General features: G+C 44.9%; 2 protein-coding genes across 15 annotated transcripts in view; one reads left to right on the forward strand and one right to left on the reverse strand.

Moving 5' to 3' along the window:
* Positions 1-161,618, reverse strand: part of LOC140471264 (zinc finger protein GLI1-like) — a 255,655-nt gene extending 94,037 nt beyond the window's left edge. For 3 of the 5 annotated variants that reach the window (XM_072567229.1, XM_072567226.1, XM_072567225.1), the window contains exons 1-2: positions 161,043-161,618; positions 96,269-96,398 (exon numbers count right to left, since the gene is read on the reverse strand). In XM_072567229.1, the coding sequence (XP_072423330.1) occupies positions 96,269-96,380 (112 nt within the window). In that variant the 5' untranslated portion in view covers positions 96,381-96,398; positions 161,043-161,618. Of the gene's footprint in view, positions 1-96,268; positions 96,399-161,042 lie in introns of those variants that run through there. The other 2 variants (XM_072567227.1, XM_072567228.1) reach the window with 2 other exon arrangements.
* Positions 161,619-212,895: 51,277 nt separating this feature from the next.
* On the forward strand, positions 212,896-485,600 carry r3hdm2 (R3H domain containing 2). Of its 10 annotated transcripts, none has more exons than XM_072567272.1 (27): positions 212,896-213,174; positions 321,226-321,436; positions 323,171-323,309; positions 335,453-335,662; positions 337,684-337,725; positions 348,428-348,517; positions 351,052-351,184; positions 357,724-357,802; positions 385,683-385,742; positions 389,131-389,271; positions 393,857-393,965; positions 395,473-395,568; positions 396,558-396,589; positions 396,696-396,749; positions 400,218-400,444; positions 402,062-402,216; positions 430,041-430,142; positions 445,719-445,949; positions 453,814-453,937; positions 456,745-456,902; positions 464,058-464,209; positions 468,166-468,266; positions 471,347-471,516; positions 476,075-476,219; positions 476,590-476,690; positions 478,912-478,996; positions 484,906-485,600. In XM_072567272.1, exons 4-27 carry the CDS (start codon positions 335,498-335,500, stop codon positions 485,244-485,246), a joined length of 3,093 nt encoding a protein of 1,030 aa, XP_072423373.1. In that variant the 5' UTR covers positions 212,896-213,174; positions 321,226-321,436; positions 323,171-323,309; positions 335,453-335,497; the 3' UTR covers positions 485,247-485,600. The 10 variants fall into 10 exon arrangements, with proteins under 10 accessions (XP_072423373.1, XP_072423376.1, XP_072423374.1 ...); XM_072567275.1 differs by having other exon boundaries at positions 478,912-478,987; XM_072567273.1 differs by having other exon boundaries at positions 323,171-323,266.
* Positions 485,601-503,843: the final 18,243 nt, after the last annotated feature.

The raw sequence follows: 503,843 nt of genomic DNA on the forward strand, positions 1-503,843 counted from the left end.
CAGTGTGATAAATGGACAGTAACTGTAGGGGTCAGTGTGATAAAGGGACAGTAACTGTAGGGATCAGTGTGTTAAAGGGACAGTAACTGTAGGGATCAGTGTGATAATGGGACAGTAACTATAGTTTTAAGTGTGATAAATGGACAGTAACTGTAGGGGTCAGTGTGATAAAGGGACAGTATCTGTAGGGGTCAGTGTGATAAAGGGACAGTAACTGTAGGGGTCCGTGTGATAAAGGGACAGTAACTGTAGGGGTCAGTGTGATAAAGGGACAGTAACTGTAGGGATCAGTGTGTTAAAGGGACAGTAACTGTAGGGGTCAGTGTGATAAAGGGACAGTAACTGTAGGGATCAGTGTGTTAAAGGGACAGTAACTGGAGGGATCAGTGTGTTAAAGGGACAGTAACTGTAGGGGTCAGTGTGATAAAGGGACAGTAACTGTAGGGGTCAGGGTGTTAAGGGGACAGTAACTGTAGGGATCAGTGTGATAAAGGGACAGTAACTGTAGGGATCAGTGTGTTAAAGGGACAGTAACTGTAGGGGTCAGTGTGATAAAGGGACAGTAACTGTAGGGGTCCGTGTGATAAAGGGACAGTAACTGTAGGGGTCAGTGTGTTAAAGGGACAGTAACTGTAGGGATCAGTGTGTTAAAGGGACAGTAACTGGAGGGGTCAGTGTGATAAAGGGACAGTAACTGTAGGGATCAGTGTGATAAAGGGACAGTAACTGTAGGGATCAGTGTGTTAAAGGGACAGTAATTGTTAGGGTCAGTGTGATAAAGGGACATTAACTGTAGGGATCAGTGTGATAAAGGGACAGTAACTGTCGGGATCAGTGTGTTAAAGGGACAGTAACTGTAGGGGTCAGTGTGATAAAGGGACAGTAACTGTAGGGATCAGTGTGATAAATGGAGAGTAACTTTTGGGATCAGTGTGATAAATGGAGAGTAACTGCAGGGATCAGTGTGTTAAAGGGACAGTAACTGTAGGGATCAGTGTGTTAAAGGGACAGTAACCCTTGGGGTCAGTGTGATAAAGAGACAGTAACTGTAGTGGTCCATGTGAGAAAGGGACAGGAACTGTAGGGGTCAGTGTGTTCAATGGACTGTAACTGTTGGGGTCAGGGTGATAAAGGGACAGTAACTGTAGGGATCAGTGTGATAAAGACACTGTAACTGTAGGGATCAGCGTGATAAAGGGACAGTAACTGTAGGGGTCAGTGTGATAAAGGGACAGTACCTGTAGGGATCAGTGTGATAAAGGGACAGTAACTGTAGGGATCAGTGTGTTAAAGGGACAGTAACTGTAGGGGTCAGTGTGTTAAAGGGACAGGAACTGTCGGGATCAGTGTGATAAAGGGACAGTAACTGTAGGGGCCAGTGTCTTAAAGGGATAATAACTGTAGAGGGCAGTGTGTTAAAGGGACAGTAATTGTAGGGGTCAGTGTGATAAAGGGACAGGAACTGTAGGGAACAGTGTTAAAGGGACAGTAACTGTTGGGGTCAGTGTAATAAAGGGACATTAACTGTAGGGGTCAGTGTGTGAACGGGACAGTAACTGTAGGGATCAGTGTGTTAAAGGGACAGTAACTGTAGGGGTCAGTGTGTTAAAGGGACAGTAACTGTAGGGGACAGTGTGATAAAGGGACAGTAACTATAGGGGTCAATGTGATAAAGGGACACTAACTGTTGGGGTCAGTGTGATACAGGGACAGGAACTGTCGGGGTCCGTGTGATAAAGGGACAGAAACTGTCGGGATCAGTGTGATAAATGGAGAGTAACTTTAGGGATCAGTGTGTTAAAGGGACAGTAACTGTAGGGATCAGTGTGTTAAAGGGACAGTAACTATAGGGGTCAGTGTGATAAAGGGACAGTAACTGTAGGGGTCAGGGTGTTAAAGGAACAGTAACTGTAGGGGTCAGTGTGATAAAGGGACAGTAACTCTTGGGGTCAGTGTGATAAAGAGACAGTAACTGTCGTGGTCCATGTGAGAAAGGGAGAGGAACTGTAGGGGTCAGGGTGATAAAGGGACAGTAACTGTAGGGATCAGTGTGATAAAGGGACAGTAAATGTAGGGGTCAGTGTGATAAAGACACTGTAACTGTAGGGATCAGCGTGATAAAGGCACAGTAACTGTAGGGATCAGTGTGTCAAAGGGACTGTAACTGTAGGGGTCAGTGTGAAAAAGGGACAGTAACTGTAGGGAACAGAGGGTTAAAGGGAGAGTAACTGTTGGGGTCAGTGTGTTAATGGGACAGAAACTGTCAGGGCCAGTGTGTTAAAGGGACAGTAACTGTCGGGATCAGTGTGATAAAGGGACAGTAACTAAAGGTATCAGTGTGATAAAGGGACAGGAACTGTAGGGATCAGTGTGATAAAGGGACAGGAACTGTAGGGATCAGTGTGATAAAGGGACAGTAACTATAGGGGTCAGTGTGTTAAAGGGATAGGAACTGTAGGGATCAGTGTGATAAAGGGACAGTAACTGTAGGGGTCAGTGTGTTAAAGGGATAGGAACTGTAGTGATCAGTGTGATAATGGGACAGTAACTGTAGGGGTCAGTGTGTTAAAGGGATAGGAACTGTAGGGATCAGTGTGATAAAGGGACAGTAACTAAAGGTATCAGTGTGATAAAGGGACAGGAACTGTAGGGATCAGTGTGTTAAAGGGATAGGAACTGTAGGGATCAGTGTGATAAAGGGACAGTAACTGTAGGGGTCAGTGCGTTAAAGGGACAGTAACTGTAGGGGTCAGTGTGCTAAAGGGACAGTAACTGTAGGGATCAGTGTGTTAAAGGGACAGTAACTGGAGGGGTCAGTGTGTTAAAGGGACAGTAACTGTCGGGATCAGTGTGTTAAAGGGACAGTAACTATAGGTATCAGTGTGATAAAGGGACAGTAACTGTAGGGATCAGTGTGATAAAGGGACAGTAACTATAGGTATCAGTGTGATAAATGGACAGTAACTGTAGGGGTCAGTGTGATAAAGGGACAGTAACTGTAGGGATCAGTGTGTTAAAGGGACAGTAACTGTAGGGATCAGTGTGATAAAGGGACAGTAACTATAGGTATCAGTGTGATAAATGGACAGTAACTGTAGGGGTCAGTGTGATAAAGGGACAGTATCTGTAGGGGTCAGTGTGGTAAAGGGACAGTAACTGTAGGGGTCCGTGTGATAAAGGGACAGTAACTGTAGGGGTCAGTGTGATAAAGGGACAGTAACTGTAGGGATCAGTGTGTTAAAGGGACAGTAACTGTAGGGGTCAGTGTGATAAAGGGACAGTAACTGTAGGGATCAGTGTGTTAAAGGGACAGTAACTGGAGGGATCAGTGTGTTAAAGGGACAGTAACTGTAGGGGTCAGTGTGATAAAGGGACAGTAACTGTAGGGGTCAGGGTGTTAAGGGGACAGTAACTGTAGGGATCAGTGTGATAAAGGGACAGTAACTGTAGGGATCAGTGTGTTAAAGGGACAGTAACTGTAGGGGTCAGTGTGATAAAGGGACAGTAACTGTAGGGGTCCGTGTGATAAAGGGACAGTAACTGTAGGGGTCAGTGTGTTAAAGGGACAGTAACTGTAGGGATCAGTGTGATAAAGGGACAGTAACTGTAGGGATCAGTGTGTTAAAGGGACAGTAACTGGAGGGGTCAGTGTGATAAAGGGACAGTAACTGTAGGGATCAGTGTGATAAAGGGACAGTAACTGTAGGGATCAGTGTGTTAAAGGGACAGTAATTGTTAGGGTCAGTGTGATAAAGGGACATTAACTGTAGGGATCAGTGTGATAAAGGGACAGTAACTGTCGGGATCAGTGTGTTAAAGGGACAGTAACTGTAGGGGTCAGTGTGATAAAGGGACAGTAACTGTAGGGATCAGTGTGATAAATGGAGAGTAACTTTAGGGATCAGTGTGATAAATGGAGAGTAACTGCAGGGATCAGTGTGTTAAAGGGACAGTAACTGTAGGGATCAGTGTGTTAAAGGGACAGTAACCCTTGGGGTCAGTGTGATAAAGAGACAGTAACTGTAGTGGTCCATGTGAGAAAGGGACAGGAACTGTAGGGGTCAGTGTGTTCAATGGACTGTAACTGTTGGGGTCAGGGTGATAAAGGGACAGTAACTGTAGGGATCAGCGTGATAAAGGGACAGTAACTGTAGGGGTCAGTGTGATAAAGGGACAGTAACTGTAGGGGTCCGTGTGATAAAGGGACAGTAACTGTAGGGGTCAGTGTGATAAAGGGACAGTAACTGTAGGGATCAGTGTGTTAAAGGGACAGTAACTGTAGGGGTCAGTGTGATAAAGGGACAGTAACTGTAGTGATCAGTGTGTTAAAGGGACAGTAACTGGAGGGATCAGTGTGTTAAAGGGACAGTAACTGTAGGGGTCAGTGTGATAAACGGACAGTAACTGTAGGGGTCAGGGTGTTAAGGGGACAGTAACTGTAGAGATCAGTGTGATAAAGGGACAGTAACTGTAGGGATCAGTGTGTTAAAGGGACAGTAACTGTAGGGGTCAGTGTGATAAAGGGACAGTAACTGTAGGGGTCCGTGTGATAAAGGGACAGTAACTGTAGGGGTCAGTCTGTTAAAGGGACAGTAACTGTAGGGGTCAGTGTGTTAAAGGGACAGTAACTGTAGGGATCAGTGTGATAAAGGGACAGTAACTGTAGGGATCAGTGTGATAAAGGGACAGTAACTGTAGGGATCAGTGTGTTAAAGGGACAGTAACTGGAGGGGTCAGTGTGATAAAGGGACAGTAACTGTAGGGATCAGTGTGATAAAGGGACAGTAACTGTAGGGATCAGTGTGTTAAAGGGACAGTAATTGTTAGGGTCAGTGTGATAAAGGGACATTAACTGTAGGGGTCAGTGTGATAAAGGGACAGTAACTGTCGGGATCAGTGTGTTAAAGGGACAGTAACTGTAGGGGTCAGTGTGATCAAGGGACAGTAACTGTAGGGGTCAGTGTGATAAAGGGACAGTAACTGTAGGGATCAGTGTGATAAAGGGACAGTAACTATAGGGGTCAGTGTGTTAAAGGGACAGTAACTATAGGGATCAGTGTGATAAAGGGACAGTAACTGTAGGGGTCAGTGTGTTCAAGGGACAGTAACTGTAGGGATCAGTGTGTTAAAGGGACAGGAACAGGAGGGATCAGTGTGTTAAAGGGACAGTAACTGTAGGGGTCAGTGTGTTAAAGGGATAGTAACAGCAGGAATCAATGTGTTTCAGGAACAGGAACTGTCGGGATCAGTGTGTTAAAGGGACAGCAACTGTAGGGGTCAGTGTGTTGAACGGACAGTATCTGTAGGGGTCCGTGTGATAAAGGGACTCTAACTGTAGGGGTCAGTGTGTTAAAGGGACAGTCACTGTCGGGGTCAGTGTGTTCAAGGGACAGGAACTATAGGGGTCAGTGTGTTAAAGGGACAGTAACTGTTAGGGTCATTGTGATAAAGGGACATTAACTGTAGGGATCAGTGTGATAAAGGGACAGTAACTGTAGAGGTCAGTGTGTTAAAGGGAAATTAACTGTAGGGGTCAGTGTGATAAAGGGACAGTAACTGTAGGGATCAGTGTGTTAAAGGGACAGTAACTGTAGGGGTCAGTGTGATAAAGGGACAGTAACTGTAGGGATCAGTGTGTTAAAGGGACAGTAACTGTAGGAATCAGTGGGTTAAAGGGACAGTAACTGTAGGGATCAGTGTGATAAAGGGACAGTAACTGTAGGGATCAGTGTGATAATGGGACAGTAACTGTAGGGGCCAGTGTGATAAAGGGACAGTAATTTTAGGGGTCAGTGTGATAAACGGACAGGAACTGTAGGGAACAGTGTTAAAGGGACAGTAACTGTTGGGGTCAGTGAGTGAACGGGACAGTAACTGTAGGGGACAGTGTGATAAAGGGACAGTAACTATAGGGGTCAATGTGATAAAGGGACAGTAACTGTAGGGATCAGTGTGTTAAAGGGACAGTAACTATAGGGGTCAGTGTGATAAAGGGACAGTAACTGTAGGGGTCAGGGTGTTAAAGGAACAGTAACTGTAGTGGTCCATGTGAGAAAGGGACAGGAACTGTAGGGGTCAGTGTGTTCAATGGACTGTAACTGTTGGGGTCAGGGTGATAAAGGGACAGTAACTGTAGGGATCAGTGTGATACAGGGTCAGTAACTGTAGGGATCAGTGTGATAAAGGCACAGTAACTGTCGGGAACAGAGGGTTAAAGGGAGAGTCACTGTTGGGGTCAGGGTGTTAATGGGACAGTAACTGTCGGGGCCAGTGTGTTAAAGGGATAGTAACTGTCAGGATCAGTGGGTGAAAGGGACAGTAACTGTTGGGGTCAGTGTGTTAAAGGGACAGTACCTGTAGGGATCAGTGTGATAAAGGGACAGTAACTATAGGTATCAGTGTGATAAAGGGACAGGAACTGTAGGGATCAGTGTGATAAAGGGACAGTAACTGTAGAGGTCAGTGTGTTAAAGGGAAATTAACTGTAGGGGTCAGTGTGATAAAGGGACAGTAACTGTTAGGGTCAGTGTGATAAAGGGACATTAACTGTAGGGATCAGTGTGATAAAGGGACAGTAACTTTAGGGATTAGTGTGTTAAAGGGACAGTAACTGTAGGGATCAGTGTGATAAAGGGACAGTAACTGTAGGGGTCAGTGTGATAAAGGGACATTAACTGTAGGGATCAGTGTGTTAAAGGGACAGTAACTGTAGGGGTCAGTGTGATAAAGGGACATTAACTGTAGGGATCAGTGTGTTAAAGGGACAGTAACTGTAGGGGTCAGTGTGATAAAGGGACAGTAACTGTAGGGGTCAGTGTGATAAAGGGACAGTAACTGTCGCGATCAGTGTGTTAAAGGGACAGTAACTGTAGGGGTCAGTGTGATAAAGGGACAGTAACTGTAGAGATCAGTGTGATAAAGGGACAGTAACTGTAGGGATCAGTGTGATACAGGGACATTAACTGTAGGGATCAGTGTGATAAAGGGACAGTAACTGTAAGTATCAGTGTGATAAAGGGACAGTAACTGTAGGGGTCAGTGTGTTAAAGGGACAGTAACTGTCGGGATCAGTGTGATAAAGGGACAGTAACTGTAGGGGCCAGTGTCTTAAAGGGATAATAACTGTAGAGGGCAGTGTGTTAAAGGGACAGTAATTGTAGGGGTCAGTGTGATAAAGGGACAGGAACTGTAGGGAACAGTGTTAAAGGGACAGTAACTGTTGGGGTCAGTGTGATAAAGGGACATTAACTGTAGGGGTCAGTGTGTGAACGGGACAGTAACTGTAGGGATCAGTGTGTTAAAGGGACAGTAACTGTAGGGGTCAGTGTGTTAAAGGGACAGTAACTGTAGGGGACAGTGTGATAAAGGGACAGTAACTATAGGGGTCAATGTGATAAAGGGACACTAACTGTTGGGGTCAGTGTGATACAGGGACAGGAACTGTCGGGGTCCGTGTGATAAAGGGACAGAAACTGTCGGGATCAGTGTGATAAATGGAGAGTAACTTTAGGGATCAGTGTGTTAAAGGGACAGTAACTGTAGGGATCAGTGTGTTAAAGGGACAGTAACTATAGGGGTCAGTGTGATAAAGGGACAGTAACTGTAGGGGTCAGGGTGTTAAAGGAACAGTAACTGTAGGGGTCAGTGTGATAAAGGGACAGTAACTCTTGGGGTCAGTGTGATAAAGAGACAGTAACTGTCGTGGTCCATGTGAGAAAGGGAGAGGAACTGTAGGGGTCAGGGTGATAAAGGGACAGTAACTGTAGGGATCAGTGTGATAAAGGGACAGTAAATGTAGGGGTCAGTGTGATAAAGACACTGTAACTGTAGGGATCAGCGTGATAAAGGCACAGTAACTGTAGGGATCAGTGTGTCAAAGGGACTGTAACTGTAGGGGTCAGTGTGAAAAAGGGACAGTAACTGTAGGGAACAGAGGGTTAAAGGGAGAGTAACTGTTGGGGTCAGTGTGTTAATGGGACAGAAACTGTCAGGGCCAGTGTGTTAAAGGGACAGTAACTGTCGGGATCAGTGTGATAAAGGGACAGTAACTAAAGGTATCAGTGTGATAAAGGGACAGGAACTGTAGGGATCAGTGTGATAAAGGGACAGGAACTGTAGGGATCAGTGTGATAAAGGGACAGTAACTATAGGGGTCAGTGTGTTAAAGGGATAGGAACTGTAGGGATCAGTGTGATAAAGGGACAGTAACTATAGGGGTCAGTGTGTTAAAGGGATAGGAACTGTAGGGATCAGTGTGATAATGGGACAGTAACTGTAGGGGTCAGTGTGTTAAAGGGATAGGAACTGTAGGGATCAGTGTGATAAAGGGACAGTAATTAAAGGTATCAGTGTGATAAAGGGACAGGAACTGTAGGGATCAGTGTGTTAAAGGGATAGGAACTGTAGGGATCAGTGTGATAAAGGGACAGTAACTGTAGGGGTCAGTGCGTTAAAGGGACAGTAACTGTAGGGGTCAGTGTGCTAAAGGGACAGTAACTGTAGGGATCAGTGTGTTAAAGGGACAGTAACTGGAGGGGTCAGTGTGTTAAAGGGACAGTAACTGTCGGGATCAGTGTGTTAAAGGGACAGTAACTATAGGTATCAGTGTGATAAAGGGACAGTAACTGTAGGGATCAGTGTGTTAAAGGGACAGTAACTGTAGGGATCAGTGTGTTAAAGGGACAGTAACTGTAGGGATCAGTGTGATAAAGGGACAGTAACTATAGGTATCAGTGTGATAAATGGACAGTAACTGTAGGGGTCAGTGTGATAAAGGGACAGTAACTGTAGGGGTCAGTGTGATAAAGGGACAGTAACTGTAGGGATCAGTGTGTTAAAGGGACAGTAACTGTAGGGGTCAGTGTGATAAAGGGACAGTACCTGTAGGGATCAGTGTGATAAAGGGACAGTAACTATAGGTATCAGTGTGATAAATGGACAGTAACTGTAGGGGTCAGTGTGATAAAGGGACAGTATCTGTAGGGGTCAGTGTGATAAAGGGACAGTAACTGTAGGGGTCCGTGTGATAAAGGGACAGTAACTGTAGGGGTCAGTGTGATAAAGGGACAGTAACTGTAGGGATCAGTGTGTTAAAGGGACAGTAACTGGAGGGATCAGTGTGTTAAAGGGACAGTAACTGTAGGGGTCAGTGTGATAAAGGGACAGTAACTGTAGGGGTCAGGGTGTTAAGGGGACAGTAACTGTAGGGATCAGTGTGATAAAGGGACAGTAACTGTAGGGATCAGTGTGTTAAAGGGACAGTAACTGTAGGGGTCAGTGTGATAAAGGGACAGTAACTGTAGGGGTCAGTGTGATAAAGGGACAGTAACTGTAGGGGTCAGTGTGTTAAAGGGACAGTAACTGTAGGGATCAGTGTGATAAAGGGACAGTAACTGTAGGGATCAGTGTGTTAAAGGGACAGTAACTGGAGGGGTCAGTGTGATAAAGGGACAGTAACTGTAGGGATCAGTGTGATAAAGGGACAGTAACTGTAGGGATCAGTGTGTTAAAGGGACAGTAATTGTTAGGGTCAGTGTGATAAAGGGACATTAACTGTAGGGATCAGTGTGATAAAGGGACAGTAACTGTCGGGATCAGTGTGTTAAAGGGACAGTAACTGTAGGGGTCAGTGTGATAAAGGGACAGTAACTGTAGGGATCAGTGTGATAAATGGAGAGTAACTTTAGGGATCAGTGTGATAAATGGAGAGTAACTGCAGGGATCAGTGTGTTAAAGGGACAGTAACTGTAGGGATCAGTGTGTTAAAGGGACAGTAACCCTTGGGGTCAGTGTGATGAAGAGACAGTAACTGTAGTGGTCCATGTGAGAAAGGGACAGGAACTGTAGGGGTCAGTGTGTTCAATGGACTGTAACTGTTGGGGTCAGGGTGATAAAGGGACAGTAACTGTAGGGATCAGTGTGATAAAGGGACAGTAACTGTAGGGGTCAGTGTGATAAAGGGACAGTACCTGTAGGGATCAGTGTGATAAAGGGACAGTAACTGTAGGGATCAGTGTGTTAAAGGGACAGTAACTGTAGGGATCAGTGTGATAAAGGGACAGTAACTATAGGTATCAGTGTGATAAATGGACAGTAACTGTAGGGGTCAGTGTGATAAAGGGACAGTAACTGTAGGGATCAGTGTGTTAAAGGGACAGTAACTGTAGGGATCAGTGTGATAAAGGGACAGTAACTATAGGTATCAGTGTGATAAATGGACAGTAACTGTAGGGGTCAGTGTGATAAAGGGACAGTATCTGTAGGGGTCAGTGTGATAAAGGGACAGTAACTGTAGGGGTCAGTGTGATAAAGGGACAGTAACTGTAGGGGTCAGTGTGATAAAGGGACAGTAACTGTAGGGATCAGTGTGTTAAAGGGACAGTAACTGTAGGGGTCAGTGTGATAAAGGGACAGTAACTGTAGGGATCAGTGTGTTAAAGGGACAGTAACTGGAGGGATCAGTGTGTTAAAGGGACAGTAACTGTAGGGGTCAGTGTGATAAAGGGACAGTAACTGTAGGGGTCAGGGTGTTAAGGGGACAGTAACTGTAGGGATCAGTGTGATAAAGGGACAGTAACTGTAGGGATCAGTGTGTTAAAGGGACAGTAACTGTAGGGGTCAGTCTGTTAAAGGGACAGTAACTGTAGGGATCAGTGTGATAAAGGGACAGTAACTGTAGGGATCAGTGTGTTAAAGGGACAGTAACTGGAGGGGTCAGTGTGATAAAGGGACAGTAACTGTAGGGATCAGTGTGATAAAGGGACAGTAACTGTAGGGATCAGTGTGTTAAAGGGACAGTAATTGTTAGGGTCAGTGTGATAAAGGGACATTAACTGTAGGGATCAGTGTGATAAAGGGACAGTAACTGTCGGGATCAGTGTGTTAAAGGGACAGTAACTGTAGGGGTCAGTGTGATAAAGGGACAGTAACTGTAGGGATCAGTGTGATAAATGGAGAGTAACTTTAGGGATCAGTGTGATAAATGGAGAGTAACTGCAGGGATCAGTGTGTTAAAGGGACAGTAACTGTAGGGATCAGTGTGTTAAAGGGACAGTAACTCTTGGGGTCAGTGTGATAAAGAGACAGTAACTGTAGTGGTCCATGTGAGAAAGGGACAGGAACTGTAGGGGTCAGTGTGTTCAATGGACTGTAACTGTTGGGGTCAGGGTGATAAAGGGACAGTAACTGTAGGGATCAGTGTGATAAAGTCACTGTAACTGTAGGGATCAGCGTGATAAAGGCACAGTAACTGTTGGGGTCAGTGTGAGAAAGGGACAGTAACTGTAGGGATCAGTGTGTCAAAGGGACTGTAACTGTAGGGGTCAGTGTGATAAAGGGACAGTAACTGCAGGGGTCAGTGCGTTAAAGGGACAGTAACTGTTGGGGTCAGTGTGATAAAGGCACATTAACTGTAGGGGTCAGTGTGATAAAGGGACAGTAACTGTAGGGGTCAGTGCGTTAAAGGGACAGTAACTGTTGGGGTCAGTGTGATAAAGGGACGTTAACTGTAGGGATCAGTGTGTCAAAGGGGCAGAATCTGTCGGGGTCAGTGTGATAAAGGGACAGTAACTGTAGGGATCAGTGTGTTAAAGGGACAGTAACTGTCGGGGTCAGTGTGATAAAGGGACAGTAACTGTCGGGATCAGTGTGTCAAAGGGGCAGAAACTGTAGGTATCAGTGTGATAAAGGGACATTAACTGTTGGGGCCAGTGTGATAAAGGGACAGTAATTATCGGGGTCAATGTGATAAAGGGACACTAACTGTAGGGGTCAGTGTGTTAAAGGGACAGTAACTGTTGGGGCCAGTGTGATAAAGGGACAGTAATTATAGGGGTCAATGTGATAAAGGGACACTAACTGTAGGGGTCAGTGTGTTAAAGGGACAGTAACTGTAGGGATCAGTGTGATAAAGGGACATTAACTGTAGGGGCCAGTGTCTTAAAGGGATAGTAACTGTAGGGATCAGTGTGATAAAGGGACAGTAACTGTAGGGGTCAGTGTGATAAAGGGACAGTAACTGTAGGGGTCAGTGTGTTAAAGGGACAGTAACTGTCGGGATCAGTGTGATAAAGGGACAGTAACTGTTCGGGTCAGTGTGTTAAAGGGACAGCAACTGTAGGGGTCCGTGTGATAAAGGGATAGTAACTGTAGGGGTCAGTGTGATAAAGGGACAGTAACTGTAGGGATCAGTGTGATAAAGGGACAGTAACTGTTGGGGTCAGTGTGATAAATGGAGAGTAACTGTAGGGATCTGTGTGTTAAAAGGACTGTAAATGTAGGGGTCAGTGTGTTAAAGGGACAGTAACTGTAGGTGTCAGTGTGATAAAGGAACAGTAACTGTCGGGATCAGTGTGTTAAAGGGACAGTAACTGTACGGATCAGTGTGATAAAGGGACAGTAACTGTAGGGGTCAGTGTGTTGAACGGACAGTATCTGTAGGGGTCCATGTGATAAAGGGACAGTAACTGTAGGGGTCAGTGTGTTAAAGGGATAGTAACTGTAGGGGTTAGTGGGTTAAAGGGACAGTAACTGTAGGGATCAGTGTGTTAAAGGAACAGGAACTGCAGGGATCAGTGTGTTAAAGGGACAGTAACTGCAGGGGTCAGTGCGATAAAGGGACAGTAACTGTAGGGGTCAGTGCGATAAAGGGACAGTAACTATAGGGGTCAGTGTGTTAAAGGGACAGTAACTGTAGGGGTCAGTGTTATAAAGGGTCAGAAACTGTATGGGGTCAGTGTGATAAAGGGACAGTAACTGTAGAGTTCAGTGTATTGAAGGGACAGTAACTGTCGGGGCCAGTGTGATAAAGGGACAGTAACTGTAGGGGTCAGTGTGTTAAAGGGACAGCAACTGTAGGGATCAGTGCGATAAAGGGACAGTAACTATAGGGGTCAGTGTGTTAAAGGGACAGGAACTGTAGGGGTCAGTGTTATAAAGGGACAGAAACTGTATGGGGTCAGTGTGATAAAGGGACAGTAACTGTAGAGTTCAGTGTGTTGAAGGGACAGTTACTGTAGGGGTCCGTGTGATAAAGGGACAGTAACTGTAGGGTTCAGTGTGTTGAAGGGACAGCAACTGTCGGGGCCAGTGTGATAAAGGGACAGTAACTATCGGGGTCCGTGTGATAAAGGGACAGTAACTGTAGGGATCAGTGTGATAAAGGGACAGTAAGTGTAGGGATCAGTGTGATAAAGGGACAGTAACTATAGGGATCAGTGTGTTAAAGGGACTGTAACTGTCGGGGTCCGTGTGATAAAGGGACAGTAACTGTAGGGATCAGTGTGATAAAGGGACAGTAACTGTCGGGGCCAGTGTGTTAAAGGGACAGTAACTGTAGGGGTCAGTGCGTCAAAGGGACAGTAACTGTAGGGATCAGTGTGTTAAAGGGACAGTAACTATGGGGATCAGTGTGATAAAGGGACAGGAATTGTTGGGGTCAGTGTGTTCAATGGACTGTAACTGTTGGGGTCAGGGTGATAAAGGGACAGTAACTGAAGGGATCAGTGTGATAAAGGGACTGTAACTGTAGGGGTCAGTGTGTTAAAGGGACAGTAACTGTGGGGAACAGAGTGTCAAAGGGACAGTAACTGTCGGGATCAGTGTGATAAAGGGACAGTAACTGTAGGGGTCAGTGTGTTAAAGGGACTGTAACTGTCGGGGTCCGTGTGATAAAGGGACAGTAACTGTAGGGGTCAGTGTGATAAAGGGACAGTAACTGTCGGGGCCAGTGTGTTAAAGGGACAGTAACTGTAGGGGTCAGTGCGTCAAAGGGACAGTAACTGTAGGGATCAGTGTGTTAAAGGGACAGTAACTATGGGGATCAGTGTGATAAAGGGACAGGAATTGTTGGGGTCAGTGTGTTCAATGGACTGTAACTGGTGGGGTCAGGGTGATAAAGGGACAGTAACTGAAGGGATAAGTGTGTTAAAGAGACAGTAACTGTTGGGGTCAGTGTGATAAAAGGACATTAACTGTAGGGATCAGTGTGTCAAAGGGACAGTAACTGTCGGGATCAGTGTGATAAAGGGACAGTAACTGTAGGGGTCAGTGTGTTAAAGGGACTGTAACTGTCGGGGCCAGTGTGATAAAGGGACAGTAACTGTAGGGGTCAGTGTGTTAAAGTGACAGTAACTATAGGGATCAGTGCGAAAAAGGGACAGTAACTGTAGGGGTCAGTGCGATAAAGGGACAGTAACTGTAGGGGTCAGTGTGATAAAGGGACAGTAACTGTCGGGATTAGTGTGATAAAGGGAAAGTAACTGTAGGGGTCAGTGTGTCAAAGGCACTGTAACTGTCGGGGCCAGTGTGATAAAGGGACAGTAACTGTAGGGGTCAGTGTGTTAAAGTGACAGTAACTATAGGGATCAGTGCGATAAAGGGACAGTAACTGTAGGGGTCAGTGCGATAAAGGGACAGTAACTGTAGGGGTCAGTGTGATAAAGGGACAGTAACTGTAGGGGTCAGTGTCATAAAGGGATAGTAACTGTAGGGGTCAGTGTGATAAAGGAACAGGAACTATAGGGAACAGTGTATTAAAGGGACAGTAAGTGCAGGGGTCAGTGTGTTAATGGGACAATAACTATTGGGATCAGTGTGATAAAGTGACAATAACTAAAGGTATCGGTGTGATAAAGGGACAGTAACTGTAGGGATCAGTGTTTTAAAGGGACAGTAACTGTTGGGGTCAGTGTGATAAAGGGACAGTCACTGGAGGGATCAGTGTGTTAAGGGGACAGTAACTATTGGAATCAGTGTGATAAAGGGATTGTAACTGTTGGGATCAGTGTGTTAAAGGGACAGTAACTGTTGGGGTCAGTGTGATAAAGGGACATTAACTGTAGGGTTCATTGTGTTAAAGGCACAGTAACTGTAGGGGTTAGTGCGATAAAGGGACAGTAACGATAGGGTTCAGTGTGTTGAAGGGACAGTAACTGTCGGGGCCAGTGTGATAAAGGGACAGTAAGTATCGGGGTCCGTGTGATAAAGGGACAGTAACTGTAGGGATCAGTGTGATAAAGGGACAGTAACTGTAGGGATCAGTGTGATAAAGGGACAGTAAGTGTCGGGATCAGTGTGATAATGGGACAGTAACTGTAGGGATCAGTGTGATAAAGGGACAGTAACTGTAGGGATCAGTGTGTTAAAGGGACTGTAACTGTCGGGGTCCGTGTGATAAAGGGACAGTAACTGTAGGGATCAGTGTGATAAAGGGACAGTAACTGTCGGGGCCAGTGTGTTAAAGGGACAGTAACTGTAGGGGTCAGTGCATCAAAGGGACAGTAACTGTAGGGATCAGTGTGTTAAAGGGACAGTAACTATAGGGATCAGTGTGATAAAGGGACAGTAACTATGGGGATCAGTGTGATAAAGGGACAGGAATTGTTGGGGTCAGTGTGTTCAATGGACTGTAACTGTTGGGGTCAGTGTGTTCAATGGACTGTAACTGTTGGGGTCAGGGTGATAAAGGGACAGTAACTGAAGGGATCAGTGTGATAAAGGGACTGTAACTGTAGGGGTCAGTGTGTTAAAGGGATAGTAACTGCAGGGATCAATGTGTTAAAGGAACAGGAACTGGAGGGATCAGTGTGTTAAAGGGACAGTAACTGTAGGGGTCAGTGTGTTAAAGGGAGAGTAACTGTCGGGATCAGTGTGTTAAAGGGACAGTAACTATCGGGGTCAGTGTGTTGAAGGGATAGTAACTGAAGGGGTTAGTGGGTTAAAGGGACAGTAACTGTAGGGATTAGTGTGATAAAGGGACAATAACTTTCGGTATTGGTGTGATAAAGGGACAGTAACTGTAGGGGTCAGTGTGATAAAGGGACAGTAACTGTAGGGATCAGTGTGATAAAGGGACAGTAACGGTAGGGATCAGTGTGATAAAGGGACAGTAACTATCGGGGTCAGTGTGTTGAAGGGATAGTAACTGAAGGGGTTAGTGGGTTAAAGGGACAGTAACTGTAGGGATTAGTGTGATAAAGGGACAATAACTTTCGGTATTGGTGTGATAAAGGGACAGTAACTGTAGGGGTCAGTGTGATAAAGGGACAGTAACTGAAGGGATCAGTGTGATAAAGGGACTGTAACTGTAGGGGTCAGTGTGTTAAAGGGATAGTAACTGCAGGGATCAATGTGTTAAAGGAACAGGAACTGGAGGGATCAGTGTGTTAAAGGGACAGTAACTGTAGGGGTCAGTGTGATAAAGGGACAGTAACTATCGGGGTCCGTGTGATAAAGGGACAGTAACTGTAGGGATCAGTGTGATAAAGGGACAGTAAGTGTAGGGATCAGTGTGATAAAGGGACAGTAACTATAGGGATCAGTGTGTTAAAGGGACTGTAACTGTCGGGGTCCGTGTGATAAAGGGACAGTAACTGTAGGGATCAGTGTGATAAAGGGACAGTAACTGTCGGGGCCAGTGTGTTAAAGGGACAGTAACTGTAGGGGTCAGTGCGTCAAAGGGACAGTAACTGTAGGGATCAGTGTGTTAAAGGGACAGTAACTATGGGGATCAGTGTGATAAAGGGACAGGAATTGTTGGGGTCAGTGTGTTCAATGGACTGTAACTGTTGGGGTCAGGGTGATAAAGGGACAGTAACTGAAGGGATCAGTGTGATAAAGGGACTGTAACTGTAGGGGTCAGTGTGTTAAAGGGACAGTAACTGTGGGGAACAGAGTGTCAAAGGGACAGTAACTGTCGGGATCAGTGTGATAAAGGGACAGTAACTGTAGGGGTCAGTGTGTTAAAGGGACTGTAACTGTCGGGGTCCGTGTGATAAAGGGACAGTAACTGTAGGGGTCAGTGTGATAAAGGGACAGTAACTGTCGGGGCCAGTGTGTTAAAGGGACAGTAACTGTAGGGGTCAGTGCGTCAAAGGGACAGTAACTGTAGGGATCAGTGTGTTAAAGGGACAGTAACTATGGGGATCAGTGTGATAAAGGGACAGGAATTGTTGGGGTCAGTGTGTTCAATGGACTGTAACTGGTGGGGTCAGGGTGATAAAGGGACAGTAACTGAAGGGATAAGTGTGTTAAAGAGACAGTAACTGTTGGGGTCAGTGTGATAAAAGGACATTAACTGTAGGGATCAGTGTGTCAAAGGGACAGTAACTGTCGGGATCAGTGTGATAAAGGGACAGTAACTGTAGGGGTCAGTGTGTTAAAGGGACTGTAACTGTCGGGGCCAGTGTGATAAAGGGACAGTAACTGTAGGGGTCAGTGTGTTAAAGTGACAGTAACTATAGGGATCAGTGCGAAAAAGGGACAGTAACTGTAGGGGTCAGTGCGATAAAGGGACAGTAACTGTAGGGGTCAGTGTGATAAAGGGACAGTAACTGTCGGGATTAGTGTGATAAAGGGAAAGTAACTGTAGGGGTCAGTGTGTCAAAGGCACTGTAACTGTCGGGGCCAGTGTGATAAAGGGACAGTAACTGTAGGGGTCAGTGTGTTAAAGTGACAGTAACTATAGGGATCAGTGCGATAAAGGGACAGTAACTGTAGGGGTCAGTGCGATAAAGGGACAGTAACTGTAGGGGTCAGTGTGATAAAGGGACAGTAACTGTAGGGGTCAGTGTCATAAAGGGATAGTAACTGTAGGGGTCAGTGTGATAAAGGAACAGGAACTATAGGGAACAGTGTATTAAAGGGACAGTAAGTGCAGGGGTCAGTGTGTTAATGGGACAATAACTATTGGGATCAGTGTGATAAAGTGACAATAACTAAAGGTATCGGTGTGATAAAGGGACAGTAACTGTAGGGATCAGTGTTTTAAAGGGACAGTAACTGTTGGGGTCAGTGTGATAAAGGGACAGTCACTGGAGGGATCAGTGTGTTAAGGGGACAGTAACTATTGGAATCAGTGTGATAAAGGGATTGTAACTGTTGGGATCAGTGTGTTAAAGGGACAGTAACTGTTGGGGTCAGTGTGATAAAGGGACATTAACTGTAGGGTTCATTGTGTTAAAGGCACAGTAACTGTAGGGGTTAGTGCGATAAAGGGACAGTAACGATAGGGTTCAGTGTGTTGAAGGGACAGTAACTGTCGGGGCCAGTGTGATAAAGGGACAGTAAGTATCGGGGTCCGTGTGATAAAGGGACAGTAACTGTAGGGATCAGTGTGATAAAGGGACAGTAACTGTAGGGATCAGTGTGATAAAGGGACAGTAAGTGTCGGGATCAGTGTGATAATGGGACAGTAACTGTAGGGATCAGTGTGATAAAGGGACAGTAACTGTAGGGGTCAGTGTGTTAAAGGGACTGTAACTGTCGGGGTCCGTGTGATAAAGGGACAGTAACTGTAGGGATCAGTGTGATAAAGGGACAGTAACTGTCGGGGCCAGTGTGTTAAAGGGACAGTAACTGTAGGGGTCAGTGCATCAAAGGGACAGTAACTGTAGGGATCAGTGTGTTAAAGGGACAGTAACTATAGGGATCAGTGTGATAAAGGGACAGTAACTATGGGGATCAGTGTGATAAAGGGACAGGAATTGTTGGGGTCAGTGTGTTCAATGGACTGTAACTGTTGGGGTCAGTGTGTTCAATGGACTGTAACTGTTGGGGTCAGGGTGATAAAGGGACAGTAACTGAAGGGATCAGTGTGATAAAGGGACTGTAACTGTAGGGGTCAGTGTGTTAAAGGGATAGTAACTGCAGGGATCAATGTGTTAAAGGAACAGGAACTGGAGGGATCAGTGTGTTAAAGGGACAGTAACTGTAGGGGTCAGTGTGTTAAAGGGAGAGTAACTGTCGGGATCAGTGTGTTAAAGGGACAGTAACTATCGGGGTCAGTGTGTTGAAGGGATAGTAACTGAAGGGGTTAGTGGGTTAAAGGGACAGTAACTGTAGGGATTAGTGTGATAAAGGGACAATAACTTTCGGTATTGGTGTGATAAAGGGACAGTAACTGTAGGGGTCAGTGTGATAAAGGGACAGTAACTGTAGGGATCAGTGTGATAAAGGGACAGTAACGGTAGGGATCAGTGTGATAAAGGGACAGTAACTGTAGGGATCAGTGTGATAAAGGGACAGTAACTGTAGGGGTCAGTGTGATAAAGGGACAGTAACTGTAGGGATCAGTGTGATAAAGGGACAGTAACTGTAGGGGTCAGTGTGTTAAAGGGACAGTAACTGTAGGGGTCAGTGTGATAAAGGGACAGTAACTGTAGGGATCAGTGTGATAAAGGGACAGTAACTGTAGGGGTCAGTGTGTGAACGGGACAGTAACTGTAGGGGTCAGTGTGATAAATGGACAGTAACTGTCGGGATCAGTGTGATAAAGGGACCGTAACTGTAGGGATCAGTGTGATAAAGGGACAGTAACTGTAGGGCTCAGTGTGATAAAGGGACAGTAACTGTAGGGATCAGTGTGTTAAAGGGACAGTAACTGTAGGGATCAGTGTGATAAAGGGACAGTAACTCTAGGGAACAGTGTGATAAAGGGACAGTAACTGTAGGGGTCAGTGTGTTAAAGGGACAGTAACTGTAGGGGTCAGTGTGTTAAAGGGACAGTAACTGTAGGGATCAGTGTGATAAAGGGACAGTAACTGTAGGGGTCAGTGTGATAAAGGGACAGTAACTGTAGGGATCAGTGTGATAAAGGGACAGTAACTATAGGGGTCAGTGTGTTAAAGGGACAGTAACTATAGGGATCAGTGTGATAAAGGGACAGTAACTGTAGGGGTCAGTGTGTTCAAGGGACAGTAACTGTCGGGATCAGTGTGTTAAAGGGACATGAACAGGAGGGATCAGTGTGTTAAAGGACAGTAACTGTAGGGGTCAGTGTCTTAAAGGGATAGTAACAGCAGGAATCAATGTGTTTCAGGAACAGGAACTGTCGGGATCAGTGTGTTAAAGGGACAGCAACTGTAGGGGTCAGTGTGTTGAACGGACAGTATCTGTAGGGGTCCGTGTGATAAAGGGACTCTAACTGTAGGGGTCAGTGTGTTAAAGGGACAGTCACTGTCGGGGTCAGTGTGTTCAAGGGACAGGAACTATAGGGGTCAGTGTGTTAAAGGGACAGTAACTGTTAGGGTCAGTGTGATAAAGGGACATTAACTGTAGGGATCAGTGTGATAAAGGGACAGTAACTGTCGAGGTCAGTGTGTTAAAGGGAAATTAACTGTAGGGGTCAGTGTGATAAAGGGACAGTAACTGTAGGGATCAGTGTGTTAAAGGGACAGTAACTGTAGGGGTCAGTGTGATAAAGGGACAGTAACTGTAGGGATCAGTGTGTTAAAGGGACAGTAACTGTAGGGATCAGTGGGTTAAAGGGACAGTAACTGGAGGGATCAGTGTGATAAAGGGACAGTAACTGTAGGGATCAGTCTGATAATGGGACAGTAACTGTAGGGGCCAGTGTGATAAAGGGTTAGTAATTTTAGGGGTCAGTGTGATAAAGGGACAGGAACTGTAGGGAACAGTGTTAAAGGGACAGTAACTGTTGGGGTCAGTGAGTGAACGGGACAGTAACTTTAGGGGACAGTGTGATAAAGGGACAGTAACTATAGGGGTCAATGTGATAAAGGGACAGTAACTGTAGGGATCAGTGTGTTAAAGGGACAGTAACTATAGGGGTCAGTGTGATAAAGGGACAGTAACTGTAGGGGTCTGGGTGTTAAAGGAACAGTAACTGTCGGGGTCAGTGTGATGAAGGGACAGTAACTCTTGGGGTCAGTGTGATAAAGAGACAGTAACTGTAGTGGTCCATGTGAGAAAGGGACAGGAACTGTAGGGGTCAGTGTGTTCAATGGACTGTAACTGTTGGGGTCACGGTGATAAAGGGACAGTAACTGTAGGGATCAGTGTGATACAGGGTCAGTAACTGTAGGGATCAGTGTGATAAAGGCACAGTAACTGTAGGGAACAGAGGGTTAAAGGGAGAGTCACTGTTGGGGTCAGTGTGTTAATGGGACAGTAACTGTCGGGGCCAGTATGTTAAAGGGATAGTAACTGTCAGGATCAGTGGGTGAAAGGGACAGTAACTGTAGGGGTCAGTGTGTTAAAGGGACAGTACCTGTAGGGATCAGTGTGATAAAGGGACAGTAACTATAGGTATCAGTGTGATAAAGGGACAGTAACTGTAGGGATCAGTGTGTTAAAGGGACAGTAACTGTAGGGATCAGTGTGATAAAGGGACAGTAACTGTAGAGGTCAGTGTGTTAAAGGGAAATTAACTGTAGGGGTCAGTGTGATAAAGGGACAGTAACTGTTAGGGTCAGTGTGATAAAGGGACATTAACTGTAGGGATCAGTGTGATAATGGGACAGTAACTTTAGGGATCAGTGTGTTAAAGGGACAGGAACTGTAGGGATCAGTGTGATAAAGGGACAGGAACTGTAGGGGTCAGTGTGATAAAGGGACAGTAACTGTAGGGGTCAGTGTGATAAAGGGACAGTAACTGTAGGGGTCAGTGTGTTAAAGGGATAGGAACTGTAGGGATCAGTGTGATAAAGGGACAGTAACTGTAGGGGTCAGTGCGTTAAAGGGACAGTAACTGTAGGGGTCAGTGTGCTAAAGGGACAGTAACTGTAGGGATCAGTGTGTTAAAGGGACAGTAACTGTAGGGGTCAGTGTGTTAAAGGGACAGTAACTGTCGGGTTCAGTGTGATAAAGGGACAGTAACTATAGGTATCAGTGTGATAAAGGGACAGTAACTGTAGGGATCAGTGTGTTAAAGGGACAGTAACTGTAGGGATCAGTGTGTTAAAGGGACAGTAACTGTAGGGATCAGTGTGATAAAGGGACAGTAACTATAGGTATCAGTGTGATAAATGGACAGTAACTGTAGGGGTCAGTGTGATAAAGGGACAGGAACTATAGGGGTCAGTGTGATAAAGGGACAGTAACTGTAGGGATCAGTGTGTTAAAGGGACAGTAACTGTAGGGATCAGTGTGACAAAGGGACAGTAAATATAGGTATCAGTGTGATAAATGGACAGTAACTGTAGGGGTCAGTGTGATAAAGGGACAGTATCTGTAGGGGTCAGTGTGAAAAAGGGACAGTAACTGTAGGGATCAGTGTGAAAAAGGGACAGTAACTGTAGGGGTCAGTGTGATAAATGGAGAGTAACTGTAGGGATCAGTTTGTTAAAGGGACAGTAACTATAGTGGTCAGTGTGTTGAAGGGATAGTAACTGAAGGGGTCAGTGTGTTAAAGGGATAGTAACTGCAGAGATCAATGTGTTAAAGGGACAGTAACTATAGGTGTCAGTGTGATAAAGGGACAGTAACTGTGGGGGTCCGTGTGAAAAAGGGACAGTAAGGGTAGGGATCAGTGTGTTAAAGGGACAGTAACTGTAGGGGTCAGTGTGATAAATGGAGAGTAACTGTAGGGATCAGTTTGTTAAAGGGACAGTAACTGTAGGGGTCAGTGTGATAAAGGGACAGTAACTGTAGGGGTCAGTGTGTAAAAGGGACAGTAACTGTTGGGGTCAGTGTGATAAAGGGACAGTAACTGTAGGGGTCAGTGTGTTAAAGTGACAGTAACTGTCGGGATCAGTGTGTTAAAGGGACAGTAACTGTAGGGATCAGTGTGTTAAAGGGACAGTAACTGTAGGGATCAGTTTGATAACGGGACAGTAACTGTAGGGGTCAGTGTGATAAAGGAACAGTAACTGTAGGGGTCAGTGTGTCAAATGGACAGTAACTGTAGGGATCAGTTTGATAAAGGGACAGTAACTGTAGGGATCAGTTTGATAAAGGGACAGTAACTGCAGGGGTCAGTGTGATAACGGGACAGTAACTGTAGGGATCAGTTTGATAAAGGGACAGTAACTGTCGGGGTCAGTGTGATAAAGGAACAGTAACTGTAGGGGTCAGTGTGATAAAGGGACAGTAACTGTAGGGGTCAGTGTGATAAAGGGACAGTAACTGTAGGGGTCAGTGTGTTAAAGGGACAGTAACTGTAGGGGCCAGTGTGTTAAAGGGACAGTAACTGTAGGGATTAGTGTGATAAAGGGACAATAACTTTCGGTATTGGTGTGATAAAGGGACAGTAACTGTAGGGGTCAGTGTGATAAAGGGACAGTAACTGTAGGGATCAGTGTGATAAAGGGACAGTAACGGTAGGGATCAGTGTGATAAAGGGACAGTAACTGTAGGGGTCAGCGTGATAAAGGGACAGTAACTGTAGGGATCAGTGTGATAAAGGGACAGTAACTGTAGGGGTCAGTGTGATAAAGGGACAGTAACTGTAGGGGTCAGTGTGATAAAGGGACAGTAACTGTAGGGATCAGTGTGATAAAGGGACAGTAACTGTAGGGGTCAGTGTGTTAAAGGGACAGTAACTGTAGGGATCAGTGTGATAAAGGGACAGTAACTCTAGGGAACAGTGTGATAAAGGGACAGTAACTGTAGGGGTCAGTGTGATAAAGGGACAGTAACTGTAGGGGTCAGTGTGTTAAAGGGACAGTAACTGTAGGGATCAGTGTGATAAAGGGACAGTAACTGTAGGGGTCAGTGTGATAAAGGGACAGTAACTGTAGGGGTCAGTGTGATAAAGGGACAGTAACTGTAGGGATCAGTGTGATAAAGGGACAGTAACTATAGGGGTCAGTGTGTTAAAGGGACAGTAACTATAGGGATCAGTGTGATAAAGGGACAGTAACTGTAGGGGTCAGTGTGTTCAAGGGACAGTAACTGTAGGGATCAGTGTGTTAAAGGGACATGAACAGGAGGGATCAGTGTGTTAAAGGACAGTAACTGCAGGGGTCAGTGTCTTAAAGGGATAGTAACAGCAGGAATCAATGTGTTTCAGGAACAGGAACTGTCGGGATCAGTGTGTTAAAGGGACAGCAACTGTAGGGGTCAGTGTGTTGAACGGACAGTATCTGTAGGGGTCCGTGTGATAAAGGGACTCTAACTGTAGGGGTCAGTGTGTTAAAGGGACAGTCACTGTCGGGGTCAGTGTGTTCAAGGGACAGGAACTATAGGGGTCAGTGTGTTAAAGGGACAGTAACTGTTAGGGTCAGTGTGATAAAGGGACATTAACTGTAGGGATCAGTGTGATAAAGGGACAGTAACTGTAGAGGTCAGTGTGTTAAAGGGAAATTAACTGCAGGGGTCAGTGTGATAAAGGGACAGTAACTGTAGGGATCAGTGTGTTAAAGGGACAGTAACTGTAGGGGTCAGTGTGATAAAGGGACAGTAACTGTAGGGATCAGTGTGTTAAAGGGACAGTAACTGTAGGGATCAGTGGGTTAAAGGGACAGTAACTGTAGGGATCAGTGTGATAAAGGGACAGTAACTGTAGGGATCAGTGTGATAATGGAACAGTAACTGTAGGGGCCAGTGTGATAAAGGGTTAGTAATTTTAGGGGTCAGTGTGATAAAGGGACAGGAACTGTAGGGAACAGTGTTAAAGGGACAGTAACTGTTGGGGTCAGTGAGTGAACGGGACAGTAACTGTAGGGGACAGTGTGATAAAGGGACAGTAACTATAGGGGTCAATGTGATAAAGGGACAGTAACTGTAGGGATCAGTGTGTTAAAGGGACAGTAACTATAGGGGTCAGTGTGATAAAGGGACAGTAACTGTAGGGGTCTGGGTGTTAAAGGAACAGTAACTGTCGGGGTCAGTGTGATAAAGGGACAGTAACTCTTGGGGTCAGTGTGATAAAGAGACAGTAACTCTAGTGGTCCATGTGAGAAAGGGACAGGAACTGTAGGGGTCAGTGTGTTCAATGGACTGTAACTGTTGGGGTCAGGGTGATAAAGGGACAGTAACTGTAGGGATCAGTGTGATACAGGGTCAGTAACTGTAGGGATCAGTGTGATAAAGGCACAGTAACTGTAGGGAACAGAGGGTTAAAGGGAGAGTCACTGTTGGGGTCAGTGTGTTAATGGGACAGTAACTGTCGGGGCCAATGTGTTAAAGGGATAGTAACTGTCAGGATCAGTGGGTGAAAGGGACAGTAACTGTAGGGGTCAGTGTGTTAAAGGGACAGTACCTGTAGGGATCAGTGTGATAAAGGGACAGTAACTATAGGTATCAGTGTGATAAAGGGACAGTAACTGTAGGGATCAGTGTGTTAAAGGGACAGTAACTGTAGGGATCAGTGTGATAAAGGGACAGTAACTGTAGAGGTCAGTGTGTTAAAGGGAAATTAACTGTAGGGGTCAGTGTGATAAAGGGACAGTAACTGTTAGGGTCAGTGTGATAAAGGGACATTAACTGTAGGGATCAGTGTGATAATGGGACAGTAACTTTAGGGATCAGTGTGTTAAAGGGACAGTAACTGTAGGGATCAGTGTGATAAAGGGACAGTAACTGTAGGGGTCAGTGTGATAAAGGGACATTAACTGTAGGGATCAGTGTGTTAAAGGGACAGTAACTGTAGGGGTCAGTGTGATAAAGGGACATTAACTGTAGGGATCAGCGTGTTAAAGGGACAGTAACTGTAGGGGTCAGTGTGATAAAGGGACAGTAACTGTAGGGGTCAGTGTGATAAAGGGACAGTAAATGTCGGGATCAGTGTGTTAAAGGGACAGTAACTGTAGGGGTCAGTGTGATAAAGGGACAGTAACTGTAGAGATCAGTGTGATAAAGGGACAGTAACTGTAGGGATCAGTGTGATACAGGGACATTAACTGTAGGGATCAGTGTGATAAAGGGACAGTAACTGTAAGTATCAGTGTGATAAAGGGACAGGAACTGGAGGGGTCAGTGTGATAATGGGACAGTAACTGTAGGGGTCAGTGTGATAAAGGGACAGTAACTGTAGGGGTCAGTGTGATAAAGGGACAGTAACTGTAGGGATCAGTGTGATAAAGGGACAGTAACTGTAGGGGTCAGTGTGATAAAGGGACAGTAACTGTAGGGATCAGTGTGATAAAGGGACAGTAACTGTAGGGGTCAGTGTGATAAAGGGACAGTAACTGTAGGGATCAGTGTGATAAAGGGACAGTAACTGTAGGGGTCAGTGTGATAAAGGGACAGTAACTGTAGGGATCAGTGTGATAAAGGGACAGTAACTGTAGGGGCCAGTGTGTTCAAGGGACAGTAACTGTCGGGATCAGTGTGATAAAGGGACAGTAACTGTAGGGGCCAGTGTCTTAAAGGGATAATAACTGTTGGGGGCAGTGTGTTAAAGGGACAGTAATTGTAGGGGTCAGTGTGATAAAGGGACAGGAACTGTCGGGAACAGTGTTAAAGGGACAGTAACTGTTGGGGTCAGTGTGATAAAGGGACATTAACTGTAGGGGTCAGTGTGTGAACGGGACAGTAACTGTAGGGGTCAGTGTGTTAAAGGGACAGTAACTGTAGGGATCAGTGTGTTAAAGGGACAGTAACTATAGGGGTCAGTGTGATAAAGGGACAGTAACTATAGGGGTCAATGTGATAAAGGGACACTAACTGTTGGGTTCAGTGTGATACAGGGACAGTAACTGTCGGGGTCCGTGTGATAAAGGGACAGTAACTGTAGGGATCAGTGTGTTAAAGGGACAGTAACTGTAGGGGTCAGTGTGTTAAAGGGACAGTAACTGTAGGGATCAGTGTGTTAAAGGGACAGTAACTATAGGGGTCAGTGTGATAAAGGGACAGTAACTGTAGGGGTCAGGGTGTTAAAGGAACAGTAACTGTAGGGGTCAGTGTGATAAAGGGATAGTAACTGTAGGGGTCAGTGTGTTAAAGGGACAGTAACTGTAGGGGTCAGTGTGATAAAGGGACAGTAACTCTTGGGGTCAGTGTGATAAAGAGACAGTAACTGTCGTGGTCCATGTGAGAAAGGGACAGGAACTGTAGGGGTCAGGGTGATAAAGGGACAGTAACTGTAGGGATCAGTGTGATAAAGGGACAGTAACTGTAGGGGTCAGTGTGATAAAGACACTGTAACTGTAGGGATCAGCGTGATAAAGGCACAGTAACTGTAGGGATCAGTGTGTCAAAGGGACTGTAACTGTAGGGGTCAGTGTGAAAAAGGGACAGTAACTGTAGGGAACAGAGGGTTAAAGGGAGAGTAACTGTTGGGGTCAGTGTGTTAATGGGACAGAAACTGTCAGGGCCAGTGTGTTAAAGGGACAGTAACTGTAGGGATCAGTGTGATAAAGGGACAGTAACTATAGGTATCAGTGTGATAAAGGGACAGGAACTGTAGGGATCAGTGTGATAAAGGGACAGGAACTGTAGGGATCAGTGTGATAATGGGACAGTAACTGTAGGGGTCAGTGTGATAAAGGGACAGTAACTGTAGGGGTCAGTGTGTTAAAGGGATAGGAACTGTAGGGATCAGTGTGATAAAGGGACAGTAACTGTAGGGGTCAGTGCGTTAAAGGGACAGTAACTGTAGGGGTCAGTGTGCTAAAGGGACAGTAACTGTAGGGATCAGTGTGTTAAAGGGACAGTAACTGTAGGGGTCAGTGTGTTAAAGGGACAGTAACTGTCGGGTTCAGTGTGATAAAGGGACAGTAACTATAGGTATCAGTGTGATAAAGGGACAGTAACTGTAGGGATCACTGTGTTAAAGGGACAGTAACTGTAGGGATCAGTGTGTTAAAGGGACAGTAACTGTAGGGATCAGTGTGATAAAGGGACAGTAACTATAGGTATCAGTGTGATAAATGGACAGTAACTGTAGGGGTCAGTGTGATAAAGGGACAGGAACTATAGGGGTCAGTGTGATAAAGGGACAGTAACTGTAGGGATCAGTGTGTTAAAGGGACAGTAACTGTAGGGATCAGTGTGATAAAGGGACAGTAAATATAGGTATCAGTGTGATAAATGGACAGTAACTGTAGGGGTCAGTGTGATAAAGGGACAGTATCTGTAGGGGTCAGTGTGAAAAAGGGACAGTAACTGTAGGGATCAGTGTGAAAAAGGGACAGTAACTGTAGGGGTTAGTCTGATAAATGGAGAGTAACTGTAGGGATCAGTTTGTTAAAGGGACAGTAACTATAGTGGTCAGTGTGTTGAAGGGATAGTAACTGAAGGGGTCAGTGTGTTAAAGGGATAGTAACTGCAGAGATCAATGTGTTAAAGGGACAGTAACTATAGGTGTCAGTGTGATAAAGGGACAGTAACTGTGGGGGTCCGTGTGAAAAAGGGACAGTAAGGGTAGGGATCAGTGTGTTAAAGGGACAGTAACTGTAGGGGTCAGTGTGATACATGGAGAGTAACTGTAGGGATCAGTTTGTTAAAGGGACAGTAACTGTAGGGGTCAGTGTGATAAAGGGACAGGAACTGTAGGGGTCAGTGTGTAAAAGGGACAGTAACTGTTGGGGTCAGTGTGATAAAGGGACAGTAACTGTAGGGGTCAGTGTGTTAAAGTGACAGTAACTGTCGGGATCAGTGTGTTAAAGGGACAGTAACTGTAGGGATCAGTGTGTTAAAGGGACAGTAACTGTAGGGATCAGTTTGATAACGGGACAGTAACTGTAGGGGTCAGTGTGATAAAGGAACAGTAACTGTAGGGGTCAGTGTGTCAAATGGACAGTAACTGTAGGGATCAGTTTGATAAAGGGACAGTAACTGTAGGGATCAGTTTGATAAAGGGACAGTAACTGCAGGGGTCAGTGTGATAACGGGACAGTAACTGTAGGGATCAGTTTGATAAAGGGACAGTAAGTGTAGGGGTCAGTGTGATAAAGGAACAGTAACTGTAGGGGTCAGTGTGATAAAGGGACAGTAACTGTAGGGGTCAGTGTGTTAAAGGGACAGTAACTGTAGGGGCCAGTGTGTTAAAGGGACAGTAACTGTAGGGGTCAGTGTGATAAAGGGACAGTAACTGTAGGGGTCAGTGTGTTAAAGGGACAGTAACTGTAGGGGTCAGTGTGATAAAGGGACTGTAAGTGTAGGGTTCAGTGTGATAAAGGGACAGTAACTGTAGGGGTCAGTGTGTTAAAGGGACAGTAACTGCAGGGATCAGTGTGATAAAGGGACAGTAACTGTAGGGGTCAGTGTGATAAAGGGACTGTAAGTGTAGGGTTCAGTGTGTTAAAGGGACAGTAACTGTAGGGGTCAGTGTGTTAAAGGGACAGTAACTGCAGGGATCAGTGTGATAAAGGGACAGTAACTGTAGGGGTCAGTGTGATAAAGGGATATTAACTGTAGGGGTCAGTGTGATAAAGGGACAGTAACTGTAGGGGTCAGTGTGATAAAGGGACAGTAACTGTAGGGATCAGTGTGATAAAGGGACAGTAACTGTCGGGATCAGTGTGTTAAAGGGACAGTAACTGTAGGGATCAGTGTGATAAAGGGACAGTAACTGTCGGGATCAGTGTGACAAAGGGACAGTAACTGTTGGGGTCAGTGTGTAAAAGGGACAGCAACTGTTGGGATCAGTGTGTTAAAGGGACAGTTACTGTAGGGATCAGTGTGATAAAGGGACAGTAACTGTAGGGATCAGTGTGATAAAGGGACAGTAACTGTAGGGGTCAGTGTGTTAAAGGGACAGTAACTGTAGGGGTCAGTGTGATAAAGGGACATTAACTGTAGGGGTCAGTGTGATAAAGGGACAGTAACTGCAGGGATCAGTGTGTTAAAGGGACAGTAACTGTTGGGGTCAGTGTGATAAAGGGACATTAACTGTAGGGATCAGTGTGTTAAAGGGACAGTAACTGTTGGGGTCAGTGTGATAAAGGGATATTAACTGTAGGGGTCAGTGTGTTAAAGGGACAGTAACTGTCGAGGTCACTGTGTTAAAGGGACAGTAACTGTAGGGATCAGTGTGATAAAGGGACAGTAACTGTAGGGATCAGTGTGTTAAAGGGACAGTAACTGTAGGGATCAGTGTGATAAAGGGACAGTAACTGTAGGGATCAGTGTGTTAAAGGGACAGTAACTGTAGGGGTCAGTGTGTTGAAGGGATAGTAACTGCAGGGATCAATGTGTTAAAGGAACAGGAAATTTCGGGATCAGTGTGTTAACGGGATAGTAACTGTAGGGATCAGTGTGATAAAGGGACAGTAACTGTAGGGATCAGTGTGTTAAAGGGACAGTAACTGTAGGGGTCAGTGCGATAAAGGGACAGTAACTGTAGGGGTCAGTGTGATAAAGGGACAGTAACTGTAGGGATCAGTGTGATAACTGGACAGTAACTATAGGGGTCAGTGTGATAAAGGGACAGTAACTGTAGGGATCAGTGTGTTAAAGGGACAGTAACTGTAGGGATCAGTGTGATAAAGGGACAGTAACTGTAGGGGTCAGTGTGATAAAGGGACTGTAACTGTAGGGATCAGTTTGTTAAAGGGACAGTAACTATAGTGGTCAGTGTGTTGAAGGGATAGTAACTGAAGGGGCCAGTGTGTTAAAGGGATAGTAACTGCAGAGATCAATGTGTTAAAGGGACAGTAACTATAGGTGTCAGTGTGATAAAGGGACAGTAACTGTAGGGGTCCGTGTGAAAAAGGGACAGTAAGGGTAGGGATCAGTGTGTTAAAGGGACAGTAACTGTAGGGGTCAGTGTGATAAATGGAGAGTAACTGTAGGGATCAGTTTGTTAAAGGGACAGTAACTGTAGGGGTCAGTGTGATAAAGGGACAGTAACTGTAGGGGTCAGTGTGTAAAAGGGACAGTAACTGTTGGGGTCAGTGTAATAAAGGGACAGTAACTGTAGGGGTCAGTGTGTTAAAGTGACAGTAACTGTCGGGATCAGTGTGTTAAAGGGACAGTAACTGTAGGGATCAGTGTGTTAAAGGGACAGTAACTGTAGGGATCAGTTTGATAAAGGGACAGTAACTGTAGGGGTCAGTGTGATAAAGGAACAGTAACTGTAGGGGTCAGTGTGTCAAATGGACAGTAACTGTAGGGATCAGTTTGATAAAGGGACAGTAACTGCAGGGGTCAGTGTGATAAAGGGACAGTAAATGTAGGGATCAGTGTGATAAAGGGACAGTAACTGTAGGGGTCAGTGTGATAAAGGGACAGTAAGTGTAGGGTTCAGTGTGATAAAGGGACAGTAACTGTCGGGATCAGTGTGTTAAAGGGACAGTAACTGCAGGGATCAGTGTGATAAAGGGACAGTAACTGTATGGGTCAGTGTGATAAAGGGATATTAACTGTAGGGGTCAGTGTGATAAAGGGACAGTAACTGTAGGGATCAGTGTGATAAAGGGACAGTAACCGTCGGGATCAGTGTGTTAAAGGGACAGTAACTGTAGGGATCAGTGTGATAAAGGGACAGTAAGTGTAGGGATCAGTGTGACAAAGGGACAGTAACTGTTGGGGTCAGTGTGTAAAAGGGACAGCAACTGTTGGGATCAGTGTGTTAAAGGGACAGTAACTGTAGGGATCAGTGTGATAAAGGGACAGTAACTGAAGGGGTCAGTGTGTTAAAGGGACAGTAACTGTAGGGGTCAGTGTGATAAAGGGACATTAACTGTAGGGGTCAGTGTGATAAAGGGACAGTAACTGCAGGGATCAGTGTGTTAAAGGGACAGTAACTGTTGGGGTCAGTGTGATAAAGGGACATTAACTGCAGGGATCAGTGTGTTAAAGGGACAGTAACTGTTGGGGTCAGTGTGATAAAGGGACAGTAACTGTCGGGGTCAGTGTGTTAACGGGACAGTAACTGTAGGGGTCAGTGTGATAAAGGGACAGTAACTGTAGGGATCAGTGTGATAAAGGAACAGTAACTGTAGGGGTCAGTGTGTCAAATGGACAGTAACTGTAGGGATCAGTGTGTTAAAGGGACAGTAACTGTAGGGATCAGTGTGTTAAAGGGACAGTAACTGTAGGGGTCAGTGTGTTAAAGGGACAGTAACTGTTGGGGTCAGTGTGATAAAGGGACAGCAACTGTAGGGATCAGTGTGTTAAAGGGACAGTAACTGTTGGGATCAGTGTGATAAAGGGACAGTAACTGTCGGGTTCAGTGTGATAAAGGGACAGTAACTGAAGGGGTCAGTGTGTTAAAGGGACAGTAACTGTTGGGGTAAGTGTGATAAAGGGACATTAACTGAAGGGATCAGTGTGTTAAAGGGACAGTAACTGTTGGGGTCAGTGTGATAAAGGGATATTAACTGTCGGGGTCAGTGTGTTAAAGGGACAGTAACTGTCGAGGTCACTGTGTTAAAGGGACAGTAACTGTCGGGGTCCGTGTGATAAAGGGACAGTAACTGTAGGGATCAGTGTGATAAAGGGACAGTAACTGTCGGGATCAGTGTGTTAAAGGGACAGTAACTGTAGGGATCAGTGTGTTAAAGGGACAGTAACTGTAGGGATCAGTGAGTTAAAGGGACAGTAACTGTAGGGATCAGTGTGTTAAGGGGACAGGAACTGTAGGGATCAGTGTGATAAAGGGACAGTAACTGTAGGGGTCAGTGTGATAAAGGGGCAGTAACTGTAGGGATCAGTGTGATAAAGGGACAGTAACTGTAGGGATCAGTGTGTTAAAGGGACAGTAACTGTAGGGGTCAGTGTGATAAAGGGACAGTAACTGTAGGGATCAGTGTGTTAAAGGGACAGTAACTATAGTGGTCAGTGTGTTGAAGGGATAGTAACTGAAGGGGTCAGTCTGTTAAAGGGATAGTAACTGCAGGGATCAATGTGTTAAAGGAACAGGAACTGTCGGGATCAGTGTGTTAACGGGACAGTAACTGTAGGGATCAGTGTGATAAAGGGACAGTAACTGTACGGATCAGTGTGTTAATGGGACAGTAACTGTAGGGGTCAGTGTGTTAAAGGGACAGTAACTGTAGGGATCAATGTGTTAAAGGGACAGTAACTGTAGGGATCAGTGTGTTAAAGGGACAGTAACTGTAGGGATCAGTGTGTTAAAGGGACAGTAACTGTAGGGGTCAGTGCGATAAAGGGACAGTAACTGTAGGGATCAATGTGTGAAAGGGACAGTCACTGTAGGGATCAATGTGTTAAAGGGACAGTAACTATAGGTATCAGTGTGATAAAGGGACAGTAATTGTAGGGGTCCGTGTGAAAAAGGGACAGTAACTGTAGGGGTCAGTGTGATAAAAGGACAGTAACTGCAGGGGTCAGTGTGATAAAGGAACAGTAACTGTAGGTATCAGTGTGATAAAGGGACAGTAATTGTAGGGGTCCATGTGAAAAAGGGACAGTAACTGTAGGGGTCAGTGTGATAAAGGGACAGTAACTGTAGGGGTCAGTGTGATAAAGGGACAGTAACTGTTGGGGTCCGTGTGAAAAAGGGACAGTAAGGGTAGGGATCAGTGTGTTAAAGGGACAGTAACTGTAGGGGTCAGTGTGATAAAGGGACAGTAACTATAGGTATCAGTGTGATAAAGGGACAGTAATTGTAGGGGTCCGTGTGATAAAGGGACAGTAACTGTAGGGGTCAGTGTGATAAAGGGACAGTAACTGTAGGGGTCAGTGTGATAAAGGGACAGTAACTGTAGGGATCAGTGTGATAAAGGGACAGTAACTGTAGGGGTCAGTGTGATAAAGGGACAGTAACTGTTGGGGTCCGTGTGAAAAAGGGACAGTAAGGGTAGGGATCAGTGTGTTAAAGGGACAGTAACTGTAGGGGTCAGTGTGATAAAGGGACAGTAACTATAGGGATCAGTGCGTTAAAGGGACAGTAACTGTAGGGGTCAGTGTGATAAAGGGACAGTAACTGTAGGGGTCAGTGTGTTAAAGGGACAGTAACTGTAGGGATCAGTGCGTTAAAGGGACAGTAACTGTTGGGATCAGTGTGATAAAGGGACAGTAACTGTAGGGATCAATGTGTTAAAGGGACAGTAACTATAGGTGTCAGTGTGATAAAGGGACAGTAACTGTAGGGGTCCGTGTGAAAAAGGGACAGTAACTGTAGGGATCAGTGTGAAAAAGGGACAGTAACTGTAGGGGTCAGTGTGATAAATGGAGAGTAACTGTAGGGATCAGTTTGTTACAGGGACAGTAACTATAGTGGTCAGTGTGTTGAAGGGATAGTAACTGAAGGGGTCAGTGTGTTAAAGGGATAGTAACTGCAGAGATCAATGTGTTAAAGGGACAGTAACTATAGGTGTCAGTGTGATAAAGGGACAGTAACTGTAGGGGTCCGTGTGAAAAAGGGACAGTAAGGGTAGGGATCAGTGTGTTAAAGGGACAGTAACTGTAGGGGTCAGTGTGATAAATGGAGAGTAACTGTAGGGATCAGTTTGTTAAAGGGACAGTAACTGTAGGGGTCAGTGTGATAAAGGGACAGTAACTGTAGGGGTCAGTGTGTAAAAGGGACAGTAACTGTTGGGGTCAGTGTGATAAAGGGACAGTAACTGTAGGGGTCAGTGTGTTAAAGTGACAGTAACTGTCGGGATCAGTGTGTTAAAGGGACAGTAACTGTAGGGATCAGTGTGTTAAAGGGACAGTAACTGTAGGGATCAGTTTGATAAAGGGACAGTAACTGTAGGGGTCAGTGTGATAAAGGAACAGTAACTGTAGGGGTCAGTGTGTCAAATGGACAGTAACTGTAGGGATCAGTTTGATAAAGGGACAGTAACTGTAGGGGTCAGTGTGATAAAGGAACAGTAACTGTAGGGGTCAGTGTGATAAAGGGACAGTAACTGTAGGGGTCAGTGTGATAAAGGGACAGTAACTGTAGGGGCCAGTGTGTTAAAGGGACAGTAACTGTAGGGGTCAGTGTGATAAAGGGACAGTAACTGTAGGGGTCAGTGTGTTAAAGGGACAGTAACTGTAGGGGTCAGTGTGATAAAGGGACAGTAAGTGTAGGGTTCAGTGTGATAAAGGGACAGTAACTGTCGGGATCAGTGTGTTAAAGGGACAGTAACTGCAGGGATCAGTGTGATAAAGGGACAGTAACTGTAGGGGTCAGTGTGATAAAGGGATATTAACTGTAGGGGTCAGTGTGATAAAGGGACAGTAACTGTAGGGGTCAGTGTGATAAAGGGACAGTAACTGTAGGGATCAGTGTGATAAAGGGACAGTAACCGTCGGGATCAGTGTGTTAAAGGGACAGTAACTGTAGGGATCAGTGTGATAAAGGGACAGTAACTGTAGGGATCAGTGTGACAAAGGGACAGTAACTGTTGGGGTCAGTGTGTAAAAGGTACAGCAACTGTTGGGATCAGTGTGTTAAAGGGACAGTAACTGTAGGGATCAGTGTGATAAAGGGACAGTAACTGTAGGGGTCAGTGTGATAAAGGGACAGTAACTGTAGGGGTCAGTGTGATAAAGGGACAGTAACTGTAGGGATCAGTGTGATAAAGGGACAGTAACTGTAGGGGTCAGTGTGTTAAAGGGACAGTAACTGTAGGGATCAGTGTGATAAAGGGACAGTAACTGTAGGGGTCAGTGTGATAAAGGGACAGTAACTGTAGGGGTCAGTGTGATAAAGGGACAGTAACTGGAGGGATCAGTGTGATAAAGGGACAGTAACTGTAGGGGTCAGTGTGATAAAGGGACAGTAACTGTTGGGGTCCGTGTGAAAAAGGGACAGTAAGGGTAGGGATCAGTGTGTTAAAGGGACAGTAACTGTAGGGGTTAGTGTGATAAAGGGACAGTAACTATAGGGATCAGTGCGTTAAAGGGACAGTAACTGTAGGGGTCAGTGTGATAAAGGGACAGTAACTGTAGGGGTCAGTGTGATAAAGGGACAGTAACTGTAGGGGTCAGTGTGTTAAAGGGACAGTAACTGTAGGGATCAGTGCGTTAAAGGGACAGTAACTGTAGGGATCAGTGTGATAAAGGGACAGTAACTGTCGGGATCAATGTGTTAAAGGGACAGTAACTATAGGTGTCAGTGTGATAAAGGGACAGTAACTGTAGGGGTCCGTGTGAAAAAGGGACAGTAACTGTAGGGATCAGTGTGAAAAAGGGACAGTAACTGTAGGGGTCAGTGTGATAAATGGAGAGTAACTGTAGGGATCAGTTTGTTACAGGGACAGTGACTATAGTGGTCAGTGTGTTGAAGGGATAGTAACTGAAGGGGTCAGTGTGTTAAAGGGATAGTAACTGCAGAGATCAATGTGTTAAAGGGACAGTAACTATAGGTGTCAGTGTGATAAAGGGACAGTAACTGTAGGGGTCCGTGTGAAAAAGGGACAGTAAGGGTAGGGATCAGTGTGTTAAAGGGACAGTAACTGTAGGGGTCAGTGTGATAAATGGAGAGTAACTGTAGGGATCAGTTTGTTAAAGGGACAGTAACTGTAGGGGTCAGTGTGATAAAGGGACAGTAACTGTAGGGGTCAGTGTGCAAAAGGGACAGTAACTGTTGGGGTCAGTGTGATAAAGGGACAGTAACTGTAGGGGTCAGTGTGTTAAAGTGACTGTAACTGTCGGGATCAGTGTGTTAAAGGGACAGTAACTGTAGGGATCAGTGTGTTAAAGGGACAGTAACTGTAGGGATCAGTGTGTTAAAGGGACAGAAACTGTAGGGATCAGTTTGATAAAGGGACAGTAACTGTAGGGGTCAGTGTGATAAAGGAACAGTAACTGTAGGGGTCAGTGTGTCAAATGGACAGTAACTGTAGGGATCAGTGTGATAAAGGGACAGTAACTGTAGGGGTCAGTGTGTTAAAGGGACAGTAACTGTAGGGGCCAGTGTGTTAAAGGGACAGTAACTGTAGGGGTCAGTGTGTTAAAGGGACAGTAACTGTAGGGGTCAGTGTGATAAAGGGACAGTAAGTGTAGGGTTCAGTGTGATAAAGGGACAGTAACTGTCGGGATCAGTGTGTTAAAGGGACAGTAACTGCAGGGATCAGTGTGATAAAGGGACAGTAACTGAAGGGGTCAGTGTGATAAAGGGATATTAACTGTAGGGGTCAGTGTGATAAAGGGACAGTAACGGTAGGGGTCAGTGTGATAAAGGGACAGTAACTGTAGGGGTCAGTGTGATAAAGGGACAGTAACTGTAGGGATCAGTGTGATAAAGGGACAGTAACTGTCGGGATCAGTTTGTTAAAGGGACAGTAACCGTAGGGATCAGTGTGATAAAGGGACAGTAACTGTAGGGATCAGTGTGACAAAGGGACAGTAACTGTTGGAGTCAGTGTGTAAAAGGTACAGCAACTGTTGGGATCAGTGTGTTAAAGGGACAGTAACTGTAGGGATCAGTGTGATAAAGGGACAGTAACTGTAGGGATCAGTGTGATAAAGGGACAGTAACTGTAGGGGTCAGTGTGTTTCAGGGACAGTAACTGTAGGGGTCAGTGTGATAAAGGGACATTAACTGTAGGGGTCAGTGTGATAAAGGGACAGTAACTGCAGGGATCAGTGTGTTAAAGAGACAGTAGCTGTTGGGGTCAGTGTGATAAAGGGACATTAACTGTAGGGATCAGTGTGTTAAAGGGACAGTAACTGTTGGGGTCAGTGTGATAAAGGGATATTAACTGTAGGGGTCAGTGTGTTAAAGGGACAGTAACTGTCGAGGTCACTGTGTTAAAGGGACAGTAACTGTAGGGATCAGTGTGATAAAGGGACAGTAACTGTAGGGATCAGTGTGTTAAAGGGACAGTAACTGTAGGGATCAGTGTGATAAAGGGACAGTAACTGTAGGGATCAGTGTGTTAAAGGGACAGTAACTGTAGGGGTCAGTGTGTTGAAGGGATAGTAACTGCAGGGATCAATGTGTTAAAGGAACAGGAACTGTCGGGATCAGTGTGTTAACGGGATAGTAACTGTCGGGATTAGTGTGATAAAGGGACAGTAACTGTAGGGATCAGTGTGTTAAAGGGACAGTAACTGTAGGGGTCAGTGTGATAAAGGGACAGTAACTGTAGGGATCAGTGTGATAACTGGACAGTAACTATAGGGGTCAGTGTGATAAAGGGACAGTAACTGTAGGGATCAGTGTGTTAAAGGGACAGTAACTGTAGGGATCAGTGTGATAAAGGGACAGTAACTGGAGGGGTCAGTGTGATAAAGGGACTGTAACTGTAGGGATCAGTTTGTTAAAGGGACAGTAACTATAGTGGTCAGTGTGTTGAAGGGATAGTAACTGAAGGGGTCAGTGTGTTAAAGGGATAGTAACTGCAGAGATCAATGTGTTAAAGGGACAGTAACTATAGGTGTCAGTGTGATAAAGGGACAGTAACTGTAGGGGTCCGTGTGAAAAAGGGACAGTAAGGGTAGGGATCAGTGTGTTAAAGGGACAGTAACTGTAGGGGTCAGTGTGATAAATGGAGAGTAACTGTAGGGATCAGTTTGTTAAAGGGACAGTAACTGTAGGGGTCAGTGTGATAAAGGGACAGTAACTGTAGGGGTCAGTGTGTAAAAGGGACAGTAACTGTTGGGGTCAGTGTGATAAAGGGACAGTAACTGTAGGGGTCAGTGTGTTAAAGTGACAGTAACTGTCGGGATCAGTGTGTTAAAGGGACAGTAACTGTAGGGATCAGTGTGTTAAAGGGACAGTAACTGTAGGGATCAGTTTGATAAAGGGACAGTAACTGTAGGGGACAGTGTGATAAAGGAACAGTAACTGTAGGGGTCAGTGTGTCAAATGGACAGTAACTGTAGGGATCAGTTTGATAAAGGGACAGTAACTGCAGGGGTCAGTGTGATAAAGGGACAGTAACTGTAGGGATCAGTTTGATAAAGGGACAGTAACTGTAGGGGTCAGTGTGATAAAGGAACAGTAACTGTAGGGGTCAGTGTGATAAAGGGACAGTAACTGTAGGGGTCAGTGTGATAAAGGGACAGTAACTGTCGGGGTCAGTGTGTTAAAGGGACAGTAACTGTAGAGGCCAGTGTGTTAAAGGGACAGTAACTGTAGGGGTCAGTGTGATAAAGGGACAGTAACTGTAGGGGTCAGTGTGTAAAAGGGACAGTAACTGTAGGGGTCAGTGTGATAAAGGGACAGTAAGTGTAGGGTTCAGTGTGATAAAGGGACAGTAACTGTCGGGATCAGTGTGTTAAAGGGACAGTAACTGCAGGGATCAGTGTGATAAAGGGACAGTAACTGTAGGGGTCAGTGTGATAAAGGGATATTAACTGTAGGGGTCAGTGTGATAAAGGAACAGTAACTGTAGGGGTCAGTGTGATAAAGGGACAGTAACTGTAGGGATCAGTGTGATAAAGGGACAGTAACTGTAGGGATCAGTGTGACAAAGGGACAGTAACTGTTGGGGTCAGTGTGTAAAAGGGAAAGCAACTGTTGGGATCAGTGTGTTAAAGGGACAGTAACTGTAGGGATCAGTGTGATAAAGGGACAGTAACTATAGGGATCAGTGTGATAAAGGGACAGTAACTGTAGGGGTCAGTGTGTTAAAGGGACAGTAACTGTAGGGGTCAGTGTGATAAAGGGACATTAACTGTAGGGGTCAGTGTGATAAAGGGACAGTAACTGCAGGGATCAGTGTGTTAAAGGGACAGTAACTGTTGGGGTCAGTGTGATAAAGGGACATTAACTGTAGGGATCAGTGTGTTAAAGGGACAGTAACTGTTGGGGTCAGTGTGATAAAGGGATATTAACTGTAGGGGTGAGTGTGTTAAAGGGACAGTAACTGTCGAGGTCACTGTGTTAAAGGGACAGTAACTGTAGGGTTCAGTGTGATAAAGGGACAGTAACTGTAGGGATCAGAGTGTTAAAGGGACAGTAACTGTAGGGATCAGTGTGATAAAGGGACAGTAACTGTAGGGATCAGTGTGTTAAAGGGAAAGTAACTGTAGGGGTCAGTGTGTTAAAGGGATAGTAACTGCAGGGATCAATGTGTTAAAGGAACAGGAACTGTCGGGATCAGTGTGTTAACGGGATAGTAACTGTAGGGATCAGTGTGATAAAGGGACAGTAACTGTATGGATCAGTGTGTTAAAGGGACAGTAACTGTAGGGGTCAGTGCGATAAAGGGACAGTAACTGTAGGGGTCAGTGTGATAAAGGGACAGTAACTGTAGGGATCAGTGTGATAACTGGACAGTAACTATAGGGGTCAGTGTGATAAAGGGACAGTAACTGTAGGGATCAGTGTGTTAAAGGGACAGTAACTGTAGGGATCAGTGTGATAAAGGGACAGTAACTGGAGGGGTCAGTGTGATAAAGGGACTGTAACTGTAGGGATCAGTGTGTTAAAGGGACAGTAACTGTAAGGATCAGTGTGATAAAGGGACAGTAACTGTAGGGATCAGTGTGATAAAGGGACAGTAACTGTAGGGATCAGTGTGTGAAAGGGACAGTAACTGTAGGGGTCAGTGTGATAAAGGGACAGTAACTGTAGGGATCAGTGTGATAAAGGGACTGTAACTGTAGGGATCAGTGTGATAAAGGGACAGTAACTGTAGGGGTCATTGTGTTAAAGGGACAGTAACTGTAGGGATCAGTGTGATAAAGGGACAGTAACTGTAGGGGTCAGTGTGATAAAGGGACAGTCACTGCAGGGATCAGTGTGATAAAGGGACAGTAACTGTCGGGGTCAGTGTGTTAAACGGACAGTAACTGTTGGGGTCAGTGTGATAAAGGGACAGTAACTGTAGGGATCAGTGTGTTAAAGGGACAGTAACTGTCGGGATCAGTGTGTTAAAGGGACAGTAACTGTAGGGATCAGTGTGATAAAGGGACAGTAACTGTAGGGGTCAGTGTGATAAAGGGACAGTAACTGTAGGGGTCAGTGTGATAAAGGGACAGTAACTGTCGGGATCAGTGTGATAAAGGGACAGTAACTGTAGGGGTCAGTGTGATAAAGGGACAGTAACTGTAGGGGTCAGTGTGATAAAGGGACAGTAACTGTAGGGATCAGTGTGTTAAAGGGACAGTAACTATAGGGATCAGTGTGATAAAGGGACAGTAACTGTAGGGGTCAGTGTGTTCAAGGGACAGTAACTGTAGGGATCAGTGTGTTAAAGGGTCAGTAACTGCAGGGGTCAGTGTGATAAAGGGACAGTAACTGTAGGGGTCAGTGTGATAAAGGGACAGTAACTGTCGGGATCAGTGTGTTAAAGGGACAGTAACTGTAGGGGTCAATGTGTTCAAGGGACAGTAACTGTAGGGATCAGTGTGTTAAAGGGACAGTAACTGTAGGGGTCAGTGTGATAAAGGGACAGTAACTGTCGGGATCAGTGTGTTAAAGGGACAGTAACTGTAGGGGTCAGTGTGATAAAGGGACAGTAACTGGAGGGATCAGTGTGTTAAAGGGACAGTAACTGTAGGGGTCAGCGTGATAAAGGGACAGTAACTGTCGGGATCAGTGTGATAAAGGGACAGTAACTGTAGGGGTTAGTGTGTTAAACGGACAGTAACTGTTGGGGTCAGTGTGATCAAGGGACAGTAACTGTAGGGATCAGTGTGTTAAAGGGACAGTAACTGTCGGGATCAGTGTGTTAAAGGGACAGTAACTGTAGGGATCAGTGTGATAAAGGGACAGTAACTGTAGGGGTCAGTGTGATAAAGGGACTGTAACTGTAGGGATCAGTGTGATAAAGGGACAGTAACTGTAGGGGTCAGTGTGATAAAGGGACAGTAACTGTAGGGGTCAGTGTGATCAAGGGACAGTAACTGTCGGGATCAGTGTGATAAAGGGACAGTAACTGTAGGGGTCAGTGTGATAAAGGGACAGTAACTGTAGGGATCAGTGTGTTAAAGGGACAGTAAATATAGGGATCAGTGTGATAAAGGGACAGTAACTGTAGGGGTCAGTGTGTTCAAGGGACAGTAACTGTAGGGATCAGTGTGTTAAAGGGACAGTAACTGCAGGGGTCAGTGTGATAAAGGGACAGTAACCGTCGGGATCAGTGTGATAAAGGGACAGGAACTGTAGTGGTCAGTGTGTTAAAGGGACAGTAACTGTAGGGATCAGTGTGTCAAAGGGACAGTAACTGCAGGGGTCAGTGTGATAATGGGACAGTAACTGCAGGGATCAGTGTATTAAGGGGATAGCAACTGTACGGATCAATGTGTTAAAGGGACAGTAACTGTAGGAGTCAGTGTGTTGAAGGGATATTAACTGTCGGGATCAGTGTGATCAAGGGACAGGAACTGTAGGGGACAGTGTGAGAAAGGGAGAATAACTGTAGGGGTCTGTGTGTAAAAGGGATAGGAACTGTAGGGATCAGTGTGATAAAGGGACACGAACTGTCGGGGTCAGTGTGACAAAGGGACAGTAACTGTATGGGTCAGTGTGATAAAGGGACACTAACTGTAGAGGTCAGTGTCTTAAAGGGACAGTAACTGTAGGGGTCAGTGTGAGAAAGGGAAAGGAACTGTAGGGATCAGTGTCGGAAAGGGAGAGTAACTGTAGGGGTCAGTGTGTTAAAGGGACAGTAACTGTAGGGGTCAGTGTGTTAAAGGGACAGTAACTGTCGGGGTCAGTGTGTTAAAGGGACAGTAACTGTAGGGATCAGTGTGATACAGGGTCAGTAACTGTAGGTATCAGTGTGATAAAGGGACAGTAACTGTAGGGGCCAGTGTGATAAAGGGACAGTAACTGTAGGGGTCAGTGTGTTAAAGGGACAGTAACGGGAGGGATAAGTTTGATAAAGGGACAGTAACGGTAGGGATCAGTGTGTTAAAGGGACAGTAACTGTAGGGGTCAGTGTGATAAAGGGACAGTAACTGTCGGGGTCAGTGTGATAATGGGACAGTAACTGTAGGGATCAGTGTGATAAAGGGACAGTAACTGTAGGGATCAGTGTGTTAAAGGGACAGTAACTGTAGGGGTCAGTGTGATAAAGGGACAGTAACTGTAGGGGTCAGTGTGATAATGGGACAGTAACTGTAGGGATCAGTGTGATAAAGGAACAGTAACTGTAGGGATCAGTGTGATAAAGGGACAGTAACTGTAGGGGTCAGTGTGATAAAGGGACAGTAACTGTAGGGATCAGTGTGATAAAGGGACAGTAACTGTAGGGGTCAGTGTGATAAAGGGACAGTAACTGTAGGGATCAATGTGTTAATGGGACAGTAACTGTAGGGGTCCGTGTGAAAAAGGGACAATAACTGTAGGGGTCAGTGTGATAAAGGGACAGTAACTGTAGGGATCAGTGTGATAAAGCGACAGTAACTGTCGAGGTCAGTGTGTTAAAGGGACAGTAACTGTAGGGGTCAGTGTGAAAAAGGGACAGTAACTGTAGGGGTCAGTGTGATAAAAGGACAGTAACTGTAGGGATCAGTGTGATAAAGGGACAGTAACTGTAGGGATCAGTGCGTTAAAGGGACAGTAACTGTAGGGGTCAGTGTGAAAAAGGGACAGTAACTGTAGGGATCAGTGTGATAAAGGGACAGTAACTGTACGGGTCAGTGTGTTAAAGGGACAGTAACTGTAGGGATCAGTGCGTTAAAGGGACAGTAACTGTAGGGGTCAGTGTGATAAAGGGACAGTAACTGTAGGGATCAGTGTGATAAAGGGACAGTAACTGTAGGGATCAGTGCGTTAAAGGGACAGTAACTGTAGGGATCAGTGTGATAAAGGGACAGTAACTGTAGGGGTCATTGTGATAAAGGGACAGTAACTGTAGGGGTCAGTGTGTTCAAGGGACAGTAACTGTAGGGATCAGTGTGATAAAGGGACAGTAACTGTAGGGGTCCGTGTGATAAAGGGACAGTAACTGGAGGGGTCAGTGTGATAAAGGGACAGTAACTGTAGGGATCAGTGTGTTAAAGGGACAGTAACTGTAGGGGTCAGTGTGATAAAGGGACAGTATCTGTAGGGGTCAGTGTGATAAAGGGATAGTAACTCTAGAGGTCAGTGTGATAAAGGGACAGTAACTGTCGGGGTCAGTGTGTTAAAGGGACAGTAACTGTAGGGGTCAGTGTGATAAAGGGACAGTAACTGTAGGGATCAGTGTGATAAAGGGACAGTTACTGTAGGGGTCAGAGTGTTAAAGGGACAGTAACTGTAGGGATCAGTGTGATAAAGGGACAGTAACTGTAGGGATCAGTGTGATAAAGGGACAGTAACTGTAGGGGTCAGTGTGTTAAAGGGACAGTAACTGTAGGGATCAGTGTGATAAAGGGACAGTAACTGTAGGGGTCAGTGTGATAAAGGGATAGTAACTGCAGGGATCAGTGTGATAAAGGGACAGTAACTGTAGGGGTCAGTGTGTTAAACGGACAGTAACTGTTGGGGTCAGTGTGATAAAGGGACAGTAACTGTAGGGATCAGTGTGTTAAAGGGACAGTAACTGTCGGGATCAGTGTGTTAAAGGGACAGTAACTGTAGGGATCAGTGTGATAAAGGGACAGTAACTGTAGGGGTCAGTGTGATAAAGGGACTGTAACTGTAGGGATCAGTGTGATAAAGGGACAGTAACTGTAGGGGTCAGTGTGATAAAGGGACAGTAACTGTCGGGATCAGTGTGATAAAGGGACAGTAACTGTAGGGGTCAGTGTGTTAAAGGGACAGTAACTGTAGGGATCAGTGTGTTAAAGGGACAGTAACTGTAGGGGTCAGTGTGTTCAAGGGACAGTAACTGTAGGGATCAGTGTGTTAAAGGGACAGTAACTGTAGGGATCAGTGTGTTAAAGGGACAGTAACTGTAGGGGTCCGTGTGAAAAAGGGACAGTAACTGTAGGGGTCAGTGTGATAAAAGGACAGTAACTGTAGGGATCAGTGTGATAAAGGGACAGTAACTGTAGGGATCAGTGCGTTAAAGGGACAGTAACTGTAGGGATCAGTGTGATAAAGGGACAGTAACTGTCGGGGGCGGTGAGAAAAAGGGACAGTAACTGTAGGGATCAGTGCGTTAAAGGGACAGTAACTGTAGCGATCAGTGTGATAAAGGGACAGTAACTGTAGGGGTCAGTGTGAAAAAGGGACAGTAACTGTAGGGATCAGTGTGATAAAGGGACAGTAACTGTACGGGTCAGTGTGTTAAAGGGACAGTAACTGTAGGGATCAGTGCGTTAAAGGGACAGTAACTGTAGGGGTCAGTGTGATAAAGGGACAGTAACTGTAGGGATCAGTGTGATAAAGGGACAGTAACTGTAGGGATCAGTGCGTTAAAGGGACAGTAACTGTAGGGATCAGTGTGATAAAGGGACAGTAACTGTAGGGGTCATTGTGATAAAGGGACAGTAACTGTAGGGGTCAGTGTGTTAAAGGGACAGTAACTGTAGGGATCAGTGTGATAAAGGGACAGTAACTGTAGGGGTCAGTGTGATAAAGGGACAGTAACTGTAGGGATCAGTGTGATAAAGGGACAGTAACTGTAGGGGTCATTGTGATAAAGGGACAGTAACTGTAGGGGTCAGTGTGTTCAAGGGACAGTAACTGTAGGGATCAGTGTGATAAAGGGACAGTAACTGTAGGGGTCAGTGTGATAAAGGGACAGTAACTGTAGGGGTCAGTGTGTAAAACGGACAGTAACTGTTGGGGTCAGTTTGATAAAGGGACAGTAACTGTAGGGATCAGTGTGTTAAAGGGACAGTAACTGTCGGGATCAGTGTGTTAAAGGGACAGTAACTGTAGAGATCAGTGTGATAAAGGGACAGTAACTGTAGGGGTCAGTGTGATAAAGGGACAGTAACTGTAGGGGTCAGTGTGATAAAGGGACTGTAACTGTAGGGATCAGTGTCATAAAGGGACAGTAACTGTAGGGGTCAGTGTGATAAAGGGACAGTAACTGTCGGGATCAGTGTGATAAAGGGACAGTAACTGTAGGGGTCAGTGTGATAAAGGGACAGTAACTGTAGGGGTCAGTGTGATAAAGGGACAGTAACTGTAGGGATCAGTGTGTTAAAGGGACAGTAACTATAGGGATCAGTGTGATAAAGGGACAGTAACTGTAGGGGTCAGTGTGTTCAAGGGACAGTAACTGTAGGGATAAGTGTGTTAAAGGGACAGTAACTGCAGGGGTCAGTGTGATGAAGGGATAGTAACTGTAGGGGTCTGTGTGATAAAGGGACAGTAACTGTCGGGATCAGTGTGTTAAAGGGACAGTAACTGTAGGGGTCAGTGTGTTCAAGGGACAGTAACTGTAGGGATCAGTGTGTTAAAGGGACAGTAACTGTAGGGGTCAGTGTGATAAAGGGACAGTAACTGTCGGGATCAGTGTGTTAAAGGGACAATAACTGTAGGGGTCAGTGTGATAAAGGGACAGTAACTGTAGGGATCAGTGTGTTAAAGGGACAGTAACTGTAGGGGTCAGTGTGATAAAGGGACAGTAACTGTCGGGATCAGTGTGATAAAGGGACAGTAACTGTAGGGGTCAGTGTGTTAAACGGACAGTAACTGTTGGGGTCAGTGTGATAAAGGGACAGTAACTGTAGGGATCAGTGTGTTAAAGGGACAGTAACTGTCGGGATCAGTGTGTTAAAGGGACAGTAACTGTAGGGATCAGTGTGATAAAGGGACAGTAACTGTAGGGGTCAGTGTGATAAAGGGACTGTAACTGTAGGGATCAGTGTGATAAAGGGACAGTAACTGTAGGGGTCAGTGTGATAAAGGGACAGTAACTGTAGGGGTCAGTGTGATAAAGGGACAGTAACTGTCGGGATCAGTGTGATAAAGGGACAGTAACTGTAGGGGTCAGTGTGATAAAGGGACAGTAACTGTACGGGTCAGTGTGATAAAGGGACAGTAACTGTAGGGATCAGTGTGTTAAAGGGACAGTAACTATAGGGATCAGTGTGATAAAGGGACAGTAACTGTAGGGGTCAGTGTGTTCAAGGGACAGTAACTGTAGGGATCAGTGTGTTAAAGGGACAGTAACTGTAGCGTTCAGTGTGATAAAGGGACAGGAACTGTAGGGGTTAGTGTGTTAAAGGGACAGTAACTGTAGGGATCAGTGTGTTAAAGGGACAGTAACTGCAGGCGTCAGTGTGATAAAGGGACAGTAACTGCAGGGATCAGTGTATTAAGGGGATAGCAACTGTACGGATCAATGTGTTAAAGGGACAGTAACTGTAGGAGAGAGTGTGTTGAAGGGATATGAACTGTCGGGATCAGTGTGATCAAGGGACAGGAACTGTAGGGGACAGTGTGAGAAAGGGAGAATAACTGTAGGGTTCTGTGTGTAAAAGGGATAGGAACTGTAGGGATCAGTGTGATAAAGGGACACTAACTGTCGGGGTCAATGTGACAAAGGGACAGTAACTGTATGGGTCAGTGTGATAAAGGGACACTAACTGTAGAGGTCAGTGTCTTAAAGGGACAGTAACTGTAGGGGTCAGTGTGAGAAAGGGAAAGGAACTGTAGGGATCAGTGTGGGAAAGGGAGAGTAACTGTAGGGGTCAGTGTGTTAAAGGGACAGTAACTGAAGGGGTCAGTGTGTTAAAGGGACAGTAACTGTCGGGGTCAGTGTGTTAAAGGGACAGTAACTGTAGGGATCAGTGTGATAAAGGGACAGTAACTGTAGGGGCCAGTGTGATAAAGGGACAGTAACTGTAGGGGTCAGTGTGTTAAAGGGACAGTAACGGTAGGGATCAGTGTGATAAAGGGACAGGAACGGTAGGGATCAGTGTGTTAAAGGGACAGTAACTGTAGGGGTCAGTGTGATAAAGGGACAGTAACTGTAGGGGTCAGTGTGATAATGGGACAGTAACTGTAGGGATCAGTGTGATAAAGGGACAGTAACTGTAGGGATCAGTGTGTTAAAGGGACAGTAACTGTAGGGGTCAGTGTGATAAAGGGACAGTAACTGTAGGGGTCAGTGTGATAATGGGACAGTAACTGTAGGGATCAGTGTGATAAAGGAACAGTAACTGTAGGGATCAGTGTGATAAAGGGACAGTAACTGTAGGGGTCAGTGTGTTAAAGGGACAGTAACTGTAGGGATCAGTGTGATAAAGGGACAGTAACTGTAGGGGTCAGTGTGATAAAGGGACAGTAACTGTAGGGATCAGTGTGATAAAGGGACAGTAACTGTAGGGGTCAGTGTGATAAAGGGACAGTAACTGTAGGGATCAATGTGTTAATGGGACAGTAACTGTCGGGGTCAGTGTGATAAAGGGACAGTAACTGTAGGGGTCAGTGTGATAAAGGGACAGTAACTGTAGGGGTCAGTGTGATAAAGGGACAGTAACTATAGGTATCAGTGTGAGAAAGGGACAGTAGTTGTAGGGATCAGTGTGTTAAAGGGACAGGAACTGTAGGGGTCCGTGTGAAAAAGGGACAGTAACTGTAGGGGTCAGTGTGTTAAAGGGACAGTAACTGTAGGGATCAGTGTGTTAAAGGGACAGTAACTGTAGGGGTCCGTGTGAAAAAGGGACAGTAACTGTAGGGGTCAGTGTGATAAAAGGACAGTAACTGTAGGGATCAGTGTGATAAAGGGACAGTAACTGTAGGGGTCAGTGTGATAAAGGGACAGTAATTGTAGGGGTCAGTGTGATAAAGGGACAGTAACTGTAGGGGTCAGTGTGTTAAAGGGACAGTAACTGTAGTGATCAGTGTGATAAAGGGACAGTAACTGTAGGGGTCAGTGTGAAAAAGGGACAGTAACTGTAGGGATCAGTGTGATAAAGGGACAGTAACTGTACGGGTCAGTGTGTTAAAGGGACAGTAACTGTAGGGATCAGTGCGTTAAAGGGACAGTAACTGTAGGGATCAGTGTGATAAAGGGACAGTAACTGTAGGGATCAGTGCGTTAAAGGGACAGTAACTGTAGGGATCAGTGTGATAAAGGGACAGTAACTGTAGGGGTCATTGTGATAAAGGGACAGTAACTGTAGGGGTCAGTGTGTTCAAGGGACAGTAACTGTAGGGGTCAGTGTGATAAAGGGACAGTAACTGTAGGGGTCAGTGTGATAAAGGGACAGTAACTGCAGGGATCAGTGTGATAAAGGGACAGTAACTGTAGGGGTCAATGTGTTAAACGGACAGTAACTGTTGGGGTCAGTGTGATAAAGGGACAGTAACTGTAGGGATCAGTGTGTTAAAGGGACAGTAACTGTCGGGATCAGTGTGTTAAAGGGACAGTAACTGTAGGGGTCAGTGTGATAAAGGGACAGTAACTGTAGGGGTCAGTGTGATAAAGGGACTGTAACTGTAGGGATCAGTGTGATAAAGGGACAGTAACTGTAGGGATCAGTGTGATAACGGGACAGTAACTGTAGGGGTCAGTGTGATAAAGGGAGAGTAACTGTCGGGATCTTTGTGATAAAGGGACAGTAACTGTAGGGGTCAGTGTGATAAAGGGACAGTAACTGTAGGGATCAGTGTGTTAAAGGGACAGTAACTATAGGGATCAGTGTGATAAAGGGACAGTAACTGTAGGGGTCAGTGTGTTCAAGGGACAGTAACTGTAGGGATCAGTGTGTTAAAGGGACAGTAACTGCAGGGGTCAGTGTGATAAAGGGACAGTAACTGTAGGGGTCAGTGTGATAAAGGGACAGTAACTGTCGGGATCAGTGTGTTAAAGGGACAGTAACTGTAGGGGTCAGTGTGTTCAAGGGACAGTAACTGTATGGATCAGTGTGTTAAAGGGACAGTAACTGTAGGGGTCAGTGTGATAAAGGGACAGTAACTGTCGGGTTCAGTGTGTTAAAGGGACAGTAACTGTAGGGGTCAGTGTGATAAAGGGACAGTAACTGTAGGGATCAGTGTGTTAAAGGGACAGTAACAGTAGGGGTCAGTGTGTTCAAGGGACAGTAACTGTCGGGATCAGTGTGATAAAGGGACAGTAACTGTAGGGGTCAGTGTGTTAAACGGACAGTAACTGTTGGGGTCAGTGTGACAAAGGGACAGTAACTGTAGGGATCAGTGTGTTAAAGGGACAGTAACTGTAGGGATCAGTGTGTTAAAGGGACAGTAACTGCAGGGGTCAGTGTGATAAAGGGACAGTAACTGCAGGGATCAGTGTATTAAGGGGATAGCAACTGTACGGATCAATGTGTTAAAGGGACAGTAACTGTAGGGGTCAGTGTGTTAAAGGGACAGTAACTGTAGGGGTCAGTGTGATAAAGGGACAGTAACTGTAGGGGTCAGTGTGATAAAGGGACAGTAACTGTCGGGATCAGTGTGATAAAGGGACAGTAACTGCAGGGGTCAGTGTGATAAAGGGACAGTAACTGTAGGGGTCAGTGTGATAAAGGGACAGTAACTGTAGGGGTCAGTGTGATAAAGGGACAGTAACTGTCGGAATCAGTGTGATAAAGGGACAGTAACTGTAGGGATCAGTGTGATAAAGGGACAGTAACTGCAGGGGTCAGTGTGATAAAGGGACAGTAACTGTAGGGGTCAGTGTGATAAAAGGGCAGTAACTGTAGGGATCAGTGTGATAAAGGGACAGTAACTGTAGGGGTCAGTGTGTTGAAGGGACAGTAACTGTAGGGGTCAGTGTGTTAAAGGGACAGTAACTGCAGGGATCAATGTGTGAAAGGGACAGTAACTGAAGGGGTCAGTGTGTTCAAGGGATAGTAACTGTAGGGGTCAGTGTGTTGAAGGGACAGTAACTGTAGGGGTCAGTGTGTTAAAGGGACAGTAACTGCAGGGATCAATGTGTGAAAGGGACAGTAACTGTAGGGGTCAGTGTGATAAAGGGACAGTAACTGTAGGGATCAGTGTGATAAAGGGACAGTAACTGTAGGGGTCAGTGTGTTAAAGGGACAGTAACTGTAGGGGTCAGTGTGTTGAAGGGACAGTAACTGTAGGGGTCAGTGTGTTAAAGGGACAGTAACTGCAGGGATCAATGTGTGAAAGGGACAGTAACTGAAGGGGTCAGTGTGTTAAAGGGATAGTAACTGTAGGGGTCAGTGTGTTGAAGGGACAGTAACTGTAGGGGTCAGTGTGTTAAAGGGACAGTAACTGCAGGGATCAATGTGTGAAAGGGACAGGAACTGTAGGGGTCAGTGTGATAAAGGGACAGCAACTGTAGGGATCATTGTGATAAAGGGACAGTAACTGTAGGGGTCAGTGTGTTAAAGGGACAGTAACTGTAGGGATCAGTGTGATAAAGGGACAGGAACTGTAGGGATCAGTGTGATAAAGGGACAGTAACTGTAGGGGTCAGTGTGATAAAGGGACAGTAACTATAGGGGTCAGTGTGTTAAAGGGACAGTAACTGTAGGGATCAGTGTGTTAAAGGGACAGTAACTGTAGGGGTCAGTGTGATAAAGGGACAGTAACTGTAGGGGTCAGTGTGTTAAAGGGACAGTAACTGTAGGGGTCAGTGTGATAAAGGGACAGTAACTGTAGGGGTCAGTGTGATAAATGGACAGTAACTATAGGGATCAGTGTGTTAAAGGGACAGTAACTGTAGGGGTCAGTGTGATAAAGGGACAGTAACTGTAGGGGTCAGTGTGTTAAAGGGACAGTAACTGTAGGGGTCAGTGTGATAAAGGGACAGTAACTGTAGGGGTCACTGTGTTAAAGGGACAGTAACTGTAGGGGTCAGTGTGTTAAAGGGCCAGTAACTGTAGGGGTCAGTGTGATAAAGGGACAGTAACTGTAGGGATCAGTGTGATAAAGGGACAGTAACTGTAGGGGTCAGTGTGTTAAAGGGACAATAACTGTAGGGGTCAGTGTGATAAAGGGACAGTAACTGTAGGGGTCAGTGTGATAAAGGGACAGTAACTGTAGGGATCAGTGTGTTAAAGGGACAGTAACTGTAGGGGTCAGTGTGATAAAGGGACAGTAACTGTAGGGGCCAGTGTGATAATGGGACAGTAACTGTAGGGAACAGAGTGTTAAGGGGACAGTAACTGTAGGGGTCAGTGTGATAAAGGGACAGTAACTGTAGGGGTCAGTGTGTTAAAGGGACAGTAACTGTAGGGGTCAGTGTGATAAACGGAGAGTAACTGTAGGGATCAGTGTGTTAAAGGGATAGTAACTGTAGGGATCAGTGTGTTAAAGGGACAGTAACTGTAGGGATCAGTGTGATTAAGGGACAGTAACTTTAGGGGTCAGTGTGATAAAGGGACAGTAACTGTAGGGGTCCGTGTGATAAAGGGACAGTAACTGTAGGGGTCAGTGTGATAAAGGGTCAGTAACTGTAGGGATCAGTGTGATAAAGGGACAGTAACTGTAGGGGTCAGTGTGATAAAGGGACAGTAACTGTAGGGATCAGTGTGATAAAGGGACAGTAACTGTAGGGGTCAGTGTGTTAAAGGGACAGTAACTGTAGGGGTCAGTGTGATAAAGGGACAGTAACTGTAGGGGTCAGTGTGATAAATGGACAGTAACTATAGGGATCAGTGTGTTAAAGGGACAGTAACTGCAGGGGTCAGTGTGATAAAGGGACAGTAACTGTAGGGGTCACTGTGTTAAAGGGACAGTAACTGTAGGGGTCAGTGTGATAAAGGGACAGTAACTGTAGGGATCAATGTGATAAAACGACAGTAACTGTAGGGATCAGTGTGTTAAAGGGACAGTAACTGTAGGGGTCAGTGTGATAAAGGGACAGTAACTGTAGGGATCAGTGTGTTAAAGGGACAGTAACTGTAGGGGTCAGTGTGATAAAGGGACAGTAACTGTAGGGATCAGTGTGAAAAAGGGACAGTAACTGTAGGGGTCAGTGTGATAAAGGGACAGTAACTGTAGGGATCAGTGTGATAAAGGGACAGTAACTGTAGGGGTCAGTGTGTTAAAGGGACAGGAACTGTAGGGATCAGTGTGTTAAAGGGACACTAACTGTAGGGATCAGTGTGTTAAAGGGATAGTAACTGTAGGGGTCAGTGTGATAAAGGGACAGTAACTGTAGGGGTCAGTGTGATAAAGGGACAGTAACTGTAGGGGTCAGTGTGATAAATGGACAGTAACTATAGGGATCAGTGTGTTAAAGGGACAGTAACTGTAGGGGTCAGTGTGATAAAGGGACAGTAACTGTAGGGGTCAGTGTGATCAAGGGACAGTAACTGTGGGGGTCAGTGTGTTAAAGGGACAGTAACTGTAGGGGTCAGTGTGTTAAAGGGACAGTAACTGTATGGGTCAGTGTGATAAAGGGACAGTAACTGTAGGGGTCAGTGTGTTAAAGGGACATTAACTGTAGGGGTCAGTGTGATAAAGGGACAGTAACTGTAGGGGTCAGTGTGTTAAAGGGACAGTAAATGTAGGGATCAGTGTGTTAAAGGGACAGTAACTGTAGGGGTCAGTGTGATAAAGGGACAGTAACTGTAGGGGTCAGTGTGATAAATGGACAGTAACTCTCGGGATCAGTGTGTTAAAGGGACAGTAACTGTCGGGGTCAGTGTGATAAAGGGACAGTAACTGTAGGGGTCACTGTGTTAAAGGGACAGTAACTGTAGGGGTCAGTGTGTTTAAGGGACAGTAACTGTAGGGATCAGTGTGTTAAAGGGACGTTAACTGTAGGGGTCAGTGTGTTAAAGGGACAGTAACTGTAGGGATCAGTGTGTTAAAGGGACAGTAACTGTAAGGATCAGTGTGATAAAGGGACAGTAACTGTAGGGGTCAGTGTGATGAAGGGACAGTAACTGTAGGGGTCAGTGTGATAAAGGGACAGTAACTGTAGGGGTCAGTGTGTTAAAGGGACAGTAACTGTAGGGATCAGTGTGATAAATGGACAGTAACTGTAGGGGTCAGTGTGATAAAGGGACAGTAACTGTAGGGGTCAGTGTGATAAAGGGACAGTAACTGTAGGGGTCAGTGTGTTAAAGGAACAGTAACTGTAGGGGTCAGTGTGATAAAGGGATAGTAACTGTAGGGGTCAGTGTGAGAAAGGGAGAGTAACTGTAGGGGTCAGTGTGTTCAAGGGACAGGAACTGTAGGGGTCAGTGTGATAAAGGGAGAGTAACTGTAGGGATCAGTGTGTTAAAGGGACAGTAACTGTAGGGATCAGTGTGATAAAGGGACAGTAACTGGAGGTGTCAGTGTGTTAAAGGGACAATACCTGTAGGGATCAGTGTGATAAAGGGACAGTAACTGTTGGGGTCAGTGTGTTAAAGGGACAGTAACTGTAGGGGTCAGTGTGAGAAAGGGAGAGTAACTGTAGGCGTCAGTGTGTTAAAGGGACAGGAACTGTAGGGGTCAGTGTGATAAAGGGAGAGTAACTGTAGGGATCAGTGTGTTAAAGGGACAGTAACTGTAGGGATCAGTGTGTTAAAGGGACAGTAACTGTAGGGATCAGTGTGATTAAGGGACAGTAACTGTAGGGGTCAGTGTGATAAAGGGACAGTAACTGTAGGGGTCCGTGTGATAAAGGGACAGTAACTGTAGGGGTCAGTGTGTTAAAGGGACAGTAACTGTCGGGATCAGTGTGATAAAGGGACAGTAACTGTAGGGGTCAGTGTGTTAAAGGGACAGTAACTGTAGGGGTCAGTGTGTTAAAGGGACAATAACTGTAGGGGCCAGTGTGATAAAGGAACAGTAACTGTAGGGGTCAGTGTGATAAAGGGCTAGTAACTGTAGGGAACAGAGTGTTAAGGGGACAGTAACTGTAGGGATCAGTGTGATAAAGGGACAGTAACTGTAGGGGTCAGTGTGTTAAAGGGACAATAACTGTAGGGATCAGTGTGATAAAGGGACAGTAACTGTAGGGGTCAGTGTGATAAAGGGACAGTAACTGTAGGGATCAGTGTGATAAAGGGACAGTAACTGTAGGGGTCAGTGTGATAAAGGGACAGTAACTGTAGGGGTCAGTGTGATAAAGGGACAGTAACTGTAGGGATCAGTGTGATAAAGGGACAGTAACTGTAGGGGTCAGTGTGTTAAAGGGACAGGAACTGTAGGGATCAGTGTGTTAAAGGGACACTAACTGTAGGGATCAGTGTGTTAAAGGGATAGTAACTGTAGGGGTCAGTGTGATAAAGGGACAGTAACTGTAGGGGTCAGTGTGATAAAGGGACAGTAACTGTAGGGGTCAGTGTGATAAATGGACAGTAACTATAGGGATCAGTGTGTTAAAGGGACAGTAACTGTAGGGGTCAGTGTGATAAAGGGACAGTAACTGTAGGGGTCAGTGTGATAAAGGGACAGTAACTGTGGGGGTCAGTGTGTTAAAGGGACAGTAACTGTAGGGGTCAGTGTGTTAAAGGGACAGTAACTGTATGGGTCAGTGTGATAAAGGGACAGTAACTGTAGGGGTCAGTGTGTTAAAGGGACATTAACTGTAGGGGTCAGTGTGATAAAGGGACAGTAACTGTCGGGGTCAGTGTGATAAAGGGACAGTAACTGTAGGGATCAGTGTGTTAAAGGGACAGTAAATGTAGGGGTCAGTGTGTTAAAGGGACAGTAACTGTAGGGGTCAGTGTGATAAAGGGACAGTAACTGTAGGGGTCAGTGTGATAAATGGACAGTAACTATAGGGATCAGTGTGTTAAAGGGACAGTAACTGTAGGGGTCAGTGTGATAAAGGGACAGTAACTGTAGGGGTCACTGTGTTAAAGGGACAGTAACTGTAGGGGTCAGTGATTTTAAGGGACAGTAACTGTAGGGATCAGTGTGTTAAAGGGACGTTAACTGTAGGGGTCAGTGTGTTAAAGGGACAGTAACTGTAGGGATCAGTGTGTTAAAGGGACAGTAACTGTAAGGATCAGTGTGATAAAGGGACAGTAACTGTAGGGGTCAGTGTGATAAAGGGACAGTAACTGTAGGGGTCAGTGTGTTAAAGGGACAGTAACTGTAGGGATCAGTGTGTTAAAGTGACAGTAACTGTAGGGATCAGTGTGATAAATGGACAGTAACTGTCGGGGTCAGTGTGATAAAGGGACAGTAACTGTAGGGGTCAGTGTGATAAAGGGACAGTAACTGTAGGGGTCAGTGTGTTAAAGGAACAGTAACTGTAGGGGTCAGTGTGATAAAGGGATAGTAACTGTCGGGAACAGAGTGTTAAGGGGACAGTAACTGTAGGGATCAGTGTGATAAAGGGACAGTAACTGTAGGGGTCAGTGTGTTAAAGGGACAATAACTGTAGGGATCAGTGTGATAAAGGGACAGTAACTGTAGGGGTCAGTGTGTTAAAGGGACAGTAACTGTAGGGGTCAGTGTGAGAAAGAGAGAGTAACTGTAGGGGTCAGTGTGTTAAAGGGACAGGAACTGTAGGGGTCAGTGTGATAAAGGGAGAGTAACTGTAGGGATCAGTGTGTTAAAGGGACAGTAACTGTAGGGATCAGTGTGTTAAAGGGACAGTAACTGTAGGGATCAGTGTGATTAAGGGACAGTAACTGTAGGGGTCAGTGTGATAAAGGGACAGTAACTGTAGGGGTCCGTGTGATAAAGGGACAGTAACTGTAGGGGTCAGTGTGTTAAAGGGACAGTAACTGTCGGGATCAGTGTGATAAAGGGACAGTAACTGTAGGGGTCAGTGTGTTAAAGGGACAGTAACTGTAGGGGTCAGTGTGTTAAAGGGACAATAACTGTAGGGGCCAGTGTGATAAAGGAACAGTAACTGTAGGGGTCAGTGTGATAAAGGGCTAGTAACTGTAGGGAACAGAGTGTTAAGGGGACAGTAACTGTAGGGATCAGTGTGATAAAGGGACAGTAACTGTAGGGGTCAGTGTGTTAAAGGGACAATAACTGTAGGGATCAGTGTGATAAAGGGACAGTAACTGTAGGGGTCAGTGTGATAAAGGGACAGTAACTGTAGGGATCAGTGTGATAAAGGGACAGTAACTGTAGGGGGCAGTGTGATAAAGGGACAGTAACTGTAGGGGTCAGTGTGTTAAAGGGACAGTAACTGTAGGGGTCAGTGTGATAAACGGACAGTAACTGTAGGGATCAGTGTGATAAACGGACAGTAACTGTAGGGATCTGTGTGACAAAGGGACAGTAACTGTAGGGATCAGTGTGATAAAGGGACAGTAACTGTAGGGGTCAGTGTGATAAAGGGACAGTAACTGTAGGGGTCAGTGTGATAAATGGACAGTAACTATAGGGATCAGTGTGTTAAAGGGACAGTAACTGTAGGGGTCAGTGTGATAAAGGGACAGTAACTGTAGGCGTCACTGTGTTAAAGGGACAGTAACTGTAGGGGTCACTGTGTTAAAGGGACAGTAACTGTAGGGGTCCGTGTGATAAAGGGACAGTAACTGTAGGGATCAGTGTGATAAAGGGACAGTAACTGTAGGGATCAGTGTGTTAAAGGGACAGTAACTGTAGGGGTCAGTGTGTTAAAGGGACAATAACTGTAGGGGCCAGTGTGATAAAGGAACAGTAACTGTAGGGGTCAGTGTGATAAAGGGAAAGTAACTGTAGGGAACAGAGTGTTAAGGGGACAGTAACTGTAGGGATCAATGTGATAAAGGGACAGTAACTGTAGGGGTCAGTGTGTTAAAGGGACAATAACTGTAGGGATCAGTGTGATAAAGGGACAGTAACTGTAGGGGTCAGTGTGATAAAGGGACAGTAACTGTAGGGATCAGTGTGATAAAGGGACAGTAACTGTAGGGATCAGTGTGTGAAAGGGACAGTAACTGTAGGGATCAGTGTGATAAAGGAACAGTAACTGTAGGGATCAGTGTGATAAACGGACAGTAACTGTAGGGATCAGTGTGATAAAGGGACAGTAACTGTAGGAATCAGTCTGATAAAGGAACAGTAACTGTAGGGGTCAGTGTGATAAAGGAATAGTAACTGTAGGGGTCAGTGTGATAAAGGGACAGTAACTGTAGGGATCAGTGTGATAAACGGACAGTAACTGTAGGGGTCAGTGTGATAAAGGAACAGTAACTGTAGGGGTCAGTGTGATAAAGGAACAGTAACTGTAGGGATCAGTGTGATAAACGGACAGTAACTGTTGGGATCAGTGTGATAAAGGGACAGTAACTGTAGGGATCAGTGTGATAAAGGGACAGTAACTGTAGGAATCAGTGTGATAAAGGAACAGTAACTGTAGGGGTCAGTGTGATAAAGGGACAGTAACTGTAGGGGTCAGTGTGTTAAAGGGACAGTAACTGTAGGGGTCAGTGTGATAAAGGGACAGTAACTGTAGGGGTCAGGGTGATAAATGGACAGTAACTATAGGGATCAGTGTGTTAAAGGGACAGTAACTGTAGGGGTCAGTGTGATAAAGGGACAGTAACTGTAGGGGTCACTGTGTTAAAGGGACAGTAACTGTAGGGGTCCGTGTGATAAAGGGACAGTAACTGTAGGGGTCAGTGTGTTAAAGGGACAGTAACTGTAGGGATCAGTGTGATAAAGGGACAGTAACTGTAGGGGTCAGTGTGTTAAAGGGACAGGAACTGTAGGGATCAGTGTGATAAAGGGACAGTAACTGTAGGGGTCAGTGTGATAAAGGGACAGTAACTGTAGGGATCAGTGTGTTAAAGGGACAGTAACTGTAGGGATCAGTGTGTTAAAGGGACAGTAACTGTCGGGGTCAGTGTGATAAAGGGACAGTAACTGTAGGGATCAGTGTGTTAAAGGGACAGTAACTGTAGGGGTCAGTGTGATAAAGGGACAGTAACTGTAGGGGTCAGTGTGTTAAAGGGACAGTAACTGTATGGATCAGTGTGTTAAAGGGACAGTAACTGTAGGGGTCAGTGTGTTAAAGGGACAGTAACTGTAGGGGTCAGTGTGAGAAAGGGACAGTAACTGTAGGGATCACTGTGATAAAGGGACAGTAACTGTAGGGGTCAGTGTGATAAAGGGACAGTAACTGTAGGGGTCAGTGTGATAAATGGACAGTAACTATAGGGATCAGTGTGTTAAAGTGACAGTAACTGTAGGGGTCAGTGTGATAAAGGGACAGTAACTGTAGGGGTCAGTGTGTTAAAGGGACAGTAACTGTAGGGGTCAGTGTGATAAAGGGACAGTAACTGTAGGGGTCAGTGTGTTAAAGGGACATTAACTGTAGGGGTCAGTGTGATAAAGGGACAGTAACTGTAGGGGTCAGTGTGATAAAGGGACAGTAACTGTAGGGATCAGTGTGATAAGGGGACAGTAACTGTAGGGGTCAGTGTGATAAAGGGACAGTAACTGTCGGGATCAGTGTGATAAAGGGACAGTAACTGTAGGGGTCAGTGTGTTAAAGGGACAGTAACTGTAGGGGTCAGTGTGATAAAGGGACAGTAACTGTAGGGGTCAGTGTGATAAATGGACAGTAACTATAGGGATCAGTGTGTTAAAGGGACAGTAACTGTAAGGATCAGTGTGATAAAGGGACTGTAACTGTAGGGGTCAGTGTGATAAAGGGACAGTAACTGTAGGGGTCAGTGTGTTAAAGGGACAGTAACTGTAGGGATCAGTGTGTTAAAGGGACAGTAACTGTAGGGATCAGTGTGATAAAGGGACAGTAACTGTAGGGGTCAGTGTGATAAAGGGACAGTAACTGTAGGGATCAGTGTGATAAAGGGACAGTAACTGTAGGGGTCAGTGTGATAAAGGGACAGTAACTGTAGGGGTCAGTGTGTTAAAGGAACAGTAACTGTAGGGGTCAGTGTGATAAAGGGATACTAACTGTAGGGAACAGAGTGTTAAGGGGACAGTAACTGTAGGGATCAGTGTGATAAAGGGACAGTAACTGTAGGGGTCGGTGTGTTAAAGGGACAATAACTGTAGGGATCAGTGTGATAAAGGGACAGTAACTGTAGGGATCAGTGTGATAAAGGGACAGTAACTGTAGGGGTCGGTGTGTTAAAGGGACAATAACTGTATGGATCAGTGTGTTAAAGGGACAGTAACTGTAGGGGTCAGTGTGTTAAAGGGACAGTAACTGTAGGGGTCAGTGTGAGAAAGGGACAGTAACTGTAGGGATCAGTGTGATAAAGGGACAGTAACTGTAGGGGTCAGTGTGATAAAGGGACAGTAACTGTAGGGGTCAGTGTGATAAATGGACAGTAACTATAGGGATCAGTGTGTTAAAGTGACAGTAACTGTAGGGGTCAGTGTGATAAAGGGACAGTAACTGTAGGGGTCAGTGTGTTAAAGGGACAGTAACTGTAGGGGTCAGTGTGATAAAGGGACAGTAACTGTAGGGGTCAGTGTGTTAAAGGGACATTAACTGTAGGGGTCAGTGTGATAAAGGGACAGTAACTGTAGGGGTCAGTGTGATAAAGGGACAGTAACTGTAGGGATCAGTGTGATAAGGGGACAGTAACTGTAGGGGTCAGTGTGATAAAGGGACAGTAACTGTCGGGATCAGTGTGATAAAGGGACAGTAACTGTAGGGGTCAGTGTGTTAAAGGGACAGTAACTGTAGGAGTCAGTGTGATAAAGGGACAGTAACTGTAGGGGTCAGTGTGATAAATGGACAGTAACTATAGGGATCAGTGTGTTAAAGGGACAGTAACTGTAAGGATCAGTGTGATAAAGGGACAGTAACTGTAGGGGTCAGTGTGATAAAGGGACAGTAACTGTAGGGGTCAGTGTGTTAAAGGGACAGTAACTGTAGGGGTCAGTGTGATAAAGGGACAGTAACTGTAGGGATCAGTGTGATAAAGGGACAGTAACTGTAGGGGTCAGTGTGATAAAGGGACAGTAACTGTAGGGATCAGTGTGATAAAGGGACAGTAACTGTAGGGGTCAGTGTGTTAAAGGGACAGTAACTGTAGGGATCAGTGTGTTAAAGGGACAGTAACTGTAGGGGTCAGTGTGATAAAGGGACAGTAACTGTAGGGATCAGTGTGTTAAAGGGACAGTAACTGTAGGGATCAGTGTGTTAAAGGGACAGTAACTGTAGGGGTCAGTGTGATAAAGGGACAGTAACTGTAGGGGTCAGTGTGATAAAGGGACAGTAACTGTAGGGGTCAGTGTGTTAAAGGGACAGTAACTGTATGGATCAGTGTGTTAAAGGGACAGTAACTGTAGGGGTCAGTGTGTTAAAGGGACAGTAACTGTAGGGGTCAGTGTGATAAAGGGACAGTAACTGTAGGGGTCAGTGTGATAAAGGGACAGTAACTGTAGGGGTCAGTGTGATAAAGGGACCGTAACTGTAGGGGTCAGTGTGATAAATGGACAGTAACTATCGGGATCAGTGTGTTAAAGGGACAGTAACTGTAGGGGTCAGTGTGATAAAGGGACAGTAACTGTAGGGGTCAGTGTGTTAAAGGGACAGTAACTGTAGGGGTCAGTGTGATAAAGGGACAGTAACTGTAGGGATCAGTGTGATAAAGGGACAGTAACTGTAGGGGTCAGTGTGTTAAAGGGACAGTAACTGTAGGGATCAGTGTGATAAAGGGACAGTAACTGTAGGGGTCAGTGTGATAAATGGACAGTAACTATAGGGATCAGTGTGTTAAAGGGACAGTAACTGTAGGGGTCAGTGTGATAAAGGGACAGTAACTGTAGGGATCAGTGTGTTAAAGGGACAGTAACTGTAGGGATCAGTGTGTTAAAGGGACAGTAACTGTAGGGTTCAGTGTGTTAAAGGGAAAGTAACTGTAGGGATCAGTGTGATAAAGGGACAGTAACTGTAGGGATCAGTGTGTTAAAGGGACAGTAACTGTAGGGGTCAGTGTGTTAAATGGACAGTAACTGTAGGGGTCAGTGTGTTAAAGGGACAGTAACTGTAGGGATCAGTGTGTTAAAGGGACAGTAACTGTAGGGGTCAGTGCGATAAAGGGACAGTAACTGTAGGGATCAGTGTGTTAAAGGGACAGTAACTGTAGGGGTCAGGGTGATAAAGGGACAGTAACTGTAGGGATCAGTGTGTTAAAGGGACAGTAACTGTAGGGTTCAGTGCGATAAAGGGACAGTAACTGTAGGGGTCAGTGTGATAAAGGGACAGTAACTGTAGGGGTCAGTGTGATAAAGGGACAGTAACTGTAGGGGTCAGTGTGTTAAAGTGACAGTATCTCTCGGGTATACTGTCCTGAAGGGATAGGATGTTAAACTGGTTATTGATCAGGTTCTGTGTATTTTTCAATCGGGTACAGTGATCAGAGTTATGCCTGATGAAAGCCCATCACCAAAGGTCTCTTCGCTCATACCACGAGGAGATGTCAGGGTAGCCACATGTCTGGTTAAGAATGGGAATCATTCAAAAGCAGCATTGGCATGTCTTTCTGTTTAACTGAAGCTCACCAAACCGATCCGAAGTAAGATAGCACACACAGGTCACACTGCAGCTGAAACTGAAGAAGTTCCCCAGTGCTGTTCCAATTGACCAATGCGGTTTGGATGAGGGAACAGTGTACAGAGTGACATTCAGACCCACTGCTGCACTCCAGTACAGTGGGACTTTTGAAACCCTGATTTTATGTATTCTTCAAAACATGTCTGCAGTTTGGAGCAGAATCCACAGAAGGTGGTTTGCTCTTGAGCAGGGCTTTGTCAGTATCGTTTTAACTGGCTCAAAGGTAGAAGACAGAGGGTGGTGGTGGAGGGTTGTTTTTCCAGACTGGAGGCCTGTGACCAGTGCAGTGCCACAAGGTTCGGTGCTGGGCCCTCTACTGTTTGTCATTTATATAAATGATTTGGATGCGAGCTTAAGAGGTACAGTTAGTAAGTTTGCAGATGACACCAAAATTGGAGGTGTAGTGGACAGTGAAGAGGGTTACCTCAGATTACAACAGGATCTGGGTCAGATGGCCAATGGGCTGAGAAGTGGCAGATGGAGTTTAATTCAGATAAATGTGAGGTGCTGCATTTTGGGAAAGCAAACCTTAGCAGGACTTATACACTTTATGGTAAGGTCCTAGGGGGTGTTGCTGAACAAAGAGACCTTGGAATGCAGGTTCATAGCTCCTTGAAAGTGGAGTTGCAGGTCGATAAGATAGTGAAGAAGGTGTTTGGTATGCTTTCCTTTATTGGTCAGAGTATTGAGTACAGGAGTTGGGAGGTCATGTTGCGGCTGTACAGGATATTGATTAGGCCACTGTTGGAATGTTGTGTTCAATTCTGGTCTCCTTCCTATTGGAAAGATGTTGTGAAACTTGAAAGGGTTCAGAAAAGATTTACAAGAATGTTGCCAGGGTTGGAGGGTTTGACCTATAGGGAGAGGCTGAACAGGCTGGGGCTGTTTTCCCTGGAGCGTCGGAGGCTGAGGGGTGACCTTATAGAGGTTTATAAAATCATGAGGAGCGTGGATAGGATATTTTTCCCAGGGTCGGGGAGTCCAGAACTAGTGGGCACAGGTTTCAGGAGAGAGAGGAAAGATTTAAAATGGACCAGAGGGTCAACGTTTTCACACAGAGGGTGGTACGTGTATGGAATGAGCTGTCAGAGGAAGTGGTGGAGGCTGGTACAATTACAACATTTAAGAGGCACTTGGATGGGTATATGAATAGAAAGGGGTTTGGAGGGATATGGGCTGGGTGCTGGCGGGTGGGACTCGATTCATTTAGGATATCTGGTGGGCATGGTCGAGTTGGACCGAAGGGTCTGTTTCCATGCTGTACATCTCTATGACTGTAAGGGAATATGTTGAAATTTAACAAGAACTTTTATTGGTTGAACGATGTATCAAGAGACTGGTAGCTTTCAGTTAGGTGTGCCATGTTAAAAAATGGACTGGGTTCAGTTAAAGGTAGATCGAGCGAGATGTTCCACTGGTGTCACAGAGAGAAACTGGCAGGCATCTTTATGATGCAAGTCAGTGAATTTCTGTGGAAAGGTTCTGCAGAATTCCAGTGATGTCTGATCAATAAAATAAAAATGGAGTTATAGGATTAGCTGTCACGCAGAGCAAGTCAGGAGAGACTCTATCAATATCTTACTTTGAACAGGTGAACTGCATCCCAATAAACAGAGCCATCGCGTCATAGAATCATACAGCACGGAAATCGACCTTTCGGCCCAACCAGTCCGTGCCGACCATAATCCCAAACTAAACTAAACCTTTCCACACTTGGCCCATATCCCTCCAAACATTTCCTCTTCATGTACTTATCCAAATGACTTTGAAATGTACCCACATCCACCACTTCCTAAGGAAGTTCATTCCACACATGAGCCACTCGTGCGCAATGAAGGCAAGTGTGCTCAACCCCTTCTTCACCCCCCACCCCGTCCACATGTGAGGTGAACTTCAAAGAATGATGTACCTGAACCCCTCAGTTTCTCTGTTCTACAACACTACCTCGGGCCCTATTTTTAATTGTATAGGTCCTGCTCTTGTAGTTTCGTAAAACAAACAATACCTGAGATAGGTCCTTACAGAAAAATCCAATTTTTAAAATCATAGAACCCCTACAGTGTAGATGCAGGCCAATCAGCCCATCGAGTCCACACCGATTCCTTAAAGAGTATCAGTGTATACCTGTAACCCCACATTTCCCATGGCCAATCCACCCAAACCTGCACATCCCTGGACACTATGGGACAATTTCCCATGGCCAATCCACCCTAACCTGCACATCCCTGGGCGCTATGGGACAATTTAGCATGGCCAATCCACCCTAACCTGCACATCCCTGGGCGCTATGGGACAATTTAGCATGGCCAATCCACCCTAACCTGCACATCCCTGGGCGCTATGGGACAATTTAGCATGGCCAATCCACCCTAACCTGCACATCCCTGGACACTATGGGACAATTTAGCACGGCCAATCCACCCTAACCTGCACATCCCTGGGCACTATGGGTAATTTAGCACAGCCAATCCACCCTAACCTGCACATCCCTGGACACTATGGGACAATTTAGTATGGCCAATCCATCCTAACCTGCACATCCCTGGGCACTATGGGACAATTTAGTATGGCCAATCCACCCTAACCTGCACATTCCTGGACACTATGGGTAATTTAGCATGGCCAATCCACCCTAACCTGCACATCCCTGGACACTATGGGACAATTTCCCATGGCTAATCCACCCTAACCTGCACACCCCTGGGCACTATGGGACAATTTTGCCTAGGGATGTGCAGGGTAGGGTGGATTGGGCCGAACGGCCTGCTTCCACTCTGTGAGGGTTCTGTGACGCATTAAACATGGCAAAGTTTGACAAAAGATAAACGGAAGGCAACCTGAAAAGTAAAAAAAAGCAATGGGAATGTGGTGAACCAAAAGATTCAAACCCCTTGGCTTTGTCTTCCAGGCGCTGGACTGACTGGAAAACCGCCCATTTCAACCGGCTAAAACATCATTTGTGCTGTGGTGTGTGCAGTCAGTGCACAAAAGTTAAAAAGATTGTCATGTTCTTCTGATTGACAAAATAAAGGTTTTGAAAAGATCCTGTGAAGGGAAACAAAGAGGCTGCTGTGTGCCCGCCTTCCTCGGAGTGGCTGAAAGCGGGGACACCTCTCAGAGGCTTGGTCAATAGCTCATTGTCCTATTCCCCACCTCCCCCCAAGCCTTCACCCCCACCTCCCCCCTCTGCTCACATGTGGCTGCACTCGGAACAAAACCTCGGTTTCTTTTTTTTAAATCCCCAGCAACTGATATTGGGTGGTCTTCATTAAAACACATTGACGGAGAATGAGTTTGCCGGTGGTTTGTCGGCACTTTGTGCCTGAGTGAATTTGCACTGAGACTGAAAGGCAGCAGGAAGTCCCCGACCTGATCAGAGTGAAGATGTGCTGGACCAACCCCAGCCAGAGTCTCAGGCAGATCCGGCCCCGCACTGGCAGCTTTCACTTGCACTATGTGTCATAATTTACCTCAAATAAGGCTGACCCCTCAATTAACCTGGTAAACAAACAAATCGGAGGTCAACAGCGAGGAGCTGATCAGAGGGCTCCCCAAGGTCAAGTTCCCTGCTTGTCTCCAGGTCTCCTTCCCCCACCCCGGACCCGCCCAGAGATTTCGGCATCTCACCCATGTGACCACTGTTCATGAACAATCTGTCAGAGTCAAAACTAATCCTTCCTCACCTAAAGACCACACACATTCACACACATTCATACACACAGACACACATTCACACACAGACACATACACACAACATTCACACACACAGACATACACACACACACAGACACACATTCACACACAGACACACACACAGACACACACACATCCCATCCCACTCTCAAACACACAACTTTCACACACACCGACACAACATTCACACTCAAACACACAGCATTCATTCACACACACACACATGCACACTCACGTGCACTCACATTCACACAGTTTCACACCCATTTGTACACACACATTCACATGCACACACTCACACATGCTGTCATGTTCTCACACACAGACACACATTCATACACTCTCACACACATTCATGTACAAACACATTCACATACACAATTTCTCACACATGCATACTTAATTACATTCACACCGACATATTCATACATGCAACACAAAACATGCATTTGCACATCGAGCATTCGCACATGCACACCTCTCTGTACCGAGGGAGTGCCGCACTGTCGGAGGGTCAGTACTGAGGGAGGGCCGGATTTTTGGAGGGTCAGTACTGACGGAGTTCCGCAGTGTTGGAGGGTCAGTGCTGACGAACTGCCGCACGATCGGAGGGTCAGTACTGATGGGAATGCCGCACTGTCGGAGGGTCAGTGCTGAGGGAGTGCCACACTGTCGGAGGGTCAGTGCTGAGGGAGTGCCGCACTGTCAGAGGGTCAGTGCTGAGGGAGTGCCGCACTGTCAGAGGGTCAGTGCTGAGGGAGTGCCGCACTGTCAGAGGGTCAGTACTGAGAGAGTGCCGCACTGTCAGAGGGTCAGTTCTGAGGAAGGTCCGGACTGTTGGAGGGTCAGTATTGAAGGAGTGCCGCACTGTCGGAGGGTCAGTGCTGAGGGGGTGCCACACTGTCAGAGGGTCAGTACTGAGGGAGTGCCGCACTGTCGGAGGGTCAGTGCTGAGGGAGTGCCGCACTGTCAGAGGGTCAGTGCTGAGGGAGTGCCGCACTGTCGGAAGGTCAGTACTGAGGGAGTGCCGCACTGTCGGAGGGTCAGTGCTGAGGGAGTGCCACACTGTCGGACGGTCAGTACTGAGGGAGTGCCGCACTGTCAGAGGGTCAGTGCTGAGGGAGTGCCGCACTGTCGGAGGGTCAGTACTGAGGGAGTGCCGCACTGTCAGAGGGTCAGTGCTTAGGGAGTGCCGCACTGTCGGAGGGTCAGTACTGAGGGAGTGCCGCACTGTCGGAGGGTCAGTACTGAGGGAGTGCCGCACTGTCGGAGGGTCAGCACTGAGGGAGTGCCGCACTGCCAGAGGGTCAATGCTGAGGGAGTGCCGCACTGTCGGAGGGTCAGTACTGACGGAGTGCCGCACTGTCGGAGGGTCAGTACTGAGGGAGTGCCGCACTGTCGGAGGGTCAGTACTGAGGGAGTGCCGCACTGTCGGAGGGTCAGTACTGAGGGAGTGCCGCACTGTCGGAGGGTCAGCACTGAGGGAGTGCCGCACTGTCGGAGGGTCAGCACTGAGGGAGTGCCGCACTGCCAGAGGGTCAATGCTGAGGGAGTGCCGCACTGTCGGAGGGTCAGTACTGACGGGGTGCCGCACTGTCGGAGGGTCAGTACTGAGGGAGTGCCGCACTGTCGGAGGGTCAGTACTGAGGGAGTGCCGCACTGTCGGAGGGTCAGTACTGAGGGAGTGCCGCACTGTTGGAGGGTCCATACTGAGGGAGTGCTGCACTGTTGGAGGGTCAGTACTGAGGGAGTTCCGCACTGTCGGAGGGTCCATCCTGAGGGAGTGCTGCACTGTCGGAGGGTCAGTACTGACGGAGTGCCGCACTGTCGGAGGGTCAGTACTGAGGGAGTGCTGCACTGTCGGAGGGTCAGTACTGAGGGAGTTCCGCACTGTCGGAGGGTCAGTACTGAGGGAGTGCCGCACTGTCGGAGGGTCAGTACTGAGGGAGTGCCGCACTGTCGGAGGGTCAGTACTGAGGGAGTTCCGCACTGTCGGAGAGTCAGTACTGAGGGAGTGGGCACTGTCGGAGGGTCAGTACTGAGGGAGTGCCGCACTGTCGGAGGGTCAGTACTGAGGGAGTGCCGCACTGTCGGAGGGTCAGTACTGAGGGAGTGCCGCACTGTCGGAGGGTCCATACTGAGGGAGTGCTGCACTGTTGGAGGGTCAGTGCTGAGGGAGTGCCGCACTGTCGGAGGTGACATCTTTCAGATGCCATGGTATCTGAGGAGCCGTGTATCATCTCGGCTAGATGTTTATGATCCTGAACCACTACTGGAAGGTGAACAGGGACATTCTGTAATGTTGTGGCTTATATAAATCCCCCACCTGACATTTTTAAAAGCCAGCTGATCACTGAGCCTTCGACAGTGCAGCACTCCCTCAGTACTGACCCTCCGACAGTGCGACACTCCCTCAATGCTGCTTGTGGAAGCCTGTGGTGCTCAAATTGATTGCTTTTCCTGAATCACAACATATCATGGTGTGTAAAGCATCTTGAAATGTCTGAATTAGTGAAAAGTGCTATGTAATTTCAAGTATTTCTTTCTGTACAATTTCATATCAAAGAATATTTCGCACTGTGAGTATTTTTTAAAAATATATCAAAAAACCCCCTCAGGCACATTTGGAAATGGCTGTCAAACCGTTCTATTCATTCAGGTGTACAGCACAGGTGCAAATAAACACATGACCTTTGAACTGGAATAGACTCAGCGATAATAAGCAGCTAGTTCTTCTTCCCCAACTCTCCTCCATCAACATATCGACAAAAATGTCCCTTTCTAAACAAGTACAGAAGTTAAAGGGTTAACGTGGGCTCCGTTCTCTCAAAAAACATACGTCTGAAGAAAATATATAAGTTTGCCTCGAATGTTTTTATATGTGTACTGACAAGGAATTTTGGACACCATTTCAGGAATTGTTATGCTGTTTTTATGTTATCTCCTCTTTGGCCGGGCTCCATTTCCATGGAAAGTTCCAGATGGTTGGATCGTACTGACCGCTTGTAGCAATGTTTCTGCACAAAAACCCCTTTGACCACAAGTCCATCAGGCAGTGGTCAGCACGTAGCGTACTTGAGGCCCTGTGGGGAAAGGAGTCATTCCATCCTTTCAGATGGTTCCCTTGGCAGATTGTCAACTTCCCAATCAGCACCGAGCCATTGCTTGGCTGGTGGCGAGAATGATCCTTCCTTCACACTGGGAATCTTCCCCCTGCACACTGCTCTAGAGGTAGCCAAGAAAGTCTGGACTGAGAGGCAGTACAACTGGCCAAAGTTCATCTCGAGCAGCTCTGTGACACAGGGCTCTGTCCTCGACAGGCTGTTCCCCACGACGCACACCGAGACAAACATCGATTGCTGCTGATGGACCATCAACCCAGTGGTTGTTCAGCCAGAAAGGTGCTGGTGTTCCAGTGGTAAGAACTGTCTATAACTGCCTGTTACACACTGGCACACTCCAGTGCCCTGGGCTCTCTCAATGATGACCTTGTGCCACACTGACCTTCCGGGTCTTGACTCTATTCTGAGGCATGCACTAAAGCGTGGGACTGAAGAGACAGCAGAGGAGCAATGGGGCAAGTCTATGAAGGTCCTCACACCATCTACAGGGAGCGACAGGAAACTGGTCAAACTCCATGTTTAACATGGACTCAACCCTGGAAATGCAGCTCATTCTGCTATACTGCGTGTTTCCACAATGCGAATTTGCTGCAACGCGATTGGTGAATTGGGGACACTGTTTCCAAAGCGCAAACGTTTAAAACGTGTGTTGGCTGTAATGCGATCACATCACCAACACTTTAAACACTGTTTCTAAAGTGTGATTTTTCTGTCATGTGGGTTTGCACAAGAACGCAACCATTGTGATGTAGAAGAACCGACTGTATTAACTTGGATCTTGGTGTCCATGTACACAGATCTCTGAAAGTTGCCACCCAGGTAAATAGTGCGGTGAAGAAGGCATATGGCGTACTGGGCTTTATTGGTAGAGGAATTGAGTTCCGGAGTCCTGAGGTCATGTTGCAGTTGTATAAGACTCTGGTGCGGCCGCATCTGGAGTATTGTGTGCAGTTTTGGTCGCCATACTATAGGAAGGATGTGGAGGCACTGGAACGGGTGCAGAGGAGGTTTACCAGGATGTTGCCTGGCATGGTAGGAAGATCCTATGAGGAAAGGCTGAGGCACTTGGGGCTGTTTTCATTGGAGAAAAGAAGGTTTAGGGGTGACTTGATAGAGGTGTACAAGATGATTAGGGGTTTAGATAGGGTTGACCATGAGAGCCTTTCTCCACGTATGGAGTCAGCTATTACGAGGGGGCATAGCTTTAAATTAAGGGGTGGTAGATATAGGACAGATGTTAGGGGTAGATTCTTTACTCAGCGAGTCGTGAGTTCATGGAATGCCCTGCCAGTAGCAGTGGTGGCCTCTCCCTCTTTATGGGCATTTAAACGGGCATTGGATAGGCATATGGAGGATAGTGGGCTAGTGTAGGTTAGGTGGGCTTGGATCGGCGCAACATCGAGGGCCAAAGGGCCTGTACTGCGCTGTATTTTTCTATGTTCTATGTTCTAACTGTCATTGTAAGTGCAGTGGTCCACCTCCAATGTACCATATCAAATACACACTGCATGGAAACTGCTCAGTTTTGCATTTTACATAGAGTCAGACAGCACGGAAACAGACCCTTCGGTCCAACCAGTCCATGCCAACCACAATCTCAAACTAAACTCTTCCCACCTGCCTGCTCCTGGCCCATATCCCTCCAAACCTTTCCTGTTCATGTATCTATCCAACTGTACCCACATCCACCACTTCCACAGGAAGTTCATTCCACACACGAACCACTCTCTATGTAAACAGCGCCAGAGACCCGGGTTCAATTCCCGACTCAGGTGACTGACTGTGTGGAGTTTGCACATTCTCCCCGTGTCTGCGTGGGTTTCCTCCGGGTGCTCCGGTTCCCTCCCACAGTCCAAAGATGTGCAGGTCAGGTGAATTGGCCATGCTAAATTGCCCGTAGTGTTAGGTAAAGGGTACATGTAGGGGTATGGGTGGGTTGCGCTTCGGCGGGTCGGTGTGGACTTGTTGGGCCGAAGGGCCTGTTTCCACACTGTAAGTAATCTAATCTAATCTAAACGTTTTACCTCTCATGTCTGTTTTACATCTCTCTCCTCTCACCTTAAATATACCCCCTAGTCTTGAAATTCCCCAGTGGAGGGAAAAGACAACGACCCATGACTTCTGTCCATGCCCCTCATGATTTTATAAACCTCTGTCGGGTCACTTCTAAACCTCCCATCCTCCAGTGAAAGAAGTCACCGCCTCTCCAGCCTCTCTGTCGAACTCAAACCCTCCATACCCACAACATCTCTTCTGAATCTCTTCTGAACCCTCTCCAGCTTAGTAATGCCCTTCCTATAACAGGGGGACCAGAACTGGACACAGTATTCCAGAAGAGGTCTCACCAATATCCTGTCGCCTACTCCTCAAAGGTCTGAGTGATGAAGGCATGTGTGCCAAACACCTTTTTAATCACCCTGTCTAGATGTGAGGCAAATTTAAAAGAATTATGTATCTGCACCCCTCTGTTCTATAACACTAACCAGGACGCATAATGTTAAATGTGAACTATTATGCAATGTACACTTTTCATGATGCAATGTTCAATGTTTTTGTTGCCAGACATGTTTGCTCAGTCAACTGGCTACACAGTAATAATTGGTTATTTACACCGACCTGGTCTTTGTACCCACACTCTGGGTAATCACACTCAATCCCTCTGTAAACATTTAGCCTGAGACACTCTCACTTAACAGAGAGAGGCGAACTTTGTGAACTGACCTAAGCTCCAGGCCTCTCTCTAGTGCCCTTAACGCAGTTAGACAGATTGCCCATTGTCACGCAGGAGAAGGCAACTCAAGTACCTCAGTCTGCTTCAGAATAAAGAGCCTTTCACAGGGAGCTTATTAACTTGGAGAGACGGATTGGAATAATAGCGGAAGGTTCTGTCGCAGTTACAGGAGAAACAGCCCAGCCCTGGAATATAGTTCGACAACAGTCACATCCAATTCAGGGGCTCCACCTGCTTTCCTGGTGTCTCCCTGAAGGTGAACCTGCACCGAGCTACAGTTCCTCAGATACTTTGGCCTCTCGCTTCATGTCTTCATCTCAATCTCGGAGTCACTTCACTGACCTGATCAGAGACACAGGGAACTGCTTCAATACTTTCAGGGACTCCCTTTGTTACATTCCTACAGGGAAGCTGATTCATACCATCAGGATAGTGCTTGAACAGCCAATTGAAATGTTTCTGGTTTTGCAGGTCTTCTGAAATGCTTTTGTTCTGGTACTGTTCGGTCATGGCTAGTTGGCAGTGCTCAGAGGGACAGAATGGCTTCATCTTCCTTTACCTGCAGTGTAGGGGTGTTTAGATGACTGTTCTCAAAGTTACGTTCACAGTCCACTGGCCCACACACTAGGGCATCAGGCCACTGACCCACATTGACCTCACTTTTAACCCCTGACTGAGTGTATTCTTGAAAGGGGCAAATACACCTCTTGCCAAGACTGCTGTCTGTTTTAACCATCAGGTTCACAGTCTGAGGTGCACCCAGGAAGTTAGAGTTCAGTACCTCACCTCAGTTGCTAATGTTAATCTTGGAGTCACTTGCCTGCCCTGATCAGAGGCAGTTTCTCCCTTTAAAGCTTCTTTGATATCAGCAAGTGTGACTTCCCAGTCTCACTTTCTCTCCACATCAACCCTGGATTTACATCCACACTCAGCTTGGCTGTATCAGCCATAGAGTCACAGAGACGTAAAGCACGGAAACAGACCCTTCAGTCCAACCCGTCCATGCCAACCAGACATCCCAACCCAATTTAGTCCCACCTGCCAGCACTCAGCCCAAACCCTTCCTATTCATAAACCCATCCAGATGCCATTTAAATGTTGCAGTTGTACCAGCCTCCACAACATCCTCTGGCAGCTCATTCCATACACGTACCACCCTCTGTGTGAAAACGTTGCCTCTTAGGTCTCTTTTATATCTTTCCCCTCTCACCCTAAACCTATGCCCTCTAGTTCTGGACTCCCCCACCCCAAGGAAAAGAATTTGTCTATTTATCCTATCCATGTCTCTCATGATTTTATAAACCTCTATAAGGTCACCCCTCAGCCTCCAATGCTCCAAGGAAAACAGCCCCAGCCTGTTCAGCCTCTCCCTATAGCTCCAACCCTGGCAACATCCTTGTAAATCTTTTCTGAACCCTTTCAAGTTTCACAACATCTCTCCGATAGGAAGGAGACCAGAATTGCACGCAGTATTCCAACAGTGGCCTAACCAATATCCTGTACAGCCGCAACATGACCTCCCAACTCCTGTACTCAATACTCTGACCGATAAAGGAAAGCATACCAAACACCTTCTTCACTATCCTATCTACCTGCAACTCCACTTTCAAGGAGCTATGAACCTGCACTCCAAGGTCTCTTTGTTCAGCAACACTCCCGAGGACCTTACCATTAAGTGTATAAGTCCTGCTCAGATCTGGTTTCCCAAAATGCAGCACCTCACATTTGTCTAAATTAAGTTCCATCTGCCACTTCTCAGCCCATTGGCCCATCTGGTCCAGATCCTGTTGTAATCTGAGGTAACGTTCTTCGCTGTCCACTACACCTCCAATTATGGTCTCATCTGCAAACTTATTAACTACACCTCTTATGCTCGCATCCAAATCATTTATGTAAATGACAAAAAGTAGAGGGCCTAGCACCGATCCTTGTGGCACTCCACTGGTCACAGGGCTCCAGTCTGAAAAACAACCCTCCACCACCATTCTCTGTCTTCTACCTTTGAGCCAGTTCTGGATCCAAATGGCTCATTCTCCCTGTATTCCATGAGATCTAACCTTGCTCACCAGTCCTCCATAGGGAACCTTGTCGAACATCTCACTGAAGCCCAGATAGATCATGTCTATGCTCTGCCGTAATCAATCCTAGCCTTTTGTTTCAAAATGGAGCAAATTAAGAAAAAAATGTAATTGTAAAGTCTATCAGTCTATTACACCATGTTTATCATTACAAATGGGAATACAATAATTTTTTTTAAAAATCAGGAATTAAAGGAAGCTATTTGGCTGCTCCTACAACTATAATCACCTCACATTTAATAGATGCAATGGTTTTCCTTTCGTCTAACTCTACTAAGTATGACCTCTTGTAGCTGTAAAACACAATGCATTGATAGTTCCACAGGGTTCAGAAAAGATTTACAAGGATGTTGCCAGGATTGGAGCTAAAGGGAGAGGCTGAACAGGCTGGGACTGTTTTCCGTGGAGCATCGGAGGCTGAGGGGTGACCTTATAGAGGTTTACAAAATTATGAGGGGCATGGATAGGATAAACAAACAAAGTCTTTTCCCTGGGGTCGGGGAGTCCAGAACTAGAGGGCATAGGTTGAGGGTGAGAGGGGAAAGACATAAAAGAGACCAAAGGGGCACCTTTTTCACACAAGAGGGTGGTGCATGTGTGGAATGAGCTGCCAGAGGAAATGGTGCATTTTGGGAAGAGATGCATTTCTTTGGTGGGAGAAAGTGAGGACTGCAGATGCCGGAGACCAGAGTCAAAGAGCGTGGCGCTGGAAAAGCACAGTCTGATTTCCTGATGAAGGGCCCACGCCCAAAACGTCGCCCACCCCCCCACCTCCCGGACGCTGCCCGACCCACCACGCCCCTCCAGCCCCACACCCTCCAACATTTCTCTGGTGCCACAAATACGTTTGGGTGGGTTAGAAGGCTGAGTGATGTTGGGTTGAATTTGATGTCAGCAATAATTCTTCTATTTTGCAACTTAAACTCATTGGGCCCGGGTTTGCTGCATTAGGATATCCCAGCACACCTGAACGCAAAGTGTTGTCACTACAACAGCACTTAGAGTCATAGGGCTGTACAGCATGGAGACAAAAACAAGGGTTGGAATCTAAAAGCTCCTTCAGTGATTCAGGCCTGTGGTCTGTCACCATGGCGACTGCAAACTGCCAGCTGGCCTAGTCACTAGGCCATGCGCCTGAGAAGGCCAATGAGGAAGAAACAGGAGTCACCACCACGTGCAAAATCCCACGATCATGCCCGATCCTTCAGGTCCCTCCGCCTGGACCTTATCCAACAGCAAGTGGCCACTGGACGTCTGACTCAACTTTCCCAATGATAGCAACTGGGACCCTCCCTGAGACGGGGTCTTTTGATTTTTAAGGGGAACATTCCCAATGAAAAGGCATTCCAGAGAGAACGGTAGAGGGTGACATCGAGTTGAGCAGGAAACAGCAGTCGAGAGATGAAAAGGAAGCTGAGCACCCACGGTTGAACAGAGAGACATTTGGAGAATTTCCCTCACTCACGCGATTCTGTCCATTCTCCACATTCTTATTCAATGTGGTTTGGTGGCTTTTCAGCAGCACCTGCTTTCTGTGTCCTTTTTATTTGTGCCCCGTGCAGGAAACGGCTGCTAACTTTCGCAGCTGAGTTGCTTACCCTCCCCAGGTTGCCTTGGAGACATCCACAATTTCCAGGGTGTTGCTGCCAACGAGCCACAGAAAGGTCCCTCCGGTCATTTCAAAACTGAAAAACTGCCGTTTTCTTTTGAAAGACTTTTGTTGAGAAGTGTTCGTGTGGGGCAGGGCTGTGAGAGGCAGTAATGTGGTACAGTGCATCGCAATCACATGTCACTTGGGAAACAGAATTGTAACGGCCCTGTTTGAACATGAATTGTTCACTTCTTGAGTGTTTATGATCAGACAAGCAATTTCAATCTGCCAGTGTGACTCCCATAGAGTCAGAGAGATGTACAGCACAGAAACAGACCCTTCGGTCCAACCCGTCCATGCCGACCAGATATCTCAACCCAATCTAGTCCCACCTGCCAGCACCCAGCCCATATCCCTCCAAACCCCTTCCTATTCATATACCCATCCAAATGCCTCTTAAATGTTGTAATTGTACCAGCCTCCACCACATCCTCTGGCAGCTCATTCCACACACGTACCACCCTCTGTGTGAAAAAGTTGCCCCTTAGGTCTCTTTTATATCTTTCCCCTCTCACCCTAAACCTATGCCCTCTAGTTCTGGACTCCCCAGCCCCAGGGAAAAGACTTTGCCTATTTATCCTATCCATGTCCCTCATAATTTTGTAAACCTCTATAAGGTCACCCCTCAGCCTCCGACACTCCAGGGAAAACAGCTCCAGCCTGTTCAGCCTCTCCCTATAGCTCAAATCCTCCAACCCTGGCAACATCCTTGTAGATCTTTTCTGAACCCTTTCAAGTTTCACAACATCTTTCCGACAGGAAGGAGACCAGAATTGCACGCAATATTCCAACAGTGGCCTAACCAATGTCCTGTACTCAATACTCTGACCAATAAAGGAAAGCATACCAAACGCCTTCTTCACTATCCTATCTACCTGCGACTCCACTTTCAAGGAGCTATGAACCTGCACTCCAAGGTCTCTTTGTTCAGCAACACTCCCTAGGACCTTACCATAAAGTGCATAAGTCCTGCTAAGTTTTGCTTTTCCAAAATGCAGCACCTCGCATTTATCTGAATTAATACTCTTTGACTCAGCTTTTAGTTACACCCACCCGCCCAACCCCGCCAAACTCTTTTATGGCTCAGTGCCTTAATTGTTTGTCAACGCCCCTGTGAAGCACTTATGTTAAAGGCGCTATGCAAATGCAAGATTGTCCAACTCACTCAAGTAAACAACGGACGCTGTGTGTTGGACATCTTCCTGGAGGTGACATCACATGACATCTTGTGAAAAACGCACGAGGTCTACTATTTTTATTCTGAAAATTAATCTTCAAAAGATGTTGACAGAGTTGGGGGGGTTGCTGAGCTTGGGGATCATCCGCTCCCATCAGCTTTCTTTCTCTTTTATATCTTCTTTCTACTTTTGCTCGTTTTCTTTCTTCTTTTAAGCCGGGAGAGTGGCGGGTGAAGGAGGAGGTCTGTGGCAGCAACAAGAGGATGAGCCGGACACGGTTCCACCCCATCGAGTGAGGCGTAGGTTCCAGGCTGACTCCCTCAGGCCCAGACCCGCAGATTAGGCTGAGGCTCCAGGTGTGCAGTCAGGCCCAGGCGCCTGAAGGAGGAGAAAGGCGGTCTCAGCCTGGCACGACGCTCTTGCCCCATGTGGACACCTCTTTGCCTTTGGCATCCAGGCATTCCAACAGCCTGGCATAAGTGGTGGTCTTGGCAGGCATGGCAGTCTTCTTCAGCAGAGGCTTCCGGCCTAGTCAATAGCAGCGTGGCATAGTGGTTCCCATCCCAGCTGCGTCTTCAGAAAGTTCCACCCTTCCTTAATCAGCTTTCCCCGAGCCCAGGAGCCGTTAGCCAAACTGTGATGAACTTTGTCTTCCTTTTACTTTTTTTTATTATTACCTATAACTTCTGCCATCGTGGTGGGGCGACTTGACAAAACCTTCCACTGTACTTTTCATGTAAAAGTACACGTGACAGTAAATTTATATTCTAATCTAATCACAGTGTGGAAACAGGCCCTTCGGCCCAACAGGTTCACACCAAACCCCTCTGAAGATTAACCCAACCAGATCCATTCCCCTACATATACTGTATTTACTTTGGACTAATGCACCTAACCTACACATCCCTGGACACTATGGGGTAGTTTAGCATGGCCAATCCACCCTAACCTGCACATCCCTGAGCACTATGGGACAATTTAGCATGGCCAATCCACCCTAACCTGCACATCCCTGAGCACTATGGGTAATTTAGCATGCCAATCCACCCTAACCTGCACATCCCTGGCACTATGGGATAATTTAGCATGGCCAATCCACCCTACACATCTTTGGACTGTGGGAGGAAACCCACGCAGACACGGGGAGAATGTGCAAACCCCATACAGACAGTCGCCCGAGGCTGGAATCGAACCTGGGTCCCTGACGTTGTGAGGCAGCAGTACTAACCACTGAGCCACTGTGCTGCCCCCTAGAGACTCCAGGACATTGGTTGGCAACATGATGTGATTAACCACGTTGTTGGGAATGTCCAGCTCATATTTCATATGCTGTATGCTATAACTTTGAGATTTAGGAATTCAAGTTTTAATTGTCGAAACTGGGGGGAATCTGACTGACCACCTCATGAAAAAGCTTGGAGGAAACGCAATTGAAAGAAGCTTGGCATGGTGTTAACTACACTGCAAAAGTAGCCTGTGCTGCAAGGTAAGAATTGATAGGGAAAGAAAGCTTGAACAGGAATGATCCATCTCTGCTTGAGACAGAGCCAGCACATCCGGAGAAAGGGTCATAAAACTTCATGAGCAACGTAAGTTACTAAAATGGGTCACCGAATCAAAGAGCTGTGTGGAAGGTTAAAAGAAAATTAGTTTGCATTTGTGTTCAAACCATCCCAAAGCATTCCACATTGTCATTGAGATGATAATTCAGGGTGCAATCTGGACTTCAGGGCTCTCTTGTTTCATTTATCAGCATGAGGTTGCTGACAAAAGCAAATTGTTGGGTTTACATCTCGTGAGGGAAAGGCAGCTGGAAGATACGCTCTCGCTTGTAGCTCATGCTACAGTGGCAGAGAATGGCAGTGTAAGTAGGTAGCTTGGAAAGCGCTGTCCATATGCAACGCAAGCAGATTAGGCCAACACAGCTTACATGTGACCAAGGAGCTGAACACTGGACAATCGTGAGGTCTGCAAACCAAAAACTGGGAGGGGGGGGTCGTTTAGCCAAAAGTGAATGGAAGGATCCACTGAAAATTCTACTCTGGGAATAGCTGGAATCCTGTGGAAAATTAAAGTAAATTCCAGAGGACTGTAACATATGATTAAGGCAGTGCCGGGAAAAGTGAATGAACTTTCAAGATTTTAAAAGATATCAGAACTGTTGGCTGGAAATGGAAAATAGAATCGAGCTTCTCGCGTAAATCTTTATAAATGATCATGTTAAGTTAATCATGCTTATTATGCTTAATTCGTTTTGATATACAATGAAGTTAACATTTGTTTAAAAATGTCAAATCTTGCGGCATAGTTCTATCAGTAAATCACTGGATTTTTCCATCTCTATGAGCATTGGAATAGTGTGAACACATCCATCCATGAACTGAAAACAACTGATGGAACACCCTTATTGGGGACATTGTGCCTTTCTTTCTAGTGGTCATTCAGCCTTTCAGATCCTCACCTGACCTGTTCTCCACCATATCGTCATCATCTGTCCCAAGGGATTTCCCTGCATCCACTTGTATTAGTCTGGACTTGTGTGACACTATTTGACTCAGAAGTACATACAAATGTGAATGTGGCTGGGAGCTCCATGGTCCTGTGTACAATGGATACTGCTCTATTTCGCTGAGGTTAAGACAGAATGGGGCACAATGATTTAACCCCAGATACCTGGGATCCTCAATGACACAGACTGACATTTAACAGTGTTACCATCAATGAACACCCCACTATCAACTCCCTGGGGGTTACTGTCAAGCAGAAACGGAAGGGGCTAGTTATATAAATACTGTTTACAAGAGCAGGTCAGAGGCTGGGAATCCTTCAGCGAGTAACTCCCCTCCTAACTCCCCAAACCCTGTCCCACCATCTCCAAGGCACAAGTCAGGAGGGTGATGGAATACTCCCCACTTGCCCCTGGATGGGGCCAGCTCCAACAACACTCAAGAAGCTCAACACCATCCAGGACAAAGCAGCCGCTTGATTGGCCCCACATCCACAAACATCCACTCCCTCCCCCCACCGATGCTCAGTAACAGCAGTGTGTCCCATCTACAAGATGTGCTGCAGAAACTCACCAAAGATCCTCAGACAGCACCTTCTAAACCCACGAACATTTCCATCTAGAAGGACAAGGGCAGCAGATACATGGGCACACCACTACCCAGAAGTTCCCCTCCGAGCCCCTCACCATCCTGACTTGGAAATATATCACCGTTCCTTCAGTGTCACTGGGTCAAAATCCTGGAATTCCCTCCCTCAGGGCATTGTGGGTCAACCCACAGCACATGGACTGCAGCGGTTCAAGATGGCAGCTCACCCCCACCTTCTCAAGGGGGGGCAACTAGGGACGGGGCAATCAATGCTGGGTCCAGGCAGCGACACCCACATCCCATAACTAAAAACAAAGGTGAAAATCTAGAATTAGCAGTCGTCAATGGAGACAAGGGGATCCATGGACACAGATCATTAAAATATCACCAACAGGTTCAAAACGAATCCAACAGGCTAATGGAATCCTATCCTTGATGTCTAGAGGACAGGAATACAAGGAGCTAGAAGTTACACTTCAGCTGCACAAAACCCTCCTTGGGACATAGCAGAGAAAAGTGAGTGGTTCTGGGCACCGCTCTTTAGAAAGGGTTATCTTGGCTTTGAGGGAAGAGTTTACCAGAATGATATCTGGATTTCATTGGTTAAATTAAGAGGACAGATTACATCAATTGTCAGTTACATTCCTTGGATCTTAGAAGATTAAGGGTTGATTTCATAGAATCCCTCCAGTGTGGAAGCAGGCCATTCACAGAACATAGAACATCGAACATGACAGCGCAGTACAGGCCCTTTGGCCCTTGATGTTGTGCTGACCTGTGGAACCAATCTGAAGCCCACCTATCCGACACTATTCCATTCTCATCCATATGCCTATCCAGTGACCATTTAAATACCCTTAAAGTTGGCGGGTCTCCTACTGTTATAGGCAGGGCATTCCACGTCCCTACTACTCTGAGTAAAGAACCTACCTCTGACGTCTGTCCTATATCTATCGCCCCTCAATTTAAAGCTATGCCCCCTTGTGCTAGCCATCACCATCCGAGGAAAAAAGGCTCTCACTGTCCATCCTATCAAACCCTCTGATTATCTTATATGTCTCAATTAAGTCACCTCTCAACCTTCTCTCTAATGCACACAGTCTCAGGTCCCTCAGCCTTTCCCTCCATACCCGGCACCATTTATGGGCGGCACGGTGGCACCGTGGTTAGAACTACTGCCTTACAGTGCCAGGGACCCGGGTTCAATTCCTGCTTCAGGCTTCTGTCTGTGTGGAGTTTGCACGTTCTTCCTGTGTCTGCGTGGGTTTCCTCCGGGTGCTCCGGTTTACTCCCACAGTCCAAAAATGTGCAAGTTAGGTGAATTGGCCATGCTAAATTGCCTGTAGTGTTAGGTGCAGGGTAAATGTAGGGGAATGGGTCTGGGTGGGTGTGCTTTGGCGGGTCGGTGTGGACTTGTTGGGCCAAAGGGCCTGTTTCCACACTGTAAGTAATCTAATCTAATCACCATCCAAGTAAATCTCCTCTAAGTTCAGGTCATCAAGTCCACACCAGTCCTCCAAAGAGCATCCCACCCCCCTCCTGTCCCTGTAAACCCACCTTCCCCATGCTTAATCCACCTAATCTACACATCACTGGACAACTATGGACGATTTCCCATGGCCAATCCACCCTAACCTAGGCATCTTTGGATTGTGGGAGGAAACTGGAGCACACCCACACAGACATGGGGAGAATGTGTAAACTCCACCCAGACAGTCACCTGAGGGTGGAATCGAACCTGTGTCCCTGATGCTGTGAGGCAGCAGTGCTAACCACTGAGCCACCGTGCCACCCTGAAATCAGCTTGAAGTTTTCAGATGTTAAGGGCAGCAGAGGGATAGGGATAGACAGAGAGAAACTATTTCCACTGGTTAGGGAGTCAAGGATGAGGGGGCTCACTTTAGAGATTAAAGCCAGACCTCTCAGGACTGGAATTAGGTCACACTTTTACACACAAAGCGTTCGGTAAAGTTTATTTTTGTTTAATATTATTCATTCACGGGATGTGGGCATTGCTGGCTGGGCCAGCATTTTCTTGCTTGTCCCTTGAACTGAGTGACTTCTTCGGTCTGTTTCTTTTGTGATTCCTTGTGGAATGCTCTCTCACAAACAACAGCTGATGCTGGAGTGATTGCTCCTTTTGAAAACGTGAATGATACATTTTTGTCCTCCAGGTTGAGAGATACGGGGTAAAGATAAGGTATGCAGCTTACAGACTGAGGTCACAGGTCCATCACAGTCTCAGGTAATGACAGTACAAACAGGATCATGGAGGGAAATGGCCAATCCTTTGTTCCTTGCAGATGGAAGATCGAGGTAGACCAGAGAGGGGAAAGGTCTTTGAATGACATCACTGGACTAGGGGTCAGCAGAGCTCAGTGAGCACAGGAAGTGATAGGCAAACGGGACTTGGTGCAGCTTACATTGTGGGCAGCAGAGTTTTAGATGACCTTGTGTTTACAGACAGTAGAACATGGAATTTCTTTCCACTAAAAGCTTCCCTGTAGGAATGTAACAAAGGGAGTCCCTGAAAGTATTGAAGCAGTTCCCTGTGTCTCTGATCAGGTCAGTGAAGTGACTCCGAGATTGAGATGAAGACATGAAGTGAGAGGCCAAAGTATCTGAGGAACTAGCTCGGTGCAGGTTCACCTTCAGGGAGACACCAGGAAAGCAGGTGGAGCCCCTGAATTGGATGTGACTGTTGTCGAACCATATTCCAGGGCTGGGCTGTTTCTCCTGTAACTGCGACAGAACCTTCCGCTATTATTCCAATCCGTCTCTCCAAGTTAATAAGCTCCCTGTGAGCAGGCCTCTTCACCAAACTGCCATGACTCCCAGGCGACAGCCCAGCTCTCCAGTGAAAGGCTCTTTATTCTGAAGCAGACTGAGGTACTTGAGTTGCCTTCTCCTGCGTGACAATGGGCAATCTGTCTAACTGCGTTAAGGGCACTAGAGAGAGGCCTGGAGCTTAGGTCAGTTCACAAAGTTCGCCTCTCTCTGTTAAGTGAGAGTGTCTCAGGCTAAATGTTTACAGAGGGATTGAGTGTGATTACCCAGAGTGTGGGTACAAAGACCAGGTCGGTGTAAATAACCAATTATTACTGTGTAGCCAGTTGACTGAGCAAACATGTCTGGCAAAGAGGAGATAAAGTACACATCGGGCCACAGTCCAGCTTGAAGGTGAAAACACAGGCTCAGACAAAACAAGGGTTCGAATCTCAGCTAGACGAACCCTGAAGGGGCTGAAGTGTCATCTTAGAGTAACTGAATTATTACATCTGAAGATCAAGAGTGGAATCAAATGAAGACATTGACTCATGGATCGAAAACCCTTCTCAGTTCAAATGTAATCTATAAGATGCTTATTGGGCCTGTTGTAAACAAAACAAGGAACAGAATTAGACAGGAACGTGGAGCCACGGAAGGATGCAGCCCAGATTCCTTGGGGATGAGGGGGAACCAGCTATATATCCAGATGCATTTATTTAGCTCCTTTCTGACATGGACTGTGAGAAACATCAGGTTTTGTTTCAAGGTTACAATAATGTCCTGACCGGGTAAACTGTGGATTCAATGACTTCCCAAAAATAATTGCTTTAACATGCTTTATCTTAAGTTTAATTTGTGCCGTTTCTTGGAACTTTACTGTTGGTATCGCACTCGAGATTGCCAGCAGTTCTCATAACATGGTTTACTCCGAGTATTTGATTGGTTGTTTTCCTTCAGCTCCCTTTGGAGAGATCAAAGCGCTGTTGCCGCTGAACTTGCAGCAAGTCACACCTTCACCTTATGGCGATCTTCAGCTCTTTGTGAATCTCGGGATCGTGAAGGAGCAAACACTATCCAGCAATTCACAGTCGAAAGAGCCTGCCAGGAAAATCTTCATCACTGGGTTCCTTGTGAGTGACATTCACTTGCTCAGATTCACTAGTGACCCTTCTGCTCTTCCTCAGGATTGATGACCATCTGTGTCATCATGTGGACCCTGCCTCTTCACTTTGGGAAGTTCATCCCATGATGCTTTTTTAAGCCAGGGCATAACTGAAGCGCCTATTTTGAGAGCATTCCCAGGGGTCTTTCGCTTGCTATTCCCATTCCAATTAGTCCTCTTCAGTAATAGCCCGATCTGCTGAAGGTGTGAACATTCTCATTGTCTGTAACCCCTTTCATTGCGTCGATGCTTGTGTCCAGTATTCGGACTCTTTTCAAGATCTGGTCACCCTCGGTGCCTCAAATTCTGTATCACCGTGGACCATCCCATTTGCCTGACTGAACCTAAAGGAAGTAGCCATTTCCCCAGGAATGATCCAACAGAGCCAGGTTCGAACCTGGAGCATGTCCGAGTGAGTCATCAACACAATGCAGCAATTTGAACAAGAGATTCAGGGATCGTCATTCCGAGTATAGACACTCCTTTAAAACAATCTGGTAAGATTCATGATGTATTCCTTGGCACTCCCTCAGGATCAAATTTGACTTTTTTTTAGATTAGATTACTTACAGTGTGGAAACAGGCCCTTCGGCCCAACAAGTCCACACCGCCCCGCCGAAGCGCAACCCACCCACACCCCTACATCTGCCCCTTACCTAACACTACGGACAATTTAGCATGGCCAATTCACCTGCCCTGCACATCTTTGTGACTGTGGGAGGAAACCGGAGCACCCGGAGGAAACCCACGCAGACACGGGGAGAATGTGCAAACTCCACACAGTCAGTCGCCTGAGGCGGGAATTGAACCCGGGTCTCTGGCGCTGCGGGTCTCTGGCGGGTCTGCTAACCACTGCGCCACCGTGCCCACTTGTTTCCATTTGGTCTCAATGGGTTCCAAGGTGCCTGAGAAATCGGTGGCTTCCACCATATTTGGAGCAGGTGCTCCTTGAAGGGTTGGATGGATGGAATGCTTGGAGCTTTCTGCACTGCACATACTCGATGAAGTCTTTTGACATGTTCACGACCCTGCAGAAATGAGCCCTCTCTATTTTGGTGAATCGCAGGTCAGGGTTTCTCACCAATCAATGGAGATGCTTGGCCTCTTCAGGAATAATTTGAGGAGATCCGTGAAGCGCTTCCACCCTCCTCCCAGGAGCCTTCTGTCATGACCGATTGGAGCTTCGGGGGTCTGGAAACAGTTGCACAAATGATGCTCCCCATGGTTTTGGAACTGGTGTTGTGTCTCAATGAGCAACTCAACGCTCTGAAGGATCAGGCAATCTGTACAGTGTAGGTGCAGGCTATTAGGCCCATCGAGACCACATTGACCCTCCAAACAGCATCCTATCCAGACCAACCCCCAATCCCTGTAGCCCTGCATTCCCCATGGCCAATCCACACTCACCTGCATATCCCTGGACACTATGGGTAATTTAGCATGGCTAATCCACCCTAACCTGCACATCCTAGGCACTATTGGACAATTTAGCATGGCCAATCCACCCTAATCTACACATCCCTGGGCACTATGGGACAATTTAGCATGGCCAATCCACTCTAACCTGCACATCCCTGGCCACTATGGGACAATTTAGCATGGCCAATCCATCCTAACCTGCACATCCCTGGGCACTTTGGGTAATTTAGCATGGCCAATCCACCCTAACCTGCATATCCCTGGGCACTATGGGACAATTTAGCATGGCCAATCCACCCTAACCTGCACATCCCTGGGCACTATGGGTAATTTAGTACGGCCAATCCCACCCTAACCTGCACATCCCTGGGCACTATGGGGCAATTTAGCATTGCCAATCCACCCTAACCTGCACATCCCTGGACACTATGGGACAATGTAGCATGGCCAATCCACCCTACCCTGCACATCCCTGGACACTATGGGTAATTTAGCATGGCCAATCCACCCTAACCTGCACATCCCTTGACACTATGGGCAATTTTGCATGGCCAATTCAATCTAACCTACACATCCCTGGACACTATGGAACAATTTCCCATGGCCAATCCCCCCTACCCACACATCTTAGGATTTGATTTGATTCAATTTCCTGTTGTCATGTGTACCTGAGTGCAGTGAAAAGTTTTGTTTTTTTTGAGCAGTACAGGCAGATCATAACAAACAAGGACCTACAGATCATCGGGTGTTTAAAAGAAAAGGTGTACAAGGTTACGGCTGCACAGGAGGTGTGCAAAACCAAGGTCAACATTAGATTTGAAGTGAGAGAGGCCCATTCAGCAATCTAGTAACAGCAGTGAAGAAGCTGTTCCTCAACCTGTTGGGGTGGGTGTTCAAGCTTCTCTATCTCCTGCCTGATGGTAGAGAGCATTACCGGGGTGGGAGGGGGCTTTGGTGATCTTGGCGGCCATTCCGTGGCAACGAGGAATGTAAATGGAGTCTATGGATGTGGACTGTGGGAGGAAACCGGAACACCCAGAGGAAACCCACACAGACACAGGGAGAATGTGCAAACTCCACACAGTCAGTCGGCGAGGCTAGAATCGAACTGGGGTCCCTGGTGCTGTGAGGCAGCAGGGCTAACCACTGAGCCACCTTCCATGGCCTGGGAGAGGATGGAAGTCCACAGAAATGTCTCCATAGAATAACCCATCTGTTTCCTGAAATTGATCAAAATCTGGCTATGTCTCACAGCAATTGAACACTTTGGCTTTCTCGTGAACTTTATCCAAGAACTCCAAGCAAACAACCACACCTTCATCGCTAGCCAAGTGACCTCGGTCTGGCGCAGCAAATACTGCACTTGTGTTCGGAAGTGACAAAGCCTAAGCCACACCTTATCATCTTTTCAGGAGCAGCACAACCCGTCTGCAGAGATCCACTTCATGTGCCCATTCGCTCGATGATCCAGACTCAGTGAATTACCAAGGGAGTCACTGGTTTCGGCTGTTTCTCACAAATAGCTACTAAGATTGTATCCTTCTGAGCAAATCTTATTTTCTTCATGTTCAACTTTCATGTTTAGGCAAACATTGTTTCTGCGGCACAATGGAACACAGAGCAGAAGATTGAGGATCAGGAATAAGCCAATCAGCATCTGAGGGTTACTCCGCAATTTAATCAAGATCCTGACTGATCTGATTGTATCTTCCTAAATCCACATTCCTACCTCCCTTTGCTAAACTTTCACCTCCTTGCTTAACAACAATTTGCCCAGCTCTGCTTTCAACATATTCACCACCCTGTTTCCACCAACCAAATTTGGGGTGAGTGGAGGAGTGAAGAGGGTGTTTCGTCTTGTGGGGGAAAATTTGATGGCCCAGTGGTATTATCGCTAGACTATTAATCCAGACTCCCAGGTAATGTTCTGGGGACCCAGGCTCAAATTCTGTCACAGCAGATGGTGGAATTTGAGTTGAATAAAACAAAACTGGAATTCAGAGTCTAATGATGACCGTGAATCCACCACCGATTGTTATAAGAACCCATCTAGGTCACTAATGCCCTTTAAGGAAGGAAACCACTGTCCTCACCTGGTCTGGCCTATACGTGACTCCAGACCCAATGTGGTTGACTCTTAACTGCCCTCTGGGCAATTAGGAATGGGCAATAAATGCTGGGCCTAGCCAGCAACATCCTCATCCCATGAATGAATAATGAAGAAAGAATTTTTAAACAGAAGGCTCATTTCAGGAAGGTACCGAACACAAGAAGAGAATTTCAAGGCCTCTCAGTCGTCTGGGAGAACAAATGTTGCCTCATCACTGCTTCAAATAAGCAACCGCTGATTTTTAAACAGTGACCTCCAGCTTTCAATTCCCCCACAAGATGAAACATCCTCTCCACCTCCTCCACCAACCCCATTGAATTAAACTCTATCTGCCACTCCTCAGCCCACTGGCCCATCTGATCAAGGTCACATTGTACTCTGAGGTAACCTTCATCGCTGTCCACTACACCTCCATATGTAGCTCAAAAAAATTAATATCAAATTAACAAACAGAAGGCACAGAGAGTGAGATTGTCAGACAAAGAGAAGGAGAGAGACAGAGAAAGAGACAGACAGAGAGAGACACACCAAGAGACAGCGAGACAGAGTGAGACAGAGAGAGAGACAAACACAGGAGAGAGACAAAGTGAGAGTCAGAGAGACAGAGATGGGGGGGAGAGAGAGAGATGGGGGGGAGAGAGAGATGGGGGAGACAGAGAGAGATGGGGAAGAGAGAGAGAAATGGGGGAGAGAGAGAGATGGGAGAGATGGGAGAGGGAGAGAGAGAGCTGGGAGACTGAGAGAGATGGGGAAGAGAGAGAGATGGGGGAGAGAGAGAGTCAGAGAGAGAGACATGGAGAAAAAGAGGCAGAAACAAAGTGAGTAAGAGGAGTGAGACAGAGAAACAGAGAGGGAGACAGAACAGTGAGACTGCGAGACAGGGACAGAGAGAGAAAGACAGAGAAAGTTGCCGGACGGGGGCGGGGGGGGTGGGGTGGGATGTGGAGACAGGGACAGGAACCACTCCCCAATGGTGGTCTGTATCTTCAGGACAGATTGATGATAACGTGAGCTCATTGGGTGTGAATGTTATTCACAGAGAATTGTATAATGGACAATCTGCCCATTTTTATCTGGAGAGTCAGGAGGGGAGTTACTCGCTGCTCTTGCTTCCTCTGAACAGCTCTTGTTTCCACTGTGTTTATGTGGTGAGTCCAGTTGAGTTTCTAGTCAACCGTAACCCCCAGGATATTGATAGTGGGGGATTCAGTGACAGTAACACCACTGCATGTCAAGGGGCAGTGTTAGAATGTCTCTGATTGGAAATGGTCAGTGCCTGGCATGTGTGTGGCGTTATGCTTCACTGGGGCAGCAAGCCCCCAGAGTCATCACAGAAGTTAATAGATTTTGATTGAACAAAGTGGTTGTCCATTTGAGCTATTTTTAAAAGAAAGTACACATTCTTAATGGTCATCATTAAGATGCCTTCAGTAGACCTACATGGGCACACGGTGGCTCAGTGGTTAGCACTGCTGCCTCACAGCGCCAGGGACCTGCGTTCAATTCCCACCTCGGGCAACTGTCTGTCTGGAGTGTGCATATTCCCCCCTTGTCTGTGTGGGTTTGCTCTGGTTTCCTCCCACAGTCCAAAAATGTGCAGGTTCGGTGAATTGGCCATGATAAATTGCCCATAGTGTTAGGTGCATTAGTCAGCGGTAAATGTGAGTTGCTTTTCGGAGGGTTGGTGTGGACTTGTTGGGCTGAAGTGCCTGGTTCCACACTGTAGGGAATCTAATGTACACGGGGGAGTTCTCACATCTCCCCCTTCCCTTCTCTTCCCATTAATTAGCCAGAGATGGCACGTGCCAGTGGAGATGGTTGTAATCTCAATTTGGATCCGGAAAAACCGTCGTGAAAAAAGAAAACCCGAGGCCTGGATTAGCCTTCCTACTCAGTTTCTTGTTATTGTTTTTTCCGGGCCGAGCTATTCCTTTGCATTGCCGTGAAAACGCTGTTAAACATGCTGCCCACTGGGAAAACAAAGCCGAGGTCAGGCCATTTCGGAATGTCAGCCCACTCAGGAATTCACTGAGGCTTCGGGCCTTGCCCCTGTGTGGGGAGCTGGAGTACAGCTGGGTGGTCTTTCACTGAGCTGCTTCTGAAGAGATTATTAGCCATCAGAGATTGACAGGTTTATTTTTCGAACGACGCGTGGTATGCCCTGGAGGCCAAAGCCTGTCTGTGCCGATATGCTCAGTCGTTACCGGGGCAACATTTTCTATATCATTTCAGAAACGTAAAGGGGAATTATATTCACAATTTTGTTGGCGGCGTGAATGATTTGTGCAGAAGAATTCTTGAATACTCCCTGGAATACCCTAATAAAACACAATTATGCAGCAGTTCCTTCAGGCTCACATCTTGGCCTTTGAAGCCTGCAGAAATATTCCCGTGACAACCTGTTTGGTTTCACGTTCAGGCAAGGCACCCACCCAGCCACCCTTTCTTGGCCAACGTCATCTTTCTGTTTTTAAAATCGGCTGATCACCACTGTTCTTGGACAGAATTTGAGGGAGGTGTTAATCAGACAGCAACAACAATCTGCCTTAATAGAGCACCTTTGATGTCAACTGTCTGAAGGCTTGACAGGAACCTTATCAAACCAAAGGTGACAGTGGGTGCCAGTTGCCCAGATGACTTGAACGCTTGGTCAAAGAGGTTGGTTTTAAGAAACAGAGTAAAAGAGGGGAGCACGATGGAAAGGTGGAAACAGATTTTGAGAGTTCAGACCCCGAAGGCACAATATCATGTGATTAAAGTCAGAAGAGGTATCGAAGGACTGTTAAACATCCATAGTTCTATTAACCTCAGCCTCCCCCAGCCTGTCCCATGATAAATGTCAGATCTGAAACTTCCATCTGATTCTTTCCTGACCTGATCTTCACTCCAAACTGACAGTTCGAACATTCTCCCTGTGTCTGCGTGGGTTTCCTCTGAGTGCTCTGGTTTCCTCCCAGCAGCCCGAAGGTGTGCAGGTTAGGATGGATTGGCCATACCAAATTACCCATAGTGCCCAGGGATACGCAGGATAGGGTGGATTGGCCATGCTAAATTACCCATAGTGTCCATGGATGTGCAGGTTAGGGTGGGTTGGCCATGCTAAATTGTCCCATAGTGCCCAGGGATGTGCAGATTAGGGTGGATTGGCCGTGCTAAATTGTCTGGATTAGTGGTGCTGGAAGAGCACAGCAGTTCAGGCAGCATCCAAGGAGCAGGAAAATCGACGTTTCGGGCAAAAGCCCTTCATCAGGAATAAAGGCAGTGAGCCTGAAGGGTGGAGAGATAAGCTAGAGGAGGGTGGGGGTGGGGAGAAAGTAGCATAGAGTGCAATAGATGAGTGGGGGAGGGGATGAAGGTGATAGGTCAAGGAGGAGAGGGTGGAGTGGATCGGTGGAAAAGGAGATAGGCAGGTCGGACAAGTCCGGACAAGTCATGGGGACAGTTACTGAGCTGGAAGTTTGGAACTGGGGTGAGGTAGGGGAAGGGGAAATGAGGAAACTGTTGAAGTCCACATTGATGCCCTGGGGTTGAAGTGTTCCGAGGCGGAAGATGAGGCATTCTTCCTCCAGTCGTCTGGTGGTGAGGGAGCGGCGGTGAAGGAGGCCCAGGACCTCCATGTCCTCGGCAGAGTGGGAGGGGGAGTTGAAATGTTGGGCCCACGGGGCGGTTTGGTTGATTGGTGCGGGTGTCTCGGAGATGTTCCCTAAAGCGCTCTGCTAGGAGGCGCCCAGTCTCCCCAATGTAGAGGAGACCACATCGGGAGCAACGGATACAATAAATGATATTAGTGGATGTAAAACTTTGTGCAGGTAAAACTTTGATGGATGTGGAAGGCTCCTTTAGGGCCTTGGATAGAGGTGAGGGAGGAGGTGTGGGCACAGGTTTTACAGTTCCTGCGGTGGCAGGGGAAAATGCCAGGATTGGAGTGTGGGTTGTTTGGGGGTGTTGTCCTGACCAGGTAGTCACGGAGGGAACGGTCTTTGCAGAACGCGGAAAGGGGTGGGGAGGGAAATATATCCCTGGTGGTGGGGTCTGTTTGGAGGTGGCGGAAATGTCGGTGGATGATTTGGTTTATGCGAAGGTTGGTAGGGTGGAAGGTGAGCACCAGGGGCGTTCCATCCTTGTTACGGTTGGGGGGGGTCTGAGGGCGGAGGTGCGGGATGTGGATGAGATGTGTTGGAGGGCATCTTTAACCACGTGGGAAGGGAAATTGCGGTCTCTAAAGAAGGAGGCCATCTGGTGTGTTCTGTGGTGGAACTGGTCCTCCTGGGAGCAGATCCGGCGGAGGCGGAGGAATTGGGAATACGGGATGGCATTTTACGGGAGGTAGGGTGGAAAGAGGTGTAATCCAGGTAGCTGTGGGAGTTGGTGGGTTTGTAAAAAATGTCAGTGTCAAGTCGGTCGTCATTAATGGAGATGGAGAGGTCCAGGAAGGGGAGGGAGGTGTCAGAGATGGTCCAGGTAAATTTAAGGTCAGCGTGGAATGTGTTGGTGAAGTTGATGAATTGCTCAACCTCCTCGCGGGAGCACGAGGTGGCGCCAATGCAGTCATCAATGTAGTGGAGGAAGAGGTGGGGAGTGGTGCCAGTGTAATTACGGAAGATCAACTGTTCTACATAGCCAACAAAGAGACAGGCATAGCTGGGGCCCATACGTGTGCCCATGGCTACCCCTTTGGTCTGGAGGAAGTGGGAGGATTCAAAGGAGAAATTGTTAAGGGTGAGGACCAGTTCGGCCAAAAGAATGAGAGTGTTGGTTCCCTCCGTGACTACCTGGTCAGGTCCACGCCCCCCGCCAACAACCCACCCTCCCATCCTGGCACCTTCCCCTGCCACCACAGGAACTGTAAAACCTGCGCCCACACCTCCTCCCTCACCTCCACCCAAGGCCCTAAAGGAGCCTTCCACATCCATCAAAGTTTTACCTGCACATCCACCAATATCATTTATTGTATCCGTTGCTCCCGATGCCATCTTCGCTACATTGGGGAGACTGGATACCTCCTATTGTACTCTATGCTACTTTCTCCCCACCCCCACTCTCCTCTCATTTATCTCTCCACCCTTCAGGCTCTCTGCCTGTATTCCTGATGAAGGGCTTTTGCCTGAAACATCGATTTTACTGTTCCTCAGATGCTGCCTGAACTGCTGTGCTTTTCCAGAACCTCTAATCCAGAATCTGGTTTCCAGCATCTGTCGTCATTGTTTTTACCATGCTAAATTGTCCCATAATGTCCAGGGATGTGTAGGTTAGGGTGGATTGGCCATGCTAAATTGTCCCATAGTGCCCAGGGATGTGTAGGTTAGGGTGGATTGGCCATGCTAAATTGTCCCATAGTGCCCAGGGATGTGTAGGTTAGGGTGGATTGGCCATGCTAAATTGTCCCATAGTGCCCAGGGATGTGTAGGTTAGGGTGGATTGGCCGTGCTAAATTGTCCCACAGTGTGTTAGCTGTGGGAAGTGCAGGGTTTATAAGGATAGGAAAAGGGGAATTGGGAATGGGCGGGATCCTTGTCAGAGGGTTGGTATGGGCCCGTTGTGCCGAATGGCCTGTTTCCACATTGTCAGGACTCTCTGAAACAAGGTGACAAGCTCGTTGCCAGGTGCTGTGAAGCACTCAGCATTTGTGCTACACCAAGCGCCTTCTCGGATCCAGTGTCTTAGTGTTCTCTAGCTGTGCCAACAGTGGCAAATCAAGAGATGGCCAATGGCAGTTCCTTCCCACTGACAAAGCAGGCAAACAGCCCTGGCTTCCTGGGCCAACATCACCAAAGCTGTGAGCACACTGACCCACTGGCATTTACGTTAGTCAAGAACGGCTCCCTCAGTCCTGGCTCACAGACAGAAAGCTGTGCAGAGCTATTTTCCAAAAGCCTGCTGTATAATGACATGCAACAGCACTGTGAATAATTGTAAGGTAAGAAACATAGAAAATAGGAACAGGATGAGGCCATTCGGCCCTTCGAGCCTGTTCTGCCATTCAATATGATCCTGGCTGACCATCCAACACAGTCCCATATTCCTGCTTTCTCCCCATACCCTTTGAACTATAACTCTTTCTTGAAAACATTCAATGTTTCCGTCTCAACCGCTTTCTGTCGTAGAGAATTCCCCAGGCTCCCCACTCTCTGGCTGAAGATATTTCTCCTCATCTTAGTCTGAAACAGCCTACCCTGTCGCCTTAGAGTGTGACCCTTGGTTCTGGACATCAGAACAATGGGGAATCATGAAGGCCTCACAAATCCCAACTTTAATCTCTGGCATATACTATTACTTGACATTAGCAACTGCAACAGCGCAGACAATAACTTCCCTGGTTGTTGCTGAAATAATTCCCCAGAGGCCGGTATCCTGTCACCAAGTCCCCCTTTTATTTTCATGTGGAGAGATACTGACACTGATCCAGCTCTCTCCGAGTGAGCAGAACCCAGGACTCTCCTGTTGCTATCTGTCAGCCAGGGCTCCCTGATTGGACCAGATTAACAGCCCTAATCAGGGAACTCCGAGTCGAGAGTGTGGCGCTGGAAAAGCACAGCAGGTCCAGCAGCATCTGAGGAGCAGGAAAGTCAACGTTTCGGGCTGGAGCCCTTCGATCAGGGAACTCCGACTCTACATGTGGTCCTGCTGGGCTGATCTCATTCCAATCACTGTATCTGCCACTTAACCAGGATTCTCCTGGACTGTATAAGGGATCTCTGTGTTGAAGAAAGTTGCTTTTGTAAACAAACTATACCTTCCAAATGATTTGGACATTCCTCTCCGTTTTTATGAGATCCAGGCTTTCTCCAAGTGTTTGGTGACTTGGAACTGGAAATCTGGTTTGAATATCTGAGGACTTGCTCTGTGTTCTATTGGTGCAAATTGAGACTGTTGGCATGTACTGATCAAAAAAGTGTCATCTGTCCTCTCAACCCAAGGTGGAATGGGTTCTTGTATTAAGGGCAGTCGTTCTCTGCTAAGGAGGGTTTCGACCCGGAGATGAGATCATTTGACGTGACCGTGTGTGTGTGAGAGAGAGTCTGAGAGGGACATTTGGAAAGCTTCCCGCAGAGTCTGACTGGCTAATAGAATAACCTCATGGTATTTGAAAGTCTGTGGAGGTATCAGTGTCCCGGAATGGTTGAGAGAGGCTCAGAGTCAGGGAGAACCCAGGCGGCAAGGAAAACATTGGGCTGTGAGCTGCTTGAGGGGATGTGGTTCGGACTCTGCTGCGTTTGTGGAAAGACTATCCGAATGACAATGTCCTGGATCAGGCAGACTGATAACCGCCTTTAAAACAATCATTTGGTGCCACCCTCAGGCGAGACAGGAACGAGTTTCACCTCTTAGAAACAACTTAACCGACCCGCAGAGAAAAAGGGTGGCTGTTGAGAAGGTGGCCTCAGAGGGAGCAATTTGAAACAAAGGCAAAGGCAGAAGGTTTACAGGAGACCTGAGGAAAATCTGAGGGCGATGGGAATCTGGAACTCCGTTTGTGCCTGTAAGGATGGGACAGGCAGAAACCCTCAGCACATGGAAGGAGGATTTAGATGTGCACTTGCGACGTCAAGGCATACAAGACTTGGGGCCAAGTGCTGGAGAAATGGGATTAGACAAAGAACATACAGAAGAACAGAAGGAGCAGGAGCAGGAGTCGGCTGTCCGGCCCATCAAACCTGTTCCAGCATTCAATAGGATCCTGGCTGATCTTCTCGTGCACTCAATTCCACTTACCCACCCTCTCACCTGAGCTCTTGCTTCCTTCACTGTTCAAAATCTATCTATCACCACCTTAAAACCATTCAATGGAGTAGCCTCAACTGCTTCACAACTGTCTGGGTGAAGAAGTTCCTCCTCAATTCAATCCTAAATCTGCTCCCCCTCATTGTGAGGCCACGCCGCCCAGTTCTAGTGAGCTGGTTATTTTGACTGCTGTGATGTGATGGGCCGAAGGGCCTTTTTCCATTCTGTAGACTCTTCTGATCCTCCCATCGGGAATTTGATGGGATTGGGTGGAATACTGGTTTTCTCTGACAGTTTGACCGCCTTCTCCAGAGAAGCTATGACTGGGCAGGGTATGAAACAGTCCCACGGATGAAAGTGAACCCTTCACAAGCAACACTGACATTGCCATGGAATCTCCAACTCCACCGTGGAAGTGAGCAGACTCCAGGTGCTGTCGAAAACCCAGAATGATACCCATTTCCAAAGCAGTTAATCCAGAATGTCCACCAGAAATATCCAGTGGGCAGAATCAATGCATTCTCCTCCAGGAATGTCACACCACTACATTATGTGGACCTTCCAGTCAAAATCTCACAAAGGAACTGCCAACAATCTCTCCACTCGGAGCTTCAGTTTGAACGAAAGCTTTTGAAACTATGAGATGGTGCACATGGTTCCACTGTTTATCTCCTACAACACACAATAGCTTTTGACCAAATGTGTCAAAACCATCTTGTTGACGAGAGCCACTCACCCCCGGAAAGCTGGTCATGTGACTAAAACGCATGATTTGGGAATGGCTTCCATTATACAGCATTGATCGCCATGCTCAGTTGAGCAGGACAGAACACAACAGAACAGCCGAGTGTCTGACTGAAACGCGGATGGAAACATGAACAAGTGCAGAATGAACAGGGCGCAGGACGGGTCAAACACTTCCTCATCCCAACCAGGCTCACAAACGCAGCAGCCCACCCGCAGTCTGGCAGCATTTGGGAGCCAATCGCGCGAGGTAACGACAACGCCATCAGCCATTTTGGCCGGGCATGCTGCTCTCTCTGGTCTCGCTGACTGCAGAGTGAGCCCCTCCATAAGAAAGATCCTGCGGTTTAATGCTTCGGCCTGCTGGTCCTTGGGGGAGCTGAACCAAAAGTGCCTCTGTCTGAGGTACCGCTCACAAGATTTACAGACACCGTGTGAGCTCCCAGATGCTACTTGCTCCTACCATTCCAGGAGAAGCCAAATCCTGGGGTTGCTGAAGAGCGGCAACCAAAACAGAGAGTGCTGGAGAAACTCAGCAGAGCGATCACTTTGAGTGCAATGTGAGCCATCTTCAGAAGTCTGTCGAGCAGACCTGCGACCTTTCTTGGGCAGCTAGTGATGGCTGCATTCACACTGGGCTCTCCTGTGCGCTCACTCCAAGCTTGTCAACGCGCCAGGCTGAATCTTGGACCTTGACAGGACAGTGTGCAATGGGGTTTCAGAAAACTCCACCTGGATTTCACAAAGTGCCGTTCCACTTTATAAAACCCGTTTGGTTGTGTTGGAAGTGCGGTTAGAAAACACTAGCGTCCTGATCAGACCTTTCTCTGCTGAGTCCCACCACACAAAGGAGGACTTCTGTTGGGAAACTGCGAGAGGAAAAAACTTCAAAGCGGTCCCACTGTCAGAATTAGTGTCCACCCCCTTCAAACCGTTCCAACCTGGGACCCAGAGATTCTGACACTGTGAGCTGGTCTTTTACCCCAAGTCAGCATGGATATTCAGAACAAATAAACCTCTCACTGCCTTTCCAGACACGGTGAAAGGGACTTCCAGTTACAGAGAGATAGTTGGAAAACGTCAACAGTTGGCAACCCAGCAGGTGTGGGAGATGTTTGCTTCCTTACCACAGCCAGGTGACCTCGGTTGGCCAGATGTTCTGGGGTAATACCTCCAGCTGGTATGCTCCTCCGGCAGCCTCCCCTCAGTGGCAGTCCCAGCTTGGGGCAGAGTTTCCATCGTCCATCCACTCCAACCCTGACACACACATACACACAGACAGGGAGCAAACAAAACATACAGTCACAAAGGGAACGATAGGCAAACACACAGCAGCCATCACAGCCTCAGCCTAGCCTGACAGATGGCCCAGCCACGGCTGGAATCATTGCCCTAACGGTGAAACACTCCCCAGCAATTTACACACTGACCCTCCGACAGTGCTCACTCCCTCAGCACTGACCCTCCGACAGTGCGGCACTCCCTCAGTACTGACCCTCCGACAGTGCTCACTCCCTCAGTACTGACCCTCCGACAGTGCGGCACTCCCGCAGCACTGACCCTCTGACAGTGTGTCACTCCCTCAGCACTGACCCTCCTACAGTGCGGCACTCCCTCAGCACTGACCCTCCGACAGTGCGGCACTCCCTCAGCACTGACCCTCCGACAGTGCGGCACTCCCTCAGCACTGACCCTCCGACAGTGCGACACTCCCTCAGCACTGACCCTCCGACAGTGCGGCACTCCCTGAGTACTGACCCTCCGACAGTGCGGCACTCCCTCAGTACTGACCCTCCGACAGTACGACACGCCCTCAGCACTGACCCTCCGACAGTGCGGCACTCCCTCAGCATTGACCCTCCGACAGTGCAGCACTCCCTCAGCACTGACCCTCCGACAGTGTGTCACTCCCTCAGCACTGACCCTCCGACAGTGCGGCACTCCCTCAGAACTGACCCTCCGACATTGCGGCACTCCCTCAGCATTGACCCTCCGACAGTGCAGCACTCCCTCAGCACTGACCCTCCGATAGTGTGTCACTCCCTCAGTACTGACTCTCCGACAGTGCGGCACTCCCGCAGCACTGACCCTCTGACAGTGTGTCACTCCCTCAGCACTGACCCTCCTACAGTGTGTCACTCCCTCAGCACTGACCCTCCTACAGTGCGGCACTCCCTCAGCACTGACCCTCCGACAGTGCGGCACTCCCTCAGCACTGACCCTCCGACAGTGCGGCACTCCCTCAGTACTGACCCTCCGACAGTGCGGCACTCCCTCAGTACTGACCCTCCGACAGTGCGGCACTCCCTCAGTACTGACCCTCCGACAGTGCGACACTCCCTCAGCACTGACCCTCCGACAGTGCGGCACCCCCTCAGCACTGACCCTCCGACAGTGCAACACTCCCTCAGTACTGACCCTCTGACAGTGCAACACTCCCTCAGTACTGACCCTCCGACAGTGCGGCACTCCCTCAGCACTGACCCTCCGACAGTGCGGCACTCCCTCAGCACTGACCCTCCGACAGTGCGGCACTCCCTCAGCACTGACCCTCCGACAGTGCGGCACTCCCTCAGCACTGACCCTCCGACAGTGCGGCACTCCCTCAGTACTGACCCTCCGACAGTGCGGCACTCCCTCAGTACTGACCCTCCGACAGTGCGGCACTCCCTCAGTACTGACCCTCCGACAGTGCGGCATTCCCTCAATACTGACCCTCCGACAGTGCGGCACTCCCTCAGCACTGACCCTCCGACAGTGCGGCACTCCCTCAGCACTGACCCTCTGACAGTGTGTCACTCCCTCAGCACTGACCCTCCGACAGTGCGGCACTCCCTCAGTGCTGACCCTCCGACAGTGCGGCACTCCCTCAGCATTGACCCTCCGACAGTGCGGCACTCCCTCAGCACTGACCCTCCGACTGTGCGGCACTCCCTCAGCACTGACCCTCCGACAGTGTGTCACTCCCTCAGCACTGACCCTCTGACAGTGCGGTACTCCCTCAGCACTGACCCTCCGACAGTGCGGCACTCCCTCAGAACTGACCCTCCGACATTGCGGCACTCCCTCAGCATTGACCCTCCGACAGTGCAGCACTCCCTCAGCACTGACCCTCCGACAGTGTGTCACTCCCTCAGTACTGACCCTCCGACAGTGCGGCACTCCCGCAGCACTGACCCTCTGACAGTGTGTCACTCCCTCAGCACTGACCCTCCTACAGTGCGGCACTCCCTCAGCACTGACCCTCCGACAGTGCGGCACTCCCTCAGCACTGACCCTCCGACAGTGCGGCACTCCCTCAGTACTGACCCTCCGACAGTGCGGCACTCCCTCAGTACTGACCCTCCGACAGTGCGGCACTCCCTCAGTACTGACCCTCCGACAGTGCGACACTCCCTCAGCACTGACCCTCCGACAGTGCGGCACCCCCTCAGCACTGACCCTCCGACAGTGCAGCACTCCCTCAGTACTGACCCTCTGACAGTGCAACACTCCCTCAGTACTGACCCTCCGACAGTGCGGCACTCCCTCAGCACTGACCCTCCGACAGTGCGGCACTCCCTCAGCACTGACCCTCCGACAGTGCGGCACTCCCTCAGCACTGACCCTCTGACAGTGCGGCACTCCCTCAGCACTGACCCTCCGACAGTGTGTCACTCCCTTAGCACTGACCCTCCGACAGTGCGGCACTCCCTCAGTACTGACCCTCCGACAGTGCGGCACTCCCTCAGCATTGACCCTCCGACAGTGCAGCACTCCCTCAGCACTGACCCTCCGACAGTGTGTCACTCCCTCAGCACTGACCCTCCGACAGTGTGTCACTCCCTTAGCACTGACCCTCCGACAGTGCGGCACTCCCTCAGCACTGACCCTCCTACAGTGCGGCACTCCCTCAGCATTGACCCTCCGACAGTGCAGCACTCCCTCAGCACTGACCCTCCGACAGTGTGTCACTCCCTCAGTACTGACCCTCCGACAGTGCGGCACTCCCTCAGTACTGACCCTCCGACAGCGCGGCACTCCCTCAGCACTGACCCTCCGACAGTGCGGCACTCCCTCAGTACTGACCCTCCGACAGTGCGGCACTCCCTCAGTACTGACCCTCCGACAGTGCGGCACTCCCTCAGTACTGACCCTCCGACAGTGCGACACTCCCTCAGCACTGACCCTCCGACACTCCCTCAGCACTGACCCTCCGACAGTGCGGCACTCCCTCAGCATTGACCCTCCGACAGTGCAGCACTCCCTCAGCACTGACCCTCCGACAGTGTGTCACTCCCTCAGTACTGACCCTCCGACAGTGCGGCACTCCCTCAGTACTGACCCTCCGACAGTGCGGCACTCCCTCAGTACTGACCCTCCGACAGTGCGGCACTCCCTCAGTACTGACCTTCCGACAGTGCGGCACTCCCTCAGTACTGACCCTCCGACAGTGCGGCACTCCCTCAGTACTGACCCTCCGACAGTGCGGCACTCCCTCAGTACTGACCCTCCGACAGTGCGGCACTCCCTCAGTACTGACCCTCCGACAGTGCGGCACTCCCTCAGTACTGACCCTCCGACAGTGCGGCACTCCCTCAGTACTGACCCTCCGACAGTGAGGCACTCCCTCAGCACTGACCCTGTGACAGTGCCGCACTCCCTCAGTACTGACCCTCCGACAGTGCGGCACTCCCTCAGCACTGACCCTGTGACAGTGCCGCACCCTGGGGCACACAGCTCACAGCTGGGGGGGGGGGGGGGGGGGGTGGGCGGATCAAAGGCGAGTAAATGGGAAGGCAACGAGGTCGTGAGGGGAGAGAGATTTTGGGAGGAGAGAGAGAGTAAGAGAAACTGGGCAGGGATAGGGATATTGGGAGGGGACTCTGAGTAAGGATTGGGAGGGAGGAGAGAGATTGGGAGGTAAGTGTGTATGAGATAAAGAGGGCAGAGAGAGAGATGGGAAGGGGGGTGTGAGTGATATCGGGAGGGGAGGGTGAGTGAGATGGGGAGGGGGGTATGTGTGAGATGGGGAGGGGGGTTTGAGTGAGATGGGGAGCGGGGTGAGTGAGGTGGAGAGGGGTGTGTGTGTGAGAAGGGGAGGGGGGTGAGTGAGTTGGGGGGTGTGTGAGAAGGGGAAGGGGGTGTGTGTGAGAAGGGGAGGGGGGTGTGAGTAAGATGGGGAGGGAGGAGTGAGTGAGATAGGGAGGGGGTTGTGTGTGAGATGGGGAGGGGGGTGAGAGTGAGATGGGGATGGGAGGGTGAGTGAGATGGGGGGTGTGTGAGAGATGGGGAGAGGGGCGTGAGTGAGATGGGGAGCGGGATGTGAGTGAGATGGGGAGGGGGATGTGAGAGAGATCGGGAGGGGGGGTGAGTGAGATGGGGAGGGTGAGTGAGATGGGGTGTGGGTGTGAGTGAGATGGGGAGGGTGGTGTGAGTGAGATGGGGAGGGGAGAGTGAGTGAGATGGGGAGGGGGGAGTGAGTGAGATGGGGAGGGGGTGTGAGTGAGATGGGGAGGAAGGGTGAGTGAGATGGGTAGGGGGTGTGAGTGAGATGGGGAGGAAGGGTGAGTGAGATGTGTAGGGGGTGTGAGTGAGATGGGGAGGGGAGGGTGAGTGAGATGGGGAGGGGGGAGTGAGTGAGAAGAGGAGGTGGGTGTGAATGAGATGGGGAGGGGGTTGTGTGTGAGATGGGGAGGGGGTTGTGACTGAGATAGGGAGGGGGGTGTGAGTGAGATGGGGAGGGGGGTGAGTGAGTGAGATGGGGAGGGGGTGTGAGTGAGATGGGGAGGGTATGTGTGTGAGATGGGGAGGGGGGTGTGAGTGAGATGAGGAGGGGGGTGTGAGTGAGATGAGGAGGGGGTGAGTGAGATGGGGAGGGGGCTGTGAGTGAGATGGGGAGGGTGGTGTGAGTGAGATGGGGAGGGGGCTGTGAGTGAGATGGGGAGGGTCGTGTGAGTGAGATGGGGAGGGGGGTGTGAGTGAGATGGGGAGGGGGGTGTGAGTGAGATGGGGAGGGGGGGTGTGAGAGAGATGGGGAGGGGGGTGTGAGAGAGATGGGGAGGGGGGTGTGTGTAAGTTGAGGAGAGGGGTGTGTGAGTGAGATGGGGAGTGAGGAGTGACTGAGATGGGGAGGGGTGTGTGAGTGAGATGGGGATGGGGACGGGGACATGGGTGAGATGGGGAGGGGGAGTAAGTAGATGAGGAGGGGGGGAGTGAGTGAGATGGGGAGGGGTGAGTGAGTGAGATGGGGAGGGGGGGTGTGAGTGAGATGGGGAGGGGGGAGTGAGTGAGAAGAGGAGGTGGGTGTGAATGAGATGGGGAGGGGGTTGTGTGTGAGATGGGGAGGGGGGTGTGACTGAGATAGGGAGGGGGGTGTGAGTGAGATGGGGAGGGGGGTGAGTGAGTGTGATGGGGAGGGGTGAGTGAGTGAGATGGGGAGGGGGGGTGTGAGTGAGATGGGGAGGGGGGAGTGAGTGAGATGGGGAGGGGGGGAGTGAGTGAGATGGGGAGGGGTGAGTGAGTGAGATGGGGAGGGGGGTGTGAGTGAGATGGGGAGGGGGGAGTGAGTGAGAAGAGGAGGTGGGTGTGAATGAGATGGGGAGGGGGGGTGTGAGTGAGATGGGGAGGGGGGTGAGTGAGTGAGATGGGGAGGGGGGGTGTGAATGAGATGGGGAGGGGGGAGTGAGTGAGAAGAGGAGGTGGGTGTGAATGAGATGGGGAGGGGGGGTGTGAGTGAGATGGGGAGGGGGGTGAGTGAGTGAGATGGGGAGGGGGTGTGAGTGAGATGGGGAGGGGGGTGTGAGTGAGATGAGGAGGGGGTGAGTGAGATGGGGGAGGGGGCTGTGAGTGAGATGGGGAGGGTGGTGTGAGTGAGATGGGGAGGGGGCTGTGAGTGAGATGGGGAGGGTCGTGTGAGTGAGATGGGGAGGGGGGTGTGAGTGAGATGGGGAGGGGGGTGTGAGAGAGATGGGGAGGGGGGTGTGAGTGAGATGGGGAGGGGGGTGTGAGTGAGATGGGGAGGGTCGTGTGAGTGAGATGGGGAGGGGGGTGTGAGTGAGATGGGGAGGGGGGTGTGAGAGAGATGGGGAGGGTGGTGTGAGTGAGATGGGGAGGGGGCTGTGAGTGAGATGGGGAGGGTCGTGTGAGTGAGATGGGGAGGGGGGTGTGAGTGAGATGGGGAGGGGGGTGTGAGAGAGATGGGGAGGGGGGTGTGAGAGAGATGGGGAGGGGGGTGTGTGTAAGTTGAGGAGAGGGGTGTGTGAGTGAGATGGGGAGTGAGGAGTGACTGAGATGGGGAGGGGTGTGTGAGTGAGATGGGGATGGGGACGGGGACATGGGTGAGATGGGGAGGGGGAGTAAGTAGATGAGGAGGGGGGGAGTGAGTGAGATGGGGAGGGGTGAGTGAGTGAGATGGGGAGGGGGGGTGTGAGTGAGATGGGGAGGGAAGTGTGAATGTGATGGGGAGGGTATGTGTGTGAGATGGGGAGGGGGCTGTGAGTGAGATGGGGAGGGGGCTGTGAGTGTGATGGGGAGGGGGGTGAGTGAGATTGGGAGGGGAGGGTGAGTGAGATGGGAGGGGGGGTGAGTGAGAAGGGGAGGGGGGTGTGAGTGAGATGGGGAGGGGGGTGAGTGAGATGGAGAGGCGTGTGTGTGAGAGAAGGGGAGGGGGGTGAGTGAGATGGGGGAGTGTGTGTGAGAAGGGGAGGGGGGGTGTGAGTAAGATGGGGAGGGAGGTGTGAGTGATATGGGGAGGGGGGTCAAAGTGAGATGGCGAGGGGAGGGGAGGGTGAGTGAGATGGGGTGGGGGGTGTGAGTGAGATGGGGTGGGGGGTGTGAGTGAGATGGGGAGGGGGGGTGTGTGTGAGATGGGGAGGAGGGTGTGTGTGAGATGGGGAGGGGGGGTGTGTGTGAGATGGGGAGGGGGGGTGTGTGTGAGATGGGGAGGAGGGTGTGTGTGAGATGGGGAGGGGGGGTGTGTGTGAGATGGGGAGGAGGGTGTGTGTGAGATGGGGAGGGGTGCGTGAGTGAGATGGGGAGGGGTGAGTGAGTGAGATGGGGAGGGGAGGGTGAGTGAGATGGAGAGGGAGGGTGTGTGAGATGGGGAGGGGATTGTAAGTGAGATGGGGAGGGGAGTGTGTGTGAGGTGCGGAGTGGGGTCAAAGTGAGATGGGGAGGGGGGTGTGAGTGAGATGGGGAGGGGAGGGTGAGTGAGATGGGGAGGGGAGGGTGAGTGAGATGGGGAGGGGAGGGTGAGTGAGATGGGGAGGGGGGTGAGAGTGAGATGGGGAGGGGAGGGTGAGTGAGATGGGGAGGGGAGGGTGAGTGAGATGGGGAGGGGAGGGTGAGTGAGATGGGGAGGGGGGTGAGAGTGAGATGGGGATTAGAGGGTGAGTGAGATGGGGGTGTGTGTGAGAGATGGGGAGAGGGGCGTGAGTGAGATGGGGGGAGTGAGTGAGATGGGGAGGGGAGGGTGAGTGAGATGGGGAGGGGAGGGTGAGTGAGATGGGGAGGGGAGGGTGAGTGAGATGGGGAGGGGAGGGTGAGTGTGATGGGGAGGGGAGGGTGAGTGAGATGGGAGGGGGATGTGAGTGAGATGGGGAGCGTGAGTGAGATGGGGAGGGGAGGCTGAGTGAGATGGGGAGGGGAGGGTGAGTGAGATGGGGAGGGGAGGGTGAGTGTGATGGGGAGGGGAGGGTGAGTGAGATGGGGAGCGTGAGTGAGATGGGGAGGGGGGTGTGAGTGAAATGGGGAATGGGGAGTGACTGAGATGGGGAGGGGGGTGTGAGTGAGATGGGGAGGGGAATGTGAGTGAGATGGGAGGAAGGGTGAGTGAGATGGGGAGGGGGGTGTGTGTGCGTTGGGGAGAGGAGTGTGAGTGAGATGGGGAGGGGTGTGAGTGAGATGGGGATGGGTGAGTGATTAAGATGGGGAGGGGGGTGAGTGAGATGGGGAGGGTGAGTGAGATGGGGTGTGGGTGTGAGTGAGATGGGGAGGGTGGTGTGAGTGAGATGGGGAGGGGAGAGTGAGTGAGATGGGGAGGGGGGAGTGACTGAGATGGGGAGGGGGGTGTGAGTGAGATGGGTAGGGGGGCGTGTGTGAGATGGGGTGGGGGGTAAGTGAGTGAGATGGGGAGGGGGCTGTGAGTGAGATGAGGAGGGGAGGGTGAGTGGGATTGGGTGGGGATGTGAGTGAGATGGGGAGGAAGGGTGAGTGAGAAGAGGAGGTGGGGTGTGAATGAGATGGGGAGGGGGTTGTGTGTGAGATGGGGAGGGGGTTGTGACTGAGATAGGGAGGGGGTGTGTGTGAGGATGGGGAGGGGGGTGAGTGAGTGAGATGGGGAGGGGTGTGAGTGAGATGGGTGGGTTTGTGTGTGTGATGGGGAGGGGGTGTGAGTGTGTGGGGTGGGGGGGGGGTGTGGTGGTGGGGGGGGGTGTGGTGGTGGGTGGGGGTGGTGAGTGGGGAGGGGTGTGAGTGAGATGGGGAGGGTGGGTGTGAGTGAGATGGGGAGGGGGCTGTGAGTGAGATGGGGGAGGGTCGTGTGAGTGTGATGGGGGAGGGGGGGTGTGAGTGAGATGGGAGGGGGGTGTGAGTGAGATGGGGAGGGGGGTGTGAGAGAGATGGGGAGGGGGGTGTGTGTAAGTTGAGGAGAGGGGTGTGTGAGTGAGGATGGGGAGTGAGGAGTGACTGAGATGGGAAGGGTGTGTGAGTGAGATTGGGGATGGGACGGGGACATGGGTGAGATGGGAGGGGGGAGTAAGTAGATGAGGAGGGGGGGGAGTGAGTGAGATGGGGAGGGGTGAGTGAGTGAGATGGGGAGGGGGGGTGTGAGTGAGATGGGGAGGGGGGAGTGAGTGAGAAGAGGAGGTGGGTGTGAATGAGATGGGGAGGGGGTTGTGTGTGAGATGGGGAGGGGGGTGTGACTGAGATGGGGAGGGGGGTGAGTGAGTGAGATGGGGAGGGGGGTGTGAGTGAGATGGGGAGGGGGGGTGAGTGAGTGAGATGGGGAGGGGGTGTGAGTGAGATGGGGGAGGGGTATGTGTGTGAGATGGGGAGGGTATGTGTGTGAGATGGGGAGGGGGGTGTGAGTGAGATGGGGAGGGGGGTGTGAGTGAGATGAGGAGGGGGGTGTGAGTGAGATGAGGAGGGGGGTGAGTGAGATGGGGAGGGGGGCTGTGAGTGAGATGGGGAGGGTGGTGTGTGAGTGAGATGGGGAGGGGGGCTGTGAGTGAGATGGGGGAGGGTGGTGTGAGTGAGATGGGGAGGGGGCTGTGAGTGAGATGGGGAGGGTGGTGTGAGTGAGATGGGAGGGGGCTGTGAGTGAGATGGGGAGGGTCGTGTGAGTGAGATGGGGAGGGGGGTGTGAGTGAGATGGGGAGGGGGGTGTGAGAGAGATGGGGGAGGGGGGGAGTGAGTGAGATGGGGAGGGGGGGTGTGAATGAGATGGGGAGGGGGTTGTGTGTGAGATGGGGAGGGGGGTGTGACTGAGATAGGGAGGGGGGTGTGAGTGAGATGGGGAGGGGGTGAGTGAGTGAGATGGGGAGGGGGTGTAAGTGAGATGGGGAGGGGGGTGTGAGTGAGATGGGGAGGGGGGTGAGTGAGATGGGGAGGGGAGGGTGAGTGAGATGGGAGGGGGGGTGAGTGAGATGGGGAGGGGGGTGTGAGTGAGAAGGGGAGGGGGGTGTGAGTGAGATGGGGAGGGGGGTGAGTGAGATGGAGAGGCGTGTGTGTGAGAGAAGGGAGGGGGTGAGTGAGATGGGGGGAGTGTGTGTGAGAAGGGGAAGGGGGCGTGTGTGAGAAGGGGAGGGGGGTGTGAGTAAGATGGGGGAGGGAGGGTGTGAGTGATATGGGGAGGGGGGTCAAAGTGAGATGGCGAGGGGAGGGGAGGGTGAGTGAGATGGGGTGAGGGGTGTGAGTGAGATGGGGAGGGGGGGTGTGTGTGAGATGGGGAGGGGGTGTGTGTGTGAGATGGGGAGGAGGGTGTGTGTGAGATGGGGAGGGGGGGTGTGTGTGAGATGGGGAGGGGTGCGTGAGTGAGATGGGGAGGGGTGAGTGGAGTGAGATGGGAGGGGAGGGTGAGTGAGATGGAGAGGGGAGGGTGTGTGAGATGGGGAGGGGATTGTGAGTGAGATGGGGAGGGGAGTGTGTGTGAGGTGCGGAGTGGGGTCAAAGTGAGATGGGGAGGGGGGTGTGAGTGAGATGGGGAGGGGAGGGTGAGTGAGATGGGGAGGGGGAGGGTGAGTGAGATGGGGAGGGGAGGGGTGAGTGAGATGGGGAGGGGGGTGAGAGTGAGATGGGGATTAGAGGGTGAGTGAGATGGGGGTGTGTGTGAGAGATGGGGAGAGGGGCGTGAGTGAGATGGGGGGGGGTGGAGTGAGATGGGGAGGGGAGGGTGAGTGAGATGGGGAGGGGAGGGTGAGTGAGATGGGGAGGGGGAGGGGGTGAGTGAGATGGGGGAGGGGAGGGTGAGTGAGATGGGAGGGGGATGTGAGTGAGATGGGGAGCGTGAGTGAGATGGGGAGGGGAGGGTGAGTGAGATGGGGAGGGGAGGGTGAGTGAGATGGGGAGGGGAGGGTGAGTGTGATGGGGAGGGGAGGGTGAGTGAGATGGGGAGCGTGAGTGAGATGGGGAGGGGGGTGTGAGTGAAATGGGGAATGGGGAGTGACTGAGATGGGGAGGGGAATGTGAGTGAGATGGGGAGGAAGGGTGAGTGAGATGGGGAGGGGGGGTGTGAGAGAGATGGGGAGGGGGGTGTGTGTAAGTTGAGGAGAGGGGTGTGTGAGTGAGATGGGGAGTGAGGAGTGACTGAGATGGGGAAGGTGTGTGAGTGAGATGGGGATGGGGACGGGACATGGGTGAGATGGGGAGGGGGAGGTAAGTAGATGAGGAGGGGGGGAGTGAGTGAGATGGGGAGGGGTGAGTGAGTGAGATGGGGAGGGGGGTGTGTGAGTGAGATGGGGGAGGGGGGTGAGTGAGTGAGATGGGGAGGGGGGTGTGAGTGAGATGGGGGAGGGGGTGAGTGGAGTGAGATGGGGAGGGGGTGTGAGTGAGATGGGGAGGGTATGTGTGTGAGATGGGGAGGGTATGTGTGTGAGATGGGGAGGGGGGTGTGAGTGAGATGGGGAGGGGGGTGTGAGTGAGATGAGGAGGGGGGTGTGGAGTGAGATGAGGAGGGGGGTGAGTGAGATGGGGAGGGGGCTGTGAGTGAGATGGGGAGGGTGGTGTGAGTGAGATGGGGAGGGGGCTGTGAGTGAGATGGGGAGGTGGTGTGAGTGAGATGGGGAGGGGGCTGTGAGTGAGATGGGGAGGGTGGTGTGAGTGGAGATGGGGGAGGGGGCTGTGAGTGAGATGGGGAGGGTCGTGTGAGTGAGATGGGGAGGGGGTGTGAGTGAGATGGGGAGGGGGGTGTGAGAGAGATGGGGAGGGGGGAGTGAGTGAGATGGGGAGGGGGGGTGTGAATGAGATGGGGAGGGGGGTTGTGTGTGAGATGGGGAGGGGGGTGTGACTGAGATAGGGAGGGGGGTGTGAGTGAGATGGGGAGGGGGGTGAGTGAGTGAGATGGGGAGGGGGTGTAAGTGAGATGGGGAGGGGGGTGTGAGTGAGATGGGGAGGGGGGTGAGTGAGATGGGGAGGGGAGGGTGAGTGAGATGGGAGGGGGGGTGAGTGAGATGGGGAGGGGGGTGTGAGTGAGAAGGGGAGGGGGGGTGTGAGTGTGATGGGGAGGGGGGTGAGTGAGATGGAGAGGCGTGTGTGTGGAGAGAAGGGGAGGGGGTGAGTGAGATGGGGGAGTGTGTGTGAGAAGGGGAAGGGGGCGTGTGTGAGAAGGGGAGGGGGGTGTGAGTAAGATGGGGAGGGAGGTGTGAGTGATATGGGGAGGGGGGTCAAAGTGAGATGGCGAGGGGAGGGGAGGGGTGAGTGAGATGGGGTGAGGGGTGTGAGTGAGATGGGGAGGGGGGGTGTGTGTGAGATGGGGAGGGGGTGTGTGTGTGAGATGGGGAGGAGGGTGTGTGTGAGATGGGGAGGGGGGGGTGTGTGTGGAGATGGGGGTGGGTGGTGAGTGAGATGGGGAGGGGTGAGTGAGTGAGATGGGGGAGGGGAGGGTGAGTGAGATGGAGAGGGGGAGGGTGTGTGAGATGGGGTGGGGATTGTGAGTGAGATGGGGAGGGGAGTGTGTGTGAGGTGCGGAGTGGGGTCAAGTGAGATGGGGAGGGGGGTGTGAGTGAGATGGGGAGGGGAGGGTGAGTGAGATGGGGAGGGGAGGGTGAGTGAGATGGGGAGGGGAGGGTGAGTGAGATGGGGAGGGGGGTGAGAGTGAGATGGGGATTAGAGGGGTGAGTGAGATGGGGGTGTGTGTGGAGAGATGGGGAGAGGGGGCGTGAGTGAGATGGGGGGGGGTGAGTGAGATGGGGAGGGGAGGGTGAGTGAGATGGGGAGGGGAGGGTGAGTGAGATGGGGAGGGGAGGGTGTGTGAGATGGGGAGGGGAGGGTGAGTGTGATGGGGAGGGGTGGGTGAGTGAGATGGGAGGGGGATGTGAGTGAGATGGGGAGCGTGAGTGAGATGGGGAGGGGAGGGTGTGTGAGTGGGGAGGGGAGGGTGAGTGAGATGGGGAGGGGAGGGTGAGTGTGATGGGGAGGGGAGGGTGAGTGAGATGGGGAGCGTGAGTGAGATGGGGAGGGGGGTGTGAGTGAAATGGGGAATGGGGAGTGACTGAGATGGGGAGGGGAATGTGAGTGAGATGGGGGAGGAAGGGTGTGGTGAGATGGGGAGGGGGGGTGTGTGGCGTTGGGGAGAGGGTGTGGTGAGTGATGGGGAGGGGTGTGAGTGAGATGGGGATGGGTGAGTGATTAAGATGGGGAGGGTGTGAGTGAGTGAGAAGGGGAGGGGGGTGTGAATGAGATGGGGAGGGGAATGTGAGTGAGATGGGGAGGAAGGGTGAGTGAGATGGGTAGGGGGGTGTGAGTGAGATGGGGAGGGGGGTGTGTGTGAGTTGGGGAGAGGAGTGTGAGTGAGATGGGGGAGGGGTGAGTGAGTGAGAAGGGGAGAGGGTGTGAATGAGATGGGGAGCGGGTTGTGTATGAGATGGGGAGGGGGGTGTGTGTGAGATGGGGAGGGGGGAGTGAGTGAGATGGGGAAGGGTGAGTGATTGAGATGGGGAGGGGTGAGTGAGTGAGAAGGGGAGGGGGGTGTGAATGAGATGGGGAGGGGGTTGTGTTTGAGATGAGGAGGGGGTTGTGTGCGAGATGAGGAGGTGAGTGTGTGGAGAGGGGGGAGTGAGTGAGATGGGGAGGGGGGGAGTGAGTGAGATGGGGAGGGGGGAGTGAGTGAGATGGGGAGGGGGAGTGTGTGAGATGGGGAGGGGGAGTGTGTGAGATGGGGAGGGGAGGGTGAGTGAGATGGAGAGGGGAGGGTGAGTGAGATGGGGAGGGGGGAGTGAGTGAGATGGGGAGGGGGGGAGTGAGTGAGATGGGGAGGGGAGGGTGAGGAGATGGAGAGGGGAGGGTGAGTGAGATGGGGAGGGGATTGTGAGTGAGATGGGGAGGGGAGTGTGTGTGAGGTGCGGGAGTGGGGTCAAAGTGAGATGGTGAGGGGGGTGTGAGTGAGATGGGGAGGGGAGGGTGAGTGAGATGGGGAGGGGAGGGTGAGTGAGTTGGGGAGGGGAGGGTGAGTGAGATGGGGAGGGGGGGTGAGAGTGAGATGGGGATTAGAGGGTGAGTGAGATGGGGGTGTGTGTGAGAGATGGGGAGAGGGGCGTGAGTGAGATGGGGGGGTGAGTGAGATGGGGAGGGGGAGGGTGAGTGAGATGGGGAGGGGAGGGTGAGTGTGATGGGGAGGGGAGGGTGAGTGAGATGGGAGGGGGATGTGAGTGAAATGGGGAATGGGGAGTGACTGAGATGGGGAGGGGGGTGTGAGTGAGATGGGGAGGAAGGGTGAGTGAGATGGGGAGAGGGGTGTGTGTGAGATGGGGAGGAAGGGTGAGTGAGATGGGGAGAGGGGTGTGTGTGCGTTGGGGAGAGGAGTGTGAGTGAGATGGGAAGGGGAGGGTGAGTGAGATGGGGAGGGGAATGTGAGTGAGAAGGGGAGGGGGGTGTGAATGAGATGGGGAGGGGAATGTGAGTGAGATGGGGAGGGGAGGGTGAGGAGATGGAGAGGGGAGGGTGAGTGAGATGGGGAGGGGGGTGTGAGTGAGATGAGGAGGGGGGTGTGAGTGAGATGAGGAGGGGGGAGTGAGTGAGTTGGGGAGAGGAGTGTGAGTGAGATGGGGAGGGGTGTGAGTAAGATGGGGAGGGGAGGGTGAGTGACATGGGGTGGGGAGGGTGAGTGAGATGGGGAGGGGGGAGTGAGTGAGATGGGGAGGGGAGGGTGAGTGAGATGGAGAGGGGAGGGTGAGTGAGATGGAGAGGGGTGTGAGTGAGATGGCGAGGGGGGTCAAAGTGAGATGGCGAGGGGAGGGTGAGAGAGATGGGGAGGGGAGGGTGAGTGAGATGGGGAGGGGGGTGTGAATGAGATGGGGTGGGGGATGTGAGTGAGATGGGGAGGGGGGTGGGGTGGGGGGTGTGTGTGAGATGGGGAGGGGGGTGTGATTGTGATGGGGAGAGGAGGGTGAGTGAGATGGGGAGGGGGGTGTGATTGTGATGGGGAGAGGAGGGTGAGTAAGATGGGGAGGGGGATGTGAGTGAGATGGGGACCGTGAGTGAGATGGGGAGGGGGGTGTGTGTGAGATGGGGAGGGGTTGTGAGTGAGATGGGGAGAGGGGTGTGAGAGATGAGAAGGGGGGGGTGACTGAGATAGGGAGGGGGGTGTGAGTGAGATGGGGAGGTGGGTGAGTGAGTGAGATGGGGAGGGGGGTGTGAGTGAGATGGGGACGGGTGTGTGAGAGAGATGGGGAGGGGGGTGAGAGTCAGATGGGGAGGGGGAAGTGAGAGAGATGGGGAGGGGGACGTGAGTGAGATGGGGAGGGGGACGTGAGTGAGATGGGGAGGGGGCTGTGAGTGAGATGGGGAGGGGGACGTGAGTGAGATGGGGAGGGGGGTGTGAGTGAGATGGGGAGGGGGACGTGAGTGAGATGGGGAGGGGAGTGTGAGTGAGATGGGGAGGGTGAGTGAGATGGGGAGGGGGATGTGAGTGAGATGGGGGTGTGAGTGAGATGGGGAGGGGAGGGTGAGTGAGATGGAGAGGGGAGGGTGAGTGAGATGGAGAGTGGGTGTGAGTGAGATGGGGTGGGGGCGCGAGTGAGATGGGGAGGGGGGTGTGAGTGAGATTGGCAGGGGTGTGAGTGAGATGGGGGGGGGGTGAGTGAGATGGGGAGGGGAGGGTGGGTGAGATGGGGAGGGGAGGGTGAGTGAGATGGGGATGGGGGTGTGAGTGAGATGGGGAGGGGTGTGTGTGTGAGATGGGGAGGGGTGTGTGTGTGAGATGAGGAGGGGAGGGTGGGTGAGATTGGGAGGGGGGAGTGAGTGAGATGGGGAGGGGGGAGTGAGTGAGATGGGGAGGGGTGTGTGAGTGAGATGGGGAGGGGTGTGTGAGTGAGATGGGGGGGTGAGTGAGATGGGGAGGGGAGGGTGGGTGAGATGGGGAGGGGAGGGTGGGTGAGATGGGGAGGGGAGGGTGAGTGAGATGGGGAGGGGGGTGTGAGTGAGATGGGGAGGGGGGTATGAGTGAGATGGGGGGGTGAGTGAGATGGGGAGGGGAGGGTGGGTGAGATGGGGAGAGGGGTGTGAGTGAGATGGGGAGGGGGGTGTGAGTGAAATGGGGTGGGGGATGTGAGTGAGATGGGGAGGGGGGTGGGGAGGGGGGTGTGAGTGAGATGGGGAGGGGGGTGTGAGTGAGATGGGGAGGGGGGTGGGGAGGGGGGTGTGAGTGAGATGGGGAGGGGGGTGTGAGTGAGATGGGGAGGGGGGTGGGGAGGGGGGTGTGAGTGAGATGGGGAGGGGGGTGTGAGTGAGATGGGGAGGGGGGTGGGGAGGGGGGTGTGAGTGAGATGGGGAGGGGGGTGTGAGTGAGATGGGGAGGGGGGTGGGGAGGGGGGTGTGAGTGAGATGGGGAGGGGGGTGTGAGTGAGATGGGGAGGGGGGTGAGGTTCGGATTGATTTATGTGTTTCTTTTCTGCACTCATCAGTAATTGAAAAGAGAGTGTTTTCCAGTTCGTTGGGAAGAGACTATCCCTGAGGATGGGCTTTGTCTCCTTCTGGAAAGCTGAGGCAACCAACCCTCTGATTCAGCCTGTCTCCTCCCCGATAGGCAAGAACTCCACTGGAACATGAATGGCGTGATACAAATCTAAGTTGTTGTTGTAGGATCCAGTGTGGTGTGTCTGTGGAACCCCCTGACCATCTCGCTCTCCAAGATTCCAAACAATCCAGCCGGTTTCACTGGAAAAGCATGCGGCTGGAAGTGCAGGGCACTGCCCACAGTGGCACCACCACTGGCACACACAGGGAGAAGTGTCTCGTTTAACTGGCTGGTCTGCGTGCCCCTTCGCTGTAAAGCTCCCTCCACCATGATCTCCTGCACTTTCTGTCACATTACCCTGGACTGCCTCATTGCTCGAAAGGAAATGTGAGCCTCTTAATGATTTCCACGCTGTTCTCTTCCTGACAGTGTTTTTTTTCTGGCGTTCACATTGGCGTTTGGCGAGCTGCCCAGGAGCAGCCGCACGCCCCCGTTCAGACACTGAGCTTTGACTCTGCGTGTGGTCCACATCCAGCTGTGACCTGCTTCAATGGAACTCTGCTCAGTACAGAACAATGCCAATCTTACTTGTGCAAAGTCACGCCAGACCCTGGGCTTTGCTGATTGGCAGCTTTCGGGCACTGAATGGGCACCCAATCCACCAAAAAGGCAGGAAAGATGCCCACTCATGCCATCCCCAAGCTCCCCAACATGAGTGCCGATATCTCACGCACAAAAGCCGGCCCACCCGCCCCCAACAATGACGGGTCAAACGCCCGATTGCCCACCGAGGGACTAGCTCCAGCTGAAGCATGGGTCTCCCCGGGTCTGGCTGAGCCAGGTCTCGATGTGGCCTGGGGTGCTCCTGAAAGCGATGTACCAAAACGATGTACCATTTGTCAGGCGTACCGACCGGTTATGGAGCCAGGAGGGTGGTGACACAGTGGACAAATAGTCTGGAATGCCAGGCGAATGCTCCTGGGACTGGGTGCGGATTCCACCTCGGGCTAGATTGCGACATTTGACTTCAAAAGAATCTGGAATTAAGAGTCTGACGGTGACACCATTGCCGATTGTCGGAAAAACCCATCTGGTTCATTAATGTCCTTCAGGGAAGGAAACGGCCATCCTCACCCAGTCTGGGCCTACACGTAACTTCAGACCCACAGCCAATATGGTTGACTCATTGAGTCTCAACTGTCCTCTGAAGTAGCCTAGCACAGCACTCAGTTGGACCAATTGCGAGAGCGTCTCAAGGAAATGAAAAGACACCGGTGGAAACAGCCCCGTCAACCCTGCAGGGTCCCCCTCACTAACACCTGGGGCCTAGTGCCAACACTGGGAGAGCTGGCTCACAGACCACTCCAACAACAGCCTGACATAATCCTACTCAAGGAATCATACCTTCGAGACAATGTCCCAGAGTCGGAAAGTGTGGAGCTGGAAAAACAGCAGGTCAGGCAGCGTCGAGGAGTCGGAGAGTCGACGTTTCAGGTATAAGCCCTTCATCAGGAATGTTGGGGGGGTGAGAGATAAATAAGAGGGTGGGGTGGGGGTGAGGTAGCTGGGAAGGCAATAGGTAAATGCAGGTCGGGAGTGATGATGATAGGTCAGAGGGGAGGATGGAGGTGGGAAGGAAGATGGACAGGGAGGACAGTTCAAGAGGGCGGTGCCGAGTTGGAGGGTTGGATCTGGGATGAAGTGGGGAGGAGCAAATGAGGAAACTGGTGAAGTCCACATTGATACCGTGGGGTTGTGGGGGGCCCGAGGCGGAAGGTGAGGCGTTCTTCTTCCAGCTGTCAGGTGCCTAGGATTTGGCGATGGAGGAGGCCCAGGACTTGCATGCCCTCAGAGGAGTCAGAGGGGGAGTTGAAGTGATCAGCCACAGGGCGGTGGGGTTGGTTAGTGCAGGTGTCCCAGAGATGTTCTCTGAAATGCTCTGCAAGTTGGCGTCCTGTCTCCCCAGTGTAGAGGAGACCACATCGAGAGCAATGGACACAGTCAATGAGGTGTTTGGATGTGCATGGAAAATCTCTGCCGGATGTGGAAGGATTCTTTGGGGCCTTGGATGAGTAAGGGGTAAGGTGTGGGCACAGGTTTTACCCCTCGTGCAGTGGCAAGGCAAGGTACCAGGAGTGGAGGGTGGGTTGTATATTTCCGCCACCTCCAATCAGTCCTCACCTTCCACCCCACCAACCTCCGTATACATCGCATCACCCTCCGCCATTTCCGCCACCTAGAGTCCGACCCCACCACCAGAGATATACTTCCCTCCCCACCCTGATCTGTGTTCCAGCGAGACCATTCCGTCCATGACTCCCTTGTTAGGTCCATGCCCACCCACCCCCCCCACCAACCCAGCCTTCATTCCTAGCACCTTCCTTTGCCACTGCATGAGGTGTAAAACCTGTGCCCACCCCTCACCCATCCAAGGACCCAAAGGAGCCTTCCACATCCGCAGAGATTTTCCAACACATCCACCCACCTCATCTACTGTGTCCGTTGCTCTCGATGTGGTCTCCTCTACATTGAAGAGACAGGACGCCAACTTGTGGAACATTTTAGGGACTATCTCTGGGACACCCGCACCAACCAACCCCACTGCCCTGTGGCTGATCACTTCAACTCCCCCTCCCCCTCCGACACATGCAAGTCCTGGGCCGCCTCCTCCACCAAATCCAAGCCAGCCAACGCCTGGAGGAGGAACACCTCATCTCCCCCCTTGGGACCCTCCAACCTCCAACCTCCTTGGGTGGCACGATGGCACGGTGGCACAGTGGTTAGCACTGCTGCCTCACAGCCCCAGAGACCCGGGTTCAATTCCCGCCTCAGGTGACTGACTGTGCAGAGTTTGCACGTTCTCCCCGTGTCTGCGTGTGTTTCCTTCAGGTGCTCTGGTTTCCTCCCACACTCCAAAGATGTGCAGGTCAGGTGAATTGGCCATGCGAAATTGCCCGTAGTGTTAGGTAAAGGGGTAAATATAGGGGTAGGGGTGGGTTGCGCTTCGGCGGGTTGGTGTGGACTTGTTGGGCCGAAGGGCCTGTTCCCACACTGTAATGTAATCTAATCACACGGGATCAATGTGGATTTCATCAGTTTCTTCATTTCCCGCCCCCCCCCTCCCCCCACCCCCGTCCAACCCTCCAGCTCGGCACCACCCTCTTTACCTGTCCCATCTGTCCATCTTCCTTCCCACCTATCCACTCCACCCTCCTCTCTGACCTATCCCTATCACCTTTCCAGCTACCTTCCCCCCAGCCTCACACCCTCCTCCTATTTCTCTCAGCCCCCTTCCCCTCCCCGAAATTCCTGATGAAGGGCTTATGCCTGAAACATCGACTCTCCTGCTCTTCAGATGCTGCCTGACCAGCTGTGCTTTACCAGCACCACTTTTTCCGACTCTGATCTCCAGTATCTGCAGTCCTCACTTTCTCCCAGACAATATCCCAGACACCACCATCACCATCCCTGAATACACCCTGTCACACCACAGACCCAGAGGTGGGGACACAGTGGGATACAGTCAGGAGGGAGTTACTCTGGGAGTCCTCAACATTGACTCTGGACCCCATGGAGTCTCATAGCTTCAGGTTAATCCTGGATAAGGAACCCTCCTGCTGATTCCCACGTACTGTCCTCCCTCAGCTGATGAATCAGTACTCCTCCACATTGAACAACACTTAGAGGAAGCACTGAGGGTGACAAGGTCACAGAATGGACCCTGGGTGGGGGATCCCAATGTCCACCACCAAGAGTGTCTCAGCAGCAGTATTACTGATCGAGCTGGTGGGGTCCTAAAGGACATCGCTGCTACCCTGGGTCTGAGGCAGGTGGTGGGGGGACCAACAAGAGGGAAAAACATACTCAACCCCATCCTTACCAATCTGCCAGCTGCAGATGTGTCTGTCCATGACAGTATCGGTAAGAGAGACCACCACATAGTCCTTGTGGAGACAAAGTCCCACCTTCACATTGAGAATACCCTCCATCGTGTTGTGTGGCCTATCACTGTGCTCAATGGGACAGACTTCATACAGATCGAGCAACTCAAGACTGGGCATCCAGGAGGCTCTGTGGGCCATCAACAGCAGGAGAACTGTACTCCAGCACAATCTGTAACCTCATGACCCAGCATATCCCCCACTCAACCATTACCATCAAGTCATGGGATCGACCCTGGTTCAATGGAGGGTGCAGGAGGGCGTGGCAGGAGCAGCACCAGGTATTCCTGAAGGTGAGATGTTAACCTGGTGAAGCCCCCAAACAGGATTACTTACACACCAAACAGCAAAAGCAGCAAGTGATAGACAGAGCTAAGTGATCCCACAATCACTGGATCAGATCTAAGCTCAGACCTGCCACATCCAGTCACGAATGGTAGTGGGGGAATTAAACAACTCACTGGAGGAGGGGCCCCCACAAATATCCCCGTCCTCAAGGATGGAGGAGCCCAGCATATCACAGTTTCATACAGTAATATGGTGCAGAAAAGGCCCTTCGGCCCATCGATTCCACACCAACATAACTACCACTAAAGGCACCCTAAATCCCAATTTCCTGCACTTGCCCCATATCCTCACATGTTATGATATTTCAAGTGCTCATCCAAATATTTTTTTAAAAGGTTGTAAGGTTTCCAGCCTCCACTACGTTCCCAGACAGTGCATTCTAGATTCCCACTATCTGCTGAGAGAAAGATTTTCTTCCCAAATCCCCTCGGAATCTCCTGCCCCTTACCCTCGAACTATGGCCCCTCGTGATTGACCCCTCAAACCAAGGGCAACAGTGCTCTCTATTCACCCTGTTCTGACCCCTCATAATCTTATTCACCTCAATCACGTCCCCCCCTCAGTCTTATCTGCTCTGAAGAAAGCAATCCACACCTATCTAGTCTCGCCATGTAGATCAATTACTGCATCCCAGGCAACATCCTGGTGAACCTCCTGTGTACCCCCTCTCGTGCGATCCCATCCTTCCTGTAGTGAGGTGACCCGAACTGGGCACACTACTCCAGCTGGGGCCTGACCAACGCTCTGTACAACTCCAACATCACTTCCTTGCTCTTATACTCTATACTACCACTGATGAAAGCAAGTGGCCCATATGCCTTCTTAGCTATCCGATGCTCTGCCGACCTCAGGGATCTGTGAGTATTACCCCAAGATCCCTCTGTTGCTGTCAGCTACCCAGCATCTTGCCATTCATTAAAGACTCCCTCAAATTGTTTCTTCTCCCAAAGTGCATCACCTCACAATTCTTATGGTTAAATACTGTCTGCCACTAGTCTACCCATCTGACCAACCCATCTGTATCTTCCTGTAACCAATAACCATCTTCTTCACTATTAACCACTCGACCAATCTTGGTGTCGTCTGTAAACTTGCTTAACATCTCCCACCGCCCCTACATTTTCATGGATACAATAAGGGTCCAAGTAATGATCCTCGTGGTACACCACTGGACACAGGCCTCCACTCAAACAGCTCTCTACCACTACCCTTTGTGTCCTATTGCTAAGCCAGTTTCTGATCCATCTTGTCAAGTGTCCCAGAATTCCATGCGCTTTAACCTTCTCAATCAGACTCCCACGTGGGACCTTGTCAAAAGCTTTGCTAAAATCCACATAAACTACATCAACTGAACTTCCCTAATCCACACATTTTACTGTTGAAAAATTCTAACATATTTGTATGGCATCACCTTCCTCTGACAAAGTCATGCTGACTATCCCTAATTAACCCATGCCTTTCCAACTGGGTATCAATTCTCCCCTTTGGAATTTTCTCCAATAGTTTTCCTACCACTGACATGAGACTCATTTGAGTCTGTCATTTCCTGGTTCATCTCTACCGCCCCTCTTAAAAAATGGAATCACACTTTCTCGTAGCCAGAGAGGAATTAAAAATGCGTCAGAGTCCCTGCAATTTCCTGCATCGTTCCCCCCCCCCCCAACCAACAGTATCCTGGGATACAATTCACCGGCCCATGGGATTTCTCCGGTTTTAAGCCTGACAGCTTCTCCAATACCTCCCCATTTCCTACGTCAAACTGTGCAAGCTCCACACAGTCCCTTTTCCTGAATTCCGTATCTATGTTCTCCTTTTCCAGAGTGAAGATCAAAGGGAAGTATTCACTCAACACCTTTCCGATATCCTGCGGCTTCATGTTGCCCCCTTGGTCCCCAACGGACTCTACTCTTTCCCTGGTTAACCCCTTCCCTTTAATGTATTGATAAACTATCTCAGGATTCTCCCTGGTCCTGTTTTCAGATCCTTTCTCATGCCCCCTTTTTGCCCTTTTCATTGTTGCTTTTAAGTTCCATCTTGCACTTCCTGCATTGGTCGAATCCTGGAGCTGAATTGCCCCCTTTGGATTTGCTGAAAGCCCAACTCTTCTTCGCTATCCAGTCCTGCATTGTCTGAGACATCTTGGGTTTTCTGAACTTACTGCTCCTACATTTCCCTCGCAAGCGTAGATGTTGGGGCTGTAATCTCCCCAGCTCTTTTTTGGATGCCGCCCAACTGCCCAGCTGTCGACTTACCGAGAAGGAGCTGTTCCCAGACTCCTGTGGCCAGATCTTTCTTCTAAGAAAATCCGCCTTCCCCCAATCCAAAGCTTTCTCTCGCAGGCCATCTTTTTCCATGTCCAGAACAAATTTGAACCGTGTCGAAAGAGTGGTGCTTGGAAAAACACAGCAGGTCAGGCAGCATCCGAGGAGCAGGAGAATCGACGTTTCAGGCATAAGCCCTTCATCTGCCTGACCTGCTGCGCTTTTCCAGCACCACGCTCTCGACTCTGACCTCCAGCATCTGCAGTCCTCACTTTCCGCAAATTTGAACCGTACCGTGTTGTGATCGCTGTCACTAAAACGTTCCCCCACTGCCACATCCAAGACTTGATTGGCATTTTTCTGGCTTTTTTCATCAGCACAAAATATTAAGGCAGAATCTTTCACAGCAATCTTCAGCCAGAAGTGCTGAGTGGATGATCCATCTCGGTCTCCTCCAGTGGTCCCCAGTATTACAGATCCCAGTCTTCAGCCAATCCCATTCACTCCATGTGATGTCAAGAAACGGTTGGAGACACTGGATACTGCAAAGGCTCTGGGCCCTGACAACATTCCAGCAATAGGACTGAAGACTTGTGCTCCAGAACTTGCTGCTCTCCCAGCCAAGCTGTTCCACTACAGTTATAACACTGGCATCTACTCGACAATGTGGAAAATTGCCCAGGTATGTCCTGTACATAAAGAGCCGGACAAATCCAACCCGGCCAATTACCGCTCCATCGGTCTCCTCTCGATCATCAGGAAAGTGACGGAAGGTGTCACCAACAGTGCTATCAAGCAGCACCTGCTCAGCAATAACCTGCTCAGTGACGCCCAGTTTGGGTCCCACCAGGGTCACTCAGCTCCTGACCTCATTACAGCCTTGGTTCAAACATGGACAAAAGAGCTGAACTCCAGAGGGGAGGGGAGAGGGACAGCCCTTGACATCAAGGCTGCACTTGACCAAGTGTGGCATCAAGGAGCCCTGGCAAATCTGGAATCAATGGGCATCAGGAGGCAAACTCTCCGCTGGTTGGAGTCATACCTGGCACATAGGAAGATGGTTGTGGTTGTTGGAGGTCAGTCAAGGCAATGATCAAATTCAACAAGAGAGAATCTGACCATCGCCCCTTGATGTTCAATGGCACTACTATCACTGAATCCCCCAATATCAACATCCTAGGGGTTACCATTGATCAGCTACTGAAATGGTCTCATCATATAAATAATGTGGCTACAAGAGCAGGTCAGAGGCTGGGAATCCTTCAGCGAGTAACTCCCCTCCTGACTCCCCAAAGCCTGTCCCACTATCTTCAAGGCATAAGTCAGGAGGGTGAGGGAATACTCCCCACTTGCCCCTGGATGGGGGCAGCTCCAACAACACTCAAGAAACTCAACACCATCCAGGACAAAGCAGCCGCTTGATTGGCCCCACATCCACAAACACCCACTCCCACCCCCCACCGATGCTCAGTAACAGCAGTGTGTACCATCTACAAGATGCCCTGCAGAAATTCACCAAAGATCCTCAGGCAGCACCTGCCAAACCCACCACCACTTCCATCTAGAAGGATAAGGGCAGCAGATACGTGGGAACACCACCCCCTGCAAGTTCCCCTCCAAGCCCCTCACCATCCTGACTTGGAAATATATCGCCGTTCCAGTGTCACTGGGTCAAAATCCTGCAATTCCCTCCCTCAGGGCATTGTGGGTCAACCCACAGCACACGGACTGCAGCGATTCAAGATGGCAGCTCACCCCCACCTTCTCAAGGGGCAACTAGAGACGGGGCAATAAATGCTGGGCCCAGCCTGTGACTCTCACATCCTCTGAATGAAACTGTAAGCCACTGCCAGCCAGCGCTGACAGCCATCTCAGAAGTCCCTGATGGTTGCCCTGCTGAATGCCCTTGCCCTTTAACAGCAGGCCATCGCATTTGGAATGCCCACGGAGGCTGGACAGTAGTGCAGCTGATGCCTGGGATTCAGGCCCAGGGATTGTTCGAGGCCAAGAGTGTGTGCAGGACCTCATACCTCGGCTCGCATTGCTGCAGCTGACAGTTTCCTTCCCTGTTCGCTGCACAACACTCAACCCAGTCAATGTACTCAAACCGGGGAGCTCTCTCCCATTCTGGATTAGTGGTGCTGGAAGAGCACAGCAGTTCAGGCAGCATCCAAGTAGCTTCGAAATCGACGTTTCGGGCAGAAGCCCATTGTGTGAATGAGGTACAGCCTGGCTTGGTTAGCCCAATAGCCCCATCAAGCCTTCTAATTCCCCTCCTGGATTGTTTGGAACCAATACTCTCACATCAGAGTGCTGCCTCATGTTAAATACAACAATAACCTTCACTCATCCAGCATCTCTAACATCCTTAAAAAAAAAACATCCTGAGGTATTTGAAAGGAAAATGATGAAGCAGAAATGAACATATGAACCAAAGGATGAAATACTGAGGAAAGACAGACTGACATTGGAGGCAGCCCAGAGAAGGTCCACTCGGCTGATCCCGGGTTTGGAGGGACTGTCCCATGAGGAGAGGTTGGGGAGGTTGGGCCTGGACTCATTGGGGTTTAGAAGAATGAGAGGTGACCTTATTGAAACATCCAAGATTCCCTGGGGGACTTGACAAGGGGGGATGTGGAGAGGTTGTTTCCCCTTGTGGGAGAGAGTCTAGGACCAGAGGGTACAATCCCAGAATAAGGGGTCACCCATTGCAGATAGAGATGGGGAGGAATTTCTTCTCTCAGAGGGGAGTGAGTCTGTGGAATTCTTTCCCACCGAGGGCTGTAGGGGCTGGGTCAGTGAGTATATTCAAGGCTGGGACAGAGAGATGTTTAATCAGGGAGGGGAATGGAGGGGTGATGGGGAAAAGGCAGGAAAAGGGAGATGGGGATGATCAGATCAGCCATGATCTTATTGAATAGTGGTGCAGACTGGATGGGCTGAATGGCCTCCTGCTGCTCCTTTGTTATATGGTCTTATGTGGTGTCCAAAAGCAGCAATTCCAGAACTTGGGAAAACATGGCCAGCTATGGCAGGGCAATGGAAAGTGGATGCTCAAGAGGCCAGAGTCATGGAGGACAGAAATCTAGTGGGACCCTGGTCAACAGGAGAGAAATGGCCTGTTGCACATTGAGTCAGAGCTAGTGGAAGGGACACGCACGTATTCGGTCATCCTCCAAGATCCTGGTCAATCATTCCCTTAATCTCAAAAATTGTACAAATGTTTGTTGTCAATCTGTCAATGACGGAGTATCGACACCCTGTGGGGGAGTGAGTTCCAAAGATTCTCCCCCTTCCGAGTGCAGAAATGTCTCATTCCGAAATGATCATCCCCTGATCCTGAGAGGGTGCCCTTCCACTCAGTGTTCTGGACCTGCCCCAGCCAGACCCTTCACAATCGAGTCCGTCTCAGTGACCTGCTCGCTCATTGTTTCAAACTCCAGAAAATCTTCTGAGGAAGGGTCACTGGGCTAGAAACATTAACTCTGCTTTCTCTCCACAGATGCTGCCAGACCTGCTGAGCTTTTCCAGCAACTCCTGTGTCGGTTTCTGATTTACAGCATCCACACTTTTTGCTTTAAACCCAGAAAATGGGGGAATAGGTTCTTTCACGCGTGATCACCCCTATCTGAAACATTAACTCCGTTCTCCCCTTTACAATGAAAGCCACCGTTTGCTTCCTCAGCCCACATCCACAGTGTGAGACTACTGTTCTGCTAACTGCGTATCAGTTAGACGCAAATGGATTAGTAGTTCAGCGGCTGGTGCTCCAGTTATTAGTTTAATAAGCCCCCTCCCCACCCACCCCGCACATTAACACAAAGTCCTTCCGAGAGGCTGGGGGGGGAGGCTGTTGTCAGTGAGTATTCTGTCACAGTGTCCTCGTTAGTGTTGCCCCAACTCGAATCCCTTATCAGCCAGTTAGCTGGAGTGGGAAGACTTGGGTGGCTGATGACTATCTGGGTGGCTTAACTTTACCAGCACTGCAAACAGGCTCCAGGAAGCAGGGAGGGAGAGAGAGAGAGAGAGAGTCCGAAAACACGGAACAGAAAAAGTAAACGGAGATCAGTCTGCCTCCAGAGAAAGGCAGCTTCACTCCTACGTTTCCCGCAGCTCCTAGACTGACTTGAGTCAGCGCCCAGTGTGATTACTCTGGTTTCAATTTGCAAGGGAGGATTGAGGGCAATATGTATTCCACACAGTGTTGAAAATACAAGGGTATTATACCAAAGGCTAACTTCACTCTTGAAATTGACCTAAACCCCACCTGCTACCCCCTCCCAAAACACAGGCGACCAATCAGAGAAAAGCCCCCAACCCAGCAGCAGCGGCTGATCCTCTAATCACAGGCAGACTCCCTTCCTTCCTTGCTTGCTGCTGATGGACTCACGGTGAGCCTATCAGAAACAAATGGGCGAGGGGAGCAGCCTTGTGATTGGAGGAGCGTTGAGAAGCCAAGGGGCAGCAGCAGTCAGTCAGACTGTAAGGAGGGAAGGTAAAGGAGGGCAAGGGGAGTGGAAGTGGTGGGACCACAGGATAGAGGTTGTGAGGCCAGAGTTCAGAGACCCAGAGGAGATTTGATAGTGAGGAGGGATTGGAAAGAGAGGAGAGCTCCAAGCAGGGAAGCTGCAGGTTGGGATGCTGCAACTAGGAGTGACAGTTTGAACTCTTTCACAAAAGCACAGTGGATGCTATTTGTCATATTATCAATTGGGTAATGCAACGACAAACAGTTTATTTAATAAAATGTTGCTTTTATGCATTATATTATCTCAGATCATCTCACATTACTGTGAATCACTTAGTGCAGTGACTGTGCTCGAGACTCAGTCACAGCTCTAAGTGATTCACAGTATGTAAGATGATTTGAGCTGTGACCTCACCAATCCGCCAAAGGCATGTTTAGGGTGATGGCTTTGTGTGTGTAGAAGTGCGTATCAAAATAAAACAACCTTTGGTCATTTGTGACAGTTGCCCTGTGATAAGTCAAATATCGTACTGTCTTGGAAATTAATGCTTTTGTTGTGTTTTGTGGATTGAAACTTAATAGACGATGATTGAGGATATTGGTAAATTCTTGTAATTCTGTTAGTGTCTGGGTCCAAGCAGCGATACATCATTTCCAGCTATAGAGGTATTGTCACTGTGTGATTGCACCACCTAATAAGGGAGTTTGTCAGAATGAGAAAGACAGTCCTGGAAACGAAAAAGTAGCCCCCACCAATCAAAATACAGCCCTGAAGAAAATCCCAAAGCAGGAGTTATCGACAATAGGTGTAGGAGTAGGCCATTTGGCCCTTTGAGCCAGCACCACCATTCATTATGATCATGGCTGATCATCCACAATCAGTATCCTGTTCCTGCCTTCTCCCCATACCCCTTGGTTCCACTATCTTTAAGAGCTCTGTCCATCTCTTTCTTGAATGTATCCAGAGACTTGGCCTCCACTGCCTCCTGGGGCAGAGCATTCCATATATCCACCACTCTCTGGGTGAAGACGTTTCTCCTCATTTCTGTTCTAAATGTCCTACCCCTTATTTTTAAACTGTGTCCTCTGGTTCGGGACTCACCCATCAGCAGAAACATGCTTCCTGTCTCCAGAGTGCCCAATCCTTTAATAATCTTATACGTCTCAATCAGATCCCCTTTCATCCTTCTAAACTCAAGGGTATACAAGCCCAATCTTTCAGCATATGATAGTCCAGAGGGATAGTTCTTCGGAGTGGGTCGGGGTGGGTAAAAACACACAGAAGGATGAAATCAGGCTCAAAAGTGATTGAACTCGACTTTGAGTCCGAGAGGCTGCAGGATTCCCAAGCCGAAAATGAGATCTGGTTTCTCGAACTACACTAAATTTTGCTGAGGTACAGCAGCAGACCTGAGACACCTGGGAGCTCAGGGTCACGTTTATGGACAGGGAAGCTATTGTTTCCAGAAGTTTTCCCCATTACCAAAGTTAAACGGACTAGTCTGTAATTGCTGGGCTTATTCTTCCCAACCTTTCTTGCACTAGGCCTTGAGATTTGCAATTCTCCAGTCTTCATACACCTCCCTCATGCCCAGGGAAGACTTGGAGATTGGGGCCAGTGACCCTTTAATTTCCACTCTCGATTTCTTCAAAATCCTTGGGTGTACCTATTCCAGCCCCAATGCCATGTCAATGTAAAGTACCAACAGTCTAACCAAGACTTCTGCCCAATCACTTCTTCTAGTGACTCACTTCCCTTCTCTGTCACCATGACCTGGGCAGTACCTCCCTCTTTGGTAATGGCAGAAGCAGCGTATTCATTACCCACCTCATGACCCCTCTCCCCAGGTGTATTTCCACTTTCCATAGAACATAGACCTGTACAGCACAGGAACAGGCCCTTCGGCCCACCATGTTGTGCTGTACATGATGCCAAGTTAAACGAATCCCTTCTGCCTGCCCTTGGTCCATATCCCTCCATTCCTTGCATCTCGATAAGTCCCTCAAACACCCCGATTGTATCTGCCTCTACCATCACCCCTGGCAGCGCATCCTATCACTCTTCGTGTCAAAAAAACTTGCCCCTCACATCTCGTTTGAACTCCCCACACCGCCCCCCCCCGATCTTAAATGCATGCCCCTAGTTTTAGACATTTCAACTCTGGGGGGAAAAGTTTCTGACCATCAACCCTATCTATGCATCTCAGAGTTTTTCACGCCTCTCCTTATCGCTCATCCAGGCAGCGTCCTGGTAAACAGATTTCGGTCTTTAATTGCCCCTATTTATCCTTTCACTGTTTATAGAAGACTTTATGTTGGCTTCCAGAATTTTATCACTGCTTTGGTGTTAGAACATAGAACAATACAACGCAGACCAGGCCCTTCAGCCCTCGATGTTGCGCCAACCTGTGAACTATTCTCAGCTCGTCCCCCTACAGTATCCTATCATCATCCATGTGTTTATCCAAGGGTTATTTAAACCTCCCTAATGTGGCTGAGTTAACTATATTGGCAGGTAGGGCATTCCACACCCTTACCACTTTCTGAGTAAAGAACCTGTCTCTGACATCTGTCTTAAATCTATCACCCCTCAATTTGTAGTTATCGTACAACCTGACGTCATCATCCTACGAAAAAGCCTTTCACCATCTACCCTATGTAATCTTCTGATCATCTTGTATGTCTCTATCAAATCCCTTCTTAGCCGCCTTCTCTCCAATGAGAACAGACCCAAGTCTCTCAGCCTTTCCTCATAAGACCTTCCCTCCAGACCAGGCAACATCCTGGTAAATCTCCTCTGCACCTTTTTCAATGCTTCCACATCCTTCCCAAAATATGGGGACCAGAACTGTACACAATATTCCAAGTGTGGCCGCACCAGCGTTTTGTATAGTTGCAGCATGATATTGTGGTTCTGGAACTCAATCCCTCTATGAATGAAACCGAACACACAGTGTGCCTTCTTAATAGCACTATCCACCTGGGTGGTAACTTTCAGGGATCTGTGTACATGGACACTGAGATCCCTCTGCACAGGCACACTACCAAGAATCTTCCCATTGACCCAGTATCTGCCATCCTGTTATTCTTCCCAAAGTGCATCACCTCACATTTAGCTGCATTGACCTCCATTTGCCACCTCTCAGCCCAATTCTGCAGTTTATCCAAGTTCCTCTGCAACCTGTAACATTCTTCCAAACTGTCCACTATTCCACCGACTTTAGTATTTTTTGGTTCTTTTATCTTTGTTTCTCGAATATGCGTTTTCATCTCTCCTTTGAGCTGTCTGTATTCCTGCTCAGCACCTTGACTCTCTTCCACCTGCCCCCCTCCGCCATCCTAAGTGTGACTAACTGACCATGTCCAAGTTTTCGGGTTGGGATCAGAGCCTGTCTTTGGCTTACTGGGACACCCTAACTGAAAACCATCTCCCTCGACCTGACTGAGGACTGCTGACAACCATGACAAGCTTGCTGGCTTTTTCTGTGTTAACCAATGAGGCAGGGACAGCAGGGATCTCTGGCTGGGGGGACAAAGGACGCAGAAAGGCAAGGCAGGGACACAGTGAGGTGTTCAAAGTCTGTGAGAAGATTTGTAGCTCGGGTACTTGTTGTTGTGGTTCTGTTTGCCAAGCTGGGAAGCCAAACAGAGAACAGCCAGGGACTTCCTAGAGGCATGGCACTCATCCACAGATTCAATCAACAAGCACATCGACCTGGACCCAATATACCGGCCACTGCAGCGGACAGCTGGAACTGACAACTGGAAGCGGCAGATTCAAACCACTACAAATGCCGGAGGAAAGATCACAGAAGTGCTTCACAGGAGGCTCCCAAGCACTGAGGATGTCACCTAGACAGGGGACGAAACGTCTGCAACACAAATTCCCAGCTCAGCGAACAGAACCACAACACAGTGAGGATCCGGGTCGGCCCAGAGAGAGTGAGGGTGATGATAGGGAGTGATGGAGATCCAGAGTCAAGAGTAGAGTGGTGCTGGAAAAGTACAGGTCAGGCAGCATCCGAGGAGCAGGAAAATAGACGTTTCTGATGAAGGGCTTTTGCCCAAAACATCGATTTCCCTGCTCCTTGGATGCTGCCTGACCTGCTGCGCTTTTCCAGCACCACCCTCTCGACTCGGATCTCCAGCATCTGCAGTCTTCACTGTTGTCCAGTGATGGAGATCCAGCCCGGTGTAGTCCCTCGCTGTAGCATTACAGTGACGGGAATGAGGGTTCTTACAGGCTGGCACATGTTGGATACTAATGTCCATGGATGATGTACAGCTGATGCCCAGAGTCCAATGGAGCAACCGTTTGGAGTGAGCAGCAAGCTGAAGTTGTCACATACTTGCTCTGACTTCCGCGTCAAGAATTCTCAACAGCTAGCTGGCGTGTGAGTGTGTGTGTACGTGTATGTATGTATGTGCACTTGTTTACTTGTGTGTGCATGTGCGTATGCATGCATGTGTACGTGTGCGTGTAAGCATGTGTGTACATGTACACATTTATATGTGTATACATTTGTATGTTTATACAAGTGTGTGCTTGTACATGTGTACTTGTGTGTGTACATGTGCGTGCGCATGCGTGTGTGCATGTGGCACAGTGGCTCAGTGGTTAGCACTGCTGCCTCACAGCGCCAGGGACCTGGGTTCGATTCCAGGCTCGGGCGACTGTCTGTGTGGAGTTTGCACATTGTCCCTGTGTCTGTGTGGGTTTCCTCCGGGTGCTCCGGTTTCCTCCCACAATCCAATGATGTGCAGGGCAGGTGGACTGGTCACACTATATTGCCCATAGTGTTCAGGGATAAGCAGGTTAGGTGCATTTGTCAGGGGTAAATGTAGAGTAATAAGGTAGGGGAATAGGATACTCTTCAGAGGGTCAGTGTGGACTTGTTGGGCCAAATGGCCTGTTTCCACACTTTCAGGATTCTGTATGTGTGTGATATATATATTATATACATACATACACACACACATTTGTGTAGATGTGAGTGTGTGTGTGTGTGGGCAGCCTACCGGCAGCAATGTGTTCCACAGACATGAAGACAAACCATTCAGGGAAGGGATTGAACAGCATGCAGCCAGAATGAACAGTCAGGGGCTGAATATCCTCCTCCTATTCAGACAGTAACAAACACGGAATGTGGAAGGTCCACAACAGGCAGCTGGCTCAATAACGTCCTTCCAGATCCTGGGGAACAAAACCGTGTGCTGGCTGACACTGAACCAACAGGCAGGTCCACTCACTGCCGACTCAGAGAGCAAAAATAAACTCACCCAGCAAGCAGGGTGAGTTTGCCCGATTGTCTCCTGCCTGTTTGTCCCTCACCGCCAGGTCAGATCCCGAGGACACTGTGACGCTGAGTGTGACCAGGACTCTTGGAACAGTACCGTGATTGAAGCTGCAGCCTCCTGATCAACCACAACCCCGTAAGGAACAGCACTGAGTAGCACTGGGGCAGGAGTGCACTGTGTTAACTGGTCTCTTCCTTCCCCACAACCACACTGAGGAACACTGTCTCTGCCATGTGACACAGGGATCTACTCCAGGAGTTAATCCCAAAGCCACACTGTGGGATATGACTACTGCTTGGCTCAGGGTGAAGATTGTGGTTCTCAAGGATGAGTACAATGCGTATTCTCATCACAAGTCGTGTGGTGAGTCTTGGCCCACATTGCCAGACCTCCAGGGAGCAGTCCATCTGTCGCCAATCTCCTCGTGGTGCAGTGGAGCTGCTGTGAAGGCTCTCGTTGAATTGGTCACTGAAAGTCAGGATGGAATTCAGCAGCTTTCCACCTGCGACTGAGAGAGAGAGAGAGAGAGAGAGAGAGAGAGAGAGAGAGAGAGAGAAAGGCAGAAAGAGACACAAAACAGATGCAAGATAGCAAGAGGAAGAGACAGTCACAAGGAGAGAAAGAAATGAAAAGGTCGAGGCAAAGTTAAGACTGAAATCAACGGGGAAAAAAAAGAGACAGGCTTGAGCAGACAGTGACAAAAGCAGGCATCGGCCTACACAGAATGGCACAGAGTTTTAAAAATTTACTCATGGCTTTGTTGCCCCCCTCCCGAGAAGGTGGGGGTGAGCTGCCATCTTGAATCGCTGCAGTCCGTGTGCTGTGGGTTGACCCACAATGCCCTGAGGGAGGGAATTCCAGGATTCTGACCCAGTGACACTGACGGAACGGGGATATATTTCCAAGTCAGGATGGTGAGGGGCTCGGAGGGGAACTTGCAGGGGGTGGTGTTCCCATGTATCTGCTGCCCTTGTCCTTCTAGATGGAAGTGGCTGTGGGTTTGGAAGGTGCTGCCTGAGGATCTTTGGTGAATTCCTGCAGGGCATCTTGTAGATGGTACACACTGCTGTTACTGAGCGTCGGTGGGAGGAGGGAGTGGGTGTTTGTGGATGTGGGGCCAATCAAGTGGCTGCTTTGTCCTGGATGGTGTTGAGCTTCTTGAGTGTTGTTGGAGCTGCCCCCATCCAGGGGCAAGTGGGGAATATTCCATCACCCTCCTGACTTGTGCCTTGGAGATGGTGGGACAGGCTTTGGGGAGTCAGGAGGGGAATTACTCGCTGACGGATTCCCAGCCTCTGACCTGCTCTTGGAGACAGTGTGTTTATGTGGCAAGTCCATAATTCAGCCCACAGAGTCTGCGGGGCAATGCGGTCAGTCCCTTTCCCTGGAGCCCCACACAATTATTTGTCTCAAATGCCCATCCAATTTCCTTTTTAAATCAGGCATTGCCTCTGCTTCCACCACCCTCAATTCCGAAGAGATGGTGGGGAGATAACCGATTGAAGAATTGAGAATGAAACAGAGGAACAACAGTGGCGGTAGATGCAGTTCTCACTCAAATAAAGAAAAGGAGGGGGAGAGCAAGATGGAATTGAGAGAGAAGGAAAAGAGGCAAGGAGTAAAAATACTCTGCTTGGTGTACGTCCTGAACCTACCCTTACATCCCCCAGCAGCCTCCAGCACCATGGAAGAGAGGGGAAAACAGGAACAGTCATTCACACAGCTAAATACAGAAGCAGAAAAACAATTTGATGAACATGTACAGAGGGAAGGAGAGCACGCACCACAGGTACAGTTGTAAAGACGCGTCATTTTTGTGGTTCTTTAAGATTGTGGACTGAAACGCGAAATAATTGTTCTTTTAAACCAGGAACTCCTCCATGTTTTAGAAAAACAAGCAACCTGTGGCAAGCATCATTTTATCCACCGAAAGAAATGTGGATGCTGCAAGTCAGAAACAGAAACAGAAAAAAGCTGAACAGGTCTGGCAGCATCTGTGACGAGAAATCCAAGGTAACGTTTCTCTGATCTCTCTTCACCGACGCTGCCAGACCTGATGAGCTTAGCCAGCAACTTCTGCTTTTGCGTCTCATTTTATCCAGCTGTTTGAACCAGCAGGTTCCAGACAAACTGCAGCTGATGGGTTGAGTACCCACGCAGCTTTGGGCTTGTGACCAGTTACTGCTAACAAAGGCCTACTGCTTGCCAACAACTGTGTGATTGGTTGTCGGGTAACTGAACCACACAGAGAAACCAGATCTCCTCCAGCTCAGGATCTTCCTGTTCTCCGCAGTCAAAGCCCACTTCAAACCTGAAGAAAACACATTTATCTTAGCTTACAGCAACTGCCGGAAGGGTGAGTTTTTAAGTGATACGGCAGAGACCTCCCGTAAGGTGAACCAGCCACCCTGGGCTACTTGCACACTGGTGGAAACATTTGCAAAAGGAAAGCAAAGAGGAAACCTCTGGATCAGCAAGAACCAATGCAAAGGATGTTGTAAACACAGCCTGATGAACTGATTTTACAGTTTTCTCTCCGTCCATCATGTTTCATCCTGTTTCTGTGTCTGTGCATGCGAGAGTTCATAATGGGGAGGAGAGTTTGAATTGGGAGTGTTATATGGCAACAGCTATTTACCTGCAGTTGGGGTCTAATCATGTGTAATAAGTATTCATCCTTGTCCATGCTTTCTATCAACTGGTCTCTGAATATCAGCAAAATTGAGAAGTTGGTACTTACAAAATCTTTACCTTTGTGATGGGTTTGGGAATAGTGGGACTCAATGTCCAGCACGCTACCCCAGTCAGACATGACAACACACTGCTAGCAAGCTGGAGCCCACCTGGCTGTTGCACAGGCTGAGACAAATCTAGAACCCGCCTGGCTGTCGAACAGGCTGATACAAATCTAGAATCCACCTGGCTGTCCAACAGGCTGATACAAATCTAGAACTCGCCTGGCTGTTGTACAGGTTGATACAAATCTAGAACTCGCCTGGCTGTTGCACAGACTGATACAAATCTAGAATTCGCCTGGCTGTTGTACAGGTTGATACAAATCTAGAACTCGCCTAGCTGTTGCATAGACTGATACAAATCTAGAACTCGTCTGGCTGTTGCATAGACTGATACAAATCTAGAGCCCGCCTGGCTGTCGAACAGGCTGATACAAATCTAGAACCCACCTGGCTGTTGTACAGGTTGATACAAATCTAGAACTCGCCTGGCTGTTGCACAGACTGATACAAATCTAGAACTCGCCTGGCTGTTGCATAGACTGATACAAATCTAGAACCCGCCTGGCTGTCGAACAGGCTGATACAAATCTAGAATCCACCTGGCTGTCCAACAGGCTGATACAAATCTAGAACTCGCCTGGCTGTTGTACAGGTTGATACAAATCTAGAATTCGCCTGGCTGTTGTACAGGATGATACAAATCTAGAACTCGCCTGGCTGTTGCATAGACTGATACAAATCTAGAACTCGTCTGGCTGTTGCATAGACTGATACAAATCTAGAACCCGCCTGGCTGTCGAACAGGCTGATACAAATCTAGAACCCACCTGGCTGTCGAACAGGCTGATACAAATCTAGAACTCGCCTGGCAATTGAACAGGCTGATATAAATCTCGAACCCGCCTGGCTGTTGCACAGGCTGATATAACCCTAGAATGTGCCTGGCTGTTCCACACGCTGATATAACCCTAGAACCTGCCTGGCTATTGCATGCCTTAATATGTAGCTGGAGCCTGCCTTTTTATTCCATACACCGTTAAGTATCTAGAATCCTTGGCAGACTGCACTAAATTACATATCTAGACCACTGCACAGTCAATGCCTTGACACATTTCCGTCCTCAACAGCCTGATCCGGCCCCCGCTCCCTGCCCCATTCCCCGACCCGTTCCACTGATAGCTCCTGGTTTTCATGTACATTGATAAAGAGCCGGGACCTCCTGGTGTATTATACACACTAAACCACTGGTAGTTCGCTCTCCTTTATTACACAGCCCAATATCTTGCTCGAACCCTCTGCCTGTTTTAAATTCACATTCATTTCAAAGAGGAAGTAGGTTTTGCAGTTGATGGAATGATATAATTGGCTCTGATCCTGGGTGAATATTATTGCTATTTGGTCCATGGAACAGCAGTGGGGGATTTGGATCTGAGAGCCTGCACCACTATGGAATAGGCTGTGACCTTGCCTCCACTTCCCTGCCTGCTCTTCCTAACATTCAAATCTGTTGTCAATTGAGAACCTGTCTCGCTCCGCGTTTCATATATACAGTGACTCAGTTTCCACAGCTCCCTGGGGAAGAGAATTCCACAGACAAATCACCCTCTGAGCAAAAATATTTCTCCTCATCTCCGTCTTAAAAGGGAGACCTGTATTTTTATATAGTATAGGTGAAAGTGGGCACTGCAGATGCTGGAGATCAGAATCAAGATCAGAGTGGTGCTGGAAAAGCACAGCAGGTCAGGCAGCATCCGAGAAGCAGGAAAATCAACGTTCCAGGCCAGAGCCCTTCACCAGGAATGAGGCTGGGAGGCTCAGGAATGGACAAATAAATGGGAGGGGGGGGTGGGGCTGGGAGGAAATTAGCCGGGAGTGCAATAGGTGGATGGAGGTGGGGGTAAGGGTGATAGGTCGGAGAGGAGGGTGAAACGGATAGATGGGAAGGAAGATTGACAGGTGGGACAGGTCATGAGGACAGTGCTGAGCTGGAAGTTTGGAACTGGGATAAGGTGAAGGGAGGGGAAATGAGGAAACTGTTGAAGTCCACATTGATGCCCTGGGGTTGAAGTGTTCCGAGGCGGAAGATGAGGCGTTCTTCCTCCAGGCGTCTGGTGGTGAGGGAGCGGCGGTGAAGGAGGCCCAGGACCTCCATGTCCTCGGCAAAGTGGGAGGGGGAGTTGAAATGTGGGGCCACAGGACGGTGTGGTTGATTGGTGCGGGTGTCCCGGAGATGTTCCCTAAAGCGCTCTGCTAGGAGGCGCCCAGTCTCCCCAATGTAGAGGAGACCACATCGGGAGCAACGGACACAATAAATGATATTAGTGGATGTGCAGGTAAAACTTTGATGGATGTGGAAGGCTCCTTTAGGGCCTTGGATGGAGGTGAGGGAGGAGGTGTGGGCGCAGGTTTTGCACTTCCTGCGATAGTGGAGGAAGGTGCTGGGAGGGGAGGGTGGGTTGTTGGGGGCTGAGGACCTGATGAGGTAGTCACAGAGGGAAAACAGATAGGGGTAGGAAGGGAAATATATCCCTGGTGGTAGGATCCGTTTGTAGGTGGCGGAAATGGCAGAGGATGATGTGATGGACATGGAGGATGGTGGGGTGGAAGGTGAGGACTGGGGGGGGGGGTTCTGTCTTTGTTGCGGTTGGAGGGGTGGCGTTCGAGGGCGGAGGGTGGGATGAGGATGAGATGTACAGGGCATCATCAACCATGTGGGAGGGGAAATTGTGGTCTTTAAAAAAAAGGAGGCCATTTGGTGTGTTGTGTGGTGGAACTGGTGTTTTTAGACAGTTTCCCGGGACAGCCCATCTCTCCTACAAGAGGAAGTATTCACTCTGTCAAGTCCTCAGGATGTTAAATTTTCCCATGAGATCACCTCGTATCCTTTACCTTGTACATGGAGACAGGCTGAGCTCAATTGTTGCTCCTCTGTCTCTCACTCGGACACAGTGACAGGATGAGCTTGCAAAGCACCCATCTCCACTTGGTGTCAGACTTTGATGGAATCTGGCCTTCCCGCCCCTCGCAGTGACCGACCATAACGAAGTGGCTCCCTCTCCGCTGCAGTGAGAGAGCAGACTCACAGGTTGCTGGTTAGCGTACGTCGAGTGAGGTGAGGCGAGGCCGTCCACCTGATTTTCCGACCTGGCCCTCAGGACTCTGTCCTGCAGCGCCACCTCAGTTCCTGGCGGCGGTGTGGCACTGCAGAGCTGAGTCGGTGCACGGGCATGCTCACTATGCCACCTAGTGGTGGCAATAACGACAAACCCAGCCCTCCTTGGTGAGACCACCACCCACCACCCCCCCAACTTTGTCCCGTGGGATCTTTTGCATCCGGACAAACGGTCTGCAAAGAGCCTGGGCTCCAAACATCATTCACTGAATGGAAAATCCGTTAAGAGAGCCACCCTCTCATCATAATGTGCTGAGATTTCAGCCAGATCAGCCCTTGGTGGCATTCAGTCTCATGACTGCTTTAGAACTCGAAGATGAGAAAAATGGCATGAGACGTCAAAGCCAGGTTGCTCTGGGAATGTGGAAGTGATGGTGTTCCCTTGTACTTGCTGCACTTGTCACAACCAAATACTAAACCAGAGGAATACAGCCCCTCAGGACAAAACGACGAGTGCAGCTTTCCCCCAATCTCCTCATATCTCTTAGATTCCTAAAGCGCCTCCTCCTTAAATATCCTCAACAACGGACCATCCGCAAGCCTCGAAACTTCAAAGATTCACAACCCTCTCAAAGTGAAGACGTTTCTCTACATCTTAAAGTCCAAAATGGCTGACTCCGTTCTCCTGGGATGGCCGCCGTTCGCAGGGGCTGGACACTACAGGGGCGAAAGCTGTTCTGGACATAGTGCCCACATGGCGAGTAATCAGGGACACGAAGTCCTGCAATACTCTGAGGAGCAGCCTGGGGGAGGTACTGCCAGTCAAACAACTCCACCTCAAACTCAACAAACCTGTCCCATAGCCACCAGAGTTCATGATCTTCTGTCACTTCAGTCACCCTGGTGTGTCAGTCCCCCAGTGTCATGTGAAATCATCACTTGTGAAAGTTTTTCTCAAAACCCGTTTGATGAATTGGCATATGCAATGTGAAACGTTCCAAGATGTGTCTCAGTTCCGAGGTCTAAGTCCCCTTTGCTAACTAATGGAGCTCCGTAATCTAGTATTTTTTTAAAACATGATTCATTGGCATTTTTGTTGGTGCAAGGTTTTCAACATAATACTTTTAGGGGCATAAGCAGATCCACAATGCCCTGAGGGAGGGCATTCCAGGATTTTGACCCAACGACAGTGAAGGAACAGTGATATATTTCCAAGTTAGGATGGTGAGGGGCTTGGAGGGGAACTTGCAGGGGCTAGTGTTCCCATGTATATGCTGCCCTTGTCCTTATCTGAGGAGTCACGAATGGTGCTGAACTCTGTGCAATCATCAGCTAACATCCCCACTACTGACCTTATGGAGGGAAGGTCATTATTGAAGTAGCGAAAGCTGGTTGGGCCTGAGACACTACCCTGAGGACATGACCTTTTTAAAATGCTGTGAATATACCCACCTCAACCACTTCTGCTGGCAGCTCATTCCACACATGTACCAGCCTCTGTGCAAAAAGGCTGCTCCCCAGGCTCCCTTTTATTCTTTCCCCTCTGACCTTAAACTGATGCCCTGGGAAAAAGACTAAGTGCATCCATCCTATCCATGCCTCTCATGATCTTATACACCTCTACAAGGTCCCCACTCAGTCTCCTACGCTCTAAAGATAAAAAGTTCTGGCTTGTCCAACCTCTCCCTATAACTCAGACCCTTGAGTCCCGACAACATCCTTGTAAATTCCTTCTGCACACTTTCCAGTTTAATAACATCCTTCCTATAACAAGGTGACCAAAGCTGAACACAATACTCACAAATACATCTCTATGACTCTAAGTGCGGCCTCACCAACATCCTGTACAACTGCAACACAAGTTTCCAATTTCTATACCCAATACCCTGACTGGAGGCCAGTGTGCCAAAAGCCTTCTTCACTGCCCTGTCTACCTGGGACTCCACTTTCAGAGAACTGTGCACCTGCCCTACAAGGTCCCTCTGTTCCACTACACTCCTGAAGGCCCTATCATTCACCATAAAACTCCTCCCTTGACTTTACAAAAATGCAAGACCTCACACTTATCCGTATTAAACTCAATTTGCCATTTCTCGGCCAGCTTCCCCAGCTGACCAAGGTCCTGCTGCAGTTTCTGAGCACCTTCCTCACCATCCATGATACCTCCTATTTTAGTGTCATCTGCAAACTTACTAATCATGCCTTGTATGCTCTCATCCAAATCATTGATATAGATAACAAACAGCAATGGGCTCAGCACCTACAGAGATGTCCTGGAGCTGAGATGACCGACCTCCAACAACCACAACCATCTTCCTATGTACCAGGTATGACTCCAACCAGCGGGGAGTTTGCCCCCTGATGCCCATTGATTCCAGATTTGCCAGGGCTCCTTGATGACACACTTGGTCAAATACAGCCTTGATGTCAAGGGCTGTCCCTCTCCCCTCCCCTCTGGAGTTCAGCTCTTTTGTCCATGTTTGAACCAAGGCTGTAATGAGGTCAGGAGCTGAGTGACCCTGGTGGGACCCAAACTGGGCCTCACTGAGCAGGTTATTGCTGAGCAGGTGCTGCTTGATAGCACTGTTGGTGACACCTTCCATCACTTTCCTGATGATCGAGAGGAGACCGATGGGGCGGTTGATCAATCAGTTTTGAGATTCTTAACTTTGCAGGCTGACTGAAATCTTACAGTCTGGTTTCCTTTTGACTGGCTGGTATGGTGGCTCCTGACACTCTGGGGAAGGTACTCCTGGTCCTGCAACTGGTGAATGGTTCTTGGACTTTGATCTTCAAACACACCAGCGCTCACACGCATGCTATTCTGAGGGGACTTGACCGAGTGGATTTGAAAGATGTTTCCTCTTGTGGGAGAATCTCAAAATAGGGATCATACTTAAAAATAGAGGGAACTCCATTTAAAACAGAGGAGGAAATGTTTTTTTTCCTCAGGGAATTCCAAAGACTCTCAACCATCTTTCTCAAAAGACAGTGGATGTAGAATCGTTCAATATTTTAAGGCAGAGGCAGATGGATTACTGACTACCAAGAGGATGAAAGATTATTGAGGAACATGCAGGAATGTAGAGGTTAAAGAGAGATCAGCCACAAAAATATTGAATGGGGGAGCAGGCTCAAAGGACAGAATGGCCTCCTCTTGTGCCTCGTTCCAAACTCTAGGAAGCTGGTCAGTGGTTTCTGTTCGGCTTCTTCCATCTGACGGATGCTTTGTTTTGATGAGATCATGAACTTTGGTGATGGTTCTAGAAGAAGACAGACTTGGCGATCAGTGCCCCTTTCCCAAAGTCCACAGCATTTGCCAGCTGCTGCCCAGCCCTGGCATAAGGTTGGTCAGCTCCCATGAGCTGGCCTCGTTAAGATGTCACTGTTGAGCTTGACTTTTCAATTGACGAGCTTTGTGGTAAATACGATTGGGTATCCCAAGGCTGTGACACCCAACAAATGACTTGGCATCAGAGTCATAGAGATGTACAGCATGGAAACAGACCCTTCGGTCCAACCCGTCCATGCCGACCAGATATCCCAACCCAATCTAGTCCCACCTGCCAGCACCCGGCCCCTATCCCTCTAAACCCTTCCTATTCATATACCCATCGAGATGCCTCTTAAATGTTGCAATTGTACCAGCCTCCACCACTTCCTCTGGCAGCTCATTCCATACACGTACCACCCTCTGTGTGAAAAAGTTGCCCCTTAGGTCTCTATATTTTATATCTTTCCCCTCTCACCCTAAACCTATGCCCTCTAGTTCTGGACTCCCCCACCCCAGGGAAAAGACTTTGTCTATTTACCCTATCCATGTCCCTTATAATTTTGTAAACCTCTATAAGGTCACCCCTCAGCCTCCGACACTCCAGGGAAAACAGCCCCAGCCTGTTCAGCCTCTCCCTGTAGCTCAAATCCTCAAACCCTGGCAACATCCTTGTAGATCTTTTCTGAACCCTTTCAAGTTTCACAACATCTTTCCGATAGGAAGGAGACCAGAATTGCATGCAATATTCCAACAGTGGCCTAACCAATGTCCTGTACAGCCGCAACATGACCTCCCAACTCCTGTACTCAATACTCTGACCAATAAAGGAAAGCATACCAAATGCCTTCTTCACTATCCTATCTACCTACGACTCCACTTTCAAGGAGCTATGAACCTGCACTCCAAGGTCTCTTTGTTCAGCAACACTCCCTAGGACCTTACCATTAAGTGGATAAATCCTGCTAAGATTTGCTTTCTCAAAATGCAGCACCTCACATTTATCTGAATTAAACTCCATCTGCCACTTCTCAGCCCATTGGCCCATCTGGTCCAGAGCCTGTTGTAATCTGAGGTAACCCTCTTCACTATCCACTACACCTCCAATTTTGGTGTCATCTGAAAACTTACTAACTCTACCTCTTCTGCTCGCATCTAAATCATTTATGTAAATGACAAAAAGTAGAGGGCCCAGCACCGAACCTTGTGGCACTCCACTGGTCACAGGGCTCCAGTCTGAAAAACAACCCTCCACCACCACCCTCTGTCTTCTACCTTTGAGCCAGTTCTGTATCCAAATGACTAGTTTTCCCTGTATTCCATGAGATCTAACCTTGTTAATCAGTCTTCCATGGGGAACCTTGTCGAACACCTTACTGAAGTCCATATAGATCACATCTACTGCTCTGCCCTCATCAATCTTCTTTGTTACTTATTCAAAAAAACTCAATCCAGTTTGTGAGACATGATTTCCCACACACAAAGCCATGTTGACTATCCCGTATTTGGAAAGGCAAGGACTGATTCATGGACATCCTGTCCCTCAGGATTCCCTCCAACAACTTGCCCACCACCGAGGTCAGGCTCACTGGTCTATAGTTCCCTGGCATGTCTTTACCGCCTTTCTTAAACAGTGGCACCACGTTTGCCAAACTCCAGTCTTCCGGCACCTCACCTGTGACTATCGATGATACAAATATCTCAGCAAGAGGCCCAGCAATCACTTCCCTAGCTTCCCACAGAGTTCTACGGCATACCTGATCAGGTCCTGGGGATTTATCCACTTATATGCATTTTAAGACATGCAGCACTTCATCCTCTTCCAGATGGAAGCCAGCCAATGGATAAACTCTGCTCATTTTTTGGTTTGGTTACTTACAGTGTCGAAACAGGCCCTTCGGCCCAACAAGTCCACACCGCCCCGTTGAAGCGCAACCCACCCATACCCCTGCATCTACCCCTTACCTAACACTACGGGCAATTTAGCATGGCCAATTCACCTGACCTGCACATCGTTGGACTGTGGGAGGAAACCGGAGCACCCGGAGGAAACCCATGCAGACACGGGGAGAACGTGCAAACTCCACACAGTTAGTCGCCTGAGGTGGGAATTGAACCCAGGTCTCTGGTGCTCTGGTGCTAACCACTGTGCCACCGTGCTGCCCCTTCCCAATGTCTCTCCTTCCCAATGTCACGAGTTTCGGAGTTTACTGGACACTGTTAGGGTGAGCGTGCATCTCTGCTGCTTCACGCAGGTTCAACAAGAACCATAGGTGCCTCTTGGCGGGGCGAAAGCTGGGCACCCACACTGCGACACAGCTGTCCAGGAAGGGCAGAGGCAAGGTGAGATGTGGGCCTGATGCCCTCGCCCTGTGCGCGCGCACACGCACGCACACACACATCACTAAAGGTCAGCTCACAAGAGATGGCACTGCTGGCAGAAGGAGTTTGAAGTGGGGGACAGTAAATTGCTGGAAAGCTCAACAGCCTCATAGACAGCTGCCAGATAAGACCAGAAGACCGAGGAGCACAAATTAGGCCATTCAGCCCATTGAATGGCGGAGCAGACTCAATCATGGCTGATAAGTTTCTCAATCCCATTCTCCCGCTTTCTTCCCGTAACCCTTGATCCTCAAGAACCTATCTATCTCAGTCTTAAATCTACTCAATGACCCGGCCCCCACAGCCTTCTGTGGCAATGAATTCCATGGATTCCCCACTCTCTGGCTGAAGAAGTTTCTCCTGATCTCCATTCTGAAAGGTCTTCCCTTTACTCTAAGGCTGTGCCCTCAGGTCCTAGTTTCAAAGAACATAGAACATAGAACATAGAACATAGAACATAGAACAATACAGCACAGAACAGGCCCTTCGGCCCACGATGTTGTGCCGCACTTCTATCCTAGATTAAGCACCCATCCATGTACCTATCCAAATGCCGCTTAAAGGTCGCCAATGAATCTGACTCTACCACTCCCTCGGGCAGCGCATTCCATGCCCCCACCACTCTCTGGGTAAAGAACCCACCCCTGACATCTCCCCTATACCTTCCACCCTTCACCTTAAATTTATGTCCCCTTGTAACACTCTGTTGTACCCGGGGAAAAAGTTTCTGACTGTCTACTCTATCTATTCCTCTGATCATCTTATAAACCTCTATCAAGTCACCCCTCATCCTTCGCCGTTCCAACGAGAAAAGGCCGAGAACTCTCAACCTATCCTCGTACGACCTACTCTCCATTCCAGGCAACATCCTGGTAAATCTTCTCTGCACCCTCTCCAAAGCTTCCACATCTTTCCTAAAGTGAGGCGACCAGAACTGCACACAGTACTCCAAATGTGGCCTAACCAAAGTCCTGTACAGCTGCAACATCACCTCACGACTCTTGAATTCAATCCCTCTGCTAATGAACGATAATACTCCATAGGCCTTCTTACAAACTCTATCCACCTGAGTGGCAACCTTCAAAGATCTATGTACATAGACCCCAAGATCCCTCTGTTCCTCCACCTGACCAAGAACCCTACCATTAACCCTGTATTCCGCATTCTTATTTGTTCTTCCAAAATGGACAACCTCACACTTGGCAGGGTTGAACTCCATCTGCCACTCCTCAGCCCAGCTCTGCATCATATCTAAGTCCCTCTGCAGCCGACAACAGCCCTCCTCACTGTCCATAACTCCACCTATCTTTGTATCATCTGCAAATTTACTGACCCACCCTTCGACTCCCTCCTCTAAGTCATTAATAAAAATTACAAACAGCAGAGGACCCAGAACTGATCCCTGCGGAACTCCACTTGTAACTGGACTCCATGCTGAATATTTACCATCTACCACCACTCTCTGACTTCGACCGGTTAGCCAGTTTTCTATCCAATTGGCCAAATTTCCCTCTATCCCATGCCTCCTGACTTTCCGCATAAGCCTACCATGGGGAACCTTATCAAATGCCTTACTAAAATCCATGTACACTACATCCACTGCTCTACCCTCATCCACATGCTTGGTCACCTCCTCGAAGAATTCAATAAGACTTGTAAGGCAAGACCTACCCTTCACAAATCCGTGCTGGCTGTCCCTAATCAAGCAGTGTCTTTCCAGATACTCGTAAATCCTATCCCTCAGTACCCTTTCCATTACTTTGCCTACCACAGAAGTAAGACTAACTGGCCTGTAATTCCCGGGGTTATCCCTATTCCCTTTTTTGAACAGGGGCACAACATTCGCTACTCTCCAGTCCCCTGGTACCACCCCAGTTGCCAGTGAAGACGAGAAGATCATTGCCAACGGTACTGCAATTTCCTCTCTTGCTTCCCACATAATCCTAGGATATATCCCGTCAGGCCCGGGGGACTTGTCTATCCTCAAGTTGTTCAAAATGTCCAACACATCTTCCTTCCTAACAGGTATCTCTTCTAGCTTATCAGTCCGTTTCACACTCTCCTCTTCAACAATACGGTCCCTCTCGTTCGTAAATACCGAAGACAAGTACTTGTTCAAGACCTCTCCTATCTCTTCCGACTCAATACACAGTCTCCCACCACTGTCCTTGATCGGACCTACCCTCGTTCTCGTCATTCTCAGGTTTCTCACATACGCATAGAATGCCTTGGGGTTATCCTTGATCCTATCCGCCAAGGATTTTTCATGCCCTCTCTTAGCTCTCCTAATCCCTTTCTTCAGGTCCCTTCTGGCTATCCTGTATCCCTCCACTGCTCTGTCTGAACCTTGTTTCCTCAACCTTATGTAAGCCTCCTTCTTCCTCTTTACTAGACATTCAACCTCCCTCGTCAACCAAGGCTCCCTCACACGACCATTTCTTTCCTGCCTGATCGGTACATACATATCAAGGACACGTCGTATCTGCTCCTTGAAAAAGTCCCACATTTCCACCACATCCTTCCCTGACAGCCTATGCTCCCAACGTATGCTCCTCAAATCCTGTCTTACAGCATCGTAATTTCCCTTCCCCCAATTGTAAAAACTTCCTTGTTGTGCGCACCTATCTCTCTCCATAACCAAGGTGAAAGTCACAGAATTGTGGTCGCCATCACCAAAATGTTCACCCACTAACAAGCCCACCACTTGTCCCGGTTCATTACCGAGTACCAAATCCAATATGGCCTCCCCTCTGGTTGGACAATCTACATACTGCGTTAGAAAAGCTTCCTGGACACACTGCACAAACACCGCCCCATCCAATCTACTTGATCTAAAGAGCTTCCAATCAATATTTGGGAAGTTGAAGTCGCCCATGACTACGACCCTGTGGCTTCTGCACCTTTCCAAAATCTGTTTCCCAATCTGTTTCTCCACATCTCTGCTGCTATTGGGGGGCCTATAATAAACACCCAACAAGGTGACTGCACCTTTCCTATTTCTGACTTCAGCCCATACTACCTCCAGAGGCAGATCCCCCTCAAACTTCCTTTCTGCAGCCGTTATACCATTTCTAATTAGCAATGTCACCCCCCCTCCTTTTTTACCACCCTCCCTAATCTTACTGAAACATCTGTAACCAGGAACCTCCAACAGCCATTCCTGTCCCTCATCTATCCATGTTTCCGTGATGGCCACAACATCGTAGTCCCAGGTACCGATCCACGCCTTAAGTTCACCCACCTTATTTTTGATACTCCTTGCATTGAAGTATACGCACTTGAGCCCATCTCTGTGTCCGCAAGTAGTCCCTGTCAGTGCTACCTTCTCCACAGCCTCCCTACAGTCTTGGACATCCTGACACACAGCTAGCTTACTTGCTGGACTACAAGTCCGGATCCCATCCCCCTGCCAAATTAGTTTAAACCCCCCCGAAGAGTGCTAGCAAACCTACCCCCCAGGATATTGGTGCCCTTCTGGTTCAGGTGCAACCCGTCCTGTTTATACAGGTCCCACCTTCCCCAGAATGCAGTCCAATTGTCCAAATATCTGAAGCCCTCCCTCCTACACCATCCTTGCAGCCACGTGTTCAACTGCACTCTCTCCCTATTCTTTGCCTCTCTGTCACGTGGCACCGGCAACAACCCAGAGATGACGACTCTGTCTGTCCTAACTTCTCCTACCAATGGGACCATCTTCCCAACATTCACTCTGTCCAGGCCATTTAGTATGTTTCAATTGGATTCCCCCCTCATCCTTCTAAACTCCATCGAATATAAACCCAGAGTCCTCAAACGTTCCTCACATGTTAAGCTTTTCATTCCTGGGACCATTCTTGTGAACCTCCTCTGCTCCAGGGCCAGTCCATCCTTCCTGAGATATGGGGCCCAAAACTGCACTCAATCCTCCCAATGTGGTCTGACCAGAGCCTTATAGAGGTTCAGAAGTACATCCCTGCTTTTGTCTTCAAATCCACTCAAAATAAATGCCATCATTGCATTTACATTCCTAACTACTGACTCAACCTTCAAGTTTACCTTGCAGATCAGATTGAGCCAGAACAGGAAGACGATTCAGCAGCTTTGAGAATACGAGAGCAGCACCAAAAGGAATAAAGAGGACAAACTTGCATTTGCATAGCACCTTTCACTGTCTTTGGCTATTTCAAGGTATTTTGCAACCTATTAAGCACATGTACTTCACCACTGTACTGTAGGCAGCATGGCAAACAATCTGTGCACAGCCAAATGCCAGGAGAAACAATCTGCTCATGACCAGTTTATCTGGTTTCTTTTTAAAAAACCCCGCAGGGGAGAAAGCAGGACCAGGGGACTGGGTTGGATGATCAGCCAGGATCGTGTGGAATGGTGGAAGAGTTCAGAGGACCAAATGACCCGATTCTGTCCTTATTTGCAGGGTTTCTAAACGATTTTGGCTGAGGGACAATGATCAGTTGGCACTCCAACAAGGAAGCTGGGCCCTTGTTACATCCACACCTTAAATTGTTTGCCTTCTTGGTGACATTGTACGCCTGTGATGGTGATCCCACCTTCCCTGCGGCCTTTAGTGAAACCTGAACAGGAAACTGGCCGGCAATAAGGCCTGTGTAAAGGCTCTCATAGCTCGGCGGTAGTGTCCCTATCTCTGAGCCAGGACACCTGGGTTCAAGACCCCACCCCCTTGCACCTTGTGTCATAACTTCTCAAAACATTAGCTAATGACTACACTGATCTCTTTCATTGGCTGAGCAAAGGGAATCACTCGTGATAACTCCCAGTCTAAAGGAGGTGGTCAGGGGACATTGGGTTGCCCCAGACACTCAATCCCTGTGAGGGAGGGAGTGAAAAATAGAGAGGACTTACATTGACTTAGGACGCTTATGACATTGCTACACGGCTCAACAGCACAGAGGCGGGAAGCATGTCTCTCCCTTGACTGCGAGCATTTGACAACTCAGGGTAAAGGGCCAAGAGGAGGGCATTCCTTCACTCAGACAGAAGTGAACCTTTGGGATTCTCAGTTCCAGAAGGTTGCAGATGCTCGGTCATTGAGTGCGTTCAGCATTCATGTCAAAAGGTTTGTAGCCAGTGACATCAAGGGGAACGACGATGCTGTGGGAAGACGCTGTTAAGGTCAAAGGTCAGCCTTAGGCCAGGTGAAATAGCCAATCTCATTCCCCTGCTCACCACCACTGCTCCTGGCTCCTGGCAAACTCTCAATTGTAACCCCCTCCAGCCCCTACACCCCCTCCCTATCCCTGTCACCCCTTCCAGTCTCTACGCCCCCTCCCTATCTCTGTCACTCCCTCCAGCCCCTACACCCCCTCCCTATCTCTGTTACCCCCTCCAGCCCCTACACCCCCTCCCTATCCCTGTCACCCCTTCCAGTCTCTACGCCCCCTCCCTATCTCTGTCACTCCCTCCAGCCCCTACACCCCCTCCCTATCTCTGTCACCCCCTCCAGCCCCTACGCCCCCTCCCTATCTCTGTAACCCCCTCCAGCCCCTACGCCCCCTCCCTATCTCTGTAACCCCCTCCAGCCCCAACACCCCCTCCCTATCTCTGTCACTCCCTCCAGGCCCTACACCCCCTCCCTATCTCTGTAACCCCCTCCAGCCCCTACACCCCCTCCCTATCCCTGTCACCCCTTCCAGTCCCTACGCCCCCTCCCTATCTCTGTCACTCCCTCCAGCCCCTACACCCCCTCCCTATCTCTGTCACCCCCTCCAGCCCCTACACCCCCTCCCTATCTGTCACCCCCTCCAGTCCCTACGCCCCCTCCCTATCTCTGTCACTCCCTCCAGTCCCTACGCCCCCTCCCTATCTCTGTCACTCCCTCCAGTCCCTACACCCCCTCCCTATCTCTGTCACCCCCTCCAGCCCTTACCCATGTAACCTCAAGCCCCTCCCTGTCTCTGTCACCTTCTGAACACCTTCCCAGCACAGCAGACATTGGCAGCGCAGCCATACAGCAGGCAAACCCCTCCCCACCCTCCCGGAACGGTTTGATTTCTTGTGCTCCCATCGGCCATGCAGTATTTTGAACACAGTTGACTGATTGTGTCGAGTTCTCAGTAACTCCTGTCTTTCTGAGGCTCTTGCAGTACGCTCTGTAAGAGGGGAGCACGGGTCTGATGGAAGGAAATGTTCATGGCAGACAGACAGGCAGCTTGATGTGCGAACACTAATCGATGTGCTGAATGCAAAGGAGATGAATCATCTTCAGTACCTCCCTGACAGGTCCCCCACGGTGCTGCTAACAGCATCCACCCAACATCAAGAAATTAAAATCGTGGCAAAGAAACTGTTTCACTACTTTCCCCCAAAGGTGACTTCACCTCAAACTCTCTGACCGAGCAGCAACTCTGTGATCATCCCTCTGATTGCTGTGCCCATTGTCATCCCTCACTGGAGCAGTACAGTGCTGAAGACAAGACTGACTATTCCCAGGGCTGTCTCAAAACATCAAAGTACACCAAAATCCCCCAGCTTCGTTCTCTTTCGACGCAGGTAGACATGTGCATTGGGTTTCTGTGTTTCATGAAACATTACCATTCATCAGAAGCAAACTGATTCCTGTTACAGGTGAGAACTATGAACTTGACTTGTTAAAGCTCTCACCTCCTTTTAAACCACTCCGCCTTGGCCCTCACACACGCAGATACACAAAGACACGGCTGCTACGGATTGGGGGACAGACTGGGAATACCGTTCGCTGCTCCCAGTCCCACAGGGTTTCTGATGGTCAGAATGTCTCAAACATCCTTCTCCAAGGGTTTTCCCTTGTTTTCTGGAGGGTGACTCGTTCTCACTCTGAAAAGGTTAGTCGTGGAAAGTGAAGGCTTACAGTGATTGATTGGCGGGGGGGGGGGGGGGGGGGAAAGAAATCCGGCCCTCATCAAGCTCGAGATGCTCCTTATGACACAGAGTGAAAACCCAGATCCTCCTGTTTCAGACGGCCAATGGCCTCTGACCCAAACATTCACACCCACCAAGTGACCTACAGCACGGAAACAGACCCTTCGGTCCAACCCGTCCATGCCGACCAGATATCCCAACCCAATCTCGTCCCATCTGTCAGCACCCAGCCCATATCCCTCCAAACCCTTCCTATTCATATACCCATCCAAATGCCTTTTAATTGTATCAGCCTCCACCGCTTCCTCTGGCAGCTCATTCCACACATGCACCACCCTCTGCGTGAAAACGTTGTCCCTTATGTCCCTTTTATATCTTTCCCCTCTCACCCTAAACCTATGCCCTCTAGTTCTGGACACCCCCCACCCCAGGGACCTGGGAGCCAATCACATCGTTGTTGGTTGGCATGTGGTTGCCCATTGGCATTGGTAGCTGGTCACTAGCACAGAGACCAATCAGCAACTTGCTGCTGGCCAAACCTGCCTCTACTGGCTCCGAATGGTCTGGAATTAGGCTTCCCCACTGCTTGAGCAAGCAGCTGGACAAAACGCATTTAGAATGAGGGTCAAAGGGTCACACAGCATGAAAATAGTCCCTTCAGTCGAACCAGTCCATGCCAAATATAATCCCAAACTAAACTTGTCCCACCTGCCCAGACTTGGCCCTTATCCCTCCAAACATTTCTTACTCATGTACTAAGCCAAAAGTCTTTTAAATGTTCTAACTGTACCTGCATCCACCACAACATCTGGAAGTTCATTCCACACACGAACCACTCGGTGTAAAAAAAGTTGCCCCTCAGGTCTTTTTTAAATCATTCCCCTCTCACCTTAAAATTATGCCCCAAGTCTTGAAATCCCCACCTGTGGAAAAAGACCAGTGCTATTCACCTTATCTATGCCCCTCATGATTTTATAAACCTCTATAATCATCTAGAGAGGAATAATTTAATTAGGGATAGTCAACACGGTTTTGTGAAGGGTAGGTTGTGCCTCACAAACCTTATTGAGTTCTTTGAGATGCTGACCAAACAGGTGGATGAGGGTAAAGTGGTTGATGTGGTGTATATGGATTTCAGTAAGGCGTTTGATAAGGGTCCCCACAGTAGGCTATTGCACAAAATACGGAGACATGGGATTGAGGGTGATTTAGTGGTTTGGATCAGAAATTAGCCAACTAGAAGGAAGACAGAAGGTGGTGGTTGCTGGGAAATGCTCATCCTGGAGTTCAGTTACTAGTGAGGGACCGCAAGGATCTGTTTTGGGGCCACTGCTGTTTCTCATTTTCATAAATGACCTGGATGAGGGTGTAGAAGGATGGGTTAGTAAATTTGTGAATGACACTAAGGTCGGTGGAGTTGTGGACAGTACGGAAGGATGTTGCAGGTTAGAGGGACATAGATAAGCTGCAGACCTGGGCTGAGTTGTTGGCAAATGGAGCTTAATGCGGAAAAGTGTGAGGTGATTCACTTTGGAAGGAACAACAGGAATAAAGAGTGCTGGGCTAATGGTAAGATTCTTGGTTGTGTGGATGAGCAGAGAGATCTCGGTGTCTGTGTACATAAATCCCTGAAAGTTGCCACCCAGGATTGTTAAGAAGGCATACGGTGTGTTAGCTTTTATTGGTCGAGGGATTGAGTTTCAGGGCCATGAGGTCATACTGCAGCTGTACAAAACTCTGGTGTAACCACACTTGTAATATTGCGTACAGTTCTGGTCGCCGCATTATCGGAAGAAGGTGGAAGCTTTGGAAAGGGTTCAGAGGAGATTTATCAGGATGTTGCCTGATATGGAGGGAAGGGCTTATGAGGAAAGGCTGAGGGACTTAAGGCTGTTTTTGTTAGAGAGGAGGTTGAGAGGTGACTTAAATTGAGACATATAAGATAATCAGAGGGTGGATAGTGAGGGTGGTGATGGCCAGCACAAGGGGACATAGCTTTAAATTAAGGGGTGATAGATATAAGACAGATGCCAGGGGTAGTTTCAAGTTAAACTCTATCTGCCACTCCATATTAACCCAATTGATCAAGATCTCTTTGTAGTTTTAGATAACTTTCTTCACTGTCCACTATACCCACCTAGACTGCTTTTCAAATGTTCAGACATCCTTCAACAATCAACAGTTCTTTTTCCATTTTAGTCCACAAACAAAACTACTGAAAAATAAAAAGATGTGGTCTTTACAATAGTATCCAATCTGGAATACCGAGAGTTAAGATTCTCATCTTGGTGTTTAAACCTCTCCATGGCATCACACTTCCCTATATCTGGGATCTCCTCCAGTCAAACAAGCCTACTTTCCTCGAACTCTGGTCTCTTGTGTATTGGTAGAAATGGCAAAAATGTGTCCCACAGCTCGCAAGCTGGGTGGGGATGGGTAAGTGGCAGGCAATGTACCACTGCCACAGCATCCAATTTTTATGCCACCTCCTCATCCCTCCCTTCTCTGCCCATCTGCCATCACATCCCCATTGAGTCAAATGACTCCAGCCAGACTGTCTGCTTGCTTTTGAATGTGTGTGGGGGCACGGGTGAGGGTTGACCAATGGTGAGTGAAATAACTTCACAGAGGCTGTTATACCATCTCGAAGTCATCTTTTATTTACACATGAACAACTCTTGACTTTACAGCCAGCTCTCAGAGTGGCAGCATCCCTGACACTCTTGTTTATATCTGTCAGCCAGGGCTCCCTGATTGGACCAGATTAACAGCCCCAATCAGGGAACTCAGATTCTATGATGCCCATCTGGCTGACCTTGTTCCAATCACCACAGTAGGGCAGTTAGAAAATGGACGTCTATATGCCAAACTAGAATGAACAGTTAGGTGCCTGTCACTTTAAATCAAGACCCAAAGCCTATTTCAGTTAGGCCTCAGGTCAGCTTTGTGTCACTGACATTGGCTGGAAGTTTAATTTCTCGACAACTCTTCACAGCTGAGCCAATTAGGACATCCTTTTTTAAAAACAACAAAAAAAAACCTACCCATAAAACGTTCATCTCTTCAGCACAGATTCAGTTCAGGTCAAAGTTCGAAGGCTTGTCAGGGATTTGTATTGACGGCCTTAAACAGGCTGCTCTGCCCTACTCCTGCTCTGCTGCATCTGGTCTTCAACTTCCACTGGCACCTTCTTCAGCTGTCAGGAAGCAATCTCCACCACCTCGACTTTCAGCCCCCACCCCCGTCCCAACCCGCAATTTCTCTCAATTCCGACAGATTCCTAGTCTTTCAGAGCCTCTCACTCGCTTCCTCTCAGTTCTCATTGAGAAGTGTGCAGTTGCTGATGCCATTAAAGGGACTTCGCTGTTGAAAATGGGCTTCACGCCAGGTACACAAACAGCGTGGGTGCTGAGAATGAAGAGGGAAGATATCAGGAGACAGACCAGTGGGTCCAACCACTGCTACCTTTTAATACTGGACTCCTGCTGAGCCCTTGCCATGCTGCCTCATCGGACTGGAGCCTCCCGGAACTGGGGCAGTCTTCAGGGCTGTCCCAGCCTGAGAACTCCCTTTATAGCACCACCTCACCCCCAGCACTCCACAGTAAATTCACAGCAGGAACCTCCCCAAAGGAATCAACTCGTTTCCAGCCTCAAGGTGATGTCCTTAACACTGGCACTGGGCAGGCAACACAGCTTTCAGGACTGTCACCACCAGCTGCAGAGAACAATACCTATCCTCCTAACTGTCCTGCCTCCCAATAAAACCAGGATCCTTTCAACTCTTCCCCACCAACGGAACAGTTGCACAGGCTGAGGTTGAGAGCCCTCCATTGCTATTGCCCACATCCTTCATACACGCCCCACTTGCAGTCACACCCTCCTGGCAGCATGGTGGCTCAGTGGTTAGCACTGCTGCTTCACAGTGCCAGGGACCCAGGTTCGATTCCAGCCTGTGTGTGGAGTTTGCACATTCTCCCCATGTCTGCGTGGATTTCCTCCGGGTGCTCCGGTTTCCTCCCACAGTCCAAAGATATGCAGGTCAGGGTGGATTGGCAATGCTAAATTACCCATAGTGTTAGGTGCATTAGTCAGAGGGAAACAGGTCTGGGTGGGTTATTCTTTGGAGGGTCGGTGTGGGCTTGTTGGGCTGAAGGGCCTGTTTCCACACTGTAGGGAATCGAATCTAATTTAATCCTGGACCTGAGCACGGACCAATTCAGAAGGAGCTAGCCGAGATAGTGCGACTATCTGTGGGGACAAAGTGTCCAGATAGCTTTCCCCTCTCTCATGTGTCACAGGGTCGGAAGCTCAGACCCCTGCTCGTCAGCTTAGAGAAGAACTTCCTGCAGCCTCAGACGCTTCCTGCAGATGTGGATGCTGTGGTTCACACCGGTGTCCAACATTTAGAATACCCAGGGGCCCATGACCACGACTAGAAGGACGAGGGCAGCAGATACATGGGAACACCAACACCTACAAGTTCCATGCCAAGCCCCTCACCATCCTGACTTGGAAAGAAATCACGGAGTCAAACCCCTGGAATTCCCTCCCTCAGGGCATTGTGGGTCTACCTCCAGCACACAGACTGCAGCGGTTCACCACCACCTTTGCAAGGGGGAGCTAGGGACGGGGCAATAAATGCTGGCCTATGAAGGAATGAAAACAAAGTCCACTGACAATATGATAGTGTGACATGGTACATCTTTACTCTCAGACAGTCAGGTATCTGCTTCACACGGTATGAATTCGCAGGTGGTACCTTTCACAGGAAGTCAATTGTAGCCTTCCAAAAGGCGGCTGTTAAATACTCATTGAATGATGAATTAATTCATGAAGATATCCGTTGGGACATCTCTCCATATTGGGTTATGGGGTTCCTCAAAATAGGTTTTACCTGCAAAGAATTAAGTGATCCTCAAAGATCTACCATCGCAAAAGATTTCTCGAATTCGCTGGATTTCTTTCATGTTCCACTGTGCGCTACAGCCACTGAAGAACTCTTGGTATCCTCACTGTTGGAATGTAGGGAAGGAAGTGGCCAATTTGCCACACAGCAAGCTCCCACACACAAGAATGAATTCCTGGAGGGAATGGTCTCAGGGTGATCTTGCTTGCGGGTGAACTATTGGCCAGTCACCTGCTCTTTTTCCCATCGCAACATCAGAGCTTTCCCCTGCAGCTGAGAGGACAGCCAGGTCTCCTACTTTGTCTTCTGATCCAAAAACCAGCTTCCCTGCCTGTGCAGCATTCCCTCAGTACCGCACTGGAATCCCAGCCTAGATTTTGTACTCAGTTTTGTTTTTGAAGTGTGAGTTGAACCTGTGACTTCCTGACTCAATGAGATCATGGCTGATCTGTGGCCTCACTCCATAGACCTGCCTTTGGCCCATATTCCTTAATATCTTTGCTTAATTGCTGAACGGACTCCCTAACTTCAAATAATGCTGATCTTGCCTAGCGCACGCCCTGTGTGACACAACCTGTATGTCTCTGTTTCAGTATTTTTGTCACCCTATGATCGGTCTATCCCTGCTTACCATGATCTGCCTGTACTGCTCATAAACAAAGCTTTTCACTGTACTCAGGTACATGTGACAATAAAGCAATCAAATATCAAAACATTTATCAATCTCAGATTTAAATTTTTAACAATTGATCCAGCATCCACTGCTGTTTGTGAAAGAGTGTTCCAAACTTCTTCCACCCTTTGTAAGTAAAAGTGCGTCCTAACATCGCTCCTGAATAGGTTGGCCTTAATTTTTCAACTATGCCACTAGTTCTAGAATCCTCAACCAATGGAAATAGTTTATGTACCCGGAGTTTTCCTGTTAATATCTTGAAGGAGTTCAATCAGATCACCTCTGAACCTTCTAAGTTACAGAGAAAACAAACCGAATTTGTGTAATCTCTCCTCATAATGTATCCACTGAAGTCCAGGGTATCATCTTGTAAACCTGCAATGTACTCCCTCCAAGGTCAATATGTCCTTCCCTAAGGTGTGGTGCCCAGATCTGCTGTCAGTACTCCAAGAGGGGTCTAACCAGGGTTTTGTACAACTGCATTTAACTTCTGCATCCCGTACTCCAGTCCTCTCGCTATAGAATCTGGCACTTAGAGTCAGAGGTGTACAGCACGGAAATAGACCCTTCGGTCCAACCCGTCCATGCTGACCAGATATCCCAACCCAATCTATTCCCACCTGCCAGCACCCAGCCCATATCCCTCCAAACCCTTCCTATTCATATACCCACCCAGATGCCTTTTAAATGTTGCAATTGTACCACTTCCTCTGGCAGCTCATTCCATACACGTACCACCCTCTGTGTGAAAAAGTTGTCCCTTAGATCTCTTTTATACCTTTCCCCTCTCACCCTAAACCTATGCCCTCTAGTTCTGGACTCCCCCACCCCAGGGAAAAGACTTTGCCTATTTACCCTATCCATGCCCCTCATCATTTTGTAAACCTCTTATAAAGTCACCCCTCAGCCTCTGATGATCCAAAGAAAACAGCCCCAGCCTGTTCAGCCTCTCCCTAGAGCTCAAATCCTCCAATCCTGGCAACATCCTCGTAAATCCTTTTTGAACCCTTTCAAGTTTCACAACATCTTTCCGATAGGAAGGAGACCACAATTGCATGCAATATTCCAACAGTGGCCTAACCAATGTCTTGTACAGCCTCAACATGATCTCCCAACTCCTGTACTCAATACTCTGACCAATAAAGGAAAGCATACCAAACACCACCTTCAATATCCTATCTACCTGCGACTCCACTTTCAAGGAGCTATGAACCTGCACTCCAAGGTCTCTTTGTTCAGCAACACTCCCTAGGACCTTATCATTAAGTGTATAAGTCCTGCTAAGATTTGCTTTCTCAAAATGCAGCACCTCGCATTTATCTGAATTAAACTTCATCTGCCACTTCTCAGCCCATTGGCCCATCTGGTCCAGATCCTGTTGTAAATCTGAGGTAACCCTCTTCGCTGTCCACTACACCTCCAATTTTGGTGTCATCTGCAAACTTATTAACTGTACCTCTTATGCTCGCATCCAAATCATTTATGTAAATGACAAACAGTAGAGGGCCCAGCACCGATCCTTGTGGCACTCCACTGGTCACAGGCCTCCAGTCTGAAAAACAACCCTCCACCACCACCCTCTGTCTTCTACCTTTGAGCCAGTTCTGTATCCAAATGGCTAGTTCTCCCTGAATTCCATGAGATCTAACCTTGCTAACCAGTCTCCCATGATTGTTGAACACCTTACTGAAGTCCATATAGATCACATCTCCTTTTCTAAGGATCAACTATAGGTTTATTAAACCCAGCCTTATGGAACCTCAAAGGCAATCACAACCATTTACGAATGATCTCGTCTGGAACACCTTTCCCTCAAAAACTGGGGAGAGTCGAATTGAAACTTTCAAGACTGATATTGGTAGGTTTTCATAAGGTAATGGTCTTTAGGGTAACAGAACCAAGGTGAGTTGGTTGTAGAGTTCAGATGCAGATTAGTCCCGAAAGGCCTCTTCCGGTGCTGAGGAAATGTGTGAGGATATAATAAACGGCTCAGAGCTGCACTGCACCTGAGCTGCCAACATGCTGGCTGCTGCATTTTGCAAACAGTTCCTCCTGTAACCTTTGCTGCAAATTTGCCACTGGAAGCTCAGGGAGGGCAACGGCCTGTCTAACTTCCAGCCTGGCTGACTGTGTGCAATTCAGGAATCCACACTAGAGGAAAGATGTGATAGCAGTGGAGAGGGTGCATAGGAGATTTACCAGGGTGTGGCCTGGTCTGGAGGGTTTCAATGATGAAGAGAGATCGGACAGACCAGGGTTGTTTTCCTTCGAGCAGAGGAGATTGAGGAGGGGACAGAATTGAGATACATACAAGGATGAGGGGCAAGGATAGGGTGGACAGTAAGAAACCCTTCCCCTTGACGGAGGAATCAATGACAGGGGGCATACATTGAAGGTAAAGGGCAGAAGGTTCACAGGGAATGTGTGGTAAAGCTTTTTCACCCAGAGGGTGCTGGGAATCTGGCACTCACTGTCTGGAAAGGGTGGGAGAGGCAGAAACCCCTCAGAACATTGAAGTCATATTTAGATGCACACTTGGTGCATAGCCTTGTGTGCCTTGACATCACCAAGTGTTGGAAAATGGGGTTAGAATAGGTAGGTGGCCGTTTGGATCAGTGTGGATGCAATAGGCTGAACGGCCTTTTTCTGTGCTCTCGATCTCGATGACTCTATGATTCTGTGATTGGTTGAAAAGACCAAACGTGTTTCGGGAAATATGCAGATCTCCAAGATAGGCAGGAAAACAAGTTGTGCGATTCTGCAACAGCACATGGATATGTTCAGTGAGTGGGCAAAACAACTGGCACATGGCGTATAAACTGAACTTGTCCATTTTGCATCAAGAATAAAAAAGCAGCATATTGTTTCAAGGGGGAGTGTTGGAGGACTCGGAGGTACAGAGGGATCTGGGTGTCCTGGAACTTCAATTATATCAGATTAGTCCGCAGGTTAGGAAAGGAAATACTGGGTCACTGTATATTGCGAGGGAACAGAATGTAAAAAGAGAAATGTTTTACTGCAGCTGTAAGGGGCATTAATTTCTGTGTATAACTTGGTCTACTTATTTGAAAAAAGCATATTAAGCTATCAGAGGAAGTGGTAGAGGTGAGTACAATTACAATATTTAAAAGACATTTGGACAGGTACACACGGAAAGGAAAGGTCTCGAGAGATATGGGCCAAACACAGTCAAATGGGACGAGTTCAGTTCAGGGAACCTGGTCGGCATGGACGAGATGGGCCGAAGGGCCTGTTTCTGTGCTGTATGACTCGATAACCCTATTTTGTTAGAAGCAGTTCAGAGAAGGTTCATCAACTCACTCCTGGGATGAAGAGGTTTTCTCATGAGAAAGGGTTTAACAAGTCGGGCATGTATACATCGGAGTCAAGAAGATTGAGGGATGATCATGTTGAAACATGCAAGACCCTGAGGGAACATGGCATGGTGGATGCTGAATGTCTCCCCTTGTGGGGCAGACTAGAATGAGAGAACACAGTTTAAAACTGAGAGGTCTCCCTTTTAAGACAAGGGAAAATATTTCTAGAACACAGAACATTACAGCGCAGTACAGGCCTTTTGGCCTGTGATGTTGCGCCGACCTGTGAAACCAACATGAACCCTATCTATCCTCCACTATTCCATTTTCATCCATATGTTTATCCAATGACCTTTTAAATGCCCTTAAAGTTGGCGAGTCTACTACTGTTGCAGGTAGGGCATTCCACGCCTCGACTACTCTCTGAGTAAAGAAACGACCTCTGACATCTGTCCTATATCTATCACCCCTCAATTTAAAGCTATGTCCCCTCGTGCTAGCCATCACCATTTGAGGAAAAAGGCTCTCACTGTCCACCCTATCATATCCTCTGATTATCTTATATGTCTCTATTAAGTCACCTCTCAACCTCCTTCTCTCCAACAAAAACAGCCTCAAGTCCCTCAGCCTTTCCTCATAAGCCCTTCCCTCCCGACCAGGCAACATCCGAGTAAATCTCCTCTGAACCCTTTCCAAAGCTTCCACATCCTTCCTTCCACGGTGACCAGAACTGTACAATACTCCAAGTGTGGCTACACCAGAGTTTTGTACAGCTGCAACATGACCTTGTGGCTCCGAAACCCAATCCCTCTACCAATAAAAGCTAACACACCATATGCCTTCTTAACAACCCTGTCAACCTGGGTGGCAACGTTCAGGGATCTGTGTACCTGGACACCGAGATCTCTCTGCTCATCTCCACTACCAAGAACCTTACCATTAACCCAGTATCCTATTCCCATTGCTCCTTCCAGAGTGAATCACCTCACACCTTTCCGCATTAAACTCTACTTGCCACCTCTCAGCCCAGCTCTGCAGCTTATCCACGTGCCTCTGCAACCCACAACATCCTTCACCACGATCCACAGGCCCACCGACCTTCGTGTCATCTGCAAATTTACTAACTTTCTGAGGCACGCCCTAGACTTCACAAAACCGTGTTGACGATCCCCAATCAACTTATTCCTCGAGATGATTATAATTAGATGATTGTGGGGTGAATTTGGACTTGCAGAGTCACATTGGACTTTGCTCAAAAACTGCATGCATTCATGTACAACTCTGTGATCTCACTTTTCAGATTAGAATCAATCTAAACATCATGGCACAGACAGAGAACACAGGGGGCTAACACCTTCAACATATTGTCTAGCTATCACCATTGTTAACAGCTAACCGGAGAATGCAACTTTTAAAAAAAGATTTTGTGATTTACACATGAAAGAAGTGAAACTATCACTGTATTCTAACAGATGAAAGACTCAACAGACAATCAAGGTATTATTCAATGTATAATTTCAGTTACATCACACTGTAAACTTTTGCTTTAAATTCTGTGTCTTACAATTGTGTACTCCACAACCACCTGATGAAGGAGCGACACTCCGAAAGCTAGTGCTTCCAATTAAACCTGTTGGACTATAACCTGGTGTTGTGTGATTTTTAACTTTGTACACCCCAGTCCAACACTGGCATCTCCAAATCATGATAAATCCTCTCTCTTATAATGTTTTCCAATACTTTACCCATAACTGAAGTAAGGCTCACTGCTCTATATATGCCAGAGTTGTCTCTACTCCCCTCCTTGAACAAGGGAACAACATTTGCTATCCTCCAGTCTTCTGGCACTATTCCTGTAAACAACCCTTCTCTCAGAGGGTTGTTAGCCTGTGGAATTCCCTTCCCCAGAAAACAGGGGAGGCGGGGTCACTGCATATATTAAAGGCTGAGTTAGAGAGATTTTAGGTGGACATTGGAGGTGAGGATTTTGGAGACACACAGGGAAATGGAGCTGTGACACAATCAGTTCAGCCACAACCTTATCGAATGGAGGTGTGGGCTCAAAATGTCCTCCTTCTGTTTCAAAGCCCTAAGCTGCTCGATCATCAAGGAAAGGATGCAAACATTCAGCTTAAATATTTGCAGCTCTTCTGATGTTTAAATAGGTTCCCCTCTGAAATCGGAAGTACCATTTGCAGGAAATTTTGAAAAGCATTGAATTCTCCGTTAATATACATTTTATCCTGTTCCTCGTTTCTGGAGAAAACTGGTGATCCGTTACGGAGGCTGTTCAAACGGGCTCACAGAAAACTTCACACCCAGTGACCCATCCCACACACACTCGTACCAATGTCTTGTGTTGCCAGCTCTCAACTTGGGAGGGAAATGGTGGCTTAGATCTCTGAAGTAATTATATTCAAATTAAAATACAGCCTGTGAGTGAGTCAGTCACATTTACCTCATTCATTTAACCCACTGGTTGCATTAACTTAATCGCTGCACATTATCAGGTAAGCAATGACTTCCCATTAGGCAAATAATAGGCAATGTCTGCCCTTTGCTTTTGAAGGAGAAGCAGATAGAGTCATACAGTTATAGACTGTATAGATGTATAGCACAAAAACAGACCCTTCGGTCCAACCCGTCCATGCCGACCAGATATCCCAATCCAATCTAGTCCCACCTGCCAGCACCCGGCCCATATCCCTCCAAACCCTTCCATTCATATACCCGTCCAGATGCCTCTTCAATGTTACAATTGTACCAGCCTCCGGCACTTCCTCTGGCAGCTCATTCCATACACGTACCACCCTCTGTGTGAAAAATTGCTCCTTAGGTCTCTTTTATATCTTTCCCCTCTCACCCTAAACCTATGTCCCTCTAGTTCTGGACTCCCCCACCCCAGGGAAAAGACTTTGTCTATTTATCCTATCCATGCCCCTCATGATTTTATAAACCTCTATAAGGTCACCCCTCAGCCTCCGACGCTCCAGGGAAAACAGCCCCAGCCTGTTCAGCCTCTCCCGATAGCTCAGATCCTCCAACCCTGGCAACATCCTTGTAAATCTTTTCTGAACCCTTTCAAGTTTCACAACAGCTTTCTGATAGGAAGGAGACCAGAACTGCACGCAATATTCCAACAGTGGCCTAACCAATGTCCTGTACAGCCGCAACATGACCTCCCAACTCCTGTACTCAATACTCTGACCAATAAAGGAAAGCATACCAAACGCCGCCTTCACTATCCTATCTACCTGCGACTCCACTTTCAAGGAGCTATGAACCTGCACTCCAAGTTCTCTTTGTTCAGCAACACTCCCTAGGACCTTACCATTAAGTGTATAAGTCCTGCTAAGATTTGCTTTCTCAAAATGCAGCACCTCACATTTATCTGAATTAAACTCCATCTGCCACTTCTCAGCCCATTGGCTCATCTGGTCAAGATCCTGTTGTAACCTGAGGTATTATTTGTTTTAAATGTTAAATTTATGCTGATTTTTCCTTCCTTCATAGGATGTGTACGTTCACAGTGAGACCAGCATCTATTTCTCATCCGTAATTGCCCAGAGGGGCAGTTAGGAGTTAACCATGTTGCTCTGAGTCTGGAGTCTCATGTAGGCCAGACGAGGTAAGGATAGCAAACTTCTTTCCCTGAAGGACATTAGTGAACCAGGTGGGTTTTTAACAGCAATCAACAATAGTGTCATAATCATCATAAGGCTCTTAATTTCAGATTTTTAAAAAATATTGAAATTCAACTTAGGGGCAGCATGTTAGCTCAGTGGTTAGCACTGCTGCCTCACAGTGCCATGGACCCGGGTTTGATTCCAGCCTCAGGCGACTGTCTATGTCAAATATGAACATTCTCCCCGTGTCTGCGTGGGTTTTCTCCAGGTGCTCCAGTTTCCTCCCACAGTCCAAAGATGTTCAGGTTAGGGTAGATTGTCCATGCTAAATTGTCCCGTAATGTCCGGGGACGTGTAGGCTAGGTGGATTAGCCATAGGAAATGCAGGGTTATGGGGCTAGGGCAGGGAGGTGGGTCTGGGTGGGAATGCTCTTTGGAGAGTCTGTGGACTTGCAGGGCCGAATGGCCTGCTTCCACACTGTTGAGAATCTATGAAATTCCATGGCAAGATTCAAACCCCAGATCATTACCTGGATTAGTAGTCTAGTTTAATAACACAATTCCATCGACTGCCCATTTTGGCCTGCCCCAACACACCCTGCAGCCAAAAGAGGAGCCAAAGCAAGATACAGGGAAGGGAATGATGGAGTCAGTGGGGATCACCAATACAGTAATTGGGGCAACAACAAAATCAGTTAAGAGAAGCTTCCAATAATTGAGAAAACGTGCAAAGGGAAACAAAGGAAAGTTCCTTGGAGAATCTTCAAGTGTGATCTTATACGTAGAGAGGGTTTGAGAGGAGAGAGAGAGAGAGAGAGGGAGAGACACACAGGGACAGGGACAGGGCACAGATAATTGGAGCCACTAAATGAGAGTGAGGGTACAGCAGCAGAATTCAACAATGCCAATACTTTGTTGAAGTTGCCTCTCCCTCATTGCCATATCTTCAGTCATCATACTCTGGGTATATTTCATTCAGTTGGAACTTTTACCTCAAATGTATTGAAAAGTAACAATCTCTGAAGAACACCTCTGTCAGCAAGTGCCATTTTGACCTACTCCCGTCGAATCTTTCTCTCTCCCCCCCATTCCCCCACCTTTGCCTTGAAATTATTAAGCCATTCCTCCTCCCTCTTTATTTCCCCTCTTCGCAAAGTTGAATTTGGACCTTTTCTTATCACCTGCAAATTTTTCCAAAGCAATCTGAACTCGTTCACTGACGTGTTAAACTCTGAAGCGATTGGTAGCAAGAGAGATGTTTGCTGTTCGAAATTACCATTAATAAAAGTTTCAGCCGCACTCAGAATAACAGTGGGGCTAAAATTAAAAAAAATGTTTTGTCCGATTGCTTAAACAACATTTCAGGCGCGAATAAACAAGCCTTTGGAGAGATGCACAGAATGTTGCAAAATAATTTCTGTGTTTCCATGAAGCAAGCCCAGGAATTTCCCTCAAAAATAATAAATAAATAAAAATTTGTACTGGTTCCACAATCTCAGACGAGAGTAACAGAAAAGCCACAGAGAGAGAGAAAAAAGCAAAATTTTCAAATACCTGATCAAACCTCTGGGAAGAAAACTCTGAGGAGTGGGGTCGGTGACAGGAATCTGGTCTGAAAGCCTGAATTCTCTCCCAAATGTGACCCTCAGAAACATGGAACGAAAGCAGTCATAAACAATCTCTCAATGACAACACAAGAGGAATCCACTCAAAATTGGAAGACAAAAAAAATCTCAACGTGAAGTCTTTTTTTCTTCCCCCCCCCCCCGCCGCTCTCTGTTCTAACAAATCCAGCGTTGGAAAATTAAAGTTTCTTCTGCCAAAGTCGAGGCACATTAAGGGTCCTCAGCGATCATTAAACCCTGATGTTATAAATATTCCTTCTCAATCTCTTGGACCACCCTGGTGTCGGAAGTTAAAGGGCTTGATTTTCTTATTTATCCCTTAAGGTTTCTTCTCTTTTTAAACGTTCAGTTTGTTTCCTCTTTGTCCTCCCTTTCTTTTTTTTTAAACGTCTCGGAAACTAAACTTGTAGAATTATATTTAGGTATTTTAAAAGCATCAGAAAGTTTTGCAACTGTTTGAAAGTAATTTGGCTTTCTGATTGAAGTCGAAACTCCATCTGTGGTCTCATCCCTATGGCTGTGATAGAGAGCCCTAGAGAGAGTCGCCGTTCTCTACATGCCCAGGGTCACTCCCAAAATATGGACTGGAGTCATCCGCAGGAATCCTCAGCAACATTATCCCTGCTTACAAAGCCTTCTGAGAATCACCAGCTCAATCACTGACCTTTGCTGCTAATGTACAGTTACAAAAACACTTGGACTAAACTTATTCATACTTCATCTCATGCAACACCCCTCAAAGCTGTCCTCGCTCCCCGCCCCCAGTTTCTTTTCAAACCTCATCTCACTCAATGCCTGTTCAGAATGACACATGTTGGACCTTAAACACACCAACAACGAACAAGATTAGGCCACTTGGCCCTTCGAGCCCACTCCACCATTTAATAAGATGGTGATGTTAACCTCAATTCTACACCGATGATAATGTTTCAGTCCGTTGGGAATCAAGAATCTATCGACATCTCCCTTTAAAATACTTAAAGCATCCACTGCCTTTGAAGGAAGAAAATTCCAGAGACTCACAAGCCTTTGAAAGAAAACATGTTTCCTCATCGCTGTTGTACATGGGCATTCCCTTAAACATTAACTCTGCTTTTCTTTCTGCAGATAATGAGCTTTTCTAGCACTTTCTGTTTTTATTTCCGATCCCTATCATCTATAATTTTTTGCTTTTATTAACTATACCGATGTCTGTGGTGTGCACACTTTCCATTGCACATGTCAGAGGGTCAAAGAAAGAGACAGTCAGTCAGTTGCTTTAGGAGTGTACAAGCACCTACTACTTTGAAACTTTTTCCCAGTGATAGGAATTTGATGGATCTCAGGACGTGCCCAGTTGGAGCAATCCATATTCCAGGAGCATCCAAGGAGTGGAAAAATACCATGTCCATTCATGAGCAAATTCCTGTTCAACTGACACAGTACACCAATTACCTGCATTTGCATAGTGCCTTTAATGGAGTTCAATAGACTCATCGTCATCGAGTCACATAGCATGGAAACAGACACTTCAGTTAGTTCACAGTGACCATGTTCTAGACCTGTGCCTGCACTTAGCCCATATTCTCACAAACCTTTCCTTTCATGTCCTTATCCAAATGTCTTTTAAACATTGTAACTGTACCCGCATCCATCTCTTCCTCTGGCAGTTCATTCCACAAATGACCACTGTGTAAAAAATGTTGCCCCTCATGTATTTTTTAAAACGTTCTCCTCTCCCTTAAAAATATGCCCCCTTGCTTTGAACTCCCCCACCCGAGGGAAAAGACCTCACGATTTTATAAACCTTAATAAGGTCACCCCTCAACCTCCTACACTCCAGTGAAAAACATCCCAGCCTGTCAAGCTAAGATTCACAGCAAAGACCCAGCAGATTGACCATACAGTCACAGGCATCTCGAATTAGGCAGCCTGACTGATGGAGGACTCTCCCATCTCTCAGAATCGTCAGGTGTATCAAGGAAATCAGGCTGTGATGCTGTCACAGTTGAATATCCAGCCTTCGCCCACCCCTCACAGGATACAGGCAGCCATCAAACTTGTAACCCCTCACCACTTGCTGCACCAGATCTATGAATTGAATTTGCATTACTGAGCCAAAGGGGCTCATAGGAGGATAAATCAGACTTGATTTGACACCAAGACAAATAAGGAGATGTTTGCAATGGTTTTGAGGAGCAAGTTAAGGAACGAAAGTAAGAATAGAAGATAGGTCAAACAAATTCCAGTGCTTATAGGGCCCAGGGAGTTAAATGTGGAGTCATTAAAATGAGCAGTGCACAGGAAGCCAGAATTGGAGGACTCCAGAGTTCTTGGAGGACTGAAGGAGATAACAGACATTGCCAAACACAGATTAACTTGTACCCCAACCTGTAATGGGCTCCCAACACCAAGATCACTGGCATAAAAACCTACGCAGGTTTTTATGGAGGGGAAGGAGAAATGTTCAGTGAAACAGCAGCTTCTTTCTAAAAGGGCTGCTGTTGCCCCCTAAAGACAGCGGGATGATGCTGTGGCTTTAGGAGGTTATTTTTATCCTGTTTTGATGAAGAGAGGTTTTTAGGCAGAAGTACCAAGCAACCTACCAAAATCACCACTGTAAATGGTTTGTGAGGCCTTGGGATGTTTTAATAGTTGGAACAATAGAAATAGCCTGGATGGGTGTGGCCAGCTCTCACAGATTAGGATTTCTAGTTTTTTTTAGTTTTTAGGTTTAACTTTAAGCAGTTGCTGTTGTGGGTTTGAAGGAGTAGAAGCTATCTTTTCCCTCTCTTGGTTACTGCTAGAAGCTGGGGTTTCTCTTTGCTGCCGGGTTACCTGTGAGACAAATCTATTTGTCTGAATTTGCCTTTTTACCAAGGGCTGTGTTTATGGGAGGTTACTACATTGGAACAGTTAATTAATAATAGTTACTGAATCTATTATTCTGTTAAGTTTTCCAACAGGGCTGTTATTCTAAATTCCTATGTCTTTTATTGTATTTTAACTATAATGTTTAAATAAATTTTATTTTGTTTAACGCTGAGTAGTTTGACGAGTTGAATTGCCTCTGGAAGACAGTGCTTAACATTTGCCTTTAAGATTAAAAAAGGTTAGTGCGTAGGCTACCTTCTTAAAATATCTGAAGGGGGTCTACTCTGGTTCATAACAACAATGTTGATTTGATCAGTTACAGTACTGCAATGGAGACAGTGGAACAGATACATTGGGGTCGGTGGTGCTCGAGGTATAACAAAACAGGGAGGCTCTCTTTTGAGATGTAAGGCAAGCTGGTGAATGAGAAGGACAAACTCCCCTTCCTATCGGAAAGATGTTGTGAAACTTGAAAGGGTTCAGAAAAGATTTACAAGGATGTTGCCAGGATTGGAGGATTTGAGCTATAGGGAGAGGCTGGGGCTGTTTTCTCTGGAGCATCAGAGGCTGAGGGGTGACCTTATAGAGATTTATGAAATCATGAGGGGCATGGATAGGGTAAATAGACAAAGTCTTTTCCCTGGGGGGGGGCAGAGTCCAGAACTAGAGGGGCATAGGTTTAGGGTGAGAGGGGAAAGATATAAAAGAGACTTAAGGGGCAACTTTTTCACACAGAGGGTGGTACGTGTATGGAATGAACTGCCAGAGGATGTGGTGGAGGCTGGTACAATTGCAACATTTAAGAGGCATTTGGGTGGGTATATGAATAGGAAGGGTTTGGAGGGGTATGGGCCGGGTGCTGGCAGGTGGGATTAGATTGGGTTGGGATATCTGGTCGGCATGGACGGGTTGGACTGAAGGGTCTGTTTCTGTGCTGTACATCTCTATGACGCTATGTGCATGGAGGTAAAGGAGAGTCCCTGCAACAAAGGTTGTCAAAGTTGGATATAAAGGAGGTAAATGTTTAATGCGATTAGGAGGAATGTCAACACGTGCATTCCTTAGCACACTTTGTTATGAAGAAATGGGCAGAGACGTGGTAAACAACAGCCCTCTCAGGAAGCTTCCTCAAAACCTTCAGTGACAGGCGCTGGACATTCATACTCAAGCTGAAGCCTGACGAGAACTGCACCAACAGGGACGATTCAAACCTAAACTCCATTTGTTCCACAGTAACCCTCAGCATTCAGTCCCTAAAGCATTGTGATGAACTGTGTTGCAAGGCAGACTTGTGTTGCAATTAAGTAATACATTCTCGTCTGGGAGTTATTCCATACAGGAACTTTTAAAATCAATTCATGGGATGTGGATGTTACTGACCAGACCAGTATTTATTACCCCGTCCCTAGTTGCCCCCTTGAGAAGGTGGGGATGAGCTGCCTTCTTGAACCGCTGCAGTCCATGTGCTGTGGGTTGGCCCACAATGCCCCGAGGGAGAGAATTCCAGGATTTTGACCCAGCAACAACAAAGGAACAGCAATATATTTCCAAGTGGCTTGGAGGGGAACGTGCAGGGGGTGGTGTTCCCATGTCTCTGCTGCCCTTGTCCTTCTAGATGGAAGTGGCCGTGGGTTTGGAAGGTGCTGTCTGAGGATCTTTGGTGAATTCCTGCAGGGCATCTTGTAGATGGTACACACTGCTGCTACTGATCGTCAATGGGGGGAGGGAGTGAGTGTTTGTGGATGTGGGGCCAATCAAGAGGCTGCTTTATCCTGGATGGTGTTGAGCTTCTTGAGTGTTGTTGGAGCTGCCCCCATCCAGGGGCAAGTGGGGAGTATTCCATCACCCTCCTGACTTGTGCCTTGTGGACAGGCTTCGGGGTGTCAAGAGGGGAGTTACTCACTGCAGAATTCCTAGCTTAAATAATTCCATAACGTTGTTATCCAGTCACCAAGTCCCCCTTTATTTACAGGTGGAGAGTCCTTGACACTGATCCAGCTCACACAGAGCCAGTTCTAAGATTGAACAGAACCTCTACTACTCCTGTTTATATCTGTCAGCCAGGGCTCCTTGATTGGACCAGATTTAGCAGCCCCAGTCAGGGAACTCAGATTCTGTGAAGCCCATCTGACTTACAATCTAGCCTCTGACTTGATGTATTGTCACATTATCTATACGGTGAGTCCAGTTGAGTTTCTGTTCTATGGTAATCCCTAAGGATGTTGATAGTGGGGGATTCAGTGATGGTAATGCCACTGAATGTAATGGGCCGGTGGTCTGATTCTCTGCTGTTGGAGATGATCATCGCCTGACACTTGCATGGCCTGAATACGTTTGTCACTTGTCATGCCAATCCTGGGTATTGTTCAGGTTTTGCTGCATTTGAACACTGACTTGAGTATCTGAGGAGTTGTGAATGGTGCTGTACATTGTGCAATCATCTGTGAACACTGCCACCTCTGACCCTATGCTGGAAAGGTGGTCATTGATGAAGTAGCTGAAGATAGTTGGGCCTCGGACACTACCCAGAACTCCTGCAGAGATGTCCTGGAGCTGAGATGACTGACCTCCAACAACCACAACCATCTTCCTTCGTGTCAGATATGACCCCAACCAGCGGGGAGTTTGCCCCCTGATGCCCATTGACTCCAGTTATGCCAGGGCTCCTTGATGCCACACTTGACCAAATGCCACCTTGATGGCAAGGGCTGTCACTCTCCCCTCCCCTCTGGAGTTCAGCTCTTTTGTCCATGTTTGAACCAAGGCTGTAATGAGGTCAGGAACTGAGTGACCCTGGTGGGACCCAAACTGGGCGTCACTGAGCAGTTTATTGCTGAGCAGGTGCTGCTTGATAGCACTGTGCAAATAGGAACAAATAAATAAGATGAAACAGCTATGACAGAGTGGCATATCCTGGAACCGGAATATCGAAGGGAACATAACGTATGGAATTAGCCCACAGATCAGCCAGTGAATAGCAGAATTGGCTGAAGAGGTCCTTGTCCTGTCTCCATCTTTCTGTGACATTTTGGAAGGGCAGAAAGGTTGGAAAAGTCAGACGGATGGGAAAACATGGAACATAGAACAGTACAGGCCCTTCGGCCCGCGATGCTGTGCTGGCCTTTTATCCTACTCTAAGATCAGACTAACCGACACACCCTTCATTGTACTATCTCCCACTGCCCATCCAAAGGTCACTTAAAAGGTCCCTAAAGTCTCTGACTCTATTACCACCGCTGGCAGTGCATTCCATGCACCCACCACACTCTGCGTAAAGAACCTACCTCTAACATCTCCCCCAAACCTTCCTTGAATCATCTGAAAATTATACCCCCATGTGATAGCCATTTGTGCCCTGGGGAAAAGTCTCTGGATATCCACTCTACCTAGTCCACTCATCACCTTGTACACCGCTTTCAAGTCACCTCTCATCCTTCTTCGCTCCAATGAGCAAAGCCCTAGCTCCCTGAACCTTTCTACATAAGACATACCCTCCAGTCCAGGCAGCATCTTGGTAAATCTCCTCTGCACCCTCTCTAAAGCTTCCACATCCTTCCTATAATGAGGTGACCAGACTGAATACAATATTCCAAGTGTGGTCTAACCAGGACTCTATAGAGCTGCAGCATAACCTCACAGCACTTAAACTCAATCCCCCTGCTAATGAAAGCCAACACACTAAACATATTCTTAATAACCCTATCAGCTTGGGTGGCAGTTTTGAGGGATCTATGTACATGGACCCCAAGATCCCTCTGTTCCTCCACACTGCCAAGAAACCTGCCTTTAATCCTGTATTCTGCATTCAAATTTAATCTTCCAAAATAAATCATTTTTCCAGGTTGAACTCTATCTGCCACTTCTCAGCCCAGTTCTGCATCCTGTCAATGTCTCGTTGCAACCTACAACAGCCCTCCACACTATCCACAACTCCACTAACCTTTGTGTCATCAGCAAACTTACTAACCCACCCTTCCACTTCCTCATCTGAGTAATTTATTTAAAAATCACAGAGCAGAGGTCCCAGAACTGATACCTGCAGAGCACCACTGGTCACTGAGCTCCAGACTGAATACTTTCCATCTACCACCACCCTCTATATTCTATGGGCCAGCCAATTCTGTATCCAGACAGCCAGATTTCCCTGTATCCCATGCCTCCTTACTTTGTGAATGAGCCTACTATGGGGAACCTTATCAAATGCCATGGTAAAATCCATGTACTGTACACTACATCCACTGCTCTGTTCAGTTAAGTAATCATGGTGTGAGCAGAATAGCTGGCCTAAGGCCAGGAAACCAGAAGGTAAGGTACTTTGAATACAGATGAGAAACAACAAAGACAAGAAATCATTTTTAGGAGTGGTGTAAAGGCTTACTAACTGGAACTACAGACTAAAGTGGAAAATAAAGGAAGAGAAACTGACAGCTTGTGGAAAAGATATAATGATAACCATGGGGCATTTGAATTGATACATAGACAAAGTAAATGGGCAAAGGTAGTTTGGATGAGGAGTTCCCAGTATTTTTGGGATAGCTTTTTCTAACACTGAGTAAGTTAGACTGGACTTGGCCCTTGTGTAATAAAATAGGATTAAGTAATGATCTCATAGTGAAGGCATTCCTTGAAAGCAGTGAATATAATTTCATTGAATTTTGCATTCAGTTTTAGGGAGAGAAGAGTGGTCCAAGACTAGTGCTTTAAACGTAAAATAGAGCAATGATGAAGACATGAAAGCAGTGCTAGCTAAAGCGAACAGGCAATCTAGATTAAGGGAGAGGTCAACGGTGATATAATGACAGACAGTTAAGGGGATATGTCTGAACTCATAGAATATATACATTCCAATGAGAAGGAAAGCTTCCAAGGGAACACCCACAGCTAACTAAAAAAGTTAAAGGTGGCATCAAGCTTACAAAATCACTTTTATGCAAAGCTGAGTTGAGAAATTGGACAGAATACAAAAAAACAACAAAGAATAAGAAAATAAAATTAGCAAGGAAGGAAAAATTAACATATGAGAAAAATCTGGCTAGTCATATGCAAACAGATAGTAAGAGTTTCTCCTGATATTTTTTAAAAAGCAAAGCGTTAACAAGGTGAGTGTTCATCCTATGGAAAGTGAATGGGAGAATTCATAACGGAAAATAAAGAGATGAATTGAACAGGTGTTTGGCTGAATGTCCTCACCATTAGCGGATACAAGAAAGATCCCAGAAGCAGGGGTAAAATGGGAACAGAAGGGAAGGTATTTCGGAAAATCACAATCACCAGAGAAGTGGTTCTGAGTAAATTGAAGGAGTTGTGGGCTGACAAGTGCCTGAGTCATACAGCATGGAAACAGACCTTTTGGTCCAACCAGTCCATGCCAACCATAATCCTAAACTAAACTAGTCCCACCTGACTCTGCTTCCATATCCCTCCAAACTTTCCAATTCATGTACTTAGTTAAACATCTTTTAAACTGTGCCTGCATCCACCACTTCCTCTGGAAATTCATTCCACTCATCAACCACTCTTTGTGTAAAACAATTGCCCTCATGTCTTTTTTAAATCTTTCCCCTCTTACCTTAAAAATATGCCCCCTAGCCTTGAAATCCCCCACCCTGGGAAAATATCCTTGCTATTCACCTTATCCATGCCCCTCATGATTTTATAAACCTCTATAAGGTCACCCCTCAACTTCCGACGGTCCAGTGAAAAAAAGTCCCAGCCTCTCCCTATAACTCAAACCCTCCATTCCCAGCAACATCCTGATAAACCTCTTCTGAACCTCTCCAACTTAGTAATATCCTTCCTATGGCAGGATGACCAGAACTGTACACAGTACTCCAGAAGAGGCCTCACCAATGTCCTGTACATGACATCCCCAACTCCTATACTCAAACTTATGAGCAATGAAGGCAAGCATGCTAAACACTTTCCTAACCATCCTGTCCACATGTGACGCAGAGTTCAAAGAATTATGTACCTGAACCCCCAGGTCTCTCCGTTCAATAACACTGCCCAAGGCCCTACCATTAATTGCGTTAAGTCCTGCCCTTGTTTGTTTTACCAAAATGCAAAACTTCGCATTTATCCAAATTAAACTCCATCTGCCACTCCTCAGCCCATTGACCCAATTGATCAAGATCTCTTTGTAATCTTAGATAACCACCCTCATTGGGAGAGAGTGAGGACTGCAGATGCTGGGGATCAGAGCTGAGAATGTTGGGTAGGAAAAGCACAGCAGGTCAGGCAGCATCCAAGCAGCAGGAGAATCGACATTCCTGATGAAGGGCTTCTGCCCGAAATGTCGATTCTCCTGCTTCTCGGATGCTGCCTGACCTGCTGTGCTTTTCCAGCACCACACTCTCGACTCTAACCTCTTTCACTGTCCACTATACCACCAATTATGTTGTCATCCACAAATGTAGTAACCAATGGTCTTCATGAACTTTACCCAAGGGTCTGAAAAGAATTGGCTGGTGAAATAGGTGATGCGTTGGCTTGGATTTTCTGAAATACCTTAGATTTGTAGAAGGTTCTATTTGATTGCAAAATAGTAAATGTGACTCAAGAATAGATAAAAGGCAGGAAATTATCATCTATGTCCGCTTCACAGAAGGAAGCTGTTAGAAGCAATTAGGAAAGGTGTTTATAACAGAGCACTTTGATAAATTCACAGTAATCAAGCAGAACCAACCTAGCTTTATCAAAGGGGAATCATGTTTAACCAAATTAACATCTAGAAGGTTCAACAAGGGATGGGACAGTGCTGGACCTAATTCAGGTGAGCAAAGCTGGACAGATGTTTGAGGTGACATTGAGGGAGCAGTTTAAAGATACCGATCACAACAGTGTATGTTTTAAGTTTGTTATGGGAAAAGAAACAGATGATCTGAATAAAAAAGGGTTTCCCTATGGATTGAGGGAAGGCAGGTTTATTAAAAAAGGGCTGGATTTGTCCAAAGTCAATGAGAAACAGCTACTTATGGGAAGTAGAACAGTAGGAGGTATTCAAAAAGGAACTTGGGAAAATACAGATCCAACATGTTCCTTTCAGAATGAAATAAAGGAGCAACAAGCCCGGAGAACCCTAGATGGCTAGGAATTTATCCAGGACTGGATAAAAAGGAAAAGGGATGGTTTTAACGAGGAGTAAATCAACCAAGGTCCTAGTGCAGTATAGAAAAACAAAGGGGGAGACTTAAGAAATCAATTACGAGAGCAAAAAATGGCATGAGAAAACACTGGTAGGTAAGATTAGGGAGAATGCCAAGATATTCTCTAAGTATGTTAAAGGGATAGGGATAAGCATGGAAAGGGTAGGGCCCCGAGGGAAAATCTCTGCATGGAGCCAGAGCATATTGGTAGAGTGTTAAATAAATACTTCACATCTGTCTTCAATCAAGTGAAGGGGTGGGGGGGGTGAGGTTCTTCAGCAGATTGATATCAGGAATGAGGAAGCTTTGGAGGTTTTGGGGGGGTTTAACAGTGGACAAATCCCCAGGTCTGGATGAACTGTATTCCAGAATGCTGTGGGAGGTGAGGGAGGAAATGACAGGGATCCTGACCCAAATCTGTAATCCCTCTCTGGCCACGGGGGGAGGCACCAGAGAACAGGAGGACAGCTAATGTGGTTCCACTTTTCAGGAAGGATGGTAAAGAGAAACCAGGGATTTACAGACCAGTGAGTCTCACATCAGTGATAGGGAAACTAGTGGAGAAAATTCTGAAGGAAAGAATTAATGTCCATTTAGGGAGGCAAGATTTGATCAGGGAGAGTCAACAAGGCTTTGTCAGGGGGAGCTCATGCCTCACAAATTAATTTTTGGAGGAGATGACCAAGTCTGTAGAGGAGGGTAGTACAGTCGATGTAGTTTATTTGGATTTCAGCAGGCCCCTTGGACAAAGTCTCACATGGGAAACTGATAAGGCTCATGGGATCCAGGGGAACTTGGCGAATTGGATCGAGAATTCTCTTCAGGACAGGCGACAGAGGGTGGTGGTGGAAGGCGGTCTGTGTGACTGGAGTCCAGTGGTGTACCACTGCATCCCTCACTGTTGGTGATATTGATAAATGATGGAGATGAGAACGTGAGGGATGGTAAGGAAGCTTGTGGATTGGTTGGGTGGCTGACAGTGAGGAGGAAGGTGCTAGGTTACAGGAGGATAGAGATAGATTGTTTTGACAATCAGATCAGTGGCAGATGGAATTAAACCCTGGAAAAAGTGAGGTGATACACTTTGGAAGCAGGAACAAGACAAGGGAGTACTCAGTGAATGTTAGGACACTCGGAAGCTCAAAGAGATCTTGTCCACAGATCCCTGAAGATGGCAGGATGGGGTAATAGGATGAAGAAGGCACACGGGATACTTGCCTTTATCAGCGCTGGCATAGATGATGAGAGCAGAGAGGTTATATTGGAGTTGTATAAAACTTTGGTTAGACTACAGCTAGAGTACAGTGTGCAGTTCTGGTCCCCACACTGGAGGGGGAGCAGAGGAGCCCATTTGATTGGCTCCCCATCCACAAAGATCCACTCCCTCCCCCACTGACGCTCAGTAGCAGCAGTGTGTACCATTGACAAGATGCACTGCAGGAATTCACTAAGGCTCCTTAGACAGCATCTTTTAAACCACAACCACTTCCACCTACAAGGACAGCGGATACAAAAGGGACACCACCCCCTGCAAGTTCCCTTCCAAGTCACTCACTTGGAAATATCCTTAGGAAGTCGGAGGTGAGTTACTCGCAGTAGGATTGCTAGCTGCCAGCCTGCTCTTGCATCTACTGTGTTGAAATGGTGAGTCTAGTTCAGTTTCTGGTCAATGAAAACCCCTCGGATGTTGATAGCAGGGGACACAGTGATGATAATGTTACTGAATGTTAAGGGCTGATGGTTAGAATCTCTCTGCAGTCAAAACAATGTGTTGTACATAAATTATACCAGTAAGTCTTCGTCTAATACTCCATTGCCTTATTTATACATTTGAAAATGCTATTAATCTTTACCTGTTCCACACTTGCAGGGAATTCTGTTTTTGAATCCCAGAGCTCTCTTGTCACCCACACCCTTCACAATATAAATGGTCTTAGGTTGTTTTCCTTCCCAAAAGATATGGTTTATGTTCTGATGGTAATGCTGGACAAGTCGGATCCCAGTGTGAGACTTGAAGCTGCTCCTTTCACAAAGTTATGTTGTCCTTGTTTTTTTTCTCAGTAGGTCGCAATTCTCTGGTCTGGTTTGGTTTCAGCAGTCTGGCTGCTCACTGAAAACAGGCAGTCAGTTTGAGGCTGGATTAGTGGTGCTGGAAGAGCACAGCAGTTCAGGCAGCATCCGAGTAGCTTCGAAATTGACGTTTCGGGCAAAAGCCCTTCATCAGGAATAAAGGCAGTGAGCCTGAAGCGTGGAGAGATAAGCTAGAGGAGGGTGGGGGTGGGGAGAAAGTAGCATACCTTTATTCCTGATGAAGGGCTTTTGCCCAAAACGTCGATTTCAAAGCTACTTGGATGCTGCCTGAACTGCTGTGCTCTTCCAGCACCACTAATCCAGAATCTGGTTTCCAGCATCTGCAGTCATTGTTTTTACCTCGTCGGTTTGAGGCTGCTGATCCAAGAAACAGCTACATGGAAGAAGGGGTTCCATGCTGAATCCCTCTGCCATCTCTCCCTCTCTCTCTCTCTCTCCTGTGAGACCCTGTGTTTGATTTTACCTTTTTGTGCCAAGGGGTATTTATGGGGATTGTTGCAAGTATTTGGAACAGCATCATTAAGTTGGGATAGTCTGTTCAGTTTTTGGATAGGTTAAGTTATTCGGTATTCTGGTCTCTTTTGTTTGTGCTTCATTCGCTAATCTTGCAAATAAATTCTGTTCTGTTTAAAACCAAGAGGTTTTGACCAACTGCATCCCTCCTGGAATATCCACTCTACACCTACTCAAAACAACTTGAAAAGTTAGGATGTGAGAACAAATTCATCCACATGGGCAGTGTGGACTGCACTGGGAAAGGCAGGTTTGATGGAGACATTCAAGAGCGCATTAGCTGATTGTTTAAAGAGAACAACATTCAATGTTATGGAGAACAGGCAGGTGAACCGCACTGAGTTATACTGCTCATCCAGAGAGCCAGTGCAGATTTTTGGTCCAAATGGCCTTTTTCTATGAATCAGAGAATCCTGACACTGTGGAAACAGGCCATTGGGTCTATCAAGTCCACACTGGCTCTGAAGAAGATCCCACCCAGACCCCAATCTCTCACTCTACCCCATAACCCTGCATTCCCCATGGCTAATCCACCTAGCCTGCACATCCCTGAACACTAGGGGCAAATGTAGCACATCCACTCCACCTGACCTGCACATTTTTGGACTGTGGGAGGAAACTGGAGCACCCAGAGGAAACCCACGCAGACACAGGGAGAACGGGCAAACTCCACATTGACAGTCGCTTGAGGGTGGAATCTAACCAGGGCCCTGGTGCTGTGAAGCCACAGTGCTAACCACCATGCTGCCCTAATTGTTATGGGTTAACAATTCTGTGATTCTGTGTGGTTGAGCAAAACCCCTTTCTGGTCTAATTAGAAGTGCCTCTTTTTGTTAACACAATATTGTTTAGTGCATGTTTGCATCTAACTACAGCTAACATTAAAACGATGTAATAAAACCAGAAGTTGCTGGTTAGCAGGACTTATCCACTTAATGGTAAGGTCCTAGGGAGTGTTGCTGAACAAAGAGACCTTGGAGTGCAGGTTTATAGCTCCTTGAAAGTGGAGTCACAGGTAGATAGCATAGTGAAGAAGGTGTTTGGTATGCTTTCCTTTATTGGTCAGAGTATTGAGTACAGGAGTTGGGAGGTCATGTTGTGGCTGTACAGGACATTGGTTAGGCCACTGTTGGAATATTGCGTGCAATTCTGGTCTCCTTCCTATTGGAAAGATGTTGTGAAACTTGAAAGGGTTCAGAAAAGATTTACAAGGATGTTGCCAGGATTGGAGGATTTGAACTACAGGGAGAGGCTGAACAGGCTGGGGCTGTTTTCCCTGGAGCGTCGGAGGCTGAGGGGTGACCTTATAGAGGTTTACAAAATTATGAGGGACATGGATAGGGTAAATAGATAAAATCTTTTCCCTGGGGTAGGGGAGTCCAGAACTAGATGGTATAGGTTTAGGGTGAGAGGGGAAAGATATAAAAGAGACTTAAGGGGCAACTTTTTCACTCAGAGGGTGGTACGTGTATGGAATGAGCTGCCAGAGGAAGTGGTGGAGGCTGGTACAATTGCAACATTTAAAAGGCATCTGGATGGGTATATGAATAGGAAGGGTTTGGAGGGATATGGGCTGGGTGCTGGCAGATGGGACTAGATTGGGTTGGGATATCTGGTCGGCATGGACGGGTTGGACCGAAGGGTCTGTTTCCATGCTGTACATCTCTGTGACTCTATCGACTTTAAAGGCCCAGCAGGTAAGGCAGCATCTGTGAAGGGAAATCAGAATTAACGTTTCGGGTCCAGTGACCCTTCCTCAGTTCTGTTTCTGTTTCTAATCTACAGCACCCACAGTCATAGAGATGTACAGCATGGAAACAGACCCTTCGGTCCAACCCGTCCATGCTGACCAGATATCCCAACCCAATCTAGTCCCACCAGCCAGCACCTGGCCCATATCCCTCCAAACCCTTCCTATTCATATACCCACCCAGAAGCCTTTTAAATCCTGTAATTGTACCAGCCTCCACCACTTCCTCTGGCAGCTCATTCCACACACGTACCACCCTCTGTGTGAAAAAGTTGCCCCTTAGGTCTCTTTTATATCTTTCCCCTCTCACCCTAAACCTATGCCCTCTAGTTCTGGACTCCCCCACCCCAGGGAAAAGACTTCACCTATTTATCCTATCCATGCCCCTCATGATTTTATAAACCTCTATAAGGTCACCCCTCAGCCTCCAACGCTCCAGGGAAAATAGCCCCAGCCTGTTCAGCCTCTCTCTCTAGCTCAAATCCTCCAACCCTGGCAACATCCTTGTAAATCTTTTCTGAACCCTTTCAAGTTTCACAACATCTTTCCGATAGGAAGGAGACCAGAATTGCACGCAATATTCCAGCAGTGGCCTAACCAATGTCCTGTACAGCTGCAACATGACCCCCCCAACTCCTGTACTCAATACTCTGACCAATAAAGGAAAGCATACCAAACGCCTTCTTCACTATCTTATCTACCTGGGACTCCACTTTCAAGGAGCTATGAACCTGCACTCCAAGGTCTCTTTGTTCAGCAACACTCCCTAGGACCTTACCATTAAGTGTCTAAGTCCTGCTAAGATTTGCTTTTCGGTTTTTATTAAAATGATGGACACAGCTACAGAGACTTTAAGGAGGATCAAATATTGGATTCCGCTCCATCGAGGTCCTGAGCTGAAACCAAAAAAAGAAACTGTAGATCGTGACGATGTGAAAGAAAACCAGAAATTGCTGAAGCATCTCAGCAACAACTGTGGCGAGAGAAACAGAGTTAATGTTTCAAATCCAGTGACTCTTCTTCAAAGTTATGTTCTTGGACTCAAAATGTTCACTCTCCTTTCCTTTCTCAGACGTGCTGAGCTTCACCAACTATTACAGTCGCTGAAATATTTCTAGATTTCAGATTCCAAGCTGTTCTTCCCACAAGCCCATGCGGATATTAGCGTAGAGAGTGCTGCTGAACATGCTCCTCAGTATGAACATCCTTCAAACTCTTAGAGAACATTCTTCACTGTTTTACTAATCCTCCAATGGACGCAGTAAATTCTGGGGTGGTGTTCTCTGTGTCCAAAGCCAGCTCACTGGTGCATCCTGCCAGCCAAATTCAGTTCAGCACTGAGCCCTGGAACACATCAGGTCTCCACTGGCAGCAGCAGCAGCTCATTAAGCTTCTGTTCTGGCCAATTGACCATGCCTCTGGTTCTGCTGCTGCAGTTGGTCTTACACCTAGCATCGGAATCTTTAGCAAAAAGATGTTATGAGAACTCTTATCTCATACCATCTAAAAACACCTACTACCGTATATACTCTTGTAAAAGTCAAATGTTTTAGACTATTTTTAAGGTTAAAGTTATGAGGTCAACTATTACAGGGATACTACTTACGAGGGGTTGAAATTCATGGGACAGTCCAAAATATTGTATCATTAGCAGAAGCCCAATTGATCTCGAAATGAGTAAAGAAAAAAAACACATTGAATTAACGGTAATTACTGGATAAAGGCAATAGAAACAAAAATGAATTAGTAAGCTTTACATTATACAATTTATTTATGCATACCACCTCCTTTGGTGAATGGTTTTTGCTCCATCACGTATCCAGTTGTTCCACTTCTTTCTCATCATGTCCTTATTGACACAAACATCTATTAGTTGCAAAACACTTGTAAATCCATCGAGAATTACAGCTTTGTCATTGTTATGTGATCAGATGTTATCAACAACATTCATTGTAACATTTATGTACAGGACAATGCCTTGACTCAAATGTTGATCTGTTATCTGTGCAGAACTAGGGTCAACATTTACACAAGATACATGGAAAATTCTAGATGTTTTGGCCAAAAATAGGGGCTCGACTTTTTACATGAGATTGATTTTTACTCATGTATATACGGTATATTCCCTTTATCTTCCCAGAGCTTGGTTTAACCCATACATTGCCAAGTCCAAACTCCGTGTATTTATTTGCTATTGTTCCCCAGTTTATCCTTGGGGGAAAAACGCAGCGAAATTGGATTCCCCCCAGTCTAATTGCATAGCTTGAATATTTATTGGGAACTGTCATAATGTGGTCAGAGTCCCTGCTGTATCTTTTCCGACTGCTTTCAGGCAGTCAGCATCACCGAGAACAACAGTTGCAAGTAAGACCCCAAATCAGAGGGTCAGCGACACCCAATGGGCCAGGCAAGACAAAGACCCCAATCAGGCAGTCAGCGACACCCAATGGGGAAGGCAAGACAAGGACCCCAATCAGGCAGTCAGCGACATCCAATGAGGCAGGCAAGACAAGGACCCCAATCAGGCAGTCAGCGACACCCAATGGGGAAGGCAAAACAAGGATCCCAATCAGAGAGTCAGCGACACCCAATGGGACAGGCAAGACAAGGACCCCAATCAGGCAGTCAGCGACACCCAATGGGGCACGCAAGACAAGGACCCCAATCAGGCAGTCAGCGACACCCAATGGGACGGGCAAGACAAGGACCCCAATCAGGCAGTCAGCGACACCCAATGGGGAAGGCAAGACAAGGATCCCAATCAGGCAGTCAGCAACACCCAATGGGGCAGGCAAGATAAGGACACAAATCAGGCAGTCAGCGACACCCAATGGGGAAGGCAAGACAAGGATCCCAATCAGGCAGTCAGCAACACCCAATGGGGCAGGCAAGACAAGGACCCCAATCAGGCAGTCAGCGACACCCAATGGGACAGGCAAGGCAAGGATCCCAATCAGAGAGTCAGCGACACCCAATGGGACAGGCAAGACAAGGACCCCAATCAGGCAGTCAGCGACACCCAATGGGGCACGCAAGACAAGGACCCCAATCAGGCAGTCAGCGACACCCAATGGGACGGGCAAGACAAGGACCCCAATCAGGCAGTCAGCGACACCCAATGGGGAAGGCAAGACAAGGACCCCAATCAGGCAGTCAGCGACACCCAATGGGGCAGGCAAGATAAGGACACAAATCAGGCAGTCAGCGACACCCAATGGGGAAGGCAAGACAAGGATCCCAATCAGGCAGTCCGCGACACCCAATGGGGCAGGCAAGACAAGGATCCCAATCAGGCAGTCAGAGACACCCAATGGGGCAGGCAAGTCAAGGACCCCAATCAGGCAGTATGCGACATCCAATGGGGCAGACAAGACAAGGATCCCAATCAGGCAGTCAGTGACACCCAATGGGGAAGGCAAGACAAGGACCCCAATCAGGCAGTCAGAGACACCCAATGGGGAAGGCAAGACAAGGATCCCAATCAGGCAGTCAGCGACACCCAATGGGGCACGCAAGACAAGGACCCCAATCAGGCAGTCAGTGACACCCAATGGGACGGGCAAGACAAGGACCCCAATCAGGCAGTCAGCGACACCCAATGGGGAAGGCAAGACAAGGATCCCAATCAGGCAGTCAGCGACACCCAATGGGGCAGGCAAGATAAGGACACAAATCAGGCAGTCAGCGACACCCAATGGGGAAGGCAAGACAAGGATCCCAATCAGGCAGTCAGCAACACCCAATGGGGCAGGCAAGACAAGGACCCCAATCAGGCAGTCAGTGACACCCAATGGGACAGGCAAGGCAAGGATCCCAATCAGAGAGTCAGCGACACCCAATGGGGCAGGCAAGACAAGGATCCCAATCAGGCAGTCAGAGACACCCAATGGGGCAGGCAAGTCAAGGACCCCAATCAGGCAGTATGCGACATCCAATGGGGCAGGCAAGACAAGGATCCCAATCAGGCAGTCAGTGACACCCAATGGGGAAGGCAAGACAAGGACCCCAATCAGGCAGTCAGAGACACCCACTGGGGAAGGCAAGACAAGGATCCCAATCAGGCAGTCAGAGACACCCAATGGGGCAGGCAAGTCAAGGACCCCAATCAGGCAGTCAGCGACACCCAATGGGGCAGGCAAGACAAGGATCCCAATCAGGCAGTCAGAGACACCCAATGGGGAAGGCAAGACAAGGATCCCAATCAGGCAGTCAGCGACACCCAATGGGGCAGGCAAGACAAGGACCCCAATCAGGCAGTCAGAGACACCCAATGGGGCACGCAAGACAAGGACCCCAATCAGGCAGTCAGCGACACCCAATGGGACAGGCAAGACAAGGATCCCAATCAGGCAGTCAGAGACACCCAATGGGGCAGGCAAGACAAGGACCCCAATCAGGCAGTCAGAGACACCCAATGGGGCAGGCAAGACAAGGACCCCAATCAGGCAGTCAGCGACACCCAATGGGACAGGCAAGACAAGGATCCCAATCAGGCAGTCAGAGACACCCAATGGGGCAGGCAAGACAAGGACCCCAATCAGGCAGTCAGCGACACCCAATGGGGCAGGCAAGACAAGGACCCCAATCAGGAAATTGAAATGAAGAGAGAGAGAGAGAGAGAGCGATCGCCTCACAGTCACTGACAGCAGAACATGTGGTTAAGTAAGGCTTTTGTGGCACAGTGCCAGTGTCCCTACCTCTGAACCAGATGGTCTGCATTCACCTGCTTTGGATGTGTCACATAACATGACTGAATCGGCTGATTTGAACTAAAAAGGACTTTGTCCTGAACATGCGATTGGGGGTTAATTGATGAATTAATTGACTGGGTAGATATAAAGGTGTGTTTGGATCCTTAAAACTGAGTAGTTAATAAATTCTATCCATAATGGAGTCATGGTTTCTGCCTCTCTGTTTGGAGAAGCTATAACTTCCCAATGATGTTCTGTGAAGCTAAACCTTACAATCAATGGAAAACTGAAGTAGATATGTAGACACTGGCCACATCCTTTCCAGGAAAAAAGATAAGGTGTGACCTTGGTACTGTCATTCCTGACGAAGAACAAGATCACTTATGAAATGCACTCTAAGCTAAAGGCTCAACATTTGGACACGACGAAGGGTTTAGAAACTCTACTTAAATTTACAGACTGAATATTTAGGGAAGATGATATGGGACGTGATCAGACTCTGATAAATTTAGAAAGCAGTATAGATATTTTGTTCATGAATATATAACGGGACTTAACAGAGTGTGTAGAGGATTGCAAAAATGTGACTGGGAGATTCCCCACCCAGTGCTTGCCTTTACGTTGCTGGACTGTGCTCAACTGTTGAACATGGACAGACTCTTACTATCAACCACAGTGACATTTTCAGAGAAAAACACATTTTAGGAATAGATGTCAGAGTCTGAATTTAAAAGAAAGCCTGAGAAATAATTCTTTCCCAGCATCCTTCATGGCTGAAATGGAACACTGAGCAGTAACACAAGGGAATGGAGGATTCAGTCACAGTGGCAATCTGAGACCACCTCGATACAAGCCGACTCGATCAATACGAAAGCAGAGATAAAGATCCCTCTGGCTATGAAAACAGAGATGTGAGGAACTTCACCAGAAGAATGAACCCCGGGAATGCTCAGAATATCATCACCAGGTGGTTTCGATGGGATTTGAAATACCATTCTGCAATGAACTGTCTGAAACAGGAACAGTTATGCAAGGGTTGGAGGGTTGGAGGGAGAAGGTGGTGATTTGATTCACTCCACGTGACATAAAGAAATAGTTGGAGACACTGGATACTGCAAAGGCTATGGGCTCTGACAACATTCCAGCAATAGGACTGAAGACTTGTGCTCCAGAACTTGCTGCTCTCCCAGCCAAGCTGTTCCACTACAGTTACAACACTGGCATCTACCTGACAATGTGGAAAATTGCCCAGGTACGTCCTGTACATAAAGAGCAGGAAAAATCCAATCCAATTATTGTCTCCTCTCGATCATCAGGAAAGTGATGGAAGGTGTCACCAACAGTGCTATCAAGCAGCACCTGCTCAGCAATAACCTGCTCAGTGAGGCCCCAGGGCTCCCCCAGGGTCACTCAGCTGAGTGGAGTGAATTGAATTGGCTTAAGACTGACACTGTGATCCTGAGGACCAGTGGAGGAGGAGGCCATTTGGGACTTCTGGCTGAAGGTTGTAGCGAATGTTTCGACCTTACCACTTACGCTGAGGATGGGGATCTTTTGAGGAGCCTCCACTGCCAGTGAGCTGTCTAATCATCCACCAACATTCCCACCTGGATGTGGCAGGACAGCAGAACTTAGATCTGATCCATTTGTTGTGGGAATGCATAGCTCTGTCTCTTTTATGCTGTTTGACGTGCAAGTAGTCCTGTTTGGTAGCTTTACCAGGTTGGTACCTCATCCTCAGGTATGCCTGGTGCTGCTCCTGCCATGCCCTCCTGCCCTCTCCATTGAACCAGGGCTGATCCCCTGTGGCTTGAGTGGGGGACATGCTGGGCCCATGAGGTTGTGCTGGAAGTGAAATAGGGAACCTATTGCAGTGATAGGAAGGACGAAGGAATCTTTGGAAAAGGGAGCATCAGCAAGGAAATGGCTCTGGTCTAGGTGGAGGAATTCCCTCTGAATATCCTTGGAAAAGAGAGATGGATCTGGATGGTCGAGGCAATTGTTCCTCAGTGATTACAATAAGAGAATTAAAACACCAGAGTTTCAAATGCTTTATTTCAAGGGGAGAGATTTCCTCATTCCTCAAATCAAGTCAGTCATTGCTGGGCTGATGACCGTGTTTATCTTCCAGACCGGTTAATGAAGGAGAAAATATGAACTGAGGGTAAACCTGGAGAATACAAACTAGTTCCATTATAAACCACCGGATTAAAGAATGGGTTACAAAGTGGAAATGTGGAGTAGGGAAACCAACCCCAATGGATTTTATCTCTGGAATGACCTGGCAGGTTCAAAAGTCTTCTCCTTACTGAGTGTTGTAACCATTTAGTAGGAGTAAAACAAAACTGAGCTGCTCCCGCAGGAACATCCTGGATTGTTTGCTGACTGTGTTGTGACTGGATCTCAGACCCATCGAATTTAGACAGGAAGAGGGAGAATGTATGTAAAGGGGTGATGGCTTGGAAATACTGTTCTCTGACATTGTTTTTGAGAAAAAGATATAATTTGTCAAAGCTTTTCAACTTGGACTGATCAGAATAATTTACAAGAATACCAATTGAAGGGGAGAAAACAACATTTATATTGTGAGAGGTGTGTGCTTATTTGTTGGCAAGCAGACTCTGATTAGTAGAGGTGTTGCCAGGGAGAATACAACAATTGATGATTGGCAGTTAACTGTCAGGCTTTGTTTAAATTTGAAAACTGACTGATCAAGGCATTGCCCTGAGAAATGAACCAGTGAATGGCTGTCACCTATTTAGTTGAGTTGAAAAAAGTATAGTGTGCGAACATGTTCTTTCTGTCAGCACAGAACGGGGCCCTGTATATTCGAGTACAGAGCTCCCAGTACGCTATACACAACAGCACACCACACTGCCAGTCCAACTGACCACCTTTTAAATTAGTTGTCAGTATAATTCTTTGCACACTCAGAATTACACTCAGCAAATACTGTCCAATTGTCAAAATCACATCTTGTGCTACGTACCATGTTGTGCGTTTTTGCAAGCACTGGCTGGTCAGGTATACTCAGTAGCTTGCTTGTTGTGAATAGCTGAAGGGATATGCTGTTTGATACGGTGCACCAGTCTCTGGCCGACATGACTGCAGCATGGCTCAGTGGCTAGCACTACTGCCTCACAACGCCAGGGACACAGGCTCAATTGCAACCTTAGGTGACCGTCTGAGTTTGCATCTTCCTCCCACAATCCAAAGATGTGTAGGTTAGGTGAACTGGCCATGCTAAATTGCCCATAGTGTTCAGGGATGTGGAGGTTGGGTGCGTTAGTCAGGGGTAAGTGGGGTGGGGGGTGGGGGATAGTGGATCTGGGTGTGTTGCTCTTCGGAGGGTTGGTGTGGATTTGTTGAGCCGAAGGGTCTGTTTCCAAACTGTAGGGATTCTGCTGGGTGTTCTGGTTTCCTCCCACAGTCCAAAGATGTGCAGGTTAGGCAGATTAGATTTGGCAATTGTGGGGCTGGGTCTGGGGGGATGCTCTTTGAGTCTCCACCGACCCTCCAATCAGCTGAATGGGCCCCATCTGCACTGTCGCGATTCTACCTGGCATCACATAGGCACCGAAATTTATATATCACATGACTCGTTCAGTTTGATACGGAGAATGTCTGTCTGCCCTTTTTTTTGGCTTGACAGCAGCATGCTGGAGAGACATATGGCACTTTTTCAAGACGGAAAGGTGATAGTTTTTTTTATCAGGCAAGGAGTTTTAGGGATATTGAGCAAAAGTGGGTAGATGGAGTTTGAAAACAAATCAACCGTGATCTTCTTGAATGATGGAACAGACTCAAGGAGCTGAATGGTGCATTCTTCTTTGAATAATCTTACTCCCTTTTAGTTTTTCACAGGGAGCCTGCCATTAACTCCCACAACCACAAAGGGACCATAGTAACAGTGTGCTCTCCCAGGATCATTCCCTGAAATCCCCACTCCCACAAACACTGCCACCTCATGTCCCCTAACCTCCCAGTCACCCATATCACTGCCATGTTTACCCTCCTCTCTGAACCCCTTCCTCCAGATCCTGCTCTCTCTGTCCTTCTCCCTACCCTGATACCACCTCTTTTTCATTCCCCCCCACCCCAGCCCCTGTCCATGCAGAGTCTGTCTGCAATGTCCAAGTTCAAATCAAACATGTGGTGTGTGAGACTACATTTTTGGGACTGGCATGTGGCAGGATCTCAACTTGCCTGGCAAGATCGCCTCAAACTGACCTCCTATGTCAGACAGTCAAGTAATGCAAACTCCGATTGGTCTGTTCAGTCAAAGCACAGTCCGTGAGCATCCACTGACTCGCAATGTTTGCATTTTATTTTAATACCTAAGTTGGGTTAAGACTGACTTCTCATTAGCTAAGTCCCAGTTGGTCTACTTTCTGGATTTGACACAAAACAGTGAAAGTCACTTTGGACAAAAGACGTGAGCACGAACAGTCAAGTTTCTGGTATTGAGACTGGCTCTAATGCAATGAGGGGTACGTCGGCTTCCAAGAGATCAATTGTGTTAGGGGATTCTGTAGTCCGAGGTACAGACAGACATTTCTGTGGCCAGCAGAGAAAAAGCAGAATGGTGTGTTGCTTCCCTGGTGCCAGTATCAAGGATGCCTCAGAGAAGATGCAGAATGTTCACACGGGGGAGAGGAGCCAGTCATTGTCCACATTAGAACCAATGACATTGGAAGGGAAAAGGTTGAGACTCTGAAGGGAGATTACAGAGAGTTAGGCAGAAATTTAAAAAGGAGGTCCTCTAGATTTGTAATATCTGGATTACTCCCAGTGCTACGAGCTAGTGAGGGCTATAGGAGGATAGAGCAGATGAATGCATGGCTGAGGAGCTGGTGTATGGGAGAAGGATTCACATTTTTAGATCATTGGAATCTCTTTTGGGGTAGAAGTGACCTGTACAAGAAGGACGGATTGCACCTAAATTGGAAGGGGACTAATATACTGGCAGGGAAATTTGCTAGAACTGCTTGGGGGGATTTAATCTAGTAAGGTGGGGGGGGGGGGGGGGGGTGGGACCCAGGGAGATAGTGAGGAAAGAGATCGATCTGAGACGGGTACACTTGAGAACAGGAGCGAGTCAAACAGTCAGGGCAGGCAGGGACAAGGTAGGCCTAATAAATTAAACTGCATTTATTTCAATGCAAGGGAAGGCAGGTGAACTCAGGGCAGGGTTAGGAACATGGGAATGGGATTTCATAGCAATTACGGAAACATGGCTCAGGGATGCGCAGGACTGGCAGCTTAATGTTCCAGGATACAAATGCTACAGGAAGGATAGAAAGGGAGGCAAGAGAGGAGGGGGAGTGGCGTTACAGCTGTGCAGAGGGAGGATATTCCCGGAAATACATCCAGGGATGTTATTTGGGTGGAACTGAGAAATGAGAGGGATGATCACCTTATTGAGATTGTATTATAGACCCCCCAATAGTCAGAGGGAAATTGAGAAACAAACTTGTAAGGAGATCTCATCTATCTGTAAGAATAATAGGGTGGTTACGGTCGGGGATTTTAACTTTCCAAACAAAGACTGGGACTGCCATAGTGTTAAGGGTTTAGATGGAGAGGAATTTGTTAAGTGTGTACAAGACAACGTTCTGATTTCAGTATATGGATGTACCTACTAGAGAAGGTGCAAAACTGGACCTACTCTGGGGAAATAAGGCAGGGCAGGTGACTGAGGTGTCAGTGGGGGAGCACTTTGGGGCCAGCGACCATAATTCTATTAGATTTAAAATAGTGATGGAAAAGGATAGACCAGGTCTAAAAGTTGAAGTTCTAAATTGGAGAAAGGCCAATTTTGATGGTATTAGGCAAGAACATTCGAAAGCTGATTGGAGGCAGATGTTCGCAGGTAAAGGGACGGCTGGAAAATGGGAAGCCTTCAGAAATGAGATAACAAGAATCCAGAGAAAGTATATTCCTGTCAGGGTGAAAGGGAAGGCTGGTAGGTATAGGGAATGCTGGATGACTAAAGAAATTGAGGGTTTGGTTAAGAAACAGAAGGAAGCATATGTCAGGTATAGACAGGAGAGATCAAGTGAATCCTTCGAAGAGTATAAAGACAGTAGGAGTATACTTAAGAGGGAAATCAGGAGGGCAATACGGGGACATGAGATAGCTTTGCAAAATAGAGTTAAGGAGAATCCAAAGGATTTGTACAAATACATTAAGGACAAAAGGGTAACTAGGGAGAGAATAGGGCCCCTCAAAGATCAGCAAGGCGGCCTTTGTGTGGAGCCACAGAAAATGGGGGAGATACTCAATAAATATTTTGCATCAGTATTTACTGTGGAAAAGGATATAGAAGATATAGACTGTATAGATGGTGACATCGTGCAAATGTCCAGATTACAGAGGAGGAAGTGCTGGATGTCTTGAAACGGTTAAAAGTGGATAAATCCCCAGGACCTGATCAGGTGTACCAGAGAACTCTGTGGGAAGCTAGAGAAGTGATTGCTGGGCCTCTTGCTGAGATATTTGTATCATCGATAGTTACAGGTGAGGTGCCGGAAGACTGGAGGTTGGCAAATGTGGTCCTACTGTTTAAGAAGGGTGGTAAAGACAAGCCAGGGAATTATAGACCAGTGAGCCTGACCTCGGTGGTGGGCAAGTTGTTAGAGGGAATCCTGAGGGACAGGATGAACATGAATTTGGAAAGGCAAGGACTGATTAGGGATAGTCAACATTGCTTTGTGCGTGGGAAATCATGTCTCACAAACTTGATTGAGTTTTTGGAAGAAATACCAAAGAGGATTGATGAGGGCAGAGCAGTAGATGTGATCTATATGGACTTCAGTCAGGTGTTCGACAAGGTTCCCCATGGGAGACTGATTAGCAAGGTTAGATCTCATGGAATACAGGGAGAATGAGCCATTTGGATACAGAACTGGCTCAAAGGTGGTGGTGGAGGGTTGTTTTTCAGACTGGAGCCCTGTGACCAGTGGAGTGCCACAAGGATCGGTGCTGGGCCCTCTACTTTTTTGTCATTTATATAAATGATTTGGATGCGAGCAGAAGAGGTACAGTTAGTAAGTTTGCAGATGACACCAAAATTGCAGGTGTAGTGGATAGTGAAGAGGGTTACCTCAGATTACAACAGGATCTTGACCAGATGGGTCAATGGGCTGAGGAGTGGCAGATGGAGTTTAATTCAGATAAATGAGAGGTGCTGCATTTTGGGAAAGCAAACCTTAGCAGGACTTATACACTTTATGGTAAGGTCCTAGGGGGTGTTGCTGAACAAAGAGACCTTGGAGTGCAGGTTCATAGCTCCTTGAAAGTGGAGTCACAGGTAGATAAGATAGTGAAGAAGGCGTTGGGTATGCTTTCCTTTATTGGTCAGAGTATTGAGTATAGGAGTTGGGAGGTCATGTTGCGGCTGTACAGGACATTGGTTAGGCCACTGTTGGAATATTGTGTGCAGTTCTGGTCTCCTTCCTATCGGAGAGATGTTGTGAAACTTGAAAGGGTTCAGAAAAGATTTACAAGGATATTGCCAGGGTTGGAGGATTTGAGCTACAGGGAGAGGCTGAACAGGCTGGGGCTGTTTTCCCTGGAGCGTCGGAGGCTGAGGGGTGACCTTATAGAGGTTTACAAAATTATGAGGGGCATGGATAGGATAAATAGACAAAGTCTTTTCCCTGAGGTCGGGGAGTCCAGAACTAGAGGGGCATAGGTTTAGGGTGAGAGGGGAAAGATATAAAAGAGACCATAAAAGAGACTATAAAAGGGCAACTTTTTCACACAGAGGGTGGTATGGAATGAGCTGCCAGAGGAAGTGGTGGAGGCTGGTACAATTGCAACATTTAAGAGGCATCTGGATGGGTATATGAATAGGAAGGGTTTAGAGGGATATGGGCTGGGTGCTGGCAGGTAGGACTAGATTGGGTTGGGATATCTGGTTGGCATGGACGGGTTGGACCGAAGGGTCTGTTTCCGTGCTGTACATCTCTTTGATTCTATCTGTGCTCGCTTTTGAATTTGAGTTTGAATCACTGGATAGATGCTGCCATCTGGTGGCAATGCATGTAACTACCTCTTGGAGAATAAAATGCCACTGTGCTGGAGTTCAGTGTGGTAAAAACAATGACTGCAAATGCTGGAAACCAGATTCTGGATTAGCGGTGCTGGAAGAGCACAATTCAGTCTGTCCATGACTACTCCCTGACACTTCCATGAAGTAACAGGCTAGCAGAGGGTGGAAACTGGGCTGGGCTGCAAGCTCCTGAGCTGTCCTGAACTGGGAAACGAGGTTTTAAAAATAGGACAGGAGTAATACATTTAAAAAAAAATTCTCAGCAAACATTTAGCCCAGTGAGTGTTCTGATCCCAACTCATGGTAATACTGGACAAGTTATCCCAAAATGAAACCTGGCTTCAGTTTAGTTTTTGTAGGTAGTTAACATGGTGATTAGTCACTGACCTGTTCAGACAAGTTGAATCTTACATTTGTTTTGGTTAAGTGCAAGTTGTATTGAGTGTTCTCCATGAGACTGAGTTCTCTCACCACTATCTTGCCAAACTCAACTCATTAATTCCCAAGCCTGCCCCATGGTATCTCTCAAAGCTGGACTCCAGCCCAATCTTACCAATGCACTGTTCCCACAACAACTCACCACTCCACACATATCCACCAAAAGGCAGACAGGTTTTTAATGCCCTTGCCATCTTTAAAAGGCTGCTGTGCATCCAGAGACAAGCTCTGACATTCCAAAGCTGCCCTGCTCACTCGGATGGTTCCATAAGATGTCAGCGAAGGTGAATTTGGCACTGCAATTCTCCAACAGGACCCAAAAGGTCCTGGTGCAAGGGAGAGGAGTCTTCTTCCTTGAGAACTAGCAAAGGAGACCATGCCACCTGACTCTAGCAGCTTGGTCCAAGGTCACCATCTGGGTCAGTGCTGTCTCCACGGTCCAGACAAATGGTCAGCAGTGCTAGAAGAAGCTCAATAGCCTTCTCTGCTGAGCCAGAGTAAGGACCCCACTCCTCTCTGCTACCACTCACTCAATCTCTGCTCCTGCTGCCAGCTCCCTCCAAATCTGCTACTCTCTACTGTCCTACCACTCTCCCAACTGCACGCAACACCTTCCCTCACCTTCCCCTGCCTACCCAACCTCTCACACCACTAACTCTGTCCACCCTCTGCTGCCTCCTCCCACCCATTGAGTACCACCTGAACCAGCAGATAGGGATCCCACCTTGATTGCTCAATTCCCCACCTCCCCCCTTTCTCTCGTTATAGGAGACAGCTCCAAACAATGCAAAGTTCAGCCATCCAGGTGGAGGGGTATGTGCGTTTGGTTTGTCACACTGTACACAGAAGGCAGTATTCCCTCAAAGGTATTTACACTCTGTCTTGCATGCACACATACACACACATGTGGGTAGACACACACCCCCACTCATCCACCCACACGCATGTACACATGTACACATAGCTACTCACCCACATACAGACACCTGTGTGTGCGCACACATACCTGCTCCAAAGGTTTCAACACTTCTCACAGCATTGACAAGTCTCTGCCACACATGGACCTGGAAGGGCCTGTGCAACTGGAAAGAAGAGAGTGAACGCCAGAGAGAATCTTGTTCCGTGCAGAGGACTAGGACCACTCCTATGGAGATGCTGAGACATCTATGCCTCACCAACTGAATCAATTCCACTGTAACCCACATTGCCAGAGGGTGGCGTTAGTCATGACTCATTCCTTCGAACCACTGGCCATGATGCTCTTTTGCCTTGCAGGTAGCACCAGCACATCTACCACTTCCACAGGTGGATGTTCACTCCCCCAGACAACACCTGGTTGAACTCCAGAGAATGTGTACCAAGTCCGCAGAGAGAAACATGCCTCTTTACCAGCCCCGATACTGACACCTCAGTGGGAATATTAGGCTTAGAGAGAATGCAGGGCACACAATTTGGTGACTATCATTTGCAACAACCAGAAATGCCAGGGATCAGGTGCCTGCTCAGCCCCAGGCAGGAGAGGACCATGTGGTGTCAGAAATCAGGTACTTTGGCTGCACACAAAAGGGTGGAACAGGAGCAGCAGACAGGAATGTGGACACAGTGACCCTCTGGGCTCAGAAACTGCAGCAAACCATATGATCTGTCCATCTGCATGGACAGGTTAGCATAGTCATCAAGAACCAGGTCCAGCACCTCTGGGTCTGCACTCCAGCCTCATGGCCAATGGGTCAGGGGACCTGGCAAGGCCCATCAGGAGGAGACTGGGTAGTGCCAGGGGAGGAACCACCCTTCAGTCTTCTCTCAGGACATCGAGGTGGCCAAGCCCTCTATCATGCCTGATCTCCCTCCAACCTTGGGAAGTTCACATTGATGAGGTTCCACCTGCCCCAGGAAAGACTACCCTTACCTTGATTACCCATACATGCTAGGTGCCCCATGGGATCACCAGACCAAATCTTCAGGGACAACAGATTCCACTGTCGAGCAGGCTCCCTCAACCCCAGCTGTAGAACCAGGGCGTAGACTGATGTGGTGGGAGGGAGGAGAGAAAGAGAACTGGAGGGCACTTTGGAGACATGAGTCACAATGCAGAGTGTCATTCTGTAATTGTGTAAATGTCACTGTACCTTACACCTAGTTGTTTGATTTCAGTGTAGCCCCAATTGACATTGTTACAGTTTCAGATAATGTCCCACGGACAGAAGCCTAGACTGAGAGCCACATATATTGTGTATCTGCATATTGAAGGCAAAGGCCACTGCTGACACCTTCTGGCCCTTGTTCAACAACATCTCAGCTTTCCTGGCTTCTGCGAACCAACTTGCTGAGGTTAGGTTTGGACACTGTGTTGCAGATCTGGGCTGGGGAGAGGAATACATTAGGGTGGAGATTAAAAGACCTTTAGCTTCTTCCCCCAAAACTGTATATCATGTCTGGTTTTCTCATACCCCCTCACCCCTGGCAGATACTGTCACCCTTCCCTTCCTTACAGCCTCCAGATTACCCTCTTCCAACAGTCCCGTCCCAAGAATAGGTTTGAGAGTTCTCCTCCCATGGCAGCCATTCCCCTGGTCATCACCCTCCCCTTTCCCTCAACACCTGTGGATGAACCCGATGGACTGACTGCATCCCACCCCCTTGAGTGACCTGACCAGACGAGAAGTGTCCAGACCCCCGACCGATGGCTGTATGTTTCCCTGACCACATTAGTCCTGCCCCCAGATATTGCTATGGAGCCGTTGGACTGACTGTGACCTACTCCCTGGGCTGTAGAAACACAAACCCTGACTGAGATCACTGCAGCCAAATGCCTGTAGTGGGATTGGAGGTGACCTTTGATTTGTTTCGCCGATTCCAGCTTTCGTCCCTTGGCCTGCTAAGATCATTTCTTTTTTAACCATTTCTGTCAGAATCTGATGTCATGGCCTGTTCTCAATTCTGATAGCCCAAACTTTCTCAGCTTTGAAACTTGAAGGTTTCTATCCAAGCTGTCCTGGCTCAGAATCTTCACATTGGAGAGAAAAAGGAAGAGGGGTGAATTGATAGAGGTGTACAAGGTAATGAGAGGCTCGGATAGAGTGGATGGACAGAGACTTTTCCCCAGAGCAGAAATGTCTATCACAAGGAGGCATAGTTTTAAGGTGCTTGGAGGAAGGTTCAGGGAGATGTCAGAGGTCAGTTCTTTACAGAGTGGTGGGTGTGTGGAACGCACTGCCAGCAGTGGTATCGGAGTTAGAGACATGAGGGACGTTTAAGCGACTGCTGGACAAGCACTTGGATAGCAGTAAGTTGAGGGGTGTGTAGGTTAGGTTGATCTGAGATGAAGAGTCAAGATTAGAGTGGTGCTGGAAAAGCACAGCAGGTCAGACAGCATCCGAGGAGCAGGAAAATCGACATTTCGGGCAAAAGCCCTTCATCAGGATCAGAGATGAAGATAAACGCTCGGCATAACATGGAAGGGCCTGTTCTGTGCTGTACTGTTCTATGTTCTACTAGAAACCCCTTCTGCTGAGGAGACTGCTTACGCCTGAGCAAAACTCTCCTCTTGTTTCTTCTGAAGTGAACTGGAAAAAAAACTTGATTCTCCTTTTAGGATAAAGGTTGTTCTTTTTTTCTGTACTGAGACCTTAATCCTTTTGTCCCAAAGTCAAAGCTAAACTAATTGCTATAATATTGTTTACCCTGCTTGTCATTAGCTCAACCATACAATCATTTTATCCATTAACACTTCAAGAGCCTTCTAGGTAGTTGGCTGAGGTTATATGCCTTCTTAGAAATGATGCATTTAGTTCACTGTTCCAAATAGACTTTCTGACTTTCCTTCAAAAAAGACTTCACAGAAGAGACCCCCACATCAATCTGCCTCTGTTTTGAAATAAAAATCCAAAAACTATAAAATATGTTTGAATCAATCTGTTATGGAGCGCCGATGAAACAAATAGGACTTAAACCTGGACCTTCTGGCTCAGGGTCAGGGATCCACCACCAGACCACCAAAATCCTCAAAACTATAATGATATATATCCATCCACCTTTCACCATGGCAAGTAAAGAAGGTTGAGAATGCTGCAGCAGCTGTGGCAAGTTAAATGTAATATGAGACTGAAAGAAATACTGCACAAACCTGCAATGATTTGTGCTGAGACAGAGGCTTAGATAGATTAGACTCTGTACAATGTGGAAACAGGCCATTTGGCCCAACAAGTCCACACCGAACCTCCGAAGAATAACCCACCCAGACCCATTTCCCTCTGACGAGAGCACCTAACACGATGGGACAATTTAGCATGGCCAATCCACCCTAACCTGCACATCCCTGGGCACTATGGGTAATATACCATGGCCAATCCACCCTAACCTGCACATCCCTGGGCACTATGGGACAATTTCCCATGGCCAATCCACCCTAACCTGCACATCCCTGGTCACTATGGGACAATTTCCCATGGCCAATTCACCCTAACCTGCACATCCCTGGGCACTATGGGACAATTTAGCACGGCCAATCCACCCTAACCTGCACATCCCTGGGCACTATGGAACAATTTCCCATGGCCAATCCACCCTAATCTGCACATCCCTCGGCACTATGGGACAATTTAGCATGACCAATCCACCCGAACCTGCACATCCCTGGACACTATGGGACAACTTAGCATGACCAATCCATCCTAACCTGCATATCCCTGGACACTATGGGACAATTTCCCATGGCCAATTCACCCTAACCTGCACATCCCTGGGCACTGTGGGACAATTTAGCATAGCCAATCCACCCTAATCTGTACATCCCTGGGCACTATGGGACAATTTAGCATGGCCAATCCACCCTAACCTGCACATCCTGGGCACTACGGGACAATTTAGCATGGCCAATCCACCCTAACCTGCACATCCCTGGGCACTACGGGACAATTTAGCATGGCCAATCCACCCTAACCTGCACATCCCTGGGCACTATGGGACAATTTAGCACGGCCAATCCACCCTAACCTGCACATCCCTGGGCACTATGGGACAATTTAGCACGGCCAATCCACCCTAACCTGCACATCCCTGGGCACTATGGGACAATTTAGCACGGCCAATCCACCCTAACCTGCACATCCCTGGGCACTATGGGACAATTTAGCATGGCCAATCCACCCTAACCTGCACATCCCTGGGCACTATGGGACAATTTAGCATGGCCAATCCACCCTAACCTGCACAGCTTTGGACTGTGGGAGGAAACCGGAGCACTCAGAGGAAACCCACGCAGACACGGGGAGAATGTGCAAACTCCACCCAGACAGTCACCTGAGGCTGGGATCAAACCTGGGGCCCTGGAGCTGTGAGGCAGCAGTGCTAACCACTGAGACACTGAGACTTTTAGATAGACTGTGGAGGCAGATTCATTGATTATCTTTGAGAAAGACGTTGATTCATTTCCAGATTTTAAAGCTATCAAGGGGTAAGGAAACAAAACGAGACTATCGCATCGAGGTAGAGGATCAGCCATGATCACACAGAATGGCAGAGCAGGCCAGAGACTTTCAGAACCAGCAAAGAATGTCTACAAAGGTAATAAAGAGGTAAAACATGAAAGCATTGAAATTAGGTGCAGAAGTAGGCCATTCAGCCCCTTTAAGCCTGCTCTGCCATTCTGTGTGATCATGGCTGATCCTTTACCTCGATGCGATAGTCTTGTTTTGCTTTCCTTTAGCCCTTGATGCCTTTAAAATCTGGAAACGAGTCTACCTCTTTCTTAAAGATAGTCAGTGATTCTGCCTCCACACCCTTCTGTTGCCGAGAATTCCACAGGTACACTACCCTTTGAGCAGTTAGCATAGTACGAGACAAAGCTAGCTCGGAATATCAAAACAGATAGTTAGAGGTTCTCGACTTATTTGAAGAGGAAAAGAGTAACTCAAGGAAAACTATAGGACCTGAAGACCGACAGGACACTAGGACTGGATGGCCTGCATCTTAGACTCTTTAAAGAAGTGACAGCACAGATGTGTATGCAAGATTCCTCAATTCTGGAAGGGACTCGGTGGATTGGAAAATGGCAAATCAAATACTGCTATGCAAGAAAGGAGGGTTACATAAAGCAGGGAACTGTAGGCTAGTCACCCTGACATTAGACGTAGGGAAGATACTATAACCCATTCTTAAGGAGATTATAGAAGGATACCAGGATAGTTGTGATATGATCAGGCAGAACCAATATGGCTTTGTGAAAGGGAAACCACGTTTAACTAATCTTTGAGAGTTTTCACAAAATAACATTCACAGTGGATCGAAGGGAATTAGCAGGTGCGATGTACAACATGCCACATCAAAGGTTGCTGCACAAGGTAAGGGAACATTTTTTTTAAAAATCGTGAAACGCGGACATTGTTGGCTGGACAGGCATTCATTGCTTCTCCCTAATATAGGGAATAATATATTAGCATAGATAAAGGGAGCAGAGAGTAGGGGTAAATGGGTCTTTTTTTCAGGTTGGCAAGCCGTAACTAGTGGAGTCTGGATTAGTGGTGCTGGAAGAGCACAGCAGTTCAGGCAGCATCCAAGTAGCTTCGAAATCGACGTTTCGGGCAAAAGCACTAGTGGAGTGTCAATGGAATCAGTGCCATGTCCATAACTATTTACAATCTCCATCAAGGATAAGTGATGATACAGAGCTAGGCAGTGGCACAATGATAACATCACTGGCTCATGTATGGGGGTATGGGGTTCAAATCCCATGGCAAATGGCGAAGCTCGAGTTCAGGAAAATCTGGAATCAAAAAACTTGCCCAATGGCAATCATGTTCTCACTATTGATTGTTGTAAAAACCCATCTGGTCCACTGATTCAGTTTAGAGAAGGAAACTGATGTCCTTACCTGATAGTTGATAGTGGGGGATTCAGCGATGGTAATGCCATTGAATGTCAAGGACTGATAGTCAGATTGTCTCCGTCTCTGATTGAAGATGGGTCATATCCTAGCATTTCTGTGGTGTGAATGTTCCTCGCCACTTTTCAGCCCAAGCTTGGATATTGCCCAGATCTTGTTGCGTTTGAACACTGACTGCTTCAGTATCTGAGGAGTAGCGAATGGTGCTGAATATTGTGCAATCGTTGGTGAATATCCCCATTCCTGACCTTATGTCAGAGGGAAGGTCATTGATGTAGCAGCTGAAGATGGTTGGGCCTAGGACACTACCCTGAGGAACTCCTGCAGAGATGGCCTGGAGCTGAGATAACTGACCTCCAACAACCACAACCATCTTCCTATGTGCCAGGTATGACTCCAACCAGCAGAGAGTTTGCCCCCTGATGCCCATTGATTCCAGGTTTGCCAGGGCTCCTTGATGACACACTCGGTTGAATGCAGCCTTGATGTCAAGGGCTGTCCCTCTCCCCTCCCCTCTGGAGTTCAGCTCTTTTGTCCATGTTTGAACCAAGGCTGTAATGAGGTCAGGAGCTGAGTGACCCTGGTGGGACCCAAACTGGGCCTCACTGAGCAGGTTATTGCTGAGCAGGTGCTGCTTGATAGCACTGTTGGTGACACCTTCCATCACTTTCCTGATGATCGAGAGTAGACCGATGGGGCGGTAATTGGCTGGGTTGGATTTGTCCGGCTCTTTATGTACAGGACATACCTGGGCAATTTTCCACATTGTCGAGTAGATGCCAGTGTTGTAACTGTACTGGAACAGCTTGGCTGGGGGAGCGGCAAGTTCTGGAGCACAAGTCTTCAGTCCTATTGCTGGAATGTTGTCAGGGCCCATAGCCTTTGCAGTATCCAGTGTCTCCAACCATTGCTTGATACCACATGGAGTGAATGGGATTGGCTGAAGACTGGGATCTGTAATACTGGGGACCACTGGAGGAGGCCAAGATGGATCATCGAAGAAAAATTTCGAAGAGATTTGATGAAAAAGAATGAAGCAGTCTATGCAGGGGTAACACAGGAGCAATGGCTGAAATGTATTTAATGTAAATTATGATATGGGGTACAGAGTTTTGAAATTAGGTTAGATTCACAGAGGCTGCAAGACAGATAAGTTTTAACCCTACTAAAAGGGGAATAAAAAAACTAAAGTGGTACATGGATTTTCAACAGACCAACCTGGTCATCTCTGTGCAAGTTGCTCGATGTCAATGTGGTAGAATTTTACATTCTGTTGGAAAGTGAGGCAGTTCAATCTGAAGCAAGAGTGTTAAATTGGGACAAGGGAAATTATGAAAGCGTGAACTGGATTGGGAAAGTACATTAAAAAAGGCATGATTGTAAATAGGTCACGGATGGTCTTTAAAGGAATATTACATAATTTACAGGAATTATACATTCCGTCAACCTGCGAAACCTCAAAAGGTCAGTCAATTGTTGCTGACTAAGCAAGGTCAGGATTATATACAAGCAAAAGAAAAGACCGATAAAGTTTCCAGAAATACCAGAACTTTTGAGAATTGGGAGGTTTAGAGAATACAACAAAGGAGGGTCAAGAAACTGATACGGAAAGGGGGAGTACATATGAATGTGATCGAGCAAAATATATGAAAATGGACTGTAAAAGGTTCTATAAATATATAAATAGGGAACGTTTGGCTAAAAATGAATGTGGATGCATTACAAGCAGAGTGAGGAGAATTTATAATGGAGAGTAGAGAAGATAAATGCTTACATTCCACTGAAGCAGATACCAGAAATCTCTGAGAACCTGAGAGCTAAGTGGCTATGGAGAACGAGGAGTTGAAGGAAATTAGTATCAGCAATAAGATTGCACTGGAGAAATTAATGGGGCTGGAACTTGATCGATCCACAAGACCTGATGGTCTCCATCCCAAAGTGTTGAAGGGAGGTGGCTATTGTGATGGTCAATGCATTGGTGATTCTCTTCCCAAATTCAACAGATTCTGGAATGATTGGAAGTTTGCAAATGTCAGCCCATTATTCAAGAAGGGGGGGGGGGGTGGAGAGAGAGAAAGAGAGAGAGAGAGAGAGAGAGAGACAACAGACCTGTTAGCCTTACATTAGCAGAAAAGGTATCGTCCCACTGGACTATAGGGCTGCTCTCTCATTAGAGAGATAATGTGTGGTGGTTTAACATGAGGGTCATGATGCCTCAAGCAAGGGGAGAAGTTGAGAAGGAGTCCTTCATGGCAACTTCAGCTAGTGCAGGGATTGAACCCACCACAGCCGACAATACTCTACATCGCATACAAAACACCCAGCCAAATCAGCTAACCGATTATCAAAAATGAGCAGTAGGGAAAATGCTAGAATCTATTATAAAGCATGGACTGAATGGCCACCTGATTGAGAATGATCTGATTAGGCAGAGTCAGCATGGATTTGTGAATGGGAAATCTTACTTGATGAACTTGGAGTTTTGTGATGGTGCTACAAACAAAATTGAGAAAGGAAAACAAATCAACATGGTAGATGTTTTATAATCAACCTGTTCAGGAATGTTATTACACAGCTCTACACTATGTCGGATTTAAGCTAGGACCTCCTGGGTCTACTACTACTGCCCCATAAGAACCCTCTCCTGATGGGTGTGGTATCCCTAGATTTTCATGAGGGTTCTGATAAAGTCCCCCATAGGACATTAGTTAAAAATTAAATTGCATGGATGGGATAGGAGGTAATGTACTGGAATGGATTAATGATTGGCTAACAGACAGAGAGTAGGAATAAATGGGTTGTTCTCACATTGGCTGTGACTGGTGAGGTACCACAAGGATCAGAACCCCAGCTGTTCACAAAACAACCAATGGCTTGGAGGTGGGAAGCAAACATAATATTTCCAAACCTTCAGATGATATAAAGCTAAGAGGGAATCTGTGTTGCAGGAAGGTGATATAAAATGGCTTCAAGTGGGTTTGGACAGGTTTAGTGAGTGGGCAGATGGAATATTCTGTAAAGAAGTGAGATTATCCACTTTGGTAGGAGAAACAGATGTGCAGAGTATTTATAGAATCATAGACTCCTTACAGTGTGGAAACAGGCCATTTGGCCCAACAAGTCCACACTGACCCTCCAAAGAGTAACCCACCCAGACCCATTCCCCTACCCTATTACTCTATATTTAACCCTGATTAATGCACCAAACCTACACATCCTTGAACATGATGGGCAATTTCTCATGGCCAATTCACCTAACCAGCACATCTTTGGACTGTGGGAGGAAACCCACGCAGACACGGGGAGAATGTGCAAATCCCACACAGACAGTCGCCCGAGGCTGGAATCAAACCTGGGTCCCTGACACTGTGAGTCAGTAGTGCTAACCACTAAGCCTGTACAAAGGGACATGGGGGTCCTCATTGACAAGTCACTGAAGACTAACGTGCAGCTTCAGCAAGCTATTCAGAAGGTTATAGAACCATAGAGTCATGCAACAAGGAGGCAGATCCTTCAGTCCAACTCATCCATGCTGACCAAGTTTCCCAAACTGAACAAGTCCCACTTGCCTGTGTTTAGCCCTTATCTCTCTAAACCTTTCCTATTCATGGACCTGTCCAAATGTCTTTGAAATGTTTTAACTGTATCTGCATCTATCACTTCCTCTGGCATTTCATTCCCCATACAAACTACCCTCTGTGTGTAAAAGTTGCTCCTCAGGTCCTTTTTAAATCTTTCCCCTCTCACCTGAAAAATATACCCCTAATTTTGAACTCCCACACCCTGGGGAAAAGACCTCTGCTATTCACCCTATCCATGCCCCTCATGATTTTATAAACCTCGATAAGGTCACCCCTCAGCCTCCTATGCTTCAGTAAAAGAAGCCCCTGGGCATCCAGCCTCTCCTTATAACTCAAACCCTCCAGTCCCAGCAACATTCTGGTAAATCTTTTCTGAACCCTCTCCAATTTAATTATATCCTTCCTATAGGAGGACGACCAAAACTGTTCACAGTACTCCAAAAGTTGTCTCACCAACATCCTGTACAACTTCAATATGATGTACTAATTCTTATATCTGGTGGTCTGAGCAATTAAGCTATGGTGATTGTAATGAGGTAGTCCAAATGGACCTCATAAAAGATAAGTTCCCTGACTGGGTCTATTAACCTGATCCAATCAGGGAGCCTTGGCTGACAGATAGAAACAGGAGTGTCTCTGTGCTATTTATGGACAAAAATGGTATACGTTTTAAATTTGCTTAACCTCTCACTTTAATCAAATTACATTATTATTGTTTAGGTGCTAGAGTTATTCTAGAATTTTGGAAGCACACCCTAAATCACCTTTAACCAGATGCCCTTTTCACGGGACAACTAAATTGCTATATCGACATATAAGCAGAGCCAGTCAGAGATTTCAAAAAGAAGTTGGATGTGCCATTGAAAGAAATAGATTTGCAGGACAATGGCATAATGAATAATGGGACTGACTGGGGAAAAAAAAAGAAACAAGAGTGTCAGAGGTTCTGCTCACTCTAAGAGCTGGCTCTAAGGGAGCTGGGTCAGTGTCAAGAACTATACACAAAACAAAAGGGTGACTTGGTGACGGGATATTGGCCTCTAGGAAGTTATTTCCGTGGCGACGAGAGAAGAAAATAGGCTCCTGAAGAAATTTGCTAGCAACAGTCAACTTTGTATTGTGGTAAGCATTTTTGGCATCATGCCATTTTTTGGGAAGCTTGACTTATTTGATCCTGCCAAAAATATTGGGGCAGATAAAAAGCAACAAGCAATTCTCCTGACAGTTTGTGGACCAATAGGTTTTTTCAGTTATTAGGAATCTAACTTCCCCTGAGGCACCAGCAGATACTAAAACTTTTTAAGAGTTAACAGATTTAGTTCAAGAATATTATGACTCCATGCCTCATCTAATTCTGAATCACTATTGATTTTACTTGGCAATTTGAGAACCAGGAGAATCAGGATTGGGATTTTTGATGAGGTGATGATGACTGGCAGAGGCATGTGTTTTTGATGTAACTCTTAATGAGATGCTAAGAGCCCATTTGGGATGTGGGATTAATGTATCCATGCAAAAGTCCCTACTAGCTGAAGCCCAACTGGACTTCAAACAGGCCCTACAACTGGCGTTGTCATGAGGAAATGTGGCAAATGGAGCATGAGTTACAGGGTATTCCAATGGAAGTGAACTCCCTTGCCAGGCCGACTGAGTTTGGGGGATACTATTTGAGTAAAGGCAATTACACAGCTTCACTCAGGACATATCCTGAACAGAGGGACTCTAGGTCAGCCCACAGCAAAACCCCAAAACAAAGCCAAGCCTCGGCCAAATGGTTAACATTTTCCTTCTGGTTCCAAGCCAGTAAGCCATTGTAGTTGCTGCTGGTGTGCAGACTCGAGACAGTAAAAGAATCCTACTAGACCTAAATTGAGTAAGAGAACTCTTAGGCTGAAATCCAGGAGAGTGTACACCCTGGAAAGCCCACTTACATCTGGTTTGGAGCAGTTAAATTGCTTACCAACATCCAAATCAGAACCAATCAAAATGAACGTCTGGTTAAATGGTCACCTGGTTGTAATGGAGGTTAATACTGGCACAGCCATATCAGTGATCGTAGAACCAGTCTTTAGCAAAACTTGCTCTGGACTCTAACCCTTAAGTTTGTGGTGGACCTCGGTTAGACTGAGAACCTATACTGGGGAACCTTTACAGATTAAGGGTATAACTTCGGTTCTGGTCTCTTAGGAGAAGCAGCTGGTTCAGTTCCCACTGATTGTATTAAAAGGCACAGGCCCAGGCTGGATGGGGCAGAATTGGTTGAGACAGATTCACCTTGATTGGCCCAATATTTTCCAATTAGAAAAAGGCTGCCTGAGTGAAGTCCTAATTAAATGCCGGAAGCTTTTCAGGAAGGTCTAGGGACTATCAAAGGAGCCAAGGCCACCTTATATAGAACATAAAACATAGAACATAGAACAATACAGCACAGAACAGGCCCTTCGGCCCACGATGTTGTGCCGAACTTCTAACCTAGATTAAGCACCCATCCATGTACCTATCCAAATGCCGCTTAAAGGTCACCAATGATTCTGACTCTACCACTCCCACGGGCAGCGCATTCCATGCCCCCACCACTCTCTGGGTAAAGAACCCACCCCTGACATCTCCCCTATACCTTCCACCCTTCACCTTAAATTTATGTCCCCTTGTAACACTCTGTTGTACCCGGGGAAAAAGTTTCTGACTGTCTACTCTATCTATTCCTCTGATCATCTTATAAACCTCTATCAAGTCACCCCTCATCCTTCGCCGTTCCAACGAGAAAAGGCCGAGAACTCTCAACCTATCCTCGTACGACCTACTCTCCATTCCAGGCAACATCCTGGTAAATCTTCTCTGCACCCTCTCCAAAGCTTCCACATCTTTCCTAAAGTGAGGCGACCAGAACTGCACACAGTACTCCAACTGTGGCCTAACCAAAGTCCTGTACAGCTGCAACATCACTTCACGACTCTTGAATTCAATCCCTCTGCTAATGAACGATAATACTCCATAGGCCTTCTTACAAACTCTATCCACCTGAGTGGCAACTTTCAAAGATCTATGTACGTAGACCCCAAGATCCCTCTGTTCCTCCACCTGACTAAGAACCCTACCATTAACCCTATATTCCGCATTCTTATTTGTTCTTCCAAAATGGACAACCTCACACTTGGCAGGGTTGAACTCCATCTACCACTCCTCAGCCCAGCTCTGCATCATATCTAAGTCCCTTTGCAAACGACAAATGCCCTCCTCACTGTCCACAACTCCACCTATCTTCGTATCATCTGCAAATTTACTGACCCACCCTTCGACTCCCTCATCTAAGTCATTAATAAAAATTACAAACAGCAGAGGACCCAGAACTGATCCCTGCGGAACTCCACTTGTAACTGGGCTCCAGGCTGAATATTTACCATCTACCACCACTCTCTGACTTCGACCGGCTAGCCAGTTTTCTATCCAATTGGCCAAATTTCCCTCTATCCCATGCCTCCTGACTTTCCGCATAAGCCTACCATGGGGAACCTTATATAGTCATAGAGTCATAGAGATGTACAGCATGGAAACAGACCCTTTGGTCCAATCCATCCGCGCCGACCAGATATCCCAACCCAATCTAGTTCCACCTGCCAGCACCCGGTCCATATCCCTCCAAACCCTTCCTATTCATATACCCAATCAAATGCCTCTTAAATGTTGTAATTGTACCAGCCTCCACCACTTCCTCTGGCAGCTCATTCCATACATGTACCACCCTCTGTGTGAAAATGTTGCCCCTTAGGTCTCTTTTATATCTTTCCCCTCTCACCCTAAACCTATGCCCTCTAGTTCTGGACTCCCCTACTCCAGGGAAAAGATTTTGTCTATTTATTCTGTCCATGGCCCTCATAATTTTATAAACCTCTATAAGGTCACCCCCTCAGCCTCCAACGCTCCAGGGAAAACAGCCCCAGCCTGTTCAGCCTCTCCCTGTAGCTCAAATCCTCCAACCCTGGCAACATCCTTGTAAATCTTTTCTGAACCCTTTCAAGTTTCACAACATCTTTCCGATAGGAAGGAGACCAGAATTGCACACAATATTCCAACAGTGGTCTAACCAATGTCCTGTACAGCCGCAACATGACCTCCAAACTCTGACCAATAAAGGAAAGCATACCAAACGCCTTCTTCACTATCCTATCTACCTGTAACTCCACTTTCAAGAAGCTATGAACCTGCTGCTTGATCATTCGATACAAAATGTTTCAATTTGGGCTCTCTCTGTGCACCTGCACTTTAAACTGCTTATCAGACATCCATTTTAACGCTAAGCGCTGAGAAAAAAACAATCTTTTAAAGGGACCATGCAGTGCTTACCCCCATTTTACAATTTTACACACACCAGCTTTGTAACAGTTCATTAAAGGCATATTTATAGTACTATTAACCTTGCAAAATAGTCAAAGGAAAACTAAAAAAAATGTAATGGTGAAACTCAGCAGGTCTAGCTGCATCTGTAGAGAGAAAAACAGAGTTAATGTCTTGAGACCAGTGACCCTTCATCAGGGCTGAAAGCAGCTAGGAAGTAATGGTATTTTTGCTGATAACAGGGATGGGGGGGGGAAGGAGTGAGATAAGTAGATGGAGACAGTGCTTGTAGAGAGAGAGAGAGAGAGAGAAAATAGTGAAGCAGACAAAGGAATTACTGATAATTGAACTGAATTAGCTTTATTGATGGATTCTGGGTAATCCAAGATGGAGAATGGGAAACATTTCTGGCTGTTCCTTTCTTGAGGTATTTTAGGTGTTGGAGGCGATTTTCTTGAATTCCAGGGGCAGCAATTACTGTTTTATATGCTGTTGCATTAGATTCCCTACAGTTTGGAAACAGGCCCTTCAGCCCAACAAGTCCATGTCGACCCTAGGAAGAGAAGCCACCCAGACCCATTCCCCTACCCTATATTTACCCCTAACTAATGCACGTAAATATGGGCAATTTAGCATTGCCAATTCACCTAACCTGCACATCTTTGGACTGTGGGAGGGAAACCAGAGCACCCGGAGGAAGCCCACGCAGACACTGGGAGAATGTGCAAACTCCACACAGACAGCTGCCCAAGGTGGGAACTGAACCTGGATCCCTGGTGCTGTGAGGCAGCAGTGGTACTACTGAGCCACTGTGCCACCCTTGTTTGGGAACTTTGGAGAAAAAAAGTCAAAACAACAGCAGTTTTAAAAGGGAGAGGAACAGACGACAGGCGACTGTCTGTGTGGAGTTTGCACGTTCTCCCCGTGTCTGCGTGGGTTTCCTCCGGGTGCTCCGGTTTCCTCCCACAGTCCAAAGATGTGCAGGTCAGGTGAATTGGCCATGCTAAATTGCCCGTAGTGTTTGGTAAGGGGTAGATGTAGGGGTATGGGTGGGTTGTGCTCCGGCGGGGCGGTGTGGACTTGGTGGGCCGAAGGGCCTGTTTCCACACTGTAATGTAATCTAATCTAAAACAAAAAGACAAAGGAAGCACATGATGAGGACAATGCAGGAGAGAGAGAGAAAGAAACTGACAGCAGTGAAGCTGCACAGTTACTGCCTTTCCTGTTTGAATTCATGTATCGCTGGACATCAGAGTGCATCTGGGAAAATTCACAAACAGTGAAATTCACAACTAATCTTGGAGGAACCTGTTTGGGAGGTCACAACACAGAAACACATAAGTGAATATTTTTAAGTGTGGCCTTACAGTAAGTCTGCAGTAGTTAATAGAGTGGGGTTCTTTCTTGGTTATATGCTTTATTGAGACATGTCTCTTGATTAAACTTAAAATATAAGCCATAACTATTAATTTAACCTGGGGCAGTGTTTTGTAGAGGAATAAGATGGTGCTATTTTCTGAGTCTAGATTGTGAAGGAGCCAAAATGGCCTTTAGTAGAGTGATATGGACTTCTTGTCGGATGTTGGAATTTAGGGAGAGTTTACGGGTTACTGAGGATTATATCTGCAATAAATGTTGTGAATCCTATCAGATCGAATGGATCAGTTGGAGACACAGTTAGAGGCAATGAGGAATTTACAAGAGCAAGGGGGTGTGATGAACAGCAGCTTTAGGAAGGGGGAAAAGTCCAGATACAGTCACATAGATGGGTTAACTCCAGGAACGGTAAGAGAGGTAGGCAGTTAGTGCAGTTCTGTGGCTATCCCCATTTCAAACAAATATGCTGTTTTGGAAAATATAGGGGGTGATGGATTCTCAGGGGAATGTAGCACAAACAGCCAAGTTTCTGGTATTGAGACTGGCTCTAATGCAATGAGGGGTACGTTGGCTTCCAAGAGATCAATTGTGTTAGAGGACTCTTTAGTCTGAGGTACAGACAGACCTTTCTGTGGCCAGCAGAGAAAAAGCAGAATGGTGTGTTGCTTCCCTGGTGCCAGAATCAAGGATGTCTCAGGGATGGTGCAGAATGTTCTCACGGGGGAGAGGGGCCAGCAGGAGGTCATTGTCCACATTGGAACCAACGATATAGGAAGGGAAAAGGTTGAGATTCTGAAGGGAGATTTAGAGAGTTAGGCAGGAATTTAAAAGGAGGTCCTCTAGATTTGTAATATCTGGATTACTCCCAGTGCTACGAGCTAGTGAGGGCTATAGGAGGATAGAGCAGATGAATGCATGACTGAGGAGCTGGTGTGTGGGAGAAGGATTCACAATTTTAGATCATTGGAAGCTGTTTTGGGGTAGAAGTGACCTGTACAAGATTGCACCTAAATTGGAAGGGGACTAATATACTGACAAGGAGATTTGCTAGAGCTGCTCAGGAGGATTTAAACGAGTAAGGGAGATAGTGTGGAAAGATTTCAATCTGAGACTGGTACAGTTGAGAACAGAAGTGAGTCAAATAGTCAGGGCAAGCAGGGGCAAAGCAGAGAACAAGGCAGGACTGATAAACTAAACTGCATATGTGGAACAGTCCATCTTCTGCAGCTACACTGGCACCACCCCTCACCTTTTCCTCTGCTATATCGATGACTGTATCGGCGCTGCCTCGTGCTCCCACAAGGAAGTTGAACAGTTCATCCACTTTACTAACACCTTCCACCCCGACCTCAAATTCACCTGGACCATCTCAGACTCCTCCCTCCCCTTCCTAGACCTCTCCATTTCTATCTCGGGCGACCGAATCGACACGGACATTTACTATAAGCCGACCAACTCCCACAGCTACCTAGACTACACCTCCTCCCACCCTGCCCCCTGTAAAAACGCCATCCCATATTCCCAATTCCTTCGTCTCCGCCGCATCTGCTCCCAGGAGGACCAGTTCCAATACCGAACAACCCAGATGGCCTCCTTCTTCAAAGACCACAATTTCCCCCCAGACGTGATCGACGATGGTCTCCACCGCATCTCCTCCACTTCCCGCTCCTCTGCCCTTGAGCCCCGCCCCTCCAATCGCCACCAGGACAGAACCCCACTGGTCCTCACCTACCACCCTACCAACCTCCATATACATCATATCAGCCGTCGCCATTTCCGCCACCTCCAAATGGGCCCCACCACCAGGGATATATTTCCCTCCCCTCCCCTATCAGCGTTCTGAAAAGACCACTCCCTCCGTGACTCCCTCATCAGGTCCACACCCCCACCAACCCAACCCCCACTCCCGGCACCTTCCCCTGCAACCGCAAGAAATGCAAAACTTGCGCCCACACCTCCCCCCTTACTTCCCTCCAAGGCCACAAGGGATCCTTCCATATTCACCACAAATTCACCTGCACCTCCACACATCATTTATTGCATCCGTTGAACCCGATGTGGCCTCCTCTATATTGGGGAGACAGGCCGCCTACTTGCGGAACGTTTCAGAGAACACCTCTGGGACACCCGGACCAACCAACCCAACCACCCTGTGGCTCAACACTTCAACTCCCCCTCCCACTCCACCAAGGACATGCAGGTCCTTGGACTCCTCCATCGCCAGACCATAGCAACACGACGGTTGGAGGAAGAGCGCCTCATCTTCCGCCTAGGAACCCTCCAACCACAAGGGATGAACTCAGATTTCTCCAGTTTCCTCATTTCCCCTCCCCCCACCTTGTCTCAGTCCCAACCCTCGAACTCAGCACCACCTTCCTAACCTGCAATCTTCTTCCTGACCTCTCCGCCCCCACCCCCACTCCGGCCTATCACCCTCACCCTAATCTCCTTCCACCTATCACATTTCCAACACCCCTCCCCCAAGTCCCTCCTCCCTACCTTTTATCTTAGCCTGCTTGGCACACTTTCCTCATTCCTGAAGAAGGGCTCATGCCCGAAACGTCGATTCTCCTGCTCCTTGGATACTGCCTGACCTGCTGCGCTTTTCCAGCAACACATTTTCAGCTCTGATCTCCAGCATCTGCAGTCCTCACTTTCTCCTGTATTTATTTCAATGCAAAGGGCATAACAGGGAAGGCAGATGAACTCAGGGCATGGTTAGGAATATGGGACTGGGATATCATAGCAATTACAGAAACATGGCTCAGGGATGGGCAGGACTGGCAGCTTAATGTTCCAGGATACAAATGCTACAGGAAGGATAGAAAGGGAGGCAAGAGAGGAGGGGGAGTGGCGTTACAGCTGTGCAGAGGGAGGATATTCCCGGAAATACATCCAGGGAAGTTATTTGGGTGGAACTGAGAAATAAGAGAGGGATGATCACCTTATTGGGTTTGTATTATAGACCCGCTAATAGTCAGAGGGAAATTGAGAAACAAACTTGTAAGGAGATCTCAGCTATCTGTAAGAATAATAGGGTGGTTACGGTAGGGGATTTTAACTTTCCAAACAAAGACTGGGACTGCCATAGTGTTAAGGGTTTAGATGGAGAGGAATTTCTTAAGTGTTTACAAGAAAAGTTTATGATTCGGTATGTGGATGTACCTACTAGAGAAGGTGCAAAACTTGAACTACTCTTGGGAAGTAAGGCAAGGCAGGTGACTGAGGTGTCAGTGGGGGAGCACTTTGGGGCCAGCTACCATAATTCTATTAGATTTAAAATAGTGATGGAAAAGGATAGACCAGGTCTAAATTGGAGAAAGGCTAATTTTGACGGTATTAGGCAAGAACTTTCAAAAGCTGAATGGAGGTAAATCCTTAGAGGTTAAAGGCAGTAGGAGTATATGTAAGAGGGAAATCAGGAGGGCAAAAAGGGGACATAAGATAGCTTAGGCAAATAGAGTTTAAGGAGAATCCAAAGAGTTTTTACAAATACATTAAGGACAAAAGGGTAACGAGGGAGAGAATAGGGCCCCTCAAAGATCAGCAAAGTGGCTTTTCTGTGGAGCTGCAGAAAATGGAAAGATATTAAACAAGTATTTTGCATCAGTATTTACTGTGGGAAAGGACATGGAAGATATAGACCATAAGGAAATAGATGGTGACATCTTGCAAAATGTCCAGATTACAGAGGAGGAAGTGCTGGATGTCTTGAAATGCATAAAGGTGGATAAATCTCCAAGACCTGATCAGGTGTATACTATGTGGGAAACTAGAGAAGTGATTGCTGGGCCTCTTGCTGAGATATTTGTATTATCGATGGTCACAGGTGAGGTGCCGGAAGACTGGAGGTTGGCAACCGTGGTGCCACTGTTGAAGAAGGGCGGTAAAGACAAGCCAGGGAACTATAGACCGGTGAGCCTGACCTAAGTGGTGGGCAAGTTGTTGGAGGGAATCCTGAGGGACAGGATGTACATGTATTTGGAAAGGCAAGGACTGATTAGGGATAGTCAACATGGCTTTGTGCATGGAAAATCATGTCTCACAAACTTGATTGACTTTTTTGAAGAAGTAACAAAGAGGATTGATGAGGGCAGAATGGTTGATGTAATGTATATGGACTTCAGTAAGGCATTCAACAAGGTTCCCCAAAGGAGACTGGTTATCAAGGTTAGATCTCATGGAATATAGGGAGAACTAGCCATTTGGATACAGAATTGGCTCAAAGGTAGAAGACAGAGGATGGTGGAGGAGGGTTGTTTTTCAGACTGGGGGCCTGTGACCAGTGGAGTGCCACAAGGATCGGTGCAGGGTCCACTTCTTTTTGTCATTTACATAAATGATTTGGATGCGAGCATAAGAGGTACAGTTAATAAGTTTGCAGATTACACCAAAATTGGAGGTGTAGTGGACAGCGAAGAGGGTTACCTCAGAGTACAACCGGATCTTGATCAGATGGGCCAATGGGCAGATGGAGTCTAATTCAGATAAATGTGAGGTCCTGCATTTTGGAAAAGCAAATCTTAGCAGGACTTATACACTTAATGGTAAGGTCCTAGGGAGTGTTGCTGAACAAAGAGACCTTGGAGTGCAGGTTCACAGCTCCTTGAAAGTGGAGTCACAGGTAGATAAGATAGTGAAGAAGGCGTTGGGTATGCTTTCCTTTATCGGTCAGAGTATTGAGTACAGGAGTTGGGAGGTCATGTTGCAGCTGTACAGGACATTGGTTAGGCCACTGTTGGAATATTGCGTGCAATTCTGGTCTCCTTCCTATCGGAAAAATATTGTGAATCTTGAAAGGGCTCAGAAAAGATTTACAAGGATGTTGCCAGGGTTGGAGGATTTGAGCTATAGGGAGAGGCTGAACAGGAGCTGAGGGGTGACCTTATTGAGGTTTACAAAATTATGAGGGACATGGATAGGGTAAATAGACAAAGTCTTTTCCCTGAGGTCGGGCAGTCCAGAACTAGAGGGCATAGGTTTAGTGTGAGAGGGGAAAGATATAAAAGAGACCTAAGGGGCAACTTTTCCATGCAGAGGGTGGTGTGTGTATGGAATGAGCTGCCAGAGGAAGTGGTGGAGGCTGGTACAATTGCAACATTTAAAAGGCATCTGGGTGGGTATATGAATAGGAAGGGTTTGGAGGGATATGGGCCGGGTGCTGGCAGGTGGGACTAGATTGGTTTGGGATATCTGGTCAGCATGGATGGGTTGGACCGAAGGGTCTGTTTCCATGTTGTACATCTCTCTGACTCTATTATCCAAATGAGTACAGTGAAATGTTTACATGTCCGCCACTTATGGCGCCATCTTAAGTACAAAAGTACCTAGGTACAAATTCTTAATTAAATGTTTTTAGGAAAAAAAAATAGAAAAATAAAAAAGAAATAAAAAGGCCAGCATAGCAAGTTGTCAGAATAAATTAGTAAATAGAAAAATAAAAAGTTCAGAGCAATGGCCCTTCTAACCTAGTCCACACTGGTACCTAACCTCCGGTCTGCACTGGGCCTTGACTCCAAACTGCGTCGAGCTTCACCTCAAGGTTCTCGAGGCCGGGAGACCGCTCTGGAATCACCTGAAGACCGGAAGTCCATGCTGCAGCCACGCCAGGCCAAAAGACTACCAGGGAAGAAGTAAATGCTGAATAGGTGATAATGGGAACTGTGAAGAGTTGAAAATGGGTTTGTCATGCTGGGAGCAACCCAAGCAGAACAGGTCCTGTGGTTTGGGAGTGGGTAACCAACGTGGAGGGGGGTGTTCGCACTCTGAAGTTGTTAAACTCAATGTTGAATGCTGACTGTCGAAAGTACTCAGGTGGAAAATTTAGGTGTGTTCCTCCAGATTGCACTGAACTTCAGTGGAGCACTACAGCAGGCCTGAGACAAAAATGTTGGCATGGGAACACAGTGGTGTGTTGAAGCAGCAAGCAACTGGAAGTTCAAGACTATGTTAATGGACAGAACATCAGAGTTCCAGAAAGCGGTTACCCCGTCTGCATTTTGTCTCTGCAATGTACAGGAGACCACACTGTGAGCAACGAACACCGTAGACTAGATTGAGCAAAGTGCAGGTAAATTATTGCTTCACTTGAAAGGTGTGTGAGACTTTTAATTGTAAGGCAGAAGGTAAACAGAAAAATGTTCAACTTTTGTGGTTGCACGGGAAGGTGCCATGGGGTTGTAAGGAGTCGCTGGGAATGGAAGAGTTATCCAGGGTGCCCCAGAAGGAATGGTCCCTGTAGAATTTCCCTCCCCCCTCCTCCATCAGTGTAAATACCATCATTTCCCAACTGCTTTCATTTCTGTACTCAATGTTAACTTGGTTTTTCGCTTCACAGATTCTGCCAGACCTGCTGAGATATTCTTGTACTTTATGTTTTCAGGTTTCCACAGTTTGATGTTTATTAAAATATCAAAGATACTGCAGGAGGATTAGCAAACAAAATAAACACAGCTGTACTAAGGTAGATCATCTGAGGTGATGTGGAGGAGCCAGTGTTGGACTGGGGTGGTCAAAGTTAAAAAGCACACAACACCAGGTTATAATCCAACAGATTTATTTGGAAGCACTAGCTTTTGGAGTGCTGTTCCTTCATCAGGTAACATCAGGACAGGATCATAAAACACAGAATTTATAGCAAACGATTACAGTGGCATACAACTGAAAGTGAACAAACGGCTGTCTAGGCTAGACACCAATCTCTAGGTTTGTTTAATATATCCTTTCAGTTGCATGCTACTGTAATCTATGCTATAATTTCAGTGTTTTATGGTCCTGCTCCTGATGTTACCTGATGAAGGAGCAGTACTCCGACAACTAGTGCTTCCAAATAAACCTATTTGACTATAACCTGGTGTTGTGCAATTTTTAACGGAGGTGAGAATAACTATCATTGCATTGATAGGTGCATTTCCCTGAGTGTTGCATAGGGATTTAAGCAAAACTGAAGTAAATGGGCATTGTGGGAAAACTCTCTGCTGTTTGGAGTCATACGTGGCACATAAGACCACGATTGGAGATTAGTCATCTCAAGGCTAGGACATCTCTGTAGGGGTTGCTGTGGGTAGATTAAAAAAAACCTGTTCAGAGGTGTTACATCTCTGGGGTTGGTGAGACTTGAACCCAGGCCTCCCAGTCCACAGTTAGGGAAACTACAGCTATCCCACAAGAGTTCCCTTTTCATGGCCCTCTTATCATCATGGCCCCAACATCCTTAGCTACTCCATCATTGTCCTTCCCTTGCAGTCATCAACAGGTCAGAAGTGGGGAAATTCACTGATGATTGCACAATGTTCAGCACCATTTGTGACTCCTCAGATACTGAAGGAGTTCATATTCAAATGGAACAATATCTGGACAATAAAAACCAAAAGCCCTGTGGATGCTGTAAATCAGACAAAAATAGAAATTGTTAGAAAAACTTAGCTGGTCTGGCAGCATCTGTGGAGTGGAATCAGTTAATGTTTCAGGTCTGGTGCCCCTTCCTCAGATCTGGACAACATCCAGGCTTGGGCTGACAAGTGGCAAGTAATATTTGCACCACACAAATGCTAGGCAATGACCATCACCAATAGGAGATAACCTCCTCCCCTACCCCCTTGACATTCCTGGGGATTCAACAACTACTCACAAAGTAAATGCATGTTCATGTCTGATGTGTGTACACAAGGGGACATTAATTTCATTGCAATCAATGGAATTAAATATCAAACGCTGTATAAAATTGGTGACTGACTAAAAACTCAACATTCAATGACGAAGGAATGAAAGACTACTATCCTGAGTAAAAACTGTTGGTTTGTGGCAACGCCTGAGGTGAGTCAATCCATGCTATTGGATTACGGGAAGCCAAGGTGTACAAATGTTGCAATGAAGAATCAGTGATTGACAGGACGGAACGGAATCAAATTGCCTTAGAAGCAACACGCGAGTGTGAAACACCTGCTGCGCCTCCGCTCAATGTAAGGGGCGTCCTGGAGACTAGCGCCGGCTCTCAGGGGCTCTACGCACAAACTGGTGATGTCACAAGCACGGAGCACCTGTTGACGTCACTGAGTGGGCAGGAAAGCGTGACGTAGTACGCAGGCGCCGAAGCCGGCCAGATTATTTTCTTTCTTTTTCTCTTTTTATTTTTCCGCAGTTTGGTTTCTTTCTCATTCCCTTAGTTGTGTCCTTTTCCCTTCCCCTCCCTCCCTATCTTCCTTCCTTCATCACTTCTCGAAAACACAACCTTGGGTTGCTTTTTTTTTGGAGGGGGGGGTGGGGGGGGGATCGGCAACGGACGGTTTGTGGTGCGAGCGCCGAGCGCGGAGTTTCTGAGGCGTCGGCCTGAAGCCCAGTGTGAGGCGGTGAGTGTGGGGTGCCAGAGGGTGGGAGGCCTTCAGTGGGCGGGGACACAGCAATGGGCACTGGGGGAGAAATGTTGAAACCATTGGGGGCATGTTCCTTACTGACCAGTCAAATGAAGTTTTAGTACGAAGTAGTTCCATGAGGTCCTGCTTGTTGGGCTCATGTTGTTAACGGCTTGCACTCCACATGGTTGTTCTATATTGGAAATAAGAATCGTCAGTGTTCTTGAGAGGCATCTTAAAGTGGAATTCTGCGTGTAATCCGCAAATGTCTTTGAGTACCTGGTTCTGTGATCTTGGCTTCAAATGGGGTGGGGATGCGATTGGAAATCTTCCCCAGGTGACGTTCTCAGTGTGCAGTTAAGCCTGGTAGTTGCTTGCATGTGTAGGTGACACATGTTTGTGCAGGCAATAAACTAGTCAATGTTCTGGTCCTATTTTAGATCACTCCATCCAAGGTGGTTCAGGTTTCCTGTTTAAAGCCTGGACTTAGTCATAGAGCTGTACAGCTTGGAAACAGACCATTCAGTCCAACTCTTCCAAGTGGACTAGATTTCCTAAATTAATCTAGTCCTATTTGCCAGCATTTGGCCCATATCCCTGCAAACCTTCCTATTCGTATACCCATCCAAATGCCTTTTAAGTGTTGCAATTGTACAAGCCTCTACATACACTCACCACCCTCTGCATGAAAATGTTGCCCCTTAAATTCATTTTAAATCTTTCCCTTCTCAGCTTAAACCTGTGCTGTCTAGTTCTGGACTTCCCTGTCCCAGAGAAGAGACCTTGTCTATTCACCCTATCCACGTCCTTAATTTTATAAACCTCTAAGGTCAGCCATTGGCCTTTGACACTCTAGGGGAAATAGTCCCAATTTATTCAGCCTCTATAGCTCAAACCCTCCAACCCCAGCAACATCTTTGGAAATCTTTTCTGAACCCTTTCAAGTTTAACACTCTTCTGAATGCAGGGAGATCAGAATTGAATGCAATATTCCAAAAGTGGCCTAACCAGTTTCCTGTACAGCTGTCGCATGACCTCCCAACTCCTGTACTCTATGCTCTGATCAATAAAGGCAAGCATACCAAACACCGCTTTGACAAAGGGTCAGTTAGACTCTAAACGTCAGCTCTTTTCTCTCCTTACAGATGCTGCCAGACCTGCTGAGATTTTCCAGCATGTTCTCTTTTGGACCACCTTCACTATCCTATCTACCTGTGACTCTACTTTCAAGGGACTAAGAACCTGCACTCCAAGGTCTTCAGCAACACTCCCCAGGATCTTACCATTAAGTGTATAAGTCCTGCCCTGATTTGCCTTTTCAAAATGCAGCACCTCACATTTGTCTAAACTAACCTCCGTCTGCTGTTCCTTCACCCACCGGTTCATCTGATTAAGGTCCCATTGTATTCTGAGGTAACCTTAGCTTTCCATTACACCACCACTTTTGGTGTCATCTGCAAACTTACTAACCATCCAAATCAGTTCACATCCAAATCAGTTATATGAATATGACAAAAAGCAGTGGATGTACCACCGATCGCTATGGCACATTGCTGGTCACAAGCCTCCAGTCTGAAGAGCAATCCTCCACCACCACCCTCTGTCTTCCACCTTTGGGCCAGTTTTGTATCCAGATGTATAGTTCTCTCTGGATTCCTTGTGATCTAACTTTGCTAACCAGTCTACCATGTGGAAACTTGTTGAATGCTTTACTGAAATCCGTATAGGTCAAGTCCACTGCTCTGCCTTCATCAATCCTCTTTGTTACTACTACAAAAAAGTCAATCAAGTTTGTGGGACATTATTTCCCACACACAGCCATGTTGACTATCCCTAATCAGTCCTTGCCTTTCCAAATGTGTACATCCTGTCCTTCAGGATCTCCTCCCAGCAACTTTACCCACTGCTAATGCCAGGCTCACTGATCAAAAGTTCCCTGGCTTTTCCTTACCATCTTTCTTAAATAGTGGTACCATGTTAGCCAACCTCACGTCTTCCGGCACCACCCCTGTGACTATCGATGATACAAATATCATGATAAGGATCCCAGCAATCGCTTCCCACAGTTCTAGGGTCCACCTAACCAGGTCCTGTGATTTATTCATCTTCATATATTGCAAGATGTCCAGTACTACCACCTCTGATGTGGGCAGTTTTTTCAAGATGTCGCTATTTATTTCCTTATGTTCTATAACTTCCATATCCTTCTCCACAGTAAACTATGGAGCCTTTGATCAAACCTTTCCTTTCTCAATTGTAGATAATCATTGATTAGCAACTCAATCTCTCTGTATCATACCAGGTTAGCAGAAGATGAAATAATGTTCTTTGGTCTTTTTTGGTATTGCAGTTTTTATGACTCTGAATCCATGTATGTCCTTGCTGAAGAGACAAAAGAGACAATACACTCTGACATTCAGTCATGTTACCATCACTGAATTCCCCCACTGTCAACATCCTTGGAGTTACCATTGACCAGAAACTCAACTGGATTCCTCACATAAACACAGTGGCTACCAGAGTAAATCAAAGGTTAGGAATACCGTGACGAGTAACTCCACTCCCCCAAGTTTATCCACCATCTACAGGGCACATAACAGGCCGGAAATTCTTTTCCCTGGGAGTATAGGAGGCTGAGGGGTGACCTTTTACAGAGGTTTATAAAATCATGAGGAGCACAGATAAGGTGAATGGCCAAGGTCGTTTCCCCAGGGTTGTGTAGTGATTAGAATGAGGGCCAGGTGGATCTCATTGAGTGATCCTTGATTGGAGTTTTTAACCTCGGCCATTAGGGAGCCTTGGCTGACATATATAAACAGGAGATTCAGGAAGTCTCTATAGGCGGCACGGTGGCACAGTGGTTAGCACTGCTGCCTCACAGCGCCTGAGACCCGGGTTCAATTCCCGCCTCAGGCGACTGACTGTGTGGAGTTTGCACGTTCTCCCCGTGTCTGCGTGGGTTTCCTCCGGGTGCTCCGGTTTCCTCCCACAGTCCAAAGATGTGCAGGTCAGGTGAATTGGCCATGCTAAATTGCCCGTAGTGTTAGGTAAGGGGTAGATGTAGATGTAGGGGTATGGGTGGGTTACGCTTCGGCGGGGCGGTGTGGACTTGTTGGGCCGAAGGGCCTGTTTCCACACTGTAAGTAATCTAATCTAATCTAAAAGGCTATGGGGAAAAAATGAAGACAAAAAAGGATAAAATAAACAGGAGGTTCAAAGAGTCACCTCATTTCTCAGAATTGGTTCTGAACTCGCTGGTCAGAGTCTATGTACTGTGAATTTGTGACAGGCAATCAGATATTTCAGTAAGGGAATTGAAAACTAGAGGGCATAGATTTAAGGTGAGAGGGGAAAGATTTAAAAGGAACTTGAGGGGCAGCTTTTTCACACAGGTTGGTGGGTGCATGGGCCAAGTTGCCAGCAGAAGTACTCAAGGCAGGTACAATTACAACATTTAAAAGACATTTGGAAGGTACATGAATAGGAAAGGTTTGGAGGGATATGGGCAAAACAGGCCCAAATGGAATGAGTTTAGTTTAGGATATCTGGCCACATGGATGAGTTGGGCTGAAAGGCCTGTTTCCTTGCTGTATGCTTAAAAGTCAGGAGTATGCTGGAATACACTCCACTTGTCTGGATGGGTGCAGCTCCAATAACACTCCAGAAACTTGACACCATCCAGGACAAAGCAGCCCACTTGATTGGCACCACATCTACAAGCATCCACTCCCATCACCACCATCAACACTAAGTAGCAGCAGTGTGTACCATTTACAAGATGCACTGCAGAAATTCACAAAAGATCCTTAGCACCTTCCAAATGCATGACCACTTGCATCTCGAAGGACAAGTGCAACAGATACAAGGGGACACCATCCCCTGCAAGTTCCCCTCTAAGCCACACACGACCCTGACTTGGAGATGTATCGTCGTTACTTCACTGTCGCTGGGTCAAAACCCTGGAATTCCCTCCTTAACGACATTGTGGGTCAACCTACAGCACATGGACTGCAGCAGTTCAAGAATGCAGCTCACCCCCACCTCTAGGACAAGAAGGGATAGGCAATAAATACTGGCCTCACCAGTGATTCCCACAAGTGAATTTTAAAAGAAAGCCAAATGACCAGTGATCATTCTTCAGAGTTCCATGCACGCCAAAGGGCTTGAGGCATAGTTGTGTTCATTTTGTTCAAACGAACGTACATTTATGTCACATCTTTCATCTCCACAATGTTCTGAAGCTGTTGGTAGCTAATGAAATGGTTTTGAAGTACAGACATTGATGTAGTTTAGAAAAATGCAGCAACTAATTTAATTACGAGAAGATCCTGCAACGACGCAAACATACAATGTGACTGATCTGACTGTAGATTTAACTCCCGTCTGCTGCCCACTTCTTATACCTTTCATAGTCAATAATCTGTCTACTTCTTCCTTTTAAAGATATTCAATGACTTTACCTCCTTCACTGTCTGGGGAAGATAATTCTATAGACTCATGACACCAAGAACAAATTTTTCTTTGTCTCTGTCTTGTGTTTAAATAGTACCCTCGTTCTCATTTCTCCCACAAAGAGAAACTTACTTCCAACACCACCCTGTCAAGTCCTGAAGGGATCAATAAGATTATCCCTCATATTTTCTAAACTCAAATTGTTATGGGTTCAAATGTCTAACCTTTCCTCATAAGGTCACCCCTTCATCTTGGGTTTCAATAACATGAACCTACCCTGGGTTGCTTCTGGTGTAATGTCCTTTTCTTAAATAAGGAACCTAGTACTGAATACTGTAATATCGATTTGGTCTCACCAACACCCTATAGAACTGTAGCAAAGTATTCTTATTTTTATGCAGTCCTTGTGCAAGAAATGACAAAGTTAACTTTATTTCCACAATCACTTGCCATGCCTGCATACTAACTTTTCATGTACCAGGACAAAGTTCTGCAATCTCTCTCCATGTAAATAATATGCTGCTTTTCTATTCTTCATGCCAAAATGGACAAACTCATACATTCCTATGTTTTACTCTCTCTGCCAATTTCCTTGCCCACTTACTTAACCTACCTATATCCCTTTGCAGACTCCTTATGTGGTCTTCATAATTTACCTGTCCTTGTCATCAGCAAATTTGGTAACTATGTAGTCGGTTCCTTCATCCAGTCATTGATACAAATTGTAAATAGTAAGGCCTCAGCACTGATTCCTGTGCCCATCACTCATTACATTTTGCCACCCTGAAAATGACTGAGTTATTTCAATCTGTTTTCCTGTTAGCTATCCAATCCTCAATCCATGCTATTATGTCACCTACCCTTTGCGTCACAATCTTTTGGCATATCTACAATGCATTTTGGAAATCCAGGTGCACAGGTTCCCCTTTATCCACTTAATTATTATTTCCTCAAAGAACTCTGAATAAAATTTAATGAAACATAGTTTTGTAAAAGGGAAATCATGTTGACTCTGCCTGATTGCATTGAGATTTTCTAAGTATCTCACATCACCTCCTGCATTTTCCCAATTACAGTTGTGAAGTGGACTGCTTTAATTATATAGTTTCTTACTTTTGTCTCTCTCCTTTCTTTTATCTTTATTACATTTACTGTTTTCAAATCTGATGGGACCTTTCTAGGATTGAGGGAATGTTGGAAAATTAAAATCAGTGCACATACTCACTCAGCAGCCTCTTGTTTTAAGATATTAGTATGAAGTTCATCAGGACCTATCGACTTGTCAGCTATTAATCCTCAATTTTCGCAGTCCCCTTTCACTGGTGAATGTAATTTCTTACGTTCTTCACTCCTTTTCACCTCTTGTTTTACAGTTTCAGGGAAGCCGTTTGTATCCTGTAGAATAAAGATAAATGCAAAATATCTGTTCAATTCATCTGCTATTTCCCTCGCTCTCACTCCTCACTCCCCCCTCTTTTTGCTTGTGTATTCTCTTTTTCTCTGTTTGGAGGACAAATGTTCAATTTTTTTTTTATTTTTTCAAATATTAATATAGATTCATAGGTATAATTGTTTTTTAAGCTAGTTTTCTCCCATTTAGTGTGTCTTAATTTTCACAGAATACCATGCTTTTCCTCTCAATTTGATGCAATCTATAGCTTTCTCTGTTAAGTGCAGATGGAATGTCCTTCAGTCTTCGTGGAATTTTATCATGAAGTGTTCTGAAATATCACCTTAAATGTTTGCCAATACATTTCTCCTGATCTGTCCCTTAAAATAATTTGAGTTCAGTTCACTTTAGCGGTCTCTTTCACTCTCTGTGTGTGTGTGTGAGATAGAGGTTTACATAATCATGAAGGGCATGGATTGGGTAAATAGACAAGGTCTTTTCCATGAGGTAGGGGAGTCCAGAATTTGAGGGAATAGGTTTAGGGTGAGAGGGGTAAGATTTAAAGGGGACCTAAGGGACAACTTTTTCACACAGAAGGTGGTGCATGTATAGAATGAGCTGCCAGAGGAAGTGGTGGAGGCCGGTACAATTACAACACTTAAAAGGCATCTGGATGGAAAAATGAATAGGGAGGGTTTAGAGGGATATGGGCCAAGTGCTGGCAAATGGGACTAGATTAATTTAGGATATCTGGTCATCATGGACGAGGTGGACCGAAGGGTCTGTTTCCGTGCTGTACATCTCTATGACTTTATTTAAAAGTCTGAAAGACTCCTCTTGGGTCTACTCTTCTCTTCTTTCCTGCAAATTGAATGCAAAGTTGTGTTATGTTCGCTGCTTCCTATGGGACCTTTTACTATGAGGTCCTTTTAATCCTGCCTTGTTGCACATTACCAGATCTAAAGTAGCTTTCTCTCTCTAGTTGACTTTACACTGTTTCACTTTTAAGAATCCATGCTAGCAACACTTGATGAACTCCTCTTCCAGGTTAACTTTGCCAGTCTGATTTATCTAGTCATTATATATAGATAAAACTCAGCCACGATTATCAGTATGGGCAGTCTTCAAGTTGTGAACGGGTTTCGTTCTGGAGTATGTAAGCAGATCTATACGCAGGTTGGAACACAATGCAGGATGATATAAAAGAGTTATTCGTACGTATGATAAAGATGTGTCCGATCTTTAAGATTGTACTCCTGTATGAGATCACGTTTGCAAGATGGATGTTTGTAAATTCCCTGTATGCCTTTCTTGAGCCCAGTTACAGTTCCTTGTTTCCTCTATTTTACAGTTGGTGGGGGGGACAATAAACTCGTCACACAGATCACTTCACCATTTCTTATGTTTACCTAAATTGATTCTACATTTTGATCGTAGTTCATCTCTCTATATTGTACTGATGTCATATTTCATTTAACAGAGCAACCTCTCTTACCTTTTCCTAGCTTTTTGTTTTCCAAACATGTCGTGTCATTGAATATGCGGGTCCCAGCCTTAGTTGTACTGTAGTCATGTTTGTGTCATGGTGATCAGATCAAATGTATTTATTTCTATTTGAGCTGTCAATTCATCCATTTTGTTACAAATGCAACAAGCATTCAGGTGCAGGACCTTTAACACTGTCTTTTTACTGGTTTTGCAACCTCTAGCCTTATTTATATGTTCTGCACCATTCTGCCTTGATTTAATTATCATTTCCTTTATTGCAACCTTGCTCACTTGCTTTGTCCTCTCTTTTCAGTTTATCATGCCATACCCTTACTTGAATCTCCCTAGCCCCCAGCGATTTAGTTGAAAGCCCTCTAGACTGTTTACAACTCACCAGGGCACTAGTCTCAGTACAGTTCAGATGAAGGTCATCCCATCAGTAAAGCCCCCACTTCCTCTGACTGTATGTACTTCCTTAGGTCCTGCCATTCAATGTATGCTTGTTAGTACTCTCAAAATGCATTACTTCACAGTTTCCATTTGTTGTTTTCTGACCAGCCTGTAATCTGTTGTCCTGTTCTCTCTATTAACCATACAACTAATTTTTGTCATCCATGAACTTCGTGATAAAACCACATATACCTATGCTTAGGTCATTGATGTACAGTACAAACAGCAAGTGATCCAGAATTGAACCTGGGTTACTACACTGGACACAGGCTTCCAATCACAAAAACAATCTTCTGCTATTACCCTCTGCCTCTTGCCAAAAATGCCAATTTTCGATCCAACTTGCTGAATTGCCATGAATCCCAAGGACTGTTACCTTCTTCAGCAGAGGGTGACATCTTGTCACCTTAACGAAGTCCATGTAGACTACATCAACTGTACTCCCTCATCCACAAAACCTAGTCACCACCTCAAAGTTCAGTCAACTTTGTTACCTGTGATCTCCCTCAACAATTGTCCTACTGATTGTCTTGAACTGTTACTAATAGGTACTTGAATCAGAGGGCTAATTTTTTCTTTTGCAGGTGCGGTTTCAATATATTTAGATTGTGAGCGTTTGCCATTCTCAATTATCATCTCAAATGAGGGTGTCTAAATCCAAAATGGTTTTGATGCAGTCCATACTGATTGCCTTGGGCTTTTAGTGACTTTCCCACAGTTGTAAAGGGGCATCAGGAGATTTTGTCTTTCAAACATTCAGCTAAGAGCCAGTCAGGTTTCCAAGAGTTCCCCATCATAATTGTGTTGGTAGGAGCTGAGTCATTTGGGGAATCTACCATCTGATTGTTCTGGTCCCTTGGGTTAGATGATCTTCTGCAGTTGGAGAACTTCTCAATTTTTCTCTTGGATCAACAATTACTGGCACCAGGATTGTCAAGAGCTTGAGTCAAAGTTACCAAGGCAAACTAACCAAACATACAAAACTCTGCATGTACTAGGCTTGCATCCTCAGCATATTAGTCACTCGTATCTTCAATGAGCGACAACTCTATTGGTTGAATCAAGTGAGCCAAATCGATAACAGAATTCCCAAAGACACGTTCAATAAAGAGCTTGCTATCTACGTGAACTGACAGCCACCACCCCCACTCCACGTGCGCACACGCCTGCAGTGGGACAATGTTTGAAAGTGTGATTTCACTGACTAGATTCATTGTTGTTGTGTGGGAAGATTTGCAGCTGACTGGAGTGACTGGAAACCCTTATTTGGAATGGTGGGACAAAAACAGAAATGTAAGATATAATTGGATGGCTGGAAGGAAAGAACAAAGCTTGGTGAATGGAAACAATCAGGTGCAGAAATGATAGCGGCTAGTGTTGCAAAGACTTACTGGAGTAGTTGAAATTTACCAGTTGATTTTGTGTATTTTGTCATTGAAATGCACAGCATGGAAACAGACCTCTTTTTGCTCCAACTCCTCCGTACCATCCAGGTATCCATGACCCATATCCTTTCCTATTCATCTTCCCATCCAGATGCCTTTTGAATGTTGCAATTGTACCATCTTCAGCTAAAACCAGCCATTTCATTGAACACTGAAAACATTGAGAGGTGATAACATAGTGGTATTGTTGCTGGACAAGTAATCCAGAGAAGTAGTTACTGTTTGGGAACCTGGGTTCAAATGGGATTGGAATTCCGGAAAAACGTTTAATTAAAAGTCCAGTGACCATGCAACCATTGTTGAATGTTGTAAAAGCCCATTAGGTTCACTGATGTCTTACCTGGTGTTGCCCACATGTTGTCATTTAACTGTCCTCTGGCTGATTATGTATGTACACCTACTGCTGTTCCTGCCTCTGTACACCTACCCAGTGACACTGGTCTCCTATGAATCTATTTTTTAAAAAAAAAAATGAACAGGATACCAATTAGAATCTGAAATGCAAATATTTCTCCTTCCACTTCTGACAAACTTGCCTATTGCTGGCATGTTGTTTAATTATTAGCTGAGTACGTTTGTTCTAATCATAGAGTCATAGAGATGTACAGCACAGAAATAGACCCTTCAGTCCAACCCGTCTAAACCGACCAGATATCCCAACCCAATCTAGTCCCACCTGCCAGCACCCGGCCCATATCCCTCAACCCTTCCTATTCATATACCCATCCCAATGCCTCTGAAATGTTGCAATTGTACCAGCCTCCACCACATCCTCTGGTAGCTCATTCCATACACGTACAACCCTCTGTGTGAAAAAGTTGCCCCTTAGGTCTCTTTTTATATCTTTTCCCCCCTCACCCTAAACCTCTGCCCTCTAGTTCTGGACTCCCCCACCCCAGGGAAAAGACTTCACCTATTTACCCTATCCATGCCCCTCATAATTTTGTAAACCTCTATAAGGTCACCCCTCAGCCTCCGATGCTCCAGGGAAAACAGCCCCAGCCTGTTCAGCCTCTCCCGATAGCTCAGAACCTCCAACCCTGGCAACATAAAAGCACCGTTGTGCTACTGAGACTTTATAAAGCTCTGCTTAGGCCCCATTTGGAGTACTGTGTCCAGTTTTGGTCCCCAAACCTCAGGAAGGACATACTGGTACTGGAGCGTGTCCAGCAGAGATTCACACGATGATCCCTGGAATGGTAGGTCTAACATACAAGGAACAGCTGAGGATCCTGGGATTGTATTCATTGGAGTTTAGAAGATTAAGGGGAGATTTAATAGAAACTTGCAGGATAATACATGGCTTGGAAAGGGTGGATGCTAGGAAATTGTTTCTGTTAGGCGAGGAGACTAGGACCCGTGGACACAGCCTTAGAATTAGAGGGGGTAACTTCCGAATAGAAATGCGGAGACATTTCTTCAGCCAGAGAGTGGTGGGCCTGTGGAATTCATTGCTGCAGAGTGCAGTGGAGACCGGGACGCTAAATGTCTTCAAGGCAGAGATTGGTAAATTCTTGATGTCACAAGGAATTAAGGGCTACAGGGAGAACGTGGGTAAGTGGAGTTGAAATGCCCATCAGCCATGATTGAATGGTGGAGTGGACTCGATGGGCTGAATGGCCTTACTTCCACTCCTAAGTCTTATGGTCTAACATCCTTGTAAATCTTTTCTGAACCCTTCCAAGTTTCACAACATCTTTCTAATAGGAAGGAGATCAGAATTGCACACAATATTCCAACAGTGGTCTAACCAATGTCCTGTACAGCCGCAACATGACCTCCCAACTCCTGTACTCAATACTCTGACCAATAAAGGAAAGCATACAAAACGCCGCCTTCACTATCCTACCTCCCTGCGACTCTACTTTCAAGGAGCTATGAACCTGCACTCCAAGGTCTCTTTGTTCAGCAACACTCCCTAGAACCTTTACCATGAAGTGTATAAGTCCTGGGAAGATTTGCTTTCCCAAAATGCAGCACCTCGCATTTATCTGAATTAAACTCCATCTGCCACTCCTCAGCCCATTAGCGCATCTGGTCCAGAGCCTGTTGTAATCTGAGGTAACCCTCTTCACTATCCACTACACCTCCAATTTTGGTGTCATCTGCAAACTTACTAACTCTACCTCTTCTGCTTGCTTCCAAATCATTTATATAAATGACAAAAAGTAGAGGGCCCAGCACCGATCCTTGTGGCACTCCACTGGTCACAGGGCTCCAGTCTGAAAAACAACCCTCCACCACCACCCTCTGTCTTCTACCTTTGAGCCAATTCTGTATCCAAATGGCTCATTCTCCCTGTATTCCATGAGATCTAACCTTGCTAATCAGTCTTCCATGGGGAACCTTGTCGAACACCTTACTGAAGTCCATATAGATCACATCTACTGCTCTGCCCTCATCCATCTTCTTTGTTATTTCTTCCAAAAACTCAATCCAGTTTGTGAGACATGATTTCCCACGCACAAAGGGATTTCCCGCATGTTGACTATCCCGAATCAGTCCTTGCCTTTCCAAATACATGTTCATCCTGTCCCTCAGGGTTCCCTCCGACAACTTGCCCACCACCGAGGTCAGGCTCATTGGTCGATAATTCCCTGGCTTGTCTGTACCACCCTTTTTAAACAGTGGCATCACGTTTGCCAACCTCCAGTCTTCCGGCACCTCACCTGTAACTATCGATGATACAAATATCTCAGCAAGAGGCCCAGCAATCACTTCTCTAGCTTCCCACAGAGTTCTTTGGTACACCTGATCAGGTCCTGGGGATTTATCCACTTTTAACCATTTCAAGACATCCAGCACTTCCTCCTCTGTAATCTGGACATTTTGCAAGATGTCACCATCTATTTCCCTCCAGTCTATATCTTCTATATCCTTTTCCACAATAAATACTGATGCAAAATATTTATTGAGTATCTCCCCCATTTTCTGTGGCTTCACACAGAGGCCGCTTGCTGATCTTTGAGGGGCCCTATTCTCTCCCTAGTTACCCTTTTGTCCTTAATGTATTTGTAAAACCCCTTTGGATTCTCCTTAATTCTACTTGCCAAACCTATCTCATGTCCCCGTTTTGCCCTCCTGATTTCCCTCTTAAGTATACTCCTACTGTCTTTATACTCTTCGAAGGATTCACTTGATCTCTCCTGTCTATACCTGACATATGCTTCCTTCTTTTTCTTAACCAAACCCTCAATTTCTTTAGTCATCCAGCATTCCCTATACCTACCAGCCTTCCCTTTCACCCTGACAGGAATATACTTTCTCTGGATTCTTGTTATCTCATTTCCGAAGGCTTCCCGTTTTCCAGCCGTCCCTTTACCTGCGAATATCTGCTTCCGATTAGCTTTCAAAAGTTCTTACCTAATACCATCAAAATTGGCCTTTCTCCAATTTAGAACTTCAACTTTTAGACCTGGTCTATCCTTTTCCTTCGCTATTTTAAATCTAATAGAATTATGGTCGCTGGCCCCAAAGTGCTCCCCCACTGACACCTCAGTCACCTGCCCTGCCTTATTTCCCAAGAGTAGGTCCAGTTTTGCACCTTCTCTAGTAGGTACATCCACATATTGATATCAGAACGTTGTCTTGTACACACTTAACAAATTCCTCTCCATCTAAACCTTTAACACTATGGCAGTCCCAGTCTTTGTTTGGAAAGTTAAAATCCCCTACCGTAACCACCCTATTATTCTTACAGATAGATGAGATCTCCTTACAAGTTTGTTTTTCAATTTCCCTCTAACTATTGGGGGGTCTATAATACAATCTCAATAAGGCGATCATCCCTCTCATTTCTCAGTTCCACCCAAATAACTTCCCTGGATGTATTTCCAGGAACATCCTCCCTCAGCATAGCTGTAATGATATCCCTTATCAAAAATGGCACTCCCCCTCTTCTCTTGCCTCCCTTTCTATCCTTCCTGTAGCATTTGTATCCTGGAACATTAAGCTGCCAGTCCTGCCCATCCCTGAGCCATGTTTCCGTAATTGCTATGAAATCCCATTCCCATGTTCCTAACCATGCCCTGAGTTCATCTGCCTTCCCTGTTAGGCCTCTTGCATTGAAATAAATGCAGTTTAATTTATTAGGCCTACCTTGTCCCTGCCTGCCCTGACTGTTTGACTCACTTCTGTTCTCAAGTGTACCCGTCTCAGATCGATCTCTTTCCTCACTATCTCCCTGGGTCCCACCCCCCCACCTTACGAGATTAAATCCTCCCAAGCAGTTCTAGCAAATTTCCCTGCCAGTATATTAGTCCCCTTCCAATTTAGGTGCAATCCGTCCTTCTTGTACAGGTCACTTCTAACCCAAAAGAGATTCCAATGATCTAAAAATGTGAATCCTTCTCCCATACACCAGCTCCTCAGCCATGCATTCATCTGCTCTATCCTCCTATAGCCCTCACTAGCTCGTAGCACTGGGAGTAATCCAGATATTACTACCCTTGAGGACCTCCTTTTTAAATTTCTGCCTAACTCTCTGTAATCTCCCTTCAGAGTCTCAACCTTTTCCCTTCCAATGTCATTGGTTCTAATATGGACAATGACTGGCTCCTCTCCCCCGTATGAACATTCTGCATCTTCTCTGAGGCATCCTTGATACTGGCACCAGGGAAGCAACACACCATTCTGCTTTTTCTCTGCTGGCCACAGAAATGTCTGTCTGTACCTCGGACTACAGAATCCCCTAACACAATTGATCTCTTGGAAGCCGACGTACCCCTCATTGCATTAGAGCCAGTCTCAATACCAGAAACTTGGCTGTTTGTGCTACGTTCCCCTGAGAGTCCATCACCCCCTACATTTTCCAAAACAGCATACCTGTTTGAAATGTGTATATCCACAGACTCCTGCTCTAGGTGCTCACCTCTCTCACCCTTCCTGGAGTTAACCCATCTATGTGACTGTACCTGAGACCGCCCCCCCGCCCCTTCGTATAACTGCTATCCATTGCATACTGCTGTTGTTGCAAATTCCTCATCGCTTCTATCTCTCTCTCCAACTGATCCACTCTATCTGATAAGATTCTCATCCAACAGCATTTATGGTAGATATAATCCGCAGTAACCCTTAAACTCTCTTTAAACTCCCATATCTGACAAGAAGTACATATCACTGCAAAAGCCATTTGCTCCTTCGTGATCTAAAGACCCAGAAAATAACACTGTCCTATTCCTCTCCAAACACTGCCCCGGGTTAAATTAATAGCTATGGCTTATATTTTAAGTTTAATCAAGAGACTTCTCTCCAAAAACACATAATCAAGAAAGAATCCACTATACTCACTACTGCAGCCTCTCTCGGACAGACTTAAAAGAACAATTAACTTATCTGATTCTGTGCTGTGAAGTTCGCCCAACAGTTCCTCCAAGATTAGTTGTGAATTTCACTGTTTGTTAATTTTCCCAGATGCACTCTGATGTCCAGTGATACACGAATTCAAACAGCAAAGGTGGTACCTGCACCTCTCTCTCTCTCTCTCTCTCTCTCTCTCTCTCTCTCTCTCTCTCTCTCTCTCTCTCTCTCTCTCTCTCTCTCTCTCTCTCTCTCTCTCATTTTTTTTTTAAGCAACTTTCTATTTGATTAACTTTAGGGTCACTAGTCTAAGATGTGAGCAAAATCTTAGCTGCATTAGGAAAAAAAAACTATGTAAAGTTCTGTTAAAGATGGATGAGTGACATTCATGTAATGGCAGCAATATGAATCCAGTGTGAAAGGAGTTTACATTGTTCCCATCCACTTTCTAGTGCCCAAACTACAACACTTCATTGCCCATTATTTAGCAATAAGTTGGCAGTTTTCTAACTTGTGGGGAAAACTGCAAACTTGTCTTCCTGTTATTTTGAGGCTGATATAAGCTGTGGGGCGTGTTTGATGTGGACAGTATAGAGGGAGCTATCCTTTTAGTGTCGTTTCTTTAAACGAGTAGAGCAAGCTTTACTCTGTATTTTAACCCCATGCTATTTCTTTCCTGGGAGTGTTCAATGGGGACACTTACTTTCGGTTTACTTCTGGTTTAAGAGTAGAGGGAGGTTTACTGTGTATCTAAGCCTATACTGTCCCTGTCCTGGAAGTGTTTGATAGGGCAGAATTTAGGGGCCTTTTACTTTTTGGTTGAAAAGAGTAGAGGTAGCTTTACTTTGTATCGAACCCCATGCTGTACCTTTCCTTTTGGAGGCGGATTGCTCTTGGTACAAAATGGGAAATTACTCATTTGCAAGTAATGCTCTTGAATTTGAGCGTACAAATCTGTCAAAATGTAAGCATATGACCAGCACGCAATCTTTCTATACACTTGATGGCTGAAACACTGACCTTGAAGCACTGGTGCTAAATGAACGGGAGTATTTCCAGAAACCATGGAAAAAATCAAATTGAATCAAATTGGTGATGCTGTACAATGTTTACTCAAGTGTTTTTGGTGTCACTGCTGTGGGGAAACCTTTGAAGGGATGAGCTGTGTTTGACTTTGACTTAGACCTCTCAATCGATATTCAAACTTGGGAGCTATCAGAGCAGATACCCCTGCCTTTGTTTTGAGGCTGGGGTAACTACAGAGTATTATAAATTTGTTCTACTCATGTTGAGAAAGTATTTATTTCAACTCTTGCATTAAAGAAAGCCTTCTCCAGTAAATGCTGTCCAGCAAATGATATGCCAAGAGTTCTGCAGTTTGATGGTATTTGAAGGCCTTCATTTGCTTACAATCCCGTGATGCTATCAGAAGAAGAGTAGAGAGTTAGTTCCAGTGTTGTGACCTTGATCAATGTTTGGTCATCACCACGTTACTGTTTGCAGGAATTTGCTATGTGCTATATAGCTGCTCTGCATTCTACATTTTAACAGCGATTTATGCTTCAAGAGTACTTCACTGAGTGTAACAGAAGTATAATATTGTGGATACTGGAAATACAAAGTTAAAAATCACAAAACACCAGGTTATAGTCCAACAGGTTTAATTGGAAACACACTAGCTTTCGGAGCGCCACTCCATCATCAGGTGGTCCTGTTGGACTATAGCCTGGTGTTGTATGATTTTTAACTTTGTGTACCCCAGTCCAACGCCGGCATCTCCAAATCACTAGAAATACACAATGGATAGAGGAACAAAGCTGAGAGTTCAGGCACAAATTCTGATGAAAAGTCATTGACTTCAGCCATTTACTGTTTGTATATACTGGTGCTGTCTGATCTCCTGAGGATTTCAAACGTTTTCTGTTTTTATCTCCTTGGACAGATCAAAGCAATTTATAATCAATATTCATGAAAAGCACTCTATGATTGTAAGTCCTTTTTAAATAATATCGTGAAAAATGCTGTGCTCTTTGGAAGATCAGTTGGGATTGATCTCTGTTCTCCCAGTTCAAATTTTAAGCTCATCTTGCACTTTTTAGTTATGGTTAATAAGAATAGAGCTGAGTAAATTTGAGAGGTCCAGTCATCCGTGATTGATCTCAAATATTTACATCTTTTCTATGTAATATGTCCTCACTACCATCAAATGCCAAATCCAGTGTTCAGAGTTTTCCCTGCTTTAGGTTAAATGTCATGCATAAATTATCCTTGTGTTTGAAAAGTATGGTGGACTGTCACTTTGGGTCTGATCATGTGACATAATGACTTCAGCCATTTTGGGTGGGAAACTTCTGCCTGTCGAGTAAACATCTCCTTAATAAAGCTCCTGCTGTTAATGTTTTGGCTTCCTGGCTCTTCTTGGAAGGTCACACAAGATAAAATTGAAACAAAACGGTTTAGGAAAATATGTTGTGATTGAAAACTCAGGACAGATGAACCAACAAGAAAGAAAAAGTTACTTGAACTCATCCTCGCTGATCTGCCTGCCATGGATGCTTCTGTCCATGACCATATTGGTAAAAAAGATGACTGCATCGTGCCTGTGGAGATATGTCCCATCTTCACATTGAAGATACCAGCATTTTGTTGCACTGTTGCTGATGTGTTTGACTTCAGAAAGACTTATTAAATCAAGACTGGGCATCTGTGAGGTGTGTTGGGCTGTCAGCAGCAGAATTATAGTGCAAAATCTGCAGTCTCATTGTTTGACAGATCCCCCACTCTTCCCCTTGTCTTCAAACTAGGGGATCAACCAGGACATGCCAGGAGCAGCACCAGTCATAGATAACAATAAGGTGTTCATGTTGTGAAGCCACACGACAGGACAACTTATGCCAAACAACATGAGTTATCGACAAATGAATGAAGGCACTAGATATTGCAAATACTATGGGTTTTGAGTATGTTGGAATGTTGTCAAAGTTGTGTGCTCTAGGACTTGAAGCATGCCTAGCCAAGTTGTTCCAGTACTGCTACAATACTGGCATCTATCCAACAATGAAAATTGCCTGGTGCACAAGTTGTTTTTGATACAAATCTAATCCAACCAATTATTACTCCATCAGTCTACTCTTGATCACCAGTGAAATGATGGAATGGGTTATCAACAGGGCCATCAATCAGCACTTGTTTAGTGATGATCACTGTTTAGTTTAGGTTTCACCAGGGCTGTTTAGCTCTTGACCTCATTGCAGCTATGGTTCAAACAAGAAAAAGAACTAAATTCCAGAGGTGCTGCATTTGATAATGTGGCATCAAGAAGCTCTAGCAAAACTAGAGTCGAACACAAAAGATGGTTGTGGAGGTTGGAGGGCAATTGGTCATCTCTAGGACATTTCTGCAGGAATTCCTCTGGGGTTTTGACCTTGGTCCAACTATCAACTGCTTCCTCAATAATCTTCCCTCCTCCATTAAAGGTCATAAGTAGGGATGTTCACTGTACAACGTTTAGCACCATTAACGACTCACCAGATACTGAAGTAGTCCCACATCCAAATGTAGCAAAACCTTGACAATATCCAGATTTGGGCTGAAACATTTAATGTCACAAATACCAGGTTAAATCATCTCCAACAAGAGAGGATTTAACCATTACCATCACATTCAATGACATGCAAGTTACTCCCCACAATCAACATCCTGGGGTTACTATTGAGCAGAAACTGAACTGGACTTGCCATTTAAATATTGTGGTTAAGAGAGCAGGTCAGACACTAGGAATCCAGACACGAGGAAGCTTGACACCATCCAGGACAAAGTCCGGACTTGTCCGACCTGCCTATCTCCTTTTCCACCTATCCACTCCACCCTCTCCTCCTTGACCTATCACCTTCATCTCCTCCCCCACTCACCCATTGTACTCTATGCTACTCTCTCCCCACCCCACCCTCCTCTAGCTTATCTCTCCACGCTTCAGGCTCACTGCCTTTATTCCTGATGAAGGGCTTTTGCCCGAAACGTCGATTTCGCTGCTCGTTGGATGCTGCCTGAACTGCTGTGCTCTTCCAGCACCACTAATCCAGTATTTGGTTTTCAGCATCTGCAGTCATTGTTTTTACCATCCAGGACAAAACAGCCTGCTTGATTGGCACCTCATCCACAAAAGTTCACTCTCTCCACCACTGTTGCAGTGTGTACTAATTACAAATTGCACTGCAGCAATTCACCAAGGTTCCTGAAGTAGCACCTTCCAAACTCATGACCACTTCCATCTAGAAGGATAAGGGCAGCAGGTACTTGGAAGTTTGCCTCCAAGTCTCTCCCACCTCCCTAACAGCACTGGGTGTATCTACAAGGCACGGACTGCAGCGATTCAAGAAGGTAGTTCATTGCCACCTTCAAGGGCATTTCGGGATGAGCAATAAATGCTAGTCCAGCTAGCAAAGTTCATATTCAATGATTTGAATAAGAAACAAGGAAACTTATCTGTTGGTAATCATGACAACCATATCCTGCAGCCAACTTCTTATGGCAGTTGATGTTGGTAATTTGATGTTAGATTGGTCTGCCAACCTCTAGGTGGTACAGGGCAAAATATTTAATGGTATTGAAGATGGCACTGCAATGTGTCTGACTGTAGTAGAGGAAAAATTGGGAAATAATGCAGTACTCCACTGTCGAACAAACCTTTATGACTTGTCCTTCAAGGTAAATTTAACCAGACCTACCAATTATTATTTGCATCATAATATCTTCGGTTGAACATGATATAAGATATTAAATCAAAAGTCGATCATTTGTTGGGTGATTTTTAGATTAGATTAGATTACTTAGTGTGGAAACAGGCCCTCCGGCCCAACAAGTCCACACCGCCCCGCCGAAGCGTAACCCACCCATACCCCTACATCTACATCTACCCCTTACCTAACACTACGGGCAATTTAGCATGGCCAATTCACCTGACCTGCACATCTTTGGACTGTGGGAGGAAACCGGAGCACCCGGACGAAACCCACGCAGACACGGGGAGAACGTGCAAACTCCACACAGTGAGTTGCCTGAGGCGGGAATTGAACCCGGATCTCCGGCGCTGCGAGGCAGCAGTGCTTTATTGAGACTATGCTTAGAATTTTGGAATGTCTGGAAATAAACTGGTTCATCTTTGAAATTCTTGTGTTTTCCCTTCAAAAGCAAATGAGTGGGCTAGTCACCCTGTAGGTAAGTTGGTCCCTTTGTGTCTGACTGCATAAGTTTCTGCATGTTTTCTGTTTCAACTATTCTCCTGAATACTACTAAACCGATACACCTGTAGAAAGTGAATGCTGTTCCAATCACACTTAATTCTGTAGGCTGGTTTTCAGAAATACTGGCAATAAGTACTTTGCTGTCAATGCAATATTCACCTGACTCACTGGACCTGATAAAGAAACTGCTATCTGAAAGCTTGTGATTTCAAATAAACCTGTTGGACTGTAAGTCTCTGTAGCACAATTGGTCAGTGTGTTCGGCTGTTAACCGAGCGGTTGGTGGTTGGCGACCCCCCCCCACCCCCCCATTCTTTCTTCATCCGTTTTCTTTCCTGCACAGTTCCGGGTTTTTTAATGGGGTCATGAAAATGTTCCCCAAACAGAAATTGGCGCGTGGCTGAGTGGTTAGCACAGCTGCCTCACAGCACCAGGAACCCTGGTTTGATTTCAGCCTCGGGCGATTGTCTGTGTGGAGTTCTCCCTGTGTCTGCGTGGGTTTCCTCTGGCTGCTCCAGTTTCCTCCCACAGTCCAAAGATGTGCAGGTCAGGTGAATTGGCCATGCTAAATTGCCCAGAGTGTAGGTTATTAGTCAGGGGTAAATAAAGGGTAGGGGATGGGTCTGGGTGGGTTACTGTTTGGAGGATCGGTGCGGACTTGTTTGGCTGAAGGACCTGTTTCCACACTGTAGGGGTTCTAAAAAAAATTCTAATCTGGTGTCATGTGACTTCTGACTCTTCACCACAGTTCAACACCAGCATCACCACATCTGTGTAATATTCACATGTGCCTTTCCCCTGTGAGGTTGCAGGGTGAATATTCAGATCAAGAGCTCTGCTTACTGTCTCTCTCTTTGACTTGTGACCCACAAAGCTGATGAAATATTGTCTAGTTAACTTGTTCAGGGATGATATTTTACACCTCTGGAGCAGGTCGGAGTTGAACACAGGCTTCTTGGCTCAGGTAGGGACACTACCCCTTTGCCACAACAGCTTCCTCACGAATTTGCGGGCACATGATATTGTGAAAGGCATATTCGTATAACTGATGTGATACCACTAGATGATGCCAGTGGTTTTATTTACAAAGCATGTGAAAACTTTGCTGAAAGGTCACTGCATTCATTTGCAATTGTTGTCATGTCAGTAGCCTCTGAGGCTTTGCTCTAAGTCTGTGATTGTGACTAATACAGCTGCAGTTGTTACAACTCCATGTTTTTCAAATGTTCCACGGTACTTGTGCTGTTCTCATCGTATTCCAGAAATCTCCTGTAGACCTACAAATCTGAGATCTCTCTGCTCCTTCAATTCCTCTTGCACGTCCCTGATTTCATTGCTCTATTATTGCTGCTGTGCCTTAGCTGCCCATGTGCTAAAAACTGGAAATCACTCTCTCAATCTTTACCTTGCCACTTTTCTCCTGTTAAACAAATTCTTTGAAGTTTTGTCACCTTTCCTATTATCTCCTTGGGTGATTTGGTGTCAAATTAGTTTGTTAATACTCCTCTGAAGTGTCTTGGAATGCTTTACTTTCATTGTTTCTTGGTAGTTGCAAAGTTTGTTTGTAGACAAAGACATGAGCACTGCATGCAAATCTTGTGCCTGAGTTCATTATGATAGGCTCATTCTAATTGGTGCAGAGATCTATGGAAGAGGAGCTGAGGTTTTTTTTTAAAATACATTTTTGGGTTATGTCTCTTCAGATTGGTTGGTTGACATGTAAAAATTGAGTGAAGAAATCAGAGGTGAAATGAAATTTCTTTTAAGAAAAAATCCTTTGTCGAAGACTCTTTGAAGCAGTAGTTTTCTCTGAAAGGATGTACTTTTAATTTAAAAGAAAATTGTAGAAATACTCAAGTCAGTCTGGCAGCACCTGTGATGAGAGAAACAGTTAATGTTTCAGTTCTGGTGAAAGGCCATCAACCTGACACACTATCTATGTTTCACTCAACCTGAAACATAATACACGTTTCCCTTTTCACAGTTAATTATTGCTGGCACGATTTGTTGTCATTTCAGATTTCCAGCACCTGCAGCCTTTTTGCATTGATGTTAATGTACCTAATGCGCATATTTCTAAAGAGCTTGCATTCAGATATTTGAGCAGTCCTGTGTACAATATCTTTTTGTACAATATTTGTCATGCACATAGAATTGAGTTCTGATAAAGGCAAATGTTTCATCGATAACTGTACATGGATTTGGACTTTATTTTACAACTAAAAGCATTCAGCCAGTCTTTGTACATTGCCAACTGTTAACATTACACCCTTACTCTATCCAAAAACAGAGAAAAGATCAAATGAGCTTTTAGCAGGAAAATCTCTTAAACACCTGATTAGGGAAGTGTGACTTCTAAACATTGTTCTCCTTTTTCTTTTCCGTTTTAAAGTTTGGTGACTTCTGAGCATTCTGAGATGTGGACATATACTTTGTGTTAGTGGAAAAATTTTGGATCGACCTTCATTTAGTTTTTCAAGAAGTAGCTCCCATAATCTGGCTGCACATGCATGGGCCTGTGTTTTGGTCAGTGGGTGGGATGGTTCACAGTGGCTGCGCTCCTGTGACACAAAGTATGCTGCTTTCTGCTTGACTCAAGTGCTTTGAATGTCATTGGCACGTTTTCGATTCTATCTTGGATTGAGTAAACTATATTTATTTAAAATCAGCTCCTACCGTTGCATACTCAAGACTGATTTTTGCATCAAATTATATATGTTTGAAAAGATTGTATTCCATAAGCATGCAGTAAAAGAGCTCTTTACTACTCGATCAGAGGACGGATCTATTTAAACATGATAATATCCATAGCAAGTGTTTCATTTAAGGCTGAAGGGATTTTTGTCACTACACACAAGAAATTTTCATGCATTCTTAGAACTTGAGTGAAGGACAATTTTCATTTGTGTTTCACAACCTCAAGACAGACAATTAAATGCTTAGAAATATATTAATCATTGCAGTATATTCACTGCCATGTTTCCATGTACAGCAATGCGTATTATCTGTCATGGGTGTTGCTTGTTGAAGAATAAATATTGGATAGGATTGGGAGAGAACTGTCCTGCTTTTCTACAAAGATCTTTTCTCTGTCTGAGAAGGTTAATGTGAACTTGACTTAACACCTAATCTGAAAGATGGCAACTCCAACAGTGCAGCACTTAAATACAGAGCTGAAATGGCAGGTGAGATTATCAAAATGAATCTACAACTTGAACTTTTGAGGTAAGAGTGCTACCAAGTGAATCACAGCCATGTCTTATATAAATGCTAATTATAGTGGGGGCTTTGTGGTGCAGTGGTTGCATCCCTCCACCAGTACTGGGAGGCTTGGGTTCAACTTTCACCTGCTCCAGGGGTATGTTATAACAGCTCTGAACAGATTGATTAGAAAATATCAAATTTTCTACCATCCCCAGATGTCCTCAAACATTCTGCAACATATAGGTTACTTTTTGTTACATCAGGAAAATTGACAGTTATTTTGTGCTCAGGGAGTGAAGGGATTATTTAGTTCTGTATTTGGTGATTGTGATTGAAGTTGAGATATTGCACTCTAATCTTCATTTCCATTTTTCAAATGGTGCCATGGCACCTCCAATTTAAAGACATTCCCTTGACACTGTCCTCATTAAGCTTAGATTGTGTGCTCAAATCTGTAATGGGCATAAAGCTCAACTTTTAAGAGTGAGTGTGCTACCAACTCGGCCAAGCCTGACCTGTTTTGCTTTTCCAGCATCACACTCTCGACTGTAATCTCCAGCATTTGCAGCCCTCACTTTCGCCAAGCTAACTCTTGGCCAGGGCTCTTGTAGCACAGTAATAGTGCCCATATCTCTGAGCCAGAAGGCCAAAGTTCAAGTCTCACTTGCTGTAGAGGTGTGTCATGAAATCTCTGAACCGGTTGATTAGAAACATACCTAGGTTCCTTGCCTGTATTCCATTGTAACCTCATATAAATGCAAAATACTATAGTTGCTTGTAATCTGAAATAAAAACAGAAAACACTTGAGCCTGGATTAGTCAGCAGTACCCAGCTTGTGATTTTTTTTTGATATCTGCTATGTTGAGTAACAACAAAACTATAAGTTCATAGAGCAGCTCTTAATATGGGAACATACCTCAAGATGCTTCAGGAGTTTTGTCAAACAGTATTTAACCTATGTATAAGCGGCCATGTTTGGAAGCTCACAATGTTTCAAGGATTGTGGGACTGGCAGAAGTATCTGGCTAAATATTGTACTTTATTTGGAAAGCTCTTTATTTCAATAATACTCTAGTTCATTCAAAGAGTTAATTTATTTGTATTGCAGGTAGCCTTGACAGTGAATTGGACCTTTTCATCTTTAGGTACTGAATCTTGCTATTCTATTCTTTGCTTTATTTGGGTCAGTGAAGGCTAGGCCTGACAGTTAGCCCAGATCGTAGTAAATGATTAACAACATCTTCTGTCTTATGGAAAAACAAATCATGGTGTTTGACTATTTCATAGATACTTGAGCTCTGGATTATTTGGGAGTGATATTTAAAACAAATTGCGTGGGTAAAAGGGGACAAATAATTGAGAGGGCATTGGATTTGATCCACATTGGTTTAACATTATTGTTTCATAAAGTAGTCCTTTTCCAAGAATGTTAATGTGGCAGTTATTTCAGATAGATCAGTCAAACGTTCTCTTTTTGTTGGAGGACAGGTTGCCAATTCGGATCCAAGCCAGTCAGTGAGACAAAAATCAGGACACATTTCTTTGTACGTAGAGTTTGTTAACTTCAATATTTTTAATCAACCTGTTCACGGGTATTAGTACACAACTATGGAGCAGGTGGGAATTGAACCCAAGCCTCCTGACTCCGAAGTAGGACACTACCACTCTGTGGCAAGAGCCCTCTTAACCTGGTCTCTCTTTTTTTTTTAACCTTTTTTTATCTTTTCTGTCCACAAGTGCTTTGAGGTATGACTGAAGTTTTTTTCACCAGATCACCTGTTATTTTTCTCTTTTATCCACCACCACCACAAAATACAAACCCCGTCAGGGCAGTGCATTGAGACAGGCAAGGAGAGACAGAGAAGACTCGAACCAAGTAGAAGTGGAGGGGGAACGAAGGCATTCTGTCCCTATGGTGCCCACCTCTCTACATAATTTTTTTATATATATAACCAGAAATGCTTTCTCCCACAACTGAGCATTTTTTTTCCAATCTCCAGTAGTACTTTTTCCATCACTGAACTGCTGCCAGTAAATGAGCTGTTTACAATTGAATATTTTACATGCATTGTCCTTAACAGGCTTTGCAAGCCATCAAAGGTGAGGGAGGGGACTAAATCAAAATGGAGTCAATGGGGGAATAAAACTTTCTGTCCTTGTGGTGACAATCTTTCTACTTAGTTTTATTTTTCATTTTTTTTATATCCAGGAGTGCACTTATGCAGAACTGAACTGTTTTTTTTCACATCATCAAATCATTGGTGGTATTTTGTCATCTGTTAACCACCGCCAATCAATCACCCATGTTTCTAATTGAATAATTTTAAGTGCAAAGCCCATTAGTGGAAATGTAAGCCATCAAAAGTGAGGGAGGGGACTAAATCAAAATGGAGTTGGAAGGGTGGATAATGCACTCTGCGATGCCCACCTCTCTGCTTAGTTTGTTCCACACACCAGTTCTCCTTATTTCTCCTTTATTTCTATCCAGTGTACTAATTCACCAATTGACACAATCACTTCCTCATCTACGCGCTATATTTCTAGATTCCTTTTCACTTTAAGAAAGAAGTTTGAAGACATACAAACAATTTTTGAGCAAAGCCAATAGAAAAACTAAGTTTTTTTTTGCATTTTAGATCATGCTTTATAAAACAATTGATGAGTAACAATAAAATTTGTTGACTGTTTTCATATTCTCCAGAATGCAATTAACCTCCCATATTCCCCTTTCTTTGCACAAAACAAAGTTTACCCTTGGAGCAACCAAAAAACAAATTGATTTTTATATTTAGTTTTGTGTAACTTCTCATGCCTCAAAGTATCTCTCTTCAAGGGCCTCTGGTAATTTCTTGGAGCAAGCACCTTTTTTTTTTTGTTGAACAATCTGACAACTAGTGACTTGTGTCTACCATTTTTATTTTGGAAGTCTGACCTAACATTTCCTTTATGCTTGCAAGGACAATCCTTAACCTTTTTTTCAGTGACACCCAAGCTACCATGTAGCATTCTGGAAGGGTATCCAGAAAGTTTTAAAACCAGAATGGACTATTCGAGTAGCTGCACCACCAGTGGTGTATTTGCCAATGGGAGGCAGCTCAAGGCATCTGTATTTGTTACTTGGCCTCCTGGATGGTGTTCCAATTTGTAACGGTATGCACTTAGAATGTGAGCCCACTGCTGAATTTCACCTGAAGTTATGGGCGGCACAGCCTTTTCGTCTTTGAGTAGTTCTAGCAGGGGTTTGAGGTCCATTATGATCACCAGTTTGCATCCATAAAAGTACTAGTGGAACTTTCTCACACACAAAAGATGACCGCCTACCCTTCTCTCTATATATGGGTGTATTTGTGCTCTGCATCAGCCAAAATCCAGGAAGCATATGCTATTGGGCATTCATCTCATGTGGGCCATCTGAGAGTCTACACTACCCTGGTACTGTACAGGGAGGCATTGCATGTCAGCGTAAGATTTTGCTTGAGATCATACTATGCCAACATCTTGGATGATGATACCTGCTTCTTTACTTCCATAAAGGCTACATCTTGGCTACAAGACCATTTCCAAGGCTGACTGCTTTTCAACAGCAGATGTTAGGGTGCCAAGATGAAGGTCAGACTATGTATAAACTTTCCATAATATTTCACCAATCCAAGGAAAGACCAAACCTTTGCAGAATTGTGGATTTGCTTCTTCGTCAACATGCAAGGTGGTCTTGGCTCCTTTGATAGTCCCTTGACCTTCCTGAAAAACTTCTGGGTATTTAATTAGGACTTCACTTGAGCAGTCGTTTTCTAATTGAAAAATGTTGAGCCAATCAAGGTGAATCCTTCTCAACTAATTTTGCCCCATAAGGTTTGAGCCAGAGCCTTTTACCACTACTCATAGTAACCAGCTCCTTCTCATAAGAGACCAGAACTGAAGTTATACCCTTAATCTGTAAAGCTTCCCCAGTATAGGTTCTCAGTCAAGCCGAGGTCACAAGCAAACTTAAGGGTTGGAGTTTGGAGCAAGGTTTATTAAAAGATTTGTGTCAGTGATTGCAGAACCAGTCACGCTGGCATTAGCCCCCATTAGAACTGTGTGACCATTTAATCAGACGTTTATTTTGATTTGGTTCTGACTTGGATGTTGCAAAGCAATTTAACTATTCCAATCCAGATGTACACTCTGCTGGACACCGGCCTGTGAGTTTTGTTAGTCAACTTGGGCCTAGTCTGTCTCCGGTCTCCGTCTGTCCCGGGTCCGCTTACTGGCAGCAACAACAATGACTTGGTGGCGGGATCCTGAAGAAAATGTTCACTGTTTGGCCGAGGCTTGGCTTTGTTTTGCTGGGGTTTTGGGGTTTTGCTGTGGGCTGACCTAGAGTCCCTCTGTTCAGGATATGGCCTGAGTGAAGCTGTGTAATTGCTCCCAAACTCAGTTGGCCTGGCAAGGATCTCCACTTCTGTCAGTGAACCCTGCAACGCATATGCTCCACTTGCAGAATTTCCTAATGATAAAGCCCATTTTAATAACTGTTTGAAGTATTGTTGGGCTTCACTAGTAGGTGCTCTTGCATGATTACATCATTAACTACCCCATGTACCAAATGGTGTTTAAGCCTCTCTTTAAGTGTAAACTAAAGTCTCTGCCTGTTAAAAATCCTCCTGTGCCCCCCCCCCCCCCCCCCCCCCAGTAGCCTTATTGCACAGAAATCTAAAAGATGGTTGAACATAAAGTGTTGAAAATATGTTGCTGAAAAAGCGCAGCAGGTCAGGCAGCATCCAAGGAACAGGAGAATCGATGTTTCAGGCATCAGCCCTTCTTCAGGAATGTGACAAAATTAAAATTAATTAAAATGTCTGTCTTAATGCGTACAGAGTAAGTAACAACATGGGAGCTGGGAGGAGCCGGTCATAGTTATTACTGATGGCTGCAGAAAAATCAAATATTGTGGAGCATAATACAGTCACTATAGGGGGGTGGTGGTGGGGGGGGGTGGATAGAGAAGGAGGGGACGTAGCTGTAGCTATTAGGAAAAATATAATGGCTTTAGGAAAAAGGGCGCAGCTATCAGCTAGGCAAAAATAGAAACCACATGGTTGGAGATAAAAGAAAATCATTGATCAGTTACTGTAATGTCGTCCACATACCACCTAATAGCGGAAAGATGAGGAATAAATTTGCAGTACATTAGCAATCTGAGCCAAAAAAAAGCCCACAATAGTCATGGTAGTTTTCAACTATCCTGATGTGAATTGGGTAAAAGAAGTAGATAAAGGAGATAATGGAGTGAAGTTTCTATAAGGTGTATGGGTGGACTCTTTTAACCCAGTCTATTAAGAGCCCAACAAGGGCTGCTTTTGGATTCAGTATCGGAGATGCAACTAAGAGGAAAGTAGAGGAACATCAAGGCAATAGTGACCATAACATGTCAGTTTATTTTGACAACAGAAATATGGCAAAAACTAGATTAGAGTAAAGCTAATTTTGAGTGGCTGAAAATAGAACTTGAAAGTACAATGGGCAATTGCAGTAGTATTCAGATGCGCATTTGTGATGCCAAGGCATTCAAGGGTATGGACCAAGTACTGAAAAGTGGGCTTACAAGGACCATTTTCTTTGCTGTAGATCTCTACGACTACGACTTTACCATTAGTCTATTATGGGGCACTCACTCAAAAGTCTCCTGAAAATCCAGATAACTTACAAGAAGACCATTATTTTGCATCTCCGATAACACCAACAATACTAATTTGTTTATCTCGTAAATAGTCCTATTGTCATCACAACCTTTTTTTTAAATTGATAAGTCTGTAGAAAATTTCACTTTGTTTTACAATACTCTAGCTGTGGCCTAACCAATGTTTTAGACAGTTCCAGAATCTCCTCCCTGCTCTTAAACTCGCTACCTCGGCTAGTAAAGGCAAGTGTCCCATATACCTCCTCAACCACTTTATCCATCTGTCCTCATGTCTTAAGGGACTTGCACATCAAGGTGCCTCTGATCTTCAGTGCTTCCCAGGATCCTACCTTTCATGTATTCTCTTGCATCAGGTCTGAGTGTGTAGTCTGGTATGAGTGGTGGAATTACTTGCAAGCTCGCTTCAAGAGTGAGCATTAAGAGTAGTTACTCAGAGTGGGAGGAGGATGGAAATGCTTAGAGCACTGCTGTTCAGAATTTATATCAATAATTTAGATTTTGGAATCTAAATCAACTTCTAAATTTTGCACATGACACCAGACTGGTTAGAGGTTAGTCAGTACAGAGGAGAACTGTGACAGGAGGACATATCCCTGTATTCTCTACCTGTTATGTTTGTCTATCTGCTTCTCCCACCTCCCCTGGCAGCACATTCCAGGCATCTACCACCCTCTCCATTTTAAAAAAAAACTTTTCCTCCCACATCTCCTTTTCCCCTCTCACCTTTTAAACCTATTCCCCCTAGGACATTTCCACCTTGGGGGAAAAATACTCCAACTATCCACCCTATCCATGTCTCTCATAATTTTATATACTTTTATTGGATCACCCCTCAGCCTCTGATGCTCAAGTGAAAACAATCTAAGTTTGACGAACTTCTCCTTCTCCTTCTAGCTGATACGCCCCAATCTAAGCAACATACTGGTAAATCTCTTTTGCATCCTGTCCAAAGTCTCCACATCTTTCCTATAGTCTTACACAGCTGCACCATGACTTGCCAACTTTTAGACTCAATACCTCAACCAATGAGGCAAGCACGCTATATGCTTTCTTTACCATCTTATCCACTTGTGTTGCCACTTTCAGGGGGCCATGGATTTGGATCCTAAGATCCCTCTGGATATTCACATTCCTAAGGGTCCTGCTATTTACTATGTACCATCCTCTTCATTTGACCTCCCAAAATGTGTCACCTCACACTTGTCCTGATTAAACGCCATCTGTAATTTCTCTGCCCATACAGCAGTGTATGTGGGTGATTGAACTTTTCAACTGATCTGTATCCTTTGATAGCCTTCCTTATAACTCCTTCAATTTTTGTCATCTGCAGACTGATCAGATCACCTATGTTTTCATCCAAAGCATTTATCTTAGAAACAACAAATCTGAACAGCATTGATCCTTGTGAACACCATTGGTCACTGACCTCCAGTCAGACAAACACTCCTCCATAGTTACCCTCTGTCTTTTATGATCAAGCTAATTTTGTTTCCAATTTGCTAACTCGCTATCAGCCTGCCATGAGGGACATGGTCACATGCTTTTGTAAAGTTCACTTAGACAACATCCACTGGCCTACCCTTATCACTTATCTTTGTTATTTTCTTGGAAATCTCAAGCAAGGTTGCGAGACAAGACCTCCCATTAGTAAATGGCTTTACTATTTGACACTTGGTAAAGCCATGCTGACTATCCCTAAAAATCCATTCTTCTCCAAATACGAGTAAATCCTGTCACTCAGAATAGAATAGAATCCCTACAGTTTGGAAACAGACCCTTCGGCTCAACAAATCCACACCAACCCTCCGAAGAGCAACACACCCAGATCCACTACCCCCTACCCCCCACCCCCCACCCCCCACCTCACTTACCCCTGACTAACGCACCCAACCTCCACATCCCCGAACACTATGGGCAATTTAGCATAGCCAGTTCACCTAACCTACACATCTTTGGATTGTGGGGGGAAACCGGAGCACCCATGCAGACACGGGGAGAATGTGCAAACTCCACACAGACAGGTACAATAGGTTGGAATTGAACCCCTGTCCCTGGCGCTGAGGCCACAGTGCTATCCTCTGAGCTCCTATGCTGCCCCCTTCTTCTCCAGTCGTCTTCAATAATTTCCCTACTGCTGATGTAAGACTCCCCAGCCTATGATTTCCTGGATTATCCCTGTTATGTAAGACAGTCACAGAGATCCACCAGAGAATTCAGAAGAAACCTCATGTAGAGTGTGTTTAAAAGTGGGACTTGCTAACGCAGAGGATGAATTGTGTAATATTCGGTATTTCTTATTAAGTTCAGGAACCATGTCGGTGTTTTCTGTTATTTTGATGACAACAGGCAGGTAAATTGGAGACTTTACATGCTTTAATTAAGTCATTAACTTTTGTGGTGACCTGGGTGTAAGTGTGGCTTGAGAATCAGCGTGCCTTCCCAAGTGGGTCATAGCCTTAGGAAGTATATAATGGATAAGCTAAATAGCTGCACGATAATAATCGATAAGCTATGATGTGGATGGAGGGATAAGTATTGGTCAGGACGACAGAGAGAATTCCAAAATTCTTTCCTGAAATATTATCATGGATCTTTTACTAGCACCTGAGTAGATGATGAGCCCTTATTTTAATATTTCATTTGAAATATAGCGCAGTGCAGCACACTTAGTACTGTCCTGTTCCCACATTTTCTCTCCTCTCTAATTCCAATTCACTTGTGCTTTCTGTCTGTGATGTCTCAGAAACCAGTGCTTTTCCAGGTCAGTTCTGTTTATGAATTAGGTATGCTCTTGGCTACAGCGCTGTTAATAACATAGCAAAATGTTGTCAGAATCTCATCAATTGTAGATTGTTGAATTATTCCAGGTTTATGATTAAACAACTACTATATTCCTAGAACTACTTCAAGATGTAATTTGTCTACCATGACAGAATTGGCAAATGATCATCGCTGACCTCCGAGTAAGAGAGATTAATGATTACATTATTATCCATTTCTCTGACCTCCGAAGTGCTTTTAAAAGTTCTAACTGCTCAATACCAAAGTTGCTCTAATTTATCTCTCTGCTGCACATATTTTGAAGAATCCTTTTGTTTCACTACCTTTCTCATTCATTTAGTTTGTGTGCAGAGGTAGCAATGCTGACTGTCTTCATCAGGTATTTCCTCAGCTTTCTTCTAATTAATTGACCATGACTTCCAATCCCATAGTTGGAATGGGAGAAGAGGTTTGTTGCTTTTTCCTTTGATCTGTTGACTAAAACCTTGCCTTGGGTAGATCCACTGTTGCTCTGAATGATGTTAGCTTATGGTTTTATCAGTTGTACCTGTAGCAGCATTGAGTGTCACAGATGCTGTGTTGTGAGTAACAGCAATGCCATCCATTTGTGCTCTCTTTTAAAGATGCAAGAGCAAAACTCAATTCAATGAAATCCCCTGTTCTGAGGGTTTTCTTCCATATCAGAATCTGTCTTAATTATCTATGGTGAGACATCTTGAGCTCTCCTTCCATTGTGAAACATACATTTTGCTAGAAACATATCCAAGGGATACCCACAGGAATAACCTGAAGTGGTAGCTCACATGGACTTGCTTTATTGCTTTATAGCTCAGACTTTCTCTGAAGCATTCTCGCCTGTTTGATGGCTGCCTGTGATGGTCAATGTCACCAGCTTTTTATCATCAGCTGAGACTGCTGATTTTTCAGTATTGTATGAGGCACCTATCCTAAAGAGTTTTCCGATTCCACAGAAGCGTAGAAGAGATGTAGCGGTATGAAGAGAAGATTCTCTGCAGCTTGTAAGCTCAGTAAACCTCCTTTTGCTTTTGATCTTTCTCCTACATCCTGTGTGGTCCATGAAAGAACTGTTTCTCAGGGATTTTGAGGTCAAGCATGAGGGTATTCTATAATAATCTAAAAGGCTAGGGGAAAACGAGGGCCAGATTTGTGTTAATAAAAAGGAAAAGCTGCAAAACGTTTTTGAAATACATAGCAGCTTGGTCAACAGCTGGAGAGTGCAAAGACTGATTAAAGTTTCAAACTGAGCCCATCCTCTGGATTAAAAACTGCAAATTGAATGAACATTGAATCAAGTCAGGAAAAGCAGAGATTCTGTATCAAGGAAAAGTGAATGAATGCAGATGCTGGAAACCTGAAACAAAAGCGAACCCCTGGAAATGTTCAGCAGGTCAGACAGCACGAGAGAAAAGGAGCTAAGGTTTCAGGTCGATAGTCTTTTGTCAGAACTGGAAGATGTTCAAGGTGAACAAGCCTGTATGTAAGTCATGAGGTTGGGAAAAGGAAGGGATGAACAGAGCAAAAAGAGAGAGCTGGAAGATGTTATGTCACAAGGCTGTGGTATTCTTCACTGTGCCATCATTGGCACCATGTTGTATTTTCAGATAACGCGCTTGCTATCAGATGGTATTACAGTTTGGGTTGTTTATTGCCACCAATCCTCCTTTCTTGAGCTATTTTGAATTAGCTTGTTCAGACATTTTATGAAACGCCTCCCAGGAAAGTCAGACTTCACCTAGAACCTTCTGATCCAGAAGTGAGGTCACTACCACCACAGCATTAGAGTCCGAACATTTAAATTCTGCCAGTTGATGTGATGGGATTTGAATCTGTGAGGGGTTTTGAATTATTTGTCCAGTGACTATACCACCACATCATCACCTTTCTTTATGCTGCATCTGTGGCTTATCTACAGTCACTGGTAGAGGGTAGATCACTGGTAAATTAAAACACCACAATTTGTCTGACAAAAGAACATTGGTTTATTGCAGGGTAGCAATTGGTAAAGTTACATTACTAGACAGGCATAAATACAAAATACTTTTGGGAGCTGTACGCTTTTCGGGTGCTCATGCAGACTATGATTGTCTTTATCCAGAGACTGAGAGACGTTTGTCAGATTGGGTGGATTTCAATGTAACACAAACATTAACTCCTTCAGTACCTTGACTGTCACACAATCACTCTTGCCCTCTATTGTATAACAATGTAAAGGTAATGGCGCTGGTAGTTGGATACGATTATAAAACAAAAACTGATTCTACTCTGTGCAGACAGTTAAAGCAGGGTAACAAAGTGGATGGAAGCATGGCAAATCTGCAAAGAAGGAGAAAGATCTCATTGCCTGGGAACATGGTAGAGGAAGGCAAGTAGGCCACAAACATGCAGACTCCTGTAGGACTTTTATCTTTTATAAAACACCCTATTTACAGTTTGCTTTGATCCAAAAAATGCAAGAGAACAAATTGACTCACTTAAATGGTTGTTATTCGTAATGGTGTTAATATGTTTCTTTACACAGTTATAGATTTGAAATGGGCACAAATTTGAAATGATTACAAGAAAGTTAAAATGGTTGCAGAAAATTGTACATTCAAAAGATTGGGAGCGGGGTTGGGAAGAGTAAAAGGAAATAATTGAACAAGTCAGAACTGATTTGATACTTAACACCTAGCTTCTAAGAGTAATTCACTTTAGATGTATTCAAATACATTACCAGCAAGCATCTCAGGTGGTCATTACTATTGATTGCAGTCTATTTTTTTAATGCTTGTCCAGACTTCCAAAACTCGATTCAATTCCTCTTACCAACAATTGTTTGGATTTTCCCCTCATTTCGATTACATTCCTGTTGGTTAACTACCCTTACTGGGATAGCGTGCTGGAAATCAAGCCTCCCCATTCCTGGAGTTGTCACAAAAATTAAAGATTTTAAAGAACGCAATTTCCCAGTTTACCTGCCTTTTGGATCAAGGTTGTCAGAAAGCATGGATTTAACAGAATTCCAATTTATGACAGGTAATTAGACACTAGCTTGAGACAAACCATTGCACCATCAACCTATAACTCAATTAGTTAAAACTTGAACCCACTAATAAATCTCCCCATTTATATGCATGCACACACATGTCCAAACAATCAAAACATCGGTGTTATAGGAACATAGAAAATAGGAGCAGGGCAATGCCATTCAGCCCTTTTGAACCTGCTCCACCATCTATTGTGATCATAACTGATCATCCAACACAACAGCCTGTTCTTCGCCCACCACCACCACGCACACACCCACCACCCATATCCTAGGATCCATTTCTTCCCAAGTGTTATATCCAACTTTTCCTTGGAATTATGCGCTATTTTGGGCTTGATCACTTTCTGTAGTAGTGAATTCCACAGACTCACCACTCTCTCTGGATGAAGAAATTTCTTATCTCAGTCCTAAATGGTTTGCCCTGTATCTTTAGACTGTGACCCCTTTTTTTCTCTTCCCCCCCCCCCCCCCCCCCCCCCCCCCCCCGCTATCAGGAGCGTCCTTCCTGCAATTACCCTGTCTAGTCTTGTTACAATTTTTTAAATGTTTCAATGAAAACTCGTCTCATTCTTGTAAACTCCAGTGAATGTAGTCCAAAATGATTCAACCCTCTGTATTATGTATAACTCTCGTCATACGTCGGTATTGCCATCCCAGGAATCAGTCTGGTCAACCTTCGCTGCACTCTCTCTATATTGCACGAACATCCTTCCTCAGATAAGAGACCAAAACTACTGGGATAGTCTCACTAAGGCTCTGTATAGTTGCAGCAAGACACCCCTGTTCTTGAATCCTTTCATGATGGAGGCCAACATAGCATTTGCCTTCATTGTCACCTCTGCACTGATATGTGACTGGAGTCTGAGGATACCCCTGCACCCCACCCCCCAAAGTTTCTTCAATTTATGGCCATTCAGATAATCTGCCTTCCTATTTTTGCTGGATAACCCCTCCACCTATATTATACACCATCTGCCATGCATTTGCCCACTCACTCAACTTCCCCAAATCATAACGAAACATCTTTCTCACAGCTCACCCTCCCACCCAACTCTGTCATCTGATTTAGAGATATTACATTTAGTTCCCTCATCCAAAATATTGACCTATATTGTGACTGGCTGGAGTCCTAGCACTGATCCCTATAATACCCAGCTAGTCACTACTCCCCATTTGGAAAAAGACCCATTTATTCATACTCTATTTCCTGTCGGCTAAGCGGTTTTCTAACCACCTCAATACACTACCCCCAGTGCCATGCACTTTAATTTTACATGCTCATCTCTTGTGTGGACTTTGTCAAAAACCTTCTGAATGTCCAAATAAAGTACATCTACTGGCTCCCCCTAATTAACTTTACTCCTGTGCTGTATTCCATCCGTGAAGAATTCCAGTAGATTTGTACAGTTTACTTTTCATAAATCCATGCTGACTCTGTCTGATCCTACCACTGTTTTAAAAGTGCTTTGTTATTAACACTCTATAACGGACTCTAGCATTTTACCCACAACCGATATCAGGCTAACTTTTCTCTTAATTCCAGTTTTCTATCAGTCATTTTTAAAAATAGTAGGTTACATTAGCTATCCAATCTGTAGGGACTGTTCCAGAGTCTATAGAACCTTGGGAGATGAACGCAATGCATCCATTATGTCTCATGCTATTTCCTTAAGTATTCTGGGATGTAGATTCCATGCATTGAACTCTCTCAGTGGGGGCTAATATGTCTGGTTTATCCTTCTCTCTTATAGTAAAGTAGCTCTTCTCCAGGCAGTAACAGCTTCATGCATCATGTCTTCCTGGCCTTCATGCATATGGCTGAAGTCAGATCTGAAGATTCTTGATTCTGACCAGACCAGTCCAGAACAGAGGATCTGTTGCTTTCAGTCAAACAGAATCAACAATAAATGTTGAAATCCAGTCACTACTACTTGGAACTAATTGGTTGGTGAGTCAGTCTGTTTTGGAAGGTGTTTTTTTAAAAAAAAATCACATCACCAGGTTATAGTCCCACAGGATTATAACCTGGTGTTATGTGATTTTTAAAAAAACTTTGCCCACCCCTTTCCAACACCACCTCCACATCATATTTTGGAACCTATTCTCCTATAGGTTTAGCACAGTCATGGTTTCACCCTGCTCTAGCCTGTTGCACCTGGTATTCCCAGCTGGTCTTCCAGAAAGTACTTAGAAGGACTGAGGCTGCTCAGCTTCTGAGGTCACAAGTCAGCCGTGTTTCAACTAGGAAGGCCATGGGCACAGAGGCTGATGTTTCAGCAGTCGGCCCCAAACAGTTGTGCCATACACCAGGTATATGGTTGGCGCAACATTTCCTTCACTGCAGTTGAAGAGTGCTGCGACGTTTTGCTTCATGTACCCAGGCACTTTAATTGCCTTGGAGGCTCTATGTAATGACTTTGTAGATTAAATTTATTCTAGATGTGGATTCCTAAGTAATGGCATTCTTTAACAACTTCAAGAGTTGGTGTTTGGTGGTGGTGGGGGGGTGGGGAGCGTGGTTTGGCTGTGGGGAGTTGTGCATCATGTCATCGTGTAATGATGGACATCAAGAATTGCTGACTTGCATAATGCTACATGTCTCTTCATTGAATTTCATTCTCTATATATTGGTCCATTTGACAAGATTACTTTGTTAATTCTGGAGGCTAGTCTTATCTGTTGATTCAGTAACGTTGCTTTTGATTTAGCAACAATCTGCCAAATGAGAGATCTGGCTTGATCTTCCATGCTGGATGTCCTTTATAAAGAGAAGAAACCAATGTATGGCCAGAATGGGACTTTGGGATGCAGCTTTTAAAACTGGTTCCAAGTGAAGCAGAAGAAAATGGACGTACTGAAAAGACACAATGCATGCTTTAGTTGACAATGAGAAAAGTATAATTGACCCATGTCATGCAGACAGATTCAGCTGCCTGGTTAGACTGTATTCTAATGGAGATATGAAACTGAGAATGTCAACCTGTTCTGCTCAGACTCCATCGTGCTCCCTCCATTTGCAATAACACGTCTTGGAAATGTGCAGTTCCTGTGAATGTGATTTTGTTCATGGGTGGCTCATTATGGAGACATTCTCATACTTTACTGGGAGACTTACATGTCCTGACATTTCTTCCTTTTCAAACTTTTTTGGTATTGTTTATAACCAACCTATAATGAACAAAGTGTGTCTCAAAAGATGGGATGCATGTTAAACTATATTTTCACACTTAAATCTTTTAATTACTTTATGAAGTGCAGTCATTGTTACAGAGGCAAATGCAACAGCGAGTTTGTGGTCTCGCAAACAATCCCGTGAATAAGTAAACCAGTGAAGTGGGGGGGTACTTTTATATTCATTGTTGGGACGTGGACGTTATTGCCTGTGCCTAGTTGTACTTGAATAGGTGGTGGTGAGCTTTCATCTTGAACCACTGCAGTCTACTTGCTGTAGGTAGACCCACAATGCTATCAAGGAGGGGGAGTTCCAAGAGTTTGACCCAGCAAGAGCAAAGGAATCGTGATATATTTCCAAGAGAAACTTCATAGTGCTTTGGTGCAGAGAGATTTGGGTGTCCTTGTGCATGAATCGCAGAAGACTACTATGAGGTACAGCAGGTAATAAGGAAGGCCAATAGAATGTTGTCATTTATTGATGAAGGAATCGAGTATGAAAGTAGAGAAGTGTTGCTGTAACTGTAAAAGGCATTAGTGAGACCGCACCTGGAGTATTCCATCCAGTTTGTTGTCCCTTTACTTGAGGAGGAATGTAGTCGCATTGGAGGCTGTTCACAGGAGGTTAATTGGATTGATTCCAGAAATCAGGAGTTTCTTACGAAGAGAGATTGAATAGAGGTCAGAGGTTTCATCTTGCTGAAGAGGCTTTGGGTCAATTGACTTCGAACATCTGCTCTGAAAACTCTGCTCACGTTTTGAGAGCTGTCACAAATTTCGCCACAACTGCTGAGACTATCCACAATATTCTAAAACAACAACATTTCAAATTAAACAACTGACAACATTCTCTGAACAAATAATTTGTCCTACTTTCCAATGTTAAAGGATCTCTTAGTAAAAATGCCAGGATTTCACCAAAGACAATTCAGTTTTCACTTGGGCCAAAGCTCATGCATAAAGTTTGTTGAAGTGCACCATTAGTTTTTAGATATATTTACAGACAAGCTGACTACTGGGTGAAAACATGCATATTTTTGGTGTTAGAGGTAACAAGCGCAGGGAGCACTCAATGGGATTTATGCTCTACACTCTTGTTTTAACTCAACATTATTGAAATTATGCAGCTCCTCCTTGAGGCTTTTCCCTGAACTTAAAAAGAAATCTTTTTATTAAGAACTCCCATCTTGCAGAGGAGGCTTCAGTCGAATCCACATGCGATAACCTACTCTGTTCACATTTTGGCAGCCATGACATTTTAAAAGAATCAATAATGTTCTAAATCAATCAGCCCACAACATTGATGCTAATTGACTTTTTTAATATTAAACTCTCTTCTATTCTATTTTAAGACAGTTATGGCTTGTGGAGGCCAATAGTTTTGTTTTCCCCAGACTACTCGCGTTTTGTCAGGGTAGTGTCCTTTGTCCAGGGAAGCAAAATCTTCAGTCTTCAAATGCTTCTTCAATGATATTCTCTCCCTTTTATTAGGTCAGAAATGGGAATGCTTTGCAATGTTCAGTGCCATTCACAGCCCTTCATACTGAAGCTGTCCATCTGCAGGAAAGCTGGGCAACATCCAGGCTTGGGTTGATAAGTAGCAAATAACATTCCCAGGCAATGACCATCTGCAACAAGAGAGAATATCTCCCATCGCTCAGAGTCATAGAGATGTACAGCATGGAAACAGACCCTTCGGTCCAACCCGTCCATGCCGACTGGATATCCCAACCCAATCTAGTCCCACCTGCCAGCACCCGGCCCATATCCCTCCAAACCCTTCCTATTCATATACCCATCCAGATGCCTTTTAAATGTTGTAATTGTACCAGCCTCCACCACTTCCTCTGGCAGCTCATTCCATATACTTATCACCCTCTGTGAAAAAGTTGTCCCTTGGGTCTCTCTCCTATCTTTCCCCTTTCACCCTAAACCTATGCCCTCTAGTTCTGGACTCCCCGAACCCAGGGAAAAGACTTTGTCTATTTATCCTATCCATTCCCCTCCGTAATTTTGTAAACCTCTATAAGGTCACCCCTCAGCCTCTGATGCTCCAGGGAAAACAGCCCCAGCCTGTTCAGCCTCTCTCTATAGCTGGCAGCACTGATCCTTGTGGCACTTTACTGGTCACAGGCTCCAGTCTGAAAAACAATCCTTCACCACCACCCTCTGTCTTCTACCTTTTGAGCCACTCCTTGGCACTCCGTGACATTACCATTGCTGAATTCCCCATCGTGAGCATTTATAGGATTTCCCTTTTACCAGGAAGAGATCTGGAACAGCCATCTAATTACTGTGGATGTAAGAGTAGATCAGAGGTTAGGAATTCTGTGGGGAGTAACACCTCTCCTGTCACCCGAAAGCTCGCCTACCATCTAAGGGGTGATGGTGGTGTAGTGCTAATACCACTGGACTAGTAATTCAAAGGCTGGAGGAATGTTGATTTAAATCCCACCATGGTATCTGGTGGATTTTAAATTCAATTAATTAATCTGGAATATAGAGCTAGTGTCAGGAATGATGACCATGACCGCCATAATCGATTTGTTGTTTTAAAAAGAAACCTATCTAGTTCAGCAGCCTCCTTTAGGGGAAGGAGGTCTGCCATCCTTATCTGGTTTGGCCTCCACGTGATTCTAGACTCAAAGCAATGTGGTTGACTGTTAACTGTCCATTAGGGATGGGCATCAAATGCTGACCTTGGTTCCTGCATCACATAAAAGAGGAAAACTACAATGCGCAATTTTCAAGTGTGATGGAAATCTCTTCGGTTGTCCGGAGAGTACTTGCAACTCCGATAACTCTTAAAGCTTGATACCATCCAAGATGAAGCAACTACCACTGATGCATAGTGGCAGCAGTACCTACCAGTTACAAGATACCCTGCAGTAACTCGGAGGCTTCTTCATGGGCTTGGAATGTGCCAATGAGCTCTATTACCCAGACAGACTCGGGCAGCAGATACATATGAGGACCACCACCTGCAGATTCCCCCATCAAGCTGCCTACCATCCTGACTTGGAAATGTATCGCCATTCCTTTACTGTTGTTGTGTAGGTGTACTGACACTGAATAGAACAGTTCAAGAAGGCAGCTTACCACCACCACCACCCAGAACAATAAGGGATGGGTGACAGAACCAGGCCTTGCCAGTGACACCCACATCCTATGAAAGAATTAAAAAAAACACTCAAAGTTAAAAGATCCTTTAAGAACATCGAGGATCTGGATCTACATCTTTTCCAAAACCTATTCAGTTCTTCCTTGGTCCATAGCTTATCTGTATACCAAGTTTCATTGAGAACTGCCCATTAGTTTTTGAGACATGCTATTTACAGAGAGGGAAAAAAAAAGCAAGGGGAAAGAAACTTAACTCGATGACCAAAAGACAGTGGAGGTAATGATCACTTGATCTCATAAAGTCATAGAAATCTATAGGACCGGGAAAAACTAAGCACTGAGCCTTATTTCTAGAAGGACAGATTTGGAAAGCAGGGAGGTTCTGCTAAGCCTGTTAGACCACCCTCCGGTAGTGTACGCAGTTCTGGTTGCCATGTTAGAAAAAATGACAGAGGGGCACTGGAGAGAATGCAGAGAAAATATAAAAAATGATTCCTTACATCATGACCCATATACTTCCGGCAAGGATTGATAGACTGAGCCTCTCTCTTTAGTCTGTTAGTTCTAAGGGTGACCTAATGGAGACATCTTCAATGCTGAAAAGTTTTGAGAGAGTGGATAGAGAAAATGTTTCCTCGTGTGCGGAAAAGCAGAACTAGAGACCATTGATAAAATAGTAACCAAGAAATGCAACCAGAAATTCAGAAGAAACCTGACACCGGTAAGAATATAAAAATCCCTCCCACTGAATGGTTGAAGCAAATACACAGATGTATTTAAGGAGATGTTGGATAGACAGAAAAATGAGGGAGCAGTGAAAGAGAGGGTTATAAAGGTACAGACAGAGGAGGAAAGATTGGAGAAGACTGGAGTGACTCATAGACATTCGCATGCTCCTTTTGCTCTGAATGTGCTGTTTCTATGCTGCATAGCCTTTGCAATCCAATGTAACTCATGTAGATACCACATAAAATGGGATACTTGGGAGTTATTAGATCACAGACTAATCAGAGAAAAGAATGTAATGAACCCAAAGCCTAGATGGAAAACAACTCTCATCTACACTCCTAGATTAAAGCCTTAAAACAAATACAAACACAATGTACCTCTTTGAACACAGACTTTACAAATACATACTGCTAAACAGGATGAGTGGATATATTAACTCTTGCCCCAGCTTTGTGTAAATGCTGGCTGGTACAGCCAAAATGACTTCTATACTGAAAGAAAACTGCAGTTCATGAGAAGTTCGTCAGCAAGCATCCATATATGGGCTGAATCATCTGGGTTTTGTGCAGTCCTTGAATGGGAATTTTTTTCTCTTTCTCCTCCTCCTCACCGCCCCCCCCCCCCCCCCCCCCCCCCCCCCCCCCCCCCAATCCCATGCAAGGGCTGCACAAAACAACACAAGCTAACGATCCGCATCCATGAACACCAACTAGCCACGAAACGACACGACCAGCTATCCTTAGTAGCCACACACACAGATGACGAGCAACATGAGTTTGACTGGGATAACACTACTATTATAGGACAAGCCAAACAGAGAATAACCAGGAAATTCCTAGAGACATGGCACTCATCCACAGATTCAATCAACAAGCACATCGACCTGGACCCAATATACCGACCACTGCAGCGGACAGCTGAAACTGACAACTGGAAGCGGCAGAGTCAAGCCAATATAAATGTCGGAGGAAACATCACAGAAGCGCTTCACAGGAGGCTCCCAAGCACTGAGGATGTCACCTAGACAGGGATGAAACGTCTGCAATACAAATTCCCAGCTCGGTGAACAGAACCACAACAACGAGCACCCGAGCTACAAATCTTCTCCCAAACTTTGCCACCAAAGTGGATAACCATACATTTATCCACATTAAACTGTATCTGCCATGCATCTGACCACTCACCTAACCTGTCCAGGTCACCCTGTAATCTCCTAACATCCTCCTCACATTTCACCCTGCCACCCAGCTTAGTATCATCAGCAAATTTTGCTAATGTTATTACTAATACCATCATCTATATCATTAATATATATTGTAAAAAGCTGCGGTCCCAGCACTGATCCCTGCGGTACCCCACTGGTCACTGCCTGCCATTCCGAAATGGAGCCGTTTATCACTACTTTGTTTCCTGTCAGCCAACCAACTTTCAATCCAAGTTAGTACTTTGCCCCCAATACCATGTGCCCTAATTTTGCTCACTAACCTCCTATGTGGGACTTTATCAAAGGCTTTCTGAAAGTCCAGGTGCACTACATCTACTGGATCTCCTTCTTCCATCTTCAGAGTTACATCCTCAAAAAATTCCAGAAGATTAGTCAAGCATGATTTCCCCTTCATAAATCCATGCTGACTCTGACCTATCCTGTTACTACTATCCAGATGTGTTGTAATTTCATCCTTTTTAATAGACTCCAGCATCTTTCCCACCACTGAGGTCAGACTAACTGGTCTATAACTTCCTGCTTTCTCTCTCCCACCTTTTCTTAAAAAGTGGTACAACATTAGCCACCCTCCAATCCCCAGGAACTGATCCCGAATCTATCAAACTCTGGAAAATAATCACCAACGCATCCACGATTTCCCGAGCCACCACCTTCAGTACCCTGGGATGTAGACCATTAGGCCCCGGGGACTTATCAACCTTCAGACCTAACAGTCTCTCCAACACAAATATAAATTCCCTTCAGTTCAGGTCCTTCAGCCACTGTTACCTCAGGGATATTGCTTGTGTCTTCCCCAGTGAACACAGATCTGAAGTACCAATTCAATTCTTCTGCCATTTCTTTGTTCCCAGTAATATATTCCCCTGTTTCTGTTTTCAAGGGCCCAATTTTAGTCTTAACCATTTTTTTTGCCTTTCACATACCTAAAAAAAGCTTTTACTATCCTCCTTTTATATTTTTGGCCAGTTTACCTTCGCACCTCATTTTTTCTCTGCGTATTTCCTTCTTAGTAATCCTCTGTTCTTGAAATGCTTCCCAGTCCTCCGTTTTCCCACTTATCTCTGCTATGTTATACTTTTTCTCTCTCAACTTTATATGTTTCTTAACTTCCCTCGTCAGCCATGGCCACCCCTGCCTGCTCCTAGGATCTTTCTTCCTTTTGTGGAATGAACTGATCCTGCACCTTCTGCATTATACACAGAAATATCTGCCATTGTTTCCCCACTGTCATCCCTGCTAAGGTATTGCACCATTGAACTTTGGCCAGCTCCTCCCTCATAGCTCCGTAGTTCCCTTTATTCAACTGAAATATTGTCACTTCCGATTGTACCCTCTCCCTCTCAAATTGCAGATTGAAGCTTACTGCATATGGTCACTACTTCCCAATGGCTCCTTCACTTCGAGGTCCCTGATCAATTCTGGTTCATTGCACAATACCAGATCCAGAATTGCCTTCTCCCTGGTCGGCTCCAGCACCAGCTGTTGTAAGAATCCATCTCTGAGGCACTCCACAAAGTCTCTCTCTTGAGGTCCAATACCATCCTGATTCTCCCAGTCTACCTGCATGTTGAAATCCCCCATAACAGCTGTAGTAACATCTTTGCGACAGGCCAATTTCAGCTCAACTTGCATCCGACATCCAGACTACTGTTTGGGGGCCTGTTGATAACTCCCAAGAGGGTCTTTTTACCCTTAGTATTTCTCAGCTCTATCCATACTGACTCTACATCCCCTGATTCTAGGTCCCCCCCGCGCAAGGGACTGAATATCATCCCTTACCAGCGTGGCCACCCCACCCCCTGCCCGTCAGTCTGTCCTTACCATAGCATGTGTAACCTTGAATATTCATTTCCCAGGCCCTGTCCACTTGAAGCCACTTGAAGTACCTGTCAGGTATCCCTTATCTGTACGTCTGGAAACTGAAAAGACTTAAAAACTGAGGATCTTTTTCGAGAATGGCCCCGAACAGACCTGTCGACATGCTGAGTTCACCTCCTTTGGAAAAGAATTATTATGTCCAAATGGACCTAAAAGTGAAGTTATTTTCCTCAAAGGTTTGAACTGAGTGTGGCAGCAGATCTGTTTTGGTCCAGTTGGAAAATACTTCACTTTTTGGTCTGTTCAGATCTATTTGGATTAAGAAAAGCTGTTTTTTTTTCCCCCAAAGTGTCCAAACGGACAGACAGTGGACCTAAGTGTATTGTGGTAAATGGTGATATTTTGTGCCTCATGCTTTTCCTCTGCAAATAGTTATTTATTCGCACTTCGCACGCAGTGTGATCAATAATAGTTGGGTGCAACCATCACAAGAGGTAATAACCATTCTGAATTATTTAACTGATTCATTAAGCAAGGTGACAAAAACTTTCCAACTAAGGCAGAACTTGACAGGTTCCAGCAATTCAAACAGGTGCTGTGACCTTGATTTTAACCCGATGCCGAGTCAGAATTAATGATTAAAACTGTGCAAATCTATTTACTGCTTTGCATCCAAAAACTGAAAATGTTCTCCTTTCCCCCCCCCCCCAAAAAAAAAGTTGTTCCAAGATTTTCAGATGAAGAATATCTGATCTGTAATGCTGCTATTGCTTCCCTTGATTTTTCTAAAATAGTTGGACACCGTCCACCCAGATTGGGGCTTTGTGCTGTTTTGAGTTTGTTTGTTCCCTTTTTCTATTTTAAGTGCAGTTACATCATTGCTCCTCTTAAACTTCAATGTCATGTCTCCCCATTATATCTCCCCTGGTAAATATTAAAGCTCTTTTAGCCACATTGCCTGCTGTTAATGATGTTCCATGATCTGGAAGTTATTATAGATTACAAACCTTAATGTAAGATTGCAAATTATTTTCTCTTACCTTTGCATTTGCCGTATTAGATGGCAGTTACAGTCCACTTTTTTGGCATGTTATATTGACCATGCTTTGTGTCAGAAAATCACATCTGCAATCTAGTCACTTCCTCTAATGCTGCACAGCTTGCTTTCTTACAGATAGAATTAGGCAGAGTCTTTGTTATTTTATATGAATACAGGACACAAGATTGGCAAATTACAGACCTGTTTTTGGCTTTGTAAATTTCAGTTTTGCCACTTGATGACCTAAACTCAACTCTTTGATATGCACGTGTATAATTTACTAAAGTGATCCATTTTTTAATTTGAAAAAGGTTTCTCTTCGAGTATTTTCCTTTTACACAACAGGCTGCTTTGTCCTGGATGGTGTCAAGCTTTTTGAGTATTGGGGCTGCACCTGGCCAGGCAAGTGGCATCTATTCCATCACACTCCTGACTTTTGTATGGTGAATGTAAAATCGCCGTCATCCCGAAGGACTGTTCCATTATTAGAGAGAGTGGAGTGGTGGGCAGTTTAACCTGAAGTGGTGGGCAGTTTTACCCCGTGTGAGGTTGAGAGGATATGATTTTTCAGCTGGCACGGGAATTGAATCCACACTGCTGACTTTTGCACCTTGTAGACGGTGAACAGGCTTTGGGGAGTTTGCAAGGTAAGTTATTCATAGTCATAGAGATGTACAGTACGGAAACAGACCCTTCGGTCTAACCCGTCCATGCCGATCAGATATCCCAACCCAATCTAGTCCCACCTGTCAGCACTCAGCCCATATCCCTCCAAACCCTTCCTATTCATATACCCATCCAAATGCCTCTTAAATGTTGCAATTGTACCAGCCTCCACCACATCCTCTGGCAGTTCATTCCAAACATATAACACCCTCTGTGTGGAAAAAGTTGCCCATTGGGTCTCTCTTTTATATCTTTCCCCTCTCATCCTAAACCCTCTAGTTCTGGGCTCCCTGACCCCAGGGGAAAGACTTTGTCTATTTACCCTATACATGTCCCTCCTAATTTTGTAAACCTCTAAGGTCACCCCTCAGCCTCCGACACTCCAGGGAAAACAGTCCCAGCCTGTTCAGCCTCTCCCTGTAGCTCAAATCCTTTAACCCTGGCAACATCCTTGTAAATCTTTTCTGAGCCCTTTCAAGTTTCACAACATCCTTCTGATAGGAAGGAGATCAGCATTGCGCATAATATTCCAACAGTGGCCTAACCAATGTCTTGTACAGCAGCAACATGACCTCCCAACTCCTGTACTCAATACTCTGACCAATAAAGGAAAGCATACCAAACGCCTTCTTCAATATCCTATCTACCTGCAACTCTACTTTCAAGGAGCTATGAACCTGCACTCCAAGGTCTCTTTGTTCAGCAACACTCCCTAGGACCTTACCATTAAGTGTATAACTCCTGCTAAGATTTGCTTTCTCAAAATGCAGCACCTCGCATTTACCTGAATTAAACTCCATCTGCCACTTCTCAGCCCATTGGCCCATCTAGTCCAGATCCTGTTGTAATCTGAGGTAACCCTCTTCGCTGTCCACTACACCTCCAATTTGGTGTCATCTGCAAACTTATTAACTGTACCTCCTTATGCTCTCATCCAAATCATTTATGTAAATGACAAACAGTAGAGGGCCCAGCACCGATCCTTGTGGCACTCCACTGGTCACAGGGCTCCAGTCTGGAAAAACAACCCTCCGCCACCACCCTGTGTCTTCTACCTTTAAGCCAGTTCTGTATCCAAATGGCTAGTTCTGCCTGTATTCCATGAGATCTAACCTTGCTAATCAGTCTCCCATGGGGAACCTTGTCGAATGCCTTACTGAAGTCCATATAGATCACATCGACCATTCTGCCCTCATCAATTCTCTTTGTTACTTCTTCAAAAAACCGAATCAAGTTTGAGAGACATAATTTCCCACGCACAAAGCTATGTTGACTATCCCTAATCAGTCCTTGCCTTTCCAAATACATGTAATGGGCAGCACGGTGACTCAGTGGTTAGCACTGCTGCCTCACAGCGCCAGAGACCTGGGTTCAATTCCACCCTCTGGCGACTGTCTGTCTGAGTGGAGTTTGCACATTCTCCCCGTGTCTGCGTGGGTTTCCTCCGGGTGCTCCGGTTTCCTCCCACAGTCCAAAAATGTGCAGGTTGGGTGAATTAGCCATGCTAAATTGGTCCATAGTCGTAGGGGAATGGGTCTGGGTGGGTTGCGCTTCGGCGGGTCAGTGTGGACTTGCTGGGCCGAAGGGCCTGTTTCCACACTAAGTTAATCTAATCTAATCCTGACCCTCAGGATTCCTTCCAACAACTTTCCCACCACCAAGGTCAGGCTCACTGGTCTATAGTTCCCTGGCTTGTCCTTGCCACCCTTCTTAAACAGTGGCACCACGTTAGCCAACCTTCAGTCTTCCGGCACCTCACCGGTGACTATCAATGATACAAATATCTCAGCAAGAGGCCCAGCAATCACTTCCCTAGCTTCCCATAGAGTTCTAGGATACACCCGATCAGATCCTGGGGATTTATCCACCATTGTGTTTCAAGACATCCAGCACTTCCTCCTCTGTAATCTGGACATTTCAAAAGATGTCACTATCTATTTCCCTACAGTCTATATCTTCCATGTACTTTTCCACAGTAAATATGATGCAAAATACTCGTTTAGTATCTCCACCATTTTCTGCGACTCCACACAAAGGCAGCCTTGCTGATCTTTGAGGGGCCCTATTCTCTCCATAGTTACCCTTTTGTCCTTAATGTATTTGTGAAAATTCTTTGGATTCTCCTAAATTTTATTTGCCAAAGCTATCTCCTGTCCCCTTTTGCCCTCCTGATTTCCCTTTGAAGTATACTCTTACTGCCTTTGTACTCTTCTAAGGATTCACTGCAAGATTTCTAGCCTCTGACCTGCTCATGAAGTCACTGTGTATTTATATAGCTAGTCCTGTTCAGTTTCTGATATTGAGTTTTAAAAAAAAGCGAAGAGGTGGAAGTGGAGGTGAGGGAGCGCTCGATATTGGAAACCCAGACAGTGACTTTTTCCACTTCAGGGTGAAAGTGGGGCCAGCACAGATACAGTCATCAGTGTACCAAAGAAAGAAGGAGTCCTGAGTAGGGCTAGAATATGAATGGTCCATGTCTGTTATAAAAAGACTGGCATAGTCTGGACTCTTGTAGTATCCATAGCAACGCATTTGATTTGGTAAATGTGAATGCAGATCAAGGAGAAATTGTTAAGTGTGGGATTAAGTACAACCAGGTGGGAGAGGCTGGTGACAGTGGTCCTGATATTTTGGCCATCGTTTTGCTTCCTCCCTCCATCCCTAAATGTAATGCATTTTGCTGGGCTTTCATCCCAAGAGTGCAACTACGTTCTGGTACTTCGCGCAAGTGGCCAACCTCACAAGTGAGTGCTTGGGTACTAACTGGCAAGGACTGGGGCTATCTTAGTTAACAACTATGCAGACTTGCCATTAGATGTCACTGGCTTACAGTTTTTTACAAGTGGTAATCTTGGTGGCAGGGAGAGGAAGAGGAAATAAGGTTCTAATGATGAAATTTGTTATATTATGCTTGTTCAGAATTTGAAGAAGTTTTGTTTTTGTGAAAATCAAAGATACTGTTTCTTTTATTCTATGTTTAAATGCTTTTCATATATGTCAAGTCTTTGACAAGGTTCCAGTTGGTCGACTGATTAGTAAAGTTAGATCTCATGGGATTAAGACAGAGCTTGCCAATTGGATATAAAATTGGCTTGACGGTAGGAGACAGAGGGTAGTGGGAGAGGGTTGTTCAGAATGGAGACCAGCTGTGTTTCATAAAGATCGGTCCATTGTTGTTTGTCATTTATATAAATGGTTTGGATGAGAATTTAGGAGGCATGGTTCAGTAAATTTGCAGATAACACTAAAATGGGTGGGATAGTCAACAGTGAAGAAGACCCTCTAAGATTACAGAGGGATCTTGATCAGTTGGTCCAATGGGTCAAAGAGGGGCAGATGGAGCTTAATTTGAATAAATGCAAAGTATTGCATTTTGGTGAATCAAACGAGGGCAGGACTTGTACAGTTGTTGTAAGGCCCTGGGCAGTGTTGTCGAATAGAGACCCCTCGGGGTTCGGGTATATAGTAGTTTGAAAGTTGCATCACCGGTAGACTGGGTGGTTAAGAAGGCATATTTCGCACACTTGCCTTCATTGCTTAGACTATCGAATACAGGAGTTGGGATGTCATGTTAAAGTTGTACAGGATGTTGCTGAGAGCTCTTCTGGAGTACTGTGTCCAGTTCTGATTGCCTTGTGTTATTGGAAGGATATTATTAAATTGGAGAGGGTGCAGAAAAGATTTACAAGGATATTTCTGGGACTGGAGGGTTTGAGTTAAGGACAGGCTGGGACTTGTTTCTTTTGGTTGACTCTTTTGATCCTTTTTAAAAAAGGTATTAGGACCTGCGGAGCATTTTCTCCAGATTTCTGTGGTTGGATATGTTGTTTATTTGTGAACATCGAACATTCAAACCGAGCCATCCAGTCTTGTGATTTATGTCTTTGAGTGCATCAGTAAATTAACTGCATAATGTATTGCTACATTTGTGTGATTCACGTTCTGATATTTGGAGAGGTTTTTGCAACCTTGTCAGTGACCTTAGGGATTACTAGTATCTGCAAGGAAATCTGTTTTACCTGGGGAAGCCACTTAAAAATGACCATGTATCAATAACAGTCATAACGCTGCTGAGATATTGTAACAATGCACTTCTATGAATGGAAACACCTCAACATAGTTAGCAAGTTTTTAATCTACCATTTGATTCTTGTCCTTTCCCATTGTCTGAAAGGAAAACAGAAAATGCTGCAGAAACCCAGCAGGTCTGACAGCATCTATGGGGAGGGAAACAGAATTAATGTTTCAAGTCTGTTACGACTCTTCCTTTGTGTTGAAAAGGGCTGAAAAAGTGATGGGGTATATGCTGTTGAAAAAAAGTAGACGTTAGGAGAAGAATTAGGAACAGATTATGGTGAATCAGAGGAAAAAGAGTACTGTAAGGTTGTAGGGAGGAGATATACATGAAGAATAGATATTGATGTGGATGTTATTAGAGAAAATATCTCTCGCTCTCTTGGGCGCTCTTTCTCGCTCTCACGCTCTCTCCACTCCAGCTGTGTCCTCCAGTTTCCATTGGTCTTTATTGGCATACTGCAGCAGGCCGAGGATGCACGTGTTAGCATGGGAGCAAGATGGTATTGAAATATTGAGACATTAAAATGGAAAGCAACTAGAAGTGTTCACCCAATCTGCAGTAGGTCTCGCCAATCTAAAGGAGACTGTATTGTGAGCAGAAAATATAGCAGACTAAATTGAAAGATGGCAGGTAACTTTCTGCTTTATCTGTATTTGGAGCCTTGGATGTGGGAGGAGGTAAAGGGGCAAGTGTTACACCTGCAATCTTTTTGGAAGACAGCATGGGAGAGTTGAAGTGTTGGGAATGATGGAGGGGTGAAACAGTGTTGTGGAGGGAACAACCCCTGCGGAATGCTGACGGGAGGGCAGGTGAAGATGTGGTCGGTGGTGGCATCCTGTTGGAGATGGAAATGGTGGAGGATGATCCTTTTGAATATAGAGGCTGGTAGGATGGCTGGTTGTGTTTAATGCAGGAAAGTGGTGAGGTCATATACTTGGGTAGGAAGACTCAAAAGACTGTCTTTTAAATAGAGAGATGTGGGAAGGGGTGAGGGGAAAGGATTCATGGTTGAGTTAAAAAGAAGACATGTCATAAGCACTCCAGTGGAAGGTAGAATCATTGATACAGATGTGGTGGAGATGGAAAACCTGGCAGAATGGAATACAGTCCTTGCAGGAATTGGGGATATGAGGAAGTGTCAATGTGGCTGTTGGTAGGTTTGTAGTGGACATCAGTAGACATTCTGTGCTCAGAAATGGACAAGATGATGGCGAGAGAAGGATTGAAATTGGAAGTAAAATTAATGAATTTTTCTGATTTTTGCATGAAAGCAGGAAGTGGCACTGATAGTCATTAAAATATCAGAGAAACAATTGTGGGAGGGGTCTCGAATGGAACTGAAGCTAGGAATGTTCCACATAGCGCACAAGAGACACACATAAGTGGGATCCAGGAAGCTGGGCTGTCAGAGACAGCAAGGGCCCCAGAAACTTTGTAATGTAAGAAAAAGAGGACCTGGTGGGCAAGGGCCAGCAAATGAAGTACAGCAAGGAGCTAGACTGTCAGAGAGCCCAAAGGATAATGGAAGTAGACGTGTGAGGACTGATCTGTCAAGAACGGAGTTTCTTTTTTTCTAACGTGAAAGCTGCAACTCTGGAAAATGTTGTTTTCCCATTCCAACATTTTGGCGGTGTGATGTAAAACTGATAAAATTAGTATCGTGGACCATCTCTAAGCTGCAATTTGGAAGTATTAGACTGTATAATAGAGAGGCATAGATAGGCATAATAGAGGGGCATAGATAGTCGATAGCCAGAGACTATTTCCCAGGGCAGAAATGACTAACATGAGGGGTCATAGTTTTAAGCTGGTTGGAGGAAAGTATAGAGGGGGTGTCAGAGGCGGGTTCTTTACACAGAGTTGTGAGAGCATGGAATGTGTTGCCAGCAGCAGTTGTGGAAGCAAGGTCATTGGGGACATTTAAGACACTACTGGACATGCATATGGTCACAGAAAGTTGAGGGTGCATACATGAGGATCAGTGGTCGGCACAACATCATGGGCTGAAGGGCCTGTTCTGTGCTGTACTGTTCTATGTTCTATGCACTGGTACACTCAAGCAGTTGTAGTGAGTTACTTGGTGCAACTTCATTCAAGCAGGTACAGGACAAGTATCATTTCAGGGAATGGGGGTGAACTTGGGACTCAGCCCATAATTGAAGAAAAATTCTTGGAAGGGATTTCTAATACATAGTGGTTGACTGTATGGGTCAGTTTTTGTTTATCTCAAACCAAGTAGTTTAATTTTGATTGTATTTAACTTGTCAGGTCTTTTTAGCTGTGTTAGATGGGCTTTGTGGATGACCAGAATGGTTGCATGGATCATTTGGACAAAATGGCTTGGATTTTCCGATGGACAGACTATCATCATTCTGACATAGATGGGAGTTGTGCATGGGTAATCCCCATTTGTAACAGATTTTGAAGAAATTACTTGGGAATTTGAATATTCAACTGGGCGATTGCCTTTCGCTTGGAACCCTTTGGAAATATCCATTTAAGATGGAGAATTCAAGGATTCCAATGAAATTTAATAGATACTCAGGGAAAAAATGAGAGTAAAATTCTTTTCATTTTAAGTGCTGGATATACTCTCAATTGAGCATATGAAACACTCTCGGGAAAAGAATTTCAAGGATTCATAATGTCTTGAGTGAAAATATTCCTCATTAACTCAGTCCTAAATAGTTGATTCCTAATTCTGCAACTGTTGCCCCATATTCTAAATTCTCAGTCTCTTGATGTCTATCTTGTCATTTCAAATTCTGTGTTTCAATTAGATCCACTCTTGTTCTTCCAAGCTTGAAAGAATATTAGATTCTTCAATATTCCAGTCTGAAGGAGAGTCACTGACCCCGAAGCCAGTTCAGCTAGCAAGCAGGAACCTTTTAGTGTTCTCTTTCTCCAAATCCCATTAATTCCTTTTTTTTATTGCTCTCACACCATTTGTGAACTTTATTATTGTTATTTGTTACAAATGAAGCCTGACAACTTACCCAATATACATGTGCGACATCAGCATGTATATTGCCTGTGTTAGTGGCAGCCAAGTAGCTGGAACTCTAAAATTAATTTCTTCCGTTTGACTTTTAATTTAAAGCAAGCTATTAAGTGAGGGTTTGATCGTGAGTCCCTGAAAACTGGTGTCTGTTGATGGTCCTTTAACAATCGATAGTAACAAACAATATTAAAGATTCTTCCATGCTTGTCCCATTCATACAAGTGAGAGAGTATGTGGACATAGAAGCCAGCAGTCATTTGTGCCAAATTCATTGCAACATCACCAGTACTTTTCTTTCATTCCAGCATGCAATCAACCTACAGTAAGGTGCCAATTGTGAATGTTTATCTGAATATGAATCTTTAATTTGTTGAGTTTCCCTGGATGATTCTGAACTCTCCGTGGTTACCTTCCATACTATTTTCCCACTGCTTGAACACCAGAAATAGTTTACAACCAGATTGTCTGTCTGTCTGTCTGTCTGTCTGTCTGTCATCCGTATTTTCAGTGGAAAAACCAATGGATAAGAAATGCATTCAAGTCAAGTCAAATAACTGGATTTACATTCTAAACTGTAATGTATTTATGGTAGAAACCCGACTTCAGTCGATTCAGACACATTAAGGAGAAAGCCGTTAATGGAAGCAGGCAATAAAAAGGCTTTTATAAGTTCGAATAGGTAAACTTTACCTATTGTGCCCAAAGATTCAGCACTGGGAGAAATTTTACTCTGTAAACAGAAGATTTTACTTTGACTGATAACTTGAGACCAAAGGCTCATGGGGATGGGCACCAGCGAGGATGGGAAGTCAAGAAGATGATGAAGTAAATAATGTTCCTCAGTTCATACCAAGCATAAGTTTTTTTTTAAAATGCAAGACATTTCTTTAAAAAAGTCTCCTTTCATGATTTTAGGAGGTCTCATAAAGTACTTTTGTGATGACTTAACTGAGAAGAGTGTGCTGATAATTGTGCCCCGTTGCTCCTCAAACAATCACAAATGTATGAACGCCTGATCAAATCACCAAGATGAGCAATTTGCCTGCTTGACTGCTATTCAGGACAAAAGTAATTCACAATCATTAACTTTATCTGATAACAAGTAACTTTAACATAAGTCAGAGTAAAGAAAGAATTTCTAAACTACTATTATGCACCTTTAAACTATACCCTTCAAAAAGCCCTAACACACTTATTCACAATTAAGAGAGACAAAAGCCAGACTGTTTGACAGATGTGATATGTGGCAAAAGAATATCCGGTAAACAGAATTCTGAAGATCACAAGTCCAGAAAGTGGATTAAGTTGATTTTTTTTATTTTTGCTTTTTAGCACTGATGATGAATGTAAGAGTGTTTTTTTTTATTCAATTGTTGATCACTTGGACCTAGGTCTTAGAATTTTTTTAGCCTTTTTTCTCCCCACACAGGGGCGTAGAGCGATGTCTGATTTTAGTTTGCAGGCTCTGTTTCTCTGTACTGTCCTGGCACTTAGAGCTTTTAACACTCTGCAACTCCAGCAATCAGCTGTCATTAGGCAGAATTTCCTCAATTCAAAAGACTCCTGTTGCTGCTCTGTCTTGAATTCTCCCTCCCTCTATTTCAAAAAGGGACATTGTATTGCACAGCTGAAAAATATGTAGTGCTTGATTTTCAAGTAGCAAAACTGTCCCAATATTTTAGCTTTCTAGCAGTCCCACTTGCATTTCAATTTATAATCCCACAAAAGGAAACTGGTTTCTTGCACTTCAAAGTTTCCGGTGAAACAATTGTCACTAAAGTTGTGATGTGGTTTATGGGGAACAAGGTCCCACAAACAGTATTGAGAGAGAACTTGTGGTTTTTCTATTTGCTGACATTGGTTCAAGGAGGGATAATGGACTAAGACACTAGGAGAGTCTCCCTTCTCTTGAAATAATGCCTTAATGTCTATTGCATTTCTGTTAACAGGCAGACAGTTCATGCAGGTGAAAGTGAGGACTGCAGATGCTGGAGATCAGAGTCTAGATTAGGGTGGTGTTGTAAAAGCACAGCAGGTCAGGCAGCATCCAAGGGGCAGCAGAATCGACGTTTCAGGCAAAAGCCCTTGCAAGGATGCCTACCTTGAAGAAAGTTAAAAATCACACAACACCAGGTTATAGTCCAACAGGTTTAATTGGAAGTACACTAGCTTTCGGAGCGTCGCTCCTTCATCAGGTGGTAGTGGAGTGCTCAATCCTAACACACGGAATTTATAGCAAAAATTTACAGTGTGATGTAACTGAAATTATACATTGAAAAATTGATTGTCTGTTAAGTCTTTCATCTGTTAGAATACAGTGATAGTTTCACTTCTTTCATGTGTAAATCACAAAATCTTTCTTTTTGAAAAGTTGCATTCTCAGGTTAGCTGTTAACAATGGTGATAGCTAGACAATATGTTGAAGGTGTTAACCCCTGTGTTCTCTGTCTGTGCCATGATGTTTAGATTGATTCTAATCTGAAAAAGTGAGATAACAAAGTTGTACATGAATGCATGCAGTTTTTGAACAATGTACAATGTAACCCTGAAAGTACAAATTGACCCCACAAAATATATGTGTGCATGTGGGTCTTTGTCTGTCTGTGTCTCTGGGTTGGGGTGTGTGTGTGTGTGTGTGTGTGTGTGTAGTGCAATGGTGGTCAGCTGTAATGTTAACCGCTAGCCCGAGAATGCAACTTTTTAAAAAGAAGGTTTTGTGATTTACACATGAAAGAAGTGGAACTATCACTGTATTCAAACAGAAGAAAGGCTTAACAGACAATCAATTTTTCAATGTATAATTTCAGTTACATCACACTGTAAATTTTTGCTATAAATTCTGTGTTAGGATTGAGCCCTCCACTACCACCTAATGAAGGAGCGACGCTCCGAAAGCTAGTGTGCTTCCAATTAAACCTGGTGTTGTGAGATTTTTAACTTTGTACACCCCAGTCCAACACCGGCATCTCCAAATCATACCTTGAAGAAGTTCTCCTCCGCTAGGTCTCATTCCTGATGAAGGGCTTTTGCCCGAGACAGCTCATGCATTTGATGTGACGCCATTTACTGGAGATTAGGGAGTCGTTTAGAGATCCTGGTCAACATTCTTTCCTCAGCCAAAAGCAACCCAAAGAAAATTATACGTTAGTTCATTTCATTACTGTTTGTGGGACCTTCCTGATCACAAAATTGCTGTTCCATTTTGACAAAATTCAGTGTCTTTGAAAAATGTTGGCATGTTTTGAAGAATAGTGATCGGAGTGTAATATAAATGAAAGCTGTTTTTATCTTGGGTTCCCATTGCTAGCCTCTCGAAAGCTACTAGATGAAGAGCCCCTCACCCTTTAACTGCAGTGTATGGCAATTCCATGCCAGACCAGACTTGACAACTGTGCAACTTCTGTGAAGCAGTCCCTTTTGTGTAATCTTCTTTTGTTAGGTACGTCCCTGCTCTGTAAGAATGAAAAGGCAGGTTGGGTTTCTTAGAAATATATGAATTGAAAACAGGAATACGCCACTCAATCACTTGAATCTACTTCATCATGCAATGAGATCATAGCTGATAGGATTATCATAGAATCTCTACAGTTTGGAAACAGGCCATTTGGCTCAAATGTCCACATCAAACCTCCCAAAGAGTAACCCACTCAGACCCATTCCCTGACATTTACCCCTGACTAACGCACCTAACCTACACATTCCTGAACATTATGGGGCAGTTTAGCACGGCTAATTCACCTAATCTGCACACCTTTGGACTGTGGGAGGAAACCGGAGCACCCTGAGGAGACCCATGCAGATGCTGGGAGAATGTGCAAACTCCAAAGAGATAGATGCTGGAGGCTGGAATCGAACTCTGGACCCTGGCGCTGTGAGGCAGCAGTGCTAACCACTTAGCCACCATGCCGCATTCCTGTCTACACCCAATAACCTTTCATCCCTTTTTCAAAAATCTGTCCACCTCATTCTTCAAAATATTCAGATTTGTTTCTGCCACCTTTGGGGGAAGTGAGTTTGTGGGGAGACATTACCACTCTGCCAGTGTCATTGGGCTAGTAATCCAAAGGCTCAGGCTGATGATCTGGTTCAAATTCTCGCACTGCTTTGGTGGAGCTAAAATTCAGCAAATAAATCTGAATATGAAAGCTAATTTAGCTAATGGTGGCCGTGAGAGTTTATTGAATTTTTTTTTTCAAAAATCGCCTGTTTCACTAATATCCTTTCGAGAAGGAAGTCTGCTGAGCTTACGTTGACTCCAGACACACAGCCATGTGGTTCACTCCTATCTGCTTTCTAAAATGGGCGAACAAGCCATTCACTTCAAGGACAATTAGAGATGGGCAGCAAGTGCTGTTTTTGAGTTTTCAGAATAGGTTATTGGATCTGAATGAACTCAAACACCTCTGTGAGATAGAAGCTCTTAATAGAATTTTTCCCTGAACTTATTGTCACAGTGCGTCACACAGGCGGGAGAAGCCTCAAGGAAGATCTGTGTAAATGTTATGACATTGAGTTAACACAGTTTGGCAGGGATATGGACTCCACGGAGATGCTCTCTTCATTTGACTGGACATATGCTTTCCCTGTGAAGGCAGGCTGTGCCCGTGCATGGATGTTATTTGAAGAATGAAAGTCTTTTTAACTACAGGTTGTTCTGTTCTAACGTGCGTTTCGTCAATGCCAATTTGCTGTAATGTGATTGACGAATTGGGAATGCTGTTTCTAAAGCGCAAACTTTTAAAATGTGTGTTGGCTCTAATGCGATTACATCGCCAATGTTTCTAAAGCACGATTTTTCTTTAACGTGGGGTTGCAATGGAAGGCAACTCTCGTGTTCTCAAAGAATTGACTGTATTTATCAGATGTTTCATATTTTGAGATCTAATTAATATTACATAATGTAATAGGCTACAAAATGAATCAGAACAGAATAATGGACAAAAGAGCATCCTTCTCTGATGCGCTTAATGAATTTTACCTGTTCCAATAGCCTCCGATGCAACTGTTCCCTTGGTCACCGTTTCAGACCTCAGACCGGTCTTTTTGAGAGTGAACCCATGGTAAGCAACTGGCCCAGACAGCGTCCCTGGCCATGCAATCAGATTCTGCGTGCACCAGCTGGTGGGAGTATTTGCTGACATCTTTAACCTCTCCTTACTATGATCTGAAGTCCCCAGCTGCTTCAAGAAGACAATCATCATCCCGCAAACATGTGCAATATACCTCAATGACTACCACCTGGTGACTTTAACCTCCATAATTATGAAGTGCTTTGAGAAGTTAGTTATGGCTCGCATCAACTCGAGCCTCTCAGCTTGCTTTGATCCCTTGCACTTTGCAACAGGTCTATGCCAGATGCCATCTCTTTGGCCCGATACTTTTCCCTGGAACATCTGGATAACAAGGATACCGACCCTCAGCTCCTACTTATGCTGTTGAAGGCGGAATTGTAGTCAATAATTCCAACCAAACTAATCTCTAAACTGAGGCCGAGACTGCTGCTCCGCCCTCTGCAACTGAGTCCTTGACTTCCTGATCCATATTCTGCAATCAGTGAGAAGAGGCACTAACAATGCCACCACGATAATCCTCAACACCAGTGCCCCACAAGGCTACTCAGCCCCTGTTTATATTCCCTGTAGACTCATGACAGTATGGACAAATTCTGTCCTAATTCTATCTGCAAGTCTCCTGATAACACTACCATTGTAGGCCAGATCTCAAACAACGACGAGTCAAAATACTGGAAAGAGAGAGAATGCTTGGTGGGTGGTGTAAAGATGATAATCTGTCCCTCAATGCAAGCAAAACTAAAGAGCTGGTCATTCAGGAAGCAAGGTGGAGGGCATATCTGTAGTGCTGAGGGGTAGATGGTGAGGAGTGGCGGTCACTAATAATCTGTCCTGGTCAAGAAAGCTCAGCAATGCCTCTACTTCCTCAGGGGGTTAAGGAAATTTGACATGTCCAGAAAGGCCCTTACTGATTTTTAAAAATATTTTTTTCTTTTTAAATTATAGATACACTATAGAAAGCATTGTATTTGAAAGCATCACTGCTTGGTATGGCAACTACTCTGCCCAGGACTGTAAGAAACTACAGCGTTGTGAGCACAGCCCAATCCGTCACACAAGCCCATCTTCCATCCGTTGACTCCATCTACACTACTTGCTCCCTCAGAAAGGTAGTCAACATCATCAAAGACCCCTCACACCCCAGTTCTAATCCCTTCCAACCTCTTCCATCGGGCAGAAGATACCTGCTATTGGAAGGAGGTTGTGAAACTTGAAAAGGTTCAGAAAAGATTTACAGGGGTTTTGCCAGGGTTGGCGGATTTGAGCTATAGGGAGAGGCTAAATAGGCTGGGGCTGTTTTCCCTGGAGCTTTGGAAGCTGAGGGGTAACCTTATGGAGATTTATAAAATCAAGTGGGGCATGGATAGGGTAAATAGGCAAGGTATTTTCCTTGAGGTCGGGGAGTCCAGAACTAGAGGGCATAGGTTTAAGGTGAGAGGGGAAAGATATAAAAGGGACCTAAGGAGTAATGTTTTCATCCAGGGGGTGGTACATGTATGGAATGAGCTGCCAGAGGAAGTGGTGGAGGCTGATACAGTTACAACATTTAGAAGTTATCTGAATGAGTTTATGAATAGGAAGGGTTTAGACGGATATGGGCCAAATGCTGGCAAATGGGACTAGATTAATTTCGGCTATCTGGTCGACGTGGACAAGTTGGACTGAAAGGCCTGTTTCCATGCTGTACATCTCTATGACTCTAAAGGCTGAAATGCACATACCAACAGGTTCAAGAACAGCTTCCCTGCTGTTATTAGACTTCTGAATGGGCCTCTCAAATTTTAAATGTAATGTTGATCTCGCTGTTTGTGCACCTTCTCAGCAGCTGTAACATTTGTATTCTTCGCTCTGTTCTATTACCCTAATGCACTTTGAGTAGTGTGATCTGTCTGTGTTGCATGCAAAACAAAACATTTCACTGTAACTAGGTACATGTGACAATAATAAATCAAATCAAATATTGGATAGATGTTTTTTACTTTTGCTCTAGTTTAGCTTTAATTTCGCCAAGTATCTGTATATGGAGCAGAAGTATCATGAAGCACGACGTTCAGTCACACAGCAAGGACGTGTTTCATAAATAGTTCAAATAATGAAATTCTAATTACATTTTGGCTTTATAAGAGAGCAAATATCTACACATCAGTGTTACTAAGAGTGGTGTTTTAAGCAGCTTTTTTCAGCTGTTACTGATATATGGGGGATTTTGTTTTTGCAGTGAGGCAGCTTTGATTGGAATGGTGGAATCTTTCTCTGTGTAATAGGTTGGCAACCAGGCTTGCTAATAATAGGATTGGCTGCACTATAACTAAACAAGATTGAGTCTGAAAATAATTTGGATAAGAGCATGTCAGGATTTGGAAGTGTGTTGTAACTTTTAGGACCATGTCATTCCACACTATTTCTCTTTCGGACCCTTCTAGTTCATGAAAAATGAATTTTATTAATGGACTTGTCTCATTGACTTAATGTTGTACCCATGCAACTGCTTGAAGACTCTCCCACACCATTCCCTGGAAGCAATGTCAGAGCATCTTCTTTAGGACTTTTATAGTATTGTTATGAACTATCCGAGGGTACACAAGAGTGGCCCAAGGTGACTCATCCTGTTATCTTGGCACTTTAGCTATTTTTTAAAAATATTTTCTCTCACACAGAGTACATTTTGGATTTCCGTGTTGCACAAGTTTTTATTTCCCACTGGTTTTCAATCACCTGTACCCTGAAGCAGCAATATTTTAAATGGTGTCAATTTTTTTTTAATGCAAAGGCATCACTATCATGTAAAGAAACCTCAGACAAAGAGAATTCTGTTGACAGATGTGTGTAGGTGGCTGCAGCTCACTCCTATGAGTCATCGCTGCTGAATCTCATTTTAAGAGGTTGTGTAGCATTTTTTTTCTTCCTGTTATAAAAAAGTATGTATTAAATACAAAGCATTTAGGATAACTCGACTGCCTTTGCTCAAACTGAATTCTTAGTGATGTACTTGAAAGTTAAATATTAATAATGAACTGAATTCTGTTATCCATATGGCTCAGATTTTTTTTTCATCAGCATGTTCAGGCTGTTGTGACACATCTGGGGTAGGTGGGAATCAAACCCAGACTTTCTGGCCAGAGGTAGGGATAATGCCACTGCACTACAAGGACTCCCAATTAACTCCAATTTGATGGTTGTAATCCTCTTCAGTGATTGAATGGCAAATTGTATTTTTGGAGCAGTGGATTGTCAGTGTTCTCTGACATTTAGGGTTGTTAAGTTCTTTTCTTTTACTCTTTGAGATTCTTACACACTTGATGCAACTGCAAACGCCAACTTGTGTGAACAAGCAAAATTTATTAGGCGCACAGTACAAGCTTTGGACACTTCGCAGGACTTGCGGGCCAGTGGCAAAAGCTCTCCTTGAACAAGGGAAACAGTCTTTTCCTCATACTAAAATCTTTACATCACAGTTGGCAATGCCCACAAGACGACCCCCAGCCATCCCCTCATAGTCACATGCAGTGACCACCCCACCTCCAGAAAATATATATTGCAATTTGTCCCTGAATGGTCAAATCTGTTGCAAATTGTTTTTTGTAACTATAGGAGAGTAGTCAAATTCAAACTGTAATGTTCTTATTGATTTCTGGATGAAAATGTAAATCATTCCTGAATGGTAAGGAAATTGCCATGTACACCTCTCACATTCCACCTATAAGACAAAGACACACTACCGTACCCCTGGGACATTCAATTTCTTGCAGGTCAGTCGAGCAAATTAACTTTTTTTTTGCTCAGAGTCACATTCTGTGATTTGTTCATTTTCCTGTTAAGGCTATAATCCAATGCCCCTCATCATAGTGTATGCTTAAAGTTTAAATTCAAACAGAATAGTTCATTTGCAATGCCACAAGTTGCCTTGGCAAGTTTGGTTATGTTTTGTAGTATAAATTGTGATGCAGAGCATTTGAACTACATTCAGACTTGGATTTTAAATCTCCCTAAATGTTGTCAGGTGCTTTTCTTAAGGTAAATACTGTTATAAGATTTGTCAATATTACAGAAAATACCATGGTGTAAAGCACTCAATGCTGAGCTCTGATATTGTTCAGCTTTGACTGTGTGCTTTGAAATGGTAGCTCATTGGGGAAGGGTGTAGAGAAGAACATGATGTGTCCCATTCATGAGAGGATTGTTTTTTTTGTAGGCTGTATCTACACATCTAGGCTAGCTTGGAATAAGTAGTGCAAAAGCCTACTTACCTTCCAATTTGGAAATGGCATAACATTGTAGAAAAGAATATATTTGATTGGACTGATGCAGTGATGTTTGTTTGTGGTTCAGCAATTTTGGAATGTCAACCATAATGTGACATTGCAGCAGGACCTTAAGCACCAATAAATCTTTTATGTATTTTGTGTAAAAAAAAAAATGATAGTGCCAGTACACTTTTTTAAAAAAAAACCTAAAAGCTCCTATAGTGTTGCCTATTTTCTAAAGTGTTAGTTTTAAAAGACTGCGTACCTGCTCTTGAAAAGTAGGGCATGTCTCCAATGTTTTAAAAGGGGTAAACACTAGCTGCTTGTTCTGTTTGGGTGATACATGTGATCTAGATTAGATGAGGTTAATATTTTAAGAGGAAGTGATATGAGAAATGAGTTGCCTATGCTGCTATAAAATCTGGATTGTTTAAGTGGAAATTTGGCATGATGATTTTATTTTGCTAGGCTTGGAAATGCGGTTTGTAGGAGGACTTTGCTGATTACAATATTCACAACTAGCTTGAACATATCATTTGTTGATGAGTTCTACAGAATATCTTGGTTGAATTACCAAGCGTACTATATTCTAACCTTCTTACTTCTCCATTTCTGTATTGATTCCTGGTATAGGATGTAAATCCCTTGACAACAACTGAGGTGAATTTTGCATTGCTTGATGTTGCCGTTCTCTTACTGATCAGTACACACCGCTTTGGAAAGATGTGGTTTATATCTCATGCTCACTTCAATTAACCTTTGAGAGGGTATGACTCTTGGTGATGTCTGTGACCAGCATGGTTGGATTTCGGATCCTTTCTAGGCATTTTTAATTAGTTCATGGGATGTGAGTGTCACTGAAAAGACCAGTATTTATTGTCCTTAAGCTCCAACAACACTCAAGAAGCTCAACATCATCTTGGCCGAAGCAGTCCACTTGATCAACACCCCTTCCATCATGTTTAATATTCTCTTCTACCATTGGTGCACCGCATGTGCAATATGTGCCATCTACAAAGGTGCATTGTATAAAATCCCCAAGCATCTCTTTGACAGCACCTCCCAACCGTTCCTTCCCGTTCTTACAAACTCCTCCACTGAGGTGGTCAAGGGCCAGTTAGTTTCTTGAACTGTAGAGGTCCATGGTACATCCATAGTGTGTAAAAGGGCGACTGTGACTTTGCGATTATGAAAGAACGCTAATATAGTTCCAACCCAGGGAAGTGCATGGCTTGGAGGGGAACTTGTCGGTTTCCATGTATTTGTTGCCCTTGACCACCTCAGTGGAGGAGTTTGTAAGAACGGGAAGGAACGGTTGGGAGGTGCTGTCAAAGAGATGCTTGGGGATTTTATACAATGCACCTTTGTAGATGGCACATATTGCACATGCGGTGCACCAATGGTAGAAGAGAATATTAAACATGATGGAAGGGGTGTTGATCAAGTGGACTGCTTTGGCCAAGATGATGATGAGCTTCTTGAGTGTTGTTGGAGCTGCACTCAGTCAGGCAAGTAGGTAGTATCTATCACACTCCTGACTTGTGTTTTGAACTTAGAGATAAAGGGGAAGTAGTGGATGTGATGTATTTGGATTTTCATAAGCTGTTTCATAAAGTACCACATGTTAGGCTACTTAATATAAGAATCCATGGTGTTGGAGGTAGAATATTAGCATGGGTAGAAAATTGGCTAACTAACAGAAGACTGAGGTGGAAGAAGGGTGACTTTTTCTGGATGGCAACCTGTAAATAGTGGGGTGCCACAGGGATCAGTGCTGGGATCGTAATTATTTAAAATCTAGATGAATGACTTGGAAGTGGATGTACTGTTGCCTAGTTTGTGGTTGACATCAATATAAGTGAGAAGACCATGTGCTGAGGATGACTCAAAGTTTGTAAAGTATAGACAGGGTGAGTGCATGAGCAAAAACTTGGCTCATGGAATATAGTGTGGGAACATGAGGCTATGCGCTTTGGCAGGAAGAATAGAGGAGCAGGATATTATAAAAATGGAGAAAGACTGCGGAAAGCTACAGCACAGATTTAGGGGTTCTTGCGCATTAATCACAAAAAAGCTAGCATCCAATTTCAGACAGTAATGGGGAAGGCAAATGTAATGTTGGCCTTTACTTCACAGGGAATCAATGTAAAAGCAGGGTGGTCTTGCTAAAGCTACACAAGGCTCTAGTTAGTCCATAGCTGGAATACTGTGAACAGTTTTGGGCTCCCTATCTTAGGAATGATCTACTTGCATTGGAGGCAGTCCACAGAAAGCTCTCTTGGCTGATATCAGGTATGGAGGGATTGTCTTATGAGGGGAGGTTGTGTAGGTTGGGCCTGTAATTGTTGGAATTTAGAATGCAAAGTGATCGTTTGAAATGTCTAATCATCTTAGAGACTTGACAGGGTGGATGTGGAAATGCTGTTTCCCTTTGTGAGGACAGAGAAGAAATTCCACCTCTTCTGTCTCTGAGGGTAGTGAACCTCTTTACTGCAGAGGGTTGTAGAGGCTGGGTCGTTAAGTGTATTTAAGGCTGAGATGTATAGATTTTTAAACAATAAGGGATTCAAGGCTATGGGGAAAAGGTATGAAAGTGGAGTTGAGGATTGTCGGATTAGTCATGATCTCATTGAATGCTGGAGCAAACTCGATAATTTGAACAGCCTACTTCCTATGGTCTGGTAGATTCCACAACCAACAGATCAGACCTAAGCTCAACAGTCCTGTGACATTCTGTTGTCAATGGTGGTAGACAACTTAAAATAAATTACCTGTTTCCGTTCTGTAAAATAATGCGTAACTCACTGGTTGCTCCACAGATATCCCCGTCCTCACTTTTATGGAGAGGGCTGCCACATCAGAAGACTATGCAGCATCCTTCAGCTGAGTGGTTGACCATCTTGGCTGCCTCCCAAAATCACAGATGCCAGTCTTCAGCCAATTTGATGCATTCCATGTAATGTCAATAAATATAGCCAGGGAGTGTGATGGAGGAATCTGCAACTTCCAGCCACTACGCACGCTTTAGTTTCTGGGCTTCCTCTTTTGACCTTAATTTGCTGCTTGCTTTGTATCGATGACAAACATTCTAATGTTAACACTCAAGCAAATTTTGCAATTTTCTTCAGGGACCCTATGGACACAGCTTGTATCATAGTGTCTGTTAACACTGGGTCAATATCAAAAGGTGTTTCATCTGTCGCACACCAACATAAAAATAGGAGGCAAAGTTGGCCATTCTGCCCTTCGAGCCTGCTTTGCCATTCAGTTTGGTCATGGTTGATCATCCAACTCAGTGCCCTATTCCCGCTTTCTCCCCATAATCTTTGATCCTTTTAGTCCTAACTCCTATATTTAAACTCCTTGAAAACATTCAACGTTTTAGCCTCAACCACTTTGTGGTAGAGAATTCCACAGGCTCACTTTTATAGTCAAAAATGCAAAAAAAGGCAAAAAACAAAACTAGTGTGAATTTTTTGCAAATGAGTTAAATTAACGGAGTTTTTGGAGAGGCCGGCATATGGATGGCTCAAGATCTTTTGTGGAAAAAAAAGTTGTACGTTTAGAAAGCAGTTTTTTTTTAACATTCTATTTGAAGGGCAAGTGACTGAAATGATAATAGGGGGAACACTTTGGGTCTAGTGCTCATAATTCCATTTGTTTTAAAATAGTAATGGAAAAGGATAAACATAAGAGTTTTTAATTGGAGTAAGGCAAATTTTAGTGGTATGAGACAAGAACTTTCAAAAGTTGGTTGGAGTAGACTGTTTGCAGGTAAAGGGACATCTGACAAGTGGGAGGCTTTCAAAAGTGTGATAATGAGAGTTCAGTCATTATGTTCCTGTTAGAGTGAAAGGTAAGGCTGGTATGATTAGAGAACAGTGGATGAATAAAGATATTGAAGTTCTAGTTAGGAATAAAAAAGAATCATGTATTAAGTATAGGAAGTGTTCAAATGATTTCTTGAACAGTATAAAGAGTGTAGTGGCATTCTTAAGAGGGAGATCAGAAAGGAAAAGAGGGGACATGAGATAGCCTTGGTAAATAAGGCTAAGGATAATCCAAAGAGGTTCTACAAATCTATTGAGAGCAAGAGAGCAACGAGAGAGAGATAGGCCCCTTAAAGGTCAAAGAGGTCATCTTTGTATTGAACCTCATATATATTTACTATCTCTCCCATCTTTGTCATTTTTTTTTCCCTGTGTGGAGAAAGAAATGGAGACTAGACAACTCAGGGAAATAAATATTGATGTTTTGAAAATGGTTCACATTACAGAAGAGGAGGTGCTGGAGGTCTTAAAAAATATAAGTGGATAAATCTCTGGGACCCGATTAATCGTAGCCCAAAGAATTGTGGGAAGTTAGGGAGGACATTGCAGGGCCCTATGTAGAAATATTTGTATTATCGATAACTACAGGCGAGGTGCCGGATGACTGGAGAGTGGCTAATGTGCCTTCATTTAAAAGGGATGTAAGGAGAAGCTTGGAAACTATAGACCCGTGAGTCTGACTTTGGGTCAGTTGGTGGAGGTGATTATGAACGATTAGACTGTATATGCATTTAGAGACGCAAGGAATGATTAGGAATAGTCAACATGGTTTTGTGCGAGGGAAATCGTGTCTCACAAATTTGATTGAGTTTTGTTTTGAGGAAGTAACCAAAAAGATTGATGAAGGCATAGTGATGGATTGTTTACTTGGGACTTCAGTAAAGCCTTTGATAAGGTTCCACATGGCAGATTAATTAGTAAATCGGATCACATGGGATTCAGGGTGAGCTTGCCAATTGGATACAAAATTGGTTTAACGGCAAGTGACAGGGAGTGATGTTTTTTGGACTGGAGGCCCATTACCAGTGCTGTTCCACAGGGATTAGTGCTGGGGTCCACTTTTTTGTTTGTGATTTACATGGTTTAGATGAGAATATAGAAGGCGTGGTCAATACGTTTGTGAGTGACAGCAAAATGGATGGTATAGTGGATAGTGAAGGTGGTTATCTAAGGTTTACAAAGAGATCTTGATCAATTGGGTGAGGATGGAGTTTAATTTGGATAAATGTGAAGTTTTGCATTTTGGTAAAACAAACAAGGGCAGGACTTAACGCAATTAAAAGTCGGGCCTTGGGTTGTCATTGAGTCATACAGCACGGAAACAGATCTTTTGGTCCAACTAGTCCATGCTGATCATAATTCCAAACTAAACTAGTTCCACCTGCCTGCTTCTGGCCCATGTCCCTCCAAACCTTTCCTATTTATGTATCCATCCAAATGTCTTTTAAATGTTGTAATTGTACCCACATCCACCACTTTCCCAGGAAGCTCATTCCGCACGTGAACCACCCTCTGTAAAAGAAAAATGCCTCGTCTTTTTTTAAATCTTTCTCCTCTCACCTTAAAAGTGTGAGACTTTAAACCCCCATCCTAGGGAAAAGACACCTCAATCCCATGTGTTTAAATTTTACACACTAGTCTCTTAGCAGGGACCTTATCAAAAGTTTTCTGAAAGTCCAAGTCTCCCACATCCACTGGCTGCCCCTTCTCGTTCGACTCGTTATATCTATGAAAAATTCATGCTGACTCTTTCTGATCCTGTTTTCCAAGTACTCTATTAAATCTTTCATCATGGACTTTAGGATTTTCCCCGGTGCAAACTACTCAGGTAAGGACCTCCCCTGAGCCAAAGGATTCAGCACCATGGTACCTTCAAATTCCGAGCACAGTTGAATTGGGCTTTCCTTTGTGACAGTGAGCTCATTGTAGGATATTTTCTGATCAACCTGTTCAGATCCACTGGCTCCCACTCCCTCCAGACACCCCTGCCCTCATTCTGTTCCATTTGACCCATTCCATGTCCCCCTCCCTCCAGACCCAACACCCAATGCCCCCCACACCTCTCCAGACCTATTCTCCTACTCTTCATCCAAACACTTGTCTATTCTTGCCACTTATTAGCCCAGTCATGCATTCACTGGAGCGTAGGAGGCTGAGGGTGACCTTTGCAGAGGTTTATAAAATCATGAGCTATAGATAAGATAAATAGCAAAGGTCTTTTCCTGAGGATAGGGGAGTTCAGAACTAGAGGGTATATCTTTTAAGGTGAGAGGGGAAAGATTTTAAAAGGGACCTGAAGGGCAATGTTTTCACACACAATGATTCGTATGTGGTATGAGCAGCCAAAGGAAGTGGTGGATGCAGATACAGTTCTCATATTTAATGACATTTAGACAGGCACTTGAATAGGAAAGGTTTAAAGGGCAAGGGCCAAACGCATGCATTTTAAAAAATTTAATCACAGAATGTAGTATCACTGACTAGGCCAGCATTTATTACCCTTCCCTAATTGCGTTAAGAGTCAACCACATTGCTGTGGATCTGGAGTCACATGTAGGTCAGACCAGGTAGGGATGGCAGTTTCCTTCTCCAAAAGGGCATTAGTGAACGCGATGGGCTTTTCCTGACAATCGACAGTGGTTTTGTGGTCATCATTAGACTTCTAATTCCATATATTCATTAAATTTGAATTCCACCACCTGTCATGGCATAATTTGAACTTCGGTTCGAGAGATCTGAGAAGATTTGTAGCTCAGGTTGAGGTTCTAGATATAGGCTTGCTAACTGAGCCGGAAGGTTTGTTTTCAGACGTTTCATCACCACACTAGGTAACATCATCAGTGAGCCTCCAGATGATGCACCGATGGTGTTGCCCGCTTTCTCTTTGTGTTTAAGTTTCCTTGGATTGGTGATGTCATTTCCTGTTCTTTTCCCTCAAGGGTGGGAGAAAAAATAACAGGAAATGACATCAGCAACCCAAGGGAGCCTAAACACACACACAGAAAACAGGCCATTGCCACTAGTGCTTCATCTGGAGGGTCACTGATGTTACCTAGTATGGTGACGAAATGTCTGAAAACAAACCTTCCAGTTCAGCAAGCAACCCTACATCCAGAACTCTGCTTCCCAGAATATTACTGAGGTTTGTGGATTCATAGTCTAGTGATAATACCACTAAGTCCTCACCTCCGCATGGGGCTAGTTTAGTTTGGGAAACTTGTTCGGCTTGGCGAGGTTCGACTGAAGGATCTGTTTATGTATGACTCTCTTGACTGTTTTTCTGGTTGTGATGCGAATGGATACAAACTGCTTCAGTGCTGAACATTGTGCAAACATCTGTGAATATTCCTGCTTCTGATCTTATGATGGAGGGAAGGTCATTGGTGAAGCAACTGATGTTTGGGTCTAGGACACTACAGTGAAGAACTCTTTCAGTGATACCCTGGAATTTGAGATGACTCACTTGAAACAACCACAATCATTGTCTTTTGTAACAGTTACACTTCAACCACCAAAGTTTTCCCCTGTTTCCATTGACTTTAGTTTTGCTAGGGCTCCTTGATGCCACACTCTGATGAATGTGGCTGTGATATCATGGACAGTCACTCTCCCCTCATTTCTGGAATTCTGCTGTTTTGTCCATGTTTGAATCACGGCTCCTAATGAGGTCAGTAACTGAGTGGTTCTTGCGGAATCCAAACTTAGCACTAGCGAGCAGGTCATTTATTAAATGCTGATTATAGTCTTCTACAAATGTGTGATGGTAATTTGATCCAAAAGAGTTAACTTCAAGACTTTCTTTTGTGTTGATAGGAAATCATACTGACCACGACATGCTCGCTTTTTAACCATCTAAACAAAGTGTGAACAGAATAATGGTCATTGTTTTTAGATTAAATTAGATTAGATTCCTGACAGTATGGAAGCAGGCTCTTCGGCCCAACAAGTCATTGTTGCTCCTTTGCAAGTGTTATGGCCTTTGTACTGCACTGTCAAGCAATTTAACTTCTGTTAAAGTATTTGATTTTGTTGCTTTTGAATGTTCTCAACATTTTGGTATATATTAACATTAGATTCTGACGCAGCACAATCAGCACAGAGAAGTGTCGACATTTTTGAATTCGAAGAGCATGATCTTGACTGGATCGGATTGTTTGAGTTGAACATTGCATCAGTTCACACGTTAAGTAATTCATGCTAAATATTTAGTTGAATTAGATTTTGCTTTGTCTCGGCTTGTTGAACTCTGCGTTAGGTTCTGACAGAACTGGTTCCTTGCAAACTGCAGCCAGCCACCAAATGAATGTTGTTGAAGACAGTTGCTAGCTCCATTGTGAGCATGCTCTGTGAAAGTGAGATGACTCCTGTTTATTTTTTGGCTTTATTAATAATTAACAATATTGAACTACTGAACCTTTAAAGGACCATGATTTTTTTTTCTGTTGCTTAAATCATGAGCTGAAACTAATTTAAAAGATGTTCTGGAAGAGCGTTTTTTGTTGTGTTCATTACTATTCCTACTTCTTTCCTGAGATACTCGTAAATGTTAACCTATTAGTCACAGAAACCAGATCGTATGCTTGAGGCTTTGAAGTTCAGAATTTATTTTGATTTGATTTTTACTTTTGATTATTGTTGTTGCATGTATCCAAGTAGAGTGAAAAGTTTTGTTTTGTTTTGTGAGCAGTACAGGCAGATCATAGTAAACAAGTTCAATCAGACCATAGGGTGAACAGAGCAAGGCATACAATGTTATGGTTCACAGGAGGTGTACAAAAGCAAAATCTGCATTACATTTGAAAGGTCAATTCAGCAGTCTCAACAGCAAGGAAGAAGCTGTTCCAGAACCTGTTGGTGCATGTGTTTAAGCCTTTGTGTCTTCTGCCTGACTGGAGAGGTTGGAAGAGATCATAACTGGGGTGGGAAGAGTCTTTGATGTTGGCTGGTTTTCCATGGCAGCAGGAAGTGTAGATGGAGTCAATGGATGGCAAGTTGGCTTGCATAATGGACTTGGGCTGTGTTCACAACTCTCTGTAGTTTCTTACGGTCTTGGGCAGAGTGATGCACCTGGATAGAATGCTTTGTATGGTGCATCTTTAAAAGTGGGTGAGAGTCCTTATGGACATGCCAAATTTCCTTAGTCTCCTAAGAACGAAGTGTTGTTGTGCTGCCTTGACCATCGCATCCACATAAGTGATCCAGGATCGATTGTTGGTTATCAACACACTCTCGACCCTCTCCACCTCAGCTCTGCTGATGTCGTCCTCCTCCTTTCTTACTGATGTCGTCCTCCTCCTTTCTTACTGATGTCAATGATCAATTCTTTTGTTTTTCTGACATTGAGAGATTGTTAACTTTGCATCACAACACCAAGCATTCTATCTCCTTCCTGTATTCTGTCTCATCATTCTTTAAAAACAAAACTGTGGGCTTCCTTCTAAGAATGGGAGGGCGGTGCACTGACAGTATTGCGCACACAGAATGTGTGATCTCCCTTATACAAAGGCGAGAGAGCAGAGACCGTTTCTGTCTCAGCTGGGGCGAAATTGTTAGACCGTGGATATGTATCTCTCCACAGTCAGTTGAAAAATGACTTTGGAAAGATCCTTGGGATCTGATCTTGCCCACTTCTCCCATGCAGGAGTGGTGCATCATATTGACTTTTCATTGGATCACCTTCAAATCATTTTCAACCAATAACGATTGGTGGTGTTGGCCAGTGGTGCCCCTCTTGCCATGTGAATATATTTAGGGTTACCTTTCTTGTCTTTGCTATATTGTAAACTTCTCTTTGAGAATGGGAATAAGGAACCTGATGTCAGTCTTGATCATGCTACAGCTTATGGCGATGAGGGACTAGGTTTTGCGCAACATATCTTTTATCTAGAAATAAACGAGTGATCTGGATCTAGTTTCCCCAAAGTGCTGATTGGGAGGCTAACCCTGATTCTTTTCAGGTATATTGACTCGGCGTTCGAACTCCATTAGGTTACTGCAGCCTTTTTGTAAATAGAGGAAGATTTGATTTGGAACATTGATGTAAAGCCCAGACCCTTCTCTGTTCCAGCACAACACTGGTAACTAGTGGATAAATTTGATACTATTACTCAAGTTTGCTGGCGCATCTGATTTCTCATGGTCATCCCTCTTTGTGGCAACACTTTGTTCTCTAATATTTTGTCTAATCATTGGGAGTTTAGAAAAAAATATTCATTCATAGCATGTGAGTGTCATTGGCAAGGCCCATATTTGTTGCCCATTCCTAATACTCCTTGAGGAGGTTGTGTGAGAAGCTGCTGTCCATATGTTAATGATGCATCCATACATAGGGAGTTCTACATTTTGACCCAGTGCCACTGAAGATAATGGTAATATGTTTTCACGTCAGGATGGTCAGTGACTTACAGGTGGTGGTGTTCTTGTGCACTTGCTTCCCCTGAGGTCATGGGTTTGGAAGGTGCTACTGAAAGAGTCTTCTGAACTGCTGTATTACATCTTATGGATTGCTGTGGTGTGTACAGTGGTATGCTAGTGATGGAGAGGATGTCAATCAAGCAGGCTTTTTGTCTTGGATGGTGTTGAGTTGCTTGTGGTGTTGGGGCTACACTCATCCTTCCTGAAGAAGGGCTCATGCCCGAAATGTCGATTCTCCTGCTCTTTGGATGCTGCCTGACCTGTGCTTTTCCAGCAACACATTTTCAGCTCTGCTTTCCAGCATCTGCAGTCCTCACTTTCTCCTACACTCTCATCCAGGCAAGTCGGGAGTATTCTATCACACTCCTAACCTGTGCCTTGTACATAGTGGACAGGCTTTTGGGGAATCAGGAGGGGAGTTACTTGCCGCAGGATTCCCTGGCTCTGAACTGCAATTGTATCCGTGCTCACTTATATTTTTAATCAACTTGTGACACATCTCTGAAGCAGGTGGGACTCAAATCTAGGTCTTCTAGCCCAGAAGCGTACTGCACCACAAGAGCCCTCAAAAATCAATAACAACGAGTCCATCTGTATTTATGTGGCTGGTCCAATTCCGTTTCAGGTTGATGGTATGTTGACAGTGAGGGATTAAGTGATGGTAATACTGTTGAATGTCAAGGGGCGATTGTTAAATTTGGAGATCATCATACTTTACCATTGAGATATGCGTATTAATTCTCATTTATTAAACTGAAACCTTTCTGGCCCTCAACTGGTGGCCAGTCTTATGAACATATTCTACTGATGCATTTGGGGAGGGGGAATCGTGTTAGTAAAGACCGAAGCAGACTTGCTGGAGAAAAGCATCCTTTGGGAACATAGAGAAAGCATAGGCGAGAAGTTGGCCCTGGCTGACCTTGACATGAGGTCAGTTTCATTTGCTATACTTTTGACCAACTGTGTGTGATATTAAAAGCCATGTTCTTTGGGCATAAATGCTTCCTTGGTATCTGAAAGTGCCCATAACTCCACTGTTAATTGTCTAAAATGTAAAATATGTCAAAAGCTTAGCTTGTTGATCAGGCCTGTGTCACACAACCTTGTCTTTGAGAGGAGGTTTTATTTTCTGTATAACCAATGGTTTTATCTGAATAAAGAAATACACAAAGCAGGCCATTTGGCCCAACCATTTCATAACTCCCTTTCATGCATGCAGGCATGTCTCCTGTCAGCTAATTCTAGTTCATTCACCCTCCTGTTTCTCTAGATTTCCCCTTGACTGCTATTGGTTTGTCATTCTTGCCACACTCAGATCAATGATTTAATGTTTGTTGAATTTGAAGTGTTTTTTACCTGCAAGTTTCACAAAGGACCAAGGAGCTTCTGTAGATCCTCCAGATAAATTCCATAGTGAAGTATTTTTGTTTATGTCCAAGCCCCCCAAATCTGACTTTACTGTCTTGCGGCACTGAGGTTTTTTTTTGGTTTGAAGATTTTATGGAATGTTAAAAGAGGGCACAGATTTTTGTTTTGCTCTGTGCTCGCTCCTGTTTGATAGGAGAAAAGTTGTGTCCGAAGATGTTCAGGTGCAGGCTGATTCGTAGATATAATATGGGAGGAGCTCATCCAGTTGGTGTTTCTTTGCACCTTTTTACATTCTCACTGTTCCAGACCTGCTCTTGAGAGGTTGCCATATTCAAGCTATTTGACACACTTTGGAATGGTAACAATTTTGTAGTGAGTTATTAAGGCAGAAGAATATCTAATGGGAAGCTGTTGCTTTCCACAAATGGGAAAGTCTTGTGAACAGTGCTAACAGCAGCTAGTGTGTCAGTTTGAATGAAACATTTTTTAAGTGCACAGAGAAGGCTCTGCATTGATTTTCGGCAAATCATCTCGTGTGGACTAAAATAAGCACGGGAAGGAATAGCTGTGCACTGTGACGCTCCGACAAAAAGGAACGTAGTGTATCTGTATCTGTGAAGTGTTCAATTTTGGCACGGCTCCCGGTGACCTCTCATTCAGCAGCTGGAGGAAGTCTGTTTCTGAGCTCCTCGAAAGAACAATTGTCTTGTCATAGTGCTAATGGGGGCTTTCTCAGAGTGGAGGGTTTGGTGAGCTGGATGCTTAGCATGTAATGATGCAACTGATTTGAATAAGGAAGACTCCCTTTTTTTTTGTAAGCACAATGTCCCTTCCAATATAAGGCTACACATAATGCTGTGGTGAGTTGATTTAAATTTTTAGAAGCTCTTCTAGTTGTTTGATAATGCAGCTGACACTGGTTTGTTTTCGAAATTTCAGATGCAGTATATTAAGGCAGTGTGAAATATAGATCCTTTTTTATCCTTGAATGTTGGAGCAAGCTGTTGAGACATATTTTTCTTTATGTCATCCACAGTAGAAATTTGATTAACGTTTTAAAATGTGGCATGCCTGAAATCCACAAAATGACATGTATCGCAGTGAATGTTATATGAGAGGCACCTGGTGTTAAAATATTGCACATTACTGTATTGTTTCATATATTGTTGTAGGATTGTCTCTTTCCCTGGTTCACTTTTCTCTTCCCTTCTCTCATTCACCTTTCTCCCCAAGTTGCAAACTTGGTTATCTGGACGTTGTGACAATACTTTCCTCAGTGCGTATTCGTTTTTAATGAAATGCCAGATGTGTACCAGTACCAAATGCTGACTGACTTTTAAAGCTGCTCGGTTATGTTTTTTGTAACGTTACTGAGTACCATTTAAGCCTTGTTAAAGGGCATCTATATGAAACTTGCAGCCACTATATCCATACTTTTCTTTCTATTTCAGGTGGAGTAAAGTAAGTGTCCAGCATCTCTCATTTCCCAGTGATACATGATCAGCATCTGTTAGTGCATAAGGAAAATCGTGTTCTATAATTGGAACCGAAAAAGGCCTGTTTTGTCTTAGGGTTGTTGTTAATTAAAAATAATGGGAACTTCCCAGTACCATCTGTGTAAAGGAGGTTAATTGTCATTTATTTATGTGCTGATGCATCAAAAATAGGTGACTGTATTTTGTATCTATTGTGTATTTACAGCTAGAATTAAAATTGCTTTTCGCATTTAAAAAGTGTTTTAAGTACATTTGTAAGGTGTACAAATCCAATATCTTTCTTTACAAATGTGGCACAAGCATACATATTATTTGGATCATTTGTAAGATGCCCATATTGTAAAAGTCTCCTCCATAATAGAAATGTTTGAGGATGCAATCAGCCCTGTTGTTTTCTTCTTTAAAATGCAGTAGTGGAGTATAACAGTGTGACTGCAGTTGCAGTACTGTGGGATTATCAGTCCTGTGTCTCAAACACTCTTCAGTGTTTCTCACTTGCAAGTGAATGCAAAGCTGTAAAAAAGGATGATGTTAATATACTGAGGTACAGTAAAAGTAGAGTTTGCAATTCTTAATTGCTTAAGCAATCCAAAGTGTGGTTCAGTCAGGCTGAGTTTTTCATTGATGAATATGGTCCCCCTTTCAGTAATAATCCATAAGTATTCATTGTATACTTAAAAGACTGTGGTGTTTAATGCTGTTGATTTAAAGTTACTAAACTATTGTGCATGTAGTCCTGTGACCATGGAGAGTCTTGTGATTTCTCTATTGTTTGGCATCCTGGGGCCTGAGCAGCTGAAACACCTTTTACTGTATATTGGTCGGGTGCCATGTCAGTTTGGCCTTGTAATACCTTTGTCAGTAGCATTGAAGCTTCTGGATGAATTAGTATTTTCTAGATATACTTTCACAGTTCTGCTCAATCTTTGCAATGTTTAACACTGGACTGCAGGACTTTGGTAATTTAAGTTGTTATTTTGGCCTTTTAAGAAATAAGAGAGCAATGCTGTTAGATTTAAGTGCACGGGAATTGACATTTTGTCCATGGCCATCTGCAGTAAAATTCTGTACCATTTTTGTTAAAACAAATTAAAACTGTATGGTTAATCTTTGTTTCTAAAAATAAGTGTTCTGTTTAGTATGAATGCAGCTGACTTGTTCTGCAGTCCTGGTTTGTCTTGATACTGTATGGAATAAGGGTCTCTATAAGTAGGTCAAAGCAAGGCAGGCAACTGAATGAACAAAATGAGTGGAAGAATTATTTATTCATGTGTTACAGGGATTTCAACAAATGAATACTAGTGAGTGAAAATTCCAGCTATTAGCTTAAATTATGACCTCCTGTGAGGCTCAGTATCGAATAATATTCTTGGTGACCCTATTTGTTTGAATATTTCGCTTCACTTTTATCAGTGGCTTTGAGGAATGTGTTCTGACACACTGAATAATTAATTAATAGTTTCAGATTTTACTTTTTTTTTCACAAGGACCTTCTGGAGTTCTTATTGAGTATAATAGAGACAGTGACATTTGATTCTCTCTGATCTTGAGAAATATCACAACAGGAAGAATCCCCTCAACTAGTTAATTTAACTGCCTTGCGTTGCTGTAAAGACGAGAGTATGATTGGCCAATGCCAAACGCCAATGAGCAGGGAGCTACCTAGTGGAGAATTGCAGTGAAACCCCTGTCTAAATCCATTGTTATTTTTAGAAAGTGATGGCGTATTGTTTTCAGGGAAGCACCTCCTAACTGTGAGCTCTTGCATCTTAGAAATTTTAATATTCTTCTCAATGAGCCCTGCAAGGATTGCTGCAGCATTTCTGTGTAAAAAGCAGAAATATCTTCTTGAAATTTTAAGTTTATTCATCAAATGTTATGAATGGTGGAGTATTCTGAAGTGTTATGTATTTCTTAAAATCACATATCACTTATTATAGCTACACAGCAAATGCATTTTGGACAAATTGTGTAATGAAAGACTATCTTAATTTTATAGGCTGGTTAAAAGCTTTAATATTTAGATGATTTGGTCACCTTCCTGATTAGTTTTCTGATGAATTAATTGCTGTTTTCTGGAGATGGAATGTTGTTATGGAGGGTGGCTTTGAAGTATTACCTTGCCGACTCCCTTATTGTCCAACCACATCACATCAGTAGCCTTTCTGCCGTGAGCTGAAGCATCCCACGCTGCCCTGTGGGGCTGCTGCTGATTTGTCCTTCTATTGCTTGCATTTCCTTTCACCTGAAATCTTAATGAATGCAAGAACCAGGACTGAGTGAAGGGAAAGAGAGCCAGATGACCACAAAAAATGGGAAGGAAATGCAAGTAGGAAATGAGACATCAAAGATGAATGGCTTTGCTGGCTTTCAATGGGAGGCAAATCCTACTTGCACAACTCTGTGAATAGAGTCGTAGAGTCATATATTGCAAATAGATTCCATGTCTTAGAACAATTGTTATGTGCAGTTTTGAGTCATGTCACACCATGTGCATGTATTGGTCTATGTTATACATATAAACTTGTGATAAAAATGTCTATCATATTGACACAAACAGATGTGTGCAATTGCAGACTGTTTAATGGGCCTGGATGTTCTTGCAGCAGTCTCAGTATGTGCCTACTTCTTGTGTGATATTTGATTTCAGAGTTGCAGCGTGTGAATTTTTTTTGAATTTAAAGTAAGCTAAGATTTGTTTATTTACCCATTTCTGTCTGACATTCTGTTGTCATCCTCAGTGTCCCTTCGTTCCTGAAGATGACTGATTATATGCATTGAGTCATCTGTTGTGTGTTCTGATGTGGGCTGTGGAGCCCAATTACAGACCTGCATGGTTTTCCACATCGTGGTCAAGAATGAATTGTCAGATTCTGGTGGGACTACCATCTTTCAAGCTTGTCTTTTGTGCTTAGCTGCCTGTATTTGCTGTTTGAAGGAAGGAACACCATTACTTAAGATTGTTCCTCAGGCAGATCTTTCCTGTGCATTTTTCTCCCAGTACATTTTCTGAGGTTCACCTCAAGGAGTCTTTGTATCTTCTTCTCGGCTCACCTCATGCAGTGTTCAAGTTTAAGTCATGACTGCCTTCAGAATTTTTATTGTCAGCCACATATCCTGCATATTCGCTCCATTTGAGCAGCTGATGGGAATACTTCAGTTCCAGCCAAGAGTGTGGTGCTGGAAAAACACAGCAGGTCAGGCAGCATCCGTGGACCAGGAAAATCAATGTTTTGGGCAAAAGCCCTTCCTGATGGAAGGGCTTATGCCTGAAATGTTGATTTTCCTGCTCCGCAGATGCTGCCTGATCTTCTGTGGCTTTCCAGCACCACACTCTTGGCTCTAATCTCCAGCATCTGCAGTCCTCACTTTTGCCATACTTCAATTCCAGTTATTTCTGCTCTTGGAAGTGCTTCAGTGTTGAGCACCTAGCCCTCTCATTTTATAACTGTTAGGCTCCATACAAGATGCATTTAGAACATGTGACACTGTTTAATGTGTCTGGAGTAGGTAGCCTATGTCTCACAGGCATGTAAGAGATCAGGTATTACCACAGCAGTTTTTGTTGTAGCTTTGCTACTGTGTTTCCTCCACAATCAGGTGTGCAAACAGGCAAATGCTAAACTTGCTTCAGCAATTGCCACCTCACTTTTACCTCCAACCACAATTATCACTCAATTTTCTCCATAGACCCCTTGGTATCTTGACCTGTTTCTCTTGTTTTAATACCTGACTTAAAATCGATATCATAGAGGCAGCGTTTCCTGAGTTGAGTAACACCTCTATAAAGTGCCTTGGAATGCTTGAATAATACCCCTTGATAAAAAGACAGGCCAAAGTGCATGACTACCACAATACTGAAAAGCAGCATTATGTACTTGTGGATGAAGAGAAAAATTCCCAGATGGAGGTATTGACTAAAATAAGGAATGCATTCAAGTATGATGCAAAGAGTAAAGTTGTGCTCTTTTTGTTCCTGCCACACTCAACAAGGTGTTTTGCTCTTAAGATGAGTAGTTTTTGAGTGCTACTTTACTTTCTCACGTTTTCAACCAATATTTACACTGTTGGGAGTTTGTACATTTTTGCATGGAAAGTTTTCTTACACAGTTCTTTAACATTATGGAGAGGATTTGGGGGCCAATATGAAAGCCAAAAGTTAGCTCGCATTTATGTGATCGAAACCACCACACAGTGCTTAAATTACTTTCTGCAATGTAGTCACTGTCACAATGCAGGAAAGAGCATGGAAAATTTGTGCATGACACAAGAAATAAAAACAAGATACAGGCTAAATAATTTGCTTCAGTTATGTTGATTTGAAGAGTGACAGTTAACAAAGCCATGGAGAAGGATACAGGAGTTCTCCTTGAAGTAGTGGCATGAGACCTAAGAGGGCGGATTGAACCTTAGTTTAAAGTCTTATTCAAAAAGATTGCAACTCTAATTGCATGCAGCATTCTCAATCAGCCCTTGTGTCATCTTAAATTAGGTGCACAGACTTCTGGTGTAGGATGTGGCCCAGAAGTGAGAGTACTCCCACTAAGCCATGGTTGACACCCAAGTGTTCCATATCAAATGTACATCTATTTAAGTTGGATCATGATCTGCTCAAAGAAAACTCAACTTGTTCACAAAATCTTTAAAGGGAAATGAACGTGGCTGACACGTCAGTCTAGTCCTACATAATGCAACTGAATTTCAATATGTTTGGAGCAAATGGGCATCTCCAATAAGTGGTACCTGTTGCCCACATTCAAAGAATTCATTCTTAAAAAAGAATGTACAGCTATCATCATGCATAGGATAAATCCGCTTCCAAATCCTGGTGCAGAGCTGCTAATTCTGATCTTTGAATTATTTGTACTGAGACCTACCTGAGAGAGTCTGTACCTTGATGCAGTAACATTGTGACTACAACATGCAGGAGAGCCAAACATTTTAAACTGATGTAAATCATATCAGATTTTATATTGAAACAGATGTTTAGCTACAGAGCCATCAGCATGAAACTTTTAGTAATCTGTGCACCAATAGATAGAAAGAATGGGTGTTGGAAAGAGTGTACTGGATATGAATATGCATGTCTAAGCTATCTCAATCACTGCAGACATGTGCATGATCATAGAATCCCTGCAGTATGGCAAGAGGCCATTCAGCCCATCGGGTCCATATTGAACCTCTGGAGAGCATCCCATTCAGATCCCCTCCCATAACCCTGTTTTTCCAGGCTAGTTCACCTGCTAGCCTGTATATCCCTGGACACTGGGCAATTTAGCTTGGCCAATCTGCCTAACCTGCACATTTTTAGACTGAGGGAGGAAAACTGGCGCACCCAGCGGAAACCCACGCAGACATGGGAGAAGATACAAACTCCACGGTGAATATTACCCAAAGCTGGAATCGAACCTGGGTCCCTGATGCTGAGAGGCACCAGTGCTAACCACTGAGCCGTTATCACCAGCATGGTGGAACATGTATAAACACAATGGCACTTAGTGTCTGTCTGGAAACTAGTGTAATCAAGCTAGCCAAATGGAGTAGTGCTGTTGAGTGACCATTAGCCATGCTAACAAGTTAGGTGTCAAGACGTGTGAAATGCATAAAAGTGGATAAATCCCCAGGACCTGATCAGGTGTACCCTAGAACTCTGTGAGAAGCTAGAAAAGTGATCGCTGGGCCTCTTGCTGAGATATTTGTATCATCGATAGACACAGGTGAGGTTCCGGAAGACTGGAGGTTGGCTAATGTGGTGCCGTTGTTTAAGAACGGTGGTAAGGACAAACCAGGGAATTATAGACCAATGAGCCTGACATCGGTGGTGGGCAAGTTGTTGGAGGGAATCCCGAGGGACAGGATGTACATGTATGTGGAAAGGCAAGGACTGATTAGGGATAGTCAACATGGCTTTGTGCGTGGGAAATCAAGTCTCACAAACTGGATTGAGTTTTTTGAAGAAGTAACAAAGAAGACTAATGAGGGCAGAGCAGTAGATGTGATCTATATGGACTTCAGTAAGGTGTTTGACAAGGTTCCCCATGGGAGACTGATTAGCAAGGTTAGATCTCATGGAATACAGGGAGAACTAGCCATTTGGATACAGAACTGGCTCAAAGGTAGAAGACAGAGGGTGGTGGTGGATTGTTTTTCAGGCTGGAGCCCTGTGACCAGTGGAGTGCCACAGTGGGTGCTGGGTCCACTACTTTTTGTCATTTACATAAATGATTTGGAAGCAAGCAGAAGAGGTAGAGTTAGTAAGTTTGCAGATGACACCAAAATTGGAGGTGTAGTGGACAGTGAAGAGGGTTACCTCAGATTACAACAGGATCTTGACCAGATGGGCCAATGGGCTGAGACGTGACAGATGGAGTTTAATTCAGATAAATGTGAGGTGCTTCATTTTGGGAAAGCAAATCTTAGCAGGAGTTATACACTTAATGGTAAGGTCCTAGGGAGTGTTGCTGAACAAAGAGACCTTGGAGAACAGGTTCATAGCTTCTTGAAAGTGGAGTCGCAGGTAGATAGGATAGTGAAGGCGGCGTTTGGTATGCTTTCCTTTATTGGTCAGTGTATTGAGTACAGGAGTTGGGAGGTCATGTTGCAGCTGTACAGGACATTGGTTAGGCCACTGTTGGAATATTGCGTGCAATTCTGGTCTCCTTCCTATCAGAAAGCTGTTGTGAAAGTTGAAAGGGTTCAGAAAAGATTTACAAGGATGTTGCCAGCGTTGGAGGGTTTGAGCTATAGAGAGGCTGAACAGGCTGGGGCTGTTTTCCCTGGAGGCTGAGGGGTGACCTTACAGAAGTTTACAAAATTGAGGGGCATGGATAGGATAAATAGACAAAATCTTTTCCCTGGGGTGGGGAGTCCAGAACTAGAGGGCATAGGTTTAGGGTGAGAGGGGAAAATATAAAAGAGATCTAAGGGGCAATTTTTTCTCACCGAGGGTGGTACGTGTATGGAATGAGCTGCCAGAAGAAGTGGTGGAGGCTGGTACAATTGCAACATTTAAAAGGCATCTGGATGGGTATATGAATAGGAAGGGTTTGGAGGGATATAGGCCAAGTGCCGGCAAATGGGACTAGATTGGGTTGGGTTATCTGGTCGGCATGGGCGGGTTGGACATACAGCACTATTTGTTCAACCTGTATTTAATTTAACACTAATTTGTTTACTGGAATATGGCACTTAGACTCTTTGGTCTATATGAGTTAAGGACCTGCTGTGATACAGCAACTTTCTCCTCAACTAATAGTCATATTGGTCAAATCTGTAGCTCCATTATGAAAAATCCATTGAGTTGGTCTGTATCTAGCAAGTCCATTACATAATCAATAATCTTATGCTGCAGTCGTGCTGAGCTGAGACAGTGCCCCATCAAGTAAGCAAAGTTTTCTGGTATTAGTCTGACGACCTCCTGGCCAGTAGACTTGGAGTTGATTTTATTTGTGTTTAAATCTGTACCGCACACATTGGTTTTCTAAGTACCTAGAGCGAATGGATGCTGCAACAGTCAGTTCATAACGTTGCCTGTGTGAGTGAGCCCCAGGCAGTTGAACACTGGGGAGTAGCTTCCTTCGAAAAATCATTCTGACTATTATGAAAAGGTCAAGTCAGTGAATTGCCAAATGACCTAGAATTAAATTAAGACAGAAAATGAGTGAATTAATGAGAATTTCTGAAATTGGATGTGTAATAGAAATTTGTATTACTGCAGTTGTGTTGCAGTTCTGTCTTAGTCACAATGTGAGATGAGTCAAGATGTGGTGCATCCTGTGTCAGCCTTCTACTGCTTCTTGCTTAGGAAGGTGGAAAGAATCTGTTGAACAAAACTGTATAATATCAATCTAATAATAGGATAAGAGCAAACTAGTTTAGATTTGGGAGTGTGGTTGATTATTAGTTAACCAAGCTGAAATGTGATCTCTTAATTTGAGTCAGTTTTGATGAGGCACATTTTGTTTGGGGAGGCGGGGGGGTGGTGGGTAATGCTTTCAGTTTACCCAACTGAGTATAGCACAACTATCCATTACAGTTGTGTTGTGCCTTCAACAATTTGAAATTATCCAAACATTAGAACAGTGTCTCCTTTTGCATCGGTCTAGTAATAGTCGACGGCTAGTAGCAACCATTTTACAAATATTTTCTAATCTGTTCAGAGATGTCATGGCTCAGAGATAGAGACATTACCATGGTGCCACAAGAACCCTAAAGCAATCATTTTATGGCCTTTCTAAATGAAAGTACCAATGAGTAGCCAATCAGAGGCAATTTTGTGTGATAGCCAAATTGCAGTTAACGACTGACACACACAGGACACAGAATGAAGAGCCAATTAATCTATGGGGCAAGCCATTTCTCCCTTTCAAAAACAGCACTGTGACAAGGATGCCATTGGTGGGACAGGCCGTGGGAACACTATACTTATTTTCAGCACAAAATACTTTCTTAGGTAAGAGGGGTCCATATACACTGAAGCAGCCTAACAAGAGGCAGAGTTGAAGAGCAAATGTTTTAATTGCTGCCCATTGTAGGTCAGCTAGTTGCCCCAGTAGAGTAAGAATCTTCAACAAAATTTAATAATTCTTTAAGTAAGGCAGAAAATAGTGCTGATATGTCTTTATTCCTTTAATCAATTCCCACTACACATTTAAATCTAGGCTGAAAAAGAGAATGGAGAAGTGCATTATTTGAAACTTTGTGTTCACTGTCAGTAATCTAACAATTTTGATGTCATTTTTGTGTTGTAATAATTTTTCCCCTAATACTTTGATCTATTGATTTATATTAAATATATTTTTTCCATTCACCCTGTCCAGTTTGATTTGGCCTCTTTTATTCACAGTTTAAATAGTGATGTTGTGCCACAGTTAGGAGATCTATTATAGGGTCAGAAGTAGAGTTAAAGGAAGAGCAGAGAGATTTGATCTGTTGATTGAGGAAAGACCATTATATTTGCATCCACTAAAATAGTTCTTATTTTAATTTCCTCTCACCCCCCCGCCACACACACACACACACACACACACACACACACACACACACACACACACACACACACACACACACACACACACACACACACACACACACACACACACACACACCCTTCTGAAGCTCCTTTGGTACTGACCCCCAAACATCTAAGAGCATTCTTCCTTGGTGAGCAGAGTTGGTCAATGGGACCATTTGGGAACAAGGCAGCAATACTTGATCCAGTTATCACCTGAAGTTCCTTATGTATGCAGGGTAATGATCAAGTGCAGGAATCCTGACATAACTCCCTCCTATGGAAATTTGCAATGAAATCCCTGAATCTTGGACGCTCTCAATGAGGTTTACCTGCTTCATTTGATGGCCACATCTAAGGTTGACAATCTTTCCAAACAGCCTGTTCAGGTATGTTATGACATACATCTGGAGCAAGTGGGATGTGAACACAGGCCTTCTGGCTTGGAAGTAGGGACACTACCATTGCACCACAAGAGCCCTACACCTGAACTTTGTGGGGAGCTGAAGAAGTCATTTATGGGCCCCATGACGGTAATGGAAGTGTCTACTGAGATTGACTTGTTGCTCACATTAGGCACGATTTAACGAGTTTATTGTTTTGAGGATGAAAATAGACTTGCTTCCATACCAGATATTTCATAGTACTCCAAAAGGCAGGTTAGCCTTGGTATTTGTCTCCTTCCCAGTGACCGATTGTGAAGACCAGTGGGCAGGTGAGGAGATCACTTTGAAAAATGCAACTTAATCTATTCTTGCAATGATTGGTCTTGTGTAAGTGTCATGTTGGAAGGTCACCATTGCTATACTTAAATCAAGCTCCCGTAGTACAATAGGAGTTTTATTTGTTTAACAGTTGCTGTACAGCAACTTTGGGGAAACCCAGCCGGAAAAGAAATGTAGCTTTACTAGCCTGTCACAATACCAATGCCTCCCCCCCACCCACTATTTGCTGGGAACAAACCCACTGATCTCTGGCTGTGCCTGCCTGTGCTGGATTTTCCTAGCCTTGATACCATTCCTGAGGCGAAAGGTGAGTACTGCAGGTGCTGGAGATCAGAGTCAAGATTACAGTGGTGCTAGAAAAGCACAGCAGGTCAGGCAGCATCTGAGGAGCAGGAAAATTGACGTTTCGGGCAAAAGCTCCTGATGAAGAGCTTTTGCCCAAAACATCAATGTTCCTGCTCCTTGGATGCTGCCTGACCTGCTGTGCTTTTCTAGCACCACTCTAATCTTGACCTCGATACATTCTCTGGCCGTTTTCATCTTGTCCCACATTCTTCCTGTCTCCCCTTAAATATCAAGGTCAGTGCTGCAGTTCTATCTTGAGCAGTTTACGCAAACGTGAGAGGCTGAAGATATAGCACTCGAGTTATTTAGAAAGCATATCCAATGGATTACCTTGTGGTGGTATCTATAAAAGGTGCCTCCTTCCATATTGTAATCCAGGGATGCAACTGAAACTTTATCAGGTATGGCTTGATTTGGACCTTGGTTAGGCCACGCTTGCAGTACTGTGTATAGTTGTGGTTTCAGTGTTATAAAAAGATGTCGAGATATTGTGGGAATAAAGAGCAAAAATAATTGACAAGGATAATATTAGAACGGAGAGGTTGTGCCTTTCCTTAAAAATAAATGCACAGACTTTTTCTTCCAAGAGAAGAGAAGATTGTGGGCTGACCTGATAAAGACCATCAAAGCAGCATGGACGTAGGATACATTTCCACTTGTGGAGGAAACTATATAAATTTAGGATAGTCATTAATAAATCCAGTATGAATTGCTAAGAGTGATGAGCATGTGGAACTTGCTATCACTGAGTGTGTTTGAGATGAACGGTACAAATGCATTTTAAGGGAATCTTGGTAATCATAAGAGAAAAATGAATAGAAGACTTTCTCTGGTTAGATCACATAGGATAGGAGGAAGGTTGTGTGGCACATCAACTGACTTTGAACTGTGGGATCAATGGCCTGTTTGTGCTGTAGCTTCTTTGCAATGTGCCTTTCAAGGAGAAAGTTTTCAGTTGAGTGTGTTGATGTTTGGCTTATTGGTATCCAAGGGTTATCACCACAAGCCCTTCCATAGTTGCAGCACAACTCTGCCATGGCTTTTAGATGTTCAAGCAGTTTTTGTTTCTCATGGTATCTGAGATTAAGTGGTTGTTCTATGGGGAAAGGTTCAGCAAGTTGGGCCAATACTCATTGGAATTTGGTAGTACAAGAAGTGATGTTATTAAAATATGAAAGATTCTGAGAGTGCTTGACAGGGTCAATGCTGAGCAGTTATTTCCTTCAGGCTGGGCGATCTAGAACACTGGCACAGACTCTGGATAAGGGAGTTTCTGGTATTGAGACTGGCCGTAATGCAATGAGGGGTACGTCGGCTTCCAAGAGATCAATTGTGTTAGGGGATTCTGTAGTCCGAGGTACAGACAGACATTTCTGTGGCCAGCAGAGAAAAAGCAGAATGGTGTGTTGTTTCCCTGGTACCAGGATCAAGGATATCTCAGAGAGGGTGCAGAATGTTCACACGGGGGAGAGGGGCCAGCAGGAGGTCATTGTACACATTGGAACCAACGACATTGGAAGGGAAAAGGTTGAGACTCTGAAGGGAGATTACAGAGAGTTAGGCAGAAATTTAAAAAGGAGGTCCTCAAGGGTAGTAATATCTGGATTACTCCCAGTGCTACGAGCTAGTGAGGGCTATAGGAGGATAGAGCAGATGAATGCATGGCTGAGGAGCTGGTGTATGGGAGAAGGATTCACATTTTTAGATCATTGGAATCTCTTTTGGGTTAGAGGTGACCTGTACAAGAAGGACGGATTGCACCTAAATTGGAAGGGGACTAATATACTGGCGGGAAATTTGCTAGAACTGCTTGGGGGGATTTAATCTAGTAAGGTGGGGGGGGGGGGGGGTGGGACCCAGGGAGATGGTGAGGAAAGAGATCGATCTGAGACGGGTACACTTGAGAACAGAAGTGAGTCAAACAGTCAGGGCAGGCAGGGACAAGGTAGGCCTAATAAATTAAACTGCATTTATTTCAATGCAAGGGGCCTAACAGGGAAGGCAGATGAACTCAGGGCATGGTTAGGAATATGGGACTGGGATTGCATAGCAATTATGGAAACATGGCTCAGGGATGGGCAGGACTGGCAGCTTAATGTTCCAGAATACAAATGCTACAGGGAGGATAGAAAGGGAGGCAAGAGAAGAGGGGGAGTGGCATTTTTGATGAGGGAGGATATTCCTGGAAATACATCCAGGGATGTTATTTGGGTGGAACTGAGAAATAAGAAAGGGATGATCGCCTTATTGAGATTGTATTATAGACCCCCCAATAGTTAGAGGGAAATTGAGAAACAAACTTGTAAGGAGATCTCAGCTATCTGTAAGAATAATAGGGTAGTTATGGTAGGGGATTTTAACTTTCCAAACAAAGACTGGGACTGCCATAGTGTAAGGGTTTAGATGGAGAGGAATTTGCTAAGTGTGTACAAGACAATTTTCTGATTTCAATATGTGGATGTACCTACTAGAGAAGGTGCAAAACTGGACCTACTCTTGGGAAATAAGGCAGGGCAGGTGACTGAGGTGTCAGTGGGGGAGCACTTTGGAACCAGCGACCATAATTCTATTCGTTTTAAAGTAGTGATGGAAAAGGATAGACCAGGTCTAAAAGTTGAAGTTCTAAATTGGAGAAAGGCCAATTTTGACGGTATTAGGCAAGAACTTTTGAAAGCTGATCAGAAGCAGATGTTCGCAGGTAAAGGGACGGCTGGAAAACGGGAAGCCTTCGGAAATGAGATAACAAGAATCCAGAGAAAGTCAGGGTGAAAGGGAAGGCTGGTAGGTATAGGGAATGCTGGATGACTAAAGAAATTGAGGGTTTGGTTTAGAAAAAGAAGGAAGCATATGTCAGGTATAGACAGGAGAGATCAAGTGAATCCTTCGAGTATAAAGAAAGTAGGAGTATACTTAAGAGGGAAATCAGGAGGGCAATACGGGGACATGAGATAGCTTTGGCAAGTAGAATTAAGGAGAATCCAAAGGGGTTTTACAAATACATTAAGAACAAAAGGGTAACTAGGGAGAGAATAGGGCCCCTCAAAGATCAGCAAGGCGGCCTTTGTGTGGAGCCACAGAAAATGGGGGAGATGCTAAATAAATATTTTGCATCAGTATTTACTGTGGAAAAGGATTTGGAAAATATAGACTGTAGGGGAATAGATGGTGACATCTTGCAAAATGTCCAGATTACAGAGGAGGAAGTGCTGGATGTCTTGAAATGGTTAAAAGTGGATAAATCCCCAGGATCTGGTCAGGTGTACCCGAGAACTCTGGGAAGCTAGAGAAGTGATTGCTGGGCCTCTTGCTGAGATATTTGTATCATCGATTGTCACAGGTGAGGTGCCGGAAGACTGGAGGTTGGCAAACGTGGTGCCACTGTTTAAGAAGGGCGGTAAAGACAAGCCAGGGAACTATAGACCGGTGAGCCTGACCTCGGTGGTGGGCAAGTTGTTGGAGGGAATCCTGAGGGATAGGATGTACACGAATCAGTCCTTGCCTTTCCAAATACGGGATAGTCAACATGGCTTTGTGCATGGAAAATCATGTCTCACAAACTGGATTGAGTTTTTTGAAGAAGTAACAAAGAAGATTAATGAGGGCAGAGCAGTAGATGTGATCTATATGGACTTCAGTAAGGTGTTCAACAAGGTTCCCCATGGGACATTGATCAGCGAGGTTAGATCTCATGGAATACAGGGAGAACTAGCCATTTGGATACAGAACTGGCTCAAAGGTAGAAGACAGAGGGTGGTGGTGGAAGATTGTTTTTCAGGCTGGAGCCCTGTGACCAGTGGAGTGCCACAAGGATTGGTGCTGGGCCCTATACTTTTTGTCATTTACATAAATGATTTGGAAGCAAGCAGAAGAGGTAGAGTTAGTAAGTTTGCAGATGACACCAAAATTGGAGGTGTAGTGGATAGTGAAGAGGGTTACCTCAGATTACAACAGGCTCTGGACCAGATGGGCCAATGGGCTGAGGAGTGGCAGATGGAGTTTAATTCAGATAAATGCGAGGTGCTACATTTTGGGAAAGCAAAACTTAGCAGGACTTATACACTTAATGGTAAGGTCCTAGGGAGTGTTGCTGAACAAAGAGACCTTGGAGTGCAGGTTTATAGTGCCTTGAAAGTGGAGTTGCAGGTAGATAGGATAGTGAAGGTGGTGTTGGGTATGCTTTCCTTTATTGGTCAGAGTATTGAGTGCAGGAGTTGGGAGATCATGTTGCGGCTGTACAGGACATTGGTTAGGCCACTGTTGGAATATTGTGTGCAATTCTGGTCTCCTTCCTTTTGGAAAGATGTTGTGAAATATGAAAGGGTTCAGAAAAGATTTACAAGGATGTTGCCAGGGTTAGAGGATTTGAGCTAGAGGGAGAAGCTGAACAGGCTGGGGCTGTTTTCCCTGGAGCGTCGGAGGCTGAGGGGTGACCTTTTCGAGGTTTACAAAATTAGGAGGGGCATGGATAGGATAAATAGACAAAGTCTTTTCCCTGGGGGTCGGGCATTTGGATGGGTACATGAATAGGAAGGTTTTGGAGGGATATGGGCCGGGTGCTGGCAGGTGGGACTAGATTGGGTTGGGATATCTGGTCGGCATGGACGGGTTAGACCGAAGGGTCTGTTTCCATGCTATACATCTCTATGACTTTATGAAAGTGAGGTTGGGGCAGAAATCGGCCATGATCATATTGAATGGCAAACAAGTTTCACAGGACGTATTAGCCTCTCTGTTCCTATTTGTTGTATTTTAAAGACTCCAAGTAAGCTTGTGATCAAACCAGAAGATTTAGATTAGATTCCCTACAGTGTGGAAACAGGCCCTTTGGCCCAACAAGTCCACACCGACCCTCCGAAGTGTGACCCATTTCCCTTTGACTAATGCCCCTAACATGATGGACAATTTAGCATGGCCAATTCACCTAACCTAACCTATGGGGAAAGATTTTTTAAAAAATACCTAAGAAAGCGAGAAGATAAACTTTGAGGGTAAACTTGCCAGTAATATCAATACAGACAGCAAGAACGTCTTTGAATATGTGAAAAGGAAGACAGGCTAATTTTTCAGAGGCCCCTGAGAGAAAGAGACTGGCGAAATAAATAATGGGAAAGCAGGAAAGGGCAAAGGAATTGAAGAAATAAATCAGTCTTCACAGTAGAAGACTTTCAATTCATTCAAAGAATTCTGAATAATCACAGAATAATTACAATAACTATCATAGAGAAAAAGTACTAGGGAAATTAATGGGGCTAAAGACTGATATGTCCCTTGGACCTGATGGGATCCATCCTAGAATATTGAAAAATAGCTACAAAGATGGTGGTTGCACGGAGTAATCTTTCAAGAATCTGTAGATTCTGAAAAAGTCCCAGAAGTTTGAAAACGTCCGACGTAACACACTTATTTAAAAAGGAAAGAGACAAAAATAGGTAACTTTCATCCAGTTAGTTAATGTCTGTTATTGGGAAAATGTTAATATCTATTATAAATGAGCACTTCCAGAAACAACATGTGATCAAGCAGAGTCAGCATGGCTTCATGAAGGGGGAATCATGCCTGACAAATTTATTAGCATCCTTTGACATAATAGGCAGGATAGACAAAAGGAAAGCAATATTTGGATTTTCAGAAGGTATTTCACAAGGTACCACGTATTAGGCTGCTTCTAGGATTTTGGTATGTAAAGAGGTATGGCTCATTAATGAGAGTTGGGGAAAGGGGGTATTTTTGGGAGGGCAGCCTGTAAGTAGTGGAGTGCCACAGGGATCAGTGCTGAGGTCGCAATTACCTACAATATAGATGAATGACTTGGATGAGGAAGGTGAGTGTATTATAGGCAAGTTTAAAGATGACACAAAAATAGATGGAAAGGCAAGTGATGAGGATGACGAGTCTGCAGAGGGATATAGATAGATGAAGCGAGTGGACAAAAGACTTGGTCGATGAAATGTAATATGGGAAAATGAGGTTATGCACTTTGTTAGGAGGAATAGAGTGTCTGAATATTATTAAAATGGAGAAAGACTGCAGAAAGCTAGAGCACAGAGGGATTTGGAAGTCTTCCTGCATAAATCACAAAAGGCTAGCATCCAATTTCTGTAGGTATAAGGGAAGGGAAAAATGGAATGCCTTTATTTTAAAGGGAGTGGTGTATAAAAGTAGGGAGATATTGCTCAAACTATACAGGGCACTAGTCTTACCACAACTGGAGTTTTGTGAACATGTTTGGTCCCTTATTGAAGGAAAGATATACTACCATTGGAGACAGACCAGAAAAGGTTTCACTAGTTTGATCCTGGGCGTGTGAAGTGATTATTTTATGAGGAGAGGTTGAGGAGGTTGGGCCTGTATTCATTAGTTAAGCAGAATTAGAGATGACCTTATTAAAACATACAAGCTTCTTAGGGGAATCAACAAGGTAACGCAGTAAGGATGTGCCCCCCCCCCCACCCCTGTCGTGGGGGTATGGAGGATTTGAGAATCACAGGATGCAGTCTCAGGTTAAGGGTAGGTAATTTAGGACTGAGATGGTAAATTCCTTCAGAGGGAGGTAAGTCTTGGAATCCTCTACTTCAGGGGGTGTGGAGGTTCAGTCATTGAGTACGTTCAAGACTGAGATTGATAGATTTCTCCATAATTAAAAACATCAAGGGATACAGGGATATGGTGTTGAGGTAGAGGATCAGGCATGATTTTACTGGCAGAACAGGCTTGAGGAGCTGGATGGCTGATTCCTCCTATTTCGTGTGTTTTTTTTTTTGAAACTATACGAAACATCATAACCAAACTCCAAATGCCAGACTGCACATAAACAATGTCATGAGAGATTGGCGTGCTGTTGGTTCCTGCTTCAGGCAAGAAAACCTCATTCCAAACAAGTGCAACTTCATTTCAACTGTTGCTGTTCTGGATTCACTTGCCTTGCAAGTCTATGTCTAAAGTAAGAGTGCAGAAAGCTAGCAAAAACACAGTAATGTGCATGGTGGAATGTATGAAGGGTGAAACCTCAAAGCCACAGCCATGCACCATAGGACCCATGTCAATTACGTAAAAGTCACATGTGAGTGATATCCTTTAACGTGTGCATTGATTATAGGATATCCTATTGCACCGTAAAACAACCTTTTTTAAAGCTGCATCTATTATTAAAAGAGCAAGTGGAAAGATGAATTTGTTGAATCCTGATACTCTAGGGCTTAAACTCATTCAAAGCTGTTGATCTTTGGAGGATTGCTTTTATAGTTCCAGGGCTGAGGCAACGTTGACACCTCACCATACATTTAATGAGAACAGAGTTTAGATTAGAGTGGTGCTGGAAAAGCACAGCAGGTCAGAGAGCATCCAAGGAACAGGAAAATCAACGTTTCGGGCAAAGGCCCGTCGTCAGGAATAGAGGCAGGAAGCCTCCAGGGTGGAGAGATAAATGGTGGGGGGGTGCTGGGGAGAAGGTAGCAAAGAGTACAGTAGGTGAATGGGGGTGGGATTGGAGGTGATAGGTCAGAGGGGAGAGTGGGGTGGATAGGCGGAAAGGGAGATGGGCAGGTAGGACAGGTCATGAGGACAGTGCTGAGCTGGAAGTTTGGAACTGAGGTAAGGTGGGGGGAGGGGAAATGAGGAAACTGGTGAAGACCACATTGATGTCCTCAGGTTGAAGTGTTCCGAGGCGGAAGATGAGGCGTTTTTCCTCCAGGTGTCGGGTGGTGAGGGAACGGCGGTGGAGGAGGCCCAGGACCTCCATGTCCTTGGAAGGGTGGGAGGGGGAGTTGAAATGTTCAGCCACGGGGTGGTGGGGTTGATTGGTGCGGGTGTCCCAGAGATGTTCCCTGAAGCGCTCTGTGAGGAGGCATCCAGTCTCCCCAATGTCGAGGAGACCGCATCGGGAGCAATGGATACAATAAATGATATTAGTGGATGTGCAGGTAAAACGTTGATGGATGTGGATGGCTCCTTTTGGGGCCTTGGATGGTGGTGAGGGAGGAGGTGTGGGCGCAGGTTTTGCAATTCCCCTGCAGTAGGGTGGTTTGGGGGTGTGGACCTGAACAGGTAGTCACGGAGGGAACGGTCTTTGCGGAAGACAGAAATGGGTGGGGAAAGAAATATATCTCTGGTGGTGGGGTCGGTTTGGAGGTGGTGGAAATGTCGGCAGATGATATGGTTCATGCGAAGGTTGGTAGGGTGGAAAGTGAGGATCGGGGGGTTCTGTCCTTGTTACGGTTGGAGGGGTGGGGTCTGAGGGTGGAGGTGCGGGATGTGGATGAGATGCGTTGGAGGGCATCTTCAACAATAGAGTATGTACAGCATGGAAACAGACCCTTCAGTCTGACCTGTCCATGCCAAACAGATAACCCAACCCAATCTAGTCCCACCTGCCAGCATGCCCATATCCCTCCCAACCCTTCCTATTCATCTACACGTCCAAATGCCTCTTAAATATTGCCCTTGTACCAGCTTCCATCACATCCTCTGGCAGCTCATTCCATACACGTACCACCCTCTGCGTGAAAAGGTTGCTCCTTAGGTCTCTTTTATATCTTTTCCCCCCTCACCCTAAACCTATTCCCTCTAGTTCTGTACTCCCTGACCCCCAGGGAAAAGACTGTCTATTTATCCTATCCATGCCCCTCCTAATTTTGTAAACCTCTATAAGGTCACCCCTCAGCCTTCGACACTCCAGGGAAAACAGCCCCAGCCTATTCAGCCTCTCCCTGTAGCTCAAATCCTCCAACCCTGGTAACGTTCTTGTAAATCTTTTCTGAACCCTTTCAGGTTTCACAATATCTTTCTGATAGGAAGGAGACCAGAATTGCACGCAATACTCCAACAGTGGCCTAACCAATGTCCTGTACAGCCGCAACATGACCTCCCAACTCCTGTACTCAATACTCTGACCAATAAAGGAAAGCATACCCAACGCCGCCTTCAATATCCTATCTACCTGCAACTCCACTTTCAACGAGCTATGAATCCACACTCCAAGGTCTCTCTGTTCACCAACACTCCCTAGGACCTTACCATTAAGTGTATAAGTCCTGCTAAGATTTGCTTTGCCAAAATGCAGCACCTTGCATTTATCTGAATTAAACTCCATCTGCCACTTCTTAGCCCATTGGCCCATCTGGTCCAGATCCTGTTGTAATCTGAGGTAACTCTCTTCACTGTCCACTACACCTCTAATTTTGGTGTCATCTGCAAACGTACGAACTGTACCTCTTATGCTTGCTTCCAAATCATTTATGTAAATGACAAAAAGTAGAGGGCCCAGCACCAATCCTTGTGGCACTCCACAGGTCACAGGGCTCCAGCCTGAAAAACAATCTTCCACCACCACCCTGTGTCTTCTACCTTTGAGCCAGTTCTGTATCCAAATGGCTAGTTCTCCCTGTATTCCATGAGATCTAACCTCGCTGATCAATGTCCCATGGGGAACCTTGTCGAACACCTTACTGAAGTCCATATAGATCACATCTACTGCTCTGCCCTCATTAATCTTCTTTGTTACTTCTTCAAAAAACTCAATCCAGTTTGTGAGACATGATTTTCCATGCACAAAGCCATGTTGACTATCCCGTATTTGGAAAGGCAAGGACTGATTCATGTACATCCTATCCCTCAGGATTCCCTCCAACAACTTGCCCACCACCGAGGTCAGGCTCACCGGTCTATAGTTCCCTGGCTTGTCTTTACCACCCTTCTTAAATAGTGGCACCATGTTTGCCAACCTCCAGTCTTCCGGCACCTCACTTGTGATCATCGACGATACAAATATCTCAGCAAGAGGCCCAGTAATCACTTCTCTAGCTTCTCAGAGTTTTTGGGTACACCTGATCAGGTCCTGGGGATTTATCCACCTTTAACCGTTTTAAGACATCCAGCACTTCCTCCTCTGTAATCTGGACATTTTTCAAGATGTCACCATCTATTTCCCTACAGTCTAAATCTTCCACAGTAAATACTGATGCAAAATATTCATTTGGTATCGCCCCCATTTTCTGTGACTCCACACCAAAGGCCGCCTTGCTGATCTTTGAGGGGCCCTATTCTCCCTAGTTACCCTGCGATCTCTAAAGAAGGAGGCCATCTGGTGTGTTCTGTGGTGGAACTGTGGCACAGTGGTTAGCACTGCTGCCTCACAGCGCCAGAGACCTGGGTTCAATTCCTGCCTCAGGCGACTGACTGTGTGGAGTTTGCACATTCTCCCCGTGTCTGCGTGGGTTTCCTCCGGGTGCTCCGGTTTCCTCCCACAGTCCAAAGATGTGCAGGTTAGGTGAATTGGCCATGCTAAATTGCCCGCAGTGTTAGGTAAGGGGTAGATGTAGGGGTATGGGTGGGGTTGCGCTTCGGCGGGGCGGTGTGGACTTGTTGGGCCGAAGGGCCTGTTTCCACACTGTAAGTAATCTAATCTAAAACTGGTCCTCCTGGGAGCAGATACGGCAGAGGCAGAGGAATTGGGAATACGGGATGGAATTTTTGTAGGAGGTGAGAACAATTTTGCTCAACTTTACTGTCACATCCCCCAGCCCCCACCCAAAAAACAATCTTTTCTACCTCCCATGTGTGGCCTGGATATCGCTGGCTGGGTCAGCATTTATTGTCTGTCCTAGTTCCTCTTCGAAGTTAGTGATGAGCTGCTGCTTTGAACCTCTGCAATCCATATGCCGAAGGTTGACCCACAATGGCCTTGGGGAGAGGTTTCCAGGATTTTGACCCAGCAATACTGAAGGAATGTTGGTAATATATTTCCAAGTCTCAGGATGGTGAGCGACCTGGAAGTGGTGGTGTTCCCATGTTCCTGTTGCCCTTGTCCTTCTCGATGGAAGTGGTTGTGGGTTTGGAAGGTGCTGTCTGGGGGTCTTTGAATTTCTGGATGGTATGCACTGCTGCTACTGAGCATCGGTGGTAGAAGGAGTGGATTTGGTGCCAGTCAAACGGGCTGCTTTGTCCTCTAGTGCCAAGCTTCTTGAGTGTTGTTGGAGCTGCCCCATCACACTCCTAACTTGTGCCTTGTAGATGGTGGACAGGCTTTGGGAAGTGAGAAGGTGAGTTACTTGCCACAGTATTCCTAGCCTATGACCTACTCTTGTAGCCACTGTGTTTATGTGGCAAGTCCATTTGAGTTTCTGCACAATGTCACCCCTAGGATGTTGATAATGGAGGATTCTGTGATGTCATTACCTTTGGTGGTGGTATCCATCTTTAATGAAGAAAGCAATTTTGGAAAGAAAGTCAAAGTCAAATCCTCGTACAATCGTGGTCAAACGTAAAATGGCAAAAAGAGTGTAAATGATCATTAACTACATTCTCTGTGCCTCCCAGCTCATTCCTTCATTTCAGCTTTTGCAGACATGCTGCTTATTGGGATAGTGGGAAGGTTCAGTGCACTTTGTGTCAAGCAGGAAAGGAGCCTGTTTTTGTTCAACCAGGATTTGTGACAATATTAACAGTTTTGAACATTATTGCATTTAATCTCATCTACAAAATTCATCTTGCTTTTGAAGATTTATTCAGTTTGATTGAGTTTAACCCTTAAAGCACAAGGCTTGCACATAATCATTGAATAATGTTGCTATTTTATCCACTGGATACCATTTTGTAACCGTAATATATGTGATGGCTGGCATTTGATTTGTGTGTGGAAGAAAGTGGGCACTACAGATGCTGAAGATCAGAGTCAAGAGTGTGGTGCTAGAAAAGCACAGCAGGTCAGGCAGCACATCAGGATGAAGGGCTTATGCCTGAAACGTCGATTCTCCTGCTTCTCAGCTGCTGCCTGACCTGCTGTGCGTTTCCAGCACCCCATGCTCGTTTCTGATTTGTGTGCCTCTGGCTTGGGTGAATGTAGTTAGCATGGACTGGGGATCTAGTCTGGAATGTTATGTAAACTATATCTTTCAAATGCATGAAAGGCTGTTCCAGTTTTTGGATTATTAGGTGCATCAGTAGTTTGTAGCCAAATGCCCCTTCACCAGTGTAGCCTGCCCTGCTCTCAAATGCCACCATCTCATATACTGGTGAAATACTGCATTCATGTACAGAGGTTTATAATGAGCCATGCAGAGGTTTACAGTAAACCATCCAGCTACCCGATGGAGTAAATTCTTGGCCCTCATTCTGTCATATTTTCTGTATAGTTTCAAACAAAATTGTTCTGAAACTGTGACCTAGTTTTTCATAAAATAGTTTTACCAACAGCAGAAAACTTCCTTGATCTGGTTTCAACACGTGTATTGCAGGCAGTTGCACTGGTTGATGGGAACTCCACTGCAGTAATTCATGAATTTCAGCTCTTCATCCACCATCTACGTCAATTGTTACAGAATCTGTGTGTGGGTGTGAATGAAATCCTCAGACTCTCAGTAGGAGGATCACATCTCACACTGAAATAGCTTCCCTTAGCACTTTCAAAATGAAAGCTTTATTCTCTCTGTAATTCTTCAAGCTACTTAAGCCAACCACCCCCCCACAAGACATATGCAGCACAAATGACTCATTCAGAACTGTTTTTTTTCTTCTTGATTAGGTTTTCATTAAATTCTGAAATTAGAGATGGGAGACACCAGATGAAATTGCATACAGGATATAGTGTGCATTTTTCCAAGATCTGTAGCATTTGTATGTTTTCTCCTTTGGTGGTGTAATTCTGCTTCCAGCACCTAATGAACGTACTGCTCTTAAACAAAGGCCATATTGATTGAACTTTTGCTTCCAAGGAAGTTTCAGACTGTTATTCAGCAATTTTCCACTTTCTGTGGACCTGGTTTTTCATTACATGTAAACTGTCCTCTCTTCCTGAATTATACCAATGTATTCTGTTTGTGTTTCATGGATTCTGATCTCACGAGCAAAACATGTGATGTCAGGGGATAATCCATAGTCATCTCTGAAAAACTTTTGTGGAAATCAACATCCGAGCTGGGAAATGTGAATCTGAAATTACACTTACTAGATTATTCGGTGTTTACTGTTTGGTGTTTAATTATTTAGTATTGTGTGTTGATTACTTTACACGTGGAATAATCCCTGCTGTATGCCATCCCATGTCACTGTGGTGACTTTACTTGGAACAGCAGTGCCTGATATTGGAACACTGGGGAATTTTAAAGGTGCTTCTGAATTCTAATCGTAGCTCTTCTGTTTTCTAGTTTTTGATGTCAACTTGGGTCAAAACCAGTTGGTGATACAAAAACCAAGACGCCTTCCTTTGTGGATAGAGTTTAACTATTCAGTCCCACAACTTCTTCACACCTGTTCCACCTTTTATATCTATGTAGTCAATTAATTCATCAATAAATGCAAATCGCCTATTTAATTGCTTACTAAATTTTTAAAACAAAGCTTTGTTTAAGGATTGTTTGTATGTCTTGATGAAAATGAACAATTATGCCTTTTCCTATATCGCGGTTGAGAATTTAACCAATCAGGAACAATTACTTTTTCATATAATATTTCCTATTCTTCCCCCTTTTTTCTTTTAGCAAAAAAAATTATAAATAAAGCAGCAAGTGCTTCATAGCACCAGGTGCTCCTCTTTGCGGATCTCCAATAATTTCTTGAAGCAATAACCTCTTGTGAAATATTTGACAAATGGTGACTTGCATCAACTCGCTTTAATTTGGAAATCTATTTCCTTTCTAAAATTTCTTTTATGCAAACAAAGGTCAAACCTCAGCAACATCTTTGTTGAATATTCATTGTCCCAAAGAGAAGGGTTATCCACAAAATGTTCGAGAGGTGAACCTTCCACATATTGTCTCTTGTATTGGATTTCCTGCAGAATATTGGATCAGGATAATCCGGTGTATCTCTCGCATCTGCTAGTATCTATGTTTCAGCAGCTAAGGCACTTTTGCGTAGCCTTTTTATTGCCTTAGCTTCCCAGGCCCAACTGACAACATTTATTATTTTTTCCCCACAAAGAATATGATGAACTTTGAACTTTGTAATAGAATAGCTGACTCCAGTTTAGCACGTGAAGCACTGCTAAAATGGCTGAGTTTCATATGTTCTGGATCCAAGCATTTTTCTGATACACTCAAGACTTAACGGTAGCATATTCCATCATAGTAATTCATTCCAATATGCCAAACCCCTGATGAGATGCAGCCTGAGTGTATAACCAATTTAACTTCAAATCAGCTTTCTTAACTGGTCTGCTTTTCTGAATGCATAATCACACGAGGACCTGGCCTGACTTTCTGGAATGTAATTAAGACTTCCAAACTGTTGATTCAAAGCCATTCCTTCCTTATTCCCCTTTTAATGTTTAACCCTGTACATTTTAAAGGCTCCTGAAGTCTGACCTCCAATCTTAAACTCCTTCAGTTTTATCTGTTGCACTTTGTTTCCTCTAGGGAAGGTCTACTGAATTTTAACAATCATCCTAAAGATACTTGCCACCTCTCTCTGTGATACCAGTAGAACATTACTGTGGCTGCTTCCAGTTGAATGTAACCTATTTTTCAGCAGGATGGACTTAACTGAGAAATGCTGTGTCCTCGCAGCATCATTCTACCCATAAACATGTTTGGTTAATTTCCATAACTTCCCTTCTCATAGAGTCATAGAGATGTACAGCACAGAAACAGACCCTTCGGTTCAACTCGTCCAAACCCTTCCTATTCATGTATCACTTTCTTTAGGTGGTTGCAACAATACTTGCCTTTGAAAGTTTTTAGCCTCCAAGATGCAGCTTTTATATTGATTGGCTTACATTCCCAGCAGAAACAGCTAAGATGATTTCAAGATTTCTCCCTCAGTAGGGCAATCATCTCTAATATAAAACCATAGGAAATAGGAACAGGAGTGGGCCATTCCAGAGTCAGCATCGATTTATGAAGGGGAAATCATGCTTGACTAATCTTCTGGAATTTTTTGAGGATGTAACTCTGAAGATGGACGAGGGAGATCCAGTAGATGTAGTGTACCTGGACTTTCAGAAAGCTTTCGATAAAGTCCCACACAGGAGGTTAGTGAGTAAAATTAGGGCGCATAGTATTGGGGGCAAAGTATTAGATTGGATTGAAAATTGGTTGGCTGATAGGAAACAAAGAGTAGTGATAAACGGCTCCATTTCGGAATGGCAGGCAGTGACCAGTGGGGTACCATGGGGATCCGTGCTGGGACCGCAGCTTTTTACAATATATGTTAATGATATAGAAGATGGTATTAGCAATAACATTAGCAAATTTGCTGATGATACAAAGCTGGGTGGCAGGGTGAAATGTGATGAGGATGTTAGGAGATTACAGGGTGACCTGGACAAGTTAGGTGAGTGGGCAGATGCATGGCAGATGCAGTTTAATGTGGATAAATGTATGGTTATCCACTTTGGTGGCAAGAACAGGAAGACAGATTACTACCTCAATGGAATCAATTTAGGTAAAGGGGCAGTACAGAGAGATCTGGGTGTTCTTGTACACCAGTCAATGAAGGTAAGCATGCAGGTGCAGCAGGTAGTGAAGAAGGCTAATAGCATGCTGGCCTTCATAACAAGAGGAATTGAGTATAGAAGCAAGAGGTGCTTCTGCAGCTGTACAGGGCCCTGGTGAGACCACATCTGGAGTACTGTGTGCAGTTCTGGTCTCCAAATTTGAGGAAAGACATTCTGGCTATTGAGGGATTGCAGCGGAGGTTCACGAGGTCAATTCCTGGAATGACGGGACTACCTTACACTGAAAGACTGGAGCGACTGGGCTTGTATACCCTTGAGTTTAGAAGACTGAGAGGGGATCTGATTTGAGACATATAAGATTATGAAAGGATTGGACACTCTGGCAGCAGGAAACATGTTTCCGCTGATGGGTGAGTGCCGAACCAGAGGACGCAGCTTAAAAATACAGGGTAGACCATTTAGGACAGAGATGAGGAGAAACTTCTTCACTGAGAGTGGTGGCTGTGTGGAATGCTCTGCCCCAGAGAGCAGGGGAGGCCCAGTCTCTGGATTCATTTAAGAAAGAGTTGGATAGAGCTCTCAAAGGTAGTGGAATCAAAGGTTCTGGAGATAAGGCAGGAAGAGGATACTGATTAGGAATGATCAGCCATGATCATATTGAATGGCAGTGCAGGCTCGAAGGGCTGAATGGCCTACTTCTGCACCTATTGTCTATTGTCTATTCGGCCTCTTGAGCCTGGTCCGCCATTCAGTAGGATCATGACTGATCTGACATTGCTCAGGTCCACTTTCCTGCCCACTCCCCAGCCCATTGATTTCCCCACTGATAAGAATCTATCTCTATCTCAGCCTTAAATATACGCAAGACTCAAAGTCTGATCATGTTCCATATCATGTAATCTTCCCTAAATATGTAATCTTCCCTAAATATTCAGTCTGTAAATTTAAGTAGAGTTTCTAAACCCTTCGTAGTGTCCAAATGTTGAGCCTTTAGCTTAGAGTGCATTTCATAAGTGATCTTGTTCTTCGTCAGGAATGACAGTACCAAGGTCACACCTTATCTTTTTTCCTGGAAAGGATGTGGCCAGTGTCTACATATCTACTTCAGTTTTCCATTGATTGTAAGGTTTAGCTTCACAGAACATCATTGGGAAGTTATATCCCAATACAATACTCTTGGTTTCAAGCATTCTTCTCCAAATAACTGCAATTAAAAGCTTCTGCCTGAAAAGAACTCTTGATTTCCAGTCTTCACCTTTGATGCTGTAGCAGAGAGGATAATTCCTGAATGGAAATCTGAATCCAAGCCAGTGAGCAAGACCGAAAACACGAGACCTTTCTGGAGAGAATTTATTAATTATTCCGTTTTAAGGATCCAATCACACCTTTATATCTACCCAGTCAATGAATTCATCAATTAACTCCCAATTACATGCAATATTAATATTCAACTTAAAATATTGTAGCTATAACTAGTCAACATTTGGGTTTTCCAATTCAGGTTGCTCGGAGCTGGGGAGAAAATGGATAAATAAATGGTAAGGCTATTGTTAGTGAGAGAAATTAAAGTGTAATATCACAGGAATATATTGGTCACCTGATGATCATAGGATTCTCTGTGGAAGGAGGCCATTTGGCCTGTCAAGCCCACCTAGACCAAGCCCCCTACCGTATCCTGTAATCCCATATTTCCTGTGGTTAGCTTACCTAGCCTACACATCCCTAAACACCATGGACAATTTCGACATGGCCAACCTACCTAACCAGCACCTCTTTGGACTGTGGGAGGAAACCCATGCAGATGTGGAGAATTGTGCAAACTCCATGTTGATAGTCACCCAAAGCTGGAATTGAACCCAGGATCCTGGTACTGTGAAGCAGCAGTGTGCCACCATTCTGCTCTGGAAAACAACATTTCAAAGTGCAAAATCTGCAGATTCTGAATGAGTTACTCTTCAGAGGGTCGGTGTGGACTTGTTGGGCCAAATGGCCTGTTTTCACACTGTGTAGGGAATCTAATCAAAAGAAAACTGCAACTTCTATTGGCAAAGTTTTCAGGACATGTTGAAGACTAATATCTTTCGCTTCATTGTTAAGTGGTTTACTTAGCTTATTGGTGTGCTTTGCATTAAAAATAAATGGAGATCATAAATTTGTGTGCAGCTTGTGATAATTCTTGATTCTTCATTTTAATATCTCCTGAGTATTTCCTCCTCATGTTTATGTGGCTCAAAATGTTCTCTGCAGGCATAGTCCAAGTTTAGAAAGTCAAAATCTTTAATTGTGTACTGTCCATGGTATGAACATGTCATCTTCCTACCTCCATGCTGCACTAAAGCTATAGCAGTAGTATTGCTTCTATAATTGAGCACGTTATGACACTGTGTATCATAAATCATTGAATGGTTGCAGCACATAGGTCTTTCTGACCAAAAGCAACTCACTTAGTCGCACTCCCTCGTCCTGCAAATTTTTCCTCTTCATTTCCTTGGATAAGTATTGCATCTGTTGGAAGTTGCCAATGGTTTCCACCTTACTTGATAATTTTCTTTCTTAAAAATAGCCTCTGTTTTGTTCCAGCCTATCATGCTTTGACAACGGTCCGATACTCCAGTGGTATTGTTACCCTATCTTGTGTAGTCAGCAATGTAGTCAAATAGTGCTGCACGTGTTCTGTTTGTTTATTGCTCAAGGGCCCCCTCATCTGAGGTGTTGAATTACCATGTATTGAATTAACATCAGTGAAACCTCTATCCTGGTATGGTCTAGTGACCTGAAATAGGAGATATAATAGTAGTTTGTTTTTATTTTCCAACAGAATTGCATTGAGTCCATTCACATTATTATCAGTGCTGAAGACCGTTCACCCTATCCAGCTAAGTGAAAAATTAAAACTGTAACAAGGTTATTGTTGCAATCAGTGACTATTCTCAAACTTGAAAGCAACAACTCATCCTGTTGTTCGAATGTTGTTTATGTCATTAATGGTGTTTGAAGTGGCTACAAAATGGTCAACATTTGACCAAAATGATAGGACGTGTCTTCAAGAATGACCTTTTACTTGTATGTTAAAAGCCTTAAATGGAGGCTTTGACTACCAGCAGTTTGCAGAATGCTAATTCCAGTTTTTCTTTCTGAATAACTGTCGTCGTCATCTTGGTTTCCATAGCAACCTTTCCCCCTTTGGCAGCACAGTATCTGAGGAAATATTCACATTCATTCATGAGATCAACTTCATGTACGTTGTGTATAAATTTGGTGTAAATCATAGCATATTGCAAATAAATAAAATATCAAGATGTGTCATTTACGTTAATTTTTAACTATTGAGTTGACTGAATAAATCTTTTTAATTTATTCATGAAGACTGTAATTGAATATATATACCACATATAAAAGATTTAGACCACAAGACTTGGGCAGATTTGGGCCATTCAGTCTATTAAGTCTGCTCCACCCTTCAATCATGGCTGATATGTTTCTCAACTCCATTCTCCTGCCTTCTGCATGGATTCCTTGATCCCCTTACCATTCAAGAATCGTATATATGTTTATCTTAAATGCACTCAATGACTTGGTCCCCACAATCCTCTGCAGCGATGAGTTCCACAGATTCTCTACCCTCTGGCTGAAAATATTCCTTCTCCTCCTCAGTTCTAAAGGATCCCAAGAATTTAGGGCTTGTCATATGAGGAGCACTTGAGGATTCTGGGTCAATATACTTGGAGTTGAGAAGGATAAGGGCATGTCTCATTAAAACTTACAGAATACTGAGAGGCCTGGATAGAGCGGATGTGGAGAAGATGTTTCCTCGAGAGACTAGGACCGAAGGGCAGAGCCTCAGTGAAGAGATGACTTGTTAGAAGTAAGATGAGGAATTTCTTTAGCCAGAGGGTGGTGAATCTGTGGAACACTTTGCTGCAGAAGGCTGTGGAGACCAGGTCATTGTGGATTTAAGACAGAAGTAATTAGGTTCTTGACCAAGGGGACCAAAGGTTACAGAGAGAAGGCAAAAGAATGGGGTTGAGAAACGTATCGCCCATGATTTGAATGCTGCAGTAGACTCAATGGGCTGAATTGGCCTTATTTATCTCCGATATCTTAGTCTTCTGGTCTTATAATTCTTTTATCCCTGATTCCTCTTGCAAAACAATAATATTAAGAAGTGACCATATATCAAAATGGGGCATGAAGCACCAATGAAGAACTGTTTGTACTTTTGTGATGCTAATGATGATGCACCTTTAATCATTTCGTAGTTTCAAGACTTATAATTATAATTAGCCCTTTCCTTTTTATCATCAAATTATTATGGAGTGAACCGTATTCTGTGTTTGTGAAGGCTGACTTTTCATCTTCAGAATTTACTGCAAGCAGCTGATCTCTACGTTTGGCATGTGGATGTGGGATATGGCTGTGATATTTAATTGTTAAGTTGTGGCCTTGAAGGAACAGGTTTTGTATTATTTGCGGGAATTCCAAGTCTAGTTTCCATGTTTGCAGCAAGCATGCTAAGTCTGCAAAAAGATTTGGTTGAATTATTTCCTCTGAAAAGCACCGAGAGAGCAAGTAAAGAGACAGAAACCAGCAGTAACTGAACTCCTGTTCGATCTGTAGAACTGAAGCAACAGCTTGTTTGTATGCCATTTCATTCTTAAAATTTTTCCAGCGTTACCAAATCACTGAATAATTAACAACTGATAAAATACAGGAGAGGGAGGTTATCTTGTATCTTTGCGGAATTACTGGTAATCAGTGCGCAGGATTTCAGTTCAGAATAGATGATTGCTAACAGTGAGAGCGATTGTAAGCTCAAAATAGACATGAAATGATGCTTGGACAGATTGTGATCATATTTGTGTATAAATGTGTGAAGAGCTCTATTGAATGACCTGAAATAGCCACTGCAGTCAATGTGTCATACACGACGCACTTGTAATTGATGTTACTTGCAGTTATATTAATGAATTGTTCAGGGGTGTTAAATTCTACCTTTCAGGGCAGGTAGGACTTGAACCCAAGCCTCTTGGACCAGAGGCAGGGACGCTATCACTGTGTCACAAAGCCATTTTGATGTTAATTGTATCAATTGCAGTTATGTACACAAGTGGAGAGCATTGAGCGGACAGTTGCTTGAACGCGTGGATCATGTGGCCATGGAGGTGTTTCATAACCTGTTCAGATAGGTTATTCCAAAAAAAGTGAATAATATAAATAAAGTGACATTTACTGACATGAATTAAGGGGAGTCCGGCAATGTAATATTTCCTTCTCTGAATAAATCTATTCTAAGTCAGTGCCGACTTGGGATGCTTCTTCAACTGGCTATTAGTAATATAATGAATGATTCTTCAGGTAATTGAAAATAGTTAGCTCTATTTGTATGTTAGATGCCTGTGATAAACATGAAAGATGTAAGTAAGTACATCTAAATTTTAGGATTTATTAAGTCAGTGAATTGCTTTAGATTTTTGGCTCCCGGTCATAATTCATAATGAGATTGCTAGGCAACTGGTGTTCTTCTGTCACATCTGGAGTTTGACATGAACCAGACATCAAAATTGCTGAACTTGACCAGGCTCCTTCATTGAGTTCACTAATGGCTCCTTGGCTTTATTTCTTTACTTCATATTTAAGGAAAGCATTTTTATTATATAGAACTTGACTTAACCTATCTCTCCTGCATTTTAGCAATTCTCAATTCTTCACTCAAAACTCCTAAACCATTGAGAACTTTAGGTTAATAATAATGTCAAACATACAAAACAAATCTCTTTCAAACTTTGAAATCCCAAGCTCTTTTTAGAGGAGAAAAGAAACAAATAATGCTACAACAATAAAAATAGAATATGTTGGAGTGGAGCGGCGTGTGTTTGGAAAGGGATATCAAAGGGAGGTGGTTGCACTGAAATTCATTTTCTGATGCTAGCGGGTTCCTTTACTATAGCCACTTGTACTGATCCCATTCTGTTTTTGAAAATTCAGTTATTTCAACTGCAAAAGCTTGTAGATTGAGATTGAATTCTACTTTTGTGCTCCGCTTTTTATTTTACATGGAGGCGAGACTTCTGTAATGTCCAAGCCCCTCCATTGTGCTTTTAAGTGATTGTTTTGCCCTTTCTACATGCATATTACCATTTTGTAACTCAATACACATTCAATACCACCAGTGCTCATTTAGGAAATGGCAAAACTTAATCCTAAAATATATATATATTTGTTTTTATTTTAAAAAAGACCTTCATTTAGCATTGTGTCATTTGTGACTACAGGACACCAAATGTACTTCAAAGTTAATTGAGTATTTCTGAAGTGTAGTTGCTGCTCTAATATAATGAGTGCTAAATATTGGTTGGTATACCAGGGCTATTCCTCCAGTTGTTCTTTAGTGCCATGTGGACTTTGGTGTCTACCTGATTTTTGGCATCTGGAGCTTTGTTCAAGTCTCATCTGAAAGATAACATCTCTGATAGTGCAGTACTCCCTCAGTACTGTACTGCACTGTGACTGTCAGCCTAGACTTTTGTTCTCTCAACTTTCTGACCTAGGGGTGAGAGAGCTGTACCGACTGAACCCTGGCTGGTGATGTTGGTGTGCATTTTTAAAGTACTTTGAATTGTGACTGAGTGGATTCTCAATCCTCTTCTTCACCTGTAGGTTTGATTAAAGGCATTACGGTCACATTGTTCTCTCATGAACGTGTAGTGTTAAAAGCAAAAACTATCAGAACAGCCATTGTTTATGGAAAAATTTTGATTGCTAGGATCCATTAAAAATAAAATTTATATTCACTAAAGGCTTGTTTTTTTTCCTATATATCCACAGGGAGCTCAGGACATATAGCGGCATGCTTTGACCACAGACATACTGTACTCGATCTAGAGAACTTCACAGCTATCAGCAACATGAGGTGCATATTTGAAGGCACTGAGCAAGTCCAGTTCCATTGAGGCACCACTTCTTTCACTACAAAAGACACATTTGCTTTTAATGTGATACGGGTTTAGAACAAAATTGCTACAGGCTGCAGCTCCTGGTAAGAGTTTAAAGATTTTCTGAACTGACTTGGTTTGCATAGAAGTTATGTATTTTCTTGCAGCTCCTGTGCAGGTAAAGACATGTAAACCTCTTCCATAGATTTGTCTAATGTTCCTTTTAGATGTTCCACAATGTCACCATTTTTAATTTTGTGTTAATTAAAATTGGGATTAGTTTCTCCTCATGAGAAGGAAAGGTATTATTGACTTGTATTGGAATATTTGATCTATCCGTTTCATCTTGAAGCTATTTTGAAGTAATTTAAGAGGCACATAGGAAGAAAAATGGGCAATCCACACTCCATGATTGTTGTGGAAGTAGTTACATGTGAAGTCAGAAATTGCCTGGGAGGTCTTTTTACACCAAGCACTCAGCATATTTGAACAATACATGAGACAAAAGAATGCTGAACTACATATCCAAAACAGTAAATACAAGTCATAGGAAGTTGCAATCATATTGCTCTGGTCTAGTCAAACTCATCCTTGAATACTCTGTACATTTATAGTCCCTAAAGAACAAAGAGAAACATTCAAACTTTGGAGACAATGAGGAAAGTGTGTTAAGGTTTATAGGTAGCAACAGGCTCTGTAAGGTAAACAACTAGAGAGACGTTCAGTGTTGAACTGCCACAATGAGAAATGAAGTAATAGTTGTATATGAAATAATAAGCAGTTTGGAGTATTTTCTAAGTAAATCTGTAAGGAAACTTTAAATTGCAAGAGTAAGAGGAGTGTACTACATGTTCCAAATCAGTCAACAGTAAATCCTGTGTATTTGCAACATCACACATCGCAAATTTGCCAATCCATGCCAAAAAATAAGTAACAGCAAAAATCACGCATCTACGATATTTTTCACCATTTTAATCTGTTTTTAATGAGCTTCACACACGTGAATTTCACCATTCACAGGGGTTCTCCGGAACGGAGCCCTCGTGGACAGAGAGGAATGACTGAATAGGACTGATACCAGGAATTATTTTTTGCAAGGTGTACATGGATTTGACTTCAAGACAGAGTAGTAAAGCAGAAAACACTAAAATTTAAGAATCAATTTGAAGCTACAAGTGGGGATGCTAGGACTATTCTGGATGGATGAGCTACAATGGGTCGTAGTGAATACCATATCTCATTATCTTCAGTGGAGTAGTTTATGTGATTATGTTTTGAAATGGGTGCAGATGGCTGGTAAGGTCTGTCCGGCTCTAAATGACCCAGTATTGATGTCAGTCAGTCTTTTAAAATGCTGGTGTGCTCTGTTCCTGTTCTCTAAGCTTTCCGTTAGAATCTAGTGAATGATACCACATCTTAAGAGTAGAGTTAAGCTGCAATAATGGGAATTTTATCAAAAGAGGGACATTGGTGAGTTCTGGAAGATATAGTCCATTATCTGGTTGAAAGTTTTCATTCAGGCACTTTATTGCTCATTCAGGCACTGACTTGAGAGATAGTTGCACTTCTGGGAGAATAGAATCCTTAGTAGATCACATCAAGACAAATGCATGTTTAACTTTTGTGATTTTCTTGTGGGAGTCTGTTTTCTGAACATGTTTATTATTTTCCCGTTGCTAAAGGAGCAAGTTAGCTGCAGAATGGATTTTTGTGCATTTTTGCTGCCTGCCCTTGCGAATTGTACAAGAAGCACCTTGCTGACTGATTTCTGATTCATACTTTTGCTCCCCCTTTTCTTTGGAATCTACCATCCCTGTTTTGGTTTTGATTTATTGCAGATTCAAAACTCAAGCCAATTAGTACACTTAAGAGAAATTTGGCTCTGCACAAAAATGCCTGCTGAAGTATGACTGTTCCAGATACAAGATCTACGTGTATGTATTAATACAAACCGCTCTCTAGCAGTGGTTTTCTCTGGTAGGTTGGCAGCATGGTGGTGGTGTTTAGCTGCTAAAACTGGTTTGCTCCTTTTTAGGTTCCAGTTGAGGCACTTTGGTGGGGGGGTGGGGGTGGTGGTGGGGTGGGGGTGGGGGGGAGAGGAATGGTTTACTACAGTCTGCTGCTCTTAATTCAAAGCACCTTAAACCTAATTATCTGACAGTTTCATTTTATTTAGCAGTAAATTCTCACTTTACTGTGTTACTTGCATTGTTTAATTCAGATTAATGCAAAATTCAATTTTTTTAATCCAAGAATTTACTTTTTTAGTTAATTCTTCTTGCTGAGCTTTGGAACTTTATAAAGTTGTATATTCCTCATTCTTTCCATTGTTGATATTCAAAATACATTAAGTTCTCACAAACTTATCTCATTTAATAATTGAAGCTTTTAATTTTTGAGTAACCTAGTACAGACAGCAGAAACATTTAGGAAAATCAAGCTTGTGAAGACTTGTGACGTTACTGGGGAAACTCTAAGACCATGATTCATAGGAGTAGAAATAGGCCATTCAGCCCATTGAGCCTACTCTACCATTCAATGAGATCATGGCTGATCTGATCATCCTCAACTGCACTTTCTTACCTTACCTTTTGACTCCTTGACTGATTAAAAATCTGTCTATCTCAACCTTGAATATACTCACTGACCCAGCCTCGACAGCCCTCGGTGGGAAAGAATTCCACAGATTCACTCCTCTCTGAGAGAAGAAATTCCTCCTCATTTCTGTTTTAAATGCAGAACCCCTTCTTCTGAGATTGTTTGTTTGTCTTTTCTGGTCCTAGATTCTTCCACAAGTGGAAACAACTTCTCCACATCTCCCTTTTAAGGGAGGTGACAGCCTAGTGGTATTCACCTTGGATTGTTAATCCAGAGACCCAGGGAATGTTCTGGGGATCTGGGTTCGAATTCTGTCACAGCAGATGGTGGAACTTGAGTTCAATAAAAATATGGAATGAAGAGTCTAATGATCACCATGAATCCATTGTCGGAAAAACCCATCCGCTTCACTAATGTCCTTTTAGGGAAGGAAACTGTTATCCTTACCTGGTCTGGCCTACATGTGACGCCAGACCCACAGCAATGTGGGTGACTCTTAACTGCCCTCTGGGCAATAAATGCTGGCTCTATTCAGCGACGCCCTTGTTCGATGAGTGAGTTTCTAAAAATTAAAAGCCTGGTTAGGTCCTCTTAAAAACCTTGCATCTCAATAAGATTGCCTATAATTTTTCTATGTTCCAACAAGTATATGCCCAACCTGCTCAACGTCTCTTCCATAAGACCGTCCCTCCATACCTGGTATCAGCTTAGTGATCTTTCTGTGAACTGTCTCCAGTGGATATTTTTCCTTAGATAAGGGGCCCAAACTGTTTTCAGTATTCAAACTGTGGCCTGACTAGTGCTTTGCATAGTTTTGATAAACTGTCCCTACTTTTATACTCCTTGTTCTTTGAAATGAAGGCCAACAATACATTTTACCTTCCTTTTACCTACTGAACTTGGATATTAGCTTTTTGTGACTCATGCACAAGGACTTCCAAATCCCTCTGTTGTGTAGCTTTCTACAATCTTTCTCCATTTTTAATAATAATCAGATCCTCTGTTCTTCCTGCCAAACTTCTTAATTTCCCAGATTACATTGTTTGTCAAGTTTTTGCCCATTTGCTTCATCTCTCAGCAGATTCATTGTGTCATCCTAATGACTTGCCTTTCCACCTATTTGTGTCATCTGCAAATATTGTTATAATTCATTCGCTTTCCTCATTCAAGTCATTAATATATATATTGTAAATAATCATGAACCCAGTATTGATCCCTGTGGCACCTTGCTAATTTCGGTTGCCATCCCCTTATCCAGATTTTCTAGTCTTCTGTTAGTAGCCAATCCTCTATCTGTGCTCATATACTGCCTCCAACCCCATGAACTCTTAATAAGTAACCTAACTTATGGAATCTTATCAAATGCCTTTTAAATATCCAGATACATTACATCCACTGTTCCTCTTTATCTAAGCTGCTTGTTACCTCCTCAACAAATTCTATAAATTACCAGGTGTGGTTTCCCTTTTATGCTTCATCATTTTATGTATTTCTAAATGTCTGCTGTTTCATCCTTTTATAATAGACTCTAATATTTCCCAGTAACACTTGTTAAACTAACTGGCCTGTAGTTACATGTTTTTTTGGTCTCTTTCCCCTTTTAAATAAAGGTGTCATATTGGGAGATTGCCAATCCTCTGGGATTTAGACTAATGAGCACAGGAAGCTGATTAAAATGCATAGTTGAAATGACAAAATTAATGAAACACCTTGGATTAGTTACATTGTACAGATTTTTGTTTACACAAACTATTGCGCTCAGTAATTCAATTTCCTGTCATTTACATCTTCACTAATGTTATGAATAAAGACCTTCACTCCCATTGTGCCGTTGCTAACCTCAGGACATCCCAAAGTGCTTCAAAGCTAATGAAATATGTTTTGTCGTGTTACAGTTTAGGAAGAGCGGCTGCCAAACTCTGCACATCGAGCTTCCACAACAATGTAATAAAGACCAGATAATCTTGTTTTGTTTTTTGAGATGTTGACTGAGGGATAAATATTGGCTCGGATATTAGGGGATAGACTCCTGTTCTTCTTTGAAATGATGTAATGAGATCTTGTATGTACATCTAAAAGGGAAAATAGGGCTTACCCAATTGGCAGCATCTCCAACAGTGTAGCATTCCCTCAGTACTGCACTGGAATATCAGCCTTGACTTTTATGCTCAAGTCTTTGGAGTGGGATGTGAAACCATAACCTTCTGGCTCAGAGACAAAAATGCTGCTGATTGAGCCATGCTGACATTGTCATTTAATAATTTTCTGCTTTTTGTTCCAGTTTCAAATGGACAGTGGTGAAAAAGTGGAAGATATGATGAAAAGCAAGTGTTTAAAAAAAACATGAACTGACTCAACAATCTGCCACAACCAGCAGTCTACAGTGTAAGGGACCAGTGCCACAGATCACTTGGAGCCCATACCTGCATACTTAAGTGGTTGGAGAATTCACTTTTAATGGCAAGAACATATAAACGAGCCCAAAACATGAGACAATAAATAGAACAATCTAATTAAGGAAGAGTAAGGAAAGGTTGTGATCAATTTGAAGCAGGAAGATGGATGTAACTCTTCCATACGAATGAGTGTTGTTACGAATCTGGATGATTGAAGAATGCCACTGCGCTGAGAATTAAATTGATGCACCAATGAAAGTTTTCACTACAAAAGAAGTCCATTTTGCCCAAAGTGACGGTTCTTTGCTAGTTTATGCCAAAGCTTCAGTACAACAATGACTAATCTTCTGTTTGACTCCCCTTTTCCATCTACTCCACATATCCCTTTATTCGCTGAGTTAGTAAAAGCTATGCCTAACCCAGCCTTAAAATTTATTTAACAGTGGAGCATTCACAGCCCTCTGGAGTAGAGAATTCCCAAGATGCACAACCATTAGTGTAAAGAAATTCTCCTTAACTAAATGATCGGGCCCTGACTTTGACAGCATGATCTAGATAGCCCAGCCAGGGGAAGTAACCTCTGTCTGTCTTGTCGAGCCCCCTCAGCATCTTGTATATTAACTCATTCTTTTGATGGCACAGTTGTAGCAGTATGTCTTCACAGGACAAAACATTCATCCCAGGGACTAATCTAATTAGCTTTTGCTGTAGCACTGCCAAGATATTTCAGTCAATCTGTTCAGAAACGCTTCGGCATCAGGTGGGAAGTAAATCCAGGCAATCTGGCCCAGGGGTAGCTATATAACCACTGCACCACAAGAACCCTCCAAGACAAATAGAGACCAAAACTGTACAAGGTATTCCTGGTATGGTCTCACCAAAGCCTGATACAATTGCAGCAAGACACTTTGTATTCTTGTATTTTTTCCCCTTGCAATAAAGGCCAGCATGCCATTTACCTTTCTAATTCATTGCTGTAGAATTCATCACATAGTCCTTTCAGTGCAGGAGGCTGCCATTTGGCCCATTGAGTCTGCACTGACCCTGTGTAGAGCAACCCACCCAACACAAAAGGCACAAAAGATGAGGCTAAATCACTTGCAGTAATCTTAAGCCAGAAGTGCCAAGTAGGTGATCCATCTTTGCCTCCTTCAAAGGTCTACAGCATCACAGATACCAATCTTCAACCAATTTGATTCACTCGAATACTGCGAAATAGTTGGAGGCACTGGATAGTGAGGCTACAGACCCTGACAACGTTCCATCAATAGTACTGAAGACTTGTGCTCCAGAACTTGCCGTTCCCCTAGCCAAGTTGCTCCAGTGCAGTTACAACACTGGCATCTACGTGACAATGTGGAAAATTGGCCAGTTGTGTCCCATACCCAATGGATAGTCAGCATGACTTTGTCAGAGGAAGGTGATGCCATACAAATATGTTAGAATTTTTCAACAGTAAAACGTGTGGATTAGGGAAGCTCAGTTGATGTAGTTTATGTGGATTTTAGCAAAGCTTTTGACAAGGTCCCACGTGGGAGTCTGATTGAGAAGGTTAAAGCGCATGGAATTCTGGGACACTTGACAAGATGGATCAGAAACTGGCTTAGCAATAGGACACAAAGGGTAGTGGTAGAGAGCTGTTTGAGTGGAGGCCTGTGTCCAGTGGTGTACCACGAGGATCATTACTTGGACCCTTATTGTATCCATGAAAATGTAGGGGCGGTGGGAGATGTTAAGCAAGTTTACAGACGACACCAAGATTGGTCGAGTGGTTAATAGTGAAGAAGATGGTTATTGGTTACAGGAAGATACAGATGGGTTGGTCAGATGGGTAGACTAGTGGCAGACAGTATTTAACCACAAGAATTGTGAGGTGATGCACTTTGGGAGAAGAAACAATTTGAGGGAGTCTTTAATGAATGGCAAGATGCTGGGTAGCTGACAGCAACAGAGGGATCTTGGGGTAATACTCACAGACCTCTGAGGTTGGCAGAGCATCGGATAGCTAAGAAGGCATATGGGCCACTTGCTTTCATCAGTGGTAGTACAGAGTATAAGAGCAAGGAAGTAATGTTGGAGTTGTACAGAGCGTTGGTCAGGCCCCAGCTGGAGTAGTGTGCGCAGTTCAGGTCACCTCACTACAGGAAGGATGGGATCGCACGAGAGGGGGTACACAGGAGGTTCACCAGGATGTTGCCTGGGATGCAGTAATTGGCGAGACTAGATAGGTGTGGATTGCTTTCTTCAGAGCAGATAAGACTGAGGGGGGGACGTGATTGAGGTGAATAGATTATGAGGGATCAGAACAGGGTGAATAGAGAGCACTGTGCCCTTGGTTTGAGGGGTCAATCACGAGGGGCCATAGTTCGAGGGTAAGGGGCAGGAGATTCCGAGGGGATTTGGGAAGAAAATCTTTCTCTCAGCAGATAGTGGGAATCTAGAATGCACTGTCTGGGAACGTAGTGGAGGCTGGAAACCTTACAACCTTTTAAAAAAATATTTGGATGAGCACTTGAAATATCATAACATGTGAGGATATGGGGCAAGTGCAGGAAATTGGGATTTAGGGTGCCTTTAGTGGTAGTTATGTTGGTGTGGAATCGATGGGCCGAAGGGCCTTTTCTGCACCATATTACTGTATGACTGCAAGACCTCCTGAAGGTGGTGTCCTAGGCCAAACCAACTTCAGCACCTTCATCAATGACCTTCCCTCCATTGTAAGGTCAGAAGTGGGGATGTTTGCTGATTGCCTAATATTCAGCACCATTGGTGACTCCTCGGATACTGAAACAGTCCTCTTCAAACTGCAGCAAGACATGGACAATATTCAGGCTTGGGCTGAAAATTGGCAAGTAACATTCCTGTCACATAAATACCATGATGTGGAGGTGCCAGTGTTGGACTGGGGTGGGCAACGTTAAAAAATCACACACCACCAGGTTAGAGTCCAGCAGGTTTATTTGGAAGCACGAGCTTTCAGAGCGCTGCTCCTTCATCAGGTAATTGTGGAGCAGCGCTCTGAAAGCTCGTGCTTCCAAATAAACCTGCTGGACTATAACCTGGTGTGGTGTGATTTTTAACTTTGTACACAAATACCAGGCATTGCCCACCTCCAGTAAGAGACAATCAAAACATTGCTTTTTGTCATATACTATTTTACCATCACTGAATGCCCCATTGCCAACATCCCTGGGGATTACTATTGAGCAGTCCAAGTCCAACCAACAAAATGACAAGTTGCCTGACTAACTTCAACTCGGCACCAAAATGGTTCATACCAGGTTTTGGTGGTAACAGAAAGTAACTCTATTTATTGTGGCATACTTAATATTAACAAGTGCAGTGAAAAAGAGAAATTTTAATCTACCACTGTGCAACTTAAGCTTGTACCCCTTTTAACTACAAGCCCCCAATGCGCAGACACTCGCCCTTGTCCTTGCCCCCTCATGGTTAAGACAGATGAAAGGTACATGCTATTGGTGGAAAAACAAGACCTGGGTCTTGTTGTAGAATTTTGTTTTAACTTCCTCAGCTTTTCTGTCGTTTTTCCCCATGTGGGAAGAGAAAGAAAAATGGATCCTTTCTATTTACAAAGTCTGGGCGCTTCTCTTCTTTGTTGCACTGACATTTAGAGTTTTTTAATACTCTGTAGTTCAACCAATCAAAGGGCTGTTTTTAGGCAGAGTTTCCTTTATCAAAAGACTGTATACCATTCAGTCTCTCCTTCTCCCTCTTGCTGCATCAAAATGTAACACGGTATTGCACAGCTCAAACATGTGGCATTTGATTTATTGTTAAGTTGTAAAACTCTCCTGATACATAGCAGTCCAACTTTCATTTCAGTTTACAGTCCCAAAAAAACAAAATATGTGGTCTCTTCCACAGTTAAGAAAATGAAACCGTGTTTTACAATGACTTTCATTATCAGGTAAGAATAATGCAAGTACAGAACAACATAGTTACTTTCATTTGCCTTTGCTCATTCCTTATACAGGATTTAAATAATTTCTTATTTTCTTCCCTAAATTCTTAAACTATTCTCGCATAATCACATTCTTAATAATGTGTCTACTGTTACATTATCTTTTCAAGCAATATGAACATTTTTTGTACTGATGATTAAATCAGTCAGCTCCATTTTGAGTCTTAAGTTTCTCGGAGTATATTATAGTTAGTATACGTCAGTGTTTCAGATCCAACTTCAAGTCCCACCTGACCTGGAAGTGTTATGACATGACCAAATAGGTTTATTAAAATATGTGTTCCTTTGCAAACATGATGGACATAGGCTTCAAAACATTGAAGAGCGAAGAATAATCCCAACATTCCTTTTCCACTGAAGAGTACTACTTCAATATTGGTTCAGTTTCTTAAAATGGTGCCCTGTGTCTACTCTCTTCTCAATACATCATCATATAATAAAACCGTACCTACTCCCAAGTCACTAGCATCAATTGCCATTTTAAAAGCTTTTGTAAAGTCAGGGGTGGCCAACAATGATTCATTTATTAGGATTGCTGTCAGCTTCTCAGCCACTGCTTTGACCCTCTGCTGATCAGTCCTCCTTTGCCTGTTTTCATAACAAATCTTTTAAAGGCACGGCTATTGTGCTAAAGTTAGGTACAAATTTCCTTTTAAATCCACATGTTCATGCTCACTCTATGATATATTCTGGATGAGTTACCCTTTCTTTTGCAAATTAGTCTTGACAAGATTTATTATAATTAACTATACTTGTTTAAACCAGTATTCCAGGTACTTTACATGTTCTTACCAGGGGTTACAGTATATTACATAGTTTAAATCAACTACAGTGATGCAGTTGACATTTGGGGATTTTGGAATGTAGCTGCCAAACAGCATCACTTGACATTGATCTAACCCATTTGATGTAACAAAGGCTACATCTTCTTCGCTTTTGATGTTAAGGGTAATTGCCAGTTCCTCTTCAACCTTAGGGTTCACAGTGCTTCATTTCTTTGTAATGATAGTGTTCTAACCAAGAATTGGGTATGAATCCGTTGACTGACTGCATAATCCATCTGATTTATCAACAAACACCACTGATAAATTCCAGCTGTTTTGTATAGGTTCAGTAAGTGGTTTTCCCTATTCATTGTTGTTGTGTCGCCATACTCTTACCAGACCATAGGGGCTGCTCTCTCATTAGAGAGAAGTGACTGGTGGTGATTTAACCTGAGGGTCACTAGACCTCAGGTGAGGGAAGAGGTTGAGAAGGAGAGTCCATCATGGGAACCTCAAACCAGTGATGGGAATTGAACCCACGCTATTGGCATCACACTGTAAAACAACAATCCAGCCAACTGAGCTAAACATTTTCTAGCATGCACTGAATCTCTGTTTCCACATGCACTTGCTTTTTGTGGGCTTATGGAATAAAGATGTTGTTTTATTGGTATGGATTCCCCTAGATCCACACCACACTTGGGTTAGCATTGTACCCCCAGGTATATCTCTATAGATTTCCTTCAACTTCCTGTTGTTCTTCCTCCAAGTGTAAAAATACATTCTCTAACTGTCCCAGGATTTTCATATTGGCTAGTCAAATTTTAAGAGATTCACTTTGTGAACTATCTATCCTTCCTCCTACCTCAGTCCAGTGCCCCTCTGACCTCTTGACACACTTGCTCGTTCCTCCCTATAATATTGCTTTAATGTGTTAACGTAACACAAGTGATTTTTTTCCCCCCTTCCTGTGGTCAGGAGTATTGATGAGATAAACACTTTACTAACCCTCTTGTGACTGCCTTTGTATGGGCAACTGATCTCTGTTTGAGAGATTTGCCTAATAAAGGGAATAAAGCAAATACTTGGTCTCCTGTTTGAAACATTTCAGTCATAGCATGTTTGTTGCCTGCTCTTTCACTTTGCCTGAGATGTTTTTTAAATGCTCCTGTACTACTTTTCATGCTCCTATGAGTCTCTCTAGAAACATTGTTTTGTCGTAAGAACTTCTCCTCAGTCAATTTTACCGAAACTCTTATCTCATCAATTTGAATGGACTAAACCAGTTTGGGGAATCTCTGGTTGCAGAGTAAGAAATCTAATCCTTTGTCCCATCCTGTGTATGCTTGTGACTAGAGATCTAAATCCATTGTTTTGAGAATCTGATGGTATCTTTCCAAAGTTCCCGGTGTTTGCAGAAGATAGGCAGTAGACTTCAACTCTTTTAAATCCAAATTAATCATTGTCTTGAAAATTTTTAGACAAAGTTTAAAACAAGGTCTGATTGTATTTCAGTTGGTAGTCCATAATGAGTTCTAAAAAAAACTAAGTTTTTTTTCCCCCCACCATTACCTTAGCTGTAATTAACCTTAAAGGAATAGCTTCTGGAGATTGGGTTGTCATCTCCATAACTGTAAGGATATCTTGGTGTTTCCAGTTTTCAGTAAGGGTTCTACCCACTCTATCAACTGTCAACTGAATGGTTCTTCAAAAACTGGTATGGTGTTAAAGGTGCCAGTTTGATTACTCCCCACTTGCCTGGATGGGTGCAGCTTCAATAACACTGAAGATGGTTGGCACCACAGCCACAAGCATCCACTACCTCTACCACTGATGCTCAGTAGCAGCAGTGTGTACCATCAACAAGATGCACTGCAGACATTCCCCAAAGATCCCAGACAGCACCTTCCAAATCCATGACTGCTTCCATCTAGAAGGACAAGGGCAGCAGGTTCATAGGAGTACCACCACCTACAAGTTCTCCTCCAAGCCCCTCACCACCCTGACTTGGAAATATATTGCCCTTCCTTTATTGTCACTGGATCAAAATCCTGGAGTTCCCTCTCTAAGGACATTGTGGGTCAACCGACAGAATGTTATCTGCAGTGGTTGAAGAAGGCAGCTCATCATCACCTCGGGCAGCTAGAAACTAGCAATAAATGCTGGCCAGCCAGTGATATGCACATCCCATGAATGAATAATAAAAAAAAAGGTTTCCTATGACCTGACATTTATGGCTTGTTTTACAGAACTGAACTGCATACTTTAAGTCTTGGTAAGGTAGAGTGGCTGTTCATTGATGCTTGAGATTTCTGTATTCCTACATGTTCTGACATAGGCATTTGATGTTCTACTCGCAATGTTTCCTTAGGATATTTGAGCAGTACAATTGTCTTATGGAGCAATTATCCATTCTTCATCAACAGCTCCTGTGTACCTGAATATAGTTATGAGTTTAGCAGCATCATTTGAAGAGAAAAGGGTCATATCATTTTACCAAAACCCTTTATATCTCTCATCGAGCATATTCACCTCTGCTGCATTACCAGGAGTGTTTACCTCGAAGATCATTGTTGTAGTTAAAACAACAACAATAAGATCCATGGTATTTTCCTTTTGAATTCCTTTAACGGATGCACTCTCGTGAACCTGACTCACTCCCATGGGTTTCCACAATTCTGAAAGAAGGTGTCTCGTTTTCTTACACTGGACACAATTAGGTCTTCAACTTTTACTTCCAGGCCTCTGTGCCTTCCTTTCTCATCTGGGATGAGGAGGGATTGTAGGCCATTCCCAGCTGTCCGTCATTTTACCCTTGTTACTTGCCTTCCTTTCATGTTCCCATCCTCTATCCTTCTCAAGTTTGTGGGTAACAGAAAAAACGCTTAGTTTTATGGATCAGCCCTTTAATTGTCAGCCATTATTGGTGTCTGTCCAGCAGTTGCAATCTTCTGGCTTTCAGTGTGGGTTCTAATTATAAAAGGTGGTGAATTTTTAAATTAATCGAGGAGAATGATTTCTCTGAGAACTTCATATATAGTATTTACTCCTAATGCCTGTATTCTGTCTCCCCACCCCATCCTGTCAAAGTTACTTTGCCATACCCTTTCAAATTCAGTGTCAACTTCCCAAGCTGCTTCCTTAAATTTCTGAACCTTTGCCTGCATGGTTCAGGAACTAACTCGTACTCCCCCAGAATAGCCCTTTTTACCGTATGATGCTTCTTTAGAATCCTAATCTGACAATAATGCATAAATTTCATGTGCTCTGTCTTTCACCTTGCTTTGCATGTGTAATATCCAGACTTGCTTTGGCCACTTAATTTATGTCTTTTGAGAAAATAGCAGAATAAACAATGTCTTCCCATCCCTTTCCTCAACTATTGGTAGAGCCAGTACAAGCTTGAGTATTTCCCTCCAAAAAATTTCAATTATGACTAGAAATTTTCCCATCACTGCTTGCTTTGGCATTTTAGTCTTTTTAAACTGCATTCTTTTAAGCAAGTATTCCCTATTTCTCTCCCCTTTTTCCCTTTCTCTCTGAAATTCAGGTTCAAGTTGTCTTATCTCCAACTTTTGCTTTTTAATTTCCTTTTGCACTCTTTGATTCCAAAGCTCTTTCTATTTTGAGCTGTGTTTTTCTCATATTCTAGCTGTGATTGAATCCTTGCTAACTCCAATGACTCACCACTTTTTGTACCTAACCACACTCGTATTTCCGTCAATCCCAGATGCTTTGCCAATATTTCAATTATCACTAGCAGCAAATTCCACCTCTAATTGATTTGCCAATTCTAGCTGTCTGACTTTTGTTCTATCCTGTAACTCCATCAAAGATACCTGTTCCAACTGCAAGATGGTTTATCTGCCTCTAATATTGTCATACTTCAGTGGGAGAAACCTGTTATCTATTATTCTCTGGCACTTGTACTAACTCTAAATCCTTGTTGAAATGAACCCAGACATTCAACCCCCAAACCTTTGTCACAACTTCACTAGGAATTGTGCACTGATAATTGTATAATGCCATTTTGTGATGGCTGTTCCACAAGCCATCACAGAATGTGTAAATGTTATTATCTCTAAAATGGAGGTTCAATCTATACCATTCTGATTTGGAGACAAGTGGTGCCATCCGCGAACAACAATGTATGGTGCAGCTCTGTTTATAATTGGTTTTTAAAATTGTATTGATGTAAATATGTCCCAGAGGAAAACTGCAACTAGTTATTAATCAGTGATGGCTGTTGCCTACTGATTTAGTATATTGTAAAAGGACATGTGAATATTTTAAAATAAGCATGCTTTGCAAGAGACAAAGCATGAACTTAATCTTGATGATTGTATTATTCCATTAAGCATGTTTGGGTATCCATTCCAGGTTTTTGCTGTCTCGCTCACACTTAATCATTTTCGCATCCTGAAGATGTCCAATAGTAATAACACTCAAGAAACGTTGGAAATCATGAAGGAATCTGAGAAGAAATTGGTGGAAGAATCTTTAATTAAAAATAAATCTGCATTCAGAACATCCAGCAAAGAGGAGGTGGAAAAAGATGGTGAAGACCCAAATGCGCAGCTGGATTTCCAGGTGAGAAGCTTGGGGCTAAGCGAAATAATCATGATATATGTGTCTATTCTGTTCCCTTAAGCTGCTTTGATAAAAATCCTTTGTGGCTTTCATAATATATATTATATAGCCCTTATGAACACTTCTGTCGCTGAATGACCAGGTCGAGTCAGAAAAATATCCTGATGATGCAATGAGTTAATGTTGTAATTTCCCCTCTGGGGCAGGGCTTATACTAATGGGCAAGTACCTTTGTGCCTTCTGGCTGTAGGACTGTTTGATGAAATGAGTATGAATTTGCTTAACAGACAGTACTGACAACGGACCCATCGTGAAAAAGCTCAGTGTAAAATTGTCATTCTTAATCAGAGGTGCCTCAAGAAATAAATTCAGTCACATTGTAATAGCAGAATGGAGTGAGGATTACTCTGCACCTAACCTGTGGCACATGTGACCTCAGTGCTTGTTGTTGAGCATGAGTTCTGAGTACAAAAGTTATGAATGTTATTTATTCCGTAACACTTGTTTTAATCCTCGAAAGTTTTTCTACCTGGCATTGTCTTTTTGAATTTAGGTTTGATGATGCAGGGGTATATACAGCAGGGTTAAAGTTCTGCTAAGTTGCACTTGGTTTTAGCCAAATCAGTGGAGAAGATCAGAGAATCATTGATTTAATACAGCACAGAAGGAAGTTGTTCGGTCCATTGTCTCCATGCCGGCGCAATCAAGGAGCAATTCAACTAGTGCCACCCTCCACCTTTTCCCTGCAGACCTACGAATGTTTCTTTTCAGTTAATGACCTAATTCCATCTTGAAAACCTCAATTGGCCCCCAACCTCAGGAAGTATATTCCAGATCCTAACCACCTGCTGCCTGAAAAGGTTTCTCCTCCTGTCTCTATTGCTTTCTCTGTTTCACTTTCCAACAATGGGAACAGTTTCTCCCAATTTCAAGTCTAAATTACATCTAGTAGAAGTCAAGTTTCTGTAGTGATTTACACTGTTTTCAAATGTATTTGTACTGGAAACTTGCACTACCACAAAACTGTCTCTTTTCAGATTGTATTAATCGTTGATCAGTTTCTGTTAATCGCACCCAGTGCAGCCTTTATAACAAAGCTCTTAAATGAAGCTGTTTGCTTCAGATTTGAAAACACTTCTCATTGCTTCTTAAATGTTCTTAAATATTTAATAAACTAACCAGTGTATTCTTATTGAAAAGAACTATTTACTAGTTTAAAAGTAACCTTCAGTTGCATAAAATCAAGTTACAGATGGTGGACTGGGAACTTGGATTAAATATATTTTTTGCAATTGAATCCATTTTCAACTGCATTAATGAAACAGTGCCACGGTCCCCATGAATGTATTTTGGGATGCTTTTTAAATTCAGGTGCGGGGGGAACCACCAATTGTATTCTATAATATTACTTTATTGTGTTGGTTTATGGTCATAGAAATGTACACTACGGAAACTGACCTTTTAGTCCAAGTCGTCCATGCTGACCAGCTATCCTAAACTGGAATGATCTACTGTTAATTCATAAACTGGTTGATTTTATGCTCATGTTCACGATTATGTAAATAACAGTGAAACGTGACCCATCTCTCTAGAAAACTGACAGTTTCCCAAAGTGGAAGCACCCTAGTAGCACTTTTAGGACAGTAATAAACAAAATTCTGAATGTGGTGAATAGCACTTCATGCAATATTGCATGTGTTTTGAAATACAAAACAAATTTAGTCTTTGACATATTTTTATCTCCTTCATTAGATGTTGTTTTCATTCTGCATTACATTCCCCTGCAGACAGGATGAGTAGGCCCCAGCCAAGAGCAGTCTGTCAGCTGTATGAAAGTAGAGACCTGGCTCAATGATCCTGACCCACAGATATTTATCGGAATGCTCACTTTTATACTATGAAACAGAATGGTAATAGTTGAGGTAGAGAGCAGAAACGCAGTTCTTGATACTGAGCTTTTACCATTGATAAACCTAACAAGAGTTTCCTAATTTGCTAACATGGTTTCTATTTCATTGCAGCGAAGAACACAAAACCATGGGCACTCGAGGAAGCGATCCAAGGTCAGAATGTGCTCAAAATGAATAGAAAAATTTGATCAATCTAGGCTTCATTGAGTTGGGCACCCACAAAGTTCCGTGTTCTTAAAAATCTGAATTGCAGCTTTCTGGAAATTAGTGCATATTGACAGTTTCATTTTGGTGGGTGGGCAAGATGCAATTTTATAGGAGTAGGCTGCAGTGGTTCAAAAAGGAAACTCATTGTCAACTTCTTCAGGGCAATTTATATTGGGCAATAAATGCTGACCTAGCCAGCGTTATCCATGTCCTGTGAGTGAACTTGTCAAAAAAAGTTTCTTCAGTATTAGATGTTTCATAGGGTATACTGCATGTTCAGTCCATTCTTGTATTTGTGTTCTATTAAGCCTTCTCCCATCTTTCCTCATGTCACTCTCCCATTATCACACTCTATTCCTTTCTCCCTCATCTGCTTATCTAGTAGCTTCCCCTCAAATGGATCTGTACCATACACTTTAGCCACTCCCTGTGTGAGTGAGTTCCATGTTTTGTCACTTTTTGGGGTGCAGAAGTTTCTCTTTAATTCCCTATTGGATTTCTTGGTGACTACCCAGGCTTGCCTGTATTTTAGTTATGTTCCTGTAGGAAAATGTCTAGTGCACACCTTGTGTTTCTTTTCTCATTGTTGTATTGACTTCTGGCATAACTTTTAGTGACTGGTGTACAACAGGGGAAAGCCACAGTGGCTAGGTTTCTGGCACTGAGATGGGCTCTGAAGGGAAAGGAGAAGTATAGGAGAGGGATAGTGATGGGAGATTCAATTGTGAGAGGACGAGACAGGAGATTCTATGGTCATGAACGAGACTCCTGCATGGTATGTTGCCTCTTGAGTGCCAGGGTCAGGGATATTTCTGATCGAGTCTAAAGGGGGAGGGTGAGCGTATAGTGATACGTATTAGTACCAATGACATAGCTAGGAAAAGGGATGAGGGCCTGAAAAGAGAATATAGGGAGTTAGGTTGGAAGCTAGAAAGCAAGATGAGCAGTGTAGTAATCTCAGGATTGCTACTGGATGTGCTAATGAGGCAAGGAATAGTGAACTAGTGCAAATGAACACGTGGCTGCAGGGCTGGTGTAGGAGGGAGGGCCTCAGATATGTGGATCATTAGGATACTTTCTGGGGAAGGTGGGACCTGTAAAAGAAGGATGAGTTGCCCCTGAACTGGAGGGATACCAACATCCTGGGCGGGAGATTTGCTAGAGCTCTTCAGGAGGGTTTCAACTGGATTGTCAGGAGAGTGGGAGCCTGAGCTACAGATCAGATAATGGAGTAGGTAGTGAACAGCTAGATACAGTGCGCAGTGAGTCTGAGAGGAGGGATAGGCACTTGATAGGGCAAAGTTGCAGTCAGTGTGATGGGTTGAAGTGTGTCTATTTTTAATGCAAGAAGTAACAGGAATAAGCGTGATGAAGTTGGAGTATGGATCAGTACTTGGAGCTATGATGTTGTGGCATTATGGAGAGTTGGATATCACAGGGGCAGGAATGGTTGTTGGATGTTCCAGGGTTTAGATGTTTCAAAAGGAATGGGGCGGGTTGAGAAGCAGGGGTAAAAGAGGTGGAGGAGTGGCATTGCTAATCAGGGATCGTATGACAGCTGTAGAAAAGGTCATCGAGGAGGGTTTGTCTATTGAGTCATTATGGTGGAAGTCAGAAATAGGAAAGGAGCAGTCACTTTATCGGGAGGTTTCCATAGACCAGCTAATAGCAACAGAGACACAGGAGCAGATTGGGAGGCAGAGTTTGGAAAAGTGCAAAAGTGACAGGATTGTTGTCATGGGTGACTTTAACTTCCCAAATATTGATTGGAACCTCCTTAGTTCAAATAGTTTGGATGGGGCAGTTTTTGTCAGGTGTGTCCAGGAAGGGTACCTGAGGCTATATTGGATTTGGTGCTTGGCAATGGACCATGCCAGGTGTCAGATCTCTGTGGGAGAGCATTTCAGTGCTAGTGATCACAACTCCCTGACCTTTACTATCGTCATGGAGAGGGATAGGAGTAGATGGTATGGGAAAGTATTTAATTGGGGGAGGGAGAATTACAACGTTATTAGGCAGGAACAGAAGCACCTAAATTGGGAACAGTTATTCTCAAGGAAATGCAAGACAGAAATGCAGAGGTTGTTTAGGGAGCACTTGCTGCCAGTGCTGGATAGGTTTTGTCCCACTGAGGAAAGGAAGGGATGGTAGGGTGAAGGAACCTTAGGTGACCAGGGATGTGGAACATCTAGTCAAGAGGATGAAGGAAGCTTACTTAAGGTTGAGGGAGCAAGGATCAGATAGGGCTTTAGAGTGTTACAAGATAGCCAGTAAAGAACTGAAGAATGGACTTAGAAGAGCTAGAAGGGAGCATGGCAGGTAGGATTAGGGAAAACCCTAAGGCATTCTACACTTATGTGAGGAACAAGAGGGTGGCCAGAGTGAGGGGAGGGCCAATCAGGGATAATGGAGGGGACTTGCGCCTGGAGTTGGAGGAAGTAGGGGAGGTCCTTAATGAATACTTTGCTTCAGTATCCACGAGTGAGGACAGTGTGAAACAGGCTGACATGCTTGAACAGGTTAATATTAAGGAGGATATGTTGAAAATTCTGACAATCTTAAGGATAGATAACTCCCTGGGCCAGACAGGATATACTCGAGCTTACCATAGGAAGCGAGGGAAGAGATTGCTGCGCCTTTGGCGATGTTTTTTGCGTCCTCATCGTCCACTGGAGTTGTGCCGCATGCTATTCCCTTTCTTGAACAAGGGAATAAGGATAATCCTAAGAATTACAGACCAGTCAGTCATACATCAGCGGTGGGCAAAGTATTGCAGAGGATTCTGAGAGACAGGATTTATGATTATTAGGAAAACCATAGTTTGATTTGAGAGAGTCAGCATGGCTTTGTGAGGGACAGGCCATGCCTCCCAAACCTTATTGAATTCTTTGAGGATGTGACAAAATACATTGAAGATAGGGCAGTGGATGTGGTGTACATGGAGTTTACCATGGTGTTTGATAAAGTTCCCCATGGTAGGCTGATTCAAAGCAAGGAGGCATAGGATACAGAATTGGCTGGCCCACTGAAGACAGAGGGTGGTGGTAGATGGAAAGTATTCAGCCTGGAGCTCGGTGACCAGTGGTGCTCCGCAGGGATCGGTTCTGGGACCTCTGCTCTGTGATTTTTATAAATGACTTGGATGAGGAAGTGGAAGGGTGGGTTAGTAAGGTTGCTGATGTCACAAAGGTTGGAGGAGTTGTGGATAGTGTGGAGGGCTGTTGTAGGTTGGAATTGGACATTGACAGGATGCAGAACTGGGCTGAGAAGAGGCAGGTGGAATTCAACCTGGAAAAGCATGAAGTGATTCACTTTGGAAGGTTGAACTTGAATGCATAATACAGGGTTAAAGACAGGATTCTTGGCAGTGTGGAGGAACAGAGGGGTCTGTGTCCATAGATCCCTCAAAGTTGCCACCCAAGTTGTTAGGGTTGTTAAGGTGGCATATGGTGTGTTGGCCTTCATTAGCAGGGGGATTAAGTTTCAGAGCTGTGAGGTTATGCTCTGGTTAGACCACACTTTGAAGATTGTGTTCAGTTATGGTCACCTCAATATGATAAGGATGTGGAAGCTTTAGAGAGGGTGCAGAGGAGATTTACCAAGATGCTGCCTGGACTGGAGGGTATGTCTTATGTAGAAAGGTTCAGGGAGCTAGGGCTTTTCTCATTGGAGCGAAGAAGGATGAGAGGTGACTTGAAAGAGGTGTACAAGGTGATGAGTGGACTAGGTAGAGTGGATATCCAGAGACTTTTCCCCAGGGCACAAATGGCTATCACATGGGGGTATAATTTTCAGATGATTCAAGGAAGGTTTGGGGGAGATGTCAGAGGTAGGTTCTTTACGCAGAGTGTGGTGGGTGCATGGAATGCACTGCCAGCGGTGGTAATAGAGTCAGAGACTTTAGGGACCTTTTAAGTGACCTTTGGATGGGCAGTGGGAGATAGTACAATGAAGGGTGTGTCGGTTAGTCTTGGATAAAAGGTCAGCATAACATGTGCTGTTCTCTGTTCTGTGTTCTTTATTGTACACAGAGTTTGTTCCACTACCTGACCAGACTTGCATAATCCAAGTAATAAGTGACCCACCCCCCAATTCTTCTTCTGAAAAATGTCCTACTTCATATTTAACTGTTAAACCATGTTAGAAGTTCAAGTCATTAATGTAAACTGTGACTAGCAGTGATCCTAGCCCTAATCCATAAGGAACACCATATCTTGCCTTCTGCCACTCTGAATGACTATCCTTAACTCCGGGTTTCTGCTTTCTGTCTTGAAACCAGCTTGCAACCTATTCTGCCCTACTCTCCATTTGAGTTTATTCATTCGCCTTTTGAGGGACACTTTATTGAAGGCCCTTTTGGAAATCCAGATAAATTATACTTGCTGCTTAACCATTGTCTACTCTCCGTTACCACCTCAAAAGGTTCACGAATGTTGTGGTTCTGAGCACCTGAGCTACAAATCTTCTACCAAACTTTGAGGTTCAGGAATATTGGACAAGCAAGACTTTTCCTTTTGAACTTCATGTTATCTGTTCATCGTTATTTATTTCTAGATGTTCCTTTAGTCTCCCTTTTAGTAAGGATTCCATTATTTTTCCTAATAAAAAAACCGAAAGAACTATGGGTGCTGTAAATCAGCAGCAATAACAGAAATTGCTGGAAAAGCTCAGCAGATCTGGCAGCATCTGTGGAGAGAAATCAGAGTTAACATTTCAGGTTCCTCAGCTTTTAAGGAAGGATCACTGGACCATAAGCATTAACTCTGATTTCTCTCCACAGATGCTGACAGACCTGTCCATTGTTTTTCCTATTTACTGACGTTAAACTGACTGGTCTGTAATTTCCTGAGCATGTTCTGTCCCATTCTTAAGTACCTTCCATCCCTCTGACAGTGGAAGTTTTCTGAAGTAATCATTTTAATCAGAGGAGTTGTGCTTCCAATATCTGTCCTGTGGATTCTGTTTAAATATGGGCAATGTTTGCTGATACTGGCAACTGCGAGCAACCATGGATTCAATCCATTTGTACCAGGATTTTATTCCAGTTTGAATACATTTGGATCATCTAGTACATTCTTGTTTTTAAATTCAGTGGTGTGCTTACTTGTACCCTGCCACACACTTCATGATCTAATTCTCATCACTTTTTTTTTAACTTTTATGTGTCTGTAAAGTCTCTATTATTTTACTTTATATTCTTTGATAATTTAATTTCACATTTCACTTTGCCTTTTTAAATTGTTTCTATCTTAATTTTTTTTTCCTCATCCCTTCATTTTGGCCTCTTACCCTGCACTCTATGTGGACTTCATATATGCCTTTTATTGAAGCCTTAGTTGACTGCTTCTTTCTTTATTCATTCATGGAATTCCTCTAGTGTTTAGTTTCTTTCAGCAGGTTATAATGTTGCTGCTCTCTGTTAAACACCAATCTGGCTGATCCTATTGCTGATTTACATTGTTGTTTGCCATTTAATTTTCACAAGTCCTAGCAGGTCCTTCAAATACAGCTTTTTTCCAACCTGTTGACTTAGTGTATAATATTATGGTCACTGCTGCCTGTACGTTCTACTTTTACATCTGCTTTAATTAATTTCCCAATACTAGGTCCAGCTGTGAATCTGCCCCAGTTGGGGTTTCTAGGTTAGAAAGGAATCCTGTACACCTTTACAAGTTAATTTTCTTACCCCCTTTACCGCTCTCTTCTGTCTAATTCACATCAGTGTAATTGAAATCTCTCTCAATTTCTTGTTTTTAAAATAAATGTATTTCTCTCCCTTCTGCTATCAGGTGGTCTATGGACTACAACTGTAACTGTGATTGATCCATAATTATCTTGCATCTCTACCCATATGGTTTCTGTTTTTGGCTTCATGACAGCTACATCTCTGTTTTTTCTACTTCTATTATACTGTTCCTAATAAGTACAGCTATTCCACTTATCCCTCACTCTTTCCTAAATATGCTATAACTTGCAATGTTTAATTCCCAGTTCTGATTTTTCTGCAGCCATGTCTCTCTATTCCTTCCCGTGTATGACTGCCTTGAATTCCCCTGCTTTATTATAGATACTCTGCACATTGCTGTACAGACATTTAACTCCTTTTAATAGGATTTCTTCTCATTTTATGTTTAGGCGTCTTCTTTAGATTCCCATTTTCTCAATGTATTAATTGTCATGCAATCAGTGTGTGCTGTTATGTTATTCTTGTATCTTAGATCTGAATTCCTGCTACTTTTCAGCAGGACCTCCTCCCTATCATTTGTTTCACAACAGTTGGACTTGCACTTTCCCTTTCTAAGTTCCTATCTGGCTGTCATGAGAGAGGTTTCACTGTGGTACCAGGTAGGCAGTACCCTTTCAGGGTTCTCTTTCTTGCTTTTGGAGGATGCTGTATATCCTTCAAACTGTAGGTTATAGAGCTACCCTCCAATTATTGGCACACTTCTATTTAACTGTTTCCCTGTTCTTCCCCTATAGTATTCTGAGCCCCAGTTCCTTGGGTTGCATGGTGGCTGTCCTCCCTAAGTTCACAAGAAAGAGTATGTTGTTCTTGTTGGACCAAGCCAATGTTTTCAGGGCTGTCTTATTCATCTCTACCTAAAGCCCCACCATCCACATTCCTGTCGGTTGTACCCACCTTGTTCTGAAATATAAACAGAAAATGCTGGATCGACTCAGCAGATGAGGCAGTGCCTGTAGAAAGGGAAGCAGAGTTAATGTTTCAGCTAGATGATGAGCCATCTGATGAAGTGTCATTATTGACCTAAAATATTCACTCCCTCTGTCCACAGATGTTCCCTGACCTACTAAGTATCCAGCATTTTTTTGTTTTTATTTCACATTTTGAGCTTCCAGGTTTTGTATACCTGTCCTGAAGCTATGTATTCCTTTGATTTCTGGACAAAATAATGCAGAAACTCTTCCCCTACCCACATGTGCCCATTTCTTTCCAAGTCAATTTTAGCTGTGAGCTGAAGAGTTTGAAACAGAATATCTTGTGCAGTCACGTTTAATTGGGGCAGTTTTGCAGCTTACTCAGTAAGGGAGTTGGGGGTTATGGGGAAAAGGTTTGAAGTGGAGTTGAGGATTATCAGATCAACAATGATTTCATTGAATAGTCAATTGACTATTGATGGGTCAATTGACCCACTTCTTCTCTTACAACTTATGATCTATGGTCCAGACACAAGTTGTTCTGTGAGTGGCTGACGGGCTCAGGCAATATCTTTGACGTGTCCAATTTTATTTACTTAATTAATAAAATGAATGAAAAAAGACATTAAAGAGGGAAGCTGTAGGTTAATTGAAGTTGGTATCAACCCTGGTACAGTACCAAGAGAGCAATAAGGTCAAAGAGTACTGAAGGGTTGGAGTAGGAAACTGGGAGGGTAGAGATTCTGAGTACAAAAATCAAAGGAGGTATGAAGGTGGAACAGAGGGTTTCGGAGGGTACAAAGGAGAAGTTTTTTTATTTGGGAAAGGGAAAGAAATGCTGAAATAAACCTGATGCAGAGTGGTAGCCAAAGGTGTACATGAATTGTTGGGCAAACTTAAGTTGCATAGGCCTGGTTACACAGCAACCATTAAGGTGTGTATATCATGGTAATTGGAAAGCAGAGCAAGCAATAAGGAAGAATCCAGAGTTAAATTCAGGGTCCTGTTGTGTGGTGAAGTTGACAGAAGTAAGGTGGAGTCAGCATGGTGGACTGACAAACTATTGTTCAGTAGCAGTTTGAAGAGTAGAGTATTGGAAAACACACTATAGAAGGATTTATATGGTAATGAATATGTCTATAGAATCAGATACAGGTCAGAAAGCTAATGGTGACGTGCAAGGCACAAAGGTCTAGAAGTGGCAGGTAAATAAGTTTGGCCCAGGGATTGAATTTCTGATGATGAACAGACTAAGTAAAGGTCAAAAACCAGTAGAGCCAGTTGGCCACTCGCAGGCTTAGCAAGGAATAGCAGCAACGGGGAAAGGGTTGTAAAGTGATCAGAGTTTATTCTTACCTCTATCCTAATGAGGTCAAAGTAGAAAGCTTTTTTTCAGCAATACTTGAGTTCTGTAGTACCAAGTAACTAAAGTCTGTGAGAAGATTTGTAGCTCGGGTACTCGTTGTTGTGGTTCTGTTCGCCGAGCTGGGAATTTGTGTTGCAGACGTTTCGTCCCCTGTCTAGGTGACATCCTCAGTGCTTGGGAGCCTCCTGTGATGCGCTTCTGTGATGTTTCCTCCGGCATTTATAGCGATTTATATCTGCCGCTTCTGGTTGTCAGTTCCAGCTGTCCGTTGCAGTGGTCGGTATATTGGATCCAGGTCGATGTGTTTGTTGATTGAATCTGTGGATGAGTGCCATGCCTCTAGGAATTCCCTGGTTATTCTCTGTTTGGCTTGTCCTATAATAGTAGTGTTGTCCCAGTCGAACTCCTGTTGCTCGTCATCTGCGTGTGTAGCTACTAAGGATAGCTGGTCGTGTCGTTTCATGGCTAGTTGGTGTTCATGGATGCGGATCGTTAGCTGTCTTCCTGTTTGCCCTATGTAGTGTTTTGTACAGTCCTTGCATGGGATTTTGTACACTACATTAGTTTTGCTCATGCTGGGTATCGGGTCCTTTGTCCTGGTGAGTTGTTGTCTGACAGTGGCTGTTGGTTTGTGTGCTGTTATGAGGCCTAGTGGTCGCAGTAGTCTGGCTGTCAGTTCAGAAATGTTCTTGATGTATGGTAGTGTGGCTAGTCCTTTGGGTTGTGGCATGTCCTCATTCCGTTGTCTTTCCCTTAGGCATCTGTTGATGAAATTGCGGGGGTATCTGTTTTTGGCGAATACATTGTAGAGGTGTTCTTCGTCCTCTTTTTGCAGTTCTGGTGTGCTGCAGTGTGTTGTGGCCCTTTTGAACATCTCTGGAGTCCTAGCAGAAGTGATAATGCAAAGATTAGAACAAACAGTCTTACCGCAAATTCAACCTAAACTCTGGGTCAGATATGTAGATGACACCTTTGTAATCATTAAAAACACAGAAATGGAGAACACACACCAGATCATCAACGCCACACTCTCACAGGAATCCGATTCACTAGAGAAAAAGAAAAGGACAACCAACTCCCATTCCTAGGCGTGATGGTAGAGAGAACACCGAACGGAGATTTCACCACAAAGGTATACAGGAAAGCCACACACACAGACCAAGTCCTGAGCTACGAAAGCAACCAGCCCAACACACACAAAAGAAGTTGCATCAAGACACTGTTCAAAAGGGCCACAACACACTGCAGCACACCAGAACTGCAAAAAGAGGACGAAGAACACCTCTACAATGTATTCGCCAAAAACGGATACCCCCGCAATTTCATCAACAGATGCCTAAGGGAAAGACAACAGAACGAGGACATGCCACAACCCAAAGGCCTAGCCACACTACCATACATCAAGAGCATTTCCAAACTGACAGCCAGACTACTGCGACCACTAGGACTCATAACAGCAGACAAACCAACAGCCACTCTCAGACAACAACTCACCAGGACAAAGGACCCGCTACTCAGCATGAGCAAAACCAACGTAGTGTACAAAATCCCATACAAGGACTGCACAAAACACTACATAGGACAAACAGGAAGACAGCTAACGATCCACATCCATGAACACCAACTAGCCACGAAACGACACAACCAGCTATCCTTAGTAGCTACACACGCAGATGATAAGCAACATTAATTCGACTGGGACAACACTACTATTATAGGACAAGCCAAACAGAGAACAGCCAGGGAATTCCTAGAGGCATGGCACTCATCCACAGATTCAATCAACAAGCACATCGACCTGGACCCAATATACCGACCACTGCAACGGACAGCTGGAACTGACAATCGGAAGTGGCAGGTACAAATCACTATAAATGCCAGAGGAAACATCACAGAAGCGCTTCACAGGAGGCTCCCAAGCACTGAGGATGTCACCTAGACAGGGGACGAAACATCCGCAACACAAATTCCTAGCTCGGCGAACAGAATAACAACACCAAGTGACTAAAGACAGAAGCCCATAGTGAGGAGTCCTGAAAGGAGCTGACAGCCAGGGAGCCATTGTGAACATTGTCTGTGTTAGCTGTTGAGTGACATTTGTAAATGACCTGTTGGATTTCATATCAATGCTGGCTCAGTGGTTAAGTGCATTGTGTGGTGCTAATACGAGACTGAGAACCAAAATCACAGATGACCTTTTCAGTGTGTTAAAACTCTCTGAAACATCATAATTGCTTAGATAAGGACAGCAGATGCATGGGGTACACCATCACCTGCAAATTCCCCTTCAAATCATGTCCATTTTTACTTTGAAATGTGTCTCCATCTTTCATTTTCACTTGGTTGAAGATTTGGAACTATTTACTTAAAAGCAATGTGCATGTATCCATTTTATATCGACTTCAGTGGTCCAGGAAAGTGGTTCACTACTATCTTCTCTAGGGTCATTAGGGCTGGCTTATAAATGCTGGTCTTGCCAGTGATGACCACATTCTGTGAATTAAAAAAAAAAGAGCTAGGAGTAGGAAAAAAGCAGCAGCCAGGGTTACCAAAAGCAGGGCATGCCTCAGATTTTCCAGTGTTCTCTCAGTACCTTTGAAAGGATTCTTTTCTTATTCCTTTCAGTCCAATTCCAAGTTAAAATTGGTACGAAGCCTTGCTGTGTGTGAAGAGTCTTCTCACCCGTTCACATGTGATGGTCCTCAGGAAATCCAGGTAAACCTCAAGGAGAAACACCGTTTGAAGGAGGTTGAATGTACAAAGTAGAAGACCCTTCCATGAATCGACTAAAAGGGCACAATGTTGCACCACTCCCAGGTGCAGCGAGCAAAGTGGGTGGGGAAGCAAAAATCAGGTTAGCAATTAAATTCTCAGAACTATAAAGGTGGGTCAAGCTTCCTGACAACAAGCACTATGAAGCCTTTTTATATACATGTGCATGCTCATTAAAATGCCAGTTAGCCAGAATTATGATACTCTTGACAACTAAGTTCTCTACGAGCAAGCAATAAATGCCTTCTGATTCCTGGCTCTATCAGAGGTGTGCAGCAGGTGAGTAACTACTTGCTGGACTTTGCAGTGAATAGCTGCTACTTTGCCCTCTTTTTGGGTTGGAAAGGGGGACAATTGTCTGTGCCATGCTGTGATTGAGAGAAGGTGGCAGTAGTGAGTAAGCTGCATGAGGTGTGAGTGAGAAAGAGAAGGATGCTCGAGTTTGATGGGCATGGGTAAAGGAGGCTGGAGAATAGTGGAAACATGTCTGGCCGAGGAGGGCAGAAGAGCCAGAATATTTAGCTGCAAGTGTCCATTCCGAGAGCTTGAGTGATGCTGCTGGCTTGCCGGGAATTACTGTCTATCTGGACCTTTGATCCCATCGGGTAATGATAGGGGCATTGACCTGCTGCCTGTTCATACCACAAGGTTCTCCATGATCACGTACAAGCTGAAAACACCCTAGTTACACAAAAGCTGATCTGCCCCAGAGGGGAAATGGAGCTCGTTTCTCTGCCCTCTGCTGAAAGTTATAAAATGATATTTCTTCATTCAGCAACTTGTACACACTGCAGGCGTTAATCCAGTCATGATTCTTGGGAGGCAAAGCATGTCCTGACTCGCTGGGCTTTTTTAAACACCAGAAACTTTGCCTGTGGCATGTTGCTTTTATTTAATATAGAAGCCTGATGGAGCACTGGTTTCCTCAGCCAAGTTTTCTGTTCTTTTCAGAACATTGCAATGAGTATTCTTCAGATATTTTTGATCAGATTGGTTAATCCAACTTGTTGTGACTGCAGTGTTAGGCTCCCAGTTCCAGACATTAATGTTCACATTTTGTTTTAGTTTGGTGATAGTTTGCCGATGCTGGCTGTGCTCACGCTAACACCCTAACCTTTTTTTTGTTCAGCTGACGTTAAAGTGATTCAGACAAAGTACAAGCTTCATGTGTTTATCATTATTGAAAAAAACGACCCAAACAGAATGACATTACTTTGCAGATCAATGCAGTGTTGATTTCCTATTCTGCCAAAGGCTTTAAGCACTGCATTAACCATGTTAGGCAAATTAATACTGCTAATGGTCTTGGTCGATACGTGTATTGCCTTGTCCATACACACTGGACTGCTGTCATACGGCAGTCGCCTTGGGATGTGGGTCTGTATTTGTCAGGGAGACTTGAATCGAAAGTGATGTATTATGCATAACGAAATTAATTGGAGGAGGAGGAAAATCAAAGAATTACAAGATGAAAGAAAAAGGGACATCGCTGTTCAAAATGTATTCGACTTGAATTTCTCAGAACCTGCTGGCGTGGAGCATCAGAGCAAATGGGTTGTGGCTTCTCCCAGTCAAGAACTGTCAGAAGTAACTCATCAAATTACAGTCAGTTATGAAACAAACTTGGGGATATCGTGATGGGCCATAACATAGTCATATTATTGCAGGACTATTAAGTCATGTACTGGAGAACTAAGTTCATATCCTGCCACAGCAGATAAATTCAATAAAAGTTTGGAATTAAGAGTCTAATGATGACCATGAATCCACTGTCAACTGTTGGAAAAACCCATGTGGTTGACTAATGTCCATTAGGGAGGGGAACTGCCATCTTTACCTGGTCTGGCTTACATGTGACTCCAGACCCACAGCAATGTGGTTGACTGCTAACTGTTGAGCAATAAATGCTGGGATAGTCAGTTGTGTCCTCGTCCCATGAATGAATATTAAACAATACCCAGTAGATGCATCAAGTAAAATTTGTTTTGGCCATTGTTATGAAGCATAACTGATCTTTCTGCTGACTTGGATTGGTGCTGCACACCACCACTGTCAGGTTCTGGCCAAATAACCCAAAGGATTTTAGCTACCAAATTTTTATTGATTGTCATCTACAGCCCCTTTGCCTGAGAAATGTGAGAGTGGATTCGCTAAAGTTTCTAGTTTCTTGGGCTGGCACTAAACATGAATGTGATCTGGGAAGCTGTCTTGTCATTTTCACTGGTGGAGAGATTCATTGTATCTCACTTTTTAAAAAAAAACTGAAAGAACTGCAGATGCTGTAAATCAGAAACAAAAACAAAAGTTGTTGAGAAAGCTCAGCAGGTCTGGCAGCAGCTGTGAAGAGAAATCCAAGTTAATGTTTCTGGTCCAGTGACCCTTCCTCAGAACTGTATCTCACTGTTGGCTGCCGACTAACTAGCTTGTATTGCTCTGTAAGGTTTGACAGTAACCTCTACCTATACCATATTTTACAGGATGTTATTCAACTCCAGTTCACTTGCCCTTCTGATAAAGAAGAAGAAAGGCCCTCAAAGGATGGCTCTGAGAAAGAAGACAAGGAAAAGAAAGAGAAGTTGGAGAAAGTCCCAAGAAAAATGCTGTCAAGAGGTCAGAAACTAACTTCCTGTCTGATTAATGCTGAAGATTTAGTGCAAAAATTGCTAAGTAAAAAGACTGTTTAAATTGTATCACACGATCTAAACCGGATTGCTATTTGCAACACAGAAGACTACCATTTGAGCTGTTATGTCCGTGCAGCTCGTTCGTTCCAGTCAGCAGTCGTGTGGCCCTACAAATATTTTCTCTTCAGATATTAATCCAATTCCCCTTTGAAAGTATGATTGAATCTGCCTCCATCACACATTCCAGAAATGGCATTCCAGATACCAACCACTATCTGTATTTTAAAAAAAAAACCTATCCTCCAATTGCTTCTAGTTCTTTTACCAATTATCTTTGATCAGTGCCGTCTGGTTCTTGACCACTCTACCGATTTCTCCCTGTTCAGATCCCTTATTATTCTGTACAACTCTCTAATCTCAGTTCTCAGCCTTCCCTTCTCCAAGGAGAACAATCATCTGTCAATGTAACTGAAATCCCTCAGTCCTGGAATCATTTTCATGATTTTATTCTACACCCTAAAACCTCCTGTTGTTCTTAAAGTGTGGTGTCCAGATTGGGGCACAATATTGCAACTGAGTTTTAACCAATGTTTTACACGTGTTTTTTAGATTAGATTCCCTAGTGTGGAAATAGGCCCTTCAGCCCAACCAGTCCATACTGACCATCTGAAGAGTAACCCATCCAGACCCATTTCCTTCTGACTAATGCACCTAATACTACAGGCAATTTAGCATGGCCAATTCACCTGACCTGCACACCTTTGGACTGTGGGAGGAAACTCAGTAGTAAGGGTATGGAATGCTTTGCCTGCATTGGTAGTAGATTTGCCAAGTTAAAGTGCATTTAAGTCATCATTGGACAGGCAAATGGACGTACATGGAACAGTGTAGGTGGGATGGGCTTCAGATTAATATGACAGGGCGGCGCAACATTGAGGGCCAAAGGGCCTGTACTGCGCTGGAATGTTTTATGTTCACCCGGAGGAGCCCACGCAGACACTGGGAGAATGTGCAAACTCCACACAGTCAGTCACCCGAGGCTGGAATCGAACCTGGAACCCTCATGCTAACCCCTGAGCCACCGTGCTGCTCCATAGCTTCTTTGGCACTTTTTGCCTCTGTTTACAAAGGATACTATTGACTGCCTTAATCACTTTAACCTGCCCTGCTGTCTTCAACTGTTTGGGACATTTACCTCAGTCTCTCTGTTTCAGTACCCCCTTTTGAATTGTACCTTTTACATTACCTCTCCTTGATCTTACGGCCAAAATAATGGTTCCATGCTTTCTCGTGGTTGTTCATTTCAGTTTACAACCTGTTGAATTCTGTCAATATCATCATCACAGTTCACAATATGTTCAAGTTCTGTGTCAACTGTGGAGAAAGAAAACTTTGTTCAACATTGCAGTTGTTTTGAAAATTGAAGCAACAATGAGGTGTGACAATCACAAAACCTATCTGAATCCATCTTAGATATACAAGGTGTTTGTGGGATTATGTGGAATGTTTTCAAAGGCAGTCTGAATAAGAATATAATTTTATCGTTGCATATTCTGCCCTTTCTGTACTATTCCAACAGAACTGGTTTAGTCAAGGCCACATGGAATTCATAGAAATTGGGCAACTGGGTTAAGGATTGTTCCTTTCGATTAGTGTTGAAATGTTTCAAGACCTGCTATTATCAGATGTTCACTTTGTTTCTGTTATCATAGGCAGTCAGAAATACAGTAATAAAATGGATTTGCTTGGTTATGGGAGATTTCATTAAATGAGTATCAGATGGTTGGATTCATTTCTCTTTCAGTTCTACAACAGTACCGTGTAACAAGGTTTCAGCTCACTATTAACCTCCCTTGGCCCCTCCAAATAAGAGTGTATTAGATGTTTGTTGGTTTTGCAGCTGTTTAATAAGCATACCTGTTCTGGAGAATTATACTGCTTTTCTCACCCTGTGACAAGCATCTCCTGTCTGATTTACCAATGACTGCATCCCTCTACTTCAAAAACGAGTCCTGAACCAATTTTTGTGAGAGCACCTTGGACTGGACAATTGTGATATTTTCCCCCCTCCTTGTCATTTAGCAGCTTTTGGCGAGTATCCATAAGTGCTGCAACATGGGAAGAACAACAACAGACTCCCCTTCCTAGATGGCACAGTGGAACGAACAGTCAGTGGAGAACTGCAGACCAGTGTCGACAAGAAAGCAACACGCAGACCAGATACTCAACTACAGGAGCAATCCTCCCAACACCCACAAACTGAGCTGCATCAGAACATTATCTAAATGGGCCACAACATACTGTAGTGCTCAGGAACTACGAGCAGCAGAAGAAAAATACCTATACAGTGCAATCAAGAACAACAGGTACTCCATAATTCCTGATGAAGAGCTTTGGCCCAAAACGTCGATTTTCCTGCTCCTTGGATGCTGCCTGACCTGCTGTGCTTTTCCAGCACTACACTCATCCTGACCCAATAAACACAGTCCACCGATTCTTAAACAACAAACCCAAATAAGGAGATAAACATGCCCAGAGACTCTAGTCACACTACCAGACATCAAAGACCTCTCTGAAATGACTTCCAGACTACGCAGACCCCTTGGCATCATGGTAGCCCACAAATCTATCAACACACTGAAACAGCTACTGATGAACCAACAGCCAGCAAAATGAATGTCATTTACAAAATACCCTGCAAGGACTGTAACAAATACTACATCGGACAGACAGGCAGGAAACTAGCCCCCAGGATACATGACCCGCTATCACTAGTGTCCTTACACACAGATAAAGAAGGACCTCACTTTGACTAGGACAACACACCCATCCTAGGACAGACTAAACAGACACACATGGGAATTCCTAGAGGCTGGCATTCAAACTGGAACTCCATCAATAAACACATCAATTTGGACCCCATTTACCAACCTCTAAGAAAAAGAACCAGAAATGATATCACCCACCTTAACAGACCAAGACACACAAACAGAAAGTAGGTCAGAACACCAGCGCTTCACCGGAGGCTCACTGAAGGTGTTACCCAGCATGATGACAAAATTTCTGAGAACAAACCTACCAGCTCAGCGAGCAAACTTACAACCTGAGTGTTAGAGATATTAACCCAGTGACCCAATCAAGTACTTTTATGCACAGCAGAGCCTCTATCTCAAACCCTTGTAAGTGATTGTATTTTATTGGATGGTGCAAGATCCTTCCAGTTCTGGAATAACTGACAGCACAAAAAGAACACAATAAACATTATGTAAAATTTAGTTAATAACAAAAGCAGTATGTAATGAGCCAGTTTCTATGCATGGTTTTGGCATTGTGAAAATTTGATTTGCTAATCAGGAAGGCAGATAGTTAGAGCTCTGATGATTGGAAAATGTTTTTCACACAGTCAAAATTTCATAAACAGCTTGGAGAAAAGGTTGCTACAAAGTTTACGTTCAAAATGTTGGTTCTTCCATTAAATTATTACACATAATGAGTCTTTGAAAGTTTTTACACCCACAGTTTTATCATTAGCTCTGCATGCATATATATTTTATAGCTGTCATTTGGGGAAACCTTAATATAATAAAAGAGTAAAAGCTTTGGAAAAATGATCACTGGTAGATATTTAGTTGGTGTTCAGATTTGTTCTTTATGTAAGACTGTTAGAGAATCTGTAATGTTATGTCACCTTGGAATCCAGCAAGATCCTGAGCTGAACTTTGGACAGCCACTCCATCTCACAAGCTCGTATTTTCATCTCTGTAGTGCCACCTGACTGTACCCCTTCTTCTGAAATCCTCATCTTTGTCATTGTCACCTTCTCCAGTCTCAGTTCCTCTAATGTTTTCCTGGCCTGGCCCTCTGTTCTGCATATCTCTATAGATTTGAGCTTGTGCAAAAGACTGCCTGTATCTGAACCTGTACCAGGTTGTCCCCAACTACATGAGCTCTCTGCTCCCCAATTTCCCATTCTCAAGTTTAAATCTCCTCCAGTCCTTCCCATCTCCTGCCTCAAGCCTGGAGCTCTCTCCTCTTTGCCCTATAAACTTTTCAGCAGTCCCCTGCTGCATTTGCTGCACCCCTGATAACCATGTTTTGCATCCTGAAATTTCCACTCCTGATTGCTTTTTTTGTTTTTAAAAACCTCCTTAAACCACCTTTGACCAAGTGTTTGCACACTTATCCTGATAACTCCTCCTTCTGGCTTGATGTGAATTTTTTTTTGTATTTGAAGCTCTCTGAAAAACCCTGGGAGTTTTCTACATTTAAGGTACTTTGTACATGCAGGTTGTTGATCTGATATTATCACACCTGCTTACTCTTTTTCTGATTCTGCCCTTAGGGCAGTGGCACTTCCAATGAGTAACCTAGCTGATTTTCTTTTATTTGACTTCCTTAACCCAGGAATGCTGCACTAATATAAATCACCAATTTTTGTTTCTTCCTGACCTGTCAAATTCAGCATCAAATGTATGGGCAAACTGTTTTGCCATGGTGAACATCCCAGCTGACTCAAGCTGCCCTCAACAAATGCTGACTTTCCAACAAATCTTGTTCAGCAGTTTAATTGATTTATTTTTCAAACATAGTTCTTTCTCGTCCAGGCTGAGAGGAAACGTCAGTCCCCTGACTGGAAATCAGACAACTCTACACAGCCCATGGGTCTTCCTAGAACATCACAAATACATTGACTTTGTTTTCCCTATCATAGCCCTCTTGGATTTTATTCTTTGTATAAAAATCACAGAATTGTGTAATAGGCAAGATGCTGGAATATCAGAGCAAATCAGCAGAATACGTGAGCATTTCAGTTTAGCTACTTTAGACAGCCTTAACTGGCTTGCTAGTACAGAATGTTGGGATGCAGAATCATGCTGATGACTTCCTTCAGATGTGTAATTTGGCTTATCTACTGGTTCATGAAAGGAACTTGCCTCCTGTTTTTCAAACTGCTGCAGAGCTGGAATATTGTGATGAAGGTTCATGATGCATTGTTTCTTGAGAACTTGAGTAGGGAAGGAACCAGACTTTAGTTTTCAGTTCTGTGGAGGTGTGACTTTTGTTTAAAAGGTCAAATTAATTTTGGACTGCAGGTTTAAAACAAGGTTGATAAAAGGCATTTGACTTGAACAATTCTTTCAGGTGACTTATACTGGTCAGTTAATTTAAGTTTCTGCTGACTTAAATTTTTCATGGAGGGGGGCTGGTGCAGAAGAAGATCCATAAACAACATAGGTGCTGTTGGTATGAGTCTTTGAGCATAAGTCCTGATAAGTTTAGAGGCTGCTGAAGACCTCAATTGAAGGAACCGGTGGTAAGTAAGTGAGGTGAGTTAGCAATTTGTTTTAAGCATTTCAAGGAGAGACGTTAACCAACAAAAATAGCATCTAGTAAATACACAGAATTACCTGAAATGAAAGCTATTACAGCCCTGTCAGCGGAGTAAGATGCTTTAGTGTGCAGAGAGAAGTGACTCTTTGCTCAGGTTTGGGTATCTGTTATCCAAGTGATGTCTTCCTTCCTGATATTTGTAATGAGATTATTCCAATAGTTCTTGTATAGTTTTGGTTTTCTTTTGTGTACAAATTTTATGTTCTTTTATTACAGTATATTGGCAGTGTCTGTCCAATTACTAACCACCATGGTAAACAAACAAGACTTGTCTGGTATTACCATCACTTGGGACCAGAGCAATATACTATCAAAACATTTTTGTCTTGCACTCGTCAGGGCAAATGTATTCTTAAATTGGCCCTCTTGTATTTGCCCGATTAGTGCAAGATGAAAAGTTTCAACACTATGTCTCTTCTCAGCAAAGCTATTGGGGAGACCTGATGTGATGCTTGACTGCTTTATGGACTGAAACTGAGAAGTCACTATTAAACTATGAGGAGGTATGAAAGAACATGCTCATTACACTTTAATTTACTCTTCATTCCCTTGGTGAAACAAATAGTCTGTCCTCCTTGTCTTCTGTTCCTGAGCAGCTGCCAGGCTTTAAATTTCAAGCCATAAGTCCATCCAGCCCCCTTCCCTCTTTAAAACCTACTTTGAACAAATTTTTCTTGATCCCTTCTCTGGGTCGATGTCCACCTGTTTCTGAGCATAACCAAGTGAAGTATATCTGGATGTTTCCCATGAAAAGGATGCTCTATAAATACAATTGATGGATAGAGTAATCAAGATGGAGAGTTTGTCCCAGGGGAAACTGGTCACAAATCCATATCCAGTTGTATGTACTGTTAGTGTTAGTCATGACACTCTGCTAGAAGTTCAAATATAGTGCTATGAGATGGTTGAGTTTTCATTTCTTGCTCCTCGAATCCTGTCAACCAAAGCAGAAACAGCATCAGGTGTGGTCTTGGAGCAGTAATGTTGGTTTAAAGTACTATCTTTCCAGCTAAATATGTTCATATGGTGGGGGGGACAAAAGGAACACAATAGCTTTTTAAAAAAAAACTACCTCCATTTCTCTCAAAGGTAACTTTTTTTAAAAATGTGATCATTTTGTCTTCCTTTTAACAGATTCAAGTCAAGAATATACCGACTCCACCGGAATCGATCTGCATGAGTTTCTAGTAAATACACTGAAAAGTAACCCCAGGTAAACACTTTGCGTTACAGAAATACATAGCTCACTCTAGGTTATGATGGGTTTATCAAAATCCACACTTTTACCAGAAATAATAGGGCATTTATGTTGGCATTGGTGCAGAGTACAGTTGGGTATAAATGAAACACATTTGTGTCCCATTTAAGACTTATTTTAGTGGTGGTTAATGTTTTATCAATGGGAAGTTGCTTTACAGATCAGCTTATTAATCAACTGTCCGTATGAGTTTGTGGTTCTGTCAGCTTGATAGATTTGTAGTCTGGCATCCCAAATACACTTCAGAAGTACTTCGTTGATTGCAAAGTGTGATGGAATGTCCAGTGGTGGTGAAAAGTGTTCCATAAAAGCAAGCCTTTTTGTTGCCTAGATCATACGAATTAGGAGAAGAATTTGGCCACTCAACCCCTTGAACCTGCCCCAGAATTCAGTAAGATTATGGCTGATCTACATCAACTGATCTGGTTACTTTAAGTTTACAAGAAACCTCTTTACACCCATCCTAATAAAACTTAAAGACTCTGCTTCCACTTACTGTTGAAGAGTTGGAAAGGTTCGTGACCCCCTGGGAAGGAATTGCTCCCCATCCCTATCCTGAATGGAGACAAAAAAAAATGGAAAGACAGGTTGTGAAAAGGATTCAAACCGTTTACACAGACATGTTGGTAGGTTAAGTAAGTGGGCAAAAAGTTGGCAAATGGAGTATAAGGTGGGAAAATGCAAAGTTGTTCATTTTGGAAGGGCAAACAAAAGAGCAGTATTATTTAAATGGGGAAAAACCCCAACACGAAGGGACTTATGACCGAAAGCTAGCACACAGACAACAGGTACTCAGGAAGGCTAATGAAATGTTGGCCCTTATTTCAAGGGGGTTGGAGTATAAGAGGAGGGAAGTCTGACTGCAACTGTACAAGGTTTTGGTGAAATCATATCTGGAGCACTGAGCAGTTTTGGTCCCTTTATTTAACGAAATATTTCATTGGAGTTCAGGAAAGGTTCATTAGGATGATCCCTGGTATGGAGGGATTTTCTTATTAGCAAAGGCTCAACAGGTTGGGAGTCTACTCACTGGCATTTAGAAGAATGAGAGGTGATCTCATTGAAACATAAAGGGCTAGCCATAGAACACAGTGCTTACAAGAACAGTCAGAGGCTTGGAATCCTACAAGTAACTCCCCTCCTGACTCAAAGGGTATCCACCATCTACAAGGCACAAATCAGAAGTGTGATGGAATACTCCCCACTTGCCCCAACAACCCTTCAGAAGCTTGACACCATCCAGAGCAAAGCAGCCCACTTGATTGATCAATTGACATCTATTCCCTTCACTGTTGACACTCAGTGTATACCATCTACAAGATGCACTGTAGAAATTCACCAAGGCTCCTTAGCATATTCCAAAACCCATACCTACTACCTTCTCGAAGGACTAGGGCAGCAGGTATATAAGAACACCCTCTGCAAGTTCCCCTCAAAACCACTCACCATCCTGACTTGGAAATGTATAGTCATTCCTTCATTGGGTCAAAATCCTGGAATTGCCTCCCTCATATTGTGTAGGGACATTGTGGATGTCCTACACCCAGATTGCAGTGGTTCAAGAAGGCAGCTCATTGCCCATCTCTATCTGCCTTGGAGAAGGTGGTATTACATGGTAACCTTGCCCCTGAAGCTCAACCCATAAATAAAAACATCCATCCAATCCAGGTTTTCGTCTAGCCAACCTTGCATGAACTTCTGATGCATTTATATCTTCCCTTAAATAAGGGCACCACTCTGAAATTTAGTGTTCCAGATGCTATCTCACCAATGCCCTGTATAACTGAAGCTAATCTTCCTGTTTTTGTATTCTATTCACCTTACAATAAACCACAATCTTATTGGCTTTCCTTATATCTTGCGGCTTCTGCCGACTAGCTTTTTGTAATTCATGCACTTGGACACTTGTTGGAAATCTAAATAGTCTGCCCACTGGATCTTTTATCCACAGCATGTCTTTCTTCCTCAAAGAACTCCAATAAATTGATTGAATGTACTTTCCCCTTCACAAAACGATGTTTGCTCTGCCTGATTAGCGTGACCTGTTCTAAGTGCTCTGCTATAATGTCTTTAAGAATAGCTTAACACCTCTTATAACAGATGTTGCAAGCCAACTGGACTTTAGTTTCCTGCTTTTCTCCAGCTAATTCTAAGATGTTACTTATACCTCCTTTATTGAAAATTGATTTTAAATAAAAACCTGTTCAATTCATCTGTCTCCTTATTTTCCATTGTTAATTCCCCAGACTTTCTGTAGGACCACTATTCATTTTGTTAACTTTAAAATACATACCTATAGAAACTAATTAGCTACTTGTGTTTCTGGCTAGTGTTCTTTCATATTCTACTTTTTCCCCATCTTTATTAATATTTTAACCCTTCTTCATTGTTCTTTAAATTTCATCCAATCTTCTGACCTGCCACCCATCTTTACGTAATTATATGCTTTCTTTATGTGATAATTTCTCAGACATTTATTGTTTATCACAGATGGCAAGTTCTCCCTGTACTTTCCATTGAGAGAAAAACCAATCTATGTTCTGCGCATTACGAAATATATCTGTAAATGTCTGTCATGTCATATTATCTGTTGATCTGCTCCTTACCCGAATTTGCCAATTTATTTTCACTAGCTCTGCTCTCATGGCCTCAAAGTTGCCCTTACTCGCGCTTAAAATAGGAGTCTTGAATCCAATCTCCTCTTCAACTGAATGTAAAATTCAATTATATTATCAATTGCTGTTACCTCGAGGCACCTTCACTAAGAGGGCATTAATTAATCCTATTATGTTGCACAATGTTAGAGTCAATACAAACTGCTTTCTGGTTTGCTTCAGAATGTGCTGTGCTTAGAAACTCTGTCATTCTGTATGAACTCTTCACTGAGGCTACCTTAGTCCATCTGATTTTTTTCACTATGCACAAATTAAAACTGCCCTATGATTATTGCTGCATCTTTTTGGCATCTGACTGAGCTTACTCAGAGGCCTGTACACCACTCCCACAAGTAATTACTTATCATTTCTCACCTCTACCTAAGGTGCTTATGCATTCTGGTTTCCTGAATCTGGGTCATCGCTTTCTATTATACTAAAACCAGAATTAACGGAGCCACCTCTCCACCTTTTCCTCACTCCCTGGTCTTCCTATTGTCATGTACCCTTCAAACTTTCGGTTTCAATCTGTAATCCTGCAGCCATGCCTCTAATGGCTGCAATGCTGTATTTAAAAATTGATTGGCAAATAAAAATTGTTTTTTAAATGCTACATGTTTCAGGTACAGCAGCTTTAGTTTTGTCATTTTTTTTAAAAACCTGTAGCCTTATTAATTGATAGATTTGTACTGTGTTCCTTCTTAGTCATTGTCTACTTATCAATTCCCTTTTAATATCCATCTTGCCTTGTCTCTACTGTATGATCCTGTGACCCTATGATTTCATTTGAAGTCCTCCCTAGCATCTTTTTTATGTGACAACTTTTGGTGTAATTTTGGAAGGAGTTGAAATAGTGTTTTAGTCTAACTAGTGTAATATAATGTGTGGCATTTGTTCTTAATTGCCCTGAACACCATGGGCTCTTATTTAGCAGCCTACTATAAAGCACCTTGTGAAAGGTCTTCTAGAATTCCAAACAGATCATGGCCACTGACTCTTCTTTGTCTAATTTGCTCATTACCTCCTAAAAGATTCATCAGGCATGACCTCCTGTTGACAAAGCTGCGCTGACTCAGCTTTACCATGCATTTCCCAGTGCTCTTCAATCCCATCCATTAGAATGAACTTCTACCTGCCTCCCTCCTTAAACTGGAGGTTACAGGAGGCATTTTCCAGTTCTCTGGGACCCTCCTTTACTCCAATGATTCCTGAAAGTTCACCACTGTCTCTATAAATTTCCTCCTTAACATTTTCTTTTCTATTACTAGCTAACTTCTCTCCTCCCCATCCCCCACCCCACCTTGTTTTGTTTTGCTTTTTTTTAAGTTGTCCTGTGCTGGTTTTTAAGAAGTTTCCTAATCCTCTGGCTTCTCCAGTAATCTTCACCATATTGTATGCTTTTGTTTTTATGATGTCCCTAACTTCCCTTGGCAGGCACAGCCGTCTCATCCTCCCCTTAGTATCTTTCTTCCTTGGGATGAATTTCTGCTGTGCCTCCCAAATTATCCCCAGAAACTCCGGCCATTACTGCTCCACCATCTTCTCTGCTGGGCTCTCCTCCCAGTCAACTCTGTCCAGCTTCTCAAATGTCTTTGCTACTATCTTTATCCAATTGTAATATTGTAACACCAGATTCTGGCTTCTCCCTCTCAAATTCAGGGAGAATTCTATCATATGATCACTGCCCCCAAGGGGTTCCTTCACCTTAAGCTTCCTGATCAAGTCTGCCTCATTCACATCACCAAATCCAGAATTGCTTGTTCCCTGAGGCACTGTACTACCAGCTGCTCCAAAAAAAAACCATCTGACATTGCATAAATTCCTTTTCTTGAGATCTGCTGCCAACCTGATTTTCCCAGTCCACCAGCACATTGAACCCCCCATGATTATTGTAATAGTGCCTTTCTTTCTTGTCTTTTCTATCTCCTAATTCATTTTCTGCCCCACATTCGGACTACTTCTAGGAGGCCTGGACGTAACTCCCATCAGGGTCTTCTTCCCTTTGCAGTTCCTTAGCTCTACCTAGACAAATTCTAGGTCTCTAACTCTAACTGGTGGAGGAACTCAGTAGGTACTCTGCATCAGTCTTCACTGTGGAAGATACTACAGGTACACAATCCTTTTTATCCGAAACACCTGGGACCAGCTGGTTTTCAGAATTCTTTGAATTTCAGAATAAGTGACAGATCAATGGTGATATTTTAAAAAATCTTACCTAACAGCAGACTCAGTAACTAGCCCCAAGACAGAATTGAGGCCTGTCAGTGCTGGGCCATGCACCACCACCACCACCCAACCTCCCCGCACACACATGCACCCCCCACCCCCCCCGCACCCCCCTCAGGGAGGGTCTCTGAGAACTGAGGAAACAAAGAAAACTGGGTAATGGATAACCCCTGCTTAAGAGGAGAAGGGAGGCAGAAGATAGGAAATTATAGGCCATTTAGCCTGACTTCAGTCATTGGTCAGATATCACAGTAGTACTTGGATGTGCATGGTAAAATAGGACTAAGTCAGCATGGTTTCATCAAGGGGAGTTCATTCCTGACAAATTACTTAGAATTCTTTGACGCGATAATCAGCAAGTTAGACAAAGGAGAACTAGTGAACATGATGGATTTGTATTTCCAGAAGGCCTTTGACAAGGTGCTGCACAGGAGGCTGCTGAATAAGAGGTCAGTCCATGATGTTTGGAGCAAGGCATGAATAGAGGATTCACTGATTGGCAGAAGGCAGAGTGGGACAAAAGGGTCATTCCAGAATGACTAGTAAACCTTTGCAAGGGTCAATGTTCGGACCACAACTATTATACATTAACAATATGGACAAAAGAACGAAGTGCATTTTTGCTAAGTTTGCAGATGACCCCAAGATTGCTGGTGTTGAAGTGGGAAAGCTGCAGAAGGTCTTGGATAGGTTAGGAGAATGGGCAAAGAAATGGCAGATGGAATACAATGTGGGAAAGGGTGAGGTTATGCATTTTGGTCAGAAGACAAGCAGATTAATTTTCTAAACAGAGAGGCTTCTAAAGCATAAAAAGGGACTTGGGAGTCAGTTCAGGATTCTCTCAAGGTTAACGTGCAGGTTCTGTTTGTAGTTAGGAAGGCCAATGCAATGTTAGCATTCATTTCAAGAGGGTTAGAATAAAAGAGCAGAGATATACTGCTGAGGCTGTAAAAAACTCTGGTTAGGACACATATGGAATATTGTGACCAACTTTGGGCCCTGTACCTAAGGAAGGAAGTGCTGGTGTTGGAGGGGATCCAGAGGAGGTTTACAAGAATGATCCCATGTCATTTGAGGAGAAGTTGAGAACTCTGCATCTGTACTCAGTGGAGTTGTAAAGGATGAGGTGGGGGGGGGGATCTCATTGAAACTTACAGAATACTGAGGCGCCTGGATAGAGTGGACATGGAGAAGGTGCTTCCACGAGGAGGAGAGACTAGGAGTGGATGAGACAACCTCAGAGTGAAGGGACAACTCTAGAACCGAGATTAGGAAGAATTTCTTCCAGCCAGAGGGTGGTGAATCTGTGGGACCCATTGCTGCAGAGGGCTGTGGTGGCCAAGTCAGTGAGTGTCTAAGACAGATAGATATGTTCTGATTGGTATGGGGATCAAGAGCTATCGGGAGAAGGCAGGAGAGTGGGATTGAGAAACATATCAGCCATGAATGAATGGTGGAGCAGATTCACTAAGCTGAAAGGCTTCTGTATCGTATGGTCTTAAGAGTGTAGGGAAATTCAATGCTTAAAGGGACCGTATCTTAATGCACGAAGCATCCGGAATAAGGGAGATGAACTGATGGTGCAAATGGAGGTAAATGTATTTGATCTCACAGCCATTACGGAAGCATTGTTACGAGGAGATCAGAACTGGGAACTTTGTTTCAGAGAGACTGGAGGGATGGAAAAAGGTGGTGGGGTAGCACTGTTAATAACAGATGAAATGAGGACAGTTGAGAAAGATGATCTAGGCTTGGATGATGTAGAGTAGCCACTCTGTAGGAAAGGCTATAAATCCACAAATAATAGGAGTATGTGAAAAGAATACAGCAATAATTGAGAGACTATAATCTTCATGTTGATTTGGTTACTGTACACAGTAACTCACGGTATGATAGACTTGAACTGAGCCTGTTGAAATGAGGATATTTGTTAGAGGTGATCTAGGCTCAGATGTTGTAGAGTCCATTTGCATAAGGTGGAAAACAGCAAGGAAGTGAAGACATTTGTTGAGTAGTGTATAGATCCTTGAGGAGTAGATACTCTATAGGAAAGGGTATAGATCAGAATAGAGCAATAATTCTGGGTGACTTACATCTTCATGTTAATTGGGTCAGTCAAGTTGGAAAGGGTAGCTCTGACAGTGAATTCATAAAGTGCAGTAGGGATAGTTTCCTAGAGCAATGTCATAGAACCAACCAGGGAGTAGGCGATCTTGAATCTGGTAATTAAGTAAGGTTTAATAAATGACCTCGAAGTAAAAGATAGTCGAGGAAGCAGTGATCATAGCATGACAGGATTTAATATTCCGTTTGAGTGAGAAACTTAAGTTGAATGAAATTGTTTAACTTAAAGGGAATTACAATGAGTCAAAGGGATATACAGCACAGAAACAGACCCTTCGGTCCAACTCGTCCATACCGACCAGCTATTCTACGTTAATCTAGTCCCATTTGCCAGCATTTGGCCCATATCCCTCGAAACCCTTATTCATATACCCATCCAGATGCCTTTTAAAGTGTTGTAATTGTACCAGCTGACACCACCACCTCTGGCATACATGCACCACCCTCTGCAAGAAGTTGTTACCCCTTAGATCTCATATCTTTCCCCCCCTCACCTTAAACCTTTGGACTTCTCTAACATGGGGAAAAGACCTTGGCTATTCACCCTGTCCATGCTGCCTGCATTTGGCCTATATCTCTCTAAATGTTTCTTATTCATGTACCTATCCAAATGTCTTAAATGTTGTAAGTGTGCCTGCATCTACCACTTCTGGCAGTTCATTCCACATACGAGCCAACCTCTATCAAAAAGATGCCCCTCTGACTCTTTTGAAAAATTTTTCTCTTCTCACCTTAAAAATATGCTCCCGAGTTTTGAATTCTTCCAGCCTGGGGAAAAGACCTTTGCTGTTCACCTTATTTAGCCCCCTCATGATTTTATAAACCTTGATAAGGCCACCCCTCAAACTCCTCCACTCCAGTGAAAAAAAAAGTCCCAGCCTATCCTTATAGCAAACCCTCCAGTCCCAGCAACATTCTAGTGAATCTTTTCTGAACCCTCAAAATTTAATAATATACTTCATATTGCAGGGTGACCAGAACTGTACATAGTACTCCAAAAGTGACCTCACCAACATCCTGTAAAACCTCAAACCATCCAAAGTAAATATTTTTGGAAGGTATACTAACTGCCCTAACCACATGCCAAAGGTAACAACTTCACTACAAAATGTACTTGGATGATGGCTAAAGGCTCCCAAGTAGTTTAAAGACTTGCAAAACAAAACGTAAACTTAATTCCTGTACATACCAATAGGATGAATGAAACAATAGTGTCCAAGCAAACACCGTAACCATAAATTGAGGCACCATTGAAATGTAGAAGTAATTTTTATTAGGATAGGATTGAAGAGAATCTAGCATCAATTGCTAATAAGCACTAGTAGTAGAAACTCAGCATCCTGTAACAACTATACAATTTATGCTGGAGGGAAGGACAAACACTCCAGTTGGGAGATGCAAAGACCATAACCTTCTATAAAGGAAAATGAACTGAGGTTAGATTAGACAGTAAGCAAACAGGGGCAGATATTTAAAAGGAGGTAATTCATGACTTTCAGCACAAATACACCCTAGTAAAGGAGGAAAGATTCTGAGAGGGGTGCTAACCAGTCATGCTAACCAAGAAAGTGGAGTGTATTAAGTTGACAAGGAAAACATATAAGAGGCTAATGTCAACCCCAAAGATAGAGATAAGTTCAGAGTCCCACAAAGGAAGACTAAAAAGATAATTAAAGACAAAACAAACCATGAATGCAAACTAGCAAGAAATATAAAAACTGACAATAAGAGCTTATTTAAATATATAAAAAGGAAGAGAGATCAAAGTGAACATCGACCCCTTTAAAAAAAAGAGTTTTGGTGAATAAGAAAATGGCTGACAAGTTAAACAGATCTTTTGCATCAGTCTTTATGGAAGATCCTTGGAGCATTCCATTAATGCTTAGGAATATGGGGAAGGAATTAAGTACCATCATCATTAAAGTAGTAATATTAGATAAACTAATGGGGTTAAAGGTGGATCAGTCCCCTTGGACCCAAGGATCCTAAAAGACAGAGCTACAGAGATTGTGGATGCATTGGTTGCAATTTTCTAAAAACTGTTGGAATCTGGAAAAGTACCAGAGGATTGGAAAACTGTTAATGTGACACCCCTATTCAAAAAGGGATTGAGGCAAAATGCAGGTCACTGTCAGTTGTTTAGCCTAATATCTATTGTTAGAAAGTATTACAATCGATTATTAAGGAATAATACACACTTTGGAAATTAATAATCCAGGTAAACAGATTCAGTATGGCTTCATGAAAGAGAAGTAGTGAGTGACTGATTTATTAGAATTTTCTGAATTTAAATTCAACCAGAGTGGATAGAGGGGAAACAGCTGATTAGACCTCCCAACTCCGATACTCAATGCTCTGACCAATAAAGGAAGCATACCAAACACCTTCACTATCCTATCTACCTGTGACTCTACTTTCAAGGAGCTACGAACCTGCACTCCCTAGGACCTTTCCATTAAGTGTACAAGTCCTGCTAAGATTTGCTTTCCTAGAAGTTTCTTCCATAGTTTTAGTAAAATGTCCTTCCTTTTGTCCTCCATTCTTGAAACAAAGACCAACAGTCCATTTGCCTTTCCTATTACCTGCTGAATTTGGATGCTAGCTCCTTGAGATTTATGCACAAAACCCCACCCCCACCTAGCTGTGCTGCAGCTTTCTCCATTTTGACAATATTCAGCTTTTCATCCTGCCAGAGTGCATAACCTCACTTTTCCCACATTGTATTCCATCTGCCAAGTTTTTGCCAACTCACTTAACCGGTTTAAATTCCTCAGTCAAGTTAATACCATCCTCCCTACTTGTTTTCCCACCTGTTTGAGGGTTATCCACAAACATGGTGATAGTAGATTAGTTTCCCTCAACCAAGTCATTAATAATGCAAGTAATTGTGGACCAAACACTAATCCCCGAGGTATTTCGCTAGTTACAGATTGCCATTGTGAAAAGGGACAGGGAGAGACAAGGAAAGTGTGACACCAATGGGAGGATGATAGAGGTAGTGGCACAGAATGGGACCAGAGAGAGAGCAGGAGGATAAAAAAAAGTGGTAGGACCAAAAGGGAAAAGCAGATGGTGAAATTTGAATTGGTACAAGCCCTTATTAATTGTGGTATATTTGAGAAGCCTGGTCGAAATGCAATTGCAAATAAGTGTAGCTCACATCAAGCTTTGTGAAGAACAAACCTTCTGCCAGCTTTTGTGTACAAACCAAGGGATTGGGTCTTCAACTAACTGTAAAAAAAAAAATCATTCACAGTTTTAAAATCCTTCCAAAGGCAAACTGGCCATTTGGATACAGAACTGGCTCAAAGGTCGAAGGGTTGTTTTTCAGACTGGAGGCCTATGACCAGTGGAGTACTAAAAGGATCAGTACCAGGTCCACTACTTTTTGTCATTTGGATGGGAGCTTGAGGTATAATTAGTAAGTTTGCAGATGACACCAAACTATGTAGTGGACAGCAAAGAAGGTTACTTCTGAGCACAACGGGATCTGGATCAGATGGGCCAATGGGCAGATGGAGTTTAATTCAGATATAGGAGAGGTGCTGCATTTTGGGAAATCAAATCGTAGCAGGATTTGTACACTTAATGGTAAGGTCCTAGGGAGTGTTGCTGAACAAAGTCCTTGGAGTGCAGGTAGATAGGTTAGTGAAGGCATTTGGTATGCTTTCCTTTATTGGTCAGGGTATGGAGTACAGGAGTTGGGAGGTCATGTTGTGGCCGTACAAAACATTGGTTAGGCCACTGTTGGAATATAGTGTGCAATTCTGGTCTCCCTCCTCTTGGAAAGATGTTGTGAAACTTGTAAGTCTTTTCTGAATCATTTCAAGGATGTTGTCAAGGTTGGAGGATCTGAGCTACATGAAGAGGCTGAACAGGCTGGGGCTGTTTTCCCTGGAGTGTCGGAGGCTGAGGGGTGACCTTAGAGGTTTATAAAATAGTGGGCGGCGTGGATAGGATAAATAGACAAAGTCTTTATACTGGGGTGGGGGAGTCCAGAACTAGAGGGCATAGGTTTAAGGTGAGACTGGAAAGATATGAGAGACCTAAGGGGCAACCTTTTCCACACCCAGGGTTGTATGTGTATGGAATGAGCTGCCAGAGGAAGTGGTGGAGGCTGGTACAACTGCAACATTTAAAAGGCATTTGGATGGGTATATGAATAGGAAGGATTTGGAGGGATATAGGCCAAGTGCTGGTAGGTGAGACTAGATTGGGTTGGGATATCTGGTCAGCATAGACCCATTGGGTTTCAAAATCTATTTGACTAATGCTGCCCATTCCACAAGTTATATTGGAGAGTGAAGGAATAGTCAAACAAATCTGAGTTCTACTTCTGCCAGTGAGGCAAATGGCACTGGACAGCCTTTGCTGAATTGTGGTACTGTGTCCTGGTCAACATGCAAGGTGGACTTGGCTGTTTTGGTGGTTGGCTTACTTAATTAGATCTTCACTCAGGCAGCTATTTTCTCATCAGAAAATATGGAGTTAGTGAAGGGGAATCTTTTACAACCATCATTAAAACCAGATGACCATTTAACCAGATGTTTATCTTGTTTGGTTCTGACTTGGAGGTTACAGAGCAATTTAACGGTGACAGTGGCATTTCCAGCATATGAACTCTCCTGGACACCTGCCTATGAGTTATCTTATTCCACTTAAGTCTCGTAGGACTCTTGCTGTCACAAATCCACATATCACTAACAGTTACAATGTCTTGCCACACACAAGCCTGAAGAAAAACTATAACTCTGGCTGAGACTTGACCTTGCTTCAGGGTTTTGCTATGGGCCAACTTAGACTCACTCAGGAAATATGCTGATAAGAGTAACTCTCTGCAGTTGTCTGCATTCAAGTGGTGTTCTTGAAGAACAACTTATGCTCAACGTTGAGTCTCCTGCTCCTCTGATGCTTCCTGACCAGCTGTGCTTTTCCAGCACCACACCTTGACACAAGTGGTGTTCCCCAAGCTCAGGCAGACTGGCAAAGGTGTCCACTCCCAACTTGAAACTCCAAGTCCTCCATTTATTGCATTTTCTAATGATAAAGCCAGTTGTAGTAACTGTTTAAAAGTCCCATTGAGCTTCAACCAGCAGGTTTTTTTTGCATTGTCATATCATTAATCCCACAGTCTAAGCATCTCATTGCTACCTATTGGGGATTTTGAGGTTAAGACAATATGGATTATCCTAGTTTTCAAATTGCCAAGTTAAAGTGATAACGCTTCAGAATTAAGAGGCATGGGAACATAATGTTCTTCAACCACGTCAATCGGTTTTTCAAAACGTGTTAGTACCTGGTGCCTCAGGAAAAGTTAAGCTCCTGATGACAGGAAAAGCTGCAGCTCCACAGGCTGTCAGGAGAATTACTCTTTTTGCTTGTCTGCTACATTATTCATTGCCTAGACAAAACAACAAGGCAGGGTTGAACAGAGGCATGAGGTAAGAAAATGTTATCCCTATGTGGCAATACTATGGCTTTGGGGTATCTTTTGCCCCTTTAAGATGAAGAAAGGTGGAGACAAGTAACAAGCAGCCTGTTCAAAGCCAATAGAGTAAACAGCTTGCAAGGCCTTTTTCGAAAAAAAAAGGTCAGAACAGTAGACACAGCCTGAATGGGTGGGGTCAAGCTCACATAGAACCAGGAGTTTTAGCTTTCTGCAGTTGGAGTCCTGAGGATGGTTATGGAAGCTCTAATTCCACACTTTTATAGCTAAACATCACTGCTAGAATTATATGGGAGACTATTTTACTGAATTTGCCTTTGCCAAGGTTGTCTTTGTGGGAGGTTATTATATTGGAACAGTTAATTAGTTGTTAATAGCTATCACTTTGTTAAGCATTTCAATAGTTACACAGTTAAGCCAATTAACTTTTTATTTTGTCTACTTTAACTGTAGCAGAAAAATAAACTTATGGTAGTTTGACCAATCAAATTGCATCTGAAACCAACACCTTATACTTACCTTTAAAATAAGAAAAAGTTAGAATCTTTACTATCTTCATAATATATTTGAATAGGGTTTAGTCTGGTCCATAACCCCCCAACTTCAAACACACATTAGGAGCAAGTTTCTGCAGGATTGTGCTTTCCTCCTGTCACCATTGAAGAGGCCAGTATCCTTCAGTAATCACAAATACATGACCTCTCACTGAATCAGGCATTCAGAGTCCTACTATCCCTGCCTTTCACCCTTTTAATGTCAGCTGTCTCCCTGATAGAATGAGTTCCCTGGTTCAATCAGGTCCAGCTGATTGACCTCGTTACAATCACTAGACTCTGGAGCACCTTTGTTTCATTATTAAGTAATCACTCTGGTATCCCAATTCTTTACACTTGAATAGTCTCCACTGTTTCTACTTTATTGTACTTGTTTATGCACTAGTATCAATCTTATACTGAAGAATCTATTTTTAAGAGAAAGAGGGAAAAAAGCCTCATGTTCTAAATGCAAACTGAAGACCTTACTTTGACTTTTAAAGACTAGAAATACTCATTAATCCTACTCAGCTGCTTTGATTAGTCAAAAACAACCAAACATCTCTCTCCTTCCTCTGCTGAACTCCTTGAGGTACTCAACTCTGGCACTGTACTGTAAGTCATATAAAATTGGCTACTTATCCATGCTTGGAACACAAATGGCCTTCGTGAGTTAATGAGGATCCATTTTCAGTTAGCTCTTAACTGGGCTGCTTTTTCAATGGAGCATTTGTGGTGAACAACCTGCTTAAACCTAGCAACTACAGCATTTAGCCTGCAGACTTCAATTTAATGCCAATTACAAACTAAATTAAGTTTGTACAGCTTTGAAGATGTTCTTGCCCAACATACTCCTTCCAAGGAACCCAAGGAAGGATATACTTGCCGTAGAGGGAGGGTAATAGAGATTCAGTGGATTGATTCCTCCTTAGAAAGGAAAATCCTATGAGGAGAGGGTATGGAAACAGGGCCTATGGTGTCTCAAATTCAGAAGAATGGAAGGTGATCTCATTGAAACATGCAAATTTCTTGTAGGGCTTGGCAGGATGGATACAGGAAGGGTGTTTTCTTTGACAGAGGGAGTCTAAATTAGGGGACACCATCTCAAAGTGGTAGCTCTTTTTGAACTGAGGTGTTCACGGGTATCTTAATTTGGAGGATGGTGAATCTTAGGAATTTTCTACCCCAGGCAACTATGGCAGCTCAAGCGTTGTGTGTGTTCAGGACAGAAATTATTGGATTTCTAGATATCAAGAGAGGTGGGAACAGTGCAGAAAATAGGATTGAGTTCAACCAGGCATGGCCTAGCTGCATGGTGGAGCAGGGTCTATGGGCTGAATGGCCTACTCCTGTTCCTGTTTGTATATTAATGTGCATGAAGAGGTCAACGTCCGTGTCAACCCATGGGAGAGCATGGAGAAGGCTCATTTGGGAATGCACCAACCATATTGATACATGCAGAGGTGATCAGGCTGTTGGTGGGAGTGCCAAATAACTCATCAACCCAACTGTTTAAACATCATCTCTGCAGCATTGGACTGATCAGCCATCTCAGAATCCAATGAGCTGAAGTGGAAGCACGCCAACCTCGATCCTGAGATTGTCTAAGAGGATTAATGCGAGTGACTTACATGACTTATTTATTGATTTCCTACATCCAGTTGAAGATATGGTAAATTTAGTGGTGTGGAGTGAATCTGCTATTTTTATTTGTGATATCTTGGCCTATTCAGTTGAAGAGAATTACCTCAATGTCGTTGGTTCCAAGCAGAGCAGCAAATTGGAAGTAACACGCAAAAATATAATTGACAGAAGTGAATGCATCAGATTGTCAGTATTATATGCAGATGGGATGAAATAAATAAAACTGCAGCCTGTGGTAGTGGGAACCTTTCTGTCTTCATTCTTAACTTCAATAAGAAATTAATAGAAGCTGCCCTTTGGGGGAAACAACTGCCGATAAAAGAAATTCCTTTGAAGATCAGAATCAAGCTTGCCAATATTTACAGTTTAACAGATTGTGCCAGAAATTAGTTTCTTCAAATAGTAGCTGTGGCAAGGTGTGAAACTGGCTATTTTGAGAATGTACAAAGGAAATGGCAATTTGCAAATGTGGACAGTTTTGTGTCGTCTAAGCATAACATTTCCTCTGAAACATCTACCAAGAGACCGATCTAATTGTGTCATCCAAAAGTTTCTTGTGATTTATTTCTATGGAATACTCCCAAAAAAGTGCTTTTACACTTGTGGAGAGATTTATTATTTTTAAATATTCTGTGCTGGTATCAGTTTGTTACTGTGGATTTAAACTTTTTTATATGGTTGGTCATGGAAGTATGTTATTTCTATCTTTTGGAAATCCCAAGAAAACATGATGGCCATCCAGTGTGTTCTCCAGAAAGCGTAATGCCAGGAGTAAAGCAAAGCTAAAGTCGCCATAGTCCTAGTGGAGTCTTATTGGAGAGAGACTGGTGGTTTCACCTGAAGGTCACCATGTGTCAGGCGAGGGCCAAGGCTGAGAAAGTAGAACATTCATGGTGACCTCAACTGGTCATTAATGCCACGTGATTGGTGTCATTCTGCATTCCAAACCAGCCATCCAGCCAACTGAGCTAATACCAGGAGCAGGGGTTAACTATTAAACCTGAGTGTAATACTCCATATATGGTGGGAACAATGATGTAAGATTTGCATCATAATGCACTTTGGACACTGTGCCTGAGGGTAATGGAAAGTGGTTGGACCTAGATTTCAGTGGTGACTGGCTGAGACATTAGAAAATATGACTCACCTCAGTCAGTCAGGATGGATGCAGTAATGATTGATTTTTTTTTTAAAATTCATTCAGAGAATGAGTATCGCTGGCATGGCCATTGTTTGCTCATCTTTAATTTCCCTTGAGAAGGTGGCAGTGGCACCTATTTGAACTGTTGCAGTCCTTGGGGCATCAGTGCTCTCACAATGCGGTTAGGAAGAGATTTTGACCACGCAGCAGTGAGGAGCTGTTGATAGAGTCCCACATCAGGATGGTGTATAACTTGTTAGGAACATCACCATCTACCAGATCTCCTATGTGTCTGCTACCTTTTGTCCTCCTAGGGGGTAAAGGTTGTGCATTTGGAAAGTGCTGTTGAAGGAGTCTTGGTAACTTGCTGCATTGCATTTTGTTTATGGTACACACTGCTGCTGCTATGCATCGGTGGTGGAGAGAAGGAATGTTGGAAGATGATGGGGGGAGCGGGGAGGAGAGTGTCAGTCAAGCAAGCTGCTTTGCTCTTGATCGTGTCGCGTTTGTTGAGTGTTGTGGAGCTTAATATCACATGGAATGAATTAAATTGGCTGAAAACACGTCTGTGGTGCAGGGGCCTCTGGAAGAGACCGAGATGGATTATATACTCGGTATTTCTGGCTGAAGATGATTGCAGATACTTCAGTCGTATCTTTTGCATTGATGTTTTGGCTTCCCTAATAAGCTGTCTCTTCCTAATAGTTCAAATGTCCACCACCACTCATGATTGAATCTGGTTGGACTGTGCAGCTTTGGTCTGACCCTTTGGTTGTGGGATCGCTTTGCATGCTGCTTCTGGTCTTCAGCATGGTTGAGTCCTGTGTTGCAGTTTCACCATGTAGCCATATAACTCTTCAGAATATCTGCGGCTTTTCCTCCTTCACTCTTCATTGGCTTGAAGATAATGGTTGAATGAGGGATGTGGAAGTGATGCACAGGAGTGTGGATCCTGGAACTTCAGCTTCTGACAAACTTTCTTTTTTACAATGATGTACTTGAGCGACAATTAGCAACAAGAAGCAAAACAAAAAATTATACAGAATATATTCCAGTTTATGCCCTATGTTATGCCATGGATTAGATAGCACATTCATCAGTATTTTGTGACTGCATTTTCTAGGAGTTTATTTTTGACTTGGCCCAGTACTTTTGAGTCTTAGCCCTGTATTTAGTTACACTCATCATTTTAAACCGTTTTGACTCTTGACTGCTAGAGTTCTGTGTATGCAGCTTTCATATAATTTTTGTGATACTTTTTTGAGTTGTCTGATTTTCGATCTGTTAATTTGAGTTGACAGAATTCATTCAGACTATAAAAGGTAAGTTACTGTCATGCATTTGACCTCTTGGCTGACTTGGCTTATTTGATTTTGGAGTTGAGTTCCTGCTTTGGACACAACATGCAATCCCGAGCAAGGTGGACTGAAAATTGCACCGGTTTTAAAAAATGTGTATTTTTTTATTTTGCTCAGTTTCAAAATCATTTGCATGTTGCCAATTATAACGTCCTCCCGAAACCATCACAGTTAGTTTTTATTCTAGTGCTTCATTTAAAAATATTCCTTGATATAATTAAGAGTGGGAACCTGGTGCAGTTTGTTTAACGCAGCTTGAAAATAGGGTTAACACAAAAAAATAAGCATTTTGCTCAAAGTCCCTAGTCCACCATGCGAAACACCAGTTGGCTGGACAGAGTTGAGGCATATACCTATTTAGACAGTTTCATTTCAACTCAAATCACAAGCCTCCCACCACTGATGAATTTTTCCCGGTATACATATTCTTAATCAGTGGGTTCAGATATGCTATCACACACCACCCTGAAGTGTGAGTGGACTTGGACCCAGGCCCTCCTGGAGGTAGGGACACCACCACTGCACCACAAGACCCCCTAAGAAAAGGAGTTAAACGTATTTTCTCATCAGCCTGTTGTTATGGACCAGGCCAGACTCCCTCAAAGCATTTCAAGAAGGTAGTCCAGCCCCTAACTTTTTCTAGTTGTATTAAACTCCACCCTCCAGCATGTTTTAAAACTGATTTTTTTTTTCATTTGTGTGTTTTGTTGAATGTACATTATCCCATAGTGGCCTATTATTGATACAACACTCAATGGGTATTGCTGCTGAATTCCTTCTTCGAAACTGTTCCAACGTTTTTGTGTTTTTTTAAAAAAAAACTTGTTTACTGCCTCAAGAGTGCAAATTACTACTGCTAAGCACTTTTTAACTGATCTTCAGATCTTTCTAGCTTTTCAAGCTAAAAGGTAACATTTACCACTCTTTCCTAACAGGGGGGAAAAAAACCCTCCAGTCCTAAAGAACACATTGGAGGTATTTGCATCAGAGGTAACATGAAAAGTTTCATATCCTGGCATCTTCCTTGATGGAAATTTGAAAAACAAACTTCTTTTTGTTTTGCTCTTATGCTTTGTTCATCCAAATAATAATTTCCACCTTGGAATTTGTCACAGTTGAACTCCATTCTAAGGTCTCAAAACTGGCATCTAGCCTCGTTTGGGTGCCAAGTTCAATTTCAGTTCACCTGTCCAATGAGACTTCACAATTCCTCCAGCTAAAGGGGAGGTGATGGCCTTATGGCACTGTCACTGGACAAGCAAAACAGAGACCCAGGTAACGTGCTGAGAAGCAGGTTCAAATCTCACCACGGCAGATTTAATAAAATTTGGAATTAAAAATCTAGTGAGGACCATGAAACCCGTGTCAATTATTTTTAAAGCCCATTTGGTTCACTGATGTCCTTGAGGGAAGGAAAACACCTGTCCCACATGTGACTCCAGACATGTAGCTATGTGGATGGCTCATAACTGCCTTCTGAAATTGCCTAGCAAGCCATTCAGTTGTATCAATTGCTACAAAGTCAAAAGAGAGGAATGAAACTGATGGACCTCCTGGCATCAATTATGGCACTAGAAAGGTCCCACTGGAAGGACAGACCCAGAAGAGGTGATGGCACAGTGGTATTCATTTGGAAGGGAGTTGCTCCAGGAGTCCTGGCACCAGATCAAACATGGGGAAGAAAACCTCCCACATGTTTACCGTGTGCTGTAACAAAAAAACACTGTGTTCGAACACTAGGAGAAAGTGAGGACTGCAGCTGCTGGAGATCAGAGTCGAGAGTGTGGTGCTGGAAAAGCACAGCAGGTCAGGCAGCATCCGAGGAGCAGGAGAATCGACATTTTGGGCATAAGCCCTTGATCAGGAATTCCTGAAAAGTCGATTCTCCTGCTCCTCAGATGCTGCCTGACCTGCTGTGCTTTTCCAGCACCCCACACTCGCCTGTGTTCTAATACTGTGAGATTGAAAGATGCTGCCACCCAACATGGTTCATCAGTGCAGTGTTACCAATACATTCATATGGCAATCATGTCTGAAATGACAGTTGACTATACCTTGGGTGTTTATGGGTTTCAGTCTTTTATTACAATTCACAAATTTTTTCTGTTTCTCAAAATTGCCAGATGTGTTTCTCTTAGTACAAAAAGAAATGTTTTAGCCCTTGTTTGTGTCCTGCATTTTGATGGTATTGTTAGCCCATTCTCATGAAGAAATACTTTCCAAAGAATATTTTTAGTGTGTCTGACTTTTTTGTTCTAGCAGTTTGTTTATCCGTCAAATTAACTCCTATTAAAGTTAGGATTGGAATCTTATGGGAGCCTGAAAGACATGGGCTAGAGTGAGAAATTGCCCGAAGTCTACCTTGATGTCAAGAGCAGCTCATTGCATTTTCAAACAGAGTTCCAGGCATCAAGATGCGATTCTCACGAGGGGGTGATCAGATGCCTATTAAGAAGGGTCATTGCTTCTTGTTGGCCTCATTAATTGCCAATCTTGCCTTGTTAATATGCAGCTTCCTTTTCTATCACCTGCTGCCAGAAAACTGAATGTTGACAATTCCTGACCTGAAAGTTAGGGTCTGCACCTGGTGATGTCAGCTCACTGTTTACCTCCCCAGCAGCCATCTTGAACACCTCGCAACAATGTCTCAGGGCAGACTCCATGGGCCCCAGCTGCATGCACCCTTTGTCAATGGAAGCTGGCATCTGACATGCTAGTCTCTTCCCTCCATACCCCATCTCATCATGTCAAATCTCCGATACACTCTGTGTGCTCATGCACTTCTGTGCTGCTCCTCTCATTGTAATGTTGCTGCAGGGATACCTTTTACACATGGGACTGGTACCTCGCTCACAGATTGATCCAGGCTGCATCTTGAGGTCACTCGCTTGCTCTCAGCACTCCCCTTGAGCTAGCATGGGTGCCACAATATCCCCTGTCTTTGCCTTTTTGCGTTTTGCCCTCTCAGCCTGAGTTCCCAGGGTTTCAGTACTTCTGCATTGCCTTGTCGTTGAGCACAAACCCAAAGCAAAGAAGCTTGTTGTGGTTGTCAGCAGTTCTCAGGCAAATTAAGGAAAATAGCCTTTGCTCAGGGGTCCCAGCACAGTGAAAAGCAGCCTCCGATACCAGCCCAGGGGCCAGTAAGCCACTCAGACGGTCATGGTCAGGTTTTTCTTGTAACAGGTGAGGAGCCAAATGTTGGGTAGTTCATAACTTATCTTGGATATTTCTGCCCTGTTGTGAGCTGTTTCTTCCTGGACTGAGAGTAGAGGTGGAGCTAAAGGAGATGAAAGTGGATGACACACTGTTATGGTTGGTGCAGGTGGGGGAAAGAGTGGTGAGGTTTTCTTTTTGAGGGAGTGAGCCAGCAGCACAGAACACCTGCAGGGTTAGTGGTGTGGGGAGCTGGGGAGTTTGAGAGCAAATGAGGGAAATTTCAGCCCCTTATGGGAGGTGCATGAAATAGCAAGTACAGAGTAAGTGGAGAAATTATTGGTTGGCTTCCAATATTGCTGAGTGTTCCTCAAGACTGTACTGACCCAGGTGGCAATCTCACACCTGCCATGTCGTGGCCTCTTCTGGAAGTCCTGGAGAAAGAGGACGTTCCTGCACTAGCCACCTGCCATCCAAGCATCTACCATAAGGTGAGGGGTCAAGTTCCCTTGTCTGCCATGTCTGGGGCAAATATCAGGAACTGTGCATGGCAGCTCTGGACTGATGGTGCTTGTCTGGATGCACGAATACCTTTTAGCGGTGGAGATTGCCAGATATCTGGGTGCTGGTGAGTTCTTCCAGCCAAGATGTGTTTGCACAGGATGAGAGGGGTACCAGAGGTGGCAAGTAGTTAATGAGGCGTTTTTGGTAAGCTATCACAAAGAAATTCGCAAGATGTCAGAGAGCAAAACCCACCCATGAAATTCCATGAAACTAACACTTTGCCTAGTTGTGATGAGATTCAGTCCATGAAGTCTGTCTAATTTTGATACATTGGCCCAGTCAAACAGCTGAAATGACAACATAGATTTGGGGAGTTTCCAAACAGAATTTATGTAGTCCTGGGAGCAATCTGCTGAATTCCATAATGTACTCTTGCATGGAATTACCTTCACTCTTTCTGAGTGTGTCAAATTCTGACCATACTTCATAAGCAGTAGTAAATGACATATGAAGAGAGACTGAATCGCTGAGGACGATATTCATTGGAGTTTAGAAGAATAGCCGGGAGGGGATGAATGTTGGAATCTCAGAAACCTATACATTTTAACATGACTAATCAGGATAAACACAGGAAGGATGCCCCTGATAACTGAGGAGTCCAGAGGCATGGGGAATAGTTCAAGGATACGGACTGAGATGAGAAGAATTTTCTTTACATAATGAGTGGTGAGACGGTGGAATTCTTTGCAACAGAAATCACACAACACCAGGCTATAGTCCAACAGGCTGAATTGGAAGCACTAGCTTTCAGAGCGCTGCTCCTTCGTCAAATGGTTGTGGAGTACACGATTGTAAGACACGTTTACAGTGTGATACAACTGAAATTATACATTGAAAAATAACTTGATTGTTTGTTAAGGCAAACAATCTGTTAGAAAGACCATGATAGTTTCACTTCTTCCAGATGTAAATCACACGACTTTTTTGAAAAGTTACATTCTCAGGTTAACTTTAACAATTGGTGTCAGTCCAGATAATACGTTGAAGGTGTTAGCCCCCTGTGTTCCCTGTCTGTGCCATAATGTTTAGACTGATTCTAATCTAAAAAATGAATTAACAGAATCTTACATGGATTCATGCAGTTTTTGAGCAAAGTACAATGTAACTCTGCAAGTACAAATTCACCCCACAGACGTATATGTATGTGTGTGTGTTTGGGGTGGGGGGGGTTGTGAGTGTCTGTGAGAGTGTGTTTGTGTGTGTGTGTAAAGGGGCCTAAGTCTGTGAGAAGGTGCACGTAGGAGTGTGTGTGTCTTTGTGTGTAGTGCAATGGTGGGCACCTGTAGTGTGACATGAACCCAAGGTCCCGGTTGAGGTCCTCCCTATGGGTACCGAGTTTCCCATAGGGAGGGCATCAACCTTTGGTTCACGTCACACTACAGATGACCACCATTGCACTATATGCACACACAGACACAGACAATCCCACCCCAAACACACACACAATCCCACATGCACACAAAAACATATACGTCTGTGGGGTGAATTTGTACATAGAACATAGAAAAAAAGAAAAATACAGCGCAGTACAGGCCCTTCGGCCCTCGATGTTGCGCCGACCGAAGCCTACCTAACCTCCACGAGCCCAATAACCTCCATATGCTTGTCCAATGCCCGCTTAAATGACCATAAAGAGGGAGAGTCCACCACTGTTACTGGCAGGGCATTCCATGAACTCTCAACCCGCTGAGTAAAAAATCTACCCCGAACATCTGTCCTATACCTACCACCCCTTAATTTAAAGCTGTGTCCCCTAGTAACAGCTGACTTCATTAGCGGAAAAAGGTTCTCACTGTCAACCCTATCTAAACCCCTAATCATCTTGTACACCTCTATCAAATCTCCCCTAAACCTTCTTTTCTCCAATGAGAAAAGCCCCAAGTGCCTCAGCCTTTCCTCATACGATCTTCCTACCATGCCAGGCAACATCCTGGTAAACCTCCTCTGCACTCGTTCCAATGCCTCCACATCCTTCCTATAATACGGCGACCAAAACTGCACACAATACTCCAGATGAGGCCGCACCAGAGTCTTCTACAACTGCAATATGACCTCAGGACTCCGGAACTCAATTCCTCTACCAATAAAGCCCAGTACACCATATGCCTTCTTCACAGCACTATTTACCTGGATGGCAACTTTCAAAGATCTGTGTACATGGACACCAAGATCCCTCTGCTCATCCACACTACCAAGTAGTCTACCATTAGCCCAGTAATCCATCTTCTTGTTACTCCTACCAAAGTGAATGACTTCACACTTAGCTACATTGAATTCCATTTGCTACCTTACTGCCCAGCTCTGCAACTTATCTATATCCCGCTGTAACCTGCCACATCCTTCTTCGCTGTCCACCACTCCACCGACTTTCGTGTCATCCGCAAACTTGCTCACCCAGCCTTCCAGCCCCTCCTCCAGGTCATTTATAAAAATGACAAACCGCAATGGTCCCAAAACAGATCCTTGTGGAACACCGCTAGTAACTGCGCTCCAAGATGAACCTATACCATCAACTACTACCCTCTGTCTCCTTCCAGCCAGCCAATTTCTAATCCAAACCTCTAATGCACCCTCAATGCCATACTTCCGTAGTTTTTGCATTAGCCTGCCATGGGGTACCTTATCGAACGCCTTGCTAAAATCCATATACACCACATCTACTGCTTTACCCTCGTCCACTTCCTTGGTCACCTTCTCAAAGAATTCAATAAGGTTTGTGAGGCACGACCTGCCCGTCACAAAACCATGCTGACTATCCTTGATCACATTATTCCTATCCAGATGTTCATAAATCCTATCCCTTACAATTCTCTCTAAGACTTTGCCCACAACAGAAGTGAGACTCACTGGCCTATAGTTACTCGGGCTATCCCTGCTCCCCTTCTTGAACAAGGGGACCACATTCGCTGTCCTCCAGTCTTCTGGCACTATTCCCGTAGACAACGATGACATAAAAATCAAGGCCAATGGCTCTGCAATCTCCTCCCTAGCTTCCCAGAGGATCCTAGGATAAATGCCATCAGGCCCAGGGGACTTATCTATTTTCATCCTTTCCAGAATTTCCAACACCTCTTCCCTACATACCTCAAAGCCGTCCATTCTAATTAATTGTGACTCAGTATTCACATTGGCAACAATGTCCTGTTCCTGAGTGAATACTGACGAAAAGTATTGATTTAGTGTCTCACCGATCTCCTCCGCCTCCACACACAACTTCTCACTACTATCCTTGACTGGACCGATACCTACCCTAGTCATCCTTTTATTCCTGACATACCTATAGAAAGCCTTTGGGTTTTCCCTAATCCTACCAACTAAGGACTTTTCATGTCCCCTTCTCGCTGCTCTTAGCTCTCTCTTGAGATCCTTCCTGGCTACCTTATAACTCTCAATCGCCCCAACTGAACCTTCACGCCTCATCTTTACATAGGCCGCCCTCTTCCCTTTCACATGGGATTCCAATTCCTTGTTAAACCACGGCTCCCTCACAAGACCCTTTACTCCCTGCCTGACTGGTACATACTTATCAAGGACACCCATTAGCTGTTCCTTGAACAATCTCCACATATCATTTGTGTTCTTCCCTTGAAGCCTATTTTTCCAATCCACGCATCCTAAGTCATGCCTCACCGCATCATAATTTCCCTGCCCCCAGCTATAACTGTTGCCCTGCAGTGCACACTTATCCCTCTCCATCACTAGAGTAAAAGTCACCGAGTTGTGGTCACTGCCCCCGAAGTGCTCACCTACCTCCAAGTCTAACACCTGGCCTGGTTCATTACCTAGAACCAAATCCAGTATAGCCTCACCTCTTGTTGGCCTGTCTACATATTGTATCAGGAAACCCTCCTGCACACATTGGACAAACACCGACCCATCTAACGAACTCGAGCTATAGCTTTCCCAGTCAATATCTGGGAAGTTAAAGTCCCCCATAACAACCACCCTGCTACTTTCACTCTTCTCCTGAATCATCCTCGCAATACTTTCCTCTACTTCTCTCGGACTACTAGGAGGCCTGTAGAAAACTCCTAACAGGGTGACCTCACCTTTCCTATTTCTAACCTCCGCCCACACTACCTCCGATGGCAAGACTTCCTCCATCACCCTTTCTACTACTGTAATACTATCCTTGACAAGCAATGCCACACCTCCCCCTCTTTTACCCCCATCTCTGACCCTACTAAAACATTTAAACCCTGGAACCTGCAACAGCCATTCCTGTCCCTGTTCTACCCACGTCTCTGTAATGGCCACAACATCGAAATCCCAGGTACCAACCCATGCTGCAAGCTCACCTACCTTATTTCTTATACTTCTGGCATTGAAGTATACACACTTCAAGCCACCTTCCTGTTTACAGGCACCCTCCTTCGAGATCGATGCCATGTTCCTAACCTCCCTACACTCAAGGTCCTATACCCTAAAGCTACACTCCAGGTTCCCATGCCCCTGCAGAGTTAGTTTAAACCCTCCCAAAGAGCACTAGCAAACCTCCCCCCAAGGATACTGGTGCCCCTCAGGTTCAGGTGTAGACCATCCTGTTTATAGAGGTCCCACCTTCCCCAGAAAGAACCCCAGTTATCCAAATACCGGAATCCCTCCCTCGTGCACCACCCCTGTAGCCACGCATTTAACTCTCCTCTCTCCCTATTCCTCGATTCTCTATCACGTGGCACGGGTAACAAACCAGAGACAACAACTCTGTTCATTCTAGCTCTGAGCTTCCAACCTAGCTCCCTGAAAGCCTGTCTAACATCCTCACCCCTCTTTCTACCTATGTCGTTGGTGCCAACGTGGACCACGATCTGGGGCTGCTCCCCCTCCCCCTTAAGGACCCGGAAAACACGATCAGAGACATCACGTACCCTTGCACCTGGGAGGCAACATACCAATCGTGAGTCTCTGTCGCCCCCGCAAAACCGCCTATCTGTGCCCCTCACTATTGAGTCCCCAATAACTATCGCTCTACCTTTCACCACCCTTCCCTTCTGAGCAACGGGGACAGGCTCCGTGCCAGAGGCCTGAACCTCGTTGCTTACCCCTGGTAAGTCATCCCCCCCCACAAGTATCCAAAACGGTATACTTGTTCTTGAGGGGAATGACCGCAGGAGGTCCCTGCACTGGCTGCTTCCTCTCACTCCCCCTCACTGTCACCCATCTCTCTATAACTTTCGGAGTAACTACTTCCCTAAAGCTCTGATCTATGACCACCTCTGCCTCCCGAATGATCCATAGTTCATCCAACTCCAGCTCCAGTTCCCTAACACGGTCCTGGAGGAGCTGGAGATGGGTGCACTTCTTGCAAGTGTAATCAGGAGGGACGCTAATGGCTTCTCTCACCTCATACATGTTGCAAGAGAAACATTGCACTGCCTTCGCTGCCATCCCTCTAAAAGGTAAACTTTAAAAACTAGATCTAAAGAAACAAACAAGCAAAATGCAGCACTTACCTGCTTATCACAACGGGTCGTATTATTAGGTTAGAGGAGGAGGGAGGGTGGGAGGCTCTACCCCTGTAGTGCCTCTAGTTCCGCGCCTGCGCGCTTTTATAAGAAAAATAAACCTTCCCAGGTAAGCTAGCGCGACACCAGCTTCCGGGTCCGCTAGGCGCTTAAAAAAAACTTTAAATTTTAGCCGTTAAAAAAAATAACTGGACTATACCGCGACTTAAAAGAAACACCATCAGACAGCCGTTACCTGCTCCGCCGAGAGAGTGAGCAACTTGCAGAGTTACATTGTACTTTGCTCAAAAACTGCATGAATCCATGTAAGATTCTGTTAATTCATTTTTTAGATTAGAATCAGTCTAAACATTCTGGCACAGACAGGGAACACAGGGGGCTAACACCTTCAACATATTATCTGGACTGACACCAATTGTTAAAGTTAACCTGAGAATAACTTTTCAAAAAGGTTTTGTGATTTACATATGGAAGAAGTGAAACTATCATGGTCTTTCTAACAGATGAGAGCCTTAACAAACAAGTTATTTTTCAATTACATCACACTGTAAACTTTTGCTATAAATTCTGTGTCTTACAATTGTGCCCTCCACAACCACCTGATGAAGGAGCAGCGCTCTGAAAGCTAGTGCTTCCAAATAAACCTGTTGGACTATAACCTGGTCTTGTGTGATTTTAAACTTTGTACACCCCAGTCTAACACCGGCATCTCCAAATTATACAGCTGCAATTTACTGCTGACACTGTTGTTTTCAGTAGTCAAGTGTTTTAATCTGCTAAAAATGTTTAATATGCAAATGCTTTTAAAAAAGTGTGTATTCGTGTCTTTGTCTGAAAAGAGTTTAATTTTTAGAGCGCCTAAAGGAGCATTTAACAGACATTCGCCATGATGGGCAGAACCAGGCTCTGTCACAAAGTTTTAAAGCTGATACAACAGATTGCAGATGCTTGATTTGTGTTCGGCAGAATTTGTATTGGAAGTTCCCACTCTCTTGTACTGGCTTGGCCAATGTGCTGTGACTGGGGGCGGGCGGGGGGAAGTGTTGAGATTGCTCCAGTGGTAAAATTCTCCATGGAATCTCTCACTGAAAGATAATTTTAGAGTTAACAGTTCCCAAGCTAGGAAAGAAACAGAATTGAACCCTTGGGATCTAAACAATCACTTTGAATTGGGGAAAAGTTGAATGACTACTTAAAAGGACAGTGTGAACTAAATTGAGATGGATTATCTTGGTTAAAGTTAAAGGGGAAATTTCTGTTTCTGTACTTTTAGCTTACAAGTTGACTACAGCAGCAATGTTTCGTCAGTTATGCAGTTATTCTGTTCGTTTCAGTAAAAGTCGTAAAATGTAAAACCTTGTGGTGGTGGCCTTTCAGCTATCAACTGCAAGTTCAATTTTGTTTTAAAGTTAATTGTCTCTATGGTGGTGACACTAGGAAATCATGCTAGTTACTTTGTACATGTATTCCTCAATTTTACTGCACTATGTCAATTATTCTGTGTAAATCCATGATTGTATCTTCTAGGGACAGGATGATGCTGCTAAAATTAGAACAAGAAATTCTGGACTTCATCGGTGATAATAAGTAAGTAACTTATTGCTGTCTGTGTGAAAAGTGTGTCAATGAAAACAAGTTATAGTCCAGTTGCATTGCATATTGGAAGATATTTTACATGTGAATAACATTTTTAAAGTTAATTTGATCATTTTTGCTTTGTGCTAAGAAAATATGCAGTCCCTAATAATGAGGTTATTTTGCTACAAGGGTGGAAACAAGGACTGGAGATCCTTTTAATGAACCTATTCAGGCACATTATAACACACCTCTGGAGCAGGTGGGACTGGAGCTTGGGACTTCTGGCTTGGGGTAGAGACACTACCACTGTGCCACAAGAACTCCAGAAACACGTACTAGATAGGTCCTGTGTGAATAAGATACAGCTTTTGAGGATCTGGCTTTAGCATGCGACTTTAACCCTAAGTGCTGATGACATTAATTAAACATGACTAGAAATGTTAAACTAGCTATTGAGTGCTATATGGGGACTGTATGCACTCAGCTGCACTGTAAGTGGTTAAGTCAGCTATTTCAGACATGTTTCAAATGGCGCTGAGAGCAAGGGAATGAGCACAAACATCCAAGGATTAGGTTCTGGAGATAAGAAGTGTCCTGGACTCCAAGGAGTTACAAAGTCCACTTACCCTCCTGTCTCTCTCCTCTGCAGTTGCTGATGCAACTCTATGTAGTCCTCTATGTCGTCTTAAGGGGAAGGCTGAGCAGCTAGACATAGCTAGGAAAAGGCATGAGGACCTGCAGAGTGAATATAGGGAGTTAGGTTAGAAGCTAAAAGGCAGGATGAGCAGAGTAGTAATCTCAGGGTTGCTACCAGTGCCACGTGCTAGTGAGGCAGGAACAGAGAGCAAGTGTAGCTGAACACATGGCTGCAGAGCTGGTGTAAGAGGGAAGGCTTTAGATATTAGGATACCTTCTAGGCAAGGTGGGACCTGTAAAAAGAGGACGGATTGCACCTGAACTGGAGGGTCACCAATATCCTGGGCGGGAGGTTTGCTAGAGCTCTTCGGGAAGGTTTAAACTAGTTTGGCAGGGGGTGGGAACTAGAGCTACAGATCAGAGAATGGGACAGCTGGTGCTTACGTCGGTGGTGGACAAATTATTGGAGAGGATTCTAAGAGACAGGATTTATGATTATTTGGGAAAGCATACCTTTGATTCGAGGTAGTCAGTGTAGCTTTGTGAGGGACAGGCCATGCCAAGATTTATTGAATTCTTTGAGGATGTGACAAAACCCATTGATGAAAATAGGTGGATGTGGTGGGTATGGATTTTAGCAAGGTTTTTGATAAGGTTCCCAATGGTAGGCTCATTCAGAAAGTGCAGAGGCATGGGATACAGGGAAATCTGGCTGTCTGGATACAGAATTGGCTGGCCCACAGAAGATAGAGGGTGGGAGTAGATGGAAAATATTCAGCCTGGAGCTCGGTGACCAGTGGTGTTCTGCAGGGATCGGTTGTGGGACCTCTGCTCTTTGTGGTTTTTGTAAATGACTTGGATGAGGAAGTGGAATGGTGGGTTAGTAAGTTTGCCGATGACACGAAGGTTGGAGGAGTTGTGGATAGTGTGGAGGGCTGTTGTAGGTTGCAACATTTCATTGACAGGATCTGGATGTAGGTTTGCTCGCTGAGCTGGAAGTTTCATTTCCAGACGTTTCGTCACCCTACTAGGTAACATCTTCAGTGGGCCTCCAGGCGAAGCACTGCTGATGATTTCTGCTTTCTATTTATATGTTTGGGTTTCTTTGAATACAGGGTTAAAGACCGGATTCTTGGCAGTTTGGAGAAACAGAGGGATCTTGGGTTCCACGTCTATAGTTCCCTCAAAGTTGCCACCCAGGTTGATAGGGTTGTTAAGGAGGCATATGGTGTTGGCTTTCATAAGCAGGGGGATTGAGTTTAAGAGCCACGAGGTTATACTGCAGCTCTGTCTAGCCCTGGTTAGACCACACTTGGAATATTGTGTTCAGTTCTGGTCACCTCATTATATGGAAGGATGTGGAAGCTTTAGAGAGGGTGCAGAGGACATTTACCAGGATGCTGCCTGGACTGGAGGGTATGTCTTATGAATAAAGGTTCAGGGAGCTAGGGCTTTGCTCATTGGAGCGAAGAAGGATGAGAGTTGACTTGATAGAGGTGTACAAGATGATGAATGGATAGCCAGAGACTTTTTTTCCCCAGGGCAGAAATGGCTATCATGAGGGGGCATAATTTAAGGAGATTGGAGGAAGGTTTATGGGAGATGTCAGAAGTGGGTTCTTTATGCGGAGAGTGGTGGGTGCGTGGAATGCACTGCTGGCAGTGGGAGTAGAATCGGAGACATTTAAGGGTGTTTAAGCAACTCTTGGATAGGCATATGGATGATATTAACATGTAGGGTATGTAGGTTAGTTTGATCTTATAGTAGGATAAAAGGTCAGCACAACATCGAGGGCCAAAGGGCCTCATCTGTGTTCTGCAGCTATCCCTAATGAGATGCTGATAATCAAGCACTTCCTTTTGCTGGTGTCCAGTAAGGTAGAGCATCACAGCACTTTGTGTTTTTAGTTGACCTCAGAAAATTTACAAAATAAAATAAGCATTGCTGGAGTGTTCCAGTCTTGATAGTGTTCCTAAAAGTCTTCCGATGAGTTCAAAAGTCTTATTCAGTCATCCAGCAGTCAATGATCCAATTGTAAGAAGATTTAGGCTTGTAAGTCAAGAAATTGTGTGTGCATAAATTAGTTTATTCGGTTATTGATTTCAATCAGGGATTTTGATGTTTTGCTCTGGTGAACTTTCTTGCTATTACGTCCTATGCCTATGATTTTCTCCTGCTTCAGAATTTTGAGTAAATGAAGGTGTCATAAATTTCTCGTGTAAAGTTGTAAAAACTATAAACTAAGCAAAATAAGTAGGCTAGCATGTTATTTTCCCTTAGCGTTAAAGATACGACTTGGTAAATAAGCAAGCATATGACTGACCACTGGAATAAAATAACCCCAAATTCATAATGCACCATATCACTTCCCAAGGCTCGGTTGAGCCAAAAAGTTATTTCTCATGTGCAGTCGCTGACATGGCAGCTAATTTGAGCAGAGTATAGACCTGCACACATTACCAGTTCATCTGTTTTGGTGTTGTCCAGAATATTGGGAGAACTCCCTGCCCTTCTAGTAGTGCAATCAGATCTTTACCATTTACTTGACACAAGGATGGGGTTCAGAATGATACCTGCAACAATGCAACATCTCTTCTGTTCTCCACTGGAGGGATGAGCCTGGATTGAACATTCAAAGTCAAGAAATAGTGTTAATCTCTCTTGTTTCATTCCCTCTTTTATAAAATCAGCTTCATCAAAATGAAAACGTTGTAGTTACAGCTTGTGTGCAAGACATTTTATTTAACTTTGTTGTTTTCAGTAATCAGTACAAGAAATTTCCTCAGATGACCTCCTACCACAGAATGCTCTTACACAGGGTTGCTGCGTACTTTGGAATGGATCACAATGTTGACCAAACTGGAAAAGCTGTTATAATTAATAAGACAGTAAATACAAGAATGTAAGTATATTGTGATTAAAAACCATTCTTGCATGCGTTTCTCAGTGAAATTCCCACCATTGCGATTTGGCCATCAACTATTATGGTGGCCACATTTAGAGTGGGCATTTACTTTACTGGCCAATTACTGACTGATCGTTTGCATGTCCGTTTCAAAGTTGCTGGTTATCGTGATTTTTCTTTTTATTCAATCCACTTAATTTTCGGGATGGTGGAAGAATGGTGGAATAGCTATGTTGTGTGCAGGTTAAAATGTCTCATTCATTAATTCCACATTTGGATCTAGTCCTTTCTTCCACTTGGATACATTTACGAGTGTAGCATATGCTACACTCTGATCTTGCCCAGTTCACGTTTTTACAAGTTTTATTGTGGTCGACTGTTGGCACTGAAAAGATCTTTTTTTTTTGTCCAGCATGACTATACGAATATGACAGGATTGCATTGTGCAAATAGAGACCACCCCCTCCCCCGATGTAGTAATAATGTGCACTACATTGCATGAAAAGAAATTAGTTTCTTTCTATTCTGTTAGCCCCACTGCCCCGCTTTGATTGAATTGCAGTTCCTTTAATGAGAACAGAAAAGATGTTGGCAAAATGCATTTGTGCCTAAGACTACCTGTTTTTATCCAGAAATATCCAATGTGGGAATCCTGATTTTGCAAGAACAAAATATGTTTGGAAATTGGGGAGCTGCGTGTGACTTTTTACAGGGAAAAATAAAGTATGCTTTTTTCAGGCAGCAGACTGACGATCATGTATGCATGAACCCACGCATGAAATATTTGAGAGCTGTACTACAACCACCTTTCTGTATGGATCTATCATCACAGAGACAAAGGCTGTGTGTCCACTGCGCCAGGTTTCATGTGGGAATGCTTTAGCAATATAACAAAGTTTTTATTGGTTGTATTGTTGATTCCCTCCAAGTTTTTCTCTTAGTTTCAAATAATAGGGTTGAGGATGCCATTCCTTCCAGAGACCCAACCATAGATAATGGACTGAGGTTTTGGGTCAGTGGAACCTGTGCAATTCATAAGACCATAAGACATAGGAGTGGAAGTAAGGCCATTCGGCCCATAGAGTCCGCTCCACCATTCAATCATGGCTGATGGACATTTCAACTCCACTTACCCGCATTCTCCCCGTAGCCCTTAATTCCTTGTGACATCAAGAATTTATCAGTTTCTGCCTTGAAGACATTTAGCGTCCCGGTCTCCACTGCACTCTGCAGCAATGAATTCCACAGGCCCACCACTCTCTGGCTGAAGAAATGTCTCCGCATTTCTGTTCTGAATTTACCCCCTCTAATTCTAAGGTTGTGTCCACGGGTCCTAGTCTCCTCGCCTAACGGAAACAATTTCCTAGCGTCCACCCTTTCCAAGCCATGTATTATCTTGTAAGTTTCTCTTAGATCTCCCCTTAATCTTCTAAACTCCAATGAATACAATCTCAGGATCCTCAGCTGTTCCTTGTATGTTTGACCTACCATTCCAGGGATCATCCATGTGAATCTCCGCTGGACACGCTCCAGTGCCAATATGTCCTTCCTGAGGTTTGGGGACCAAAACTGGACACAGTACTCCAAATGGGCCCTAACCAGAGCTTTATAAAGTCTCAGTAGCACAACAGTGCTTTAAAATCCAACCCTCTTGAGATAAATGACAACATTGCATTTGCTTTCTTAATCACGGACTCAACCTGCATTTTTACCTTTAGAGAATCCTCGACTAGCATTCCCAGATCCCTTTTTACTTTGGCTTTACGAATTTTCTCACCGTTTAGAAAGTAGTCCATGCTTGTATTCTTTTTTTCCAAAGTGCAAGACCTCACATTTGCTCACATTGAATTCCATCACCCATTTCCTGGACCACTCTCCCAAACTGTCTAGATCCTTCTGCAGCCTCCCCACTTCCTCAGTACTACCTGCCTGTCCACCTAACTTTGTATCATCGGCAAACTTCGCTAGAATGCCCCCAGTCCCTTCATCCAGATCGTTAATATATAACGTGAACAGCTGCGGCCCCGACATTGAACCCTGCGGGACACCGCTCGTCACCGGCTGCCATTCTGAAAAAGAACCTTTTATCCCAACTCTCTGCCTTCTGTCAGACAGCCAATTCTCAATCCATACCAGTAGCTCACCTCGAACACCATGGGCCCTCACCTTGCTCAGCAGCCTCCCGTGTGGCACCTTATCAAAGGCCTTTTGGAAGTCTAGATAGACCACATCCACTGGGTTTCCCTGCTTGTCACCTCTTCAAAAATTTCAACAGGTTTGTCAGGCATGACCTCCCCTTACTAAATCCATGTTGACTTGTTCTAATCCGACTCTGCTCTTCCAAGAATTTAGCAACCTCATCCTTAGCGATGGATTCTAGAATTTTACCAACAACCGAGGTTAGGCTAATTGGCCTATAATTTTCCATCTTTTGTCTTGATCCTTTCTTGAACAAGGGGGTTACAACAGCAATTTTCCAATCATCTGGGACTTTCCCTGATGCCAGTGACTTTTGAAAGATCTCAACCAACGCCTCCGCTATTTCCTCAGCCACCTCCCTCAGAACTCTATGATGTAGCCCATCGGGGCCAGGAGATTTATCAATTTTAAGACCTTTTAGCTTTTCTCTTTGCACTTTCTCTTTTGTAATGGCAACCATACTCAACTCAGCCCCCTGACTCCCTTTAATTTTTGGGATATTACTCATGTCTTCCACTGTGAAGACTGATGCAAAGTACTTACTAAGTTCTCCAGCTATTTCCTTATCTCCCATCACTAGGCTTCCAGTATCAGTTTGAAGTGGCCGAATGTCTACTTTTGCCTGTCGTTTGTTTCTTATGTATTGAAAGAAACTTTTACTATCCTTTCTAATATTACTGGCTAGCCTACCTTCATATTTGATCCTCTCCTTCCTTATTTCTCTCTCTGTTATCCTCTGTTTGTTTTTGTAGTTTTCCCAATCTTCTGATTTCCCAGTGCTCTTGGCCACTTTATAGGATCTCTCTTTTTCATTAATACATTTCCTGATTTCCTTTGTCAGCCATGGCTGTCTAATCCCTCCCCGGATAATCTTTCCTTTCTTGGGGATGGACCTCTGTACAGTGTCCTCAATGATACCCACAAACCCCTGCCATTTTTGCTCTACTGTCTTCCCTGCCAGGCTCTGCTTCCAGTCTATTTTCGTCAGTTCTTCTCTCATGCCCTCATAATTACCTTTATTTAACTGGTAACACCATTACATCCGATTTTGCCTTCTCTCTTTCAAATTCAATGCTACTACTGGCGGACTTGTGCAAATACGGGCACCTCTTAATCGTAGAACCATCAGGTGGTTACAGCACAGAGCAAGACCATTGGGTCGATCACGTTTGTGCCGGATTTCCACAAGAGCAACTCCGCTAGTCTAATTTCTCCACCTGTCTATACTTGTCTACTTTCCTTTTGAAAGCCTCTGACATATTTGTCCAATCTCTTTCTGTAGTCGTGAGTCCCAAATTTTAACCACAGAGTAAATAAATTATAAATTAATGATTAATTATAATACATTTCCATATTGCACTTATTGTTCGCTATCTTGTATATATGGCCCCTAGTTTTGACTTCTCCAATTGGAAACATTCTTTCCACTTAATAAAGGAGATGCACTGATACTTTTCTCCCAATATATTGAAGACGTTACTCCTCTCTTCCCCATCCAGGATATTATTGAATGACAATTCTGTGAATTTTTACTTTTTTAAAAAATAATTGGTGTTGATGGAGATATACTTAACTCAGGGTTGTTTTAGAATCGCAACTTGTTTCTCACATACAAACAAGGATACTGAACAAGGTAGATATTGGAACAGGTGGCTATGGGTTTGGACAAAGAGATGGAATTTTAAAATCCTCTTTGGCATAAAAAGAGGAGAGGGTTGTAGAGGAACCTGGGCAGGAATTCGAGTGCTCGAGTCTTAGTCAGGTGAGTGCACACCCCTGCCATCAGTGGAATGAAGAAGTGGGTGTTGATGTGCACAGAAGGTCTGAGTTAGACAAACAGTAATCTCTGGGGGTTGCTGAGGAGGTTATAGGGATTTGAGGAGGCTGCAGAAGGTCATGAAGAGATTTGAACATAAGAACAAACATTTAAATGAGAGATTTTAGAGGCTGTGTGGAACATGGTGTGGAATTTGAGTTGGCTAACATAATTTTGAAATGGGTAAAATTTACAGACGGTAATGGATGGGAGGCTGGACAAGGGAGCTCGTGAATAACTGAATTTCAATCCAGTAAAATTATGGACAAGGACACCAGTGGCACTTGGATTGAATTAGGGCAGAGACTGGGAATGCTTTGGAGCTGGAGGTTAGCAGTTGTGATGAAACTTAGGAGCAGGGATACTTCATTCAGACTGTTTAGCCTGCAGTAGCCAATATGGTGTTGAAAAGTTGACTTGAGGTCAAGTAAGGTAAACTGGCCAGGTTTGGTTAGGGAGGGGAATGGAATGAGTAACAAGGATAGGGAATTTGTGGTTGACCTTCTCAGTGTTTAACTGAAACCTGATGGTTTATAATTTTAAGGTCTTTATTTTATCCCACCATAGACCAGAACAGAGGTTTTCAGATCATATAAAAGATGAGAAGAGTATGGATTTTCAAAAGAGATTTATCTTGAAAAGAGACGACACGAGTCTAGACAAAGATGACAACCAGGTGAGTTCATGTGTCATGAGGAGATAATTTGCTGTAAAGCAAAAGAAAGAACAAATGCTTCCATCCTTGTGAAATGGCTGTCCTGTTTGATTCATCATTCTCTCTTGTGTTGGATATACTTAGAGAACTCTTACTTTCTATGTAAGGGGGCTTGTATAAGAGGGAATAGATGGGGTGGGAAAACGTGCAAGTTACCATCTCATGCAACAGAGATGTTTTAAGAATCCACTTGAGCAGTACCTCAAGGACATTTCGACAATATTATTTTGCAAAGAAGAAAATTATATCCAGAATTGACACAGAAAATGCTGTGAATGCAAAGAATTTGGCAAAGGTCACATTGAAACATGAGCCCTTGTACTACAAACAGCTATTGGTGTATTTGCAGCACGTGTTTTAAAATTTTTCTCTCTCTCTCTCAAGTAAGATGCGTTTTAGTAACACATTTATTGTATTGTTGACTTTAAGCTGACATTAATCGCCTTAAGCACACTTTGCAGAACATGTTAAATACTCATGTATCTTTTGAACATCGAGATTTTGGAGGATGGAATTGGAAGAGAGGGTATTGAATTAATTGAGTCCACAGGTGAGAAAAGCACAAATAAAACTTTTGTGGGCAGTATGGTAGAGATGAATAATGTTGAGGAGGTCTGGGAGAAAAGTGATTTTTGTCAGTGTTGGGTAAAATGTCGAGTTTGAAGTTCACACAGTCAAAGATGGTCTCAGCAGCTAGCTAGACAAACGGAACAGAGTGGGTGATGATGGATTGAAGTTTACTGAAGTGATTGGAGATAGTGAAATAACAGAAGGAATTTGATTCTCCACAAAGGGTTGAGGGCAGTTGTTGAGCTGGATGTTATCAGGGTGTAACTAAAAATTGATCTTGTCCTTATGGATGATGTCCGTGAGGGGTACCATATAAATGAAGAAAGGGGGAACCAAGGATAAGTTCTTGGGGCATTGCAGAGTGAGAGTAAAAACTACTGGAGATATACTGGCTGTGATTGTACAGACAGAAGTGGAATGATGCAAAACAGTAGTGGAAGAGCTAGACGATGGAAAAGGACTGATTGAGGAAAACTGGAAATAGACCATATGGAGTACTGAAGAAAAATTGAGGATAGCTGTTGGGTAACTTACTGAAGACACAATCGCAGCATTCAAACTGCGTTTTAGAAGAAATTAGTTGGCAATTTAGAGTCATTTATGGTTTTGCTACAAATAGAGCACTGGGAATCACACACTCAATTACTCTGAGTGCTCAACTAGCAATCAATGTCATTTCATTTTTGTTTTGTGTTTAATTGAGGCAGTTGCACCATGTAAATAAAGTTTTAGTACCCATAGATTAATGGCCACAGCTTGCAGACTACTTTTAACAATTAATTTTTCAGAAAGATTATGCTTTGGCAGTTCTTTAGCTTGTTGAACTGACAGCTAAATGTTGGGAGGCAGTCTTTCATACAAGACAGTTTCAAAGTTTCTCTACTCGACCCTATTACAGATGAGAGTCCCTTTGCGAGATGACCGAAGGAGCAAATCGATAGAAGAAAGAGAAGAAGAGTATCAGCGAGTCCGAGATCGCATATTTGCTCGAGAAGTAAGCCCATAGTAGTTACTTGTGACATGGTTATTCTACTTTGAAAAGCTGTAGAATAATAATTAATGAAAATGAATCTCGATTATATGATAACCAGAGTATAGAACCTTATTTTTAACAATCCATTTACAATAATGAGAATTTAAATGAGATATTTTCCCTGTTTGTTTGTCAATTTGAATTTGAATTAGTCGGGTTCTGCAAAATATATCCAGCAAAGCTTTTGCATGTTTGGTAATTTATCATACCATTCTGATGTCTCCCAAAGGGCTTCATATCCAATTAATGATCTTGTCATACAGTTATTACAGGCAGACATGGAAGGCATTTTGCACATGATGAAAAACTGTAAATTGCAGTAAGTTCAGTCCTTTAGTGGCACTCATTGAGGGAAGAATATTGACCAGGCCAACAGGAGACCTTTGCTCATTTTCAAGGCATGCCATAGAACTGTAGAATATCTGATGTGAATAATTTTAAAAATCATTGATACATTGCGGGTATCACTGGTAACACCATTTGTTGTCTGTCACTAACTGCTCTTAAATTTAGGTCACTTCAGAGGGCAGCAGGTACAAGTAAGCTCCATTGCTGTAGGTCTGGAGTCACATATTCCAGACTAAGTAAGGATGGCAAATTTCCTCCCCAATGAACCAGATGGGTTTTTACATCAATCAAAGATAGTCTAATGGTCACCATTACTTGAGACTAACTTTCAGTTCCAGGTTTGTTTTTTAATTAATTCAATTTAAATTCCACCAGATGGGATTTGAACCCATGTCCTCAATGCATTAGCCAGGGCCTCTGGATTACTAGTCCAATAACATTGCTACTACATCGCCATCTCTCCATGTGAGTGATGATCTTTGGGTGATGGAGAGCCATGTTTCATACTGTGTGTAGAGTGTTTTTCGCCCATAAAAGAAAGCTTAAGGTTTTTGGGTAATTCAGTGTTTAAGATTTGTAAAATACTCTCTTTTCTCTTTCAGTCTTCTTACAATGGCTATCTGATGGAAAGCAGGTCAGTGTCAGTGTGCGCGGTGCTTGTGCATGTAGTTTACTTCTTTTAATTCAAAGAATGTCCCAAACCTTTAGAAATACATTTATCTTTCTAATACAATCAACAGAGTCTCCAAAGAAGGCAGTTCTTCTAGTTTGCAAAAAAGGAGGCAGCTTTTTAGGTATTCAATTATTTATTTGGAGCTCTAGCTTCTTAAAGTGCATGCTTGTTTATCATTGGATGGCTTTGCAACGTGTTTGTCATTGTTCCATCTACTCTTCTCTCACTGACAATGTTTTGTTCTTTGCTGGTCTCTATATGAAAGTACATGAGTTTATACTGCCAAAACTGGCTGAACAAATTCTTTTCTTTAAACTGGTTAATTAAGTTCCAGTTTTTCTTTACTTAAGTACTTTTTGTCATTTATATAAATGATTTGAATGCGAACATCGGAGGTATAGTTAGTACGTTTGCAGATGACACCAAAATTGGAGGTGTAATGGACAGCGAAGAAGGTTACCTCAGAATACACCGAGATCTTGATCAGATGGATCAATAGGCTGAGAAGTGGCAGATGGAGTTTAATTTAGGTATATGTGAGGTGCTGCATTTTGGGAAAGCAAATCTTAGCATGACTTATACATTTGATGGTAAGGTCCTCGGGAGTGTTGCTGAACAAAGAGACCTTGGAGCACAGGTTCATAGCTCCTTGAAAGTGGAGTCGCAGGTAGATAGGATATTGAAGGTGTTTGGTATGCTTTCCTTTATTGGTCCGAGTATTGAGTACAGGAGTTGGGAGGTCATGTTGCGGCTGTACAGGACATTGGTTAGGCCACTGTTGGAATATTGCGTGCAATTCTGGTCTCCTTTCAATTGGAAGGATTTTGTGAAACTTGAAAGGGTTCAGAAAAGATTTACAAGGAATTTGCCAGGGTTGGAGAATTTGAGCTACAGGGAGAGGCTGAACAGCCTAGGGCTGTTTTCCCTGGAGCGTCAAAGGCTTGAGGGGTGACTTTATAGAGATTGATAATATCATGAGGGGCATGGATAGGATAAACAGACAAAGTCTTTTCCCTGGGGTGGGGAAGTCCAGAATTATAGTGTGTAGGTTTAGGGGGAGAGCGAAAATATTTAAAAGGGACCTAAGGGCAACTTTTTCACAGAGGGTGGTTTGTGTGTGGAATGAGCTGCCAGAGGATGTGGTGGAGGCTGGTACAATTGCAACATTTAAAAGGCATCTGGATGGATATACGAAGAGGAAGGGTTTGGAGGGATATGGGCCGGGTGCCGGCAAATGGGACTAGATTAGGTTGGGATATCTGGTCGGCATGGACGAGTTGGACCGAAGGGTCTGTTTCCATGCTATACATCCCTATAAGCCTATAAATCACAGTGATGATTTTTTTTTGTGTTGAATAATTAACTTTATCAGGAAAAACGTGCCCTTTTGTGCTCTGGTGTTCTTGTTGAGGGTTCCAGGTTGTCTGAGGGTAGTCAAGAGATCCCTTTATCTGATTGTAATAACTTACCTCAAACTGACTCCAATACATTGTGGGTGGCACAGTGGCAGAGTGGTTAGCACTGCTGCCTCACAGCGCCAGAGACCCGGGTTCAATTCCTGCCTCAGGTGACTGACTGTGTGGAGTTTGCACGTTCTCTCCGTGTCTGCGTGGGTTTCCTCCCACAGTCCAAAGATGTGCAGGTCAGGTGAATTGGCCATGCTAAATTGCCCGTAGTGTTAGGTAAGGGGTAAATGTAGGGGTATGGGTGGGTTACGCTTCAGCGGGTCGGTGTGGACTTGTTGGGCCGAAGGGCCTGTTTCCACACTGTAATGTAATCTAATCTACATTCTTGATAGTTTTATTTTTCCTCTCCTCCTTGGTACATAAGTGGCAAATATAAATTTTAGAGGAAGTCCGAATTATGTTGAGATCAGCCATAGTTGAGTGAATTTTTTTTTTGAATGATTGCAGTGTATTTTAGTCAGTCTGTGAGAAGTAGACTACTATAGTGGCTTTTTGGTCAGAGCATTGAGTGTAGGAGTTGGGAGGTCATGTTGCAGCTGTTTGCATATAATTGAATTAATTTATGGGTTTACCGACTGCAACTTATTGTATCCATTTAAATTCACTCTGCTAGCTTTATGTTGTGGCAATATTGTATTTGATCAGCATTGAAGAAAAGTATGGCTGTAAGCATATTAATAGTTTGAGGCTTTGTAAATGTCTTAACATTTTCTGTGACAAACATTAACTATCTCTCCTTGTCCTTCTCATCTTACTACAGCTTTTGACATGATTGACCACATTATCTCAGGTCCCTGTCCATGTTTGCCCAACTGAGTTAACACTAGACTCCATTCTTAACTATCAAGTCGAAGCCAGAGGATCACCTGCATCGTCTCCTCTTCCCACTCGTGTGCTGTTACTTTTGTTGTCCACCAAGGTTCAATCCTTGGACCCCTTCTGATTTCTAATCTGCAACATCACCTAAAAGCTCAATTAGTTTCCACGTGTATTCTGATAATGCCCAACTCTACCTCTCCAACACCTCCCTTGATTCCTCCATTTCCTTTAAATTGTCACTGTTTATCTGACATCCAGTCAAGGATGAGCAGAAATTTTGTCCAATTAAATATTGGGAGGCTCTCACAGACTTTGTTCTAATGTCACCAGCTCCATCCCTGTCAAATTCCATTCACCTATTACTGCTTTGTTGCTTGCTAAATAAGCAGTGCCTTGATTTTAAAATTCTCATACGTGTTTTCTGAACTATCCATGGTGTCGTTCTTTCCTATCCTTAATCTCCTCCAGCCCTACAACCCTGTGCCATTATCTATTCTGGCTTTTTGTGCATCCCGAATTTTAATTACTCCATCAATGGCAGCTGTGCTTTCACCCATCAAGGTTCTAAGTTCTAAATTTCCTGCCTGAACTTCTCCTTTACAAAGCTTCTTATATCCTACCAATTGACTGACAGTTTGGCCTTAATATCTCTTTATTTAGCTGATGACAATTTTATTTGATCGTGCTCCTATAAGATGTTTAAGGATGTTTTACAGTGTTAAAGGTGCTACATAAATGCTTCTATTGAAAACGTGCATTGACAATTTTGCACTTTTGAGCTCTGTTAGCCCCTTTACCAAGTATTCATATTTGTAGCAGTATTTACAATTTATTATGACAGGTTGGTTTTAAAGTGAGGCAATATATTTTTATTGACAGGATATGCTATATAGGGCAATGAGATGGTAGATTTACACAATGTTGCCTGTTTCCAAATCCCCGTCACTTCTTGGATTCAGCTCCTTCTCTGGAGTTTTCCTAGAATAGATAGATGGATCTAAAGAAGCACTTTTTGTGTTTGATGTGCTGATATTTTTGTTTGTTTGTTCCATTTGTGAAAATACTGGGCATGAAGACTTGAAAAGCACCACCAACCATATCATTGTGGCAAAGTTTGTGCAATACTTGATAGGCTTTTTGATGTTTCAAGTGTACAAGAAACAAAAGGCTTATAATTCTGTTAAAGCGAGAAACACTTGCATTGAAGCAAAGATGAATCCCCATGGAATAATGCAGAAATCGTAGTACTTTGCTGCCATGAGGTCTTTTCAGCGGGTCATTGACTCATATCTCCATTGTTGCAGAGGAAACCGAGAGTGCCTAAGCAGAGCTTCTAGCAGTCGTCAAAGCAGCACTGAGAATGAACTGAAGTCCTCCGAGCCTCGGCCGTGGAGTAGCACGGACTCTGACAGCTCCAACCGCAGTCTGAAGCCACCTGTAACTAAAGCAAGCAGCTTCAGTGGAATCTCCATCCTGACTCGAGGGGATAGCATTGGCAGTAGTAAGAGTGGAAACAGGGTGTCCAAAACAGGTGCGCATATTGTGGATTCATTTTAGAGTTGTTTTCTGTCTTGCTCTTTCATAAATAATCATTTGGTTTCAATTCTCTTCTTGCTGAGGCTGAAGGAACGTTTCTTTTCTCCTCCGTTTTCCGTTTTTGAAGGCCATGACGTGCCATCGCTGCCCAAGTGATTTGATTCTCACTGCTACAAGTTGTGTTCAAACACAGGAGCAGCCATCCCATTTTCTTTCCCAAAGCAAAACACTCCAGATGCTGGAAATGCTCAGCAGGTCAGGCAGTATCCATGGTGAGAGAAACAGAGTTAATGTCAAGAAGATAGGAGCAGGACTAGACCATTCAGTCCCTTAAGCCTGCTTTTCCATTCAGTTAGATCAGAGCTGATCATTTACGACAGCACCACTTTCCCATGCTATCCCCATAATTCCTTGATGTAGTTTATCTCCAGATATCTATTGGTTTCTTTTTTAAACCTGCTCAATGACTGACCTTCCACAATCCTCTGGGATAGAGAATTTTCCACGTGCTGAGTGAAGAAGTTGCCCCTCGTCTCCGTTTTAAGTAACCTACCACGTCATCAGTCACCGGCCTGAAATGTTTGCAGTGTTTCTCTGCTGCCTGACTTGCTGAGCATTTCTAACATTTTCTTTCCGTCCTTATGGAGTAGTATTCATCTTTCCTGTGATATCTGCTAAAGGTAGCTAAAATTGATAACTCGTCATGAGGAAACATAGGAATAAACTCTGCACTGTGACCCTGCTGAAATAAGTTGCCTCACTCTTTGATTGCAGCCTTTCATGCTGTCACTCCTTTCATACTGTATTGACACATCTGGATTGTTCAATATTTGGCGATGCTCATTTCACACTTCACCCTGGCACCCATAAAACCAGTGACCTGATATTTCGAGATACTAAGTCACTGTACTCACAGCTCTGACAACTTGTTTGTGCACTAAAAGGGTGCTATGTTCTAAAAGAGCAAAGTAGCAACTACTGATCCCATCGCCGATGTCACTGGAGCCCTTTCCATTCTGGACTACAACTTGCAAGATGTGAGCAATCTCCTCACAAAGAGGCAAAAGTATAAGACATGTTTGTTTTATAGCCTTTATTTCAGGGTTGAAACAAAATTCCTGCCACAACTATTGTTTCCTTTTAAGTCTCAATTTCTTGTGGGATTTCCTACCTCTTGTGTCCATGTGCTTGTCAGCAAATGTTTGTTCAGATGTTGAACTGAGGCACAAGTTGTGCAATCTCAGTGTCTGAATCCCTGAACATAATTTATATTTTACACAGAGGGAGCAGAATAAATTGAGAAAAAGTTGAAATCCGCTCCAAATCTTTGAGAAGCTGAATTTTTAGTCTTTTGGCAATTGATCTATTTCCATTATATCATGATGCTTTTTGAAATCCTCTGTTAGAATATTTGTGTCAAACACAAAGTCTGCATTTTTTTAATATATATAGTTATGGTATGAACTGAGCTTGAGTGACCTGCAAGAATTGAACAATGTAATTAAGAAAATTTTGCTTGTTTTGGCATTGTGCATATATTTGTGCAGCTGTCAAGTAGAGCTTCGTACGGTCACTCGTTCTATGTTGTAAGAATTGGTTACTCCTGCTCTAGGCTTGCCTCTCGGGACTCCTGAGTTAACGTCATCAAGTTACGTGCAAGCCTCTGCACAGCAACCTGGGAGGACCGTCCTGTCGAATTCTGCACAACAGCAGCAACTGCCACCCACACCTCCACAACAACCAATGACCAATCACATGATAACACAGGTGAGTCAGCATTCACGGTCTCTCCCCTTAAAATTGCACTTGATTTATTAAGCTGTGTTGGTGCAGAAGCCAAGGGCTGCTGAGTTAGGTATGAATTGTGAATCGGAACATTGTAAGACATTTTGTACAGTGGAGTTTGCTTATTATCATATTTAATCCAAATCCTTTTACTGTCTTTATATAATCAAATGTTTCAGGAGCAAAACCAGTCTCTGTACATGATCCAAGGAAATGTCCAATAGTTAGCAGAAGTTTACTTCTTTTTGGTCATTCTCGCTCCCCCCCCCTCCCCCCAAACTCCATGTGCCAAAATGAATTCAAATCTGTGACCTTGCCTGTATGTTGTTTTGAGCTGCTTGATTTCAGTTCCACGTTCTCTTGATATTGGGGTGCCTTAATCAGTCAAGTGAAAAGATCTGTTCAAATCTCTTCACAGTCACTGCTGATGGCAGCTTTTCATTTTTGGTCACAAGTTTTACTTGACACAACAATGACAGCTGATCATCTCCATACGCACACTTCTGTTATTTCATTTAGGAATCAAAATATTTTGCGAAGACAACAGTACAACTTTCAGTGAAGCCACTTTCATAACATGAGCAAAAATTTAAGAAAAAGCATTTGTATGGATTTGCCCTATTATAGGAAGTCCGAATGCAGAAATTGGATCGGTTTTGGTGTATTTCTCTTTTTTTCCTATTTTCTTTTCTAATACCCGTGCTCCTGTATGGTCTCATAAGCAATTGCAGACATTTCGTGCATGGGAAAGCTTGATCATGTATTTGCAGGCTGTGTTACCATGGCTGGGTTGGAATGCAGCAACAATGATGAAGCAGACCAGATTGATATTGTCCTCACCCACTATTGCCAAGCACGTACTTTCCACCATAAGTCATTTTATAGTGATCAGCTAAGGCTGAGCCTTTTTTATTATCACACCTCTAGCCCACTGTCTCGACACAACGTAGCACCTAGTACTGAACTCAGAAAGTCTGCACAATGTTGGACTTTATCCTGAGGCCTACTTGACATCTTTTTTTCCATTAGGGTTTAGATCTGTGGCACATTGAGACCTGGGACTGTGAGATCCAAGCAGACTAGGTTGGTTGCATTTCGCCTGTCCTTGTGGAATAGTTTGCTCGTTCTGTCCAAAAGCATTCAAACTAATTTGGTAGAATGGGAACCACGATATAGCATTAGGAAGGACAAATAAGATTCACAACGGTTTGGGAGAGAGAGGTCCAAGTAAAAAAAGGAAATCAGGTGTTAGGCGGGGTCAGACTAAAAGGTAAAGCAGTGAATTCTGATTTCGATATACAGTGAATTCATAGAAATGTGTAACATATGGTAAATAAAGGTCATGAGCTGCTGGTGCAGATAGCCATGTGAGAAATTAATGTTGCAGTAAAGTGAAACCTAGCTCAAGAGTAGGACTGGATATCAAATATTCCTGGAGGCAAGGGGCTCTGGAAAGATAGGAAAGAGAAGAGGAGTAGCAGTATTAAGAAGAATATTACAGTTTTAGGGAAGGAGTGAGGATGTCTTGGAGGAATCGATTTGCTTAGAGTTAAGAACGAAAAGAGGTAATATTACACAACTGGGTGTATTTCATTGCATGTATTCTGTAAGGAAATTACACAGACACACTAAAAACTACAGAGTTTTAAAGTTTGGGAATTCAGATATTTTAATATTACGGACAGAGAGGGATAAGTGTTTCCTCAAAGAGTGTTCTAAAGAATTTTCTCAGTCTATACCTTTTTGATGGAATCTTTTCAGGATCTGTTTTTGGGAATTGAGGTGAGCCATATATCAGTATTACGAGACGTTGAGTGAGCCATTATCACAATGAAACAAGGTTGAGGTTGGCTATGGAAAAGGATAAAAAACGTTGGAGGAGGAGCATTGTGAAAAATGGAATCAAAAACTGACTAGCAAAACTTGTAAATGAGAAATGAGCTGCTGTGAGTAAGCAGACTGTTCTGATGGTCAGAGTGCATTCCCACAAGGAGGAAAGATAGGGCAACCAACACGAGAGCTTCCTGGATGGGATGAAATGAAAGAAGGAGAATAAGATGTAGCATAAAAAGGATGCACATGATTGAGTAAGAACTAGGCTGGAAATAGAACAAGCAGGTGAAAATGTAAAGAAGATGCAACAAAGAAGTATGAAAAGAAGCTAGCAGCTAAAACAGAAAGCAATCTGAAGGCATGTAGCCAGTATTGACCAAAAAGGATCTCCTCATGAACACAGATGGCATGGTTGAGAGGCTACGTGAGTACTTTGCATCTGTCCTTTCCAAGAAAGCTGATGCTGCCGGACTTTTGAAGGTGTTCAACGTAAGTGAGAGCAATTACAAAGCCCAAAGTCCCATCTGTTTTTCTAATCACTTTCTCCATATGGGCTGCCATCTTCAAAGATTGTACTTGTTGATTTTAGGAGGTTTGCAATCGCAGTTACCCAATGTAGACAGTCAACAATTTGTAGCAATTCTCTAATAGTTTAATGACTTTGTTAAGAAACGGCAGTTTAGATTAGTTAATGAAGGAAATAAAGCATATAACTGTGACACTTGGGAACAGTTCACTGATACCAAAGGGCAAAACAGGCTGTTAGTTGTGTTAAAGTTGTGAAGGCAGCATCCCCTCTCTCTAGCTGAGATGTCAGGGAACACTTCGCTGGTCTTCCTCCTGGTCCATCTTAGAACATAGAACATTACTGCGCAGTCCAGTCAATGTTGCACTGACCTGTGGAACCAATCTGAAGCCCAACTATCCTACACTATTCCATATGTTTATCCAATGGCCATTTAAAGTTGGTGAGTCTACTGTTGTTGCAGGCAGTGCATTCCGCGCTCCTACTATCTCTTGAGTAAAGAAACGACCTCTGACATCTGTCCTATATCTATCACCCCTCAATTTAAAGCTATGTCCCCACTTGCTAGCCCTTGCCATCGAAGGAAAAAAGGCTCTCGCTGTCCACCCTATCTAATCCCCTGATTACCCTTTATATCTCAATTAATTCACCTCTTGACCCTTTTCTCTCGAATGAAAACAGCCTCAAGTCCTTTGGCCTTTCCTCATAAGCCCTTCCCTCCACACCAGGTAGCATCCTAGTAGATTTCCTCTGAACCCTTTCCAAAGCTTCCACATCCTTCCTATAATGCGGCGACCAGAACTGTACGCAATACTCCAAGTGTGGTTACACCAGAGTTTTGTACAGCTGCAGTATGACCTCATGGCTCCGAAACTCAATCCCTCTACCAATAATAGCTAACACACCATATGCCTTCTTAACGGCCCTATCAACCTGGGTGGTAACTTTCAGGGATCTGTGTACATGGACACCGAGATCTCTATGCTCATCCACACTACCAAGAACCTTAATATTAGCCCAGCAGTCTGTATTCCTGTTGCTCCTTCCAAATTGAATCACCTCACACTTTTCCGCATTAACCTCCCTTTGCCACCTCTTAACCCAGCTCTGCAGCTAATCTATGTCCCTCTGTAACTTGCAACATTCTTTGGCACTGTCCACAATTCCACTGACCTTCATGTCATCTGCAAATTTGCGTCCCCGACCCTTCCAGGTCATTTATAAAAATAACAAACAGCAGTGGCCCCAAAACAGATCCTTGTGGTACGCCACTAGTAACTGAACTCTAGGATGAACATTTCCCATCAACCACCACCTTCTTTCAGCTAGCCAATTTCTGACCCAAACCACTAAATCACCCTCAATCCCATGTCTCTGTATTTTGTGCAATAGCATACTGTGGGGAACCTTATCAAACGCCTTACTGAAATCCATATACACTGCATCAACCACTTTACCCTCATCCACCTGTTTGGTCAGCATCTCAAAGAACTCAATAAGGTTTGTGAGGCACGATCTACCCTTCACAAAACTGTGTTGACTATCCCTTATTAAATTATTCCTTTCGAGATGATTATAAATCGAATCTCTTATAACCTTTTCCAACAATTTACCCACAACTGAAGTAAGGCTCACTGGTCTATCATTACCAGGGCTGTCTCTACTCCCTTTCTTGAACAAGGGGACAACATTTGCTATCCTCCAGCCTTCCTGCATTATTCCTGTAGTCAATGACAACATAAAGATCAAAGCCAAAGGCTTTGCAATTTCCTCCCTGGCTTCTCCGAGAATCCTGGGATAAATCCCATCCAGTCCAGGGGACTTACCTGTTTTCACACTTTTCAGAATTGCTAACACCACCTCCTTGTGAACCTCAGTCCCATCTAGTCTAATAGCCCATATCTCAGTATTCTCCTCGACATTGTCTTTTTCCAGTATGAATACTAATGAAAAATATTCATTTAGCACTTCCCCTATCTCCTTGGACTCCACGCACAACTTCCCACTATTATCCTTGATTGGCCCTAATCTTTCTCTAGTCATTCTTTTATTCCCAATATACCTATAGAAAGCTTTAGGGTTTTCCTTGATCCCATCTGCCAACAACTTCACATGTCCCCTCCTGGCTCTTCTTAGCTCTCTCTCTAGGTCTTTCCTGGCTAACGTGTAACTCTCAAGCGCCCTAACTGAGCCTTCACGTCTCATCCTAACACGCCATCTTCTCTCTCTTGACAAGAGATTCAACTTCTTTAGTAAACCACGGCTCCCTCGCTCGATCACTTCCTCCCTGCCTGACAAGTACATACTTATCAAGGACATACTGTAGATGTTCCTTGAATAAGCTCCACATTTCAATTATGCCCATCCCCTGCAGTTTCCTTCACCATCCTATGCATCCAAAATCTTGCCTAATTACATCTTGCCTTTTCCCCCAGCTATAACTCTTGCCCTGCGGTATATACCTATTCCTTTCCATCACTAAAGTAAACATAACTGAATTGTGGTTACTATCACCAAAGTGCTCACCTACCTCCAAATATAACACCTGGCCAGGTTCATTACTCAGTACCAAGTCCAATGTGGCCTCACCTCTTGTTGGCCTGTCTACATACTGTGTCAGGAAACCCTCCTGCGCACATCGGACAAAGACTGACTCATCTAAAGTACTTGAACTATAGTATTTCCAGTCTATATTTGGAAAGTTATGTCCCCCATGACAATAACCCTGTCACTCTCGCTCCTATTCAGAATCATCTTTGCTATCCTTTCCCCTACATCTCTGGAACTATTCGGCGGCCTATAGAAAACTCACAAAAGGGTGACCTCTCCTTTCCCGTTTCTAACCCCAGCCCATACTACCTCAGTAGATGAGTCCTCAAACACCCTTTCTGTCACCGTACTACTGTCCTTGACTACCAATGCCACACCTCCCCCCACCTTTTACCATCTTTTCTGTTCTTACTGAAACATATAAATCCTGGAACCTGCAGAAATGGCCACAACATCGAAGTCCCAGGTACCAACCCATGCTGCAGGTTCACCCACTTTATTCCTGGACACTGGAACTTCAATTTAGGTTCCCATCCCCCTGCTGAATTACTTTAAACCCTACTCAAGAGCATTAGCAAATTTGCCCCCCCAGGATATTGGTACCCCTCTGGTTCAGGTGTAGACCGTCCTGTTTATAGAGGTCCCACCTACCCCAGAATGAGCCCCAATTATCCAGGCATCCGAAACCCTCCCTCCTGCACCATCCCTGTAGACACGAGTTTAATTCCTCTCTCTCCCTATTCCTTGCCTCACTAGCATGGTATGGGCTACAAGCCAGAGATAACAACTCCATTTGTTCTAGTTCTAAGCTTCCACCCTAGCTCCCTGAACTTCTGCCTTAAATCCCCATCCCTTTCCCTACCTGTGTCATTCGTGCCTATGTGGACCACAACTTGGGGCTGATTCCCCCTCCCCGTCAAGGATCCCAAAAACACGATCCGAGAAATCACAAATCCTGGCACCTGGGAGACAACACACCAATTGTGTGTCTCTTTCGTTCCCGCAGAGCCTCCTATCTGTCCCTCTAACTATGGAGTCCCCAATGATGAATGCTCTGCTGTTCTCCCCCCTTCCTTTCTGAGCAACAGGGACAGACTCTGTGCCAGAGACCTGTACCCATGGCTTACCCTGGTAAGTCATTTCCAACTACTAACCCCCACCCCAATAGTATCCAAAACAGTTTACTTGTTATTGAGGGGAATGGCCACAGGGGATCCCTGTACTGCTTGTCAGTTCCCTTTCCGTTCCCTGACGGTAACCCATCTGCCTTTTTCTTGTACCTGAGCTGTGACTACCTCCCTGTAACTCCTCTCAATAGCCCCCTCTGCCTCCCGAATAATCTGAAGTTCATTCAGCTCCAGTTTATTAACATGGTTTTGGAGGAGCTGGAGTTGTGCGCACTTCCTGCAGACAAAGTCAGCAGGGACCTTAGTGGTGACTCTTACCTCCCACAGCCTACAGGAGTGATATTCAACTGCCCGAACTGTTATTCTAAATTCCCAGAGACCATAGAAAAATAAAGAATTTTTTAAAAAACTAGTTACCTTCCCAGTCTGATGCACAGGACTTGTTTATGGTTAGAGGAGGAGGAGGTTGGGTGGGAGACACTACCTCAGCAGCATTTTGAGTAATGCAACCATCCAAATACAGAAGAACCTCGATTATCTGAACGAGATGGGCGGATGCTACTTTGTTCGGATAATTGATTATTTGATTAATTCATTTCCTTTGGGGCTCGGAGTTTTCTGTAAAGTGTGCTCCCCGTTCAGGAGACGAGGCAGCAGCACACAGTGCGTGAGCTCTGCCCCCCTCTCCTCCCAACCCTAGGCAGCCAGATGGTACACCAACAGTCAGACTGCTGCTGCCTTTATGGGGTAGGTCTCCAAATAGTGTGCGCACATACACACACCAACACTGTAACTGTTTGACAGGTTCCACCTTTGCCCGAAACAAGACAATATTGGCGAGATAATCTGGGGAAGTGTGTTCAGGATACACCCCTGTGTAGAACTCCAGAGAAAATGTGCAGAGAGAGAGAGAGAGAGAGAGAGGTCAGTCATTTGGAGACTGTGCCTGGACTGACCAGGACTGTTCTCGGCAGCAGTGAGCCGACTTTGTTTTTCATCATTGTACCTGGAAACAAAAGACACAATCAGGACTGAAACAGCTCTTTGATGTAATGTTTCTAACGGGACCTTGAGATCCCCTTTGGATAATCTGATATTCAGATAATCGAGGTTCCTTTGTGTAATACCTCACTTACTCAGCAGTCCCGTGTCCACTGCTGCTCAGCGTGCGCTCCGCCTATTCACGAGGTGAGTTTTTTAATCAGTGATTCACCTTCCTGTCAGCCACCTGGTCGACACTCCTGCTCTTCCTGCAGCTGAAACAAAAGAAAGACAACAGGAGAAGACAACTCTGAGCACCACACACTGACTGCTCGATAAGGGCTCTTACCTAAGAGGACCACCTGATGAGACCTTCTCAATGAGGACTGCTCCCTATAGGGACCAGCTGATAAGGACTTGTACCTACAAGGTCTGCCTGATAAGGACTGCTCTATCAGGGCCACCCAATGAGAACTCCCTTCTGCCTTGGGCATGTATTGAAATATCTGATGTCCAGGGGTGGGTTGATGAGTTTTCAGAATCCTTTTGGCCAGTTACTGCAGGCAGCTGCTCATGACATCAGGAATGAACATTGTCCCCTTGCCTACCTTCATCTGAGGGTTAGTTTACCTTTCTTTCTAAGAACAAATACGACTTCTTTTCATAAAAAACACACTGATATTAGGGTACACTTGGCATCAGATCAATATTTGACACTAACTTAAAGGGGCGCCATAGTCTCCGTGCAGCTCATGATTCTTCCCTTTTGTTTTCCTGTGCTAGACATTTGAAACGTTAATTAATGTTATAAAAGCTGTGATATGAAATTTCATGCTATTCAGTAAATACAAAGAAAATTCGGTTACTAAGGGAAACGAAGTTCCAACAGGTCGCTCTACCCCTGCACATGCACTTGAGAACTTTGCCATTAAAAGTCTATATTGCCTCTCCTTACCACTTCTGCCAAAATGCATCACCTTTCACTTCTCTGGCTGAAAATTCTGCTTTCAGTTGTCTGCCCATTCTGCGAGACGATGTATTGTTGCTGTCCATTGGTATCACGATCTGCAACAGCTTTCTGTTTGTTATCACTGGAAAAGTTTGAAATGTTACTCTAATTCAACATCCAAAACCCCGAGGTCCGAGCACTCGCCCCTTGCCATGCCTGAGCTCCTGCCTTTTTTTCAATCATCCCACTGGGCTCTCTCTGCTCTAACTCTGTACTGCGACCAGTCTTTTATCTTCCCGTTGGCCTCACTGCGTTCTCATTCTGTGCTGCGACCTCACATTGATCTTCCCACTGGTCTCACTGTGCTCTCGCTCTGTGCTGCGACCTCACATTGATCTTCCTGTTGGTCTCACTGTGCTCTCGCTCTGTGCTACTACCTCACATTGATCTTCCCACTGGTCTCACTGTGCTCTCGCTCTGTGCTGCTACCTCACATTGATCTTCCTGTTGTCCTCACTGTGCTCTCGCTCTGTGCTGCGACCTCACATTGATCTTCCTGTTGGTCTCACTGTGCTCTCGCTCTGTGCTACTACCTCACATTGATCTTCCTGTTGGTCTCACTGTGTTCTCGCTCTGTGCTACTACCTCACATTGATCTTCCTGTTGGTCTCACTGTGTTCTCACTCTGTGCTACTACACTGTGGGCGGCACGGTGGCACAGTGGTTAGCACTGCTGCCTCACAGCCCCAGAGACCCGGGTTCAATTCCCACCTCAGGCGACTGACTGTGTGGAGTTTGAACATTCTCCCCGTGTCTGCATGGGTTTCCTCCAGGTGCTCCGGTTTCCTCCCACAGTCCAAAGATGTGCAGGTTAGGTGAATTGGCCATGCTAAATTGTCCCGTAGTGTTAGGTAAGGGGTAGATGTAGATGTAGGGGTAGGGGTAGGGGTGGGTTACGCTTCGGCGGGGCGGTGTGGACTTGTTGGGCCGAAGGGCCTGTTTCCACACTGTAAGTAATCTAATCTAATCTAATCTAATCTAATCACATTGATCTTCCCACTGGTCTCACTGTGCTCTGGCTCTGTGCTACTACCTCACATTGATCTTCCCACTGGTCTCACTGTGCTCTCGCTCTGTGCTGCTGCCTCACATTGATCTTCCTGTTGGTCTCACTGTGTTCTCGCTCTGTGCTACTACCTCACATTGATCTTCCTGTTGGTCTCACTGTGCTCTCGCTCTGTGCTGCTGCCTCACATTGATCTTCCTGTTGGTCTCACTGTGCTCTCGCTCTGTGCTGCTGCCTCACATTGATCTTCCTGTTGGTCTCACTGTGTTCTCGCTCTGTGCTGCTGCCTCACATTGATCTTCCTGTTGGTCTCACTGTGCTCTCGCTCTGTGCTACTTCCTCACATTAATCTTCCCGTTGGTCTCACTGTGCTCTCGCTCTGTGCTACTACCTCACATTGATCTTCCTGTTGGTCTCACTGTGCTCTCGCTCTGTGCTACTACCTCACATTGATCTTCCCACTGGTCTCACTGTGCTCTCGCTCTGTGCCACTACCTCACATTGATCTTCCTGTTGGTCTCACTGTGCTCTCGCTCTGTGCCGCTACCTCACATTAATCTTCCTGTTGGTCTCACTGTGCTCTCGCTCTGTGCTACTACCTCACATTGATCTTCCCACTGGTCTCACTGTGCTCTCGCTCTGTGCTACTACCTCACATTGATCTTCCTGTTGGCCTCACTGTGCTCTGGCTCTGTGCTGCGACCTCACATTGATCTTCCTGTTGGCCTCACTGTGCTCTCGCTGTGTGCTACTACCTCACATTGATCTTCCTGTTGGTCTCACTGTGCTCTCGCTCTGTGCTACTACCTCACATTGATCTTCCTGTTGGCCTCACTGTGCTCTCGCTCTGTGCTGCGACCTCACATTGATCTTCCCGTTGGCCTCACTGTGCTCTCGCTCTGTGCTGCGACCTCACATTGATCTTCCCGTTGGCCTCACTGTGCTCTCGCTCTGTGCTACTACCTCACATTGATCTTCCTGTTGGTCTCACTGTGCTCTCGCTCTGTGCTACTACCTCACATCGATCTTCCCACTGGTCTCTCTGTGCTCTCGCTCTGTGCTACTACCTCACATTGATCTTCCTGTTGGTCTCACTGTGCTCTCGCTCTGTGCTACTACCTCTCCTTGGTCTTCCCACTGCCCTCACTGTGCTCTAGCTCTGTGCTACTACCTCACATTGATCTTCCCGTTGGCCTCACTGTGCTCTCGCTCTGTGCTACTACCTCACATTGATCTTCCCGTTGGCCTCACTGTGCTCTCGCTCTGTGCTGCTACCTCACATTGATCTTCCTGTTGGTCTCACTATGCTCTCGCTCTGTGCTACTACCTCACATTGATCTTCCCACTGGTCTCACTGTGCTCTCGCTCTGTGCTACTACCTCACATTGATCTTCCCACTGGCCTCACTGTGCTTTCGCTCTGTGCTGCTACCTCACATTGATCTTCCCACTGGTCTCACTGTGCTCTCGCTCTGTGCTGCTACCTCACATTGATCTTCCCACTGGCCTCACTGTGCTCTCGCTCTGTGCTACTACCTCACATTGATCTTCCCACTGGTCTCACTGTGCTCTCGCTCTGTTCTACTACCTCACATTGATCTTCCCGTTCGTCTCACTGTGCTCTCGCTCTGTGGTACTACCTCACATTGATCTTCCCGTTGGCCTCACTGTGCTCTCGCTTTGTGCTACTACCTCACATTGATCTTCCCGTTGGCCTCACTGTGCTCTCGCTCTGTGGTACTACCTCACATTGATCTTCCCGTTGGCCTCACTGTACTCTCGCTTTGTGCTACTACCTCACATTGATCTTCCCACTGGTCTCACTGTGCTCTCGCTCTGCGCTGCTACCTCACATTGATCTTCCCACTGGCCTCACTGTGCTCTCGCTCTGTGCTACTACCTCACATTGATCTTCCCACTGGCCTCACTGTGCTCTCGCTCTGTGCTACTACCTCACATTGATCTTCCCACTGGCCTCACTGTGCTCTCGCTCTGTGCCACTACCTCACATTGATCTTCCCACTGGCCTCACTGTGCTCTCGCTCTTTGCTGCTACCTCACATTGATCTTCCCACTGACCTCACTGTGCTCTCGCTCTCTGCTGCTACCTCACATTGATCTTCCCACTGACCTCACTGTGCTCTCGCTCTGTGCTACTACCTCACATTGATCTTCCTGTTGGTCTCACTGTGCTCTCGCTCTGTGCTACTACCTCACATTGATCTTCCCACTGGTCTCACTGTGCTCTCGCTGTGCGCTACTACCTCACATTGATCTTCCTGTTGGCCTCACTGTGCTCTCGCTGTGCGCTACTACCTCACATTAATCTTCCTGTTGGCCTCACTGTGCTCTCGCTCTGTGCTGCTACCTCACATTGATCTTCCCACTGGTCTCACTGTGCTCTCGCTCTGTGCCACTACCTCACATTGATCTTCCCACTGGCCTCACTGTGCTCTCGCTCTGTGCTACTACCTCACATTGATCTTCCTGTTGGTCTCACTGTGCTCTCGCTCTGTGCTACTACCTCACATTAATCTTCCTGTTGGCCTCACTGTGCTCTCGCTCTGTGCTGCTACCTCACATTGATCTTCCCACTGGCCTCATTGTGCTCTCGCTCTGTGCTACTACCTCACATTAATCTTCCTGTTGGTCTCATTGTGCTCTCGCTCTGTGCTACTACCTCACATTAATCTTCCTGTTGGTCTCACTGTGCTCTCGCTCTGTGCTACTACCTCACATTGATCTTCCCGTTGGCCTCACTGTGCTCTCGCTCTGTGCTGCTGCCTCACATTGATCTTCCCACTGGTCTCACTGTGCTCTCGCTCTGTGCTACTACCTCACATTGATCTTCCCACTGGTCTCACTGTGCTCTCGCTCTGTGCTACTACCTCACATTGATCTTCCTGTTGGTCTCACTGTGCTCTCGCTGTGTACTGCTACCTCACATTGATCTTCCTGTTGGTCTCACTGTGCTCTCGCTCTGTGCTACTACCTCACATTGATCTTCCTGTTTCTCTCACTGTGCTCTCGCTCTGTGCTACTACCTCACATTGATCTTCCCACTGGTCTCACTGTGCTCTCGCTCTGTGCTGCTACCTCACATTGATCTTCCTGTTGGTCTCACTGTGCTCTCGCTCTGTGCTACTACCTCACATTGATCTTCCTGTTGGTCTCACTGTGCTCTCGCTCTGTGCTACTACCTCACATTGATCTTCCCACTGGTCTCACTGTGCTCTCGCTCTGTGCTACTACCTCACATTGATCTTCCCACTGGTCTCACTGTGCTCTCGCTCTGTGCTACTACCTCACATTGATCTTCCTGTTGGTCTCACTGTGCTCTCGCTGTGTACTGCTACCTCACATTGATCTTCCTGTTGGTCTCACTGTGCTCTCGCTCTGTGCTACTACCTCACATTGATCTTCCTGTTTCTCTCACTGTGCTCTCGCTCTGTGCTACTACCTCACATTGATCTTCCCACTGGTCTCACTGTGCTCTCGCTCTGTGCTGCTACCTCACATTGATCTTCCTGTTGGTCTCACTGTGCTCTCGCTCTGTGCTACTACCTCACATTGATCTTCCTGTTGGTCTCACTGTGCTCTCGCTCTGTGCTACTACCTCACATTGATCTTCCCACTGGTCTCACTGTGCTCTCGCTCTGTGCTACTACCTCACATTGATCTTCCTGTTGGTCTCACTGTGCTCTCGCTCTGCGCTACTACCTCACATTGATCTTCCCACTGGTCTCACTGTGCTCTCGCTCTGCGCTACTACCTCACATTAATCTTCCCGTTGTCCTCACTGTGCTCTCGCTCTGTGGTACTACCTCACATTGATCTTCCCGTTGTCCTCACTGTGCTCTCGCTCTGTGCTACTACCTCACATTAATCTTCCCGTTGGTCTCACTGTGCTCTCGCTCTCTGCTGCTACCTCACATTGATCTTCCCACTGGCCTCACTGTGCTCTCGCTGTGTGCTGCTACCTCACATTGATCTTCCTGTTGGTCTCACTGTGCTCTGGCTCTGTGCTGCTACCTCACATTGATCTACCTGTTGGCCTCACTGTGCTCTCGCTCTGTGGTACTACCTCACATTGATCTTCCCACTGGTCTCACTGTGCTCTCGCTCTGTGGTACTACCTCACATTGATCTTCCCACTGGTCTCACTGTGCTCTCGCTCTGTGCTGCTACCTCACATTGATCTTCCCGTTGGCCTCACTGTGCTCTCTCTCTGTGCTACTACCTCACATTGATCTTCCCGTTGGTCTCACTGTGCTCTCGCTCTGTGCTACTACCTCACATTGATCTTCCTGTTGGTCTCACTGTGCTCTCGCTGTGTGGTACTACCTCACATTGATCTTCCTGTTGGTCTCACTGTGCTCTCGCTGTGTGGTACTACCTCACGTTGATCTTCCCGTTGGTCTCACTGTGCTCTCGCTGTGTGCTACTACCTCACATTGATCTTCCCGTTGGTCTCACTGTGCTCTCGCTGTGTGGTACTACCTCACATTGATCTTCCCGTTGGTCTCACTGTGCTCTCGCTGTGTGCTACTACCTCACATTGATCTTCCTGTTGGTCTCACTGTGCTCTCGCACTGTGCTACTACCTCACATTGATCTTCCCGTTGGTCTCACTGTGCTCTCGCTGTGTGCTACTACCTCACATTGATCTTCCTGTTGGTCTCACTGTGCTCTCGCACTGTGCTACTACCTCACGTTGATCTTCCTGTTGGTCTCACTGTGCTCTCGCTGTGTGGTACTACCTCACATTGATCTTCCCACTGGTCTCTCTGTGCTCTGGCTCTGTGCTACTACCTCACATTGATCTTCCTGTTGGTCTCACTGTGCTCTCGCACTGTGCTACTACCTCACGTTGATCTTCCCACTGGCCTCACTGTGCTCTGGCTCTGTGCTACTACCTCACATTGATCTTCCTGTTGGTCTCACTGTGCTCTCGCACTGTGCTACTACCTCACGTTGATCTTCCCACTGGCCTCACTGTGCTCTCGCTTTGTGCTACTACCTCACATTGATCTTCCCACTGGTCTCACTGTGCTCTCGCTGTGTGCTACTACCTCACATTGATCTTCCTGTTGGTCTCACTGTGCTCTCGCTCTGTGCTACTACCTCACATTGATCTTCCCGTTGGTCTCGCTCTGCGCTACTACCTCACATTGATCTTCCCGTTGGTCTCACTGTGCTCTCGCTCTGTGCTACTACCTCACATTGATCTTCCCGTTGGTCTCACTGTGCTCTCGCTCTGTGCTGCTACCTCACATTGATCTTCCTGTTGGTCTCACTGTGCTCTCGCTGTGTGCTACTACCTCACATTGATCTTCCCACTGGCCTCACTGTGCTCTCGCTCTGTGCTACTACCTCACATTGATCTTCCCACTGGCCTCACTGTGCTCTCGCTCTGTGGTACTACCTCACATTGATCTTCCCGTTGGTCTCACTGTGCTCTCGCTCTGTGCTACTACCTCACATTGATCTTCCCGTTGGTCTCACTGTGCTCTCGCTCTGTGCTACTACCTCACATTGATCTTCCTGTTGGTCTCACTGTGCTCTCGCTCTGTGCTACTACCTCACATTGATCTTCCCACTGGTCTCACTGTGCTCTCGCTGTGTGCTACTACCTCACATTGATCTTCCCGTTGTCCTCACTGTGCTCTAGCTCTGTGCTACTACCTCACATTGATCTTCCCACTGCCCTCACTGTGCTCTCGCTCTGTGCTGCTACCTCACATTGATCTTCCCGTTGGTCTCACTGTGCTCTCGCTCTGTGCTACTACCTCACATTGATCTTCCTGTTGGTCTCACTGTGCTCTCGCTCTGTGCTACTACCTCACATTGATCTTCCTGTTGGTCTCACTGTGCTCTCGCTCTGTGCTACTACCTCACATTGATCTTCCTGTTGGTCTCACTGTGCTCTCGCTGTGTGCTACTACCTCACATTAATCTTCCCGTTGGTCTCACTGTGCTCTCGCTCTGTGCTACTACCTCACATTGATCTTCCTGTTGGTCTCACTGTGCTCTCGCTCTGTGCTACTACCTCACATTGATCTTCCCACTGGTCTCACTGTGCTCTCGCTCTGTGCTACTACCTCACATTGATCTTCCTGTTGGCCTCACTGTGCTCTCGCTCTGTGCTACTACCTCACATTGATCTTCCTGTTGGTCTCACTGTGCTCTCGCTGTGTGCTACTACCTCACATTGATCTTCCTGTTGGCCTCACTGTGCTCTCGCTCTGTGCTACTACCTCACATTAATCTTCCCGTTGGTCTCACTGTGCTCTCGCTCTGTGCTACTACCTCACATTGATATTCCTGTTGGTCTCACTGTGCTCTCGCTCTGTGCTACTACCTCACATTGATCTTCCTGTTGGTCTCACTGTGCTCTCGCTCTGTGCTACTACCTCACATTGATCTTCCTGTTGGTCTCACTGTGCTCTCGCTCTGTGCTACTACCTCACATTGATCTTCCCACTGGTCTCACTGTGCTCTCGCTCTGTGCTACTACCTCACATTGATCTTCCTGTTGGCCTCACTGTGCTCTCGCTCTGTGCTACTACCTCACATTGATCTTCCTGTTGGTCTCACTGTGCTCTCGCTGTGTGCTACTACCTCACATTGATCTTCCTGTTGGCCTCACTGTGCTCTCGCTCTGTGCTACTACCTCACATTAATCTTCCCGTTGGTCTCACTGTGCTCTCGCTCTGTGCTACTACCTCACATTGATATTCCTGTTGGTCTCACTGTGCTCTCGCTCTGTGCTACTACCTCACATTGATCTTCCTGTTGGTCTCACTGTGCTCTCGCTCTGTGCTACTACCTCACATTAATCTTCCCGTTGGTCTCACTGTGCTCTCGCTCTGTGCTACTACCTCACATTGATCTTCCCGTTGGTCTCACTGTGCTCTCGCTCTGTGCTACTACCTCACATTGATCTTCCCGTTGTCCTCACTGTGCTCTCGCTCTGTGCTACTACCTCACATTGATCTTCCTGTTTCTCTCACTGTGCTCTCGCTGTGTGCTACTACCTCACATTGATCTTCCCACTGGCCTCACTGTGCTCTCGCTCTGTGCTGCTACCTCACATTGATCTTCCCACTGGTCTCACTGTTCTCTTACTCTAAGTTTGAATTCAGATGTAGGGGTGTCATACAGGGTCTTGCTGAGACCTCACCTGGGGTATTCCCTGCAGTTTTCGCGTCCCTGCGTCAGGAAGGGTATTAGTAACAGCGATTGCAGCCGAGGATCACCAGGCTGATAGTGGGGAGGAGAGCTGCTTTGTCAAGAGACATTAGTTCGACCAGGCCTATTGTCATGAGAGCTCATAGGAGGAGAAAGGATATGCTTGAAAGGTATAAAATTCTAACAGAGCTGGACAGACTCAATACACAGAAGGAAGCTTCCCCTGGTTGAGGGGAATCTCGAACCAGGGTTTACAGCCTCTGGGTGTTGGACAGGACTGAGATGAGGAAACATTTAAAAACTGAAAGAACCGCAGACGCTGTAAATCAGAGACAAAAATAGCATTTGCTGGAAAAGCTCGGCCAGCCTTGCAGCATCTGTGGTGAGCAATCCGCATTAATGGGTTTAAATTCTTCAAACGCGCTCAAGCCAATTTGCATTGAACAAACATGCAGAACCAACCAGAGATACAATGATGAGAGACGTGGATCATCGGGGTGGAAAGGTTTAATACTGGGGAGCAATACACATGACTGATATGAATCCCTCAACAAATCCATTTGCATCCTTGTGAATTAAGTTTGGCCACTATCTCTCCCTCCTGAGGGTATTTTGGAGTTTCTCTCGCAAAGGAATCTGTGAGTTCTTCTTTTCATGCATAGGCACCAAGGCCCAGGATTCCCCTGAAGAGGAGGAGGCAATGCTGGAAGACAGGCCATCTTGACCAGAGCTAAAAATTTCCAAAGGTCTTCAGATGCAGATCACTGAAAATCTTTGTTTGTTCATGTTAAGCTGCTGTGACACTGGAGGTAGAATTGTTTTGTCCAGATTGCGCATAGACTACAACCACTAACTTAAGGGGTTTCTCATGCCCTCTTCCATGAGCGTTCTGGTTATGCCTGGGCAAGCATACTGAAGTTACCCAAATCTATTCACCATGATGTTGGCAGATTGTCCTGTGAGCTGACGGGACATCTCTGGTGGTGACCTTCTTACTTGACATGGAAACTCCATTGCCTAATACAATTATGCCAAGTTTTTGGACTGTGACACCAAGCACAGATGCATTGTTAACCGGTTTACCTGGACAGATCTACTCTTGCCAAAATGGCATTTTTAAAAGTTTTATTTTATTGTCATGTATGTTTAGTGAGAAAAACACTGTCATTATGCCCACGAAGCTGGGTTGTTCGTCAAAGGTCTGCACAGTTAGTTACAAGTGAAATTGAAATCAACGACTGTGACTCTTTGGAAAAATCAAAAGCGCTGCAGTAATTCTTGCCTTGGATATGGATGGGTGGGCTGGCACACGACCTTTGGCAACTATCCTTCAGTCAATAGGTGAAAAGTTGCTCCAAACCTTCGTGGTGCAATGACGCAATTCTCAGACAGTTTCTGAAATGTTTCTGAAAAACAGGAGTACTTCCTGTCTAAATGGAAGGCCAATGTAAAGCTCAGCCTGTCCAAGTTGTCTCATCATCTATCACTATAGGACAGTTTCCCTGTCAGGAAAGCTTTGTTTGTGATTCAGGATTTCTCCCAACCTCTGAACAATGACTCACTGAATCCTGACTTGCTGGGGGGCTCGTTGGGAAAGAGGAGAAGCACTGTATCATTCTTCATTACTTAAGCATTGTTCACAAAGTAAAGCTAAACTGAATTAGTTCGAGAAAAGCCACAGGCTTAGCACATACATAAACATGCCACCATAGCAGTGCTATTGTGGCAGTCTGTTTGCAAACAAAATAGTCGTGTTTCTTCTCTTCCCATTGTATCTCTCAGTTATAACTGGGGCAAAACTGCCAGCTTGTCCGTAGGGTTAGGTACAGTTAAATGACTTATGCAGCCTTTCAAACTGATTATTAATATGGAACCTTCCAAAGGCTGAGAGATTTTGCTTGCACCCAGGAAGGTGCTACTGAGAACTCTCCAATAGCAGATAATTTTGAGATTATACACCTTTTGGGGCATACCAGTTTTAACATAGAATCAAGCACTTCTCAATCCAGCATCTGCAAATTTGGTATGATTATAAGAAGGCTCCACTGTATTATAGTTATCCTTTATTCTTCCTAGCATATCACAGTGAAGGACAGTGGTTCTGAATATAACTTTATGGAATCTGTTGTCTTGGATGAAAGTGAATACTTAGGACCATTGGACTGCTGGGAACTGAACAAGTCATTTGAATCCAAGTTGTAGGACCTGCTCTTTGTGGATATACACAGCTGGAAATCAGAAAGATTTTTGGTGCAAAATTGTTGCCAATACTCTAATCAAGAAATGCTCACTGTGTATTTAGCTCATTTAATTTACAATTGTTCAATAAATGAATATCCATCTTTATTATGGAGGGGCATAAGATTTTTGCCACTGTTTTGGGGATTGCATTACGTGCTTCCATTCTTCTTTACTGTGAAAACAACAAATGAATGCCCTTGTTTTATAGTCATTTTACAAAGACCTTTGCAGTACAAGGCTATGGTTCAATTAGCTGGTTGTTTTTGATCGGTACAGACCTATTGGGCCAAAGAGCCTTTTCCTGTGCTGTTGATCTCTATGCCTATCTATGACAATGCTGAAGTTCTCAAACCTGAAATCACTGAGCAATGTAAAGAGGATTACAGTAACAACAAATACATATCACTGCATTTTAATTTACTCAAAAAGTTGAGCCTTATACTGTAAATGGTATGGTCAGAGTCCTTGTAATGTCCTCTGATGGCTCGTCATTAATTTATTAAGCGAAAGTGAGGACTGCAGATGCTGGAGATCAGAGTCAAGAGTGTGGTGCTGGGAAAGCACAACAGGTCAGGCAGCATCTGAGGGGAAGGAGAATCTATGTTTCAGACATAAGCTTCCTGATGAAGGGCTTATGTCTGAAATATTAATTCTCCTATTTCTCAGATGCTGCCTGACCTGCTGTGCTTTTCCAGCACCACACTGTCAACACTAGTCATTAATTGATGTCTAACTGAAAAGTTCTGAATCTCTTTCTGTTTGGACAATTCTGTAAGATTGTACTGTTGCAGTACTTGATTTCTGCCTCAAGAGTTTGCAGTATGATTATACTAATATCTAGTAACAAATAGAACTTATTCTCCATATCTGAAGGAAATTCTCTCATCCTCCAGGGGTTCTAAAACAGAAGCACAAGTCTTTGAGACACTGCCTTTTTCAAGTCCTTGCACCATGCATAGCTTCCAGTTGGCGACCACTTAATCTCTGTGCCTTTGTTGTATTTCTTCTGACATCAGGACATCTTATTGTTACCTTTCACACTAGAAAACAAAGTTCCATTTCAGTCCTTTTGCTCGCAGTTTAATTTATTTCAGTCAAGCACATTCCCAAGTTGAAAGTTTTTGAGTTTCTTACCTGAGTGAAATGCATTTTGCTCCAGGCATTACTTGCTGTGTCCTGGCTTTTTTTTTGAGTCCTCTGACTTTTGGTTGAGACTGACTTCAGGGTTTAAGATATGTATCGATATCAAATGCTGTAAATCCTTCCCAGTGACGAAGATGCACAGCACCTGTTTTTGCTGTGTTCCATCAACACAGGGTGTAAAGCTTGCAGCAACATTTATATAAAAGTTCACCACTGGACAAATCCAGTGAAACGCAAAACTGGGCTGCAAGAATATTCAAACTTGATTCCTTCAACACCCGGAGATGCCCATGTCTGGTTCTGTGCACCTCCAAACAGACAGAATTCAATGTACGCTGATAACCTCCATTATTACAGGAAAAGCTCATTGGCCAAAAGGCATTCCTCATCTGTTTGGGGAAACAGTTTTATTTTAAACCGGTTTCTGTGGAATATTGTTATAAATTCAAATCTGCATTTCTTGTCCATCTGATTTCCTTGATGTGGTGCTGATTCCTTGAACTGTTGATGCCCACGTAGTAGTGGTACTCCCCAAAGTTTAGCAGGGAATTTTATGATTTTGACCCAGTCGAAGAAAGGTGACAGAGGCCTGGGACAGGATAGCATGAGAGTTGGTAGGAAGGTTAGAATAATGTTCCCATGGCATCCCTGCCTTCAGTTTTCTGAAATGTAGAGGTTGCAAAAGAGTAAGATGCTGTCACCTTGTTGAATTGGAACAGTGTGTGTTGTAGCCAATGCATATTGCAGTTACAGTGAGGCTGGTAGAATGAATGGATAATGAGAGCCGACAGAGAGCGAGAGAGACGAACGCACACGCTCATGCATGCCCTCTCTCATACACAAGCTCTTTCTCGTATGCTCACGCATACACTCCCACACTCACGCACCCTCTCACAGACGTATACCCTTTACACTCTCACACATACACACAGACTCTCTCATTGACACTCATTTCCCCCCCCCCCCTCCCCCCAATACACACACACGCACCCACATTGTGCACACACACAGTGGGGTGGGGTGAATTTATACTTGGAGAATTACATTTCATTTTGCTCAAAAACTGCATGAATCCATGTAAGATTGGAATCAGTCTGAACATTGGGGCACAGACAATCTTATACAGGGCACCTCACGCCTTCAATACATTATCTGGGTCAACATGGCACCTATTGTTAAAGTTCACTTGAGAATGTAACTTTAAGTTCTGGCATTTGCATATGAAAGAACTGAAACCAATGTGCCAATTCTAAGCGATAAGAGACTTAACAAACAATCCAGGTATTCTTCAATATATAATTTCAGTTACATCTCACTGTGAATCTTTGCAATCAATTCTGTGTCCTACACTCTTATACTCCACAGCCACCTGATGAAGGAGCAGCACTCCAAAATCTCGTGCTTCCAAATCAACCTATTGGACTATAATCTGATGTTGTGTGATTAAAAATGTAGATGCAAGTGAGGATCTGATCCATGAAGATTCTGTGCAGTTCTGGTAAAATGCAAATTGAGCATTGATGAATGGCTGTTGCTTGTTGATACCATCGTGTTGGACAGGGCAGTAATTGATTGGGTTAAATTTCCCTTTTTGCTGATGATAGAATGAACCAGAGCAATCATCCACATTGTTAGGTAGATGCTAGAGTAAGCACTGTACTGGAACATCTTGAATAGAAATAGCCACCTCTCCTGCATGAGTTTGTGTTGATTCAGGCACCGATCTACCTTGATTCCAGACTTGAAACTCAGCAGGAGAAATAGTGCTGTTTTTCCCATTGACTCCAGTGTGTGCTGTCTTTGACCCACTGATCTATAATAGCATCTTTCTGTTCTGATGCGGCTGCCTTGTTAAGTTTTCTGATCAAGTTGTCCAAAGCTTTCGTGATTTTTGAAGTTAATTTCCTATATCTCAGGGGAATACAGAGGAAAATTTTACCCATGTGGGGCTCCATGTAAGAAGCTCTGGACCATGCAATTTCTTCGCTCCAAAGAGCATATTTCTGTGAGGAGGATGCTTAGAAACTGCAGGGTGACTTGGACAGGTTGGCTGAGTGGGCAAATACTTGGGAAATGCACTATAACTTGGGGCGGCATGGTGGCTCAGTGGTTAGCACTGCTGCCTCACAGCGCCAGGGGCCTGGGTTTGATTCCACCCTCAGGCGACTGTCTGTGTGGAGTTTGCCACTTGTCTGCGTGGGTTTCCTCTGGGTGCTCCGGTTTCCTCCCACAGTCCAAAGATGTGCAGGTCAGGTGAATTGGCCATGCTAACTTTCCCATGGCATTAGGTGCATTAGTCAGGGGTAAATATAGGGTAGGGTAATGTGTCTGGGTATGTTGCTCCTCGGAGGGTCGGTGTGGACTTGTTGAGCTGAATGGCCTGTTTCCACACTATAGGGAACCTAATCCAGTCTAATAACGTAGATAAATGCGAGGTTATCCACTTTGATTGCAAAAACAGGAAGGCAGATTATTATCTAAATGGTGGCAGTTTTGGAAAAGGTGAGATGCAACAAGACCTGGGTGTCATGGTGGAACAGTCATTGAAAGTTGGCATGCAGGTATTGCAGGTCGTGTGGAAAGCTAATGGCGTGCTGGTCTTCATAGCGAGAGGATTTGAGCATAGGAATAGGGATGTCTTGCTGCAGTTATACGGGGCCTTGGTGAGGCCACATCTTGAGTATTGTGTGCACTTTTGGTCTCTTAGTCTGAGGAAGGATATTCTTGCTATTGAGGGAGTCCAGCGAAGATTCACCAGACTGATTCCTGGGATGGCAGGACTGACAGATGAGGAAAGGCTGGAAAGACTGGGCTTGTACTTGGTGGAATTTAGAAGAATGAAGAGGGGTCTCACAGAAACATATAAAATCCTGATGGGACTGGACAGGCTAGATGCAGGAAGAATGTTCCCAATGTTGGGAAAGTCCAGAACTAGGGGTCACAGTGGAAGATGTAAGGGGTAAGGCATTCAGGACTGAGATGAAGAAGAATTCCTTCACTCAGAATTGTGACCCTGTGGAATTCTCTCCCACAGAAAGCAGTTGGGGCCAGTACGTTAGATATGTTCAAGAGGGAGCTGGATGTGGCCCTTGTGGTTACAGGGATCAAGCAGTATGGGGAGAAAGCAGGAGTGGGATACTGAGACTGCATGATCAGCCATGATCATATTGAATGGTGGGCAGGCCTGAAGGGCCGAATGGCCAACTGCTGCACCTATTTTCTATGTTTCTTTGATCCCTACTCATTCAAAACCCCAATGGGTAGGCTTATTCCTTCTTGTTCTCCATCAGGTATACATATCTGTAGGTCAGGTCATGACACATCTTCAGTTGTTGTCACCAATGTAATACATATGCCCAAAAGGGGATAAGCTAGGTAACGGTAACCCAACCAGTCTAGCATAGTTTGTGACTAGGTTGCTTTAGATTACAAAACAAAATAAAACTGCTCCTCACCTAGAAAGCTGTAGGTTAATTAAGGCAGCCAGCCCTTTATTTAAAATGGATTTGTTAAAAGGCGGTGTGTACCAGACAAATTTAATGGAGTCCTTGGAGAAAATCATGATGTACAGGGACAAAGGAATTGTGTATATGGATTTCCAAAGGAAGCAGAGAACAAGGTCGTACTGATAAATTAAACTACATTTATTTCAATGCAAGGGGCTGAACGGGGAAGGCAGATGAACTCAGGGCATGGTTAGGAACATGGGACTAGGATATCATAGCAATTACAGAAACATGCCTCCGGCATAGATAGGACTGGCAGCTTAATGTTCCAGGATACAAATGTTACAGGAAGGACAGAAAGGGAGGCAAGAGAAATGGGGGAGTGGTGTTTTTGATCAGGGATAGCATTACAGCTGTACTGAGGGAGGATATTCCCGGAAATACATCCAGGGAAATTATTTGGGTGGAACTGAGAAATAAGAAAGGAACGATCACGTTGGGATTGTATTATCGACCCCCTAATAGTCAGAGGGAAATTGAGAAACAAATTTGTAAGGAGATCTCAGCTATCTGTAAGAATAATAGGGTGGTTATGGTAGGGGATTTTTAACTTTCTAAACATAGACTGGGACTGCCACAGTGTTAAGGGTTCAGATGGAGAGGAATTTGTTAAGTGTATACAAGAAAATTTTCTGATTTCAGTATGTGGATGTACCTACTAGAGAAGGTGCAAAACTTGGTAAAAACAATGACTGCAGATGCTGAAAACCAAATACTGGATTAGTGGTGCTGGAAGAGCACAGCAGTTCAGGCAGCATCCAACGAGCAGCAAAACTGGACCTACTCTTGGGAAATAAGGCAGGGCAGGTGACTGAGGTGTCAGTGGGGGAGCACTTTGGGGCCAGCGACCATAATTCTATTAGATTTAAAGTAGTGATGGAAAAGGATAGACCAGATCTAAAAGTTGAAGTTCTAAATTGGAGAAAGGCCAATTTTGACAGTATTAGGCAAGACCTTTCAAAAGCTGATTGGGGGCAAACATTCGCAGATAAAGGGACGGCTAGAAAATGGGAAGCCTTCAGAAATGAGATAACAAGAATCCAGAGAAAGTATATTCCTGTCAGGGTGAAAGGGAAGGCTGGTAGGTATAGGGAATGCTGGATGACTAAAGAAATTGAGGGTTTGGTTAAGAAAAAGAAGGAAGCATATGTCAGGTATAGACAGGAGAGATCAAGTGAATCCTTCGAAGAGTATAAAGACAGTAGGAGTATACTTAAGAGGGAAATCAGGAGGGCAAAAAGGGGACATGAGATAGCTTTGGCAAGTAGAGTTAAGGAGAATCCAAAGGGTTTGTACAAATACATTAAGGACAAAAGGGTAACTAGGGAGAGAATAGGGCCCCTCAAAGATCAGCAAGGCGGCCTTTGTGTGGAGCCACAGAAAATGGGGTAGATACTAAACGAGTATTTTGCATCAGTATTTACTGTGGAAAAGAACGTGGAAGGTATAGAATGTAGGGAAATAGATGGTGACATCTTGAAAAATGTCCATATCACAGAGGAGGAAGTGCTGGATGTCTTGAAATGCAAAAAATTGGATAAATCCCCAGGACCTGATCAGGTGTCCCCGAGAACTCTGTGGGAAGCTAGGGAAGTGATTGCTGGGCCTCTTGCTGAGATATTTGTATTATCGATAGTCACAGGTGAGGTACCGGAAGACTGGAGGTTGGCTAACGTGGTGCCACTGTTTAAAAAGGGTGGTAAGGACAAGCCAGGGAACTATCGACCAGTGAGCCTGACGTCAGTGGCGGGCAAGTTGTTGGAGGGAATCCTAAGGGACAGAATGTACATGGATGTGGAAAGGCAAGGACTGATTTGGGATAGTCAACATGGCTTTGTGCGTGGGAAATCATGTCTCGCAAACTGGATTGAGTTTTTTTGAGGAAGTAACAAAGAGGATTGATGAGGACAGAGCAGTAGATGCGATCTATATGGACTTCAGTAAGGCGTTCAACAAGGTTCTCCATGGGAGACTGGTTAGCAAGGTTAGATACAGGGAGAGCTAGCCATTTGGATACAGAACTGGCTCAAAAGTAGAAGACAGAGGGTGGTGGTGGAGGGTTGTTTTTCAGACTGGGGGCCTGTGACCAATGGAGTGCCACAAGGATCAGTGCTGGGTCCTCTACTTTTCATCATTTATATAAATGATTTGGATGTAAGCTTAAGAGGTATAGTTAGTACGTTTGCAGATGACACCAAAATTGGAGGTGTAGTGGATAGTGAAGAAGGTTACCTCTGATTACAACAGGATCTGGACCAGATGGGCCAATGGGCTGAGAAGTGGCAGATGGAGTTTAATTCAGATAAATGCGAGGTGCTGCATTTTGGGAAAGCAAATCTTAGCAGGACTTATACATTTAATGGTAAGGTCCGAGGGAGTGTTGCTGAACAAAGAGACCTTGGAGTGCAGGTTTATAGCTCCTTGAAAGTAGACTCATAGGTAGATAGGATAGTGAAGGTGATGTTTGGTAAGCTATCCTTTATTGGTCAGAGTATTGAGTACCAGAGTTGGGAGGTCATGTTGCGGCTGTACAGGATATTGGTTAGGCCACTGTTGGAATATCGTGTGCAATTCTGGTCTCCTTCCTTTTGGAAAGATGTTGTGAAATATGAAAGGGTTCAGAAAAGATTTACAAGGATGTTGCCAGGGTTTGAGGATTTGAGCTATAGGGAGACGCTGAACAGGCTGGGGCTGTTTTCTCTGGAGCGTCGGAGGCTGAGGGGTGACCTTATCGAGGTTTATAAAATCATGAGGGGCATGGATAGGATAAATAGACAAAGTCTTTTCCCTGGGGTAAGAGAGTCCAGAACTAGAGGGCATAGATTTAGGGTGAGAGGGGAAAGGTATAAAAGAGACCTAAGGGGCAACTTTTTCACGCAGAGGGTGGTACGTGTATGGAATGAGCTGACAGAGGAAGTGCTGGAGGCTGGTACAATTGCAACATTTAAGAGGCATTTGGGTGGGTATATGAATAGGAAGGGTTTGGAGGGATATGGGGCAGGTGCTGGCAGGTGGGACTAGATTGGGTTGGGTTATCTGGTCGGCATGGACGGGTTGGACGGAAGGGTCTGTTTCCGTGCTGTACATCTCTGACTCTGACATTTGGTAAAGTACCACGTGGAAGATATTATCTACAATGAAACGTCCTGATGTTATGGAGACTGGATGGATCGGCATGGATTGGATGTTATTTGAATAGAAAATAGTATGTATTGGTTAATGGAATTTTGTTTTGAGCAGTGATGTCCGCCAGTGATCAGTAGTGAGACCATTGCTGTTTGTCGTAAATGTAAAGTTAGAGGCGCAGTGTTGTTATTTGCAAATGGCACAAGAATAGACACTATGCTTAAAGAAAGGGGATAGTTTGAGACCTCAGGAGACTATGAATAGGTTAGAGATTGTACAGGAAGAAAAGATTGTTGTGTAAGTTGTTTTCATGCATGTGTACTTCCAGGTAGGCATCAAAGAATTTTGCAGGTCCTGCCTACAGGAAGGATAAATAATTCGTACAGATTACTGTCACTTGGCTTAACCTTTGCTGCCATAATATTGACTGGAGGTTTTTTTTTTACTGGAGTGGAAGATCTTTCTTTAACTGGATAACTGGTACAAATAGGTTCCTATCCATCAACCAAAGGGATGGCTAAGCAGACCCTAAGACTCTTGAAAATAATTTGCTGTGTGTGGAATTGGATGTTGCCTTCTGGCTTTGTAAAGTGGAACACTCTTCAAAGGACAGTATCACTTGATAGTTTGGATTTGTTTTACCCTTATGGAATGAAGAAGTTCCTGTTCTTGTTTGCTTTAATCTCCAAGAGCAATGAGGATGACTTTCCCTGTACTAGGTAATTCAACATTCTCCTCCTATAATCATCACTTTAGATTCATGTAGATTCGACACACTCAAAGTTTTAAAATTGAAATCTGTTGCACGCATCTTCCCAATTTCAGTTAATGATTTGATTTAAGGAACCTCTAGATTGCTCCCTTGCATTTAAAATACTTCAGAAGTTGAAGTTTATGCACCAGAGATTATAGTGTCTGCTAACACTGGAAAGGATATGGGCAGTCTCAAAGGAAATTCATGTGTATAAATTGGCTATATGTACAGTTTACATCTCAGTGCAACAGAGCATATAGGTTATTGTTATACAATTGCATTTTGCAAAAATGATTGTATTCATGACTTTAAAATAGTTTTTTTCATTTTGAATATCTTTGTGTTGCAAACCAACTCAAAGTGGTTACACATTGGGCTGTTTAGTGGAGGGGTATCAGTTTGATTCAGCCCTAATGCGCTAAATTCCTAATCTCCACCAACATGCTGTCTCAGCATCAGATGGAGGCCTATGGGGCAGGGAGAAAATCAGAATGGGAGTCATTACAGGATCATGTCGTTCATTGACCAGCAGCTGGCTGAAGAACGACATTGGCAAACACCAATTGCCTCCTTGTTTTCTTGAATGCAAGATGTGCAGAAAGATTAAATGGGACTGGAGAGGGGACAAAGGAACCATTTATGCCCTCATTTTAAAGGGAAAAGCAAGTGTTGGTTTGACAAAGATAAAAATAAATTGCTGTAGAATGTCTGTCTAAAGTTTTTTTTTGTTTATTGTGTAGTGATGATGATGATGATGACATTAACCCTGTGTTTCTTCTTTCCAATACTTTCTCTGTGTTGTTGGCTTTCTTAGCCCTTGCCATCTCTGCAGCCCTCTGCACAGCCTATCCAGTATTCTGCGACCTCTTGCCCCCAAGTTCTCCTGCCAGTCTCGCCTCCCCAGCAATACACTATGGTACATGTTATCAGTTCTGTATGTTTAGTTCTGCCTGTGTACGTCAATAGTGTTGCATGTTTGTCTGTGCTACCCTCAAGTCTTCCACAGAAGTGGTATTAAGTTTGGATAAATAAAGGATACCAGTAGAGTCTTTGAATTTATACTGGTTACTAACATCTGCTCAAAGTGAGAAACCGAAGCACAAGGGTCCAGGAATATTGGAGCTTCCCCAGTGAATTATGATTTTGTTTTTCATGCTGTTTGTTTTTAATGGGAAAAATAAGTATCCATGTAAACTGCCTCCACAATGAATCAATTCCTGCCTTCAACATGGAATGGGAGAGAAGTTTACACATGAAAATTCAAATGCTGTCTGCCTGTACAACATGTCTAACAGGATGTGTTTGCCAACTGAGATACATTATTAATGTATGGCAGATGGACCTTGCTGTGTTTCTTTCACTCCTCCTTTCTCCATCTGCCCTTGTCCCAAAATTAAACCTCCACTTACAAATGATTAACATTATAACCTCCGCATAAATAAAATTATTGGACAAACCGTCTCCACTGCGGAAATGTGTTTGCCTGTAATCTTTATAATTCACAGACATACTCAGATAGCCTTGTCCCATTGGCACTTTGGCTAAGTGCACTTTCCAGTACTCTACTGAGGCACACAGACATGGAAGGTCTCTGGTTCAATTCCTGCTCTGAGCTGGATTGAGTTATCTCCCACAGAAGGTCAGCTGTGGAGGTGCTTGGAGTTGCAACATCCCTGGAACTTGAAAGGGAATAAAGAAACAACCAGATTTCCTGCCCTGACTGTATTATGCAGTGCCTCTGGTTGATAAGTGTGTGTTTGTTCAGTGAGGATAGGACTAGATGTAACTACTTCCCTGGCCTCACCTATCACTCCATCAATTGGTTGTCCAACATTTATTGTATAGCCTTATATGAAGATAACCACTTCGATGAGGGCTTGGACTGTAACTTAACATGGGTCCACTTTCTCAGAAGTGGAGAGAAAAGGGGATTGTTTCAGTTGACCTTGTTTAGGGTCTTGCATGCCTGTCTTTTGTGGTGATTTTTAATAACACCTTCTTCCGAACAATAATGGATGATACTTTTCAGTTCCTCAAAGTCAAAATTTAATTGTCACTCAAATGCAAAAAAATACATTTTCAAAATAAAGTCACATGCAAAATATTATGTGATTCAAGCAAAGTGGTTCCAACAATCCACTGTGGGGATGGGGGAAATGTGTAACTGCGCTGTGGGACTCAGTGGATGCATTTAATACATAGCACATACAGAACTCAAAACTGTAAGTTCAGATATTATACTCCGTTGAGGATTGGCAGGTTGATCAGTAATACCATAGCCAAGTAGTGCTCGGAGGGAACACGTTATCTATATAAGACCATAAGACATAGGAGTGGAAGTAAGGCCTTTCAGCCCATCGAGTCCACTCCACCATTCAATCATGGCTGAACGCAAAACTGGCATTTCAACACCATTTACCCATACTCTTCCCTTAATTCCTTGCGAGATCAAGAATTTATCAATTTCTGCCTTGAAGACATTTAATGTCCCGGCCTCCACTGCACTCCGTGACAATGAATTCCACAGGCCCACCACACTCTGGGTGAAGAAATGTCTCCTCATTTCCATTTTAAATTGACCCCCTCTAATTCTAAGGCTGTGCCTGCCTGATGGAAACACATTCCCAGCGTCCACCCTTTCTAACCCATGCATTATCTTGTCAGTTTCTAGTAGATCTCCCCTCACCCTTCTAAACGCTAATGAATACAATCCCAAGATCCTCAGCCTTTCTTCATATGTTAGGCCTACCATTCCAGGGATCATCCATGTGAATCTCGGCTGGACATGCTCCAGTGCCAGTACATCCTTCCTGAGGTATGGTGCCCAAAACTGGACATAGTATTCCAAATGGGGCCTCACCAGAGCTTTATAAAGTCTCAGTAGCACATTGCTGCTTTTGCATTCCAACCTCTTGATATAAATGACAAAATATATTCAACTAATTTGGGGTGTGTCAATAATGCAGTGTTTCAAACTAACTTGCTACGCTAATGCCCTGAATTCAGTAAATTGCAATCAGGTGACCCACATAAAGTTGGTTAGTGATTACAGTTCTCTTTATTTAATGTGGTCTCCTTCAGTCAAACCATTTGCAAGAGTGTAATCAGTGCCTAGATTATTTGGACTTCTTTTCAAAACCATATAGGTAGGTAACGTATTGTGAAACTTACATGGGAAAGTCAATTGACTAATAATGCTTCACCTTCCCAACCTGAGTTGGTTCAAAGCCACTCTAAACAGTCTCTGCTTGCCTGTAAGAATCCTGTGCAAAATGAGTTCGGCAGTCTCAATCCTGCCTAGACAACCTGAACTGCACTGAATTTGGCACAAAACTGCACCCTTACTCAGGCCTCAGAACAGATATTGTTTGAAATATATGGAAAGAACACAGTAGGAGATGTTCTGCTAGAATTGATACTGATCTACAGAGCTGCAGTATCCCTCGTGTAAAAGTGACATCAGGAACCACCTCCAACATTAAATTTCACATCTTGATAGGCACAGAGAAGAGGAAAATAATGACTTTTCCTGACTGTATGCTAGGTCAAATGCAGCTTTCATTTTGTGCTGTACCATATTTTGGTCATTTATTTAACTGCAGATCATTTTTCAAGGAGTGATGCAAAAGGCAAAAAAGAGAAAGCAGAGAGTTCTTGTATTGGTGGAAAGCTTCTTTGGGAGCGAGGTCTTCAAGCATAATGTAATTGTGCAAGAATGAGTTTTATACAATGTTGGTTTGGGCCGTCTTTGTTTCCTATTTCCACAGCACAAAATTACCCTGATTATCACCATCCTTCTAGCCAGAGACCATCCTATGCCAAGCCTGGAAATCGAATATATCACACTTGGGTGGTAGGGAGCACTGTTCTGGGATTGGAGTTGGGGGTGATGTTAGAGCAAAGTTGGTGGGAATTCTTCCATGTCTACCCATCGTAAAGTGAACTTGGTTACCTCCCCTTTAGTGATATCCCTCCCCTCAGTAAGCAAAAGCAAAAAGTCACAACAAGTTTACAATACTGTGTTCCACTGAGAAGGGAAGATCAAATACTACATTCAAAGCCTCTGCCAGAGTGGGCGGTTACATCACTCACTGTTCACCAATGTGGAAAGTATTCATCTAACTTAGGATTGATGCGATCGCTCATCAGCAGCGGCAGCACTAACTAATAGAATCCCCACAGTATGGGACCAGGCCATTTGGCCGATCGAGTTCGCATCGACCCTTTGAAGAATATGCCACCCAGATCCACCCTATCCCTGCATTTCCAGTGACTAAGCCATCTAACCTGTACAATTTAGCATGGCCAGTCCACCCAACCTGCACATCTTTGGACTGTGGGAGGAAAACCAGAGCACCCGGAGGAAACCCACACAGATACAGGGAGAATGTGCAAACTCCACACAGACAGTCACCTGAAGATGGAATTGAATCTGGGTCCCTGGTGCTGTGAGGCAGCAGTGCTAACTGCTAAGCCACTAAGCTATTGTATCAAGTTCTACCTCTCCTGACTGTGTGTGGGGGAGGGGTGCATCCTAGTAACCCTGTTCCAGTGATAACTCTTGGAATCGGATGACCCATGATGCTGAGAGTGGAATTGATGCAAGGAGTGCAATCTTTCCATAAGTTGCTGTCCAAAAGCACAGCTCCATCTCAAGACCCGATTCAGAAACTCGAAATGTAGCTCTTGAAGCATGATCACTTGTTTAACAGAAAAGAACTCAGTCATACTCAAAACAGAATGAGTGGAGAATGATGATTAGATTCCCTACAGTATAGAAACAGTCCCTTCAGCCCAACCAGTCCATACCAACCCTCCAGAGAGTATCCGACCAGACCCATTCTCCTCCCCTGACTAATGCTCCTTACACTATGGGCAATCCAGCATGGCCAATTCACCCAGCCAGCACATCTTTGGACTGTGGGAGGAAACCCAAACAGACACTGGGTGACTGTGCAAACTCCACACGTCCTGAAGCTGGAATTGAAATTGGGTTCCTGGCGCTGTGAGGCCACTGTGCCACCCCAACTAGATTGACATTCAATGACAAAGCTAGCTTCAAATATGAAAATTACAATAGACAGTTTGGTCAGTCAGTGTTAGGGGAAATCCTTTGGTTATAGCTTAGTAATGGTGAAGTGATTCTCTGTTGTTCCTCCTCTGCATTATGTAACCATTAGTGGAATCATTACAGGATGTTACACCCTTTATTCTCAGAAAACAAAATCTCCTGGGCCTTGTCTAAATCCGGTCCTCACCTGATTTCTGTACATGTGCACTTCCAGCAACACTCACTCGACCAGGAACAGGAATTGTGGGCAATGTTTCTTCCTCAACCTCTACGTTCAGTGGTCAATTATAGTCACTCTGGCTATGATAACTAACTGCATAGCCAAGGAAAGAAACTTGCTAACTGATTGAGCTGTTTACTAGATAAACTTGGTGAGCAAGAGCTTCTTAACAGCTGTTAGCCAATTTATTAAACCATGTCTGATAGATTTTCTAATCAAAGCTGTAGTTACACACTTCTGGAGCAGGTGGGATTTGAACACAGGGATCCTGGTACAGACGTAGGGACACTATCACTCAACCTGAGCACCTATTTACTGATGTTATATTGATGAACGTTATGACACATCTAGGGCGGGTGGAACTTGAACCCAGACCTCCATGTTCAGAGATAAGTACACTACCACTGATTGTACCACAAGAACCATTCAAAACAGTGTTCAGAAAGCCAAAATGATTACACTAAATACCTCTTGCTACAGCAGACTTCAGATGATCCAGATTGAGGGTAGCTGTGTCTTGCTGAATTGCTATAAAATGTGAAGTGTTTCAGGTTTGGATAATTCCTTACCACAAAGTTTGTGGATGCCTGTTAAAGTCCGCCTTCATTCCACGTGCTGCATGCACTAGTAAAATTTAGTTTGCTAGGATCTGGAGAAACCACATGCTGAGCATTGATGTCTTTTTGCCATGCCATTGTGAGTAGATGGTGCCCAGTTAAATGTTGTTTTCAAATTGATTTAGAGCACTCAAAGTTTGCGGTAAAGTCTCTAAATGGGCTTGGTTTGTTAGGCAGATGTTAGAGAAATAAATGTTGAACCAAGTATCTGTGTTTTCATTCTAGTTAGGATAATATTGAGCACTTGATGAAATCTAATGGTTTGCTTCCGTCCTAACATGTAATGCCTTCATTTTAATAAGCCACTCCTGTGATAAAATCACAAACCAGTGTTGTATGCAAAGATGCTGAGAATTGTTTCATTGATATTGGTATCAATTTTAATTCAGATAAGGTAAACCAGGCATCTAGACAAGGAGACTTTGTGTTGAATGTAAAATTCTGATCTGTACTAATGAGTTTGAGTTATGGTTGTGTTGTACACTGTTCAGCCCTGACCCATGAAATACATGATCTGCAGATGAAGCTTCTATAGTTAATGTCAACATGTCTGCACCATTACAAGAGCGAAGTCCTGCAGATGTTGGAAAATGCAACAAAAACAGAAAATGCTGGAAATGCACAGCAGCATCTGGTTTTCCTTTTGAAATGTCCGAACCTGAATCATTAGCTCGATTTCAAAAGCTCCATAAATGTTGCCAGACCCAGTGAATGTTTCCAGCATTTTCAGTTTTTATCTCTACTCTGCCAAATAAATTTAGCTTATGCCAGTGTTATTGATCTGGCTGCATGTTTTATGCCCCATTCGATGCTGACTCTTGGATAGGGTATAGCTAACTCAATATTGTCCACGATGCACTTCCACTTAAGACATGCTTATCCCTTACAATGCATGACAGCATACACTAGCAAATTCATGAATACTTACACTTGTACAAAATGCTTGTCACCTAAGTGCAGAGCACTTAATGGCTGCATCCTGTTTTCTCTGTTACTTGGAACAAGTGAAGCAAGCACCATAAAAAGATAGCAGCTATCCCCCTTTTTAATGTTGCTGCATGCAATGATTTTTAATCAATCTGTTTGGGCAAGTTATGACACACCTCTGGGGGAGGTGGGACTTGAACCCCCTTAAGCAGATGTGCAATAAAAAAGCATTTCAAAAAGGAGGTTGAGAGAAGAAAACAGGGAATTATAGACTGGTTAGCCTGACATTGGTCATAGCAAAATGCTAGCGTCCATTACAAAAGATTTAATATCAGAACACTTGTCTCAGGGATCGGTGTTGGGACCGCAATTATTTACAATTTATATAAGTGATTTGGAGTTGGGGAACAACATGTAGGGTGTCAAAGGTTGCAGATGACACGAAGCTGAGTGGTAGAGCAAAGTGTGCAGAGGAACATTAGTACATTGAGTGAGTGGCAGATGGAATACAATGTAAATAAATGTGAAGTCACACATTTTGGTAGGAGTGATAGTAAAAAGGATTATTACTTGAGTGGTAAAAAATTTCAGCATGCTGCTATGCAGTGAGATCTGGGTATCTTTGTGCATGAATCACAGAAGGTTGGTCTGCAGGTACAACAAAAAAATTAAGAAGGCAAATGGAATTTTGTCCTTCATTGCTAAAAGGATTGAGTTTAAAAACACAGGTTATGTCACAGCTGTACAGGGTGCTGGTGAGGCTATACCTGGAGTACTGTGTGCAGGTTTGGTCTCCTTACTTGAGAAAGAATGTACTGGCACTAGAGGGGGTGCAGAGGAGGTTCACTAGGTTGATTCCAGAGTTGAGGGGGTCAGCTTATGAGGAGAGACTGAGTAGATTGGGATTATAGTCATTGGAATTCAGAAGCTTGTGGGGGGTTATCTTAGAGAAACCTATAAAATTATGAAGGGAAGATAGAAGTAGTGAGGGTGTTTCCACTGGTAGGTGAAGTTAGGACAAGAGGGCATAGCCTTAAGGTTAGAGGGAGCAGATTTAGGACTGATTTGAGAAGGAACTTCTTCACCCAGAGGGTTGTTAATCTATGGAATTCCCTGCCCAGGGAAGTAGTTGACGCTACTTCATGAAACGTTTTTAAAGCTAAGATAGATTTATTTTTGAACAGTAAAGCAATTAAGGGATGCGGTGAGAAGGTGGGTAAGTGGATCTGAGTACATTAAAAGATCAGCCATGATCTTATTGAATGGCAGAGCAGGCTCGAAGGGCCAGACTGCCTATTCCTGCTCCTAGCTCTTATGTTCTAAAACAACAACAAAATCAGACAATCAGCATGGATGTACAAAAGGGAAATCATGCTTGATAAATCTACTGGAATTTTTCAAAGATGTGGCAGGTAGAGTGGATAAGGGTGGATGTGGTTTATTTGGACTTACAGAAGGCTATCGATAAGGTCCCATGTAAGAAATTAGCATGTAAAATTAAAGCATGTGGGAATGAGGATAGGGAATAGATTGGCATGAGTGGCAGGTGGTTGCTAATGAGGTTTCTAAGTGATCAGTACTTGGACCCTAGCTATTTGCAATATATATCAATGATTTCTATGAGGGAACTCATTGTGCTGTTTGCAAACTTCAAGAAATTACAAAGCTGGATGGGAAGGTGAACTGTGCTTCAGTGTGATTGGGACACATTGAGTGAGTGGGCAGATGCAGTTTATGTGGATCAATGTGAGTTTATCAATTTTTGGGAGCAAAACCAGAAAGGTGGATTATTATCAGAATGGTGATAGATTCGGAAATAAGGAGGTGCAATGAGATCTCGCTGTCCTTGTACACCAGTTGCTGAAAGTAAGCCCGCAGGGGGCAGCAGGTAGTGAAGCAGGCCTTCATAATGAGTGGATTCAAGTGCAGGAGCCAGGGATGTCTTGCAGTTGTATAGGTAAGGTCACACCTGGAGCATTGTGTGCAGCATCAGTCTCTTTATCTGAGGAAGGATGTTTTGGGGGGAGTGCAACAAACACCTACCAGATTAATGTCTTCACCCAGAGAGTGATGAGTCTGTGGAATTCTCTGTCACGGGAAGCAGTTGAGGCTAAAGCATTGACTGTTTTCAAAAGGAGTTCGATAGAGTTCTTAGGGCGAAAAGGATCATGGGAGAAAGCAGGAACAGTGTGCTGAGTTGAATGATCAGCCATGATCATATTGAATGGCAGAGCAGGCTCGAAGAGCTGAAAGTCCAACTCCTGCTCCTATTTTTCTGTATTTCCATCCTGTGGATGGAAATGTCAGCCCTTGCTTTTTGCTACAAACTCAACATTATCAGTTAATACCAGATATTTAGCAACTTTAGGTGAAATACCAAGGACACTCTGGAACCAAGTGGCACTGGAGGTCATTTTTATGTGACTAAGCAGGAATTTCCCAACACTATAACTAAATGAACATTAGTAAAGAGTAAAGAGTCTGCTAATGGCTTATTGCATACAAACTGAACTGCTTTCAATGCATTAAAATTCTTCCGTAACTACAGTGACCAGTACTATACACCGTATGCAGATGTACACTCACCAATGCCCTTTATGACTGAAGCTTAGTCTTCCCATTCTCCCTTTCAATTCCCCTCCCAATAAAATCTAACATTCTATTAGCTTTCCTGATTACTTGCTGTACCTGCATGCTAACCTTCTGTGACTCATCCACTTGGGCACCTAGATCCCTCTGCATCTTGGAGCTCTGCTGCCTCTCGCCATTTAGTTTTTTGTTCTTCCCTCATTTCCTACATGATCTCCATTTACCAGATCTTTGTCCACTCATATAAACTAGCTGTTTCCCTTTGTAGGCTCCTTATATCCTCTTCACAGCTCATTTTATCCTCTTCACAGCTCATTTTTGTACCTATCTTTGTCATCAGCAAATTTAGTTACCCCACCTTTGGTCACACCATCCAAAAAATTGCTATATATTGTACAGTGTTGAGGCCCCAGCACTGACCCCTGTGGCACACCAGTGACCTCCTGCCAGGATGAAGAAGATCCATTAATTCCAGTTCTGAGGAAGGGTCACTCAACCCACAATTTTAACTCTGATATCTCTCCACAGATGCTGCCAGACCTACTGAGCTTTATCAACAATTTCTGTTTTTGTTTGTGCATTGATTCCTGCTTTCTCCTTTCTGTGTGTCAGTCTTCTATCCATGATAATGTGTCACCCTCAAACACCATGAGGTTTTATTTTTCACAAAATCCTTTGATGTAACACCTTTATCAAATGCCTCTGGAAGACTCCATACAATATGTCTACTGGTTCCCCTTTATCTACAATATAAATCACTTCAAAGAGTGCTGACTGCAGGACACGCTTCCCAGACTGATGCCATCAGCAGACACTGTCCCCAGATTGCTTCACCACAGTGCTGCGTTAGCAAAGTCGGGCAGCTTGTACACTCTCAAAGTAGGGATTCGAGGTCAATTATTGAAAGTCATGGACAAGACCTATTGTGCTTAGTATTACTTCCATCTGCCATGGAAGATTTTTCAGCCATCATATCAGCATAATTAAAGATCTGATGTACTTGATGTAGGAAGGACCGTAAATCCCAGTGAAAGGTTATTTCAAAATATTAGATTTAATGGCAGTAGCTATCTTTTTGATTCCAATATGCAACTGAGATCGGAGCAGTGGAAATTGCTTAACCAGAGGTCTCCAGCAAAGTTCACATTTCTGAATCAATAAAACACTGCTTTTCACTGTGTGGTTGTCACAGGAGAATAACATACCACAAGATAGTAAAGTTGTTAAAAGAAACTATAGTTGAGAAATAATCACTGCAACTGTTAATCTGCTAAACCACCACCTGAGCGTGCTCATGAAATGTTTCCCTATGTTTAAAGGGGCTGTGTAAACATAAGCTGTTGTCTATTTTTTAACAACATCTGCTTTCTTTTATTGGTCAGAATATTGAGTACAGGAGTTGGGAGGTCATGTTGAGGCTATACAGGGCATTGGTTAGACCACTGTTGGAATATTGTGTGCACTTCTGGTCTCCTTCCTATCGGAAAGATGTTGTGAAACTTGCAAGGGTTCAGAAAAGATTTACAAGGATGTTGCCAGGGTTGGAGGATTTGAGCTATAAGAAGAGGCTGAATAGGGGCTGTTTTCCCTGGAGCATCGGAGGCTGAGGGGAGACCTTATTGAGGTTTATAAGATAAAGAGGGGCATGGACAGGATAAATAAAGTCTTTTCCCTGGGGTGGGGGAGTCCAGAACTAGAGGGCTTAGGTTTAGGGTGAGAGGGGAAAGATATAAAAGAGACCTAAGGGGCAACGTTTTCACACAGAGGGTGGTACATGTATGGATTGAGCTGCCAGAGGAAGTGGTGGAGGCTGGTACAATTGGAACATTTAAGAGGCATTTGGATGGGTATATGAATAGGAAGGATTTGGAGGGATATGGGGCAGGTGCTGGCAGGTGGGACTAGATTGGGTTGGGATATCTGGTCGGCATGGATGAGTTGGACCGAAGGGTCTGTTTCCATGCTGTTCATCTCTCTGACTCTATAACACTGGTCATTCCTGTATATCAACAGGCAGAGGCTGCTTTTGGTTTTCAAGAAGACTTATGCCTCAGGTTGAGGTTCAGGTTGTAAGTTTGCTCACTGACCTGAAAAAAGATTTGTTTTCAGACATTTCGTCATTAAACTAGGTAACGTCAGTGAGCCTCCAGTGAAGCACGACTGTCATGTCCCTCTTTCTACTTATGTGTCTTGGTCTCTTAAGGTGGGTGATAACATTTCCTAGTGGGGCTCAACACCCCACTAGCCAATAGACTAGCAGAACAGAACAGCTGCAGAACGTTGAGAGAAATGATTCACAGTGCCCACAACTGACTCCACAAATACATTCGGGATATTTTGCGCCAAAAAGCTTTATATACTAACGTGATAGACCATGAATAGACAGACACATTAGAATGAACATAAGCATCAAACAATAGCAGACACACAAAAAAAGGAAATAATCTAGCCCTACAGGAAATACTGGACAAGCTCTCACAAAAGAACAACACAGCCAACAACAAGGCTTGGGTCAAAAACCTATTGGACTGACTAATAACAGATACGGAAAAAGCCGTCCTCTTAACAGGGTTAAACTACAATTGCAGAGACATGGACAGAAAGGGTTTCCGAGCAGCATTAAAGTTTACCCTGAAGGACAAAGGACTCTCGGAAGAAACCCAGCAGACCATCAGATAGACAGTTGTGCCAACATTAAGCAGGAAAAAGGAAGGAAACCCCTTCAACACACAGGAAAGGAAAGCCCTAGAAAGACTCAAAAAAAACATTGTAATCCTACCTGCAGACAAAGGGAGCATGACCGTCATTCTAAATGGAACAGAGTACATTGAAAAAGCGAACTGCTCACAGATACCGACACTTACCAACAGGTGGTGATAGAGCTGACTCGACAACTGGAAAACAGTGTTATATCCATATTGAAAAGATTTCATAAATCCAGGCAAATAAACGAGACAGATAATGAAGCCAGATGGATTCAAGACATCCCACTTCTACGGACTACCGAAAGTACACGAACCAGGCCCCTGCCCCTCCTCAGATCCACAGTCCCACGAGCCGGAACACTGATGTACAGACTAGCCAAGGAACTAACCTTCCACCAACCTCCGAATATGTCATATCATCCTCCACCACCTACAAACTGACCCCACCAACAGAGATATATTTCCCTCCCCACCTCTATCTGCATTCTGTATAGACCATTCCCTCCGTGACTCTCTTGTCAGGTCCACCCCCATCCACACACACCACCAACCCACCCTCCCTTCCTCGTACCTTGCTCTGCCACGGCAAGAATTGCAAAACCTGCACCCATACTTTCCCCCTCACCTCTGTCCAAGGCCCCAAAGGAGCTTTCTACATCCACACATCATTTACTGTATCCATTGCTCCCTATGCGGTCTCTGCCTCCTTGCAGAACGCTTCAGAGAACATTCTGTTTCGCCAGGACACACGCGCAAAGCAACCCCACTGCCCTGTGGCTAAACACTTTAACTCCCCCCTCCCACTCCACCAAGGACATGCAGGTGCTGGACCTCCTCCATTGCCAAATCCCAACCACCCGACGCCTGGAGGAGAAACGCCTCATCTTCCGCCTTGGGACCCGTCAACCACATGGCATTAATGTAGACTTCACCAGTTTGCTCACTTCCACTCCCCAACCTTATCCCAGATCCAACCTTCTAACTCGGCACCACCCTCATGACCTGTCCTACCTGTCTATCTTCTTTCCCATCTATCCACTCCACCCCCCTCTCTGAGCTATCACCTTTACCCCCACCCTCCAGCCACCTATTGCACTTTCAGCTACCTTCTCCCCCTGCAGCCTCATCCCCCTCCCATTTATCTTTCTATCCCCTTGGCTCAGAAGCCTCATTCCTGATTAAGGGCTTATGCCTGAAACGTCGATTCTCCTGCTCCTTGGATGCTGCCTGACCTGCTGTGCTTTTCCAGCACCACATTCCCAACTCTGATCTCCAGCATCTGCAGTCCTCACTTTTGCCTAGCCAAGGAACTCCACTGAAAACTGAAATACCTAGTAGAAGACTCATGCCATTCCATTCACTTCACCCAAGAATTCCTGAACACCATCAAAGACACCAAGATAGAAGAGGACAAAATAATGGTCTCCTTTGATATAACAGCCTTGTTCACGTCAATTAACATCAACCTGGCCAAAGAAACACTGACTGCACTACTAGACGAACCAAGGACACAAACACCAGACAGCAGCAACTTCATCAGCAAAGGCAACATCCTCAAGCTAGTGGACCTGTGCCTCACCACCCACTTCACATTCAATAACCACCCAACACATCAACGGAACACCCATGGGATCACCAATGTCCAGGTTCATAGCAGAAACAGTAATGCAGAGACTCGAACAAACAGCCCTCCCAGCTACCCAACCCAAACTTTGGGTCTGCTTCATGGTTGAAACCTTTTATCATCACAAAACGGAACAAATTAGAGGAAACCTATAACACCATCAACAATCTCCTTACTGGCATAAATTTCACAAGAGATGAGGAGAACGACAACAGACTCCCATTTCTAGATGTCCCAGCAGAACGAACAGTTAATGGAGAACTTCACACCAGCATTACAGGAAAACACACACACACACACACACATCCCAACACCCACAAACAAAACTGCATCAGGACATTATTTCAACAGGCCACAACACACTGCAGCACCCAGGAACTACGAACAGCAGAAGAAAACTGTCTACACCGCATATTCGAGAAGGACAGGTACCCAATATACGCAGTCCACCGACTTCTCAACAACAAACCCAAACAAGCAGACACAACGCACCCAGAAACCCTAGCCACATTACCAGACATCAAAGACCTCTCTGAAATGACTTCCAGACTACTCAGACCCCTTGGCATCATGGTAGCCCACAAACCTACCAAAACAATTAAATAGCGGCTGATGAACCTTAAGGACCCTTACACAAACAACGGCAAAACGAATGTCATTTACAAAATACCGTGCAAGGACTGTAGCAAACACTATGTCGGACAGACAGGCAGGAAACTAGCCCCCAGGATACATGAATACTAACTAGCCACAAAAAGACATGACCCGCTATCAATAGTTTCCTTACATACAGACAAAGAAGGACACCACTTTGACTGGGACAACACATCCATACCAGGACAGGCTAAACCAAGACACACATGGGAATTCCTAGAGGCCTGGCATTCTAACCGGAACTCCATCAATAAAAACATCGATTTGGACCCCATCTACCACCCCCTGAGCAAAATAGCCGCAAATGATATCACCCACCTTAAGAGACCAAGACACACAAATAGAAAGGGACATAACACCAGCGCTTCACTGGAGGCTCATTGATGATGTTACCTAAAATGGATATGAAACGCCTGAAAACAAACCTGCCAGCTCAGCGAGCAAACTTACAACCTGAGAGGCTGCTTGTGTCTATTTCCTTGCTGTTTCCTCTTTGTTATTTGAAGTGATTAGTGGAATAATGGATCACTCTGACAAGTGGAAATTATGTGCATCCCACCATTTTGCAGCATTTTCATGTGTGTTCTCAGCATGTGATTTCCCCACAGCGTATCAAACTGAATTTTGCTCCCATTTTGTTTGGAAAGTGGCAGACCATTGAGGAATGCAAATATGTTTGTATGTCAGTTAACTAATTGCGCAGAGCTTTCTCTTGGCAAAACGAGGGGCACTGCATCCACACCCTTCCTGTCATGCAAGCACCTTATCGTGGATTCTGCAAAAAAAAATCTGCATCTTGGCTGCGCAGCGCACAAGGTCACTCGAGGCACCAGAATTTGCAACTTTTGGGTTTTAGTGAAGACATTTTGAGAAGAATACGCTACTTGATCAAACTTCAGTTGGAGTAGAGATCCTGCAAGGTTCATATGCACAGACCTGTAAAAGTGAGATGACAGGCTGAGAAAGCTGTAAACACATGTAAACACACAAGGGTGATCCAAATGGGGTGAGTATGAACACAACACAGTAATGATAGGTCTATATTAGGATGCAGTTCAATTATTTGCAGAGAATTTCTACACCATTCTTGTGATGTCCTGGTTTGTAGCTTTGGGAATAACTGGAGAGTCAGCATTACTAGATATTTTTAGTCAAGCTACTTCTCTGACGTTTCAAAGTTATAGCAGGAGATCAGAAGGGCCCCTAAGTAAATTCCAATTGCTTGTTTGTTTGGGGTTCCCCACATTAGGATGGTTATCAAGATCTTTGAGTAGGTGCAGAAGGCACTTATTGGATATTGGACACCAGGAATGAAAGGATTTAAGATATGAGCAGAGGTTAGAGAAACTGTGACCCCTTTTAGTAAAACAGCTAAGGCTAAGAGAGACATTTGGATGTCCAAAATTATAAAGAACTGTGAAATAAGTAAAGAAAAAAATATTATTTAGTGAGTCAGCAACCAGAGGACATAAATATAAGATCATCACCAAAATGACGGGGAGAAGCTAGGACACTTTTTCAAAAACAAAAGCTGTTCAAAAACAGAACACCAAACCAGAATCAGTGATAGAAGTAGAATTCACATTATCTTAAGGGAAGTGAATCAGACTGGGAAATAAAGAAACAGTGGGAAGGGTGTATGGAATGTGCAAAAGAATGGCATTAGGTGGATAGCTGTTTTTGGAATTCCAGCCCATCGATGGGCTAAATGGTCTTTGTGACATAACATTCTGCTTCTGAGCACTTCTTCCCTTTCATTGTCTTCAATATTCAATTGTCCCAGTGCTTAAAAAAGCAACATATATCTGGACTAAAAACTTAATTTGTGTTCAAACCGAATATGTAATTGTTGGGGGGGGTAACAGAATGTGTAGCTTATTCCTCCAGCACCACCTTTTATTATTCATGTGTCATTTGTCGATGACAATTCTATCTCTATGTTTCCATCAATATGTGTACTTTGTGCAAAATTACGAGGACCAACGTAATCAAAAGTTAATTGTGTTTGACAGTTTACTGAATTAGTTTTGTTGCTTGAATTGTGAAGATGAAGTTTGGGTAATTCTATTTTTATATGCAAACTAGCCTGAAGATCTTGGCAACCAGTTCGGGCAGATGACCCTCAGCCGCCAAGGTTCTACTGAAGCTCCCGAGACTACCTCTGCTGTATTTCAAGCCCCAGTGATATCCCAGCAGCCTGGTTACATCATAGCTTCGCCGGGGCAGTCTCTCTCTGCATCTCCCTATTCGACATCTGGACATCCCACAGCTCAGCAGGTGCTTCAGCCTCAGGGTTACATACAGCCTCCTCAGCAGGTATAAATTAGTCATTAAACAGAATTTCCTGGTGGCTTAAGTGAATGAAAGTATTATCTAGGGTGGTACTGCAGATGAACAGACCAAGAATGTTCATGGTTTATTCTTTAGTGGCTAGCTTCGGCTGCAGAGGTAGTGCTACCATGTGCCTCTGGTTTCCTTGGCTGGAGAGGGGAACATTAACCACAATTCCTGCCCATGATCTTCTTCTGTGCCTGCTGTGGGAAATTGTATTTGAACGGATAACTGAATAAGAATAGAATTGGGCTGGCTATGATACTCTATCAGGTCAAATAGTTGTTCAAAGATGATGGCAAATCCTGTTCCTCCTGACACACAAGAATTCTTCACATTGTCTTTATGTTAATCAACCTGTTCGACACACTCCATGACATGTGGGACTTGAACCCAAAACATCTGGCCCAGAGGTAGTGACACTACCACTTTGCCATAAGAGACTTTTTTTTTGTAAAACTTATCTTAATTGAGTCTCTTCTGACCCTTGTTCCTAGTAGGTTTGAATAAGCAGGGAAGCCACTGCTGCTTTCCTGCCCAGGTTAAAGTGGCAGATCAAGTGCCATTGTGTCATCAGAGCCTTATTTACAAATTGAAAAGGAGCTGGTCACCTTTGAGTAGGTGACCATGCCTCTACTGCAATTAGAAATTGCAGCTGGTCAAATAAGATGGCAAAGCAAGATTGCCAGTTCCTTTTAATTGCTTCCTCCCTTCCTGGTGTTCGCTAGTCAGTTGGAATTGGGGCTTATGTTGTTGAAAAGTTGTTATAGGTGCATAAAAGCTGTCCTCATTATGATGCTTTCACTTGCATTGTGCTACTTCATTAAACTCACTTGTTCACAGAATGTTCACCCTTGGCAGGTGACTGGGCTGTACATGTTGTTATAAGATGACTATTCACCTCCAGGATTGGGGTTTAAGTCCAATCTAAGAGAATGAGATGAAACTCTTCTGTCTGTGCTGCATGTAAGGGTTCCATACAGAGTGAGTCTTTCAATTGAGAAGCCAATGCGAAAGGCTAAAGCCCATAGTGCAGGACTGCATCAATGTTGAGAGCAACATCTTGCATTTATATAGTGCTTTTAAGTAAAGTTTTTTCAAGCTGCTTCACCAGGCTGAACAAAACTTGACACAGTTAGTTAAGCAGAGACTAGGGAAGATAGGAATTTCTATGCTCTGAATATGCTGGCGCACTCCTCCCCAGTCAACCTTAACTTTAACACGTTATATTTGTGTAGGATGGACGGTGGCAACTTGTCAGAGGCTCTGCTACCTTTTACATCAAATATCTCATTCCTCATGAGAAAACTGTTATAGTTCTGTTTAGCAGGGCAAGCTAGAAGGCACGCGGTTTGTAGAGATTGAAGGAAAATACAGATCTTGTGGTATGTACCGTATATTAAGATATTCCTGTTATCCACCTCTAGTGATTCTGCAAAATAGGATGATTATGACCATTTAGTACCTAACTGGATAAATATGTAAATGATTTCATCATGTACTCTGTTCTCCTTACAGAGCAATGAGTATCTACTCACCCTTCGACTGAAAATGGAGAGCACCACTCACCAAATAACAACCATTAACATCTCTACTTGAACCATACATGAGCAGAAGTGCACTCAGTATGGCAAAAGTAGCTTGTTGTACTGAGGAAGCACAGGGCAAGTCACTGAGGGAGTTTTAAAGGGGGTGCCTGGTACAGGCCAAAGGCCTGGGGTATGCATGCTCTTCCCAAATTGCATAGAGGTGCACACTTCAGTGGGGTGCCTTTTACACGAAGACTGGTACACCAGTGGACCATATCCTATCTGAGAATTATGAATGAGTTCAGCACCCAAATAGGCACTACTGTCTCCTTCTTGAATGATGCCATGGAATAGTAGTTGTTGCTACAGGAGTATCTTTATGGAACTTGTGAGGTTTGTTTGCATTGGTGGGCTCACTATGTATAGTCACTGTGGATACATCTGTTGTGAATGCTCCCTTGTCTTTCAGAACAGTCATGAAATTCAATAAGCTTGGAATCTGGATAAAAGCAATAATTAATTGTGCACCCACCCAATACCCACTGATCTCCTCTCAAAGAGGGCCGCTGTCATAAGGAAATACCCTCCAGCTGTGCCATGCATAGACTACCACAGAAGATTCCCTGCATTCATATCACTAACACTTCTGCACTTCCATGGAGCCCGGAAAAAGGGAAAAAAAAATGATTCTGCAGCTGTTGTAGTAGTTGAAGTGCCCTGGCAGTGGTGCAGGTTCAACAGAATTAATCACCAATATGAATACTGGGCCTCCTACCCTGCAGCAGTTGGTTATACAGCAATCCACCAGTGTCACTCTGTGACTGGGAGCTGTTTATTGGTTTGGTACAGGCGCAATCAGCATTAGGAGTTTCACACCAGACAAAGCACAAACATTATATGAGCAGATTAAATATATAACACCACATCAGAAAATAAAGATGATTCATTTAAAATATTTTTCAGCTTGCAATTCTTCATTGTGTATGCAGAATATCTCACAGCTCAAAGTAGGTACAGTGCAGCAGCCTGGCTATGGTGGAGGAAGTATGCAAGGAAGCTTGCAACAAAAATGCCAATATAGCTGAATCCTGTGATGACCCTGTGGGTGCCAGGAAAGCCTCTACGATTGTAAAGTTCAAGACAACAATGACTTTTGCTCTTGCTGATACTGACTGACCTGTCCCTGTAGTGCAGTACAGGTGATTGACAGTCTTTATGGGCTAGGTAGCATATCAGTTTTGGTGTTCACAGTGACTCTACGTCTCCTTGTACACTGTTCCTTCATCCCAGGTTGCTGACTGTTCCTCCTGATGATATACCTCTGGGGAGTTGTGTCTTATTTTAGATCTTTGTACTATGACTGCTTTCTCCTACTCCACAGCAAGATACCTACTGATGATTGCTACACCTAACACACACAGTCAGAAAGTTTATTGTACTGTATTGATATTTTGAAATATTTCGTTAAACTGAATAATGTAAAGGAATAAAGTGCCCACTTTTTAATTTGATTGTGCAGCTGTAGGATGATGCACATATTTGTTCCTAGTAATGTAAAAGGCTTCAAGAAACACAACATTTCTTTTCTCACTTTTTAAAATTAATGTTTGTTTCAGTTTCAGAGCAACAATAAAGTTTAGCATATAAATTCTAAGTTTGCAGAGTCACACAGGCAGGAGGGACAGGTTTGAAGCTCATTGGAATGGTTTCAGATGAGACCTCTCAAACCCTGTGACGCTCTACTACCAAGAGGAACAAGAGCAATAGGCACATGGAAACCGCATCACCTCCAAGTCTCACATCATCTGGACTTGGAAATATATCACCTAACCTTCGTCATTGTGGGATCAAAATCCTGGAACTAATTTCCGAGCAGTGCTGTTGGTGTACCTACTCCACATGGACTACAGCTTCTTTGCCTGTTTCCAAAACAGTCACTCTGTAGGGTTATCCATTCATTGGATCCTTGCAGTGGTGAAGCTTTGATGTTGTCAGATCCTTCTAGGCCGCACTCAAGAGACAATTGTCGCAACTGGCAACCTGTAGTGAATACCTGTATTAAACAAATGCCAAAATATTGTTTTTGTGACTGCTGTACAGGGCTTTCATTAAATGGCAGGATTCTCTTGGTGGACATGTATGTGCATGGACATGAACATTGCATATCAATTCCATGACCCTTATAAACAGAATTTGTATTAGTTTCATGTTTAGGTGTTTTCTGAGCACAGAAGCATTATCCTGCTCTTTTACAGCTGACAGCCATGATAGCTTTATTACACCACATTGCATAGTGTCTGTGCTCCATGGCCAGGAACAACCTGGCTGAATGTTTTTTAAATTAGACTATCCCTTGCATCCATGGCAGCTGATGCTGCTGGGAAATCATCTTCTACGAGTGAAGTACCTTCACCTGTTTATGGTTTCTTGCTGCCTTTGAGAAAATAGTGCTTGGCAGTAATTTATGCAAAACAGCAATTGTTGAGCCTAATACTTCAAACAGTCTGACAAAGCAGGTGTACAACCAGTGAAGAGGTGTACAAGACATGTGCACAAAAGAGAGAGTGCATTTCACTGTGAGCAAACCTATTTTGCAACTGGGCACAAGAGACCTGAATTCACTGCATTAAATAAATCATCAGCTCATAACCTGTACTTTTACTGTAGAGTAGTCTTCAACCTCAAATGTCATCTGTAGCAATGGGAAACATGCTGCTTACAGGTTACTGTTTTGTCATTGTACACAATCATTCCATTTTTCACCCACTACTATAACTTCCCCTTTCTTGGGGACTGACTGCCTCACTGGATATTGTACACTCTGTCCAATGTGGTCTTTTGCAAGTTTTCCTGTCAGGGGCCCTTTCAAATTTCAGAAAGGGGCTCCTATTGTAAGCTACCAGTGCAGGTAGAATTCTGCCTTCGTGTGAAATTGATTTCATCAGTAGTTTTACCAACAGTTCTCATTTTATTTGACCTACTTACTTGGTACATTGAACTCAGCTCAGTTCTTTTAAGAATTGAAAAAGAAAGGTTTACTTGTTCAGGAATTGTCATGATTGAGAAGTTGGACATGGAAGAAATACATGTTGTGAGCACTGCAGGTGTGCTGTCTGAAGTATGTTATTCATGTGGAGTGAAATTACCAGTGAGAGTAGGTGAGGTTGATTGAGGAGTTAAAACGCTCACTGATATGAAAGAACAAGTTGAAGAAAGGCCAGCAATCTGGATGGGACCTGAGCAATGCACAGAGTCCAAACCATCGACCATAGAATAAAACAAAATTTGAAAATAAACGCTGTAATATATGAGTGAGAGATTGGGGTGATGGAATATGATGATGTTTTGTGCCAGAACCTATTCAAAGCTGAGGAGATATTTAATACACTGACAGATGACGCACCAATATATCCCAGAAAAGATTTCTGGAGGAACACCAGAATACCCGTAGTTTTTTTAAAAATCCGACTGTTGGATATGGATTAGACTTTAGTGTTTGTTGGAAATTCTATTAATCCCCAAACACTCCTTTATAAATTGAAAAGGAAAACAATAACTTTTCTTTAAAGCCTAAAGCACACTAAAAACACCACTCGTGCAGTACTCATACTAGCGCCTCTGTCTCTAATACCTGGATATGTTTCAGTCACTTTTGACTTTAACCTATAGACTGGCACTGCAGATAGCTTCTTCCTGGATCTATTTGTGCACTTGAACTTGAATGTGCTCAGCTTCAAGTAAAATATTCAAAGTTTTATCTCAACATTTCTGGTTTGGGACTGACATTAACTCTTTAATGTTTCTAGTTTCGCTATATTGTTTACTTCTCAGGAGCATTGGCTTATACAAGCATCTTCAAGGTCTTCACAGGACTGTTCAAAGTAAAACGTTTTTTAAAAAACTGATCCCTTGAGTTTGCTTCAGTTGTAAAACCCGATGATGTGCCCAATGGTCTATGAATCCTAAGGCTAGGCCTCAACAATTGTCTTAAAGAAATCACCATGGTTACAGAAATATTTACAAGTTAATTATTATCTTCATACACACAGCCCACATTATTAACTCAAAGATCCAAACTTCCAATAAATGATATATAAATCTCTCCGTCTACATCACAATATCATTATGTTAATTTCAATATTTGCAATTGCACAAGGAGTTTGTGGGACCTAAATTTCTTGTGATGCACGTTTAAAAATTTACTAGGCCGTTTCCAAACAATGCTGATTTGAATCTTGCTTGTGGGTGAATTAAATGAAAATGGCTTGAGTTTATTGTCCAAAAACAGCTATTTGTGAAAGTTAGAGATATTGATCATGACCTGAAGTTTTATGAAGGAAAGTTGATCCATTATGCAATAAACAAGGCTGTTAATTTTAAAACAGAGAGATGTTTTGTTCAGCAAAGGTATTCAGGGATATGGGCCAAAGGCTTGGCCACAAGTCCGTGATCTAATTAAATGGCAGAACAAGCTCAAGGGGCTGAATGGCCTACTCCTGTTCCTGTGTTCTTTTGATGGCATCTTTGAAAAGATGCTAGATGCTTGAGAATACCCTTGCCTGCACATTCCCTTCCAAGCCAGCCATCTTCCTGACTGAGAACTATATCACTGTTCTTTCACTGCCACTGGATCAAAATCTTGGAAATCTCTTCATAATAGCACCATGGGTGCATCTACACCACATAGACTGCAGTGGTTAAAAAGGCGATAAATGCTGGTCAAATCAGCAATACCTGCATCCCATGAATTTTTTTAGAAAGCAGCTTTGTCAACATGGACTTGTGTTGTACTTAAAGCATTTGTCAACTTCTGTGCTCCATACATCCACCTAAAGGCTAGCATTCATCTGGAATTGTCTGGTCTATGTATATCAATATGTCAACATTTCAGAATTTAGTAGAATGAGATTTGCATTGGGAATAATTGTTAGTAGCTTGGACTACACATTTGTGAAGGTGAGTATGTGGGAGATACATTATTTAGAATGTGGTACAAGATTAACCAATTGGAGTCACTGATATTTTGGTCTTATTATGGTAACAGTGCAATATATGAAATGCAAGTCATTGAGTAAGAATAGTTCTTAAAGACAACAGCAATGGTGAGCAATTGCAAGTTAGTAACCAATACAACTCCAGAAAGCATTAATGTTTAGAATTAATAGGCATGGTAGAGGGTGCTGGGAGTCATCTTTAGGATGCAGTGAGCAAGAGCAGGTATTCAGGAAGGGAAGGTGGACTGCGAGTAATCTAGGTTAAAGTAATGACACGAGACAGAGGTAAGCTTGGAGAGACACATTTTGACCCATGGTGGCTTCTGTCCAAAATAAAAGGAAAGGATCAGGCATACTAAGAAGGGATAATAGTTGATATTGATAATAATGATCATGCAGAATGAGGGTAGAACAGACAGAGTTCTTGTGACGCAATGGTGATGTCCATACCTCTGAGCCAGGAGACCCAGGTTCAAGTCCTACCTTCTCCAGAAGTATATCGTGACATCTCTGAACAAGTTGGATTGCAAAATAACTAGATAGTTCTTTCTTAAGATCATTTTGATAATGTGAGAGAAGAAAAGTGAGTAAAAAAAATCCTACCTCAGCAGTGTTAATAACTGTATTATTGGCAGTCTCTATTCAGTAGGTGGTGACCATGGACCCACCGCTGAAATTACTCAATGTATCTGTACTTGATTGCTCCTTGATTGCCACATTACATAAACAGTTGTTAGAGATAATGCAGCAATGGGTACGTTGTTGCAAATGCAATTGCTCTTCTGAGGTTTGGACCAAGGTTCATTGTTGCAGCAGAGCATCTAACTGTTTTATATGTGACTTGGAAATGAGAATGTGGCATTGTCAGATAAGTCATTTAAACTTGTAAATTGGAATGTCATCACCTCTTGCCCTCTATGTAAAAAATGGCCTGTGTCCTATCTTTCCTTCACTTTTATTGATGCACTGTCCCTGATGAGCTATGTTTGTAAATTGTTCTTTTAATTAGAAACATGGGTGATTTTGTGGTGGTAAAAAAGACTATTCAGAGATGTGTAATAGTATCTCTGGTCAGAAACAAACTGAGGCCTCTTGTGTCCTTTCTTCTGAACCAAGAGGCCTGGGTTCAATTCCCAAAAATTCTGAACCGGTTGATCAGAAAATATCTAAAACAGTTTCTGATAAGTTCATCACATCACAATGACCTCAGGGCTCTGTAACCTGAAGATGTGCCTACTGAATTTGGCAGAAGTGCTACACTGTGTTGCAATGCCTTGGCTTTACAGATTACCCACTAGTTTATTTTATCCTTTTCTCTTTGAACAGATCCCTGTTTCTTATTATCCCCCTGGGCAGTACCAAAGCTCCAACCAGCAGTACCGGCCCCTCTCCCAGGTTCCATACAATTCTCAGCGCAGTCAACAGCTGCCTCAGCCAACACAACAAACAGGTTAGTGAAACATATTGCATTGCAGGCTTCAAGATTTTAGACAGTTCAATTGACAGACATAAAATTGCCCTTTTCTCACATGGATTGGTTTCTAAAATGGCCATGTTGACCTGGACAAGTTAGGTGAGTGGGCAGATGCATGGCAGATGCAGTTTAATGTGGATAAATGTCTGGTTATCCACTTTGGTGGCAAGAACAGGAAGGCAGATTACTACCTCAATGGTATCAAATTAGGTAAAGGGGCTGTTCAGAGAGATCTGGGTGTTCTTGTCCACCAGTCAATGAAGGCAAGCATGCAGGTACAGCAGGTCGTGAAGAAGGCTAATAGCATGCTGGCCTTCATAACAAGAGGGATTGAGTATAGAAGCAAAGAGGTGCTTCTGCAGCTGTACAGGGCCCTGGTGAGACCACACCTGGAGTACTGTGTACAGTTCTGGTCTCCAAATTTGAGGAAAGACATTCTGGCTATTGAGGGAGTGCAGCGTAGGTTCACGAGGTCAATTCCTGGAATGGCAGGATTGCCTTACACGGAAAGACTGAAGCGACTGGGCTTGTATACCCTTGAGTTTAGAAGACTGAGAGGGGATCTGATTGAAACGTATAGGCTTATGAAAGGACTGGACACTCTGGCAGGAGGGAACATATTTCCGTTGATGGGGGAGTGCCGAACCAGAGGACACAACTTAAAAATACGGGGTAGACCATTTAGGACAGAGATGAGGAGAAACTACTTCACACAGAGAGTGGTGGCTGTGTGGAATGCTCTGCCCCAGAGGGCAGTGGAGGCCCAGTCTCTGGATTCTTTTAAGAAAGAATTGGATAGAGCTCTTAAAGGTAGTGGAGTCAAGGGGTATGGAGATAAGGCTGGAACAGGATACTAATTAGGAATGATCAGCCATGATCATATTGAATGGCGGTGCAGGCTCGAAGGGCAGAATGGCCTACTCCTGCATCTATTGTCTATTGTCTATTGTCTATTGACCTAGAAGTCAATGTCTTTAGATCATGTTACTCTTCAAATTCGTTGATATGTGTGTGTATATAATCTGGAGTTGCTCTTCAATCTTTGTATTTTGGTCGCATTTCAATCAAAATTAATTTTCTTCCCTTTTAGCATTCTGCACACTGTGCTGTAGAGGTATTGCCTTTATGCCATTTTGCAAGGAACAGTCATTAAGAACAAACCTCTTGTAAAACACTAGAAATGTTGTGCACATCACTTTTACAGCATTGTTTGTTTAAACCGCAAGGTCATTATTTTAACCCATTGTGGAAAATATTCACACACCAGTATTTTAATCTGACTGACCTGTACAAGTTGCTGACATCTGTCCAGTTTTCTCTTGGTGTAAATATTTATTTAAAACTTAGCCACAATTGTTGCTTTAGATTTTATTAAAAATTGAAATACAATGTGTGTCAACCTCCAAAAATTGTTTGCAGTTTTCCACTTAGGCTTGTTGGACCAATGCTCATGTATTTAATGAACTTTTTTGGAGCAGTGGGTCCAGAGCAAATTAGAATAATGGCTCAGGCCAGTGTTGGTGGAAGACTGCTGTGCTCAAGTCAGTGAAAAGGAGACTTGTTTTCACATCTCTCAATTGCACTAAGGAAGTTCTTTAGTAACTGACTTCATTACTGCAATATAAACATTTGTTTCAATGTCTTAATGTGTAAACTCAAATGCTCAAAATAGTTTCCCTGACTTATTTGTTTTGCTGATATTGCAAACTTTTTGACTCTGGTATATTCCATAGTAATCTTGTAAATTGGCAGTGATTCTTCCAGAAATGCAAAATCGATATCTGAACACTTGCCCTGAAATATTGCACTTTTGAGCTTTAATGTTCAGATGCCTCTAATGGTCTAACTTGGTCACACATTCACAAATGGAAAATTTTGGTGCTTGTGCTGCACTTCATGCTCAGTTGTCAAACTCAGAACAGGTTTGAAAGACAATGAGGTAAACTTTTGACTTAATGGTTGGATGCAAAGCCAGCTTGTAGATTGGTCATTTCCACTGGGAAATCATGTAGTTTCTAGAATAGGCATCCAGCTTGTCTTGCCAGTTTTATACCCAGCTGGCAAGTTGGAAATCTCTCCTTGCTCCTCATCTGTTCTTGATCGTCTAGTGATTCTCATGGAGACCTCCTCTGATCATGTCTTTTTTTAAAAAGCTGCTGGTTTTCTTCCTTAAGTATAAGATTTCACAAACCAGTTGCCTCTAATACCACATCCAAGTGCCATTATTCAATATGTGAAAAATCACAAATGAGTACCATCTGCAGCAGCAGCACAGTTGAGCCAGAATCTCTTTCCACCTGAGACTGCGCATGTATATGCAGTCATACTCACTAGATAGCCAGAACCTTGGCTATTTTCTTACCACCTTTAACCCAGGAGTGCTGAGGCCAGTGGTACCTTGGCAGAGAAAACTCTGAACACAATCTGAGGATGAATCCTGTGACCTTCCTGATCTTATATCTCAGATACTAACTGAATCCACTGCACCATTGAGCAACCTCCAAAATCTACTTTAGAAACAAAAGGAGAAGTTTTAACTACTGGCACTGAGGTAGGAAGGCATGTACAATATTTCAGAGCAAATGTACACTGTTCTGTGTAATATTTTGTCTCCTGCAGTAAATTCATCCATCTAAGAAATGGGAGAATCCACCTTAATATGACAATAAAATTTCTTCCTGAGGTTCCTGATGCCATACATCTGCCTTCAGCTTTTGCTACTTGCCTTCATGTAAGCAACCACTGATCTAATTCTTACCTTGCTCTATTTTTCTGAATCATAGGTTTACAGGGTGTGATACCAAACCAGCAGCAGACCTACCAAGGGATGATAGGTGTACAACAACCCCAAACACCAGGCTTGATGAATAATCAGCGAAGCAATCTGGGAAACCAGATGCAAGGGATGATGGTCCAATACTCATCTGTTCCATCATATCAGGTAAGCAACTCAAAGCAAACAGCTAGAAATCTCATTTTAAAACGTTAAATCACATTCATCGCATTATTCGATGTTATACATGGTGAAATATTTAAAACATTTGCTTACCACGGTACTGTACTTGCACGACAGAAATCTAAGAAATAGATATGTCATTGGAGTATATTTTATGAACAAAGTATTTATGACTGGTTCTGTGCATCTTAGTAACCCTTAAGCTTGATTCACCGTCCTCAACACAAGGAAGCATGAGCAGGGTCACCAGCATCTTTCTTGGCGAAACGTTTTGTATTTCTGCTTGATTCAGCCTGATGAATTGGTACAAAGTACAATACTGCACTTGGTGCTTTGATTTTTAAAAAAAAACAGGGAATCAGTGTCCCGTGTTGATTAAACGGGGAGCCAGTGTCCCGTGTTGATTAAACGGGGAGCCAGTGTCCCGTGTTGATTAAACCGGGAGCCAGTGTCCCGTGTTGATTAAACGGGGAGCCAGTGTCCCGTGTTGATTAAACGGGGAGCCAGTGTCCCGTGTTGATTAAACGGGGAGCCAGTGTCCCGTGTTGATTAAACGGGGAGCCAGTGTCCCGTGTTGATTAAACGGGGGGCCAGTGTCCCGTGTTGATTAAACGGGGAGCCAGTGTCCCGTGTTGATTAAACGGGGAGCCAGTGTCCCGTGTTGATTAAACGGGGGGCCAGTGTCCCGTGTTGATTAAACGGGGGGCCAGTGTCCCGTGTTGATTAAACGGGGGGCCAGTGTCCCGTGTTGATTAAACAGGGGGCCAGTGTCCCGTGTTGATTAAACGGGGAGCCAGTGTCCCGTACTGATTAAACGGGGAGCCAGTGTCCCGTGTTGATTAAACGGGGAGCCAGTGTCCCGTGTTGATTAAACGGGGAGCCAGTGTCCCATACTGATTAAACAGGGGGCCAGTGTCCCGTGTTGATTAAACGGGGAGCCAGTGTCCCGTGTTGATTAAACGGGGAGCCAGTGTCCCGTACTGATTAAACGGGGGGCCAGTGTCCCGTGTTGATTAAACGGGGAGCCAGTGTCCCGTGTTGATTAAACGGGGAGCCAGTGTCCCGTACTGATTAAACGGGGAGCCAGTGTCCCGTGTTGATTAAACGGGGAGCCAGTGTCCCGTGTTGATTAAACGGGGAGCCAGTGTCCCATACTGATTAAACAGGGGGCCAGTGTCCCGTGTTGATTAAACGGGGAGCCAGTGTCCCGTGTTGATTAAACGGGGAGCCAGTGTCCCGTACTGATTAAACGGGGAGCCAGTGTCCCGTGTTGATTAAACGGGGAGCCAGTGTCCCGTACTGATTAAACGGGGAGCCAGTGTCCCGTACTGATTAAACGGGGAGCCAGTGTCCCGTACTGATTAAACGGGGGGCCAGTGTCCCGTGTTGATTAAACGGGGAGCCAGTGTCCCGTGTTGATTAAACGGGGAGCCAGTGTCCCGTACTGATTAAACCGGGAGCCAGTGTCCCGTGTTGGTTAAACGGGGAGCCAGTGTCCCGTGTTGATTAAACGGGGAGCCAGTGTCCCGTACTGATTAAACGGGGAGCCAGTGTCCCGTACTGATTAAACGGGGAGCCAGTGTCCCGTACTGATTAAACGGGGAGCCAGTGTCCCGTACTGATTAAACGGGGAGCCAGTGTCCCGTGTTAGAACATAGAACATAGAACAATACAGCACAGAACAGTCCCTTCAGCCCACGATGTTGTGCCGAACTTCTATCCTAGATTAAGCACCCATCCATATACCTATCCAAATGCCGCTTAAAGGTCGCCAATGATTCTGACTCTACCACTCCCACGGGCAGCGCATTCCATGCCCCCACCACTCTCTGGGTAAAGAACCCACCCCTGACATCTCCCCTATACCTTCCACCCTTCACCTTAAATTTATGTCCCCTTGTAACACTCTGTTGTACCCGGGGGAAAAGTTTCTGACTGTCTACTCTATCTATTCCTCTGATCATCTTATAAACCTCTATCAAGTCACCCCTCATCCTTCGCCGTTCCAACGAGAAAAGGCCGAGAACTCTCAACCTATCCTTGTACGACCTACTCTCCATTCCAGGCAACATCCTGGTAAATCTTCTCTGCACCCTCTCCAAAGCTTCCACATCTTTCCTAAAGTGAGGCGACCAGAACTGCACGCAGTACTCCAACTGTGGCCTAACCAAAGTCCTGTACAGCTGCAACATCACTTCACGACTCTTGAATTCAATCCCTCTGCTAATGAACGATAATACTCCATAGGCCTTCTTACAAACTCTATCCACCTGAGTGGCAACCTTCAAAGATCTATGTACATAGACCCCAAGATCCCTCTGTTCCTCCACCTGACCAAGAACCCTACCATTAACCCTATATTCCGCATTCTTATTTGTTCTTCCAAAATGGACAACCTCACACTTGGCAGGGTTGAACTCCATCTGCCACTCCTCAGCCCAGCTCTGCATCATATCTAAGTCCCTCTGCAGCCGACAACAGCCCTCCTCACTGTCCACAACTCCACCTATCTTTGTATCATCTGGAAATTTACTGACCCACCCTTCGACTCCCTCATCTAAGTCATTAAACGGGGGGCCAGTGTCCCGGACTGATTAAACAGGGGGCCAGTGTCCCGTGTTGATTAAACGGGGAGCCAGTGTCCCGTACTGATTAAACGGGGAGCCAGTTTCCCGTACTGATTAAACGGGGAGCCAGTGCCCCGTGTTGATTAAACTGGGAGCCAGTGTCCCGTGTTGATTAAACGGGGAGCCAGTGTCCCGTGTTGATTAAACAGGGGGCCAGTGTCCCGTACTGATTAAACGGGGAGCCAGTGTCCCGTACTGATTAAACTGGGGGCCAGTGTCCCGTGTTGATTAAACGGGGAGCCAGTGTCCCGTGTTGATTAAACGGGGAGCCAGTGTCCCGTGTTGATTAAACGGGGAGCCAGTGTCCCGTGTTGATTAAACGGGGAGCCAGTGTCCCGTGTTGATTAAACAGTGGGCCAGTGTCCCGTACTGATTAAACGGGGAGCCAGTGTCCCGTACTGATTAAACGGGGAGCCAGTGTCCCGTACTGATTAAACGGGGAGCCAGTGTCCCGTACTGATTAAACGGGGAGCCAGTGTCCCGTGTTGATTAAACGGGGGGCCAGTGTCCCGTACTGATTAAACAGGGAGCCAGTGTCCCGTGGTGATTAAACGGGGAGCCAGTGTCCCGTACTGATTAAACGGGGAGCCAGTGTCCCGTGTTGATTAAACGGGGAGCCAGTGTCCCGTGTTGGTTAAACGGGGAGCCAGTGTCCCGTGTTGATTAAACGGGGGGCCAGTGTCCCGGACTGATTAAACGGGGGGCCAGTGTCCCGTGTTGATTAAACGGGGAGCCAGTGTCCCGTACTGATTAAACGGGGAGCCAGTGTCCCGTACTGATTAAACGGGGAGCCAGTGTCCCGTGTTGATTAAACGGGGGGCCAGTGTCCCGTGTTGATTAAACAGGGAGCCAGTGTCCCGTACTGATTAAACAGGGGGCCAGTGTCCCGGACTGATTAAACAGGGGGCCAGTGTCCCGGACTGATTAAACAGGGGGCCAGTGTCCCGTGTTGATTAAACAGGGAGCCAGTGTCCCGTGTTGATTAAACGGGGAGCCAGTGTCCCGTACTGATTAAACGGGGGGCCAGTGTCCCGTGTTGGTTAAACGGGGAGCCATTGTCCCGTGTTGATTAAACGGGGGGCCAGTGTCCCGTGTTGGTTAAACGGGGAGCCAGTGTCCCGTAATGATTAAACGGGGAGCCAGTGTCCCGTGTTGATTAAACTGGGGGCCAGTGTCCCGTGTTGATTAAACAGGGAGCCAGTGTCCCGTACTGATTAAACGGGGAGCCAGTGTCCCGTGTTGATTAAACGGGGAGCCAGTGTCCCGTGTTGATTAAACGGGGGGCCAGTGTCCCGTGTTGGTTAAACGGGGAGCCAGTGTCCCGTAATGATTAAACGGGGAGCCAGTGTCCCGTGTTGATTAAACTGGGGGCCAGTGTCCCGTGTTGATTAAACAGGGAGCCAGTGTCCCGTACTGATTAAACGGGGAGCCAGTGTCCCGTGTTGATTAAACGGGGGGCCAGTGTCCCGTGTTGGTTAAACGGGGAGCCAGTGTCCCGTAATGATTAAACGGGGAGCCAGTGTCCCGTGTTGATTAAACTGGGGGCCAGTGTCCCGTGTTGATTAAACAGGGAGCCAGTGTCCCGTACTGATTAAACAGGGAGACAGTGTCCCGTGTTGATTAAACGGGGAGCCAGTGTCCCGTTCTGATTAAATGGGGAGCCAGTGTCCCGTGTTGGTTAAAAGGGGGAACCAGTGTCCCGTGTTGATTAAACGGGGGGCCAGTGTCCCATGTAGATTAAACAGGGGGCCAGTGTCCCGTACTGATTAAACGGGGAGCCAGTGTCCTCTATCTGCTTTATCTTTTGCCTTTTCCAAATTTTATTAAAATTCATAATGCCAGTGGTATATACGGAAAACCACATTCAATTTAGTATTTGCAAAACGTTTTCATTGGTGAAAGTAGCTGTTGGTGGCCTGTTAAAGTCTCCTGATCAAATAGACTATGCATCTCGGCCATGACCTCCCTTCCCAACTTCATTCTCAATAACTTGTTCAAACGAAACATATGTTAGTTCAAAATTAATTTTGACCTGTAGATGTTTCATGTTATATTGGATTCATTTTATTTCTGTGTGCATCATCAGTATTTGTTGAGGCTAGCTTAGGAAGCGAACGGACTCATCTCAGTTCTTGCATATTAATTGTTTACAGGGGAGTTTGAGACATTGGGGAAGGAACAATGGTTTGGTTTTGCATTCACTCTTTATTGAATGTTCATGTTAGTGTCCAGTGTTATACTCTCCATTCAGTGGAATGGGACTGAACGTGCAGGTTCAGCTGGCTCTCTGTTCTATGCATTATGAAAGATGTCATTCAAGTTCGCTGACTGGATCTTCAAAATGTTGCCAGTGAGCTCAGAGCTTTGTCGGGACTCTTGTTCATTATCACCCTGAGTTGGACACATAGGAACATAGGAATTAGGAGCAGGAGGAGGTAATTCAGCCCTTCAAGCCTACTCTGCCATTTCACATGATCATGGCTGATTTTATCCTGGTCTCAACTCTACTCTCCTGCCTGCTCCCCATAGCCCTTTGTCCTGCTTTTCATTATAGCTGTTTCTTTTTTGAATTTTTAGATTGATTCTGTCCCACTTTGGGGTAGTGAGCTCCACAGATACACAACCCTCTGAGAGAAATAGTTTCTCCATATCTCAGTTCTGAACCAGCCTCCACTCAGTCTATATCTATGATGTCTTATTCGAGACATCTGTTCAATGTCCATCTTATCAATCCCCTTTAGCATTTTCTATATCTCAAGCAGATCCCACCTCATTTTTCTGAACTCCAGCGAGTAGAAGTCCAGGCAATTCAACTGCTCCTTGTACAACAGCCCTTTCATCCTTGGAATCAACCTGGTGAACCTCCTCTGAACTGCCCCCAGTGCCACCACATCCTCCTTCAAGTAAGAAGACCAAAACTGGACACAATATTCCAGATGTGCACTCACCAACGCCTTATATAATTGTAGCAACACTTCTTTACTTTTTTATAAAAGTCCTTTGCAACAAATGCCAGGATTCCATTTGCCTTATTACATATGGCACCTGCATACTTTCTGCAATTCATACACAGAGACATCCCGATCCCTCTGCACTGATGCACTTTGAATCTGCTTCCCATTTAAATAATAATTTGCCTTTTTATTTTTCTGGCTAAAATGGATAACCTCGCATTTATCCACATTAAAGCAAAAATAGGAAATACACCCACTGTTAGAGAAGGTTCTAGCTCTTTCAGTTCCAGCAAAGTCAGAAGTCACAGAACACCAGGTTATCGTCTAACAGGTTTATTTGAGATCACAAGCTTTCAGAGCACTGCTTTACTTGGTGGACTATAGCCTGGTATCGTGTGACTTCCTGAAACGTCGATTTTCCTGCTCCTCGGATGCTGACTGAACTGCTGTGCTCTTCCAGCACCACTAATCCAGAATCTGGTTTCCAGCATCTGCAGTCATTGTTTTTACCTTCTAACTTTGTCCATCCCAGTCCAACACTGGCACCTCCACATCATCAGTTCCCACAGGCAGAGGAGATCCATCTGCCAGATTCTGGACTGTTCTCCAAGCCTATCAATATCCATCTATAAATTCTTTATCTCCTCCTTGCTGCCTGTTTTCCCACGTATTTTGGTATCATCCGCAAATGTTGCTGTGTTGCACTCTGTCCCTACTTGCAGGTCATTTATCTTATGTAGATTGTAAGTAGTAGGAGTCTGAGAATTGAACCCTGTGGCACCCCACTAGTTACAGTTCACCTTTCCAGGAATGTGACACACATCAGGTGGTACTGACACTGTCCATTTGGCTCCTCATTTTCTTAACTTGACAAACTGACCTCGCTCCCCCAGGGCTCTTCCAGCTTCATTGCTCCAGTTCTGGTCCTGAGCCTCCATGCAAGCTGCCGTTCTCCTGCTCCTCTCTCTTGTGCCGTAGAGTGAAACACTAAAAACTGCTGACCTTGCAAAAGTTTCACAAAACTGACAGCTCACCCATTTTGAACCGACTGTGAAACAGGTACTACAGGTTTCGCATTCACCCTGACCTTATTAAAAATGACTACATGTTGATGAATATTCATGACATGCAAATGTATTACAAGTAGGAACCTGCCACAGGCTGGTGGGACTGCTCGACACAAACACATCACTGAGTATATCTCTGCGTCTCAACCAATCATCGGGAAATCAAAATTTCTCATCCTGTCAGATTAATTATCCCCAGGCACCAGCCTTCCAACTTGAAAGCTCCATAAAAGCCCCCCTTTAGTTTTCTGCAAGATTCTGCCATACCTGCTGAGTGTTTACTTTCTGTTTTTAGTTCAGATCTCTAGTGTCCACAGTATATTTTTTCTATTTTGTTTTAGTGCTTATTCTAGCTGGCTGGAGGAATTGGTTCTTTATTTCTCATTTATTGGTGGAAGCAAACAGCTTCAAATCCTTGTTTTAAGTTTTTGGATAGTCAACCCAGAAATGGTTTATTTTTCTCTGTCTCTCAATTGATCTGTTATTATACAGGTGCCAATGTCCAGTGATTCTCAAGTAGTTGTACAACAGACCTACCAGCAACCTGTCATGGTACCCAGTCAGTCTGTCCAGGGAACATTACCTGCCGGAGGAGTGCCAGTATATTACAGCGTAATTCCACCATCCCAGCAAAATAGCACAAGGTAAGAGACTGTTACATCATCAATGCATCTAGTTAAGAGATCTTGTTTTAGAAAGCACAGTGTCACACAAGGAATATAATTTCCACTCTAATTTTGAATCTGTGTAATCTACAATCACAATGACTTTGGGGAAGTACTTTGAATGTGACCATTTCTTTTACACTACAGTGTAACTTCTGTATTTATTAATGAAGTAAAGCTGATCAGCACAGAGAGTCTGCAGCAGTGCCTGGGAATTAAAGCTAACTAAGCCCTCAGTGAATGGCGGAGGAATGGTAAGAGATATAAACGTAGACTCCTTGCAGCAAAAATGCACAAGGACCAGCGCAAAAAAGCATTTCGTATAGAATGCAGCAGCTCCATAAACAGACCGTTCCAAAACCAGATAAATGCCGCAGAGACGCTGCAGGTAGAAGGGTACTCATTCTGCTCAAGCCCTGCACTCAACCGTTCCAGGCAATCACAAGTGTCATGACCAGCTTTGCAGTTGTAGAGGACCGAGTCTACAGTCCAGTTCAACTCGATGAAAAGCGAAGCATTCCCCACCTCCCCCCACCCCCACCCTCAAACAATCAGCCTAACATAGCTTTTGCTACTAGCAGCAAGAAAGTGAATCTTTCCTGTCTAGCACAGTGTAACCTTCTCACAAGCACATGAGTGAAGCATGTTTAGGATGTTCTCTATTTGAATGTGTGATGCTTGGCCTATTGAAAGTGAGTTCTACTGAGTAATTTGAAGTTCATTCTTGAAGGCTCATTCAGTGCAGATGATCTTATCGGAGTGATTTACCCACTGATGGTGAAATTCAACTGCTCTAAAAATCTAAATTCTCATTACTCCTTGTGTACTCTACCAGCACTATGTAAACATGCCATATGTAAATGCAAATTCTTGTGACATGTACTTATTCTTCAGATACCATACAGTCCTTGTGAAGATTTCTCCCGAAGATATCAAACTATTTTTGAATCTAGTCTGTGCTTTTCTTGAAATGTGCCCAGGGGCACATACAAAGCGTTAGCTTATGAACTCGTGTTGGCCAAGCAATGGAGATGCTCCCCTGCATTGCAGGTTCAAATCTCAGTTTGAACAACATAACTTAGCCAAATCACATGTTCTCCTGAGGAGCAGAGAGGTAGTGCGATGACAGAATGAATGTGGTCTTGATCTTGCCAATTGAAGGAATTTAATTGAGATATGGAAAAGCAATAAAGGGCAACATAACATTGGAAAAACATAAAAGCGTTTACATAAAGACTTGCTTCAAGTGTCTCGTACTTATTATCCTTGTGTGTGATTTTTTTTGAGAGTGCGAGGAAATCTCCTGTGATGTTGGTCACAAGTGTTCCTGGACCTGAACTGTGCTCTTTAATTCTTACTAGTTCCAATTCAGCATGAATGCAATAGCAGTTCGCGCATCGCTGTAATGCAACAACTTTACTGCAGCAATATATCATGACTGATGAGGTAAAAATATTGTACACTGTACTCATGCTGGCATGGTAATTTTTTTTATCAGCCATTTTATAAAACTTACTACACCTTAAAATATTATTTTCCTGCAGCATGTACAGTAGAATTTATAGATTTTAAGATAGCATAAGCAGTCACCCTCCCCACCCATCCCAACTTCCCCATCTACATGCTGTGTCTGTTGACAATATTATTACAGGCATGAGGTCAGCTTCTATGTGTACACTGATGATACCCCAGCTCCATTTTCCCACCACATCTCTCAATGTATCCACTGCCTCTTCCTGCATCTTGAATTGTTTTTGTTGAGCAACATGTTACTCTCAGTAAGCACTGAAAAATTGTAGCCATTCTCTTTGGTCTCGCCAGAAATTTTGTAGACATCAATCCAACCCCTCTCTTCAGTTACAGTCCCAGACTGCAACCTCTGCATCCTATTCAGTCCTGAATTACTTGTTCATCTCTGGCCCTCCCTAGCTCATACGCTGCTGAAAGCCTTATTCACACTGTTGTCACCTCCAGGGTCAAATACTTCTAATATTTTCCTGGCTAGTTTTCTTATCTTCTTAAATTTCAGCTTATCTAAAACTTGTATTCTATCGTGTGCCAGTGCCACCCTACCAGTGTGCTTGCCAGTGCCACCCTACCAGTGTGCTTGCCAGTGCCACCCTACCAGTGTGCTTGCCAGTGCCACCCTACCAGTGTGCTTGCCAGTGCCACCCTACCAGTGTGCTTGCCAGTGCCACCCTACCAGTGTGCTTGCCAGTGCCACCTCCTCAACATTAGCTTCTGCCTCCCAATCTCTCCGATTTAAAAGTCTTCTCTTTCTGTTTCGTTTTCTTCATGGCTTTCTCCAGACCAAATTTTATAACCACCTGCAGTCCCAAAGCCCCAATGCATTTTCCATTTCTCTGGTTTTGGCCTCTTGTGCATTTCCCGTGCCCGACCTCCTTTGCCCCACTGTATGTAGACTTGTCTTTAACTACCTAGGTTCCATGTTTGAAAGTTCCTTCCCTAAATCCGTTTGTCTCTTCATCTCTCCTGTTTTAAGACACTTCTTGAAACTAACTTGACCAAGATTTTGGTCTGCCCTTCTCTATAAAACCCTTTCTTTAACTTTTTCATTTGATTGTTCTTCTGGCAAGCATATTGGGATTTTTTTAATAGTAACATGCAAGTTGTTTTTTATTTCCTCCTCAAAACTTTTGCTGCATTACCTCAGTTACTTGCATGATGAACATACAAGGCAGGCAAATATTTTATCATGCTTTTTTGGTTCTTGCTGAAGCTGGTGTGAATGGAATCCTGCAGCAGGTATATCTGTACATTCACAAGTCTATAATGATCGGTGAATTAGGTAGTGGTCATTTGCTGTAGTCTGGTTCTAACTGACAGGTGCCACAATATCCAAACTGTCTCAAACATTCCCCTTTCTTCAAGCTCTCGCACAAACATCAGGCCCTATTAAGGAGACAGGACAACATTGTCACTTTCTTTTTTTTATTTAACAACCTGTTTAGTTTTAGTTTAGTTTAGCACTTAGTATTTTCTTCCTTCTAATCCAACTTCAGTTATGATTGGAAAATGTTGTCTTGTCTGATATGAAATGGCTTGCCTTGATTGATACTCTCTGGACGTTATAATTTCACAGGAAAAGAGTGAAAACCACAAATCCCACGATGCTGCTCTTATCACAGATGTACATTTGCATGTCACTGGTTTTTCCATCAATGTTTTTCTGCGCCCTGCTTGGAGCACATTCTTGTCTGAAGTTCTGCAGGAGTTGGTGAAAAACCAACTCCTGTAATGCATCTCTCTTGCTCACAGAATTGCGTCGTAAATGGCAGCCCCCAGCATCTGAGGTGCAATTTGTAATTCAGGCCCTAGGCAATAAAGCTGCCAAGAGGAACTTGCTGTGCGCCCTTTCTGTCATTAAGTAATTAATTTAATAGGTAAGTTTAGTGAACTTTTATTCCCAAATTCCTTTTGGGGTTATTCCATAGATATTATTGCTAGCTATATGAAGTGAAGAGTGAACAAGGTAGCTGAAAACAGTGTGAAAAGATGACTCTGGATTTATTTGATTGCTCTTGTGGCACATGCTAGTTCATTAAAAGTGACATTGGGGGAAAAAAATTGAGGAATTTGATTGCTCGGTTTTCTGCTGGTTACTTGTTCCTCATTGGAATTTTTTTTAACTCCGTTTGTTCATAGTTATTCAATTATATTTTTGGTAACATTAACAGATAAGTGGTTATTTGAGCGAGTTGTGGGCTTTTTTTGTGCCGCTATGCACATGTGACGCTTTGTAGGTGTGATGCTCTGAGGTGTGACACATTTAAAGTGTGACTCCTCAGAGGCCACACTTTCAGGTGTGACACTACGCACACGCGCTAGATGCAAAACTTTTAATTATATAAATTTGTGTGAGTTGATCTGTGTAGCTGCTGTGTATAAAACTAAACTGGGCAAAACTTTTTCAGCCAATCGGTTGGATTCCTTCAGCCACCTGGTCCAGAGCAGTACCAGATGCCTCAGTCTCCCTCTCCTTGTAACCCAGCGCAAATGCAGCAACAATATACAGGTTAGTGCAAATTTACTCTCGCACATGTTCAGATTAGCACATACCAACTTGGCAAAGCATCAGCAGCTTTCAGTTGCTCGCATTTTGACAGGGCATCTGTGAAAGGCATGTATGTGCTCCTAATTTCTCCGGTCCTATTTATACTAAGCATAATTGGCATTAAAAAAAGCATGATTTATACAATGGGAGGTTTTTCTGGTCTGATTTTGGCTGCAAAAGCAAAATTTGTGATTAATTGAAAGTCAGGAAGAAATGCATTTGCGATGAGTCAAAATGGTCGACGTTAGAATAGTTTTCTGGCTGAAATGCCAATTCAGAGCAATCCATTAGTTTAGGAAATTAGTTTGGGCGGAAAGACCCAGTTATCAGGCTCAGGCTGTGGTTCTTAAGTTGTGTGATTTTATAATGGAGTGTTTTAAGCTGTACTTTCTGTCATTACTACGCGAACAGACAGTTCAAAGGATAATAAAAATCTGGTGACAACAAACAAACATGGGTATGTTTCAAAAAAAACCTGACAGATTACATATCCCTGAAGTCAAAGATTAAAGTCTCAATATTAACTCCTGTCTACTAATGACTGATGGATAGACCACTGAGCAATAAACTCAGTAAACTGATAGTAGAAATCCTGTTGTGAAGTTCATTTGGGCCTCCATGTCTCTGGGCTGCTGGATTCTTCAGCTTCCCCCATACTCTTCCTCCCTCAGCATAACTATCAGGCCTAACCTACTGTTTGTGCAATTAAAGGGTGAAGAACTGCTTGTACAGCAGAATTTTGCTAATCCAGAGATAGCTGTGGCAAGAGAAATTATTTCTGAGTTGAGAGATCCAAAATGTTTGCATCCCTACTTCAAACAGTGCAGATAGATAGTTTTCTGCTAAGCTAGCTCCAGTGACAAAAAAAAAGAACTGTGGATGCTGCAAATCAGAAGTATAAATATAAATTGCTAGAGAAACTCAGCAGGTATGTGTGGAGAGAGAGAGAGAAAAACAGTTAAGGTTTTGGGTCCGATGAAGTCTAAAGAAAAGTCACAGGACCCGAAACATTAACTCAGGTCACAGTTGCCAGATCCGCTGAGTTTTTCCAGCAATTTCTGTCTTGGCTCCAATGACAATTAGTTGCTCTGACATAGAGGAATACTGCATTTATATTGAAATAATATACAAGCAAAGCTTCTAAAAAGAGGTTTCTGAGGAAGTAAACCAAGAGTTTGACAGTGCTGTGGGTGGTTAATTGGGCTGCCAGAGGAAAAGACTGCATAAATCAAATGGCACACTTTTGGGTGGAACTAAGAGTCACTGAACAAAATTGAGGGGCAAACTGTGTATATATTTATGGTTATTAGGAATGTTTCACAACTGACCCTAACTTAGAAGAAGTGAGTTTGACTCTATCTGAAGCAGTCCTGTGGTACAGTGTGGCATTCCTTACTTATCCAGATGGTTACAGCTTTAAAATATTAGGGTCTGCCTGTTGCATTAACCAGGCTTCTCACAGTAGGAGTGGGTGACTGAGAAAGGTGTTTCAGAGGCAGTTCTCGCCTCTCCCTCATGGCAATCATTCAGGTTGTGGAGAAGTTCACAAGATAGACTGTGTACACCCTTCCTGCTAAATGCTACTCTGAAGTATGCAGTAGAACTTTGTTTGGCAATAAAGAGGGAAAGGGCGGAATTCTATTTTCGTTGAATTGAGTTCCTTTGGATTTTTCCTGAAAAGGTGAATATTCCTGAATACAGTATAAAATATAACCTTAATAAATGCAGAAGTTGCAATCCAAGTAGCTTTTTAGCTGAAGTACTGCTGTAATTGGAACCTTCTCACTGGTAAACTGGAGCTTACTAATGTCTTGAAGTTCAGAGAAACCAAACTGATGTTGGGCAACAAGCAATAGAGTTAAAGTCATCTGTTGACATTCTTGAGATGAGTGCTGTCAAAGTAGTTTCTGGCATCTAGGCTGCAAGTCTCTGAGATACTATCATGTGAACGCATAAATCACTGGCATCAGCACCTGCAACCGTTTAATTATCTGCTGAGGGATATGCACCATCAAGATGAGCAGATATGCATGCCCTCCAGTACTCGTTATGGATCAGCTGGGAAATATTTTGTAATTAAGGCTGGGATGATTGCAATCTTAAATTCACTTTAAATTTTGACTGGATTTTACCTGAAGACAGCACCAAATTAATACTAGGACAGACTTTGTTGAATAAATAAGTGTGTGAATCACACATGGTTATTAATGCGCAAATCAGCCACATGTCGCGAGAAAGAGCTACGTCGTTGAATTGCAAATCACCACAGGTTTTGCGGTACTGCAGTAATTCTTGAGTTTTTGACTAACCTGACCAATCTTATATTCCAGCGGTGAGGAGCCTTAACTTATTGCTTTCCAACAGGCTTTGAGTTGCTTATGAGCGGTATTTCATTTTGTGACCTTCTGCATCTTTACAACCGGTTCTTTTTGTTCTGTAACCAGACCCTTGAACTTAATAGTCAAGAAAGCATCATGTTGAACAGTTCCAAATGTGCCTCGATATACCAGCACTATAAAAGGTGGTATTTTTTTCACTGAGCACAGAAAGCAGGCTTTAGTCTGTGTCGAGTCAATTCTCCGGTTTCAGGTTCAGTCTAATGTAATGTTTGACTTTTAAAAGAAATTATGATTATCTGCAAGATGACTTTTCAAATTGGCCATTAAAATTAAAACAAATCTATATTTATGGAAGTCCAATATTGAAGTTTTTACTTTTATTCCCATTACTTTTGTTGGCCATTTATTGACTTGGACAGATAAAGATATGACTAGATTTCCAAAATGTTTGCAAATATAACTTGGTCATGGATGCTATTAAAATTGACTCACTACATTTGAATGACTCTGTGGCTGATCCTTTTGGATAATATTTTGCAACAGCAAGTATCTTCCGACCCTTCTTCAAGAGGTGAGTATGTTTTAAATTAAGGTTCTCAAACCGGTAATTGGTAGAAATTGGTTACGATCTATTACATTGAAGCTTCCTGTGCAACTTTTTCCATGAAGGTTGACTGAACCTTTTTCTCCCCCCATTCTCAGGTGTGCCAGCACCCAGTCATGGAGTTGTTGTCATGCAACTGAGTGTGCCTAATGGTCCTCAGCCTCCTCAACCTCCCTTGTTACCACAGTGGAACCAATGTAAATATTATAGTGTGGAGCAGCGAGGGCAGAAGCCCACTGAACTTTACAGCCCTGACAACCCAACACAGGTACTCTGATCATCTTGAATTCTATACTTGATACAGTCGTGTGATATGGTTCATGCTGCTACCTATCTGAGACATTTGCCTTGTGTTTGTCCTGATTGTGCTAATGACAACATTATCTTGAGATAGTAAATTCTAAGCCTTGCACGGCAGCACTTGAATTGCTCGATCAGATACTCGTAAATGCTCCATGTGTGTAATGATGGGTATATGCATTGACCAGAGGCTGTATGTGTTCATATTCTATATGTCAGAGACTGGCCTGAAAATGGCCAGGCTAGCCTTTTCATTCTGGACTTCTGACTTCCTGAAAAAAAGCACTCTCAGCTGATTAAGATCCCAGATTTGAGAAGATCGCTCCACTTCTAAATGGGATAGTGAGAGCTCTACAGAAGAAAGAGGGTCAGGTTAGCAATGCTAGGTTACATAGAAAAGTATTTTAGTTTTCAGTTGATGTTTCAAGTTAAAGAAGCCAAAATTATTTGGCTCTGGCTCTCCTGAATTACACTGATATTGCCGACAACTTAAAATTTACGCTTTATGGTCTCCGTTAGATCATTTATTTTGATTCTGTATTTGTTCCTTTTTAAATCAATAAATAAGAGTTATACTTTTACTGTAATAAGAAAGCAGAGACCTTTTTTGTGCCATTAACCACCTGCTAGTGCTGCTTCCCAGACTGGTGTTTTTGGAAGTTGCAATAATTTCGTTTAGCAGCAGATGAGAAGGCTGAAAAAAAAATCTGATCAAAGAATTCAAAATCATGAGCGACCTGGACAGAGTAAATAAGGAGAAAAATGTTCCCACTTGTGAAAGGATCAAGCAAAAGAGGGCATAGATTTAAAGTAATGACTAAAAGAAACAAAAGCAATCTGAAGAAAAGCTATTTCAGGCCGTAAGGGCTTAAGAATGCACTTCCTTGAGAGTATGCTGGAGGGAGGTTCGGTTGAGATATCCAAAAGGGAATTAGGTAGTGATTTGAAAAGGGAGAATTAGATTACTTACAGTGTGGAAACAGGCCCTTCGGCCCAACAAGTCCACACCGACGCGCAACCCACCCATACCCCTACATTTACCCCTTACCTAGCACTACAGGCAATTTATCATGGCCAATTCACCTGACCTGCACATCTTTGGACTGTGGGAGGAAACCGGAGCACCCGGAGGAAACCCACGCAGACACGGGGAGGACGTGCAAACTCCACACAGTCAGTCGCCTGAGGCGGGAATTGAACCCGGGTCTCTGGCGCTGTGAGGCAGCAGTGCTAACCACTGTGCCACCGTGCCACCCAAATGTGCAGGAGTATGGAGAGAAGATGGAAGAATGACACTAAGTGATTGGAGAGATGGTGCGGGTGTGATGTGCCAAATACTTGTTCCCCTGTGCTATAACAATTTTGTAATATTTGATGATATGTTCAGTAAAGATACACTGTCTGTTGTGTGCTCCATTATTGGGAGAGTATAATCACATTGTGATAGATTTTTAAGTACAAGGTTTCCAATGTAAATGGGATGTAGATATTTATTATAATATAAAATTAAGGTCACATTTTATGCCTTTGAAAAGGAGACTAAATTATGTCAGTTTGCCCTGGTCCACGAGATCCTTCACCGGATTTTCACCCTTCAGTTTGACTTCCTGTATACAGAGCCATATAACTTTCATTTTAAAAATGAAGCAAATAAGTATTTCATTTTCTGATTGTCAAGTTTAGTCACTATTCCCCTTCTCAATCAGCCCAATATGGCAGCAAACAGCTTTCCTGTCCTTTTTACTTGACAGCAACAATATCTACACTTTTACTCACGCTGTATATGACATATTCTATGGCCCTGACATTAGTCATCTTTTGTCCTGTAAAGAACACACTACCGTTGTGAAATTATGTTTTGCTTCATTTATCTTCTGGGCTACTGAAGTCTATTATTTTTAACTGGTCTTCTACAGTATAAGCCATAGCTCCAGTAAAATTTCTCAGAGGCTATATTTGTGATGTTGTCTGGCTATAAGGGGAGATGAGGTACTTCTCCACCTGAAGGGAGAGAATGGCAGGTAAACTTTCCATACCAACTGTGGTGTACTCCTGTACACTTATTTACTCAGAGGCAATCTAGAAAGAGGTCACTCTCATACCTCTTCAGCCAGTGGATGGTGCATTGAGAAGCTGAAGGGCAACACGCATTCTTTTAGCTTCAAATTGAATTAGCTTGGTTTACTTTAAGGTAAGAAGTAGACATTTTAACTCCTCAAACCTGTTCTGCCATTCAGTGAGATCATGGCTCACTTGCAGCCGAATTCCGTGTCCCTACTTTCATTTCAGAACCCTTGATACCTTTGGTCAACAAAAGAAATTTGAAACTGACATTAATACAAACAATTGATCAAAAACATCAAAAACATTTTATGTAAGAGTTCCAAGCTTTCTGATTTCCTAAATACTCAGCATAAAGGAATGGAGCAAGAAAAACATCCCATTGTTTCTCTGTGTTCCATGTTATTTTGCTAGTAAATCTTTTGCACTATTTTTCACAATGAGTTCATGTGACATTATGGTAGGGTTGGATATATGGGACTATATTGAAATTTTTTTTTCAATTAATTCAGTACATAAATATATCTGTAAATTATACTTCTGCAACCCACCCCCCCCCCCCCCGCCCCCATTCCAGTTTTTACTTTCACACTTTTTTTTTCTCCTTTGAGAAATAGTGGGAAAGCTTTTGAAAAGATGAGCAGGCAGATGATTACCTTGCTTCAGCCACACATCAAATGTTTTTTCTGTTGCTAATGGCTAACCAGTCCTGGAACTCTCAGCTTCTGGTTTCAAGGCAAAGGGATTACAAAGCTTCCACGTGTCTCAGCTGGTTGATAAATCAGCTTTTAGCAATACATTTAATTTGAAATAACATAAAACTGTGTGCAGGAATTTGAGCATTTAACTTCTCCTCCAAGTCACTGCTATTCAGTCCTTATGATAATTGAGAACTGTAACAGTTCTGAAAGTATTTTTGGTAGTTACTAAAATGAAACCACCTTCATCTTTATTGATGTTGCAAACCCTGTCAATGAGAATAGTTTTATCATGATGACAAAACCAGTAGATAAATGCATTAACTTGAAGGAGTACATTTTTGACAATCCTCTCCTCTTGATGCTTTAAATGAAGTCATTATTTTCATGTTAGTTGTTTTTCTGGCAGTATTGGAAGTTTGTTGTCAATGATACAGTATATTGCACCTTTGGAGTGAGCTCTATAGTTTATTCAGTGAAGCATCGCTCAGGAAGGGACAGCTTATAATACGTTAGGAATTGTGAAAACCGGGAGGCTATTGCACACCTTTTTTTTAAAATTGAGTCTTCGCTGTATTACTGAGTAAATGGTGAAATAATATACCTCAGGTTAGTTAAAGTACATTGCTGCCTTTGTGAGATGTCATTCGTGCTGTCCCCTACAGCAGCATAAAACCTTTTTTTGTAGTTTGGTTCGTGCCATGTTGGCCAATGAAGTCACCAATTCAGGTCACAGTGTTGGCACCCCACATTCAGTCAACCTGACATTGCTAACTGGAGATTTACCAGTCATTCCAGCTTTTGTGCAACGATTCAATTTTCAACATTAAATCCTTGCACCTTTTTGTAGTGAGCAGTTAAGTTTAACATCTCTGATAGTATTTCCCGATGTGTGATATGCTTGCTATGCCAGTGACTCTGATCTGAAAGTGTTGTACAGTAGGAATCATAGATAGATAGATACAGGAGATACATGGAAGCCAATACTGAGGGGGAGACTTCATGTTGTGGTATGAGGAAATGGGACTGGTTCCACTGCCTGCAGCAACATACTACAGGCCCTTATGCCGCTTTAGTGGATACACTCCCCAGAACCAGATGGGTGCCATATTTATAAAAGGCTATCATGACGTTTACATAATTGTAGATATTTTTAATCAACATGTCCAGATGAGTTATCCCATAACTCTGGAGTAGGTGAACTCTGGTCTCCTGCCTCGAAGATATGGACATTACCACAGCAGCACAAGTGGAGGGACGCTGAGATAATTCAGTCACATTTTAAAGTTGGTCACTTTTTCATTTTCAATATATTATGATTTGATATTAAACTAGCAAAAATTAAGGAAATCTGCGGAACAGAATTAGAGTAGGTTGGAGTATAGGAAGTTATCTGGAATGAGAAAGCTGGAAGATTTAAAACATATACAGTGCCACCTCTCTTAGGGTATGTCATTACAATGCGGGGAGTTTATTTAGGAAGTTTCCATTGTTAATTTTGATACTGAGGTTTATAATGGAAAAACGTGACACAAAAGTGTGATAATGGGATGTGCAGACAGACACAGATGTCGCCCCTTTTACCCCACAAAGTGAAAAGTAATCTGGGTCAGCTCTGTGGAATTCTCGAGGTTGCTATTTGCCAGTATAGACATTTAACCGATAGTAAAGTTCCTGACGTATTTCCTGGTATTCTATCAATCTAGAGAAGTCAAGTAAACCTGCTTATTTGTCATTGCTATTAACAGTTGACATTTATTTCCTCAGGTCAATGCCCAACTAAACAGTCCTCTTAACTCTCCAACTCAGTCGCCAACACCATCTCCAGTGACAAATGTGACAAATGTCTGTCCTGCTCTCGCACCACTGCCACTTATTGCCCAGTTCTCCAGACCTGTGGGTCCAGCACAAGGTGAATACTTCTCCAGATAACATTTTTGAAATATTTTGATGTTTTTGTATTTAACAATTCTTATAATGCACAGACTGTTTATGTACGTAATGTATTAATTACCTCACTTCATAGTGATAGAGTAAGTTGTAGGAATGGCATTCATTTAAAGTTACTGCAGCTTGTTATAATTATCACAGTTACCTGTTTCTGTTTACTGTTATAGGTACTGAATGTAGCGTCTCAAGCTTTTTAGATGTCTTAACAGACTGTAACTTTGTATGTTTCTCTCCATTGAGGGATGGTATCCCACTTACTGTGCTTTGGGTGCAAGTTGCAAACTTACGTTGTTGAGCATGCTTGCAAAGTCACCGTCTCTTTTCTTGAATAGGTGACACTCGTTATTCTTTACTTGGCCAGCCTTTGCAGTACAACCTTCCTGTATGCCCACCTCCAGTAATCCATGGACAATGCCAGTATTCAACTCATCAGGTATGAAATGGAAAAGAATGAGGGGAATGCACTACAGTCATTTAGGGTTGGTTTTGGTTTGAGTTTTGTACTGGAGGGGTACAGTGTCATCTATTAGACTCTGTGGACATCATCTGCTTAGCACCCAGACAACAATGTCATCTTGATATTGCAACTAGGAAGTGCCACACATGATCAGGTCCAGGCTACATGCCAGTTTGTTTTACCTTGGTTAAAGTGTTACTGTTTCTCAATAGGTTCCTCTTGGCAAGGTTCAATAAGATATGCTATTGGATAAGTGTCTGCCCATTTCTCCTGTGCACTAGTTGATGCTAAATATTTTCTAAATTATCTCTGTGAATGAGTACCGGAGTTACCCAGTGGATGGGCATATTGATCATAGGAACATGCAGGACGTCATTCAATTGGACACTGTTGGAGGGAGTGAAATGGAATATGGTACTGATAGGGGACAGTACAGTCTGGGAGTAGATATTTCTCATTGCAGCCGTGACTGGGAATTCCCATGGTTGAGTTGCTTGCCCGGGGGTCAAAGTGAAGAACATAGAATCCCTACAGTGTGGAAGCAGGCCATTTAGCCCATTGACTCTTACACCAACCCTCCAAAGAGCATCCCACCCAGACCTACCCTATCCCTGTAACACCAAATTTCACCTAACTTGAACATCTTTGGACAGTGGGAGGAAACTGGAGCACCCGGAGGAAACCCACAGAGACATGGGGAGAATGTGCAAACTCCACACAGACAGTCACCTGAGGCAGGAATTGAACCCGGGTCCCTGGCGCTGTGAGGCAGCAGTGCTAACCACTGAGCCACCGTGCCTCCCCGTCTCTTCATGGCGACCAGGAGCGGGAGCGTCCAGTTAGTACAATCCATGTGGGAACCAACCACATAGGTGGACCTGGGATAATGATCTGCTGAGACAGTTTGAGGAGTTGGGTTTAAATGAAAGCGTGGACTCTCGGGATTGTTACCTGAGCCACATGCAAACAGGTTGGTAGGCTGTAACTAATGGAGCGCGCAGGGATTAGACTTGTTCCCCACTGTCTGGCTATGAATCCGAACAGTAATTGTTTCTCTACATATCTCAACATTGAAATTGTTGACTCCACTAATTTTCTCTGTCTTCAGTTTATTCCTGGAGCCTCAACTTTTTACAATCTGTGTTAATGACTTAGGTGACGAAACCAAGCGTAATGTATTTAAATTTGCCAGTGATACAAAGCTAGGTGGAAATGTAAAGCTGCATGGAGCTATAGAAAGGGTAAGTGTCTGAGCAACAATATGACAGATGGAGTGTAATGTGGGGAAGTGTGAGGTATTCACTTTGGTTTTAAGAATAGAAAAGTAGGTTTTTTTTTCAGTGGAGTAAGAAGTTTCTTAATGTTGATGTTCATACAAGGAACATCAAAAAATATATACCACAAACAAGAAAGAAAGCAGATGGTATGTTGAGCTTTATTGCAAGGGGACAGGAGAATAAGGGCAAATTAGTCTTGCTACAGTTGTAGAAGGATTTGGTGAGATCACACTTGCAATTCTATGCACAGTTTTGGTCTCCATATTTAAGGAAGAATATACTTGCTTTGGATACAGTACAGAGAAGATTCACTCAATTGGATGATTTCCTCTGATGAGAGGCTGAGTAAATTGGGTCATTATTCTCTAGAGTTCAGAAGAACTGAGAGATGATCTCACTGAAACATACTAGATTCAGGAAGACCTTTTATACGGAAGATTCTAAGTGAATGTTTCATCTCGTGAGGGAATCTTGAAATAGGAAGCACAGTTTCAGAGTAAAGGGGTCTCCCGCTTATGATAGAGATAAGGAGCAATTTCTCCTTTGAGAAGGTTGTTTATCTGCAAACGCAGTGAAGGCTGATCAACATCAGCTATGTTGAAGGCAGCTTTTTGATCTGCGAGGGAGTCATAGGTTATTCGGAAGGCAGGGAGGGATAAAGTTAAAAATCTCACAATACGAGGCTATAGTCCAACAGATTTATTTGGAAGTACAAGCTTTTGGAGTGCTGCTCCTTCATCAGGGAGGGGACAGGCAGTGGAGTGGAAGTAAAGCCACAAATCAGATCAGCCATGATCTTTCTGATTGGTCTACTCCTGCTCCTTATTTTTTAGAGATCTTATCTTCTTCCTTTTGCAAGCTGCTACTGATCTTTACACGCTGTACTATAGTATAATTCTGTGGTTTATTTTATTTGAAAGGGTCCATGCAGTACAAAACACACTAAACGAGGAAAGAAGCCAACCCTGAAATCAGCGTCTACCGACCTTGGCACAGGTGATGTTGGTTAGTATCTGAACCATTGCAGAAAGTATGTAAATGGGTTAGTTTTCTGGTGAAGGTTTTCCAGGCTGAAAATGTGACTATTAAAAGCTGAATCACTGTTCATATTGTAGTGCCTACTGATCATTTGTGGTCCTTATTTGAATTATCCAGTAATTTCAGTTAAACAATGTAAATGAAACCGCAAAGTAGCAACATTTTGAAAAGAGGCATTAAATATTTTGGTAGGAGCTGACATTTAATGACCTTAGCAAAATCTAGAGACCTGTCCCCCGCTGTCTGGCTCTGAACCCTAACAGTAATTGTTTCCCCACATTGAAGTTGTTGACTCCACTAATTTTCTCTGTCTTAACTTTATTCCTCATTGTCTCCCTGTACTGTTTATTCTTAACCCTTTCACGATTAAGTTTACTTGTTAAACTTGCTCACCCACTTGCATTATCAACCTAATTCACTCTGCAATCAACCGTATCCACTTGCTGTACTACTTTCCCTATGTCGGTGTTATCTCAAATTTAACAAACGTACCTTTACTTTCTGCAACAAGGTCATTTATTTATGTTAAAAATCACACAGCACCAGGTTATAGTCCGACAGGTTTATTCCGAAGCAGTAGCTTTCAGAGCGTTGCTCCTTCCTCGGGTCTGAATAAACCTGTTGGGCTATAACTTGGTATGATGTTTAACTTTGTCCACCCCAGTCCAACACCAGCACCTCTGCATCATTTATGTAGATGAGTAACAGAAGTGTGAGAATGGTGGTACTCCAACATCTGTATGACACTACACCTTTCCTTGACCCACTCGTGCTTAGATTTTTGAATTTGTATTATTTTAGCAGGAACCTATTTAAAGTAATGGCTTAATAAAGCAAATGTGGCTCAGACATTGTCAAAGGTTTGCTGAAAATCCAAATCTATGTCCATTTTTTTGTTTATTTTTACCCTTTTGAAGATGTTATAAAAGCTTTGACACAGCAAATCAATCCGTGCTCATTCTTTCTTGTACAGATACTTTTCTGTGCTAAAGGTTAGGCTGGTTTCCATTACAATACTCACTAATGATAGCTTATGAACCAGTTACCTCAGTCAAGTTTATCCCTTTTTTTTCCAGAAGGTACTATGCTTTCTGCAAACCATCTTGGGAGCACTTCTGGTACAGGTACCTAGTAATTTTTCCTTGGCTCGAGCAAGCACCCAATAAATTTCACATTCGCCTCCATCTGCGGACTCTAATGTATAATTTGAAGGCTGGATGGGGTAGCTATAGGGGAAAGTTATGTAAGACTCATCTCACTTCTTATTCCTAATCTGTGTGTATTTGTGTTGCGTTATTATTGCCTGTCACTTTAACAATCAGTAACCTCACTCTTTTGCTAACTCACTAAAACCTGGTTAAATTGACTCCTTTTAAAACACATTTTGGGATATATCCTCAAAGGAGGGAACCTTTTTAAATTAGTCTTGTTGTAACCAACCTAGGGGCAGGTGAAGAAAGAAAGGGAGTCAGTTCATCCCTCCTCAGTTGGTACTGAACAATTTGGAGTATCTGTCTGGAACAATAATAATTTGGGCACCCTAACTTGGGGTGTGGTCATAACACTTGGAAATATGTCACCATTCCTTCAGTGTCACTGGGTTCAACTCCTGGACAGCCCTCACTTGCCGCACTGTGGATGTCCCTCCACCTCAAGGAGTCCGGCGATTCAAGAATGCAGCTTCTTGAGGACATTGAGCAATGGGGAACAAATGCTGGCCCAGGCAGCAACATTCACATCCCACGAAAGAACACAAAAACTTTCAGCGACAACATGCCATTAAATTGGAAAAGGAGGCATTGGAAGCAGAATGAGAGAAATAAACATTAAAATTAATTTATGGTGAATATGTGTTGATTTAAATTGTGTGCAGCCTGTGTGCGGACTGTTGGCTTGTTGCACAACTGTGCTGCTCATTCAGAGTGTTGCTAGTGAGTGCTCCAAACCAAGATATGGGGAGCTTTACACAGCAAACTCTTGTGTTCCTCAAACCACTGAATTGCCTCATAATACCTAAGGGGTACTCAACTGATCTCATGTTATTTCTGCAAATGACTCCCAGATTGAATGACCTTTTTTTTTTGGCTCTGCTCACAGAAATGACTTTTATAAATTTGTATTTGTATAAATGTCTTTAATGGAAAATGGTTGTACAAGGTATCCCGGTTCAGTTCATTTCTGCATGGCACTGCCAACAGCTGAGCCAAAAGTGCTGTCCCTGCCTCATTGTGGCAAATGGTGTTATATGCACTGAAATGTTATAAACTGTCAAGGCCAACTCTACAATCTTCATTCCACATTTTCCACACAATCCACAACAAAGTGGATCCAAACGAGTTTCTGAAGAAGTTATACCAGACTTGAAATGTTAGTTGCATTTCTCTCTCCACAAGTGCTGCCTCATCTACTGAGTTTGCCCAGCATTCCCTGCTTTTGTAACAAAAGAGGTTTTGTGATCTACTCCTTTCATCTGATGAAGATTTCTAAAGCTTACATTATTGTTTCAGTTGAGTTCATGTTTGCTATATCATCAGTATCTCTGCAGGAGTTGGTATCTATGGATCTTCAGTGAATAGTCTGGTGCACTATATACAGGGTAGGAAGGAAGTCCTAGTTCCTCTGGGCTATTTACTGAAGTTTATAATACAGCGTGGAAAATATCTGTGCAGTGATGTTCAACAAAGTTATTCAGTTTCTCCAGAATACCTCCAGAATTTCCCAGTTAATTTTAAACCTCTGTTGAAGCCATATTGCGGTTATTTTTTGTTCTGACTGTGATTGTGTTTGTTTATGAATATCCTATTCATGCAACCCATCCACCACTTTAGACATTCACTCCCTCCCTCCACCGATGCTCAGTAGCAGCAGTGTGTACCATCTCCAAGATGCATTGCAGCGATTCACCAAAGATTCTTACGCAACCTCTTCTAAACCCATGACCACTACCATCTAGAAGGGTAAGGACAGCAGATACATGCAGGTATCCCTCCAAGCCACTTATCGTCCTGATTTGGAAATATATCGCTGTCCCTTCACTGTCACTGGGTCAAGATCCTGGAATTCCCTCCCTAAGAGTATTGTGCATCTGCCTACAGTATGTAGAATGCAGCGGTTCAAGAAAGCAGCTCATGACCACCTTCTCAAGAGGCAATGAATGTTGATCTTGTTATCAGCTCTCATACCCTCATTTTTTTTGAAAACCTATTTGGAAATTCGAACACTATTTGCATTCACTCGTTAACAGCTGACAGCGTCCACTCTGTGTCTTCTGAGGTAATGTACATTCAGGTTCTTTCCATGGAAGTCTGTTCTGTTTTGGCTTACAGACTCTCAGCTACAGCTCTGTTATAGACAATTAGGAGAAAGTGAGGATTGCAGACGCTGGAGATCAGAGTCGAGAGTGTGGTGCTGGAAAAGCACAGCCAGTCAGGCAGCATCCGAGGAGGAGAATTGATGTTTCCAGCATATGCTCTTCATCAGGAATGAGGATACCTGATGAAGAGCATATGCTGGAAATGTTGATTCTCCTGCTCCTCGGATGCTGCCTGACTGGCTGTGCTTTTCCAGCACCACACGTTTTGACTCTTGTTGTAGACAATATCTATTTGATTTTGGATTCTGGAGTTTGATAGTCCTTGAGACATTATTAAAGTTCCAGCTCAAGTCATTTCCATGTTTTATTAACAACATTTGGAAATAGTGCCATTTTCACTGTGTTCATAAAGCACCAAGTTACTCTGCCTTTTGTACAGTGCAGCTTCATGGTGGAAAGACACTAGACAAATTGGTTTTGTCAGCGTGGCTAACTCAGTGAATTGTTTATGTCTTAATGCTACCATAAGCTTGTGGATGAGGCTCAGGCACGGTCAAAGGCCATTTCCATGGCCTTATTCTGGGCACCTTTTTCATGTTACTGTTGATGGTATTTGTTACGTTGTCACGTTAATATTAATCCTTATATCTTTACTAAATATTCATTTTCACAGTTGAGTGCTGCATACAACAATGGAGCTGAATTTGCTGGTAAAATAAAGGCAGGTTAATGTGTAAACAACACCACAAGTTGGAGCAAGGAAGTCTTCTTGCCAAACTCCCAAATCCTTCTCTATCATTCCTTGGTTTCATTCTCAATCCTGGAAATTAATTGGTCCAGGAGATAGATTGCTGTTCCTGTCATTTCCCCAGTGATCTCTCTCTGTTACTGGTTCTTAATTCTAGTAATTTGCAGCACAAAAACTCTTGCTTTTAAAAGAGTAAAAGGATGTCCCACTCCAGCACATTCCTTGGAAGATTTGTCTTGGCAGTTGTTCTGACACCTCTGAAAAGACTTTTCCCATTCTGAATTGACAATACTTTGGTGTGCTCTTGTGTGTTTGTGTGGAAGACTCTCGTTTTATCTGTTCAATCTAGAATCCTAGGAGTTTACTAAGCTTTGTGTACATGCCTGTCTGTCTGCTCCTTCCATCTACTTCTGCTGCCATTTCATTGAAGAGTATTGAAGTGCATATATAGAATGAGGACTTGTACAGATTTGAGATTTGCTCACTAAAGTTTTGTAGCTCCAGCAATCGGAAAGCAACAGTCAATGCTTAACTTGACATTGGTCAGATAACATTTGCATTTCTTTTTGGAGACGGTGCAATATCTAGATAAATGACCATGCGAAAGGTCAGTAACCTACCAGTCATAGCTATTCTAATGCAAGTTCCTCCCAATTGTAACCAAATCACTGGCTGATTTGGCATTTGCTGATCTACGTTGCCTTGTGAATTGTAAAGTGTGCTGCTGTTAGCTGATCTGTTTTGGTGAAGAGGGAGACCTGAAAATATGCAGTATCAACAAGCGATTGTTCGTATGTACTTGAAGCTGTATGGTGTTATCAGGCATAACCCCTGATGAGAATCAATCTTCTCATCTGTTTAGTGTGTTAGTATTTGTTTGTCAGACATTCACATTAGTATACAAATAAACGCTCCTGGAAATTAGACAAAAATTTAGCAGCAAATTATACATTCATGCGCATGTCTTTTGTGCTCATTCCAGCAATGCACTGGAGCAACATCAGTCTGCCAGGTATGTTTTGTTCAGCCTTTTTGTAAATATTTATGCTGCTAGTTATGTTGTAAGATAGGTATTGAGCAGCAGGGACAGCTAATTTGCAATGGTTTCACACTGTCCAACTAACGTTTGATGCATGCACAAACATGGGATTGATTTTCAAATGTTGACTTTTCATGCAAAAGGGATGTCAGGTGACGGTGTGCACTGGGGCTTTCATTACTCCTGTAGAGAGGGGAGACTTGACAGCCCATAACAGAAAGCTGAGCAATAGAATAGTTGTTGTTTTTGAAGTTGTGTTATCAGCCGATAATTAAATAAGTTATTCAGAGTGTAGTATGCCACTTACCATGATTAAAGGAAGGTACATCTATTCCTATTGCTCAGCCCAAATGGTTTGCAGCCACTCTGGAGCTGTGCAACGTTCAGGCTGGTTTGACCAATCTTAACTGTGCTTCATGTTTTAAATGAGTTTCTGCTCTCAGCGATTTGTGGTATTTGTATAACAAGAATAATTTTGTATTTGTATTTTCAGCTTGCGCCATGGCAATTTAGGTTCTCAAATTCTCATGAATAGGACTACATCGATGAATGATTTTATACAGAACTTCATTATGGCAGTTTCATTCTCGATCTATCTTGTGTGAATAGGGCGAGCTGTTTTAAATTGGAGCCCAGCTATATTACAATAAAGCTGAGCAGGATTCACAATGAATCATCTGTGAACTTAACTTCTGTTTGACACACTGGTGGGTAGTGACTGACTGAAATGGATGTCTCTTGGAACTACTTAGCATGTTTTCCTTTCTTTGTTTCAGTTGTCGGGCGAATTTTGGAGGTAACAGATCTTCCTGAAGGAATCACTCGCACTGAAGCAGACAAACTTTTCAGTCAACTTTCAATGTCTGGTGCCAAAATCCAGTGGCTGAAAGACTCTCAGCAACGCAGCAGTGGCTCTGGGGACTGTAACAGAGCGACCGAGAACTCAAAGAATGCCGGTGATCTAGCTGCACTTTATACTATAGTTGCCGTGTTCCCCTCGACCATGGCAGCTCAAAATGCAACTATCAGACTGAATAATTCAACAAACAGGTTTAAACTGCGAACAGCCAAGAGGAGCTATGATCTTCGCATTCTAGAAAGAGCCAGTTCCCAGTAGCCAATGGATATCTGAAAAGCCTTTTTTCTTCTCTCCTTTTGAATGACTGTATTGGCTTTGTTTTAAGTCAGCATTGTTCCTGTAGTGTATTGTTTTGTCCAAATATCACTTTAGACATAATTAAGGAAAGTTAGTGATCAGTTGGAAAAAAAAAGTTTGTTTTTCCCTCCCAAACTCCTGTTTTACACAGCCACACAACCCATGTGTATTCTTTCTGTTATAATTGTGCAAACGTATTCGAAGCTTATTTAAGTGACTCAAGCAGTTGACTGTGTATAGTCACGACAAATTTTATTTAACCTGTTTTTTTGATTTTAAATATAAAAGTTTGTCTGCCAGTCCAGACTCTCAATATCTTCTTTGTTTTAAATTGTATTTTATTTGCAAGGTGACACTGCTTGGCCCGACAGAAGAGTGATCTGACATTTTGGAAACTATCTAAAGGAAATAAGATGCAGCAATTTGCACTCAGGTCATCACCTTTAGTATATAAAAAAACAGCAAGGCATTCCATGGTGGACATGGGCAGGGAGAGAAATGACCAAAAATTGGTTGAGAAGATGACTTGGTGTCGGGGGAGTTTAGGCAAAGAATTTCAGGAAGTCAAGCCAAGGTTCTCCCAGCAGTAGCTTAGATTCGATTCCCTACAGTGTGGAAACAGGCCCTGCGGCCCAACCAGTCCACACCCACCCAGACCCATTTCCCTCTGACTAATGCACCTAACTCTACAGGCAATTTAGCATGGCCAATTCACCTAACCTGCACATCTTTGGACTGTGGGAGGAAACCAGAGCACCCAGAGGAAACCCACACAGACACAGGGAGAATGTGCAAACTCCACACAGACAGTCACCCAAGGCTAGAATCGAACCCAGGTCCCTGGCGCTGTGAGGCAACAGTGCTAACCACGCGTGGGACAAAGGAAGAGAGCGCTGCATACAAAAGACAGGGACAGAGTCAGAGGTCCAGTGAGTGTACGAGAGTACTCAAGGCTGGATGGGTTGCAGACATAAAAGCTAGAGCAAAGCTGTGAAAGAATTTGAATGATGAGATTAAATTAAGGCATGAGAGCAAGATTCCAATGTAGGCTATGAAGGATTAAATGATGGGCAGGAGGAATTTGCTGTAAGATATGGATCATGTGATTTTGGCCAGTTTTGGATGGTGGAGGATAGCTGAGGTTGGGGTGTAAGTAGATCAGCACCACTGGTAGCGGATAGGATCCGGGATTTGATTTCAATACAGATTGAATAGGATGACCACATCTTGCAAGCCCAGCAGCATGTGGCAGCACAGGATTGGAGTGTATGTCAGGAATCAAAGCCATAGCTTAGATCTTGCTATATTCAGTTCATGGAAGTTGTTAATTATCCATGAGAGGACAGCACAAGACCTGATGGTCCAGTGGTGGTTGTGGTATTGAAAGGACAGGTGAGGAGGAAGAGCTGGAGTTGTAGCATGTTCAGGACTTGCTCCCCACCCTTCCTGCAGATGATAAGACGAAGAGGCAGCTTTGTGGTGAGGAAGGGACAGATGATGGATTGTTCATTTGAAGAGAGAATGGTCCAACAAGCAGAAAGAGAAACTATTACTAATGATTATTTTTAGACAGGGTTGGGAACATGCTTTAACAGTAAATATGCTGTGGTGAGGTGAGGAGGGATAATGCACCACAAATGGCACTCCACGCACCACAGGCATACGGTGACAGCAGTTATACCATCTGCAAGATATACTGCAGTAACTCACCAAATCTCCTTTAACAACACTTTTTCTAAATTTGTGACTTTACCACTCAAAAAGGGCAAGGGTGCCATGTGCATGGAAACACCATCACCTGAAGTTTCCCTCCAAATCACACACCATTCTAACTTGGAAATCTATTGCCTTTTCTTTATTGTTGCTACTTTACCCCCCACCCACTCACCCCCAACCCCAAGACTGCAGCGGCTCAAGAAGGCAGCTCACCACCTCCTTCTCAAGGGTAACAAGGGACGGGCAATAAGGTTGGCTCAGCCAGTGATGTCCATGTCCCAAGAGTGAATGTTCAAGAGTCATGATCACAGGATGGTATTCAGGACTTCAGTTAGGGGCTATCTTAGTGTAGCAATAAGAAGGGTTGATGTCCAATAGGATCAATTCACCAAGGTAGCTTCATTTGCAGCGTAAGACCAACGCAGGTGATATATCATTCTCACAGAAAGTGGGACATTAATATGACGTATTGACTGCATTCATGCAATGTGCACCCCTGAATGAAACGTTTGCCTCCAGTCCCAAGCAGGTTTACCTGGTAAATATCAGTGGCTCTGCTAACAATCCAATTTGTACCTGAAGTTGACAGGGCATTTATAAACAAATGTTTGCATTGCATTTCCTGTTGAAAAGTGGAAGTAGGTGTTCAAACACACGGGCACTGCCATGATCAGATTCCTCTCATTGTCAGGAGTTTCGCAGACCTGCCAACTCTCCTGTATTTACCTGGAATCTCCACTCATCTGAAGATCACCACCTTGCACCTATGGAAGGCCCAATTATCCACAATGCAAAGTGGCATCTGCAATAATAATTGTTACCTAGGTGTAACACAAATGAGATACGAGGATTCTGTTTACTTGAAGATTTCTGGTGTCTTTCTTCACAGCTAAACTTGATACATACAGTAGAGTCATGTCCAGGTACAGCCTCTTCCTCAGGTGTTGCAGTGCGGAGAGCCTCTGGTACTTGACTGATTTGCATGTTGAACTCTTAAAAAGAAATCACTCCAAACATGATGACATTCCCTTTGTTTTCCAGAGCTAACTCATGTATGATATAAATGCAAACAAAAAAAAATTGAGTAATAGCAACATTAGTTACTCACAAATGGGGATTGTAACATTTAACAAGTACCGATCATTTCAGCAGTTTGACACCTCTTCCAGCTCTTGAAGAAAAGCAAAATACCACAGATGCTGAAAATGTGAAGCATAGAATTCTGGGGAAACTCAGTATCTATTTCCACAAATGCTGCCAGACCTGCTGAGTTTCTCCAGTGCTCTGTGGTAACCTTCTGGAAAGGTGAATTTCACCCTTGGCTGTTCTTGGCCTGCAGACATGTCATCAGTACCGGTGACTGTCATCCTGACAATCCATCATATTGTCATCATCTGGGTGTGTTCTTTCATGTTTGGTGCACACAATTGACATTACAATCTGTTCTCCTAGAACATGTGTTTCTTCAACGTGAATTGGCTTGAACGCGATCAAAGAATTTAGGCTGTTATTTGTAGAATGAGAACTTACTAATATTGGCTATAATGCGATTCCAGTCCCATTCGTTTAAATGGCATTGCTGTTGCCCAATTTTCTTATAACGCAAAATTGCACGAGAACAGGACTATCGCATTATATCAGAATTGACTGTAAGCACTTCCCTCAACTGGCATCTGTTTCCTCCTGAGCATTGCTGCATTAGGTGTTGTGATTTCATAAGAGCAGGACTTGCTGAGCAGACTGGGACCCTCTGCTTGGAAGCAGATTCCCCTGTAATGTATGTGACCCTGCCATTTTGTCCTCCGCGTATTTGGGGTAGTTACTCAACTGTATGCATCACCTTCATTACCTCCCTTGTTTGTCAAGACAGATGACTTGCATCTCGGCGAATTAGATGGTGTTCTCTTGGCAAGATCATTCTCATTTGAACTTCCAAACATGATCTCTGCTGGCAATATGGACTTAGCCCGGGTAGCTCAGTCGGTAGAGCATCAGACTGAGGGTCCAGGGTTCAGGTCCCTGCTCGGGCGGGACGCTTTTGGGCGGCACAGGTGGCACGGGTGGCACAGTGGTTAGCACTGCTGCCTCACAGCGCCAGAGACCCGGGTTCAATTCCCGCCTCAGGCGACTGTCTGTGTGGAGTTTGCACATTCTCCCCGTGTCTGCGTGGGTTTCCTCCGGGTACTCCGGTTTCCTCCCACAGTCCAAAGATGCGCAGGTCAGGTGAATTGGCCATGCTAAATTGCCCGTAGTGTTAGGTAAGGGGTAGATCTAGATGTAGGGGTATGGGTGGGTTATGCTTCGGCGGGGCGGTGTGGACTTGTTGGGCGGAAGGGCCTGTTTCCACACTGTAAGTAATCTAATCTAATCTTAATGGTGTGAACCATTTGTTTGGAGAGACCACTTGTGGTGAGAGTGACAGAGGTGTCTCCCTCCACTTGGTACACGTTTCTAAGAGCCCATTGTTGGAAATGATTCCATCAGGTGCACCAAACAGATTGAATATGGCGCTCAATGTGTCTGCCATGGACATGCTTGAAATGTTCTTTAGCTGTCTGACGACTGGAAAATGGAGAAGCAATCCGCAACTGAGATGAAATTGTCTCACTGTAAATAGGTGGGTGGCAACTTTGGAGCAAGGGACTCTCAAAAATCTCATATTGGGTGGTTCTCTATGTTGCTGTGGCTGGTGAGTCTACCATGTCCTCAGTAACATACATCGCAGGTCCTCACTAACGTTTCATCTAATCCCTGGCCACTAGACCATAACATGTGGCAGTCATCATGCCCATATGCCCTTGGTACAGCTGTGATAGGATGTCCTGACAGAGGACTTTAGGAACAAGCATTTGTTTTTCTTTGAAGGTGGGTAACTGCCAAGATACTGACCTCTGTAAGACCAAGTGTATCAGGCACCTCTTTTATCACCTCAAGTCCACTTTCAAAAATCACTTTTCCACCGTGCCTTCTGGTGTGGGGCATTAGCTGTTTCGGATTGAATATGGTCACATTCACTGCCCAAAATGGAGTAAATCGATTTTTTGAGCACATCTTCCACCTCGGTATCCAATGCTGTCGACTTATAGATCCCAGTGGAACATCTGCATCCTTATTCAGGATTAGCCACTGCTCAATGTATCTTGAGGCGACCAGTTTTGTACCAGGGTTTCAGCAGACATCTGAGCCATCTCTGAGCCATACTTTAAAAGTTGCTGTGGCCTTGGTGGAGTGTGTGACAGGGGCTTGCAGCACATCGTTTCCAACGGTTTGGAAGGTGCTGTCTGAGGATCTTTGATGAATGTCTGCAGTGTGTCTTGTAGATGGTACACACTGCTGCTACTGAGGATGGTGGTGGAGGGAGTGGATGTTTGTGGATATGGGGTCAATCAAGCGGGGGCTGCTTTGATTCACGCCACATACATAAGCATTAAACAACTTGCCATAGAGATTGCTCCCTTTTGGGTCACAGCTCCAGTGTTAGTATTGTTTGCTGCATCCAATGCTTGCAGAGACTGCTGACTCATTTCCCCCGGGGGGGGGGGGGGGGGGAGGGAAGGCAGGGTCTTTTTGGAATGCTTTCAACAGGGGTTGGAGCAATCACTAATTCTGTTCTCCACCCGGACAACTCACCTTCTGAAAAATGTGTTTATTTCCCTTGTTGCATCTATGAACTTAGCAATTAGGGGTAAGTCACACAGCCCATCGAACGTACTCTGCCATTCAAGATGATCATGGCTGATCTGATTATTCCACATTCCACCAACTCCCAATATTCCTTGTTTTAAGACAAATCTTTGTTCCGCCTTAAAGATGTTCAAGGTGTCTGCTTCCACCACCTTTTCAGGAAGAAAAGTCCGAAGACTCACCAGCCTCAGAGGGAGTCTGTTTTAAACGGGAGAGCCCTTGTTCTAGATTCTCCAACAAAGGGAAACATCCTTTCCACACGCACCCTGTCATAACCCCCTCAGGAGTTTGTGTGCCTCCGTGAAGTCGGCACATACTCTCCTAACCTCCAGGGGATACAAGCTGAATCTTCACTCAGAGCACAAACCACCCCATTCCAGTATTAATCTGGTCAACCTTCTCTGAACTCTTCCAATGCATTTACCTTATTTAAATAAGGAGACCAATACTGTACACAGTATTCCAGATGTGATGTTATCAGTGCCTTGTGTATTTGAAGCATAACCTCCCTTCGCAATAAATGGTAACACTCTATTCACTGTCCTAACCATCTGTGATCCATGCACTAGGGCACTTAGTTCCCACTGTATCTCAGAGCCCTGTAACCTATCACTGATTAGATTATGTTTTTTTATTCTTTCTGCTAAAATGGACAATTTTGCATTGTTTCCCCACATTATACTCTATTTGCCAGGTCTTTGCCCACTCTTATTCTGTTGATTTCTTTTTGTAGCCTCCTTATGGACCTTTCACAAATCACTTCCCTACTTTTTGTGTTGTCTGCAAATCTAGCTCCTATACCATCAATTCCTTCATCCAAGTTATGGATAGAAATTGTAAACAGTTGAGGTCCCAGCACTGACCCCTTTGGTACGCTGCTCATTCCAATTTGCCAACCTGAAAAGTACCCACTTATTCCAACTCCCTGTTTCTTGTTAGCCAGCAAACCTTCTCTCCATGCCAGTCAGCTGCCCTTGATACCATCAGCGTTTATTTTATTCCAATAATATTGGATATGGCACTTTAGCAAATGCTTTCTGGATATCTAAATCCAGTACATCCACCTGGTCCCCTTTATCCACAATATCATACTCCCTCAAAGATTGGTCACAATAGGATTGCCTCTTTCCCCAACCCATCTGAACTCTGCCTGATTACCTTGCATTTATCTAAATATTCTGCTATATTGTCTTAAATAAAAGCTTGTAACATTTTCCATCTGACAGATGTTAACAGATCTACTGATTCCCTGTATTTTAGTTTGGCCTGTAGGACATCAATTCTGAGTGACTAATTCTAAAACTGATTCTTCTATTCAGCTGAACTCTAGCAGCTCCCATTTGTGGGATACTTCTTGGTCTCTTCAGATAAGCCTGAGATATTGACTCTGTGTAACTGCTCTCTACTGACTGCTGTGGGCATTTTCACAGCTTGCCTAAGCTGTTCTGTAACCTCTTAGTGTACGAAGCAAAACTGCACTGTTACATGAAGAAAGGATGAACTCAGATAGGAGACCCATGGCTTTCTAGTTCATGCTGGGGAATTTTACATCCATCCTGTGTGCTTTCATCACCTTATTTGGTGTTGCTTTTCTGTATTTTTGGCTTGAACTTCATTTTAGGGTTTGTTCTGTTGGTTCCACACTATACCCTTGAATGCAGCCTGCTTGTTTGCTTATTTCAGTTTAGGTCTGCTTTCTCCAGACACAGCCTGTCCTTTATGCATTAAAGTGCAGAGAGCCTCTGGGCATGTTATGACATCTGGGTACTTGCCGAGAGTGTGGTGGTGGAAAAGTACAGCTGGCAGCATCCGAGGACCAGGAGAATCCACGTTTCGGGCATAAGCTCTTCATCAGGAATGGGTACTTGGCTTATTTGCATGTTTGACTCTTAAAAGAACAGAGTCAGAGCGACATGCAGCACAGAAACAGACCCTTCAGTCCAACTTGTCCACGCCAACTAATCTAGTCCCATTTGCCAGCACTTGGCCCATATCCTTCCTACTCATATACCCACCCAGATGCCTTTTAAATGCTGTAATTGTACCAGCCTCCACCAATTCCTCTGGCAGCTTATTTCTTAAACGCACCACCCTCTGTGTGGAAAAAGTTGCCCCTTAGGTCCCTCACTCCAAAACTGATGCCAGAATGAGAGAAAATCTCAATCTGTGCATGGGCAAGACCCACCTTTCAAAATTTCAGGTGAAACTTTGCATTCAGAAGCTGATTTTCAACAACGTGCAAAGGAGGATGTTTACGGCATACAACTCTCTGAGAAAGTGATTTGTGATTGTTCTTCAAGCAGCTTGAATTGTTCACTGATGCCTAGCAGTTCTGAACCAGGTCTTATCAAAATCAGTTTGGGAGTTTACTATCACGGGACAAAGTTGAAAACGATCAAAATGCCTTTGGTCTCTTAATTCAGTACTTGAGAGCCATTGAGGTTGAAGTTCACATGAAATATCACAATTATGAATGAACCATTGTGGCTTATATTGTCCCATTCATATCCTTATTGAACTGTACAAGGCCAGAATACAACACATAGGACATGCATTGCTGGAGGTGGTAAAATAACAGCACTACAGTCAGGCTGTTTCTTTCTTCTTTCCCCCATGCTACCCCCGAACAGCGGTAGTGCTTATTCTTCCCTGCATGTGTGTGCAGGAGTCGGACACGGTGAAGAACAACAAGTGTGTAAATCTTTCTTTATGTTCCACCACCAGGAAGAAAGGAAACACCCGAGTGACCAGTGACAAGCAGTGCCCTTCACATCAAAGGGAGTTTAGGCTTACAAACTATTCAGCCCGTTTGCTGAACGTTAAACAAGTTAAATGAGCCTGAAATGTGTATTTGCAGTAACTACAGCTTAGCACACTTGGAGTCAGAAGTTGCACTGGTTCTTCTGTAACAACATGGAACCACCCCTTTCTTTGTGGGATGTGGGCACTTGAGTCAAGCAGCTGTCTTGGCCACTTAAGAGGGCAATTAAGAGTCAACCAGTGTTGCCTTGGGTCTGGAGTCACATGTAAGTCAAACTGGATAAGGATGGCAGTTTCCTTCCCTGTAGGTTAGCAGCAACTGATGACACTTGGCTTGGTCACCATCACCGAAAGACTTTATGAATTGAAATTAAATTTCCCCAGCTGCCGCAGTGGGATTGGAACCCATGACCCCACAACGTTAGCAATGTGACCAATACGCCACCAATACACCATACTACTGATGTAGTTGTATTCTAACATGGAAGCACGGTGGCACAGTGGTTAGCACTGTTGCCTCACAGCGCCAGAGACCCGGGTTCAATTCCCGCCTCAGGCGACTGACTGTGTGGAGTTTGCACGTTCTCTCCGTGTCTGCGTGGGTTTCCTCCGGGTGCTCCGGTTTCCTCCCACAGTCCAAAGATGTGCAGGTCAGGTGAATTGGCCATGCGAAATTGTCCCTAGTGTTAGGTAAAGGGGTGAATGTAGGGGAATGGGTGGGTTGCGCTTCGGCGGGTCGGTGTGGACTTGTTGGGCCGAAGGGCCTGTTTCCACACTGTCATGTAATGTAATTATAGGAGCAGGAGTGAGCCCTGCCATTCGATATGATCATGACTGATCATCCAACTCAGTCCCCTACTCCTGCTTCTTCCTCATACCCTTTGATCCCTTTAGCCTTAAGGACTATATCAAACTCCTTAGAAACATTCAATGTTTTGGTGTGAACTGCTTTCCGTGGCAGAGACTTCCACAGGCTCTCCCCACTCTCTGGGTGGAGACATTTATCCTCAGCTCAGTCCGAAATGGCCTGACACTGTGACCCCCTGGTTCTGGACTCCCTGGTCATCAGGAACATCCTTCTTACCCAGATGCTCTTGTCTCTGCTGACTGGGTGGAATACAGCTCCAACACTTAACATTTTCAAAGCTATTTTTCATGAACACATTCGGGTAGTCCACGAGTTTTCAAAGAGTTCCAAACGAAACCAAGGGAAAGTTCTCTGTTGTAATGTACCGTTAGACCTCATGACCCTTTTTTACAACCCCCTCCGTTCTCACGGGTGGTGGCACTGTGTCAACTCACCGTGTCCCTGTGGGGTGCAGCCTCAGACATTCAACAGCAAGTGGCCAGAACCCCAGCCTAATGTCCATTCAGTAAAGCAGCTGATCATCTCAACTCCTGTACTTCATCCAGCCATTGAGCTGTTGACGAGATTCTGTGCTGCAGTGTGTGTACAAAGTGGCGCAACCCATTGGGGAAACTCTGAGAATTTACTGGCCCTATGGCTCTGCAAGCCATAGAGATAACACGAATCTCCTTGTCACATGTAGACAAATAGCATTTATCAATACTTTTTTCCAAATGTTTGTTTGGCGATTTTGAGGTGGATTTGCAGACAGAGCAGTCCTACGTGAGGATACAAAGACTCATTATTGCTATTTCTTTGCATTTCACAGCTCACACCTGTATTTTTGGTGGTGTCAGCCACAGGTTTTCGCTGCCACACAGCGTTCAGCAATCAGTGACATGCAGTTGGTCCGCACACCACTAGATGGTGCCATCTGCACAGGGCTCTGTTTCCATAACCTCTCCCTCCCACTGACCAGGAAATGAAAAATGCTGGGGAGCTGACATTGTCCACTGCTGCTTTGTGTTGCAATGCTGCAGGCAGGAGTCATGCTGCCATCAGTTTTGGAATGACCCATGTGTTTCTTCTGGTTCTTTCCACTGCCAAGGAGAAGTTGCAACCTGCATTCCCAAAGAAGAATACAACTGAAGAGTTAAAAATCACACAACGCCAGGTTATAGGCAACAGGTTTATTTGGCAGCACTACTTTTCGGAGTGCTGCTCCTTCATCAGGTAGCGGTGGAGTATTCCACAACCATTTGATGAAGGAGCAGTGCTCCAAAAGCTAGTGCTTCCAAATAAACCTGTTGCCTATAACCTGGTGTGTGATTTTTAACTTAAGAGGAGTGTTTGATTGCTCGGTCACCCCTATGTATCACAATACCTGGTGGTGTAGATGGATAAATACTCATGGCAGAGAAATGCAGTGGTTTTTGTCGAGGTTCATCCCAAGCAGCTCCATGACGTGGGATTCTGTCCTCTATGGTCTCTTCCCCGGGTTGCACACCAAGACAAACATAGACTGCGCCTGGAGGACCATTCATTCGGTGAAAGATGCTCTTTGCTCTTTGCTCTGCTCAAAACTTGTCGATCTTCCAGAGCAAAGGGTTGACCCTAACTGTGTGTTGCAGACTGGCACATCCCAAGGTCCAGGACTGCGGGCTGAGGGACACACTGAAGCTTGGGGCAGCTGTAGCCAAGTCACAGTGGGGAAAGAGCCCAGTGTAAGGTCTTTCTGTTGAAGGTTAAATGGGGGTCCATTCAGCTTTCAGACTCTCTTGGTTCCTCAATGTATGTGAAGATAGTAAGATACACCTTGGGTTTTTATTTGGAACTGCAGGGAATGTCAGATTCCAATGTTTACAGAACTGCTTCAGCAAACCTGTATGGAGATGAAGATGATTTTATGAATAACGTATAGTTTTGCAATTTTAAAAAATTGCTTGTGGCGGTGAGAGGTTTGGGCTTTAGTATTCTAACTCGGAAAGTTCATAACGACTCAATGAACAGCAGGACCCTGGGAAGCACAGGGGACCAGGGCAATCCTGAGGGGCTTGTCCATAGATCCCTGAAGGTGGCAGGACAGGGTGGTTAAGGTGGCATACAGGAGGCGTGCATAGATGTTAAGAGCAGGGGGGTGACATTGGAGCTATACAGAACTTCTGTGAGCAGTTCTGGTCCCCACACTGTAGGATGGATGTGATTACAGTGGAGAGGATGCAGAGAAGATTCACCAGGGTGTTGCCTGGGCTGGAGCAATGAACAGAGGCTGGATAAGCTCGGGTTATTTTCTTGGGAGCAGAGAAGGCTGAGGGGTGATCTCATAGAGGTGTGTAAGATTACGCAGGGGCATGGATGGTTTGGGTGGGGGGGGGAATAGAGAGCAGCTGTACCCCTTAGTCAGAGGATCGATGACAAGGGGGAGTAATTCTAAGTTGAAACACAGGGAGGTTCAGAGGGGGTTTGAGGAAAGATCCTTTCACCCAGTTGGGGGGGGGAGATCTGGCAGGCGCTACCTGGGAGGGGAGTTGAGGCGGGAAACCTCACAACCTTTAAAATGGATGAGCATTTTAAGTGTGATAACATTTAAGGCTATGGTGCTGATGTATATTCCTGTCAGGGTGAAAGGGAAGGCTGGTAGGTATAGGGAATGCTGGATGACTAAAGAAATTGAGGGTTTGGTTCAGAAAAAGAAGGCAACATATGTCAGGTATAAACAGGATAGATCGAGTGAATCCTTCGAAGAGTATAAAGGCAGTAGGAGTATACTTAAGAGGGAAATCAGGAGGGCAAAAAGGGGACATGAGATAGTTTTGGCAAATAGAGTTAAGAAGAATCCAAAGGGATTTTACAAATACTATAAGGACAAAAGGGTAACTAGGGAGAGAATAGGGCCCCTCAAAGATCAGCAAGGCGGCCTTTGTGTGGAGCCACAGAAAATGGGGGAGATACTAGACGGGTATTTTGTATCAGTATTTACTGTGGAAAAGGACATGGAAGATATAGACTGGAGGGAAATAGATGGTGACATCTTGAAAAATGTCCAGATTACAGAGGAGGAAGTGCTGGATGTCTTAAAACGGTTAAAGGTGGATAAATCCCCAGGAGCTGATCAGGTGTCCCCGAGAACTCTGGGAAGCTAGAGAAGTGATTGCTGGGCCTCTTGCTGAGATATTTGTATCATCGATAGTCACAGGTGAGGTACCGGAAGACTGGAGATTGGCTAACATGGTGCCACTGTTTAAGAAGGGTGGCAAGGACAAGCCAGGGAGCGATAGACCAGTGAGCCTGACCTCGGTGGTGGGCAAGTTGTTGGAGGGAATCCTGAGGGACAGGATGTACATGTATGTGGAAAGGCAAGGACTGATTAGGGATAGTCAACATGGCTTTGTTCGTGGGAAATCATGTCTCACAAACTTAATTGAGTTTTTTGAAGAAGTAACAAAGAAGATTAATGAGGGCAGAGCAGTAGATGTGATCTATATGGACTTCAGTAAGGCGTTAGACAAGGTTCCCCATGGGAGACTGGTTAGCAAGGTTAGATCTCATGGAATACAGGGAGAATGAGCCATTTGGAAACAGAACTGGCTCAAAGGTAGAAGACAGAGGGTGGTGGTGGAGGGTTGTTTTTCAGACTGGAGGCCTGTGACCAGTGGAGTGCCACAAGGATCGGTGCTGGGCCCTCTACTTTTTGTCATTTACATAAATGATTTGGATGTGAGCATAAGAGGTACAGTTAGTAAGTTTGCAGATGACACCAAAATTGGAGGTGTAGTGGATAGTGAAGAAGGTTACCTCTGATTACAACAGGATCTGGACCAGATGGGCCAATGGGCTGAGAAGTGGCAGATGGAGTTTAATTCAGATAATTGCGAGGTGCTGCATTTTGAGAAAGCAAATCTTAGCAGGACTTATACACTTAATGGTAAGGTCCTAGGGAGTGTTGCTGAACAAAGAGACCTTGGGGTGCAGGTTTATAGCTCCTTGAAAGTGGAGTCACAGGTAGATAAGATAGTGAAGAAGGCGTTTGGTATGCTTTCCTTTATCGGTCAGAGTATTGAGTACAGGAGTTGGGAGGTCATGTCTTTTCCCTGGGGTCGGGGAGTCCAGAACTAGAGGGCACAGGTTTAGTGTGAGAGGGGAAAGATATAAAAGAGACCTAAGGGGCAACCTTTTCACACAGAGGGTGGTACGTGTATGGAATGAGCTGCCAGAGGAAGTGGTGGAGGCTGGTACAATTGCAACATTTAAGAGGCATCTGGATGTGTATATGAATAGGAAGGATTTGGAGGGATATGGGCCAAGTGTTGGCAGGTGGGACTAGATTGGGTTGGGATATCTGGTCGGCATGGACGGGTTGGACCGAAGGGTCTGTTTCCATGCTGTACATCTCTATGACTCTATGACTCTAAGTTCCCTTCAATCGTATCTCAAACATCTGATCAGACAGATACACAACCCCGGACAGAATCCTCCCCCAGACAGACATACAGATATACACACCCAGACATCCCCTACATACACACCCACAGACAGGCACACACACCCCCAGACACACACACACTCACACCACACACCCCCAGACACACACACACACTCACACCACACACACACATACACACACACCACACACACACATACACACACACCACACACACACATACACACACACCCCAGCCACACACACACACTCACACGCACACACACTCTCACACACACACCCCTACACAAACACACATACACACACACACCCAGACACCCACACACACCCACACACACACACACATACCTACACAGACACACAAACACACATCCACACACACACACACACACACATACCTACACAAACACACATACACCCACACACACACACACACCCACACACATACCTACACAAACACACATACACCCACACACACACACACACATACCTACACAAACACACATACACCCACACACACACACCTACACAGACACCCACACACACACACCCATACCTACACACACACACATCTGCCCCAGACAGACAGACAACCTGTGATAAACAGACAGAAAGCCAGATTGACGCATGCTGTACATCTCTCTGGCTGTGTGTATCTGTCTGTCTGTCTGGGGGAGGATTCTGTCCAGGGTTGTGTAATTGTCTGTCTGGGGGTCGGGGGTGGGTCTGTCTGGTGGGGTGTCTGTCAACATGGGTGGGGTTAGTGTCTGGGGTAGTTTCTGTCTATGTGTCTATATAGGGTGGTGTCACTTGGACAGGTATGTGACTCACTGGGGGGTTACTGTCTGAGTGGATGTGTTTGGTGGGGTGTGAGGGGGTGTGCCTGGGTGTGTGTGGGTGTGTGTGTGTCTGGGGGGGGGTGCCTGGGAGTTTGTGCCTGGGGTGTGTGTGTCTGGGTGTGTCTGTGTGTGTCTGGGTGTGTCTGTGTGTGCCTGGGGGGGTGCCTGGGGGGTTTGTGCCTGGGGGGGGTGTCTAGGTGTGTTTGTGTGTGTGTGCCTGGGGGTTTGTGTCTGGGTGGGTGTGTATGTCTGGGTGTGTGTGTGTGTGTGTGTGTGTGTGTGTGTGTGTATCTGGGGGGTTTGTGCTGGGTGAGGTGTCTGGGTGTGTGTGTGTGTGTCGTGGGTGCTGTCTGGGGGTTTGTGCCTGGGGGGTGTGTCTGGGTGTGTGTGGGTGTCTGGGGGTTTGTGTCTGGGTGTGTCTGTGTCTGTGTCTGGGTGTGTGTGTGTGCACGCGCGCCTGGGGGTTTGTGTGTGTGTGTGTCGGGGGGGGGGTGTGCCTGGGAGTTTGTGACTGGGGGTTTATGCCTCTGTGTGTGTCTATCTGGAGGGGGGGGTTGTGTCTGGGTGTGGGGGTGTGTGTCTGGGTGTGTGTGTGTGTCTAGGGGTGTGTCTGTGTGTTTATCTGGGGGTGTGTCTGTGTGTGTGTCTAGGGGGTGTGTCTGGGTGTGTGTGTATGTGTGCGTGTGTCTGTGTGTGTGTGTGTGTGTGTGTGTGCGTGCGTGCACCCGCGCGCCTGGGGATTTGTGTGTGTCTGGGGGGGGGGGGGGGGAGTGGTGTGCCTGGGAGTTTGTGCCTGGGGGTTTGTGTCTGTGTGTATGTGTGTCTGGGGGGGGGGGGGTTGTGTCTGGGTGTGGGTGTGTGTATCTGGGGGTGTGTCTGTGTGTGTGTGGGTATCTGGTGGGGTGGGTGTCTGGGGGTTTGTGCCTGGGGGGGTGTCTGTGTGTGTGTGTGTCTAGGGGGGGTGCCTGGGTGTGTGGGTGTCTCAGGGGGTGTCTGGGGGTTTGTGTCTGGGTGTGTGTGTGTCTGGGTGTGTGTCTGGGCGGGGAGTGCCTGGGGGTTTGTGCCTGGGGGGGGTGTGTCTGGGTGTGTGTGTGTGTGTGTGTGTGTGTCTGGGGGGGGGGGGGGTGCCTGGGAGTTTGTGCCTGGGGGTTTGTGTCTGGATATGTGTGTGTGTGTGTGTGTGTGTGTGTCTGGGAGGAGGGCGTGCCTGGGGGTATTTGGGTGTGGGTGTGTGTGTCTGGGGGTGGGTGTGTGTCTGGGAATGTGTGTCTGGGTGTGTGTGTCTGGAGGGGGTGTCTCGGTGTGTTTGGTTGTGGGGGTGTGTGCCTGGGGGTTTGTGTCTGGGTGTGGGTATGTGTGTGTGTCTGGGTGTGGTGTGTCTGGAGGGGGTGTCTCGGTGTGTTTGGTTGTGGGGGTGTGTGCCTGGGGGTTTGTGTCTGGGTGTGGGTGTGTGTGTGTGTCTGGGTGTGGTGTGTGTCGGCGGGGGTGTGCCTGGGGGTGTTTGGGTGTGGGTGTGTGTGTCTGGGGGTAGGTGTGTGTCTAGGTGTGTGTGGGGTGTCTGGGAGTGTGTGTCTGGGTGTGTGCGTCTGGAGGGGGTGTGGGGGTGTGTGCCTGGGGGTTTGTGTCTGGGTGTGTGTGTGTGTGTGTGTCTGGGTGTGTGTGGGTGTCTCGGTGTGTTTGGTTGTGGGGGTGTGTGTCTGGGGGGAGGTGTCTGGGGGTTTGTGCCTGAGGGGGGTGTCTGGGGATTTGTGCCTGGGGGGTGTCTGGGAGTTTGTGCCTGGGGAGGTGTTTGGGGGTTTGTGCCTGGGGTGTGTGTCTGTGTGTGTGTGTGTGTGTCTAGGGGGGTGTCTGGGTGTGTGAGTGTGTGTCTGGGGGGTGTCTGCGGGTTTGTGCCTGGGGGGTGTGTCTGGGTGTGTGTGTGTGTGTGTGTGTCTGGGGGTGTGTGTCTGGATGTGTGTGTGTCTGGGGGTGTGTGTGTCTAGGTGTGTGTGGGTGTCTGGGAGTGTGTGTCTGGGTGTGTGTGTGTCTGGGTGTGTGTGTGTGGGTGTGTGTCTGGGGGGGAGGGTGTGCCAGGGGGTTTGTGCCTAGGGTGTGTGTGTGTGTGTGTCTGGGGGGTGTCTGGGGGTTTGTGTCTGGGGGTGTGTCTGTGTAAGTGTGTCTGGGGGGAGGGGGAGCCTGGGGGTTTGTGTGCCTGGGGGGTGTGTCTGGGTGTGTGTGTGTCTGAGGGGGAGTGTCTGGGGGTTTGTGCCTGGGGTGTGTGTCTGGGTGTGTCTGTGTGTGTGTGTGTCTGGGTGTGTGTCTGGGTGTGTGTGTGTCCGTCCGGGGGGGTGTCTGGGTGTGTGTGTGTCTGGGTGTCTGTGCCTGGGGGTTGTGTCTGGGTGTGTCTGTGTGTGTGTGTGTCTGGGGGTGTGTTTGGGTGTGTGTGTGTCCGTCCGGGGGTGTCTGGGTGTGTGGGTGTCTGTGCCTGGGGGGTGTGTCTGGCTGTGTGTGTGTCTGGGGGGGGTACCTGGGAGTGTGTGTGTGTTTGGGGGGGGGGGAGTGCCTGGGGTTTGTGCCTGGGTGTGCGTGTGTCTGGGTGTGTGTGTCTGTGTGGGTGTGTGTGTCTGGGTGTGTGCGTGTGTGTGTGTGTATCTGGGTGTCTGCGTGTCTGTATGTGTGTCTGGGGGTTTGTGTGTGTGTGTGTGTGTGTCTGGGTGTGTGTGTGTGTCTGGGTGTGTGTCTGGGGGGGGGGGAGGGTGTGCCATGGGGTTTGTGCCTGGGGTGTGTGTGTCTGGGTGTGTCCGTGTGTGTCTGGGTGTGTCTGTGTGTGTCTGGGGGTGTGTGTCTCTGTGTGTTTGTGTCTGGGTGTGTGTGTGTGTGTGTGTGTGTCTGGGGGTGTGTGTGGGTGTCTGGGGGGTGTGTCTGGGTGTGTGTGTGTCTGAGGGGAGTGTCTGGGGGTTTGTGCCTTGGGCGTGTGTCTGGGTGTGTGTGTGTGTGTGTGTGTCTGTTGGGGGGGGGTTGCCTGGTGTGTGTGTGTGTGTCTGGGTGTCTGGGTGTGGGTGTATGTGTCTGGGATGTGTGTCTGGGTATGAGTGTGTGTGTCTGGGGGGGTGTCTGGGTGTGTGCACGTGTGTGTCTGTGTGTGTGTGTCTGGGGTTGTGTGTGTGTGGGTGTGTCTGGGTGTGGTGTGTGTCTGGGGGGGGGGGTGCCTTGGTGTGTGTGTCTGGGGGGAGGGGGTGCCTGGGGGTGTTTAGGTGTGGGTGGGTGTGTCTGGGGTGGGTGTGTGTCTAGGTGTGTGTGTGTGTGTGTGTCTGAGTGTGTGTGTGTCTGTGTGTGTGTGGGGGTGTGTGTCTGGGTGGGTCTGTGTGTGTGTGTCTGGGGGGTTGTCTGTGTGTGTGTATGGGGGTGTGTGTGGGGGTGTGTGTGTGGGGTGTCTGGGGGTGTCTGGGGGTGTCTGTGTGTGTGTGTGTCTGGGGGTTGTCTGTGTGTGTGTCTGGGTGTGTGTCTGTGTGTGTCTGGGTGTGTGTGAGGGGGTATCTGGGTGTGTGTGCCTGGGTGTGTGGGTGCGTGTCTGGGGGGGTGTCTGGATGTGTGTTTGTGTGTGTCTGGGTGTGTGTGTCTGGGTGTGTGTGTGTCTGTTTGTGTTTGTCTGTGTGTGTGTGTGTGTGTGTGTGTCTTGTGTGTGTGTGTCTGGGCGTCTGTGTGTGTGGCTGGGTGTGTCTAGGTGTCTGTGGGTGTGTCTGGATGTGTGTGTGTGTCTGTGTGTGTAGGGGGTATCTGGGTGTGTGCGTCTGGGTGTGTGTGTGTGTCTGTGTGGGTGTGTGTCTGTGTGGGTGTGTGTGCCTGGGTGGGGGTGTGTCTGGGTGGGGTGTGTGTCTGTGTGGGTGTGTGTCTGTGTGGGGGTGTCGTGGGTGTGCCTGGGTGGGGGTGTGTCTGGGTGGGTGGGTGTCTGTGTGGGTGTGTGTGGGTGGGTGTGCCTGGGTGGGGGTGTGTCTGGGTGGGTGTGTTTGGGTGGGTGTGTGTCTGGGTGTGTGTGCCTGTGTGTGTCTGGGTGGGTGTGTGTCTGGGTGTGTGTGCCTGTGTGTGTCTGGGTGGGTGTGTGTCTGGGTGGGTGTGTTTGGGTGGGTGTGTGTCTGGGTGTGTGTGCCTGTGTGTGTCTGGGTGTGTCTGGGTGGGTGTGTCTGTGTGTGTATGTGTCTGGGTGGGTGTGTGTCTGGGGGTGTGTCTGGGAGGGGGGGATTTGCTGCCTGCCTGGGGCTGGGGGTTGTCTATGGGGTTAGTGTCTGTGCGTT

The sequence above is a fragment of the Chiloscyllium punctatum genome, chromosome X (genome assembly GCF_047496795.1).
Source record: "Chiloscyllium punctatum isolate Juve2018m chromosome X, sChiPun1.3, whole genome shotgun sequence".
Classification (NCBI taxonomy): domain Eukaryota; kingdom Metazoa; phylum Chordata; class Chondrichthyes; order Orectolobiformes; family Hemiscylliidae; genus Chiloscyllium; species Chiloscyllium punctatum.

Excerpts from the sequence above, each read along its gene's own strand:
- r3hdm2 (XM_072567272.1), top strand. The coding sequence starts at position 335,498 with ATGTCCAATAGTAATAACACTCAAGAAACGTTGGAAATCATGAAGGAA. Across the intron at positions 351,185-357,723 it reads AAGAAAAATGCTGTCAAGAG|ATTCAAGTCAAGAATATACC; the intron begins GTCAGAAACTAA and ends TCCTTTTAACAG. Across the intron at positions 478,997-484,905 it reads CCTTGGCACAGGTGATGTTG|TTGTCGGGCGAATTTTGGAG; the intron begins GTTAGTATCTGA and ends TCTTTGTTTCAG.